The sequence below is a fragment of the Martes martes genome (assembly GCF_963455335.1).
Source record: "Martes martes genome assembly, chromosome: 7".
NCBI classification, from domain to species: Eukaryota; Metazoa; Chordata; class Mammalia; order Carnivora; family Mustelidae; genus Martes; species Martes martes.
This window is the reverse complement of record NC_137894.1, coordinates 8,372,464-8,949,179: the sequence shown is the minus strand read 5'-3', so window position 1 is coordinate 8,949,179 and position 576,716 is coordinate 8,372,464. Positions and strand designations below refer to the sequence as shown.

Below are 576,716 nucleotides of genomic sequence, written 5' to 3'. Positions count from 1 at the left end.
TTGTAGGTGTTCGGAATGGTTTGATAACTCTCCAGCGGAATCCCTGGGATCCTACAAAATTTATGTCTCCTACCGCTCTGCCATCTTACTCCTACCCCTTTCCTGACCTTTCAGATGGTTTATTGTTTGTGAGCAATCCTGCCTCCCCATCATTCAAAGGTATCCCAACCCATCAAGATCCAGTAAGATCTCTCTAAAAACGTGTGTGTGTGTGTGTGTATGTGTGTGTGTGCATGTGTGGGTGTGTGGTAAATTAATCTTTCCTTTTCCTTTCCCGGGTGAGCAGGGAAGTTAGGACCTGGGGTGTGTGGCATGGTGATTTTAAGACCTATAGAAGCATGCTCAAAAAGGAACATAATGGAATATGCTCAGAGAAAAGCATCCAGGTGCATTTGCCTTTTCATCCTGTCAGTCCTGGAAATTCTGATATGGAATGTGCTTTCAAAATGTGTTTTATAAGTCCATGCCAGCAGGAGGTTTTGGCAGAAGAACTCTTGATTATAAATCAGGAATGCATTTCCCTCCTGCTCCTTAATATAGATGGTGTGTCCTTCACTTTGTCTCTAGGGTCTAGACTTGATCTGCTCTTTCTGAGATCTGTCCTGTGCATTTCTTCTGTTTCTGGATTTGCTACTCCTGTCCCCACTTTGATGATTCTGAGTCCTGTTGTTTTTCTTTGAGTCCAAGATAGAGCAGTGGCTCTTATTTTGGGGGAACCAATTCCTTCCTTCCTTCTTCCCATCTTCCCTTCCTTCCCCTCAACTTTCCCTTCCTTCCTCTCTCCCTTCCTTCTTTCCTTCCTACCTACCTTCATTCCTTCCCCTCCACAAACCTCTTCTGAATGCTAAGAACAGTGCCAACCACAGGGATTCAAAGTCAAATATGACATTCTCTGTACCATGAGGACCTCATAATGTTCTAGGGTTGATAGTAATTTATATTCAGTTTAACAGCTTGTTATATGCGTCTTATATGCATCCAGTCTCGTGATTCTCTACCTGCATCAGTAACAAGATTGCTAAATCCCCATGAGCAGAGATCCAGTGTTGCATGGCTCACAGTGCCTTTCTCAGTGGTACAGATGAGCTTCCCCATCTATAAAATGGAGATCAAACTACCTATTTCCTAGTCCTGTGGTGAACTTTTAAGTTACATGATGTCTCTTAAGTGCACAGCCTGGTGCTTGGCCCAGAGTAGGTCTTGATAAATGGTAGCAATTATGGTCTGTGGTTAGAGCAGCTTGGTAAATACTCCTGCAACTCATTTGAAATGTGTTGTTGACAGATGGGCAGAGACAGGGGGTGAAATTCAACTCTGTTGGCTTGTTAGCAGAGTAGATCCCAAACTGGATGACAGACCAAGGCAAGAGATCCTAATGCTGCCTTTGTTCTGCGGTCAGTTGGAGCACTTATGCAAAGTTGATTTCTCAGGAGAGCTCTCAGAACTATGGGATTTGCTGTCTGTCAACAGCAGGCTTAACTTGAAGCCAGATTTACTGCGATGACCATATACATGATGATGCACGTATTACTTGCATTGCCATTGGAGAATTAGCAGTGTTGGAGTAACAGGTACACAAGGCAAATCTTACTTACATGCACACTGTGTTAGTTTTCCAGGGCTGCCATAATGAGGGACCATGGATGAGTTGGCTTCCACAACAGAGATGTGTTATCCCACAGTTCTGGATTTGCAAGTCCAAAATCAAGGTGTCATCAGGTTGCTTCCCTCCAAAGCTGTGGCAGAATGATCTGTACCCATTCTCTCTCCTTGGCCTGTCGATGGCCATGTTCTCCCACTGTTTTTTCCTTTCATCTTGCTTCTATGCATGTCTCCATGTCCAAATTTCCCCTTGTTATAAAGGACACCTATGAGTCAAATTTGAACATGATTACCTCCGTCAAGTTCCTCTGACCAAATAAGGCCATATTTTGAGATAAGGAAGGTCAGGATTTCAGCAAATGAATTTTGGAGGTGGGGGAGAGGGGAGACACAATTCAACTGTAATACAGACTGTGATTAGCTATTACTTCCTGTCTTTTAGAGAAAGGGAGTAGGGGTCCAGAGAGCTTTGGGGTGACCTGATGAATCAGGACTGGGAACAGACCTTAGATTCCCGCTACATTTGTGGGTCAGTGGGCTCCAGCAAAACCAAGTTGTGTGAAGTAGCTCCAAGGGCTTGTGTTGGTTAGTGTCCCCCAAATGGGCACGGAGTTGGTGTCAGGACTTACCCTGCACAGGTGGTGTGCTTGGCTCTCAGGTAACATCTCAAGTGGACATGTTCTTCAGATTGAAATAAGGCTTTTCCTTTCTTACTTAACCCACTTTTAGGGCGATGATGGAGCTGATGGTCATGGTTACAACCACCACCATCACCACCTTCTACATCTGGCAGGGGGTTTGTAATTTTCCAAACCTGCTCACGTACATTACCACTTTTCATCCTTTCAGCAACCCTTTGGGAGTAAGTTCGGGTTCATAACCCTTCACTGAAGCCCTTGGGGCCAGATATATTCCTGAATTCTGAGCTCAGCAGACTTGAGAAAAGCAACCACAGTGCATGTCCCGTGTACAGTGGAACAGTCCTTGTGGGGTCTGGGGGCAGTGCTTGAAATCAGACAGCAAAATGTATAAATGTTCACATCAAATTGGGTCAGTAAAGATAACCAAGAGTTCTGTGGTTGATGAGTTTTGGAAAACTTTCAGTTTTCAGAGCTTCATGAGTTTCAGTGAATTTCAGGAGATCACAGACCTGTTGTTATTATGGTCCCTTTTCCAGATGGGCAGGTAAAGTCCCAGGCCTGCCTGTAGACATGAGCCAGGCTGGACCTTGAGGAGGAAGCCCGAACGTCGCTGACAGAGCACTTTGGAAGGACGGCTGTGATGGCTGTGATGTGTGCTGTGCGTGTAGTGGGGATGGAACCAACCAAGGAGGCGGCAGGACCAGAGGGATTGGTCTGGGCTCCGTGGGATTTGGAGCTTGTGAGATTCTGAAGTTGTTCTTGAGAAGAAGAGTACAGAATGACAAACGTAAAATCAGCTACAAAAAGAATTTTTCTTCCTTTTCTTCTTTGAGAGAGGGTCTGGGCAGAGGGCAGAGGAGAGAAAGAATCCTAAGCAGGCTCCACGCCAAGCTCGCAGCCTGACATGGGGCTCGATCTCACCGCCCTGAGATCAGGATCTGAGCTGAAATCAAGAGTAGGATGCTTAACTGACTGAGCTACCCAGGTGTCCCTAAAATGAATTTTTCTTCAGGTTGAGGAGTCATAACAGATTATAAACTTTAAAAATCTGCCAAGTCAGCTGGAGGTGGGAGTGTGTGTGTGTGGGCTTTATGGGAACTTTGTGTGCTTTCTGTTTGATTTTTCTGTGGACCTAAAATTGGAAAGAAATCTATTAATTAAAAAAAAAAAAGGTGTTGAAGAGCTTAGACATCACACAATCTAGAAAGAGAACATGATGTATATATATTTATATTTATTAATTACCTACCCTCACACCTCTATAATGTTTTTCTTCCCTACCAGTCTTGGCTGTGTATTCTTTGTTTTCCTTTTCATAGGACAGTGATTTTGGAATACTTGTACAGAGAGGCCATAAAATCATATAGAAAGATGATTCAGTCTTCCCTGCAGCAAGCTCGATCAAATTGCCTTTTCATTATTGAGAGCTTAGGAACGTTCCTTTCAACCTGGCGAATCTTTATTGGTAATATCATGTCAATTTCGAAGATTGTTGACAAATCTGAGATCCTCTGCCAAGTTTCTTCCAAAGGTGTGCCTTTCTTTAGCCACAGGGACAGTCTCAGTAGGGAGAGAAGATGCGGGGGTGTGCTGGACAGAGGAGCTAGTAATGCCGTGTCTGCTTCTCACCGTAATGGTGATGCTGTCTATCTCCCCACCCTAGGGCCAGCCCTGCCCAGGCCCCCACACCAATCCTTAGCTGGGAGGCATTTTCCCAGTCCTGTCTTCCCAAAGCACTGGATCTCATTTGGGTTCTAGACTTCTGTCTTGGATACTGTGTCTGGTATCCCAGCTCTGCCTGACTCCTAAGCCTTCCCTCTTCCTGGCCTCTTCCTGGATGACCTCTTTATGGAGGGTGCTCTGAGCTGCCTGCCTAAATTTCTGAGCAGGCTTCTCCCTCTCAAATGTGAGCTCCATGAGGGCAGAGGTATTTTGTGACCCCATGTTTGTGACCCCAGCGACCAGAATACTATCTGGAGTACAATTGGTACTTGGAAAATTTAGGGGAATGAAGGCATGAATGAGACACAGAGGGCTGGGCTAGCTTGACGGTCAAAGGGCATCTAGGAGCCCTCTGAGCAATAGGTCTAAATGTTTCTGAGTGTGGCAGAGAGAGATTTGAGGGTAGAGGGTGCAGTGTGGGGGCATCTCTGTATAATCTGGTTGGGGCTGCCATAAGGAAGGACCACAAACTGGACAGCTTACATAGTGGAAAATTATGGTTTCAGAGTTCTGGAGGCTAGAGGTCTGAAATCAAGGTATCAGCAGGGCCATGTTCCTTCTGAAACTTACAGGGAACCCTTCTTTGTCTCTTCCTAGTTCCAGTGGTTTTCTGGCTATCTTTGGTCTTCTTTGCCCTATAAATGATTCACACCAATCCTCTGTCTTCACCTGGCATTCTCCCTGAGCCTCTTCACATGATCTTCCCTCTGTGTGTGTCTGTGTCCAAATTCCTCCTTCTTTTTTTTTTTTTTTAAAGATTTTATTTATTTATTTAAGAGAGAGAGAGAGAGAGAGAGAGAGATCACAAGTAGGCAGAGAGGCAGGCGGAGAGAGAGGGAGGCAGGCTCCCCGCTGAGCAGAGCGCCCGATGTGGGGCTCGATCCCAGGACCCTGAGATCACGACCTGAGCCGAAGGCAGAGGCTTTAACCTTACACTGAGCCACCCAGGTGCCCCTAAATTTCTCCTTCTTATAAGGACTTCAGGCATAGTGGATCAGGACCTACTGTATGGATCTCATCTTCACATGACTAAATCTTCAAAGAATTTATCTCCAAGTAAGATCACATCCTGAGTTACTAGGGGTTAGGTTGTGTTTTTCAACCCATAACAAACCCCCCAAAACATTCACCTGGATGTTCTGGACATTGCCATGGCTTTCATAGGATGGAGTGGGGTTGGGATGTCCTCATGGGCAGAAGAGCAAGAATCGTGGGAGAAGTTTCTCAGCATCAGCTGGGATATGGGTTAGTGCTTGTTCAATGAAGGGAAAACAGAAAGAAAAAAAAGAGAACGGACATCTGAATGAGCACATTGTGTAGTGGGCCCTCCTGTGGAGGTATCCTTGTGGCGTCATCTTGGACACACAGGCTGATGATGAACTTCCTGGACAGATTGTTTCTGGATGCTTTGGAGATGTTGCTGGCAGACTGAACTCTCTTGATGCGTGCAGCGGGGAAGCCAGACAGACCTGGCTCCACTAAGGTCTCATTATAGGCTGTAGGTCAACTTACTCAATCTCCAAGAACCTTGGATTTCCCATGTTAGAATGAGCATGGTCATAATAATCTTAGAGGCTTGTTAAGCATAGATACGGTCATGGACATGAGGCATGCAGCTCTGAGCAGGCAGAAAGTCAATGCCCAATAATGTTGAGCCGTGTGTTGTTGTCACCCAGGATTTGTCTCTTCTGTGGCTCCCCTCCCCTCGCTTGTCACTCTGGTTCTGGTTCCTTCCACACTCCCCCTTTCTCCCAGCTATGGTTTACTAGGCTGTTGCCGGCCACTCTCAGAAATAGGGTAATCAGATACACAGCCCCAAGTGAGGCAGGAAGCCTCGCTCCTGGGCCCGATCTTGAATTAAGTGGCTTGTGGACTAAACCAGGCATCTTCCTTGTCCCCTGAGTGTCCTCCTTTGTGAAATGAGAAGGTCATTGGTCTCGTCCTCTATATGACATGTCACCCATATTTTGTGTCCCTATGAACGCACATGGTATACATTGTTAGGGAGTATTATTCTGGTGGAGAACAGTATTTTTATTTTTTGCCACACTGGTGCTGACATGGAGTTAAGACCCATAGAACAAAGAGCAATGTAAGGAATCCTGGGGGATTCGCACGCCCCAGAGGAATAGGAACGAAGTGACTGAGACTCTGGTATGTTCCATGCACTTTGCTGTATGCTTTGCGTACAACCTCCTATCACATATACACCAGACCCTCAAAGGGAGGAGCTAAGACGCCCATTGACAGGGCAGGAGGCTGAGGTCTACAGAAGTTACACAACTGCCTGGAGTGAGAGCCAGAGCTGGAAGTGAGGATGACAGACAGTGAAGTCCCTCTGGAAAGGCAGCTGGACCCCAGAAGGACAGTCCCAGCCACGTGCTCACCATGTGCAAGGGTGGCAGCTGCCTTGGGCTTGAGCAGTGGTGGGTGGGAGTGAGTTCTTGTGAAAGCAACAGTCGGTGAGCAGGGAAGCTCAGACCCTCTGGCCTGCGGAGCTCCGCTGCATGAGAAAACAAGCTTTTAAGAGGATAATGAGGGATGCCTCGGTGGCTCAGTTGGTTGGGCCGCTGCCTTTGGCTCGGGTCATGATGCCGGAGTCCTGGGATCGAGTCCCGCATCGGGTTCCTTGCTCGGCGGGGAGCCTGCTTCTCTCGCTGCCTCTGCCTGCCTCTCTGCCTGCTTGTGTGTACTCTCTCTCACTCTCTGGCAAATAGGTAAAATCTTAAAAAAAAAAAAAAAAAGAGGATAATGAACTTGGCCTCCAAGGGAAGTTAGCAGGGAGCTGGTGGGAAATGTTCCTGTGCTGATTTAGCATGATCTTCTGTGCCCCCTGGCAGCGGGTTTCTGCTGGCGAGGAAATGGCCTCACACCAAGGAAGAGCTATCTGTCGCCCTTCAGCCCTGAACCCTGGGAGTCATTATGGCCATCCGGTGAGCTTCCCGGGCTCTTTTCTGTCAAGTATTTATACGAAACAGGTGCTTTTTGCTTATGAACTCATTCTCTCCAAAGGGTATTAAAATGGAACTTGGCACCTCACTTGGTGTTCTAAGACAACGCAAGCCAACTCTTGCCATATTACAAAGTCGGATGCTACAGGACTTAGGAAAGAGATGGTTGAAAACTGGTTTTGGAACCTTAAACACTTATTCCTGGGGGGGGGGGGGTCTGAAAAGGGGTATAAAGACAGGACATAAAAACTTGGGAAGGAGGAGAGGGGTAATTAGAATTTCTTTGGAGAACTGTGCATTGATTTTTTTTTTTTTTTAACCCTTGATGGCAGAGGCCCTGGGGACACTTTCTTTCTGATCCCAAACCTATTGAGAGGGCTGTTAATGGGGATTCTCAAAGATCTGGGCAAGCATCCCCTGGTCCTTGAGAGCCACAGGGGGCTGCTATCTACCTCAAATTGAGGAATTTATGCAGAGCAAAAGCCTGTGGCTGAAGCTGTCCACAGGTGACTCAGTGAACAGAATGCCTTTGGAAAGTCATCCCACCCACACCGACTTGAGTATTTCCTGTGGACCCAAGAAAGAGAGAAAATCGCTAAGGGGTTGTTATCCTGTGTGGGGAGAGGACAGCTCAGAAGCAAAAGGCTGAAGCTGTACCATGTTGTGCCCACGAATCAGTAGAGAAATTATCAGTGATCAGCCAGGAGAGATGCACTTGCTCCCATCGAGGGCGCTGAAGCAACCGTAAGCAGGACCTTTGTTTATAATAATAATTCAGACTTGGCTAGAACTTAACAAGGGCCAAGTGTTCAAGCACTCATTTAGCTCCCAACCACTCTACGAAACAGACACAGTTACCATCTCCATTTTACGTATGACGAAATGAAGGCACAGAGACATCCAGAGACTTGCCCAAGGTTGCACAGGTAGAAAGTGGCAGAGCTGGGATTCAAATTCAGGCTGTCTGGCTCAGGTGTTGACCCTTGAAATGAATGCACAGAGGCTGAATGGCAATACCAATAGCGATACCAATTCTGGTAGCAGTGAAGCTGTTACACAGTTCTGTAAGGGAAAATGTTCAAGCCTGTGGAGAAGGCTGGAATCCTGAGTAAACCCATCCAGGCCCCACCTGTCTCCCAGAGGCAGTGCACGGAGCCCCTGACTTGCCTCCACTGGCCAACCCTCCCCGCATTCTCTCAGTGTGTTTTCCCCAAGGCCTGCTCCAGGAACACTGTCTTCCCTCCTCCCAGCCAGCCCAAAAAGCAGGTGTCTGCAGAAGCTGGCACCAGCCGCAGATGCTTCTCGTAGGCTCCCCCGCCCACTGGCTACAGGAGCATCTCTGCAAGTCCAGTCTCAGAGAGAGCCTCCGGGAATGCTCTAGTCTCCTAAGGGAGAAGCTCCAGGTTCAAGTGTAATGCTTTCTTTCTTTTTTTTTTTTTTAGTGTAATGCTTTCTGTTGCCAAAGTCATCTGGGGAGGCTCTTAGGCTCTTTTAAAAAAATTCTTTCTCCTATTGGCTTTGAGCCCTCTGTCGCCTGAGTTAGGAGACAGTTCTGGAAGAGAGGGAATGCTGAAAACAACCTGAGGGTTTTGAAGGGGTGGGGGGTGGGAGGTCGGAGGAACCAGGTGGTGGGTATTAGGGAGGGCACGGATTGCATGGAGCACTGGGTGTGGTGAAAAAACAATGAATACTGTTACGCTGAAAAGAAATAAAAAATTAAAAAAAAAGAGAGAGAGAGAGAGAGAGGGAATGCTGTACCTGGACTGGGATGATCTGGGGGCATCCTGAGCTCTGGGCTTGGGAGAACAAACTGCTTAAGTTCAGGCAGAAATGCCTCCCCTTCCCGCCCCCCACCATGTATATATATGTGTGTGTGTGTGTATATATGTGCGTATACTTATCTATCTATCTATCTATCTATCTATCTTAGACTTTGTAAGATGCTTAGTGGAGAAACAGAGAATTTAAAGTCACCGGTGACCCTACAGGTTGTAATCCAACCTCTTGATTAATAAGGTAGAGAACTGAGACCCAGAGATGCCTAGTGATTTGCCCAGTATCTCCCAGCCAGGCAACGGAACGGGGGCCGGCCCAGCCTCCTGCCTTGTTCAAGTGCGCTGCTCCTCCCCACTCAGCCCAGCTTCTGTTTCTCGCAGATGGCGCCTATGTGCTTGGGGAGGTCCTAGGCCCTTTGGGGTTGCCTCCATCAACCTCTGTTTTAAGGGTAGGAGACTGAGGGGCAGAATGGTTGAGGGACCCGGACATCCCAGGGGCACTTACAGGTCTTCCTAACTCTAGAGTCCGAGCTCTTCCCCAGGGCACACGAGTCTCCGCCGGCGTACGGGCTCTGAGTGTTCGCTAGCGGCTGCGTGGAGGGCCTGGGGTCTCGGCTCACTCGGAAGGCGGGCTTCGGTCTCCTGACGCTGGTCTGCACCCTGGTCACCCATCTCCCAGCGCGGGGAGGGGGGGCCTTTAGAGTTCTCAGCGGTGAGTCTGGACTGTTTTCTGGAGACTTTGCTGCTTGGTGGGCTCTGGACTCCAGCTTTATTCCTTCGAAGCTCTTAAGACACCTAAACTATGATCAGCTTTTTGGCCACCAGTCATTATATTGGAAATGGCAGATGTCACAAGGGGAGAATCAGTGTCCCATGATGGCTCACCCATTCCCGCTTCACTCAGCACTCTTGTATCAAGTCCTTGCCTCCTTGGTAGCGCTCTGATGCCTTCATGCAGGTAGTTTAAGTACTTTTTTTTTTTTTTAAAGATTTTATTTATTTATTTGACACAGAGAGATCACAAGTAGGCACAGGCAGGCAGAGAGAGAGGAGGAAGCAGACTTCCCGCTGAGCAGAGAGCCCGATGCGGGGCTCGATCCCAGGACCCTGAGACCATGACCTGAGCCGAAGGCAGAGGCTTAACCCGCTGAGCCACCCAGGCTCAGTATCTCGTTTTTCTAGTTGCTTCAGCAGGAGGGACCGTCTGCCACCCGCGAACCCACCCTTCCCTGAAGAGGAACCTCCCTACAGTAGGCTGAAAAGAAACCCAACCTGGACATTCAATGCTAATTGCGTTATTTGAGAAACTGACCTCCTCCCAGAGGCTCTTCCCTGAACTAGGCTAAACCTCCAGCTAGGTCTTACTGGCTGTTGGGTGACAGAGCTCGGGACAGCTAGTATTTTTCCCGGAGGACGATGGGCTCCATTGTTCTGGCATTGGGCTCGCGAGCCCAGCAAAGTGGACGCCTTGTACAAGGCAGCCTCCAAGCGGAGCCGGCTGGCTAAGGGAGTAATTGCCTCTCCCATCATGACTCTACAGACCCTCGGCTTGTAGCAAGCAGCTCAACGGCCACAGGGAGGCTCCTGTAAAGCCCGTTAGGTCACACTTGGGTGCAGGTTGATCAGGTGGGCTGGACGCCCAGGGGAGCGGAGGATGACAGATATCTGCCCCCGTCCTTCCTCCGTCACCCTGCCCGATCTCCCGAGAATAATCTAAGGGGGGCTCCAGCCAGCTGTGGGCTGTGCGCCTGTTTCTCAAGACAGTTGCTCGAAATGGTCAGAATAGGTAATGATGTATAAAAGGAATGAAATGCTGACAAAAACGGACCCGTTTGCAAAGTGCTTATACAGTATTTATGACCCAGATACATCATTTGGCACTGTACTTGGAAATTGATGGATGCTCTAGCAATACCCAGTGCTTCCCTTGCACGAGCAGGTGACAGGTAGAGAAAACACAGATTGGCACACGAGCGGGGCAGGGTAGCTCTCCTCTCAGAGTGGCCAAGGGCAAAGGCCGGCCCCGCTGTAACCCTTGCTTGTCCTTCTCGTGACCTTGTGTTTTTGTCATTCTGCAGCTTCTCGTCCTTCCCTTTCAGCTCCTGAGGCATCCTTAGTGTAGCCACTGCAGCAAAGCCTCGGAGGAAGGCAGGCGTCAGGTATCACGTGGGCATAGTGGAGTTTGCCGGGTACTGATCCCAGCTCCCTAACTGTCATAGTTAAAGTCAGACCTCCCTGGGTGGAAGCCCCGCTCTATGTGACTCTCCTGTCCTTGGCCTCTCACGGTAACCTCTGAGGCTCTTCTTCAACATCTGTGAAAGGAGGTCAGTCATGCCGACACAGATGCTTTGCCTCGAGGAGGAAGTAAGACACTGCCGTGAAGGGTAACACACTCACGTGCTGGCTTCTCCGTTTCTCCACCTTCTCGCTGTTAAAGAACTTAACCAAGATCGCGCAGCTGGTGTGTGATGGCACTGGAAGTCAAACCAGGCAGTCAGTGTGGGGCCGTGGCTTAGCCCCACCACATACCTGAGTCCACTGCCATCATGCAGAATAAACCTCGTGGCGCAGCATAGGGCATTTTGACTTTGAAGGCATCCTGCCCCCAACACGGCTCCTTTGCAGAGAATCTTAGGCTGCTTCCCCAGCAAAAACCTGTTTTCTGTGTTTGCTCACTGTCTGGTCTCTTGCCGGGACCCTTACTACCAGGCTTCTGGTTTATAGCCTTCCTTTCTCCTTCCCACCAACAATTCTGGGTCCAGCAGCCCTGGGACATAGATGAGATCTTCCTAGCATCTCCATTAGCCTGGGAGAGTTTCACTTACTTGCTCACGCCCAGTGAGAAGTAGAACAAGGATTTGATCCGAGAACCTTGGCTTGAAATACTCCATTCCCTGTTGCCGTGTCATCACGGTCATTCCTGCCTGGATTCTGCAGCAGGAAGGTCCCCTCGGCCTCCTTGAGGGTGACACTAGCATTTTTATCAGGCTTTTTTTTTTTTTTTTTTGAGTTCTGTGTTAAGAAGGGCTCTGAGGCTGCGTTTAGACCCAATTGGAGTGAGCATCCTGAGTGAGAAGGGATCTTTGCGAAGTGGGGAGGGGGGACATACATTGGCCGTTTCTGAATTTCTAAATCATCTGTTAGGAAACATAATGTGGAAGCATCTAGTACAATGCCTGGGATGTAGTAGAAGCTCAGAAAATGTTCTGAAATATAAGTGGATACACAGGATTTTTTCTAAGGGGAAGAGGAGTGCCACACACGAATTCCTTTAAAATACCCACCTCCTCTCTTGCACTAGGAGGGTTCAGAGATGGTTTTGGAAATAGACTTGGGTGGGGGGTTGTCTAACATTGTAGGTCACGTGGTGTCACGTTAAGAATTGAGACCTTGGAGCTTGCATCTCTGGGTTTAAGATCCCTCTTTGTCCCGTGGTGGCCGTGGGACCCAAAGCAAGTCGCTCAGTCGTCATAAACCTCAATTTTGGCATCTGTAAGGTGAAGATAGTAGCGGTACTTATCAACTCGGGTCGTCAAGTGGATTAAATGAGATAATGTATATAAACGTGTCACAGAGAAAGTGTTTCGTGGATACACTGTCATATAGAAAGCTTTCTTGCCATGCAGAATGCACTCTCTAGATGTCAACTATTAACTAGCATGCTGTAAGGAACCCGGCAAGGTATTCTGCCTCTCCTGCCCCAGATCCTCCATCGCCAAAGTGGAATCAGCCGGCAACATGTTTGGATCTGTGAAGGGGGATGCCGTGAAGTCATCTGTAAGGCTTGCAGCTGCCCAGAGGACAAGGACAAAGGAGAGGGCTGTTTTCTTCTCAAGCCATGGCCTTCCTCTTCCAGTGAAAAGGCACTTGCAGACGTGCCCATGAGAGGGGCAGCGAGAGGCCGCACCCCTGCCCTAGGGCTTATCTGAAACAGGGGTAAAAGTGCTGCCAGTGTCCACTCTGCCGTTGCTAAGACCTCTTGGTCTCGCACGGCGGTCTCCCCTTTTGCCCATCCACTTGTAGGCAGCACAGGACTGTGCTTTGGGCAGAACGGAAAGTCTAGGAGAGGTGGACGGGGCATCGAGAAGGGTGGCTAATTTGCTGGATATAGAGTCTTTCGGGAAATGTCTGGAGGGTTTGAAAAATTTTAAAGGCTAATGAACTAGAAGAATCCCTGGGAGACGGGAGAGCACTGTCTGGTTGGCCTTCCCTACTTAAAGGGGCTCATACTTATTTTATTTCCCTACGATTCTTTTAGACTTTTGTTTTTTGGGTTCTTATTTGGAACTAGATGGGTTTTGAGAAGTGTGGGGGTTGGTGTTGGAAAACGTGGGTTTACTTAGCCATTGAGACGTGGGTTCAAATTGTGACGCTCTTACTCCTGCAGTCTGACCTTAGGCCAATTAGTTAACCCTTCTCTGTTCTAATCTGTAAGGTGGGGCAATGATCCTTCCCTTAGAGCTGATGAGTGAGAAGAGAATGAAAGAATGAATGGAAAGCACGTGTCATAGAGTGCAGTGCAGAGCAGGAGAGGGGGCCGTGAGTGACACTCCTGCCCAAGCAGAGTTTCCAGGCAGAGAGGGAAGAGGTCTCACTTAGGACTCAGAAGATAGGATCTCCTTCAGGCTGAATGAGCTCAGAAGTCACCAAACTGCCATTGCCTTATTTCCTATAAAGGTAATTACACCACTTTGCCAACAAAATAATGGATGAGGAAGGGCATGGTTAACTATAGCGCATTATCCAATCGGAAGATGATTTTTGGGGGTGCCTGGGTGGCTCAGTCAATTGAGTGTCTGCCTTTGGCTTGGGTCATGATCTTGGGGTCCTGGGATCAAGCCCTGTGTTGGGCTTTCTGCTCGGTGGCGGGGGAGGGTGTCTGCTTCTCCATCTGCTCATCCCCTCTGCTTGTACTCTCTCTTTCAAATAAATAATATAAATTAAAGAAAAAAGGAAGATGATTTTTTAGGGGGTCAGGTATATTAAGGAATAAATCACATGCAATAAAGGTCACCTTTTTAAAGCGTGCACCTAGATAAATTTTGATCAACACCTTCACTGGTGTAACCATGGCCATGGTGAAGATATGAAACAATTCCATCCATTACTCCAAAAAATTCCTTTGTGCTGGTTTGTAGTAAATTCCCTCCCCTACCATCCAGAGCCTGGTAGGTGCTGATTGGCTCTCTGGCCCTATAGTTTTGCATTTTGTAGAATGCTGTGTACATGAAAATAGATACTTTTGTATCTGGTTTAGCCTTACGCTTTCAAGATTCACCCACAGGGTTGTGTGTATCAGTAGCTTGTTCTTTTTTTGTTAATGAGTGGTTTCCCACTGTGCACTGCAGGAAACAGAATCGTATCCCCCCCAAATTCATAATTTGAAGCTCTAAGCCCCCATATGATAGTATGTGGGGATGCGGTCACTGGACGATAATCAGGTTCACATGAGGTCATGAGGGTGGGGTCCTCATGGTGGGATTAGTGCCCTTATCAGAAGGGACCCCAGAGAGTCCTCTCTCTCTCTCTCTGCCTTTGCCCTGGGTGGACAGAGCAAGAAGGCACCCATCTGCAAGGCAGGAAGAGAGCTCTCACCAGAACCCAAGCATACTAGTGCCATGATCTTGGATTTCCAGCCCCCAGGACTGTGAGAAAACAAATTCCTGCTGTTGAAGTCATCCGGTCTGTGGTATTTTGCGCCAGCAGCCTGAGCTGACTGAGACATATGGGTAGACATGTAAAAAAAATTAATTGTGATATATTTCAAATGTTTACATTTCTCATTAATTCCTTTAACACATACCAAAATATTTCCTTATAAATGTGCCGTTCACAAGATAATCACAACATGTAAAAAGAGGGACTTGGAGTTCTACATGGCAAGACATTTCGAGTGTTGCTGCTGCCTTGACATCTGGGAGCCTCACAGGGCCCCGAAGCCTTCACCACGTACATCCTTTTGAGCAGCTGGATACGGGTCTCCCCTAGTCCCTGCCCCTACCGTCCTGGTCAGCTGCTTCCTGCAGCGTCCCCAGACCGACGGTCTCATGTTCCTGCCAACCCAAGTTGTTGTTCAAACAAAGCATTCACATTCTCACACAAGAGCCAATGTGTAACCGCAGAGCCTGCCGCTTGTCACCGCAGAGCCTGCCGCTCATCGCGTGTGGTCATTCACTCTGTTCCTGAATGCCACCCCCATGTGGCCCCAGCATGGTGCTGAGTCCTCCTCCCCTGGGCTGTGAGTGTGTGTGACTCGGAAGCTGCTGCCGATCTCCACTGTTGGGTGTTGTGTGTCTGGCCATCTTGTATTACGGAGTGCTGGGCATCCCTCTTTACCAGTGAGGCAAGTCAGAGGACATAGCAGATTTCGTGATTTGGAGGCAGGATTGTGAGGTGAACACCCTCGCTGGTCACCTTTCTCCAATGTTTTTCTGTGGCTCTGCTTTGCTGTGCATGGTCCCACCTGCAGAGAAGGTTAAAAGGGCTTGCTTTGTCGACTTCTAGAATAGGGGACCCATAGAAATGACCCTGAGAAGGGCTTGTTTTGAACCATTTGGTATCCCTGCCTTTTCCTGAGATCCATAAAAGCTCTGGTTCAGGATTAGCCAGAGGCTAGGGAGATCTTTCCTGAAGGAAGAGGAGAAAGGTCTTCATGGTGAAGTGGAGAGAAATGAGCCCATCTCCACTCAGTACCAGGATGTGATCCTAACCCAGCTTTGCTTTTTCCAGTCCAGTAGTCTCCTTAGCAAAGCGAGGTCCTTGTGAATCCAGAGAGGGCCTCCCATGAATAAGGGGGTGTTTACTCTAACCACCTGCTTGAAATTCTCCTCACCTCTCTGTCCCTCCTTTCCAGCTCTGGATTGGCCTCCACGAGCAACTTGGTTCCTGTATTCGTCAGGGTTCTCCAGAGAGAGATAATCAATAGCAGGCGTATATATAAAGAGAGAGTGAGAGAGAAGGGGGGAGAGAGAGAGAGTGACAGAGAGAGGGAGAGATTGAGAGAGAGATTTTAAGGAACTGGTTGCCATGGTTATGGAAACTGTCAACCCCACAATCTAGAAGCCTTGCCGTCACACTGGAGACCTGTGGAGAAGCCAGTGCTGCACTTCATTCCAAAGTCAATCCGCTGTAGAATTCCTTCTTGTTCAGGGATGTCAGGCTTGTCCTGTTCAGGCCTTCAACTGATTGGATCAGGCCCACACGTGTTATGAAGGATAATTTGCTTTACTCAAAGGCCACTGATTTAAATATTAATCTCATCCAAAAAAAAAAAATACCCTCATAGAAACATGCAGAATAATATTTGACCAAATACGTGGCACCACGGCCCAGCCAGGGGGATTCATATGATGATCCAACACTGTCCCCACACTGAGCTGCTGGACATGGCCAGACGAGGTCACACCACAGTGCTGCCCAGATTCACATTAATTTATTAACTAATTAATTAAGGATTGACTTTAAATACAAAATCTTCAAATGGCCTCTCTGTGTCTTGAGAGGAATGCAGACTCTCTTCTTGGGTCCCCTGTGCTCCCTCCTCCATGGCCGTTCTCTCCTGATGTGTGCACCTGGCATGTCCCTGAGGACACACAGGCTCAGATGTGAATTGTGCCCACTTGAGCGCCCGCCTGTGTTTGGACCGACTCTCCTTCTGGCAGCCCCTCTGCCTGCTCCATCATGAACCCCTCTTTGCACATTCATTCTTGCCCAAGGATTCCCTGTCTTACAGTAGCCTCCCTGGACACCTGTCCTCCAGCGGTGTTCCTTTTCTTTGCTCCCAGCATAACTAACCTTCTCGAGAAGCTTCCCCACTCATGTGGTCCTCACTCATCAACAGCTCCACCCTGGCTTCTGCCTTCGCCCCCCCTAAGACTTCGTGAGAGTCTCTGGTCACCCCTCTTCCTCCCATGCGAGCCACATGGCTCATACTCACTCTCCCCTCCTCGATTCTCATTCTCCTAGATTCTGGACTGTTTTGAGTTTCCTCCTGCTTCACTGGCTACTTCTCCTCTGTCACCCTTACCGTCCTCTCGATCTGACCTCCAAATCTGGGGATTTCTTGAGGCTGGACGACACAGCTTTTGTTTCTTCCCTTCATTCTTTCCTTGGGGAGTATCACCACCCTTCAAACCCAGATTCCCAAAAGTGTATCTCCAGCCAGACCTCTGCCCTAAGCTCCAGACCCACATCCCAAACCGATCCCTTGCTATTTTCACCCAAAGGTCTTGTTCCTCATATCGCAGACCTGCTATATCCACATCATGGTTTCCGTAGAGCCTGTCCCTATGCCGTCTCGCCCCAACTCTCAAGGGCACCACCAGCCACGCAGTAATCTGAGCACAGATAGATGGGATGCTGTGATTTGTCTTTTTGTCCTCATTAACAGCTCAGCCCCAAGTTTGTCACATGGCTCAATTCCATCCATTTCACCCCGATTTCTATATCCCATTGACTTAGTCCAAGAAGACCTTCCTGGGAGGAGTCCTGCAAAGCTCTTGGCTCTGTTCATTTGCACTCCTACCTGCCCTCCTACAGTCCACTTTTAACACCCCAAGAACAGAGCTTTGGTTATCTATATAGATCATGTCATTCTTTGGCTAAGACTTTTCAATGACTTCCTATTGTGTTTATAATGAAATTCAAATCACTGAACGCAGCCCAAAGGCTGGTCCCAGTCTGTCCCTCCCTGTCCTCCAGGCCTTTGCTCCCCAGGCTCCACCCACACCGGCCTCATTCCCAGCTTGGGAACGCAACTCCCAGGCCCTTTCCCAGCTCGGGTCTTCTCCTGCTCTCTCTTCTCCCCTCTTTCCGGAAGGTCTCATCTTCCATTCTTAAATGGGTGGTTCCTCACACTGTAAGCCCCAGCTTTAAATTTTCACCTCTGCCCCTGTCTGTCCAAAAAAGGCCCCACCTCTCACGTTCCTCCTTCTAAACCCCGAGATCGTCTCTACCCGATCACCGCAATTTGTAATTCTTTATCTACTTCCTTGGATCCAAGTCCTCCGCGATGACAGATCTGAGAGAGCAGGGCTCAGTCCGAGCCGCTTCTCCGTCTGTTCCTAGCATCCAGCACAGGGTCTGCTCACACGTCCTGTCCCCAAGAAGCTTGCCATCCACGGCAGTGCTGGGACAGGGGAGGATTTGGTGAGAGGTACTTGTATTTTCTTCCGGGCTCTGTCCTGGTGGCCTGTGCGATCTTGGACAAACGGCCTCCTCTTTCTCAGCCTCACATTCCAAGTGAGCAATGTGGCAGACTCATCACAGCTAACATCTTACAGAACTGAGCAAATCACAAGGCAGAGATGAATTGTTCAATGGGGAGAGAGGCCTGACTTTTTAATCTCGTTGAGGCTCCTGGGAAAAATGCGTCTGCAAAGAGGACGGTGGTGTTCGTTCCCTGCTCAGATGCTGCAAATCTTCTCAGACACCGTGTGGATGGGATCTGTGTGTCCTCGGCACAGTCACCTGTCTCCCAACTGTGTGCGCAGAGAACCCTCTCTTACTATTGTCATAGTAGGGGGCCTACTTAGCCAGAGTGACTCCATCTCGGTTAAACAGCCATTTTGTTGTTTGTGCAGTAAAACTTAAACTGACCCTGCCCACCCCCCCCCCCCCCCAACCCATGCCGAGGAACTTACTTAAAAGCAAGTCTGGGAAACCAGTAAAATATGGTCGACCAGTCCCTGATAATAGAGCCCAAGTACGAGGACAGGTCAGGTGGAAATAACAGAGCCCAGAATGCAAGGACGAGTCAGGCCAGGTGGAGACATCCAATCAGTAAAGCACACATACTATCTCCCTAACCACCAAAGAATGTAAACCCTGCCTTTTGGGCACCAAACTAGGGCACCAATTCTGACCAGAGTGATAGGCTAGTTCAAACAGCTACTATAGGGAAATTGTAATTCGATGGGCCACCTGCGTGTGACCAAACGTGATTATGCAACTTTCTCTGCGTGTTACAGTCTCATTGGCCAGGCTCAACCACATGGCCTTTGCTCTATAAAAGCTAGTCTGTGAGGCTGGGGGTGGTCGCTCTCTCCCGTAAGAGACGGCCCCGGCCGGTCGGTTTGATTCTCGGTGCTGGCGCGAAGTAAAGCTTTGCTTGACCTTCGCTTTGTATCGGTTTCGCTCCTTTGATCACGGACCCCATCAGTCATCAAATACCAAGATGATTCCAGTCCCTGGAATTTCCCGGGACTGGCAGAAGCCACGAAGTTTAGCAATTGTCTACGTTATCCCTGGGGGTAATCAGTAGGAAACCCGTCCCAGGATTTGGGGCCTCAAATCCAAGTGGACCAGGTTGCTCCCATTTGTGAAAACCCGCCTCTTATATCATCATTAATCACAAGGCACATAAAGCTGATGGGAAGTTTCAGGGACAAGAGACAGGAAAAGCTAGAAGGACAGCAGATGATACCGTTGCTTCGAGAAAGGGAGGGATAATCTGCAGAAGTCTCTGTGCGTGAGAATTAAGAATCAGGGAGAAAAGAATTTTGAATGGGAGAGCAAATGATTTTAATTGAACCCTTTTACTTTAGATATTCTTATTTTGCCTAGAGCTTATCACGCTCAAGCAAGTTGTTAAGCACAGTCTTTAAAGTTTATGTAAGAGCTAAGCTTCCTTTTCGATTTTTCTCGGGGAGTGCCATTCAGGATGAATGGGGTTAAGGAGCGGGGGTTGGGGGGGGGGGTTTGAAGGAGTGGGGGAGGGGAGGTGTGCTTGCTGGAAAAGAACATATCAGCCACAAACATTTTGCCAGAGAACTTCAGCCTGGAGTTAAGAGTTGGGGACATCAGGATGTTTTATAACAGGATTCCCCTACATCTGCCTTCCTCTGCTAGATGGGAAATTCAGTCCTGCTTAGATTCCTGTCAAGGGGCCTAAAGGAGTACCTGCGTGGACACCTGTGCCCCAGAAAGTTTTCGCTTGGCTCCTCTCCTGTGCATGTGCTCTGCAGGGAGCGACCTGTCACCTCTCACACCAAAAGAGGCTTTTCTGCTGCAGATTCTCACAGAGGGAGAAAAGAAACCAGCCCCCTCGCATGCTGGGACTCAGGCCTCCATGAGGGGGCTGGGCCCCCGGGTCTTGGGAGTAGCCATGGCCCGAGAACATTTCCCATCTTTTCTCTTTCTTTGTCCCTTCCCCGGCCATGGACCAGGTGACTCTCTTCACTAAGAGGTTTTCCAGCCCCTGACGTAGGTCTGGAGATGTTTCCTCCACGGCTGCCAAGACCTGCCAGTTTCTCTTTGAAGCCCCAACAAACGCAGCTTCGGGTCAAGCTCTGCCCCCTCTTCCCGTCGCTGTTGGGGTCTATCCCATCCTTGCTCAGCCTCTCCAAGGTCGGCAGTATTTGGATCACCTCTCTGCTTCCAGATTCTTCTCTGGACACTCACTGGACGCACGGTTTCTGCAAAGGTGTCCTTGCCCCCCACCTTGGTTCCCTTCATAATTACCGTGCCTTCCTCCCACCCCTGCCAAAGTCCCCATCGTTCCACAGGTTGTCCAATGTCCGAGCTTCCGCCATCGAAGCGTGCCTTTGCACAGCCCAAAGTAGCGTCTCCTCCTGCATCCATCCATGTCTTCCCATAGCAACCGGACCTCTCTCCGGGGAACCTGTTTCCCATATGTCGTAGTTAGTGGTAAACGCCTCCTCTTATCTCCTATCTGTAAAGTCCTTGAGAGTGACGATTGATCTCACTCAGATTTTTGCAGAATGCCTAGTACCTTGTTCTGTTCCTAGTAGGCCCTTAAAATGTGCCTATTTGGTTGAAGATTTGCCCCCGGCCCTGCGGCTATACCAAATAAGGAACAGGCAGGCTAGACCATGGAGCGCCCCTGAATGTGCCTCGTCTTCAGTGGTGGCCACTTAAGGTGGAGATTTCGATTCTGGGAGCAATTCAGACAGTGTCACAAAATAAGTCTGTTTTGTCATAGTCACACAGAGTTAAGCTTTGATCCAATCCTTAAAAAACAAAGAAGAAAAAACAAAAAACACAGAGAAAGAGGTAAAAGAAACCTTTGAGAAATGTTTCGATTGTTGATAAGAGTCTCTGGGTAGTGAGCAGGGAGGTCCCAAATGTGATTGAATGCACATCGTTCGTTCATTTGTAAGAATGCATTGGACAAATTTAGGTGAGCACCTACTACGCGCTGTGCCTTCCACATGAGGTATGCGGGGGTGACTGAGGTAGGCATAGACCTTGACCTCACAGGGCACTCGTACCAGGGTTTACAATGCCCTAGGTAGTTGTTAGCTTTGGGCACATGAGGATGGTCAAAGCAAGTCCCAGCCCCCTTGGACCCTTATCACCGGTGGCGGGGGTGCTGCAGGAGAGAGAAAGAGAGATGAGTTAACCTGTCATTTCACCGCAGCGTGGTAAGGGCTGGGAGGAGAGTAAGCTCAGCTCAGGAAATGCTGCCAAGGAGCAGAAGTGTGCCCAGATCGTGCAGGGTCAGGGACTTGCTCCTAGATCTTGAGGGAGGAGCGGGCCTTCCTGGGGGCTGGCATCAAGCGAGCCCACAGCCTGAGCCATGGGGCAAGGAAACTCCCATGCTGCTCATCAGTCAGATGGCGAATCCCAGCCCTGGGGCCACTGCTAGCCAGTTATCATTTTGCTCAACCACAGCGTGCTTGGGAGTAGGAGTGAGCAGGGCACATCTGGGGTCCAGCTCAGGGTGGTCAGGGTGAAGGGTCAGAAGGCCTGGAACTGTAAGTGTTGCTGGAGAAATTCAGGGCAGCCAGCCTTAACATTCTGTTTTCCTAACACTTCACGGCATCAGCGTTTTCAGCTACATTGTTCTCTGTAGCATCAGCAGCAATGCTGGACAAAGCAGAAGCACCCCTTTAAGGATCCAGACCCGAGACCCCCCCCCTGAACCCCCAGTAGCAGGGACGTCCCAGGCCTTGATGGAGGCATCTTTGAAAACACACCTCACATCCTTCCCCTTTGTTCTGGGTCACGGAGGGGCAGAAGGGATCTGCCCTTTGGTGTGTCATTATTACCTTTCAGAACCAGGTTGTGAAGGCCACACTCGGGGAGCGCCCTGAGCTCAATGCATTGCTCTTCAGCTGTTTTGTCTTGGTTGTCTCCTGGCTTTTGTTCCAAATTAATTTTGAGAGCACCCAGGCCAGTATTGCTGCAGCCAACCCGCCTGAAACCTCTTGGGGCTGTTTGTGTCCTGGGGAGTGGCGTGGAGGCATTAGTGGGGGGGGGGGTCACTGACAGCCCAGGAATAGTCAAACCCCAAATGAGGGTGAGTTTGGGCTGAGATGAGACCTTTGAGAGTTCAGGGAGGGGGTGGGGGATGGAGAAGGCATCTGGTAATGTCACAAAGACTTATATTCATGACTGGATGATTTCTTTGTGATTAAAGCATAATGGATGTGTTGGCTCACCTCGTGTTTATTTTTCTGTAGCCTCGCTCTGCCCCTTCTCCCCTCCAAATGGAAGTGGCCCAAATCTCCCCAGCCAGTGCCTGGTTCCTTTAGGCTCGCAGGTGCCCCTGCTGGGTCTAGGGCATGGCTGGGTGAGCGATGACATCAGTACACAGGTGAAACACCTAGAGGTACCTCAAGTCAGGGTTGAAAAGTTATTGGAGAGCAACGAGGGTGGATGAGAAATGAAGAGGAAATGGCTCCGGCTGGTTTTTCCTGCTTGTTTCTACCTGAAGATGCCCAGGCCGTCCATCATGGCTGTCTCCCTCTCCTGTTCCTGAAGGGTGACTCTTGGGATATCTGGTCTTTGAGGAGACCTGCTCAAGCCTAACAGAGCATTTGGCCATTCGCTAGATGTTGAGAATGGAAATCAGGGCATCTCCTGACCCTGCCCATTGTCATGGTTCAGCCTTGACCATTTATATTTAAAGCTGAATATTTGAAATGGGTACAAGGGCAGCCCCTCAACCAGCCCAGAAAGAAAGAGCAGGCTTGTCTTACTTTGACGAGCCCAGCATGCAGGTCACTGATTTTAAAGCCCTTAGTCTTGGTACCCAGAAAGCTAAGGGAAATTTTGGCCTCCTCGTTTGCCCATCTATGGGGGCCACAGCTGGGAGTGAGAACGAGGAACCCAGTCCTGATGAGAGGCCTCTCACAATTGGCGGACCGACGCCCAGCTGAGGAAGGGGCAGAATGAGTAACTGTCCCGAGTTGCCCCAGCTGAGGAAGGGGCAGAATGAGTAACTGTCCCGAGTTGCCTGCGCCTGAGGGAGTTCATGGTAGACAAGACTTTAGACACAGACGAGACTATCGCCGGGTGAGTCCCAGGCAAACTGAGATAAGGTGGTCACCCTGAGGGTCACCCTGAGCTGGCCTCATCAGCTCCAGGGTGATGGGACACATCACGTGGCTGAATGGGAGGCTTCCTTCTGAGCGTGTGGGGAGCCCTTTGCCACAGCGTATGGGGGACTCGACCCAGTTTTCCAGAGCAAGTCATTTATATCTCATTGTTAAGATAGTTTTGGTTTGCTTATGGCATCAAATGTCCTGGAATGAGTCTATGGGCCTCCTTTGTGATTTCTTCCTCCGATAGTATTTTCTACTGCCAAGATACATCGCTGGGCACTTCTAGAGAAGATTCTTCATGATTTTCCGCGTTTGAACAGATGGTGGCCCACTGTGCCCCACTCTGTAAGCCAGGATGTTTCTCATTTTATTGCCACTGACCTCTAGGCCTCCACTGAGAAGAACATCTATTTAAATCTTAAAGATAAAAAGATTTCCTTAATTTATTTTCCTTGCCTTCCAGAGGGAAAAGGGGTGTAGAGAGAAAAACAGCTGGGGGGAGGTGTGAAGGAGAAAAGTGAGACCAAGATCTGAGAAGTGTGCACAGGGCACCCACCAGCAGACAGGAAACACACACATGGGAGCAGTAGGCTCTTGGGAGACAGAGCCCAAATTCATAGCATAAGGCGGTTCTGACATCCTTTCTTTGCCCTAATTCCCTCCCTCCCCTCTCTCCTTCCTTTTCTTTCCTTCCTTCCTTCCTTTGCCTTTAACTTCGGCATACTTCCTCTGTCTTCCTTTCCTTCCGTTTGTCAGTTGTGAGTATTTTGGTTTGACTCAAGAGAAACAGACAGCTGGTGCAGCCTTCGTTGCTTCAGTAACACCAGGGTGTTTATGCTCACACTTTCCATCTGATGAGTGAAGTGGGCGTGCAGGAGAGCAGCTCGGTGTTCTGAGCCTTTGCGGGTGGATGGGGGAAGGACCGTGGTGGGAATGGCCAGGTTCAACTCCAGGGTCATATCGCTGAGCCTTAGGGAGGTAAGACGGCAGGTGAGAGTGGTGCACGGGGAGTATAAAGGAGGGGAAGGCATGGAAATCATTGGTATCTGGCATTATGCCAGGTGGCTACTTTGGAGGGAGCCCAGCCGCCATGATTTTGTAGGTGGTAATGGGTTAACAAGGAGGGTAATGATTTTGGGGGGAACTTCCAACAAGGATGAAATGAATTATGAAATTCACCCACCTCAGCTATAAATGGAGACCCAGCTTCCCCCTCTAACCATTCTGAGGACTTCTTATGACCCCAGAACAGTATTTTCAGCTTTGGCTGCACATTGGAATTGCATGGGAGCTCTAACAACTCCTGATACCCGGGCCCACCCCTGGGGATTTTTATTTATTTGGTAGGGGCCCATGCGTCGGGATATTTAAAAGCTCCAGGGGATTGCAATGTGCAGTAACATTTGAAAACTACTGTCTCAAAGTGCGGCTGGGGGTGGCCAGCATCTAGCATCACCTGGAAACCTGTTAGAAATGCGAAAGCTCAGACCCCACCCCAGACAAATCAGAATCTGCATTTTATTAAGATCCCCAGGTAGTTCACGAGCCCAGAAAAGATTGAGAAGCTTGTGTCAGATACCGTGCCCCGAGGCAGGTGGGACTGGCCAGCAGCTTTGCCAAGCTCTTATACTAGGTATGCGACAGCTTTCCTGAGCTGTTGTGTTAGAAGCCATGGAGTGGGTGAAGGCATGGTGTTTAAGGTGAGCTACCCCTGAATTCAAACCCGCGTTCTTCTGCTGATTAGTTGTGAGGAATTGGGCAAGGCAGTAACCACTCGGGACTTTGGTCTTCTCCTTTGTAAAATGGGGACAGTATGCACACCCGTCTGGCAGGGTGGCGTGTTCTCCGTGGTGTCTGGATCATAGCAAGGACCATGTGTTAGCCGCCAGCACTACGGTGATGTGCTGATGTCATCGTTAGGACTGAAGGATTTTTATCAAACTTGAGCTCCTTATTCAGTAAGGTGGATGGAGAAGAGGTTGACTTGAGTTAGACTGTAACAATATTTTGTTTTGATTTTCTGATCAACCCTCTGGGAGAATTTCTAGCATACTAATGTTTGTATCCAAGACCAGCGGTTTACTAAAAAGGCAACCCTTTTTTCTTCCTGATAGTTTCAGAGACAGATTCTGGGAACCGGGTGTTGGGACATCAGGGATTCTGGGAACTGGGTGTCGGGACATCAGAGACAAATCACCCCCTTTGAGCTGTCCAGGTTATAGCCCCTCGTTGAACCCATTCCCCCAGCCCCAGGGCCGGCCAGTCTGCTTCTGGGAAGCTGTGGACATACTTCTACTATATGGGAGCAGGCCCAGAGCCAGCCTGGAGGTTCTTGGCCCAATAAAAAAGTGCAACCCTCAGCAGAGCCTGGCCTCAATGACTCACTGCTCTAAAGAATATAATTCATATATCTAGATGAGAAGCTCATATATTTGCTGGACACTGTTGTAACGGTGGAGTGGTACTGACGGCCAATCAGGACCATTAGTCAGAAGTATGACCTCAGTTCCACCCAATCAGGCAATTCCCGGAAGAGCTGGACCTTCTACAGATTTCCTGCTGTTTGTAACGCCCTCGGAAGCCACAGGTCAGGGACTCAGAACAACCTGCTGGGGACTCTAGTTTCCTTTGCTTTGTCAACTTAGAGCCATGCGTGTTTGGAGAAGGGTTTTGTGACGTGGAGCCAGTACATGAAAAAAAAAAAAAAGAAAAAGAAAAGAGGTTTGGTGGTTGCCTAAGTTGAGGACGGCTGCCTCTGCCATCCTTCTCGTGGAGACAGAGCCCACAACTAGCATCTTACAGATCTGGAGCCAGTGTGCTCTCATGAAAACTCTGCTACTTTGTTTTACCCACGTTTTTATGAGGATATGTGCTATGGATTCATATTTTTAAATAATGTCCATGGAACATCTGGCTACACGAATGTTTCACAGAACAAATTTTGGGAGCTGCATAAGAGAATTCTGATGCTGCGGCAGCTTTCTGCTCTTTATATCGCCTTCAATCAATCCAGCCAATCAGTGAATTGAGCTCTGGGTTCTGGGGCTACTTTGCAGGGCATCGGTGAGGAGGGCTGCTCAGAGCGCACCTTGAAGGGCGAGGGGAAGCCAGCCCTCTGAGGAGCCAGGGAGGGAGCCCTGCAGCCGGAGGGAGGGCGGGAGCAAGACAAAGGTAGATATGTAGAGCCGGAATATGCGGGCCCTTCTGGGCTGTGATAACATGCCTTTTTGGTATCCCCCCGCCCCCAGTGTGATGGGAAGCCCCTGAAGCATTTCCAGCAAGGATGTGACAGTATCTGGTTAATTTTAGAAATATATAACTTGGGCGCCTGGGTGGCTCAGTGGGTTGGGGCCTCTGCCTTCAGCTCGGGTCGTGGTCCCGGGGTCCTGGGATCGAGCCCCGCGTCGGGCTCTCTGCTCCGCGGGGGGCCTGCTTCCTCCTCTCTCTCTGCCTGCCTCTCTGCCTAGTTGTGATTTCTCTCTGTCAAATAAATAAAATATTAAAAAAAAAAGAAATATAACTTTACTGGATGGAAGATGGTCCATAGAGCAAGAAAACTAAAAGGGAGTGGGACAGATTATATTCTCCAAATATGGCTGCCAACAATAGCTTTCTTCTCCCATATTCTTCCAGAACCTGGAAACTTGTTAGAAATGCATCAAGATTCCATCAAGAGAAGAAGTCTGAAAAGAGAGAGAGAGAGAGAAGACGTCTGATCGCATTCCTCTGGAACCTGAGCAGGTTGTGACTGGCTCATAATTGATAGAATCCAGTGGAAGAAGTTGGACTCCCTTCCCCTCAAGGCTGCCGTGCTGGACAGGGGGTGATTTGTTTGATAAAACTTGGGGAAGCCAAACACGTGGAGAAGCCCCATGGAGGTGCTCCGCTTGGCAACCTCAGTTTCTGAGTTCTCCCAGCTCATGTGCCAGACATGGGAATGAACAAGCTTTCAGATACTTTTAACTTCCGGATGTCAAGACACCCTTAGCCTTTGCATCTTCCCACTGGAGCCCCAGACAGCAGGGAACAGAGACAGGTGTCCCTGCTGTGCCCTTTTCAAATTCCTGATTGACAGAATCATGAGCAAGTTAAAGGGGTTGTTTTAAGTGGCTGGGTGTTGGGATAACTTGTTATGCAGCAGAATAGAGAACATAGGTAGGGAACTGTTGTAGTGGTTTGGGCAAGAGAAGGTAATGTCTTGGATTTAGGATGGTCAGATCCCATCAGCTGTAGATCGCACAAGGAACACATCTGTATTACAAAAAAGCTAGATTTATTACTTGCTGCAGCAAGGAAGTCTGCACACCATGGGGAACCATAGAGAACTCAAAGTACCCCATAGGGAAAAGTTTTGGGGGCTAAAGTTAATCATGGATGCCATTAACAGGAATTGACCAGAATTTTGTTATTTTGGAAGCTGCTCCCACAGTGAGAAATCTTATCTTTATTTGCTCTTAATTTTATTTTTTTTTAAGTAAACTCTACGCCCAACATAGGGCTTGAACTCACAACCTCAAGATCAAGAGTCACATGCTCTACTGATGAGCCAGCCAGGTGTCCTAAGAGGTCTTATCTTTAGAACTCACGAATCTATACGCAGATTAGTCTGTCTCCAAGATCAGTGTGCCTGGTCTTAACTGGAAGATAGGAGTCTGAAGGACCTGGTGTCAAAAGACTTTGTGCTTTAGGTAGTCTGGGACACACACCGTGGCTTGGTGTAGCACAGAGTATCTGCTGGTGAGTCAGGGTATATTTTGCAAGTTGTGGCTTCTGTTTTAATTCTAAATTCTCCTTGACAGCTTGGCTGCCAGCTGTTCATTTGAAGAGTGAGATTGAGATTCTGTTAAAAAAAAAAAAAAAAAAGACTCCTGATCTTTAAGAGATCCAAACGGAAATATTGACAGTACCAATCAGCAGTTTTTCAAATGTTTTGGTCTCAGAACATGGATCTACTTAAAAATTATTGAAGACCCCAGAGGACGTTTTTAAGGTGAGTTTAGTCATTGATGTTTACTATGTTGGAAAGTAAACCTTAAAAAAATGCAAAATATTTAATTAATAACGTTTGCTTATGTGTATTTATTTGTAACACAAGTGACATTTTTGTGAAAAATCACTGCATTTCAAAAGTTAGCAAGAGGAGCGCCATTGTTTTATGTTTTTGCAACTCTCTGATATTCTGGCTTAACAGAAGATGGTTGGGTTCTCATTTCTGTTTCTGAATTTAGTCTGTTGCAATATGTTGTTCTGGTTGGAGCAAATGAAAAAAATTTGACCTCACACAAGTGCCTAGTTGGTAAAGGGAATAGAATTTTAAAGATTGATTGATTGATTGATTGATTAGAGAGAGAGAGAGAGAGAGAGCACATACAGTGGGAGGGGCAGAGGCAGAGAATCTTCAAACAGACCCCCTGCTGAGCACGGAGCCAGACTCAGAGCTCAATCTCAGGACCCTGAGATCAGGACGTGAGTTGAAACCAAGAGTTGGTTACTTAACCGATGGTGCCGACGGTGCCCCCCAGGTGCCCCAAGGCAGTATTATAATAGACTTTTTCAGATCACTGTGGATATTCTTTGATAAAATATCAAAGGTGGTAGCTTCTATTTGTAATCATCTCAATGAACTTTTTGTACTCTGCTGTATCACACAATCCACCGGTCTGTCTTAGAGTTTAAAATAGGTCTCTGCCCATGTGCAATTGTATATTATTGTTCATTGGTCATTTGCTAGCACTGGTTTACTGGACATGCAGATCTTCCAAATGTTAGCTCATTTCACTGTACGGTATTTAAAAAATCACATATGTTAATATCACCACTGATCTGGAAGCTGTCAAACTCAGGGTGCCAGATACAATTTTTCCAAAATTCTAATGTTTGTGTTAAAGGTTGAATTTTATCATTGACAACAAAGGCTGTCAGTTGTTTTCCTTGAAAGGACAAGCTCCCTTTATTAACTTTTGAGAAAATTTGTGTCAAATACCCACGTCTGTTTAACCAGAGTTTGTCTCTTAGTCACACTTTTGGGTGGTAATGGTATTCCATGAACAGAAGTGGCTAGTTTAGCTGGTCATGGAAACATCTGTGTAAGCGCTTCTCCTTGAGAATTATTATACAATTATTATACTTTGGTGTGTCAAAGAAGTGTGTTTGGGTACACACTTCCATTCTGTAGCACACCATAGGAAGCAGATGTAAACCCAAAAGTTGAGGTTTAATACAATTATGAGTACTTCTTTGTATCACAGTACTCCTTCAAGGACCTCTTCAGCACCACTGGCGTTCATTTTAACGTGAGTGGGTGGCAGTCAAGGAAGCAATGTCTCCATGCTGCCTGGATTCATGTTTGGGCACCAGCTGGTTACCTACCATGGCTTTTGCACCATCAGTGCAAGTGTCAGCACAGTGAAAAAGGTAAACAATGTCTTAGCATGATAATAAAAACAGACTTGATATTGAAGTTTCTCTAAAATGGTCTTAGAGACTTCCAGGAGTCCATGGACCACCAAGACCATGGACCACAAAGAAAAAAACTTTGATAGGGAGGAAGGGAATGGGACTATTAATGAAACGGGGGCCATGAGTTGGTAATCACTGAAGTTGGGTCATGGGTGCAAGGGGGTTTGTTATACTATTCTGTTCACTTTTATGTATTTGAACTTTTTCATAATGAGAAGTTGAGTTGGAAAGATTGAATCCTAGGACTCTAGCTTTAGTATCTGGGTGAACAGGAGTGTTGTCACTGATGGGAGAGAGCAGGGACAGGTTTGGATGGGGGCATTTCATAATTCTGTTGAGGACACGTTACATTTGAGGTACCATGGTGGGACATCCACTTCAGGTATGTGTGTCTGGAGCCTAGAATCTCCAGCACGTAGCTGGTATTTTAAGCCATGGAACCAGCTCTTAGGGTGAGAGTGTGGAGAGAAGGGAAGGCCCGGTTGGGCAACCTCCTTCATGCTTTGACTTTGCCCATTGGGCTTTGGCTGATTCCCTCCAGCTCTGAGAGCCTGCATTAAGACTTTCTCAGCCCTGGGAACTAGGCACTATCCCTTGGAATTCAACCTCACCCTCTGGTGTTCTGATTATCTCTGGGATTAGGGGGCATTCGGAGAGTGGAGGCAGAGAAGGTGGCTTTTGGATTTCCTGGGAAAGCTCCAAGCAGATCTTCCTCCCTCCCCATCTGTTATGATGGGAGCTAGTGGGAGGGGTGGAGATCCCAAGAGAGTCAATTCATAGAGACTCTTTCAGTCTAATTTGGACTAATGTTTGTAAACTCTTCCCACCAGAATATTTGCTGGATTGTTGAGAGTTTAGATACTGTGTTTGAGGCTAGTCTGATGGTGAAGAATTTAACCTCTGGAATTCAGTCAACCTGGATTCAAGTCCTCCATCCTGGTCGTGTGACCTAGGGCGAATTGCTGAAGGCCTCCAGGTCCAAATTCCCTCAGGTCTACAATAGAGAGTGAAAAAAAGCACCACTTCATTGGTTTGGAGGGAGGAATAATGAGGCAATGCAAAGGGTTTCACACTCAGCAAGTTTTCAGCTAACATGGGTTTTTTTTCCCCCCACCTTTATTCTTACTCCTCCCTTGGGTGGACTCGATGTCAAGCCACCGCTTACATCTTGCTGTCAGAGGGAATGAAAGAGGAGAAACAGTGACTCATGCAGGTGACCAGATGGCTTTAGGAATGGCTGTTCTTATTGGTCTTGGATCTTCTTTTCCACTGTTTCAGCCAAGCGTTCCCAGATCCAGCTCTCAATGACTTATGAAAGACAAAAACCAGATCCATCGGGAGCCAATGAGGTCTTTCTAGCTAGAACATTCAGGAAGCCCTGGTGCCCCGAAGAGCCTCACTGCTGTCCAGGGACAGGATGAATGGGGCCATGAAGTGCCTGTTGCTCCCCACCTGCCCCACCTGACTGCAGTCCTGAATGTCCTACCTCCCACACCACGTTGGAACCGACTTCACAGGGGCTGCCTCAGGCTCTATGGGTCCTCCTCATTTGGTCACTACCATTAAAAATTTGCCCTTGAGGACAACTAGGCGTTTGTCTGGTAGCTGTCAGAGACACGAGTCCCAATTGGTGCCTCCAAGGTCTCTTGTCCTGGCATCTTGTGATCACCTGCTGTGCATGGTGGGCTCTGTCTGATGCCAAGCGGGTTACTCCACATCTCCTGCGGACTGCTGCTCAGCAGCAGGGATATCCTCAAGGTTTATTTTCCAGGCATAAGTCCTGGGGTAGGCCTGATCCCAGGAGGCACAACATGGGTGGCCTGATACTCAAGGTAGGCATCAAAGAAATAACTGTTTTGGCAGCTGTTTTTGCTCAGACGGGGGAAGGTATCAAGGCAAATCCTGTTCAAGCTCACCCGGGTTCATTTTTGCCTAATTGAACCAAGATCCCCTAAGCGGTCTCCAAGATATTCTTTTAATGTGTTCGGTTTCACCAAAGCTTAGTGTCTATCTTCCCATGTCTGTATTTCTATTTGCTAAGAATCTTCTTTATGACAGATGCTGACATAAACACCGAGAATACAAAAATAAATTAAGGAAATATTTTTATTAAAAAGAAGACTTTACTTACTTATTTGAAAGAGAGAGAGAGGGTGCCTGGGTGGCTCAGTGGGTTGAGCCTCTGCCTTTGGCTCGGGTCATGATCTCGGGGTCCTGGGATCAAGCCCTGCATCGGGCTCTCTGCTCAGCAGACAGCCTGCTTCCCCTTCTCTCTCTCCGCCTGCCTCTCTGCCTACTTGTGATGTCTGTCTGTCTGTCTCTCTCTCTGTCAAATAAATAAATAAAATCTTAAAAAGAGAGAGAGAGAGAGAGAGAATATGAACTGGCTGGGGGGCAGAGGGAGAGGGAGAAGCAGACTCCATGCTGGGCAGGGAGCCCCATGGGGGGCTTAATCCTAGGACCCTGAGATCATAACCTGAGCTGAAGGCAGACGTTTAATCAATTGAGCCAACCCAGGTGCCCCCATGGAAGAGATCCTTAGAGATGGTGTCTGCAGGGCTGAGAGGGCAGGAACAAAACCATCAAAATGCAAGTTGGCTCTGCTTCCCAGAGCCCTTTGAATACTGAGGCTGGAGTGGTGGACCAGCTCCAAGGAGTGAAACCAAGTAGTGTGTGAAGAACAGGAAAGCCGGTGGGCACGGCTCCAGCTGGCCACCCTGAGGAGCTATATTTACACCAGTACTCACAGGGCGAGCTCTGCAGTGTCATGGGACAAGACGACTGTGGGGCTCCATGGGGAGTGTCTGAGGTCGCCGGTCCTTGGCTCGGTTCACACGCAGTAGCATTTGTACACTGCTCTGCCCAGCCATCACCCATCTGCAGGAAAGGTAGACTTGGAGGATGTGCCCAGCCTCCAGGCCCCAGGATGGCAGTGCACGCATTTGCCAGGATTCTCTGTCTGGGAAGACTGATGAAGATGCTGGAATTTTCCCCAACACCATGCTGTGTTAATTTCATACCGCCTGTGGCTTAGAATTGCACAGCCCAGGGATGAGAGAGGTGATCAAACTTGTCTTCTCTCACTGCCTACAGGCAGGCAGCAAGAACGGGGTAGAGGCCATCCTTGTCCTCCTGAGGTCCGCAGGTCCGCAGGTGGTGGTCAGGCAGGGTGGGGGTTGGGGGGAGCGGGGACATTAGGGATGGCTCCTCTGACTGGCCAGCATGGTTAGTGAGGATGATCCGTTCAGCAGCTGGAGCTAGTTCAACACCAGACCCTGGCATTGGTTCTCATCTCTGTTACAACTTATTGGGGAGTAATCCCAGAGGCTCAGTGACTCCCAGCCTTGTCTGCCTCAGTGCAGAAAAGCATCTGCAAGCTGTTTTTCATTCCTATGGTGCTGAGCATGGTGTTTGATACATATTGGATATGCAACATTAAAAAAAAAATAAACAATATTCAACGCTCACCATGCACCAGGACCTGTGAGTGGCACATTGTATCATTTGTCTCATTTAGCTGACAAGCCTTCCTGGAAAGTAACTGTTACTACCCCATTCTATGGAGGAGGAAGCAGAGGCTTCCAGACATTAAATACGTTTTCACCATTGCTACAATGTTGAATTTTACTGGAGCCCTGTGTTCCTGGAAAATAGTGAAGATTCTTATCTCTAATTTACTGACAGATCAGGACACCTCTACACATTCCTCCTGCTCATCCTTTTTCCCCACTCCTGGTTTCTCCTAGTCTGGTTCATTCCATTTTTTTTTTTTTTTTAAGGAGATTTTATTTGAGAGAGAGAGAGAGCGAGAGCAAGTGAGTGCAGGGACAGGAGGGAGGGGCAGAGGCAGAGGGAGAAGCAGGGTTCGCACTGAGCAGGGAGCCCAACAAGAGGCTTGATCCCAGGATCCTGGGATCATGACCTGAGCCAAAGGCAGGTAGCTGACTGAGCCACCCAGGTGCCTCTCATTCCATCTGATAAAAGAAAAGCTTTTTTTCTCCCCAACCCTTGAGATAGATGTAGTTCTCATGGTTGGAATATTCTCTCAATTGCAATAGGGTCTTTTCTGTCTTACAATAATGTTTTCAAATAAATTCTTCCCTTACCTAAATCCAGAGTTGTTTTTCATTTGGCAGTAGCTAACATTCATTGACTACTTATTTAGGGCCAACTCTGTCTAAACACTTAATAGGTCATATCTCATCTAATTCTTAAAAGAAAGCTATGTGCTAGTCCCCTACTGCATGTTAGAAACGAAAGCTAGAGCCCATGGTGCTTAGAGCAAAAGCAGTCTGGCTTTTCAGTTTTACTCATCGTACCTGATGATCACCCACAGTGCATTCTTGGTCTGAGGAGCAAATGATGGTAATGATTTTAACTCACTGATTTTGATAATTATATCATGGCTCTGGGGGAGATTATCCTTTTTCAGAGGAAACTCAACACAAAAGAATCTGGAGGTAGGGCCCCTGGGTGGCTCAGCTGTTAAGCGTCTGCCTTCGGCTCAAATCATGATCCCAGGATCTTGGGATCAAGTCCCACATCGGGCTCCCTGCTCGGCAGGAAGCCTGCTTCTCCCTCTCCTACTCCCCCTGCTTGTGTTCCCTCTCTCACTGTCTCTCTCTCTCTCTCTGTGTGTCAAATAAATAAATGAAATCTTAAAAAAAAAAAAAAAAGAATCTGGAGGGGATGGGGTTTCCAGTCAAATGGTTCAGGAAAAAAACTGTACTTGTAACTTTTCTGTAAGTGTGTGGTTGTTTCCAAATAAAAAATTATTTTAAATGGAACACTGGGTGTGGTGAAAAAACAATGAATACTGTTACGTTGAAAATAAATAAAAAATTTAATTAAAAAAATTATTTTAAAAACACAAGATCCTGTATGTGGGACATCTTGCACAGGGTGGGGCGTGGGAACACAGGACTCCCTTTGCTTTTACCTTCCTTCATCTCTCGCACAAAGAGCTCTTCCTCATGCATCATTTCCCCTTCTTAGATTCCTGCCACGGCTCCGTGCGAACGGACCAAACCCAAACTCCCTGGGCTGCGTTGGAAGCTGCCCTATCATCATTCCTCAATCTGTCCTGCTAGTCTTCTCTCACCTGTGTGACTTGGATATCCTTGCTCCTCTCCATCTTGCTACTTTTGCTTTTTTTTTTTTTCAATCTTGACGCTGCCAGGTGGTCTCGTGGTGAGGATTCCGTGCTCTCAGTTTGCCTTCCTGGCAAGCCCTCTGCACTCATCCTCCTTGGTCAAAAGTTTCCTCTAAGGGGCGCCTGGGTGGCTCAGTGGGTTAAAGCCTCTGCCTTCGGCTTGGGTCATGATCTCAGGGTCCTGGGATCAAGCCCCACATCGGGCTCTCTGCTCGGTGGGGAGCCTGCTTCCTCCTCTCTCTCTGCCTGCCTCTCTGCCTACTTGTGATCTCTCTCTGTCAAATAAATAAATAAAATCTTAAAAAAACAAAAAGTTTCCTCTAAGACTCTGTTTCACTTCCACCCGCTTCCGGAAGTCTTCCACACCTGGGTGATCGCACCGTGGATGGGTGCTCCTGCTTTTACCGCCTGAACCTTTGGGCAGACATTTAATCATTTGCTCTGGTCTCTGGGGATTTCACCCTTCATATCAATCATTATCCTTTCCATGACCCGAGCTACGAGACTGTGGACCCGAGGGCCCAGAGCTACTAGAAAATAAACTCTACAAAGGCTGGGATTTTTGTTTGTCTTGTTCACGGATGAAACTCAGAGCCTAGAATATTGGCATCTTGTAGCTATTCCATGCATGTGTACGGATTTTGCATGAAAGTCCTATACCTCATTGCATATCCTGCGGTGTGGAGCATAGTGATCTGCAGGTGTGGGCTCAGGAAATGTGTGTTGAACATATTAATGGATGGATTAGATTGGCCAGTATGAGCATCAGCAGCTACCACAGATGGTTTAGTGTCTCTGCTGCAGGAAAGGGGGATGAATGATCAGTATGCACATTTGTTTGGTAGCACTAGGATATTGACTCTAAAGTCCTTACAGGAGGGACAGTAGAGTCTGCCGCTAAGGATGACAGCCCTCGCTGCAGTATTTATGGGTCTCTCACACACACGCCCTGGCAAGGCTCTTTCCAAGTCATTTGTACACGATTAATTTCCTCTCCTTGGATAAGGCGTCATCTGGCCTTGGCTGTGGCCGGCCTGATGAGACACCTGTCCGACAGGGGCTATAGGAGGTGAACGGCCGTGCAGGCAAGCCTTGCAGGTCTATCAGTCTCCCGCAGGGCCAAGGTCAAGGACTTTAATACTCGAATCTGACAGGGAGCCCTGACAAGTTTTCAGAAAGGCATCTTTGTGGAAAACGGCAGACATTAAATGCAGGTGGATAAAAGAGGTAGCAATTTGTACTTGTGAGCACCTCCTAGATCAAGTGCTAAGAAAGACCCTTCACCTATATTCTCTCATAAACATTATGAGCTAACAATGTGTTTTGGGTCATGTGTCCCTTGAAGCCAGGCATTGTGTCCATGCTTGCTGTCCCCTCCTCCCCGTCTCCAAGTATCTCATCTGTTCACTCCAATCAGGCTTTGTCCCCTTTGCTCCATTAAACAGTTTTTTGTTTTTTTTTTTAAAAATCAAGTTCACTAATGATGTAACTTGCCAAGGGGAATTCTCCTCCTGCATGTGACTCTTTCTCAGCGGCAACGGACCAGCTGACAACTGCCTCCTCGAAACCCTTTCTTCCTGCGGCTTCTGTGAGAGTCGTGGGCTTCTCTCCCTACCTCACCAGCCATTCCTTCTCAGTCTATGTAGAATCCTCCTTTTTCCCCCACATAAAGTCTAAATGTGGGAATACCCTCTGGCCTTCTCTAGCTACATTCTCTCCTCAGGAAAACCTTACCGGGTCTCATCTGCTTACGGAGGACGCCCATATTTACTTCTTCCACCCAGACATATGCCTTGGGTGCTGGACTTAGATATTAGCAGCCTACCGGATATTTCTATTTGAATTGATTTCAAACTCTCAACTTGGCCAAAATGGAACTATCAATTTCTACCTCGTGTCTGATACCCCACAGTCGAGAGTCTCCGGGGTGTTTGACCAGCTTCACCGCTTCTCTCCTTCCCGTCTTTTCCCTCAACTTAGTGCAATGCCTGGTAGACTTCAGAATCCTGAACTTAGGTGTGGTTTGGAGATTGGCTACACAAATACCTTTAGAGACCCAGATGGGGGCAACGATGGGGTCAAACTCTTACAGTCAGTTAACCACAGAGCTGAGACGGTTTCCTGACAAGTGTTCATTTCACTGAGACTTTCCCCTGGCTTGTCCCTGGCTGCTTACTTTGTTCATTGGTCTTCTAGCCTCCTGCACTGGCTTCTCTCTGGCCCCGACAGTTGCCAAGCCCGACCTTATTTTATAGAGTCCCAGAGTCTAGATCACAGATGGTGAACACTTGGCCCACGCGTGGCCACTCCTGAATTAGTGTCCGCGGCAGACATCATTAATCGATCACGATACCTCATCCTGCTGAGCTCTAATGTGACCTCAGAAGGCTTCACAAGCTTCACGCAACTATGATCAATTGATCGGAGTTGACTTTCAAGGTAAGACTCACTTGTTCCTGATTGCCTGAATCTTTTCCTCCTTATAACTTCAAATTCTATCCATTCCGGTCTGGTCTCATTTTCCCCACTGAACTGCTCTTTGGGGATGATGTAATTTGATCTAGGGTGTGAGACGGTGCTAGTGAGGTACCACATTTTAGCAGTAAGGCCTGGAAGCCGTGCTGACCCAAAGACATCGCATTTTAATAGTAAAAACACAAGGGCATCAGGCAAGCTGTCTGTATCTCTCCAGTTACACCCGCAGGACAAAAGGCTTCTGTTCCCAAGTTCAAGGCCAAGCAACTTACCAGCAGCGTGACTTTGGACGAGTTGTTTAACCTCTCTGAGCCTTACTTTCTCTACTGAATGTAAGTAAGAGTTGTCATAAACTATTGTGGTTGCTTGGTGTAATTGTTCTGCTTAGACCCCAAAGCAGTTTACCCTAGGAAAGCCGTTAACCTTCTTCAAGTTCTCCTGAGTTTTGGGGATTGTTTGAGGCTGTAGAAAGAGCACAGCTTTGGAGTCAGACAGACCTGTGTTTGGTCTTGAATTTGCCACTGATTGCTTGTATAATGACCTTGGGCAAGTGACTCGGTCTCGTTGAGTGTCCATCAGAGCTCAGGGTCTGTTTTAATGCATGGTGGCTGGCGTGTAGTGAATCCACACCAATAAATAAAAATACAGCAAGCCAACTAGTATTATATATTGAGCAGCTACTATGTGCCAGAGCTGGTGGTAGTGATAAGGCGATAAACACAGCAGGTAGAGAGAGATCCTGTCTCCACGGAACTTAGGAGCCGGCTCATGTTGATAATGATGGTTTAGGGATTCCTTCTCCCAGGCTGAGACAGAACTCTTGCCTTACTCAGGACTTCAAGCTCTCCAGGTGCGTGACATCCCTGGGTAGGTACTGCACCAGGAGAGAAAGAACATGATGTCTAGCATGGCTCTGCAGCATGGTTTTGGAGAAGGATGGAGAAATTTGCCCAGATGTCCTCGTGCTGGACTGGAGTCGGGCTATAGGGGTCCGGCCCCAATCTGGCAAAGGATGCATGCCTGGGAGGCTATGTTCCATCTGTGCCCAGCTCTGGCCATGTCCTGGCTCCTTCGGAGGCACACAGCCCTGGGAATTTCTGCCAACTTGAAAGCCATCCAAGCAAAAAAGCAGAACTTCCCAGGAATGGCTGTAATTTCTTGATGGGGAGTTTAATTCTGTGGCGACAGTTCAGGCTTCTGTGGAACGAATATCATGTCAATGCTATTTAATAATATGGTAACCACTGACCATTTAATTACACGGTAATTGTCACTTAGTGGCTGGATAATTGCATAGTAAGTACCATCTAATTTCAGGGTAAAGGGTAAATACATGATTATTTCAGGCTCCTTAGGCACAGTATAGGTCACTCAGGAATTAGGTTTGGATTGACTAAGTATAAATTACCTAGAAATCTGTTTTCGGGTGATTACTCCTGTCATCCTTCCCCGACAAAGCCCCTAATGATTACCATACAATTAAAGAGAGATTTCAAGGTTTGGGGCCTCAGGAACTTAAAGGAACATGGCTTCATTTATAGTCAGTCATTGTCCACCGTGGAAGAGACGTTGCTCGCTTTGGGAGACATGCGCTTACTGTTCTCTGTCCTTTTTCGACCGGCAGTAGACTTGTCTTCATTTGATGGGGGCGATTCAACCCTTGGTGCCGAAACTTGGGACGAGTGATGCCATGAGATGTGACTCTAACATCTGTCTCCATTGTCTCTTGTTGTGAGCCCTGGGCTAGAAGGAGGGATGTCTTTATGGTGGGTTAAACGATTAACACCCCCCAAAGCTATGTGAACATCTGAACTCCCTGCATGTGACCTCACTTGGAAAAGGGTCTTAGAGATGTCATTCAATTAAGGGTCCAAAGACAAGATTGTTCTAGATTACCCAGGTGGGGCCTAAATCCAGTGACAAGTGTCCTTCGAAGAGACACACAGAGGAGAGAGAGAGGTGAGAGGAGGCAAAGGCAGACGCCGGGGTCATGGGACATCGGTGCCACCAGGGACTGAAAGAGGCAAAAAATGAAATGTCCCTTAGAGCCCTGGAGGGATCAGGACCCTGCTGATGCCTTGATTTCAGAAAGGATCAATTTCTGTTGTTTTCAGCCACCCGGTTTGTGTTAATTTCTTATGGCAGGACACAAACACAGTCTCCAAGGGGCTGTGGGGCAGCAGGAACTCCTGGCTTTGCTTCCCTCGGTGCTCGTCTGGCTGGAACTGGTGAAAAGCCTGAGAGGGATGAAGAGACACTTGAATGACTCGGGTCTCATTTCTTGTGGGGGGTAAGCAGCCCACCTCATGCGGACCACAGAGTGCGGATACTTTGGCTCTCAGCCCGCGGCCCCAGATGGGAATCAGGGTCTGCCACGAGGTCCGTAAGAGGCCACCTGTTTGCTGGGATGTCCTGTGGGAAGGGACTTTATAAAAGTAGGGTTAATGTTCTTCATTAGGAAAGAAATGTACAATCCTTCTGGACAGATACCAAACACCTTTTACACATGCCCAACCTCCCCAAATGCAGATGTAATCCCAGGGATCTGTTTCCTTCCGTCCATTTGTGTTGGCCATCGCCGGTTGCACTGTACTGTGGCAAAAATGAAAACACCAGCTTTGGAGTCAGACGGGTCAGCCTCTAAACCTTTGGTTCTATGCTTAAGTCATTGGACCAATGACTCAGCTTCTCTGAATCTCGGTATCTCCAACTTCCCAGCTGGAATAATAAAAAAAACTTGGGCTGTTGGTTTAATGAGATTAATATACATATTAATATGCATATATTAATATTAATATACATAAAATAAGGAGTGGGGGAGTTTGTACTCAGTCAAGTGGGGCTATTATTTCTGTACTGAGTGTACACAGTGGTGTGCAATAGCGTTTCCCATGTTATTGTGAGTTCTCTGCGGATGTTTGTAGATGGCTACGTCCCACACACCATCACAGAGACGCCGCAGAGACAAAAGTGATGTTGGCAGTCACACTGCCTTCCCTTAATAAGCTTGCCGCTAATGGCCCAGTCCACCACCCCACCTCTGAGGGTCCCTGGCTGCCTCTCCTTTCTCCGTCTGCTCCCTTCTCCCCCTGCACCCCTGCTCCTGGGTTTGGGGAGGCATAGAAATCCGCTGTCTAGAATACACACTTGAGGTACTTGGAGCACTCAGGTTGAGACAAACACGCGCTTGGAGGCGGAGAATAAGGCCCCAAATAGCCCGTCCGAGATTGCACCTAGCTTTATGATCCTACAAGAAGGAGCTATCCAGACAATAGGAGGATTAACCAATAAAGGATTTAAAAGACCCTCACTAAATAAAAATAACAGAAACCATTCTCCAAGAGGCCTCCTGAGTCCTCATTGCCTTTAAGAGCTGCAAGCAAAGTCAGGTTTATTTTTATAGGTTTTGAGTCATTTGCTCCCATATCTGTCCTCATTCTTGTAAGACTATGCTCTGCTCAGTTACATGTGACATCTTGCATAGTTGTCCCTCCTTCTCCCCAGTGGGCCATGGGAAAGATGCCATTACCAAAGGCTGGTGGTAGCCTGGGGGGTGCCCACTGTGGTCCAGCATTCCTCTGTTTACCTTGCAATCAGGGAGGGTCCCTTGGGGTAGAGTCACAGAAAAAGAGTATTTCCTAAAAGAAAATTAAGCAGCAAATTTTCCTTTATTGGATTTTTCTACTGCACATGCACTTGGCTAAGACTTCCACACAGCTTGTCTTATTTAATCATTGCAACGTATTTATGTGACTGGTTTAGGCATCCCCATCTCTCTGGGCTACGTGAAGCCAGGAGAGGTCCCCTGACCCAGCGAAAGGCCACGTAGATCATAAATGGAGGGGTTGGGGTTCAAACCAAGTCCTGAGCCCCACTGGGCATGTGGAGGGGTAGGTGAGAAGCCACTCCAGCCCCATGATGCAACTGTTTTGGAGTGATGTGTTAAGTGGTCTACACTGACACACTGAGGAAACCCATAATTGGCTGGGATGGGGGGTGTCTCACCTTGACCTCTCTTTTGTCCAAGAGTTATCAAAGTCAGGACAGAGAGAAATATGCCTAAAGATCAGGAGGCTTGCCTTAGGCCATGCACTTGATCCTCCAAAGATGGCTTGACTGGGTACCAGAATTGTCCAATGAATCATATTCCCAAGGACAGGGTCCAGACATCTGTATCTTTTTAAAGGTGCTCCCCAGGTGACCTTGATCTAGTATGTGGGCTAGCATTTGGGAACCACAGCCTAAAATATTATAGGTTTTGTCTCTGGATTAAACCTCATCGTTCGAGAACTATAAACCAGTTGCAATCCTTTTAACTTTGAAAATCACAGCTTTTGCCAGGCTGCATGGTCATTGGTTAAAAATGAAGGATATTATAAGATATAGCCCTATATGAGTCAGAACTAAAGAGTGTGTTTATGGGATGAAGGATATTGCTGAGGATATAATTCAGTAATCAGACAAGTCTCTTAATTAACTTTCTCTTAGGCTTCAGTACCAGAAATAGCTTTGCTTCTCCTTATAACTGTTCTTCCTCTATGTGGAAATTGTGTTATGTAACTGATTTGGTTTCCTTCTTTCTCCCTTTCTCTCTCTCTTGCTCCCTCCCTCCCTCCTTCCTTCCTTCCTTCCTTCCTTCCTCTTTCTTTCTTTCTTTCTTTCTTCCTTTCTTTCTTTCTTTCTTTCCTTCTTTCTCCCTCGTTCCCTCCCTCCCTCCATCCCTTGCTTCCAGAAAGGCAGACTGTGATGTGTCTGGAGTCTTAGAAGTTTGATTACCCTACATTCTTCTACCAATGGACCTTGAGAGTTTGTTCGGAAGTTCTGGCAGGGGAGCACAGCTACCCTTGACCAATGAATGGTCCTCCTGTGTCAGGGAAGATGGTTCACTTCTACTGAGTGCACAGCTTCAGGAAGGATGCATATGGAGCGGTGAGGGAGGAAGGGGACACCAGCCTAGCCAGCCAGATCAGCCAAATCAACCCTGGCGATCAATGGGGTGACAGATGTCACAGCCACATGGCCCTCAACTCTTGGTTTCTTTCTTTAAATTGGTCACTAGGAAGCCTGGAACAAAATTTACATCCATGTGGCAAACTATGAGGAATCTTAGATATTGCGTTTCTAACTTTTCTTCTTTCCTTCTGTTCTTAATGTTCCCACAGTTGCCTTACCAGACATGCCACTTAAAAAAATCTGTATGATGTGGTTATTCAGTCATAAGGTGGAGATTTCTTTCGTACTTAAGTTTTTCAGAAATTGGGATAAGACCTACAAACCACGTATGCATTGGATATGAGAGTGTGTTAGTTTCCCAGGGCCGCCAGTAAGAAAGACCTCGTACTGGGTGGCTTAAAACAACAGAAATCTATTGTCTCACAGTTTTGGAGTCTGAAAGTCTGAAATTGAAATGTTGGTAGGGCCATTCTCTCTCCGATGGCTTTGGGGAGAATGTTTCCTTGTCTCTAGCATACAGCCATTTGCTGGAAATCTTCAGCATTTCTGGGCATGTAGGTAGGTGCCTCCCTCCAGTCATATGGCTGGCCGTCTTCTCCCTGGGTCTTCACATTGTCTTCCCTCTGCCTGTATCTGTCTTTAATTTCCCTTTATTTTAGAAGCTCACCAGTCCCATGGGATTAGGACCCACCCTGATGACCTCAGTACTTTCTTCCCCAATCAGGTCACATTCCGAGGTACTGAGGAGTAGGACTTCAGCATGTCGTCTTTGAAGGGACACAATTTGGCCCATGACAGTAGTGCTTTTCTTCTTCATTTTTTTCCCCTTAATCTTTTGTTGGACATTTTCCTCATGGTCACTTGATAGGGAGAGATTGTTGAATGTCAGTATCATTTTTTTTTTTAAATGAGTCTAATTGCCCTGACTTTTCCTGGTCCCAATAGCCTGAATAATCAGTTAATAATTGACTGTACATAATGTTCTTTTTAACTCTGCCATTAGCATCAGATCAATTCATGAATCTTATCCCCCCCCCCCCCCAGGGCAAGAACCATCCCTTTCCTGTCTCCCTTTTATCTCCAGGGGTCATTTTTATTTCCAGAGAAGATTGAATCTGTATCATCTCTGTTCCGTATTTCCCCCACAAACCTATGCCCCTTCCACAATGCCTTAGAGCAACGGAGACTATAGCAGGAAAACTTGTTTGAAAGAGCAAGTTCCCATTACCCAGTGTCTCAAGGGTCTTAGAGTAATGGGGGAGGAGTACCAGGTAACAAGAGTACTCAAGACTTCTTTGTCCCATGAACACCAGGGAAGTCTGAACTACCCACCCACCATAGCTAGAGATGGTATCTGTAGGACTATCTCATAGGATTTTCTGCAGGGTGTTGGCAAAAGCCTCTACCTTTGGTTGCTTCAGCATTTGCATGGGACAAGACAGAGCAAAGCCCAACTCTACTTGGATGATAGGAGCAATATAGAAATAGAACCCTCAGAAAATGCTGGTCTGAACCTGGTATGAGCAAGTGGCTGGTCCATCACAGATGGTCATGGGTCAGCAATGATCTCGGACTGGCGTGGGGCATGGAGATGGCGTAGGGCTGATGAAACCAAGAGGCTACAAAGCAGTAGTAAAGCCAGCCCGGAGGGCCAGCCCAGACAAGCTCCTCTAGCTACTGCTGGTAGAATTTCATCACTACCTGAGAGAGGGGGAGGGGCAGTTAACACCAAACCCACACCTGTAAGGTAATGCTCATTTTCATGTGAATCCATGTCTAAGTTACCAGTTTAATAAGTGCTAATCCTGAAGAGACGAGCATTATACCATGAGAAGCATCCTTTGGAATGCTCCTAAGAGGAGGTACTTGAAATGAGGGATCTTTCTTAGGTAATCACAGCCTTGGTCTCTGGGGCATGCAGAGCAGGCGAGCGTCCCTCCACACACTGTTAACTCTTCATTCTTCTGGACCCCTCATGTGGCCTCCCACCTCTGTCACTCCACCAAAACAGTGATCACCGAGGTCACCTGAGTGTCCCCTGATGTTGGAAATCATCCTGACCACCTTCCCTGGGGTCCTCTTCTTTCCTTGTCTCCTAGCAGCAGTGGATGTCCTTGAAACCCTTCCCTTCCAGGACAGTCTTGTCTTCTACCTCTCTCCCCCAGGCCTATTGCAGACTCATCCTCTTTTACTGGGCTGTTAAGCGTTGGGATAATTAAAAAACCAGGCACTATTTTCTGCTGCTGCTATTTATGTGCCAGTGATCATGTGGTGAGTGGCTGGGGACACTGTATTTAAGGAGCTGGGGATGGGGCAGCCTGAGATATTTCTGAGTTTTCAGAGGAAGTGATCAGCGACTGCGGATACCGCTCTGATTCTGGGATGCCCTCCTGGGACGTCAACTCTTGTCCACTACCATCTTGCCTGTTCTTGGAGGAAGCAGGATCCTGAGATCGATGCTGAGCAGGGATGCGATAGGAAAAGGAGAGAGAGTGCATCTGGATCAGGATCTGGAAAGAAACTGAGTGGGTCAAGCGCTTGAAGATCACCCAGAAAGGAAGATGCCACAAAACCATCAATTTTTCTTGCTGCTCTTCTAGCCATTATCTGTGTTAGTCTGCTTGGGCTGATAGAACCAAACACCAAAGACTGGGCAGCGTCAGTCTTTATTTTCTTACAGTCCTGGAGGCTGGGATGTTCAAGGTCAAGGTGGTAGCAGGTTTCGTTCTGGAGAGGGCTTGTAGACAGCCACCTTCTTCGTGTGTGCTCCAATGGCCTTTCCTTGGTGTGTATGTGTGAAGAGAAGCATCTCTCTTCCTCTTCTTATAAGGGCACTAATCCCATCATGAGGGTCCCATCCCCATGGCCTCCTCTGATCCTCATCACCTCCCAAAGACCCCACATCCAAACACCATCACTCTGGGGGTTAGGGCTTCATAATGAGAACTTTGGGGGACACAGACATTCATTCCATAATATTATGATGTTGTTTGCTTGGTGACATCGTTAGATCATCACCGTAAAGCACCGATTATTACTCGGACCATTTTTACAATGGATGGGTGTGTCCTTGGTTTTTTAACTAGGCTGAAGAGCCAGGCAAGAAACTGAGTTGCTTGAAATTTCGAGCTCCCCATCCTGTATGTTTTATGATGCTAAATAAACATTGCCTTCATTGCTCAATGTAGTATATAAACACGTGTCAGCCATCTTAGCGAAGAGGCGTCATTCGATTTAATTGCAAATTAAAAAACATAAACCACCTTAAACGTGGAGCTAATGCTACATCAAATCAATACAATAATTGCACCAGGGCAACTGAGAGGCGCACGGGGTTTGCGCACCTTGCATACTAAAAGAGGCCGGTCATTAGGAGAGCTGTTGTGTCCTAGTGAATGGTGGGTGGTTGTGGCAAATTGCCCTGACTGGCTTTATCTTTAAGGGTGGACTAGACAGGCTGAGTTCTTCATTGTCTGTGCCAACACAAAGGAAGAGGGTTTGTCCTTGAAAAGTAATTAATAGTTCTCTTAGTGGGTTGGGTTGGGTTGGACAAATTCTTGCAGTTTCATGGGTGGGGGAAGAAAGGGCTGTTCCCGGGCCCTTGCAATGCCTTGTGCTGAGCGTTGATTGTCTCGGGATTCAGCAATTATTTCTTTATAGACCTGACATATTGTGGCAGCTAAATTATGCCAGTGGAAAATGTCTGATTGACAGACCCCAAGTCCGTTGTGTTTTGTGAGCCATTCAGGTGACACTGGAGCTTTGTTGAGCCCTGGAGCAGACAGCAGGCCCGGGCAGGCCCCACTCTAAGTGGCTTTGGTCCCCTTAAAGTCGTCCCCAGCCTTTTCCCAGGGATGACCTGGGATGAAAGGTGGGTAAGTCGGGTCACCCCCTTTGTCATGAGGCTTGAAGGGTACAAGAGAAGGCCTTCTGTCCCAAATAGCTCTCTTCTATCATCCTGCCACAGCCTTGAAGTAACTTTCCATAGACACACATTCCTCTGAGTGTCTGGAGTGCCAGTGAAAATGCAATTGCCCCTGGGAACGATGAACAAATTAAACAATTGACAGCTATTAATACGGCAATGTCAAGTTGATTCAAGAGGAAACATCTTCTGTGCCCCCATGAGGTATTCATGAAATAATGCCTGATAATGTGTCTCGATTAGTTTACCAAATTAACCAGTCCCCTAGCAAGAAGTTGAGGGAATGAGACATTGCATGAACACAGATGGATGGTTTCTCCGTCGTCCGTTCCCTGGCCTTCCGGGCTGATCTTGCTGGCCTTGTTGGAGGATGTGCCCTCTCCAGCAGGTGTAAGGTGTGTGTGCCTGTGGAGGCTTGCTGGACCTCTGTGCCCCAGAGCCTTAACCATCTTCCTTGGGTCCCCCGTACTCTCATGTGACCCCCACGCAGGCTAGGCCTGCGACCCTGTATGTCTCCCCTGTTCGTTCCTGGAGCCTTGCTTCAGCTCTCAGCGCACACAGCGACATCAACCACTACCTAAATAGTGTTTATCATTCTCCTTTTGTGACGGCCAGCTCCTGTTCCTGTATTCCCAGCTGTGACTAGCAGCTGAACCCCAAATGAAGAGATCTCTGCCTGGGTACACACCATCAGCTCCTGACATGCTCCTTCTCTGCACCAGATGGGAACCTTCCCTTGAGCTCCTCCTTAGTCTAGTGGAGCCAAACTGGTCAGAAGCCTTTGAAATCTATTATTAGTATTTAACATTTCGATTTGTTTTGTGTAATTTGTTTATACGGTACATGATTCAAAAGACACAGTGAGATAAACAGTGGGAAGTATGTCTCCTTTTGTCTTCTGCCCCAGTTGCCTGATTTCTGTTTTTGAGGCAACCACTGTTACTACTTTTTCATATGTCCTTCTGAAAATATTACACGTATGTATATATGTGTACACGTATGTGTGCGGGTATACATATGTGTGTGTGTATGCAGTTTCCCTCTTTCCCACTATGAAAGTTGTTTTTTTTTTAAAGATTTTATTTATTTGACAGACAGATCACAAATAGGCAGAGAGGCAGGCAGAGAGAGAGGACGAAGCAGGCTCCCTGCTGAGCAGAGAGCCCGATGCGGGGCTCGATCCCAGGACCCTGAGATCATGACCTGAGCCCAAGGCAGAGGCTTTAACCCACTGAGCCACCCAGGCGCCCCCCACTATGAAAGTTCTAAAGGAACATTACTCTGATCTTGCTTTTTCTAGACTCTTTTACTTATTCATTTATTCATTTTTAAATACGCTTTATGTTTCAAAGTAGTTTTGGGTTCACAACAAAATTGAGAGGAAGATGCAAAGATTTCTACCTATTCTCCCTGTGCCTACCTCCCACGCATACACAGCCTCCCCCAGGATCAACACCTCCCACCAGAGGGGTGCATTTGGTTTTTTTAAAGATCTGATTCATTTAATTTTTTGAGGAGGGAAAGGGCAGAGGAGGAGTGGGAGGAAGAGAGAAAGAATCCCTACCAGACTCTGTGCTGAGACTCAAGCCTGATGTGGGGCTTGATCTCATGACCCTGAGATCATGACCTGAGCCAAAACCAAGAGTCGGACACTTGACTGACTGAGGCACTCAGGCACCCCAAGGGGTACATTTGTTATGATTGATGAGCCTGCAATGATGTCATAAACACCCAAAGACCGTGGTTCGGATGGTTCACTCTTGATGTTGTACGTTCTGTGGGTTCAGACAAATATGTGATGGCATGGGTCCATTGTTAGAGGATCACACAGAGTATTTTCATTGCCCTAAAAATCCTCCGTGCCTCACTTGTTCCTTCTTCCTTTCCTGACCGTCGTTTTTTCACTTAAAAAATTTTTTCACTTAAAATTGTATCTTAGAGATCATTCCATATCAGCATACAAAGAGCTGCCTCATTATTTTTAATGGCTGTGTAGTATTTCGTTACTTGGATGTACCATAAAGCATAGGCTGTTTTTAATCTGTTGCTTTAGTAAACAATGCTGGGTGAACATCATTTGGCACATAGACCAGATCTTTGGGATAAACATCTAGATGTAGAATTACTGCCCAAGGAGCATAGACATTTTTAACTTTCAATTGAAATATTACCAAATTGTCCTCTGAACCTTAAGGTTTCTAATGCTTCCCACACCAAGCCCATCCGGATATTTCCCAGGCCAGATTCACATTCTAGTCATCTCCCGGACGCATTCCCTGCCTCTTTTCCATTTGAGCTCTGATTGCGTTATGCCTCGGGCTAGCTCTTAGGTTCAGCAAGCAGAGAATTGCTATCTGTGTAGGGGCCGACGTTTCCCCACAGCGGGAATGAAACAGGTCAAGGGGGAAGGCAGGACGTCATGGAGGGAGAAGAGGCAAGTAGCGGGCCCTGAGTATTCTGGGGGGATCCGACCCGAGCTTCCCATCCGCCACGCGAAGCAGGCCACAGCCCTGTTCCCTTCAGCCAAGACTCAGAGGGGCTGAGTAAGTTTGCCAAAGTAACTCAGCTACTGTTACGGGTTGAATCATGTCTCCTCGAAAACATCCACGGAGGCTCTAACTTCCTTCTCCAGTGTCTCAGCGTGTGACCCTCTTTAAAAATAGGCCTGCTGCAGATATAATTAGTTAAGATGAGGTCATCCTGGAGTGAAAAGGGCCATAAATCCAACAGGACTGGTGTCCCTATGAGAAGAGAGAGACTTGGACACAGGCACGGACCCAGAGGGAAGACAGCCGTGTGGAGCCGGAGGCAGAGACGGGAGTCGGGCTGCTGCACACCATGGGACTCCTGGGGGCTACCAGCAGTTTTGAGGGCATGGAAGGATCCTCCCCTAGAGTCTTTGGAGGGAGCACGGCTCTGCCAACAACTTGATTTCAGCACTCCAGCCTCTGGAACTGTGAGAGAATGAGGATCTGTTGTTTAAGCCACCCAGCCTGTGCTGCTTTGTTAGGAGAGCCCTGGGAAACGATTACAACTAGTAACTGGCAAAGGCAGAAAGTCCGACCCGAGAACGTCTGAAAGTAACTCCCAAGGTCACTCATCTCTGTTACCGGACGACTCTTGCCCACGAATCTTCAGTGGGCTCTTAGGTCAAGCACTTCCTTACAACCATGTCTGTCCATCCTCCATGCCTCACATGTGGGAGATGGGATTTGGAAGCCACGGTCCCATTCTGGCCATTTGGTGGCTCCTCAGCCTCGTGGCAGCCGTATTTCATGTGAGCTTCAGAACAGTGGGAAGCTACCCTGTTTCAAATTCCCTTGTGGTCAGGACAGGACTCCCAATAAACAAATCCACCTGCTATGGGGCGGCGTCAGGATCATCAAACTTAATCCAGGCATCACTAATGTGATATGAGAGGAACAAATGGGCCCCCATTCCTACCGCCTGTCCGTCAAGGGTAGATTATGCCCTTTAGAGACGGGGCCTCGAGACTGGCGAGGCTGTTTTGTTACTGTTTACAGCGTTGCCAGTGGAAGAAAACAATCCTCGACTTCCACGTTTCCGCGGCAACGGGAGGTTGTGGTCTGACTCTGCCAGCATGCCTCTCTGTCCCCTGGCCCCAGAACAGTGTGGGCCTTTTTCAGGGCAAAGGTGGGACTCAGCCCAGGAAGGGGTCCCAGAGGAGGGAAGGAAGAACCAGACAGAGAAGGTTAGAGACACCGACTTCCAAAGTCCCGGCTCCTGATTCCAACTGGCATGGAGTTGATCAGCCTAGCAGAGATTGCCTCCAGCTTTTGAAGGGAGGGAACATGACGCGTCTCAGAGGGCAGGATCTGGGTTGGAGGCACTTGGAGCGGAGTTTGTAAGACAGTCCGTCAGAGTGCAAGAAGAAGAAAATAGAGTTTTGAATTGCATTTCTATCTTCTCTCTTTAAAATTTTTATGTTTTGTATTTGGTTTATAAAGTTCGTAATATATTAACAAATTCAGACATGCAGAAAATAAACAAATGAGTGATGTATTGGAGGGCATACTCCGGTTTTGAAAACGGAGAAAGGTGTATGATCAGAGAAATTTGGAGACATTGTTTTAGAAGGTCACATCTGACAGTCAGGACCCTTCCCCTCTCTTTGACCCCAGTCCAAGTTCTCTCTCCAGTGATCCTGAAATTTAGCCTTTGAGTTTTGATTCATGGGGTGTCCATCTCTGCATCTCGGAATGAATCCATCCCCCTGAAAACGAATGGAAACAATTCTGTTAGGTGGGACCTATAGCCTCTACTTTCTCAAGTCCCCACCAAACCCCCTTATTTTTAAAAATTTTTTAGAGAGAGAGGGAAGGGGGAGGGAGAAAGGGCAGAGGAAAGAGAGAGAGAGAGAGAGAGAGAGAGAGAGTCTTAAATACATTCCACACCGAGCACGGAGCCCGATGGGGGGCCTGGACCTCACAACTCTGGTACCATGACCAGAGCCAAAATCAAGAGTCGGATGCTTAACCGACTGAGCCACCTAGGGGTCCCATATTTGTATTTCAAACTCTGTTTTAAGGCATAGTTTGAAGATGGGAATCAAGAACTTGTTTAGAAGATAATGAGTCCCTCATCTCTCAAATAAGGTTGGATCGGGACAGCGGGGCTATCTTCATCAGCTTGGGCTACTGTAACAAAAATAACAGAGATGGGGGAGCTTATAAACAGTAGGAATTTATTTCTCATGGTGCTGGAGTTTGGAAATATAAGATCAGGATGCCAGCATTGTCGGGTTCTGGTGAAGGCCCTCTTCTGAGTTGTAGACTGCTGACTTCTGGTTATATCCTTCCCTTACCGGGAAGCAAGCACTCTCACTCATCTCGTTCAGGAGGGCTCCACATCCATGACTTTATCCCAAAGGCCCCACCTCCTCACACCATCATGCTGGGGATAAGGGTTTCAGTATAAGAATTTGGGGGTGACACAACGGGGAACATGGGAACGTGGGAGAAGATGCGGGGTAGTTGAAGCAGGACAGAAGTGGGGGATTACTTCAAGCGAAGCTCCTGGCAACTTACCCTGCTTTAGATCAGGGAGGGGGATTTTTGCCTGGACCTGTCTTCTGATGTGAGTGGTGAATGAGAAGGCTGACCCCTGAGGGCAGTTTTGAACTGGAGACATTCAGGGCTTGAGGCAGGGAGTCTAGTTAGGAGGAGATGATGTGGACTTCCCAGTTGGGAGAGAAACACGATTCTGCTCTTGGATGTTGAAAAGGGCCCAGAGAGTGACCCCTCCACCCCACCCCTCCCTAGGGCTCGGTGCTGCCTCTCTTCAGCAAGCTGAAAGAGAGGACCTGCCTTCTTCTGCCTGGCCTCCTTGGACCCATGAGGGCTTGAAGTCATGAGATGTCACAGGTTTTCTTCCCCTCAGGGCTGTCGCCTGACCAGCGAGTCACAGCAGCCCGAGCACATCAAGAGCCATATTTACAATCATAGCCAGGAGCTCCTTCATGATACTTACCGGGTTCCACCCTGGAAGCTAGTGTTCAACGTAGCCATGGTAACAGAATAAACAATGGGCCATCTTGTTTTAGAGATTAGAGAAGTCTTTTCAAATAGGATTTTGCCAGTAGAAAATTATGTCTTGGCTCAGGCCAGTGGTCCTTTTGGAACCTGACTGAATCCGGCTACCATCCAGCTTCACGTCGCATCCCTTTATTAGTACATTTTTCATGACTCCTTGCTATAGAACCTTTGTGTTTCATTGGCATTTTGTAATTTGTGGGTGAAATGGTGGTTTCTGGCATCATATCACAGCTGCAAGGCCTTTTGCTTAAATCCACAGGAGTGGGACATTCATTACTCTGAAATGTGTAAGGGAGGACTTGTACCATCCGGCTTCTGCGTCTCTGAGCAAGCAATGTCATTCACTCTGCCTACAGTTTCCTCCTCCGTTCGGCATCAAGATGACTTCTATTTGTCTTTCAAAAGTCAGCCTTGGTGTCTCATGGTCTACAAACCTTCCTGGCCCTCCAGGGCTCCCCCCCTCACTCCCATGTTTCTCTAGGACCAAGTGCTTCTCTCTAATTTTGCACTGATTAATCTAATTGTCTAAGTGCCTCCCCAACACCTGTAAGCCCCCAAGGGTGGGCGGGACCTGCCTTGTCCTTTCGTGAAGGATTTTCCCGATGAAATTCCCTCCCCTTCCCCGCAGCCCCTGCCTGGGTCAGACGCCTCTTCTTGTCGTCCCTCAGTTCTGCTGACCCTGATCAGAATTGCCAGTTTAAGTGCCTCCTCCCCGAAGCACCTCTCCTGTTCCTCTTTGTATCTGAACACCGCGTGCGGGGGTCCTAATGCTTGACACATTGAAGGTAGGTGACAGTCTCATCCTGGTTTGTCTGAGCCTTTCTGGGTTTTAAAATGGAAAGCCTCACAATGTATGTACCTAAAAAAAATCTAAAGCTTATACTCAAATACATGTACACATCTGTTAGTAGTGGAATTATTCACAACAGTCAAAAACTGGAAACAGGGGTGCCTGGGTGGCTCAGTGGGTTAAGCCTCTGTCTTTGGCTCAGGTTGTGATCCCAGGGTCCTGGGATCGAGCCCCGAATCAGGGTCTCTGCTCAGCAGGGAGCCTGCTCTCCCTCCCCCTGCCTCCCTGCCTCTCTGCCTACTTGTGATCTGTCTCTCAAATAAATAAAATCTTTAAAACAAAACAAAACAAAAAAACTGGAAACAGCCCAAGTGTCCATAAACTGATGGATAGGCTGAACAAAATGGTAGAGCCATTGGATGGACTATGATTCAGCCAGAAAAAGGAACAGAGTACTGATGCTTGCTGCAGTGTGGATGGAACTCAGAAATGCTACGCTAAGATCCAAGAGGCTATATATAAGGTGTCACATTCTCTATGCCTGCATTTATATGAAGTGTCCAGAGCTGGCAAATCCAGAGCCAAAACACAGGTGGGTAGTTGTGGGGGGTTGGGAGGAAGGGGGAGAATGGAGAGTTGACAGCTTAATGGGTACAGAGTTTCCTTTGGAGGTAGAGAGAATATTTTGGAACTGGACGGAGGTGATGGTTGCACAACATTGGGACTATAACAGAGGCCCCCGAAATATTCCCTTTAAAATGGTTGCCTTTACGTTGGTTGAATGTCATCTCAGAAAACAGACACACAAAAAGTCTTGCAAACTGGGGTGGCCCTGTGCCTGTCTCTCAAAAAAAAAAAAAAAAATTCCATAATGAAGTCAAATCTGAATTTTCAAAGGTTTTAAAGTAGAATGTGCTGACGGGGGTGGAAGGTCAGGCTGCCCTGGTTTCCCCTGTGGGGTGCCCTCCCTGACAGTTGCTGTCCTGCATCCTGAGGGGCCTCAAGCCTCCTTTCACCTGTGGGCCCAGCGTGGACCAAAGCTCCCTCTGGTCTCCCACAGCCCGGCCTAGGAGGTCGGCTCTTTAAAGGCAGGCTTTAGAGGACAATGAAAGGGAAACATAGTCCATGAGTACAAGAGTGCTTTAGAGAGCACAGACTTCTGCTCTTGCCATATTCATGGTCCTGGGGCAGGTTTGAAGGCTCATGTTGGCTCCAGGTTATCCTGGAGAAATAAGAATATGCCCCAGAAATTTCTAACACTTAATCCTATCATATCAGAATAAGTGCATTCGAAAGGTTTACTTTTTCTTCTTTTGGACTGGGTGCCTCCCCCCTCTAGGAAGCAAGACCCTGATGAAGAACCCCAAGACATGTGTGTGGGGACATGGCAGGGGGATGATGGCTCTTCTAACCTCTTTGAGACACTCAGGGAGTCTTGGGGGAGGAGCCCCAGGCTCCTTTGTGGAGGTTTTTTTAAAATAGGATTTTACTTTGCAGGCCGGTGGATTGGCTGGGGATGGCGGGTGAAGACCCAGGAGTGAGTGAGTGTGGTGGATTCTGGAGGGAAACTGGTCTATGACATCTGGGACCTTGGGGAGTGGGAGGACCCCTGCTTGTGTGGAGGACCGGCTGGGCTGCCCACTCCTGGTAAGGTCACAGGAATGGAGGCTTCTCTGCCCTTGAGGCTGAGTGAATACTGGCCCCTGTCTGCCTCATCAGACACCCGCCGGCCCAGCCATGCACACCGGAGGCTGGGCCGTGTCCTTGTCACGCACAGCAGCTCCGACTTAGCCCCTGTGAGCAGAGGAGGGGAAGCCAACAGCATATGCCAAGGAGAAATTTGTTAAATACCCAGAAGAGGTGCCTGAAGCACATGCGCTAGAAGAGATCTCAGCAGGAATTATGACCATGTGTCTTAGTGTCCGATGGCCGAAGTCACAAATCACCGAGAAGTTGGTGGCTTAAAACAATGGACGTTTATTCTCTTAGTCTGGAGGCCAGAAGGGCAAAAGCAAGGTGTCGGCAGGCCATGCTCTCGCTGAAGGGTCTGGGGGAGGATCTGTTGCTGTGGCTTCAGCTTCTGGGGGCTCCGGGGACTCTCTGGCGTTCCTTGCAATTCCAGTCTCTTCCCCCATTGTCACGTGGACTTCTACGCTGGGCGTCCTTTCTTTCTATTTTTTTTTCCTTTAAATCCGGACACCCGTCCTCGGATTAGGGCCCATCCTAATCCAGTCTGACCTCATCTAAATTAATTATCTCTTCAGAGACTCTGTTTCCAAACCAGGTCACATTCCAAGGTTCTGGGTGGGGATAAATTCTGGAGAGAGTCTACTCAACCCACGATCCCATGAAAGGAGATTTAGGTTTCCTAGAAAAATACTTTCTGGTACTAAACAATGTATAGTTTGCCAGCTAAGAGTTCGATAGATAAATGCAACAGAAAGATGCAGACCTGAGTTAAGGGCCGGCGAAACCAAGAGGAAGAAACCACCGGGACGGAGCAAAAAATGCCGGGACATTCTCCTGGGACAAGATAATCAGCTCGAAGGATGGATCCTGGGGCCCAAGGTCAGGTCCACAAGGTGGAAAAGAAACAAAAGGAAGCAAGCTAGAAATGAAACAAATAACAGAAAATGAGAACATTTCTTAAGCGGAAGCAAATTCTTTGAATCTTCAAATTGAGAGATTATGCCGGCTCCAACTGAGATTATGTGGAGTTGAGACAGGCTTCATGCATAATCTGGGAAAATCCCGGTAAACTTCAAGGATAAAGAAAATCCCATCAGCTAACAGACATAAGCATTCAGCCCGACGACTATTTTCTCATACATTTTCAATTTCTCTATTGATTGGTTTGCTAAGCCATTTGTTGTTATTTAACTTTCTTTGTTTCCCTGACATGTTTGCAAGTTCTTGATAGTCGGGATGATGTTTTATTCATATTTCTATCTGTCTTAACATCTGGCCATCCAAAAAACAGATGCATAAGACCAGAGAACTAAGACACCCTAAAATTCAATTTACAGTAGTCCAAGAGGCACATGGGCGGCTTTGCAGAACCACCTGGGGTACAGATGAGGCTGGTGGTCTTGTGTTTTTGCAGTGGCCTCAGAGAAGCCTCAGCTTTGGTCCGGGAAGTTCTGAGGCTTGCTGAGAATCTTAGAGTCTGAATGGTGGTGGAAGGGAAGAAAGTCCTATAGATCTGAACAGGGCCAGGGACAACGACCTGCTCTCCCCCAGTCTCCTCAAGACTGACTCGGGGGTGAACATCACGGTGAGATAATGGTGTCCATCTCAGGCTTCTCTCCCAAGGTCAAGGCCTGAAAGATTGGGTCCAGCATCCTACGAAGAGGGATTCACAAGGGCTAGGCAGGAATGGTCAGCTTTCTGGCCTCCGAGGTACCACCCACGTCATGGTGTATGTAGGAGCTAGTCAGGAAATGGGCACAAGCCTGGGCACAAGGTTGGGGTAAAAAGGCAGGGATGGACGGGAGAGACTGTACTTTGGTTGGCAAGTGGGTGCCGAAGTTCACGCCAGTCTGGGCCAGGGCTTTGGAAGGCAGGCAGGCCTGTGTTGGACCCGTAGCTTCTCTACCCACCGGCTGTGCAACACTGGACAAGTGCCGACACTCTCTAAGAACTGTCGTGAGGATAAAAAGACTCTTGAATACATAAAATATAAAAATAAACCAAAGTGTTGGTGCAGTTAGAGGTACACGGCAAGGACTCAGGAAACGGTATCGGTTCATTATTAGTGTTTGTTTCTTTCTTTACTTTTTTTTTTTTTTTAAGATTTTATTTATTTGAAAGAGAGAGTGAGTGAGAGGAGGAGCAGAGCGGGAGGGAGAGAGAGGAGAAAGAAACTCAAGCAGATTCTGCTCTGAGCATGGAGCCCAATTCGGGGCTGCATCTCGCGACCCTGAGGTCATGATCTGAGCTGGAACTAAGAGGCCATTGCTTAACCGACTGAACCCCCCAGGCGCCCTTCTCTCTCTCTGTCTTTTTTTTTTTTTTTTTTTTTTTTTAAATAGTGACAAGGCCATTTCTAGATCTCATATCTGCTGGGCTGGGAAGGCTCGTGCATCCTCCGTCCAGGTTGGGCTGACACAGGACATCTGACGTTTAGTGACTTCCGTCGCATGGGAGGGTATAGGGTGTTAGCAGAGTCCCGCAAACCACACATTGCTTTGAAGGCATCCTTGTTGGGCCGCACCTCAGGGCAGGTAGAAAAGCTGGAATCCCCACTCTTCTTTTTTGGCTCTTTATTTTGAAATCACGACACGGGTCACCGTCGTCTCCTAAGTTTGTTCCTTTGAGGGCTTTGCAAATCATTCTTTCATCATCTCTCCTTTTAAAGAAAATAAACTCCAAGCTCACAAGGGATGTGCATATCCTTCCCCCATGCAAACATGAAGGCTGCCCGTGTCCGCTTCCTTCCTCTCTCCCTCCGTCCCTCCCTCCTCCTTCCTTCCCTCCTGTTCTCCTTTCTGCTTTCCTTCCTCCCTTCTTTCCTTCCTTCTCTTAATTCCATGTATTTATTTAATAAATACTGAATTTTTGCCCAGTGAATTACACTGTAATCAGTTTTGTGTGAGACCCTGAAATGAGTAAGATGTGATCTTTACTCTCAAGGTAGTCACGGGTTGCTAGGGGAAGATTAAAAACATGCAGAAAAAGAGAAAGTGATGATCGATGATGATGATAGGTGGATGGATGGATAGATAGGTAGAAAGGCTATGAGATGTACACGACGTTGCCAAGAGATGTCAGAGGCAGGAGCCATCCCTTTCCCCTAAGGAGAATCCAGGAGCTGTGACTTTCGTGTCACACCTTCCTTGTGCTTGGCCTAGAGATTGGGTTCCTGCTCTGGTATACTGTATGTTTTCCTTTTGTTTATCGGAGAGCTCAAGGAGGTAGGTCCTAAATGTAAGGCTTTGTAAGATCAAGAACTTGCCCAAGGACATAGCACTTGCAAGGGGCTGAGGAGAGATTCTCACCCAGGGTCATGTCACTTCTCTTCTAAAAACCCTCCAACGGTGTTGCTTCACATTCCACGTAAAAGTGAAATTCTCCCTGGTCTGCAAGTTTCTACCTGGCCAGGCCCCTCTCAAAACCTCATGTGCTCCAGATTCCCCCATGTTCCTGCATTTTCTCAGACCCCTGAGCTTATCTGTGACCTTAGCCTTTGCTCCCTGGGTTCCCTCTCCTTGAAATGCTTTTCCTCCTTGTAGGTTTCCGCTTAGAGCCCCCTTTCTGAGAGGACTCTGTGGACCATCTGAACTTCCTGGTTACACTCTTTGGTCGAGACCATATTTTATTTTCTCCCCCATCACTTCTGGATATCTTACACCAGTCATAGGATAGTCCCAGCTCACGGGACTCTCAATAAAGAGATGTCACTTGGGAGGAAAAAAAAATAAGTGTCAGGTCCTAGACTTGGATATGGAGGGCATTTAAGAATGGGCAGAAACAGAGAGACAGAGACAGGGAGAGACTGAGACAGAGAGAAAGAGAACTCGTAAGGAAGATCCAATCTGACCAGAGAAGAAGATGGATAGGCTAGCGACAAGAGCTTGAAAGGCCCATTTGGGATAAGGGGCCACGGCTACTTCTCGGTGAGCCTGATCCTCAAATGTCAGGTTAAAGAGTTTACACTTGATTTGCTAAAGTGCAGTTTTGGCAGGGGAATTAAGCCTGGGAGAATGAGCTTTATATCATTTTGGCATGGGGGTAATTGCTACCAGTGTTTTAAAAATATCTTATGAATCTTGAGTGGAAGGGCCGTTTTGCTTCTTTAGACATTTTCATGCGTCACGCACGATTCCCTTCTCTTGATGGAAGAGGCAGGGCGAAGGGAAGGCCAGGCGTGTGTGGTCCCACGGGACAGACCACATGTGAGGGGACAATATGCTGCTCATCTGGCCAGAATTCAAAGTTGGGAAAACCACCCTTCAGAGAGGGCAGTTTGACCTAGTTTGACCTGATTGTCCAAACCAGGAAGGGGAAGAGACCAGATTACTCCTGAGGGTCATGGCACAATGGAGACATTGTATTAACTCTGGGGCACTGGCCAGTGGTGCTAAAGAAAGCAACACAATTCCTTGGGAGGGGAGAAGGGCTTTCCTAGAAGCACAGCTGACACTACCTCTAGAAAGAGGCTTTTGTCGCACTCTGATGTGCCTATAATTCCTCCAGGCTGCGGGAGAATGATGGCGGCCTTGGCCTTGGGGTTATTTCCCCCAAACCAGCGTTTCTCAGACATTTCCATCAAAAGCGCCGTCCCCTTGGAAGAACCCGACACAGTGAAAGTGCTGTGGATATTTTTATGTTTTTTATTTATTTTTAAAATTTTTGTTTTATTTGAAAACTATATGGATTTTGCATTTTCATGCCTAATGTCAAATAATGCTTTAAATTATCATCAGGTGAAAAATACATAATTTTCCTTTTTTTCCCCCTCTAACCAAATCATTGAGTAAAATGGATTTTCCCAGAAGACGGTCTCTGCATACACAGGGTTTGTATGAGTCCATGTTCCGTGAGAAGAGGTGGGGTGGGCAGCCACGAGCACTCCAAGCAGCTGTTGGCTCCGGAGGTCCACAGAGCTGCGGGATTTCATGTTGCCAGGCCTTGGCCGTTGTGTCCACTAACCGACCAGAACTCTTCCCAGATGGAGACGGCTCATTTCCTGGGAGTTGAGAGGCGTGAAATGGCAGTGGGAGAAACTGTGGACTAGGTTGACTCTCGTCAGCGTCTTTGTTTATGAGCCTACTTGGCGCTGGCAGATGCCTCGCATTAGCATTATTTAGACATTAAGAGATTCTAATTGGAGAGTAACATGTGTCCTCATCATAGTTGACCTTATTCACGGAGTGGGTGACATCTGAATGTCAAATTTGCATCAGTGAATTCTCTCCTCTAATAACCACTTTAATATGTAAATAACTGATTTGCAGCAGGGAAAAATGTACGTGATACTCTGATGATTGCTTGAAAGACACAGCTTCCTTCCGTATACAGAGACGGCAAGACTGATAGGTTCCTCCCTCTAATTGAGAGACGTTGGCCAGAGGACTGAGCTGGAAAGAAACACCCTTTACCCCAAATCAGCAGATATGTAGAGAGTTCCCACTTTGTGGACAACCTTGGTGACGTGCTGAGGGAGATCAAGGTGAGGGAGACAGGGTCTACCCCCAGAATATGTGAAGCCATTAGAGGGTGGGATATGAAAGGTGCACAAATCAGTTCCTTTCACAGCGTCATTGCAGAAATTATAAGGGAGAAACACGAGTGACACTACTTCACCACTCTCTCATTTGGAGGCGGGAGGGCAGGCATCTGAAAAGGTGTCATATTAGCTTCCAAACCCAGCAAGTGCTGTGGCTCTGACTTCAACGGACAAGTTGGAGTCATCTCCTATCAAGAGACGTCTTGGGTAGGTAGTTCAGGGCAGGCGCAGTGACTCAGAAGGGCCTCAGTCTCTTTCTAGCTTTTCCACTTCACCAGCCCTAGTGTGAAGGCCTTGGTATTGTGCTGGATGCCTCATGGTTACAAAATGGCTGCTTCCTCTCCTAGGTCTCAGGTCCACATTCTAGGCAATAAGAAGAAAGTGGGAAGGGCAAAGGGAAAAAGAGCTTCTCTTCAAGAAGCTTTTTTTTTTTCTTCTTCTTTTTAAAAAAATCGCAGAAGAGAAGCCTTTCTCAGCACACTTATGACTATATCCTAACTGGCCATCTGTGGTTGGAAGGCACTCAAGGAGGAGAGGATTTTGGGTGAGGGTTGGGACAAAGAGTGGTGTCCACCATGGGTATGTTGGAGAAAACAATGATGCTTTGGTACAGGTAGAGATTTTTGACAGATGTGTATGCATGTGTAGGCGGAGGGATTAGCATGAGGGAAGCTAGAACAACACCATGGATAATTAATAAAGAAGCTGGGAGAGCGGGGGGTGGAACAGATACCAAGCAGGAGCTGTGACTTTGCAGCGCCTTTGGGGAAAAAGAGGAAACAGGATTGTTCTCCAGTATGTGTTGGTGGGAGGGAGAGGGGATGTGTGCAGATAGGCTGTGAAGCTGGGTCAGAGTACCCTGATGCAGCCTGACCTGACCCCATGACAGGCAGGGGTGGGGATCCCCTTTGTTGGGAGAGATGGATGGTATTGTCTAACCTGTGTGCCCAAGAGCTAGGTTCCCACCGAACTGTCACATCGAGTAGAGGGATACATTTCTCACTGATTTCCATCTTGTGCCTCTCCATTACTAACAAAATGGGGCAAAGTTGAACAAACAGCATTAAGAGAATTACTCACACACGGGGCGCCTGGGTGGCTCCGTGGGTTAAAGCCTCTGCCTTCGGCTCAGGTCATGACCCCAGGGTCCTGGGATCGAGCCCCACATCAGGCTCGCTGCTCAGCAGGGAGTCTGCTTCCTCCTCTCTCTCTGCCTGCTTCTCTGTGATCTCCGTCTGTCAAATAAATACATAAAATCTTAAAAAAAAAAAAAAAAAAAGAGAATTACTCATACAGATCGTGCTGTTGACCAGGGCAGGCTGACTGCTAGCGTGTTCAGTTATTTGGTTAGCAATGCTTCTTGTTGCCTACTACATGCCCAGCACTGGGCTTCGTGCTGAATTAGTGCCACTGAGGCAGGTCGTTGCCTGCCAAGGGCCATCATTCTGAAAGGGAAGACAGGATAGAATTACAGAGTACTCTGGACAGCACAGGATGATATCCCCAGGTGGGTGGTTCAGACACGATGTGCACGTAAGGGAGTTCAGAAAACTGGGTCACCGTGTCAGTTGGCACAGTAAGAAAGGCCTCACGAAGGAGGCAATGTTGAATGTGGATTATGAAAAGATGGTAGAATGTCGATGGAGAGTGGGGAGAAGGGAAGCATTCTGGGGCAGCAGAGAGGCTGAGGAAGGAGGTTCTGCAGGGCAGGGCCGTCACTCACGTAGGAGAGGGAGAGGGACTGGGACTGGTCCCGCCCAGTGCTGGGGAGGGATGGGTGAGATATGTAGGCGCGGAGCATGGAGTCAGCTGTTGAAGGAAAGAGGAACGTGTTAAAGGGATGGCCCTGCCGCTGAACACTGACTCCACTAACCACCAACCTCTGTGTGCCCTTGAGAAGATAGCTGACCTTCTCAGAAGCTCAGAAGTATCAGTAAAACAGAAACAACACTGACCTTGGGGGAGTGTGGTATGGTCAACTGCAGCATTGTTTTAAAGTAAGAGCTGGTGTTCTGGGGTCAAGGAGGTCAAGGTTAAATCCTGATAAGTATGTGACCTTGGGCAAATCATTTCTCTGAGCCTTTGAGTCCTCATTTATTAAATGGGGTTATCGGTAGCATGTTTCTACATTGCAATCATTTCACGTGTCAGGGTTCTGACGGTTTTGGAAATCACAGAAACACAGTCTGGAGGTTAAGCCCAAGAGGAGTTTGGTAAAGAGGGTTCAGTAGTGCCTGGCTTTCTCAGGAGGACCAGAGAACCGGGGTTGGGAGGCATGCGGGCTGCAGTGAGGCCTGCCTGCCTTGGAAGGCATGCTCCAGGACAGACACCCCTATGACCGCTGCCAGGCTGGGCACTGCACCTGCCCAGCCAGGCTGGCCCTAGACTCCATCACCCGTGCCCCGGCTCCTAGAGAAGGAGGCCTCTGACATGCCTGTGATCTAGTTGCCTTAGAGGCTGGGAAGATGAGTTCCAGTGTTCCAGCCTGGGGAGGAGAGTTCTCAGAAGGGGGAGAAGTCCCTGAACATAGAAAAGAAAGCTGTTTCGAGGTGTTGGGCATCAGAAGCATGACCTCGTACTCTCCAAGGTGCTCGCCAGGGTCCTGTGAGGACGGAATGATTCTGTGCAAGTTAAGCACTTAGCTTAGTCCCTGCACCGTGGGCTAGCAGCAGATGCTAGCTGCTAACATTACTGGTTATTGCTAGTGAGTGTGGAGGTGCCGAGGAGAAGCATGCAGGACGCGTGGCTTTAAGAGTAGAGACTGGGGGTCCTTGGGTGGCTCAGTCTTTTAAATGTCTGCCTTCTGCTCAGGCCACGGTCTTGGGGTTCTGGGATTGAGACCCCCCCTGGCTCCTTGCTCAGTGGGAAGCCTGCTTCTCTCTCTCCCTCTGCCCCTCCCACCTGCTTGTGCACACTCTCTTTCTCTCTCTCAAATGAATTAATAAAAAAATGTTTAAAAACAAAAGAGCAGAGGCTAAGTGGTCAACCAAGAAACTAGGGATCCGGCACAGCCCATGGACTAACCTTTGCATCGTAAGCTTTGAAAGTTGACTCAACAGCGCGTGGAAATGGAACTTGTCTCAGGAGTGCCCTCCCCCATTTAGTAATTTTAATTTATTGAATTATAGTGAGAAATGTGACTCCCCTGTCTTTCTCTCCCCTGATGGACCGGTTCATTACACAGACGTGTGCTTTTGGGCCAGATCCACGTGAAGCTGTCCGAATCAGAAGTTTGCATGGTGGGCATGAACTCAGAGCCTGCAACTGAGACATGGCCCATTCAGGGGGACGACGAGGGATTCACCGATACCCTGGGCCCGGACCTGTTTGGCACCTGACCAGCAAAACCCCTGGACCAGTGGTGCACTGGTAAGTGATTCAGAAAGGAAGACCCTGATTTGGGACATTTGTCCATTTCCATGGTATAAATGCTGCGACCACGGGTAATTTCAAGCTACGATCTTGAAGTGATGTCATTGAACACAGTGGCTCTTGTGAGCCAGCAGACGCTGCCGCTAGCAAATGCTTCTCCTGGACGGAGCTCTGTAGGGGGTGGCTTCCTGAACCTTCACTTTTTCTCCTTTTTATTTATTTATTTATTTTTCTTCTTTTTAAATTACACTTTTCTCGCCCTCTAATTGCAAATGGCCTTTTGCAAGACCCTGGGATAAAGAGAGATGAAAAGAAAAGAAAAGAAAACTCGACAGTAAACCACAACTTAACAATTTAAATTTTTTCGTTTACAGTAATTTTTCTCCTCTGACTCGGATCATATAAAATTGATGACATTCAACCATTTTGACCTATAAAAAACAGAAATTTTATATATGGTTCAACATAATGCATTTCATATTGTATATAAAGTTTTATGGCCTACTCTGCATATACTGTTAGATCATAAACATTTCTCCATGTCATTAAATTTTCTTTGAAGGCATGGTTTTTAATGGTTGTCTTCTGATAAACTGGATATGTGGCCATAATTTATTTAACCATTTATATCATTGGAGGATATTTGATTTTTTTTCCTCCTCTTTCTCTTTCTCTTTTTCTTTCCCTTCCTTTCACCCCCCCTTTTTTGCTATTATGAATAATGCTGATATAAACATACTTGTAACATGAATTTTTGTACTTATCTCTAATTGTACCCTTAGGATACAAACTTGGGAGGGGAATTATTTAGAAGAGGGTCAAAGGGTTTGAGCAATTACACAAATCTGGATACATTCATTAATGCCAGAACGCTTTCCCCCAAACGTAGTAATTTATCATCTAAGTAGCCGTATACGAAAGTGCAGGTTCCATTGCAAAGTTGTCGCCAACAAATATTGCCTTTTATTTTATTTTTATCTTTCCCAAGTGCCTTGGAGAAACGTGGTAGCTAGAATATTTCACAATGTGAGGATTTGCAGCCATGAGGAGAGAGAAGGAATGAAGGGAGATTTTCGTCTGAACCTCTGTTCTGACCATCTGCCTTCAACTTGCAGGCTTATTTCAAAAAGACGGGACAGAGGCCAAGTCATAGACCCGTGGCCTAAAGCCACTTAGCGCCATCTCTCCACCCACCCCCTCTCTTTACCCACCCACCTTCCATGACCTTTCCTGCCAACAGGGTGTCAAAGGGGTGTCTCTAATAGGTGAGTAAGCCTGTGGCCAGATGGCTGCTCATTTTTTATTTTTGTCATGATTGAGCTGAATTACTATCATTTGCTGTAGGTGACTCAGCTACCCAATCATAACACATTGTCAGAGGCAGAAAGAACTGCTGTGGGTGGCTTGTCGGGCCTTGGGCACGGGGCCCTGTTGAGTTGCTGGCGCTTGCTTCTTCCCATTTGTTTCCATTTATTTCCAACTTCGATCCATGACTTCCAGCATTGCCAGACCTGGCCTTTTACCACCCCACGGGGTGTCAGTGTGGGGGTGGCAAGGGGCGGGAGGAAAGGCAGGCTGAACAGGAGGAACGGGACAGGAATGTCATTACCTCGGCTTGGCAGGAAGAGAGTGAGAATGCGGTTGGGGGCGGAGGGAGGCATGAGTGGGGAGATACTGATTCCTTCTGTTTGGTGCCCCTGGTCAAAGCTGGAGGGTCCAAGTGAACACATGGTAGCGCCGTGTTGTGTTTGTTCCCCCACCGCTGAGGAATCCCAACAGCGGATGGTGCATTCAAGCCCCAGAAGGGTAGGACTGTGAGCTGGTAGGGAAGAAGGGGGTCATCCAAACCAGATTTCCCAACTGCTGAGTGGCCCATGGACCCATGAGAGGAATTTTTCTTGGCTTGCAGTGGCCACCTGGGCTTGTGTCTTCTGCTCTCTGGTCTCTGGTAGAGAATGTCACATGTTTACGGTTCCTTGTCATAATCTGGATGAGGAGCGTCTGGCTAAACCTTGCTGGGGTGCAATGTTTGAGATGTGGGGTGACTGTCAGCATCAGTCCCATCAGGTGACGCGAGAGGTGCTGGCCGGGAAGGTTAGCTGGTGTTTCCATACACCGAGTATGATCGTCTCCTTCTATGGCTTCCGTGAGGATTAAGACATCATGTTTCTTTAAAGCCTTTTGGAAATAAGATGTAAATACATATGTTTTTTACGTTTATTTTTTCGTTGTGGAGATAACATAAAATTTACCAGCCTCATCATTGTTGAGCGTGCAGTTCTGTGGCATAACGCACATTCACATTAGTGTCCATGCACCCCCACCGTCCATCTCCAGAACTTTTTCATCTTCCCAAACTGAATCTCTGTCCCCATTAAACACTGACGCTCCATTCCCCACTGCCCCCGCATCCCCTGGTAAATACTCTTTTACCTTTTGTCCCCATGAATTTGACCATTCGAGGTAGTTCATATAAATGGAATCATATAAATTTTGTCCTTTTGTGCCTGGTCTATTTCATTTAGTGGGATGTTTTTAAGGTCATACATGTGGTAGCAGGTTATGGAATTTCTCTCCTTTTTAAGGGTTGAATAATATTCCTCTATATGTATATACCACATTCTGTTGAACTAGTCATCCACCCATGAACATTTGGATTGTTTCCATCTTTTTTTTTAGAAGAGTTTATTTATGGATTAATTTATGAATTTATTATTTTTTTATTTATCAGAGAGTGTGCACAAGTAGGGGGAGTGGCAGGCAGAGGGAGAAGCAGGCTCCCTGCTGAGCAAGGAGCTCTATCCTCCCAGGACCCTGGGATCATGACCTGAGCCAAAGACAGACGCTTAACTGAGGCACCCCGGTGTCCCTGGGTTGCTTCCATCTTTTAACTGTTGTGAATAATGCCGCTGTGAACATGTGTGTACAAATATCTATTTGAGTCTCTACTTTCAACTCTGTTGGGTATATACCTGGATGTTGAATTGCTGAATCATATGGCAATTACATGTTTAGAAATACATATGTTTTAAAGATGAAATTATAGGGCAGTGTCTTGGTGTGCACAACCTGCTATAACAAAAATACCATAGACTGGGCGGCTTACAAATAGCAGAAATTCATTTCTTGCGGTTGTGGAAGCTGGGAAACCCAAGGTCAAGGCACCAGCCAATTCAGCGTCCGGCAAGAGCCTGCTCCCTGGTTTATAGACCGTTGTCTTCTTGTTGTGTCATCACGTGGTGGCGAGGGCAAGGAGGCTTTCTGGGGTCTCTTTGTAAAGACACTAATCCCATCCATAGGGGCTCCCCTCTCATGACCTGATCACCTCCTGAAGGCCTGATCTTCTAATACTGTTACATTGGGGATTAGGTTTCAGTGTGTGAATGTGGGGTGGGGGGGAGACCCAAACATTCAGGCTATGGCAGGAAGTGAAACTATTCTGTATGATACCATAATGCTGGATACGTGATGTTAAACCTTTGTCCAAACCAACAGAATGTACAATGTAAAGAATGAGCTCTTCAACTGTGGACTTCAGTTAATAATAATGTCTACTGGGTGAGGTCAAGAAAATGTCACTGCTCATTGACCCAGGAGTTGGACCCAGACAATCAGAGGCTTCTCACCCCTCCCTGTCCCGGGAATGTGTTCTTTGCTTGCCTTCCCCTGTCCCTGTAGCTGCCCCAAGAATGTAGCCTTGAGAGAGTGATGTGGTATTGAGATCATCTGGATGGTATATGTGACGGAACATAGTTAAGTCCTTTCCAGAAACTTTTAAGATCTGGTGGGCAGGTGCAGAAGTGTCATCTCGATGTCACCCAAGCCAAGCCTTGTATGCAAGTCCCCTTGCTTATTAAACCTGCCACCTTCCAATCTGGAGTGACTGCTTATTCTCCTGAAGAATAGGGAATAGGTATATTCCCTCTACCTGATTTCCAAGTATAGGGACCTGTGTCAGATGTCACCTGGAAACTCCCTCATAGCTTGCAAACCAACAACATTTTAATATTCTCTCATTAATTGTGACAGTTGTGACAAACCAAAGCAAGACGTTGACATTGGGGGAGACCATGGAGGGGGTTATGTGGGAGCTGGGGTATATGGGAATTCTTTGTGCTCTGGGATCAACTTTTCTGTAAACATAAAACTGCTGTAAAAACAAAGTTCACCAATGAGAGAGAGAGAGGGAGAGCACGTGTAAGAGTGAGCACCTCATGGAGCGCGTCACTGAGTAGATCCCACACGTATAAATGGTTGCTTCTCCTCCTTCACTTTCTCTGGCAATCACCCTGCCTTGTCTGGCTATTAAACATCGTGGGCATCGTCCTCTTCTAGGAGCCTGGGAAGGCATGCCAGGGACAGGATGGCACTCTCACTCATCATCTCGTTCCCTAGGGGTCCGCTCTCTAGTACCCAATGCCTTGTCTTTGTCGCTCCTAGTATCTGACCTTTTCCCTTATTTCTGGAGACTTCTGCGAACTCTCTCACCCATGCTCATGTCACACAGAAGAGGAGCTTTGCTCACTAGGGAGAAGGACATGGATCTCTAGAGAAATCTAGTGACCCCATCAGGGTCCCAGAGTGTGACCAGAGCACACGTAGAACTGGCTGCTGCCTCCAGGGCACCCGATGGCTGCCTGTTTTGCAGTGTTTTCTAGAGAGCAATATTGTCAGTCAAAGAGGTCACTGTGGAACCTTTTAGGTCTCCTGTTTTTCCTCAGGAAGATATAAAAATGACTTATTATGGTTTCTAAGTCTCCGTTTGGGGCTTCTGGCCACACAGTGCCAGTGTGTCTGCTCCAAGACACAGATACTCTGTACAAAATAAAATAAAATAAAATAAAATAAAATAAATAAATAAATAAAAAGAAAGAGAAGGGAAACCCGTAGGTGTTATAAAGATGAAAGGTGGTTGGAGTCAGAATGGTAAGATTTTACTGCTGGTAGCTGGCTGGGATTTTTGACTGGATAGAGATTTTGTGTCCTCGAGACCAAGATTCTGTTATTTATTCAGTGATAACAGATCTGGCTGAGGGCAAGTGAAAGCAGGAAGGGAAGGGAATAGCTAGAAGCCACCTACCCTTCATAAAGCCTCAAAGATCCTGTGAGTCCTGGGGACAAGGGAAGCTCTTCTCACCTGAGTAAAGGTTCTTGAAGGAAAATCTGCATCCAAAGTGGGTGTGGGGTCCAAGTTCACTGAAAGGCAAGGGATTATGTAAAAGTGGTTCAGACTGTCGAAGGTCCGGGAGCCTGACAAAAACAAACCCCAAGCTATTCTATAATGATGTTTTACAACCCAGAGCACATCAAAATCCTATAGGGCTTACAATACTTGCTGAGAATGAGCTAACACAATGGTAATAAAAAAAGACCCCCCAAAAACCATATAAGCAAACTAACCACCAAGAGAAATGGTCTGCTGAAAAAACAAACACAAATTAGTACCTCAAGACATAAAAATGATAGAATAAGCTGTGGGGGAAAAAAAAACCCAACTCAGTAAAATAAGCAAGAAAAAATAAGGAGAATCATAGTAAAATAACAAGACTAACTATTTTCCTCACACAATGAGCACTTGGAGGCAAAGGATCATCTTATTTCATTCCCTCCGTGCCCCTAGAGCCTAGGATCCAGTAAGACTCCATGGATGTTAGAGAGGTTGGGTGTAGGTGATATGTGTGTAGAACCTGCCCCTTTCTATTCTCTGTGGGCCAAGCTAGGACTGGCAAGTAGTCTGCGGGGAATAACTCCAGGGTCTTCTCTCTGGAGACCTGGTCTTCCTTTCCCTTCAGTGGTGTAAGGGTATTAACCACAGAATCCAGTATATGCCCATTTCATAAGCTGGCACAAGGGTGAATGAAACAGTAAAAGTAACTTTCTGTTCAGAATGATCATTGGTACCAGAAGATCTGATTTCTCCCCCCAAAAGGCTTTGACAGAGAACCCTGTAGGACTCACGCCCATATGCCCACAGAGCTCCCCACTGTCCAGCTAATCCTATGGGAGCCTGGTGAGGTTGGAAGACCTTGGACTTGTACCAGAAGCCTTGGGTTCAAGTTATGTCCCAAGAAACGTTAGCCTAGTTCTTATGGGAATCTCGCAACGTTTCTGAGCTTCAGCTTATATCATTGAATGGGGTGGATAAGACATGGCCACTTGACCTCTCAGGACTGCTGGGAAACTGAAATAACAGAGTGAGAACACTTTATAAAAGTTGAAGGGCAAAATAATATGAAGGAGGCTGACCTCTGACATAGAGGAAAATGCTTCATGTGGTAGCATATGGTATGTAAGTGTTAGTTGGAGATGAGAGTGCTGTGGTTTGTAGGGATGGATCCTTGGAAGAGGTAACATATGATAAGACTAGTAGGAAGACTAGAAGTGGCCAAGAAAATGGGGAACGGGGAGAAAAAAGCCATTGCTGGCAGAGAGAAGAGCATGCACAAAGATCTAGAGAAAAAAAGCTCATGGCACTTTGGAAAGAAGACCAGTGGGGCTGGATCATCATGTTTGGTTCATCCTGGCTGTTTCCCTGGAGTCTGTGCCATGGAACTTTCTAGGTTTTGTCCCTATAAGCTGTTGATCAATGACAGTGGCCCCCATATCCCCACCCCACAGTCTGCTCCATACCATGTGCCCTGACTACTCAAGCTTTTTGGTACTAAGCTCTCCTTGACCTCACATCAACCCTTGCTCTGTCATCTTATGCCATTAAATTTAGATATCCACAGTGCCAGGGGCTATGTCTCTCTTCTTTCACCACTCTCTCCTCTCTCCCCAAACCTGCTATACCTAGCTCTTTTTGTCATCTTCTTCCCCATTCATTTTCTTCTTCTCAGTTACCAGTTTATTTTAAATGAGAGGTGAGCTGATATTAAACAAGGTTAATTTCACAGCCAATCAGCGCAACACACATGACAAGTATCTGTGAAAACAAGCATCTCAGGAGGGTTAAATCAGGCTAGAAAAGGACTTTCTAATGTCGGGCTTGGAAACATTGAATCTGGAAGGAGACAGATAAGGGAATCAAACCAACCCAAGAACAAGGTCCTAAGTGAGTCAGCCATTCAACATGTTTTCTTACTCATCAGGCATAGTGTTGGAGGTAGAGAGACACACTGAAATGTCTAAGATATGGTCCTTGCCAGAAGGATGTTCTAATTTATTTTAGAGAGATAAGAGGAAATTAGAAAGAAAATAGAAAGACCAAACAGCCAACATTTTAGAGAGTTTATTAACTTCCCATTCACACGCTTGACTCCGAGCTAAAGAGAGATTATTTTCTTCAAACCTACTGTTGAGCTTTATTTAGGAGATGGAGGTGGTTGAGTACGTCACGGGCTGCGTTGAGAGCATGGAGTCAAAAGAGGACATTGCTTATGGTGTTCAGAATGTCTGGACAAAGAGGGGCACTGGGCTTGCTGTGACAGCAGATCTGACTTCTTTAGAGTTTGGTGGGTAGATTCTCATCATTATCTGTGGGGAGATACCTACAGTGATGGAAACTTGGAACTTCAAGAGCCTATAGCCTCCCACTTAAGGGTGGAATCCCTTCCACGGTAACCCTCTCAGGAACACAGAACAGCTCAGGAGATAACACATGGGGTTTTTGGAGTCACATGGATCTGATCTAGCTCCAGTTCTGTCACTTATGACTGTGGGTGAGTTGGTAAATTTTCTAATTCTTGAGTTGATCAGAAGTTCTGGTTGCAAGTAACAGAAAGTCCCATTGGAATGGGTTCACATGGTGTTTTCTTCTGACAGCAAATGTGTGGTTTTTTCCCCATCCCAACAACCAATACCCTACTTCTCTGACACCAACTGGGTGTCCAACAATTCAGGTCAACTCTGACACTATGGGGAATTAGTACAGACCCCACAGAATAGGAGTTCAGTTCCACAAGACCATCCTACTTCATTTACCAGTTGGAGGTCCTGGAGGCAGTCTGAGCTTCTGATGGACCAGCTATAAATCCAAAGGACCATAGCTTCCCTTCACAGGTTTAATAATTTGCTAGAATGATTCGCAGAATTTAGGAAAGTGCTTTATTCATACTGCCTGTTTATTATAAAGGAAACAACATGTGTACTACCTTGGAAGCTCTCCAAACCTAGGTATTCAGGTCCCCTGCCCCTGCCCCCTGCCTCAGGGGGTGAGCAGCCCCATCCCAGGGATATCCGGGTGCCCCATCCTAAATCGTTCACTAGCTTAAACTCAGGTGAGACCCAAAAGGGCTGGTATAAATAACAAAAGACACTCCTGCCACTTAAGAAATGCCGAGGGTTTTAGGGACTCTGTGCCAGCAGCCAGGGACAAAGACCAAATACAAGCACTTTATTATATCACAGAGTTTAATTATGACCAGGGTTTCGGGAGTGTTTGTCATGTGTCATGGACATTCACAGCACATGTTCTAGCTGTAGATGCAGCTGGTTTGGGAGTTACTTCCCTCCCTTGTTCAGCCTCATCCTCCCTTGGTGGTGGCTACATTCTTGGTCAGGATCTCTGCAAGCGAAGGAAAACAGATGGCTGGCAGCCTGTGACTTTTCTTCTCGGAGCTCAGCAACCCCTACTATGGAAAACGTCTCTTACTCGATAATTTCAGTAGAAGAGTCTCCGGGTTTCTATCTTTTGTCCGGCACAGGCCACATGTTCGGCCATGAGCTAACCGTGTGGCCAGGTGGGCTCCCCTCCAAGTACAAGAAGCAAGAGTGGGGAATGAGCGGCTCCGCAGAAGAAAGGGGAGCTTCTGCCACCAGAAGGAAGGAACACGGTGGACAGCAGGAGTTAGCTCTCAGGATCCTTTCCTTATCTGTAAAATCGGGCAATCACCTCTTCCCCGTGGGTCAGAGCTTTGCTCCGATGCCTCTTCTGCCATAGTCTACACCCACGGGGCCTCCTCCAGTACGTGGGGCATGTGCGCTCCGAGTATTTGTCCAGCTGCCTGTGACAGAGCCTCCAGCGGCCCCTTCAGGGAGATGAAACCAGAGTTTAATCACGGTTCCCGCTGGACAAAGTTTCTCCACCTTTTTTTCTAGACTTAAATGTATCCATTCCTCATCCCGGTTATACCCAGAGAATTTACAGAATGCAATATTCTTCCTTGGCCTGTATCATCTCACTACTTTATGTGTTTTTTATCCGAGCCCGTATTTCATCTGAAAATGTCAAAACAGTGCCCACACACGGCCAGCACCCAGCCAAGAAGACAGAGTCACTCGATAAGGCCTGCCAAATGGGGTTCAGTGCTTATCTGATCATGAATCACGAAAGCTTTTTGGACAGATGGTGTAATCATATCCGAGAATAATGACCTTTCAAGAGTGATGCTAATTGGATCACATGGCACGAGAGTTTCACATCTGTCACAAGAGCGCTCACACATGGCAGAGACTAAGTTTCCTTAAACTTTGGTTTGTTTCTATCTCCAGAAGTGAGTAGAGCTTACTTGCCGTGTTCAGTAAATACTCGCCGTGTGCTAACGACATCGATTTACTCTCTCCATCCCTCCCTCATTCATTCATCCGTCCATCAGGCACAAATCTTCTCACTTCCTCCTACGCGCCAGACACTATTCAACATGTTTTCACTCCGTGAAGCTTTCTTTCCAGTTAGGGGAAGGTGAGGAACAACCAAGCAGACCAATAAATAAATAATAAGAATTCACTAACGAGAAACACTGTGAGCATGGCCAATAAGGGAATCATGAGTGAGTGTGTGTGTGCATGTGTGTGTGTGCATGTGCAGGAGATGGACTTGGGAAAGCTGATGGGGCCTAGGCAGTGACATTTCTGCTCATGTCTGAATGATGAGAGGGACCTTGCGGTGACCTGTGGACAAGGGTGCCTGGAAGAGAGAACAGAGAACAGTAAATGCAAAAGTCCTAAGCTCTAAGTGAACTTGGTTTGTTTAAAGATCAAGAAGGGTATCGTAGCCTTGACCTAGGGAGGGAGGGACAGAGTAGATCAGAATGAGGTCAGACAAAGAGGGAGGCGCCCTGGTAAGGAATTGGGTTTTATTTGCTTAAAACCTAATATTGGTGAATTGCTGACATTATACCACCTAACATACAATAACTCATGTAACTGTCTTGAAAATTATGTGGGGCGAGTACAGTTATTAACCTCTTTGACAGAGCCGGACACGGAGGCACAGGGCTGTTAAGGTTTGAACTGAGATCCAAACCCAGCACTTGGGTCCAGAATGGAAGCCTCTGTGTGATTCGAAGCTGGGATAACTGATCCATCTCACATTTTGCAAAGGTCTGTCTGGCTGGGACGGATGACAGAGAAGCAAGAGGCTGGAAAGGACGAGAGTTCGGAGGCAGCCGGACGGACGCAGGCGACAACTGGCTTTGTTGAGGGCTGCGGCCCTAGAGAGAGAAGTGGAGAGATTCGGGGCGTGTTTTTGGCGTCATGACTTCAGTTGGACTGGCTGTGCCTCGTGACCGAGAGCAGGTACGTCGCCGATTTCAGAGAGGGCGGTTCCGTCTCTGCTCTCACAAAGTTACTGTCGAATGGTGCAGACAAATGCATGCTTGTTATTTCCATGGAGGGACTCATTTGGCAGTGATCTTGGCTTATTCACCCGCGCAATCATGGGAGTAAATTTATGCCACGGAGAGAGAGGGGCACGTCATCATCAAGGAGGGCTTGGGCTAGAAACACACATGTTTATTTTCCTCGATCCTCCTCCCCCTTGGACTCTGGATGTACAAATGTAGAGTGAAGTCATGGTTGATTTCCTCTTCCTCCAGTCCCAACGACCCAGGGAAAGTGCTCAGAGTCATTAGCCACGGCCCAAGCTGACAGAAGCCTTTGTTCTCTGATGTCCTGAGCTCACCGTGTCCTGAACGTGCCGGGCTGCTGGCTCCTCCAGCCGTCCTGCCCCTGTGTTTCCTTTACCAAAGCCCTCCCTCCTCTGCTGTCTGCCCTCCTGCTCACCCTTAGATTTCCACGCAGCATCTCACTGCCTGGAAGGGCCGTCCCTGACGCTTCCCAGCAAACCAGCCCCAAGCCCTGCTCCCCTCCTACATTTCTACTTTACTTCGGGTGTAACTCCACGCCAGCAATCGTTCGTTTGGGTGAATGCTAACAGTCCCACTGCACTGCCTGCTTCTCAAGAGCTGGCTATGTGTGTGTATGTGATTGTGTTTGCGTAGGTACACGTGCCTGTGTGTGGATTTGTGTGCGTGTTTGTGTGGCTGTGTTTTTATGTGTGTGTCTGTGCTAGTGTATATGTGTGGTCCGTGTGAGGACATATGTGTGTATGAGTGTGTTTGGGTGGGTGTCTATGTGAGTGTGTGTCTGTGTGAGTGTGTGTGTGAGTGTGTATGTCTGTGCTGGTATATATGTGTGTGTGAGTGTGGTTGGGTGTGTGTTTGTGAGTGTGTGTCTATGTAAGTGTGTGTCTATACTGGTGTATATACATGGTCCGTGTGAGGATATATGTGTGAGTGTATGTGGGTGTGTCTGTGTGAGTAGGTCTGTGTGTCTATGTGATTATATGTCTATGTGGGTGTGTGCCTGTGCTAGTGTATATTGTGGTCTGTGTGAGTATATGTGTATATGAGTATATTTGGGTGTGTCTGTGTGAGTATATGTGTGTGTGAGTGTATTTGGGTGTGTTTGTGTGAGTGTGTGTCTGTGAGTGTGTCTGTGCTCATGTACATGTGCGTGTCTGTGTGCATTGGTGTATTTGCTCTTGGTATCCCGTGTCTGGCCGAATACCAATCATACACAGGCAAGAACTGCAAAAAAAGGTTTTAGGCTTTAAACAAAGAAGTCAAGGACGAATTGTGATGACACAAGAGAGAGCAGGAGCCACAGAGACACAGTCATGCTTCGGCCCCTGTAGTGGGAGCTAGGACGGCTTCCTCGCGCTCTTGGCTCCCCGAGTAGGAATGGCCTGTGGGAAGTCAGAGTAAAGACATTAACCCTGCTGAATCTGGCCCTTCCTTGGGGCAAAATCCCTTGGCACGCTGGCCGGTCAGGCTGTAGCTCGCAGTGAGCAGCTTTTCCAGTTGAAATGTTCAATCATTTTTCTTCCGTTATTTTTCCTCCCCTGGGCAAATTTACCTCCACACAATAATTACCTTATTCAGATTCTTTGAAAATGTCATTGGGTTTGATAGCTTCTCTGGTTGGATTTGCCCTCGTAGGCAGATGGGAGGGCTTTGACAGTATTTATGTCCCATTATGCAGAGTGGGCAGAACAGAGAAAAATGGGGAAGAAAGACCTAGGTTTGGAGAGATGGTTAGTTGGAAAAAAGCAAGTTTTTAAGAACAGGAAAAACAAGAGAGCCATCAATTACTTTATTAAATATATCTTAAAATTTTGTGTTTTCAAATGCATTCTTCTTTTTAGCCATCATTCATTCATTCATTCATCATTTTCCTCACTAGACTTTCACAGTACATACCACACGTGCTGTAGGAGAAAGGACCACAGACCTAGAATTCGGAAACAAGACTTCACCCTGCGCAAGATCTGCATGGCTGGGAAGGAGGGGGAGTGTGCCCACCAGCAGCTCCCTCACACATTAAAAAGTCAAGGCTTTCCTTTACACCTGAGTAAAACCCAAGACCCTTCCAAGGTTTGCCTTGTAATTCCTGGGGAAGAGGAGTCCCATGACCCTCAGGCAGGGAAGGTAGAACTTGAAGACACAACCCAGAGGAGAAGGAGGAGGACCTTGGGGTTGGGAATCAAACTCTCCGCAGGAGTTTTGGAAGGGTTACAAATGACATGTATCTGTAAGGGGACACCATATTCATCCCACAAAATATTTAGGATCATAGCAGGTCACGGTATTTATGTAGGGGAGTAAAACAAATGAAGTCTACCTAGGAGTCACAGCATCTGTCCGGGAGAATAAAATATTATGACATCCAGATTCCGTTTGCTGGGGAAGATCCTTTTCATTTCCAGAATAGGTGACCTGAAGGTCTGAAGTTACGGAGGGACTGATTTCCTGGCCATAAGTGCCTTCCCTGTAGGGAAGTCGAAGGTGATTTAAGTCTGGTCTCTGTCCTCTGGGTGTTCCTTGGCTGGTGGGACAGAACATTGGAGATGGCCCAGACTTGAGAGCGACAGTGTTTGCGTCCCTTAGCCTAGGTTACTTCCAGGAGGAAACGGGGAGACATCTAAAAGTGAGCCCCAAAGCATTTCACTTCTCCAAGCACCCCAGTTGCGAAAATCTCATTCTGAGCGCCCGTCATGAGCTCACAACCAGACATTCAAGGAACCACGTGGGAGATGGGCTTGGAGGCCCAGCAGAGCCTCTCACCTGGGGCCGAGCGACTGTCACCACTCACCTGGTGACTGGATCTACAGTGTCCCAGAATCTGTAGAGTAGATTTCAGAGCCACATTGAAACCCTCTCGCCGCGGATGCTGCTGTGGCTTATGGGGCTTCAGCGCTCAAGTGGGCAGGGTCAGGAACGCAGGACTGGTTATTGGTGGTCGCTGTGGGGTCTGGATTTCAGAGACTGGAGGGTGAAGTTCCTGGCTCAGAGGTGGCCTGGCTGCTCAGGACATGGCGGGGTGGGAGGTGGCGGGGCAGGGGCCAACGACATCGGGTTCTCGGCATTTCACTCGACTCCACGCTCGGTGGCCATAGTGGGGGCTATTTTCACATCAGGCTGGAACTACGGCTCATTATTCTGAGTTTTACTTTTGGACGCTTAACTTCTGATCTGTTTATCTCTTTGTGAGCTAACTGACCTCCTTTAATAATTCCTGTTTCTGCTCAAACGAGCCAAAGTGGACTCTGTTGACAACTAAAAACCATGACTGGGCCACTATGTGTTTGAGGGAACTTGTGCTAAAAGTATGATCAAAAGGGAGGATGGAAGGGAGAGAAAGGTTGACCAATGGATTGAGAATCCAAAGGCTCTGGTTTTAGAACTGAGCAGTGACTCTGGGCAAGTCTTTTCTTATTTCTTATCTCTAGAGAATTCATAGTATTCTGGGTAAGGTGTTTAAAAATTATTATCATTATTTTTATGAGTAAGTTTTAAAGGTCCCTTCTGGTTTAAACATCCTTTGAAACAATGTGATAATTCAATGTTTTATATGATATTTGCTTTCTGAGTCTTTATTTTTTGCCATCAAATGAGTAGAATAAAGTAAGATTTAGATGGGACCAGAGTCACCGATTTAGACCAATTTAAGAAAAAAACCAAAACCCATTACACTCTCTTCTTGCTTCAGAAAACTGTGGGCAGCAGCCTCCCCCTGTCCCCCACCACAGGGCTGGGGCTCAGGGAAGAAGACAGAGCTCCCCATGCCTGGAAAAGGCTTCTCCTTGGCTGGCGAGCTTTGCATCATGAAGCAGTCCGTGCCTGTCTTTCATGGTGTGATATAAAAATCCATGAAATGAAAATATAAAGGAGACATTTATCAAAATCCTCAGCGTGGTTAAATCGGCGAACTATGCACCAGCACATTTATTCTTATTAAGCATTAAAATGGCAGAATCGAGGGATTGTCCCTGTATCCCCCAGCGGGCCCACCTCCAATAAGGTGGGAAGACAACCTAGCAAAGTTTCCTTCTAGAAGACCACGTGGCCTGGCTAGCTTGGTGGTGTGGGGGTGGGGTGTGTATCGAGATGGCGGGGTCTGAGCTTTGTTTCTCTCTCTCTGGATGAAGGCACTGTCTCTCCGGCTGTGGATTCAACACCCTGTTTCAGGGACAGAGGAGGCCAGAGCAGGTGACAGCCTTGTCTGTCATGAGAAAAGTCTCAACATTTCCAAATTCTCCTCCAACCAGAAAGAGAAGCAGTGGTATGACTACAGCTGGGATTCCAGCTGTCGGGGTTGGTTTTCTGTGTCAGCTTGGCTGATGCTTCCCCGTTGTTTGGTCAGACACTAGTCTGATGTGGCTGTGAGGGTATTTTTAAGATGTGAGTGACATTCAAATCAGTAGACTTTGAATAAGGCAGATTACCCTTCCTAAAGTGGAGAGGCCTCATCCAATCACTTGAAGGCCGGAAGAGCCAAGACTGACGTTTCCCGAATAGGAAGGAAATCGTGAAACGGCAGCATAGAAACCTGGCCTGAGTTTCCAGCCCATTGTCCTGTGGAGTTTGGACCCAAGACCACAACATCAACTCTGACCTGAATTTCCAGCCTGCCCTACAGTTTTCAGACCTGCCAGGCCCCACAGTCTTCTGAGCTGGTTCCTTAAAATCTCTCTCTCTATATATATCCAATCGATGTCTATCTATATCTGATCTATATTTATCTAGCTCCTCTTGGTTCTGTTTCTTTGGAGAACCCTTCTGATTATTCTATCAGTCCTGTTTCTTTCCCCATTCATAGTGTTTCCTCCATATTGTCAATTTCTTCATCTATAGAATGGGGATGAGACAACATCCCTATTAAGTCCACTAAGAGTTTTTGGAAATACACTCCCATCACCTTCCGTGTTAAGATCTCTTCCTGGGCTGTAGTCTTTCGGTTATATGAATGCCTGGCCCCGCTCTGAGAGTCTGGGTCAGTGGACTCAGCGTGGGCATTGGGGATTCAGTCTTTAAAATGTGCTTCCAGATAGGGTGTGTGGGGGGCACAGCTGGTTAAGCTTCTGACTCTTGGTTTTGGATCAGGTCAGGATCTCAGGGTTGTGGGACTGAGCCCCGCGTTGGGCTCTATGCTCAGCGTTGCGTCTTCTTGGGATTCTCTCTCTCCCTCTCCCGCTGCCGCTTCCCTCCACTCACACGTGCTCTCTCTCTCAGAAATAAATAAATAAGGAAGTAAATAAAAACGTACCCTGGATAAGTTTGGTGTGAGGGACGTTGAAGACCATTGGCTTGGTAATAACACTGGGCTTTCTTCCCATCCCAGGAGTGTGATGATCTGTTCACTTTCTTTTTTTTTTTAGATTTTATTTATTTATTTGTCAGAGAGAGAGAGGGAGAGAGAGAGAGAGAGAGAGAGCGAGCACAAGCAGAGGCAGAGGGAGAAGCAGGCTCCCCGCCAAGCAAGGAGCCTGATGTGGGACTCGATCCCAGGACGCTGGGATCATGACCTGAGCCAAAGGCAGCCGCTTAACCAACTGAGCCACCCAGGCGTCCCTGATCTGTTCACTTTCAACCTCTCGCACATCAACGTAGGTGCGTGGAAACTTTACACCTTCCTCTCTGACTGTTCCCGCACACACTTTCATCTGACCGAAGTCCACCCCCGCAGACACACGCTCCCCCACTCAGCAAACTCCTATTAATCTTTGAAGGCCCTGCAGAGAGGCCACATTGGCCGGGTCTCCAGGGCGCTTGCCTATACGTCCAAAGCCTCTGTGATGACGTTGATGGCATCTCACGTGACCATGTTACCGCCCCCCTGCTCTTCTCTGGAGGGCTGCAAGCTCTCAGAGTTGAGCCTCACATCTTGGTGTTCTCATGACCCGACGTGGTGCCTGACATATAAAGTTCATTAAATTTTTGCTGAATTTAAATTGCAAAGCAAGCTTCTCTTGTATGGATGCCACGCTCACCAAGCAACCTTTTGATAATTTGACTTCCCTGGTGGCTGTCACGGATGGAGCAAACGCGTGTTCCGACAGATGTGACTGTCTGGGCCACATGACAGGGCATTCATTTTTAGCAGGGAATTAATAAATTGGTGTCTTGGTTTACACATACAAAGTTGGCTGAATAAATGGCTTGCTTGTGGTCATAGCTCAATTACCCAAATACAGATGATCCTCCTAGCCTATTATTTGCAGACTGATTTTTATTTATTTTCTTGAATTGGCTATTGTTTTCAGCCCTGACTCGTTTCCTCTCTCCTCCCTTCTTTATAAGCACCGATGTCATGTCACTACTAATGTCCCCTGATGGCTGGGCTCAAATCTAAGGCAGGATCCACCAGATGTGGGTACGGTGGGTCCCAACCCCATCCCTGATCTACCTAGATTGCACAAAATGTAGCTCAGGACAGTGTCTGCGTGCATGCTGTGAGGAAGACAGGGCCCTCACTTCTTGGTTGGAAGGTGGGTGGTGAGGGCTGAGTCAGGCTGGCTGGTATAAGTAGACTCTGATCTCCTCCCCCCTGTAGGTTTGAGACAGATGGGCCCTCTCATGTACTTTGCTCTTTGGAGCTGCTCTGACAGCAGACATTGGCATTCTAGCTCGGTTGCATAAAGCAGGCTCTATTTGGTGGCTGTTGAAGGCTGTAAGCCCCTGGGCAGAGGAGTTTTCCCCAGATGAACCCTGGAGTCAGGGCAGGATAGCCAGAGCCCCCCCCCAGCTAGGGATCAGTGGGTGTGGGTCCCAGCTCTGCCACCACCACTGTGTGCCCAGGGCGACAGATGATCTCTGCCTCCTGTTGCCTTTGTTCCGGAGCTGGGACTCGCCTCATGGTCTCTGTGTGCTAAAATTTAAGGACAGGCCATCTGTCGAAGGGAAGTGAGACTGGACAGGCTAGATAGGCTGATATTGGCCTCCAAACCTACCTTCCTCCAAACCATCCCCTCATTTGGAAACCTCTTTCCTTGTCCTTGATTCCATCCTCCACGCAGTCCTGCAACAGTCATGGGATTCTGGAGAAGACCGGCGCTCCCTCCCTGCCCCTGCTGCTCCAGATCCTCATGGAATGCTGGAGAGCCTTCTCCGGGCTCCAGGCTATGGTCCTTCCATGGCTGTCATGGTGGGTCCCTGCCCTGCCTGCTTCGGTCCCTGTGCCTCCCTCCTGCTTCGGTCCTTGTGCCTCCCTCCTGCAGGGGTCCTACCACCTGCAGACACATTGTGGGGCTGCTGCAGGAATGAGACCCACCCCCCAAGCCTACCATCCTGAGGAGCTACTGATCTTATGCTGAAGAGGGGAGGGTGACAGGGGCAGGAGCAACCAGCTTCTGTGGCTTGTGCAAAGACGTGTGATGAAACCGTAACAGAGCTGCCCGGGAGACCGAGTGACCCCGCCAATCCTCTGCGTTCTCTCTCTGCAAGTCTGATTTGGGGAGGTAGGGTGGGGGTCCTGATGCCTTGGAGCAGCCTGGGGCGGGTCCTTCAGCCACTGACGGAGTGATCTGTGTCCTGTGGGAGTCTGAGAAGGCAGTGGGGACCGAGAGGAATCAGGGAGAGCAGGTACAAAGCGGAGCCCAGAGGCGGAAGCTGGGGTGTGGATGTGGGCAGAGATCAGGGTGGAGCATGGACAGGCCCCGAGCTGAGTGGTGGCAGGACTGGTTCCAGGACACAGGAGGGCAAGTGGCATGGAGGAGAAGAGCCTGCCGGGGAGCCATCTGTACACTGTGCTGGGCAGTGACTCTACCTGTCCACGATGAAGACTACAGGTGGCTCTCCCAGCCCCTCATCCCTCTGACCCCAGCCAGGGCCTCTCACCCAGGAAGCTCCCTGTCTCTTCCTGGGCCAATTGCAACAGACAAGAAATAACCACGAGGAACCCCGGGTCACCGCTTCTCCCTCAAATTGCTTCATAATATGCTTGGGCCCCATCCACAATTCTTAAATTAGGTTTTTCAGGGAAGGGGCCCAGGGATACGTATTTTTAAAAAAGCTTTCTAGGGAATGCTCATCTGTCTCTCCAATGGGGCTTTGCTATGATACATCCTAGTGCTTTCACAGCTTACCCAGAAGTCGACAGACATGCTGTCACTTTTTTCGGGACCACTTTGGTTTGTGCTGACAACCAGGCTCAGTCCCTGGTTTACCTTTTATGGCTCCTAGTCCTCTTTCACAGTCAGTGTTAGGGAAAGGGCAGGAACTCTGGACATATTTAATAATGCGTGCAAGGCCTGGGAATTAAAGGCCACAGTAAGCACACACACCCAAGCACACAGACGTTCACAGGTGTTTGCATGTGATTCATTCCACGGGAGAGAAGTGTCTGCTGCAGGAAAATGACAGACGGCCAAAGAGAATGAAAAAGAAACTGGAAACCACCTAGATTCTCCGTGCACTCTTAGAGACGGCCGATCCCAGGTGCTCGCGCGTGGTCTGTGGCTTTGGATCGACACGGGGTCATGCTATGTATGCTCTTTTATGACTGTGTTTTGAAATTTAACAACAGGCCGTAAGCAGATTATGTTCTCTTAAAAATACTAATGTAGCATTAGGTCCCAAGCAGGGATTTCATTAGGAAATCGTTATCAAAAATATCTCAAGGATGGGATATGGGAACCCAAAATTAAAAATTTGGGATCCTCCCCACCCCAATATGTATCTGACACGTACATCCATCCACACACATCCTCAAAACACAGCATGACAAATTAAATATTTAATTTGAATGCAGAGATGATATGAACCTTACTATTTTCACTGTATTATTTTTCTGCTCCCTCTTTCCGATAATTTGGTGATCTGTGAATAATCGTAACAAACTCCCCTCAAAGGTGGTGCCTTAAAATGACAATTCATCGTTTCTCGTGGTTCTTTGGGTCAGCGATTGGGGCTGGGATCAGCCAGACACTCCTCCTGCTGAACTCACCTGTAGGATTCTCAGATTTAGCGAGCAAGGATATCCTGTTAAACGGGAACCTCAGATGAGCAGTAGCTAATTTTTAGGGTCAGCATGTCCATGTGATATTTGGGAGAGAATAATGCCAACAACTACTCCCTCTGCCATTTCAGCTGGTCACCCCCTCATGTGGGGTCTCTCATTCTGTGGTTGGAGGGCCCTGGTTCCCCTCCAGGTGGCCGCTCACCTTGCTTTAAGCTGGATGGGAGTTCATCACAAGGTGGGCTCAGAGCAGTGTTTCAAAAGGGCAAAGGTGGAAGCATTGGAGGACATGCAGTGTCACTTCGTCCTCCTTCTAGAGGTCCAACAGGTCACAGGCCAGCCCACGTTCAACAGATGGCAACGAGGCTCTCACTTTTTTTTTTTTTTTAAGATTTTGTTTATTTATTTGACAGAGATCACAAGTAGGCAGAGAGGCAGGCAGAGAGAGAAGGGGAAGCAGGCTCCCCGCTGAGCAGAGAGCCCGATGCGGGGACCCTGGGATCATGACCGGAGCCGAAGGCAGAGGCTTTAATCCACTGAGCCACTCGGGTGCCCCAGAGGCTCTCACATCTGATGGGAGGAACAGCAAAGTGATGCTGTGAAGGCCCTGGGTCCGGGGTGAGAGGCAAGCAGAGAGTCAACATCCTTCTCTAGCATCGACAACATTCTACTGTGCCATGATTATTTCCCACGGTCCATGTTTGATATTTAGATTTTAGATTTGTTGCCAAGAACAGGATTTTTTTGTGTATTTGTCCGATTTTCTTGTATACTTTTTTTTTTTCCTTTAAGAGTCAAAATCCACTGCCTGGGTTCAGAGCCCAGCTTCAACACTTACTAGCTGTGTGTCCAGGGGGAAAATCACTTGACATCTTTGAGACTCAGTTTTCTCATCTGCAAAATGGCCACACCACTGTGACTCACCTCACCTTTTACTGGGATGCCTAGATAGATACTGAATCTAAAATGACCAGTAACTATTGGTCCTTATTAAAGGTAAATTCCTAGAAGTGGAATTTTTAGATTAAGAGATGTAGAGATAGTTAAGACATTTGCTATCTATAAATTAAAGGAATCACATTTGAATTAAGGAGAAGAAGGCTGAACTCTATAGCCTAGGGGTTAAGAATAAGACTTTAGGGCAGGAGTCAGTCAAATATTACTATGACTTGGAATGTATGTATGTAGGTATGGTCTATACTCAGTGTGGACCCCAGTGTGGGGCTCAAACTCATAACCCTGAGATCAAGACATGAGCTGAAACTAAGAGTTGGATGCCTAACTGACTGAGCCACCCAGGTACCCCTGGCTTTTTTTGTTGTTGTTTGGTTTTATTGGAATACAGTTCTGTCCTTCTACTAATGTACCATCTCACAGTGCTTTGCCCTATGAAGGCAGAGTTGAGTGGTTGCTGCAGAGACCTATTGGCCCACAAAACTGAAAATATTCACCATCTGGCCCTTTCCAGAAAGTTCTTCCACTACCAGTTTGGAGTAGGAGAAGACTGCACTCTGCCAGGCACCCTCTGTGTGGTGGCAGGGGTGTGTGTGTGTGTGTGTGTGTGTGTGCAACGTGTATGTAGCCAGAGTATGGGACATGGCCATCCACCCTTGAGCAGTTTAGAAAATTTTCTGTACTCTTAATAGTTCTATCAACAGGACATGCTGAGCAATGCTGAAAGGCGCTAGAGGAAGATGTGTGGAAGCCTGGTTGTGGGAAATATGTAAGGAGGTTTTCCATTGGCAGGAGCCTTTCCAGTGTGCCTACTCGCCCAAAAACCAGTGGCACTGGCCTTGCCTGCGTGGTCTGACCTCTCTTAGCACATAGCTCTGGCCCCACCCACTCCCAATTCTGGAACCTTCTGAGCTCCTCACACTGTGTCTGTGAAACCGGGTATCTATCCTGCCTTCTGCTGACCAGAGTGCCATCGTGTGCCCTTCAGTCCGTGGACCAGGGCAAGGGTACCTGTTAGGTCCTGAGCACTACACTCTAAGCTGGACATTGGTTACCTTGGAAGCTCTGTCTCCATCCTTGCACCAGTGCTCTGAGGTGGGTCTTGTTTTCTTGACTTTATAGACTCAGAAACTGAGGTTCAGGAAGGTCACATAACTTTCTCAAAGCCACACAGCCATGAAAGGACTGGAGCTGGGGTTTGAGCTATGTGACTCCAAAAACTTGTTCTTACTACCGCACTAGAGATCCGACAGTCTAGCAGAAAAGAGGCCATGGTACAAACATTGTAATGGAAGTCCCAAGAAGATCTCTTCTGTATAAAAGGTAGATAAATGCTAGGAGAGTCCAGAACAATAAAGGGTAATCTTATCAGATGGAAACATTTGATCTTGATTGGAATTCCGGATGGCTAGGATAAGAAAATATGTTTTTCCAAATCTGAGGTCTGTGGTAAAATTAAGGGGACAAAAACAATGGAACCAGATATGTCGGGTCAAAAATTAGGAGGTAAATGATCATTTCACTGAAGAAAGAGGTTGACTGTGGACGATGTGATGGGGAGGCCCTCCTGTGTGGGACACTCAGGCTCTGTGGTGACTCCAGGGGGAGGTCCATCACGGGCCCCAGAAAATGTTTAAGGCAGACACACCATCCCTTGTTCGGGCTCTGTCTTTTGGCTCCCAAAGCCACCCACCTGGTCTCCACTGCATTTGCTGACAGTGCAGCCAGTTGAAGTGCTAAGGTTAGGTTCTGGGCGCCCCTCTCTGCCAGGTTCAGTCCTGGAAGGGGAATAATTGTCACTCTGCACTCTCTTCACAAGTCTTGAGAAGCAGGAAACAGTCAGTCAACAGCAGTGATAGGTGTTAACCATGTGTCTGTGGACAGCAGTTCCCAACCCGTGCACCTGCCAGCCAAGTCTCCAAGAACCTCATCTCCGGTCTAGGTGAGAACCAGCGAGGCATGTCTTGCAGAAGCGTTGTGAAGGGGCGATGAGACACACATGCTCACGCTCCCACCCAGGTTGTGTTAGGGAGAGGAGCTCAGGAAGAGCCCATGGAGGGAAGGAAAGACGGAATACCCGCTGAAAGTCTCCATCTTAAATTGCTGAGCCCACTGCTGTGCAGACGTGATGCATTTCATTTTCAAAATATGATTCTCTGCATGGATGTTTAAGCTGGAACTAGAGGAGATCAAAGACCACTGAGTTCAGCTTCAGGTAGTCTGATTTCATTGGTCTGGGAAGGAACCTGGGGTGATGTTCTTAAAGTGCTCTCCTGGTGATTCTGACATGCTGTCAGGACTGAGAAGCGCCAGGATGTAATCCAACCTGAGTTCCACACTTTTCAGGGAAAGAAACTGAGGCCAAGAGAAAGGCTATTGCTGGGAAGCCACCTGCCATGAAACAAAATGCAGAAAATCTGCTAGGCTAACTCTTCGGGCTTCTTTCATTTTGTGTTCCCTATTCCTCTTTCCTCTTCAAGAGAGGTTGAACTTGGACCTGTGGTCAAGATCAAACATCGGCTCCTTCCCCGGACCCTCTGTGACCCTGTGACTCCCTCCTGACCACTTTCTGTTTCCCAGGTGACTTGGGTTCCACTTTTGTTTTAATTGATAAAATGTCCCTTCTGGAATGTCATGTCTGTTTTTCCTGCTCATTCTCCTGGAAGCAAACCGGAAAGATTTATGGCTCCTTGTAAAACCCCAGCCTTGTTTAGAAATTGCTTGTGATTGATTAAGTAATAAAAATGCTTTTAAGACAGGGAGGTAAATCTCCCTGCTAATTGCCCTGTGCTTTACATTAGAACCTTGTTACACTGCCTGATGCTTTCCCAGGCTGGACAACTTTGTAATTTCCATCACCCTGAAAAGTCACATTGGAATCATTGTCTGCAGCTTTTTTCCAGGACTGAGACTGTTAAAAGACACAGACAGATAATTAATGGGCCAATAAACACAACTGGCAAAGCATTTGAAACAAGAGAGCAAATCCCTTCTTCCCTCTGAGTGTGAGTTCCGGAGTTCATCTGGGTGTGTGAATGGGAGCCAAGCCCTCATGGAAGGGTGGTCCAGATGGGAGATGGAAGGAGTTTCTCAGCCTCCACCTGCCCTTCCCCTCTTTCTAGCATAATGGTCTGCGAACCCTAAAAGATGAATGGATGATGAGTCAGGATCACTGGCTTCCAGCCAGAAGGGATGAAAATTGCATCCCAGGGGGGAGAACACATTCCTGGACAGGGGGACAGGGCACAGGGAGCATCTGGTATGGGGTCTAGTGTGCCTGGATTAGATGGTTGGCCCTCTGAGCTCTGAAGGGATACAGTGATGCAGCCATCACCAAATTCACTCTCCCTCTCCATCAACAGAGTCATTGTACTCTTATACAACCCTCTGCAGTTTTCAAAACTTTTGAAGCCCACAAGAATGGCATGAGATACTGAAACAGCTCTTTGTGCCCCTCTTCTGACAGCTGTCTCTGGACACGGGCAGTTTCTAATCAATCTGGGAAGCCAGGGAAATATTTCCACTATGGAAACAGGACACAGGGCCCCAGGGAAGGTGTGGTATAATAAGAGTGATATTTGGTCTTTGTCCCCAGTTCCTGGTACCAAGCTCCTAAGTCCTGGGAAGGTTTGGGGTGATAAGGGTGACAGAAATCCTTTTTGTTCCAAAGAGGTAGTGGGTCCCTAGTCAGCTTTAGGATGGGGACTGGTAGTCAGAAATATTAAGCTTTGATTAAAAGCTTGGAACTTTCAGCCTAGAAGGGGGAAGGGGCTGGAGATTAAGCGAATCAATAATAGCCAATAATTTATTCCATTATGCATATATAAGGAAACCTTAATAAAACCCCCTAAACAATAGGTCCAAAGAGCTTCCAAGTTGGAGAACAAATCCACATGCTGGGAGGATAACACACCCTAACTCCAGGAAGGCAGAAGTTCCTGTAATCAGGACCCTTCTGGACCTCATCCTATGTACCTCTTCATCTGGCCGTTAACTCATATGCTTTATAATAAATAGGTCACAATAAGTGTTTTCCAGAGGTTTGTGAACTATTCAAGCAAATGTGAAAGGGAGGTTTTGGGAACCCCCAGATTTTGTAGCAAAGTCAGAAAGATGTATGGGTAATCCAGGGATCTGATATTTGTAGCTGGCATCTATCGTGGGTGCAGGCTTGTGGGACTGAGCCCTCAGACCTGTGGAGTCTTTACTAACTCCAGATAGTTAGGTTGGAATTGAATGGAATTGTAGGATACTAACCAATTCTGGTTTGGTGGGGGAAGTGTCAGAATTCTGACACATTTGGTGTCAGAAGTGTGAGTATAAACACCTGACGAGGGTTTCTGAGTGTGCAGGGAGAACAACCTAAGTGGCATCTGACGTTTCTTGTCTCACTATGGCCAGCTGTCTGATTACCTCTACTTACCACTTTTTAACAGTAGCAGCTTTGGTAGGCATATTTGCCTTGGGGCAGATCCGATTACCCAGCATATTCTGCCTGGTGCAGACGTTAGTGATAGCAAGTGCCTGAAAAAATAAGGCAAATTTGTAATTGGCCCAATGAACTCAGGAGATCCCTAAGTGAAATTACTTAGAGAATGATTTATGGTTTTGAGCATTTTTCTGAGGAGGGTTCACTTCCTTTATCAAAGTTTTAAGGGATTTACAAATCAAAGAGAATTTGAAAAAAATCCTAGGGGCGCCTGGGTGGCTCAGTGGGTTAAGCTTCTGCCTTCAGCTCAGGTCATGATCTCAGGGTGTGGGATCGAGCCCCACATCGGGCTCTCTGCTCAGCAAGGAGCCTGCCTCCCCCCTCTCTCTCTGCCTGCCTCTCTGCCTACTTGTGATCTCTCTCTGTCAAATAAATAAATAAAATCTTTAAAAAAAAATCCTAAAGTTGGGTTAAGACTATAAGAAAGCTGGCAGGAGCATTAATTCTGACTCAGAGGGTCATGGTGGGGCTTTACAGAGGAAAGGACATTTGGACTAGGACTTGAGGGAGAATATGTTGTCCTGGAGACAAATAAGGGGATTGCAGCAGAGGTGTCTTATGTGCAAAGGTTCAGAGTTCTGGAAAATCATGACTTAACTGCAGACCACAGGGAAAGGAGGTTGGAACAGAGGGCACCAAGGAGAATGCACCTGGAAAAGCAACACTGGGGGATAAGGTTTAGGCTTGACCCTTAAGTCCTCAGACACTAACTCTCCCTTGTGTCTACTGCATGATTGTTCTGTTTGGAACAAGATTGTGACCAGTTCAGAGAAGGGAAGTGAGGCATCAGTTGAGTCCAATTGTCGGGGGCAAAGCAACTTGGGGGACAGTGACATCCAGAGGACTGAGTGGGATAAAGAGAATACCCTACCTCAAATATATGGCTTGGCCAGCTATTCTCAAACTTACTTAGGTCTTCCCTAGGACTTTCTGTCCTTCTGAGTCCCAGGATTTCTGGACCGGCTTCCATGGAAAGTCATTCTACTCTAACAAGTCACTGTGGAAAGACTGTTTCCCTGGGGGAGTTTCAAGTTTTGACCATGGCCAACTGGGAGCTTTTCACCTGTCTTAAGGATAATGTGTAGGTCAAATGACAGAGACAGACCATGAGTGTAAATATGTCATTATACTTTTGTCACAGCATTAATTTAGCTATTCCTTTCTTGTAATGCATTGGAGACACCCAAGCGTCAAGTTACCAAAGAGAGATGTTAGCTTTGGAGAGATGACTTCACTCAACTCCTGGCATCCTCAGCTCCCCGAGAAGAGGAGATCAAAAAGCCGTAGCTCCTGGAGCCCTCCATGTAGGAATAGGAAAATAATGAGAATCCACAGTGAAGACGGGGTCTTGGGTGTAGAACTGCTGCTCCTTGGGTTATGCCTCTGGTCCTGCCATGAAGAAACTGCTCAGATTTGGTCTCAGATGAGTGAGAGCCTTCAGGATCATGTGATAGTAGCAAATTGATGATGGGAAGCTCCCAGCAGCTCTGCCCACTCCTTCTGACCATCCTGCTGGCCAGGCTCTCCTGAAGTCTTAAGCAGGGCTTGCAGTTCTCTCCTGGCAGTGGGCCAACTTGTCACAGCTGTGTCCCCTATGGAAGGCAGAAACTGGGGAAACTTGGACAGACAGATGGTCCCTGCCCTCCAAGGCCTGGCTGTCTATATTGCTGAGTCTAACAGAGGGACAAATTCTGATCCAATAAAAGAAGTAGTGAACCATTACTGAGTACATCCCAGGAGTTATGGTGCTTTGTGTCTGATTATTAGTGGGGTTATCTCATTGAGTCCTCCCAAATGCCCTGTGGACTAAGCACTATAGGTACCCCCACTTTACTGATGAGCAAATCAAAGATTGGAGGAGAATCAACTTGCCCAGATCCCCACAGCCAGTTAAGAGTGGACTCATGATCCAGACCCAAGCCACCTGGCTTAACCACTATGCAGTCCTGCTGCTGAGGTCCATGGTCAGCTGGCCTCAGGCATCCTATACACAGGGCAGGGTGGAGGGAAAGGCTTCTGGGTGGCTCTTATTGTAGAAATAAAGTGGAAAAAGAAGAGGTGTCTCTCAGAGATCTGAGTCGATGCGAGTACACAGGAAGCATGTCACAACTTATGGAGGGATGGTCTGGACGGCAACCAGGCGAGGTGCCAGGCTGTCCAGGGGGCTTGAGGCATAGTGGCTGCCCAGCAGGTTACTTCCAGATCTTTCTCCTGGGTGGAGAGAAAGCAGTCAACTGGTTGACCCTTCTGGGGTGGGCAGTCCTGTAGATCACCGAGTGAGGCTGGGAGCAACAGAGCCTAGCTTTGCTGAGGTCATTCTCATGTGGAGGGCATTACTTCCTCTCTTTGTCCATCTTTCCAGAATGCCGAGGAGAGGCAAGGGCAACCATATGCCTCACCAGACACACATAACAGTTACAACAGCCATCGCCATATTGAGGAACTTAGAGAAGTCTCCTTTGTTGGCCTGAGTGGGCTCGGGGAACTCCTCCGTCCTCCAGAAGTGGTCTGACAGCAGATGTGTGGCAGTGAGTAATGGTGGCCTCATGGGGTGTAAACTAACAGAAGAACCTTTGCAGGTCAGCATCCTTCTGAGGAGCCACTGACTCAAACCACCTTTGGGGTGGCCCAAACATGAGCCTTCCCCACTGTCCCTGAGTTCTCCCTGGGAAAAACCTCATGCCTCTTCCTTCCAAGCTGTGTCTTTTGGTGTCCAGTCATTCATCAGGAGGAAAATATATTTCTCAAACGTGTTGGCTTATCAGAGTTGAAAAGAAACATCATTCTTAATGGAAAGTGAAATAGGTCAGCTCCTTTCTACTCCTTTTACAATGTGCAAAAGCTTAGTCTTGGGAAGTGTGTATGCAGGTTGGATAATTGCAGCAAATATTTTAACCGTGGTGATCTCTGGAAGGTGTTTAAGCAGGGAAATACTACAATCAGATTTGTGAGTTCTTGTTCAACAACTGAGGGTTATAGTTAACACTCTGCTTGGTTGTGATGCTCTTGAGGATAAGGAATGAAACCCTCTTTCTGCACCCCTGGAACCCGGCAAACAAGTGCTCGGTACTAATTTACTACTCAGCAAATCTAGAATACATGAAAGAATGTGCAGGAAAGCCTGCAAGTGCGGGCAGGAATGAGGCTGGTGTTGGAGGTTGTGAATTCGAAGCTGGAAGGGACTAGAACAAGGGGAAGAGACCAGAGGAACTCAGACATAAGGCCAGGGAGGAGGACCCATTACAGAAATGGGTTCTGGAAAGGGAAAAAAAATGGGTGGATGCAGGACATGTCATGCAAGCAAGATGGTCACTTATTTCTATGATGTAGAGCTGCGCTGTCCAAGAGAACTTTCTATAATGATGGAAACGCTCTATATTTACATTGTCCAATATGGTAGCCATTAGCCATATGTGGCTCTTTGGCACTTGAAATGTGGTTAACGTGGCTGAGGAACTGAATTTTTAATTTAGGAAATTTGTAATTAAATCTAAATAGCCACATGAGGCGAGTAGCTACCATATTGGGCAGTATACTCTATTATCTCCAAAACACAGAAACGGTTTTGTGGGTCCGGGAAAAAGATGGCAGAGAAATTAAAGACAAGCGTAGCAGCAGGAAATTCTACGGTGAAATCTCAGGCTTGGGCTGTTCATTGTAGGGGCAAAGTTGGGAAATAAATAAAATGACAGCATCCCAAAGATTGTCAATCTCATATCCTTGACATATTAGCTGACTTGCAGCTGGAGTCATTTTGCCATTAGTTTTATGGTCAAAAATGATATAAAGTGTCTCTCTGCTTCTTTGGCATCCGTTCTGGTCCAGGTGAGGATGCTATCTGTTTCCCTTTCTATGCTTCATGCAGAGGTGTGTGGATGAGATTTCACTGAGAGGGATAATCCAATCCAGCCAAATCTAGCTGGGGCTTTTCATGGGCACTTACAGCAAATTAACCCAAATTTGCTCTGGCAGAGCATGGGGGAGGGCAGGTTTTTATTTTGCTGGCATCGTGTGCATATAATAAAAGTGTCCTTTTTAATAAAAATCAATGACAACTCTAAATACACAGTAAATGTTGCAACATTAATAAAACACACTATGCATTAAATCCAACTTTACTGCGCAATGTGCACTATTTACAGCTTTCACTTCAGGCCCGATCATGCTTCCGGTGGTGAGTGAAATGGCCTCAAACAGCTGTCAGATGGTGTGAAATGAACACAGACACAGGGTGAATAAAACTCACGTGAACCCGGATGTTCTTTCTCAGCAGCGAGAACAGCCCTGGGTGACTAAGGGTGGGTGTGTGGTCTGCAGCCATTTACATCGTGTCATACAGGCTTCCTCCCTCAGTCTCTTTCTTCTTCTCTTCCTCCCTGACGCTCTCTTCTTCCTTCTTATGCATACATCTTGAGCAACACAAAAGAGATTAAAGGCATCTCCTGTTATCTAGAGGCTTAAGAGATGATTATGGAGATTAAACATGAACTATATACATGACACGGTTCTTCATGGATTCCCTGATGTTTAAAGGATATAGGTTTCTGATTCATTGTATGTGCTACTTCCTCCCACTGAATTGCCCTGCCTTTCCTTCCCCACCTAGAAAACTCTTACTCATCCTTCAAAACCCAAATCAAATGTCACCTCCTCTGTGAAGACTTCCTTGAGCTCCCAGGCAGAGTCCATAACTACATTGTTTGTGCTCTCATCATACTATTTTTTTCTACTTCCCAATTATAGAGATTATTACACACACACATTCTGTAGTGAAATTCCTTGTCTTCATATTTTGTGACTCCCACCCTGAGACCTCCAAGGGCAGGAAATTTGATATGCACATTTCTGCATCTTTGGTGTCTCTTGCTTTGCCTAGCACACGGAAAGCTGCACGACCAACACTTCTTTCAAGTGAATTTGGTGACATATGTAAGGCTGTCTTAATGCAGCTTCACTAAGCACTGCAGAATTGGAAGGAAGTATGTGGGTCAACTCTGTTCACCTAACTGAAGACCTATAATGTCTTCATCACTCAGTGTGGTGGGCCTCCATCAGCCACGCTCCTTCTGTCTTATGGCTCCATCATCTTTAACACCTGTCTTCCAAGATCCCTGGACTTGACTTCCTCTAGCCAGCAGAAGGGAAAGAACCTGAAAGGTGTTAGGTGGTGATGGGGACCGGACAGATGGAAGGGAGACGCGCACACCATACTGTCTACAGCTCAGGCCATGGCCATGCTGAACTGCAAGACAGGCTGGGAAACAATTCAGCGAGCTGCCCAGAGGAATAAGTCTGCTGCTCACATAGCCAGTTTGAAGAGGTAGGCGGGGCCCCAAACATCTCCCCTTTATTCATGATGTCCGGACACAGTGGCTTTCCTGATTTTCTTTGTGCCAAGCACATTCCCCCTCTAGGTGTGCTGTTTCCTCTGCCCAGATCTTTTTTCCCAGGTATCCTTGATCAATCTCAAGTGGTTTACACTATTCTCCCACCCAGTTCCCCTCTTGCATGTTTTATAGCGCTCAGTACTCACTACGGTCAAATTGTCACTCACCTCCACTGGGCTGCAAGTTCCACAAGAGCATGGTCCCTTCTAGCAATAGACCACTGACTGCTCCTGATTGCATCCCAAGGACCAACATCTGGGCCAGAAGCTCAGGTTCCTTGGGTGGCCAATCTGACAATCCCATTCTCCTTCATGTTGACGAGTCCCAAAGAAGATTCTTCCATGTCTTCTGCTGGTTCTAAAGAACCAATTGGCATGGAGGATGCCTGGATGACTCAGTCAGTTGAGCATCTGACTCTTGATTTCGGCTCAGGTCATGATCTCAGGGTCCTGGGATCGAGCCCCATGTTGGGCTCTGGGCTTAGCAAGGAGTCTGTTTGAGGATTCTCTCTCTCCCTCTCCCTGTGCCCCCCACCCAGCCCTGCTCATGCTCTCTCCCTTTCTCTCTCTAAATAAAACCAAAAATACCCAATTGGCACAGGGTGTGGTATAAGGCAGTTGAGATGTCTTAGGATCAGCCCCATCTTATCAAGAAATGCAAGACATGATATGTTCTATACAAATGAACTTTAAGAGGCTCTGTCCCTGAACGGTCAAACTGAAAATTAAGGAGATGACTCGAGCCCAGCTACTTTCTGTTTTACGTGACCTTGGGAAACAACTTAAATTCCATGGAGTCAGTTTTCTGTAAAATGGGCCTGACAGTGCAGAGCAGAGCACAAGTGGAAAGCAGTGGGGCTGACGTCTTATAGGAACTCAGTGTGTACCTCTCCCATTTCTCTTCTACTTTATCCTTTCTTTCCTCCCCACACCCCCCCACCGTTTTCCTTCCTCTTCCATGTTTGTTCTTTTTTTTTTTTTTTTTTTTAAATAGCGTGGGTCTTATATGAAGATCTAGCAGTACATCTTCATTTGCCCTTCTCTCCCCATCCGTCAGAGCTTGCAACCCCTTTTCCACCTACAGGACTCTTCCTAGGGCCTCGTTGACCTCCCTTGTCCCCCCAGCTTCCAGCACAGACCGACTTTCCTGAGAGACCATGTGATGGTAAATTTCTAGTACATGTAGTTAATAGGTTAATCGGTTTCAGGAGACCCAACTTGGCCCATATTCAGAATGTAATAATGACTTGTGCTTTAATTGGTTTTCCCTCATTTGGGGGCCATGGGAGCACAATTTCCTCAAATTCCCAGTAGGATCAATGGTTGGAGTAACCACTGACGTCTGCTTCAGTCAGACCGAATGTGAAAATGTCCTTCTAGGACATAACACAGATCTCTATTCTTTCCCACAAATGGGGGCACCAAGGAAGGTGCCCACGTGTCTGCTAAGGGACCGAATCCAGTCCCTAGAGAGATTCTTTCAACCAAGTCATTCACAACTGCATCTGCTCCATTCACTAGGCAGCCATGACAGCGTGGCTCTTCTGGAAATGCAAGTACCATATGGACAGGAGAGCCCAAAGAATACTCTAAAATTTTTTAATTGGCTTGCTTTCAGTGAAGAGTGAGAAAGGTGATCATATAAAAAATTCTGGGGAAGGACATGAAGGTTTTGACACTCCCTGGGTTCCATCAAGTGACTGAAATGGACAGAAGCATGAGTACTGGTTCTTGGGTGAGCCCTTTGAGGGGATGTCTTTGTTTGCCTTTTTGTCCCAGGGCCTATCCCATTAAAAATGCCTCATGTTTGATTTCATGAAATAAAATGAAAAATTCCCCGGACTTTTAACTAAGGTTGGAAAAGATTGCTCCATACAAGAATACAGCTGGCTAGCATGTTAACTACATGCTCTTTTCTCCACCCTATGGCTTGGTTTGTGTTGAAATCTCTCCTTTTTCTGGGCTGATTGAAGCTAGATTTTTATTATCTGAGTGAGACAGAGAGGGAGAAGGACAGAGGTTGGAGAGGACTCATGCTTTCTTCTGGTTTCGTCTTGTTTTTGAGTGCGTACTAGAAGGGATCCCCCATTCTCGGGCACTTTCACAAACGTGCTCTTGTTACTCTCATTTACGGATGTGAAAATCTCAGCCCAGAGAGGTTGAGAAATACGTCAAGTTCCCACGGCTGAGCCAGCATCGAAACCATGGCTACCCACTCTAAAACAACAGATGCTTTTTATCCCTCCACTAAGTCCAGAACAGGTCCAGGTGAGGTCAGCAGGAAATGTGGGAGGAAATGGGGTGCCTGCACCACAATATTGCATGCCCGTTGGCCCGAGGAGTTACAGAAACCCTTCTGGCGCTGTTATCTCTCTATTCTCTGCCTTCCTCTGACAGCCTCAGTGGCTTACATTGTAGGTTATGTGATGGAAGGTGCAGGTGACCTTGAAATCCCCAAGGAGAGCCATGATCACCCAGTAAGGGATGGACCTGATGGTTGTTTCCCTCACACTTAGAGACGGGGTCTTGGGAGGCCGGCACTTTTCTTAATCCCAGGGAGAATGTAATTCTGTTGTGACGAAGGAGGTGAGAGGTTTAGACTCCTCTCTCTCTCTCCGGCGGTTGCTCAGAGGTGGTGATGGTGATACACAGAAGACAAATTGTAGACTTCTGCAGACTCTGGCTTTAGTTTCCAGGAACAGCCGGAGAAGAGAGCGCCCCCTTTTGCTCTCGTGAGTTCCTGCAAACCTCTCCACCAGACCTCCGGCAGTGCTTGGCCCCCACACCTCAGGCCACCTTCGTGATCTTGTCTGCTACTCCCTCAACCCTCTTGGGGCCATGAGAGCAACACCAGACTTGCACCATAGGTAGCTTTCTGGGTCTGAAATCTGATCTTTTTGGGACAACAAATCTTGTAGAAGAGCCAATGTGTCTCATGGGACAGCACGTGGTGACCTGGAGCCAGATGAACCTGGGTTGGAATCCAACCTGGATCCTGTTTGATGATGACCTGAGACTTCTGAGCATCAACCTTCTGATCCGAGAAACAGGGAACATGAGTCCCACCCAGCGGGGTAGGGCCATCAGATATCTTCTGTGTAAAACTTAACAGGAACTTGCTAGGCCCTGGAGCAATATGACCGTTTCTGACGGATGACAAGCCCAGGCTCTGGGGTCTGAGGGTGCTGTGTCAGATTCTGCATGTTACTGACTGGTGTGCACGCTTGCTTGCGTGACTGTTTGAACCTCTCTGATGCTGTAATTTGGTACTAACTAGTGGTCCATCCAGTATAACTACCTTCTAGGGTCAGAGCGAAGATGAAAAAAATGTATGAGAGGGGGTAGCATAGATCTTGTTACAAAGAGGGCGGTTAATAAATGTTAATTTAGTATATTGGATATGCAAGTATTAAGTAGTATGGTAATAATGCTGTAAAACAGTAATGATTCTGAGCTGTGCCGCCCAGACTCTTCATTCAGGATCCAGGTTCTCATTCCCCAGCTGCTGGGACTATTGGCGACTGATGGCTCATAGCCAAGTGGGGGGGGGGCCCTTCGCTGAGGGGAGCGGCCTCACCCAGTGACTGGCCCCCTTGCTCCATTGAGAAAACTCTGCAGGACCCCCCTTGCTCCAGACCTCCCAAGGCTAAGGCCCCTGTTGTAACTGCAGTGTGACCAATCCTTCTTCCCTTCACAGGGACTGACAAAAGCTCTAGGCAGGCTTTCTGAATTCCTCTTCCCTACCAGGCCTTGACGTCTGGGCTGCCATGTTTGTTTCTACATTGCCTGGTATCTGCAAGGATCCTGGGAAGTCAGATTAGCCAGAATTCCCCATCCCTGATATCTGATCATCTGGTCTCCCTGGATATCTGAGCAGGCTCCTCACCCCCCACCTTCCCTTGGCGATGTCTGGTCACCCTGACCTGCCTTCAGTAAGAAGGTTGGCTTAGCCGGAATGCCCCTTATCCCTCACGCCCCTCATGCTTCCTCTGAGAAATTTTCCCCATTCTGCTCCTTGGCTAGATTCCCACTTTGCCCTGTTGACCGCGGAGCTGAGTCCGCTCTCCCTCCCCTGTTATAAAACCCCAGTGGAGCAGCCCCTCGCCTCTTACATAATCTGTTTTGTGGTTCGTTAATGATTTTTTTTTTTTTTTTAAGAAGGACTGTTCTCTAGAACTTGCAATAGGCCTCCTACATGAAAATCTCACCATCTCAGAATCTCCGTGTTTCTAGGATTTACTCCATTCAATATCTGAATCTTCTTTACAACAGAGTAAATCAGCACCGAGACCCTACCCGTGCCCCCCCAGCCCTCGTGAGACAGGGAGCTCTCCCAAGATACTCTGCAGACAGTTCTAATAATTAGAAAATTTCTAAAAATAATATCCAACAATTATGTAGCTCTTTACTCTTACCAAGTATTTCTATATATCTTATTTCTCCCGAGTCCCACACAATCTTGGTAAGGCAGATCTTATTAATATCCCCATTTTACAGAAGAACAATTCCAGAAAAATCAACAAAATTAACTAACGTGCCCAAGATTACTTAAGGGATGACAATTAGAGACATATACAATCAAATTGGTTCCAGGATTTTTTAATTAAAAAATTGTTTTTATTTTACTATTACTATTTTTTGGCTAATGCCGGTTTAAAAAACCTGGGTTGGAAGAACTCTAGTCTTCTTGCTACTGCTGCCACCACTCTCCTTATCTTTTTAGTGGATCACTTTATACATTTAAGTCACCTATGTGACCTCAGGAGAGAATGTGAATTCAGTGAATCTTACTTAGAAATGAAGGAAACTGGATTCAACCTCTGGTCTCTTAACTTCAGAGCTGTCGGGCACTTACACTGCCGTGCCGTCTGTTTTTCAACTTCCGTGCATGTCCTCTGTTGGGGGTCCTACCACAAGCAGAAAATCCACCTGGCATATGACAATCCTTTAGCGAATTCAAGACCCCCTGTGTCTTCTTTTCCTCCACGTTGAGCTCCCCAGGGCCCTCTGCTCTTCTTCATGAACCGTATGTGATATTGTGATTTATAACCAAAAATGTATATTCGATCTGCATCTCTGTTTCTGGCACAGAATTCCTAAAGTCCTCGGAATTTCCTAAGCGATGAGAGTCATAAAGGTGTCTTCTGTTTTGTTAATGAGGTGACTTTGGGAGGGCACAGGAGGTTGGGGGCTAGTTGCCAGGAGAAACAACCAGGTGACTGAGGGTTGGAAATTTCAGTCCTACCCCATGACTTCCAGGGAGAGGAGGGAGGCTGGAGATCAAATCAACAGCCAAGGGCCAATGATTTAATCAACCGTGCCTATGTAATACAGTCTCTATAAAGACCCCAAAAGGACAGGGTTTGGAAAACTTCCAGGTTGGTGAACATGTGGGGATTCAAGAAGAAGGGGCACATTCAAGGACCATGGAAGCACTGTTCTCATTCCAAAGCTTCCCTTTGCCCTGTGCCTCTCTCCCATCTGGCAGTTTCCGTGTTATAACCTTTTCTAATAAATTGGTGATCTAGTACGTACGATGTTTCTCTGAGGCTTGAGGGCCATTCTAGCAAATAAATCAAACCCAAACAGGTGGTCTTTGGAACCTCTGATTTAGAAGCCATTGGTCAGATGCACAGGTAACAACCAGGACTTACAGTTGGCATCTGATAGGGGCTCAGTCCGTGGGACTGAGTCCCTAATCTGTGGGATCTGACACTCTCTCCGGGTAGATGGTGTCAGACTTCAGTTGAATCGTGGGACACACAACAGGTGTTGGAGACTTCCTGATGGTGTAGGGAACCCACCCCACTCCACAATGGAATTAGAATCAGAATCATATTATGGTTATGTGTTCACATGTTATACTGGGTCCATTTAACTGGATGGGCTCCGGTTCAGTAATAGTGCTCTTAAAAATGGCCCTAGAACTTAAGATAGTCCAATGTGACCTGACCAGGCATTACTGTTTAATGGAAGCTCAGTGACCTCCAGATCACCACAATCCTGGTTTAACAGCCGGTCACATAACTTCACAGATCTCTTAAGTGTTTAAGTATTCCGCTCAACCAGAAGAAACAAGGCTCATGCAAGAGTGTGTTGCTTTCTTTATTATCTCTCTTAAAGTTTATGCGTTCAAATATGGTCTGGTTATGAGTTAACAACACAAGAACAATCAATACCAGACTCTGAAAAGGAGAACTCACAACATGTCTATAAAAGTGAAATTAGCGTCGTAAAACAATTATGGATTCAAGTCTTATTTATTTATTTATTTGTTTGTTTTTGCCTTGGCGAGGGGTAGGATTATCTCTGTGCTCCTAAATTAAAATTGCCTTGCTTTTAAAATCCATGTTACCTTTTTTGGAGGGGCGTGTACAGGATTCTACCATTACTTGGACCTGGCTGCACAGTGTTCTAGCTGGTTCCACTTGTGAGAAAATGATAACGAGAGCGAACATGATTTCAGGACTTACCGTGTGCCCACAATTGTGCAAAGCAGGTCACAGATATTTTCTTATTTTACCCTCACAACAGCCCGGAGAAGGAAGATTCCCTTACTGAATAGCTTGCTCTACATCACACAGTTGTAAGGAGGGTCTGCAAGGATGTGAGCTCCAAGAGCAGACTTTCTCCATGCTAAGGTCGAAGTTTGCTTTCCCTCTGCCTCTTGGCTGAGCCTATGACCCATGACCCAGTTGGTTGTGAACTTGAGCAGCAAACAGATATCCTTTTTAGATCCCTGAACAAAATCACACTCTCAGCAGAAAAGCTGGGAGGAGATCTCTGTCTCAGGGATTTAATTCTGTCCCCCCTTTTCTGCTTCCTGTCTGAGAAACTTTCTAAACTCTGAATAATTATGACTCTCCCCCCTCCACTAACGTCCCCGAATAAACATTATCAGAGGTTTTAAAAATCACAGGAAAAGAAGAAAGAGGTAAACTGAGGAAGATGCAGTCTAATTTTACAAAGACTATTGGGCACTTCATTTAAAAATTCCCTTTCGAGGGCACCTGGGTGGCTCAGTGGGTTAAAGCCTCTGCCTTCGGCTCAGGTCATGATCCCAGGGTCCTGGGATCGAGTCCCATATGGGGCTCTCTGCTCAGCAGGGAGCCTGCTTCCTCCTCTTTCTCTGCCTGCCTCTCTGCCTACTTGTAATCTCTGTCAAATAAATAAATAAAATCTTTAAAAAAAAATAAATAAAAATTCCCTTTCGAGGCCCAAGTTCAAGAAACCTAGTTGGAGGTTCAATCTTTTACACAGGCAAACGGCAGGGCCATTGGTTTTTAATATCCTATATAAGGTAATGACCTTACTCTATATAAGGTAATTACCCAAACAAGGTAATGACCAGTTTTGTAAGCTGCCTTTGGGAATGTGGCCGGGCAGACTGAATGAGACAGGAGGTGATTCCTTGTGAAGTACATTTCCAAACACCTTTTATAAATGCCTGTTGTGGCTTCAATGGGCTGGTCACTTGTTAAGTGTTTCCAATGTCATCCTTGTGGGAGATGCCTTTTTACTATCCCGTGGCACTAATGGAGAGCCATTTTGAGGGCGTCTTTCCCACACAGTGACAACTTGGCTTGAGGAGGAAAGTCCAGAAACTATTTAAAGTTGTTGACATAGCTCTTTTTATGGAAGCAATAACACTTGTCCTTGAAATGTCATTGCATATGGTTTCCTTTATGCAATAATTATATATTTAATACCTTCATAGTTGATGGGATCTAGGGCTTACGTCTCTACAGCACCTCCTTCTCTTGGCCACAGTTATGTCTTCAGAATGTCAGATATCTGTCTTCCTCCTCGTTGGTTACTTTTCTGTGATAGATGAGTAGGTGGGTGAGAGTTTGCCTTTTAAAGGCAGAAAAGCACGTTGTCCCTTTGGGTTATTGATGTCCCTTGTTCCCCCTCGATCCTTGGTGACTCCTTGTAAGAAAGCAGAATATGTCCTTGTTTCCCAAGGAGATTTGGGATGAGAGGTGAAGACAGAGAGCCCAGAATAAAGTTCAGGTGGTGGATAGAAATGGAAACTTGTTCCTAAAATTCTGCTGGGTCTTGGTCTGAGTGTGGGAAAATGGTGATACGACCAAGAGACTGATGTCTCCCATTCCATCTGCTTATTTCTATGATGACAATGACTGGGAACATATGGCCCTCTGGTCCCCTCTCCAGCCTTGTGGATAGGACGTAAGTACTTGATGTCCTGCCCTAAACTTAGCGCAGTGGGCACGTACATGGACTGTAGGTCGTGACAATTTGGATTCCAACACCATCTTTGACTTCCTCGTGTGACACTTCAGTCTGGTTAAACTCTCTGTGCCTTAACTTGCTTATTTGCAAAATAATCATGATAGTGATGACAGGTTGAGTGTTAGAAAGTCCTAAGCAAGCAGTATGTGAGGGCAAACAGACCAGAATTTGAATTTTATCTGTGCCAGTTTCCATTTTTCTGACCTTGAACGTAGCTGACCTGTAAAATGGACGTGTTAACAATGATAATCATCATCTCCTCCACAGGACTTGAGGTGAGAACTGATAAAGGTGATTAATACACGCTCTATACTAAGGAGATATACTAAGGCATATAAACAATAAATAACAGTTTTGTTTAACAATTAGTGGTTGTTTCAGTAAAAAAAAAATTTTTCTTTCTTTTTTTAAATTTAAGAGCATGTCGGTGGAGTGCAATTTGACCCCAGGTAATCGTTGTCAGACTCTGGGAACTCAGGGGAGGCACCAAATACAGGAGCTACGGCAGGTCCCTAGCAGCAACAGCACGGGCAGCTGGCAGGGAGAAGGGCAGTCTGTGGGGAGGGTACAGCCTGTCTGCAAACAGGCTGCCTTTGTGTGTGCCTCAGGCAGGCTTCTGAGAACCCTAGGCAACGCCCACCGCCCCGACATGGTTCCACCCTGACACTGGTCCTGTGGATCCCGAGGGCTCGCTCACAAGTCCCACTGGCTCCCCGTGCGGGCTTGAGGCCGGAGTCAACACCGATTTTGAGACAAACGGGAGGTAAAGAAAGACAGCTTTAGCTTCTGTCCCAGAGCTACTGTTGCCACTAGAGAACCTTACTAAGGTCTAGGGAGAAAGAGAGAGGGCGAGAGAGAGAGAGAGAGAGAGAGAGAAAGGAAAGAGGGTGGCAGGGGCGGGAGAGACACTGCCTTGTCTCACGTTCATAATATGGCACTCTCTTTCCAGGAGGAATGGATTAATAATTTACATAAGGCATTTAATTAAAAATGTGTCATCACCTCATTAATGTCTTCTCTGAGGATGCATCATTATTCTCTTTTGTTAATAGATTGGAGTGCGTGTGTGTGCCCCTGCTGCTGGCCTGCCTGCCCCCAGGACCCGGCAGGTGCAGAAAGAGGGGTGTGCGTGTTGAGGGGGGTGGTGCTGCCTTCGTGGTGGCCTTACAGGTACTGCTCCAAGGATCAAGGAGGACCACCTTTCCCTCCCCACTCCTTGTGTTTCTTTCCGGGGGTGGGGGGGTGGTCTGCTCCTGCCGGGTGGTGGGGAGTCGGGGTCTAGCAGCCTCCCAAGGCTGCCGGTGCTCGGTGCTCGGTGCTGCAGGGCAGCTCCTCTCTCCCAGGAGATCAAGGGGAGGTTGTGGAACCCCACACCGTTGACAGTCCCCAGCCCTACGTTTCCTTTCAAATGTAAGTACAAGGAAGCAGAAAGGAGCACAGAGGGGCCCCGGAAGAAGGACAATGAATTATTCATCTCCTCGGGGCTCGGGGGCTCGCAGGGCCTCCTCTTCCCGTCCTGAAAGGCAGCCAATGAGAAAGGCACCTTATTCACTGGTTGAATTACCACGTATGAATGGCTGGAGGATCCGTTTCAGAGCCGCACTTAGCATCGGCCTATTAAAAAGGCAGCCGGGATTTGTTTCAGAAGCTACCCTGGCAATGAACGAGGGCGCTTCCGTCTCTGCTGCCTATTAAAAAGGCTTCGCTTCTCACAGAGCCACTCTTTTAATTAAATCAATAATTATGTTTTATTGAATTCAATGCTCTTCAGCAAAAACCAGCACAGAGCCTCTCTGCCTTTTGAAAACTTAATTTAGGCCAACAGCGGGGTGGGGGAGGGAGGGGGAGCTGGGGAGGGAAGGAGGCAGGAGGTCAGAGAACAGCGGAGGGAATTGGGTATTTTTAATGGCACCTGTTAGAATGTCTCCCTCCCCACTCCCCCACCCCCAGCCCTGAGAGAGGCGCTGGTGGGGGAGTCCAGCTTCGTTTTGAAACAGGTAGATTTTTCTTTTGGGTCGGGGTAGAGTGGAGAGATGTTGTTTAAACCCAAGCTTTCCAATGTCCATTTTTTTTTTATTTATTTTTATTTTTTTAGATTTTATTTAATTTGACAGACAGAGATCACAGGTAGGCAGAGCGGCAGGCAGAGAGAGAAGAGGAAGCAGAATTCCGCTGAGCAGAGAGCCCGATGCGGGGCTCGATCCTAGGACCCTGGGATCATGACCTGAGCTGAAGCCAGAGGCTTTAACCCACTGAGCCACCCAGGCGCCCGCCAATGTCCATTTTTATTCTGGTTCCATGATGCCTTCACGGTCCCCAGGTGACGGGAGGGGGTGTCCTGTTGGCTCTTGCTGGCTGCTCCATAGATACGATCGTGGATAGATTTTTTAAAAATTTTATTTTATTTATTTATTTATTTATTTATTTATTTATTTATATTTTAAGCCACAGGCTTAGGCTAGATTACTGATGATTGCCGTGACTTCCTAACTGGTCTTCCTGGCTCTGTTCTGGGGTCGCCCTCAACTTCAGAGTCTCAAATTGAACCTGTCTGGTCCAGTCACTTTTCTCCTTCGGAAAGGAGACTGCCTCTTGCTCCTGTGCACAATCCCGGCCAGGCAGGAACCTGAGCGAATGAGTGAGCAGGAGGTGGTGGATACTGGGTCCAACTGGTGAGAGACACTCCTTGGTCTCAAAGCCATGGTTGGAGCTCAGCTCCAGCCAGTTGCTGGCGCAGAGAAACAGAGCCCCGCCATCGCCAGGTATTTTGACTTCTTTTTTTCTCAATAAAACCTGGCAATCCTGCCTTTTCTGTGCCATCTGTCAAGTTTTAAATATTGGCTACAGTGGTAACTAAAATAATTTGTTCAAAATACTCATTATGCCCTTTTACTAGGCTCAGCTTTGCAGGAGAACTTGCATTAACCAGCCTATGGGGAGAGAGGGCTTTGTTTACAGGGCAGGTTTTGCCAATGAAATACAGGTGGGATCAATGTGTAGGACCGCGGAACAGAAGCTTTAAGAACCATCGTGTGGCTGTGAAGTGACTGATGAGTCACAGACCTGTGCCCCTGAAGCAAATAATACATTATATATTAATTTAAAAAAAAGAAAGGGAGAAAAAAGAACCATTGCATGGTTCTGTATTCTTTCCCCCCCACCACGCTCCAAGAATGCACCTCCCAGACAGGAGTGTCCCCTCAGCCTCTGTGTCAGCATACACAGACCGTGGGGGCAGGCCTGGGGTCACTCCTCAGCTGACCTGAACGTGTCCAAGAAAGAAAGTGCAATTTATTGAAAGCCACTAAGATAATGGGTTATTTGTTACTGTGTTGAAGCTGACTGATACACTTACTAATTAAAATATTCTTGGGGCACCTGGGTGGTTCAGTTGGTTAAGTGACTGCCTTTGGCTCAGGTCATGATCCTGGAGTCCCGGGATCGAGTCCCGCATCTGGCTCCCTGCTTGGCAGAGAGTCTGTTTGTCCCTCTGACCCTTCTCCCTCTGACCCTCCTCATGCTCTCTCTCTCTCTCAAATAAATAAATAAAATCTTTAAAAAATATATTCTTTTGGAAACATGATGGAAACCATTAACCTATGGGTTGTCACTTTCAAACCTGTGTTCTACAGAATAGAGTCTTTCTTTTCCTGACATGTGGGGCCTTTTCCTAGTTGTGCAGGCTCTCTTGCCTTGACCTTGGCTCTGCACTAGTCATATGACACTCCTTGTAAGTCACTGTGCACAAGGGACGCTTTGCATATGCCTGAACGTATTCTAGCCTCAGCCTGAAATACCTGCCTTCTTTTCTTCATCTAAATCTTTGCCCTTAAGATGCAGCTTGAGATCTACCCTCTTTGAATCAGCTTCCTTGTCCTTGTACCTCCCTACTCTTGTGCAGGATTAAGTTCCCTTCCACATACCTGCAGAACACACCATTCAGATTTTGCTCTTCCATAACCCTTATGATTTTTTATTGTGATTATTTGTAATGATTTTATATACAATACAATACAATAATTACAATAGTGTAATTATTGTAATGATTTTTATTGTAATTATTGTTTTATTTGTCTGTCTGTCCCCACTGGAACGATGAGCTCTTGATGGCAGGATCTGTGCTGGTCCTGTTTACTGCAAGACCAAATGTCGTGTAGCAAATGTTAAATGGATGAATGAATGTTTTCTCACAAAGCTGAAAATGGACCAGTGTACCTCTCAGGGCTCCAACAATAACTGTATAATTTCTGAATATTAGGATACAAAATCCTCAAAAGAAATCTGAGCTGGTCATAAGCATTTCAAGAATAAAACTTTATGTCAACTTCAGACACGCTTTAGGAGGATGGACAATGTTTAACTGAAATGAGGTGTACAAGTATACTAAGAGTTTGCAATACATAGATCAAGATAACATGACCCGATGCCCCTTCAGAAGTTCACTTAAAGAATCGTGATAAAAAAAAAAAAAAAGAATCGTGATGAACAGGGGCGTCTGGGTGGCTCAGTCGGTTAAGCCTCTGCCTTCAGCTCAGGTCATGATCTCAGGGTCCTGGGATCGAACCCTGCACCAGGTTCCCTGCTCAGCACAGAGTCTGCTTGGGATTCTATCTCTTTCTCTCCCTCTGCCTCTACCCCTGCTTACACATGTGCTCTCTCTCATTCTCTTTCAAATAAACAAGTCTTAAAAAAAAAATAAGAAGAATTGTGATGAGTAGATCTCACAGATGGGAAATATCTTAACTCCATAAATAATTCATTACTTTCCAGGAGAAAAAATAAGGATAGCTAGCAACTGGTGGGGCAGAAGGAAAAATAATTTAAATTTAAGAAACAGATATCGTATAGTAAGAGTTTGAGCCACTTCTCCAGTTAAGTGGCCCTCCTTGGCGTCCAACCTCCACGACTGAGTAGCTCTTAGGCAGGTAGGTGGGCTCATTCATGGCTTGATAAAGGCTACCCTTTCTAATTCCTTCAATAGGCAGAGCTTGTCCTGGAGAGAGATGGGCAGATGTGTGTGGGAACCATGGTCCCCTAGGGAGAAAAGGGAATACAGTGTATGACTCAATTTGAAGATTCTAGAATCCTAAAATATCTATGTTGCCTTAAGAAAGCTTCTACAGAGATAATTGGAAGAAAAAGACACAGGGTCTCCTTAGTGCAACTTATCATGAGTGGTAGGGTTCCGGGCTGGTGGTTCTCAGCACCAGGGCCTCAACATTTATTCCAGAAGGAAGGGTCACTTAAGGGTGACCACTGGTGATATCTGGATCTACTCACTGTGATGGAGGGATCTTGTTCCAAGCTCAAGGGCTGAACACATAATTTAGAAAGCTGTGAATTGAGAAAGCTGTGATCTTGGATATACAAGTCTGGGACTACTACAGGAGTCTCAGGAAAGACCCAAGGACATCATGGCAACAGTGGATGAGAACACATCTTCCTGGAAGGAACTAGTTTTCAAAAGAGACACTGTTCAGAAACCATAGAAAAAATGACCACCCAAAGTTGACAGCTAGTGGACCATTGACTACCTACTTCCTTCCACCTGGCATTTGCAATGAGGACTGAGTAAACTCTGTACTGACAAAATTATCTAGCATAGACAGTAGCACGGGTGTATCTTAAGAGACTGATTTTCTTGTTAATATTATTTGCTAGACGCGATTCCAGATAATTTATATGTAATCCTTATCACATTCTTTAAGGGAGGTGCCCTCATCACTCCTATTTAACATGAGGGACTGGAGGCATAGAGAGGTTAAGTGACTTGCCCAAGGTCACATAGCTGCTAAGTTTTTGAACCATCCTTCAGATCTGTGCAGACTGGAGTCAGACAGGAAAGCATTAATTGAGAAAGTAGAAGCCGCCAGGTCTGTCCCTGAAGCTGACGAAAAGGGTGATGTGGGTTATGTTAGGTGTGAAATGCAATTTAATAATTTATCTCGATTCAGTGCAATTCAACAAACTTCTACTGAGCAACATCTCCCTTTCAGTTGTTCTACTAACTCGAGGGATTCACAGAACAAACTGTATCTTTTCCCGAGGAGCTTTTGATCAAAAACCATTCTGTGCTCTGTCTCTGTTCAGACAGCAGCCTAAAACTAGTAGGGAAAATGCTCCATTTAAAGGAAAATTGCACCCAAAAAAACCCCACACAAAAAAACCCCAACAACAACAAAAAACAGCTCTCCTGGTGTGTAGGAAGACAAAAAGACAAATCACAAGCCCGCTCCTCTGGAACACCTGCAGGAGAGGAAGGAAGGATGTGATAGGGTGTCACCAGCAGCCCCCCCCCCCGCCCCGGCCCCCGCAAGGAGGCTCCACGGGGCATGTTTAAAAGCTCCTTTCATTAAGGTGTTTTCAAACTGTGACCACTGATGAGAGCTCTTCTATGGCTCAGAAACCTCCTTTGATGCTGAGTGGGTGCTCTGGAAAATCAAAGTGATTTGCTGTCTTTATAGAGTACCGTGCATGTGGGTGTCACCGTTCCTTTGGGCGGCTAGAACAGAGCACCAGACCGGATGGCTTCTAAACGATAGAAATGTATTTCTCCCAGTTGTGCAGGTTGGGAGGCCCAAGATTGAGGCAGCAGCTGATTCAGTGTTTGGGGAAGACCCTTCCTGGTTCACAGATGGATGTCTTCTTGCCGTGTCCCCACGTGACTGGGGGAGGCACGGGGCTCTGTTACATGGGCACTAATTCTAGTTATGAAGGTGTTATCGTCATGACCTATTCATCTCCCAAAGACCCCACCTCCTAGTACTATCACACTTGGGTTAGGTCTCAATGTATGAATTCTGTGGGGGACACAAACATTCAGTCTATAGCAATGTGTGCTGATGTATGAGAGAAATTGAGGCATATCTTCTTCAGGCAGGACTCTCATGGGCAGCCAGAAACCATAGAGCTTAGCTTCTTAGAGTAGTGCCTGTTTGGGGAGGGAGAGTTCAACTTCATAGAGCAGAGGTTTGCAAATTTTTTCTTTAAGGGACGAGATAGCAGATATTTTAGGCTCTACAGACTATATAGTCTCTGTGACAACAACTCAGCTCTGCCTTCATAGTATGGAAACAGCCATAGGCAATATGTAAATGAGTGACCATGGTTGTGTTCAAATAAAACTTTATTAACAAACACTGACTGTGGACCAGATTTTTGCCCTCAGGCCGTAGTTTGGGGATCCCCACTTTAGATCCTTCAGTGTCAGGCCCATCTGGACTATGGGAAGGGAAAGAAGGATGTAAAACTTTATGCAGTGGTGACTCCCGGAGAGTGACATGGGACTAAAGTCAGTGTGATGTAGAGGGTTGAGATAGATTTCTTGAATGCCTGGAATTTGCCAGATTCTGGAAAGTGAAGGTATCATTTGCTTTGGGGCATGCGCTTTGGACAGAGTTAGCACAGGTATGGTTATATAAACACCTTTTTATTTTGGAATGATTTTAGATATACAGAGACATTGCAAAGATAATAGAGTTCCCACATACCTCTCATCCACTTTCCCTTAGTGTTAATATATTTTTTCATTTGGTAAATTTGACATGTTACGTTTTATAAATTTAAGGTATACCGGGTATTACTTTGATATATTTACATACTGTAGTATGATTGCATTGAAGCACTATTTACCACATCACATTATTATAGTACAATATTTTTGTCTTTGTTTATTATGGTGTGCATTAGATCTCTCTAGCTGATTTAGTACTCATTTGTACCGCTAAACACCACCCCCCATCCCCTAGTAACCACTGATTTTACTGTTTGTTTTTTTCTTACAGGTTTGACTTTTTTAGATTCCATATGAAAGTGGTGTAGTACTTGTCTTTCTCTGACTTACTTCAATTAGCATAATGGGTTCAAGGTCCATTCATGTTGCAAATGGCAGGATATTCTCCTTTCTCCAGGGTGAATAATGCTCCATTGTGTATACCTATCACATCTCAAAAGAATTTTTTTTTTTAGTTTAGTAGACACACAATGTTACATTAGTTTCAAGTGTACAACCCGAGTGATTCCATTTCTCTGCATGTTTTGTGGTGCTCACCACAAGCCACCACCCGTCACCATATAACGCTATTACAATAGCATTGGCTATGTTCCCTATGCTGTGTCTTTTATCCCCATGACTTATTTATACCCAGAAATTGAATTGCTGCACCATATAGTAATTCTGTTTTTTAACTTTGGAAACCTCCATATTGTTTTCCATAGTGGTTGGACTAATTTACATTCTCACCATCAGTGTAAACGGATCCCCTTTTTATCACATCCTTGCCAACACCTGTTGTCTCTTGTCTTGTTGATGATAGCCATTCTGACAGGTATGTGGTGATAGCTCATTGTGGTTTTGATTTACATTTCCTTGATGATGAGTGATTTTGAGCATCTTTTCATGTGTCTGTTAGACATTTTGATATCCTCTTCGCAAAATGTCTATTTTGTTGGTATTAAGTTGTGTTCTTTATATATTTTGGATATTAACCCCTTCTCTCATAATGGTTTGCAAAGCTTCCATTCTGTAGGCTGCTGTTTCATTTTGTTACCTGTTTCTTTTTTTGTGCAGAAGCTTTTGAGTCTGATGTCGATTCGTTGATTTTTGCTTTTGTTGTTGGTGCATTTGGTGTCATATTTTAAAAAAATCATTGCCAACATGCATTTTTGTTCTGTTTTGTTTGAGAGAGAGAGAGAGAGAGAGAGAGAGCAGGAGCATGAGTTCAGGGGGGCACAGAGGGAGAGAGAGAATCTCAAACAGGCTCCGTGCTCAGCACAGAGCCTGACGTGAGGCTTGATCCCACTACCCTGAGATCATGACCTCAGTTGAAATCAAGAGTCAGATGCTTCATTAACTGAACCACCCAGGCACCCCCACACAGCCAAGACAAATACTGATGAACTTCTCTATGTTTTCTTCTAGGATTTTTATGGTTTCTCATCTTATGGTTAAATCTTTGATCCGGGTTGAGTTAATTTTTGTGAGTGGTGTGAGATAGGGGTCCAATTCCACTGTTCTGTGTTTCTTCACTGTTCTCTTAATGTTAGTTTTTTCCATTACCATGGTGCATTTGTTAAATCGAAGAAAACTATATTTGTGCTTTACTATGATATAATACAAGATACATGTTTGGTTTTTGTCTCTGGTTTCTGGCACAGAGCCCCTAAACCCCTTAGAATTTATTATATCATAGCAATGTCTTTTGTAGTTCATAACAAGCCCCCTTAGACCACACCTGAGTTAATGCTAATGAGATGGTTCTTGGTGGTGGTTTAATAACATCCGGGTTTAATAGCTTCAGGATGGGGGCTGGTTGCCAGAGGAACCAAGCACTTTTAGCCCCTGTCTACCCCCGGAGAAGGAGGGACTAGAGATTGAGTTCAATCACCAATGGCCAATGACTTAATCAATCATGCTTAATGTTACACAGCTTTGATTAAAAACTCCTGAACAACAAGATTAGGAGAGCTTCTGGATTGGCAAAAACCATCAATGTGCTGGGAGAGTGGATCACTTGGAGAGGGCATGGAAGCTCTGTGCCATGCTCCCCTTTCCCTAATACATGGCCCTGTTCCTTTCTTCCATATGGTCGTTCCTGAGTTGTATCCTTTATGATAAACTGGTTATTGTAAGTAAAGTTCTTTCCTACATTCTGTGAGTCATTTAGTGAATTATGAAACCTGAGGAGGGCGCTGTGGAAACCTCACATTTGTAGCTCTTCGGCGGAATCTTATGGGGCTGCCAGGACGGGTAGGCTGGGCACCTCATATGCAGCTGACATCTAAAGTGGGAGCAGTCTTGTAGGATGAATCTTGAACCTGTGAGGTCTGTCCTAACTCTGGGTAGTGAGTATCGGAATGGAGTCGATTTGCAGGGCACCCAGTTGGTACTGGGGAATTGGCTGTCATTTAGAAAAAGCACACACAATTACTATTAACAAATCCCAGATTTCACGTGGGACTGCGTTTCCCAGAATGACTTGCAGCCAGGGCTAGTCACTTCAGAATCCAGGTGAGGGGCAGGCGTGATTTGTGCATGCCTTCCTTTGGGAAGCTCTCTTGTCTTCTCTCATCCGCAGACGGGCTGCAGAGGATTCTAAAGTCCTAGGGGCTGGTAGTACTTGGGTTTCTGGATCATATACGTCAAGGAAAGACACCTGTCATTTGGGAAATATGGCACTGGATTATTACATTGAGCAAGAAATAACCTCCTACTGTGTTAAGCCCAACTCATTTATAGCAGCTGCTAGCAATCCTTTAATGGAGGCTGGGGGCATCTTGACAACCAGAAGGGGGGTGCTCCTGGAGCAGGGTACTGGGAAGAAACCCAGCAGGGTGGTGTGGAAACACATCCTCATTACAATTCATTGATCACCTAGGATGCCTAGAGCACTGCACTCCTATTAAAAAGCAAAACAAAACATAACAAGATAACAAGCAACGCCTTATATGGCTACTTATGTAGCCTTCTCTTGTTTACAGAATGCTTTCTTATTCATCTTTCTCATCTGACCTTGAAAAAAGTCTTGTGAGGCTGCCAGAGTCAGGAAAACTCATCTCTGACGATGAAGCATTTGGAAGGCCAATTGGATGGGCTGATAATAAAATAACACAGGATTTGGCCCTTTTATTTGAACTCACAGCACATAAATATACATCCTTTCACCAACATTTTGATGTGGTCTTTTATGTGAGTGTGGATCTACTGATTGGGGATATATATTGTTTTTCATACACAGGCCTCATGCATAATGCATCAGCTACAATCTCTAGGGTTAGTTTCTTTAAAGTGAAATCAAAACGTAAAATACTTTCAAGGCATTAGGAGCTTAGAATTCTTCTAGATGTTATAAACTACTCCAATCATTTATGATTGTTTCACTCATACCTAATTACATGACAATAAAAAAAACCCACTTCATGGAGGTATGATTGACATGGGAAAAACAGTGCTGTAAGTTTGGGAAGTGCACCCAGTAAGTTTGGGAATAAGTGTGCACCTGCAAAACCATCACCACGATTGAGGCCATACACATCCATCATCGTCCCAAGTTTCCCTCATCATCATTATTATTATTACTTATTTTTTTGTGGCAAGAACACTTAATATAAGACCCACCTTCTCAGCAAATTTTAAGTAAACAGTGCAGTATTATTAGCTATAGGCACTACACAGTATAGTAGATCTCCAGATCTTACTTACCTTGTATCACTGAGATTTTATACCCATAACCAGAACCTCCCTATTTCCCGCCTCTCTCCAGACTTTGGCAACTACCGTTTGTTCTCTGCTTCCACAAGTTTGACTATTTTAGATTCCACATGTAAGTGGGATTATCAAGTATATTCTTTATGTGTCGGGCTTAGTTCACTTAGCATAATGTCTTTAAGTTACATCTATGTTGTTGCAAATGGCAGGATTTCCTTCATTTTAAAGGCTAAGTAATACTCCATTCTATATATATTATGTGTACGTATACATACATATATATATTGTATATATATCACATATATATAATGGAACATTATATATGTATATATCACATATATTTTATATATATATATATATATCACATTTTCTTTATGCATTCATCCATTGATGGACATTTAGGTTGTTTCCATATTTTGGCTATTGTAGATAATGCTACAATGATCATGGGAGCACAGGGTTTTTTGGTTTTTTGGTGGTTTTTATTTGTTTGTTTGTTTGTTTGTTAAGATCCTGATTCGGTTCCTTTGGATAAATACTCAGAAGTAGGATTGCGGGATCACATGATATTTCTGTTTTTAATCTTTCGAGAAACATTCATTGTTTTCCATGATGGCTATACCATTTTACATTCTGGACACAACTTTTAAGGTCTATTACCTTTGCTGTGATTTTCCTAATATTCAACTTAGTTTCCATAGAAATAAAATCTTTTGCACTCATATATCATTGGTCTAGATAATATTTAATAAAACTACATAGTTGTAATAATTGGCAAACCAGGTTTGTGAACAAATGCGGCAGGCATTTGGTGAAAACAGCGTGAGGACATACTGTGTATGTGAGTCAGTGCACTGTGGGTTCAGTCTGGGTGTTTAGCAGAAGAAACAGAGAACATCAGTTAGTTCACTAAGTGATTATTAGACCTCCCACCCATCAGATACCTTTTCCTGGGCCGAACAGCACCTTACCTTGTGCAAGGCTTGATGAGCGAGTCCCAGGCAGGATTTTGGTCCCCACACCCTCCATTAGTAAAAAAAAAAAAAAAAAAAAAAAAAATATCCTTATGTAGAGCACAGTCCGAATGTCCTTCTGTGGTGGTCCAGTCTATTACATCAGTAAAAATTAGACATGGCTCTGGATGACAACACATTAAGTGACTATCCCAAATCACCAAGTTATCAACTGGGGGAAATGGGACCTAGTTCTAAGCCTTCAACATCTGATCCAGAGTGGACTGAACGAGCTGGTCCAGGTATCTGGATAAGACATCTCATCTTGTTTTGGTCATAATCTTTCCAGTCTTACCCAGCATTTAATATACCCAAACCAGCTCTGTGCATGGCTGCTCCCAGGACTCTGCCCAAGTGATTTGGTTTTCTCACCAAATAGGACCTCAACCTCTGTACTTATTCTTCAAACACCTGCTCTCTCTCTCCTGTCCATTAAACTTCCTGACTTTTCAGGTGTCCTACTGCTGCTCTGGTTCTCAACTCTGTACTTTTGTGCTGAAATTTTAAAAATTCCCATGCAGGACACCTGGCTGGCTCAGTCAGTTAAGTGGCTGACTCTGGATTTCGGCTCAGGTCATGATCTCAGGATCCTGGGATGAATCCTGAATGGGGCTCCCTGCTCAGCGGGGAATCTGCTTATCTAACTGCTTCTGCCCTGCAACTCACTTCTGCTCTCTTCAATCAATCAATCGATCAATCAATCAAATCTTAGAAAAGAATTCCCATGCTGGGGTCCATGCACAACTAACTCAATCAGAATTTCTATGTATAGGACCCAGCCATCATCCAGGTGATTCAAATACACAGCCAAGATTGAAGACCACTGACTTAGAAGGGTCTGAATTATACAATCCACCTCCTGATTGTGTCCTCTTGTGAATAGGTAATAAATTATTCCATCTTTGTATACCTTATCATGCCAACAACGCAACTCAGAGACCAGAGCCAGGAGTTTACTTTTCCTGCACAGAAGGGATTCTTAATTTCTATTTGTTGGATGATGTTTAATAGGATTCAGGGAGAAGCTCTGTTCCCAGGAGGAACTCTGTTGTATACTTTCTAATGACAGAGGCATTGGCAGAGCCAAGAGATGGCATGGGTAAATCTGGGAAGTGGAGTCCAGCTCTCTGGCTCCAAATGATATGAATGTCCAGCTTTGTAATATGGTTGTTTAAGTCTGTGAGTGGTCAGTGTGTTTAGAGGAGAGTGACCAGACTCTCCACCATTATTCACTCCTTTGACCACAATGGCAACTTGAGGTCTACAGATTGAGCTCCAGACTGCTTCTGGCCTTTGTCTTCTGGCCTCAACCTATGTACTTGTTCCAGCCTTCCTTATCCAAAGTCTTACCCTACAACTAGGTTAGTGTTATAAATACATAATGGTTCTCTTGCTCCAGACCCCTCCCTCTGTCCTTTCTAGAATTCTCTAGTTTCTTCAGAATTCTCTCTGTTAATCTCTTCTATTGAATTCTTTGCCAAGTTCTTTATACGTCGCTTCTGTGCCAGGGAGACTTCCCATTTTCTCCCCAGCACATCCTCTACCCAAGGAATCGGAACATAGTATGATTTTGTTAGGAACAAAGGCAGGCTACCTGCACCAAAAATGAACATTGAGGTTAATATGATTTGCTCCTTTGAGAGAGACAAAGTTGGGGAGCAAGAGTGGATGTACAGACCCAAAGATAGAACAATTGTCTTGGTTCCTGAGAGCTTTCAGATTTTCAGTTCTAGCATTCACCCACCCATGTATCCCTTGAATAAACATGTCCCAAGGGTTTACTCTAGGCCAGGCCCTGTTGAAGGCATCGGTCATAGAACAAATGCAAATGATTATTTTTGTCTTCATGGATGATCTTACATTCTAATGGGGTAGGCAGTCCATAACTGAACTGGCCAGGTGTTGAGAAGCGCTATGGAGAAGGTTTAAGCTAAGTAAGGGTGATAAGGAGTCTTGGAACAGGTGCTGTTTTTTAGAGGGTGGTCAGGGGAGGCCTCTCTAGCAGGATATTTGAGCAGAGACCTAAATAAAACAAGGGAACAAATGATGAGGGTATCTGGGCAGGGGATGGTGCTCCAGGCAGCTGGAACGCCAAGTGCAGGAACCCCAAGGTGGGATGGTTGGTGGGATTTTCACGGAACGCCAAGAGGCCCTTTGGGGCTAGTGCAGAGTGGGTAGCGGGGAGGTTGATGGAAGCAATGATGGACAGGGGAGCAGCAGGCAGCTGGGAGGCGACTGCAGAGGCTTCAGGTTTTACTTGGAGTATCATGGCGAGCCACAGAAAGAGAGCATCTTCTGATTTTGGCTTAAAAGGATCGCTTGACGAAGTAAGTCCATCAGAGAAAGACAATTACATGATCTCACTCATACGTGGTATAAGAAATAAGAAATAAAACAGAGGAATAAGAAATAAAACAGAGGAATAAGAAATAAAACAAGAGGATCACTAGGGGAAGGGAGGGAAAAATAAAACAGGATGAGATCAGAGAGGGAGACAAACCATAGGAGACCCTTAATCATAGGAAACAAACTGAAGGTGGCCAGAGGGGAGAGGGGCATGGGGGTATGGGGGCAGGTGGGGGATGGACTTTGGGGAGGGCATGTGATGTAATGAGCACAGGGTATTCTAGAAGATGGATAAATCCCAGACCCGTACCCCTGAAACCAATAATACATGATACGTTAATCAATTGTATTTAAATTAAAAAAATCTTAGAACCCCAAAAAGTGCTATATGGAAGAGCCCAATAAAGGAAAGGATCGGATTTAAAAAAAAAAAAAAAAAAAGGATCACTTGAGCTGTTGTGTGGAGGCCGAACCATACAGGGGAAGGGCAGGAACAGGGACACCCAGGAGGCCACTGCAATTTAGGCCAAGGTGGTAGCCGGAGATGAGGACAGAGAGAGTTAGATGCTGTATCTTTCCAGATGGAGAAGACAGATTTGCTGGTGGGTTTAGCTGAAACGTGTATGTGAGAGGAAGGACAAAGTCTTTGGAAAAGACCGTGGCGAGCTGAGGCTTCGGATGAGAATCAGGAGTCTTGCCTCGTCCGTATAAGCGAACGTTGCCTGTTTGAGATCAATGCAGGGGTTGGAGATGCGAAGGGGGTCAGACCAGCTGGATATGCGGGTCTGGAGCCCCCTTGGTGCTTCCCTTTCCCTCACGTGCACGTCTAGTTCACAGGAAACCTGCTTTCGCCCTTCTGGTGGGGTTTCACTTCCCCCAGAGTAAAAACCAAAGTCCTTGGAGGCCCCCATGCTCTGGCCTCCAAGGCTTGGACCTCGTCCCCTGGGACTCTCTCTCCCCTGCTCACCGTTCTGGGCCACGCCGGTCTGGCCCTGCCGCTGGCCTCTCTTCCCTCCGGTCCTCGGTCTGGAATGCTCCTTCCCTCTGGATCAGTAAGGCTTGCTCTCATCTCCTTCAGGACCTTGTTGAATTAGGGCCGGCTGGGTGAGGCAGGCGTGACAGCATCACTCGGCCCTCCTCCTTCCTCTCACCGTTCCTTCTCGGCCGCTGAGTCTCCTCTCCTTCTGTGCATTTCGTTTATTGTCTGTTTCCTCCCACCAGAATATCAGCTCCAAGAGGGTGGGCATTTTGTCCCGACAGCTTCCCTGCTCTATCCCCAGTACCTGGCACACCGTAGACCCCGAGCAGACGTTTGTTGAATGAATAAACACACGTAATGCTCTTCTCATCTTTGGTGCGTACAACCTACTCCCTCACTTTCACGACAAATTCCTCTTTACTTAGTAAGTGGATTTCTGTTTCTTGCAACAGAATGATGCTCGTCTTATTAAAAAGTCCTCCTTCCTCCTTGGGTGCTGTCCAAAGCACTTCGCAGTTCTGCTAGGACACCTGGTATATTCGTAGCAGAGGAGTCTGCTTCTTCGCCTGCCTCCCCGCAAGACCGCAAATGTGCCAAGCTTGTGGACGCTGGGTGAGCCCGGCACAGTGCCTAAGCCATACCCGGAGCAATAATCACTTGTAGAATGAAATAATTTGTAAAAAAAAATTTTTTTGAAAGATTTATTTATTTTTTTGAGAGAGAGAGAGAGAGAAAGAACGTGTGTGTATGCCAGTGGGGAGGAGCAGAGACAGAGGACAACCAGGCTCCCTGCTGAATGTGGAACAGGTCATAGGGCTTGATCCCAGGGCCCCAAGATCATGACCTGAGCCGAAGGCAGATGCTCAACTGACTGAGGTGCCCAGGCACCCCTAGAATAATTTTAAGCAAAATATGTATCCCTTTCAGGCTCAAAGGTGAGACAAATTATAAGAGAAAAATAACTACCAAAACATTCACCAAAGGTAAATCACGCAGTTTTATCTTAGGACACATTTGCTTGGCAGACGGGAAGCTGAATTTCTTCTTCATGGGGCCACCTCACAGGGGGGGACGCTCAGCTACTTGGGAGGACTATTTTGCTAAAACTGAACAAAAAGAAAACCTGTAAGGAACCATTCTGAGGACTTCAAATGTATCAGCTCCCTTATTCCTCACGACCTTCAGTCGTCCTACAGACGAGAAAACCAAGTCTCAGAGCAGGGAAGCCACTGGCCTCAGGCTGCACAGCACGTCGGGCCAGTAAACAGGGAACTGGGATTGAACTGAGATTTTCTGGTTCCAAGGACCCCCGCTAAGGAAACCAATGAATAGATGGGGGACAGCGAACCGTCCAACGAATGTTCCATGAGGGCTGGAGTCCTGCAGTTGGTAGAATGGAGAAAGGAAGGAAACAGCTTTGATCCCTCACGGCATGGGGCATGGCTCTCGCTCACACAGAAGCAGCCTCCGACCCCCCTACCGCCCGGAAGAACTTGCCTCCTGTACCGGGGATGACCCAGCAGGTGGACCATGTTTTCAGAGTTAACTGTTGAACCAGTTTTCGACTGAGTGACCCAGGCCCGGAGGTGCCTTCGGCAGCTCGGCTTCCGACTCCCCTTTCCTGCTGCTCCAGGAACCTTCTCTGCCCTTCTGCCTTGCTTCCTGGGTGCCGGCTGGCCTGCCCTCTGAGTCCCATCTGTCTGGATGCCAGGCATAGCACTCACCCTCCAGACACCTGGGTACCTGCTTTCCTTGTGGGGTCCAGGCCGGTTTCTTTTCTGAGCGGATTCTGGGACGGCTAACTGGATTTATTTATTGATTTTTTCTCTTCTGGGTGCCTTGTTCTGTCCTGCCAGGTGGGGGGGGGGGCGTACCATTGAGGCAAGACCATTCTGGAAGCAACCAGTTAATCCACTGATGTCTTCTGAGCACCTCATGCTTCTTCATCATTATGTGACGTGCTACACAGAAGAAGTCAGAAACGTTAGCCTCAGGTCTCCCCTCGAAGCAGTCACACCTTTCTTAGGAAGATGAGACTGTATGGAAAGTGATTACGGGATGAGGGGACTGTGTGTCATGAATTACTAAATTGCACAGCGATGCTGTAGAGGGCTGGGGGTCAGAGAGTGAATTCATCCGAGGTGCTTGGAATAAATCACAGAATGTCACAGTTGAAGGAGGCCTTGAATAGCATCCTCGTTGTCCCAAGGGGGAAAACAGAAGTGCAGAGAACCCAGGCCACTCACTAGAGATATGGCAGCAAAGGGCTCCCCGAGCTGGTGTGGGGCTCCGAGTCTTCTAACGCTGGGTTGAATAATCTTCTCACCCGCCTGAGCTCTGTCTCTCAGGACCACGGGCAAGCGAGGACGTTGGCGAGGGCTGCTGGTTACAAGGAGTTGACCGGCAGTGGGTGTGGGCTGGGGAGAGTACCCAGCCGAGGAAGGAGACACAACGATAAAGGTAAGGAGGACACAAAAGGAAAATCCATCCAGGAGAGAGGTAGGAGCCCAGCAACCCTCTCTTGGTCAACCCCAGTCACTTGGACGCTGTGTTGGTGGGTCCTGCCTGGCCATTAAAGTCTCGTTGCTAACTAAGCAGGCATCTCAATGTTTCAGAGTGTCCTTATGGGCAGTAAAGCTACTGAGGTGTGAAGACACGCACATCAGAGCCTTTGGATGAATCATTTCAGAAGGAGGGCAATGGAAGTCCCGTCATGGGCATCATTTAGTCCCTCCGTCTGGAGAGCAGGTTTTGTCAGTCTTCCTAGAAGCTCTCCCAAGGGTTTCCGCTCCTGCAGGGGATGTGAGGAGCATCTGGGAGTCCACGGAGCTGGCTGCCTCCTTCGTGTGGTTCCTGAACATGTTTATACACAGTTTATGCCTCTGCTCTGGGAAGACCCAGTATGCTGACCTTGTTCCTTGGATATTTTGTTCTGTTTCTTACTGACTTGATTTGATAGGATAACATCACACACAGAGCTCTTCTGAGAGGCTGGGGGAGATGCTAAAGGCATTGGAATGGGAGTTAGGGAAATGAGTTTTTGGCTCTACTATGAACTGGCTGGGTGACCCGTGGCCAGTAACTCAACCTCTCTGGGCCTCAGGCAGTTCAGACTAGATTATCTATAAGGTCTATTTTGATTCTAATATTTTATGACCCTGAGAAGACAGTATTACAAAAGAAAAAGAGGGCACACACCACAGTTGGATGGGCTAGATTCAGAATTAGGGCTCTGAACCTAATTTGTTGTGTGCCCTTGGGAGTGTTGCTTAACTGCTCTGAGTCTTAGTTTTTCATATATAAAATACAGTGAGGGGGAAATAAAATAATGTATTTAGAATAAAGCCAGATTCATATATGCATGTAATAAAGGGTGATCTCCTCTATTTCCAGTAACATAAGGAAGCCAGCTAACCTTCATGTAAAAGTAAGTCTTCCCACCTCCCTCTATTTCTACCTCTTCTGCACACCTTCCCTGAGCATCTCTCTTCCATTTCCTGAGTTAGGGCTGGGGATGCACAGGTGAGTGTGGGAGAGTGTGATACCTTGCGGTATACCTCGAAGATACCGTGGGTTCGGTTCCATACCACAGTAGAGCGAGCCAAATGGATTTTTGGTTTCTCAGTGCATCTAAAAGTTACAGTTGCCCTATATTGTAGTTTTATTTTTTTTAATATTTTTATTTATTTATTTATTTGACAGAGAGAGAGAGAGATCACAAGTAGGCAGAGAGGCAGGCAGAGAGAGAGGAGGAAGCAGGCTCCCTGCTGAGCAGAGCCCGATGCGGGGCTTGATCCCAGGACCCCGGGATCATGACCTGAGCTGAAGGCAGAGGCCTTAACCCACTGAGCCACCCAGGCGCCCCGCCCTACATTGTAGTTTATTAGGTGTGCAATAGCAGTATGTCTGGAAAAAAAAAAAACAACAACAGACATACCTTCATTTAAAAAACACTAAAAAGTGCTAATGATCATCCGAGCTTTCAGTGAGTTGTAATCACTGGTCACAGAACACCGTAACAAATACAATAATAAAGAAAAAGTTTGAGATATTGCAAGAAGTACCAAAATGTGATATAGAGACTGAGAGTGAACAAATGCTTTTGGAAAAATGGTGTTGACAGACTTGCTTCATGCAAGGTTGCCACAAACCTTCAATTCGTGTTAAAAAATATAACATCTGTGAAGCACGATAAGGCAAAACAAAATAAAACAACGTCCTCCTGTTCCCAGGAGGTCTCTGGGAATTCTTTACACAGGAGTCAGATTTGTGGCTGGTTTCTGGATGGAACCTTGTGGAAGCAGGAGAGAAGGAGGGTCTGCAAGTGGGTGTGGGGGCACTTGTGATGTGGTTTGGGGCAAAGGACTGGGGGGTGGGCACAGGCATGCTTTGCTGGGGCCTGAGTCTTTGTAGGCAGAGCAGGTGGCGGTTAGGACCATTACCCTCTTCAGGCTCCATTAAACTGTGCGTCTTTCCCAGGGGGGACAATGGGGCTCCAGGAGCACAGATTAGTTGACCAGCCTGGCCAGCCCAGACGGGGCTACATGGGTCCCTGGAATGCCCAACGGGACCGTGCCTGTGGGGCCATATCTGGTTTGGGACATGCCTGTCATTCCCCCACAGGAAGTTTCAGGGGCTTGCAGAATGCTTCTCTAGACTTCCCGGCCTTGGGTCTGTCTGGCCCTGGCCTCCCAGTGTCGCCTCGAGCTCTTGGAGAGACGAGCGAACGGGTGTGTGTCCTGACCGAAGGTCAGCGGGCATCGCAACAAACTTGTAACCCTACCCAGGTCAAAGTGACAGAACCTGAGCCGCAGGCTGAGCCAGCCCTTTCCCTTCGGGGTGACATCTGAGCCACGGGCTCACCACTAAGTAGTAGTAACCTAAGAAACCCCAGGGCCTCCCGGTCCAAGCTCCGGAGTGTTTACTTTCTCCTGGTGGCAGCCTGGGCCTTCGTTGACAGCCTGCCTCGGGTTCGGTCCTGGGAGCTGCTCTCTTGCTCCGGGTTAACCCCTTCCTCAGTGACTCACACCGTGTTCTTGGGGGGGGGCATTAAGTGGGAGGGTTCATGGGTTGGGGTGTCCCCCTTACAAATATGCTTTGTCACCTACTTGTGTACCAAGTGGAAGTTGAAAGGGAGGTGACGTCATTGCCTTAAAGCAGACCCTACTCTGCTCATTCGCCTCTCAGGGCTTGCCATTGTAAACCAGGGAAATAATTTTATTTGATCTATGGGAAGCATTCCTCCTCCTCCTCCTCTTTCCCCCCACCGCCACCCCCCGTTGTGATAAGAGGAGGTTTTCCCCCAGGATGGCATGCATTCGCTACATCTGTCCTTAGGGGTGTCCCCATGTTCCAGAGCAGGTCAGTGGGAGGGGCGGGGAGGCATCCCCTGGAGCTGGCAGTCATGCCGACTCCAAGGTCCCCATCTTGGCAGTGGGGATTTGCGCTCTGGAAGGGGACGGCCCATCTCTCCCAGGGTACCGTTTCTTATTTTCCTCTGAAAATTCACGCTGCAGGAATGGATCGTTTCTCTCAGCCTTCCTGACAGGTACAATTGTCGCCAGAAAGGGAATAAAGAGACAATGCAAAATAGCTCCTCTAAGTTGCCTTTAATTGGCTCTTAAAGTCATTTTCCCGAGATGGATTAATCGCAGCAAGACACAGTGTGCTAGCACAGCTCATAAAACCTGTTTTTTCCCCCTGATCATCTTCCAAGGTGAGGGGATATTCTGTGCCACTCTTGGTCCTCACCTAAGGTCCTGTTATTGGATTTTTATAAGGGTCCGCTGAGGGGACACGCCCGCATAGGTTTTCCCACTCAGTGCCTAGTGGACAGGTGTGGCCCCTAAGCTCAGAGGTGGGTTTTCTTTCTGTCTTAAGGTGCATATTAAATTCTTTCTGCCTGTGGAAGACGACAGACTCCCAAGCCGCCATTCTGCCAACCCTGGCAGGGGGTTAGAGGTATTATGCAAAGTCTTATTCTGGGCTTGGCAGAGCTAACCATTAAAATTCTATTTCTTATTCAAAGAAGCGTCTATGCCGGTATTGATCTCAGTGCTGGCTTCCATTTTCCTGTTGAGGGAGCATCCCAAGTGTAACTGATCTCCCCCTTCCCCCAAGTTAGTGAATTTGAAGAAATCCGTCGGACGTGGCAGGTCTTTCCATTTTTGTTTTAAAGCTCTGTTACTTGGGAGAGAAAACCATGAAGGCTCAGCTTCTATGAAGAATTTAAGGCTGAAATCAAATAAAAACTTGCACAAGTTAATCTTAAACACTTAATGGTATGCAAATTTGAGTTCCTATTCATGTAAATCACTGTAATGAGAATTGGTTTCAACCAGCCAGATCGGATTTTACAGTTTCTCTCTTCTTGTTTCTTTATTTTTCTGTAAGAGTGATGCGCAGGCATGCGAGCAGTTTCCCTGGGATTTCTGGGTGGAGGGAGCAGATTGCTGGGGTGTCGGGGGTCGGGGGAGGGTACAGAGGGAGGGAAGGGAAGCAAGAAGGGCAGACGGAGGACCAGCTGGGTTAGGTGGTCTGCTCATGGCCTTGGCTTCCTCCACCAGCCTTCGGTTTAATCCTCTTTAGGTGCTCAACATAATGGCGAAGGGGGCCGGGGTTGGAGTCAGAGTCACAGGGCTCTGGCTTCTTGCTGGCTGGCTGTTGGATGCTGTCCGCCGTTCCTGGCCACACGGACTTTTCCAGCTTGTCGACTTACTTTATCACCCCAGCACAGGGTACCTCTACAACTAGTCTGCTAGCCAAGGGGAGTCATAGAGTACAATGTAACTGTGAGAGTGACATCTTATGACTTTTGCCATTTTTTTTTTTTTAATTGGCGAGAAGCAGGTCCTAGATCCCATCCACACTCAAAGGGAGGGGATTCCACAAAGATGTGAACACCAGGAGGTAGGAATTATTGGCAGGGGGTGCAGGGGACACCTTAGAGATGGTCCATCAGGTCATTTCTGGTGAACTCCATTACCGAGGGTCCTAAAAGGGTTAAATAATGTCATCTTTCAAGTTACCTTGGAAGGATATCCAGAGTAATTCCTAGGTTACGAGGGGGTGGTCCTCCTTACCTTTCAAATATTCCTACCTGCTTCAGATGTTTAATATTTGTCTAAAATGAGCTGATGTTTTTTGTTGCTATAAATTGGTAGAAGAGAGAAGTCTTAAATGTCAAATGCTTCTCTGAGGTTAGTCATGATTGAATTTAGTTACCCCAACTTGGTCACCACAGTTCACGGCAAATGTCAGACCATTAATTATTTGCATAGGAAAGAAGATCGGTTAGGAGAAAGAAAAGATCCCCCTGGATAAAGGATGGGGTAAATACTAAGAAGGGAGATAAGGGGCTTTGTCATTTCCATGGATCTTGCATCCTGGAGTGATACAAATCTAAACTATTGCCTGTACAGATGGCTCAGCAAAAAGCATTGGTCAAAATGTCCCAGAAGGGAAATCCAGAGTCTCCCGTACGATCACAAAGTCCTGGGTATTCCAAAAACAGTTCCATCAGAAGTTGTTAATCTGAATTATGTACTGTACAGTGGCTAATTGAACTACAAAAAAAAAAAAAGAAGTTGTTAATCAGTTGTTTAAGTGATAATGAGAGCCTCCTATTGTGATGAACTTATTAGACCCTGACCTGGAAAGATGAGAAAAGGGAATAGGAAGAAGTCCCCTGAATCACAAAGACTTCCTCGAACCCCTGGATGATGTCTCAGATTTCAGTTGCCCCTTAGTAAACTGTAAATTCTCCTGGTGAAGCATTCGATCATGCTTTGTTAGTCATTCACAGTCTAGTATGAATGAGGGAAGAGGGAAATGAATTTGCCACATCCTTCTCTGCCTCTGGAGTGAGAGAAACCTCACATTTCCACGGAGAAGACATTAAAACATGAAAATGAACTTTATCTATGTCCCTTCTCTGCTTCAGAATTTCAGTGGGCTCCCATTTCACCTGATGGAAAATGAAACAATTTTATTTGGCCTGAGTTAACTCAGTAACTTTATTATGAATGCTCTATCACTTGTACATTAATCTCTTGTCACATAAAATACCCCAAACTCCCTTACATAGGTTTGCTTTTCACTCTTATTTCCTCCTACAGTGCCTCTCTGTTGTCTACAGCCTGGATGCCTGCTGAAGTCCTGTGCCAGGGTCATATTGTTGGGGGAAGTTTCCCCAACTTCTCTAAGCAGGAGAAGTTGCTTTCTTCTGAGGGCTCCCATCCTGCAGATGCCCTGGTCAGTTCACACTGGAAAAGGTTATATACAGGTTGATCTCTCCCATTATTTGAGGGGAGGAACTCTATTTTTTTTTTCCACCTTAATCTCTGTCTTACCATCCCAGGGGCTGACAATAATAATTACCAATATCTATTAAACATTTATTATATACTAGACACTGGCTACACATTATGAGTGTATCACACATGTGAGTGAAAATAACCCTTTGTGTTATTATCCCTGTTTTAGTGAAGGGGAGACGGAGGTATAGAGAGTTTATACCTTGTTAAAAGTCATGCAACTATAATTGGCAGAACCTAGATAGGAATCGAAGTTGTCCAATTCCAGAGATTTTGCGCTTAGCTATCCATGGTATTATGCATTCTACACAGCATAGAGCTCTGGATGAATACATATTTGTGACATGAATGACTGAATGAATATGTCGCAAGCTGGAGCATGGCCTTGTCCTCACAGCCCCTCCCCAGTGAAGCCATACCCCTGTCCAGTTTGGCATTTGGTTCCTGTAGTCCTGGCTTGCAGTCCTCGCCTTCATTGAAGCAGAAGGAAGCATCTGGACGGGTGGCCTTGATGGCTGATATCTCTATTTCTCCCCTGCCCCACTCTAGGCAGCCTGACCTTAGGAGCCCTTGGTTCCAGCTTGTTTGTGACCTGATACTTCAGCTTTGGGGCCCAGGAGCCATGAGCCTCTGGGCTGGCCCAACTGCAAGGGCCTGATGTACATTCCACACCTGTCAGCACTCCAGGTCTGGCCACTGATGGGACCAGGCTGGACGGGAGGGTGCAGATTTTCTTGGCTCTTCCTAAAGAACTTTATCAGGTGTCCATAGCAACAAAGCCCCAAGTAGATGCTGAGCAGAGAGTTGGCCCTCTTCCTCATGGGGCCAAGGATATAGTGACCTTTGAGTTGCCACTTGGTGACAAGGCTGGGAATACTGGCATGTAGCTAGCCCAAAGATGAGCTTTCCCCTTTCACTGGAGGCTACTGGAATTCAGTATTTTCTGCCAACTACTATATGCCTGGCATTGTTTTGGGTGTTATAAACATAGAGGGCTCCCTTCGCCCTTGAGAGACTTTGAAACTAATGGCAATGGTGTCCACATAAACTAATTATTGTAAAATATTATTATCAGGACTACATTAGACATACATGTGCTTTGGAGAGATTGAAAAGGGAGTTCTTAATTCTGCCACCCAACAGAGTGGTGTTAGGGTAAGCTGCCGAAAGAAGACATGGTTTAGGGTAAAATAAAGTGAGTACAACTCCTGCAGAGTAACGGGCAAACAATAGTATAAGCACAAACAGTGTCAGTGATATCAGATCATATTATCAATAACAACAGCAGTGGAACTCCTAGATCTAGAAGAATGGTGAGTGATCTTAAGGCACAGAAATCAGGAAAGGGCTTAAGAAGAGAAAATGTTATTCCTAAGGAATCCATTTAGAAAAGGTATTTTAAAAAGCAGTTAAGTTTTCAATTTGGGAAATTGGGAAGACACCCAACTTTAGCTCAGGATTATACTTTCAGTTGGATACAACGGTGTGCATTGGGCATATTCTTTCTCCCCATTTTTATAATTAGTAAATGCAGAAAAATGGACTACATGTTATTCAAGTGTCCTTCTAATAGCAGAATCTACAATCTTCACAATGTCTCAATCAAAATGTCTTGCAATCAATAAAATATTAGTAGACATACATGTCTAGTAATAGAGGAGGAAAAATGTATTTCATAGTCAGGAGGAAAAAAACAATGGAGAATGACTCTGAGATATTGGAATGAACAGATTAGGACTTTAAGACACCTATTTTAGGGGTGCCTGGGTGGCTCAGTGGGTTAAACCTCTGCCTTCGGCTCGGGTCATGATCATAGAGTCCTGGGATTAAGCCTCACATCAGGCTCTCTGCTCGGAGGGGAACCTGCTTCTCCCTCTCTCTTTCTGCCTGCCTCTCTGCCTACTTGTGATCTCTGTCAATTTAATAAATAAAAAATATTTTTAAAGAAATCTATTTTAAATGTGCTTGAGAACTTGAAAAAAATATGGTCACAATGATAAACAGATGGGTAATATCAACAGAGACATGTAAAGTACAAAAAAGAATCCAATGGATATTGTATAATTAAATATTAAAATGAAATTACTCAAAGTTAAAAAATAATGTTAGGGAAGTGAACTTGGAAAATTAATGAGAACTCTCCATTCTGAAGAACAGAGAAAAAAAGCCTTGGAGAAAACCCAGTTGAGCCTAAGAAACCAGTGTTACTGTATGAAGCGATCTAACATATATTAGTTGTAGTCCAAGAAGACAGTAGAAAGAATGGGGAAGAAACAATATTTGAAAATATTGGAAAATGCTAAAAATGTCTGAAATTTTGTGGAAAACAACAATCTTAACAGGTCCAAGGAATGCATTGAACTCAAGAAAGATACATACAAAATAGGCCATATTTAGGTATTACACAGTAAATCTGCTAACAGTCAAAGAAAGAGAAAAAAAAAAAACTTGAAAGAATACAAAGAAACATGACACAATATATGGCTGTAAAAAGAGTGGAGGCAAGAAGACAGTAGAAAATATCTCCTAAAAAACTGTCGACTAGGGCGCCTGGTGGTGGCTCAGTGGGTTAAGCCTCTGCCTTCATCTCAGGTCATGATCCCAGGGTCCTGGGATTGAGCCCGGCATCAGCAGGGAGCCTGCTTCCCCCTCTCCCTCTGCTGCCTCTCTGCCTACTTGTGATCTCTCTCTCTCTGTCAAATAAATAAATATTTTAAAAAAACAAACAAATGAACAAAAAACTGTCAACCCAGAATCCAGGAATTCTATATCCTTCAAAAACAATAGCAAAAGAATAATTTCCCAATAAATACATATTGAGGAAATTTGGTGTCAGAAGGTCACAATTTGAAAAACGCTGAAGAGGTTTTTTTTGTTTGTTTTTGTTTGTTCAAGCTGAAGGAAAGTGATTCCTGATAGAATATCATGTCTATAGGAAGAAATGACCAGCAGTGGGAAAGGTTAATGAGTAAGTATAAAAGACTATATATTTTTTCTTCTTATAATTTCTTTAATAGATATATGAACTCTGTTAAACAAAATTAATATTGTGTGGGGTTTATAACAAACATTGATGTACTATATATTACAGTGATATCAAAAATAGAGGAAGGCAAATGGAGTTATTCTGTTGTGTGGTTATTGTATCTTACAAGAGGTGGTTCTATGTAAACTCTAGACTGTGATAAGTCAAGGATACATAATGCAATCTTTGGGCAAGTACTAAAATATAGTGCATAGAGTTAGAGCTGAAAAGCCAATAGCAGACTTAAAATGGGGGAAAAAAAAAGATTAACCCAAGAGAAGGCAGAAGGGGAGGAAAGAGGAACTAAAAGCAAATGAGACAAATAGAAAAATAATGGCAACATGGTAGAACTAAAACCAATTATATTAATAATTACATTAAATGTAAATAAAATGCACATGCCAGTTAAAAGGCAGAGATTGTCAGGCTGGATAAGAATTGCAAGACCCCACTATATTCTTTGTTTAAGAAATGACTTTAATGTAAAATACAGATGGTTTGAAAGTAAAGGATGAAAAAAGATACACCATTCTTTATCAGGTAGACTACTTCTCTCCATTTTATTGAAGTCTTTTCCTGAGGTTTTGTCCTATTCTTTTGTTTGGAACACATCTCTCTGCTTCCTCATTTTGCCTGGTTCTCTGTTTGTTTCTATGTGTTAGGCAAAACAGCTGTCTATCTCAGTCTCAAAGGACTAGCCTTGCGTAGGTGGCGAACTTCATTGTTCAACCTTGCCTTAGTTCCTGGTTGCCCATTGAACCTTTGTGATTGTCTAAGCAGCCTGACTTATTCTTGATAGGTCCCTGTGCCAAGACCAGTGTTCCAAGGAGGGGAGTATGAGTTAGCGCCTAGTTTCAGGTTGATTAGAAGCTAGACCCTCATGCAACACCTTTTAAAGTATGCAAATATAGGGGTGCCTGGGTGGCTCAGTGGGTTAAAGCCTCTGCTTTCAGCTCAGGTCATGATCCCAGGGTCCTGGGGTCGAGCCCCGCATCGGGCTCTCTGCTCAGCAGGGAGCCTGCTTCCCCCTCTCTCTCTCTGCCTGTCTCTCAGCCTACTTGTGATCTCTGTCAAATAAATAAATAAAATCTTAAAAAAAAATAAAGTATGCAAATATATATATATATATATATATATATATATATATATATATGTATATATATAATCCCATGGGATTGCAGTTGTAAACCCTGCCAGCCTCCAGACTTGGAGATTTGATGGTATCCCCTGAGTAACAGTTGCAAAGATCAGGGCTCCCGATGGGTGTCTAAGCTTTTTCCTGGGTGGCGGGGGTTACCAGCAAGTTGTAGACAGGTCAGGGGAGAGTGTAAGGAGGGTGTTTCCTGAGAGCTCTTCTGTAATTTCTAGATTTGTGGCCAACCCGACTCCTGTCCCTCAGTCTAGGGATGCAGTAAATAGGGCTTTTTCACAGAAAGACTGAAGATGTGTTTCAGTTGACTGTCTGTGCTGTGCTTTGACCATGGTAGCGTGCCAAGAATTGTCCTTCCTTTTGTTACGGTCCCATGGAGTCCAGGAATGCCAGCCTCCCTGGCAACCAGGGCCAGGAAATCAAGGGGGCATTTCCTGTGTGGACTGCAAGTGCCTTCCAGCTTTAGCGGCGGAGTGGGAGGGCATGGCGGGCCGGGCATGCCCACTGACTTGAGCAAGGTGTCAGGAGAATGCCTTGGCTATGCATGCCCCCTGGCTTCAGGGAGGCAGCAAGAAAAGGCTGTGTCTGTACGTGCCCACCAGCTCCAGCAAGGCAGGGTGAGAACACCGTGGCTGTTCAGACCCTCTGGCCCCAGCAAGGCAGCGGGGGTGTGTGGTTGAATTGCACATGCCTACCCGTTTCAGCAGAGTGGTGGGCGTGCGCCATGTCCATACCTGCCTGCCTATGCTAGCGGGGTAAAGAGAGAATGCAGAGAGGGTGCTCACCAGGGTGTCTATCTCTGTAGATAGTCCTAGTTGTCCCCTGCCCCCTGGAAGATGCCTTAATATTAGCAAATGAAGGTCTGTCTCAGATATTCTAGGTGCTTTCCAAACTACTGCTTTGGCCCTGGGTTCCAAGGGAGAGTGAGACCACATGTGAATCCTTTAAAAGGAGGATCTCAGTTCCCTATGACCCTTTGGGTCATTTGAACCCCAGTCCTCTTGATTTTGTAAGCCAGATGTTTTGGGGGCTTGTCTCTCCAAGGCAGGTCACCAAGTTTGGGGTACCTGATGGGGGGCACAAACCCTTTGCTCCTCCAGGAGAGAGTGCCAACTTGTGAGATCCTCCCTATGGTGTCACCGCACCACAGGGGGAGGGGTTTGGTAAGACCACGTCTCTTCCTCTCCAGTGCATCTCGATATGGTCCTTTTATCCTTTGTTGTGGTGGAGCAGTTCAGTTGGTTTCTAGCTTTTTATCAGAGGGAACTGTCCCACGTGTAGCAGCAGACCTGGTGTGTCTGTGGGAGGAGGTGCGCTCAGGATCTTTCTGTGACTGACCCAAGGACAGTCTTGATTTTAGTGTTGCCTAAAGATGCTCTCCCTGCCCCACTCTCTTGTGTCTTGTCACCAAGTCTGGTGGTAGCTGAGATGGCTATGCTGCTTCAGACTGCTTGCCTTTATTTATTTATTTGAGAGAGAGAGAGCATGAGTAGGGGCAGAGGCAGAGGGAGAGGGAGAAGCAGACTCCCGCCAAGCAGGCAGCAGGACGTGGGGCTGGATCCCAGGACCCTGGGATCATGACCTGAGCCAAAGTCAGACACTTAACCAACTGAGCTGCTCAGGCGTCCCCAGACCCTTCATTTTAAAGTGCCAAGTTAACCCTTGTTCCAAGGGCAAAGCAGCCGGGGTGGCGCGGCCGCATGTCCCCCAAGTTTGGCTCACATGGGCCCCCATCCATGGCTTATGGTGCTGTGGCTCCTTGTCCCTTCAGCCAGGATGAGGCTGCTCTTTGCTTTGTCTGTTGTCTCAGCTCGGGCAGCCGGGCAGCGGTTGCGTAGGTGGCTCGAGGTTAGGGGAGTTCATTTCAGAGTCACTTTGGATGGACAAGAACTCACCACCTCCTCACTGGGCTGAAATATGGCTGTCAAGTCCCTCCCTCTAGCCAGCGCCCTTTAATTTGCAGAGGGCCAGGACACCACTGCTCAGTAATTTCCCATCCATTCCTCACCTTACATTTGTCACTTCCACATGTGATTTCTCATTTCATCCTCCCCCCAGGTGTTGGGGGTAGGTATTACTGAATCCCTAACAACAGTGATACTAATCAGAAGAACGTCCATAACGACGGCGTCTATCACGTACGCGCCTGGGTGGGTCACGGTGCTGAGAACATTGTGTTACTCCAGTCAGTTCTCCCGGTCGCCCTGGAAGGTGGCATTCTCACGCCGCCGTTTAACAGAGGACAAACCTGAGGCACAGAGAGTTTAGGTGACTTTCCCGAAGTCACATAGTTCAGAAGTAAGGGGACAGAAGTATGATCTCAGGTGGTCGGGGTTGAAAGTGAAAAGAGGCTCGTCAGAAGGGCTGGTCTCAGGTACAGTGGGAGAGGAAGTCTCTGTTGTCATGCTTCGTCTTCTGGAGACACCTGCCTTCTTGAGCATCTAAGTCACTGCGTCACTTGCAGGCCTGCTAAAGGTTCCGGAGGCTGCTCTCCGGTCCTCACTGCGGGACCTGCACTCACTCCAGCTCCCGACACTCTCCTCTGTTTCCAGGGGAAAGTCTGCATTTCTCCCTAGTGAATGTAAATCCGCTGAAAATCCTTCCAGGGCTTTTGTACCTTCAGCCTCTCCTCTTCTTGGAGAGCACAGGACACGGGGGCTGATGGATCCTGGAGTAAATCCCTGGGCAACTTCCTTATGTAACGAAACCCTAGTTTTCTCATCTGCAAATAGAAATGATGCCGCAGAGGGTTAGCACAGATTAAATTTGGATAATGTACCCCAAACAGCAGCTCCTGTCCCCAGGCTTCCTTTTCTTCTACTCTGCTCCCCTCCGCCCTTAGGAACTTCATACATTCAGAGAAGTGAAGGAAATCTTTGGTGGGGGGATGGGGAGATGGGGGGGGTGGGGGGGTGGATAGGCTACCAACTCTGATATCGTGTTATCAAGGCAGGCTTCTTCTGACTGGCAGAAGGCTATGGTGCATGTGTGTATCTGTGTGTGCGTGTGCTAGTGAGTACACACACGTGTGTGCTGGAGATGGGGCGGGAGAGGAAAGCCCCAGGAAAGTAAAAATCAGGGAAACCAGAGCAGGAAATGGGAAGCTCAGGGACTGTAACAGTATATGTAAGTCACCGTTACAGATGGACTGGGCACATGCGTGTACTCGGGAAAATCGTTATACTAATCAGCTTAAAATGCATCTGAGGGGAGGTGGGGGTTAGCTATTATTTGAGTGAGATTTGGTTTCACTATCAGATTAGGGAGAAGATTACCTGAACTAAGTATCAGCAAGCATGGAGAAACATGGTCCTTCCAATACTTTGAGCTATTATCCTCCATCCCTCCAGACGTTTGTCATGTCCGGGTGCCATGCGTACTACTCAACATTGACTCATTTTTAAACTTTAAACTTCATCACGAGCATTAATACCTGAGAAAACATAGTTTTATTATGCTAATTAGGTTTTGTGTTTTTTGTTTTTTTTTGTAATATCAGTTGAAATATAACCTACCTATAGAATTGTCTTTTGAAATTTAAACCGGCACCAAAATCATCCCATGGGCCCTCGGGGAGAGTGGGGCACATTGCAGACAGCCTGTGACCTGGGGCCAGTGAGCCCCTATCTTTCTCTTCCCCTCAGCAACGTTGTTGAATGTAAGGTCTGTCCAAGACACCCCAGTCCCGGAATTCCCCTCTGCAACCTTTAGACCAAATGTTCTTTCAGTCCCTGCTGGGCACCCCCAGGGTTGTGGAATAGCCCCGTGGGGCAGCCCGACAAGCCCAGGGCTGTTCTGTGCCTGTCCCAGTTGGGACTCCTCGAAGCTCCACCCTTTGCTTCTCGTTCTCCCTTTTGGAATGCATTCCTCCTCCACATCCTTGCCAGCCTTGGGGACAGCTGTCACGTGCCTATAGGAGCAGCAATGAACAGGATGAACAGGATGGGTTCTCATTTATGACACTTCTGTTGGTGATGTTTGTCAAAATAATGGTGGGCTCTCATTGATGGACACATCTCTGGGCAAGGCACCTTTCTGGGCCCTGCGCAGCGGGGGACCTCTGCTCAGCCTCACTGTCATCCTGGCTATGGATGGGATGTTTGTCCCCACTTTAAGGGCAATGACATTAGATCGAAAAGACACTTTAGGATACGGGCCATGCTGAAAACTCGTATTGGTCTTACCTCTGTCTAAACCCTCAAGCTGTTCCTCTCTCAACACTGTTTAGCCAAGTCTCCATACCTTATTTTTGCATGGTTGGTGTTGGGGATCCTGGGGAAGGAGCTTTCCACTTGGCTCTGTTGTGTTTCATTCTGTAGGATCTGCTCCAACACGCAGGACTGGCTGAAGTCTTTTTGAATCCCAGCTGTCATATGACATATATCTATCTTTCCCAACTGAGTGTCATCAGAAAATTTGATGAGCATGCAGCCTTTATTTTCATCCTAGTCATTGATAAAAATGTTGACTAGGAAAGAGCCAGGGGACTGAAGTCTCTGGGTGATGTTACACACCCGTGTCAATTTATTACTACTCTTTGCGTACTAGCATTATCGTAGCTATTAAGTCATCCTAATTGTCCAGGCCTGCACTCATTTCTCCATCTTATCCATGAGATACTAGGAGAATCTTGGGTCTGGGATTATGGGGATGGGTGGGAAGGTGTGCGGTAGAGTTAACTTTGCCCAAAGAAAGGTCTGGCTCTTGCCCAGCTCTTGAAAGGTAACTTCTAAGTCCTTGGAATGTCCAAGCTTGATAAGAGTGTTTTTGTTTGCCTGGAGGCGTTGGGTGGTGGTAGATAGTCTTTACCAACAATATGATTTAGGGGGGATCTCAGGCCACATGGTAGCTTGACCTCTGGGGGAGCTAAGTTCAGCCATGTCTACATGACCCATCCCCAGTAAAAATCCTGGACAGCAAGGCTTGGGTGAGCTTCCCTGGTTGGCAATGTAGTTGCCGGGACAAGTAGGCAACATCGGCATGACTCCTCCGGGGGATGGACCACGGGAAGCTCATGCCTGGTCACTCTTGAACCCGACCCTATATGCCTCTTCCCTTTGCTGATTTTAATCTGCATCCTTCCATGATAATAAACAATAACTGAGTTTAATGGCTTTTCTGAGTTCTGTAAGTCCTTCTAGGGAATTGCTGAACGTGAGGGTGGTCTTGGGGACCCTGAATTGCAACAGGAATCTCTGGACCGTATTAAACGTGTTTTTCTTTGAAGCCAGAGGACTGAGATCTAGCTAAGCTTCTGCCTGGGTCTGCTGCCTTTGTCTTCCCTAAATGCCTCCTTCGTAACACACAAAGAGAAGCAAGTAGGAGGACCTTTTTCTGGGTCTACCCCAGGTCTTTACCTTCCGCTGTTGGCTGCCCCATGTGGTTTAATGCGCGCTCATCTCAATTTACTGCGGGTGAGATATTGTACTATCCAAGCTTGGGTCTCGGCTCCTGTCTTTTAGAAAATTCCTTGCTAAAATTCAAATACTAATGGGAAAGCACACACTAAACTGCAATCACCCACTCATATTCAGATTACATTAGTAAGTCCACAAATAGAACCGGACTCTCATTAAGATTCGTTCCAGAAATGGGAGGTTTGGATGCAGGCACTGCGGGGGCTTTCCCGTTCAGTTTGTGAGTGAAGAAGCTTCTGCTGTTGGGAGGGTGGCGGGAGTAGTGTTGTTCACGTCCCCACAGGGCAATGTTGAGGTGTGAGTGTTGGGGGACCAAAGGAGGAGTGTGTTGAAGCAGACTGATGGAAAGCTGAAAAAAGTTAGAGGCGAGCCCTAATTTTGTTAAAAAATCAGAAGACACCAAAATCTGGTTTTCTGTTAGAAAACCAGTACTTGATTCCTTGTCTGGCATCTGTTGTGTCTCCTTGTGGGCAAATGGGTGATGATTGTCTAGAGCGTAGAGCTTTGTCAGGCGTGATGGGAAGTAGACCCAAGCTGGGCATGTGGCCCAGGTGTGTGGGCAGAGGAAGAGGGAGTACACTCCTTGCCTTATTTCTCAGGGGTCTTATTGAAAACAAGGTTCGTGGTGCTGCAGGGGAAAGGTGTCATTAAGTAGAAGAGGGTGATTCCTTTCTGTATAGGGTTTTTACCTCGCTCTGTGCTGCACAATTCTGGTGAGGTGAACCAAGAAATGCTTTCAAATGGGGACAATTTTACTTGAGTGCTAACAGAAGGGATTATGAACCACAATCCCTTTAGTTTTGTCATCAGAGGTCATTTTGATGAATTCTCACTATGAGGGTGGTTTTTATTTAAACTGTTCTTTAGGTATATGTTGGGAGGTTTTATTCCCCTCACCCCCACCCCCCTTTTCTTTCTTCTGCAGTCAAGGAGCATGGAGTAGTCTGCCCCTAAGATAATCATTAGGGGGCGCCTGGGTGGCTCGGTGGGTTAAGCCTCTGCCCTCTGTTCAGGTCAGGTCATGATCTCGGGGTCGTGGGATCTAATCCTGCTTCGGGCTCTCCGCTCAGCAGGGAGCCTGCTTCCTCCTCTCTCTCTGCCTGCCTCTCTGCCTACTTGTGATCTCCGTCTGTCAAATAAATAAATAAAATCTTAAAAAAAAAAAAAAGATAATCCCTAGGGACCTACAAGGACCTTAGATCCTGTGCCCTGAAAAGCGCCACCCCTCACAGAAAAGGGAAATCCTCAGGAGTCTTTATTTCTTCCCTCCTGTCGTTGATAGTAGGAAGTACAAGGAGACAAGTGGGGCTCAACCAGAACCCCTCCCCAAGTAAACATGAGATCTTATAATCAGTTCTTGGCCTGACAAGCCTTCACATTTAAAGCCATTAAGAGTGGAAGTTTCTGGAGGGCAGGGACTGCATGAATTTGTCCTTGAATATGAGGGCTCAGCCAGGCCTGGCATTGAGGAGGGAATGACTAAGTTGCTGCCTGACTCCTGACTCAGGACCTTGGGACAATGAGGTCAAGGGGGATCAAGAAATGCAAATTCTCGTTCCTCTGTCACCACAACGTGCTCGGGCAGCTGCCAACTGGATGCCTTGATGCTCATGAGCGTTCCCCCATACTCTGCACGGGGGTGTTGGCCATGAGCCAAGGCCTTTCTGTGTAGCTGTGCCCTTGGGCGGTCATGAACCTCGGTGAGCTCACTCTCCAATTTCACACACTGAAGTTGTGCTGTGAGTCTGCTGGGCCCCCGCTGTGGGGTTAAAAATGGTCAGGCATCACACACACAGGCTGCTCCTGGCAATGTAATCAATTCGGTCAAAACAGGGGCCTCCCAGACTTCAGTCCCCCAGTACTTTTGTTCATCAGCTGGGCATCCTCTGGGGGATCTTGTGAAAATGCAGATTCTGATCCCGGAGCTCTGTTGGGGGCTGGGGGTTATCCACCAAGCTCCCCGGGGATGCCCCCAACCATGCTCTGAAAGCCGGCCCCTAAAGGACACCTAGGTGCTGACATGGAGAAGAGGATTAGGTGACCAGTTAGCCACTCAAATTCTTCTGACACGTGCAAGTGAAAGGCCCAGAAAGAGATCATGGATCCTGCCCTGGTCTCGAGGAGACTCAGCCCAGGCCACCTCGCGGAGCTCCATTACCTGGATCACGTGCTTGCAGCAGCAAGAGGCTGGGTGGTGTCACGGTGAGTGCCCAGCTTCGGTGCCAGCTTGCCTCTCTGCGAGCTCTTCCCCACATCTCGCTTTGGTCATTTGTGAAACGAAGATGCGGCGCTAACAGTACGGCCCCCCTAGGGAGCCGGTGAAATTTAGCAGGTTATGCAAGGGACCCTGCTGGGAGAAGATGTCCTGTGCTTATTTGCCTCTCGGCCAGCGTTGCAGTCCCTGAGCCTGGGACCTCAGGGGGCCCTGGGCTTCAGTGCCCTGCCCGCACGGTTGTGCAAGCACTCTTGGGTCTCCTGTTACCCGGGAGCCGGCAACAGACCAAAATAAAGGGAGGGGACGAGCGGGGGGGGCCGAGCGAGCCTCTGCAGGGAGTCTGACCAGGTCAGCTGGGAATGCCTGTCAGCCGTCCAGGGTGGCTCCCGCGTGGGCCTGGAGGTGGGTGAGTGACTCACGCTAGTGCCCTCTCCACCCCTGCGCCCAAATGCTCAGCCCTCCCCGGCCCGGGGCTCACCTAATCCCCACAGTGGGAGTCGGGGGGCCTTTGCACCCGAGCCGAGGTCTAGGGTTGCACCACGGTGACTTCACACGCAGCACCATGTGCAGCTGAGCGACCGTGCAGCCGTCTCCCGCGAGGTGGGCAGCGAGGTCAGCCTGGCAGCCGCTGCCTCCCTCTAGCCCCGATCTGGCCACAGGCAGCCGCTGCCCGGGACCCAGCGAGGGGATGGCCGACCAGGAAGCCAGCGGGCTGCAGGTCTTGCTGCGCACGCTTCAGGTAGGAAGAGGCGGAGGCGAGCGCGGCCCGGCCGGCTGGGGCTCTGCTGGCCAGCCTGCCTCGGGGCTGTGCTCCCGCCGTCCCCTCTGGCACCGGTGGCCAGTTTGCTAACCAGGGACAGCAGAGCCCGGGAGCCAACGGCAGCTCTCACCTTGAGGCTGACCTAAGTGATGCTGTGGTCTTTAAATATTAACAACGACCGTGTCAATGAGTGTGTCTGCTTAAATTATTGAACCTGGGGGGGATGAGAGGCGTGGGCTGAAGGATCTGGGTTTGCTAGAGATGGGAAAGATGGAGAAAACGTCTGTATGGCAAATGAAGACCCAGCAGGAGACCAGCCAGCAACGCCTAGAACAGCCTGAAACAAAAGGGAAGCAGGGAGAGGACTCCTGTGGGCTTCTCCTGCTCCATGGCTCTTACACGGGCCCCAGAGCGGGGTCGGCAGCAGGACTGCCTAGGACGCATGCTAAGCCTGCGTCTTCCCAGGTGGGATGTGGCCAGAAGGGATTGGAATCACCAGGGACGGGGGCCTGGGAATCTGCCTCCTTCTGGGGGATCCTGTACATTCCTGATTTGGAGAGTTCTTGTCTTAAAATAGTAGTCTGCAAACTTGTCTGCGTCCTAGAATCACCTGCAGGGTGTTAAAAAATGGTGGCATCTGGTACCCACTTGGCCAAATTTGGATTTGATTAGTCTAGGGAGTGACCTGAGCCCCGGAAGCTTGAAAACTCCCTCAGGGGACTCCACACGAAGCTAAGGCCCAGAACCTTCGCTTTAAGTCTCAGGGAGATGCTCGCACTTAACCCGGGGCAGGGGATGCCCCACGGGGGCTGAAGGGGTCTTTTGCTCCAGCATTCTAGACCTGAAGTCCATGGACCGACCTCACAATGGGACGGGCTTCAGGGGCCCCGAGACCCCATTCCCTGATTCAGAAGGTAAATGTTTTGTACCGACGTCCCTCTTACCCTCCTATGAAAAGCTTTTCCTCTGATCCTTAAGGAAATCTGTATCCTTAAAAATTTAAGTACCAATAAATCCTGCCTTCCAGGGGACAAAGAGACCGAGTCTGGGAAGTGAAACAGCTTCCCCAAAGGTCATGAAACTACTTGATAGAGAAACTGGGACGCCCACCAAAGAACTCCCATATCCGGTAGACTTAGTGTCTCTTGACCCCTTCTCTCTGACGCATAAAAGGCAAGAATGCGTCTGGGCTAGAAGGGTTGGGGGTGGGAGTGGACCTCAAAATAAATTTGCATTTGGGCAGGTTCAATCTCCTGTATTCCCACCAGTGGGGATTTGTAATTGATATTTAGAATGATCGCTCCAGGGCAACGCAAGATTCTCAATCATCAAAGAAAGATTTAATTATGTTCAATATACCCTACTTAGTTCCCAATTAACCAGAACATTAAAATAACCGGAACATGCTTCCCCTGCGCGCCTCACTGATCAGAATCTAGCCGTTGAATTGATTTGGGTTCCTGGCCCAGTCCTCTCCAAGTGCCTCCACCAGCCCCATTCCCGTCTTGCCAGCGGATGTCAGAGGTCTGATATACTTTAAGAAAAGAGAACCCGGAGCAGATACTCTGTGGAATGACGTTTCGCTATGGGTTTGACGCTCAGGAGACGCTGGGTTCCTGAGACATGTTTTGCCAAAATTCTTTCCACTGGGGAATCCCAAAGCTCTTACTAATTCAAGGCCGTCCCTCCTTCCTTGTGCACAAAGGTGAGAGAAGGCTTTGTATCGCTTCTCAGACCTCTGAGGAAGACAGTGGTTACACGTGAGCAGAATGTGAATGGTGAGTTCCTTGTGTCTTTTGGGAGCACCCCCAGAACATTGCCAAGGGAACGGAGAGAGAGAGTGAAGGCAAACAGACAGACAAAGCAAGCACAAGGCTGACAGATGTCCCCATGGTAGGAGACTAGAAATCCTCACCCAAGAATATCACCACTTCTACCTCTTTGGGACACAATAACAAAATAAACGCGGTCATGAAGAAATAATCCATTTCCGGATATTACGTTTCGTTGTGCAAACAGGAAAGGGTTAAATGATTTTTCCCACCTCAGTTGAAATGCAGGTTACCTCTTTCCTGAACGTATGAGAATCAGATTTTCACTCAGACGTTTTCCAAGTCCCCAACTCACAGCTTGGGTTTGAGGCAGAAAATCAGATTGTGTCTCGGGGGGCCTGGGTGAGGGAGAGGCAGCCCACAGAGCAGGTGTGAGAGACGGAGAGAACGGGATCCCGTCCCCATTTCTGGCACTTACCAGCTGTATGTCCTTCGGCAAGTCCCTCAACCTCTCAGCCTTCGTTTCTGTATCTGTACAAGGGGGACAATAATAACGTTCCTCAGGGCCTTGTGCGAGGATTAAGAGAATCCATTTGACAAGGGTTTATAAACTATAAATGGGGAACGACTGTTGAACAGTCAACTGTTCGAACGACTGTACTTTTTATGATTTCCCTGGTCGAGCGCACGGTGGAGAAGCTGGGAACGCTTGCCTGCCCTGTTCATCAACTTGCCCTGCTCTGCTTCCTGGGTGAACTCCAACATACTCGGAAAAAAAGGAAGGTGTCTCAGTCTGTCCTGCTCTCGTCTCTCCGTGGGGTTTGAGCTAATGGGGAAGATGGGGAGCTGTCAGGGTAGGAGGAAGTGGGCTCCACGCCAGCTCCGACGCTGCCAGTCCTCACCCGCCCGCGTCCCACAACGTGCCAATTAACTCCCTTATCAACACATGAAAAATGTATAATTATTCGGTCAGCTTTGGCGCACTCGGAGCTGCGATGGGCACACAGTTTTCTGTTTGCATTTGTACTTTATTATTTTATGTTCTGGCTGCTCACACTGAATCCGAAGTCTGCATCTTTGCCAAAATATGCATCGTGAACTCCTTTTTTCTCGACCTGGGCTCCAGGAACCTTATCTATTATGGATTGAGAGTCAGACTGTAGGATGTGAAGCTTCCTGCCTCCATTTAGCATTAAGCTTAGATAGTAGAAAACCCAGATGGAACAACAACTTCTCTTTCTCCCTTAGCTTTCTTCCTCCAAGGATTTGCAAGATAGTAACAGGTGATTTCAGCCCCTGGGCTGGGAAGAGGGGTTGAGTGAAAAAAAAAATGGTGATTGATATATTTCATTCACAATGCTTAGGAGTTTTGTTTCTAAAACATCTGCTTGAAAATTTCCTTTCTAGAATTCTCCACGGAGGATGTGGGAATATCCATGTATTGTACATCCACAGGGTCGGGTGGAATGGAAACTGAGCCTTCTCCCCGGACATAAACAGAAAGGTTTGGACAAATCAAGAGGACTTTAGGTAGAAAGCACCATGTAGACTTCTAGAGATCACAGAAATGCTCTCTTGGGGAGTCTGAGATAGAGGGATTTGCAGAGTCCTATTTCAACCTCAACACAAACGTGAAAAGAAACTGAAGTCTGTTTTAATTTCAAGCATCAGTAGAAGCAAAGAAAAAGAAAATCCCATAAGGACAAGTGCCAAATGAGAAAGGGACAAAGTTGGCAAGAGTTAGCCTCTGTCAGTGTCTGAGGAGTGAGTTGGTGCCAGTCAAACTGGAGAATGAAGGGGATGGAGGCATGGAGGTGGATGCTGAGCTAGAAGTGGGGAGAAATCTTTATTTGGTGCTTTGTTTTTCCAGGACCTGTTGCTTTCACTGTTCCTTAAGTTCTTCAGAATTAGGGATTGGAACAAAACGAACATTTATTTTTTTTTTTTTTTTTTTTTAAGATTTTATTTATTTATTTGACAGAGAGAGATCACAAGTAGACAGAGAGGCAGGCAGAGAGAGAGAGAGGAAAGCAGGCTCCCCGCCGAGCAGAGAGCCCAACGCGGGACTCGATCCCAGGACCCTGAGATCATGACCTGAGCAGAAGGCAGCAGCTTAACCCACTGAGCCACCCAGGCGCCCCAAAACGAACATTTATTAAGGATCCTCTCGATGCCAAGTTTTTTGCTCGTTACTTCACACCTCTCTCTGCCACCCGTGAGGGAGGTGTGGTTGTTCTATCTTATAGATGAGACCACTGACCCCCAAGGGTTCATGACAGAAACCTAGAAGATCCCTAGAGGAAGGATAGGAAGTGGATCTTGTCAATCCAAAGTCTTTCCAGTGGTCTGTGTTCCTTACCTGACCTAGGGAATGCCCACTCATTCTTTATTTTGAGAGCACTACCTTGGCCAGATAGAACCTGAAGGTTGAGGGGATGTGGGTTCTGAATGAAAGAGGGAAGCTTATTTAGAACTAAAACCTTCCATATCTTATTTGTTATGTGGATAATTAACTCTTGATAAGGGAAGGTAACACTTTTGATTTGGGTCAATTAGATATTTTCAATATCCATCCCTCTGTCCATCTCTCCACCCATCCATCCATCCATCCATCCATCCTTCCATACGTTCATCCCTCCATCCCTCCCTTCATCCATCCATCCATCCATCACCCACCCATCCACCCATCCACCCATCCATCCTTCCATACGTCCATCCCTCCATCCCTCCCTTCATCCATCCATCCATCTATCCATCTATCCATCCATCCATCATCCATCCATCCATCACCCACCCAACCACCCATCCATCCATCCATAGCTTCTATGTGCTCAAAGAGATCAGAGAAGACTATTTGGTAGGATGATGTATTGAGAATGTCTTTGCCTCTTGGCTCAGCCATTCAAAACTGTTGTGACCCTGGACAAACTTCTGAACTTTTCTTTACTGAAAGTTTTTTATCTGTGAAATGAGAATTATAGTACTGACTCATGGGCTTATTATAGGTTTAGATAAAAACGCATGTAAAATATGAGCATGGTGGTATGTGCCCAATAAATAACAATTACTGTAATTAAGCATAGTCCCTGCTCTCATGAAATGTAGTGTTCACGTGTAAAGATAGGGGGATAAAAATGTTTGTAGAGCAAGTCTGTATGTGATGAATGCTGTGGTAAATGTAAATATCAAAAGCAAATTCTACGGAAGTTGGGAGAAAAAACTCCTCCTGGCTGGAGGTTCAGAGAAAGCCTCAGAAAATGGGTCAGATTTCAGCAGGGAAAGGGGTGGTTCCCACATTAGGGAGAGTACCCAGTGATCTTCCTCATGTCAGAAGAGTGTGGAGAGGTTTCAGGACTTGCCATGGCACTAAGTTTGAGTAAAACTGGAAGTTTATGAAGGGGAAGAAAGGAAATAGAAATGGGAGTTTGCCTAATGCTGGAAAATCTTGAGTGCAAGCTTCAGATCTATCCAGGTCCTTGGGAATGGCTCCCTGTCCCTAAATCCAGGTGGTGGGGGCCACAGGCAAGTCAGCCAAGGCAACAGTTCTAAAGCAATTTGGACAGGGGGGCCTTTTGACATGATCGCATCCCTGTTTTTCTTGTCAGGTAATGTGACATGTTCCCTATAACCGCCCCATCTCTGACCTGCCTTCTGTTCCTGGTCTTGTTTCTACCCCTGCCCCTAGCCTCCAGCCCTAACCTGTAAACCTTTCCTTTTGCTTTATTCAACCCTACACCTCACCCAAAACTGAGCCTCTCCCCATTCCTAATCCCACCTCAGGGGGAAAGCCTGGAATGAATGGAGGCCCAGGGATTGGGGGAGGAACACTGTTTTAAACATTTTCTTTTTTTCTTTCCTTTTTTTTTTTTTTTTGGAAAAAACAAATTATTTGAGAAGCAGCATTCAAATGTTCTTGTGTCAAAGTGGCTCTGATAACATGGCTGTATTCAAAGATCAACATCGAGTTGAAAAGACCTATCCTGTACAAAAATACTGATTCGAAGGGGCACCCTTCGAATGCACCCTGGTGTTCATAGCAGCATTATCAACAATAGTCAAGTTATGGAAAGAGACCCAAAGTCCATCAACTGATGAATGGATAGAGAAGATGTGGTGTATATAAATGCAGTGGAATATTACGCAGCCATCAAAAGAATGAAATGTTGCCATTTGCAAGGACATGGATGGAGCTAGAGTGTATTATGCCAAGTGAAAGAAGTCAGTCAGAGAAACACAAATACCATATGATTTCACTCAAATGTGGAATTTAAGTAACAAAACAGATGAGCATAGGGGAAGGAAAAAGAAAAGAAAGGGAGGCAAACCATAAGAGACTCTTAACTATAGAGAACAAGCTGAGGGTTGATGGAGGGAGGCGGGTAGGGGGTGGGCTAGATGGGTGATGGGGATGAAGGAGGGCACTTGGTGTAATGAACACTGAATGTATGAAGTGTTGAATCACTAAATTCTACTCCTGAAACCAATATTACACTATACGTTAACTAACTGGAATTTAAATAAAAACTCAAAACTAACAAACAAAACAAGTGGGGTAGTTTAAAATAAGGTCATACAGAAATGAAATGTTTCTGATTTAAAAAAAAAAAAAAGAATTTCGCATTACTGGTAACATGTTGAAGCAAATGGCCAACTTAGAGACCCATGCCCACAGTACGAATCCGTTACCTGGCAACATTTACTCCACAATTTACTGTTACTAAAACTGGAACCGCTTTTTTTTTTTTTTAAAGATTTTTATTATTTATTCACTTGATAGACAGAGATCATGAGTAGGCAGAGAGGAAGGCAGAGAGAGAGGAGGAAGCAGGCTCCCAGCAGAGCAGAGAGCCCGACGTGGGGCTCGATCCCAGGACCCCGAGATCACGACCTGAGCTGAAGGCAGAGGCTTAACCCACTGAGCCACCCAGGTGCCCCTAAAACTGGAACCGCTTTTTTATTTTTTAATTGTGGTAAAGTATTTGTCGTGTGAAATTCATCATTTTAATAATTTCTAAGTGTAGAGATCAGTGGCATTAAACAATTTCACATTGTTGAGCGACCATCACCACCGTCCATCTCCAGAACTTTTTCAAGTCCCCGAACTGAAACTTGGTGCCCATTAAACACTGATTTCCCTCTCCCCCTCCCCCAGCCCTTGGCCATCACCCTTCTACTTTCTGTCTCTGGAATGCGATTGTTCCGATTGTTCCGGGTTCTTCATTTGAATGGAAATCACACAGTACTTGTCCTTTGTGTCTGGCTTACTTCACCTAGCATGATGTTTCCACATGGACGCATTCTTACAAAAGCTGAAAGGTCTCAGTCTGAGCCCTGGGAGCTGGGAGAGTGTGGAACCCAGGAGGGGAATCTGGTCTGTGTTACCAATTACTGAGTCTGTGAGAGTGGCACAGGCAGCTCTGAGTCTGAGGCTGTGGGGGGGGGGGTCCTTTTTGTCTTTCAGAAATGGGCACAGAGAAATGCATCTTCTCGGGGGTGACCTCCAGATCCTTTTTGCTAAACCTGAAATGAAGGAAGTTGAGGGTCTGTGGGATCTGTACTTTTCCACTGAGTGAATATTACTTCAAAGTGATAGATCTCCAAACCAGGCTGTCCTGGGTGTGTAGGATGAGGCAGAGATTAATAATAGAAGAGCTTCTGGGAATGAAAGAATAAAGGGAATGAAGGACATGGAAACAAACAGCATCATGGGGAGTATGTACTCAATACATATTTTTTTCTTTCCTTCCCTGCCCCCTCCCTCTCCCTCCCTTCTTTCTTCCCTCCCCACTTTCTTTCCTTTTTTAAATACATTTTTGCAAACTGAATCCATCCCTGTCACTAGGACCCAGATGGAGTAACGGTGAACTCTCAGCATCCCAGAACACCCCTTTCCCTCCCTTAAGTCACTGTTCTTGCAGTGTAGACGCTAGCTAGCAGCTAGCCAGGTAGCCTGGTTTCTACACCACAGATGAGCTGTGCACAGTCCGCACTTATGTCAGTGGAACCCTGCCTCCAGTCTGCTTTGCGTCTCGCTCTTCTCAGCCCTGTGAGCTTCCTCTATGTGGCTGCCTGTAGTTGGAGATCATTCCCGCTCTCCCTGCTGCAGAACATTACTTGTTGTAGGAATATACCACGATTTATTCGTCCTTTCTAGAGTTGATGGTATTTGGGATGGTTTCCTTTTTTGGGTTCTAATAAACATTGCTGCTGGGAACATTCTAGTACATGTTTTTGTGAGCATCAGTACGCATGTTGGAGGTGACTTGAGATGCTTTGCGGGAAGGGACCTTGTCAGCTTCATGTTCGGTGGGTTTGGCTCCCCCTATGTGGTCCCTCTCATGGTACTAGTTCAAATAATAACTCCCTTCTGTTGAACAGTTGGGAGCCATGCAAATGCATCCTTCAAATGCACTTTCTCATTTAATCCTTGCAGCAACCCTAAGAGGCAGGCAGTATCCTTATCCTCATTTTAAAGTGCTAAAAGATTGGAGAGCTTGACAAGATTCCCTCTGTCACAAAGTGAGAGGGTGGCATCCCTAGGTTTTGAGCGAGGGACTCTGACATCAGTGGTATTGCTTGGTGTCAATCTTCAGCTGTATTGACTCTCTGAGGGCAAGGAAGGGCATCGAGAAGATTCTGAACAGGTGTGCCTGCTGGGAAAATGAAGGACCTCCTCCCCTCGCCTGGCACTGGGCATCTCTGGGGAGGATAGCGGCTGTCCCCACAAGGCTGGAAAGACTGGCCAAGAGGATCAAGAACGAGTGCCTAGAGCAGGGGTCAGCAAACTTGGTCAAGGGCCAGAGAGCAAATTTTTGAGGCTTTGTGGGCCGCAGGGTCTCTGTCACAACTTCTTAATCTTGGCGCTGCTGCAGCTGTAGATGGTATGGAAGGGAATGGGCACGACTGTGTTCTAGGAAATCTTTATGTGCAAAAGCAGGCAGGGGTCTGGGTTTGGCCAGTGGGCAGTGGTTTGCTGACCCCTGGTCTGGAGGCCTTCCGTCACAAGCCTGGTATGTCAGTAGCCGCAAAATGCCAAGGGGGACCTCCCCTCCTCTTCCCTGGGTGTCCTGCTGGGTGTCCTCTGCCCCCAGGCTGGCCCTCTTGCCAAGACAGCAGATCAAACAATGCTCTGGATGTCAGGGTCCCTCTGGGGGTGAGTCTTACAGACCCTGACGTGCACAGTTCAGAAGCCGTGTCCCGAGTCCTTTCTGCTGCTGTCGCCTTCTCTGCTCTAGGGATCGGTGGAGGCAGTGACTGTGTCCGTCAGCCCTCTGGGCGTGGGCTTCCAAGGTCATTTCAGCAGCATTTGTCAGCCTCACAGGTGGCTGTTCTGTCGTTGTTGCTCGCATCCCACAGCCCTACCGGCTCAGGATATGGTCAAGCCTACACTTTTCAAACTAGGTTCTATCGAACACCAATTTCCCAGTTTCCCAGGGATCCCAACAGGTGTTCCCCTTGCAGAGGGTCTTAGGGACAGATGGTTTTGAAATGTCATGATCAATTTACTAGAGGTCTTTACTGAAAGATCATTAATCTAAAATCTTTTCAAGTCTTTGTGTCTTTCAGCTCTCAGTTTAAATGTCTGTTTTTCAAAGAGCTGCCAGGCCACAAGGTCCCCTCTTTGTCGTTTGACTCTCTACATGGAACTTCTATTCCCTGGGGCACCTGGGCGGCTCAGTCAGTTAAGCGTCTGCTTTCCGCTTGGGTTATGGTCCGAGGGGTTTGGGGTTGAGTCCCGCATTGGGCTCTCTGCTCAGAGAGGAGCCTGTTTCACCCTCTGCCTGCCTCTCCCCCTGCTTGGGCGCTCTCTCTCTCTCTCTGACAAATAAATAAAATCTTTAGGGGGAAAAAAGAGCTTATGTTCCCTGAATAATAATATTCTTTGTGTCCTCCCTTCCTTCTTCCATCAGGGTAGGAATCCCATGTGTCTTGTTCACTCCTTGTCTCTACTACCTAAAGCACTGTCTAAATCATAGTAGGTGCTCAATAAATATTTGTTAATCAAATAATAAATGGTACATGGTATGTTAAGCTGGGGATTTCATATATAACATTTTCAAACTGCCTTGGGGCAGGATACTTTTTATGGCAAAATCCCACTCGTATCTCACAGGACATTAGGGAGACATGGAACATATTTGGGAAATGACAGTCATAGGCCAATGCTATGTTAAATCACTGTGAGTCTGTGAAGGTCGAATTTCCCCTGGTCTGGAAACAACCTCTGGCATGCTGAAACTATTCTGATCTGAGTGGCTGCAAAGGTCACTCCTTGGGAGACCTAGAGTCAGTCCTCTGTTCGGTGGATTCTACTAGCTGATGACTCCACCGCCTGCCTGCTGGTCTGGAGTAGATATGAATTCTGGTCCTTAATAAGGAGAAAGAATATAAGAAACAGACATGGAGGTTTAGTAGAAGTTTCTTCCTGGAGGTCAAGAGAGCCATTCTGCTTCTGATCAGGATGCCAGGTGGTGATAAGGATGGCATTAGTCTCAGGTTTCAGATGAAAGGCAAGGTCAGATTTCACAGTTGGGGTATCTGATGAAACTTTCCCTCAGGGACTTGGGGAGAAGGCAGCATCTGCAATAAATGTCAGTAATGAATTCTCTCCCTATCCTGCCGGAAAAAAATCCCAAACCAACCCAAGTGGTGTTAACATCTCTAATCTCTGGATCCCACCGATCAGTACAGTTCAATGCCCTGCATTTCTGAATACTAATCATCCTTATCCTGTCCCTCTAAAGACTCAAATTAATCCAAGTAGTTCCTATGACAATGCGGATATCTTTCACTTTTCATAATAGAAAGAGGTTATGAGCAAATCCCCTTTTCTCCTTGACTTTCACTATTAAATCATAAAATATATATTATACATCCTCATATATACTGGTATATATCATACATACATATCTATCTATATATCTATACATAAATATGTAATGTTCTAAAGAAAAAAGATTCCCCAGGGGCGCCTGGGTGGCTCAGTTGGTTAAGCAACAGCCTTTGGCTCAGGTCATGATCCCAGAGTCCCAGGATCGAGTCCCGCCTCGGGCTCCCAGCTCCACAGGAATTCTGCTTCTCCTGCCGACTTTCTCCCCTCTCATGCTCTCTCTCACTGTCTCTCCCTCAAATAAATAAAATCTTAAAAAAAAAAAAAAGATTCCCAAATGACAAACTAAAATTTTGGACTGAGGAAGAAATAAAGATGATGATAATATTTGAAGAAAAATGGGTATGAAAATTGAAGGAGTGTTTTTTGCCGCAAGCCGCTCCCACATTTGCTGAGCTCTTACTATATGCCAGGAACTATTCTAAGCACTTTATATGTATTTTTTCAGGCAACCTCACAAGACTCCTAGTGGGGTACAATTATTATCCTCATTTTACAGACGAGGAACACAAGGTGCTTGCTCCCTGTAAGTAGCAGAATCAGGATTCGAACCCAGGCACAGCCAGGCTCCAGACTGCTATTAATTAACTGCTGTTACTTAATCAGGTAAAGCATCTCTTCTCCTTTGATCTGTCCTTGTTACCACTACACATTTTTTTTTTTTTTCCTGATTGAAAAGGTAATATAAGGAAGGCACTGGGGGATGGAGTTGAAGGGGATTAAGAGGTATAAATTTCCAGTTATAAAATAAGCTTAAGTCATGGAGATGAAAGGTACAGCATAGGGAATAGAGTCCATGATAGTGTAATAATGTTGTATGGTGACAGATGGTTGCTATACTGAATGTCGTGAGCATGGGTAATGTACAGAATGGCTGAGTCACTATGTTTTAGACCTGAAACTCACGTAACACTGTGTATCAACCATACTTCAATAATAGCAAATGAAAAAGTAATATAGGCTCACTCTCATAAACATTTAATGAACACATAGATATAAATTATAGGGAGTAAAATCCCCCCCCCCCAATCAAGTCCTGCTCCAAAAGATAACCCCGCAAGGGTCTGCCCTCTATTTTTTTAGACGGTTATATCCATGCAGCAATATGTATATTTCTACAACTATGTAACTATGTCTGTATCATTTTAACACACTGCTGTTCAGTTTGCTTTTCCAACACATCAGTATAGCTGAGCATCTTTCAAGCCAACACATAATAGACCCAGCTCAATATTTTGTGGTAATTACATAGTAGTTTAGTATATGGATGTGCCATAATATAAATAAAGAGAAGTACATTTTCTTCTAGGGTTTCACTTGAATTTGACTTTATGTTTTTTTTCTTTTTTGATATTAGATATGTTACGTTTCAATAGTCAACTTCACCAAACTCTTCTTTCATGGGTGATTATTATTACCATTTTTGCAGGCACTGTTATATTGGTTTCAGGTGTACGATACAGTGATTCAACACATCATGACAAGTGCTCTCCTTAATTTTCATGGATAATTTTTGTCCACGAGACATTTCTCCCCCATGATCTCACTCTTACACCTAATGATGTTTCAATTTAACCCTGTTCCCTTCTCTTTTTCTTAAGTGTTCCCGCTTTCAAAGAGCTGCCCTTCCATCCCACACTTCACCAGTATGTGGCAAAACAGTTAAATTTATGTTTTTCACATTTCTTTCCTGGAAGATCCCAGTTCTGTAGCATCCAATAGAGTTCTGCTTCATAATATTTGGAAGCTTTACATTTGACATAAATGTTTCTTTAAAATGAACGCAAAAAGGTTTCTTGGCTGGGTTTCGGGAGGCCAGAGTTGATTTTGGATGCTGCCACTGATTTTCTGTTTGACTTGAATCCCCTGGGCCAGCATCCTCTATGTTTTGATGGTTTTCAGACTTCAGTGCTAGGAGATTTTCCCAGCAATATCATCTGCTTCCTTGCTATATTATGACTCTCTTGTTATGGTTCATTCATTTATTAAACAACTCTCTTGTGCCAGAGCCTGTACTAGGTAATGGGTGGCAAGATTCTCAGAATATTATCAACCAGGCACTATCCTGTTGAAAGTCTTCCAAACGCTAATGACTAATGTCAGGAAGAATGAGATCCAGAATGCTGTGGTCACACGTGTCCCCCCTCTGCTCCATGGACCATCTATGCTGTGGTGACTGGCTGAGAACACATTATTAGCATCACTCCAAGTCTCTGGAGGGAGATCAGAAGACTCAGCAGCTGTAACATGTTCAGCTATGCCTATGCACCTTTGTTAATTCATACGTAGTCTTTTTTTTTTTTTTAAACTAAAGGGCAATGATTCTCAATTTTTCATTTTTTTTTTTAAATTCCTGGAAGCAGGGTATCACAGTTCACTTTTTGATGGCATTGAAATCTAAAGACGCTTTCCCCAGATAAATGCACGAACAATCTTTTGCAAATAATTTCAGGTTTCACTTTCCCGAAGTCTTTATTTGGGTCTGTTTCACGGCATGGAGCTCTTCAAAGTGGGAATAGTAGAGGCAAGTTCTGATTGCACAAGGGAAACCCCATAATTCTGTCCAATTAAGTCATTTCCCTTAGGTCTCAAAACTGGGCACAAGATTCTTTTTTTTTTTTTTTTAAGATTTTTATTCATTTATTTGAGAGAGAAAGAGAGCACAAGCAGGGGGAAGGGCAGGGGAGGGGGGAGAGAGAGAGAGAGAGAGAGAAGCAGACTCTTCGCCAAGTGGAGAGCTCAATATGGAGCTGGATTCCAGGACCCTGAGATCATGACCTGAGCCAAAGTCAGACACTCAACCAACCAAGCCAACCAGGCACCCCTGGGCACAATATTCTTACTTCCAAATCATGACTTAGTCCTACATCTTTCATTCCTGATCTGTACTTGTGAAAATCATAAATACCTTTGCTGGATCAACTAAAATGTTACTTTCCCTCCAAAAAAACCCAAAAACCAAAAACCAAAAAACCAAAAACAAAAAAAACCACCCTTCTCTGATAACCCGAGTAGATATTTCTCCCTCCTCTGAACCTGCAAGCACCTGTACCTCTCAAATCATCTGTTCTTTGCTTTTTTTATAAATATTGGTGTTCTAGATATTCTTTATCTATTCAGTAGACTTTTATTGGGCATTGGGAATCCCAAAATAAAGGACCTGGTCGTTGTCCTCCCAGAACACACAGCACAAAGAGGAATCAGATATTCATTTGAGAATGTCCTGAAAGTTGCAGACCCTCTCCCTAGACAAGCCCGTGTATACACTTTAACCAAGCACATAAATCTTAGAGAATTTGCCTACAGTTTGAATAAGAATCTATGCCATGTGATTGCTTGGGTCGACATAGGAACAAGTGATTATAAGGCAATATTAAGAGTGAAGAGATAACAACATACCCCATATATTTCTGGAAGAAAGGGAATCTCAAATAATCTCTAGCCTTCCATGAACTTCTGCTCCTGAGGAATAGATTAGATAATTCAGAACAACCCTTGCACTGGACCCAGCTAAAAAGTGTGGATAAAATAGGAATACTTTTTCTAAAGAGCATTAGTATTCTAATAAGGTAATGAACACTTAATGTTTTGAGGTCAGAAGAGTGGCCAACTCAAAGAGATGAGCAAAATTGTGCCTCTTCTGCCTTGGGAGTCATTAACTGCTTTGGAAGGTGTGGTTGGAAAGATTGAGTTGTATGTCTGTTCTGTAGCTCTGCACACCTAGAACAACGAGAGTTAAGACATAGGACTTGCCAAGAATGGGGACCCTGGCCAACTACTCCTTGATTTTGAGCTAATACCCAAAGGGTTGTTTCCTAAAAGTAAAAGTGAACTAGACACCATCTAATCTTCACGTTGAGCCATTCTTCACCTTATCTTGGTGGCCCCGAAATATCTTCAGAGTTGAACATGTGGTCTCAGATCTCTAGAGCCCCTGTATGGCTGGAAGTACCAATTAAAATCTCATTAGTGGAAGAAAGTGTCACACGAGGTCTTGCATCAGTTCTACCAATAATTTGAAAACTAGGCACAAGGGAAATAAATCAACATAAGTAAATACCAGCAGATATAACATGACAGAGTTAGACTCACCAGGGCTCCAGAAACTGGAATTACCAGACCCAGAATGTAAGGGAGCTTTGGTTACTATATCCAGAGAGAGTAAGGGGAAGTGTAAACAATTTGGCAGTGAACTATAATCCATCGAAAGTGATGTGGAAGATTTGAGAAGGAACCAAGTGGAAATTCTTGAACTGAAAAATAGTAATTTTGATTACAGAATGAAGAACTCAATGCGGGGGGGGGGGGTTCAACTGCAGATGAGACTTGGCTAAAGAAAGAAGTGAAAATCAGGTCATCAACAATTATCCAGAATGCAGCACAAAGGGTAGAAAGAATTGAATATGCAGAAGGTAGGAGCCAAAGAGGACAGAGTGAGAAGGTCTAGCTTACATTTAGTTGAAGTCCTGGCAGGGTAGGACAGAATGAGGCAGTGGTCTTTAAAGGGAGCGTGAAAGAGAGTCCCCAAACTTCAAGATGCTCTCCATTCCTTGAAAACAGACACAGTGCCTGACTCAAGTCTGTGTTCCCCAAAATACTAGAAGTATTTGATTGTATGTTGAGATTGTCAGGTGAGGAAACTTCCTTATTACATTCTATTTCATTTTATATTTTCAGAATTATGTTGGAAGTTCTTTTAAAATAGTATATCTTTGAAACAGTATTAGGGAATCACTGTCTGATGTAGACAGACATTCAAATAACCAAATCTCTGTATTTGCAATTGCCATTTCAAAATGTAGAGCTTAATCTACAACTGACGTTGTGTTTGAAGTTGAAGTTCTCGTTTGTGGTGATTCATTTCTGATCAAAAAATCCCTTCAAACTCATTTATGTTATCTAGTATACTCCACTTGGTTTCTTTGCAATTTAAGCTTTATATCAGACTTTGGCAATGAGTTATAAAATTCTAATCTGGTCACAACTAATTCAAGTATTCTATTTACTTGCCTTTGCACTATAAGCTCCCTGGGAAATAGATTTGAAGACAGAGATCTTGCAGGAGGTTTCCTGGAGCGTGCCTAGGGTCCACATGTGGGGAAAAACAAGGAAGTAGGATCGGACAGAGGGACGAGTTCAACCCCCAGTGTAGTCACAGCAAAAGTTCCAGCCAATCTCGTGGGGAGTTCTGGAACTTGGAAGGTCCTTTAAAAGTTGTCCTATTGTTTAGTGGGTGGGTGAGCCTTTATGCTTCTGCCCCAGTACTGGGGACCCATGGTTGGACACAGGCTGTTTCCAGATATGGGACATGTCCTTAGAGACTCTCTGTCTCATCTCAATTCCCAGAGGGGGATGCAGTGAGAGGGGCCAATGAGTAAGGTTCCCTCCGGCGGTGGGGGGGGGGTGATGCCTCAGTCCTGAGGGGGAGAGCCAGGAGGCCCACCAGCAGCATCCACAATACATGATGACTGATAAGACGGGGCATCTGGAGACCTAAGCTTGAATCCTACCTTTGCTGCTCATCAACTGTGTTGATGCTCTGTGACCCAGAGCATAGAACGCTCTGGGTCACAGTTCCTCATCTTTAAAATAAGGACTAGATGGGGCACCTGGGTGGCTCAGTCATAGGGTGTCTGCCTTCGGCTCAGGTCATGATCCCAGGGTCCTGTGATCGAGCCCCGCATCAGGCTGCTTGCTCAGCAGGGAGCCTACTTCTCCCGCTCCTACTCCCCCTGCTTGTGTTCTCTCTTTCGCTGTCTCTCTCTGTCAAACAAATAAATAAAATATTAAAAATAAAATAAAATAAGGAATAGGAACGAGGTCAGTTTTTCCTCCACTCTAGTTATTTGCGTGTGCCGGATCCATGCTTATTTTTTTCATACACTTAGATCTGCAGTACTGTTACTCGACACTATTGTTTACGTAACAAGGTTTCTTTCCAGAAAATGTATTCATTTTGCCTTCACTGCAGGTGGCACTTTACATGCAACTGTAAATATAGCAGTAGCTCTTAGCGCAAATAGGAAATGGTCGCAAAAATAAATTTAATTATAAGTAACACAATGCCATTAAAGTCAACGAAACACTGTCACCTGTGGACTCTCTCAGCCTGAGACCTGCCTTTTCTAAAAAGACCAGCAGCTGTTGGAGAGGGATTGGAAATACATTAACAACTAAGACTTTAATAGACGTTTCCCAAAATAAGAATATACACTTTACGGAGAAGAAACATTTTTCTCCATGTGATTCAGTGATATTTAATGCTACATTTCCTGTGGCACCAAATCCAGGTCCTACAGTCTCAGTAGGGGGTTTCTGACCTTCCCAGAGAATCCTGGATTAGGTAGTCTGTCGGGTAAAAGCATCTGATCCCATGACTCTCTCTTTGCATGACAGGAGTGTTGGGGAGAAGACATGTATGAGTTATCTTTTTTTTTTAAGGTCATACATTTATTAGACTCAGTACTGGCTGCAAGACGGAGGAATTACATTTATCCATTAGGGTTAGGGTGCCTAATAGTATGAGCACACCATATCTGAGATGTAGCCACGGTGACAAGCGATGAGAATCTAGTGCTTCAGTCCTTCCAGTCTTCCTGGAAAAAGGAGCCTTTCATAGAAGGTAGACACCCTCTCTTTGAGCAGCCCAGCGCAACCCTACCTTGTGCCCCAGTGTCCCCTCCTCAGGAGGGGTCGACCCCAAGTAGCAGCTGTAGGATGCTCTTATCCTGAGAACATGAATTTCTCGTTCAGATGCCTTTTCCCCACTGACCAAGGGCTCACCAATTTATCCTGGGGACATTCAGGCTTTCATAGGAGGAGCCTAGAAAATTCTCCTTCCGGTGATCTTTCTGGAAGATATCAGACCCCGCACTGAGCTGCCCTAACCTTCTGTCCTGCTTTCAGACTTCTCTTACCTCTACCCATGTTGGTCACTCAGGGGAGCTTTGAGTTTCCTCTAGAATTTCAGCTGTTGGGGCACTGGGGGGCTCTGTCAGTTAAGCCTCTGCCTTCAGCTCAGGTCATGATCCTGTGGTCCTGGGATCGAGTCCCACATCGGGCTTCCTGTGCAGAGATCCTGCTTCTCCCTCTCCCTCTGCTCCTCCCACTGCTCATGCTCTCTCTCTCTCTCTCTCTCTCTCAAATAAATAAATAAATAAATAAATAAATAAAATCTAGGGGCACCTTGGTGGCTCAGTCATTAAGCAGCTGCCTTTGGCTCAGGTCACGATCCCAGGGTCCAGGGATCAAGTTCCGCATAGGGCTCCCTGCTCAGCGGGAAGCCTGCTTCTCCCTCTCCCACTCCCCCTGCTTGTGTTCCCTCTCTCGCTATGTCTCTCTCTGTCCAATAAATAAATACAATAAATAAATAAATAAATATAATATAATATAATATAAATAAATAAAATCTTCAAAAGAAATATAGAATTTCAGCTGTATTCTAAGTTTCATCAGGGTCACTCTTCCTGATTCTTTGTTCAGCTCCTGGTGACAGATATTTTATCCCAGTCTTGGCTTCCTTCGATTCCCGAATGTTAGGATTTGGCATCTCCTACTGAATTCACCTAAACCAGTCAACCCCAGGGTGCCTAGAATTTGAGGTCGGTAGGTGGTGTCAGTAATTTCCCCCATAAGTAAATTAGGAAAATTATCATCCTTGAGGCTAGTGAAGGCACACCCCTCATGCAGTTAAACAGACATTCTGAAAATTCCTGAGGAATTGGGACCATGAGGCTCTTCGCTTCTAGCATAAAACCAATTTATGTCCATGTATAAATAACGGCGATCATCATCCTAATAGTAGAGGAGGAAGAAGGTGAGGCTGAGGAGGAGGAGGTACAAGAGGAGGAGGCCAGGAGAGACAGAGAGAAGTGGGGAGAGCTTTACTGAGCATGTACTAGTTCCAGTGTGATCCTTTGCCTTTCCCAGGGGTAGGGCTGACAGTCTCTGTTTCTTGTTGTTTTATTTTTTAAAATATTTTATTTTTTTAAAGTCATCTCTACACCCAACATGGGGCTCACTCCTACAATCCCAAGAACAAAGGTTGTGCGCTCTGCGGACTGAGCCAGCCAGCCGCCCCAACTCTCTTTGAATGCAGGTGCCTCTGCCTGATGAAATGATCCCCCAAGATCTAGATAGAGTGCAGGTGCAACCAAGCATCGGGTGTCTCTTATTCCCTTCTAGACCAGCCCAATCTCAGTAATTTTTATGGCTCTCTCTGTCTCTTGGAATATAGGCAGTCCTCAGGCCTGATTGAACAAGTTTGTGAAAGTGAGTGAGTTTTATAGATACGGTTTTATTTGGTGTGACTTACATGTCACATGGAGTATGTGGTCTTTACAGAATGACCTGCCAAGTCAGCCCTCCGGTTTCTTCCGTCTCATCTGAGAATCATTTTTCTCTTTACCTCCAAATGTCTTGCTCCCCGTGCTGTCATTTAATTCTGAGAAAGGCACAGAGACAAAATGTATATGAGTAATAATGTGCAAATCAATGCGTGTTCAGTCTGATGCGTGGGTAGCTTCTCCGGTGTATTGTGAGCTAGTGTTCTGTTTTATTTGTCGAGCGCTTGGATATGCTGAGAACACGATCGTTCGATATTCATGAATGTGGTGCTTACCTTACATGTGCTTGATCTTTGTAAGATTTGGTTCATTGAATTGTTTTAGGAGAGCTACATTCCCCATTGCTCAGAACAAAAATGCATTTGCATGTACTCAAAGTACCCATGGGCAAAGCAATTTTCATGCATGGCATGCTGGGGGTCATGAAGGCGGAAGGCTGATACGACGCAGAAGATCTCTGGACCGATCTAGGGCCCTAATCAGAGCCAGGAAGCCTCCATTTGGGGAAACACATGTCTTTTCACTCGATTCCAGTGGTCGTCCACCAGGAAAATTTTGCCCCCCCCCCCCCATCCACGGGACAATTGGCAATGTCTGGAGACTATATTGGTTGTCACAATGGTGGGGATGCCGCTGGCTCAACATCCTATAATGCTTAGCATCCCAATGCTGCTAAATGCTAAGTGTCCTACGATACGCAGACTCCTGCCCCTACCGCCCCAATAAAGAATTACTCGGCTTAACATGTCGATAGCACCGAGATACAAGTCCCGCTCTATTCGATCAACCCTTTATTCTTTTTACTAATCTAGGCTGAAATTTAACATGGCACCATACCAGAGAGCACAGTGTAATTTCGTCCACATAACACTTTCCCTGAGAAAGATGGTGATGCTGTCCTCACTAATTCTTGGAGTTGCTCATAGAAGAATCAGGCCAGTGAATCTCAGGACATTTTCTCTCCAGAGCCATCTGCTCCTCGCTCCCCTCTGGCAATGTGCTGCTGAGCCCTGAGAACCAATTGGCAGTAATCAATGTGGTTTGCTTTGATGCGTTCCTGGGGCTGGAGGAATTGTTGAACCCTTGAATGACACATGCCTGGAGGCGAAGAGTAATGTAAGTCGCTAAGGGAAGAAGGAGACCAATTAGAGTTGATTAGAAACAGAACACTCTGTGGGAAATACGTGAAGCCCAAAATCATTCAGGAAGATCCTGGCTTGCCAAAAAGCAGAGATGGACGCGGTGTCCTCTGGTTTACAAGTGCCCCGGAGACCACAGGACGAGGTGAACCAGGAGAACTTTATAAACACTTTGGTCCTCCGTGATTTCTCTCCTGTTTTTCTGTCTTCTGCAGCATGATGGAAGACTGTAGAGCTTAATTTTGATCTGTCATGACCAGACAGTGGAATTAGCTTCAGAAAGAGCTGAATTTCCGTCTTAGTTTTACACATACAAACTATGGGCTCTTGGGCAAGTGACCTCACTTCTTCAAATCTTGGTTTCCTCCCCTACCAGATGGGGAACATGATACCTGCCTGTCGTGAAGAAGGAAGGAGAGTGTTTGGGAACACGCTGGGGCCGTCTGGGCACACATAAGATGCTTGAGGAATAGTCACCTGCTTCTTGTTCCCCCGCAGCTGGCGTGGGGCCAACTCCCGCCATCCCACCAAAATATTGAGCTTCTCAGAAGCGCTTTCTTGGAAGTCTTTTCGGTGTGCAAGCCATGTTCTAGAATTCCCAGTCGGGACAGGAGGATGGCTTACTGTCCTTGCTTTACTGCTCATCTTTAACCAGCATTCTCTCCTCCATCATTAGTCGTGGGCAAAGGGGGGGCGAGATGGGAGGAAGGAGGATGGACAACACTCGCTCCCAGTCTCTTCCCTGGTCTAGAAAACAGGAGTCTCTGAAACAGGCTAGCAGCTGTTTTGTCCTCTCAAGCATTTCTCGGACACTTGGGCATCCGTAGGGTTTCCAATTCCAGTAGGAATAGTAACACTCTTGAATAGTAACACCCTGCTTTTCGTGACTCAGTTCTCTGGGAAGAGTAGCTCTCTTGAACCATAACTGAGAACCAAGACCATAACCAATGAACACATGCGAAGGGCCCAAACTTGTATCACGGCATAAAACTCAGAACCGGCGTTAGGAGAGCCCCATGCTACCGTAATCAGAGCTGCCTTACTCTTTTTTTTTTTAATTTAAAAAACCATTTTTTTAATCTATTTATTTGAGAGATAGAGTGAGAGAGAGCACGAGCAGGGTGAAAGGCAGAGGGAGAAACAGAGTCCCTGCTGAGCAGGGAGCCTGACCTGGGGCTCGATCCCAGAACCCTGAGATCATGACCTGAGCTGAAGGCAGATGCTTAACCGACTGAGCCGCCCAGGTGCCCCAGGGCTGCCTTACTCTTATATTGCATGCAATTAAACAGACTTTTGGTCTAATTTTCAAGCCAATTATGTCACTGGGAACAATGCATTAAAGGTTAAAAGGGAAGAACACTAAAGGTAACTCTTTAAACAAAAGCCAAAAATGGCAACTCTATGTCCCAGCAGATACTTAACTTCACACATTGATGACAGTAATAATTAATTCTCTTTATGATAAGCCTGCATCCTCATCAAGAAAGTGGAAATGATTTTTAATGTCTCCTGCTTAAAAGAGAATGGGACATTTCAAAATGTTTTTCATATTAATCTACGTATCAGTATAGCTACATATATTTCTCTCTATATGTATCTAATGTATATGATAAAATTAAATAGGGATGAAATAAAGTGAAAAGGAATTATATATGCATTATAGCTCCTTGCTGTACTTACTAGGTACTTGATAAATATTGCTATTAATATAAAACATTGTAATACAATAATAAGGGGTAGACCCAGGTTTTGTAGCGCCTGAAGTTTATACATCTTTTGGATCTACCTTTAAGAAAAAGAATACGAGGGGTGCCTAGATGGCTCAGAGGGGTAAAGCCTCTGCCTTCGGCTCAGGTTCAAGCCCCACATTGGGCTCTCTGCTCAGCAGGGAGCCTGCTTCCTCCTCTCTCTCTCTATGCCTGCCTCTCTGCCTACTTGTGATCTCTATCTGTCAAATAAATAAATAAAATCTTAAAAAAAGAAGAAAAAGAATACGAAATTACAAATACAAAATTAAATATGAATGGGAATATGTTTTTAGAATAATAAACCTTTACAAAGTAATGATTTTTAAAAAGCTGACAAATACCACAAGAATCACAAAATCCAGAAAAATAATGTATTTTTAAAATTGACTTCCTGGCATTTGTTTATAATTCTTTTTTTCAAAAGTTTTTTTAGCTGAATATCCTCTGATTGCCTTATTCACATGGCATTTTATAATTCTGTTTTCTAAAGAGAATAAGGATAGTTTAACCATTTCTCTAGCATGATGGATCAAAATATATTTTTTACTATTGATAATTAAAGAAAATCTTCTTTTGGCTTTCCAGCTTGTTTTGGGGTCATGTCAGGTAAACTTTTAGGATTATTGCCAAATTTAAGAAAACCTCTGTTAAGTTTTTTGTAAAAGAGCTGCAAGGGGGCACCTGGGTGGCCCAGTGGGTTAAGCCTCTGCCTTCCGCTCAGGTCATGATCTTAAGGCCCTGGGATCGAATCCCACGTCAGCCTTCCTGTTCTGCGGAGAGACTACTTCTCCTTCTGCTTGTGCTCTCCCTCTCTCTGGCAAATAAATGAATAAAATAAAAAAAAAGAGAGAGAGAGAGAAAAGAAAAACTATATTTAAAAAATATAAAAATAAAAGAACTGTAATTTTTTTAATAGGTTTACTTATTTATTTTAGAGAGAGAGAGAGGGATCGTGAGTGGGAAGGGCAGAGGAAGAGAGAATCCCAGACAGGCGGACGCATGGCTTGATCTCACGACCTTGAGATCAGGGCCTGACTGGAAACTAAGAGGCAGATGCATAACCCACTGCACCACTCAGGTGTCCCTCTGAGCTGTACGTTTTGATAGAATATGCCATAGACCGTATTTCTGGCTTTGTACAATTGCCTGCCTTGTGTCTCCTGCATTTGTGTTCTCATCATGACAGGACCTTTGGGTCATGACACTGGCTGGTGAGTCTGCTTGGGTAGGAACGCTTCCAGAAGCCAGGATGGCTCGCCGTGACTTCACTAGACACAAAGGTTGCTACTGTAAATCATAGAAATAAATCTGGCTGAACCTGGCTAACTGGGTTCTTAACTCCTAGGTCATTCAGTATGTGGACAAAGTGCTCTCGGGTTGTCAAAGAGGAAAGAAACAGGGGTCTTAATGGTGGTTAAAATACCTTCCTTCTGCCAATTACACGAAAATAGCTAGGACTTCCGGTCTCAGAAGGGTCCCATGCACGTGGAGGGAGTTCTGGGGCTCAGGCTCCATACGATTCATGGTCTGTCTATTCTGATAGTAGTAAATAGCCCTGAGAAGAGAAGAGAATGAGTGGATGTGAGCCCTCAGTTGGTCAGGAAACTGGCCGGGTGACATTGGGTAAATTGTCTCACTTTTTATGGACCTTGCTTTCCCGTTTCCAAAGTGACAAGTGTGAACACCGTGATGTGCTAGGTTCCTGATACCCTGCAGCAGCGAGTGACCCCGAGGCTATTTGAGCGAGCCAGGCAGGGTCGGGGGATGGGGCCGAGCGAGAAGAAACAGTTACTGCCTTAAGGACCATCCCTCGTTCCCTCTCTCCCCCAGCAGAGGTTCGTGGAGCAAACAAGCCCCGTGTTTTCCCAGCACAGCACAGCTATGAAAACTCTGCCCCACTGAGTATTTCTACAATTACTGGCTGGGACAGGCCTATCTTTTAATTTCCCGGGAGCGAGTTGGAAGGAGTGAGCTTTCTGAGTGACCGACCCCAGAATTCCTCTCTGGAAACCATCAGGGCTGAAGAATTGTCCTAGAGGCGCAGGGCTCAGGCCAATCTCCCCGGCTGCTCCCAGCCAGGCTTGTTTCTGATGGTACCTAGAAGAGGGGTCGGGCCAGATCTGGGGAAGGCTCCAGCGCTTTCTCTCTTTACCTCTTGGCTTTTAATTCCTCTCCTTTGATGGGTGGACCAGGAATGGGAGACAGGTGAGTGGTGACTGGACTCTCCCGGGCATTAATTACTTTGCACTTTTGATAGGAGAACTCATTCTTTAAAAACTGAAATTCATTCCGATCTTAGCCAGCTTGACCATGCACAGCATTCCTTTTCTGAGATTCCTTTCTGACAAACCACCCTACAAATGTTTTTATATCCATTCAGTTTTTGTCCTTTTTTCTTTTCTCATTCTGGAACAACCAGGCATTTTACTCTCCTAACCTATTTTGCTTCGGTAGCTGTTTCCTTTTACCCTTATTATTTCTAAGGAGTTTTAATGACACATACTAATTAGAATTCTTTTTTTTAAAGATTTTATTTATTTATTTGACAGAGAGAGACACAGATAGAGAGGGAACACAAGCAGGGGGAGTGGGAGAGGGAAAAGTAGGCTTCCTTCCAAGCAGGGAGCCTCATGTGGGGCTCGATCCCAGGACCTGGGATCATGACCCAAGCCAAAGGCAGACACTTAACCATTGAGCCACCAAGGGGCCCCTAGAATTCTTCATCCTTAGACCCCTTTGTGGATCTGTTACATTAGGGTCCTGTAGATTGGCAAAGGTGTAACTATGTTTTATAACTTCTAGAAGTATATTCTTCCTCATAGTAAATTTTCCAATGGGGCACAAAACCTGTTTACTGATAGACCCAAATATGTGTAGTTCCTCTGTAAAAGGAAACCCATAGTGGACAATCCTCTGTTCAGTTATTAATGCTCCAGTATTTTATCTTAATTAGAGACGATCTAGATATTCCATGACTATCCATTGTTTAACTGATCTCACCCAAACTTGAAGGTTTCAAGTGACCAAAAAGATTTTGGAAACTATTTTTTAAGTAGATATCCCATAAAGTGTAATTATTGTTGTAAAGCTCATTTATAAACTTATTATCTTACTTATATTTATTTGATTTACTCATTTATTTTAAGATTTTATTTATTTGATCAACAGATCACAAGTAGGCAGAGAGACAGGCAGAGAGAAAGGAGGAAGCAGGCTCCCTGCTGAGCAGAGAGCCCGATGCGGGGCTCGATCCCAGGACCCTGAGATCATGACCTGAGCCGAAGGCAGAGGCTTAACTCACTGAGCCACCCAGGCACTCCTGGTTTACTCATTTTTAACAGTTGTATTTAGATCCTTCATAAAAATCCCATGAGATATTAAACAGCAGACCATCATTTTGTTATCTTTTTTTAAAAGTTTATTTATTTTTTTTAGTAATCTCTACACCCAATGTAGGGCTCGAACTCATGACCCCTGAGATCAAGACTTGCATACTCCTCTGACTGAGCCAGCCAGGCGTTATCTTATCTGTCTTGCTGGAACATTCTGTAACAGAGACATCTTTTTTGGCTTTTAATTAACCTAGGTAGAATAAAAGTATTATGTTTCATGCTGATAACTAAAGACATGCCTGTTTTAACTGAGCCAACAAACTTAAGCTACCTTTTATTTACTAAAGATTATCCCTGATCACACAAATTTATAAAACATTAGGGCTAGTTTCCATATTTCTGAGAGTATACTTGATATATATAATGCTTTTTTGTCTTTAAGCCAATTAAATTGAGCTCTTTCCAAACTAATTTTGGCAATACCATCCGGAGGTAGAAAAAGAATCACATGTCTATAACATACACACAAAGACACAGAAAACTTAGACCTTTCATTAAACAATTTCAGCCATGAGACAGGTACAATAATGTAAAAGTCACCAGTTTATAAAAGAACAGTTGGGTCCAGATTGTGTTGTTGGCAGATGGAATAAGTTGAGGTTATCTGCTCATATGGGTAAAGCTTTTTATTGGTATTTGTGAGAGAGGCTTTCACAATTTTTCACGGACCTTGTTTTCAAAACAGCCTTTCCTTTTTTTCCCTTCCTCCTTCTGATCAGAATTACCGCAGTTCCCAGAGAGGAGCGGGTGGAGTATTTGTGTCGCAAAAGGCACAGAGAAAGAAGGCAAGCTCCAACAGGAAGAACTTTGGTTTACTAAACCCAGATCTTTTATAGTATCTGCAAGCTTTTAGAGATGAATAGGAAAGTTTTGAGATTGGTAAAAAGGATAGGTGGCCTTTGTATTGTTTCTGGAGCCTCATTTCTGTTCTTGTAAAAACTCAACTCATAAGACAAAGACGGTTTTCTTAATTTCTCCAAGAACTGGTTGGAAACTTGAATGATATCAAGAAGCTGACCCACCCATCTAACTATATTTTCTTCGATTTGCTTGAAAATTGGGAGAATTGCTTGAATCAGGGAGAAGGTCTTCAACTAAGACAGAAATCAGAAGATTCCTATGTTCTAGATCCGGGACTGTGTGTTTTGGGAATGTTTTAGTAAACCCTCCGATGTGGCTTCAGAATATTTTTCTTTCCCTTTGAGTACAGACCTTCGTTTTAGCTTAGGGAAGAAAGCCTAAAATAAGCTTCTGTCTGGCTCTGGATATCAGCTTCCAATTTGGCCAACTTCTGACCATAGGCTACCTAGAACAAAACAAAACAAGACAAAACAATCCACAAATCTTTTTGAATGTCTAGTGAGGTTTCGGCTGGGACAACCCGTAAATATTCCTGGCAGTACTGAACACCTCCTTGGTGTTCAAGAATGCGAGAGGCACTGGAGTCAGTCCCAAAGATAACCAAAAGAAAGACAGACTCAAACAGTTCTTCTGAGAGTGGGCAGCAGTGGGTAGGATCCTAGCCACATGGGGGATACAACCCACATTTCTGTGCAGACATATTTTGGGGGCCCCCAACCTAATGGTTTCCAAGTCAAGTTCTGAGGACACAAAAGGAGACAGAAGGCAATAGCTCTTTCCTGGGAAGAGATGGGATCAACCACCAGTGGGTATCCAAAATCAAATTCGTAAGTCACAATTAAAGATCTAAATCTTACAAATGCTTTCTGCCTGCCAATTTATACTTGGGTGAGGAAGGGACATGAATTTTTATCTTCTTCTTTCAACCAGATACCCCAGACAGAGACCTGGGACAGCTGACCCTGGTAAGAATTGTCACCTGTTTCTAGCTTCTGTTGGGTTTCTTCTAAGCTTCTGTTGGGTTTCCCAGGATCCTGTCTGCAGACTCTAGAGGAAGGTTGGTGTCCCACCGGTTCTCATCCTGGTCACCAGAATCTGTAGAGGAAGAAAAATAATTTTCCCTCTGTCCTTTAGGGTGAGTGCTTGGCTGAGACCACTTTTTTTCCAGGACACTTTCATAGATGAATAAGCTTATCTAGGTTGAAAGTTCTCCACTGAGGCCAGTGGAATTCAATATTATCTTAGGTAAGAGTAACCTGCTTGTTCAGCCATAAAATTGTATTTAGCTGAGGTCTTACAGTCAACCTCGTATAGCCTAAGTCAGACCTGGTCATTCCCCAGACCCAGTCTGGTTTCTCAGTTGGACTCGGTCCAGCTTTTAAGTCGAACCAGTGTTTCTCCAGCCAGTTTCTGGACCCAGTACAGAAAAAGAAATGCTCCAATGAAGTCTGAAAGCACATAATGCAAAAGATGCAGAGTGAAGGTGGGAGAGGGACCCACCCACCATCTCCAGAGATAGCAAGAAAGCAGTGAACTCAAAGAAAGGCTCAAGAGGTACCTACTTCTGGTTGCTCATTGCTCCTGGGGGCCACTGGGGGCCTCCTTCAGTTCCCTCTTCTGATAGGCGGAACCGCTAAAAGATAAACTGAGGCATATGAAACATTTTAAGAGTTCATTTGAACAAGACCTGATCTGAATCTGTCACTATCCAATTTAGCAGGCAGAAAGGAGCCCCGAGGAGCTGGACAAAATGGAGGACTTGTATGTGGAAGGGAGTAGGGACAAAGAACTTACATGAGGCCCCAAGGGGGTTGGTTCTTGCAAGGTTACTTTCCTTTAGGGGATGGCAAGGGTCTGTCAGGCATATTACCTCACTAGTGTTGATCAATCAGGCTACTCCTGATTCACTGGTTTAGGGTTCCGTTTCCAGGAGAGGGGAAGCTGTAACAAAGTTGTGGCTTGTTTGGTGATGAGGAGCTTAGCGTGAGTGACTCCGATTTGGGGCTGTTTTTTTGTTTTTTTTTTTTTTAATTGAAATGTACTTGACATACAATGTTACATCAGTTTCAGGTGTCAACATATCAATTTGACAATCCTATACATTACGCAGGGCTCACCATGATAAATGTCATCCCTGCCGGACACCCTACAATGTTGGTACAATACCATGACTATGTTCTCTGTGCTGTATTTTCATCTCTGTGACTTGCTTGTTTTATAAGTGGAGGTTTGTCCTTCTCCATCCCCTTCACCTGTCTTGCCCCTACTCCACCTTCCCTCTGGCAACCCCCAGTTTTTCTCTGTAGTCAAGACAACCACTTGTTCGTTTTTCAGTTAGTTAGTTTTTGTTTTTGTTTTTGTTTTTTTTTTAGATCCCACCTATAATAAAAAAATCATATGACATTTGTCTTCCTCAGTCTGATTTCTTTCATGGAACATAATACCCTCTAGGTCCGTTGATATTGTTGAAAATGGCAAGATTTCATTCTTTTTGATGGCTGAGTAAGAGCCCATTGTGTGTGTGTGTGTGTGTGTGTGTGCGCGCGCGCACGCACCTTTATCCATTCATCTATTGGGCTGCTCCCACAGTTTGACTATTGCAAATAATGCTGCTATTATCTTTTTTTTTTTTTTTAAACAAGTTACATTTTAAAGACTCAGGAAAAGTTTCTTAGAAAATCAAGTACAAGGCATTTGTGGGAGAGCAAAAGGCATGCATTGATTTGTCCCACCACCCCAGGCAAACAGAGACTGCCAATGGATAGAAAGGCTGTGGGTAATGGGTGTTTATATCACTCCAAATTTGGTTCTGTGCATTTCTCCATATAAATGCATGTTTAAGCAAAACAAACCAGACGCACTATAAATGTACTTTGTACATTTAATAATATAACACGAATATATTTTTGCATTAGCAAAAATGTTTTACGACAATATTGTTACTGATGATTGAATATCATTCCATTGTATTATGGCAGTTTATTTAATGTTAGACATTTAGAGTGTTTTCAATTTTTAACTGAAATGTTTGTCTCCATCTCCTGGGAATAATTGCAGTGGAATTGTTGGGTCAAAGGGTCTGTAAATTTTAAAGGCTTTTGATTAAGTATCTCTAAATTGCCCATCCAGAAAAGTTGAAGCAATTGAAGCTCTTCTTAGCAGTGTAGAAGAATGCCCATTTCCTTTCACCCTTACTCAGGCTAGATTTTATCATGCTTTTAAATCTTTGCCCGTTTGAGAGGGGAAGGTGGTAATTTGTTTTAATTTGCATTTTTTGATTACTAATGTGATTGAGCATTTTTTATAAGCCTATTAGCCATTTGCATTTCTGCTTTTGTAAATTGCCGGTTTATTTCTTTCAAGCAAGAGAATCTTTTGCTTCAGGAAACTCTCCCCTTGATACTAAGATCAGATTGATAAAATGCTGTCTTTTGTTCTCACACTTAAATGCCTCCCATTGGAAAAACGAAGAGACAGTCTAAAGGGAGGACATGGTGTGGCTGTAGCAAGTGGTGAGTTCATCAACAATGGGAAAGGGCAGAATTTAGGCTTCTTGACTCAACTGCTAGTTCTCATCTCAGAATTGCCTCTGGTGACTACTGGTCATGACCATATAAGAATTTTACATTTCTTGGGGCACCTGGGTGACTCAGTGGGTTAAGCCTCTGCCTTCGGCTCGGGTCATAATCCCAGGGTCCTAGGATCAAGCCCTGCATTGGGTTCCCTGCTCAGAGGGGAATCTGCTTCTTCCTCTCCCTCTGCTGATCCCCTGTTTGTGCCCTCTCTCTCTCCCTCAAATAAATAAAATAATAAATTCTACACATCTTCTACAGGAGTAACCTAAAGCTACCTTGTAGTCTAGATATTCGAATATCTATGTCAAGTAGATGTAATATAGTTTATGTTATGCAATTTCTCTTATTATCAAATAGACGGGGCATTGCCCTGCCCTATCCCTGGTTTTAAGCTCCTGAAAGGCGAGGAAGATTTCTTCCTCACCTTTCAAAGTCCTGCCACACCTAACCCAGTGGCTTATTCATAGCAGGTGCTCTCTAATCAGTGTGAATGAATGGGTAATGACACTTCCCAATAGTGCCATCTTTATTAGTCATTTTATTTTATTATTTTTTTACAAGCTGTTCTTTTGAATGTGTTCAGCCACTAAAATAATTCGCTAAAGTCTGCATCCTAACCTACATCTATAATAACGAGGTTTTTAGAGAGTGAAACCCAGACATAGCCTGATAGTACCATTTCAGTTCTAGGAGATCTTGAGTTTCGTAGTCCTTCTGCAGCTTGCTATGTGGTCTTAGAAAAATGGCTCGACTTCATGGTGCTTCTCATTCTCCATGCCCAAAAGGGAAAGAGGTAATATTTGTTTGAAAGGTGCTCTGTGTTAGACTGGTTCTTTGAAAATGATGAGAATTACTGTATTGCTAAAAAAAACCCCAAAAACCCAATTAAGAGCATTCTATGCAGAGATCATTAACTACATTTGAAATAAAATGTGTGAGTTACCACTGACATTTCAAGGACTATATTTGCTAATAACTGAGCCTTGACAAATTGAAATTATTTATAAACTTGGCTGAAATGGGAATCCAATACTGTTTCTAGTCTTGTTGAACAATTCAATTAAGGAATTCTTTATACATAACATGTATGCCATTTTTCCACTTGAAATAGTACAATGATGTTACATTTGGAATCTGAAACTGGTTATTTTGACGTTGGTTCTGTCTGTTCAGCCTTGGACTAGGTGGGGTGGGGGTGGGAAGTAAGTGTACACTGTGCCATGGCAGGGGTCCAGAAAAAAAGAGCTCAGAGGCGCCATTTGCAATGGGACTTGTGGGAAATGGCCTCTGTCCTCTACCCCAGTCTGCTTGTGTGGGCTTGGAGACTCTGTTGATGATCCAGTGGGATTCCTGGAGCCCTGCTTTTGTGAAAAGCAGCAGGAACTTAGTTCTTAATGGTCTGAATGTTGATTTGACCCCTGCTACGGCAAGATATCTAACTTCCAGGACCCAAGTTCCTTTGCATCAGCTTGACCTCTAAAACAAAGAGAAGATTGGGCAGGGCCGGGGAGGAGGGGCCAGGGGAGTTCCAAGAAGGGCCTTTTCTTTTCACTGATATTGTGGTCAGCTTCATGTATCTGAATCTTGTCTACGCCTCCGACTCTGTGACTTAGACATCCTACATATCGGAGTAAGGCCAGTAAGATAACTGTGTGCTAGCGGGGTTTGGTGCAAATGACAATTCATCTCTTCCTTGCCCACTTCAGAATCATTTAAGTGTGTGCCAGTTTATTCTGGCATTATTCACACCAATGCTGGGGTCCTTCAAGGGGTCCCTTTCTCAGTTGAATTCACTTGGAATCCAGTAAGAGTGGCCTGAGCGTTCAATGAATTTGCTTCATTTATTGAGCTCCACGATACTCCATAATGTGAAAAGGTAGGAAAAATTGCTGCGGACTTTTGCTCACTGTTTACCCTTGGGTTATGAGTAAATACCTGGTGGGAGCATGGGGTGAGGGGAATGCAGAGGACCTGAGCTAATGTCTTGGCTACTGCTACCTTAGAATGGCAAACGAGGCTTCTTTTGTTTTCCTGAAAATACCTTCCCTGAAGGATGCTGAAGGCATTCTCTAGCCGGTTTGGGACATCCATCTTACTGCGCATCCCACGATCCAGATGAGTACGGTGAGGTCACGGAGGTGGGCTGAGTCGGTGAAGGTGGAATTTCCACACGGGTGTGCACTCATCCTGGTGGAGTTGTGCCTGTTGAACACACTGCCACTAGGTTGCGCTAGTGGACGAACGGAGCGCTGCTGTGCATTTGCTGGTAAATCTTCCCTCTATTGGCTATTTCCTTCATTCTTTCGTATATACGTGACATTTCTTCTGTTTTCTGGGGGCTTGGAAGGACATATTAGGAAAATCATTGTGATCACTGTTCTTTAAGATATAGGACCTTTGAGTGACTCTGTTGTGATTTCGTGAAGACCTGAGGGAGTATATGCTCAGAATTATTTGCGCTCATGCCTAGATACTGCTCAGTCGTGTCCCAACACCTGGTGCTCTGGGGTGAGGACTGCTGCTTCTCCTCTACTTTCTTACCAGCTCCTCATTTTTTGCCTGTCTTATAAAACCAGAAAGCTCAAAACTCTCTTGGGTTCCTCTGTCTTTTTTTGTGTCTGTATACTCTCCTTAGACCACCTTAATCGCACACCATCTTTATGTCACTGATGCCCCCCATGCTATCTCTACTCTTGACCTTTTCCAGAAAACTCCAGACTCAATCTAGGATGACCAAACATTCCAGCTCCTGGGAACAAATAGTCCCAATTTGTACTTGTTATCCCATTCTAATTATTAGTAGCTCCCCATTTCTCTCTCAGCAGGTCCTGGTTATGTCATGCTACACATGTCTCTGCCAGTCTGGCATCGTCACCTGAATATCTCATAGACATCCCAATTACTGGGTCTGAAACTAAGTCCTTAATTCTTTAATCCAATTCCCTTCTTTCTTCTCAGTTAATGACACCCACATCCACCAGTGGCTTCAGCCAGTTATCTAGTACTTTCCCTTGATTATTTGATTTCTCTGATCCAATCAGTCAGTAAAGTCTACAGACTCTGCTTTCAAAAATACATCTTGGATCCCTTCAGTTCTATCTCTTCCACTAACAATTCTAGTCCAAGACACAATCATCTCCTACTTGGATAGATCTTAAAATCCATTCTCCATATGGTAATCAGGCTGGCATTTAAATCAGATCATGTCACTTTCTTGCCTGAAATCCTCTTACAAGAAAGAAGGTAAATAAATACTTGGGGACAATAATAGAACTTACTATGCCACTAAAACAAGCAGGGAACCTAGAATTATTGAGTGTCATTGTGCTAAGTTGTTTGCATTTGTTCTCTCATTTAATTTAAGCTTCATCTCATCTCTGTTTTGTAGGTATTATTCCAACTTATTCCAGCTGAAACAAAGCAAAAACAAAACAAGCTAGCCAACAAACAAGAAAAATGAGTTTCAGAAAGAATGAAAATGTCACGCAGCTAATATGTGTTCAAACTGGATTTGAATCTTAGTTCTCTTAAGGACTAAAGCACAAGGGTTATCTGTTTTTTCCCAATCACTTTGTTGGCAAACAGTCATCTTTCTTCATTTGGCCTCAAGAATACTTTCACTGAGGTTTTTGTCTTACTTGGGCAATTTGCCTAATGATGTATCAATTGTCGTCACCGTCATCTTGTTGAAGGTTTTCTCTGGGGGGACTGTATTGATTAAGATTAGATTTGACTATGGATAATGGAAGCCAAAAAAAAAAAAATTGCTTTATTTTTATTCTTTGTCACATAAAGAAATCTGGAGGTGAGGGGTCCTGAGCTGTTACGGGGCCCCCCATACCCATGGTTCTGGTTCTTCTCTGCTTTGACAGTGCAGTGCATGGTTGCCTCCCTTAAAATCACCCTGTGTTCCAAGATGGCTGCGGGAAAGTTCTACAAAAATTGGTTCGGGTTCTAGGGAAGATGAAGAGAAATGAGCAGTTTGGTGACTGACTTTGTTTTCCTTTATTTCTCATTATTTCAGTGTTTTTCTCTCCTAGTGAGACTATGAGTGTATAAAAAATACTCTCCCTCTCTCTAAATAAATAAATATTAAAAAAAAAAAAGAATAAAGCATGGGACACCTGGTGGATCAGTCATTTAAACATCCAACTCTTGGTTTCTGCTCAGGTCCTGATGTCAGTGTCGTGAGACTGAGCCTTGTGCTGGGCTCTGGGCTCTGTGTGGAGTTTGCTTGAGACTCTCTCTCCCTTTTCCTTCACCCCTCCCCCCCACAAGCACACATTCTCTCTCTCTCTCTTTATTTATTTATTTATTTATTTTATTTTCAGCGTAACAGAATTCATTGTTTATGCACCACACCCAGTGCTCCATGCAATCCGTGCCCTCCCTAATACCTACCACCTGGCTCCCCCAACCTCCCACCCCCCACCCCTTCATAACCCTCAGGTTGTTTTTCAGAGTCCATAGTCTCTCATGGTTCACCTCCCCTTCCAATTTCCCTCAACTCCCTTCTCCTCTCCATCTCCCCATATCCTCCATGTTATTTGTTATGCTCCACAAATAAGTGAAACTATGTGATAATTGACTCTCTCTGCTGGACTTATTTCACTCAGCATAATCTCTTCCAGTCCCATCCATGTTGCTACAAAAGTTGGGTATTCATCCTTTCTGATGGAGGCATAATACTCCATAGTGTATATGGACCACATCTTCCTTATCCATTCGTCCGTTGAAGGGCATCATGGTTCTTTCCACAGTTTGGCGACGGTGGCCATTGCTGCTATAAACATTGGGGTGCAGATGGCCCTTCTTTTCACTACATCTGTATCTTTGGGGTAAATACCCAGTAGTGCAATTTCAGGGTCATAGGGAAGCTCTATTTTTAATTTCTTGAGGAATCTCCACACTGGTCTCCAAAGTGGCTGCACCAACTTGCATCTCTTTAAAATAAATACATAAATCTTAAAAAAAAGAAAAAGAATAAAGCATGGAATGAGATTGATTTGCCATCTGGTTGACCTGGCTATAATTCCCAGCTTTCTCAGTGATGAACTTGGTTGTGTTGGACAAGTTGTGCAGCAACTGTAAGCAAGGTACTTTACATGGTCCTCTCAGTTGAACTCTTACTGAAGCTCTCAAAGTGGACGTTATTTCGGTTTCACAGATGAGAAAACCAAGGCTCAGAATGTATTCCTGAATGTCAAATAACGTACAATACACAATGATTAACATTTCACGTGGCACCCGGGATGATCGAAACTCTTGCTTACCTTGTTTTAATTCACAGTTTTCCTCCCGACTATCATCTAGGGCCTTTCATCCTTCATTGTTTTCTCTTTGTTGAAGTTTTTGCAGAAAAAACAAAACGATACACACTTAATGTTATCAGAGATGATTGAAGAATGTCACAGGGCTTTGAAAAAAATGCGTCTGTCTGAGATGTAACCCTATGGGCTTCTGATTTTATAGGTCTGGACGTACTTGAAGATCTGTAGACTAAAAAATTGATGTATATCTCCATGAGGGAGACTCTGGCTGAAGAAGAGTAGCTTTCCACAAATGCTCCACTAGTCTTAATTTGGTATCTTCCTGGGTAGAAAAGACTTTGCCTCTTCCAGAGTTTGTGCTATTATATTAAACAGCCATCCCTGAGGTTCTGGTCTCACTGACATTGGTCCCACTCTCCTGGCAAGTGTCAATGTCGTCTTTCTTCTCAGATTCATCTTCAGGAATTCACCCTTTCAGGAGACGCCACTCACCTTTTCCTGGGTGGGCTCGGTTTCATTTTTATAGGTACTGCCTAGGTTCTGGAAGAGCAGCTCTCATTCCAGGTCCTGGGGACCCTTGGCTCATCCTGCCCTTTTGCCTTTGCTTTTCTCTGGCTAGCAGGGGAGAATGAGAAGAAAAGTATCAAGATTCCCAATAGGCAGACTGGATTTCAGAGAACAAAAGTAATATTCAAGGCATCTCTCCCCTCCATGCTGACAAAAGGCTGTCTTTGCAGGAATTCTATGGCACCACGTACACTGTTGGCCCCCTGCAAATCAGCACCAAGGACAACATTATAATTATGCTTCTAAACAAAGGGAGCAAGAAGCTGCATCTTAAATACCCTTTATTTGGTTGCTCTAGGGGTGCCTGTGTAAGTTCAGTGTTGGTGAGCAGGTGCAGAGGTTAAAAATACACCCAGGGGCGCCTGGGAGGCTCAGTGGGTTAAGCCTCTGCCTCCGGCTCAGGTCATGATCTCAGGGTCCTGGGATCGAGCCCCACATCGGGCTCTCTGCTCAGCAGGGAGTCTGCTTCCCCCTCTATCTCTGCCTCTCTGCCTACTTGTGGTCTCCGTTTGTCAAATAAATAAATAAAATCTTAAAAAAAAATACACCCAACAATATCTAGAACCTGGTACCTTGCTTTCTGTCCTATCTGTCAGGAATGTGAATACTTTCCTGGAGGCTTGGGTGTGAAGGGAGGTGACCGGCCAGGGTATAGGGTTCCTCTTCCTCTGGATTCTGTTCACAGTTTAGTAAGGCAAAGATAAGGACGACTATCTAAAGCTTTGGGGGGTGGACGGAGCTAGAAAACAAATTTGTACTAATAAACAATCATGAGCCTTTTTTTTTTTTTTTTAAATCATGAGCCTTTTAATTTCTCATATACTCTGAGTGTTAAGCATTTGTGGCAGGAAGGGTCTCCTGGTGCACACACAGTGCTAGTGACTCCCATCTTAGCTTCTACCATTTGCCACACAGACTACCACGTACTTCGTAGTCATGATTTCTAGTTTCCACAACGAGATTATGGGGAAAGTATTGTACAACTCTGAGTGTCTCTCTGAGGGCACACAAAGGAGCATGTAGCTATGAAGTGGTAGAACCAAGATCCAAACCCAGAGGGTCTGAAATCTTTCCCGTCCTCTCTAAGTGATACCTCACTGTTGGCTTGGTTAGGGCTCATTTGGTTGCAAGTCATTTAAGGCTACTTTTGGATCCCTTCAAACCCCACTTAAAACACACTTGGGGTTTAATAAAATCCATTTAAACTCAATTCCAGTATACACGTAAGTGGGGATTGAGCGTGGAGATGCAGAGGCCTGTCACCAGACCTTCAAGCGGGTCTGGATCTCCCGAATGAGCTGGAACCAGCACTTAGCTCCCGGCAGACCTCATGATGTTGTCTGTTTTTGCTTTTTCATACACCTCAGCTCGCTCTTCTTTCTTGCTGTCGATGGGCGTCTCCTGGCTCTTCCTGTGAATTCTCTCCACGTGCCGCGGCTTCCGGCCAGCAGTCGTTGAGGTTAACGTGAGACAGTCAAGGCCCCAGAGCGAGATACCACCTGCCACAGTCCTGATAAACAGGTTAATTGGCCAAGTTTGACGGAACCTCCCCACCCCGGGACCCATCATTTGGGACCAGCGGGGAGACTAAAGCTCTATACATCCGGCTTGTGCCCACAGTTGCCAGGAAGGAAAAAGAAAGAGCAGTTCTCAGACAAGTTGGGAATGTGTGTGCATGTATATGTGTGCACGTTCGCGTGTGTGTCTGCACGTGGAAACCGGGCAGGCAAATGTTGTCCTGTAGGTCTTTGCAGATTACAGGTGTCTCCTGTTTGTGGTGATTCTGGTGGGGGCATAGTTTCCCACACTATCCCGTTGAATTCTGTCCCTGGGGATGGCTTGCCACAAGGAACAAGACGGAGGGCGCTGGGAGGTGGCTGAAGGAAAGCCAGGGAAGAGGAGAATGTGCCTATCACCTTCTCGGCATCAATTCCAGGCATCCGTGAACTGCAAATAAGCCAACTAGACTGGTATTTGTTCATTTACTCATTCATTCATTCATTCACTCCATAACTCATTTTCCATTCAACCTACTGAACAGGAGGAACAGCCCTAAATACAAAGGTCCCCATTGCCTATAGGATGAACATCTGAACGCCTCACCAAGGCTACTTTTGCAGATCATCTGTCACTTTTCCTTGCATGTACTTGCAGCCTTAGTCCAGGTCACAGGGCTCTTTCGCCTTGTTTATTTGATAAATGAGCATCAGTTGGCTTTAAAGCAAACTTCCAGCATTCTCTTCCTAACTTCTCAGCAACCGTCCCCTCCTACCGCCAGAGCTAAGTGATGTGGTACCCGCCATATTCCGTGGGCCTGTTTTCAGTACTCCACTAACTTGTGGGATTCCAAACCCCTCCCGGAGATCTTTTATCATCAGATGTTGGAAGGTTGTTGCAGTTAAGTATGCACATCTGACCTGACTGTGATGGGAGACAGGGCCCTGAGACCTGGAGCACACGACGGAGCAAAGTTGTACGACAGGAGGCAGTGGCCATAAGCCACCGTCACTATGCAACAGGCTGGATCAATCTGTTCGCGTGTCTGTCTCCACCATGGTGCCACGGGCACAATTTTTATCTCGCTAATTTTGTATGCCTTGTCCCTCGCAGAACTGTTGGCATGTAGGGGGTTCTCCATAAATTTCTGCTGAATTGATGCAAAAAAATGAGTAAAGTATAAGCATGAATGGCTATAAGGCTAGAATATTAAGTGCTGTAAAGATATCTCTTCCATATAGGTGTCGGCCCTGGCCCAAGGATGTTGGAAGTCTTGGGCCCATGCATCTCTCACAGCACCCTTCCCTGGCTGATGTCCTACTTTACTATTGGCATTTTTTTTTTAAGATTTTATTTATTTATGTAACAGAGAGAGAGAGAGAGAGCACAAGTAGGCAGAGAGGCAGGCAGAGAGAGAAGGGGGAAGCAGGCTCTCCGCTGAGCAGAGAGCCCGATGCGGGGCCTGATCTCAGGACCCTGAGATCATGACCTGAGCCGAAGGCAGAGGCTTAACACACTGAACCACCCAGGTGCCCCTACCATTGGCATTTTTTTTAATTAAATTTTTTTAATTTATTTTTCAGCATAGCAGTATTCATTGTTTTTTTAGGCATTTTTTAATTACAGAAGAAATCTATGGTTTTTTTCAGAAAAAATAGAAAATTGGATAAGCAAAAGTAATTTGTAATCCCGCTCCTCAGGAATAACAACTGTTTACATCTGCTTCCCCAGATATTTTTCTATGCAAAACATATACATTGGTGTGGGTGATTATCTCAGACAAAGTTAATCATGCCCCCTTAAATAGAGATTAGGCAAATATGGAAATTTGTAAACCGCAAAGAAATAGCCTAGCCTAACGATAACCTTCTTTATAATTAGAGTTTCAAACAGTAGGATAAGCTGCTTTGGGACATGCTGGAGTCCCTGGATATATATATATATATATATTTTAAATGAGAAAATTCCTTGTTTGCATCTCGTAGGGGTGATTCATGCTTCTGATGATGGCTGGATTAGAGAATTTCTAGAGTCTGAGATTCTGATCCATTAGGAGAATTCTCCTGGATTCCACAGGGGACACATTTTTCTAAAAGTGTGTGCTGTGTTGAGAGCCAGGATGGGTAGTATTCTGCAGCCTTGTCTTAACCAGCCTAAAGCCCCAAGGCAGCCTCTCCGAGGTTAATCTTTGAACACTCTTAGGCTTACTTACACTTTTCAGGTCGACAGGGGAGTTTTTGTCCCACGATGTGTCCAGTAATGCCTAATGTAGTCATTGTGCAATCAGCATTAAATTAGTTATAGGATAAAATGAAACAAATCTGGTGTTTTGAAAAGGGGGACTTTCCTACAAGGCCAGACTTGAGGGAAAGAAAGCCAAAGAACATTTCAACTCAAAAAGCAATTTGCTTTGCAAAAGGAAGTTGGAAAATTACAGCCCATCATACCTAATTACTGCACACATTTGCGTTTGAATGCAAGCTCTCCCTCCAAGGAGCTGTCTCCACAATCCTTCCACTTCACCTCTCAGCAGCCAGAATCCACTGCTGATGGCAAAACAGTCATCGGAACAACGTGATATTGTCCATTTCCTGACAGGGTCGCAGGAGGTACTGACAGATTGAGTGCTGTAGAAAGTCCTGTTCCAAGCAAAGCAATGGGCATGTGATTATGAAAAAAAGGATGTAGGAGAATGTAGATATTCCCATGAAAGCTAAATGAACTGTTTCTCCCTCAAATGGTAAGGATTTGAAGGATAGAGGTAGATATTCCCTCCTCCAAGAGATGGCGCTTAATCCCACCCCTTCTGCTCCAGCGTAGGCTACCCTTAGCGATTTTCTGCCAAAAAAAAAAATAGAGCATGGCAACCCAAGTGAACCCAGTGATGACCTCATTGGTGATGTCATCATCTGTGATGTCATCTGGATATCATGCACTCTGAAGGAGGATAGGAAGGGCACTCCTTCTCTCAAGACCCATAACCCTAGTCTGATAATGAGAAAAAAGTTGGACTCACCCAAGTGGGGAGTCATTTTAGAGGACACCTTTTTGGTACTCCTCACGACTGTCAAGGTCATGGAAAAAAAGGAAAGACTGGGAAACTGTCAGAGACCAGAGCAGACTGGGGAGACTTGACAACTAAATGCAACGTAGTATCTGGGATGGGAACTTGGAACAGAATGAGGACATGAGTGGAAAAACTGGTGAAATCCAAGGAAGTATAGAGTTTAGTTAATAATAACATACCAATCAATGTCAGTGCCTTTGTTTTGACAAATGTGCCATGCTATTGTAAGATGTTAACAATGGGAAACCAGGATGACGAGTATCTTTGCAACGTTTCTGTCAATCCAAAATTACTCTAAATTTAAAAGTTTACCTAAGATTCTCAAAGATTTTCTTTTTTTCTGTGAAAATTTCTCTGCTATCCATTAATGGACCCAGTTTATGCCTCTGATTCTGACCCGTCAGGTGGTTTTAAAGAAATTAGTATGTTCCTCATGAAGGGTGTCTATGCTGCCAACTATATGGCTCAAACACCAGACTTGTGAGCTGTGTTTTGGGAAAGTAAAAGCTTAGCGGGAGCATTCATCATTAACTGCTTGACAGCTGACCATATAGAGGCTCTGAAAACCAGAAGAGGGTCATAATGCTTACCCTAATTGTGTACAAAGTCACTCGTAACAGCCTGTGTAGTGGCAAGACACAATGATAATCACCCTAGGTAAAACGGGCATACATGCGGTGATGTTAAAACAGTAGACTTGATTTTGTGCGGGAATGAGGAAAGGGGGCTTTAGAATTACTTGGGTCAAATCCCGCTCCCAAGTACGGTCATGCCTCTGCAGCATCTCTGAGTGAAGAAAGAGAACTTTGATTCTTAGTTATGGTGAATCTTGAGCTTAATTTATGTAATTGGTTGACACCCTTCAAGAAGACAGGAGCCAAAACTTAAGACAGAATCAGTCATGGGGTGCCTGGTCAGTTAAGTTATCAGTCAGTCAGTTAAGTGGCTGACTCTTGATTTCAGTTCTGGTCATGATCTCAGGGTCGTGAGATGGAACCCTGGGTGGGGCTCTGTACTCAGTGGGGAGTCTCCTCCCTCCCTCTTCCTCTACCCTCCCCCATGAATAAATAAATAAATCTTAAAAAAAAAAAAAAAAAGACAGAGTAGGTCAGAAACAATTCAAAAGTTTTTTAGAAGAGGTTGCCACACTGGAATTGAGAGAGCCACGGCTGACCAAAAGAACCTGTTGCCCCTTTGGAAAGAACTTCCTGCTTCCTCATTGTCCATCTCTATTAACTTTGTTTCCAAAATGAAGCTTCTTGTGAGTAGAGGTTCCTTCTCCTCTTATACCTCTCCCTGATCTCCCATTCACTACTCTTATGTATTAAATTCAGTTTGGATTTGATCGTGATAATGCACCAATAATTTTTGTCTCTTTTGTCTTGTTTTGCAGCTGGATTGAGAACTTCCATAACGGTGGCACCCGCTGAGCCCCCCTCATGCAGGGTTTAATGTATTAATGAGTATCACATAAGCTTAATAAACAGTTGATTGAATGGATGGGTAGAATGACAGATAAATAGACATTCTGTCAAGTTATTGCCTATGGAGGAAGTCATGACTCTTTGTAACTGTACTTCTTGGTGATTTTCAAACAGTAATTTTCAGTTCCTCCTCTTCAAAGAAGATAGGGAGGTGTCCCTGGATCTCTGTGTTGCTGTCCCAGCCATGTCTTTCAGATTCATCCAAAGGATCACAGTCCAAAGCAACTTTCATCACTATGACATTTATCTGAATTCCAGAAAGGAAAATCGAAACAAATTTGCACTCCTTAAGTGGGAGCATTGAATGGAGAGCTTGTAGAGTATCTCTTTAGTTTTTGGAATTCAGCCCTGGCAATTAGAGGAGAGTAGCCTGATGTCCTCTTTGTGGGTTATGTGATCCTACACAGCTGCAGGCACTTTTCTGGGCTATTAAAATTGTGACTTAACTGGCTAATTGCCAAACATTCAGGGTTTGGTTGCTGAATCTTTTAATAGACTATTTTTCCTCCCACTGTCCCGTTGTAATCTCTGACCCTTGAAGACTTGATCCATAATGAAACTACCACCTCCACCCTGAGAAACTCTTTTTTTCTATTACCTTTCCCATTTATTTAACCTCTCAACCCTCATTGATTTTATACCAGCCTGCTGACATTGATTTTCTGGAGTCTTCTTGTTTCTTGGGCATGAACTATGAAAAAGACAGAATACCATCTATTTGTATTCAGTGTAGTCTTCAACTAAAAACTATTTACTTTCTCTTACTCTCCCTCTGCTTCATGAAATATGGTCTGAGTTATTAAAGAACCTGGTGGGAAGCCATGAACAAGAGGAATTCACATTAAGTAGGCACAGTGTCCTTGGTGGGGTTATGGGGTGACATCTGTACGTCTTTATGGCTCTGGTATGGGATGCTCACATTCTAAAGAGATATCCAGGATATTCATAAATAGAAGGTAGAGTCTGGATGAATTTAAGAATGCATTATACAGAAGTTCCTGTTGGTGAGGGATGAGCCTTTTCTGGGAGAATGGTTTACAGAATGCTGTCACATGTTACACGTTACCTAATGATGATTAATTTTTGAACACCTTCATTTACCAAAGGAGATCAACAGAACCCGTAGTAGAGATACAGATGAAAAAAAATATGTTATTAACCAAGTCTTTGGTCTTTGGATGATCTGGTTATGAATGTATAGGATGTCTGGAAAGATTAATAAGATGACAAACTTATTTCCAAACCCCTTTCTGTTTAGCAGCTGCATTGTGGTTATAATTAATATAACAAATCTTGCAAGGAATTCTCGTTGCAGCTGGCCAATAACACTGAGGTTCTTGGATGTACTTGGTTGGAAATATTTTCCTTTGAAGATGAGAATTACTGGAATGGAAATCATGGTTGAGTTTTCTCAGAGGTGCTTGGTATGGACCAGCTGGTCCCACAGTGTCATGACAAGGGTTGAAATGCTTCTGATTTATGCTTCATGAGATAAAGGCATGCTATCTAGAAGGGATGAGTAATTTCTTTTCATAGTAACTTAAAGCTGAGCATTTTCAAGGTTTGTTCTGAGATGCTCACCACCAATTTGGCCTTCAAACAAGGAAATTACAGTAGAAATTCTTAGACCTTAACTACAGACCTTAGCTGCTGATGACTATGTTTATGTGAGATAAGTCACCCAGAAGCATAAGGTCTCTTTGTGTTTTCAACCTCTGCCATAGGTTTTATGATATACTGACTCCCTCTTGTTACTGTTGGAATTTTTTCATATATAATATTGTGCTTATCATTGAGGTTAAAGCCTTGATTCCTCCTGAAAGTTTTAATCAATGCCAGCATAAATCTTTTGTGAATAGGGTGGGTTCTTGTACGGGAAGGAAGAATTTGGAAAATATCCTTAGATTACAGGATAGTAAATCCAATGTCTCCTGATCTTACTGACTTTGGCCTATAGTTTGGTGACTGTAGACATAATTTAGGGTAACCCCAGGTAGCATGGAAAGGTGGCATATACTAGAAGGAGACCTACCAAAGGAAGGTGGGAGATCATACTTCTTGGGAAACCTTAGTGGGAGAGAAAGAAACTATAGTATGTTAGAGCCAAACTAGCCATCTACCAAACCCGTTTTCTCTTCTTGTAACACAAAAGCTGGAGTCATGGTAAAGTTTGTGTCCTAGTTCTATAATTTACTATGTCAGTAGTTTTGGTAGGAAGGTGACTCCCCAGGAGCAGACCATCTCTGAGTTGCGCTGGCTGTTCTCAGTAAAGTGCTCTCTCAACTTCTCCCCCTAACCTAACCTTAAAATATTTGGGCCTATTTTATTAATAGAGGCAAGAAGTTCCAGATAGGTTATGCTAATTCATCCATATGGCCCGAATCTACTAATCTTACCATAACCATACGTTCGTCAAGAAAACACTTCTTAGACTGAGAGGTCTGTGACAACCAAGACTTTACTGACTTGTTTACAATGCATCCCCAGTCCCTGTACTACCCACCCAATATGTATCCTCCACTTACATCAACTCCGTGTTTTCAATCACTGAGTCTATCATGGGTAACTCATGAAGAATGTTGGAAATAAAATAAAGGAGAATCCTAGTCTGTGCCTTCTAGAATGTGCTGGATGTTCTTTAGTGAAACAGAACCAATCACTAAAGAGGGTGGATGAACTAATAATCCTCCCCAAATAAATAGATGTAATGTCTCATGCTAACCAAAGTCACATCCTTAATTAATTCTTGGTTGTTAATTTTTTTTCAAGTAGTTGAGTAGATGGTAGACATCACCGTAGAATGAGATATGCCAAATTCAACAAGTTGTTATATAACCGTGGGTGTATACGATTGATCATATGTCTGATCTAAATATCTACGGCTGGTTTTGAGTGAAAGTAGAAACCAGGAAACTGTCTGGGAGAAGTATTTTATGGGATGATTGAAAGGATCCAGTTGCAAGAGTATCTCTCTGACTTGGCTTTCACTGATCCCTGAAACAAAGAGAACTTTATTCTTTTGATTTATGTCATTATCCTCATTAGGTATCCTGGGAGGGTTACCAGGTAACACAGGAATTAGTCATTAATGTATTAGTCTAGTTCTTGTCCGGGGCCAGTTTTGCATTTGGTAGTGTCTATAGATATTTTCGGTTGTCACAGGTCAGGGTAGGGTGGGCTAGACACTGGCATCCATTGGGGAGAAACCAGGGATACTGCTAAACATCTTACAATGCATGGGATAGCACATCCCCCAACTATGCAAATAATTATCTGGCCCCAAATATCAATAGTGAGGTATAGATGTTGGTCAGAAGCCTGAGTACAAACTAAGTGATTGACAGCTCCTCCCGAGGAGATAGCAGAGTGGAGGTTTTAAGAGAGGGTGGGCAAGGTAGACAGAAAGGCATTAATAGAAAATTTGGAAAGCTGGAAGCTGAATGCTGGAATATGCCTTAGAGGCTACTGGCCAACATCTGTGAACTGAAAGAAAAATAATTACTCTTTCCTGGGAAATATGCCAAATGTAGGCTCTAATTTTAGAATGTCAGAGTGTTACCTTAACTTGAGAAAGGTCAGGAGAGGTCTCTTGGTGAGGGTAAGAAGAGGGCTCATTGACCTGAAGTCAACACTGACCTCTTTAATGTGTCTCTCACTCTACCTATTCTGGATCCCAGGGGATACATTTAGGAGAGCTTTATGCTCTACCTTGGATCGCTGAGGGCACACCTGTCCCCAGAGACTCTTGGAGAACTTTCAAGCAGATGAACACACATCATCATTCTCTCTCTCATTCCTCTTTTCAGAGTCTGACCCATTAAATAACCACCACTGAACCCACAATACCCAAAGTAGAAAGTTGGTGTCCTACCATGAGGTCCTTCTACTGACCCCAGTCTGACATCACTGAATGCCACAGGGTCCTGGAACTGGAAGGGGCTTGAGAGGTCATTACTTTTGATTCTCTTAGTTGAATAATGAGGAAAGCAAGTAGGGGTCAGAGAAGGGAGGTTATTTGCTTAAAGTCATAAGGGAAAAATTGGGTTTGAATCAGATTCACCGAATCCAAGTCTCATGTTTTCTCTACCTGGTTGTGTTGTCTTTTGCAAAAAAGCATTAAGAGAGAAGCTCAGTAAAATGTTTGTAATATTTTGCAGTTTAAATGGTTGGTTTATATCCTTTGTTTTTTTCTTTGCTGTCATGCATTTCAAATTCAGTTTTTAAAAATCAAATTTTCAATGTTTTTTATTGAATTGATAGTTTTTTTTTTAAAGATTTATTTATTTTAGAGAAGGAGAGAAAGTGTGGGGACTGGGGCAGAAGGAGAAGGAGAGAGTCTTAAGCAGACTCTACTGAGCACGGAGCCTGATTAGGAACTCAATCTCATGACCCTGAGATCATGACCTGAACCCAAACCAAGACCCAACTGACTGTGCCATCCAGGCTCCCTGTTGACAGGTTTTGAGATTGGTGTGCATTTGTGGTTACTATTGCTGTGTCAAAAATTATCCCAACTTCAGTGGCTCAAAATAACCATTTTGTTTTTCTCACCATTTTTAAAGGACTCAGCAGGGCAACTCTTAACTTGGTGTCTCTTGTGTGATGGCATTGGAAGTTAACTGGGGCTGCACTGATCTGAACGTTCAACCCATCCAGACATCCAAAATTGCTCCTTCTCATAGTTCACAGCTGATGCCATGTGATCCCAGCTTTGTTGAGAGCTTAACTGGGGCTCTCTACCCACCACACCATATGGGTTTTCCCGTATCGCCTGGGCTTCCTTACAGCATGGCTGCCTTAGAGAAGTCAGTGCTCTCACACTGGTGGCTCAGGGCTCCAGAGGTCACTGTGCCAGGGGCCTGGGCATGAACTGTATTGGTTTTTAATGGCTCCACCTTGGTAGTTAGTCCTACAGTCTACATTCTATTTGGTGTTAAGAGAGTCCCTTGGCCAAGATTCAAGGCTGTGATTCCATGTCTTGGTGGTGGGTTGTGACAAAGCATTTGCAGACATGTTTTAAAATTGTCACAGTTTGGTTTCTAGAATTGAGGAGTTTTTCACTAAAGAAACATTAATTTAGTTACTTCAGCATGTCCTAATTTTTTTTTTTTTTTTTTGGCAAACTTACTAGCTTTTGAAACTCAATTCAGAAAACGTGAGGAAAAGTTACTCTTGTACAAATTGTTCAATGTCTTTTGGCCACAGTCTCTTCCTCAGTGCAGTAGGGAGAGGGGTACCTAAATTATAAGATGGTTTTGAGGATTAAGCAGCAAGTAGTGTCTGAAACATAGTGGACACTTAACAGTTATAATCATAGTATTGTTGGCTCTATGGGTTGCCAATTCATACCCTGATGCCTATGTCTTGACTCTCAAACTGTCTAGACTCTCTTGAAAACCTGCTCTCCCAGAGTGGGTTGGGGAAGATCATTACCTGCTGGGTTAGGGAACACTTAAGTGTTGGAGCAAGGCTGTGAGGTAACAGGGCTTCCTGAAAATGGGAGACACCATAAGAGACCAGAGTCAACATTTTCCTGCTTCACAGTTGTGCTTTAGACTACATTGCTTGGAAAATGCCATCTTCTTGGTGTTTTTGGAAACTGGTGGTCTGGTGTCCGTGCAGAGGTAGGGCTGAGCCAGCCTGTCCTGGGTGCTCTTAATCTTTCATGTGTGTTTCGGAGGTGGATGGGTTCAGGGATTAAGGCAGTGAGTGGCAGCTGCTGGCTGAACAAGAAGACGGCGACTCACCTCCTCCACGTTGGTGCCAAGCCTCGGGTGGACTGGGACCTGCAAGTGCCATTTGCTTGCTGTGTTTAGATGCATTCACAAGAGCTGAACACTATTTGGCACTTCTTCTCCGTAACCCTGAATTCTAATCTGCAAGTTTCGTGCTGTAATTTGTCAACTGGGCTTTGGAGAGACCTCACAGGCCTCCTAGACGTAGAGATGGAACCTGCTTTCCAGCAAATGTCATTTAAAAGAAATCAGAGACCATTTCAGGGCTGCAATGCTGCTGATTGCTGTCATTATTACTATGACTCGAAGTCTTCACCATTTACAGGGCGGCGGCAAGTGTGCCTGGCGTTGACAAAGCACAGGATTCCAAACTGGGTCTTCCTAGAGGACACACCCTCAGCCTCTTTGAGTGTTTTGTTTATCATTGCCCTCTCCCCAGTTAAGAGTGCTCCGCTGCATTGGGACCATGGTGAAGAGTGATCCAAGTGATCCTTGGATCCAAGTGATCCTTGGAAGATTGATCCCAGAAGAGGCATCTCAAAGGTTCTTCAGATCTATTTTTAGGTTCTTCACTTTTTGTTGGGCAGCGTCATGGCGCATATTTATTTACCAGTGGTTTATTGAGCATGTGTTGTGAACGATGCAAAGAGCTAAACATTTTACACCCACTTTGGTACTTCTAACCCAACTGTACCCATGAGCTAGGTACAAGGATTAGTCCCCGGGCACCTGGGTGGCTCAGTTGTTAAGTGTCTGCCTTCGGGTCCTGGGATTGCATCCCGCATCAGGCTCCCTGCTCTACTGGAAGCCCGCTTCTCCCTCTCCCATTCCCACTGCTTTGTTGCTTCTCTTGCTGTGTCTCTCTCTGTCAAATAAATAAAATAATAAAAAAAAAGGGGACATTAGTCCCATAATGAGAGTGAGAAAATGAAATCTTCAAGTGATTATGGTCACATAGGTTTAACTCAATTAAAAGTGCATGCTTTTGGGACACTTGGGTGGCTCAGTTGGTTAAGCATCTGCCTGTGATTCACGTCATGATCCCAGGGTTCTGAGATCGAGTCCCGCACTGGACTCCTTGCTCAGCAGGGAGCCTGCTTCTCCCTCTGCCTGCTACTCTGTCAGCTTATGCTCTCTCTCTCTCTGTCTCTCTGACAAATAAATAAATAAAATCTTTAAAAAAAGGGCATGCTTTTAAACCCCTCTCCCTTTTCCCTACTCCAGCCTCATGGGCTGTCTTCATGTCCCCTACCTTTGCCATGTTTCTGCCAGCCACTGGACTCCGTATGCCACTCTCCTTTGGCTCTATTTCACCCTGAGCTTCCTTCCCTCCCATCTTCACTGGGTTAATTCCTGCTTATTCTTCAGATCTTGGCCTTGTTGTGACTTCTTAAGGGAATCATTTTCTGACTCATGTCAAATAAGCTTATTTTACATGATAATACAAAACCTAGACACTTATCCCTAGTCGCAATTGTACACCCCTTTGGGTGACTATTTAGATAATACCTGCTGCTCTAACTGAGCTTGAGAGCCTCAGAAAGACAGGGATTGTGCATTTTTATGCTACCTGTGGTGTTCTGGTGCCTAATACAGTGTTTGATACACAGTAAGTACTCAACAACGTTTGTCAAATGAATGAAAAATGGACCACATTCTATCCTACCCCACACTGGACTCTGGATAGCCTCTTACCTGGGAGGAAGATCAGTGATTTCCTTAACAATTAATTACATAAGACTCAGTTTCTAATTGGGGTGTTTGTCAAATTCTGGGGCCTGAGAACTATGAGAAAAGAATGAGAACTATGGGATTGTTCATTCTCAATGTTCCGTCTAAGACACTCTAGCCAGAAAACATTACCCACCATTTAATTTTATTTTGTTTTACTTTATTTTGTGACACTGTGTTATAAAACCATGTCACCCATCATCCAGCTTCCGTAATTATGATGAACTTTTATTTTTATATGACAAACATTTTATATGCCCCACTATTTCCACCAATACCCCCATAATATTGAAACAAATTTCATTTCATCTCATTCATAGATATTTTGGCTCATACTCCTAAAACACCTCTCTCTTTTGAACCCGTTTCAGACTCAACAGGAAGTTTTACCTTCTACCTAAACTATATTTCTAATGATGCAGCTTCTGCCCATTTCCTTTGGGTTGAAGACAGAGAACCACCTGTCACCACTTTTGGTCTTACAACCGCTTTTGGTAATTGAAGTTTGTGATTAGTGCTCCCTTCCGTCATTCATTACCAACTCCAAATTTAATAATGTCTTTTAGTTAATCAATGGACCATCACTAGTGAGCGTTCACACCGCATGACTGGAAGAACAAATTTATTTTTGGCAATATGGTTTTCTTGGGCTATGAGCTGTGTCCTGTGCTCCTGGCTCATGAGTTTGGAAGAGATTTTGTCTTATTCTTTAGAGATCAAGAATTTTAGAATTCACAGGTTTTTCCAACCTGTGGGAAGAGAGTAGCAGAGTACTAGCACCCTACTTCTGTGATATCAGGGGTGCTATGCAAAATGGGATGGGGATGGATGGTTTTTTCACTGTCGGCAAAATTGGACCTGAACTTGAGAAAACTGGAGAGAGGGGCATGGGCTACATCTTTTCTTCCTTCACTTTAAGCCTGTGATGGTATTGATGTTCCCTATTTATTGACACACAATAGGCATCCTACAGCAGTCTCCTCTTTTTTTTTTTATTTTTAATTTTTTTTAGATTTTATTATTTATTTATTTTCCAGAAAGAGAGAGACAGAGAGCACAAGCAGGGTGAGTGGCAGGCAGAGGGAAAAGCAGGCTCCTCAGTGAGCAAGGAACCCGATGCGGGGCCCGATCCCAGGACACTGGGATCATGACCTGAGCTGAAGACAGATGCTTAACTGATTGAGCCACCCAGGCGCCCCCAGTAGTCTCTTATCTGTGGTTTTGCTTCCCGTGTTTTCAGTTACCTACGGCCAGCTGTGGTCTGGCAGGAGATGACCCTCCCTCTGACTGTCACAATGCCTACCTGATTCCCCTCACTTCATCCCATCACATAGGCATTTTACCCCCTGATCTCATCCCCAGAGGAGGGGTGAGTACAGAACAATAAGGTATTTTGTGTGTGTGTGTGTGTGAGAGAGAGACCACAGTCACATATGTTCTATGACAAAATATCGATATAATTGTTCTGTTTTATTATCAGTTTATGCTGTTAATCTCTTCCCGTGCCTAATTTATAACTGAAGCTTTCTCAGAGGTGTGTAGGTGTAGGAAAGCACATAGGATAGATAGGATTCACATATAGAGGATTCCTACTATCCGTGGTTTCAGGCACCCACTGGGGATCCTGTAAAGTGGGGACCGCTGTGTTCGATCATTTGTTCAGTCACTGATAGAAACATTGAACTACGTACCTTGTTAACTTCTGTAACAATGTTCTCACTGGAGTATACTTTGAGGTGAGTCCTTCATTGACAAGAAAAGGACAGCAAGACTCTGGCAGATTGCACACTAAGCTTCCATTCCAGAATTTACCGTCGACTCTCTGCAAGATCCCATGCTAGGATCTGAGGATACCAAGGGGAACAAGACAAAATACTTGCTCTAGAGGAGCTCGCAGTCTAAAGGGAGTGTGCAAGATTAAAAAAATGGTTTTCAAGTCTCTACTACGCCTCCAGCTCAGAGATAGAGCCTAACTCCGTCTACTCGAATCCAGGCTTTCAACAGTGACTTGACAGACCAAGAGAATGCAGCAGAGATGGTGGTTGGACGTTTGAGGCTTCCCCCCAGCCTCAAAAGCCTTGGAATCCTTGCTCTGGGGGAAGCTAGTTGCAATGTAAAAAGTCTAATTACCTGTCATGCTGGAAAGGACACATATAGGTACTCTGGTCAACAGTCCATGGTGAGCCCAGTTCTCTAGCCTGCCAAGGGGACACCATCCCTGCCAAGGTGTCACCGTCATAGAACTTTCAGACCAGCCAGCCCATCCACCCGCTGAGGACCACCAGGGACCTTGGTTGACATCATGGACAATAAAAGAATCCCCTAGGCAAGCTCTGCCCTAATCCCCCACCCACAAAATCCAGAGATAAATAAAAAGGCTTTTGTTTTGAGCCATTACATTTTGGCTCAGCTTGCCACCCCACAATAGACCATCAGGACAAGGAGGTAAGAAAATGAGCAGGGTCTAGTAAGAATTCTCTCATAAAGGTAGGTACAACGTGGGTTGTGGGAAAACAGACGTAGAGCAAACAGTTCAGAGAAGCCAGGACACCACATTGCACCATTTAAGGGAGCACCAATCATGTTGTAGTATTTATGAATGGCACCCCCTGGAATTGTGCAGTGCCCAACATGAGCAGACGTGTGGCGGTTTTGGGTAACAGGTGCCGGGAAGGCAGCGTAGCTGGGAAAACTGTATAGGAAGGGCACTGGAGCTTGGAACTGAGCTCCAAGTAGGTTTCACGGGCTAAGGCAGAGGGGAAAGAACTAGTCCTCCAGCAGGGGGCAGCAACGTGAGCGAAGTTATGCAGTCAGGGGTACCCACGATGGGCTTGGGGCATGGCCCCTGGTCTTGTGTGGTTGGCAGGCTCAGTGCTCGGGGGGACGGAGTGGCTGCAGGTAAGCCTCAAAGGCTGTGTGATGTGAAGGGTTTTAATTACATATTATCCTGAGGAGTCAGCAGGAGGAAAGCCATGGGAGCCACAGATGATTTCAAAGCAAGGGAGCAACAAATGCGAAATAGTAGTTGAGAAAATTGCAGTTCAAAACCCCACAGACTGTGAGAGACACTGTTTGTTCTTCCAACTGCCTGCCTCTCCATGAAAGCTTGGCAGAACGAGTTTTCATAGGAAAGTCTTAAACAACAGGGGATTACTCAATGATTCATTTAAAAGGATCATTAAAGGAAAATTGAGGCACATCACATCCTGCCTTCTTTAATTGCTCATTTATTATTACAGTGGGTGAGATAATGGCTTTGTGTTATTCTTCTAAATGGTGTAAAATATTTATTGGTAAATATAGCAGTGCATAAATTAATGCCAGTTGGGATTTGGTATCACATTTTTTTCTCCACTGATAGCCATAATTTTTATTTAAAGAAAAACAGTATTGTGCTGATCCTTCTGGCTCAGGGCTGAGTGAGAACATTAGGGACGCAACATCTATAGGATGATACTGTCTCTTCGTTTCCATGGGGGTGGCTGGCCTTCCAGTGGTTTGTGAAATTAATTTCTTTCCTGTTTATTAAGACCGTAATGTTTGCTAAGAGGGCACGTGGAGGTGTGAAATTTTCTTCTTTGCTCCATCACATCAGAAGTCAGTAACAAACTACTTAACTAACAGTGGCTTTTTCAAGGGCAGGTATTTATTATTTCACATATCTGAAAGTGCCCAGTTAGGGGGTTCCATAAAGTTGATTCAAGTGGCTTCACAATGTCAACAATGACCCAGGATCATGTCCTTATATGATAGCACCCAAAAATAGCAAAGAGAATTTTTTTTTGCCTTTTTATTTTTTTTTTAAAGATTTTATTTATTTATTTGACAGACAGAGATCACAAATAGGCAGAGAGAAAGAGAGGGAAGCAGGCTCTCTGCCAAGCAGAGAGCCCGATGCGGGGCTGGATCCCAGAACCCTGGGATCATGACCTGAGCTGAAGGAAGAGGCTTAACCCACTGAGCCACCCAGGCACCCCCTGCCTCCTTTGTTTTTAAAGGTCTCTCTCTTTTTTGGGGGCGCCTGGGTGGCTCAGTGGGTTAAGAAACTGCCTTCGGCTGGGGTCATGATCCTGGAGTCCTGGGATCGAGTCCCACATCAGACTCCCTGCTCGGCAGGGAGTCTGCTTTTCCCTATGACCTATCTTCTCTCATGCTCTCTCTCTCTCAAATAAATGAATAAAATCTTAAAAAAAAAAAAAAAGAAAAAAGAAAAGGTCTCTCTCTCTTTTTAAATCCTGGGAAAAAAAATCTTTTTGGAATCTCAGCAGATGTTTATTTAGGTTTCCTTATCCAGATCTGGGGTTAGACTCACCTCTAAATCAATCACATGAAATGGAGAAAGGCTCAGAGGGGAGGCTCCGGGGCCCCTTCCTGGGGCAGGGGAGAGTATGACGTTGTGCTCCATCAGCACACTGCTACAAATGGGGTTTTCTTGGAAGCAATTACAGAGGGATGTCTCATGCATCTGCAGCCAAGTGTGTTGGCCACAGGTCAAACCAATTTAGGGGTGGTGATTTAGGACATTCTGCGTGCCCAGCTCTATATCCCTGCTGGCAGATACAATAGAAGCATATAGAACAATGCTTGTTCTCAGAGAGTTTTAGTGGGCATTGTAATAAGCCAGGCAATTCTTAGGCTTGAGATATTAATTCAACACAATATACGGATGATCTATCACACCTTTGGAGATGGGGAATCAGAGATGAATAAGACCTAGTTCTTGCCCACAGGAATTCACAATTCCCTTCACCATCTGCCTCCTTCAATCTGGTCATATGGAAGCAGTTTCATCCCCGGATGTCACCACACTCTGTCACGCTTCCCTCTGAGCTCACAGGGCTACAACATAGTTGGAACCCTCCCCTCCCACCCCCTTTCCGCTTGGCTTCTCTGAGTAGTCACTCACGGACCTGGCTAGGTTAGTGCTCGTTCCCTGGATCCTGTAGCCTCTTCTCTTTGTCGTGGTCTTTACCATCCTAGGTCCTGATCGTGCGCCAGGCCTGGAACCCCATGAAAGCAGATTGCATTTTGATCAATTTGCATCTTTAGCCTGGTGCCTGGAACGTAGATGGTTTTCAGTGAACATTTGTGGGATGAGTGCATGAATAATTGAATGAAAGGAAATTAAATCTGGATCTTTTATTCCTCTTCAATAAGTTTCTACTGTATTAGTTTTTCTCTTTTCCTCTTTTTCTCATCTCCCCGTTTCCTCTCTTATGTTCCATTTCTTGGCTCCTGATTCTAACACATGAATCCAGCATTGTACAAGTTACACAGTATGGTAGATCCTGGCTTTTACCTTTTATCCCCCTGCCTCTTCTTAGAAAGAAGAGCAATTTTGGGGGTGCTGGAGGTGGATCCCAAACCATTAGGGACTATCAGGAACTATTCAGGGACTTAGTTTTTTACCCTGAGCCACCTTTGGGTCCACTTTCGAAGGGTCGCAGTCCTGCTGTGATCGTATGATTTATAATAAGAAAGAGAAATATATATACACATTTTTAAGATTTTATTTTAAAGTAATCTCTATACACAATGTGGGGCTTCAACTCACAACCCTGAGGTCAAGAATCTCATGCTCTACCGATTGAGCCAGCCAGGTACCCCTTTTTTAAAAAAAAACTTAATACAAGTAAAACCCAAAAACGACAGTGTTCAGGAAACTCCTAGCTCGGTGGTGTAAAAATTAACAAAAGTAAGCCCTGTTTAGAATGCAGTGGCGGGGAGAGCCCGGGAAGCTCCCTTGCCCTACCAGTGGTCAATTGCAGACCCAACAGGAAGAAACTTGCCTCCTAAGTAGATACATTTTACTTTACTATCCCAGCAGGAGGAAGAAAATTTTCCTTCTTTCCCTGGCAACAGCCCAGCCAATGAGAGACCGCCACAATTCAGCCAATGAAAAGCCCCTATATTTTGAACTCCCAGTTTACTCCAATGGCTTTTCCGTTTGTAGCGGCCCCGCCCACCTTCCCTCTATAAAGGGGCCCCCGCGCTGCTTCGGTCCCAGGACCTGGTTGTACTTTTGCGGAAATGTGCGTGTCTGCTACTCCCAAGCAAATCCAATTTTGCTGGTGAAATAACTGGCAGTTTTATTTTTAAGGCTAAATGTGAACAGGAGGAGATGCTGCGGGAGAATGTGGAAGCTCCCAGCTGTTCCTGAGTACAACCTTTTTATAACAAACTGGTAACCTAGTAAGTAAAATGTTTCTCTGAGTTCTGTGAGCTGCTCTAGCGAGTTAATGGCGCCTGAGGAGGGAATCTCTAATTTATAGCCGGTTGCTCAGAAGTACAGTTGACCCTGAACAACGTGGGCACTGACTCCCCACGCAGTCAAAAATCCTCGTATAACTTTTGTCTCCCCCAAAACTTAACTAATAAATAGACTATGGTTGACTAGAAGCCGTACTGATGACGTAAACAGTCGATTAACACGTATTCCGTGTGTTACCTGTATGATGTGCTGTATTCTTAAAGTCAGGTAGAGAAAGTTCCGTTAAAATAATAAGAGAAAATACATTTTTAGCACATTACTGTATTTATGGGAAAAAAGTCCCCGTGCAAGTGGGCCTGTGCGCTCAAACTCGTGTTAAGGACCAGCTGTACAGTAACAACCTGGATGTTGAGGCTGGAGTCTAAAGCAGGGAGCAGGGTTGTGGGACTGAACCCTTAGCCTGTGGAATCTGAGGCTGTCTCGGAGTACATAGTGTCTGAATGGAGTTTAATCCTAGGACACACAGCTGGCATCCGAAGCATGGTTTTTTGGTGTAGGGACACCTGTCCCCAAGCAAACACACATTGGAATTTGTACTAGAATCAAAGACCAGCAAACTCCCCAGAATGATGGCTCTGTTGCTTCTTGGTGTATGTTCCCAGGCCTGGGTAGACTCTGGAGGGGCAGGGAGCACTGACATTGTGCGCATGTTCGGATGATATTTGCTGGAGGCTGGCACTCACATGGGAGATGTCAGCCCAGTGCCTGCTGAGACTGCCCTCCTTAAGCCACAGCGCTCAGTGGAGATGTCAGAGCAAACCCAAGTCTTTTTCCTGGGGACGTGTAGCTACCAAGTCCCTAAGGGTCCCCAGATGTCTCATCACACCTGGAAAAGGAGTCAAAGAGTTAAATTTTGCTATTTTAAGCTCATTACGGATTTTTTTAAAAATAAGATTTTATTTATTTGAGAGAGAGCACTCGAGCAGTGGGGGGAGAGGCAGAGGGAGAAGCACATTCCCTGCTAGGCAGGGAGCCCAAATCGGGGCTTGATCCCAGGACCCTGGGATCATGAGCTGAAGGCAGGCACACAGCCGACTAAGTCACCCTGGCTGCTCTTTGATCATTATGAATTTTTTTTTGCATTGATTTTGATTTGTAAAAAACAGAGCATTAAAATATCATTTATCCTGATTACTGCACTTTAAAATTAAAATTGTGCACCCAAGCTGGGGCCTCATTTGCCACGTCCCAGTCCTTGTCCTGGCTGAGCCATTGAAGTGTGAGTTCCTGGAAGGTGTTAAGCCCAGGACTGGAGAAAGTGTAAGCACCGCTCTGCCTTGGGGTGTGGTATTGGACTTGATGGCTCCTTTATGGTTCAGTTTGTTTACTGTCTGAAGAACATTGCACACTTTCCCTGCAACAGCCTCTGTTGCAGGTGCTGGGAATACAGATATGCACAAACTTTGGTCCCTTTTCTAAAGATTAATATGGGGGGGGGTAGAGTGGGAAGCATGCCTAAGTACCATGTGGTGAGTGCACTGTCAGAAGTAGCCCAGAATGATGTGGGGAACAGAGAGACCCAGACCCAGCTTGCAGGGAGTGGAATCCTATAGGAGACATTGGTATACATGAGGGATAACTGGCATTGACCAGGCTTCAGGAAGAGGGAACAGTGTGATCATGGGTACAGGGGCAAGACCTATGTGGCTGAGCAGGAAATGAGTAGTTCCACGTTGTCAAAGCATATGCTCTGGGCAGGGGTGTAGTAATGAATAATAAAGCTGGAGCGGTAAGTGCGACAGGACCATGAGGAGCTTTGGGAACCCTATTAAGGAGCTCTGACATTTATCCTACATGTAAGGGGGAGTTACTAAGGTCTTTGAAGTAGATGGGGAACCTGAGACTTACTAATGTGAAGATTAAAGCTTTGCCTTAAATAACCTACCTAAAAAAATAGCATATAGGGCTCCTTTTTCTCCACATTCTTGCCAACATTTGTTATCTCTGGTCTTTTGATAAAAGCCATTGTTGTAGGTCTGAGGTGATTTCTTACTGTGTTTTGATTTGTACTTTCCTGATGACGAGTGATGTTGAGCATTTTTTCATGTACGTATCAGCCATCTGTATGTCTTCTTCGGAAAAATGTCTATTCGGGTCTTTTGCCCATTTTAATATTGGATTATTTGTTTTTCTGCTATTGAGTTGTATTAATTTTTTAATATATATTTTGGATATCAGTCCCTTATCAGATATTTGCTTTGTGAGTATTTTCTCCCATGTTGCCTTTTCAATTTATTGATTGTTTCTTTTGCTGTGCAGAAGCTCTTTCTTTAGTGTAATATAGTCCAAATTGTTTATTTTAGGTTTTGTTCCGGTTTCTTACCCCAGAAATCATCACCAAAACCCATGTCAGGGCTTTTTTTCCCCTGTGTGTGTGTGTGTGTGTTTTTTTTTTTTTTTCCCCCCAGGAGTTTTGTGGATTCAGGTCTTACATTTGAATCTTTGAGCCATTTCAAGTTAATATTCTTGAATAGTATAAGATAGGATTCCTAGGTATATATACGAAAGTATTGAAATCGGACTCTTGGCGAGGTACCTGTGCACACCCATGTTCACTGCAGCAGGCTTAATGATAGCCAAGACATGGAAGCAACCGAAGTGTCCATCAACAGATGAATGGATAGAGATATCAATCTTTAGAGAAGGGACAAAGTTTTGTATACATCTGTGTTTCTAGCACCTGGAACACAGTGTGTTCTAGGGAAAGTGTGCAGTACATGTTTTGCAGAATGCTACCATACTGAACCATAATGGAGCCATGAAGTCCAGTACACACACACACACACACACACACACACACACCCATACACACCCATACACACACACACTCCAGAATATTATTCAGCCATGAGAAAAGAAGTCCTCCCATTTGCAACAGCATGGATGGACCTTGAGGACATCATGCTGTGTGAGAAAGTCCCCCAGGGGAAGACAGTTACTATAGGATATCACTTAAGTGTACAATGTAGAAAAGCTGAACTTGTAAAACAGAGAGTAGAATGATGGTTACCAGGGCCTGGGAGTGATGGGATTTGGTACTACCTTAGGTTTCTCCTGAGAAAATGAGTATTCATCTCTACCACTCAGGGACTCTTTTCCCTCAGAACATTTTCGTGGATTTCTGTTCCTGCTCTCTGCCCTGTATTTCAAAGCAATCTAAGCCTGCTTAGTCATCTTGGCCGGCAAAACCCCTTCTCATTTGCTGTCTCTGCCTAAAGTATTGATGCTTCTTCTTCTTTTTTTTTTTTGTTGTTTAAGAAACACTTTTTTTTTTTTTTTTTTTTTTACAAATTTTCATTCTAGTATAGCTAACATACAGTGTTCTATTAGTTTCAGGTGTACCCTGTAGGGATTCAACAATACTCTACGTCACTCAGGGCTCATCAGGACAAGTGTGTCTTCATCCCCTTCACCTGTTTCCCCCATCCCCCACCCACCTCCCCTCCAGTCATCAGTTTGTTCTTTATAGTTGAAAGTCTGCTTTTTGGTTGGTCTCCTTTTCCCCCTTTGTTCCTTGGTTTTGTTTCTTAAATTCCACATCGAAGCAATGCGTGTTGCTTATTCTCTCGCCCGTCATGCTGATGTTACTTCAGGTCCCCCAAAAAGGGGTCCTGAAGGCTAAATACGGAGGCAGAGCCCCTGAGACTCTTGTCTCTCTGAGTCCCCTCATGGCCACCATTGAAGGAACGTCCCATCAACTGTTTCTCACTGCAGCAAGTCTCTCTCAACAGAAGGGAGCACAGCCCTGCCAGGTCCAGGGGCGTCCGTGACCACACCGCCCTTCTCCTTGTGCGTTCCTTCATAAAGATGGTGCCTGTGTTTTCATTGCAGAGGTCTTCTGACAAGGAGTCCATCCTGACCATCCTCCAGGTTCTCGGAGATCTGCTTTCTGTTGGTGAGTAGGAGGAGGCGGGGGGCCTGTGGCTGTGGTGTCTCCTGGATTCTGTGTGGTCTGCAGGTGGTGGTGCTCCAGGTCATGTTTTCTGTCAGAGACAGAATCACCAGCCCAGAGTGGGCTGGTTGTACCTTGGGCTTAGTCGGGGCTCTTTAATCTTGTCAACCACCCCATGGTGACCCAAACGTAGGAGGAAATTCTCTGGCTCTGGGTGGTTATTCTATGGTGTCTCATCTGTGGTTAACCCAAGGTCCTCCAGGGGCCTGTGGCTGTCCTTGGAGAGCACCAGCCCTCGTGACTCTACCCCACCCCTTCCTCTACTCCACTCCCTTCGCCCATTTAGAGAGCCAGGTATTGGCAGCTTCCTAACATATGTCAAGTGCAGATGGGAATATGAGGCAGGAGCTCGACTTAGCGGTGTGGTGAGCTATTAAGTTTTCAGAGAAACGATGACAGAGTTCACCACACTGGAATCAGCTGGTTAACTGGGGCATGCCTCTGCTAGCTCACTTCAGTGTGAGGGTTCTGGAAAATAGACCCTTTCGGACATTTCAGCACTCACTCAGTTTTCGTTGCTACGTATGCCAGCCACATTGCATTAGGAAGAAATCTGCACACCAAACGGGCAGGACCAGAGGGAACGTCCCTCCCCAGTCCAGGTGCATCTGGCTTCAGTTCCAGGAGGGAGGGTCCCGTCCCATGAGGTTTTCCCATAGGCTGTGCTGCCCTCTGATGGGAGGGTGACTTCCCTACAGCCTTCTGAGTGTGGTACCCTGTGTAGATGAAGCCTCTTGTCTTGTGGGATGGGGCCTCCTTCACTTTGCTTAGGTGCCTGGAACCCGTGCACTGAAACCTTGCAGTTGCCCTTCTGCTATAGGAGCTGATCATCGCTTCTTTCATAGAGGATGTTCCTTTTCGTCGGTTGAAACACCAGAGGGGCCTTCTTTGCTGATAACATCCTACCCTCTTGGCCACCTCGCTGGATCAACCATGCACGGTGCATGGACAATCATGGGGGTCCCCTTCCAAGTTGAAATGTAATCCCTGCTTTTGAGCTTGTCCTGGGGCAAGGTGGGGGAGATCCCTGTTCACGACTAGTCTTAGGTAGAAAGACCAATATACCTGATCTTAGCTCCAGGCCCTTTTCAAAACTCCCGACGTGGATGATTGGCTGGCTGTTTCTTAAAGAAGCCCTCTAGCTGTTTCCCTATATTCCTCTTGTCAGTTGCTGGAGACCAGCACCATAAAGCTGTTACATCATCAATTAAATTATTTCAGGCAAACTGTCATCCGGATCCTCATTACAGAGGACAAGCCAATACCAGAGGGATACTGATATTCCCTTTTCTATTAAAGATACGATTCCACGGAAGCCACACACACAAGAACACATACGTACACTGAGACTTCGTTGGTTCTCGGGAAAGTGGTTTATGCAGGTGGACACACCTAGGTTCTTAAATATTCCATTATTTCTTTGTGTCTCACCCCCACCCCAATCCCTTCCCTAAAAGTACAGCTTTACATGAATTCCTTCAGAAACCACTCTGTTTTGGTTTCTGGGGCGAACCGATCCTTGCTCTGTCTCTGAGGGGTCTGCTTTCTGCGCCAAGAAAATGAGGGTGATTATTTGGGGGCCTAGCTGTCCTCTGCTTTCTCCCTCAGGCACCGACCGAAGGATTCACTATATGATCAGTAAAGGGGGCAGCGAGGCCCTTCTGCAGACCCTGGTGGACACAGCCAGGTCAGCTTCTCCAGACTACGACGTCCTCCTGCCGCTCTTCCGACTGCTGGCCAAAGTGGGCCTACGAGGTATCCACACCCCCCGGATGTAAAGATGGCTGAAAAGGCACTTGTGGGGTTGTTCTCATGACAGCAATTTGAGAAACTCTAGTGGGGAAGTTCAGGGAAGTCCTAGACCCTTCGGAGCGGGGACCAGCTCCACAGGAGAAGTCATTTTGTTGTCCAGTGCCAGGGCAGGGCCCAGAGCGGGCAGGGGCTACATGGGGCATGGAGTGGATGGGGGACAGAGGGGAGGCGCTCCCAGGCAGTTTTTCAATCGCTTTAAGAATAAACAGAACAGGGGCGCCTGGGTGGCTCAGTGGATTAAGCCGCTGCCTTCGGCTCGGGTCATGATCTCAGGGTCCTGGGATGGAGCCCCACATCAGGCTCTCTGCTCAGCAGGGAGCCTGCTTCCCTCTCTCTCTCTGCCTGACTCTCTGCCTACTTGTGATCTCTCTCCCTGTCAAATAAATAAAATCTTAAAAAAAAATAAACAGAACATTTCTATGAGCAGAGTCTTACACGGAAGTTTATTATATAAGTATGAGTTTTCTGGGGCTCCTGTAACAAATTCTCACAAACTGGGTGGCTCCAAACAGCAGAAATACATTCTCTCACAGTTCTGGAGGCCGGAAAGCCTGAAACGAGGGTGTTGGCAAGGTTGGTTCCTTCTGGAGGCTCCTAGGGAGAATCCACTCCATGCCCCTCTGCTAACTTCTGTGTTTCCAGCCATCCTTGGCGTTTCTTGGCTTGTACACGTCACTTCAGTTTCTACCTGCATCTTCACGTGGTGTCCTACTCTGTGTCCTGTGATCTCCCTTTAAATAATTAAATCTGCAAAGACCCCATTTCCAAAGAAGATTACATTCTGAGGTTCCAGGTGGACACGAATTTTGGGGGGTGAATTTTCAGCCTATTACTATAAGCCGCACGGAACCAGAGCTTCTCTAGTAGAAGATGGGGGCCTAGAACTCTTTCTCCTTAGGCTCCGTATCCATTTCTTTTTGCTCAGAGAAGACCCTGAAGCACCTCCCTAAAACCGTAGAACCTCTCAGCGCACAGTTTAAAAAGCCCGGGCACTCAGGAGGGACGCAGCCCTTGCGACCTAGTCATTAACAGTCAAGCTCCAGTTGTGTGAGGTCTTACGTAAGTCACAGTGGGGGCGCTCCAGCACTGTGGAAGGTGGACCTGTGTTGTCCAGTGCAGGCAGTGGCGGCCACAAGGGAGCAGGGGCTCCGGGGCACTCTGACCTTGCACTGTCTGGATCTCTGCTTTTGAGTCCATCCCACGCTCTGCAGGTCACGACAAAGACCCAGGCATCAGCCAGCACCTGCGTGAGCATGTTCTTGACAAAACCAATACAGTCCGTTCATTGAATATTTAGCCAGGAATGTCACCTGGGTCTGGGCACTGTGCCAAGTGTTGGGAACACTGGTGACCAAGGTAGATAAGGGGCCCACTCTTACAAGGAAAAAAAGGGGAGATGTTCCTCCAAGATGGTGTGTTCAGAGAGAGGTAACAGGTGAGCCAACACTTGAAGGAGGAGGAGAAGTCAGCAAAGCAAAGAGTGGCCACGTGAACTATAGAGAAAGATTGGAGAGACACCATCTCTACCCTGGTTGTAAGTAGTGTTAACTGAGAAGTCAAATCTGGGTTTCAGGCCTCATCCCAGCACTAATTAGCGGTGCTGCCTTGGGTAAGTTACTTGCCCTTTCTGAGCCATTGGTCCCTCATCTACAAAACAGAGGTATGAGTCCTTAATTTTAGGTTTGCTCTAAGGATTAAGTGAGGTTGGATGTCACCTGCTTAGTGTGGGGGGCCTGACAAACGAGTCATGTAGGTTTCATAGAAGAGAGAGAGATGCAGGATGGACCAAGGCCATCAGAGCCCCGATTCCCAAGCTCTGCACCTGGATAGTCCTACTGGCATCATTATGTCACTGCAGCCTCTGCCATCGCCAGATTGTAGCCCTCACTACTGCCATGCAGGCTGCGGGGGGCTGACCTAATGGAGCCCGAGAGACGCCTCTGTGCTGGTGAAGGGCTCCAGTCGTATTAGTTTGGTTGCCGTCTCTTTTCTGGTGTCCTTTGGTCTAGAGGATAGATATTGGATCTTGGATATTGGATATTGGCAAACCAGGTTTAGGATATTGTCTGTTTTACTCATTTCTGCCTTCAATGAGTCTGAGAACAATTCAGGAAAATTACAGATAGAATTTTGCTCTTTAATATGTTCGAGTGCGTTTCTTTGAAAAGACATTTTCCTACATAATCCTGATACCACGATTACAAATCTAACAAAATTGACAGTACATGTATAATTTATACTCATTTCAGTTTCTCCACATGTTTCCCAATGGGGCAATTAGAGATGTGTTCAAAGAAGGAGCCAATCAAGTTCCACATGTTGCATTTGGGCGTTCTGTATTTTAAGTGTCCTATATTCCAGAACTATCTTAAAGGAAGAAATTTATACCCTACTAAACTGTAGTTCACATTTGAGGACAGCCAGAAACATGCTAACATACAGGGTATGTGAGTCATACAACCCACAAGGCCTCGTGTAAATATTACTTGAAGAATGAATGGACTTTATGTATACCCTGCCTTGGCTCTTCTTGACCACCACCTGGTTCCAGTGGGGACGTACTTAGTAGCATTTTCTGCTAGATGGGAAAAATCACATTGGCTATGATCATTCTCTTGCCTCTTCCATCTTTGCCTTTCTGGGCTCCATGCATTGTACAGCCCTCCGAATTAGTGTGGAACATAACTAAGATGGATTGATTTATGTTCCTAGATAAAAAGTTTGGACAGAAGGCCCTGGAATTGGAAGCACTCGATGTGACATTGATTCTGGCCAGGAAAAACCTATCCCACAGCCAGAACCTCCTTCACTGTCTCTGGGCTCTGCGTGTGTTCGCCTCTAGTGGTAAGTGACTCAAATTATGGCTCTCTGGGGTGGCTTCCAGACCTGGGCCAGGACACCTAGCAACCATATAGGGGCTGGGGTTGGAAGGAAGGTCTGGGTGGAGGTTATATGTTGTCCCAGCAAGATAAATAGGTCACGAGGAGCCTCATGTTCTGGAGGTTATAGAGGTAAAGAGTTCTTTCTTTGTCTCTTCCTCATCCAGGTAGAACTCTTGAGCTCATTCCTGAGGTTGGATGCCAGTATTGTTTGGGAACCACACATCATGTATTCTAGGCTTCTCCATTAGTACTACATGGTGAAAAAGACTTATGGCAGGAGAGAGCGTAGGGCTTTATTCAGGCCTTGTCATATTCAAGGCATAGGGCAATGTTAAGAATGACCTTCACATCACAGATCTCCGTACTGTGTCCCCGAAGTTGCCTGTTGATCACAGCATTCTTTATTGAAACATCTTTACCTCATTTTATCTCTGTGCTTCTCAACATAGACCTCTAGGTAACTAGATGCATCATGGCACATGGGTTCATACTTACTTGCTATCTCCTGCCTGGGATTATTTCAGATTATCATAACAATTCTGTGTCTAGATTTACCATTTTATAGCCAAGAAGAGGGAAATGAAGCTTGGAAGAGAAAAGAAATTGCTTAAGTTTATACAGACACGTTTGGGGGCTGAGTTTCTAACTCCACATCTCATATTTACTCTCCATGTGGGGACACTTGCTATGAACAGAGTAGATTCTGTACCTCCCTTCTCATGTAGAATGAGCACAGACTTTATTTCTCGTTTCTGAGCCCCTTTCCTGCACAGTGGAAGTGATGTCATGCTCTCTAGTGGGAGGAAAATGGCTTAGAACCAGGAGGACCTGGGTTTGACATTGATTTCTTCCCTTGGGAGTCCTACGGCATGGGCACTTAACCTGTTTACCTCCGTTTCTTCCATTGTAAAATTATAGTGGTAATAAGAGCCCCCTGACCTGGAAGATGGGGTAAGTGAAATGACTTCCACGGGTATGTCTGCCACATTGTAGCTGCTCAGTTAGTTTCCCTTCCCTGTTCTACTCTTTTCCCATAGTCCTTTGAAATGATAGGAAAAGCACACCTAAGGGGAATGAGGAAGTCACTTTTCCCCCTAACTATCCTCAGAACTACTAAGGTTAGTTAGCTATTTACTAAGTATGTGGGGGTTCCGTTTTATTGGTTAATTCCATTAATATCCATGGAGGACCCGTAATGATACAGTACGTTCAGGAAAAAACAAGATGGGTCCTTCACTCCATGTTCGTGGATGGAACCTCCTCCCACACTCATATATGTTGACTAGAAAATCAGAGAATGGGAGAGGCTGAAAAGATCTGTACAAACCCATCTTTAATTAAGGAAAACCCGAGTGCAGAGCTGTGGCTTTGTGTAGAGGACAACTGTCATTAATAAGCAGCCTGAGGGTGGCTCACCCCCACTGGGAGTTTGTAACAGCGGAAGATTCAAAGTATCTCATTTTAGTTTCCTAAAGAATAATTAGGTTGAATAACTTAGCTTTCTTATTATGTCTGTTGCTTATAGATGTCTTGAAGAATTCCTTTTAGCAAGGGGCTCTAAAAATGTTGAGAGTTGACTACAGGTATGAGGAGGTGACCATCTGTCTCATATTCTAAGACCACATTTATCGTACTAGTGAATTTTTCTATAAAGGTTACTTTAAAATTCATACCGTGACTCTTTGTACAATGACATGAGACGCAAGCAGAGTTCATGAAGTCTGTGGACTGATCGCTGTCTCTTTGGTGAATTGTTATCCACTGTTAAATATTCCAGAAAGCTTTATAAACAGCTCCTATCTGCAGAAAGAGTTGGCTGGAACCATAATGGGGCTGCCACAGCCAGTGAAGCCTTCGGCAGCTCTCTACTGGTCAGTGGGGATGTTGATGGAGCTGCTGGAGGCAGCTGACCTTGGGCAGGCAGCCAGCAAGGAAGAACTCGGCAGTGGGGGGGGAGGGGTTCTTATTGTCCCCATCTTTCAATTCCAAGTCTAAAGTCTTCCATATTAGAACCCGTGCTCCTAAAACGATTTCATCCCTAACGCTACTTAATGCTAGAATTTCGCTGAATGATTTGCCAAGAGATGGCTCCAGCATGTTTTCCCAGTTTAGAAATAAATGACTGAGTTGGTAGCCATGAGAATGGAAGATTGATGGGCAGGACTAGGATGCCAAATCTCTGAATTTGGATCCAGGCAGTTACTGCCTGTACCAGCCTCAGGAGGGACATATGCATAGAGGGTGTTCCAAGAACACACAGTCTCTGTAATCATGAAGACATCAGCCTCAGTCTCTCTCTCTGGTGGACTGTACCAGGATGAACTATATTAGAGTCCCCAGATTTCCATCTATCCTTCTTTCCCGATGCTTGGAGCAAGCCAGGATAAGCCTCCCTTGTTTTTTTCTCTTTGTTTCTCCATGACCCCCTTGCTCCCACTCGTATTTCCTGGAACAAGACTGGCCCAACACACAAGGCGTTCCTAAGCCTTGGTTTCAGCACCCCCATTGCGGTGGAGGAAAGAGACAAGAGAGTCACGCCATGCAAAATCCCTTCTTTCCTTCTTTCACGGGAACGTCTGCCCCTTGCCAGACTGATTCCGTTTTGTCTCTTGGAGGCTCCCCTTATTTTTTTTGACCGAACCAGAGCTCCTCCTAAAGTGAGCTGAGTGCAGCGAGGAACTGGGGATGCTGCTGAGAGGCCGCGGTGTCACTGGAGAGATGTGCGTGACGTCCGGAGGTTCTGGGTCCAAAACACGTATCAAGCCCCTGGTCAGCCTGGGCCGACCAGATACCATTGTCAGTTATTTTCTCTCATTCAGATCTATGGCTTCTTAAAAAAATAACCATTCAGTTGGGCAAAAAGACAAAAATTTCCCAGGCTAGTGACCTCTGAGGAGGAAGAACTGATTCTTCCCTTGATGTGCTAGAGGATGGGGGCACAGTCAAGTCTGAGACTCAGTCATGGGAGATCCAACTACAAAAGCTGTTGGGGAACTTGGAGCCAGGGTGTGCAAGAAAGGGGGCTGCCTTCTCCACTAGCTTGCCCCTCAGAGTTTTAAAGGAGCCAGTCCAAGTTGGATTGAACCTTAACCCACCCACCCATGGCTTTTCTTTATGGTGAAGTCTCCCAAAGGCAGAATGAGTCTAAGGAATGGTTTGGTCAGATACTGGGTGTGTGTGTGTGTGTGTATGTATGCGCTTGTGTGTGCCCGAGTGTACATGTGCTCGTGTGTTTGCATCACGGGGCAAGCTGATGATGGGTGAAAGCCCTTGAACGGAAAGCCGAAGATCTACTTTCAGAAAAGTCTTCTGCTTGGCACTGGCTTTGACTATTCTGAGTAAGAACACAATGAAGAGGTACACTGGGCCGTCAGGAATGAAAAAACATAATTTCATGGCTTGGGCCCCCTTTGAGAAAATAGTATGAAAAGGCAACGTGTGCTTTACAGGTGATCTTTGCTTCCAGGCCAAGGATGCAAAGACCATCAAGTGTCTTTGCTTTTGAATGGCCTTTGGCAAGAGATGGTGCTCCCCTACCGCTCAGGCCTACTCTGTAACGCCGAAAGGAATTCTTGGTTTAGGTGGTTCAGTAACTACTGTGATTTGTTCTTTCACAGTCACCACGGGAGCCATGCTGGGAATTAATGGAGCCATGGAACTGCTTTTCAAGGTCATCACCCCTTATACCCAGAAGCGCACCCGAATAATCAGGTAGGGGCACTTGCGTAGTGCTTTTTCCCTCTGTGTAGCAGCTGCAGAGCTGGAGAAGGCCTCGTGTACTTGCGCGGTGGCTTGCAGCTGAGTTGAGTGATGACCACCCTCTTGTAGATACGGTGCAGTAACTGTCGTGTTTCAACGGGCATCCCTCCCCACCATCATTTCCTCTAATCCGCATGGCACCCCCAAAGGGCTATATTATTATCATCCTCATTTTCAGATGAGGAAACCATGGGGAGTGAGCCTCATCCAAAGGTCACAATACTAAGAAATGGCAGAGCTGGGATTTGAACCTAGATCTTTCTGACTCAAAAGCCCATGTTTCTTGCCTGAAGCCTCCAGATATCCCTTTTTTGCTCATAGTAACTCTACAGAGTTTGCTTAGCCCTTAAAAGAGGCAGTCTAGAGATGACAGGCAGAGGTGACACGCCTCAGCGCATCTCTAGAATTGGCCAGTTCAATTTCTGGTATGAGATCCGGGCCTTAGCACAGTCCATCATGGCTGCGTGCTGGTTTTGAGATATACTTTTATGACTGGAAAATGAAACTCAGCCCCTTCTCTCTGGCGCTGCTTGCTGGAGTGGCGTGAATCACGAACTTAAAAAGGGAGAGATGGTTAGACAGGAGGAGATATTTGGAACCATTAAGATCCATCATTTATGAGGGTGACTCAGCAAGGACCTTGAAAGAATATTAGAAAGAATTCAGCCAATTTCTGAGATGTATGGGGTCATTTGGCAGAGTAGCATTTCCATGCCCGGCCGTGAGATTTTTCAGCATCTCAGCATCTATCTTAGGCTGTTGTTCCTCCTGACGGTTTTTCTCTTGGGTCACCACGGGAATGCCATTAGCATCCATCCTCACCTGTGGCTCTCCACGCCAGCATTTCCTAGAGTGAAATACATTCTATTTCAGTAAAAAAAAGTCCTCATCAGATACATCGAGAACTGTGGGGTTAGACCAAGTTACGCAGATTCCTTTACGGTGAGACTTTTCGCAACCTTTGTGAAGCCTGAATACATCCAGAATATCCAGGATGGGTCCATGATTCACCCTGTCCTAAACCTGGTTTGGCCAGGGAATGGGTCTTGTTTGAAGACCACCATCTGGGGGGAGTCACTGTTCTGTGTACCTCACTTTAGAAACTTTTGGAAATCAAGTGTTCTGCCAAGTGGAAGTCAGTTGAATTTTACCAGGGGATCCTCAGTTAGTAATAGAGAACTTCAGGCTCAGTGGCCAGTAAAGATGAGCTTTCCTGAATTTCTGTGGTTGTACATTAGTTCCTCTTAAACTTCTATTTAGGTCTATTTGGATGTGTAAGACGTAGGTACATGTAGTGTTTCTCGTCCTGCGTGGGCCTTTGCTGCTGACATCTGCAGTCTCAACATGTCCTGTGGTCACCAGTCCATGAACTTGTATCTTTTTCCTCTCTCGACAAGACCGCCTCTAATCTCGCAGTGTTTCCATTCATCTGTTTGGAGCTCAGGAGTATGTGCTTGCCTCCCGGACACTGTGAAAATCGGTGTGATGTCCGCCGGGCCCATGCGCGTAGGAGTGTCACCCAGTTATGTCTTCTTGCCATGCGCATGCCATGCTGTCTGGAAGGCTTCTCTAGGACGCTTTCCCAGCCAGCCTTGGCACTAGGCTCCTCCCTTCTGGGGCACTGACAGCTTTTATTGTGTTCCTTGTTCAGGCTGAGCTGGGGCAGAGGAAGCCAGAAGGCATCATAGAAGTCCTCTTCTCAGAGACTCATGTCAGGTTGCTGTGTCTCTTGCTCTTCTGCTACAAATCGAGTTGAATTCAGGCACAGATCTGATCAGGGGGCCGTGGGAAAAACCAGGGATTCAGAGGGGTGGGTGTTTGAAATGACAAAACGAAACTTTCAGGGACCTCGGGTTGATTTCTGCATTTCTGGTCTGTTTTATAAAATGGGGACAAGACGATTTCCTCTTCTTGAGCCTGAGGCCTGATTAAAACCAAGCCTCCACAGAGAAGGTGTTTCTTCCAACCACTACCATGTGGCTTCCATGGCCATGGCCTTCACGCTCTGCCGTGCCCTGTCCTGAGCTCTTAGCAGGCATTATCCCATCTGAGTCTTCTCGGCGAGGCACGTGCTATTATTGTCCCCCATATTACGGGGAAAAAAATGGAAGCCGAAAGAAGTTAAGTGATTTGCTGGGATTTAAGTGTTAGAGTTGGGATTTAAACCCAGTCTGATACACGAGCTTTAGCTCTTTAAGCACCACTGGAGTGTCTTACACGGGTTGTTTCCAGCGTTTTATTTCTAAACCACCACATGTAAGACGATCATAAGCACTTAGAGTTTGTTTAAATTTTTGTTGCCGTCTAAATGGCTCCTACTTGTGGAACAGTTTGTTTAATGATAGGGGAGTCTTTCTCCTCGGTAGAATGGCTGTTTCCTCTCAAAGGCTAAATAATTGTCTGCTCCCTCCACGTTTGGACTCTTTCCCACAGCTGCCTTGTTTTCAATCTCACTCCCAGCACCCCCATAGCCAGGTAAGGACAAAGGCACTGAAATCCGAAGGCCAGCATTGTAGCCCTCTTTCTAGTAGATTCTGCGGCAAGTCATTTAACCTTTCTTCACTGAGCTTTCACATTCGTCAAAGTGTGGATGTCAAGTCCTGCCTCCTTGTGGTGGTCATTAAGAAATAATGCACAAAAATCTCGTGAGCTTGGAGGTGCCCTAATACTGTTAACCGTTACTAATACAAATACCGCTGGATACCGGGCTGGCTGCTTTAGATCAGAGAGCAGAGCCAGCGGAGGGCGTGCAGATGGGAAGTTTCTGCCACTACTCACCTTCTCCCATGAACTCCTATCCCCCCAAATAATAACTAAGATGTACCCAGTGAGTTCTCAACCCCACTTGGATGCTGGAATTCGGGAAGGAGATGAAGTACCATATCAGAGGATGTGAATAGCCCTACTGAGTGTCATCCTCGAAATGCTAGTGAGCTATGGGCGAGTTGTTCTCAGATGCCTTTGTGGGAGCAGATGCCCAGGGCCGTCACTTTGACTCCTCCCTGCCCTGCCTGACTTCTCCAGCGCAAACCTAAAATTAGTGGTGCAGCTGTCCTCCAGCGAAGCCCTGTCTCCATGTAGTACTCAGAGGGAGATTTATGGCAGAAGTACTAACCACACACCTTCTAGAGAGAAGGGACGTGCAGAGCGATGCTCCTAGCCCTCTGTGGCCCTGTGCCTGTTCTCACTCCCAGGGGAGGTGGCTATTCCTGGCCTGGCTTTCCTCACTTCCCAAATAACCCACCATGCTGGCCTGCTTGCCCTGCCATGTATTTGTTTTGGCTTGTACCCGTTCCCTCGTGACCGTCAGCCCAGCAGGAGCAGCGTTTGCTCCTGCGGCCCTCTACCTGGTCTTCCCTGACTTCCAAGCCATGAAGCCCCTGTCCCAGTCTCCATTCCATCCTTGGGTTCATCCACTCATCTCTCTTCCCAGCCTACTCTCCCCACAAGCGGCCCATGCTGTCTGGCCCCAGCTCTCCCCTCAGCGCTAACCCGCCCTGGAGTGGCATTGCTGCCTTCTTGCGTGGTAGACATTCTCCCCGTTCTCCAGGCCTCACCTGGTCCAGCTCACCAGACAGGAGGAATCTTCTCCCACAGTGCTGCTCTCGCGTTTTGTTCAGTTTTCATGACCTGTACCAGATTTAACGCTGTGCTCTGTTGGCCTGCGTGTCTTCTTTTGTCTCTGAATTCTCTACTTCGTGAAGGTAGAAGTCATTTTTACCTTGCTGCTCTCCACAGGACCCATCTAAATGCCTGGATGATGGGAGACTGTTAATTCAGTTAAAAAATGTTTTTATGAATAACTCACCTAACGATGAGTAAAAGCCAACGTTTGGTGAGTGTACATTATAGCAGACATTTCAGATTTGTGAACCCATTCTTCCTTGACTTCAGGCTGACTCCACTTGCATAGTCCCATCATGCCCAGCATGCCTGGGACATGGTGCGGCAGGTCTCCATGAGTGCTGTCGTGTGAGGGACTGAGGTGCCTTCTGGGAAATAACTCATTCTAGCAGAGTGAGAAGCAGAGTCCATCCACTTGAAAGACAACACACCATCACTCACTCTAGGGAAGGGAAAACTTGGGAGTCTTCTCTGTCTTCCTTACAGTTGTCTGGGGAACTGACCTCTCCTGGCGGAAGGGAAAGATCTCAGTTTGGGGGGGACGCCAAGGGGCGGCGTTCATATTAAAACTTTGCTTAATTTTTGAGATAGGCTTCCAGGATTTGGTTTGATGATTGATTCAGCTGGGGCTTTAGAATTTATGGGGGAGCTTTTTATAGCGATAGGGAGGGAGAAATGACACCGGGCCAGGGTGAGCTGGCTCTTGCTAACTTGTTCTGCTGCGGACAAGTTTGTTTATCTGCACCAGAGCTGTCTTTGCGCCGTCCAAATTCACTAAGTAGGAAAATTTATTGAGTTGAAGAAGGATTGCTTGTCTGTGACCGAATCATACTGTGACCTTAGAGAAGGTTATGTTTGTCCCAGAAGCAGACACCTTCTGCTAGGAGCTGTGCCTCTTTCGCTCCTTTGTTTCCTGAACGGACTTGAGGGTTTGGGTAGTAATAATGGCCGTTTTCACTGCTCATCCACCTGACCATTTCCAGAGCATGGCCGCATCCCCTCTGATCCTACTGGATTGTCACACTGTAATATTTAACCCAAGCTTTGAAGCTGAGTTACCAGCTGCTGTCATCAGTATACCACCCAGGTCTCTAAACTCTACTGGCTTGTCTTCCCGCAAGAACATCAGCATCAATTAGAAATGGGTTGAGTCTTCTAGCAGAGAAGCTGGTTCTTAAACTACATCGTATTCTCTGACCATTGTGCCACACTTTGGAAAAGAGGACTCAGGGCTGTCCTCAGGCTGAGTGAGTTCCTTCATCCCTCACCTTCAGTATCTCTATAGAGTGTTCCAAAGAACACAGGAGGTCAGGAAGTGTGTCATTTGGGACCATGCTGGTCTCACTCACACAGACACCAGAATCTCCAATATCCACCCCCACCCAACAGTGTCCTCTCAGATTTTCAGCAGGGTTCTCATTCTATGATTTATACTCTTTAGGTTCAGGGGTTCCTGGGGGCCTGGGTTGCAGTGGGGCTAAGGGGTTCAGAGGCTATGTGTTCTCCCTGTGCTCAGACACCTTGGTGACAGAAGGAGATGGATGTGTCAGTCTTCAGCAAGCCCCAGAAGCGAATTCTTTTGCTAACCCTCCTGTTGTAGTTCCCTGGGCTCAGAATACTTCTCGGTGATCTTCTCCCATCAAAGGCCTGATCTCAAGGCATCTCTGGCATTTGAGCTTTGCCCGAGTGCAGGATGACTGGGCATTGCTTCATTAGCAGTCCTTTATGGCGATTTCATCTTCAATTTATGAGCTATAAAAAATGTCCTGCTCCTCTTTTTCCTCCCCTGCAAATCACTGTGTTTTCCCAGAGCCGGGCCTTCTGGGCTTTCTCCAACCATCGCACCATTCCACTTTATCTGACAGATGAGTGGGGACTCAACCAAAGCTAATGGGTTCCCTGAGATTATGAGCGATTGGGTGACTCAGCTACTTTGTCACCAAGACAAAGAGGCAAATTTTCCTGTTTCTCAAAATAGCTTCTGAATTTCTCCCTGGGTGTTCATTTCCTCCTACCTCCCCATTAATGGCTTTGTGACTTTTGCTGCTCTCCACTCAATATAATTAGACTCTGTAGTCTCTGGGGCACGGGCTCACATTAGGGGTTCAGAAGCTGTGTGCTCCAGATCACTTGGACTCAAATACCTTGGAACAGGGACAAAAAAAATTCCATCCCAGCCTCACAAGTGCTGATATTGGGAGTGTGCAACATGGTCTCAACTTACTGACAGAGTGATTAGTGCATTTGCCACCTGACTCCAAGCCTGTAGCTGACGGTGGAATGAATAGTTTCCTACATGTATTAAGCCTTGGCAACTAGGTTGGTTGGTTTAAATCCCGTTCAGCTTCTTGGGAAGCCAGCGATCTCTCCCTGATTAGAGCCCATCATAGATATTCAAGTCATGGGATCTAAAGTTGGAAGGTCCTTAAGGATCTGCTGGTCTAACTCTTTGATTTTAGGATGAGGTCGCTGGGACCCAGAGAGGTTGAAGTAAGTCTTCTCTCCTAGTGTCAGGACATTATTCACTTTCCTAAGATGCTCTGCTGCACAGTGCAAATTAAACGTGCCCCAAAGTAGGATTTTTAACATTTATTCAACAGTATTCTATGGTCTGTCTTGGTGCTAGGCATGGGGATTTGAAAACAACTGAAGGTGCACCCTGTTCTCAAGTTGCTGATAGTATAGCTACAAGAAACATATAGTGTTGTAGCAATTTTCTGACCCAGTGTTGGCTTGTGCAATGGCTCAGCTTCCTGTTGTGTGGAAATGATTTCTCGTGATGTCTTTATCCTGAAGTGCCCTTATAGCTACGCCCTGTGCCTCAGGAGGCCCTGCACCCTGGAGAGCCTTCCTTGAAATGTATAGAGTACTCCCGTGGTGCCTGATATGGGCTGGGGTTGGCATGGCATTAGGCAAGGCTCTTAGTCTCTGCTCTCACACTCTGACCCCCTGCCACCTGAGTGAGGTGGGCCAGACACCTTGAGGAGCAGGAGTTCTGGAACATGCCTGTGAGGTTGCCCTGAGTGTCCATGGCCAGTCCTTGATTAAAGTAGGATGGCTTGGCGAGCAGGTTATTCCTGCTATCTGGCATGGTATTTCTTCCTTAGCATGATGTGAGATGGGGCAGACAGAAAGTTATTGACTTGCTGATTTGGGGTACATCAAATTGTATAGAAAGAGGCTCAGGAAAAAACAAACAAAAACCTTCTTGGACCCTGCGTATCCTGGGGTGATGCTTCATGGGCCACTTCGCCATGGTGAGGTTCTTGGTAGAAACTCCATTTCCATCTTGATCTGCTGAAGCCTGTTCTTTCTGGACCTCTCCACTGATTTTGCCCCCTTTATTCCCCTGGAGACTGGAGGCGGGCTGTTGAGGAACTTTTGCTTTCCATAGAAGTTAATCTTCTAGCCCAGCCTGACTCAGCAAGGAGCTTTTGCAAAGAAGTTTGTATCTTTCTGTAAATCGTACCCTCCCCGCAGTACTGCAGCTGCCTACAAATATGTGGGAGAGGAGATTTGCAAAACAGGAGAGAGGTATGAAAAGATACAGTAGGTCAATAGAGCCTCTTGTGACTTTCACCCTCCACTTTGAGGAAGGTGATATTTCTAATAGGCCATTACCAAATTCAGGGATTGATTCCACACTCAGACATCACAAATGATAAAGCACATGGGGAGAGGAAATATACTCTGCTTTTCCTGTGGGGCTATGAGTGGGTGCCTTGCCTGGAGATGTGCTTACTTAGCAGTGACAAGCCAGCTCAATTAGCTGGAAAGGAAAGGGTCAAAAGGAAGCCATTATGCAGATGTACAGTCATCTAAAGCGAGCTGCTTTTAAGAATTTAGGCAGAGGTTGCAGGATGGGAACAGATCAGAGGCTTTCTAAGTTCATTTGTACTGCCATTTTAGTATTCAAGCTCACGTGATCATTAATTACATTCAACAGAGCCAATGAGAAAGATGGCTAGACTACCATTTAAAAGAAGTGAATTACTAGAAGTTAGGTTTGAATTTCTCTCAGGTGGTACATAGTAGGTATTTAGTAAATGCTAGCTGAATGAATGAACACTGTTATTTTAGTTTGAGTTGCCCTCTTTTAACCATTTACTCAGTAAGTATTTTGGGGCATTTGTTATCAGCAGAGATGTGTGAACTTTGAGATTAAAATAAATATTCCTTGCCCTCAAGGAGCTCAAAGATATATGTACACATCAGCTTGTAAACCAACACACAAAAAAATATTGTAATAGCAGGGTGTTTGAAGAAGGAAGACTTTAGTCTACTCAGGAACTGGCAAAGAGGAATTGACTGAGAAGGCAGCTTTTGCTTTGAAATAGGGAAAGAGTTTGCAGGATGTTAAGATTATAAAAGGGACAGAAGCAAGATAGGGACAGAAGCAAGTTCAAAGACTAAAAAAAGAGAGAGGGAGCGAAACCTGTGAAGAAAATGGTGGGTTCTTATGAGGCTGGAGTATTTTGCAAGAAAGTAAGGTCCAGGACCTCACCCAAATTGATTTGGAACACTCTAGTATCTCACTAGACAATAAAAGAATGGGAATGTATAATTCACAAAGAGGAAATAGAAAAACTGATAAACTCAAATATTCAACTTGCCAATAATCAGAAAACACAATTTAGATCAAGACACCAGTTTCACAAATCAGAGCAGCAGACATTTTGATAAATGAAAGTGGTGAGGATTCAATAAGATGGGCACTCACATATGCTGCTGGGAATGCAGGTTGAGAAAACCTTCATGAGAATGATGGGGTGAAGTACATAATATTTTTTTTTTTTTAAGTTTCCATTCCTACTCAATTTTTTCACTTCTTGAAATCTATCAAAAAGAATCATTGAAAAAGGTAGATGAAGACTTGTGCACAAAAATATCAAACATAGTATCATTTATAATTGGAATTATTATAGCCAGAAAAAATCTGATAACAGGGGATGAGGTATAGTATTAGTGATATAGTTATACATCATAATATTATGTATTATGGCAACACACAAAAATAGATTAGGAATGATGTATGCTAATGGTAATAGCTTATGATAAAATACTGACTAGAAAAAGTAAGGTTCAAAATGCAGTAGGATTCCGGTTACACACACACCTCTGCTTTAGGCAGATATGAAAGAACTGGGGACAGATTCATCTTCCCACCTGAAAAAAATGAAACCATAGATAAAATATATAAAACAATGTTTTTAAGGATACTAGGCATCAGGGAATGAGGGACAGTGATCCCTGAAAGATGAACCCTTGAATTACCATAGTTGATGACTTAGAGAGTTTCCAGGTTGCAGTAAAGAACAGGGGACCCAAGATATAGCCTAGCAGATGCCCTGACATTGATAGGACAGAGCTGAGGAGAGGACTCAGAGTCTGGAGATATCAGGCTGCCCAGAATTCACAGAACAGGTTGCTGGAAAGGAGAGAGAGAGAGAGAGAGAGAGAACTCTGAAGAACTTCAGAGGTTCTCCTTTAAGAATTCATCTGGATATTTATCAGTGCGTACTTATGGGGAGACTACGCAAAGCTAGGGAAAGACCACCTAAAAGGAATGGAGGGAAAAAATGCCTGGTGCTCACATAGGGCTAGATATAATGCTCAATTCTACAAGGCAGACTGGAAAAACCTCATGATTTGTGGGATATTAGGTAGAATACACAGAAGAGTCTTGCCTCAGTAGTGGGGAGTAATTACCTCTAAACTGAACATTGCTCTGGTCCTGCCTGTTACATTTTAAAAGCAAGACGTGAAGAAATAAAACTGTTTCTAAGAAACTTACCTGCTTCAGAGTATTTGTAGGAACACAAAAATATTCAGCATTTAACAAAAGTCACAATGTCCAGAACCCAATAAAAATTATCAGACATTAAAAAGTTATTCTAACCATATAACTAATATATGTGTGTGTGTGTGTGTGTGTGTGTATAAAAGATAATTTAAAAAGATACAAATTCAACTAGAGATCAAAGCTACGATCTGCAAGATGTAAATACACTGGATTGAATTAAGTCAAATTAGATCTGGTAGAAGAAAAGATGAGTGAACTTGAAGACATAATGACAGAAAGTACCCAAAATGAAACACAGAGAAAAAAAAATTAAGAAAAAAATACATGAAGAGAGCACCAGTGACTCATGGGACAACTGCAAGTAGCCTAATAATATATGTATAATGGGAATCTCTGGAAAGAGCGGGGACAGTAAAAAATATTTGAAGAAACAATGGCTTAAATTTCCTAAATATGATGGAAACTCTAAATTTGGAGATCCAAGAAGCTTAATACACCACAAGCACAAGAAACATGAAGACTACTCTAATACAAAACATAATCAGATCACTAAAAGCTAATGGTAAAGAAAAAAGAAATCTTAAAAAGCAGCTGGAAAAAAAAGAGACATGATGTAGGAAGAAAGAATCAACAGATTTTTCTTTGGAAATAATACAAGTGAAAAAAGAGTGGAGCTTCATCTTTAATGTATGGAATTATATATGCCACTAACATATCTTTCAAAAATGCAGATGGAATAAAAACTTCTCAAACATACAAAAAAAGTAAAAGAATTCATTGGTAGTTGACAGGAAATTTCCCCATGACAGGAAGTGTGAAAAGAAAACCTCATGCAGGAAGAAAATAATATTGGGTGAAAAGATATTTACTCAGAAGACTGAAGCGCTGGAAGTAATAACCACGTGAGTAAATATATTTGATTCTTAGTTTGTTAGTTTAATCTCTTTAAAAGATATGTAAGAGGCGCCTGTAGCTCAGTTGGTTAAATCCATGAGTCTTGGTTTCAGTTTAGGTCATGATCTCCGGGTCATGGGATCAAGCCTCGTGTCAGGCTCCTCACTCGGCCTGGAGTCTGCTTGAGATTCTCTCTCTCCCTTTCCCTCTGCCCTACCCCCCCCCCCCCCCCACTCACACACTCTCTTTCTGAAATAAAATCTTAAACAGAAGAAAGTATTTCAGTAAAAATAATCACAATGTAGTCTGGAGTTTATATTCCACGTAAAGTTAAAACGTGTAACTACAAGAGCACAAAGGTCAGGCTGAGAGAAGTGCAAGTATTTTATTGCAGTGGTCTTATCGTGATCTTACCATGATATCTTAAGGCAACCACTAAAATAATAAAACAGAGCATTATAGCTAAGACAATAAAGATGATAACATGGAGTAAAAATATTCAATTTAATCCAAAAGAAGGTGGAAGAAGAAGAAAGGATGATCAAGGAACAAGTGTTGCATGCAGACAATGAATAGGAAGATGGTAGATTCATACTTAAGTACATCAAAAAGGTATAAATGGTCTAAATATCCCAGTTGAAGAATAAAGGCAATCGTATTGGTAGCTAAGCAAGACTCAAATATATGCTGCATACAAGAAACACACTTTAATATAAAGACACAAGAAAGTTTAAAGTAAAGGGATGACAAACATACACCAAGCTAATACTAACCAAAATAAAGCTGGATTACATTTACTAGTAATCAGATACAGTAGATTTCAGAGCGAAGAATACTACCACAGATCATATTATGATAACGAAAAAGGGTCAATTTGTCAAGAGGCCTTGAAAACCTTAAGTATGTATGGACCCGATGACAGCACTTCAAAATCAAGGAGGTAAACATCAGTACAACTGAGGGGAGAAGTAGACACATCCATAATTAGAGTTAGAGAGTTTAATAACTCTCAAAAATTGAAGGAATGAGTAGAGGGGAAATCAGTAGGAATATGGAAAATTTGAATAACACTATCAACCAATGTCACATAATTGATACTCATAGAATACCTACAAACAGCAGGTTATAGATTCTTTTCAAGTGCCACTGGACCTTTACAAAGGTAGAGAATATTAGGGGCCATAATACCAGTCACAATAATTTTCTAAGAGTTCAAGTGGTATAAAATATAAAGTGTGTTCCTGACCATTATGCTGTTAAATTAGAAATCAATAGGAGAAGAGTCTCTTGAGGAGCCCCCAAATGTTGGAAATTAAGTAACATATTTCTAGAGAAATCAGTGAGTTAAAGAAGAAATCCAAAGAGAAGATAGAAGATATTTTGAACTGAATGAAAATGAAATATAGCATATTAAAATCTCTGGGATGCCACATTCTTGGAAATTTATATAATCACAGGTACATCTTAGAAAAGAAAGGCCGTTCTCATTAATGGCCTCAGATTCCACCTTTAGAAACCTTTAGAAAAAGGTTAATATCTGAAGTAAGTAAAAAGAAGGAAATAAGAAAGGTAAGAATAGAAATCCGTGAAATGGTAAAAGAAAATCAATAGGGGAAACTTAATTTAATTGAAAGCTGATTCCTTGGGATCAGTAAAATTGCTAAAATCTGTATTCCAACTGACCAGGAAAAAGTGAGAGAAGACACTAATTACGATTATCAGGCATGAGAGGGGAGATTGCCACAAGTTACATAGTTATGAAAAGAATAATAAGGGAATATTACAACTTTATGCCAGTAAATTTGGCAACTTAACATGAAATGGAAAAGTTCCTTGACACACTACCAGAGCTCACTCAGGAAGAAACAGATGACCTAAATAGCTCTATATTTACAAAAAGAATTGAAGATATAATTAAAATCATCCCCAGAAAGAAAATTCCAGATTCAGATGTCTTCATTAGTGAAACGTACCAAACAGTTAAAGAATAATATTAGCAATTGCATATAAACTGTTCAAGAAAAGTGAAGAAAAGAGAATACTTTCCAATTTATTCTGTGAGGCCAGCATTACCCTGATGTCAAAAGTAGGCAAAGACATTATAAGGAAGGAAAACCACCAGCCGGTATCTCGTATGATTAGAGATTCAAATATTCTTAACCCAAGTTTATAAAATTGATAGCAACAGTGTATAAAAAGATCAAAACAAATTAAGATTTATCCCAGGAATGCAAGGCTGATTTAACATGAAGAAATCATTGTATATAATTTCCCTTGTAAAAAAAACAGAGGAGCAACAACATATGATTATCTTGATAGACATAGAAAAAACATTTGACAACATTCAACACCATTTCCTCATAAAAATTCAACAAATAAGTAGAAAGGAACTTTCTCAATAAATCACAACTGGGAAGACCATCAAGTGATGTCATACTTAAATGGCAAAAGACAATACTTTCCTCCTGAGGTCAGAAGCAAGACTAGAATGTCCACTTTCTCCACTTCTGTTCTACACTGTATTGGAGATTCTACTTAGGGCAGTGAGACAAGGTAAAAAATAAATAGGGACATCCATATGGGTAAGGAATAAGTACAGTTCTCTATTAGCAGATGATATGATTGTCTATACAGAAATTCTGATGGAATTTACACCCATACACAAGTTACCAGAACTATTAATTGAGTTTACCAAAGTTCTAGGATGCAAAATCAATACACAAAAATAAATTATATTTCTATATAATGCAGCAAAGCATTGGAAACTAAAATTTTTGGAATACAGTTTACAACAGCATCAAAAAATATGAAATACTTAAAAATAAATCTGACAAAAAATGTTAAAGATCTGTACACTGCAAACTATAAAACATTTCTGGAACAAATTTATGAAGACCTAAATAAAAAGAATTAATGGCTTGGAAGACTCAATATTGTTAAGATGTCAGTTTTTCTTTAATTGATTTGTAGATTGGATGCATTCCCAGTCAAAATTCCGAGGAATTTTTTATTTGTAGAAACTGATAAATTGATTCAGGAATTCATATGGAAATGCAAAGGATCTAGAATAGGCAACACAGTTTATATTTATTCTTATATTTCAAGATTGATTATAAAGCTACAGTAATCAAAGCAATGTAGTATTGATATCAAGATTTGCAAACAGATTAATGAAACAGAATAGTTCAGAAATAAACCTGCTTGTGTAGGAACAATTGATGTTTGTCATATGCGAATTCTACACAGAAACAATGGTCTCTTCAATGTATGGTCCTTGAAAAACTTGATGTCCATATGCAAAAGATGAATTTCAGCATACACCTCACACTATAAAGATAAAATGGGTAAAAGCTCTAAGCTTGCAACCTACAGCTATAAAATTTCTAGGAGAAATCATTGGGGAAAACCTTTGTGACCTTTGGGCAAAAATTCTTTAGATGCAATATAAAAAACACAATCTATGAAGTTAACAAATGATAAAATGGACATCATCAATATTAACAACTTTTATACTCTGAAGGTACTATTAAGAGAATGAAGATAGAGGTCCCAGACTGGGAAACAATATTTGTCAGTCATATATATCATAAAGAAGTTTTATCCTGTATATAGAAAGAAAACTCAAAATTCAATAATAATAAAATGAGCTAATTTAAAAGGGGGCAAAGATTTGAACAGATACACATTAAAAAATCATTCACCGTGATCGAGTGGGATTTATTCCTGGGGTGCAAGGGTGGTTTCATATTTGCATATCAATCAACATGATATATCATGTCAATAAGAGAAAGGATAAGAACCATATGGTCATTTCAGTGGATGCAAAAAAAGTATTTGACAAAGTACAACATCCATTCATGATAAAAACCCTCAACAAAGTAGGTTTAGAGGGAACATATCTCAACATAATAAAGGCTGTTTATGAAAAACCCATAGCTAACATCATACTCAGTGTGGAAAAATTGAGAGTTTTCCCCTAAGCTCAGTGACAAGACAAAGACGTCCACTCTCACCATTTTTTTCAGCTTAGCACTGGAAGTCCTAGCCATAGCAATGAGAACACACAAGGAAATAAAAGGCATCCAACTTGGTAAGGAAGAAGTAAAACTCGTTATTTGCAGATGATATGCTATTCTATATAGAGAACATGAAAGATTTTACCATAAAACTGATAGAACTGATAAATTCAGTAAAGTCATAGGATACAGAATCAACATATAGAAATACCGAAATCGGTTACATTATGATACACCAATAATGAAGCAGAAGGAAGAAAAATTAAGGATTTACAATTGCACCACAAACAAGAGGATACCTAGGAATAAACCTAACCAAAGAGGTGAAAGACCTGTACCCTGAAGACTTATAAAACTCTTATGAAAGAAATTGAAGATGACGCAAAGGAATGGAAAGGCGTTCCTCACTCATGGATTGGAAGAACAAATATTGCCAAAATGTCCAGACCACCCAAACCAATCTACACATTTAGTACAATCCTTATCCAAATAACAACAGCCTTTTTCACAGAGCTAGAGCAAACAATCCTAAAATTTGTATAGAACCCCAGAAGACCCTAAATAGTCAAAGCAATTTTGTAAAAGAACAGCAAAGCTGAATGCATCATGGTTCCAGACTTAGGTTATCTTACAAAGCTGTAGTCTTACTGGCACAAAAACAGACTCATGGATCAATAGAACAGAAGAGAAAACCCAGAAATAAATGCACAATTATATGGTCAATTAATTTTTGCCAAGGCAGGAAAGAATATCCAATGGGAAAAGACAAGTCTCTTCAACAAATGGTGTTGGGAAACCTGGACAGCAGCAGGCAGAAGAATGAAACTGGACCACTTTCTTAGACCACACAAAAATAATTTCAGGATGGATTAAAGACCTAAATGTGAGACCTGAAACCATAAAAATCCTAAGAGAGAACACAGGCAGTAACTTCTTTGACACTGGCCATAACAACTTCTTTCTAGTTATGTCTCCTGAGGCAAGGGAAACAAAAGCAAAAATAAACTGTTGGAACTCCATCAAAATAAAAGGTCCTGCATTGCAAAGGAAATAATCAACAAATCTTAAAAGTCAACCCACTGAATGAGAGAAGATATTTGCACATGACACATCTGATGAATGGTTAGTATCCAAAATACATACAACTCAACACCCCCAAAATGAATAATCCAATTAAAAAACGGGCAGAAGATACGAACAGATGTTTCTCCAAAGAAGACATGCAGATGGCCAACAGACACATGAAAAGATGCTCAACATCACTCCTCATCAGGAAAGTGTAAATCAGACTTACAATGAGATACCACCTCACACCTGTCATAATGGCTAAAATCAACAACATAAACAAGTGTTGGAAAGAATGCAGAGAAAAAGAAACCTCCTTGCACTGTTGGTGGGAATGCAGACTGGTGCAGCCACTGTGTAAAACAGTATGGAGGTTGTTCAAAAAGTTAAAAATAGACCTACCTTATGATCTAGCAATCACACTACTGAGGTATTTACCCAAAGAATACAAAAGCACTAAATCAAAGGGTTTATTGCAGCATTATTTACAGTAGCTAAATTACGGAAGCAGCCCAAGAGTCTGTCAGTAGATGGATAAAGAAGTTGTGGTATACAATACAATGGAATATTATTCAGCCATAAAAAATGAAATATTGCCATTTGTAATGACATAGGTGGAACTAGAGAATATAATGCTAAGTAAAATAAGAAGGACAAATACCAATGATTTCAATCAAATAAAGAATTTAAGAAAAAAAACCAAATGGGCAAAGGGAAAGAGAGAGAAAGAGAGACTAAGAAACAGACTCTCAACTATAGAGAACAAAATGGTGACCAGAGGGGAGGGAGGTGGGAGGATGGGGTAGATAGGTGATGGGGATAAAGGAGACCACTTGTCCTGGGAACACCAGTTGTTGTATGGAAGTGTTGAATCAGTATACTGTATTCCTGAAACTAATATCACACTGTATGTCAAGTAACTGGAATTAAAATAAAACAGTAAAAAAAGTTCGTATAGATATATCACCAAAGAAGATATACAGGTGAATATGTGCACATAAAACATGAGCGCCATTAAAATTCATTAGAGAAATACATATTAAAACCACCCTATGATTCCACTATATACCTGTTTATTACAGTTAAAATAAAAAAGATTGATGATTACAAAGGTTGGCAAGGGTGTGGAAGAAGTAGAACTCACACATTCTACTGGCAGAAGGATAACACCCCCTTGGAAAACAGTCTGGCAGTTTCTGAAAATTGAGCGTATAACCTCTAAAAAGAGAACTGCTCTTTTTCTGGGTATTTACCCAATAGAAATGATAGCATATATCCTTACAAAGATTTGTACAAATGTGTGTGGTAGCCCAAATCCAGAAACAGTAATAATTTCCACCAACTGGTGAGTAAACTGTGATATTTCCTTACAATGGAATATTACTCAGCAATAAAAAGGAATGAACTCTTTTTTAAAAAAAGGATTTTATTTTATGTATGTATGTAGTATTTATGCACGAGCAGGGGAGGGGCAGAAGGAGAGGAAAAGAGAGATTCTCAAGCAGATTCCGTGCTTAGCATGGGACCTGATGCGGGCTCAATCTCACAACCCTGAGATCATGACGTGAGCCGAAACCAGGAGTGGGATGGTTAACCAACTGAACCACCCAGGCGCTCAAGGAACGACCTCTTGATATATGCAATAACATGAATAAATCTCAAAATAATTACACTTGAGTGGAAGAAGCCAGATTAAAAAAAAATGTGCGCTACATGATTCCATTTATTTCAAATTCTAGCAAATGCAGAATAAACCATAGTGACAGAAAGGAGATGAGTGGCTTTAGGGAGACAGGGATTGGGACTAAAGGAAAGGTGGGAGGGGAAGGATTACCAAAAAGCACGAGGAAACTTTTGGGAGTTATGACTTTGTTATGTTCTTGATGGTGATGAGGTTTCCAAGGTATATGCATATGTAAAATCTTCTCAAATTGTATACTTTATATGTGTATAATTTATTGTAAGCCAATTATATCTCAATATATCAGTCATAAAATCCCCGCCAAAAGTGTTCTTTTTACATGGAAAATAGATGCAGTAAAATATTTAAAGAACACCAATAACTAGTTATTATCTTGGGACTCCAAATTTCTTTTGAATTGCTTTCTATAATTATTAGATATTAATTTTATAATTATGAAAACTAAAGCGAAATGAAAATAGTTGTAGTAATGTCTAGTCCAGCAAATATTTTATTTGATCGTCTGGTACAAGCACTGAAACTAACACCACCCTTATTGAACATTAGATCGGTCACTTCCTCGATTCATTCACAAAGGAATCAAAGTGGAGTTTTGAACCGTGGGGAAGATTTAGCCTCCCTGTGTCATGCATGGGGAACGGAGGATACAAAACAGAGGTTGGTTTTCTGGGCACAGAGAAAAGCATTAGAAAATGCAGAGAAGCACAAAACAGACTGGTTTGGGTTGGTGAACAGGTGGTTGGATATTTAGGTAAAGTTTGAGATGAGTGGTAATAGGAGAGAAAGATGAACCAATCTGGGATCTTTTTTCTCTATCTTTTCTTCTCTTTGACTTTGGCTTCCTCTTTCCCCCTTTCCTTTCTCCTTTTAGTTTGTTTTTGTTTTGTTTTTGTCTTGTTTTTTGTTTTTGCATTCTAGGGAAATTTGCATTCTAGGGAAATTCTTTGTTTTTGATTTGAATAATTCAGTCTTTTGCTATATGCTGTCTACTATTCACTGCTTCCAACAAAGTTTCAAATTTGTGTATTTTTTTTTAAAAAAGATTTTATTCATTTGACAGAGAATGTAAGCAGGGGGAGCGGCAGGCAGAGGCAGAGGGAGAAACAGGCTCCTTGCTGAGCAGGGAGACCAACACAGGGCTGGATTCCAGGACCCTGGGATCATGACTTCAGCCGAAGGCAGATGCCTAACCAACTGAGCCACCCAGGTGCCCCAAGTTTCAAATTTATAATCATGTATTTCACGTATGTATTAAGTTCTTCACATTCTTAGACTTATATGGCTTTGTGACAGTTTGCCCTAGGGTTATAGGCACAGATGCCATTTACAATATTCTTGAGAACAGACATCAGGTATTTTAGAATTCATTTCCATTTTCTGACTGTATGCACGGTGCATCACAGGGGTGTAACCCTTGAGTATTAAGAAAACTGATGACCTTCTCCTTTGGAAATGAACAACAGTTTTTTTTGTTGGTTCAGCTTTACAGAGACACTTGTGTTCCCTCCCATGTCAGTTTGTCATCAGTAACAAATGAGCTGGATTATGGTGGAGTTTGGTAAAGGTTTCTGGTGAAATATTCCATAACAGGATCTTTAGGGTCAGACTGGGGGGGTTGGATTAAAAGCAACCCTAGCCATTACTATTTTGCCAGTTTCAAAATCTGGCAGCCTAAAGAAACATCGTAGTGGAAGAGGCCCATAGCCATAGCAACAGATTTTGCTTTTTTACTTCAGTATTGCTAAGATGGTGTGCCCCATCATGGTGCACTCTCCAGTGTGTGGTCAAGAGCTGACCTTGGAGGTTCTAAGATGTGTGTGCTAAGAGGAGGGTGACTGCTGTGCTTTCCAAAAGATTTGCATGCTGCATTCATAGTGAGCTCTCATTTCTCTGGGATGGAGGTGTTCTCCAGGAGTCGACGAGTGTTCCTGTCTGTTGTCTTCTAGTGCATCATGGGTTAGTCTCATTCCTGATTCTCAGCAGTGCTAACATTTTTTGCAATTTAAATATTTCTACCATACTTTTTAAGGGTGAAGCCATTATAGACTCCATGACCTAGCGAAAAGTTTTTAATTTCCACTGAATCTTTAAATGTTTTATGTGGGAGGGAAAGTAGAGAGTACTCCTTCCCATACCCTCACTTGATAAATGCTCTGAGTCAGAAATAGGCGAGTTCCTGCAATTTACACAGGCAGTGGGTAGAAGAGGTAAGATAAGATTTCAGTTCTGGTCTGAATATCCAAGTCTGTTTTCACCACACCGTGCTGCAGCGTGATGACTGCCTTTTCCTCAATATTTAAAAGCAGAAATGATTAAATAACTAGAATACATAAATAAAACATGTGCAGGGGACAGTTTTACTGGGGCCGGAGGGCTCTAAAAAGGAAAGAGGCAGCCTCAGGCCTTGGTTTCCTAGAGGTTGAAATAATTTGTCTTTGAAAATGGCCCACCCTAATCATAGTAATCATCATCACATGTAATAAAATCGCATTTTATGTGGCATGCTTCAGGCCAAATAAATTCCCCCAACATGCTTTTCAGAGTTAATATCAAGGTCTGCCAATTATATGATGCTGTTATGGAATTAAATAATACAGTGGCAGAGTTATAATAATAATAATGGGTAAGAGGTAAAGTGGGGAATGATCAGGCAATAGCAAAGGAGGAAAGGAAAGTTTCTGAAACAAGATCAAGAATCTAGGACACGGAGAAACTGGAAAGGCAGTTCCGAGTGGCAGGGACCCACTAATCCTGAGCACATGGATAGCCCACTGCCATCTCTTGGTGGCCCTGGGTATTACAGCTCCAAATTGCCTCATCCACAAGCTGGCATACATTTCTTAAGATATTAGGAAGATGTAAAATGTTATATATGATGAGAAGGCTTCATATTTATAGAGATGTTATTTCCAAGACACTCAAAGAATATAGGTTTTAAAGAAACTCATAATTTTATTTTCGTATGTTGTTTGGAGAACCCATATACTGCCTTTCTGAATTTTGTTTGTGATGGGAATACAGATTTACCCCAAATAGTACCGTATTAGTATTCTTTTCTGATCAGAGTTGCTGGCGAGGGCTGAAATGAGTTCATTGAACCATTAGACACTGGGTCAATATGATTTTGTTGTTCAGAGCAGAAGTTTAACAGTGTATTTTGGAAGCCAACTGTTGAATGGATTTTGATTTTCCGTGGAATTTTATACATAGTCTATTGTTTGTTTGTTTCAAAGGGAAAACAACTTTAAAAAGGAGTTCTAAGATAACTTCTGGTTTCTTAAAAGGGGGGCGGTTTAAAACAAAATTTTTTCCTCTTGATGCAGCTTCTGTCCCTGAAAATTACCCTAGAAGGAGTTCCTAGAGGGTGGGACTTCATGGCTAGAACCGGTTTATGGGGGTCCAGGCCTTAGACAATTAAATTTACTCAGAAGCTGGTATGGTTGACATGCCTTAAGATGGGGGTGAAAATACCATGTATTGCAACAGAAATCTCAAACTCACATCATGGTCAGTAAAAGGAAAAAATGGGGAAATTAATGACAGTGTAAGGATTGCTCTGTTTTGCGTGGTGCTCTAGGCCTCGTAGCCCACCATGTCGAGTGTGGGGCTTAATTTGGCAACAGCTCTCTTGGACTTGTCAAAATTTTTGCCGTGGGAGTGGCATTTTAACCTTAAGAACCAGTCTGATGGGGACCCCTGTGGCCTCCCCAGAGGTCTCTCCCAAGTAAATCCCACAGAGGGTACCATTACCATAGGCTTTCAAGAATCTGATTCAGCTACATTAATAAAAATGGAACATTAACTGGGAACCTAAGATGTGCCAGACATTTTGATGTACATTATCTTATTTGGCTTCCACAGAATCACTGTGAAGTTGGCTTTTGTGCCCCCATATGACAAAAGAGGAAACAGAGTCTCAGAATTGTTTGGCAACATGTCATACCAGAGTGATATTCAAGTTAGAGTATCTGAGTCGAATTTCCAATTTTTTTTTCTCTTCAGACAGTACATACTGGTTTTTCAGTTCATTGAACCCCAGGCTACGCTTATTCCCATCTACATTGAGGATCTCCAGTCTATTATTGATAGAACGCTGTATCAAAGAAAGCTAAAGAACTTACATCTACACGTGCCTTTTTGGTTGTAAGCAAAAACATCCCAACTCCTGTCCACTCACATATCCCCATGAAAACCAGCACACACCCACATCTACAGATCAGTTGTCAAAATCCTATAAAAGATTGGTGATAAGAAAGGATGTGGGGGAAGGAAATACATTGTTTTCCACTTTAAAAGTCTGACTTCTTTACAAATATATATAAATATTTTATTTTTTTTTTAAGTGGAAGTTTCCAATTCCTCTTTCCAAATAAAATCTCATATGGGGCTTCACAGTAGAGCCCAGATAAGAGCAGCCTGTTGGAAGTGCTTGGAAGTCTAGAGTCCTTCCTTTGCTTTGCACCCTAAACTTCTCTCCCCCATCACGTTCCCCAGGACTCCAGGACTTAAGAGAACGTGTGTTCTAAAAGCCTTCCAAACTATTGAAAATAACACTGGGTCAGTAGTCGTGGATTTGGATTCAAGAGTGGGCTTCCCTTGTTTCAGTGACCTTAAGCAAGTTTCATAACTTTGTTGAGTCTCAGTTTGTAAACTTTAAGAATGGGTACGATAGTGCTTTATTCTGTGCAGCTGCTGAGAGATTCAAATGGGTCGATGTACATAAAGGATATCGACTAGAACGTAACAAGCCTCAGTAAAGGACAGTACTGGTTACCGCTCATTCTCAGTCCCTCCCAAGTCCTTCTCTAAAACTACCAAGGTCAGAGGTAGGGCAGGGGATTAAACCTGTTACTGTTCAAGTGCACTGCCCCCAAGGTGTATCCAGCCCTACCCCTTGGTTTACAGTGCACCTGGCTGTATTGCCATTTGGACTCACCATCTTGCATTAGCATTTGTTCAAAGAGCTACTTTGTTTCAGATTGTTTCCTCACCCTGTGACTTCAAGCATTCCTTCCTTTAAAGAGGAGTTGTGCGTGATGCTGGGTTTTTGGCAAGACAGCAGTTGGAGCCAGGCTGTGTAACCCTGCTGCTCCAGAATCATTACTGACATGATAAAGAAGTAGATGATTAAGGGAAAATGTTGCATCAGGATTGGAAATGAAGTAAGGTTGTCATCCATTGTTAGAAGCTTCAAGGGCTTCCTAGTAGATCTAGTACAGAAGGGTCAGGCTGAGGACCCTTACCACCCCCATTCTCAGCAAAACTACCTTCATGCACTCATGTGGGAGGAGAGCTGCCAAAATGAAGGGCAGATAAAAGTGAAGATAAAATATTAAAAAAATTAATGGCAAAATTTTAAAATCATACACCACAGAAAGAGAGAACTAGAATGGATTGGCAATATGTAAATTTATGTTAATTTACTCATTTTTTTTATGTGAAGGGTCAGTGATTTTTTAAGAGTCTGTTACAAGTTTCCAATTTTCTTTCAAAAAAGTAGTGTTTAATAAATATCTCCTGTAATTTAACTCTCTCGAGACGATTTCCTTGAACAATTCCATGCAAATCCTTTTAAATCATTTTACAGGTACGTTAACATGCATGTATTTGTATTCTATATCATGACTTACTATTTTACAAAAACACAGTTGTCCTGAAACAGTCGCTCTTCTGTTAAAGTTTTTATTTAACGACACATCATGAATGCTTCCTGAGTTTGGCCATAAACATTTCTTGCCATCCTTTCTTCTTCTTTTTTTTTTTTGAAGGTAAAATTCCTAGAACATAAAATTAACCATTTTAAAGTTTATAATTCATTGGCGTTTAGTCATTCATAATGTGTTGTAACCACCACCTCTATGTCATCCTAAAACATTTTCATCACCCCAAAGGAAGCCTCACACCCGTGAAGCAGTTACTGTCCATTTTGTCCCTATCTCCCCTTCCCCCAGCCCCTGGTCACCACTAATCTGCTCTCTGTCACGAGGAATTTACCTATTCTGGGTGTTTCATATAAATGGAATCATATGATATGTGACCTTTTATGTCTGTTTTTTACTAAGCAGGATGTTTTTAAGGTTCATGTATTGGTACTTCCTTCCTTTTTACGGACAAATAATATAGCACATTCTGTTTATCCTTTCACCAGTTGGTGGACATTTGGGTTGTTTTTACCTTTTGGCTGTTGTGAATAGTGCTGCTGTGAACACATGTGTTCACATGTATCTGTCTTCAGTTCTTTTGAGTATCTACCTAGCAGTGGCATTGCCTGATTGTAAAATAATTCCATGCTTAAGGAGCCACTAAACTCTTTTCCACAGCAGAATTTTGTATTCCCACAAGTAGTGTATGAAGGTTCCCCAATTTCACTTTTAAAAGTTGTTGTTATAACCATCCTCTCTGGATGAAGTGGTATGTCTTTGTGATTTTTATTTGCGTTTCCCTAATGACGGATGACATGAGCATCTTGTCCTGTGCTTACTGACCATCTTCTTTGGACAGAAGTCTACTCAAGTCCTTTACCTGTTCTTTAATTGGGTTGTTTGTCCTTTTGTTGTTGATCTAGCCAGCTTTTTAAAATATGTGCACACTGTTTGGTGATGGACTCCACCCCACCTTTATGTCAGTGTACAAGCAAGGCATTATTTCCATGGAAAGGAGAAGTAGACACTGGGCAGAAAAAGCAACGGTTGCCTACCATATTAGGGAAATACATAAGGCAGGATTCTCTGAGGACCCCTAGAGGAAGTTTCCCATTACCTTGCAAAGCAATAACTCTCTACCTCAAACTCATCAGTTTTACCAAATATTTTTCTTTCCCTGGCTGGGAAGTCATTATAAACGGCTGCCAGGGAGAAGTAGATGGAGTGGGGAAAATAAACTAGAGCGCATGATTTCTGTTGGCTTCACCCTCTATCCAAGGGATGATTAGAAGCTCATTATTCTTACCGTGTTCTACTATATTTTCACCCATGTGAAAGCCGTCACTGGATTTTTTTTTTTTAAAGATTTTATTTATTTTAGGGAGAAAGAAAGAGAATATGAGCAGGACAGAGGGAAAGGGAGAGAATCCCAAGCAGACTCCATGCTGAGCATGGAGTCCACCATAGGCTCTGGCAACATCAAGATCATGACCCCATCCAAAACCAAGAGTCCAACGCCCAACTGACTGAGTAACCCAGCTGCTCCTGTCACCAGATTTTTAGCAAATTCCAAAAGAAAGAGTGACCCGCCATCCTAGTTAGACTGGGCCAGTGTCAGTTTTGCCTTGCCTTGTGTTCTGGGACCCCTCCTCCCCCCCCCCCCCATGAGATGTGAAAGGTCTTAATTCTGGGGATAGGTGTGGAAAGTTGAAGGGAAAGTACAAAACTCATAGGGCAACCCCAAAATAGGGGCTGAAAGTAATAGCATCTTTAATGTCAAGTGGATTTGGCATAGACAGATAAATGGATGAATATATACCTTCTGTGGTCACCATTGTTGCCCCTGACCATTGATGCTAATGCCAGCATGGCCTAGATATTATTGAAAAAGAAAGCTAGGGGCGCCTGGGTGACTGAATCAGTTAAGTGTCTGACTTTTGATTTTATCTCGGGTTATGATCTCATTGATCTGAGATAGAGCCTCATGTCAGGCTTCATGCTGGCTGTGGAGCCTGACTAAGAGTCTCTCCCTCTCCTTCTGCCCCCTCCTCTTCCTCTCTTTAAAAAAAAAAAAAAAAAGAAGCAGCAGCAGCAAGGTAAATGACTGTGTAAATTTAATGACAGACAGAAGAACACATACAACGACTAGGGAAGTAAATAACCAAAACCAAGCATACTGCACAATATGCAGAGAAGAATCGGATTGTGCGTGCTGGAGAAGAGGATGAGAAATCACATACAGACAATGAATCTCAGAAGCTTGGAAGGAGACAGTAAGGTACTTCTAAAACTTAAAGGTTTTCATCTCCCAAAAGACACTAAAGCTTAGTTGAAAATAGCAGCCTCTGAATTGGCTTGAGTATACTGCATGAATAAATATACATTATTGTATTATTTTCTGGAATGTTCTGTGAAACTGGGTAAAGTTGCATTTTTTGATTCTGATGTCGCAGCTAAAGTATTCTGTGGTTGAACAAGAAGGGAAATTTGGTAATTAATCTGTTGGCCTTCCCACTCAAAACGCGCGGAAGCAATTAATACAATTTTTGGCTTTATAGAGATGAGATAACATCCTATAGGATGGCACATCTTGACACATTGTTGCTGACTATGAAAAAGGTTTTAAAATGTCAGCCAGCTATAAAATATTTTCAAATGTGAGATAAGAAGAATCTCCTTCTCTAATTTGGAAATACTTTCAGTATGAGAATGGAGAAAAGGATTACTTTAAAACAGATTTATATACTGTTTCTCCAAAGCTGTTTGGCGATCTTGGAAGAGGTATTAAGGAGCTTAGTAAAGGATGAACTGACTGCACTTGAATTGTTCTAGGTTGTGACAGATACTTATGGAAAAAAAAACAAGAGACACATTTCTTTTAGAAATAAGACTGCTTCAGAATTTTTAAAAAAATGTCAACAGAAAGGGCAGCCAAATTAAACAGGATTTTTCAGTTTCTTTAGAAAAACTAACTTACTTGGAGTCGACCTTTGATTTCACAGCTTCAGAATACTTCTGTGCTTTAAAACCATTTTCCCCGAGAGGGTTTTAACTTCGGAGTACTTCAGAATTATGGATTATTTTAGATGTGGGCATCTATTTGATGAATTTAAAGATGCAAAGACCTAATGGCGGGACAACTGGTCTACCAAAGCAAGCCAGTAGATACGATGTGGATGGACTTTTTTTTTTTTAAGTAAATTAATTTATTTTTATTTTTTTATAAACATATAATGTATTTTTATCCCCAGGGGTACAAGTCTGTGAATCACCAGTGGATGGACATTTTTTAAAAAGATTTATTTATTTATTTAAAAAATTTTTTTAAAGATTTTATTTATTTATTTGGCAGACAGAGATCACAAGTAGGCAGAGAGGCAGGCAGAGAGAGAGGAGAAAGCAGGCTCTCCACGGAGCAGAGAGCCCGACACGGGGTTTGATCCCAGGACCCCGGGATCATGACCCGAGCAGAAGGCAGAGGCTTTAACCCACTGAGCCACCCAGGCGCCCCAAAAGATTTATTTATTTTGGAGAGAGAGTGAGAGAGAGAGCAAGTGGGGGAAGGGGCAAGGGGAGAGAATCTTCAAGCAGATTCCCTGCTGAGCGCAGAGCCTGAGGCAGGGCTTGGTTTCAGGACCTATGAGATCATGACCTAAGCTGAAACCGAGAATTGGATGCTTAACTGGCTGAGCCAGCCAGGCACCCCATGGGTGAACATTTTTACAGAACTGGAAAAAAATTCCTACAAGTCTAAATACCTGGTGTTGCTAATGAATAAGATCTTAAGTACTCCATGCTCACATGCTTTTGTGGAGATGGTATTAGCTTGACATCTTCAAAACCAGAAGCCAGTGTAGTGTGGGTTTGATGAGACCGGAGCTGCCAGACAAAATGAATTGCATATTGGACTGTAATCAGGTTCACTGCTACATAAAAGAAAAGAGGGTTGTCCTAAAGGCTGCAGGCAGTTCAGAGAAATATTATTAGAGAAGGATTTAGAAGGATTATAGCTATTCTATTGTATCATGGGGCCAAAAGAAACATGTTGTTATTATTTTTTATTGAATATGGATAATAAGCTTAATTAGTCCTATTACATATATTTTTTCTCTTTAAAAATATTCATGTATCTTAATAATATAGATTAAAATAGCATAATGTATATATAGCATAACTGTAACATACAAGAGATTAAAAAAAAAATTTTTTTTTTATTTATTAGAGAGAGAAGAGAGTGAGAGGGGATGAGAGGTCAGCAGGAGAGGCAGACTCCCCGCCGAGTGGGGAGCCTGATGTGGGACTCAATCCTGGAACCCCAGGATCATGACCCAAGCCAAAGGCAGTCGCTTAACCAACTGAGCTACCCAGGTGCCCTACAATAGAGTTTTAAAAGATTTAAGTACTCTATCAGAAGGCAGAAAGAAATATTCTAAAAATATTATTATACTTTTCCTTACACATGTTATTTGTTTAGACCTACTATTAATTACTGCTAATTGCCATTTTAATGCTTATTTTTATTTAAGTATTTGCATTATGTTAATGTAGAATAATTATAATTTCAAATGAACATCTATTCTCCATTTTTTTATATTAAAGTAATAACACGTGTATATTTATTGTGTATTATGTTATTATGATTTTGTGTATTTGGTATGGGTTTGGTTTTCTAAAAAAGTTGGTGATTCTGCCCAGATAAATGCATTACAACCAGCTCTAGCCCCTCCTGGATGCCCTCTGTCTCTTCCCATTGGATGCACGAAAGCAAATATAACTTACTCAGGCCTATAAAAACTGATATAGCTTACAACAGTCTGGCTGTCTTCCAACTGAAACTCTGAAGGGAAGCTAATCAGATATCAAATAGTGTGGGAATGGACTAATGGAGAGTTCAACCTCGTCTATATAGAGCAAATATACAAAAAACGCCATTTGAGTCAACGTGGAAAGTAGTAGTATGGGGGAACACTGTGTAAAAGAAGCAAGAAGTCAGGCACTTAAAAGAAATCCAGAAGAATCTAAGCTCAAGAAAACATGACCTAAGAAGCAAATGAAAATTTCTAACAGCTGCTTTGCAATGTAGAACAATTTAAAGAGAACATGAATTCAATGACTCAAGAGCTCCAAGTTGATAAAACAAGAGAATGAGCTGAAAAAGAATATTGCGGAGGAAGAAAAAAATGAGTACAAATTCATTTTCCAATGAAACGAGCAGAATAGGAATGGAAAAGAAACAGCAGAAAAGTGAATTCATGACTTTGAGCAAAGACTTGAAATGATAACCCTGAATGCGCAAAGAAAATCAAAGAGATTAATGTAATCAGAATGACAATAATAGATGCAAAGGGAAGAGGTGATGTTTTTAACTAAGAATAGTTGATGTTCCTGAAGTACAGAGTGAAAAGAGCACAACAGTGGTGAACGACAGAAAACCCCACCATAGTGAGCCTCAGAAGCCCTGGGTCCGGAGTCCTGGGACTGGCAGAATGACAACCACATGCCATCAGGAATTAGGCTCTTTCCAGCCTTTTCTCTTCCACCATGTTCATTGTGTGGTTATTGTGCCCTCGTGTATTAGGAGGGGAGATGGATGAGGACATGAGGCACATTGCTTTCCACTGGTGAGACTTTCTCTTTTCACTTAAGATGAATTAAGCTCTCCCGGGGATATCAGTCTATACTCATTGGCCAAAAGTCATCATATGACCACATCTAGCTTCAAGGAAGCCTAGAAAGGTGTTTTAATTTTCCTCCATAGTTAGGGAAGCAAGACAAAGAGTTTATCTTTGACTTTTGGGAGCGCAGGCTGAGCCATCTACCGAAATAGCTGTCCTTGGACATTGTCTAAACTTAATGTCATTAAGTATCATTATCAGCATATTTGCAAGATTGATGGCAAACACTAGAATAAATAGCAGAAATATCCTTTATCAGGCATATGGTTTGCAAATATTTTCTCCCATCCCATCGACTGCCTTTTCACTTTGTTGATTGTTTCCTTTGCTGTACAGGAGCTTCTTAGTTTGATGTAATTTCATTTATTTTTGCTTTTGTTTTTCATGCTTTTGGTATCATGACCAAACAATTGCTGTCAAGACCAATGTCAAGAAGCTTTTCTCTAGGTTTCCTTCTAGTTGTTTCACATTTTTAGGTCTTATAGTTAAGTCTTTAATCCGTCTTGAGTTGAATGTGTAAATGGTGTGAAGTAAGGGTCCAGTTTCATTCTTCTGCATGTTGATATCCAGTTTCTCCAATACAAATTATTGAAGAGACTTCTCTTTCCTCATTATGTGTTCTTGGCACTCTGGTAGAGGATTAGTTGACTAAAAATGGCCAATAAGTTTGTGAAAAGGTGCTTAGTATCACTAATCATCAGGGAAATGCAGCGCAAAACCACAATGAGATAATCACTGCACATCTTTTAGAATGGATATTACCAAAAAGACAGAAGTTAAAAAGTGTTGGTGAGGATATGGAAAAAAGGAAGCCCTTGTACATTGCTGGTGGGAATGTACACTGGTGCAGCCATTATGGAAAACAGTATGGAGGTTCCTCAAAAAATTAGAAAACAGAAGTACTTTGTGACCCAGTAGTCAGACTTTTGGGTGTGTATCCAAAGGAAACAAAATCAGTGCCCCAAATAGATGTATGCACTCCGACATTCATTGATGCATTAGTCATAATAGTCAAGAAATGGAAATAACTTAAGTGCCCACTGAGGGATGAATATATAAAGAAAATGTGGAATACACACACAGTGGAATATTATTCAGCCTTAAAAAATAAAGAAAGCCTTTCATTTAGAACATTATGGGTGAAAATAGAGGACATTATGCTAAGTGAAATAAGCCGGACAGAGAGACAAAGACACTGCATAAGCTCACTTATATGTGGAATCTAAAAAAGTGGAACTCAGAGAAACAGAGAGTAGAAAGGTGGTTGCTGGGGACCAGAGGAAGGGAAATGAGATGTTGGTCAAAGGGTACAAAATTTCAGTTACACAAGATGAATGAAATTTGGAGGTCTAATGTACAGCATGGACATGATCATTAATAGTACTATATTATGCACCTGGTTACAAAGTAGTATATGTACTATGATCAGTGGTACATATACATCTTGTTTAGCAGTCTTTTGGTTCACCCATTCATTCCATCTTTTGTCTTTATTTATTTAATTTTTTATGGTGAAAATATCCATCTTTAGAATTAGTCAGCTGGACTCAGTTTAGACGCTCTCAATTTTGTTGGCAACATCTAAAGCCTCATGGTCAGGAGACTGATCATGGTGTTGACCTTGGCCGCATCAATGTCGTAAATTTCTTCACAGCCTGTTTAATCTGGTGCATTTTCCTTGATATCCACGATGGACACAGGTTGTGTTGTTTGTTATCTTCTATTTCTTCATGGTTGGGGGAACTTGATGATGACATAGTGGTCAAACTTGTTCCTCCTGGGGGCGCCCTTCTGAGGATATTTGGGCTGTGGTCAGGGTTGTAGTGTCTTAGGCTGTCGGAAAGGCAGGTGACCTGCAGATCTTTTTTCTCTGGCTGTGGATGCCTTTCTGACCACCTTCTTGGCTTCAGAGACTTTGCTTTGACCTTGTCTTTGGGAAGGGCAGGGGCTTCCTTCGGTTTTGGTGCTACCTTTATTAAAAGCTCACCTCTCTATTGAGAGCAGGCATGATAAATACCAAAAATAGATTTATTTTATAGTTGATTGTTTGACATTTTCTTTTGCTTAAAAGTACTTAAAATTATTTTTAAAAAACCTAATTTGGCTTTTTTGAAAGATAAATAAATATGAACACATATATAACATCACCTTGATTTATTTGTAAATTTGATCACACCAGTTATTGTGATGGCTGTCTAAGGAAATTTTGGGAGTCCCTTTCATCCTAGACGGGAATGCTGTCCCTGGCTGTATTTTGAGATGTCACTGAGTGGCAGGTGAATCGGTCCCTTACTATTGCCCCGTTTCCCCAAACCATTCCTTTCCCAGCAGAGGAGGTGACCATATGAAGGCTAGTGGATTTGGCGGAGCATAAGTCCAGAAACCAGGGCCAAGGAACACTATCATAGGAATGGGAGGTTGATCCATTAAGCAAAGACTGCTTCATTCCACTGGAATTCAGAATGATTCAACAGAGCCATGTAACCATTTGTTTCAAATGAGAAGGTGGCAGATGGAAAGTGTCATTCTGGCTCCTCATGGTTCTTTCTGGTCTTGACTCCATCGTTCCCTTGAGATGGACCCACCTCTTCATTCTGAGTAATTTTTGCTTAATGGGTAAACCTGAGGTGCTCAAGACTTGCACTCAGGCACAGAGCAGGGGGCTGGCTCCACGAGTCTCATTTGGGTGCTGGAAAGCCTTGACATGACGGAGAAGTAGTTAGACCTCAGAATAAGGGGCTGTGCTTCTTCAGACCGTGGAGAAATCCAGCCCGTGAAGAGCAGTGCCTGGGGTTCCCTTTCAGGGTAGGTCAGCATTTTAGCTAGAGCTTAAAGGTTGTTCAAAATCTATTAATTTAGGAATATTGTCCATATTTATTCTAACCGTCTGCCATCATAAACACAGAGCTGTTGGCAATAAACAATCACACTATTTGGAAGTAACAGGACTCTTCTGGCTAGCCCGTCAGGCCGAGGGAGGGATATCCCAGAGAGAAACTGAGGTCTGCTTGCTGTCCTCTGTCTGGAGAGGAGACAGCCTTGGGGGAGGATCTTTACAGAATAACACATTCTCCTGTGAGGACTTTTGTCCTGACACTGGGTCTTGACATTCCCATTTTTTATTTCTTCCTTTCCCTCCTCCTCACATCCTGTTGGAATAAGTCTTTTGGTTCCTAACCTGCTCTGGAGTTTGCTCCTAAGTGCCAAGTCGAAGTACATCTGTACTTTCTCAGCAAACTCATCATTTGGGTTGCTTCATAATTAGATTTTCCAAAAACCTCTCTCCTCATATATCAATTACTCCACTCCCTTAATCATCGTCCTCAATGTTCTCCATGATCCTACTCATTTGTCAAACTGTGTCTGCGTTGCGGCATTTTCAAAAAAAAAAAAAAAAGAAAAAAGAAAGAGTGATCCATACTAATAGTGTGCCGTGTGCAGTGTCTACTTAGCTGCAGTCTTGAGATCTCCCTCCCATGTTTTTCCCTCTGCTCCCCACGTGCCCTGCCAGATGGGATCATTGCTTTCCAAATCTGAAAAAGAGGCTTGTTCAGTTTAATGGACTTGTGGATTTCTGTGATGGTGGTTTTAGAAGGAAAGCGTTCTGGAAATCAATATGCTCTGTGTCTATGTCCCTGTGTACGTAGATCTAACTTCCTAAAACATTAACCAGTTTTACAACTAATTAACCTGTGGTGACCTTGGTGATCACTCAAGAGACAAGATGAATTATGGGATGGATTCCTGATCCCTTGTTGGGTAGTTATCATGAGGGGAGGATGTGCCCATACTCGGACACAGAACAGGAAGCCCTTCATTCCAAAGGGAGTGCCAGAACTGTCCCCCATGCCCCCAGTTCTGCCCTGTGATTTAATCTTTGTCCCACCCCCACCAAAATATGCATAAAAGGAACAAGCGACGAAGTTTTAGGCAACAAACACATAAAAGGAAAGATAGATATTTCCATAATTTGTCATTTAGGTCTTTCTGCAGAACCTGATACAAATATACTGTCTTTGACATGTTCTCTTCTACTTGTAGACATTAGTTTATAATGGACATATATTTATTCTTTATTGCAGTCACTAAACATGAGTGATTCACTTCTTCAATTGATCTATGAGAGTTTTTAAGTGCCTTATTCACTGATGGATTCATTCTTTTATCACACATTTATTAAGAGTTTACAATAAGCTAGGTCCTGTGGAAGGCACTGGGGACAGGATGGTGAGTAGAAATAGATATGGTCTCTGTCCTGATGGGTTTTCTAAATTCATAGAGAAAGACATGTTAATCATAACATCCCATAAATACTTATAAAATCATAGTAATGATAACTGGTGTCTGCAGGGTACCTCGATGAATGTCTTGTGGCTAGGGTGTTTTAGATTTCTGATTTACTGAATTTGCCTGTGGTCATCCTGGACCAAATGAGACACTATGTATAGAAATGCCTTTCTCTGTGATGGCTGCGAAGGTGAGGTCATGTTGCATTGCCTATTTTTCTGAGGATTTGGTAGTTTATTTAGTATTTACTACTTACTTAACATTGTTTAGCTAATGAGATTCATCAGATGAATCCCAAATGTAATATCCCCACCAGAATGATGCCTAGAAAATTAATATATATATGTGTGTATATGTACATGTATATAAAAATATATATCTTAATAAAATATATATGTATAGCATTTGTATGTAGTATTACATAGATCCTTGAAAGTCTGAAAATCATCTGGCTTGCTGGGATTCTATGTCCTTTGGATCAAAGTGAAATTTGACTCCAAACCTGGTAGAAAATTTTCTTTTTACCCCTGGTGTTCACTGATAAATGTCTGCATGGTAGGTTTTACTGAAGACGGGACCGAAGACAGTTGTGATGGTCATTAAACTTCAGGGCAGCATAGCAAAAACCTCACAAACAAAAACGGACATCCCAGATTTTAAAAGTCCCTCAAGTATTTCCTTTCCTCTTTAGGGAATTTTTGCTTCTAGTCCCTTCAGTGCAGACTTTCATTTTCCCACATCGCTCTGTCTATCCCTGCTATGCCCTGGGGGGTCCTTCAACAATTATTTTCTTTTGTTGAAGATAATAGGACTTACTGAAGAGAACATAAAAGGGTCCCATAAGCAAATAAACTTGGGGAGCTCTGGTTCAAATACAGAAGGATTTTGAAAACAGATTTGGCGGTCTTTAGTACACTAACATATGTTGTAAATTCCTAAGAAAGTGATTTTTTTAAAAAGAAAGTGGCTTTTAAAAATCTTTAAAAAGATCCATCCTAAGTATTTCGTAGCCCTTATATCATTTATGGTGACTCTGGCTGTGCACAGAACAAACTCTGGCTTATAATCACCTGAGCAACAAGAAATTGCATTGTTTCACATGTCTGGAAGGTCAACCGTAGGGAGTTGATCTGTGGCTCAGTGACAAAATGAAAGGGTTAGGTTTTTCCCTTCTTTGCCTCTGCCATATTCAGTGTTGACTTTATACCTAAGTCACAGGATGGCTGAAGCAGGTGCAGATCTCAAATCTAAAATGACAGTATCCTTAAGAAAAGGAGTGACTGTTTGTTCCTGGGGCATTTTCTTAGGTGATAAGAAGCTTGTTCCAGAATCCCCCAGTAGACTATCTCTCACATGTCTTTGGCTAGAAATGGGTCTCAACCTTATTGCTGAACTAATCCGTAGCAAGGAGGATGGATGAGCCCTCCCTGAAGCACCTGGCTACACGGGGGAAAAGTCGATACCTGCACGAAATTGAGGTTCCATTTGGAAGGAGATGAATGCTGGGCAGGCTGCTAATCATGTCCTTTAAAGAAACATTGACTGAATCGTGTCCTTCCCAATTTTTATATGTTGAAGCCTTAACCGTTTTGCAGCTGACTGTATTTGGAGATAGGGTCTTCAGGAAGTAATTAAGGTTAAATGAGGTCATAAGGGTAGGGCTCTAATCTGATAAGACCAGTAGCTTTAGAAGAAGAAGAAGAAGAAGAGAAAGATGACGGGGGAGCACACACCCAAGAAAAGCCAGGTGAAGGTGGTACAGGAAGGCAGCCATCTGCAAGCTAGGAAGAACGCTCTCCCCAGAAACCAACCCTGCTGGACCTTTATCTCCAACTCCTAGTCTCCAGACCTGTAAGAATATTAATTTCTGCTCTTTAGGCCATGCAGGCTATGGTGTTTTGTTATGGCAGCCCAAGCCAACGGATACACACAGCAGTATGATAGGAAATTAAAGAAGTATAATTTCTAGAAAAATTATGAAATGCTCCTTTTTTAATACCAGTGCCATGCCCTAGAGCTGCTCAATAGAATTTGTGGTGTACTTTCCTCATCTTTTTAATGCTTACCAAATGTCCCATATGTTCACGTGTACATATGTGTGTATATCATTATACACACTTGCTTTTTTGTTGTTTACCTTTTATTTTTTAAGGTTGAATTTTACCTACTGTTCTGCCAGTTGTTTATTCTCACTCAACAAAAACACAGCGCTACCCTGTTCCTTAGACGAATTGCGTAGATATGTCATGGAGACGTATTACCATTTCTTCAGCCCATCTCAGTACGGGAGGATGTTGTGTCAAGGGGCTCCCATACTTGGGTGAACGCGCAGCATCTGCTGGGATTGGTGTTCAGCACAACAGCCTCTTGGACCTGCTGATTGTAGCATGACAGTTTCCCTCTTTCTCTGTAGGTTGTCCTAAAGAAGACTTTACTTCTTTGAGGCTCTCATGACCTTTGACCATAGCCACATGTAGTTGGCTGTTGGTACCTAAAGGGCAAGATGACTCAGGGCACTAATGAATGACCATGTGCTGGATAGTCCTCATCTGATGCCTGTGTATCAAGAGTGCTAATGTCCCAGTCTTTAGGGGACCAAGCACTTGGTTCTTTCATGCACGACATTGTACTGTTATGGAAACTGTGACATTACTCATCCGCCGACTTAGTCTGTCTTGGGTGAACTTTTCTACAAGCTACATGGCTTGAATAGAGTAAATCTGACTAATGAATTTATAAGCAGGGTTTTGGCAACATAAAAAATTCTGGCCTCACTAGAAAAGGTTTAAACATTTTCCTGTTGTTTACAAGGAAAATTATTTCCCATGACTTATGTTATTTGAATTTGATTCTGTTCATCAACAAATACTCTGCAAATGTAGGAAACCCACCCTAGAAAGGCATTTAATCTTTAAGCCCACTTAATCCTACCAATTGGGGTTGTTAAAATAAACACAGGAGATTCTGACATGCCTGAGAGTTGACAAAACCACCCAGTTTGCAAAAGCCAAGATGTTGTTGTATTTATCATAGACAAAGATGACCTTCACTTGGGGACTGGATTGATTTCCAACAGAAAGATTATTCTGTAAATCCATTTCCCATATGAATGCTGTTCATTGTTACACACATCTCCGTTTGTTGACTCTGTTGTTGGAAGGTCCAGATACCCTCCAATAAGGTATTTTGAAAGGTTTGTCTAACAATTCAATTTCTCATTTCTTCATTTTTGAAGCCTCACTTGGGTTGGGCTTATTTTAGGGGATAGCACATAGAAGTCGAGGCAAAGAAAAAGAAGGCAAGTCCTTAAACCGATGGATCAGAGAGTTAATTTTTTTTTAAATGAATCTTCTCTCGGGCACCTGGTTGGCGCAGTCCATTAAGCATCTGACTCTTGGTTTCCGCTCGGGTCCTGAACTCAGGGTCGTGAGGTGGAGCCCTGTATCAGGTCCTGCGCTCTGTGGAGCTGGCTTGGGATTCTCTCTACCTTTCTCTCTACCCCTCCCTCGGTCTCTCAAATAAATAAATCTTTTTTAAAGATTGAAACTGATTTTAAAAAGTTATATGGAAAAATACCTTTCCCAAGTCTACTCAATCCTTTGCACTTCTTTTATACCATCTGTCCTGTCTTTCTAGGCAAGGGGACTTAACATTTACCCAGACTACAGACCCTAGAGGGGGAGCTACTCCCCAGGCTTCATTGCTTGAAGGTGTTAACTTTATAGTACTTCTTAGTTCCATCATATTCTGCAAGAGTAATAGCCACCCATATTTTCATTCATTTCCATCATGGTGTTGCCGCCAAGAATCGGGACTTCTTTAAATTGGGAAAGAGGATATAGTCTTCTTATTCAAATTGCCATCGAAACACTTTCATGTATTACAAGGGCATGGCATATAATAATGATGTAATAAGTACAATTATATACCTACTAATATACTGATAATCGAAAGTATATTAAGTATGTATTCAGTTATATAGCCTGTGTGAATAAATTACATATGATTAAAATGTGTATCTACTATTACCATCACACTCAGCTAATGCAATTTAATTTTATTTAGTTTTTATTATTTTTTAAAAGATTTTATTTATTGGAGAGGGAGGGGGAGACAGAATGAGCAGGAGGGAGGGGCAGAGGGACAAGCAGACTTCCTGCTGTGCCCGGAACCCGACATGCGCTCCATCCCAGGACCTGAGCTGAGCTGAAGTCGGACACTTCACTGACTGAGCCACCCAGGTGCCCCTTGGTTAATGCAATTTTAATAATACATAGGGATAGTCTGGTCTACAGGCGTCCTAGAACCACTGTCGACTTGTCTGTGGGTTCACTAACACCTAGGAAAGATATTGAGGAATTCTGTGTATATAGTTTCCAGATCTTTTCCTCTCTTCTCCAGAGAGAAGGGTCATCCGTGAAATGTCACCCTCAGGTAGAGGGAGAGTTTCTTGTGCTCTCATATCCAGGAAGGCCATCTTGGGCAGGGTGTTGATTCAAGATGTCATTTGACTGTCATATTTTTGGTCTTTTAATCTGGTTGTAACTAACAAGCACGCGCAGCTTCCTACTGCCCACGTCTGAGAACACGGCTTTTAGAAATCTGTCAGTCCACAAAGATGATGGTATCACATGACTCTGTGACTCAGTGGCTTGACCGACCTTTTTTTTCTCAACATGCAGAGACTGCTTGTTGTCCAGCTTCACGGAGCAAGCTTTGTCCAGGGATCGGGTGATGGCATCTGGTGTTCGTCTCTACCCCCATGGCACGCATCAGGCGCCACCTGAGAAACCTCATGGCTGGAGGGCGGGGCGGGAAGAGAAGCAGGGAGGTGCAGGGTTACAGATCACTGCGCTGAAGGATGTCAGGATGCCTGTCCGCAAATGGAGAATGTGTCCAACTCTCAGGCCACCTTGGGAATTTTGGGCCTATTTATTCCTGAAATGCATTTATGTGGTGGTTTAGAAGCTTTGAGTCTGTCCTCTCAGCCACTTTAGATGCTGCATGGGTCCAAGAGGGCTGGAAGCTCCTTCTCTCCTAAGGGCCTTTGTAGCACAAGAGCAGGTGGTTCTGAGCACATGGGGGGAGGTGCCAGCAGACAAAGAAGGCCAGTTTGAGACCATCCATTGAACTTGATTGCAAAAGTTCCATGAAGACTAAACTCTGTGTTGGACAGGGGGTGACCCTGCTTCCTCACCTCTTCCTTTGCTTGTCTTGCCTGCCTGCCTGCCTTCCTGCCTTCCTTCGTTTTTCTCCAAGTAGGCTCTGTGCCCAATGTGGAACCCAATGTTGGTCTTGCACTCACGATCCTGAGGTCAGGACCTGAGCTGACATCCAGAACTACTCAGGTGTCCCTCTACTTTTCTTTCATTCATTCTTTCTTTTTTTCTTAAAGGTTTTATTTATTTGATACAGAGATAGAGAGTATAAGTAGGCAGAGCAGCAGGCAGAGGGAGAGGGAGAAGCAGGCTCACCGCTGAGCAGAGAGCCCTATGTGGGGCTCGATCTCAGGACCCTGAGATCATGACCTGAGCTGAAGGCAGCCGCTTAACTGACTGAGCCACCCAGATACCCCTCTGCTTTTCTTTCTTAATTTCTTAGAAGAAAGTCATTGTGCTGTAGAACCAGCACCATACTTGGAATCAGAAAACCTGATTTTAGGGACACTGGGTGGCTCTGTCAGTTGAGCGTCTGCCTTCGACTAGGGTCATGATCCCAAGGTCCTGGGATCGAGTTCCGCATTAGGCTCCTTGCTCAGTGGGGAGCCTGCTTCTCCCTCTGCCTGCTGATCCCTCTGCTTGTGCTCTCTGTTTCTCTCTCTGACAGATAAATAAATAAAATCTTAAAAAAAAAAGAAAACCTGGTTTTAAATATCTGCTCTGAGAAAGTTTTTTCATCTCCCCAATTTCAGTTTCTTCATAGTAAAATGGGACAACCTCAGATCTTTTGTAGAAGATTTGAAATAAGGAAGTAAGGGCTTGGCATGGAGCTTGCCGCGCGGTGACTGCTCAGTGGATTCCAGTGACTACCAATCCACTTTCAAAACAGGGAAGAATGTTCTGTTATGTTGAGGGCAACATTTTAGTATCTTTAATGTAGCAAAGACTCAGTGTCCTTATTCCTTATCGTGTTTCGAGAACCCAGGTAAAGAGGCCAGCCCATTGTACTGGCAAAATTGTTCTCTACCCCATGATTTGGAAGCTGTGGTAAACTTTCATTCAGACAACATCCCTGGAGACCTACCCCATGCAAAAGCCTTGGTGTCAGGTGTTACAAGACTTACCAGGGTACATCCTTTTCCTGGAGAAGATTAGGTTGCATACTGAGTCTGAGGCGAGGGCATAAATGACTGTCCAACAATCCCCTCAGAAGGCTCCGAGAGGGGCGCCTGGGTGGCTCAGTGGGTTTAAGCCCCTGCCTTTGGCTCAGGTCATGATCCCAGGGTGCTGGGATCGAGTCCTGCATCGGGCTCTCTGCTCAGCGGGGAGCATACTTCCCCCCTCCCTCTACCTGCTGCTCTGCCTACTCGTGATCTCTGTCTCTGTCAAATAAATGAATGAAATATTGAAAAAAAAAAAAGGGGGCTCCAAGAGGCTGAGGGGAATGCAAAACGTGCGGAAGTGTTTCGTGGTGTAGTCTGTGTTTGCCAGTCTAGACAGAACACGTTCTCAGCAGTCGGAGAGCTTCACACCATCAAAAAATGCTGTGCTTGTATTTGAAAGTCGCCGTGTACCATCTCACCTGAGATAGATACAACACTTGTCTTTTAAATGATAACTCAGTGTTGAAAGTATTGTCGTAAGGCTCGTTCCTTAGGATATTGATTCCAGAAACGGCAGTCTGAATTTTGATTTCCCTTATAAGGTTTCTGTCTATCACTCAGGAGTAAGAAACCATTGCTGGGGCTCACGGGTGGCTCAGTCGGTTGAGCATCTGACTCTTGGTTTGGGCTCAGGTCTCAATCTCAGGGTCTTGAGATCGAGCCCTGCGTCAGGCTCCGTGCTCAGCAGGGAGTCTGCTTGAGAGTCGTTCTCCCTCTGCCTCGGCCCCTCCCCACTCTCTCACACTCCCTCTGTCTCTCAGAATAAATAAAGAGATCTTAAAAAAAAGGAAACTGTTGTTTCAGATGAGAGTAGATGGTTAGATAGAATTTTGGTCCCCAGCTTTTCTGGCTTTCTGATGGAGAGATGGAACCCTGCGTGTGCTCTGGCCCTCTCTGCTGTCCCATCATAGCTGCAGCTTCCTTCCCAGTCTCATTCATTAGTAGACTTTCTAGTTCTTGTCTTCCGAAATTTGTTAAAACCTTTAGTTGCCCGATGACTTCCCCCTCCCACTACCTCCACAGTTAATGGAATTATTTGTCTTTGTATTTCCCCAATGAAATTAATGGAGTTTTGGGAGGAGGGCATGTGAATTCACGTTACAAGTTTGCTTTGAATGAGAAGCCCGTATCTCTTGTGCTGTCTTTCCACGCATCCCTCTGTCCATCCACTCACCATTCCATCCTTTTGGTCAAGACTTGCTCAGGGTACAATAGATGAAAATAATTCAGTAATTCCAAGGGGAATAGAAACACAGCTATACACAGAAGAAAAATTTCTTCCCCTGCAGTCTAGGCAAGCCATCAAACTTTCCACGGCACTTCGGGGTGAAGATCGACAGCTGAGGCTTATAGTGGTGGGGGGTCTGGGAAGATATCCAGGCTCTCTAGAGGGAGCCTGAAACAGAGCAGGGGGCCTCCACTGGTAGCTTTACTGTAGGCTTCACTACAAACTTCTCGACTGCCCTGGAGGAGTCGTTAGGCTGTGTCCCTGTTCTCAGCAGAGCTGAGCAACCCGCCTAGCAGCGCCCCGTACCCCCGCCCCCCTAGCAGCGCCCCATACCCCTGCCCATAACTTCTTTGTTCCCTTGCCCTCCTCTCACTACCCCACCTCACTTCTGGTATCCTTAAAAACAAAACAAAACAAAAACAAAAACCCCTTCTTTGTGTTATTTACTTTATGTGGTTTCTGGAGATAATATGGGGTTACAACTAAAGTACATTTTTTTTTTTTTAAAGATTTTATTTATTTATCTGACAGACAGATCACAAGTAGGCAGAGAGGCAGGCAGAGAGAGAAGTGAGGATGCAGGCTCCCCGCTGAGCAGAGAGCCCGATGTGGGGCTCGATCCCAGGACCCTGGGATCATGACCTGAGCCGAAGGCAGAGGCCTCAACCCACTGAGCCACCCAGGCGCCCCGACAACTAAAGTACATTTTAAGTTTAGCTGAAGACTTTTTGCAACCTGTTCACTTATTAATTTATTTACACACCAAACGTATATTTAAAAATGACTGTGGGGCAGGAGCTATGGTAAATGTTCAGACTTAAAAGATCATAACATAGTTTGTGTCCTCCAAGAGCTTCGAGCTGAATGTGGACCTAAATATACAAATAGATCATGTCTGTGTTACTGTACAAAGGCTGCATGAAGAGAAAGTTCTTCAGAGGAAAACCATTATGGAGGCTAGAACTTGAGCTGGATGTGGGGAGATGGGTAGGAGTTCGCTAGATGGGAAAAGATACAGAGGGAGGGAAGGCTTTCTAGAGAATGGAAAGTCTGCGTGTTCAAACCTGTGGAAAAATAGGAAAACACCAGACCATGATGTGTGGAGGGGAATTTCAAGAGTGTCACATGTCTTGCGTTCTCTGGGAGGCTGTTGGATTTGTTTGCAATAAACCCAAATCCTTTAAAGAAGTGGGATTGCCGCTATCATCTGGGTTTTTTTTTTAAATTTTATTTTTAAAATATTTATTTATTTTAGAGAGACGGGGGGGGGGTAGGGGTAGAGGGAGAGAGAGAATCCTCAAGCAGACTCTCCACTGAGTGTGGAGCCCGACGGGGGGCTGGATGTTATGACCCTGAGATCATGACCTGAGCTGAAATCCAGAGCCAGCCGCCCAACCAACTGAACCACCCAGGCGCCCCCATCATCTGAGTTTAGTGAAGACCGCGATTTCTAGAAGAGAGAACTACTCTAAGGATGTTGGGAATCAGAGGCATTAATGCCGTCAGTCAAGAACTGAGCACCCAGTCACATTGGGGCTTTGAGACGGACGTAAGTGAATAAGGGCCCCTACTGTCTGAACCTCAGGCTCCAGTTAGGAAAGAGCCTCTGAAAACTCTTGGATCTTCTTTTAGGTAAAGAGTCCTTAGTTTTAGTTCAGAGAGAAGGATGTTCATGCATCTTCGCGTGGAGGTCCAGCAGTTGTGGCACCAGCAGGAGGCACCACTGAGGGTCCTGAGCATTTGGCCTGAAAGGAAGATGGCCCCGGAGTGTTCCCTCAGCCAGGTCTACTGAGCACCCGCGGCTTGGGTCTGTGGTGTGCAAGAGTGATTCGGAGACCAGCAGCAGCAGCAGCAGCTCCTGAGAAGTCGAAGTGTGATTTCTGAGGCCCCCAACCTGGATCTCCTGAGTGAGAAATTCTGGGGGTGTGGCCCGGCACCCTGTGTTGACGAGCCCTTCAGAGGCTCCTGATGCTCGCTCCGGCTGGGAGTCCCCGGCCTGGGTGGAAGGGTGGACTTTTCTGGTGCAATTCCTAGTCCTGCCAAGAGAGGGAGCACTTTGCAGGCCTTTGCATCCTCTTTACCCCTTCTTTCCCGAAAGACCTAAGTGGTTCTTTGAAGAGAGATGACTCACCATTAGATCCAATGACAACTTTTTTTTTCCCTAGTAAAATGCGTGTAACATATAATTTACCATTTTAACCATTTTTGAGTGTACGACTCAGTGGCCTTAATTATATTCCCAGTGTTGTGCAAGCATTACCACTGCCTATTGCTAAAACTTTTTCATTACTCTAGACAGAACTCTGTAATTATTAAGGAATAGCTCCCGTTCCCCTCCCTCCAGCCCCAGATTGCCTTGAATCTGCTTATGAATTCGCCCATAATAGGTGGCTCATGTAAGTGGACAGAATCGTAACAATATTTCTCTTTCTGGCAATGGCCACCTTTTGCAGTGCTGGTTGTGTTGGTGCTGGGTGGTGCTGAGTCGTGGTACCGAGCATGAGGCCCCCTGTTATACCTCAGCCAAAGAGACCGTAATGGTCAGGCCTGTCTTTGTTCTGTCCTTTAGCTGGAGGAAAATCAGGTACATTTTTATGCATTCATGAACTATTCCGGAACTATCTGTTGGGTCCCTGCTCTGTGCTCTGCAGTGAGCTAGGGATCCTGTCTCTCCTTTTGTGCATCCAGACATTTCTAGAGTGGATTGTATCACATGGGTTTGACTAAGTGTGTGCTAGATCAACAGTTGCACTGTAGCAATATAGCAAACACTCTGTCACATTTTATTTTGCATATATGTGCATAATTACATACTGTACTCATTATACATTTATATATGTGTTACAGTAGAGGATTATAGTCACACATCCCTGTATATTTTATTTTATGAATAATTTAAGAAAGCTCAAGGGTAATATTTGCTTTAAGTGCTAACGTGAGACTTACACCCCCATGTAGAGAAGGACTCCCCGGAATGTGCAAGAACTTATTGGAATCCCCACCCTTCTTCCCCCTCAGGCATTCGTCTTCCCCGTCCTGGCCTTGGGGAGTCTCCAAAGCTTTTGCCTGAGTCCTTCATCCTCATGCTGTTGCCTCTGGATTTGGAAGTACTTCAACACCCTTTCCGCTTTGCAGAGCTGCTGCTTCTGACCAGGCGGGTGGGGTCCTCCCAGCCTTGATTGCAACCTCTTGTCACACTCCCTGCCGACCTTACCTCACCAAGCCAGGCTGAGGTCTGGGTTTCAGTTTCTCTTATAAAAATTTTTGGTGATGGAGGCGCCTGGGTGGCTCAGTCAGTGAAGCCTCTGCCTTCAGCTCAGGTCATGATCCCCGGGTCCTGGGACCGAGCCCTGCAGTGCGGGTGGGCGGGTGTCCCTGCTCCGTGGGGAGTCTGCTTCTCCCTCTCCTCCCAGCTTGTGCTCTCTGTCACTATCCCTGTCACTATCTCTGTCTCTCTCTCAAATAATAAAATCTTCTAAAAAATTTTTCAGGGATGGATGATGTCTCCCTCGAGCTGTCTTTGGCAGCATCTGGGTAGAGCTGGAGGGCGGGGATTGTTTTTCTTCCTCCCTGCCCTCCCCGCCCCCCCTAGAGAAAGAGGGACTTGTTCCATGCTGGGCACAAGATGGGCTCAACCTTTGCACTGTGCACTATGCATTCATGGTTTTTTCTTTTCTTTCATGATGCAGGGGCCATCTTGGTTTGCATTTCTGTTTTGTCCTCTCTCCCTTGAAAATGGTGATTGGCAAGATCCATTTGCCATTCATTTTCCTTGGTAACCCAGCCCCGTGTGTGTGTGTGTGTATATGTGTGTGTGTGTGTGTGTGTGCGTGTGTGCGCCTGCTTTTATCCATCCTGCTACTCTCTCTCAAGCCGGGCAGGAGGCCGGGACTGTGACAGATGGCGTTCTGGGCGCCTGTGCTCTGCAGGCAACGTGTTCTATCCCTTGTCAGCGTCCTCCTGCTTTATGCACCTGTTATTAACCAACTTCCCCGCCCCCGACCGCTTTCTGTCTCTGCTGCTACACCCCCATATCCCAGGCAGCCAGCTCTCGAGAGGCCTTAGGGTTAAGTTATTAGGACTGCTCCCTTCCTTCTTTCTGACCACTTTTCTCCTTCTCTCTCAAAGCTCTGTGGGCCCAGTGGTGGGGTTGAGTGCCCAGAGGTTGGGGTCAGATGGACTCAAGGCCAAATTCCATCTTCGCTGCTTCCTAATGTTTCTTCGGGCAGGTTCGTGTACCATGATTATTAGTTCCTTCATCTTTAAAATGGGGATCATTAGAGAAATAACTGAGCTAATGTTATTCTCATAATAAGCTGTCGGGAAGTTCTCTTAGCTCTAAATTCAAAATAAATCGACGCTCCTCTTGAGAGGATCACTCTAGCTGTATCCAAAGAACAGTTTGAAGGAGGCCGGGAGTGTGTCTGGGTGCACTGGTTTGGTGTTGATAGCAGTAGTTTGGTGACAGCTGAAATTTAGGTAATTTCTGTTTATTTAAACGTTTAAAAGTTTTTTCAGCAATGTTTTCTGTTTTTCAGTGTAAAAGTCTTTGGTCTCTTTTGTTCAATTTATTACTGAGAATTTTATTCTTTCTGCTGCCATTACACGTGAGATTGCTTTTTTAAAATTTTCATTTCTGAACTACTCATTGCTCGTATACAAGCTACAGTTGACTTTTGAAAAACTTTTTTTTACTGAAGTTCAGTTTAGTTCAATTCAGTTTAGTGTATTATTGGTTTCAGGGGTAGAAACTAGCGATTTATCAGTTGCATAGAACACGCCGTGCTCATTCCATCACGTGCCTTCCTTAATGCCCACCACGCAGTGACCCCATCCCCCCACGTCCACCCCTCTCCTCCAGCAACCCTCAGTTTGTTTCCTAGAGTTAAGAGTCTCTTATGGTTTCCCTCCCTCTCTGTTTTTATCTTATTTGATTTTTCCTTCCCTTCCTCTGTATTCTTGTGTTTTGTTTCTTAAGTTCCACATATGAGTGAAATCATATGGTATCTGTCCTCCTCTGACTGACTTATTTTGCTTAGCATAATACCCTCTAGTTCCGTCCATGTTGTTGCAAATGACAAGATTTCATTCTTTTTGAAGGCTGAATAATATTCTAACAATTCATTTTTTTATATTGATTTTTTTTTTTGTGGCCACATGGCAGAACTTATTCTGACAGTTTTTTGGTGGATTCTTTTAGACTTTGTATATACAAAACCAAGCCATCTGTAAGTAGAGAATCATTCTCTCTTTCCCAGTCTGTATGCCAGTCACTCATTCATTCCTAAATGCCCTGACCAGAGCCTCCAGTACCATGTTGAACAGAGGTGGTGAGTGAGGATGGCCATCCTTAGCTTGCTTCTGATCATGGGGGAAAAAGCATTCAGTCTTTCTCTACGTGTATCATATTAGCTGTGAGTTTTAAGTGGATCCCTTTATCAGGTGTGGAAGGTTCTCTTCTATCCCTAATGCGGTGAGCGTTTTATCATGAAACTCTGATGGGTTTCATCAAATGCCTTTCCTGTATTGAGACAATAATGCGGTTTTTATCCTATATTCTGTTATGGCGGATGATTACATTGGTTGATTTTCAGGTGTTAAACCAATCTTGCGTTCCTGGGATAAATGCCCCTTCACCATGGTATGTAACCCTTTTTGTTTGTTGCTGTATTTGGTTTGCCTCTTGTAGCTTTCTACTGGTCTTGCTTCTGGTCTGTTTCCGGCTTCTACTCTTGCTTCCCTGGAGTCCTTTTTCTTTTACTTTTCAAAAAATAGAGTAGCCAGAGAAACCCTAAAACACGTTAGCTCATTTGCTCAAAATCCTATAGGGAATGCTTTGCTTGGAGAAAAGTGAAAGCCTTTGCCGTGCTTTCCAGGTGCTGCGTGAATGGTCCCCATTACTCCCCTCAGCTGACGCTCCCCTCCCTCACCCTCTTTGGCTCGGGAAGTCCCGTGCAGCTTGCTTTTCCTTGAACAAATCAGCCTGTTGTCATTCAGAGGGTCTGTCTAGGCTGCTTCTGATACCTGTATGGCAACTTCGTTTCCTCCTTCACATCTCTGTTCAGAGATGTTACCTTCACTAGGAGGCCTGTTTTAGACAATCTCTTAGATCTTAACCCATCCTGGTACATCTGATGTCTTTACCCTGTTTTTACTTTTTTTGTTTTTCCCTTAGCATTTATCACATTTTAGAATACAACTTTAATGTACTATTCAAAAATATATGGTCTATTAACTACTCTTTTTTCACGCTGACTCAACCCTTTCGAGTGCAAAAATCTTTGCTTTATCCATTTATCTCAGCACATAGCATAGGTGCTCAGTAAATATTTGTTGAATGAATAAACAGCACATTTAAAGCGCCTGGGCCAGAGCCTAATTTTTGGAGAAAGTTCCATGAATATTTGATGGTGCTCTGTATTCAAATACTATTAAATGGTGGGGGTAGAATAATGCAAAACGAAAGTTTCCTGTTTTCTGGAGTTTGCAAACTGGAAGAGGAGTCAGACATTAATAGACACAACTGAGCGAATAATTACAAATTGAATTGTGCAATGAGAAGAGGGGGAAGAAAGGATAAACACACCAATAAAGGACCTGGGCCTAGACTGGCAGTCAGGGAAGGCTTCCCAGAGGAGGTGACAGCTAAATTCGGATTTGAAGGATGAGGTATGAACTACAGGTGAAGGAAAAGGGAAGGCCTAGAGCATTTTAGGCTGTGGCATTAGCAAGGACAGAGGATAAGTGATGGGAACATGTTCCAAAGCTTGGCAAAAGGCTGAAGGGGCAGAAATATAGACTGTATGAGAGGGTGATGTGGGACAAGGCTAGGTGGAGGGATGGCAGCACCCAGACTTGGTAGATCATCCTGGACCACGTTTTAGATTTGGATTTTCATCCAAGAGCAAGATTGGGCCTGGGGTAGCAATGGGAGGGTGCCCTAACCAGGTGTTCTTGAGAAGATCACCTTAGTTGCAACTTGAAGAACAATTTGAAGGGGGCCTAGTGCATATGGGTGGATTCGTTCTGGGGTTATGGCAGCAGTTAGGGGAGTGATAGGTGATTTTCATTTATTCCATTTCTTTATGCTTAACTGTATTTTCTGATTTTTCTAAAATGATCGTGTAGCTCATTTGCATTTCTTATGCAGGAAATTAAACTGTAAATTTCAACCAAGGGCTAATAACTCTAGAAACTACATTTCTCAGTGAGGTCCCAGACCCCCATGCATTTGGACTAGGGCAGAAACAACAGAAATTGAAAGGAGTGGACAACTTAAGAGCCATCTAGACATCAAAATGGAGGAGTTTGAGGGTGTGCTCATACGTAGGTGGTCAGGTCAGGTGGCTGAGGAAGATGCGAGCTCAGTTTCTCAAAAAGTAGTATTCCGTTCTCTGGGAAGGGGAGGACTGGGGAGGGTCCTGGCTTGGTGTGGAGACTGTTAGGATCCTGGTACCTGAATGCTAACGACTGCGAGAAGCTTTTTGTGGTGTGTGTAACTGAAGATACCCTCCACCCCACAATCCTATCTCCTGGTATTCTGCTCCCCTGGAGTGCGGGTGGGTCCCGGGACTTGCTTCTAACCCAAAGAATATGAGAAAAGTGAGGACATGTTTGTGGTGTGATTATGTTGTGTTGTTCAAGACTCTGTCTTATTGACACACGCACTATGGTAACTCTCCCTATTGGTGAAGAAAGTATTCGTGTTGGGGAAGCCCACATTGCAGGTAGCCTCTAGAAGCTGAGAATGATCTTCAGCCAACAGACAGCAAGACACCAGGGACCTCAGCACCAATGCTGCGATGAAATGACACTGCCAGCCTCCAAGAGGGGGGTGAGTGGGGAAGCAGACCCTTCCCCAGCGGAGCCTTCAGATGGAGACTCAGCCCTGGCCGAGTCCCCATCTGATTACAGCCCATAAGACTGTAAACAGAGAATTTGGCTAAACCATGGATTCCTGTCCCGTGGAAACTGTAAGGTAAATGAGTACTGTTTGAAACTGATAACTTCGTGGTAATTTATTATACAACAATATCAATAAACTCTGTAGGTGGCAATTTCTAGGTCGAGGCCATCTGAGCTACAGAATATTTCAGTTCCAAGAGAGGATTTGGTCATTTTGTTTCTCCATTTATTGGGGGTGGGGACTCGTTTATCTCCAGGGACCTCTCCTGACTGGTAAATTTTCTTGTTTCAAAACAGAACCCTGTCATGCCCTCTCCTCCTACCTCCTTGACTGCATATTCTCTGAGACTTTTAACATAGATGATTTGGGGGCCAACCCTGTACTGCATTTCTTCACAGATATTGTCTGTTCCCTTGGCTTCAAGGGTCCTTGCTACTAGAGTGACTCCTGAATATTATCCCCAGTACCAGATCTCTGGAGAATTCTGTATTTGTGCTTCTAGCATGATTCTGAAAAGTTCCGTGTAGCTCTGTGCCCATCGTCTTGAGCTAAGGATGTCCCAGATCGAAATGATTATCTTCTCTCAACACCTCTGTTTCCCTCCTTAGCTGATTAATGGCTTTCTTGTTCTCCCGTTTACCTGGACTAAGCATCTCGGGCCGTCACGAACTGCTCCCTTTACTTTGCTCTCCACAACTGGCCTGTCCTTGAATCCTACAATTTCTTTGCTTACCATCCTTCACCTCACTTTTCCATCCTTGCCACCACCCTTTGATCAAAAAAAAAAAAAAAAAAAAAAAAAGAGTAATAATCCAGTGGCTTATTACCTATGGACTTGCATCTGATCTCTTTAGGATACGGGGTTATGGTCTCAAACCTTATGTCCGTCCTTGCCTTAATGGCGCCCCACACTGCATTACGTATTGATCCCCAATTAGGAGCTGAGAAGAAGGAAATCTTTTCTTGTTACTCAGGAATCAGCCTCGCCTCTTTGACTGCTACCACACTTATCATGCATTTCTTGCCATATAATGTGACTGTCTGGATTCGTAGTTATTTGCTAAGTTGTCACGCTACTAGGTATTGTCTAGAGGGTTTGGATCTGGGAGTCACCTCGAATCTTCTGGTCAACATCAAAGAGTAACCAAGCCATACTGATGCTGTCCACTCTACCAGTCATTCTCCGACATTCATGTGCATGTAACTTTCTTGCTGGCGTGAAAGTTGTGATTCAGCCGGCCAAGCGTGGGGCTCGGGAGCCTCCTGCTTCGAGCAGCCAGGCTCCACGCTTCCCTTCAACGCTTCTTTCTCCATTCTCCCTCCACGCCACCCTTTTGTCTGTTGGCCTTGTCACCTCACGTCATCCTGACTGGTCTTCCTGCTGCCCACCCCTCCCCACCTCTCGTGTGTCCCTCATAAAACTATGATCTAATGGATCATTACCTCTGCAGCGAACTCCCCGAAACAAAAGTGCCGTGCAAGGCAGAAACGCAGGGTCACCTCCCAGACCAGGCCTGTGATCCGGGGTGGGGCTGGGTACTTTCTTTCCATGCTTCCTTCTCTGCTGACCCCCTTGATGTGGCCACTCTACTACCCCCAAGCCCCCAGGACTGATTTTCCTCTTGCACCAGCCCAACCTGGGCCTTGTACACTGTGGCTCCTAGATTTGGCACACTGTCTTGGGGCTCGCAGCTACTCTTTCCATGTGTTTCTTTTTTCTTTTTTTTTTTTTTAATTTTTTTTTTTTTTTTTTTAGATTTTATTTGTTTATTTGACAGAGATCACAAGCAGGCAGAGGCAGGCAGAGAGAGAGGAAGGGAAGCAGGCTCCCCGCTGAGCAGAGAGCCCGACGTGGGGCTCGATCTCAGAACCCCGGGATCATGACCTGAGCTGAAGGCAGAGGCTTTAACCCACTGAGCCACCCAGGTGCCCTCCATGTGTTTCTTTTTTAAGATTTTTAAAAATTTATTTATTTGAGATAGAGAGAAAGAGCACAAGCCACGGGAAGGGGTGGTGAGAAGGGGAGAAACAGACTCCCCGCTGAGCAGGGAGCCCAATGTTGGGCTCGATTCCAAGATCCTGAGCTCATGACCTGAGCCGAAGGCAGACGCTTAATCAACTGAGCCACCCAGGGGTGCTTCAGTATGTTTCTTCTTAAATCCATGGTTGCCAGATCATGTGGGGTTATAAAGAGAGGGGCTGAAGAAGCCGAAAGGTGATTAGAAGAAAACATGGTCGGAAAGGATAAATGAAATGGCCCATCGGTGACAACTAGCCTCACCTTCTTGCCAAGTGCCGTGTGGTTGTGCTGCTCTCTCGGAGCTGGGGGTTGCCCCTGCCGTGGGTTTGCACTGGGGCTGGTGAGTCCCAGACCCCTGATACCATAGGATTCCTCTGTCAGTTGTGGGTAGCCCTGATGTCTAAGTGCTAGATTTTTATTTCAGTTTAGTTTAGTTTAACTCATTATTTTTATTTTTACTGCCTCTCTGTTGCTCAGTATTAGATAATACATTGCAAAGAGGAGTGTCGTTCATCAAGTGGGCAGAGATCAGGGCAGGGCCAGTGTGGGAGACTCAGGAGAATAACAGGTGTGCCGGGAACAGGGGCGGGAAGTGCGGGTCCTGCGTGGGGGTCCCACTCTGTCTACATGTCTGTAATCTTGGAAGGGTGATCCAGCCTTGTTGACCTGTTCCCCCAATTCTCAGGGCAGGGGGGACTGGTGGGGAAACAGATCACTCTTTAACAGGCCTTAAGGACAGGTTACTAGGACTGTGCAAAATACTCCTTTTCTTAAAAAAGAAAAAAAAAAAAAAGCAAACAAGCAATAAACTCTCCCTTCTAGAATCACACCATTGTGTCCTTAACCTTGAAGTTTTCTTCTGTCCAGTGAGTGGGTCTTTGTGTGACCTTCTCAGGCTCAGGGCACAAACTGAAAAGTCACTAAGACACGGGCCAAAGGATTTTCATTCTCATCTGCCTCCCATTGCTGCAAAGGTTGTGAAATTCTTCCATGGAAGAAACAGTGAATTTGGCAGAAAAATCATGACCTAACTGTCCCCCGTACCCCCCCAAACGTAAGGAACCAGCACTGCTTTCCAACCTGTGAGTGTTTTCCTGTGTGTCCCCAGGGCCATGAGTGTTTGAGGCAGTTCTCACAGCAGCGCTGCCTTCACTCAGCCCACGTCCCAGCCCCTCCCAGCCCACCCTCCAGAGTCGCCAGGGTTCCCAAGTAGAAACCAAGAGACTGACAAGAGCCCTGGCAGGGATGTACAACAGAAATACAAGAAGCGTAGGGCGTCGGAAGGTGGGAGGCAAGATGGGGAGGGGAAGGTATTTTCAGCAGCAGCCGGGACTCCTGAGACCCATTTTCAAGACAGACACTTTGCTTGGAGCAATTTCTGCCTTTGTGCCTCTTTAATGGTCAGTGGTGCAATCAATAGAATGCCTGCTCCCTGGTTAATAATGGGGCTGTTAGGTGGCAGCAATGAGCCTGCTGGCTTTGGGATCCATGGGCTGACAAAAAGACCATTGAACATTGACTTTTTCACTTTTCTTTCTCTTTCCCCAGGGCAGCCGCCGAAGTCCTGGCAGCACTACTGAAATCCAGTAAGCACCTCTTTGGGAAAGTGGTCATTTCTTTCCCCTCCGAGTTCAGTGAGAGATGCTCTCTGTATCTCCATGGCTCATTTTCCAACGTGGAAGGCAATAGAGCCATTCCTGGGTCTTTGGGGGTGAGATGGAGAGGGTTATGGCCGTTCCAAGTGCCAGGCTGCAAAGAGAGTGTGAGTGTCTGTCCATCGGGGTGTGCGTGAGTGCAGTGCCGTCAAGGCCGTTTGCTCTAAAGGGAGTGTGTTGTCGTCTGCAGACCCGAGGAACTCTCCGGTTCCTTCTGACAGGAGCACTGTTGGAATAAGTTCCCATTTCCAGAGGATTGTTCTGTAGAAGAAAAGGTGATGACACTGGGCGTGTGGGAAGCAGGACTCTTGCTTTTGCTTCTGATCCCAGTTCATGACTCTGTATTCTCGGGCAGGTGGGGTGTTGGGAATCATTTAGACAGTGTAGATTCCAATAACAAATTTATATTAAAAAGTTGGCTCTCTTCTCAGTCACTTGAGTGATTGCAAAAGAATAGCTCTGGGGGTCTGAATAATTTGAAGTTTTTTTTTTTTTTTTTTTTTTTTTTGCCTAGTAGCCCTGGTCTAATTACATTGAGAGTCAATTTCATGTGTGCAGTATAATAGAAGGCACCATGCGTTTGGGAGCAAAGAAGTCTTAGTGTAACGTTTTTATTTTTTTCCCCCCTTTATCTCTTCATCTATTTTAATTTGGAGCCTTGGAAACCTGTTCCTGCAGTTGTGATATTTGTTTCTCTATAGGGAGCCCGAGGCCTGTGGGTAATAGGTGAACTTTAATAAAACTTATAAATAAATAAATAAAAATAACACCTTCTCCCCCAACCATAGATCTTTGTCAACTCTCAGCACAGAGAAAGAGCCATGTCACGTAGCACTTCCTTTTGTAGGCTGAAGAAAAAGAAGAAATTAAAGCTTGAATTCATGTGGTCATTTGGAATGCGATACCATACACAGGCGTGTTCATGGCTCTGGGGCCTGCAGGTGCAACGGAGGGGTTTTGTACAGCCTGGGGGAGGGCAGAGTGAGAGGTCACAGCCCTTGAGATAGGAGGGAAGGAGAGGTGTTACCTGTGGGTTACGGGCAGGTTAGGAAGGAGCCTGCCTCAGGCTGGCATCTTGGTTCTTGTTCGTTATCTGTCCTGCCATTCCTGGTGATGATGCCAAGGGTTTGGTGCTGGAAGAGTTCTGGGATTGCAGGAAGGAAGGGAGCTGAGAGGGGATGGGGGAGCCAGCGCAGTCTAGGTGGTGGAGGCCTTCATGTCTCATAGGAAGAGAGCCCCAAGACTGGAGAAAGGCTGACTCCTTTTCTACACACACACACACACACACACACACACACTTCTCAGCCTACAGTGTCCTGAGACACAATGTACCTACCATGTGTGGAAATCTGAAAGCAGGCACATGCCCATTATTAACTATTTCCATATAAGGCACCAGGCATGGACTCAGGGAAACCAAAAAACAGTGACAACATAACAACTAATTGAAGCTTAGACACGTAGCCGTGTTTTTGGCACACCGGCTGCCCACAGCAAACTGAGCACGCTGTGCTAGGGACCAACTTTAAAAGTTTCTGACTTTTACTTTGCCATCAGAGCTCAGTCCAGACCTTTCCTCTAAAAAACTTTCTCTGCGGCGCCCAGGAGGCTCAGTCACTTGAGTGACTGACTGTAGACTTCTGCTCAGGTCATGATCTTGGGGTCCTGAGATCAAGCCTTGGGTCAGGCTCTGCATTCACTGGGGAGTCTGCTTGAGGACTTATCTCCCTACCCCTCTGCCCCTCCCCCTGCTATCACTTTCTCTCTCTCAAATCAATAAATGAATCTTAAAACAACTTTTGTAGGCAAAGGCCATCTTTGTAGGTCACTGAATTATTTGTGTTAGCACAGTGAAAAGCTAGAAAAAAAGGTGTGGACTAAACATTAAAACAAATGAATGATTTCTGAAGGAATATATATGAATGGATAAAATGAATGAATGGTACTTACATGTATGTAAACGGAAGTACTCCCCTCTACTACCTGAACCCAACAACCCACACGTAGAACCAATGATCTTAACATTTGTTGTTCTGATGTCTACTTAACTATACTAATAGACTCTTGGGGACCTGATAGCCTGCTGTCTTCCACATATAAAACAGGTTTTATCATCCCATCAGAAGGGTGTATGGAGTTATTTGCTAATTCTTCTTCGTCGTCTGCACAGACTTTCTCTGGATCTTAGGTTCTTTATAATGTGAGGGAGTTGGATGAGAGGTCCTCTAACATTCTTTCAATCTCTGAGTACTCCGCCATCATATATATCAGGGTCTCCAAACCTTGACACTCCTGCATATTGGACTGGGTAATTCTTGGTTGTTGAGGCCTGTCCTTTGCACTTGGAATGGTTTAGCGGCATCCCTTACCTTGACTCACCAGATGCCAGTAGCACTCTCAGTTAGAATGAACAAAATGTCTCCAGACACCGCCAAATGTGCCCTGGGAGGTCAGAATTGCCTCCCATTGAAAATCATGGATGTAGATGGGACCAAACCCGTGAATTGAAGGCCTTTCAAGGTTTCAGATGATCTCTCCTCAAATACTTTATTGGTATCTCATAGAAATGCTCTTCTTGCATAACTAATCTTGAATTCCCCAGCTTTGGTCTCATTCCTGTGGGTTTAAAAGAGGTAAAAAGACTGATGGCAGAAAGTCACTTGTGGACGTGCAGAAATTACTGGGGAAGGAACAGGTTCTAAAGATCTAGAAGATCTTAGAACAAAGAGGGCAGATAGTTTCCATTACAAGTGCCAGCTGCCACATGTGCGTGGAAGGATTCTGAGATCATATTTGAGCTCAGCAGGAAAGGTGTTTAAATAGCAAAGTTTCTCATGGATTGGGGAGGAGCAGTGACAGAACACCAGGTAGTCGCCATCTTGGTTCTACCAGCGTAAGCCAAGTGTCGCCTGGCGTGGAGGGTCTAGGCAAGGATGGTGCTGCTCCACATTGGCTGGGGCTGCTGTGCGGCAGGGGAATGTCACGGGATTCTCTAGTTGCTTTGTATGGTCTTCGTGCACAGTTAAGATCTGACATGGAGTATCTGTCCGTTTGGATCCCAGGCGAGTTTGTTTTCAGCTGGACCTAAATTCAGGAAGTCAGTTTCTGCCTAAAATTCAAACCCTTACCATCTGGCAATGGATATCTGGGAATGTTTATGTGAACCTTTAGTTCTAAACGCATAATCCTTTCAGCTAATGATTAGTCTGGTTTTTTTTTGTTTGTCTTTTTGTTTTTGTTTTTTTCCTTAGTCTGGTCTTAATGCTTGCTTGTTGTATAAAAGTCAGCCCTGTAATGTATCTCTGTGACTGCTTCACAAAGAAAGAGCATTCCTCAGTCAAAATGAAGCCAGAAGGACGTATCTTTCTGCCTTGGGGGCAGTCAGTGCTTCTGTGGCAATAAACTTAGGTGGGCTTGGGCATCTGAGGCCAGTAGGGTCCTTTCTGTACCTAATGGGTACAGAGAGTGGCTGGAGACATTGCCCACCAGTATCAGGGAAAGCAGGACTGAGGATCTGGGTGACTTGGAGCTTGCCCACCTTAGCCACAAAAAGAGAAGGAAGGAGCGCCTGGGTTGCATAGGACACTTGTTGAGTCGCCTCAGCTCTCTTCCATCCCGTAGCTACTGCACGAGAAGCCCGTGTAGGGTAGGTGGGTGGCGAGAAGAGGGAAACGAACCAGAAGACATCTTTTGTCTCTTTCCTTTCCTGAGCGATAGCAGGCAGAATAAGCTCGGATGTCCCAGACTGCTCTTCCAATTGTCTCCGCAGGTTAGGACACCAACAATGGAAAGTCATCGCCCATTCAAGGGACCTTTCTGTACGTGCAGGGGCTAGAATGATCTAATCCAAATCCCACACCGTTCATGGCATCCGTTTCCCCACTCTACTCACACGAGCACAAACCGTACTTCAGTTGCCCTGTATGGAAAGTGTTACCCTTTGACGCGTTAGCCTACACAAGAACAGTTAGCTTTTCATTAATAAAGGCTTTGATTAAGAAATAGTGCTTCTAGTGCAGGCAATTTTTTTTCCTCTAATAAACCCAAGCAACATACTGTCCTTTGTCTCTCTCCAGCTTGTGGATTGCCTCCCGTCTGCCTTTCCCTCTTCCTGCACCCCTGTCTGTGTTCCTTTTCCCCTCATCCTCTTTTCCTTTTCTCACTGTCTGTTTCCCCCTCCCCCGGCCTCACCTCTTCCTCTCTCTTTTCTCTCCTTAACACCCCTTCCATGAGCATTAGGTATAAACGCAGGGTTGAAAACTTGCAGCCCTCGGAAATGGCACTTGAATGAGCGGGTGGCAGTTGTCTCCTGCTTGCTAATTTGCACTGGCTGCAGCCACGAACCTTTAGGTCGTGCCTCAGTGTTAACTTTGCTGCTCAGATTTAAAGGTCACATTCCCGCAACAAGGAATCACCTGCAACACCTCCTGGTCCAGGCCCTAAGTCTCAAGAAGAAGAGGATGATTTTATTTCAGACTATTCCCCAACTTAACAGTTAGCCTCTTAGAGGAGTCTGGAAGTTGGCAGAAGCGAGGGCGTGGGGAAGGTGGTGGAAATAGGAAAGTAAGTTAATAAAGGGAGGGGGGATGAGGTGGAGGGAGGGAGAGAGAGGAGGGCGCTAATGGGAGGTTTGGCAGGAAGATGACACTTGTCACTCGTCTTCCTAGTTAATGTTCTGGCCGGCTGGCTCCTGGGACGGGCCGTCCGCCTCTTGTGGTGGGAGTGTGGGAAGGGAGGGCCTTCCAGTGCCCAGAGCCCTGACCCTATAGAGACACCCTCATGTTTCCAGCAACCACGTCTGCTGAGACCTGGCTGTCAGCAGGGCAGTGACAGGAGGGCATGAGGGCCAGACAGTTGCTTTGCTGCAAAATGTCAAAGAATGAGCCATTTTTGAGATGGGCCCACATGAGGATTTTGTAGGACTTATAGGAGCTCCAGGGAGTTCTCAGAATGACGGTCTGTGTTGTAGGTTGGTTGGCACTGTGATTCCTGTGATCCTGTGATGACATATAAGTAGCAGTGGGTCGGCACAGCCTTTGGGGGACTCACATGTACCATCTGTGTCCCATGGGGCCTGTCCTCCTGCGTCGTGCCCGCACATGTAATTTCCTCTTCTGTTACAGGGTGAGGACCATGGGGTCAGACAGTCAGAGCTGGAAAAACCTTCAAGGTGGCTTAGTGCAGTATTCAAACTTACTTTCTTTCTTTTTCTTTTTTTTTTGTAGAGAACTCAGAGCCCTGTCTGTCCATTTTCACTGCTTTTCCCCCAAGATGGCCTCACAGACACATTGACAAAAATACAAGGCCCCTGAGAACCCAGAGAACGATTGATCTTTTCTTAAAAAATTAAAATATACTTGGCATCATAAAACATGGTATAAATGTAATAATGCACGTTGATTTGATACCTTTATGTATTGTAATATAATTGTCATTATAGCAATAATTTGCACCTCTATCATGTCACATAATTATCAATTCTTTTTAGTGGTTGGAATAATTAAGATAAAATCTTCTAGCAAGTTTGGTGATTATCATACAGTGTTGTCTATATCCCAGAAGACTATTGACATCATCCACCCCCGCCCGCCCATCTCATTTTCACATGGGGAAACTGAAGAGCAGAGAGAGGGGGTGACCCCCCGCCCTCCGCCCCCAGATCTCTGAGACTTTGACAGGTTCCTATCCCGGATAACACTGGCTCCTTCTTCAGATCTCAGCACAAATACCTTTGTCTGGGTTTTTTTCCGAATACTACACCCCCCACCCCACCTCTGCCCAGCGTTAGATGCCCTGTTAAACCTTTTTATAGAACCTTGTATTTACTCTCTTAAGAACGAAACATACTGTAATGAATGATTCCTGTATCTTTGCATATGTGTATGTGTGTTTGCATTTTTCCTACCGGGTATAGCTCCATGAGGGCTGGGGGTCCCTATTGTATTCCCCATATTTTGCACTGGGCTGTGCCCAGAGCTGCTGCAAACACATTAATGTTGATGGAGAAAGGATTCCAGCTTCTTGATTTAAGTCTCATACCCTTTTTTTTTTTCTTCTTCAATATACCTTTGTGAAGAGGCCAGCCCATTTCCTGTTCCCGGAAAGAATCAAATTGTGGTGTGATTATAGACTCGATGTCTCTTCTTCCGCCATATCTTTTGGAGAAGTGTGCAGTATATTTCTGTGATGAACCAAAAATCTGCTTCAAATGATATTGATAGATCTTTGCATTTGTCACACCGGGATGGACTGCTGCAATCGACTTTGTATGAATGCAGAATAACAAGCTACATCCATCACAGGGCCCGATTGAAATGACAACGCAGATGTCTACAGTTTATTGAGTTCTTAGTGTGTCAACGACTCTATACATTTAGCCTATGAAGCAGGCATTATCATCCCCATTTTACATGCCTAAGACCTAAGGTTTGGGAAGCTTGTGTAACGCACACTGCTTGTGGGCTGGACTTCCATGCCAGTCTTGATGCCTGGGGCCTGAGCCCTGTGCCTTCCAAGAAGAGAATAATGAGGATAGGCTTATTTAGACCAGCAGCTGAAAGGAAGCTACATAAATACTTTCTAAGTATCTGAAGGATTTTGGCGGGTGGGGGGGGGGGGAGAAGAATTTGCCATTTAGTTGAGAAAAGAGCAGCGCATGGACCCATCCCATATAAGCATCGGAATGGGACCTGCTAAGAGTCGCCCAACACAGCAGCATGGCTGTGCCAAGGGCCAGAGTCTCTGCTGTGAGGCAGAACATCAGGGCGAACCTGATGAATGATGGGGTGAGGGAGAGGAAGGGAACCGGGACAGGAAGAATCACAGACTCCCATTATGTCATGGTGCGTTCGACTTGGCACATTGTTCCTCCCCCACCTTGGCTCAAAGTTCAGACCTCCCTGCCAAATATTTCTGTCGTTTGCACAAATACATAAAATACTATTAAGGTTTAAGCTGAAAGGATACTGCCTCTCCCCCGTGCTCCTCTTCTCTGCCCCCTTGGTCCGACTCCTCTGGAGCTGGGTGGGCAGACCTGGACTGGCCAGACGGCAGCATGTGTAGTTCCACTTCTTGCCATGTGGTGGTGCTGTTCTTTTAGTTATCTTGGCTGCAGCAGTGGAATATTTATTTTCAGTGAGTAATTTGTTTATCAGGAGGTTATTTTAATCTAATTTTGGCCATATTTGCTATTCCACACTATCTGTACTTCCCAGCGTTAGCAGCTTGCATGTCTTGAAGGAAATTAGCTGAAGATGGTCTCAGAGGCATTTGCTCAGCCATTATTTAAGGGAGCTGGGAGGAGGCAGGGTGAGTGGAGCCCTGGGTTGGAAAAGCCTCTGGAATTTTTTGCATCCCCAGTGATGTGAGCATGATTGAGCAGGACTTATGGAGGGCAGCCCCAGCAGCTTTTTTGAGGGCTGCCTCTGGAGAGCAGCAGCGAATCTTGCTGTTACCTTTCCCCGTCTCCCTCACACCCTCACACCCTCCTGACAACCTCTATCTTCCTTGCTTTTGCCGCCAAGGCCAAAGGCACCACTTAAGGGCAATGCCTGTCTGCCTTCCCACGGCCGGCAAGCATCCCTTATCCACTTAATAATGTGCTTCTTGAACTGTTTACTGCCGCCCCTGCAGGACGTGGGAAGCAGGGCGGGGTGTGGAAAGAGAATGGACTGGGACCTGCTAAGAGTTGCCCAACACAGCAGCATGTCAGTGCAAAGGGCCAGAGTACCTTCAAGGAACAGTGATCATGACTATTGATTACAGAGCTCTGGCACTTACTAGGCACCTTCCATGCCCATTTTACATACAAGGAAGGTATAGTGAGAAAGGTTCATGAATTTTCCCACGGTCCCCAACAAGGTCAGCAGAGAGCTAGGATTTGAACTCAAGTTATGACTGTCTCTAAAACAGAAAACCTTGGGGTGCCTGGGTGACCCGGTCAGTTAAACATCTGCCTTCGGCTCAGGTTATGATCCCAGGGTCCTGTGATCGAGCCCCGCATCGGGCTCCCTGCTTGGTGGGAAGTCTGCTTCTCCCTCTCCCGCTCCCTCTGCTTGTGTTCCTCTCTCTCTGTGTCAAATAAATAAATAGAATCTTTAAAAAAATAAAACAGAAAACCTTTATCTTTCAAAGCTGATCTGTGCCCTCCACATGGAACTGGGGAAACCTAGACTCTGCTTTTTGATGCCCTGTGTGCTCTTAAATTACTTCTTCATCATTGCACTTGATTTCAGCTCAGCTCTGCAAAAATGGGAGGACTCTGCAAGATGAGTAGTTTGAGAATGACTTAGAAGAAGGTCCCTCCCCCACCCCCCCAAATTGAGGAAATGACACATCTTCACCAGATAAAATAGAAGCAGAAAGGGGAGGTCCTGATGAATGATGGCCTGGTCTCTCCCTTGCTACCCCCTCTTTCCCTGGCTTGCTGTATTTTTTTATTTGTTTGTTTATTATTGAAGTGCAGTTGCCATACACTCTTCTGTTGGTTTCTGGTGTACAACATAGTGATTCCACAATTCTGTATGTCATGCAGTGCTCGCCGCGATAAGGGTAGTCACCATCTGTCACCATCCAATGTCATTACAATATTATTGGTCATATTCTCTATGTTCTACTTTTTTATCCCCTTGACTTACTTATCGTATAACTCCCTTCCGTGGCTCTTGATTGCCTCCCAGAAACTTCCGTGGAAGTTCCTCGGGGCTTAAAGGAATCAAGTTTGAAAACTTCTGAGGTAATTATTCACAGGACACTCTCAGAGCTCAGTCTGTTGTCTGAGATTGTAGTTCAAAGATGTGTGGACACAGCCTTCAGGGAGTTTGAAGAGTCTGCTCATTTTTACTATGTGGTGGTCCTAAGGAAGGGCTGGTGTGACTTGTAAAGATCCAAAATGTTGTGTTCATTATGGAGCCCTAGTGGAGGAACTTTGAAGGCTCTTGGGATTAAGAGACTTAATTAAACAACTGAACCCAGTCTCATTAAATGGGGAGTTTGAGCAGCTGGTGGAGATTATCATGGTCGGTAGTGCGGGCAGGATGGTGAACCACCCTCCCAAGACAGCCAGGCTGTTCAGGGTACCAGCACTGCATCCAACTGATATGCATGTGGTGTTGAGTTTTTCCTGCTGGACACAAAAGTGTTGGCTACATAAAATATTGGAACTGGTCCCAGTTCTTACACCATGCAGGATACTGTCTTATAAGAGGTGATCTTGGACTCAGGCAGTCATGTAAGACTAGTTCTGTATCCAGAGCCTTCTCTCTGGCTTGATGATCTGCCTGTAGGTTTGGGCCACGGTATTCCTTTGCCAACAGTGTGAAGGCCTCCTCAGGGAGGCTCAGGGTCATGTATGAAGGGTGTGTATTTGCTGAAAGCTCAAACCTCTTATTGTCTGAGGGAATAAGACCGGGTGGAGAACAGTGTTTGCACCGTGGTCTCAAAGCCGGCTCTCAGGAGACTGTGGATTCTAGTCCGAGCCTCTCGAGGTGCATTGCTTAGTGACTGTGCTGGAACCATCTCATCTGTAAGGCAGGGAACATGATACCCTCCAAGGAGACCTGGTAAGATTTAAATAAGGTGCTGGACATGTAGTGGAAGTATAACACTAGACCTTAGTAGATCTCCGTAAGGATCTTCTCTCACTTTCCTGTCACCACCATTTTGGAAAATCCTGGGAGTTTCAGGAATTGGTCCCATAAAAGCATAAAGCTTGTTGCAATGTAAATTCATCTTACATCTCCCTGAGTGTCCGAATGATACATAGCTGTTTTCAGCCTCTGTGTTCCCTCTAGAAGCTGTTTGTTGAATGCAGCATCATTGAGTGAACTGGGCCGTTCAGTTGACCCACATACCCTCATTTCCTTTCCAGTCTAGGGAATCAGGGGTTAACATCGAGGATTGCTGAGCTCTCAATGTTTTAGATTTTAGAACTTGTATCATCCTGGCATAATGAATGACTGGCTATGGATCGACAAAGATAGAGTATCGCAGAGATTTAAAGAGATAGACAAAAAGATAAACATTTCCCCGCTCTGAAGGGGCACGGGGGCTCCTTCACCACCTTCAGGATTGACTGTACAATTATTCGTTTATGCCGAGGTGTGAGTCAGGTGCTTCCTACAGACGTCTGGTATTAGCAGTTTACAAAGCACCTTTTCATGTATGATCCTATTTAATCTTCACGGTAGTCTTGCAAGACAGGTAAATATTTAACTGTAGTATAGCAGTGGTTCTTAATGGGAGTTTTGTCCCAGAGGGGCCGTTTAGCAAGGTCTGAAGATGGTTTTGGTGGCCGCATCTCCAGGGTTGGGGCTCTTGGGGCATCTCTGGGGGGCCGAGGCCAGGATGTTGCTGAACCGTCTCCAGTGCACAGAACAGTCCCCCCTCGCCAGGGAAGAATACTGTCCAGCCCCAGAAGGCAGTAGGGCAAGGTTGGGAAACTGTTCTGTAGGGAAAACATTGGGGCCCAATGGGTTTGACTTACTTGCCCAAGATTTCGTATCTTTTTTTTTAATTAATTAAGAAATAAAAGTTGGCCTAATCGAAATCCTTTGCAGAGGCACTGCGCGAACACGATGACAATGAGGCTGCTCTGGTGGCAACGGGAGTTAGAGACCCCGTTTACCCTCTCCCTTAGCCCCTCCCCCAGTCTTAGGGGTGCACAGCGTGGCAACCACTGCCCCCCCTCCCGTGCGACCCAGAGAACACCAGACCCCATCCTGGCATCCCCAGACTTTTGGGTTTCCCTGCAGCCATTGCTTTTTTTTTTTTTTGAATAGGGGGTGATGACAGCCTCCTTGTGGTGCTTCAGCAAGGTGTTGGGCCGTGGAGGCAGCTGGAGGCGTAGAGGCCACTTAGGAGGCTACTGTGGACACAGTCTGGGTGGTAGGAGAGAGGACCAGATTGGATCACGGGGGACAGGAGTGGGGTTGGAACCAGGGAGCACAAGGTTCTGGTTCTGTGATTTTGTAGTGACGTGCTGCTCAGGCTCCCCGCCTTCCTCCAGCACCCCCTCCTGGCCCGGAGGCGTACTGCAGCATAAGCCTGTTGCACGCGATGTTTGCAGGGCTTGGCAGGTGCGTTTCCCGTTTCCCTCCCAGTCTGTTCCCAGCCAGAAGCAGGGGATGCCACCGACAAACTGATATCTCTCGTATCAGTCCATGGGAAGAGGCAGTGGGGAAGGTCTCAGCTTTCTCCTTCCTGGTGTTAATCCTGGCTTTCTTCGTCAAGTCATCGGATAAGTTGACAGTGGAAAGGCAGTCGAACCAGGAAGGTTTTCTGCAGGGACCCAGAGGGGACAGTGGCTTGTCTTGGGCCTCACAAGTACTTCTTTCCCTACTGAAGTGTAGACTCAAAATAAAACTCTGAATGGACAGAAAAACTGGAAACATTAAGGTTTAGGCAAAGATAGTCATTCCTAAGGGCTTTCTTGTAGAGATGCCATAAACAAGTAGCCAAAAGGAGAGTGAGGGAAAGTACCAGTGCGATGTGCCCCCCTCCACTTTTGCAGAACCTGCCATGATGAATGTCCAAGTTGTGGAGACCATGCATTCTGATCCCTGCCCTCCTTTTCAGTAATCCCCTACTATTCTCCCTCAATTTTTTCACCTGGCTTTAGCTGCATTCCCTTTATTTGTACTCACCAACTTCGGGCTTTTCCACTTGCTGGTGCTCTCAGGATTTCTGGAATTTTATGCCACCAGAGCTCTGTTTCTTGATTTCTTCCTAACTTTCAGGTTCAGTACTAATATCGTCTCCTCAAAGGGTCTTCCCTGGCCACTCAGTCTGGAGTAGATGTCCCCTGGTCACTCTACCATTGCTGTTTGAAAATTATTTTTAAGATTTATTTATTTATTTTAGAGAGCCAGAGACAGAGAGCGAGGAAGAGCGTGCATGTGAGCTGGAGGAGGGGCAGAGGGAGAGAGACTCAAGTGACTTGTCACTGAGCCTAGAGCCCAACGTGGGGCTCAATCCCGGGGCCCTGAGACTAAGATCTGAGCCAAAACCAAGAGTCGGATGCTTTACTGACTGAGCCCCCAAGCACCACATCTATCATTTCTGTTTTATTAGCAGCATAGCACTTGTCACTCTCTGAAATTACCTATATTTTCTTTGCACATGTGCCTACTTGGATCTGTGGCTCTCCAGCTCTGCCCCTGCCCCCCACCACTCCCTGCCATGGGAAACAAGCTCCTTAATAGCAGAGACATGGTCTGTCTCATCCCTTGCTGTAGGGTTCCTGTGCCTGTAATAGTGCCTGACCCATGCTGGCACACAGTACTTGCCAAGTGTTTGTTCAATGAATGATGGTGGTGCCTTGGGTTTTTGGTGAGTGAGCGTGGTTTTAGTTGACAGTTTACTGAGTGCCTCACCACCACAGGATCTGGCTTTCAGGACAAAATACCTCTGCATGTTTACCGATGCACAGAAAACCTCTCAAGTGATAACCCCTTGCAGAGAACAAATTTCAGATAGTTTTCAAACTAATAATGTTGAAAAATTAATCATAGTTCCTCAAATCTAAACTGTCGTTGACTGTAAGATGCACCACTTTTTATGTGCCATAGAGTGAAAAAACACTGCCAGTTGTAATTGAAACACCGTTTTTGGTAAGAGGCACTTAATTTTGGAAATGCTAACCTGGGAAAAAAAACACAAGCCTCAGAATGGATAAAGCGCAGGATGTGATTGATCCTTCCCGTGGGATGCCGAGTACTGAACTGGAGGAGTTTGGTGTCTGGAGTGTGTCCGCGATGGTGGTGGCACCCCCTCCTCTAGCATCACAGCCTGACGCCCTTCCTTAGACTTGGTTCCCGCCAAGGGCCCTTGGGAGAGGCAGGTGTGGAATCCGAGGATTTCCTCAGAGTGGAGGAATGCCTATGGTTTGGGAATGTCTCTGTGGAGAGGTATTAGAAGGAACTGGTGATTAAAGCACAAAAGCAGTAGAAGAATCTAGATTTAAAACTGCTGCGAAGGACATTCTCTAACGCTTTCATTTCTGGGGCTCATGAAAACCCTCTTTCCTTTTTTTAAAGGCAGTCAACAGGCAAACAAGATTTGCCTGAAACTAAAATTTACCGACAGTCAAGTTTCCTGATATACAGCTATTCTACAAAGAGAAAAAAAAATGTATATACCTGTAAGTTAATTCAGTGTCATTATTCTTATCTGGGCTGATGATAATCGAGTAGAACTTCCAGGATCAGTGACATTAAGATTAGTTATGCCTCAGTACATGGATGGCGGCTCCTCCCTTGTGAGCGAGCCACGGCCGCAGCTGCCTGGGGGAGGAGCCAGGAAGAGCTGCCTCAGTCTCTCCTTCCCAGCAGCACCACACTCATGTCCGGTCCTGACTTCTGGGCTGGCCTCGTTGAGTCACGGGCTGAGTGACAGGAAGACTCCAAACTTCTCCTCCCGTGACCTGAGGAACTATGTGCCACGTCCTGGGGCCTTTAAAATCTTGTCAAGTCTCCAGTTAAAAATCAACTCTCTCCCTAATTTGGGGGCTTGTGGAGGGGGGGACAGAGAAGATGGAGGGAAGGGTTGGGTCGAGGGGCTGAGCCCAGGTGACATCAACAGAAAGCCACTCCCCTCAAACATCTCAAGGTTCAGGTGTTCAAATGGCTTTATCTCCAGTAACCTTTCAGAAGCCTTCCTCAGGAAGTTGGTTATTCTGGTAATAGGTAAAGGGCTTCTTCTGGGTACAAAAAAAGTGTAAACTGGCATCACTTCATCATCAAAAGCTTTGGGAGTACCAGTCTGGGATGTAAGCTTTGGAGGCAGATGGGGAGTCCCATTGGAATCTGGAGAGGTCATTTGTAAGCTCTAAGGGCTTCAGGAAGTTGTCTGACTCCTCTCAGCCTCTACACCTTCATCTGTAAAAGGAGGAAAATAGTGCTTATCTCCAAGCATTTTCATGAAATAAATGAGATAATCATTTAAAATGATTAGCCCAGTACTGAGCACATAGAAAACATTCAGTAAATAAATACTCTGTAATTGTAACTGGTGTTATTATGGCAAAGCAGACAGCCTGTTGTTCATATAATATGATTTATAAATCTTGGTAAAAGCCTGCTTTGTCCAGAAATATCTTCTAAATTGACTCCCTGAAAAGACTACAAAAGTAATGTGTTGCAAAGGCAAGCGTATTAGCTGTCAGTACCTCGAGTTTTAATAATGTCTCAAAGGTGGCGTTCTCAGGTGGTTATTACAGAATGGGAGCGCCGTGTCCAAAGTGGGTCTCCCAGTGTGGATTCCTGACAGAGATCAGGCAGTGTTTGTGATGGAATTGCTCGGGGTTGGGGGACACAGTGCAGAGAGGGTTTGGAAGCAAACCTGGATGAGTGAGTGGGAGTTTGATCAGCCCAGCAGAGTGGTCTTCTGCTCTGGGAAGGGGCCACTATCCTGAAAAGGATGAGCTGAATTGTTAGTAGTTTGTACGAATGGGATTTTCCTGAAGTTCCTGAAAGAAGTGATAAGGCTATTTAATTTCCCTCGGCAAGAATTCCTTGAGATGGTAATGTCAGAGTCTGCTGTGTGACTGAAGAAGATTTGTTCTCAAGAGCGATGGGAACCTGGAATCCTTGTGTTTATTCCTAGTCATCTCTGCCTTATCCAAGGGAAGGGTGGGCTAGTCACCTCTAGAACATTATCAGTTAAGAGGATCTTAGGACACTAACCTGTCTGCTAGAAAAGCGTTGGTGTAATGGGACCCAACTGAGGTAACTTTTGCCAGAGAGGGAAACAATAAAAGTCTACAGTATTGGCTTTTTTGCATGCACCCCTGGGATAAAGTGAGGTGTGACCCTCAGGGTGTCTGGATGGGGGTGTCTAAGGACAGATGGGCAGCAAAGTAAAGCTGGTGAGATATTCTGGGGGAAGAAGTCATTACATGGAGATTGAAGAAACTTGATATATTTTATTTATTTAGGAACTTTCCCTTGGGCAGTTGTCACTGGTCAAAGCTACACGACTTTTGATGTCATCTTTATGGGGGGAGGGGATTATCATTCATGGAGTACCTGCCCTGTGCCCGGTATTATGCTATGCATTCATCCCCTATAATAGACTTGGGAGGCTGATGTTGTAATTAATCTTTTTTCATCTTGCTTTAGTCTTTGCAGATGATGGCACTCTAGTTCAGGCTGGCTCATCAGCTTAACGAGGGTTACACAGCTAGGAACTGGTAGGACTCAAATTCACAGCAACAGCTCCGTGACTCTGGAGCTCCTGTTCTGGATGAGGCTGCCACAAACAATATGTTCACACCTTTGAGCCTTTGGCACTTTGTTTTCTGTAACAATAGAGGGGACGTTGGAATAATAAATGGATTTTGCTTCTGTTGTTAATGACAGTCCCAGCAGGCAACAGGTGTTGAACGCTGAGTATGTGCCTGGCATTGAGCTATCAACGTTGTATGTATTATCTCATTTAATGTTCTCAACAGCTCCCGAGGAAGGGATATTATTAGTTTTGTCGTTCAGATAAAGACTTAGTGATAGGACCGTGAACCCATATGTCCCAGGCCACACGGCTAGAAAGCGGTGGAGCTCCTGGCCAGGTACGAGGAATCCCAGAAGTCCCAGTTGACAGCAGGCCCAGCAAGGCCATGCGGGGTGCGTGCGGGGCTACGGGAAGGGTAAGTTTAGAGTCTGCACTAACTTGTCCGTCTTGTTGGAGTGCCGTGGCTGTTCATTTGTTTGGTTCATTGCTCTGCTGCAGGTGCCTACTTGGCCTCTGTGAAGCCATCACTTCACCCTCAATGGGCTGATGAAATCCCCAGATATGGGAAACGAAGAGCAGAGAGGAAATTTCCTTTGGTTTTGCCAAGGGACAGTGGCAGAGGAGTGGGCCGCTGACAGGTGTAATAATCTGGGCCACGGAGCATTTCTCCACTAGCCCGTCAGGGGGCAGACTGTGCCCCAGGAGAAATTCCAGCTTTGAGTCTTGAAGGTGTCTAGACTTTCCTCTTTAAAAGACGAACATCTTTGTAGAGATGATCGGGATCTCAAATGCCTTCGGGGGTGGTGGGCAGGTGATTCACTTTGGAAGGGGAGGGGGTAAAGCTGAAAAAGGTGAGCTGGTTGCTATGGCAACCTGGGGACCATTGGCCCTGCCCATAGGCATTTACAGCATGGCACGACCAACAGTCTATGGGCCTGTCAAAAGGTAACTTTTTTTATCCCTCCTGATTAGCAGAGTTTATTGTAGAGTACGTGGGGGAATAAGGACTTCAGAAAAACCTTAATCAAATCTAAAAAGTCTAAAGCAAATAGAGTCCTCACTTTCTTCCTGCCCCTTATTTTCTTTTTAGCTGAGTGTGAAAATCTGCTGCATCGGTGGGGTCTGCACTAAAGAAAAACAAAGGGAAACAAAACCACCCACATTTGAACCTCAGAGAAGAAATGCCTGGGGTGAAAATAAGGATCTCACTAGGTCAAATTTCAGACTGATAATTAGCTACGAGGAAGACCTCGCTCAGGAGGATACGATGTGGAGAGGCAGAGGCAGGAGGATATAAGAGGATGGATTGGAGGGAAGGTCAAGGTTGCGTCCGTGGATTTGCCAAAGGAAAACTGGCCAGAGCTGACTGTCAGCGGGATGGAGAGCGGGCACTGACGGTACCCTTGAGAGGAGATGGGAGTGCAGAGTGAGATGTTAAACTCAGAGCGCCTCTGTCTTTCCCTCCTACCCACACCTGCCTACTAGTTAAGATAAACCAATCTACTTGGGAAATTAAAAAAAATAAATTATGGAGCAGGAATTTCTTTCCAAGAAAACCTTAGCAAGAATCCCTTTATATATAAACAGACTTAAGGGGAGCTGATGGGGTTTTGAAGAGGGTCGGGGGACCTGGAGCCGTCTCCTCCAGATCCTGAGCTCACCCAAAACCTTTTCTCCTGGCTCTTCGACCACCCGTGGAGAAGTGTCATTTCTCTCTCAAATCGTCTAGAACTCCTGCACGTGACTGATCTGGGTGACCCTCATTTCCTTCTTTGGCTCTCCTCCACATTTACTCCCCCTCAGTTTGCCGAATCTCCTCTTGTCGGGTTTCGGTTGCGTACTGACTTGTGCAAAATTCGGTGAGCCATTCTCAGAGAAAGACAGACGGCCGTAGGGATGGGTGGGGGGAAGGGTGTGTAGCCCTTTTAGATGCTAGTAAACATGGCCGCTTGCGGAGGATTAACAGGAAATCATGAATAAAATCATTAGGATTTGATAACGGCTTTTTCTCTGAGACAATTAAAGATTTTTTTTTCATTATCCCCCCCCAAAAAGGAGTGGGGGATGAAGGTCATTAGGGTAACATGTTATTAGTCTCCTACTCTTAAAACAGGTAAAAGACAAACGTTCTTAACCTCTCCCTACCCACAGGACCTCTGTGCACTGTTTTTTTTTGCCATTCTGGCATTTTTCCAGCAGGCAATACTCTAATACCTCCTACTTAATCCCCAATTTTCTTTTAAACATCAGATATTGGATAGGCTGGAACCTCATTTAAGCAGTAAAGGACTCTGGCGCTCTGTGGCTGGGACCAGCCAAGGAGAGAAATATTTTTGATGCAAAAGAATAATTCAGTAAAGGAGGTAATGAAGGAGATTTAAACCTTCCACAAACACATCAGTGGGCAAATAAAGCTCATCACTCTCAGTTCAGGGTCATGGCTGAATGAAATGTTGTAAAAGTGGGGGGAAAAAAAACACCCGACTGTACAAATGGGTCAGAAATCTCCATGGGGCTCAGCCAAGCCTGACAATTTAGAATTTGACCAAACCTGCAGAAAAAAAAATTTTTTTTTCCTTTAATATGAGAAAACCCCTCTGGAATAAAGCACTGAATTTTTATGTTATTTTTTCACTTATATCCACTTACACGGTCTTAGGGAAAAATCTGACTTTGAGCTGAAATTTTGCTTCTCCAATTACAGCTCAGGGGATCTCTCTCACACACATTCTCGGCCAGAGGCCTTACATTGTCTCATAAGCCGGCGTGAAGGGTTTGGGTAATGGAGAAACACAGTAGTGAGAGCAGAGCTGTAAGATTTGGGCATTCATGATGACAGTCCGGATGTTACAGTCCTGCGATGTGCCTGGCCCGCAGGCGCAGAGGTGACCAGCCACCTGCTGGAGAGATCCAGGCTCTGACACGTTTGTCCACCGAGCCCGTAGCTCGACTGAGGAGATTAAGCTGGAAAGGAGCGTGTGTTAAGTGCTGAGAGAGGTCTCTTGGACCATTCTTCCCTCTGTGTGTCCTCAAAGAGCATTTAAAGCGTGTCCTGGGAAAATCAGGGTATCGTGCACTTATCCCGCAGGATGTGTGTCTCATGGGAGGTCTCCACCAGGAGCCTTCAGTTGCAAAGGAAAACTGTGGTAGTGAAGATGTGAAGGGAGCCAGGAAAGCCCTCTGTTATGTTTCCCTATCAGATGGAAGAAAGCCCTATACCACATCCCTGCCGGGTGGATTTCCAAGCACCATCCGAACATTGTCAGAGTCCCGTTTTCCAGTACCACAAGGAATCCGCCTTCTCGTTGGGTAGCCTCGACTACGAGGAATTCCTCCTGGGGCTGAGCTAGACCTTGAGTCTCCAGAAGCTGACTTCCACGCTCTCTAGGAAAACATGCAACACATCTGTGACACGCGACAGCCTTTCAGCCATGGTGTCTCATTCAGTGACTTCTTCCCAAGCGAAGTCTGGTGATTTACTCAGCCCAGTGCCTGTACCCTAAGTCTGCTGAGATTCAGCAAGGAGGAATGGAAATCTGGTAGAAATGTCTCTCTCTGTCTCTCTCTCTCTCGCTCATTCTTTCAACCTTGCCTCCCAACACTATTTTAATTTTTTTCTGAACTTTTTAAGGATACGTTACAGGCACTCACATACTCCAATTATGAATTTCCTAAACATAAGGATTTTCTTTTCCATAAGCACAGTTTACCAGAACTTAATATATGTTGATATAATACGATTAGTTAATTCATAGACTTTATTCAAATTTTGCCGACTGTTTCACTAATGCCTTTTGTAGCCAAGGACAAAATTGTTTTCTGGCCAAGGATCTAAATTGCAATTTTGTATTATACTTAGATGTTATATAAATCCTTTAGCTCCTCCCCCTCCCCTTCCCTTCCCTCCTTTCCACTGTTCTTCCTTCCCCTCCCCTCCCCTCCTCTCCCCGTCTCTCCTCTCCTCCCTTCTCCTCCCCTCTCTCCTCCCCCCCCCTTTTTTCCCTTACCTTGACATTTTTGAAGTGTATCAGTCAGATGACTGGTACCATGCCCCTCATTTTGGGTTTGCTGATTTTCCTCATGGTTAAATTCCAGCTGTGCATTTTGGCCACGAAGACCATAGAAGTGATGCCGTGTCCTTCTCAGTGCAATGCACAATGGCGTTCACTTTGATCACTTGAGTAAGGTGGCGTCTGCCGGTTTTCTCCAATGCAAAGTTATTAGTGTCCGTTTACGATAAGTGTCTCACGGGAGGTGCGCCGGACATGCTCAGACGGCTGCAGCCGGGGGAGCCCGTGATTGACATCCCCTTTCCCCTGGTTTCAGAGTCCAACAGCCGCAGGGCCGTGAACAGAGGCTACGTTGCCAGCTTGCTGAGGCTGCATCTGGACTGGCACCACCAGGACGCCGCCAATGCCTACGTGCTCATCCGCCGGGCGCTGCTGCTCTGCCTCAGGCACATTGCCGACCTCCGGTCTGGCAGGGAGGCCTTCCTGGCAGCCCGGGGCATGGAGATCCTCTTCAGCTCCGCCCAGGTAATTAGCCCTGGGGTCACCTCTGCAGGTGGGTGACACCTGGATGGTTCCTGAGGAACACAGCTGTGAGACCCTCAGTACCTCTCTTGCTGCCTGCTGTGGGCAGAGGCTCTGGATTCAGACCCTCTTCCGCTCGTTCACTCCTGCACGGGTGGATTCATTCATTCCATTACGTGTGTATTGGCTGCGCTGTGCAGTGCGATGGTCAGGAGTGTTCCCGGCCCTCGTGCTTAACACTTGTGCAACTTTGAGACCCTCTGGGTCTCAGCTTTTTTCTTCTTTGAAAAGAGGGAAATACTAAAGCCTGGCTTGCGGCACGGCCTGACTACATTAACAAAGAGATGTGTTGGATTTAATGGAGTGCTGGCCACGACTTGGCTGGTTTATGAGCATGAGCAGTTGCTGGAATTATTAGCACTGTGGAATCTGGAGGTGAATATGACAAGCAAGACCCCCGATCTTGTGGGGTAAACATTCTAGCAGGAGAGCCAGACACTAAGGAGGCAATGAATTCAACGAGGAGGGTCATTTCGTATTGCTCCCTGACATCAATTAAGTCAGGCCATCCGCAGTGACTCCCCCAGGTGGAGGGAGCACGTATTCTGCAGGAGGGGCCGAGTCTTCTCTGAGCAGGTGCCACCTAAGCTGAGACCTGAATTATTGAAAAAGCCGGTCCTGCCAGGTTCGAGAGGAACAGCATCCCAGGCAGAGGGGAGCACCTGCACGGGCTGGGACTGCTCGGTACCCCAGTGGGATATGTAGTCTCTGGTTTCCCGGATTTCAGCCCTTACAACAAAGTCCTTAAATGCACTTGCTTAGGACTAATTTAAACATCACAGTGTGAGGCTGCATGCACCCCTCTCTATGGAGGAGGAAAAGGCTTCCCGAATACCCATCATCTGCTCACTCCCCTTCCCAGGGGCTGGGGGCCACGCAGCCCTGCTTGATGCGCATTGAGGCATGTTGCTCCCTGCTGTCTTCCCTTTACCTCTTCTCTGCACCCCTTCCTCGGTCTCCTCGCTCCTCTCCGGACACCCTCCCCTTTTTCTCTACCCGCACACGTCCCAGGCAGGGAAGCACTCGAGAGTGCTGTCTTCCAACCGTGGCATCTGCAGACTTTTCTATTACAACAGCATCCCCCTCACCCCCGAGTCTGAACGATAACGTCGTCCTGGCCTGCAGACCAGTGCCTGCCTTCCCGTCTGCTGTCACCGGTGGGCTTCTCTCCATCAGCACGGCTTTCGCAGCCTCTCTGTCATGAACGAGCTGCACGGAACATTCCTTTTCTCTGGACGAAGCCGTGCTTGGAATGTGTCCAAGCGTCACCGTACTTTGTAAGCTGTGTCCCCCCAGATCTCGAGTGAGACACCCCTGCCATCCCCACTCCTGATGCCTAGGGACCCCCGACGCCAGCTTCTGCGCTCTAGCCAAGTCCTCTACCTCCTTCAGCTCTTTCTCTGTTCTGGGTTAGGAGGAACTAAAAGGGGAGAAAAGGAAGAAGACAGCCCCGAAGTGCGTATCTGTGAGAGGGAGGGGGTGCAGAACGTAGCAAGAGAAGCACAGACACGAAAGGGCCCGTGAGCCTGAAAACGGTGTACGTAAGATCTGTCTACCTGTCTCAGGCTTGGTCTTTCTCCTGGTGCCATATAGACTACTGTCTGGTCCCCCAAACCCATGTGCCGAATCCCTACTGCCCAAAGTGATGGCATGGGGAGGTGGGGCCTTTGGGAGGGGTGAGGTCATGAGGGTGCAGCCCCCGGGAATGGGATGTGTGCCCTTACTAAGAGAGGCCCCGACAGCTCCCTGGTCCTCACTGCCTGTGAGGACACGGCCATCTCAACCGGAAGGCAGGTTCTCCCCAGATGGGGAACCTGCTGGTACCTGAACCTGGACCTCCAGCCTCCAGAGCCTGAGAAACAAGTGCAGTGGCTCACAGCCCCGGGCCTGTGGTGTCCTTGCAGGGCAGAGCAGGCGGAGACAGCCGCACCCCACCCTGCAGGCCTCGCTCTTTGGCTGATTTTAATCCGTCCTGTTTATCCCTGGAAACCATGGCTGTATCTCCAGCAGTACTGAGTGAGCTCTGAGCCTTTCTAGGCAGTCGTCACAGCCAAGGGTGGCGGGAGGAACCCGGGAGTCTCCTGAGGCTGCTGGAACAGAGCACCACAGACCAGAGATTCATTCTCTCCCAGCCCTGGGGGCTGGAGTCCCAAAGCAAGATGGCGGCAGGGCTGGTTCCTTCTGGGGCCGGGGAGGGGGGGATCATGCCCCAGGCTTTCTGGTAGGTCCCGCTCGCAGATTCTGCTGGTGCCTCTTGGCCTGTTGGAGCGGCCCCTCATCTCTGCCACCAGCTTTGCAAGACATTCTCCTGGGTGCAAGTCTGTGTCCAAATGCTCCTTTTTGTAAGGACCCCAGTCACATGGGACTAGAGCCCACCCTAATGGCCTCACTTTAGCTTTTTTCCTTTCATCTTTTTTTTCCCAAGTTTTAATTTCAATTCCAATTAGTTAACATACAGTGTAATACTGGTATCAGGTGCACAATATAGTGATTCCACATTTCCATACATCACCTGGTGCTCATCACGTGTTCACTCCTTAATCCCCATGACCTGTTTCCCCACCCCCACCCACCTCTCCTCTGGTGACAAGCAGTGTGTTCTCTACAGTAAGGAGTCTGGTTCTGCAAACAGAATTTTATTTTATTTTGTTTTGTTTTATTTTAATATTTTTATTTTGTTTTGTTTTATTTTATTTATTTTAAAAGATTTTATTTATTTAGAAAGAGAGAGAGAGAGAATCTCAAGCCAACTCCACCCTGAGTATAGAGCCCAATGTGGAGCTCAGTGCAGGGGCTCGATCTCAGGACCCTGAGATCATGACCTGAGCTGAAATCAAGAGTCAGACCCTTAACCGACTGAGCCACCCCTGTACCCAGGCAAGCAGGATTGTACAAGCAGTTCTCTGCAGGTCAGTGAAGACCTCGGCTGTTCAGTAAACGAAGTCACAGCAAGCTCCCAGCCTCCAGTTTCTGCTGGGAGCGGACACAGGATGTGAGCAGAGGCCGAACCAGGCCTGTGTGCCGGGCTACTCTAGCCTGTGGGGCCTCTGCACCCGGGCTGGGTGCCGTATGCCCAGCACTGCTGTAGCTGCACTGGTTTGAGCTGCCCATCAGTCCTCCCCCTTCTGCCAGGGAAGGGACTGCAGTCCTTGGATGGCCAACAAGGGAACCTGGGATCTAGTCTATGTTATTGTGGTGGCTGTTTGCAAATTACCATGATGATGATGCTGGTGATGCCCATAATAACAAAAGATGAGGAAGAGACAGAATCAGAGGGATGAGGAAGAGAGGGAAGGGGAGGGGGGAGGAGAGAGGGGAAGAAGAAGAGGAGGGCAGAACTTTCTAGACCATGAAAAGAAATTCTGATTTTATTTCTATCAAGTTTGAAGCAAGGGAGTGACATGATACGATGTATGCTTTTTGTTTTTTTAATTGTGATAAAATCTGTGCAACATGAAGTTGGCCATCTTGGCCATTTTCAAGTGTACAGTTTGGTTGTATTAAGTGCACCCACACTGTTGTATAACCGATCTCTAGAACTCTTTTCATCTTGCAAAACCGAAACTCTATACCCATTAAACTGATTTATGACCTTGAAGGACTATTCCGGCTGCCATTTGGACAGGAGGGCATCCAAGGGCATGGAAAGAAGGAGGGGAAGGGGGGTTAGCTCAGGCAGAGACGCGGACAGCTTTGGCTGGTTGGGAGGAGAACTGGAACTTAAATCAAGGCTTTTTGGATTCTTCCACTAAAGTGTCTCATTTTCTTATTATGAAAGTTATTAGTAGAGCTCTGTGCTGAGTAGCAGTGGCCTTCTGGGATCTCCTTTTGCATTCTTAGGAGATTTTTTGAGCTTCATGCTGCCTGTTGACATCTTGCTAGCGACCACTTACTGTGCAGTATTGGACAGGCACTTTGCCTATTTTAACTCTAATTCACACACCTCCTTATGACAGAAGTTCTGTTAATATCTCTACTCTACAGACGAGGGAAGTATAGCACAGAGAGGTATAGCAGCTTGCCAGGCTGATGCTGTTCATGATCATGGGCCGGGGCTTGAATTCAGGTGGTCTTGCTGCAGGATTTGAGCCGAGTGCTATACAGTAACCCCCCAACCCCCTGCCGAGACCCCCAGTGGATGCCTGAAACTCTGGAGAGTATCAAACCCATATCCGCTCTGTTTTTTCCCCACTCTTTTTTTTTAATCACGGCAATCATGCCCGTGATAAAATTAATTTATAAATTAAGCACAGCAAGAGATTAGCACCAGCAACAATTATAAAATAGAATAATTACAGCAATATGCTATTATAAAAAATATGAGAATGTGGTCCCTCCCTCTTGAGATACCTTTCTGTGCTCGCCTCACCCTTCTTGGGATGATATGAGATGATAAACTGCCCACGTGGTGAGATGAAGTGAGGCACTGGGACGTAGCGTTAGGCGGTCGACCTTCTGACGATACTGGAGAAAGAGCATCGTCAGCTTCCAGACTGGGCTTGACCGCGGCCACCTCAGATCTGGAAATCACAGAACTGCGATAAGGAGGAGCTACTTTCCTCTTGCTTGCCCGCATCTCGCAGAAGTAGTGTATTTATTATTCCAAAGCTAATTCAGAGACGTTAAGTGTGAATTGAATATGTTAAGCGCTGTCATATTTCATCATCTTTTCCAAGTAGCAGGTGTATTATTGGAAGTGATGGGGAAAGTGAGCCAGAAATTTTCACCTTTGCCCCCAATTCTGAGACAGTTGTTCCCAGGGATCCTGTTTCTTGGGGTCTTGTCATCTTTGATACACAGCCGCCCAAGTGCCAACCCTGGGATAGCAGGAGGCTGAGAACGAGGCCCCCTTAAATTTTGCATCTAGAGCGCCTCCTGTGGGCCACCTCCCGCCCTGCCCTGGGGGCCAGAAGTACCTGTCCCTTAACACTAGGGAAACCTTGGCAGGTGACTTTGGAAGCAAGGATGATTTTAAAATTCATAAAGGTTTTCCACAGACTGTGTTTACTACACTGTTTCCTACCAACCTGATTTAGGCAGTCATTCACTAAAACCCTTGGTTCTGTTGATTTTAATACCCTGTGTATCCCCTACATTCATGGTGTGGCCCTGCCTGTCAGGACAGGTGAACTTGCCTCCATCCTTCCTCTCACTGGGCACCTGCACCATCCCATGCAAAGTAAAACACAGAATTATTGCCACGTTCATCAATAACAGCACTAGCGACAATCACAGACACAACTGGCTTCAAAAATGCTGGTAATTTTGACAGTTCCCTGGCTTGTTCCTGGCTCCGTGCTTCCTAAGAATGAAGCTCAGAACCGGACCCATGATGAGCCACCTACCCTCCCTCTCTCCCTCCCCCAGACTCAGTTCTCGCTTTTTCCAGTAATAGTACTTTTCACAAAGCACTAGAAGTCATTTGACCAGTCTCAGGGATGAGGTAGCCTTGACTGATCCCTTTTCCATGGAGAGTGTTTCCTGCTGTGGGTTCAGGACACCTGATGGGAACCATTTGAGCACACAGAAGGGGAAATAGTATTCTTGATTGTGTTAAAACATTCGTGGTTTGAACGTTGGGCTAACTGGTTTTTGCTTTTGTTCTTGTTTTATAATCATTTTGATAGTTTGAATTCATGGCTAAAAGTTTGTTAAATTTTTTCTCCTTTTTTTTTTTTTTTTTAATGTGGAGCTGCCTGTAATGTGGGCCTGGAGATATCATAGTATGGCGTCATCACAGCCCCCTCCCCTGGGACAGGTGCTCAGCATCCTCCCTGTTTCCTACTATGACTTGTTGGCCTTAGAGCTCACTTGGAACCCCTAGGAATATCAGATTAGAAGCTCACACTTGGCAACTTTCTGCACAAAGTCAGTAGACAAAGCATTTACTAAGAGCCTGAAGAAAATGGCCTAGTTTTGCCAAAGAGTTACCGACTTACTCCCAATCCTCTCTCTCAATTTAGTAAACTTGTTTTTGCATTTTTCAAAGTGTCTGAAAAGAAGGGTCTTGTCAGGTTCCATCAGTATCAAAATGTTACATCCACAAACCCAATTTTCCTTTGCTTTGGGTAGGTACCAAGAGGGATCAACACCGTGGGCTCTGAGAACAGGCATGTTATTTAATTTAGGTGCTTGGGATTTACTTAGTCTTTTTTTCTGATTTCATATTTTATCTTTTTCCTTTATGGTTTTCTATTCAGGTAATAGCTGAAAGAGAAGAGTAAGCCTTCCATCAATTTGGCTACTCATTTTCTAATTTAGGCAATAATTCACAATGACACCGGATGGCTGAAGGAAGTTGCTCCCCACCCTCCCCTGGGCTATCCTGGACAATGTCTTCCCTTAGCCACAGAATCCCCTGCAAGACTTTTAAGTCTATTTTCAGACTTAATTCCTTCCAATCACATATGAGCTGTGAAAAAGAAAGAAAAATGTTTCAGATGATGCCCTGGGCCAAAGCAGATTCTACATTAGATGGAATTCTCCATTAGAACGTTCCACATAGACCTTCACCGTTAAGAACGTTTGCTGACCACTTGTGTAAACCATGATCGGAACTATTGATCTAACAAGGGCACCCTGGGTAAGGTGTCAGCATCTGACAGGGTCTTCTCTTTGTTCAGAACTGCCTGGACGACAAACGCTTGGAGCCCATCATCTCCGTCATGATTCAGATCCTGAGGCAGTGTTACCCAAAGAGCCCGCTTCCCTTGGTCACATCCAGCAGCGCGTATGCCTTCCCGGTCCCGGGGAGCATCCCCCCTGAGCCTCCGTGTGCTCTAACTGAAGGTAAAGCCAGTGGGCGACGATGAGCTTTCCGGCCAGTCTTGCAGATTGGCAATATATCAGAGGGACGTAGATGAAAGTAGCATCAGTGCTTTTGTAGGCTAACCATAAATATCCAAGAAGCTAATTAGAGAAATGTATGAAAAAGCAAGCTTTCCATAGACGGAATGAACAGATACTAAGCTCACTTATTTTGTTCTTAATTATTAACTGTAGCCACTTTGCCCGGTGGCTGTTGAATGCCTGTATAGTCATCTCAGCTAATTAAAAAAAAAAAAAAAGTATATTCTCGGTCCCATGATTGAGGCTCTCTACTGTACTGACTGGCTCTGAAATTAATTTGCCTTAAGGATGAACTTGAAATAAAGCTTTGGCTAGTTACAGCCCCATGCTAGTCACATTGCATGCTTGAAAGTATGATTATTTAATCTCCGTGAAGAATTTGGTGTCAAAAGATTCTAATGCCTTTCAACCCTGCCCTCCTTTCAGGGAACGGAGCTCCTTTGGCATCATCTTGCCACAATGGCCCTGGACGCTTTCTGTGGTCTTTTGTTGTAACTAGTCCCTTCTTATCAAAATTAAGGAGTCAGTCAAGGTGCAGAATTGTAGTGAATTTTGCCTATATGTGATCTCTAAACTTTGGCAATGTTGTTTGCATAAATAGTTGTAAGTTGGGCAGGGCAACCCAGAATGGTGTTCATGTGTCCTTTTTTTGTTTTCTGTTTTTTTCTTTTAAAGATTTTATTTATTTATTTGAGAGAGAGAGAGAGTGAGAGAGAGCATGAGAGCTGAGAAGGTCAGAGGGAGAAGCGCGCTCCCCATGGAGCCGGGAGCCCAATGTGGGACTTGATCCTGGGACTCCAGGATTAAGACCTGAGCTGAAGGCAGTTGCCCAGTCAGCTGAGCCACCCAGGTGCTCTGTTCGTGTGTCGTTTTATTCTGCACTCGTTCTGCCTTCGACGTGCGGCAGTTTAGACTTCATGGGATGGTGCTTCCCCGTGCCTCTGTGTGTATGATTTGCACGTGCCAATAAGTGTCAGAGTGTTGGGGGACAGTGCACTTGATGATGAGAAAAAGGAGGACTAGCCACCGTGTGGTGAGAACCCAGATCCGAGGCACAGGGGAAGCCACAACCATTTTCTCTCTCTTTCTCCATGCAGAGGATTTTGAAGATGATGCTGACGAAGAAGTGGATAAAGATTCAGACTCCGAAGATACGAAAGAGCAAGTAGGTACAGCAGCCCTCACTTCCAGGGCTCTCCACATTCACGTGGTCCAGAGGGAAACACGCCTCTCTGTGTCCAGCTAAGACCAGTGTAACTTGTAAGGAGACACTTCTGTACTTCCACGCCAATGCCTGGCACACAGTGGTGCTCAATAAATGACAGCTACGATTGTCAACTTCCACCCTGGTAGGTCCCAAGCAATGTCTCATTGTAAAGTTGGAGGCCCTCCATTACCGACTGAGGCACTAATGTCCTGTCAGGATGAGTCTATCAATAGATCCTTCTGGTTGGTATATGTAGTCAGTGCGAATGGCATCCAGGCAGAGACCATGGAAACATTTCCTAGGAAATTCTCTCTGGTCGATCCGTGCTTGGATCTCCTGTGTTGTTCACTTCCATTCACCTCCCAGTCTGTGTGAACTGTGCTCACTCGGGTATGTGATGTGTACGCGGGCCAGCAGGGAGGGGTGCTCTTTGGTCTCTGTCCCATGATGACCCATGATATGTAGAGCAGAGGTTAGCAAACTTTCTGTAAAAGATCAGACAAGGTTAGTCTAGGCTTTGTGGACCTACAGTCTCGGCCATAATTGCTCAGCATCACTGTGATCGCACAGAAGCAACCACAGACAGTAAGTAGGTAAGTGGCTGTGCATGGCTGGATTCCAGTAAAACTTCTCTTGACGAGAAACAGGCAATGGGACATAGTCTACTGACTGCACTTCTAGAAAAGGACTGTTGTCATTTGGCTGGATAATTCTTTGCTATGGGGGATTATCCTGTGCACTGTGGGGTGGTTGGCAAGGTCCTTGGCTTCTCCTCACCAGATACTGGGAGCACCTACCCTTGGCTCCTCCCTCCCCCGAAAGTCATGAACCAAAAATGTCTCCAGGAATTGCTGAGTGTCCTTTGGTGGGGGGAGCAATGTCACTGTCCCAGAATAATGATAATGTATCTCTGAGTTAGAATTCTGCTTCTGTTGGCGGAGATGGATGTGGACCAGCTCTTTCAAATTAGACCCCCTTAAATTTGTCATCTGCAAAATAAGACTGAGAAGTAGATGCTACTTTTTATAACACTCCTGAAGATGAAACCTGAATTTAAAAAAAAAAAAAATCTATCATCTCTTTATTTGCCTATCATCATCCATCCATCCCTCCACCCACCAACCCATCTCCTCTTTTCCTTCCCTTCCCTCCTACCTCCCTACCTATCTAGAGAGTTCTCTGGGGTTCAGAGTTCTCTATCATAAGATGGTAGCTGCAGGCTTGTAGAGGCTATGGCTCAGTCTCTAGGTTAAGACTGTAAGTTAAGAGCGCTCAGTCTCTAGATCAAGACTGCTATTGACCCTTCAGTGTTCTCAGGGTTTTGTTGATAAATGGAATCATTTCCGAAGTCATCAGTAGTAAATTGGGTCTTTGCTGTGGCCTGGCAGCACGGGCCTATTGTGTACTCTCTGAGTTATTTGAATAATACCGTGCTGTGGTGATCATTTGTCAATGACACTTCCCCCTACCATCTTCCTTGCTTTTTGATGACTGGCTGTCTGATGCAGAGTGTCAGTCGCTTCCTGTATCTAATGTGCAGGGACAAGCGGCATGCCTGTGCCTGATTCAGGCCGTTCGGAATGGAGTACTCAGACGGTCTCCTTTTCCCCCACCGTGCTGCAGATGATGGTGGGTTGGGGAGGAGAGAAACCCAAACAAATCAACAAATCCAGCTGGGAAAGTAGCACAGGACAAATTGGTGAGGGCCTGGAAACTATTCATCAAAGTCTTCGGGCCAAAAGGAGAAGATGAGAAGTCAGGTGTGTGAGTGTGGGTTGTAGAGAAATGGGGCGCATTGGAATCAGGGCTTGGTTCTGGGGTGTTGCAAAAGAGCAAGGGAACTGGCGCTCCAGCAAACTGATTTTCCTTTGTGAACCCAGAAGCATTTGCTGCAAGAAATGTGGGCAAGAAGCCAGGAATATTTGTTTCCGGTCATAGATCTAACCCAGGCTGTTAACTGATGGCCTTTTCATTTGAAAATTCTTAGTTAATAATTGGGCTCAGCTGTTTAGAAAGAATGATTAAAAGGAACTTTTGTAAGGGTCTTGAGAATGGAAAGTTGGGTCCTTTTCTTTGAAAACTCAACGTCAACATAAGAAAAGAGAAACTTGCAAGAAGTACAGACCAGATGTTGGCTATGTTTTTTTTTTTTCTTTTAATATACATTTTTTATTCTTCGCAAACACAACTGTTAGACTTGGAAAAGCTCTGAAGAAGAGGAGGATAAACAGAGTGACCTCAAGCTCTCCTCTTCTTTGCTTCCTCTTTCTTTCCTTTTTAGTTTTTTGTTTCTTGCAGGTACTTCTTTGGCCGTGATCCATGTGAGAGGCTACAGGCTAAGTTCCTGGGGATGGTAATATGATACAAAAGCAAACAAGACATAGATTTTTGTCTTCAAAGAGTTTGCAGGGTAGTGAACTTGGAGATTGTCCCTACCAGAGTTCAAGTCACCATCTTTGAAAGGGTGGTGAGCTCAAGTGTAAGGCTGGGGAAAGTCAATCATATTGGAAGGGTCCAATCTGAGGAGGAAGGGCCAGAAAGCATGATCTGGATTAGATGGTCCCAGAATTCTAAATGATGAACCCTGTCTGGGTTTCTGTGAGAACACGGAGGCAGGCCCATCCCTGGATAAGTATAAGTGGCCTTTACAAGAAATACAGAAGGAGGGGAGAACCCACCTGAGTGCCTGGATACTCAGAGACTGAGATACAAAGCTTTGGGGGACCAGAGATGGTCTTTGTTACCATTACTCCACTTCGCTGTTATACTGAGAAACCAACCATAGAAGGATGTGGCTGTGTTCCAATAAAACTTTATTTACAAAAACCCAACAGTTGCTTATAGTTAGTTACCTCCTGCTCTCAAGATAGGTAGGTCTCCCAACCCCATGTAGAATGCATTAGGCAGCAGCTCATGGGCTACCTGACACTCCTTACTCCAGACATGCCAGCCTTATTCTCTAATGGTGCCTGATTCGGTTTCCATTGTTACCACTTCCCACAACTTCCCACAACCCACTGCCCCTTTCAATATATCCATGGCATTTATCACCATTGGAAATGACCTTCTTCATTTGCTTACTCTCTTCCTTCTCTCCCCAGAAGGCACATTCCACAGGAACATCGACCTTTGTCTGTTCCGTTACCACTAACTCTTCAGGACCCAGAATGGTACCTGCTCATAGTAGGTGCTCATTAAACATTTTTGAGAAGACCGAGGGACCTAAATGGGAAGGGGGATAGAAGAATAGGTACAGTGATTGTCATTCTGTGGATGCTGGTGATGGCAAGACACAAAATTCTTTCATATCGCACTTTACTAATTTTTATATAAATTCATTATTTACGGTGAGGACTGATAAATCCTGAGATGGATGCTGAGAAAATTTGTATACATTCTTTCTTTTCTTTTCTTTTAAAGATTTTATTTATTTATTTGACAGACAGATCACAAGAAGGCAGAGAGGCAGGCAGAGAGAGAGAGAGAGAGAGAGAGGAGGAAGCAGGCTCCCTGCTGAGCAGAGAGCCCCATGCGGGGCTTGATCCCAGGACCCTGAGATCATGACCTGAGCCAAAAGCAGAAGCTTAACCCACTGAGGTGCCCAGGCGCCCCTACATTCTTTCTTTTCACTAGAAAGTATACAACCTGACATCTTTTTTTTTTTAATTTTTTTTTAAGATTTTATTTACTTATTTGACAGAGAGAGATCACAAATAGGCAGAGAGGCAGGCAGAGAGAGAGAGAGAGGGAAGCAGGCTCCCTGCTGAGCAGAGAGCCCGATGCGGGACTTGATTCCAGGACCCTGAGATCATGACCCGAGCCGAAGGCAGCGACTCAACCCACTGAGCCACCCAGGCGCCCCACAACCTGACATCTTGAATTCTCCTTAGCATAGGCTAGCACTATAATTTGGAATCAAGGAAACCATGTCCCAGATTTGCACATGTAGTAGCTTGTCTTGATGCTTCTCAGGGTGGCTGTCTTGACTATTATATATATATATATAGATAGATAGATAGATAGAGATATAGACACATAGATATATATTTAGATATTATATATATATTTCTATATTCCATTATAGGATGATGACTTGGAAACAGATGTGAACAAGCTGAGTTCCAAACCTGGTCTTGACCGACCTGAAGAGGAGCTGAGGCAGTATGAGGCCATGTGTCTGGAGCTCTCCTGCAGCTTCGAGGTAGGGCATATGCCGTGGTTCTGCTCCCTGGTGATGCATGGTGGGTTCTTTGCAGAACCTGAGAGGCCAAGCAGGAGTTCTCCAGATGGAGAGCGTTGCTCATCATTAGCAATCTGCTTCTGGGGTCTTTCTGAGAGTGAAGCAGAAGGCTAAGCAAAATGTGAAAAAGGGGGCCGAGCTGGATGCAGGCAAGGCACCTGGCACCGAGATGGAAATAGGATGACCGTATACATCACCGCCTATTGTCTGGTGGACAAAGTGCCTTGTCCTCACGTCCTGAAAATGCACTGAAAATTCTTGATGATTTATTGTTCCCCTGCACGATGGGAAAGTTGTCCTAGATGGCTTTCTGAAGGTGGCCAATCCGATTCCAGGGCTTTTTGAGTAGAAACAAATTGAGAACCTTCCACCTGGTAAGGTAGTGGCTAGTTGCTGCTCCCACTACGATTGCTGTTGTCAAGATTTTAGACCTGCCTTTGGATCTCTATTATTTTCTTATGGCTCTTAGTATATCATGAATTTGCCCACCTCTAAGCATACCAGCTAAATCCCATGGAGAAGGGAGGCAGTATATTCTATTTTAAACCAGAAAGCCAAAGGGGATCAGTAGGTAAAAATTTCAGCGAAGGAAATCTTAGTTCAGTGTAAGGAGGACTTTAAAAAAAAAAAAAAAAACAATCAGAATGATCCTCAAGTGAAAGGTGCTGCCTTGGGGTGTAATGAAAATAATGTAATATAAATAAGTTTGTTCAACCAGGCTGTCACTTTTTGGGATGTCCCAGAGGGCATTTGTGTGCTGTATAGAATTATATTAGACCCACCCAATGCCCCTTCCAAACATGAGTTTCTATGATTCTCCCATTTCTTTAATTCTTGAAGCTAGCCTTTTCTTGTCTGACCTTGGAAAAAGCTGCTTAATTCACAGGATTTAAGCTTAACTCTATGCCCAGAGGTGAGGACAGGGGTCATGTTGTATTTTTTTATCAGGAAGGAAACACTGACATATTCTTTTCCATTTTAAACCTGAAGGAACTTGAGTCTAAACCTGGAGATAATTTGAACTTTGAAGAGACTCAGGATGCCAAGCACTACCACATTCCAACTGTGACCTCCCCAAAGCAGCATTATTTGACTAAGGACCAAAGCTCCTGGGGGCAAGAAAGAGAAGACATGGTCCAGACTTCTCTTCTGAGCATGGTGAAGATGGGAAGGTCCACCGTGCGTCCAGCCTCCAAAAGAGGCCCTGGGATGAATGCATACCAAAATATGCAATCAAATGGTCTTGGGATAGATTCTTCTGGAAAAGAAGTCCCTGATGTTCAGGCTTCCCTCAAAGAGGATGCTTGGGACATAGACGCGATTTCCTGCCCAGTGATGAGTGCCTCCCTCTCCAATTCTGCTAGGCCTACAGAAACTGCCGAAGTAATAGATAAGCTTCTGCAGACACATCCCAAGCATATCCCCTTCCATGACCCCCATCTTTATATGGCCAAAGCCAGAAGAACCAGATCTGTGGCTGACTTCAAGAGGATGGCATTTCCTGACATCTGGGGTCACCGTCCACCTCCCTCTGCTCAGTCCATGCTGGAACGCAAATGTGGAGTCCAAAGGTGATGTTGGTGCTGATTGGAAGCTGTATTTTTCTCTTTAATATTTTAATAGGCAGAATGGTTTGTGTAGAGAGTTCTGCTATCTTTGGAAAAATGAGAATCAGTCAGGAGCACGTTCACATCCTTTGGGAAGCTTTTGCCAAATGCAGAAGCTTGCCTTCCTCCCTGGACATGTCGGAACCACGTGTGGGATAGTGGCAGGCAGGTGTTGACAGAAAAAGAATCCCTTTGATGATTCTAATGCAACCCTGTATCCCAGAATGCACTGCAGATCATAACAGGGAAAGACAACCCAGTTTGTCCGAATACTGGGATCATTCCTCAAAGGAAGGTTCTCAGAAAAAAAACCAGTGTGGATTATTTGGGATCTCTCTCTGTCTCTCTCTCTCTCTCTGTCTCTGTCTCTGTCTCTCTCTCCTTTTATGCACTGTAAATTGGTATCTCATCTCTTGTTGATGAAAGTTGGTGGCGTATCCCCATCTCACAGTCTCAACCTTACAAAACCTGGCTTGGCTGGGAGAGTAGTTCTGCTGTAGCACTGAAGACTGGAAGGAAACTATGCATTCTCTAGGACGGAAGCTTTAGTGGGAGGTTACTCCCAGAATGATGGAAAGGGAGCTTTGCCTTTGGATCAACATCACGAGATTAAAATGTAAATGGCTAAAGCCAAGGAAAAATGATTTTCCCTGGAAAACAAACAAACAGACAGACATTGACTATGCATATGCTAAGTCAGTGGGGCCAAGTGCGCACACCAGAAAGTTTCAGGAACTTATTTCATCAGCGAATAACTGCTCAGGCTTAGGCTCCTGCTGACATTTCTGACCTTACCCTTTGCCGTGCTGAAGTCCCTGAGAGCCACAGCACAGGGGCTGGCCCAGCAACACTTCCCCCCTTGACAGAACATCTTCCCCTTGAGCCCAGCCTCATGTCTACCACCTCTCTCCTCCTCTCACTCCACCCAAAAAATGTGGATTAGAGATTCAGGCCCATGATCCCTTGGGCTTCCGTCTGTCCTCTTAAACTTCCTGACTATGGGTATTTTTCAGACAGAAGATTGACCTTAATTTTCTGGGTATGGCAGAACCCGAGGAATACAAATGACCCAAGAGTCCAGAGGCTTCCTGAAGCGTCTCAGGTCTGGAGGATACTGACAGTCAACAATCCTAAAGTTCCCCTCAAAAATTGTCTCTGTGCAAAGGACACTGTTACTCTCACAGCCAAGACCTTTGGAGTCCATTAGTCCAAATGCTCTTTAAAAAAGTTCCGCCTCAAATCACAAATCTTCCAACTAAAACTCTGGAATCAGTCTGTCCTCCATTCCTGCTGTAGTTTCAGTTTTTGATAAAGGAGGAAAGGAGGGCGAGGCAGTGCTTTACCCCTGGGTTGGGGCATTATTAATTTTTTTGTTCATAATTCTCTGATGACTCTCAAGGCCCTTCCCGGATAACCGTAGGCTGGACGGGGTAAGGAGTAAGAGCCAACCCTTCAAATGTTTCCAATTTTCCTTTCTAGGATCAAGATATTTGAGGATGTCCGGAGGCTCATCGAGCCAAGTGATGTTATAAATAAAGTCGTCTTCAGCTTAGATGAGCCTTGGTAGGTGGTCTTGAGCGTTGGTGGAATGTGGAAGAGTTGGGGGGGGGGTGGAGTATAGAACATCCTCTTAACGACACGAGAACAAGCGTGTTTGATGTTAGCAATCCGTCCCTTCTCCCCGAAACACGGTCAGAATTCATGTTGGAGAAGCTGTGAGAAAAAGCTTCTCTCTCAGAAATGTCAGGCTATGCCCAAGAATAGCAGTAACGCATGTGTTCACATGTTTCCTATTTCATTACAGGCCTTTGCAAGACACCGCTTCCGACTGCTTGCGGTTCTCCTCCAAGTTCGAGTCAGGAAATCTGCGCAAAGCCATCCGAGTGCGCGAGTGAGTATGGAAACCCACAAAGGTAGCTCCTGGCAGCTTAAGGGAGCGGGTTGTGCCTCCCTCTTCCCTGTTCTCTGTGCAGCGGTCTCGCATGGGTCCTTTGAAAACAGTCCTGGCGGGAGTGTTTATACCTGGGAGAGCTGGCAAACAGGGCACAGAAAGGTTTTCAGTCCGTTGCTAAACGTCTGCGGGCTCACCACTAGGGGGCTCACTGGCTGATGTCGCTGCCGGGAGGCTACTAGAGGTGAAGGTTATGAATACACCTGTATTCCAGATAACGGCTCCATCTGTGGGTGTGGGAGTCCTTTGACTGGGATGTTGGTACCTACGTTGATGCTGGGGCTTGTTCTGTTCACACAGCAGGGTACGTGGGGTCCCCTGGTCCTGTGTGTTTTCACGTCCGTTGCTCCCATAGCTGTGGACGTAGGCGGCAGGAACGTTGGGCTCCCCGTGGAGAGGCGTGTTAATCTTCGTTCAAGGGCATGCGTAGTGCCGTGCCTCTCTGCCACGATCTCTCAGTCAGCTCCTAATACTAGACCAGTATTTCACAGGCAAGGGAAGTCTGGGGCTGTACAAACTACACAGGAGGAGAGGACACAAAGCGAAAACTTCCGGTGCAGAAGAGATGACTGTGGTATCATTCTTCCCTTGATACCAGTGTGAACTCTATTTGCCGTATGCCAGCAGTCAGGATTTGTCCCCCATCTTCTATGGGTGAACTCCCGAAGACAGCAGTCCGGGACAGTTAATAGTATGGGGGGGTCCCAGACTCTGGAATCAGAATGCCAGGGCCACCTCACCCCTATCCACCAGGAGACTTTGAGCAATTACCTGACTCTACTCCCTGCCTTTTTTCCTCACCCAGAAAATGGGGACAGTGATGGCACCCACATCATAGGGATTTTTTTTTAATGTGAGTTAGCTAAAAATACGTCACGCTCTCAGAATAGTGCCCGGCACACTCAGCGTGAGCCCGTCCTCAGGGCTGCATATTGGGCATACACAGTGCAGAAATTCAGCTAGATCAGCCTGTTTTGTAGCTATCTGAGAAGTCATTTTTGAAATTCTTCTTTTTTGGAGGGGGAGGGCAGGTGAGCAGTGATCCTTTTTCTGTTTGTTTGTACATGAACTATTTCAAGGAAGCCCGGCGAATTAAACAAATACAGGTTGAACTACGTGGGCCGAAGAGAGAAAGGCAGTTCTGTTAACATTCCTTCTCAGCCTTCTTCTCTTTCTCTTGCCAGCTCAGCTTCTTCGTCTTGTGGTAGTGCCTGCTTTCATTACTCTGTTTCTCTCTATATCATGCTTAAGGGATCCGGGAGAGAACACCTAAGCTGGAGTCTCCTGGGGTTAGGGGACAGTGGTCAGTCCATTATGTGTCTTCCCTGCTGGCCTTGCTCTGGTCTGTCTTCAGGTATCTGCCTTTGCCCGAGTGTAGAACCGTAAAGCAATTAGTTATGGTCTGGGTAATGGCGTCAGAGGACGGAAAACAAACCTATGTATAGGCAAGGAGTTTTGATTATCGGTTTTTGGAGAGGATGGTGGGCATAGCAGACCATTTGAGGGCTGTAGTCTTTGTGGATTTGTTCTTATGAGTGTTGCTTCCTGGATTTTGCTTCGTTTGTCACATGTTGGGCTCGATGGTTCTAGGGAGATGCTTAGAGTGATGGTGTGAGCAGTGGGTCTCCATCGGGGAGCTCTGTTCTGCTCTGATATGCCTTCTGCAATGCTCCCCCCTTCCAGAAATCTCACTGTACCACTTCTCAGGGGTCCAGAGTGGCAGGGTGTGAACCGATCAGGGCAAGTACATTACCCTCTCTAGAGGAGCAGCTCAGAGAACATGGCACGGGAATGGAGCAAGCAATCATATTTTTGAATGAAGTCAAAACTGCATTGTTAATTTTGTTGCTACAGCTCAAAAATGATTAGCTTTGCAGATAGTAACTGAGAGGGGACATGCAGGAGTCTTCTGGGGCACTGGAACTGTTCTATATCTTGATCTGGGTAATTGCCAAACAGGAGTGTCCAGATGAATTTATTGAAAGTCATTGAGTTGTGCACTTAAAATTTGTGCACTTTATTGCATGTAGGTTAAATCAATTAAAAAGGGACACAATGCACACACAACTCCTGCATTGCTAGCCTAATTCATGTTTGCTGCTTTGCTGGGGGCTTACCTGTATGATACTGCTTAATCTTTTCAAACAGCACTGGAAGTGTGGGCACTATTTCCATTTTCCATATGAGGAGACCCAGCCTCAAAAGTAAGGCGCAGCATCAAATAGGAATGACCTACGCAACCAGATGTGGTTGAATTTTCTCTGGGATAGAGCACAGTTGCATTTTTCCTGCTAGAGAGTTTAATTATTAATTTATTAAATCACAGTTTAATAAAAAGGTGTGCTGTGATTGTGTAACTGATTCTCCTAATTCCAAGAACCTGCTCCCCTCTGCCCACATCTCTACAGCCTGGGTGTCCAGTTTTGTGAGGTGAGCACAATCACTGTAACTTACCAGCCTGCTGAGATCCCGGGTCATAGATCTGTCCTCCGGAAACTGAGATGTGTGACTTCTCAGTGTTGGATGTTTCCTTAAAGACTCGTAGGCCTCCAATCTTGCTTCTGACTTTGCAGGCGGGAGTATGACTTGCTGGTCAACACCGATGTGAACAGCAGCCAGCACCAGCAGTGGTTCTACTTCCAGGTGAGCGGCATGAGGGCAGCCGTCCCTTACCGCTTCAACGTCATCAACTGTGAGAAGCCCAACAGCCAGTTTAATTACGGTATGAGATCTTGGGCTAACTCCCTAAATCTTCTAGACCTTCTAGAAGGTCTAGAAGCTAGACCTTCTGGCTAACACCAGAAATGGTGCCCCTCTGTGATTGATTGGCTTACTACTGGAAGCCCTTTTTGAGTCCCCAAAGGGTTTGATGTTGGGCAGAATGTTTCTTGTCACCACGTGTGGCAAGATGGTAGCCAACTTGTGGCAGGCTGCCACCAGGGAAGGCAAGCTGGCAGTCCTCCCTCTGCGGTGGAATGTTCATCCCGTGCCTGTCATTCTGCTGCCTCCTGACTGCCTTGCCCCCACCTTGAACTTTTGGAGGTCCGTGAGAACCTCTCATTTATTCCTTCTCTTCATCCTCTAAATCCCACAGCAGCAAATATATTGACCTGTTTGTCCCAGAAAGGAAAACAGCACAATCCAATTGGATGACACTGATTTGCACTCTCAGAAAATAAGGGGGAAGTTCAAATTCTCCTGGATACTTTTGGCCATTCTGGAGGAGAAATTCCAGGGACAAAGTGACTGGCAGCCCACATTTACTTTGAGTGTTTCCAGGAATGGGAAATTCTGCATGTTATTGCTGGATCATCTACTAATTCATTGAGTGGCTTTGAGTAAGGAATGAATATTCTGGTATCTCTAGGTCTCTGTTTCGTAGTGACTAAATAGATTCTTCCTGGTGTAGAAAGAGAAAGTATGAACCCTGAGTCTTGTATTTGCTCCATGTGGCTGCTGTAACAAATTGTCACAAACTTGGTGACTTAAAACAAGACAGATTTACTCTCTTACAATTCTAGTGTGTACAAGTCCAAAATCAGTTTCACTGGGCTACAGTGAAGGTGCCGGAAAGGCCATGCCCACTGGAGGATCTGTGGGGTTTTCTGTCTGTTTGGTTTTTTTTCCCAGCATTTAGAGTTAATGCTCCTTGGATCCCTTGGCTTATGGCCCCTTCCTCCATCTTCAAAGCCAGCCGTGAAGCATCTCCCAGTCTCCTTCTGCGCCAGTCACATCGCTTCTCCTGGGCAGTCAAACTTCCCTCTGCCTCCCTCCCAAAAGGACATAAGGGATTGCATTTAGGGCCCGCCAGGATAATCTCTCCATCTCAGAATCCTTAAATTAATTACATCTATGAAATCCCTTCTGCCGTATAAGGCACCAGTCACAGGTTCTAGGGGTTAGGACCCGGATATGTCGGAGGGCCGTGATTCAGCCCATCACAGCTCTCTTTCCATTTTCTCTTTCCTCAGAGATTAATACTTTATTTTATTTTTTAAATTATTATTATTATTATTTTGTGATGTGGGGTGTAGGGGCAGAGAGAGAAGGAGAGGGAAAGAGACAATCTTAAGCAGGCTCCACGCTGGGCTTGGAGCCTGACACTTGATCTCATGACCCTGAGATTATGACCTGAGTTGAAATCAAGAGTCTGGGTGCTTAGCTGCCTGAGCCCCCCAGGTGCCCCTCCCCGGCGATTAATCCTGCCTTTGTTCCGTGCAGGGATGCAGCCGACTGTGTATTCTGTGAAGGAGGCTCTTCTGGGCAGACCCACCTGGATACGGATGGGCTACGAAATCTGTTATTACAAGTAAGTTAGAGCGTTGCTAGCTTCCTTTTGTCCGCTCTTTCATTCTTTCTCAACTTCCTGCTCTTCTCTGTTGACCGGAGAGACCTCAGCCCTCTTTCCCTGTCCCAGTGGCGAGTGCCCTGCCCTTCAGAAGCACAAGTGTGTTACATGGCGCCCACCGTGGAGCCCAAGAAGAGAAGTCACCTGTCCTCACCTTGACACACTGAAACCCTTAGACCCTGTTTTTGGATATCCGGACTTGTATGGACGCAGCCTGTGACTAGTTCGTCAAGCCTTCCTTCTTGACTTCTTTCGGCGCAGTCCAGTGAACAAATTCTGAGCTGTTCTGGCCCATCCTTATTCATCCTATGCTTCGGTTTTCCAAAGTAGGTGGGAGTGGACGTGTGACAGGTGCACATAAGTGACTGTTCCTCCACAGCTAGGTGATTTTTTGGGAAAAAAGTAAAAGAGGGAGCGTTTCCGGAGTTCATCTTCATCCCTTGGTCAGCAGCCAGTTTCATCAATTTATTCTGTAAAGTTGTGAGTGAAATCTAAATTATCCATATCTTTTGATAAAAGAAATGGATACCCAACTCATGAATTGCTCATTTGTGCATTTTCTTTTGATGGAAAATAAAATACAAATTCATAAGGAAGAAAAAGGACAGGAACTGTTAGGATGGGCAGGAAATATGTAATTAATTATTAGCTCGTTGCTGGTTTCTTATAAAAACTGATAGGCTAGCACTTGTTTTATTGGATAAAGCGAGTTGTATCTCTTTCTGATATTACAAGAGGGCCGTGAGAAAAGTATTATCAGACATTCTAAAGTTTAGGATTGTTATTAATATCAAAAAGAAAGAGAATATATACTCTCATGCCTTTTGGCTGTCGAGACTGAGGACAGGAACACTGGAAGAGCAACACAATTCCTGACCTTTCCTATCTGTCAGACACAAAGGCAAAAATCACCATAGAGATAAGTACTGTCTACAAAACACAGAACTGGGCTTTCTTACAGTTTGTAATAAAAGAGTAGGCAGTCTTCAGTCCTTGATGTATTAGGATATGGACCTGGGCGCTATTTTCATTATATTCTTTAGAACGATAGCAAAATATTACAATTTTGTTGGTTTTCCTTTCACCTATATGGCAATTTCTCTCCGTCCTCCATATCTAGAAGCTGTCAGGATCTTTTCATATTCCAAAGAGATTTAGATTAAAACCCATCCAAAGTGGTAGAAGCCAACAATTGCAGGGAAAAACAGCGAAAGTCTGAATTTTGAACCTTGGGGTGTCCTGTGAAAATAGTAACCCTGAATAAACATGAAAGACCCAGCTGGCTTCCTGCTTGGATCTGGAGCTCAGTAAGAGAGGGGACAAGCATGACATTCAGTATTCTCTCCCAGGGGAGTAGAACTCTCCCTGCAGGCTATTCCTCTGGGAGGTGGGGAGCAAGGAGCAGGCTTGAGGGGACTAAGCCCCTGCCAAAAAGAGAAGGAAGAAAGAAGCCCCACTTCCAAAAGCACAACCTTGGCCTCAGGAAAGCCAAAGTTAATGTTAATAGCTGTTAGATTCATTAACAAGACAATTGTTATGTGATTAAAGAGCAACAGAGGGGTAACATGAAAACCATGAATGTGTAATGTAATTCATTTTTCATATTGCAGTCATGAATACAACAGAGATGAATGGATAAGATTGCTACATTGTAACGTAGTTTGTTTTACAATTATTCACCACATTATGTTAACATATTTCTAATAACGTGATTTAACAACAGGGTAGATGTGTATATCTCTATTCAACCACAGCTCCCTACTGTCGAATGCCTTAGATTGGAGAACATATTTCTCCCTTTTTACCCATCACAGTCTTTGAGTTGATTTGCTCTAGAAGATCTGTTTGCTTTACCCCTGCCTTTGTTCTCTCCAGTGTATTAATTTGAGAGAAGTTTATATCCTTATTTCTCTATCTCCAGCACATCATCAGAAGCTTGGAAGTTCTATTTCTATTGTGCTGTTAAGTTCCCAGATTTAGTGCCACGTTCTAAAGGGGGCGCCAGGATGCTCATTGGGCCTGAGTACATATACGGAACCACAAATGAGAAAAGGACAGAGGGATGGGATATTCATTTCCTTCAAAAAGAGATAGCAGTGGTGATCAGTTAAGGATGTGGGCTGACAGCTTTGTAGGTCTCATCGTCATCAGTGAGAAAGTAGTGTCCTGCCTGTTTTGATAAGATAGTCATGCGTGTCCTTCTAATACAGATTTGTTTATAAGTAATTTTAGTCAGTTACATATGCATTATTATACTAATATGTGCATTGGAAGACCTGCAAAGAGTTAAAATTATAAGTGCTAAGAAAAAGGTGAAACAGTGAAAAATTATAAGTACCCAGTTGTTACATCTTTATTCTATTGATAACCAGGGCATACTGAACCCTTGGGGGTTCCCATGAAAAATACAGTTGTCAGTAGTCTTTTGCGTAGTTTTGGAAGATCTCATTAGCCAGATCGACTTTGCCAGAATCTTTGAGAACTAGTGTGAAGAGTAGAAAATAGGCCATGTCCATTCTTCCATTTTTGAGGGGTCCTTAGTTCTTGAAATTTAATGTTACCATCAATCTGGCCTCTAAGCAGAATAAACAACAACAAAACAACTAATGGTCTATATTGTGAGGTTTAGTTTAATTTAGGAAATAGAGTCAGTCTATCAGTCCACTAAAGTAGGCTTCTGCAGACCACCTTGCCAGAAGTTAAAAGCAAAAGAGTGAGGGAGGTGCAGAGCTCTTCCTGTCCAGCAACCGATACTCAGCTTCCTGACGCGTGAAAACCAGAGACGTAGAATGCAGTGCGTTGTTCGTATTCCAGCTCTGGAACCCAGCAGAGAAGAACAGATAAGATCGCTCTTACTCTAGTTTGCTGTATAATTAGGCATTACATCAGGTTGACTTGGATGGCATAAGGACAGCAGTGTCCACCCCCCCCCCCATTAAACCTAGAGACAGCTGAATTTCCTTCTTAGTGCCTAGATCATACTCGGTTTGAGGAAAAATTCTAATATTTTCTCCTGGGTGCAGTTGGCCATCTTGCCCGTCCCCCCGAACCCTCTCTCCTTCTCTGTCCCCTCCCCCTCCCCCACCCACCTTGCAGACAGGTAGGCCAGAAAGTGAAAGGGGTCCTCAGGAGGGAAGGACCTAAATGAGCAGACTCCTTTATCCATGCCTCTCGTGAAAGTAAGCAAGGACACCTTCAGTTTCTGCTTTATTTACTTCCCTGTGCCTGCTTCTCCCTGCAACGTACACAGCCTCACACCTTTCCGAATCCTTTCCCAGCTCCGGTCTAAAGTAATCTGGCTGCCGAAGGGCAGAGGGAGGGAAGCCGCAGGCTCAGAGTGGCCATGTAATACACAACGGCTGATCTCTTCTGACATTTATCTCCGCTCGCGAGAGGAGATGGAACAGCTCACTCATGAAGATGAATGTCGTACACGAGGTCTGCCGTCATGCATCCTTCCGAGGGATCTCGGGGGGAGGTTTGGGGTTGTGTGGAGTATTAGTAACGCTGCAGACACAGGGAAGCCCGGTGGCATGGCTGCTCTGCCTTATTAGACCCTGTTAAGTGAAATGATGCGCCCTTGTTAAACAGAGCCGGGTCGTTATAAGATTATCTACTTCACTTTCTCTCTTGGCATTCGCTTATTTCATGCACCCGGAGGGGGGAAACATGACTTCCCAGCATATTTTTAAGTGCAAATGGAAATAGATTGAGTTCATAACTATGCATTTGTGTTCTTTGCTCCTCGCTTCATTGAAGGCTTTATGATTATAAAAGTGTAGATTGGTCCTAAGACAAATGGTTCAGGGAGTGGAAAAGCAAAGGGGGAACCTTTTAACGGGAAGAGCTGGCTCTGCCCGACCCTGGGTCATCTTTGACCCAACGTGACCTATCTAGGGTCCAGCAAATCTGAGAAAGCACTTGATTTTCGCCAGGCTCCTTCTCCATCTCCAAGAGCAGATCAAGGAGAGAAGGTTCTTGGAATCAGGCTTCCACCACTTCTCATCAGTTGTGTGACTGTCGGAGGATTATCCCAGCCTCAATGTCTGATTCCTTATCTGTAAAATGGAGACAATAATGGAAAGAGGAAAAGCAGGGGGAAAGTTGAGCACAGTGTCTGGGGCACCGTAGGTGTTCGGTGAACGGCAGCAGTCATCGGGTGGCTGGTAGAAACTTCTTAGTGGCACCAGGCACGTAAAGAATCAGTGAAATGTTTCATTTTCACGAGTTCTTTATCTGTTCCGAGTTACATTCCTTGTGCTACTTTAGACTTTAAGCTTATAAGCAGCCCTGATTTGTGAAGGCCAGAACTTCACATTCTTACTGGCTCAACTGGGTCAAAAGACTTCTTTTCGTCTTACCCATTTCCAAGAGACAAGTGGTATAATAAAAAAGATCTTGGTCTTGGAGCCCACTTGTGGGGTTGAAACCCCACTTGTTATGCTTTCTGTGTGGAGTTGCTTGAGATGCTTCATGTCCATAACCCTTGATTTCCCCATCTGTGGAGTGTGCAGTAACGCTTGTGCTTAAAAAGATACCAGTAGGATTAGAGGTTGGAATATTCTAGGTGTTCTAGTTACTACTCCTGGAGTCCATTTGTTCTACAGACGGTAACTGGACAGGTGCTAAGTCCAGCTCCCGTGTGGAGCTTGAAAATACGCAAGCAAAGAAGCAGAATAGCCATCATAAAGGGTTAGTCGTGAGGGAGAGACAAGAGTGTGGTAAGAACTGTGGAAAAGAACAGGTATCCAGGAAGGCTTCCAGGAAGAGGAAACCCTTGGGTTGAGACTTGAAGGCAGAAGGCGTTGTCTGAATGAGGTAGAAGGAAAGGGTTGTCTGTGTAAAGAAAGAACATGGGACCCCCTGAAAATAGAAAGAATGAATGTTAACTTCCTTGCAAACATCCCTCAGCATGTTCACGTCATAGTTGGGGAAACAGAAGTAACCTGACTGTGCACAAATGGAATTGTTGCAAGTGAAGGGTTTCACTTTAGAGATTTATCGAACACTTCGCTTTGAAGGTGATCTTGGGGGACCATCCAGGTCCCCGAAGAGGAGAGTTTTTGCTATTGGTAGAGTCATCTGGATTCTCCTGCTCCCTGTGCACGGCCGCCAGGAGACTCCAGTGGGAAAACCTGACATTTGCTTTAGCCTCTGTTAGAGTTTCGATCCCAGACTGGGGTGGTCATGGAATCTCCTTGAGCAGAACCTCATCATAAATGGGGGAGGGGGGCGCCCAGGTTTAAGTCCCAGCGCTCTGCAGTCATCATGGCGAGGGCTGGCTCACCAGTGAGGAGCATGTATGTATGTATGTGTGTGTGTCTTTATTGATTTAAAAGATTTTGTTTACTTTTGCGAGAGAGAGAGAGCAAGCATGAGTGGGGCAGGGGGAGAAGCAGCCTTTCCAGGGAGCAGGGAACCTGATGTGGAACTCAGTTCCAGGACCCTGGGATCATGACCCGAGCCCAAGGCAGACGCTTAGGTGACTGAGCCACCCAGGCGCCCCAGTGAGGAACTTCTAGTCTTGCCCACAAGATTCTTGCCCGCCAAGCTTTAGAGTGCGTGTGTGTGTGTGTGTGTTTCTGTGTGTGTGTGTGTGTGTGTGTGTGTGTGTGTGTGTGTGTTGGGGCTGTGGTAAGGTGGATTTCATACGACCAAAATGGCTGTTCGAATTCCTTATACTTCCCTTAAATCACGAGAATGTAGGTCCACAGAAGTTCCAAAACTAAGAATCCTTTTATTTTATTTCTCTTTCTGTTTCACAGTAGCTCTTCCCTCCCTGGAGTCCAGGTTTGCTTTGAATGGTGGAAAGAGCCTAGGGGTGGGGATTTCACATCCTTGCTTTCTCTTCCTTTCATGCTCACTCTGGTGGCTGGTGGGGTGAGGCTGAGTTTGCCTACAGCCAATGTCCCTGTGATGTGACTTCAGTGTACCTAAGGGTACCGTGGGAAGTGGACCAGGAAGCATACCTCGTGTCAAAGGAGGCCACCCCCAGGGAAATCTTCTATACCTGAGGCAAGGTGCAGGCTCTGTGTCCACTCTTCGTGGGTGAAGAACTTGGAGATGGAGAGGCACTAGGTGTTCTGTTTCCACCTGCCTTTACCTGCATGAATATGCTATATGGGGTGTGCGCACAGTTGTGTGCTCACGTGCGCACACTTCACAGGTGAAGTGCCCTTCCACGTTTTGGTCGGCGGCCAACATCTTGATCATTTGACTGGCTCGTTTCCTATCCCATGGGTCGGCACCGTAGAGAGGCGTAATTGACCAGTTGCTGTCGTTCAGGTAGGTGTCAGCTGGGTGAGCATTTGCAGGGGAGCCTTTCGTGGGTGGAACTGGAGAGAAAAGGTAAAGCATATGTGCCTGGCGCGCTTTCTGAGCTGCCATCTGCTTCTTGACATACTTTCTAATAACCAGAGCCTGAGCTCGGAAGGAAGTACAGAACTTTGGGGAACTATGGAGAAAGGAGACCCAATTAGGTATCGAGATCCAGATGGCACCATGGTTGAAGTTGCCTTTTTGAAGTTGCTGGCGCTGGAGTCACAAAGGAAATGGGTCCTCTTCATGTGATCCAAACAGTGACCGGGAGAATCTCTTGGGGCTTGCATTGTTAGGGGGTGTCCTTCTTTCCCTAGAATGAGCAGGACCCCAGGGTGCTGTGTTGACAGAAGCTGAGGCAAGAGAAATGTGTCAGGCCATCGTCTGTGGGACCGCCACTCCTAGTTGTATCAGTATCGAAACCCCATAAAACCGTGAGAAACAAGACAGTATGTTTTCTCTCTCTTCCTTTATTGCTTGCCTGATTTTTTGGTTTGTTTGTTAGGTTGGTTTTTGTTTTGGTGGGGGGGGGGCGTGGTGGCCCATAGGTAGCAAAAAGGCAGGAAAAAGGGCAGAAAAAGAAATTTTTTTTTCCATTTTCCAAGAACAGAAATTCATTACCTGCTATTTCTTCCCTCTCCCCACCCTTCCCCCCAATAAAACCCCAAAGCCCTATGGACAAGTAAGCGAATACTGTAAATGTTCAAAGGTGGAATTAATCTTTGGGTGTCCGGGCGTATTTTGCATCATAAAGCAGTCTTGATGATAACATTTCTCAGGGAAGCCCGCACAGCTGCCTCTTCATCAACAGGCAAGGCGCGGGCATAACCGGCAGCGTGTGGGGAAAATATTGCTCGGAATGTACTTCTGGGTGCAATTTACTTTGATACTGTTCTCTGAAGTATCAAAATTGGTTCTTCATCTTTGACAAAGGAAAATGCGTACTCTGAAGCTCTAAGACGCTGAACCACATTTAGGGTGACAAATGTATTCCTTTGGGAAGCAAGTATTGTACAGTGGAATGAACAAAGCCTTCCTAGACAGACAGATCTGGGTTCAAGTCCCATCCCAACCACGTTCGAGTCTTGCAACCTTTGACAAATTAATTTTCCTAAGTTTCTGTTTCTTCATGCACACGATGTGTTGTTGCAGTGATAACATAAGGTGACGTGTGTTAAGTGTCGTGTTGGAACTCAGTATGTAGTAGTCATGATTGTTAACAAAACCACTTGGCCGGCAGAAGGGAAAGGAAGAGCTGAACTCGGGGCTGGGGAAAGGCAGGGGCTGGGAGAACCCACATTTGGGTAATAAAGTGCATGTCTGCCATTGCGTCTTGAGGTACACAGAATTCTTCACATACCTGTCTGTTTCCTCGCTCAGTGACTCTGTAGGCTTCATTTTCAGACACAGCAGGGAGAGGCTCATGGTATGTGTGCCACAGTTAGGAGACAGGTTAGACCTGGGGTACTCCAGTGTCTCAGTCAGTTAAGTCTGACTCTTGATTTTGGTTTAGGTCTTGATCTCAGGGTTGTGGGATCGAGCCCTGTGTCAGGCTCTGTGCTGACTGTGGAGCCTCCTTGAGATTCTCTCTCCCCTTTCCCCTCTGCCCCTCCACCCCTGTGTGAGTGTGCTTTCCCTCTCCCTAAAAAAAAAAAAAAAAAGACAGAGACAGGTGGACCCACCTACATGTTGCTGGTTTGACTCATGACCTGTCAGTTTCCTTCTTTTCTAAATTTCACCCTCATAGAGTTTCGAGTGAGGAACATTTGCCAGTACATACCAGGGCAGGTTTATGGCATCTGCTTTCTCCTTTCTCTTTCAGGAATCATTATCGCCAGCGTGCAGCTGTCATGGGAGGAGCATCTGAGAAGTGTTTTTATACCCTCACCTTTGTGGTCACCTTCCCGCACAATGAGGATGCCTGCTACCTGGCCTACCACTATCCCTACACCTACACAGCCCTCCTGGTAATGTGCTCTTAGCAGCATCACCCCAAATGGGTTGAAGGGGCTCTTTGGGGTTTCCCTGAAAACATTTAGTTAGGAGGCCCTGGCATCCTGGTCGGGAACTATAGTTGCCTTCCTAAGGGAGCCAGGCTTTGCTGTCACTGATTTGGTGACTTTCCGTGGGGGCCACCTTCTTCTGTGGGCCGAGCGGGAGGCTGGGGTCATGACGGGATGTTCTGAGGCCCCAAGGAGCACCAAGGGCTCTACATTGGCAGGTCTCTACATTGGCAGGTCGAGTATACGAGGAGGTGGGCCCGTGTTGTAGGGGCTCTGTCTTTAAGAAACCCTCAAGTTTGAGATTGGAGTGAGATGATCCAGTTGAAATGGGGATAAGAAAAAAAAAGGAAAGTAAGAAATGGGGGTTAAAACCATAAGGTCAGCCGAGAGGCGGATTTGAAGCCCATCGCCCCACTGAGAGGAGTGAAGCAGAAGGTAAACACGTGGAGAAGAAGCTGGAGGAAAGCACCTGAGCCCGTGAGCAAGCAGCCCCTTCAGCTTTTCTTGGCTGTGGTTCCCATGGCCTTGGACGGGAGGTGCTAGAAGAATCCAGGGTACACAAGAGGCGTGGAAGAAGCCAACACTGAGTCACAGCAAACGAGGGCCTCAGTCTGGCTACAAGAGGGGTGTGGAGTTCAAACATGATGTTAGCATTCCTGTGTTGGGTCCGTCCGGCCCCTGCAGAAGCCTCACTGGACGGATCTTAGAAAACCACGTAAACCGTGCTGTTTCCTATCATTTGGAAAAGTTGGCCAACTGTCCCCCCCCGCCACCTGCCGAGCTATTTCATGGCTATCCTGAGGATTAATGAGCTAGAAGCATCTTCTGTAAAGCACTCTCATCCTCTGTTAATGCAGAATGTTATTAGCATATTTATAGTAATATGTGCTGTGTGTGTGTGAGTGTATCTGTCACTTAGCCTGAAGGACAAGCGTTCTCATTGTAAGTCTGTGATAAGGAGTGGGAAAAGATAACAACCGAGAATGTCCCTTGCCTTCAAAAGAAGCGTACAGGTATACATGAAAATTTTTCTCCATCAAGAAGGCCTCTCTGAAACCACGTGGCTAACTGCTTCAGGACAGTGTCTCCGCCCTGCGCCCTGTGTGTTGTCTGGCCTAAAGAGAGTTTTTTTTTAAATTGTTTTCCCAGATTGCAAAAGATACACATCTAGTATTATTTGTGTTTCACACTCAGAGATCTCAAAAAGTTAATCCAAATGTGCGTCACAGGCGATGCCGTAACAAGCTATGTTTATTATAAAACATGCTTTCCGCCTCTGGGGACGTAGAGCGGGCGAGATTCATGGTCGCCTTCAACAGCTGCTTTTAGTGTCTTGCCTGAGAAGCGCCATGTGTAGAAAGTCAGCTGGGGAACGGGACTCCTCTGGGTGTGTATGTTTTGCCTTTTCTGTTGGGGGAAGGATCCGGGGGTCCCGGACCCTGTTCTTTTCCTTTGTTGGAATATCTAGACACTGATGTGATTCTCAGTGGCAGTTAACATACAACTTTAGAGCTTGAAAGGGGTTTGGGAAATCATCTGATTCACCCTTAACATTTGCAGATGCAAACACTGAGGCCTAGACACCTTGCATCTAGCTAGTGGCCAAGCAGGGAATGGAACCCCAGCCTTTGATGGCTAGTCCTGTCCCTTTCTGCTGTTCTGTAGAAAAAGTGTAGAAGAAATTCAGCAAAGTTCTGCTCTGGGATCAAGATCAGTGTCCTTGCCTCCTCTGATCACAGTAGCTACTCTAACAGTAGTCTCCTTTTATGGGTACATGTAGTATCAAGTAATGTGATTGTATAATGTCTGATGGTTGGTTCAAGTCATCAACCTATGGTTTTTATCTGTAACACTGAGTGCCTCGAATGCGGTTCAGCAGGATCACGTTGTTCCTCAAACACAGTGCAGTTCCTACCGCCAGAAGCTCTGACGGGTTCTTGTGAGGTGCCTGCTGTTTCAAAGTCTAGAACTTAAGATAAGAAGCCACATGCAGTCAGGCTCTGGCTGAAAAAGTTTCAGATTTTGAGTCAGCTTGCAGGCACCTACCTCGCAAGAACCCATCAGACCATCTCAGGGTACGAATGGGACCCTGTTTGGCTCCCTCTCTGTTTTTATCTTATTTTCTTTTTCCTTCCCTTCCCCTATGCTCATCTATTTTGTTTCTTAAATTCCACATTTGAATGAAATCATATGGTATTTGTTCTTCTCTGACTGAGTTATCTCACTGAGCGTAATACCCTCTAGCTCCATCTACATTGTCGCAAATGGCAAGATTGCATTCTTTTTGATGGCCAAGTAATATTCCATTGTATGGACTTAACTGTAGGAAACACTCTGAGGGGGGCTGGAGGGGACGTGGGTCAGGGGATGGGGTAACTGGGTGATGGGCATTAAGGAGGGCCCTTGATGGAATGAGCACTGGGTGCTTATTTACATTTACATTAACTGAGGAATCACTAAACTCTACCCCTGAAACTAATAGTAGGCTATACATGAACTAAATTGAATTTAAATAACAAATTTTTAAAAAAGAAAAAGGGACCGTGTTTGGGGAATAGCACTATCCAGATGAACCATGTCCATGGCTCTCAGTGTTATGGATGAACACCGTGGGGTGATGACTTGACCCCACCATCAGAGGTTGTACAACACGTACAGCTCGGTGGCTGCGTGAACCTACAGCAGTGGGCTCTAGTTGGAGGAGCTACTGTCCGTCACACCTTAGGCCTCTGGGATCCACTTACCTTTTGTGCTCTTGTCAGACCACAGGGTCTGGAAATTACAATCAACAAATAGCTTGGGAACCAGTAGATTCGGGAGGGGGATGATTTTGTCTTGAGGGGAGACAAGAATACAAGAAAAGAGGAGCCCCCTCCCCTCCCAGTTCCTTGGTCTCCATGAGAGGAAGAGAGATCTTGTCAGAATCGAAGCTCACTGGCTTGTTCCTTAGCCCGTTGACTGGAACCTCTTCCCATTGAGCAAGTTTGAGGAGAGTTAATGAAGAAGAGACAAAGGAGAAAGGATATGTTTTCATTTCTCTTAAATGAGCAGAGCAGAGTAAGAAAGACATTTGTTACTTGAAGGTGAAAAATGATATATGATCAGTTTGGGGTTTTATATTTCCAGTAACGCACAGTCTTTGTTCTCTCCAGGTTTAAGACTGTAATGGACTCTAAGTCTTCTCTTCAAAATCTCTTCCTCCCATCCTGCACACAAGGAGTACGTTCCATAGTGCACACTACCCATTTTTATTTTTGGACATGTCCTAAGGAGAGACAGTTTTCCTTCCAGCAGATCAGTGATAAATTAAATGTGAATGATACCCCAAGGGCAGAATTAACTGCATGTTACTTGGGGTTGGTGCTGAGGGGATGGAGAATACATTTCTATGTGGAGTTTACAGTTTGTAAATCTCCTCTAATATGGATTATGTTTAATAATCACAGGCATTTTTGAAGTGGAGGACATGTGTATTGGATGTTTTTCAACACGAATACAATTTTGCAACTTAAAAAACTTTATTATTCTCTTATAATATGAGAATTAGCATTTGGTCCTTTCCAACTGATGTCTTCCAGATGCGTGCCAGGAACTCTGTGAGATAATTGTCCAAATTATAGTATTAAAATAAAGCAAAAAGAAAGAAATATAATATTATTATAGTTAGGAAACAAGCAAATGGAAATCTATTTTAACCATCCATATCAAGCTGTCAATAATTGCAATGATGGTTCAGGTGTTAGCAATACTCATTAAAGTACTTGGATTATGTTGTGGATTGTCCCAAGGTAGCCAGTAGTGTGGGTTGAAAATGGGACCCCAAGAGAGTTTCTGATGGACATTTTAGAGGGCAAGGAGGTAGGATCTCACTGGGAACTTAAAACAGTACAAGTTAGCAGGAGTTAAAAAAGTGGTCATAAGTAGGGTCCGTATGTTGGCAGAGCTTAAGGCTTTGAAAGTTGGAGCAGGATTTTTCAGTGGACATATATATGTATGGTGGCAGGTGTTCCCACTATGATCTTTAGAGACGAAATGGAGTATAGTGTAGGGAAAGAGAGAGTGGGAGAAGGAAAGAAAAGAGAAAATTAGAACATCATTTGCACAACCTTTTAGAAGGGCTCAGCATATAAAAGCAATTACCACACGGGTTGTTATGAAGGGTAAATGACTTGCTACGTGGAAAGTGTTGGCCACGCATGTGTGTGTAGTGAGCGATATTAGATGGTAGGCATCAGAGCATTTATTCTCTTTTTTATAATGATGTAATCATTTTCTCTATTGGGCTGATGGGGAGATACCCATTCCATAACTCACAATAAAATTAAAATTCTGTAAAAAAAAAATCTAAATATAGGACCACAAGGAAATAAATACAAAGGCTACTAATGACTGTCTTAGGGAAGTTGATTAAAATAATTTTTAAACTCTCTTTTCTAAATCATCAGTGATATAACTTCATTTATTTTTAATGGAAAAAGGACATTAACATCATCTTTTCTTTCCAGTTGGCAAATCTGTGACCAGACACTTCTTAAATTAAGTCTGTTTAACATAGGGAGAGTGGTACTGGCAGACGGGCGGTCCGAGAAAGCCCGTTGGAGCCCCGGGCGGCACGCTCTGTGGCTTCTGTTTAGCTTACCTGTGTCATTTGTTCTTGCCTTGTGATGAGACACCTTCCAGTCTCCAACAAGTACATTCAAGTGACAACTGAGGACTAGTCTGTATACAGATAAAATTGGCCATCTCCTTAGGAGTGAGCTTTCTTCTGCATTAGGGGGACAGAGAGCAGAGTAGTTTAAGGGCTAACAATGAAAAATGAGTGATTTGGAGCGTGGGTGCTTCTCATTTTATCAGTAGCCATCGGTGGGGGTAACCTGCTGTGGTCAAGTGAAACCTTTTCTGGAAGTTTTAAGAGAGCAGCTGTTAGGGGAGAAGGGGGCAGAAGGCTCCTATGGAGAGGGGCCCAGGAGGCTGCAGCCTACCTTGTCATCCTGGCATCTTTCACGGAGAGGTAGGATTTGCTCCTAAGAAGACAGTCTCTCTGGGGCTCCCATCATTGCCTTGAACTCATTCCCGTTTTTGTAAAGAGACCTGCCCCTGTGGCTCCCACAGAGCCACGATTGTATCTGGTTGTTGGCATGTGCTTTGCGAAGCCCAGCTCCTCTCCTCGTTGATCCCAGCAAAGCCCAATTACACATGGCCTTGCCGGACCCGAGATGGAGCGTTCACCTCCAAACCGTTCTCCGGAGAACAATGCGGAGCCATTTCTGTAAAGCAAACCCCACAGAAGTTGCTGGCTGGTTTGCTTCTGGAAGTCTTCCATATGACTGGAGTCAGGATAACGCCCTAAGGATGGAGGCGTTCTGTATTTGGTGGCAGGTGGAACAGGGCAGAGAGTCCCTCGAGGCGTGCGGTGGGGGAGATGGTTGCGCGAACAAGTACAGTGTACAGAAAATGAACTTCGGCTGGAAGATGATAGGCAGCTGTTGAGTTGCGATAGTATTAATCATAAAAAAAATAATAATCGGAAATTTCACAGAGAATTCATGGGAGAAGAAAACCGAAACCATGCTTGCTCCCAGATTTGCTGCTAGGTGGCGTGCAACGGTGGTATTGTTGTTCTTGTTTATTTGAGTAGCGTGGATGCACAATGTTACGACGTTAGTTTCAGGTGTATGACAAGTGATCGGACATCTCTGTCTGTCATGCAGTTATGAAGGGCAGTGTTCACAATGATGGTTTCTCTCTCTCTCTCTCTCTCTTTTTTTTACTTTTTTCTCATACTCAATTGTGTTTGATGACTTCTGTTGTAGACAGACTGCTTCCAAACCTGCTTCCCATATATGATTTATAAAATCTGGATTTGTTGTTATTATTTTTTAGATTTAACATCAGACACCAAAGAGCTGTGGCCTGTGTGTAACTTTGTGACATCACAGAGAGATGACCAGTACTTCTGTTGAGAAGTCTCCCCCTCCCCCCCCAATCCCATAAGGGCCCTTGTAGCCATAATGAAATGATAAATGAATTAACTTTGATGGAAAAAAAATCGTCATAGAAATGTGCATTTTCCAAAGCACATTCTGTAACATTCCAGTATCCTGAGATCTTTAAAGAAAAAGAGTTTAGTGGTTGTATAAATTCATGAAACACTGTGGGCTATTTTTTCTTCTAGGTTCATAGTGCCTATTGGTGAATTGAAGAGTCTGAAAAGTTCTGGGCCCATGAAAATGTTTTCATTTTCTTTAACTCACCATGTTCCCAGTGCTTTGGCTGTGAATTTCCCACGTCTCCACCTCCCTGTCCACACCCCAGCCCTTGTAACATCCTGCAGAATATATTTGGGGAAGATTCTGCAGAAGAGAATATTGCTTTCCCAGTTTGGGAATCTGGAATCTTGAGATAATCAGGAAGCAGGTGCCATGAAGTCTGGATTTCAGTAATAACCAATACTGGGAGCAGCTTTCACCCAGAAACTTACAAAAGCGATTAAAATAATTCGTTTATGATCTCAGAGAGTTTCATCTAAATTCACGACTGTCTTTATTCTCTTAACTCATTTTCTGGAATCCGCTTTTACTGGGATGGATGAGACATGGCTGACAGCCTGAAAGGGACATTTCCTTTCTTGTCCTGGACCATCTCTCCCAGGAGACCAGATGGCCCACTCCTTCTACCAGGCCTTTAATCACATTGATTTAAGTGATTTTTCCTTTTCATACATGAATTTCTTCCATGAGCTGCTTTCGGGAGGACATTTTTCTATTCTCTAATGTTTTGATGTTTGCTCTACTTCAAACCATTTTTACATAGGCCTAATTTCATTTAATTATCGTCAGGTAATGTGGTTTGTACACCTTCTACTTTTGGGGGGGAAATTTAGGGAATTTTTAAAAAGCCCTGTATATGATTAGTTTTTATTACAGTTCCATGGATGTTTGAGGGAAAAAATGTTCCATGCAGAGACAAAGTTTGACATTTATCTGTAAAAACAATATTGTTCGAGCACTCATATCATTATTTTTGTGCAGCTGATTTATTCAGCACTTTCTTAGAGTCTCCTATTCCTCGTACCATTTCCCCCTTCTGCTGTTTTTGCGATGTATATTTCAATCTATGTTATTTGATTCTGAAGATTTATGAGTTTTATATGTTCATCGTGAATCGTGCCCTTTATCAAAATAAGATTTTTAAATCCCATTTAATGTACTTGGTCTTAAACATGACTTTGTCATATATTACGATTGCCAGGCCTGCTTTAATTTATATTTGCTTATCCTTTAAGTTTCAATACTTCTTTCCTGAAATATTTTAGTGGAGGCAAACAAAGTAGATCATTTAGGAGTGCTTTTCATACACATTATGTATTTTTCCTTTCTCTCAGAGTACTTCTTATATACAGTATACAGTGGGATTAAAAAAATGAATCTGAAAGTTTTTGTCATTTAATAAGGCTGCTTAGTCTATTTATAGTTATAACAGTTTTTGGTGTTCTTTCAATATGATTTTATACTATTTTCCACACATCTTTGCTTTTCTGTCTGTCTGTCTCCCTTCCTTTCCTTCCTCCCTCTTTCTGCCTCCCTCCTCCTTCCTGCTCTCCTTCTTCCCTTCGCCCTCCTTCTCTCTCTCTCTCTCTTTCCCATGAAACATGGGCTGACCATATTTTCTTTCACTTTTTCCCCTTAGTGCTTATAAGTCTACTAGTGTTTCCCTTTTTGTTCTTAAAAAACGTATTTGAGCCTATATTTCTCTATCAATAATAACAGCTAACACTGAGTGTTTCCTGTATGATAGGCACTTTTCACACATTAAAATGTAGCAACCACTGAATGAGGTGGGTATTTTTATATCCCTTTGAAAGATAAGAAAACTGAGTCACAAAGAGGCTAAGTGTAGAATTTACATACCTTTTCCAGCTTCCACAGCTCAAATTTGAATCAAGGCAGTTTGATGCAAGAGCCTACCTTCTTAGTCATCTTGCTGTATTGCCTTTCTGTTTTCAAGGATGATACACTGTCACTATGTCTGTGTACGTTAAGAAAGTTCATATTTTGTTTTAATTTACTCTTCCCTTGCATATCACTTTTTAAAAAAGATTTATTTGAGGGGCACCTGGGTGGCTCAGTGGGTTGGGCCTCTGCCTTCGGCTCGGGTCGTGATCTCCAGGTCCTGGGATCAAGCCCCGCATCGGGCTCTCCACTCAGCGGGGAGCCTGCTTCCTCCTCTCTCTCTCTCTCTCTGCCTGCCTCTCTGCCTACTTGTGATCTCTGTTTGTCAAATAAATAAATAAAATCTTTAAAAAAAAAGATTTATTTGAGAGAGAGAGAGAGAGCGAGTGAGTGAGCGCACAGTGGGGAAGGATGGAGGGAAGAGGAGAGAGAAACTTAAGCAGACTCCGTACTGACCACGGAGCCCAATACAAACATAACTGAGCCCACGACTGTGAGATTACAGTCAGAGCAGAAACCAAGAGTTGGGTGCTGAACAGACTGCACCACCCAGGTGCCCCTGCACATCACTCTTAAAATTTTTTAAATTTAAATTCAGTTTAATTAACATAGAGTGTATTATTAGTTTCAGTGATTCATCAGTTGGATGTAACACCCTGGGCTCATTATGTCAAGTGCCCTCCTGTTTAATGCCCATCACCCTATTACCCCATCTCCCCACCTCCCTCCCCTCCAGCAACATTCAGTTTGTTTCCTAGAGTTAAGAGTTTGTTATGGGGCACCTGGGTGGCTCGGTGAGTTAAAGCCTCTGCCTTCAGCTTGGGTTGTGATCCGGGGATCCTGTGATCAAGCCTCGCATCGGGCTCTCTGCCTGTCTCTCTGCCTACTTGTGATCTCTGTCTGTCAAATAAATAAAATCTTTAAAAAAAGAAAAAGTTTGTTATGGTTTGCCTGCCTCTCTGTTTTCATCTTATTTTATTTTTCCTTCCCTTCCTCTGCGTTCATCTGTTTTATTTCTTAAATGCCACATATGAGTGAAATCATATGGTATTTGTCTTTCTCTGACTGACTGACTTTGTTTAGCATAAAACCCTCTAGTTCCATCCATGTCATTGCAAATGGCAGGATTTCATTCTTTTTGATGGCTGAGTAACACACCGCGTTTTCTTTATCCATTCATCTATCGATGGACATCTGGGCTCTGTTCCTATTTTGGCTATGGTGCACGTTGTTGCCATAAACATTAGGGAGCAGGTGCCCCTTCAAATCACTACGTTTGTATCCTTTGGATATATACCTAGTACTGTAATTGCTGGGTCATAGTGTAGCTGTTTTTACCTTTTTGAGGGACCTCCGTACTGTTTTCCAGAGTAGCTACACCAGTTTGCATTCCCACCAAGGGTTTAGGAAAGTTCCCCTTTCTCTGCATTCTCACCAACATCTGTTTTTTCCTTAGTTGTTAATTTTAACCATTCTGACAGGTGACTGCACATCTCTCTTTAATTTCATTTTAGAACTGGATGATGATACTAAGATTTGATAATCTTTATTTTCTCCCTACCTAATTATTTTTTATAGTGGCATTATTATATCTTGATATATTTACATTTGTATTATATTTATATTTGCATTGTGTACTTGTATTATTATTTTATATTTGTATATTTGTATTTTATGTTTGTATTATGTAGTAACCCTGCTTTCAGTAGTCATGTAAACTCACACCTTGTTTAACTGGACTGTCCTATTATATTGTATTTTAGCTTGATTTTGGGGCAGATGAAGTATGTCTTCAAGTTACTATTCTCAGTAAAAATAAGGTGATATGTTTTCTGAGCTCTTGCCCATCTGAGCATATATGCCACATGTGGTCATGCACGAACACTTGGCTGGTTATAGGTTTACTAGACAACAATCCTTTCTACTTTCAAACACTAGGTAGTACTCTTTTTCTTTTGGCATCTGGTGTTGCAGAAGGAAGTATAACCCAAGTATGATTTTTTGTGTGTGTGCATATATGTACATGTGTGGGTTTACCTACACACAAACAAACACAAATAACTACTTTTTTTTTGAAAGATTTATTTATTTATTTGACAGAGATCACAAGTAGGCAGAGAGGCAGGCAGAGAGAGAGGGGGAAGCAGGCTCCCTGCTGAGCAGAGAGCCCGATGCGGGGCTTGATCCCAGGACCCTGGGACCATGACCTAAGCCGAAGGCAGAGGCTTAACCCACTGAGCCACCCAGGCGCCCCCCCCCCACATAACTACTTTTTTTTCTTTCTTTTCTTTTTTTTTTACATAACTACTTTTTAAAAATAATCTCATTTGGGGGGTGCAACCTCCCATTCTGCCCAATAAGGAGTAGTGTTGATTTTAGTTAGATTGGCGAATACACAGGACAAGGCTCTCCTGGAGCCAAACGTACTCATCCTTGAGAAAGGACATAGGGCAAGCAGCCACACAGAATGCATCCAGAGGGCTTAGTGAAGGTCTCTGGACTCTCAGGTATGGCTTCTTTGGCCCTAGTAACTCTTGACTAGGGAAGTGTGTGGTCATGAGAGATGAAGCAAACCCTCAGCCCCGGGGTTTCTGCAACTTTCACACCTAGCTAGCTTCATAGGTCTTTTGGTTATGTGTGTTTGTGTACACATACTTAGTCACCTTGTCCTCTCAGGGGTGTGAGACTACCTCCCAGTCTCCAGCCAGTGCATCTCAGCAATATCTGGTGCTTATTACTCAATGAAAAATCTCAAGAATGGAATGCAGAGGCTTGGCTGGATACATGGGTCTTAGCTGAATTCTCCTCTTGAATCTGGGATAGACAGGCTTCTTCCAATTCCATTACTTAGTATTGTGTCAAATGCTCGTCCCAGGAATATCACCAGAGCAACCTGTTTCTAAGACAGATGTGAGTTTATTGTTTACCATGGTGTGTTGGGCTGAATAACGCCCCTCCCCCCCAAAGACATTCACATCTTCATTTCTGGAACTTGTGAAGATGTTACTTTATCTGGTATGAGAGATTTTGCAGATGTGATCGAGATGGGGAGATTGTCTTGAATTATCAGGTTGGGTCCAGTGTCATCACAAGGGTCCTTAGACATGAAAGAATGAGGCAAAAGAGTCAGGGTCAGAGGAGGAGATGTGAGCGTGGAAGCAGAGGTGGGAACGATGGGATTGCTGGGGTTGGAGATGGAAGAAGGCACCATGAGGTAAGGCACCTATGTGACCTCTGGACGCTGGTAAAGGCAAGGGAATGAATTATCCTCTAGAGCCTCCAGAGAGAGTGTAGTTCTCCCAATATCTTGACTTTTGCCAAGTCAGGCCCATTTTGGACTTCGGATCTCCAGGACCATAAGATAATTAATTTGTGTTGCCTCTGCCCACTAAATTTATGGTAATTTGTTATAGTAGCAAGAGGAAACCAATATACTTGCAAGGAAGAATGTAACAGAGTCTTGACAGCACCTCAAAAGGGGAAGGGAGAATGTGGGCTGTTTATTATGTCTTTAAAGTCTTGTTTAAGAGAAGGTTTTGTTTTTTTTTTTAATATGGGGGCTTGATTAGCATTGGGTAAAGATCATGGTGCAGTGGTTTAAGATTGGGGGACACGGTAAGGCAAGGATTTTGAGGAGAGGAGCTGTAAGGGTCTTGGATCAATGAGTCAGTTGTTGCTTTCTGATAAAGAGTTGATGAGATGTTCGTGGAATGAACAATAAATTTGTGATTTATATTTTCCTGGGCAAGAGTTTCCTAGACCAGTAGTTGTGTTGAGGCAGACAGGGAATAATAGCGTCAGAAGGCTATGTGGGGGTAGATGATTTGGGATCTCACTTGCAAAGAGTATATGACTCAGGGTCAGATCTTCAGATATCCCCGAGGCTAGTAGAAAGGTTACACAGAGGCATCTGGTAATCTCCTTCCTCGGGACTTTTTCTTTCTCCTTGCAACTCAGGTATTTTAATAGAGTCCAAGTAAGTTTTAGTTTACATTTACCCAAATGCTAGGATTTTTACTTAGTTTAGAAAATTCTTTTTCTTGTTTATTTGTGAATTGATTTTTTGTTGCAGCTGTAACAAATTTTCAAAACTTAGTCACTCAAACAATAAGCATTTTTTTTTTTTGTTTTGTTTTGTTTTATAGCTCTTTAGAAGTTCGGCATGGGGCTCACTGGGGCAAAGTCAAAGCTTTGGGGCCATGTTCCTTCTGGAGGCTATTGGAGAAGAATTCATTTCCTTGCCTTTTCCAGCTTTTAGAGGACACCGTGTTCCTTGGCTTTTGGCTTGCTTCCTCCATCTTCCAAGCCAGCAATGGTGGCCTAGTCCTTCTCATGCTGCCATCTCTGGTTCTCTACAGATAGGACAAGTTCCCTGCTTTTCAGCACTTGTAATTAGATCGGTCCCAGCTGAATAATGTGGTATAACCTCCCCATTTCAAGTAGACCTTAATCCTAAATATAGATGCGAAGTCCCTTTTTGCCATGGAGGGTAAACTATTTACAGGTTCAGAAGATTAGGGTGTGGATGTTTGGGGGAGCTGTTAGTTTGCCTGCCACTTCCAAAGTAATTCCTTTTTACCCAACACATCGTTTACTTTTTGAGGGCACTTCTCCCCTTTTCACAACACATTTTATGAATATTTTATATATATTTTCATAGGATTCATGTTTGTTTCATTTACCTAACAGGCTTGTCATTTGTCAAACAACCAAGGTGGACAGTTTCCCCTTGGCTGTCATACCTTCTCAATTATGGTGAAAACGTCAGCTCTTCAGCTGGAAGGATACGTTTTGTACAGTGACGTTCTTGGGCAGGAGGGGGCAGCTTCTCCCTCTGCTTACTGAGGTTACTATGTCGCTGTGCTCAGAGTGTGCAACGTGGGTGGAGGAAATCTCTTAACCTCTTCCTGATCAATTCCACTGTTCGAACACGTGAAAATATAGTCAGACGTCTTAAAGATCGTTGAGCTCTTAGTTCCAATGGCTAGCCCATTTCTGTAGCTTTCTGTGTTTTAAATGAGTGTGTGAATGGGAAGGTAGAGGAAGGAAATGAATCACCACCAGCTCATTGTTCTCCTCACCAGCATCCCACGTGGGTCGTGGATCGATGGTTTGTATTGTCCTTTGATGTGCTCACAACAGTCTTAATATCTCTTGGTTCTAAAGTACCCCACGCTTCTGAAGTTCTCCGTCTCATGTTCCCAAGTGGCCTGTCCTCATGGCCACATTCTCTCCATATCGGGAAGCATGCTGTATGCCCTGCCCTCTTGCTTTCAGTGCGACTCGGAAGCATATTCTATTGCGCAGACAGGTGCAAAAACTATGTTTCCTGTTCAGCCTCCCTGAACTTCTAGCCAGTAGGAACAGCTCCCTTGTTAATCACTTAATGCCTAATATTGGACACAGCAGATGAGCAAAAGGACGTCTAACCTACAGGGAGATAGGTGATTATAAACTCTGTTGCTGTTTTCTGTCGTTGTGGTCAAAAATATTTCATCAACCATAATCACTTCTGTGTCATCTCTGCTCCAGACTCACCTTGACATCCTGGAAAGAAGCGTGAACCCCAAACAAGTCTACTTCCGCCAGGACATTCTCTGCCAGACGCTGGGAGGGAATTCGTGTCCGCTGGTGACCGTCACGGCCATGCCTGAGTCCAATAGCGCTGACCACCTGGAGCAGTTCCGTGAGTAAAAAATGACAACCCTCTTTGAAGATGTGGTGGTTAAGGGGTGTCCTCACAGCCTTGGCTGCTCCCTGTCCTGTTGGGATCAGAAGCTTCGTAAAGGGCTGGGGACTGGTCTGTCTTATAGAAATGAACTCTTGGGACAACAGAAAGGCTAAATATTAACGTTGCCCTATTGTTAAAGGGAGGAAAAAAATTGATTGCAAACTGTCAGGGAGAGGCACTGGCATCACATTTTCCAGCCAGGCCCTCTTCTGCCCATAACTCACTGCTATTCTGCGGCTCCCAAGGCCAGACAAGGGCTGGCAAGGAAGGAAGTTGAGTTTTGGAGCCCTGGCTGAAGAAGCCCCATCGTGGCTTGAATACCATTTGGATCGGAAGGGCTGGCAAGGAGGAGGCTCTGCCAAGAGCTGTCCAACCAAACCAGCACATGGGCAGGTGTACACGTGCGTGCGTGCACATGTGCGCGCACACGTGCACACACACGCGGTCCTGAAATGTTACAGCCCTGTGTGCCAGTGTGACCTTCCTGTAACCAGTTAGCTTTAAAAGGTGGCCTCTAGCATATCTTAGACCTTAGGTAGGCAAGAAAAACCTATCAGAATGAGGACTGCTTTGCAATACAGAAACGTTTGCGCGATGAAAGAAAACACGGGGGAGTAAAAACTCCAGCTGATTTATCCCCAGAAGATGCAGCCTTACGCGCAGACGTGCTGACGGCCTTCAGGTGACTGTTGGGTGGATCTGGAATGTAATTTCTCGCATCCCATCAGCATCTGACAATCGATGCTTGGTAGTCTGGGTAATCAACAACTGATGATCCCACCTGAATTAATGTGGCCCGAAAATGCTTTAATGAGTAGTCAGGGATTTTCCAAAAATTCTCTTACCTGTTTTACGAATTTAAGAGCAATTTCTGTAACAGCCGCGGAGCCCTCTGCTCGCACACGAGTAGTTTTTGGACGTTAGCGACAGCAGTCCTTCCGGCACAGCCTTCGCTGGACGGTGTTGGTGTGAGACGGCGGGTCTGGGGGAGCCTGTGTTCTGCAGTGTCAGTTTCTGAGCCGGAGCTGGGAGAGAACCCACCGTGGGGTCATGGCGTGGAGCTGCCTCCGCTTTGGCATTTTTGGGTACGCTGACCCTGGTGCACGTGCTGGTGTCAGAACTAGAGAGATCCTTTCCCATTTTAAGAAGAGGACTTGCCACGTGGTAAAGATCCCTAAATAATTTGGCCCTCTGACATAGTTACGTTAATGAAAGAAAAGACATCTTGGCACACCCTTCTAGGAGTCAGAGGAGGCTGGTTTCTGTCTGCTGCGTAAGATTAGTAATCCTCAGTGCGTTCTCCTCTGTGTCTCTACAGTTTCCGCTCTTAAATGTGTGCCGAGGGGCATCAGGATGGCTCAGCTGGTTGAGCAGCTGCCTCTCGGTTTTGGCTCAGGTCGTGGTCTCAGGGTCCTGGGATCGAGTTCTGCGTTGGGCTCTGCTCAGCAGGGGGTCTGAGTGGGGATTCTCCCTCTCCCTCTTCCCTACCCCCTGCTTCTCTCTCTCTCAAATGGGTAGATAAATCTTTTTTAAAAAGTGCTGGTAGGTCCACCTGTTGTTCATCTTCAGAGGTATCCGGGGGCACCTGGGTGGCTCAGTGGTGAAGCATCTGCCTTTGGCTCAGGTCATGATCTTGGGGTCTTGGGATCGAGTCCTGTGCCTGGCTTCCCACTCAGCATGGAGTGTGCTTCTCCCTCTCCCTACTTGTGTTCTCTTTCTCTTTCTCTCTCAAATAAATAAACAAAATCTTTTATAAAAAAAGGGAATATCCCGGATAGGAGTGGGGAGGGCCCAGATGATGGTGCCATGAATGCTGTTCATTCTCCTTGGGGCACAGTAGACTTGCAAGTGGTGGTCATCAAGCTGAAACCAGGGCTCTGCCCCACAAGAGAGGACGGATGAGAGCCATTCTTTGTAGGTATGCCAAATGCACAGTGGCCCAGGTCCCATGCTTAGAAGAAGGGCCGGGCACCTTGCTTCAATTCTTAAAAAGGTTTTCCACAAGGGGCCCTGCATTTTCATGTTGCAATGGGTCCTGCAAATTGTGTAGCCAATCCTGGGACTAAGTTGAGGTCACACAGCTAAAATGTGACAAAGCTTGGTGCCCTGCCTGTGCTCCATCCTTATCCTTTACTGCCAAGTCATGGAAGGTGAGTGGCAACCTACCTTGCTAGTACACTGAAAGTCGTCTTTGTATGCACTGTGCAGTGGCTTGGTATCTTTTGTAGTGATGGTTGAAGTCATCCATTTTACAGATGAGGTAAGTGGAGGCTCAGGGAGGTTCAGTGGTGGTGCTCCCTTAATTTCCGATTTTGTTACTCTGATTCCAGAGTCCATACACACAACGGATGTCCTAACACAGCTGTTTGAAGAGGTGCTTCAGTTCCACTCTGAACCAGAACTTTCCCTCCTGCCAGTTTCGTGTCCTCACATGAGACGCTAGCGTAGCTGTTAAAGTAACTCATGCTAGGTTGACAACAAATAAGCATATTACCCTCTTCCTGCTCACTGTGAATTTTATCTTCCTTTCCTAACCCAGTGGAAACCTTTGTGTGGTGGGCGTTTCAGATACTGTGGCAGGAAGGCAGGGTGGAGAGAGGATTCAGAGCCCTTGGGTCCCAGTGCAGAGCTGTGGTGGCGTGGCTGGGCCGTCGTATTGGGAACAGAGCCTCGGACTATGGGCTACAGATTCTGCGCTACAGAATAAACTGCTTCATTGGAAGGGTAGTATCTGTGGGTGTGCGTGTGTGTGTGTGTACACCTATGTCATATGAATATATGCCACTGCTGTGTTTCTGAGAGAGAAAGAAATCCAGCACAATATAAACACCACCTACCCTCCAAATTGCAATTAACCATGCCTGTAAATCAGTAATGAAACTACTTAACTCCCTTTGAACCAAAAATGCGATGCCTTGCTTTAGGGCAGGAAACTTAGCAAATGAGCCAGCACCTCAAGCCTCCCTCCAGGAGAGCTCCTCTTGTCTCACCGGCTTCTCCTCCCACCCCCCACCCCCCACCCCCCCCCCCCCCCCGCCCCGAGACTAGGCCGCTTTCAGATTGCAGGTGTATTTAGTTGTGGTTTGGCTAGTTTCTGGTACGGTGGCTGCCACTCACCAGAGGTGTTTGTGCACTGAAAGACTTTCTTTCCACTGTGTAGGATTATCGCTTCAGTATTTTATTTTATTTTACTTTATTTTATTTTATCTTAAGATGTTATTTATTTGACAAAGAGAGGGAGCACACAAGCAGGGGGAACAGCAGGCAGAGGGAGAAGCAGGCCCCTGCTGAGCAGGGAGCCTGATGCGGGACTCGATCCCAAGACCCCGGGACCATGCCCCGCACCGAAGGCAGATGGAAGGCACGTGGCTAACTGACTGCCACCCAGGCGTCCCCAGGCTTATTTTAGAAACCCAAGAAATAAAAGTCCTGGACTTAGAGATGATCGGGACAATTTATTGATTACTTTTGCTCCTTCCCCGGGTCTGGGCTCCAGGGAGTCTCCTTGAAGGATTAATTTGGCTGATTTATTTTTCAAAAGAATTTTTTTTTTAAAGATATTTTCCTGGAAACATTTCGCCTTATTTTCTTGATAAATATATTTTCAGCTCAGTGGTAGCCCAGTTTCCCTGGTGCATCTTTTCTCGCTGTCTGAAGAATCGAGGGGGCCGGTGCCTCCTCTCGGTGCTCCCAAGAGAGGAAACTCACTTCACACCTCAGAGCCAAAATGCTGGCAGAGCTCCAAGAGCAAAGTCAGTCTCTGACCTTTTCAGTGCGACAGCGAACAGCGAAGTTGTCTGAGAAATTGCCCCTGAAATCATTACGGAGGAGACAGGCTTGAAGAGAAATTCAGGATGAAAGGAACCGTTACAAAAGGACAAACAGTTCATCCTAGCTTCGGGCTCTCAGTGGATGAGGCAGGGGGGAATTAGCAGGTCCAGGCCCTTGCTGCCTGGGAAGGTTCCAGATGTTGGAGGAGCCCTGGGCCTTTGGGATTTGTAGAGCAGAGTGTGAGTGCGGAGTGAACAGCATCCAAAAGAAAGGGGCAGAGGCCCCGCCAGGTTGGAGCGGAAGGCCTCCCCCGAGCAGGTCTGGGGACAGGTGTGGCAGGTGAGACCGATCTCGGAACCTGCTGCTAGTGCTTTTGGAGACTAGGTTCCCTCGACTAGCAGTGATCTGGCATAATTACCCTTAACATGGTCAGATTCTTCATATATTATGTCAGTAAGTACTTCCATGAGCAGATGCTTTGAATATGCAATATAGAAGTAGGGAGTTGAGAAGTCATATTTTCTTAAGTTTATGTACTTTTCACAGACAGGGTGTGTGTGTGTGTGTGTGTGTGTGTGTGTGTGTGTGTGTGTGTGTGGTGCTTTTGGAGTTGCACTGAGGATCACTGTTTACTCAAACCCTAGTCAAAGTGAGTGAGAGACCCAGAGAGGAGAATGGTCCTGTATATCCGAGGCTCAGCCATCCCCCAGCCAGGCCTGTAGAAGGGCTGTCTCCGCGGTCACAGACCTTTCTCTGCTTGCCGTTACTTATCTGTATTTTGCAGGTGGCAAAGTTAAGGCTCGCTATAGGTGAAAAAGCAGCTGGAGGGCACCAGGGTGGCAGGTGGGGGCTCAGGGAAGAGACCCCAGGCCTCTAACCCATCGTTCCAGGGCGGACCCCTCCTTCAGGATCTGCCCTCACTGGGAGAGTCCTGGGAAAGGTGCACAAGGAGGACGCGCTGCTTATGAACGACCGCCGTCATTTTGTTGACTTTTCCATTTCCTCCACATTTCCCCCACAACCTCATATTCTCAATTACCATTTCAACCCAGAGGAGGTTAGGTCCCTTTTTAGTTTGGGGAGCTGGGTTTCTGTGATGGATGCTTCATTTTTTTCAGGAGCTTTATTGCCAAATTTCCCCCTTTGGACAATGATGCATTCAGACGCTACAGCAATATTGTCTCGGGCGCCTGGGTGGCTCAGGGTCAGGTCCATGACTGCTCAGGTCGTGATCTCAGGGCTGTGAGATCGAGCCCTGTGCTGGGCCCCACACTCAGCCGGAAGCCGTTTGAGGTTCTCTCTCCCCCATTCCCTTCCTCTTTTGCTCTCTCTCTTTCTCAAATCTCTCTCCCCTACCCCTACCTCCCTCATGCTCTCTCTCTCTCTAAAACAAAATAAAGCAAAACAAAAAAGTGTTGTCTTCACTGGTCTCATGAGTTACCAGAGTGGAGGGACGAGTCTGTGGGACCTTTCCAAGGGAAGACACCACCCTCTTAGGAGAAACTCTCATCTTGAAGTGACTCGTCACTGACGGACTCAGTGACTCCCGAGGAGCCAGGCAACAGCAAAGGTGGCTGGGAGGGGGCAGACCTGCTGTTTTCTGCCACCGCAGACACCTCCATCCTGCAGTCATCACCGAGAAGAGCAGAGCGTAACCTCTGTGTGTCTCCGGAGGTGAGGCGATGTCACTGCACCACCGGGGTCGCCTGTGGGCATGCGCTGTTCTTTCCGGGGGGGCGTGGGGGGGGGGAAGCAAGAAGCTGCATTTGTAGACGTTCAAGAACACCTTTCTTTTCTTTTCTTAAAAATATTCTCACAAAAGCAATGTTCTTTTCAGCCTGCCATTATGCTAAAAGCTTTTCCTTGGAAGACAATAGCTGTTCTCAGAAAAAAGATTTACACGGGGTCCCGAGGGTATAATGAGCTACCACACGGCACCTGCCTCGGGTTGGGAGTTGTCACTCGTAAGTGGTTTTAAATTAGAACCGAGTGGAAAAATACACAGTTACAGAGTTCCCCTCTTGGCTTCTTTGCAAATCATTTTGCATCCTCTCTGGCCTTTATTTCTTTTCAAGACACCTGATCAGGTATGAAGAACCGAGCTTTCTGCTGGGGAGGGTGAGAAGGGACAGAGTGGTCCAAGGAAAACAGAAACTTGAGTGAAGTGAAAACCTCTTCCTCACAGAGCACCCCCCCCACTGCCAACCCCCACCAGACATGAGGGGGCCAAGGATTACTAAGGGATCACTAGATGTTAGAGCTTAGAAATCTGTGAAGACCACCGAGTTCAGATTTCTTACTTCCCAGGGAGGGACTGAAGCTCAGGGCTCGGCCTGACCTGTCTAGGACGCCTCGCGGGCTGATGGCAGAGGTGGCCCAAGGCCTTAGCTCTCTCGTCTCCTGGTGGGATCCTCTTCTTTTTCTTCTCTGTGAAGCACTGAGTCTGACAAATATTAGAGCTAACACATGAGCTCTAAGAACTTAAAGACTTCTCTCTGTGGACGTCTTTAGAATAGAAGGAGTTAGAAGGGAGACACTGAACTGTGCCCTTTCCTTGTCAGGGGATTTCTGTCTCTTCAGGCAACCAGGGCTAGGACCCATGGAAGGTATTAGGAATATGAAGGTAAATACCATTTAATCCTTGTCATTGAGGCACTCAGGACCTATTTGTGAGGTAGGGAAAGGGTGTGTGTATGTGTGTGTGTGTGTTAAGTCTTGCTAACAGGACATTGTGATACGCAGTTTAGCCCAGACCAGAGGGATAAACACAGGTCATTGCAAGCAGACAGAAGACAGCATTTACCTGCATGGTAGAATGTGATTCTGTGGGGGGCTTATATGCATACGGGCGGCCTGTGTAAATCCCGTGTGTGTGGTAGTCTTCTACTGACACAGCTGTCAATGAAACCTCCATCAGAAATGCTCAGAACCATTTGAAGAACTATTTGTATCTCTCTTGAGAAGACATGACGGGGAATACGTAGAACACATCCAAACCATCTTAAATTTGTCCTCGTCTTTCTTCCTGTTATGGGTCTGTACATACTTAAGTAGGGGGTCACAATAACCCCCTCCTTTTTTTAGTACAAACCCTCAGACCTATGACATTTTGACTGGCCGACTGTCTCCTTTCTGCTTCCCATTTTCACCTCACCAGTCCAAGAGAAAGAAGGCTACGGATCCTCTCTCCTTCCAAGGCTGGTTGCAGGGAGTGGGGGAGATTGTAAAACCTTTCAGTTGAAGAGCTTTGCTTATTCCCCACCATGTATGTATTTGGGTCTCACAAAGTTTTTACATAATACCATTTGGCCCTCAGAGTTCCCTTGTGAGCTGAGGAGGAGAATAATTATGATGCCTGTTGTATAATGATAAAACCGAGGCTCGGTGTCATTTCATCTGTATGTAGAAGTCAGACTGCCACATGAGGAGAAATGGGGGAGTGTCTTGTTTATTCGTTTCTTTCTTTGAGAGAGGGCATGCATACAGGGGGGGAGGGAAGACAGTCTTAAGCAGACTTTACGCTGAGCACAGAGCCTGACGTGGGGCTCGATCTCATGACCCTGAGATCAAGATGTGAGTGAAACCAAGAGTCAGAACTTAACCAACTGCACCGCCCAGGCCCCCCTGGGGAGTGTCTTTTCAAGTCGGAAAAATAGCATTTGCAGAGGCAGGGAAGCCTGGACACGATGCTATGAAAATCTCAGGGCACCAAGGCTGGTTGGGAGTAGGATGGTGGATAGATTATGGATCAGATGATAGGCCAGAAAGGTCATTAGGGCTGAGGGGTAAAGGCCGTTATTTTTCCTGTTAGGAAGTGTCTCCTGTAGGCAATGATGGGCCAGTAGGATGTTATTAAGATCAGATTCGTTTTGGAGGAAAATTCTGTGGCAGTAACGTGGAGGGAAGTCCAGAATGAGGGGGAAGTCAGGTGACACGGACCCTGGCACAGAGGAGTTTTTACACATTTAGACCCCAGATTCAGACTCACTGGGTGTGGGGGAGGGGTTCCCTAATCTTGGCTGTGTCATTTATCGGCTTGGTGGTCTTGAAAAGGGTGCTCAGACACTCTCTGCCTTGGTTTCCCCGTATATAAACTATGAATAATAACTAGTACCTTCTTCTTGGGTCAATCTGAAGATTGTAAAGGGCTTAGAGTAGGGCCTGGCCCACAGTGAGTGCCCCAGAAATAACCAGAAGTGGTTAGTCATCCAGACGGGTGAGGAGGTCTCCAAGGAGGATACAGCTATGGAAATGGGAGGGAAGGGTCCAGATGTACAAGAGATGTCCCTGTTAGAAGTGAGAGGTCTCGGTGATTGGTGGGGAGTGGGGATAAGGGGCACGGAGTGGAAGTATTTTGACTCTGGGTATGAGTGCACAGTGTAATGCCAACCAAGGCCTACACGAGAACTGGGGCTTCTGTGGGGGCTGAAGGGATTCTCTTTTGGAAGTGTTCATTTTCAGAGGCCTGCAAATTACGTAAGAAGTCAGGCTAAGCATAATTATAAAGTCAGTATGCTATAAAATATCCTTTATTTCAGAGGGAAATAAAACAAAATTTGTATTACCTGAACAATTTTCTCAATTAGCCGGGTTACTAAAAGTTGACTCTGTGTGGTTACTGTGGCAGAAACACCGTACTCTCTTCCTTTGACATCAGTCACAGAACTTTTATTGTGTAAGGATGCTCGTGAGCTAGAATTAATACCTTTTAAGGGAATTAACTCCTTACACGGTATGTACACATGATTCATTGTTCCACATAACAGCTCTGTGAGGTAAAGAAAAAAAAAAGAATTGTATTTATTATCTTCATTTTTCGGTGGCAGAAATTGAGGTCCTGGAAAGTCATATGAGGAGGAAGGGCCAGAGCTGTAGTTGCTCCCAAAACCGTCTGGAACATTAAGCTCCATATTCTGCCACCTGTTTCAGCCGTCCAGTAATGAGAGAAAATCCTCTGCCTTCAAGATGCAATTCCTTATACGTAGGGAAGAGTTGTTTATACTGCAAGTCACGTGTGTTAGATTTCCCCAAATGTATGAGTGCATACATGGTCACGTGAACATTAATAACCCTTGTGATGTCCCTACAATCTCAGTTTTGCCTGCAAGGGTCTGCAAGGGTCTGCACGCCTTTCTAACCTTCACTTACCCATTTGTCAGTCAGTACCCTTCAACCACACTAATCTTTTTGTTCGTTGAACACAGCATCCTAGCTGCGTCCCCTGGGCCTCTGCATTTGCTGTTTCCTCTGAATAGAAACCTTTTTCTCCATCGCTTGACATGGTTGCTTTCTTTTTGTGATGGATTCTCTGCCTTGCTGGATCACCATATTGAAAGTGACTCATCCTTCCAGAGCCCCTGATCACAGGACCCTGCTCTGTTTCCCTCATGGCCCTGTCGCGTCCATGAGAACACAGACTTTGTGCCATAGTTTGTCACCACTGTTTCTCTAGGGCGTTAGAGACCCTGAACACAACAGGTGCGTACTCAATGTTTACTAAACAAATACATGAAATCCAGGTGTCTGTTATTGTTACCACCCACAGTGTAGGGCCTCTAACCTCCCTTGAGAAGGGGAGCCTCAGATTGGCTCCTAAAGCAGCCATGGGCTATAGTTGACACTTACAGGCCACTCCATTCTCCCTGATGGTTGGCCTTGGTTGCCTGCTGTCCTTGCTGTCGTGAAGGGACCCTCACAGTGTCATGGCTGGGTTTCCAGAGTTGGATCCAGACCTCTGTGCCACACCTCGACATCGCTTGTCACAAAGTCTCTCCGAGTTTCCTTTGGCAATAGCTCCTTCTTCACTGGCTAAGCCGGGACCAGATGGCAGCCATGGCCCATTATCTGGATACTTTTCTCTCTCAGGGTCCTTGTGCCTAAGGAACAAAAACTAATCCAAACATCTCCTTTGTCCTCCAGACCTCCGTGCAAAGGTTTTTGTATCTGTCAACACATGCTCTGAAAGGAGGCTCATCACCAACCCACCAGCTTCCAAAACAGTCAAACCCGCGCTGTCAGACTGTGCTAACCAGATGATACTTTGACACATATGTTTCGTGGAAATCTCACAACATGACCATGAATGTGTTATTAAATTTTGCATTAAAATACATGGTTTTTAATATAACAAAAACAGTGCAATTTAATTTTATGGATATTTACATATGTAGAAAAAGTATAGAACCATGGTGAAAAAAGATCCAGGTTCAAGACAGCGACACTGTCTGAGGATAGAGCAGAAGGAGAAAGAGAAGTGGCTCTTAAATCTGTTTGGAACTTTGTATTTTTCTTGTGGGGGGAAGTTTTTATTTCTTTTTTTTAATATTATTTTTATCTTATTTAAAGAATTTATTTAAGAGAGAGAGAGTGTGAACAGGGAGAGGGGCAGAGGGGGAGGGAGAGGGAGAGACTCTGAAGCAGACTGTGTTGAGTGTGGAGCCTGATGTGGGGCTTAATCTTATCACCCTGAGATCACGACCTGAGCAGAAACAGTCAGTCTCTTAACCGACGGAGCCACTCAGGTGCCCCGGAAATTTGTATTTCTCAAAAGAAAAGAGTTGTACGGAAAACCTGCCAAACTGTCAACTTTCCTATCTGTATGGGTAGGTACCTGGATGCCTGTCATATAATTTTCGTAGCGTCTCCAACTATATTTATATTTCCTTTTTAAAATTTAAAAGTTAAATTAGAAAGTGCCAACATGTCACCCCTGTTGAAGAAGTTTGGTAAATTAGAGTAAAATGTGAAAATAACCTCGTATTTCTCCTGTTACTTCTCCCGAAGCAACGGCTGCTAACAGTCTCGTGTTTATTTTTCACAACACACGCGCGCGTGCATGTACACACTCACACACAGACACAGAAACTCATAAATACTAAGTCTTGAAATTTAGATAAAATGGACTTACCTTCATTAGCCTCCTGACTGTTCCGTCCTGTGGAGGCCTGAATCGCTTCCTCAGGAATTCTGAGATTTGACAGCCTCACCAGGTTCTATGCCATCAGTTTAAATTCCTTCAAAAGAGGGGCGCCTGGGTGGTTCAGTGGCTTAAGCCTCTGCCCTCGGCTCAGGTCATGATCTCAGGGTCCTGGGATCGAGCCCCGCTTCGGGCTCTTTGCTCAGCGGGGAGCCTGCTTCCCCCTCTCTCTCTGCCTGCCTCTCTGCCTACTTGTGATCTGTCTCTGTCAAATAAATAAATAAAATCTTAAAAAAATGGGAGGTTTCCTCCTCTATGGCTCCATTAGCAATGGATTTATCAATCTTCTACATTTTCCTACCTATTAGTAAAAATGACAACAGAAATCCCTCTCTTATACACCATTTTATTTTTTTTTCCATACACCATTTCAATGTTATTTTAGTTTGAATTTATTTGAGTGTGACTCAGGTGGTCCATACTTTTAAAAAAGCATTTGTCATTTATATTTCTTCTTAAAATTATTTTATTAACCTAATTGGCACATGATGTTACATTAGTTTTAGGTGTATACCAAACCAATTTGACAAGTTTTTTTCTGATATGTTATTAGATGTTTTTTTTTCTAAATGATTTATTTGGAACTGTTTGCATATTAGGTGTATTCTTTTTTTGTTAAACAGTAACTCATTCATTTTGCAAATATTTACTGATTATATTGATGTTGCTCTAAGCACTGAGGATAGGGCGTTTGGCAGGTATGTTCTTTTTGTCTGTCACCTTTTTAAAATTTGCTTTTTTGCCCAATTTTCATGGAGTCTACTCTAGCAGTATTTTCCTTTATACTTGTGACAGTAATGTGTTTGGGCGAAATTTCCCATTTTAAAGATGGTAGAAGTAAGACCCAGTGCATTGAAGTGACTTGTGCATGGTTGTGTAGCTCTCCAGTGCAGAGCCAGAAACTAGAATCTAGGTCTTCTATAATTAGGCAAAGTGCTTTATTTTCAATGTAATACTTAGAAAATAATTTATATAACATACAAGTCTAGATTAGAGAATAATGATAAGGTACAGTATTGAACACCCAATTTAAGAAACATAATATGGTGCATATTTTCGCTCTTCTGTAACCCCTTCCGCAATGACTCCCCACCATTTCTGCTTCAGAGTAACTATTACTCTGAACTGTGGATTAAGTGGTCTCTTGTTTCTCCTTATATTTTTAAATCACATTTTTACATCTCTCTAAACAGCGTCTTTTTGAGTTTTCCTGTTTAGGGCTCTACCTGTACAGGCTGTATTGCGACTGGCTTATTTCGTTAAGCACATCGGAGATTGAACCATGTTGATACGTTCGAGTTGGTATCTGAGTCTTTCATTTCTCGTAGCTGTATAATATTCCTGTGTCAGAATGTAGGTTAATTTATCCATTTTACTGTTGGTGGCTAATTGGAATGTTCCCAGGTTATGTTTTTCTGTTACAGACGGAGCCAAGAGTATAATACCATGGGCATGGCCCCTAATGCATGGGCAGGAGTTTTCTATGGTATACGTAATTACAATGACAGAATCGTAGGGTATCCTTTTGTTCAACTTGGTAATGCCAGAGTTCTCCAGAATGGTTGTACCAGTTTGTACTCCCACAGTGTGTGAACATGCCTGTAGTGTCACACCTTCCCCAGAACTTGGTATCGTCTCACTTTAATTTTTGCCAGTTTAATCAGTCATGTTCAGCACTATCCCATTGTGATTTTAATAAGGATTTCCCTCATGCCTAATGACATGAAGCATCTTTTTTATAAATTTAGGGGCAATTTATATTTTCTTTCCTTAAATATCTAGTTTATCTCAGTTCTGTGAAATGACCCATTTCCACTGGGTAGTTGCATTTATAAATTCAGTATAGCATAAATATATATATGTCTAATCTACTTAATCTTTGCTATTGTCTTGATGAGATTTTTTTGATAATTTGTACTGCCATTATTTCAGGATTGGCTTTATTGCAGTGTAATTTACAGCAGGAAAGTAGACCTTTCTTAGGTGTACCACTTGGTGAATATTGAAAAGTGTATGCAGGGACTCTGGGTGGCTCAGTTAAGCATCTGACTCTTGATTGCAGCTCAGGTCTTGATCACGGCTGTGAGTTCAAGCCCTGTGTGGGGCTCCACGTTGGGCATGGAGCCTACTTAAAAAAACATGTATGCAATCATGTGACCACCATCATAATAAACAGCCCTAACATTTTCTTCATCTCAGAAATTTAATTTGTACCCCTTTGTGGTCAGGCCTTCCCTCTTCTCTCCCTAGCCCCGGCAACCACTGATTTTTGTTCATACAATTTTGCTTTTATCAGAATGCCGTATAGGTGGAGTATGTGGTGTTTTGGCCATCTTCTTTCACTTGGCATAATGCTCATGAGATCCAGTACTTATTTGCATATGTCAGTCACTCATTCCTTTTTACCGCTGAGTATTATTTTATTGATTGGATGTGCCATGGTTTGCTTTCTGTTAACCAGTAGGTAGACATGTGGGTTGTTTCCAGCCTGGTTATTACAGATAAAGCTGCTATTAACACATACAAGTCTTTCAGTGGGCTTTTTTTTTTTTTTTCATTTATATTGAGTAAAGAAGTGTGGTGGATGTTTAAATTTCTAAGAAGCTGCCCAATCTCGCAAACTGGTGGTTCTTCCAAAGCATTTCATTCCTGTCAGCATTATATGAGAGTCCCAGTTGGTTGATATCCTTGCTGGTTCTTTGTATTTGTATTTGTATTTTTTTAAAAGGTTTTATTTATCAGATAGAGATCACAAGTAGGCAGAGAGGCAGGCAAAGAGAGAGGGGGAAGCAGGCTCCCTCCTGAGCAGAGAGCCTGATGTGGGGCTCGATCCCAGCACGCTGGGATCATGACCCGAGTCGAAAGCAGAGGCTTAACCCGCTGAGCCACCCAGGCGCCCCTGTATTTTTATTTTTAAAATTTTACCATTTCCAGTAGGTGCGAAATAGTTATTTCACTGTACTTGACTTTGTATTTCCTTAGCAATTAATGATTTACTGGAGTATCTGTTAAAATTTTTTGCCTATTTTCTTAATAGGGTTGTTTGCCTTATGATTGAGTCAGAAGATTTCTTTATTCTGGATACAGATTCATCATCAGATATGTGTTTGCAAATATCTTTTCCTAATCTCTGAGTTGATTTTCATTTTCTTAAGAGTCTCCTAAGAATTTGGAAATTTTAAAATGATGCCATTCTATGGCCATTTGTCATTTTTTTTTTAAGTTTAGGGTTAGTGCTTTCTGTGTTTTAGATAAGAAATACTTACTTGACCCAGTGGTTCTTGACAGGATATTTTTACCCTTCAGGAGAAAATTGGCCATGTCTGTAGACATTTCTGATTGTCGCACTGGAGAGGTTACTGTCATCTAGAGTGAAGAGTCCAGAGATGCTACTAAATGTCCTATAATACACAGCCCCCCACAACCCACCCCAAAATGTTAATAGTGCTGAGTCAGAGAAACCTGTGCCTACACCAAGGTCACAGAATTTTTATTCTAAAGTTTTACTTTATTTTTTTAAAGATTTTATTTATTTGAGAGAGAACACGAGAGTGGGGTGAGGGGCAGAGGGAGAAGCAGACTCCCCACTGAGCAGAGAGCCCGTTGTGGGGCTTGATGCCAGGACCCTGGGACCATGACCTGAGGTGAAGGCAGATGCTTAACGGACTGAGCCCCCCAGGTGCCCCTGTTCTAAAGTTTTCAAATAGTCTTGTTTTGCATTTAAGTATATATATCAAGTTGATTTTCGTTTATACTATGAGGTGTGGATCAAGAACTGAGGTTCTTCTTTTTTTTTTCCTCTTTAAGAAAGCCTCCTGAGATTTTGAAATTTGAGAGGAATTGAAATCTTAACAATATTGTTTTTTCCTACCCATGAACATTGCGTCTCTCTCCATTTACTTAGGTCTTCTTTAATTTCTTTCTTTAATGTTAATGTAGTGTTTAGTATAAACTTCTAACATATGTTTTTTTAGTTGTATTTAAATGTATTTCACCTTTGATGCTATGGTAAGTGGCAAACATTTTCATTTTTTATTGGTGGTATATGAAACTGCAATTGGTTTTTGTGTATCAGCTTTGATTCATGTGACTTTGCTGTCATTTTTCTTCCAGTAGTTTTTCAGGTAGTTTTTTTTTTTCTTTTTAAATTTTTAGCATACAACATATACATGTTGACTGTGAACAAAGAATTTTATTTCTTTTTGTTCATTTTCTATTTTTAAATTTTTTCTTGCCTTATAATGCTGCCTACAAACTCCAGTATAATATTTAATAAGGTGGTGAGAGGAGATACTATTTCTTGTTATTGATTCGAGAGGGAAATACATCATTTACCATTAACTATGGTATTATTAGTAGCTGTTTCATAGATACCCTTGAAAAGTTGAGTTGCACTTTTAGTTTGCTGAGAATTAACATAAACCTATGATTTTTTCTTTTTTAACCTGTTCATTTGGTGCATTATACTGTTTGATTTTCAGTTTTTAACCCAACCCTGTTTTTTATTTTATTTTTAATTTTAAGTGCAGTATGGTTAACATACAGTGTTATATTAGCTTCAAGGGATTAGTGTAGTGATTCTGCAGTTCCGTGTATTACTCAGTGCTCATCAAGATGAGTGGACTTGGGGTACCTGGATGGCTGAGAGGGTTAAGGCTTTGCCTTCGGCTCAGGTCATGATCTCAGGGTCCTGGGATCAAGCCCTGCATCGGGCTCTCTGCTCAACAGGGAGCCTGCTTCCCCCCTCTCTCTGCCTGCCTCTCTGCCTACTTGTGATCTCTGTCTGTCAGATAAATAAATAAAATCTTTAAAAAAACAAGATGAGTGGACTCTTTTGAGAAAAACTCCATTTAGTTGGAATATATTTGCATCATGTTTATGAGGAATATCAATTTGTGGTTTCGTTTTTTTGCAATATATCTATTTTTAAAGATTTCTTTATTTGAGAGAGAGGAGCAGACGTAGCAGGAGAGTGAAACTTAAGCAGACCCCGCACTGGGTGTGGTCCCTGATGCAGGGCTCGATCTCATCACTCTTGAGATCATGACCTGAGCTGAAACCAAGAGTCAGACCCTTAAGCAACGGCACTGGCCAGGCCCCCCTTCTTGCAGTATCTTTATATGGTTTTGGTATTAGCGTAATGCTAGCTTCAGAAAATGAATTGGGAAGTGTTTTTATATCGTGGTAGTCTGGCTAAGGCCCTTCCTCTTCCCAAGACATTCATATCCTAATGAATCCTAATCCATATTCATGTCCTGGAACTTGTGAACAATATCTTATATGGCAAAGACTTTGTAAATATGATTGATTATGTTAGGGGTCTCTAGATGAGGAGACTGTACTGGATTATCTGGGTGGGGCCTCAGTGCCATCACAAGCAGGTTTGTAGGTGAGACGGAGGAGGAGATTGCAAATAGAGAGGTCATGGGGCAGAAGCAGAGGCACAAAGAGAAGATGCTGCACTGATGTCTTTGAAGACATAGGAAAGGGTCACGGTGTCAGGAATGAAAGGATTGGAGCTCTAGATGCTAGAAAAGGCCAGGAAATGGATTCTTTCCTAGAGCCTCCTGTAGGGGCATCATCCTGGCAACCCGTTGGTTTTGGCTCACTGAAACTGGTTTCATACTTCTTGAACTTCAGAACTACATAAAAGAATTAATTTGTGTGGTTGTTTTAAGCCACCTAGTTTATGGTAATGTGGTATAGCAATCATAAGGAATCAATGCATATTATCACTCTTATTCTTACCTTTTTGGGTCTATATTATTTATTTTAGATCCAATTTTTCACCTGAAATTTTTCCCTCTTTCTGAAGATGTTTAGTATTTCTTGAATTTTGGAAGATCCATAAACAATAACTTTTTGAGCTTTTATTTTTATGAAAAAAAAGTTTTTCTATTTCCTTTTATTTTGGAAGCATTTTTTGTTTTGTTGTTTTGTTTGTTTTTAATTCTTTGTTATTTTAATCCCCTGAGTTTGGAATTCTAGGTTGGCAGTCTTTTTTTTCCTTTTAGTATGTTAAATATAATGTCTACTGGCTGCGTAATTGCTGGTAAGAACTATGCTATAATTCTTATCTTTGCTTCTCCCTCTTTGTTATTTTACTTTTTCTCTGGTTGTCCTCAGTTTTTATCAGTTTGAGTCTGATCTATGTAGGTGTGATGTATATATGTGTATGTATCTGTCATTTCTGTATCACTTCAAAGTTCTCTGAGCTACTTGTACCGGTGACTCATTTTTCATTAATTTTTGAAAAATCCCAGCCTTTATCTCTTCTGAATATGTATTCTGCCTCATTCTGTCTTTCTGTGCTGGGACCCTGATTATATATGTGTTAGACCCTTTTGTATTATCCCACAGTTCTTGAATGCTTTGTTCTGTTTTTTTCTTTCGTCGCACCCCTCCTCCCCGACTTGTTTGGTTTTACAGAATTTTATTGGCCTTCCTTTAAAAAATTCACTGATTATTTCGTTGTCTACCCAGTTTCCCAACATGCCCACCAAGAACATTCATATCTGACATAATTTTTAAAAATTTATAGAATTTCCACTTGGCTCTTTTTTAAAAAAGATTTTTAAAAAAACTTATTTTAGAGAGACAGTGCATACATGTAAATGGGGGAGAAGGGAAGAGGGAAGGAGGGAGAGAAAGAGAATCTTCAAGCAGATTCCCCACTGATCACAGAGCCTGACATGGGCCTTGAACTTAGGACCCTGAGCTCATGACCTGAGGTGAAACCAAGAGGTGAACCACCCAGGTGCCCCTTGACTCTCTTTTTATAGTTTCCTTCTCCTTGTTAAAATTCCCCATCTGGTCATTTGCATTTTCCTTCTTTTGCATGTGATCCTTAACACAGTAATCATATTTCTTCGAAAGTCCCTATTTAATAATTTTAGCATTGAACTCTTCTCTGAGCTTGTTTCTGCTTTATATCTTGGTAGTGTTTTGTTTTTTGTTTTTTGTTTTGTTTTGTTTTAATTGAATGGTATTCAGCAGGTGTGGGAGAACAGCAGAGAATGAGACTAACACTATGTACATTCAGAGATGGATCTGCCTCATTCTGTCCATGTGGAGTGCAGTGGATCTGGTCAGGAGAGGGTTTTGATCTCCTCATTACTGTTAGCATGCAGCAGGCTTCCATTTCCTCCAGTGGTGGTTGCTGTTGTCATGCAGGTGGCTGACAGTCTACTAGGAAGGGCTGTTGGGGGGGGGGTGGGGGGTGCTCAGTGTTCCCGCCCCTCCGCCCGGAGCCCTCTCTAGCATGTCTGCCTTACAGAGGACCTAAGGCTCCGCACACTGTTTCCCTCCCCAGGGATAGACGATTTTTGCATCTACCCTTATCTCAAAAGCACAGGTACTATCCAGGGTTCCGAGGGAGAGAGGGGCTGCTCCTCCCACAGCAGTGGGAGGTTTTGCTTTGTAGGAGAGAATCCTAAGAAGCTGGCGGTATTTTTCTTGTCCACCGGCAGCAACTGACCTTCCACCTGCCTGTGCCACTGTGTGTGCCTGTAGGGGGAGCTCTTCTCACTCTCCTGCCCTACAACTGATCCAGACAGAAGAAGGTGCAAGTTAGCGTGAGCTCCCCTTGTGTTCCGTGGATTCTAGTTCACACACTGTCCCGCACGTGGCTTTCAGGAATCTCATAAAATTTTACTTTCTAATGAAGCAGCCCCATCTTTCCTTCTGTCCTCCAAGAAAGGGGAAAAGTTTGTGTGTCTGTCCTTTCAGGGACTTACCACTATGGAGTTCAGTTCACTTGTCTGCTTTCTCATTTTAACTTCTGATAGGTTCAAGGAAAGTTACAATGAATGGATTATTTAGCTTTTTGTTAAGGGTAGGATGGGGGCAGTATTCTCCAGTGGCTTTCTGCATGTTTTCTTGAGAAGGTTTTTAAAGTAGTTTATTATTTTTCTACTGGTGGGTCTCCTCACCCTTGGGCTCTCCACTGAACATCTTTCTCTCTATTGACTTTTTAGTTTCAATTATTAGACTTTTCACGTCTAGAAATTTATTTCTACATCAGTGTTTCTGCTTTTATAGCCTTATTCTTTGCTCATATCTCAAATTTATTTTATTTCTCGATGTTCTGGGTAGTTATTTTATGTGGTTTCCATAAGTTTAGTATCTCAAGTCTCCCTTATTCTCAGTCTCTTTTCTGTTGCCTCTCACTCATGGGGCTTTGTTTCTTGGTTTGTTCTGTGATTTTTGACAGTACGTCACTCACGATACTTGGAATTTTATTGGTGGAAAATATTCATGGCTTGAATTGACGTTGCTTAATTTAAGAAAGCATTCATATTGACTTCTGCTAGTCAGCTGAGGATACCAGCAAATTGGGATGACTGCATTACTTGCCTCAGATTTGGGGGCCCCATATGGATATAGATTATGAATTCAAATGTATGTGAAAACTTGCTTATAGGTGTGTATCCATGGGAAAGACTTGAGATAACACATTGTTCATGCCCTCCTTTTCTGTGAATTGAGAGTGAAGACCTTTGGAGTCTCAGCTTTATCCAAGAATTTCCTATTGGAGGCCCTGCCATGGGGCAGACCTATGCTTCACTTCCCCCCGGTCTCCTACAGGCTTCAAAGCAGCAGCTCAGGGTCTCCAAGGCTTGGTAGAAACCCTCTGGGAGAAAGTTTGCTTTGATGTTTGCTTACGTTACAGTTTTTTTTTTTGTTTTTTGTTTTTTTTGTCTTACTCTGTTTTTGGCAGCTACAGATTTCTCCTTTTCAGAGCGGTTCAGCAATGCGTTAAAAATGACTTTTGAAACAAATATTTTATTTTAGCATTTGGTGGTTTTTTTCAGAGGATTGTTCAGAATATTTAGTCTATTATTCACCTGGAAATGGAGGTTCTCACTCCTTGAACTTTTCACATTACGTGCTACTACTTTCTATTACAAAGGAAAATGAAAGTCTGGTTTTTTTTGTTTACTATAATGGATAAGATGAATTTGAACGTCCGTTTGTGAATCTGAGATAACATGTCTGCTCTCCTATATTTAGAATTGACATTACTCCTGCTGAAAGAATGTTCTTTCTTTTCTGACTCTTGGAATACTTTTTTTTTTTTTTCCTAGCAGAAAGTAAGAATTTTAATGAAGTATTTTGGAATTTCTGAATTTAGAATCCGACGAAGGGACTGGGTTTTCTCCATTGCTTTTTCTTTTCTTTCTTTTCTTTGACATCATGACTATCATCAGAAGAGTGTTTGTTTTGTTGCCTTTAAGATGACTGATTTGCTCAGAGGCACCTCCTGGGTCTGATTTCAGCCATCCACATCCAACGTCAACACCAGAAACCTCAAAAAGATATGTTATTTAATCTCTCCCTGTTGTTCTGCCCTGGGAGGCTTGCTTGAGGGAACTCCAGCTGTGGGAGGAGCTCTTTGTTCCATTCCAGCTGGTAGAGATTCTTCTGGTCCCCACAGTGAAGTGTCTAAATTGTAACTTGTAGGGCAGGTGTATTTAGTGTGACTGGGACAGTGAATGATTCTCAGCATAGTTGGTCAGTGTTCCCCAGGCTCTCAGAAAGCCAGGACACAGAGAGGGGTAGAGCCTGGAGATGGATCTTAGCTGTTCTTCTGTAATTAATGTTCATGAACCTACTGGGACCCTTCATTCCACTCGGGCAGAGGTGAGTGGTGAGTTTGCTGATAGCAGGAACTCCCTCTTGCTCCCAAACAAAACATGCAGAGTCACACCGCAAGGCTGACTTACAGAATGCTGACAGTATTAGAAGACTCTTTTTCTTAGAAGTAGGGAGGGGCTGGATTAAGGTGGAGGCAAGCCAATGCCCTTGGTACATTTTCCAGTTTGTTTGCTGTGGTTTTCTACATCCCTATCCTCCCAAAGAAAGCTGTAAAAAAAGGAAGTAGTTTGGCCAGACAGGCTTGTGTAAGCATGAGCGTCTTGAGGTCAGAGCTGAGAGATCACTCCACCGTTTCCAGTCACAGGAGACATCTAGGAGCATGGCTGAGTCACTGGGCATAACTGCCCAAAATGTGATCATTAAAACGTACGCCCATAGCCACTTTGGTAATGATCTTGCGATGGAGTTCTCGCCTCAAGGTGGTGTGTGCAGTGTTGCCTTTCCCCAGCAACAGATGAGAGCATTAGGAGCTCGCACGCCACAACTCAGAGGGAATCAGCAGTGCCCCAGTGTTCTCTGTGTACCTTCCCTGCAGCTGATTTTCTGTGGCTCATTGAATGTTGAGTCCAGGTGGCAGCTGTGGATTCTGACATCCCAAATTTTTACAGGGCAAGGCCGTCCTCAGCACGTAGCGATGCGCATCTGGGTTGGTAGCGGCTATTCACGAAACTGACAGGGTAAAACCCTAATTAGAAAGACCAGCAGGGCTCCCTGCACCCCAGGATGCTTCGACAGAGCTGTCACCGTCTCCCCTCGGGCAGGATCACTGGAGTGGAACATGGAGCAAAAAACATTTTGTCCAATGTTCAACATAAATAACTGCCATCATTAGCAGTGTGACGAGTGAGAGGAGGACCCGCACGTTGACAAGATGAGGATGTAGGCATGGTGTTTGTGATGCTGAGAACTTCCAGCTGCTGGGGAAGCAGCTCTCAGCTTCTGGAAGATGCTTGTGGAGACTCGTCCTGTCGAATGGCTAGGCCCCTTGGTTTTCAGCTGACTGAAGCTTAACTTGAGGTGTTGGAACCACTTTTGGATAGGAAAGGGATTGAAGGGCATGGGAACTCAAATCACAATTCATTTCAATATTTTGCAGGGGCTTTTCATTTTTTGGAAGCTCAGTGACTTGGTTTTTAAAATGGAGCATTGTGAGCAACTACCTATGCTTAGGTATGAAGTGCAACCCTGTTTATTAAGAATCTGAGTTCTCTCAAGGATTCGCATATGCGGAGTTGTACTCCGAGTACACTTGTGCAAACAGCATTTATTTTTATGATCAGAAAGAAATATAGCCTGATTATGTGGTTGTTTCTAAAGTTGTTATGAGAACCAAGAGTCCTTATCTTAATTCCTTTTTGATCCATAACAATTCCTAATTCACAAGGAAGGAAAGTAGAATAGAAGCTGCCCTTCTTTGGAGGAAGCTGTGATATAATGATTTGGTGGGCAACTTACGTAGTTTAATTAAGCACTCTGATTGAATCAATACGTATCCAAGAGTTCAGCCTGACAATCAGCTTAATCTCATTTAATGTTGTTCAGGCCCCAATAATTGATTAATAATACATTATCGTTTATGAATTATTGACTTCAAGTTATTATAATTGTGCCTGCTTTGTTCACAGCACCTGCTGCCACATGTTAATTATGAAATGCTCTAGCACTTTTCTTGGAATAACTTTAGAGATAAAGCTGATGGGATTTTTAATGAAGTAAGATTATCTTTAGTTCAGAGCTGGTCAGAATGAGCTAGGCTTTCTCAACCCTGTATTATTTAATAAAAGGGAACAGGCATTTGACTTTCTAAGAGCCGGGGCTGTAAGAATTAAAAGGCAGAGCTGGAGGGCCCCATGCCAGAGTTGGATGTTAAGCTTTTCTAATGAGGTAGGTGACATCACAGCCGTAAGCCGGGGGATTCTGCTTCCTGAGCGGGATGGTGCCAAACTAGTAGGGAATGGGGTAGGCCCTGAAAGAGATGCGTGCTCCCATTGTCACTTGCCTGGGGGAAAGGTAGGTCCTCAGAGAGGGAAATAAAACAGGCAACATGCAAGATGAGCCTTCCCCCTTGAGGGAGGAACAACTCTTTGGAACTTCTGACATCAAGGAAATGTACCAGTCAGTCACCACTGGGGTTGACGTTGGAGAAGACCTTCTCTTTCCGCTGAGATCATGCCAAAAAGTTAGTCTAAGGACACCTATTTTGTGCCACTAACTGGGTCAGACAGTGGATGTGTAGATATCATTCCTGTCTCTCTGGAGTTTAGTGCATCTGTCTTTGAGGTTTGGATATGCCCAAAGGTATTTGGGGATTCTGGGGGAATCGTTGGACTGCTGTTGGTTAGGGACGGGAAGCATGGGGGCTCTTCAGGAAAATGTCCTTTAGAGAGACCTTGGTTTGAGAAAGAGGAATTATCCCACCTAAACCAGGTTAGTTTTCGTGTGTTACTTCCCATTCTAGCTCCATTTGGTTATTTTTGCTGGTTAGTAAAATCTTGCTTCCGAGACCCTGCCTGGTGTCAGCTGCACCACAGAGATCAAAACAGAAGTAGCTGGGAATGAGTCCATACTTGAGGTCAGGCACAGGGACCCCAAGGCCAACCCAGTGGTGGTAGCACAGTGGATTCACATTTTGTGCCCAAGGGGAGGGTGAAATCTGGGGCCAGTTTGGAGAAGTCCCATTGTCCCTTCCTACATTGTGAGTCTCTTTCCAAAGCCTTTATGGAAGGACCAGACTGGATTTGTTTGGAGACTCCCTGGGATGTGTTGTTGTCACCACTCTGGTTCTTCACAACGTGGGAGCTTTTCACTCCAGGATGAATGCGGGCTCCCACTTGAAGAGCGACTGGCTCCTCAAGAGACTGCTTCCCCAGTAGGACCCCTCTTTGATCTCCAGCACCTGGCCCGGAGACCAGCAGAGTGAGAAATAAGGTCTAATCTTTAAGCTCCATCTGTGTGCGTGTGTGTGTGTGTGTGTGTGTGTGAATTCCATAAAAACTGTACATTGTCAAGTGTGTATCTCCAGGAAAGAAGACATTTTGACAGAGTTAGAGATAAAGCCTAGATTTGTCATCAGTCTTGGGTTAGAATCTTAGACTCTCTCCATGGATTTTGGAAAGTGACTTATACGCTCTCTAAGCTTCTGCTTCCTCTTCTGTAAAATGGGGGTATTATCATCCTCATAACGTTGTGCTGAGGATTAGCACGGTAAGGTCAATTTTCTGAACAGGGTGTCTGAGAGAAGGTCCTTGTTAAACAGCTCACATAAACATTCTCTCACTCTGTCCTCCTTGTCTATTGGAAGCTGGTGTAATCGTCCATTTTTGGTGCCATTTTCACACCCCAGTTAACCCACAGCCTTCTGAATTGAGGGGCGCAGGGTGAGACGCAAGTGGAGATAAGCTGTCTGAAGGTAATGCCAAGAGCTACAGCTCAAACACAGGCGTTTGAGTCATTTTGATGTGCATGCAGATTTGGACTTTCTCTCACGGTAGCTGGGTAGGCAGCTGTGAAAACACTAGTCACTGGGCAGCCTCTGGTCTGAACCAGCCTCAGTTTCTTCATCTGTGACATGACATCAGGAATATTTTTTCCTGTGACTGTGACGAAGCTTAAAAAAATTCCATGCATATAAAGCACCATGCTGGGTACATAGTAGGTGCTCAGTAAAAATTAGTACTCTACCCCCCCTGCCCTTACTCATCTTGTATGGGCGTACTACAGCTAGTATTTATCTCCAAAATGGTGTTGGTTAAAGAAGAGAACATAACATTTCCTGTTTGTAAGCTCAGAATAGTACCTGTGGGCAGGAAGTAGCAAGAATTACACGACATCCTATCTCGAACAGCCTGAAGCTCCCCAAGGTGAGGGGGAGTCTCTTTTCCATATACCAAGTTAAGGAACACCTTTGGGCAGAGACCGAAGAATTTTGTCTTATTCTTGTTGTCCAAATGAACCCAAATGTATCTTATCTAGGCATAAGTGATGGATTTCCTTGTATCCCTTACCCCTTTCCTTATACCTAGCTTGTCTACCATGGGTGTGCCCATGGTGAGTGCCTGAGAAGGTCCCTTTATGGCAGCGGAGAGAGTTTAGACAGAACTGCAGGGAGATGTGTCCTGATAACACTGATTGTGTGAAAGCAGTCTCTCAGTAGAGTCAACTGCTGTTTCTGACGGAGGAGAATCTCAGTTCATCTTTGGTGTGAGGAGATCCTCCAGAGACCTCACATAGTTCCCTAGAACTTTCATTTTCTGAGTTGTGCTTGGTTCATTTTTGCTAGGATTCTCTCTCTTTCTCACACAGTTAAGCCAAGTAAGTACGTGCATCCAGGGCACGAGTGAAAGGCGTGCACAGTAAACATAGGGATGAAGAGAGTGGGCTCTGAAGCCTGACTGCCCTGGTTCTCATACCAGGTCGGCCATTTTGTGATTGGAGCATTTGCCTTACAGGAAGTGATCCTGCTTTGAAAGATTTGGCAGTTGGCGGGTCCCTTGACTTTCTGCAGGCTGATATGCTCTTCCTGTCTGACTGGATCGTATCTGTAAATAGAGAGCATGTTCCTGGAAAGGAGGTAACTGGTCGGAGGATGTAGTGATGGCACCATCACATTTTCTGTCTCATCCTGATTCGTATCTTCCTTTACCATGTTGCTAGCACCAGCCCGAGCTCTACTTTGTGAATCTCAAAATTTGGTCAAGTCACTGCGTGTCCTTCTCCCCCATCTTAGCTGGGTATGAGTCCTGATCTCTGGCTTCCTTTTCTTCCCTCCAAGGGATGAAGATCCTTGCCAGAACAATGCAATGTTGAGAGAAGAAGGTTTCTCAGGTACGACGGTGGTGGATGCTTACAGTGGGACTTTCAGGGCTGCAAGCTGTCCTGTGGACAGACAGACAATGTCGGCCTCCCCAGCCACCAATCTGCGAACTTCCCTGTTGCCATATTCAGTCACAACACGTATAACCATGCACTTTGGTGCCTCCTGCCTCTCACCTGTTTCCCACTTCCCCTTCCTCTCAGGTCTTTATATCCAAGGAGATGCACATGAATTCAGGCTCTCAATACTTTTCTTTTTTTTTTTTTTTTAAAGATTTTATTTATTTATTTGACAGAGAGAGATCACAAGTAGGCAGAGAGGCAGGCAGAGAGAGAGAGAGGAGGAAGCAGGCTCCCCGCTGAGCAGAGAGCCCGATGTGGGGCTCGATCCCAGGACCCTGAGATCATGACCTGAGCCGAAGGCAGCGTCTTAACCCACTGAGCCACCCAGGCGCCCCTCTCAGTACTTTTCTTAAAGGAAGTCTCCACAGAAACCTTAAATCAACCTAATCTCTAGCTCAAGTGTTTCCGTAGCAGCTGGTCATGATGTCACAAACAGAAGTGATGACCTGAGGTGGGAATTAGGTAGCAAGGGAGGTGGGCTTTTGAGGAAAAAAAAAAACAAAAAAAGAAAAGGAAAACAGTATCCTTTCCACACAGACTTCCTGGGTAATAAAGAACAAGGGGGAAGAGATAAACAAAGAAGCAATGAAAAAGAAGAATCAAAAAAAAAAAAAAAAAGAAAAAGAAGAATCATTTCCAGACCACATCAGAGAAATTAGGGGTGGAAATCAGCAATCCTTGTGAGCAGTATTTGTTTCCTTCCAGGCATTATTAGTGACGAATCTGAACAACTCTCTCAGGGTGATGAACTATGAGTAAGATGAGGAAATTAAACCCCTACTGGTTGAGGAACTTGCCAGGCCCGTGGAGCACAACAAGGGTTAGCTTTGAGAGAAAGGTTAAGTTAGTATTCACAGTGAAATAGGGCAGGACAGACACACTTTTTCCATAAAGGGTCAGATAGAAATATTATAGACTTTGTGGGCCAGATGGTCTCTGCCTCAACTACTCAACTTTGACTTTGTGAAACAAAAGCAGCTATAGCGAATACATACACGAATGGCCATAGTTGTGTTCCAATAAAACTTTATAAAATTGGAGGTGGGCTGGATTTGCGCCAAGAAGTTCTTGAAATAGGTTATAGAATATAAACACATTTGAGTGGAAAGATCCTTGATGGTGGTGTTGACAGCAGACTTCCTCCTGGGACTTCCTGGTTTAGGCATTATGGTATCATGAGTGAATAGAGGGGTTCTAGCTTCTCCATGTAGTCAGACAAATATTTGTTGTGGGTCTGCTTCATGATATTCTGTTCTGGCCATTTGGAATCCAGCAGTGCTCACATTCTCTATCGTCAAAGGTTTCACATTATCATTAGCTGTGCTAGCTTGGGCAAACCATTGAACCAACATATATACAATCCAATCTATAATATGTGTATGTTGAGTATTAAGGAATAAAATAACCACCCATTTGCCCACCACCCACGTTAAAAGAATATAGAAAGTTACCAGTATCTATGAAGTCCCCTGTGTGTCTTTCCCAAGTCTTACCCTTCTCTTTCCCTCAGAATCTAGTGTTAATCATTTCTTTGCCTTATTTATAGTTTAACTGCATATATTTCATTAAAAATATGTAGCTTCGTTTTGCCTCTTTGATGTTTTAATTATTGGAGTGCTCTTCTTTGACATTTATCTTTTACTTAAGTGTTTGGCCTTTCATCTGCATAGATATGTGTAGTTCTTGATAAAACCTGGGGCCCAAAGACCACTGGGGCCAGACCCGTAGTCACCCAGTGCTAGATGGAGAAACTTGCTGTAGCAGGAGAGAATGGAGAATCATTTTGAAAGGCAAGGTAGTAGGTAGTAGGTAGTAGCAAGGTAGTAGGAAGGTATTTTTAGGGTTTGGAGGCTGGCTTTGGTCATAGATTATCTTGGCAGGGATTGGTCAGAATTGGTAAGCCACGTTGCTGGACTAGTCAGAGATTGGAGCTTTAGAACATACTGAGTTCATGTAGAGATTCTGTTAGATCATTTTGTATGTGGTTTTATCTTGGAGTATATAGATCCAGATAAAATGGTATGAAAAAGAGTTTGAGCTAGTATGATCTATGATGCGCATTGTGGCTCAGTTGCCCACAGCTTATCTCTCTTGTGAGTGAGGGTGCCTTCTGCAAGTTGTGGTTTCTTTCTTTGTTTCATTTTTTTCTTGGTGAAGTCACAATTTATTTATTTCTGTGTTTTAGCTTTTATTATCTCATTTTTTTAATACATTGACTTGGATTTTCAGAACAATGTTTAGTAGAAACGGCGATGGTGAGCATTTTTTTATGTTCTTGATCTTAAAAGAAATGCTTTCAACATTTCATCATTAAGTCTGACATTTACTGAAGAGTGTGTGTGTTTCATTTATGAAGTTAAGAAATTGCCTTTCTGTTCCTCATTTGCTAAAGGATTTTTAATATGAATAGATGTTGAATTGTATTTGATGCTTCATTCCACATCTATTGTAATTATCAGATTGTTTTTCCCTTTTAATCTGTTATTGAGATAAATCACATTAATTGATTTTCTAATATTAAACTAAACTTGCAATCCTGGGATAAACCCATTTGTCATAACGTATTATTTTTCTTATACATTGCTTGATTAAATTTGCTCTTATTTTATTTAGGATTTCCGTATATGTCCATGGTTGCAAGAGGCTTGTAATTTTCCTCTCTTTTGCTGTCCTTGTTTTTGTTATCAAGGCTGTGTTTGTCCCTTAAAGTGAGATGAGGGCATATTCTTTTTTGTTTAAATTTTTTTTTTCTGTTCTCTGGAAGAGTTCATATAACATTAGAATGATATCTTTCCTATACATTTGGGGAGATTTTTTCCTCTGGATTTCCCCTAGATTATGGTGCTTTCTTGTTAGGAGTTTGTAACTTACTGATTCAGTTCTTTTAATGATTCAATAATTTGTTTTGGCTTCCCTGTTTCTTTTTGATACAAGTTGGGGAAGTTATCTTTTGTTTCCCTGTAATGTACCTATTTAATCTAAATTTTTTTAAATTGCTGGCATAACTGTGATTATATGTCCTTTTGTTTAATCTGTTTAAAAGTTTCAGTTTGTCTAGTTATGACTTTATTTTCATTGTTAACATTGTTTATATCACAGTCTTTTATGCTTTTTCAAATACCAAATGCTTTTAGAAGCATTTAAGGCAATCCATTTCCTTTTAAGGACCACTTAAGCTCTATACTACTGGCATTTCTATGTGGTATTTTCATTTCCTGTTAGTACTAAACTTTTTCTAATATCTGTTATTATTCATTTTCTTACTCATGGGTAGCTTAGTAGTTTGTTGTAAATTTTCATATAGGTGGTGTTTGTCTAGTTATTTATTTGATACTAATATTAAGTTAACTTTATTATGAATATAGAATGTCATCTGCCTGCACTCAACATTTAAGGATTGTTGGGACTGTCTTTATGGCTTGGTATATTGGGTGAGTTTTGTAAATATCTACATGAAATAATATGCGTATTTCAACTATTAGAAACACCATTTTATATATATATATGTATATATATAAACATACTATACATTATATATAATACATATATACTATTACATATAAAATACATATATGTATTTCGAATATATATTTATGTATTTGAATCTCCTATATCTTGAATAACTTCTTTTTTGATTGATTGACCTATAATATTTAAGAGAAGTGTGCTAAGATTTCCCATTACAGTGACTGAGTTGTTAATCTTCCCTTGTTAACAAATTTTGCTTTCCCTATTTTTGAGGCTATGTTGTTAGTTGCATATAAATTTATAATTGTATTGTATTTTCCTAATTAACTGAAATATTAGTCATTATGTTAATCTTATTTATCTTAAGTGCTTCAAAAAGAATTTTGTCTGTGGACTCCTGGGTGGCTCAGTTGGTTAAATATCTGCCTTTGGCTCAGGTCATGATCCCAGGGTCCTGGGATTGAGCCCCACACTGGGCTCCTTGCTCAGTGGGAAGCCTGCTTTTCCCTCTGCCTTCTGATCCCCTTGCTTATGCTCTCTCTCCGTCAAATAAATAAATTAAAAATAAAAGAATTTTGTCTGATATTAATAACTTTACTTCAAATTTTCTTCAGGTTTGTATTTGATTGGTTTATCTATTTTCAGTAGTGTATGTATCTGAGAGCTAATTTTTTGTCAGTTGCTTCTGCTGGTTTTCATAGGTGGTACCTCACGTCTAGTATGCTTTATGACTATTGATTGTAAGATGCCCATTTACTTGCAACTGCATCTGAGGGACACGTTGTGATTTGAGTTGAGGTTCCTCCTCAGAGCATCTGCCAGGCACCCATAGCAGCCTTCTCAACGTGGATACACCCTAAGTTGAATTCTTCCCTTGAGGGCTTTCAAACCACTCAGGTATGGTTTGGGACTGAAAAAGATCCTAATACATGGATACTTTTTCAGAGTAGTTATACATGGATACTTTTTCAGAGTAGCCCCAGAGTCAAGTAATGTTTCTTGTTCTCCCCTTTGAGAAAGGGTTTTGCTTTTGGTTCACTTCTGTATGATATGAGTAGCTCTTCGAAGTACCAGCTTTTTGTAGTGGTGTCCTAAATTCCACACATTGGCCAGACATTGGCTTCTGTCTCCTGGGTCATGTGTGTTGTCAGAGAAGAAATTCAGGTTTTTTAGGGGTTGGCAGGAAACTCCGGGTCAGAGATGGCCTCAACATTCACTTATTCCCAAGATTTTCCGGTTTCATTTCACTCTGGAGCAGAGCACATTTCCTTTCTCGGTCCAGTGTGGCAATGCTTTACATTTTATCCACCATTACACTTGCTTCTGTGGGGAGGTTGAATGAAACTGTCTTATCTACCACATTGCCAGAAATGGAGGCCTGACAAATATTTGTCATGTCTTCTTATCAGAGTGGTTGTGGGAATCAATAAGTAATGTGTGCCAAATAGCTTTAGAAGCAATCAAGTATTTGGCTTTTCCATAGTGACATAGATACCTGAATAACATCAGTAATTGATGTAAAACATGTCAAACAGGCTCCATGCTTGGGAAAAAAAAATCAGATCAATTCACTGTATTGTAAACTGACTGTATGAGCCTTGACATTGTCTATCGTTATGTTGAAAAGTCATCTGATAAATCTCCATCCATTTTTAGGAAAGGGGATCAGTTTTTTGGCAGGTGATGCTAAGGATACTCTGACTAGAGACAAGGGCATTTAGAAGTTAAGTAACTGTGAGTGCAAAGCCCTGCTCAGACCTTTGTGCTAAATGTTAGGATGTCTGGGTGTAATAGTGATACCTCTCATTCAGGTGTAAAAAATGAATCTCCAAAAGGTCAGTGCCCCGCCTCCACCTTGCTTGGCAGCCTCTATGTTCAACACTGCCAGGGTGACCTCTGAATCTATTCCTTTTGCTTGACTGAGGTCACGGACCATGGGTGCTCAGTTTTACGTAGTATTTGGCAAACTTAATGGACTTACTACTGGCCTCTCTTCATGGTGTTTCTCCTTTTGTCTTTTCAGTCTGACATGTCTTGCTTTTGGAAGGGATGTAATTTACTAGGTATTAACCTCTATTTTGCATCGTTGTACATCTTAGCACCCCAAGAAATGGGTGGCAGTGTGGGTAGAGAAGATTTTGTGATAATTTCTACAGTGAGATGTTTCATGTGTTATTAAAAAAAAATAGAGTCACAGCATGTTTCGTTCGGTCTTTCATTTGCTAATTCAAAAATCATTAGAAGAGGGCTTATTTAGTTTCCAGCACTGGGCTAGGTATTATGGATACAGTGATGATGAGGACATAGTCCTTTCTTTAAGCAATAATGTTTCCTTAAGAGGGAACACATAAATAGTATGCTTCAGTTTTGTAAGCATTATGATAGAAGCTTATGCAAATTAGAGGCATTGTATATTGGGAGGAGTTGAGAATGGCACATGGGAGGTAAGGGAAGAAATCAGGGGAGATTTGGAAGAGGTATTGATGCTAGCATTAAGGTGTGGGATCAGCATAGCCATTCCCCAGTATAGTGGTCTAGACAGAGGGCCTTCTCTAAGCCAGGTGATAATAATGAGCAAAAGCCCACTGGTGTGAGGCAGCCATGTACATCTGCATTCATTCATTCATTCACTCATTCATTCACCATTCATTCAACCAATTTATACTGGGTGTCTGTTAGGTGCCAGGGACTATATCAGGTATTAAATATATGGATATAATCTCTGACCTTTTGGAGATTTCAGGCTAAGGGGGAGCAGTCATAAACCAGTAATCAAATTAAGTAAATAGTCACAGGATATAATAATAATCCTAAAGAAAATAAAGAGATTGAAGTGACAAAAAGTAAGGTTGCGTGGTACTGGTCATTCCGTTAGAAAACAATGCCTCTTTGAAGAGACATTTAGGACCTCCCAGCGATAAAGATGTGCTATATGAGAAGGGGAGTGAGTTAGGATGGAGTGTTGGGAAGAGGGTTAGAGGTTACAGGCAAATGGGGCCAGCCTGTGAGAAGCCACATAGCAGGAATGAATTTAGTGTGTTCCAGGAATGAAAAGGAAGCCAGGGTGAATGGAGCCAAGCGGCCAAGGGGGAGGGTGGCTGTCCATGACGTTGGCGAGCAGGCAGGTGACAGACCTTGGAGGCACAGTAGACCAGGCTAAGCAGAAGTTTTGATTTTATGCTGCAGTCAGTCTGGAGCCTTTAAAGAGTTTGGATTAAAAAAAAGAAAGTTATTGACAACTAGAATCTTAGGAACGTTACCCTGCCATTAGTAGGCAGGATAAATGGAAAGGCTAGACCAGTGAGAGAGGCAAGGGGGGATTTTTGTAAGCACATAAATAGGAAGTAACTAGTATGAGTGGGAGGTAGAGAGGAAGAAAACACGTGAGAATTGTTTGGGTCCAGAAAGAGGAGGGATTGCAAATGACATCCGTGGATAGGTGGTGGTACCATTTTTCAAATCTCTAAATTCAGCAGGAGGAGCTAGTTTTTAGGGGAGGGCAAGTGAATTACTCTCAGATGGATAACCTCTGAAGTCCTGAGAGCGAAAGGGAGGAGACTAGCATTCAGTTGACATGCAGATCTATTTGGAGCTTCGGGGAGCAGTGAGGGGTTGAATTAGGGATGAACACAGGTTTGACAGAGCCCCTCTTTCCTGTAACTTGCTCACTTACCTGGTGGGGAATCAGACCCCACACCTGAGGAGTGGTCCCCTCTGCCGCCAGCCTGGCATGATTGTGCTATTGAGTCTGTCGGCCCCTTGGCCCCTTCTCAGCCTGAACAGCTATTTCTCAACCCCCTGGGCGAGATGAGTACAGATCAGTTAAAAATGTCTCTTTTACTTAGTACTTCCTGGTTTGTTTTGTCAGGTGAAACACTGGATAAAATGGAAAGGTAGGCTGGTATTTTTTCTCAATTTTCTTATAGAACTCACAGAGTGGGGCATTGTGAGGGATGGAGAGCGTGGGGATGTTAGTGTTTTATCTGGCTTAGATGCTCTCTTGCATCCAGGTGGAAACATCTGATAGACATTGAAAAGGTGTTGTCTTATAGGACTGATCCTTACTTCAAATACTACTTCTTAATTACTTTTCAATTTTCTGTTGGATCTCCTACAGTCAGGCCCCCAAAGGCAGTACCCCCCTTTCTCCCTGAGAAAATTCTAGCCGTTCCCGCATGAACAGGAAGTTCAGTTCCTTCTCATTCTCTTGAACCTTCCAAATGTGATCACATACAGCTTCAGATAGGTGCTAAAGAGCTTTCCTTTAGTGAAAATGGAGGGATGCTCTGATTTTTGTCTAGTTCCCTCTTTCAACAAGTGCTATAGTTGATTTCCTCACCATTACCAGAGAAGCTAACACACTTTATCAAGGTGAGCACTTTTCTTTTCTTCTATCAAAGTGACATAGATCAATCTCATACGAGCAATGGATATTCCTTCCCTTAAAAAGAAGATATTTTCCTCTCTCCTTGTGGAACAGGAAATGCAGAATTGTCAGGCTACACTAGCTGTGGGTACCTCTTTCTTAGCTATCTGGGCTGGGTCAAAACTAGTTCCGTTGAATTCTTTTTTATTTCTATGTTTTCTTTCTTTTTTTTTTTTTTTTTTTTTTTTAAAGATTTTATTTATTTATTTGACAGATCACAAGTAGGCAGAGAGGTAAGCAGAGAGAGACGAGAGGAAGCAGGCTCCCTGCTGAGCAGAGAGCCCGATGTGGGGCTCGATCCCAGGACGCTGGGATCATGACCTGAGCTGAAGGCAGCGGCTTTAACCCACTGAGCCACCCAGGCGCCCCTCTATGTTTTCTTTCAAGTAGAAAGGAGAGGGATATAGAGAATGGTTTTTGGTTTATTTTCCAACATAAATAAAGTTGTCAAATACTACAGTGAGACCATGTAACTTGAGCATGCAGAAGAATTTTGTTTCCATACTTGGGAGGGTTGGCTGGTGGGAAAGAAGACGGTAGATACAGTCTTCTTTTGAGGAGTTTGATTATCAAGAGGAAAAGAACATTAGAAAAGAACATTAGGGCAATAATTAGAGAAGTTTTAGGATTGAGGTATATATATATATATATATATATATATATATACATACACATACATACACACACACACACACATATATATATATATATTGGTTTTTGACTTTTGGGGTTTTTTTGCTTGTTTTATTTAAAGATGGAAACATTTGGGAAAGCTTCTTTTGGCCAGAATGGAAGCCAGTTTTGAAATAAAAGAGATTGAATACACAGCCCAAACTGGGAATGACTGATGATGAAATGTTCCAAAGAAGCTAGAAGGAAATTAGGTTAATCATGAAAAATTCATGAACAATTGAATAGAAACCTCTGCCTTGAGACTGGAAAGAAGAAAGTAGGTTTTAAACAAAAACAAAGGCACGTTTGTGGATATGGGAATCAGCAAGTAGAAGGAGGTCACTCCCGTCAGCCTCAACTTTCTTCTTGGAGTAATATGAGGTCATCCACTGATGGTGGGTTGGGTGGGAGAATAATTTGAGGATGGTCGAAGTAGAAAGTGTCATCAAAGGGAATGGGAGAAATAAGTGACCAGTGACAGAGATGGTTGATGGAGAGGGGCTTGAGGACCAATGAAAAGGGAGATCATGGGTTGGTTCCAGTCTATGTGGATGGGGGCTTTTCCCCAGCAGTGCCCAGAAGGGCTGTTGTAAGTGAGAAAGCCAATGGGTGGACTGACCCAATGCTGAAGGTGTGTGGGACAAGGAAGTGGAAAGACTGGGGATTAAAAGCAGACTTAGTTCATAAACTTTTGTTGAATAGAGTTAGAGTCAACTAAGTTCTTATCTGATAAATTTGTGATGTTCCATACCCCAGATAACAGTTTTTCTCTGAATGTGTGAGAGCTAGACATGTTGTCCTTTACTGAGGAAGCTGAAGGTCATAACACCTCTGACTCACTCTCTGACAATAAATTTTATTTTTTGGATGCAGACATTCTGGTCCTAATGCAAATGCCACCGGAAATTAGTTTAGTTTTGCTTATTTATTTCGAGGAATGATAGAAGCCACCTAGGAGAAGATAAATCGTAGGCATATATGCCAGCAGAAGTGTTTGTATACTTAGTGTTTGGTTATGTTTTTCCTTTAGGCATCAGCTGCTTTTTCTGTACATGTACCTCTGTGAGCATATGGCATTTTGAGGTGAGTCATAGAAAAAATTCAGCTGAGTCTGTTAATTGCCCAAAGAGACAGTTAAGAAAGCAGCCAGAATGTATCTACAAACGAACCTGAGGCAGGTGTGACTTGCCTAATTACTTGCTGATAGAAAAAGCACACCTATTTTAATTTATTTACACTCCAGTCGTGATAGGAGGAGTCGCAGCAACTGTCGGAGGGCGTCTGTTGTGGTCTCTCTCTCTGAGGAGCTTCAGGCAGTGTGTTTTAAAGGAAGGAGAGCTATGACTTAGAATCCTGGCTTTAAAGTTACGTGGACTTCATATTGACATGAACTTGAGCTAGTCTTTGTTCTGAAGCCTTAGTTTTTCTCTTACTTAAAAACGAGACCTATAATCCTCATTTCCTCCTTTTTGACTCTCACCTGTAGTAACTTCTGGTGCCTAAATATGGGAGATCAAGTTGATGCTTATTGTGGTTCTTTTCCCACAAGAACAAAAAGTATGGGATCGTAATGTCACAATTTAGGGGCGCCTGGGTGGCTCAGTCGGTTAAACATCTGTCTTCAGCTCAGGTCATGATCCCAGGGTCCTGGGATTGAGCTCAGCTTTGGGCTCCTTGCTCAGTGGGGAGTCTGCTTCTCCATCTGCCTGCTGTTCCTCCTGCTTGTGCTTTCTCTCTCTGACAAACAAATAGATAAAAAAAATCACAATGCAACCATTATAACTATATGGAACAAGAGGGAAGGATAAAACAAGTATGGTAACATGTTAAGGTTTTGGGGAACCTAAGTGAAGTCCACAAGAATGCTTTGAACTGTTTTTCAGCTCTTCTGTAAATCTGACATTATTTCAAATAAAACTTTAAAAAAAAATCACAATTTGAAAATAAAGCACATCTAAGCCTAAGGAAGGAAAAAAAAATGCCCGGGTGCTGGAGGTGAAGGAGAAGTAGTCAGCCTATCTGGTGAGGCTGGAGGAGATGTATGGATGTGAGCCTAGAACCACGTTCCACATGGAGACTCACGAAAACAGGTGATGTGCCCCTGTATACAAGGATGTGAGGCTGGTAGGAATGTCCCCCCATTGATGGCTCAAGTGAAGGGACCTCTCCTCCCAGCCTAGAGAAGCAAAGAGGAAGATTCTCCCTGCCCGGAGCTTAGATTGGGAAGAAAAAATGTCTTCTGAGAGACAACGAAGCCCAGATTTCTGCCATAGATGCGTAATACCAGCTTGGCAGGAAGGCAGTGGGTAAATCGAAGACAGGCCCTGCTGGAACTGATTTTGTGTCCAGGAAAAGGTACTGCAGAACCACTCTTAAGGAAACTTTCATAGCCAGGTGCACCTGACTTCTGTTGCTGAAGGCTCACTGATGATGAAAGAGTATACCCCCCACCAGGAAATGATGCACCATGGAGGAAAACCGAAAATCACAGTAATCAGGAATATTAGCCCCTGAAGAACTTGAGAAGATAGAATAATCTGAAAGAGGCTTCAAATTATTCACATTTAAAATGATCAACAAGATGAAAGAAGGAACTGTGATCATAAAGGTAGAACAGGAAGTTACGATGTAGGCATATCTAAGAAAATAAAACAAGCACACCTTTTAGAAATAAAAAAATCATGTTGAAATTAAAACCACAATAGACAAATGAAGTAGCAGTTTAGACACAGTGAAAGAATTAAAGAAAACTGAAAACACAACTTGAGGTCATAACCTGGGATCCAGAGGGAGGCAGACACCAAGAAAGAGGCTGAGACCCATGAACGATGGCAGGTGGGGGTCTAAGTCGATGCAGAAAGAGGATGGAGGGTAGGAAGAGGCAATGTTCTATACATATTGGTGGATAATCTTCCAGACGGACGGAAGAAAGAAATCCTTATGCCGAGGGTAAAGAATAATTTTGCACTTGGACACACTGAGATGAAATGTCAGGGCGCTAAATATCAAGGGAAATTCTTAGACGCAACCAAAGGGAAAAATACTTGATACAGCGCTTGATACATGTTTTCCAAAATTCGAAAGTAGGATGATGTGTCGTTATGAGAAGTTTAGAGAAAACCGTAGAGGAAAAGGGCAAGGAAAAAAAAAGAGATTGGGAGGCAAATGTAAGAAATAAAAGAAAGTGCACCAGGGAGGCCCAGTCCATTGAGTGACAGGCTCTTGATTTTGGCTTGGGTCATGATGCTGGGGTCGTGGGATTGAGCCCCACGTCGGGCTCTGTGCTTGGCACAGAGCCTGCTTGTCCCTCTCCCTCTGCTCTTCCCACTGCTCTCAAATAAATAAATAAAATCTTAAAAAAAAAAAAAAAGAGGAAAAGAACAGTAGTAAGGGTACCGAAAAGAGGGAGAGTCACAGAACCCAGATCTGGGAGTTGGCGGCCCTGGGTCTGTCACCGTGGGAATTTAACTAAGTTACTTGTCTGATTTTGAAGGTGGGCAGAAGGGGCGCCTGGGTGCCTGAGTCAGTTAATTCATGGACTCTTGATTATGATCTCAGGGTCGTGAGATGGAGCCAAGATTCGATTCTCTCTCTTTCTGTCCCACTCCAACCCCTTTCCCCCTCTCTTAAACAAAACAAAGCAAGTGCGCAGGATATTTTCTGTTTTTGTCTTTTTCTCAGCAAGCTTCAACCCTAAGCTGTCAACTCCGAGCACGCAGTGCTCATTCTTTTCCCCCGCAGAGCTGAGTGTGCTCGAGTTGTGACGTTGACACAGAGGTGGGAAGTGTGTGTTCAGCCTGCCGTGGTGGGGAGAAAGGGTGGGGAAATCAAGGAGGCTCCAGGAGAATCTAGGAAGAGGCCGGAACCAGCCTCCACCTGCTGCTTCAGAGCGCCCGGGCTGTTCAGGCTTTGAGAGCCTTGCACAGAGTGGAGGGACCCAGGTGATCTCCCCAAACCAAAGATTCTTGCTCCATCTGCCCCAGGATCTTTGCTCAAGAGCCTCATTTTGCCCCGTCGAAGATGGGCTCTATCTCTGGAAGTCTGGGCCGCGCTTCTGTTTCGAGCTGCTGATCGTTAGTCTCAGTTAACTGCAAGAGATGCCCCTGAGGTTTCGCCGACTCAGGTAGAACAGAATATAAACTTATTATGGAGCATAAAACATGAGAGAATCAAACTGAAACAAGTTCAGAAAATAAATTGCATTTGGAGCTAAATGAATAATCTTCCCCACTTCTTGGGCTGGCTGGAGGAAGGCACCTGTCAGGAATACCAGCCATGGCGTGCGAGCGGGCATTTGATGGTGCTGTCGGCACCCCGTGGTCTGGCTTCAGCCCGAAGAGAATCAAGGGGAGTGTAGTTAGTGCAGACTTGCTGGGTGGGCTGGACGCCCTCCAGTTCTGATTTGTACCAAGATGGCGACTGCAGGCAAGACCCTGCCCATTAACAGGGCCCTTGTGGGTGGATGAAGACCTGTCCCCTTACAGCCCCTCTATGGGCACAGACTTAATGGGTGCTTCTTGGGGTTCTGAAAGCGAACAACAGACAGGCTACTGCCCCAAGAGAGATAGATGAAACAGGCCCAAGGCAGGCTCCTGTTTTGAACACGTAATCTTTGAAAGCCTAAGCGAGAATTACCCTGTCACCCACCACTCCAGTAGGAATTGTCTTGGAGTGCCGAGGAATTATCTGCATTCGGGGGCCATGTCCTCTGTGTCTAGGATGTTGGGAGGCATTCTCAAGGACTGGCTGTCAGGGAACGAGGCCAAGAATTACCATTATTAACATTACTCTCAATAGTGAGGCATTTGATGGACATGTGAAATAATTAATTTAGAAATCCTGGGAGCTCTTGTGTTCCCGAGGCCTCTCTGGTCCTTTTCTCTGCTTGTTTCTATAGTAACTTGCACAGATTTACACTAGTGAGACTTTCATAAGCTGGGTTGCTGTCTGCCTCTCATGTGGGGTTTTGTGTGCATGCCTGGATGTTTGCAGAGAACAGACGGACCTATTCACCCATGTTTTGCAAGAATCTAGTGCTGCCTTGCACTCCCAGGAGACATTTGTATGTTTGTTTGAGGAAGGAAAGAAAGAAAGGAAAGGGAAGACTCTCCTTCATAGGTTTATTTCTTGTTGCTTTTAAGATATTTTTTTTCCTACAGTTTTCAGAAGTTTGGCTATAAAGTGGTTTTGCTATAGATTTTCTTGGGTTTGTCATGTTTGGAGTTAGCTGGAATCTGTAGGTGAGAGTTTATGGTCGAAGTCAAGAAGTTTTCAGCCGTTATTATAATGCTTCTGTTATTTCTTTCTGCTCTGTATTCTCTTTCCTCTAACTCTGTGACTCCAATTATAGGATTGTTAGATCTTTTATTATTGTCCCAAGGTCTTTGAACATCTGTTCTTTTTTCAGTCAATTTTCTCTGTGTTGATCAAATTTGGGCAACTTTTTTTGAAGATTTTATTTATTTATTTGGAAGAAAGAGAGAAAGCTTGAGCAGGGGGTGGGACAGAGGGAGAGGGACAAGCAGACTTCCCACTGAGCAGGGAGCCTGATATGGTGCTTGATTCCAGGACCCCGAGATCATGATCTGAGCCGAATGCAGATCCTTAACCAACTAAGCCACCCAGGTGCCCCAAATTTGGCAATTTCTGTCATTCTTTGACCCAGTTCACGCATTCTTTCCCATGTCTCCTCCCGCCCCCATTCTGCTGTTTAGCCCATCCATTAATTATTTTTATTTTGCTAATGGTATTTTTCTTTTTTTTTTGTAGTTTCAGATAATTGTATTTTTCAGTTCTAAAATTTCTATTGGTTCTTCTTTATGTCTTTTTGTTTCCTGAGACTTTTTTTTTTTTTTTTTTTTTTGGTTCAAGTGGGTTCATAATTGCTCACTAAACGTGATGGTGGCTGCTCTAACATCTTTTTTAAAAAGTTCTCATATCTCTATTACTTTGGTGTTACATTCTGTTGCTTGATCTTTTTCCAGACAGTCTTTCCGTTTTGTTTTGTTTTTGTATGGCGAGTGATTTTTTAAAAATAAGATTTTATTTATTTATTTGGTGGAGAGAGGGAGAGAGAGATCACAAGCAGGCAGAGCGGCAGAGGGAGTGGGAGAAGCAGGCTCCTCGCTGAGCAGGGAGCCTCAATCGGGACTTGATCCAGGACCCTGGGATCATGACCTGAGCAGAAGGCAGATGCTTAACCGATTGCGCCACCCAGGTGCCCCTGCTGAGTGATTTTTTTGACTGAAACCTGGGCATTTTGGGGTATTATAAGACTGTGGATCTTATTTAAAATTTTTTTATAGCAGGTGTGGTGGTTTGAGTAGTGTGTACACCAGGAATACTCCTGTTTGCCTGGAAGCTCAGGTGGTGATCTTCTTTGAGAATAAGATCTTTGCAGATTTCATTCATTAAGAGTCTTGAGATGAAATCATCCTGGATTTGGGATGGTCCCTAAATCCAATGACTGGTGTCCTTATCAATAGAGGAGAGGATACAAAGAAATACACAGAAGAAAGCCATGGGAAGACAGAGCCAGGCATTAGAGTTATGTTGTCATAAGCCATAGAACACCTGCCGCCACTAGAGCCTGGAAGAAGTGAGGGAGGGTTATCTCCTAGAGCCTTCACAGTGAGTGTGGCCCTGCAGCAACTTAGTTGGAAATTTCTTTCTTTCTTTTTTTTTTTTTTAGTTCTATTTTTGTTTTGTTTTGTTTTCTTTTACCAGCAAAATATGTTTATTTAGGAATATTAGAGGAATTGCAGTTAGGGATATTCAAGCAATGGAAAAGCATAGGCAAGTCAGGGGAGGAATGTTACTTTATGGAGAGAAAAAGGAAGTTGGGAGGGGCTGCTTTGTATGAAAGTCCATTGGAGGAAATGGAGAGTTTAGGGTGATGACAGTTCCTTATTGGCTGAGTTGTGGTATTTTCTTATTGGCTGAGCTTGTTGTTGGGCAAGGAGAAATTCTTCCTCCTGGAGGAGTAATATAGCCTTCTTCCTGTTGGGAATCAAGGTAAGTCTCTTCCTTTTGGGGTCTGCAATTAATAAGTGGTGGGGTGCAAAACCTCTCCTACAGATCTCTCCCCCCATTTTAAAATTACTTAAATAATTTTTTCACGATTTATTTATTTATTTTAGAGAGAGAATGAGCACAGGGGGCACTGGTGTTATATGTAACTAACTGAGCATAAGTTCTATTTTTTTAAATATTTTTTTAAATAATATTTTCAGGTATACAATATAGTGACTCGACACTTCCACATGTCACCAGTGCTCATCACAACAATTGTACTCCTTAGTGCCATCACCTGTCTCCCCATCCCCCACTTACCTCCCTGCCAGTAATCATCTGTTAATTATAGAGTCTGTTTCTTGGTTTGTCTCTCTCTTTTTCTTTTCTTTGCTCACTTGTTTTGTTTCTTAAATTCCACGTAGGAGTGAGATCATATGGTATTGTCTTTCTCTAACTTGTTTTGCTTAGCGTTATACTCTCTGGATCCATCCATGGTACTGCAAATGGCCAGATTTCATTCTTTTTTATGGCTGAGTGATATTCCATGGTTTCACATTTCTGGCCCTTGAAGTGTGAGAGTATAAATCCCTGTTTTTTTAAATTTAAGATTTATTTTATTTTATTTTTTAAAAAGATTTTATTTATTTATTTGACAGGCAGAGATCACAAGTAGGCAGAGAGACAGGCAGAGAGAGAGGTAGAAGCAGGCTCCCTGCTGAGCAGACAGCCCGATGCGGGGCTCGATCCTAGGACCCTGGGATCATGACCTGAGCCGAAGGCAGAGGCTTTAACCCACTGAGCCACCCAGGTGCCCCTTATTTATTTTAGATAGAGAGAGAAAGCACACAAGCAAGAGGGGTGGGGAGAGAAGCCAGACATAGGGCTTGATCTCATGACCCTGAGATCATGACCTCAGCTGAAACCAAGAGTCAGATGCTTATCCGACTGTGCCACTCAGGTGCCCCAAATTCCTGTTTTTTTGTTTTGTTTTGTTTTTGTTTTTGTTTTAAGCCATCACATTTGTGGTAATTTTTTGTGGTTGTTATGGGCAACAAGGTAGAATGCCTTCCTCTGGCACTGCTCTGGCGGGGGAGGGGGTGGGGTGCCCCTGTGTAACTGCCAGATGAGTGTAGGCATCCCGGGTCCCTGCTTAGCCTTTGTTGGCCCCCAAGGGGAGAAATCTTCCATGTTATCACAGATTGGGGGTGGGGGTTGCATACTAAGCTTCTTCCCCTGATTTCGTCTGGCAGGAGGGTCAAGGGTCCCTCGTGACTACTCCCTGTGCGACCTCTTCTAATAGCATGCAGGAGGTGGCCTCATTACCGGGCAGTGGCAGGAGTCCTGTGCCTATCAAGTGTCCTCTGACACCATCCCGGCAGTGCCTCATTGCTGCGGGGGTGGGGGGGAGTAGAGGTCCAGTGTGATCGCCCCAACACCACGTGTTCTCTGATCTGTGGCTTCTGGCCTTCTCTCACATGCCACTGCAGGCAGAAGGGGCAGAGGGTTGGGGTGTGTCCTAAAGTCTATCCAGGGGATTTGCTGGTGTGGATGGAGCCTCAGTTTTTCTGTGGTGTTTGGCTGGAGTACAGTGGTTACTACCTAAATTTTCTGATCTGCGAGGCTGTCCTTTTCCTGATCCTGTGACTCGATAAAGCAGGCTTTTGTCAGACCTTTTTGTTCATGCCCTTTGGGACTCTGGGTTGCTGACTTGCTGGACTCTAAATCTGGGAAGCAGAAAGCAAAAGAAAACCCAGGGGCCTTCCTCCTATGTCATTCTTTGGGTCCTGCGGTCCCTAGATAGTACACTTTCTTGTCTCCCTTTGTCATCATCGCCTTCTGTTTGTTTCATCTATTGCGACCAGAGATTTTAGTTGCACTTTGTGTGAGGAATGGGCGAAGATAAATCTACTGTATATTCCCCAACGTCGAAGTCCTTTGGTGCCTTTTTAAGATTCCTCGTACCTTTGCTCTTGCTAGGTTGTAGAATTTATATTTTAAGCCCTTTCTTGGTGAGTATCATCCTCCGGCCCTACAGAGATCTAGGGAATCCCGTTAGGTCGCCCTTTAATTATGAGCCCATAGACTAATCAAGTCTCCCAGATTTAAAAGGGCCATGAACGTTAATGCAATTTTGGTCAGAAATTTCCTTTGTCCTTTGCCTTTACTTGTGAATTAGCCACTTGAGTCACTGCTTTAAGGAGTATGGAAAATGGATGGTAATTCACTTTTCTTTTCTTTCTTTTCTTTTTTTTTTTAAAGAGAGCCTTCATTTTAGAATTTTCTGAACCATAGAATTAAAAAAAAAAAAACTAGTCCTTTCAGTGTGAATAAAATGCTTTTCAGCTTACATGAGTGTTTTCATGAATACAAATTTTAAAATCAACAGTTACTTATTGAAATCCTTGTTTGTGAAAGGCAGTGGGCCTGGGCCCTCCTTCTCCATGCTTTTCTCCTACCAAGAAAGGCTACTACCATAAGGTCTCTCCTTTCCCGGTTTTGTTCTCACCTTGTTATCTAATATCCTTGCTTTATTGCCACTTCTCTGTGTGCCGAGTTCCTACTCTGCTCTTGAGCATGATTTAAGCTTTCCTAGGATGAACATTTGCGAAATAGCTGAATTCCAGTCATCCTTTATGCACCATACGTAGTTGTTTGATTAGGAATTCAGTTATGCTCCTTGACTTGGAAACATTGCTTTTAGACCCAGGACTATGTTTTCTGTTTCTTTTCTGATTTTGGGGATGATTAAAAAAAAAAAAAAGTACAGTCCCAATAATTGATTGTGTAATGAGTTAATGAAGGACATCAAGAGAATCTGGCCTAGGGGATAGTAATGAAGACTGAGAATGATGGTTTCTTTCCATTAGACTGTGTCCATTTACCCACCCAGTGAACAGAAGGAGGCCTGCTGTGTGTTAGGCTGCTTACTAAGCATTGTAGAGATTTTGAAAATGAATAAGAGACAGAGTGACATGGTGGTTAGAAGCTTGAACTTGAGAGTCAGGAAGAGTTGAGTTTAGATCTCTGACCTGTTCCACCCTGGCTGTGTCACTTTGTGAAATTTAGTTTTTCTGAGCTTTGATTTCTTCATCTCTGTGTTCGTTATGATGAGCCAATGACATATAACAGATGTATGGATACCGGCATAAGGAGGTACTCAATTTATGTAGGTACTAACAAATCATGCTGCCTGCCTTGAAGGAGTTTTTATTATGGTAGAGAAGAAAATATCCTTCTGTTCAAAGTAATTAGAACATTTTTAGAATTTACCCCATGAGCCACATTTTGTGAATTCAGAGGAGAACGCTCGCTCACTTCAAACTGGCAACGGGCTGTGTAGCTTTGACTTAGTGCACTGCTGTACCCCAGTCTGGGGGTGCGCAGGAAAATGGTCTTCACGAAATTGGAAGGGGAATTGGGGGTCAAGCATAAAAGGTGGGCTTGAAGAATTTCCTTGGTGTGCTGGACATTTTTAAGTTACCCCTTCCAGCATCCCAGATCTCGTTTCCAGCCCTGGAGAGTGACTTTATGAATTGGCAGGCTGAGCTTTAGGGTTCATACCAATGGGGTCCTGAGCTGGAATGGCTGTTGTTTGACAATGGAAGACAGTCCAAGAGAATGGAGAAGGGAAGAGAGTGAGAGCAAAATATTCGTTCTCCCAGCTTCCTCCTTGGCTGCATGCCTCCTCTGAAGGGAGCAACTCCTGCCGGACTCCCCTGTCCAGACCCCTGTCCTTTCTAGCCACCAGGAAGGGCTCCTTCCCTTGCACGTCCCAGCCTGCTGCTGGTCACAGCCGACTCCAGGACCCTGTACTCTTCCTTGCTGTTTCCCTCTGTTTCTTGTGCTCTTTCCTCCCAGTGCTCTCGGTGACGCCTGGTCTTCATAGAAACTAGTCTTGCTTCTGCATCTCCTCACAGGATAGCTGCCTCATGGTGGATTAATCCAAACATCATGCAGGCCCTCAATGAGCTCAGAAAAGCACGGATGAAAGGGGCCTTGGTGGATTTTCATGGATGAACGGAAGATGAGAAGGGGAAGAGAAAGTGGGAGAACTATTTTTTTCCCCTCTGCATTCACCAGGGAAATTCGTGCCAACTTTTTCAGTGCCGGTGGGTTCTTAAGCTTCTTCTCTTTCAGAGAAACACATCTCTTTCTCTAGAATGTGACCCGCAGGCCCTGCAGTTGCTGCTGCTTGCGGAGCTTTTAATCACCTGTGTGAGCGTCTGATAGGGCTGTGAAATACGGGCCCTGAAGGCCTCTGAACTGCCTTTTCCCTTCCTCAAATGGTGAATAATCATTGAACCGCTCCACAGTTTCTGATACGAAGTTCAAATCAAGCCGTGAAAAAACCCATATTTCACAAGGTAGCATATTTTTGGTTCCTGGCAGTAAATTTTCCTCACTCTCCCCGTGCCGTGGGACACATTTGGAAAGGTCAGTTTGGCACTGTGTAAATTAACCAGAGGACCAGTGGAGTTGAATGAAATCTGTTGTAAATGTGTATTGATGGGCAGAGCAACGGGGCGGGGGGCCTGGCTTGTGAGGCAGTGTGATTTGGGCAAAAAAAGCAGAATTGTACCGGGGCCTTGGAGTCACTGTTGTGGCCATGCTGAGTAATCGCTGGAGTGGCATGATGAGGCAGTGGAAGGAAGACTTTTTCCAAAGCTTCCCTGGGGAGGGGAGTATTGTACTTCTGCCAAGGATCGAGCTGATAGCTCGGTGTCCTGTGACCATATCACCTCTAGCGTGAGCTTTGCCGCCATGTTGCATAAAGCCAGAGGGCGCAGTTCCCATCATCCTCCATGGGAAGGGAGCTCGCTGGTGTGGTGCAGCATCTGGGCTGTGCATCTGTTGGAGGGTGGGCCTGGGTCTGTAACCCAGTGGGTCTAGAAGGGGCAACGTAGTCCAGTGGCCAAGAGTGAGAGCTCTGAGGTCCAACAGACCTGGATGGAAACCAGATCTTGTACTTGGCAGCTGTGCGATCTGGAGCATGTCTTTTACATTTTTCTGAACCCCGGAGTCTTCACTTTAAGAATAGTGTTAACAACACCTTCTTGTGTGGTCTTGATGAAATCAGATAATGTAAGAGAGGCTCTTTGCTCAGCACGATAAGCAGTTCCAGACTGTTAGCTATTACTGCTCTTATTATTGAAAATGTAGGCCCTTCCTGGGATCCTGGACCCCAAACTGGCCAGAAATGACAGTGATTAATGGGAGAGCACAGAAAGGAACCCTGCCCTGAGTCCTTAGTCCATGCCTGACTCCTTTTCCTCCCTCAGTCGTGACACGTCATCGATGAGCACAGAGGAGCAGATCTTTTCTACAATTAATAACTTAATCAACCCATTCATTCATTTCTTCAAAGTCTTAATCGAATACCTCCTCCTTCTCAGTACCCTTTCAGGTTCTGGAGAGCAGCAGTGAACAGAGAAGACAATAAACTCATCACATCCGAAGCTCTTTACACAGTCCCTACTTCTTGCTTGAGCGATGTATTTCTTCACTGTCTTCTGCATCCCTGCTCTCATTCTGCCCCCAGGGAGCCCTAAGAGGGAGAGAGGGAGAGAGAGAAAGAGAAGGAGGGAGGGGGGAGGGGGACAGGGAGGGAGTAGATGAGGTGGGAGGGAAAGAGAGATGAAGGGAGGGGGACGGGAACACTTCGCGAAGATTTCTTATGGGTAGTAAAGCTAGAACTGTTAGTCAAGGCCTTGATTGCTCCCTGGAGAGACTGCTGCCCACAAGCGATCCCATCAGCAGTGGCCTCCTGCGGTCTGTGACACCAGCAGTCAATCAGTCAGCACCAATTAATTGCATACCTGCTATGTGCCAGGCAATGTGCTAGGCACAGGGAGTACTGTGGTGAACACATCAGAAATGTAGTTTAGCAATGCACAGACATCGAAGAGGGTTTGAAAGCAACTTCTTTAGTAATAGCAAATGTGCCAAGAAGTACAGAATGCCACGGCGCTTACACTGGGAAGGAACAGTCAGGGGAGGCTTTCCTGAGGAAGTGATCTTGTAACCTGACATTTGAAGGATGCCTGGGAGTAGCAGGTGAAGGGCAGGTAGAGGGAGGGAAGCTTCTGAGATTTCTAAATGTTCCTGAAAGAATAAAGATGAACGGCTGTTTTTCAAAGCAGTCCTTTCCCATTCAAGGGTCTGGCACGAATCCTGATGATTGGTTGGCTTAGTAATTATTTGTCAGATGACAGAGTGAATGGATGGATGAATCATTGAATGAGTGAATGCACGAGTGAATAACATCCTCGAGTAGAAAAAACCCTAGAAGATTCTCTGGATTAGGATAATTGGGATCTCAATATGTTGAGGGGAGGAAGTTCCTCACTATCTTTACTCCGTGGTCCTCTTCTTGCTGCTTTTTGGCTCCTGTAATCTCTCTCTCCATTGCTTCCTCCCCTTGTCGCTGGACATGAATACCTCCTCCTTGGACAGGGCACTCACCTGCCACAGGATGTGATCCCATTCTTTTTTTTTTTTTTAAGATTTTATTTTATTGAGATTTTATTTATTTGTTTGACAGAGAGAGACAGTGAGAGAGGGAACACAAGCAGGGGGAGTGGGAGAGGGAGAAGCAGGCTTCCCGAGGAGCGGGGAGCCCGTTGTGGGGCTCGATCCCAGGACGCTGGGATCCTGACCTGAGCCCAAGGCAGACCTTCAAAGACTGAGCCACCCAGGTGCCCTGTGATCTCATTCTTTAGCAGCATCTCCATTCATTCTTGTATGTTGAAGAGGAGGAAGAGAAGGAAGCAGGAACTTCTGAAAAAATGGGCTTCTTGGAGTTAGTCCTGGATCACCAGCCCATAGGAAGAAGCTTGTGTACACGACAGCACTATTGGAAGCTTTGAAAATCGATGTCAGTGATGGGCCATATGGTGAGACTCTGCCTTTGGGTCCAAGCACTGGCTGGTTTGTGTTGATCTACTTATTGTAGGCCAAGTTGGAAGGCAATGAAAAATCACCCCATTTGGTACCTCGTTTATACAATATGGATCCTGGTGGAGCTTTGAGGGAGGTATTAATAATAGCATCTGATGGCTTATTGGCCATGTGGTGCCCAATTACAGGGCTTGACAGTACAAGGTATATATTAATGACTTACTAGGGCAGATCTGGCTGGTAATTGATCACTAATGAGGCAGACTTCCTTGCATCCAGGCAAAGTAAGATTTTGAAACTCTTTTAGCCAGCCCTACGTGAATGCCTTAGATGAAGTGATCTGCTAAATGGGTGGTAAATATTTCATGGAGAATGTTTTACAGCACCCATTTGACTAATTTTTTTTCTTTTCTTTCTTTTTTTTTTTTTTTTTTTTTTAAGAAAGTCTCAGTTGGCAGTTGCCTTTGGTGTTCCAAAGTCTTGAGTTTAGGATTTTGCCCCAGAGTAGTTGCAGACATTACTGGCTTTATCCTGCCATCCATGGCGACAGAGCCATGTCCAAATGACTGAGAATGTTTTCCTGGGACAATTGAGTGACTGGCAAGCTTCATACTGGGTTCATGGAGACAAAACTTAGTTTACAAATATTTCCCAAATGTCACACACAAAAAAAACTGTTTCAAGCACCTGTGATGCCACTGATGTGTCAGTGAAATATTTTCCTTCCTTTTAGACCCTAAATTAAATCTTTACGAAAGATGTTGTGGGCAGGTTTTCTAGAAAAGTGCTCTGAATCTGTTTTACAAATTTTGAATTTCCATCTGACCCTTTTCCTTTTTTATATTAATGAATTTCACCTAATTGAATCAGATGTCACAGATGACACGTGTTCATTCTGAATTTGAACTTCAGATCCCCTAGAAGGCATTTTCTCGGTAATGCTTAGCAAAATGATACCTATCAAATCGCTGGTGCCGTTAGAATTTAATTCACTCTATCAGCTGCCATTGTCATGCGACTTAACTTTAAAAAAAGTGATTTTCCTCAAAACTTCATAATTCCTTTTACATTCTTTTTCTGTTGAATGAATTTCACAAACTCTTGAAAGAGAAAAGACTGGGTGAGGGCCATTCTTCACAAGGTGACAGGGAAGCGAGCCCATCGTGTACCCCTCCTTTCCCAGCCGTCCCTGCTTGCCTTTCACCTGCCAGCCGACATCGGCCATGTTCCATGGCACCTGCCCGGCTGAGGCTAGCCCGCAGAGTACCCGGAAGGAAGGAGAACAAAAGGTACTGGAGAAGGGGAGGGAAATAGAGACAAAGACTGACAGAGAAGATAAAATAAGAGGAGGAAAAAAAAAAAAACATTAGAGGAAAGAAAGAGCAATGAAGGTGGAAGAGAAATCAAGAGCGGGAGCAACTGGGAGAAGCCAGAGAAGCCGGGCTCCCTTGACCCCCATCTGCTCCATCAAAGCCTTGACCGACTGCTCTGCTTGCATTTGTCTTTCCCTTCTCTGATCTCTGTAGAGCAGTGGTCCTTAATGACCAGTGATGCTTTGTTCAACCCGAGGACATTTGGCAATGCCTGGAGATATTTTTGATTGCCAAATTGTGTGTGTATGTGCGTGCACGTGTGTGTGTATGTGTGTGTGTGTATATATATATATATATATATATATATATATATGGTGGGGTGGGTGTTATAGTGGTAGAAAACAGGTGTGTCAGGTTAATAGTGTTTGCAAAAATCCATGTCCATCTGGAACCTGTGAATGTGATCTTACTGGAAATAAGGTAGGTTTCCAGATGTAATTGACTTAAGATGAGCTCATGCAGGATTAGAGTGGGCCCCGATTTGGTAACTGGTTTCCTTATAAGAAGAGGGAATTAGGGATGTAGACACAGACACAGAGAAAAGAGAGCCATGTGAAGACAGAGGCGCAGACTGAAGAGAAGGCTGCCACAAGCCCGGCGACCGCAGATTGCTGGGAACCACCAGGAGCTGGAAGACACTAGGAAGAATTCTGCGCTAGAAGCTGCAGGGAGCATGGCCTCCTGATAACCTTGATTTCAGACTTCGGCATCGAGATCTGTGAGAGAACCCATTCCTATTGCTCTAAGCCACCCAGTCCGCGGCGCTCTGTGATGATAGTAGCCCTAGGGATGTTGCTGAATACCCCACAGTGTACAAGCCAGCCCACCGTGGCAATGAATTCTGTGGCCCCACTGTTGATGGTGTCAAGACTGAGAAACCACTAGAGAGCTTAGGGATGTAGGTTGTAAAATTTAACACTTTATTATATATGTTTTGAGTCAGTCTCTATGCTTGTGAATTTTTTATCTGATTCCTGTGTGGTAAATTAACTTTTTGCACCTTTGTGTGTCCACACAACACCTAAGTTGTGAATTCTTGGATGGTAGGGGCCATGCATTTGGTTCTTTGATTCCTTTACAGCTAATTGATATGCATTTAGTAGGAGCTTAATAAATGCTTCTTGGACGAATGAACGATGACTGTCAGCACATGATCCACTTACGGCGGCACCTGTGCCCATTTATGTCAGTAGAACACATTGTAGGGATTGAGGCTGTACTTTCCCAAATTGTGATCAATGTCCCTTAAGTCTGACAATCCCGGTGGAACCTGCTGACCCAGCAAGGAAGGCTTGATGTGGACGAGACGTAGAGTGTGGTCTCATGGGGAGAGCTCTGGAGTGGGCTCTTTGGGAATCTCGTATTCTCTCTGAGCTTAAATTTTCCCATCTGCAAATGAGAAGGATGATACCTCATATGTAGTGTTGTTACGGTCAAACAGGCTACAACATAAGAAGTGTGACAGAGGTACTAAGGAAATATTTTTTATCCATGGAAAAGCTGGGATGAGCCCCAGGGGGTGTAAATACATGCATGGTGAGGCTGTTGAGTTTTGCCTGGGGAGAAGGAAACCCGGAAGAGGAAGTAATACATAGTGTCGAGTACTTCCTGTGTGCCAGGCACTTTCTCCATTTTCTCATTTATTTGTTAGGAAAAAACAATGAGGTAGCATTTGCTATTCTCACTTTGGAACAAGGGAACTAAGATTGCAAAACAGTGACAGACTCAGGTTTGAATTTTAGGCCCGTGATATTTCAGCTGTGCCTACTGCCTGCCAAGCTTCTGTGAGAGGTTCTGAGTGGTTGTTTGTTAAGTCAAGGGAAAGCGTTGGGCCCAGAGAGTGCGGAAACAGAAGATAGCATACGGAGATAGCGTCACGTGAGGCTGTGCTTGTAAGGTATTTTCTCTTTAGGAAGACAACATTCCTAGCCCGTTCTTGCCAGACCATATATCTGGGCTCTTTTTTTCCCTAAGAGTAGAAGTAAGTCGGTGCTGACTGCTGCTTGGTCTCCAGCACACAACAGCAGTATGTTAGGTGAGGGGTAAGAGCGTCATATATCACCATGGGATAGAGACGATGACGGGCCATGATCTCAGGAGTTCCAGAGGGCACTGTACTGGGTTGGTGGTCATGGAAAAATAGCTCTCAGAGTGAAGGCATGACAAGGGCAAGGTCTGGGGAAAAGATACAGGGTATTAAGAGGCAATCCAAAAGAAGATTCCCAAACCATCTAGTTATGCTCATATTAGGGATTTATACCCTGGAAACCTCTCTGTGAAAATGTTCATGTCTCAGTGGGCCATGTCCTGATAGAAAAAAATATGTGGATCCATGGGCAAGTTTTTAGCAGAACATTTCGTAGAAAAAATAAGTGCATTTAAGTGATACCCAAGTGAATAATTTTTGTATATTGTACTAGTCAACTTGCACTGTCATAACAAAATACCAATGATCGAGTGGCTTAAACAACAGATATTTATTTTATCACTATTCTGGAGGCCAGAAGTCCCTGATCAAGGTGCCCACACAAATTCACTCTTTGGTGAGAGCGCTCTTCCTGGCTTATAGGATGCCCACCCCCCACTCCTGTGTCCACACGTGGCCTTTCCTCTGTGCTCATGCCATCTCTTCCTCTTCTTAGAAGGACACCAGTCCTCTTGGATTAGTGCCCTATCCTGGTGACCTCATTTAATGTGAATTATCTCCCTAAAGGCCCTGTCTCCAAATACAGTCACACTGGTGGTTAGGACTTCCAGATATGAGTGACGGAGGGTGGGGGGCAATTTAGTTGATAGCCATGACATGGACTTCCGGCCTTCCACGAATAGATGGAACATGTCTCTCGGCATGTGGGTTGCCTATAGACGAGCTGCGGAAAGAAACTGCATGTCCAAACAGCTGGCGAAAGATAGGAGTGGGAGATAATTTGTCTCACCATCTCCCTTCTGCCTCCTGTTTCCAGTCTGCGAGAGTTCACTTCATAAGGTATGAAATGCTTCTCCACATCTCGGTTGCTCTAGTGGCTCTGAGATGCCACATCCCACTCCTTCATTGTGGGGCTTCATCCCAGTCCAGAAATGCCTGCAAGAACCAGAAACCTAGGTTTGTTGCTGGTTAGCCCAGCTGCTCAGAGGCCATCTGAGAGGGAGGGACTTCTGGAGCAAGTGACTGGTCAGCGTCCTGCAGCTGCCGTGTTGTTCAGGAGGTGAGTGGTGCCTCCCACAGGAAGAAGGGGATGACTGAGGAGATCCATAAGCTGTGTGTCTGATACCATGGAATATACTTCTAATGTGAGTGAAAGACTCAAGGAACACCCTTTATGTGTGTTTTGTCAAAACTAGATGAGCCAGAAAGAATGAAAGTGTAAAAATCTTTCTGATGTCACCATTCATACAGAAATAAGTGGTTTCAGCTTAGGAAGAAAGCAGAAGATGGAACAAAGGAGTGGTGAAGAATCCCAAAGCTGTCTCTCCCTAGTGGAGATGCATGTAGAAATACATGTTTCGCATCTGACCCTTTTGGATATAAACTTATAAAAATCCAGAAATGTGAAAGTTTCAGTATAAGACATCAATGGCAAATGGATTTGAATACAGGATAGTAGTAGCAAGTTGACCTTTTTCCTCTAGGGATCTAATGTCTGCTCTTGTAGAAACTTTGTGAAAGGAAGTTACTTTTTTTCAAAAGATTTATTCATTTACTTGAGAGAGAGAGCACACACCGTGTGTGTGTGTGTGTGTGTGTGCGCGTGTGTGCGTGTGTGCGCATGCGCGTGCACGCACGTACATGAGTAGGGAGAGGGGCAAAGGGAGAGGGAGAGGGGAAGTAGACTCTCTGCTGAGCGTGGAGCCTGACTCAGGGCTAGATCACCCAAACTGCAGATCATGACCTGAGCTGAACCCACTCAGATGCTTAACCGACTGAGCCACCCAGGCGCCCCGAAAAGAAATCGCTTTTAAAAATCTTCGATGATGATCACTATAGATAGGCCCACTCACCAGCCCTTTAAAAAAAGCGTTCAAGGGTAAACTTCAGTATTCACACATGATCGCTTGACATATGTCACATGAACCGAGTGATAAAAGCTGGAACCTTCCAAAGGCAAGGTCTAGAGCATCACATATGTTAGGAGTGACCTTGACCCTTCAGTGGCACCATGGGTACTACTGGTACCTGATCCATGGTCAAGGAAGACTATGCTTCCTCTGCACACGGGCTTCCAACGTAAAGTTCCAGGGTAGCAGATCTGGTGTAACTATGCAGAATAGACTTAAGTCAGTTATGTGAATATAAGAATGATTTTCCCTTGCCTTAATTCTGTTCTCATATACAAAAATTATCAACTGGAATATCACTTAAGTGCACTTAATTTATTTTTTCTATGAAATGTTCTGCTGAAAAGTTGCCCATGCATCCACGTGTTTTTTTCCATCAGGACATGAACCACCAGGGCATGGATATTTTCACAGAGCCATAGTCTCATTGTTTCATATCTTTTCTTGTGTTAAGCTCTCTAATTCTTCCCTACCACTCTATTTTCTAGATCTCAGGACAAGATAAACCTCTTGAGTTAGAAAGAAAATGGCCTAGTAGTCATAAGAGATCATGCATTGCGCTGTGTTCTATAAATATGGTAGAAAGCATGCCAAGCCGTTGTTTTAATTATAAAAAAGAGATGTTAACAATCTTCTCTTAGGGAATATGTCATTCTTTTTATGAAGCATCTGTTTCAGTGGATGCCAGTTGAAAGAAATTCAGGGAGGTGGACAGAGATTGCCCTCAAAGGGTCAGATGAGATTTTTAATTATGCCGAACTAATGGTCTGTTTGCTATTGTAGTTTTTCCTCCATGCTTTTGCAGAAGAGCTTTGGGGGAGGGATGTCAGTTTGTTTGGCAGCGGGCTATTTGAAAATATTTAGGCTGTTGCCAGAAAAAAGAGTTAAGACAGAGTTTTATGGAACTCTATTTGTGAAATTAAATTGGCCAGGATCAGGACAGGCTTGCAGCTTCAGTCTGGTTGTGTGCCTATAAACAAAGGCCATCAATACAAAGTGATGTTGTTCACTGTGAGGACGTAGCTAATGGGCTGCCACTGAGGCCAGCTCCAGGTCAAGCTTCATTTACTAATGAAAGAATAGTGGACTGGGGAGAACATTAATGAAACCCATCATGATTAAAAAGTGGAAGGCCCTGCCTTGCTAGGAGAACAAAATAAATGTCATTCGTCTTTCTTCACATTTAGAAGACCTTGCCAAAAATTTTGCAATGCATCTGATTTTATGATAAAATAATTTGAAGGATAAAGGAAAGTAATGAATGTGCTAAGGAAATGCAGGTATAAGAGAGCTTTATTTTAGAAACTACACGACATATCCTTTGGATGCAAGCCACTGGAATTCAATTTTTGAGTGGGAGGGAGAATACATAAATGGCCACAGAGGAAAGATTTCATAGCAAAAATATCCAATAACCGAGTCCAGATTTTTAGGGTACCATGGAAGTAAAATTAGAAAAAAGGGACCAGATGCCCCAACAAACACCTGACAGATGAGACTCACAGGAGAACCAGGCCATGGAGTTGTGTTGGGCAATGAGAAGTCTACTGTAGCAGTGGTTGTTAACGACACAATTGATCTGAGCTACCCTAGACAGAGCAGCTGCTTTCTTCTTTCACGCATGTGTCAAGACAGAATATACTGACTATACGCGGGATGATCTAGTCATTTTAATTCCAGAGACTGTGGCTCTTTGGGGGACATCGATGAGCCATGTGGTCTGCACTTAACCTCCCAAGGAGGCAGACGCGACATGGCTGCTGCGCCTTCCATAGGCTCGAGCAGGGGGCGTGCCCAGACCTGGCGTATGGAACAACAGAATTTGCTTCTTACTCCAGAAGCTGATCCCTGAGGGACAGCCAAGTGGATGGAAAGTTAATGTAAAATTACTCAAAGATATGGGTAGGCAGAAGTAAGAAAGGGGTTCATTTGGTGCTTTGGAAAAATATCAGGAGAGCCCAGGGAGGGCTGATACAGTCATCTGAGCAGCGATATGAGGATGCTGAGGCATTACATGGTTCATGATCGGATCTGTGATAGTAGACAAAATGCAGGGACAAGTTTTTAGCCTCTGTGTGAGACGGACCAGTGGTCACAGTGCACTCCTGTTGACTCAGTTGCGGCATGGGCCTCTGGTCTTCGACCTGTATGGAATGGTTCAGGAACTGAAGGGGGCCGAGGGGGAGTCATCAGTGGGATAATCAATGGCTAGATAAGCTTGAATGGATTTACAAAAATATGATGATCACAAAGAGGAGGGACATCTTGAAGTGATGTGCGTGGTTCTGGATCATCAGCTAATATTCCTGAAATGTCCGTTGGAAGTTTAGTATAAAAAGGAACTCAGATGATACATTCAGTGTGGTAAACCAGATAATGGACCCTCTTAGATGTCCTTGCCTTAATCCCTTGATCCTGCCAATAGGTTACTTTACGTGTCAAAGGAGTCCTGCAGATGTAATTAAAGTTATGGACCTTAACACAGGGAGGTTATCCTGGATTATAAAATGGGCCCAATCTATTTGTGTCAGCCCTTGAAAACAGAGAACTTTCCACAGCTGCAGTCAGATGCAGTGGAGGAGGGTTCAGAAGCCACATGGTTGAAGGGGAGGCCGGAAAGACTGGAATCATGGAAGGAAACTTGATATTCTGTTGCTGACTCCAAAGATGGAGGAAGGAAGCTAAGAGGGGCTCCACGATGACAGCCAGTGAGGAGATGGGGCCCTGAGCCCTAAAACAGCAAGGAACGGAATTCTGCAAGCAACTTGGATGAGCCGGAACCGGAGCCTCCACTAAGAGCTCTGGACAGGTGACACCTTGATTTCTGCCTGGTGATGACTTTGTTGGGTTTCAAGCCTGTGGAACGGTGTGAGAGATACTGCTTTTGTTTTAGGCCTCTAAGTTTGTGGTAACTTTATGGCAGCAACAGAGAGAGAATTTATTCTCATATCTATGTTTATATAGACAAATGCATCATTTTTTTAAAAATGTGTGTGCACACAGTATCTCAGGAAAAGTACCATACACTCCATTAACAAGCTGGGATAGATAGAGTGCATGGGTGTATACAGTCTTGCTGTCAGGTGCTTCTGGTCCTCCCTGCTGAGGTTGGACTGGGAGCATGATGCACTCTGACCTTTTTAAAGGTCTTCAGTGATTAATTAAGGAAAGAGGCTCCATCTGTGAGATTATCATACTGTCTGCTTTTGAGCTGATGGCTCACAAAAATTTTCAGAAATTCAAACCCAGCTTCAGCCTTCATCTACACCTTTGTGAAATTTGATAAACCTTCCAGCCAGTATGTATGTGTGTAGTGTAAATGTATGCAGGTACAGAACTCTTCTTTCCAAAAGGGTTTTATAATGTGTTAAATATAGAACTGGAAATTAGCCCTTTGGAAACACTGAGATTTGACTTACTGTGGATTGGGGCATAGCCGGTGAAAAGAGGGTACGAGGATTTGGTTTCTATCACCACCGAGCCTGTTCTTCTCCCATGGTGACATCTCTTTCAGGTTTTCCTTATTTGTGATTCCCTGTGTTTTGAAAGCTCACTCATGAGTTTATGCAGAGAAGCAGCTTCCGCTTCTTTCTTCTCAAACATTCTGATCATAAGAATTTAATGAAATGCTCCTGGGAGCCACCCCGGTGTTTGCCTGTGTTGTTTTCAGCACCGGTAGGGATGGACAGCCCCCCTAGGCTGCGGGGCAGCTTGTGTGCGCTCCTTATGTCATCAACAGAGCTGTCTTTGTGTTACAAATCTCAGGGTGGATACTGAAAAATGCTAATTTATGATAAGCACGAGCTAGATTGACAGGAAGCACAACAGGAGAGGGAGAGGTTGTTTGGTGAGTCTGGGAAGGGGAGAAAGAATGGAAGTGAGAAATACAGAGACTAATTGGGAATCAAACCAGAGAGGTTAAAATAGAATTTTTTGGAGTTAACCCAGAGAGAGTCTTGGGTAGAAAAAACTTGGGGGGAAAAACATGTAGATTTACATGTAGGAAAACAGAAAATACACGTTTCTCTTAGATAATAGAGAAATGGTGGACGGGGGTGGGAATAGGTGTTCAGGGAGTCAAACACCTTTCTGAAAGATCAATTAATGTCCAAATCTTGGTGTAGCCCTTGTTTTTCTGAAGATGAGGGATAATAAGAAGACAGCATGCTGGGTCTAGTTTAGAATCTAGGTAGAATTAGAAGCTATCCCAAGTTATCTCTTACGGTAAACCAGATGATTCAGCACAGGTCCTCGGCTGTGTCTCCTATTTTGATGATATGCAGAGGATTTTCACCCTGAGAGTTGCAAGGGAAGCATATGAGAACCAAGGGCTACAGTTCCCATGACCCAAGCTTTTGTTTGGAGCAAGATTTAGTGTTTTACCCAAAGCAAATGAGATGTTCCTTTGGGCAGTATCTTTGGCATTTTGTTTTGTAGCCTCTTTTGTAGAGCATGATAGAGAAGTAAGGTGCGAGAGATTCTCACTTTACATTTGAGGCCACCAAGTCCCAGAGGAGTGCTGTGAATGTCCAGCATCACACAGCAGCACCACACCAACCGATCCAAACACTCCATTTTTTTGAGTCTTAAAACCTAGTGCTATGCTTGTATCTCCTAAAGAGAACCTTGTTTCCTATTTTTCTGTGCTCAAACATTGAGAGCCTCAGTGAGCTTTTCCACGGATAAGAGGACATTGAAGACTCAGGGAATCTTCTCTTTTCTTTTTCTCAACATCAAAACTTCATTTTCTATTTTATTTTATTTTGTTTCAAGTTTTTATTTAAATTCTAGCTAGTTAACGTATAGTGTGATAATGGTTTCAGAGTAGTGGAATTTAGTGATTTATCACTTACATCGAACACCCAGTGCTCATCACAAGTGCCCTCCTTAATAACCATTGCCCATTTAGCCCATCTTCCCAACCCCCTCCCTTGAGCAACCCTCACTCTCTTCTGTATAGTTAAGAGTTTATGCTTTACCTCCCTTTCTTTTTTTCCTTTCTTCTCCTATGTTCATCTGTTTTGTTTCTTAAATTCCACAAATAAATGAAATCATTTGGTATTTGTCTTTCTGTATTTTGCTCAGCATAATCCACTCTAGCTCCATCCACCTTGTTGCAAATGGCAAGATTTCATTCTTTTTGATGGCTGGGTAATATTCTGTGTGTGCGTGTGTGTGTGTGTGTGTGTGTGTGTGTGTAAACTGCATTTTCTTTATCTGTTCATCTGTCAGTGGACATTTAGGCTCTTTCCATAGTTTGGCTATTGTTGATAATGCTGCTATAAACATCGGGATGCAGGTGTGAGGACTCAAGGACTATTTTAGCCAGAACCAGGCAACTCAGCCGGGACGTGATTGTTATCTTGAAATATTTGTTAGGGAGTCATGTAAAAGAGAGATTTACCGAAATTCCTGTGGTCTCAGCAGGCAGATGCACGATTGAGGTGTAATAGTTACAGGAAAGCAGATTACAGCTCAGGATAAAGATAAGAACTTCCTTCCGACCTGAAAAGTCTAGAAATGAAATTCACTAATTTATGTGATAGTGAGTTCTTCTCTCCTAAAGTAAGTCAAAGCTGACTGATTGCTTGCCGGGGGATGCTGTAGAGAATTCTAGAACTGGCATGAGAGTGGAGTGGGCTTGGGCTTGATAACTCAGATCTTGAAATTCATTGCTTCCCTCAAAAATTAAAACTCTTCCACCTGAACATCCTCCCTCCCCTTTTTTTTTCAAATTCACTCTTTTTTTTTTTTCCAAATTTACTCTTGATACCTGTTCTCCATCTAAGCTTTTGTTCCTATATAAGATGAAAAGAAAAGGACCTTTTGGATAGCAAAGTTCAACTTCCTTTTCTGGGCTTAGTTCTCTCTTTTCCCACTTCCTTTTTGATGTGCTCATTGATATATGTAAATGTCCCCTTCAGTTTTCTGTATTCTTCTCCAGTGACACATTCTTTACACTAACATCCCGTGGCTTCTTTACCCTAAAACGATATTCCTCTAGTAATTCTGCCACCTCTCATATTTCCATTCTGAACTTTTTCATGAAACAATAATTTGTTTACATTATTACACAGTACACTTATTTAGTATACTTCCCGACTCATGCTCACTCTTCAAACTCTTGTTATATGTCTCTTGCCTAGTCATTCTGCTCAGCACTGGGTACGTAGGTATTTGTTCCAATATTCTTATTCAACATTCTTTTTTTTTTAATGTATCAAAATAATGAAAAAAAAGTTTCTTTAGGATGTTCTAATTGTCAGATCCAGCAATATCTTCTCTATCTTTGTCCTCGTAATATTCTTCATGATCCTTTGGTACAGGTGATGCATTCTTTCACCTTCTGGAAGCCCTCTCTTCCCTTGATGTCTGTGGCAGTGATGCCAATTCCTTTTCTATTCCCCCTTCCCATTTGCTAATTGCAGACTTCCCAGACAACAGTTTTCACCCATTCTCTCTCTCCCTCTCTGTGTTTTACCTCTCAGCTATGTGATGTGTTAACTCAGGTTCAGCCACAGACTTCTATGCAAATGGCTCTCAAATTCATTAACTTAAGCCCCGACCTCTCTTCCAAATTACGGACGCATATTTCTAAATGCCTGCTAGAGTGTTCTCCCTGGTTCCCGTAAGAATCTCAGAACCGGCATGGCGAAACCAAATTTATACCACTTCCTCCGCCCCCTAACTGGCTCCCGATGCTCATTCTTTAAGTGCTGTCTGTGAAACCACCATTATTCAAGTGATCAGCCCCCAGATGTAGCAATCAGACTTGATTCTTCCTTCTTCTCACCCCATGACCCATGCCCAGACCTTCCTGTCTTACTTATGATTCCTTTCAAGTGAGTATCCTCCTTTTGTATTCCCACCCCATCTGCTTTAGTGTGGATCTGGTTATCTCTCTGTCACCCAAACCTCTGCAGGATCTTCACCCATAATCTCCACACCTTCGGTCTCTGTTCTCTCCAGTTGTAACCTACATCCTCTAGAATAATCATGCCCCTCTTCAGACACCAGCATTGGTTTCTTCTCACTGGCAAAATTCACTTCTCTGAAATTCCAATATCGGACGTCCACGATATAGGACCCCACTCCATATAGCTTCACCACTGCTACTAACAGCTGTTGATAATAGCTAACATATATGAGGGCCTACTCTGGGCTAAGCATGTTAAGTAATTGCAATAAGCCTATTAGGTACTGTTATTATAATTTAAGTACCTCACCATTGGTCACAGAGTTAGCAGTCATTTGATCCCAGGTGAAGGGATTCCAGAACCTTCAGCCGTTCTGGTGTCTTTTGGCTTATTCCCTACTTCTACCACATGCAGCTTTAATCTGAAATTTTACCGCATCTGCCATTAATTCTGCCCCACCTCCCTCTGATTAGAATACTTTTCTATGGATTTTGTATTAGAAAATATCTTTTCTCCCAAGGACTCCTCACTGATTCCTGCCCCCTATTGGAAATTCCACATTTACTTTGTGGTGTTTTTGTTGTTGTTTTTTTAAATTTATAGTATTGTGTGTCCTTTAGCTTCTTTTTTTAAAACTTATTTTATTTAAATTCGATTATTTAATGTGTAGTTTATCATTAGTTTCAGTAGAGTTTAGATATTCATCAGTTGCATACAACACACAGTGCTCATTGCGTCACGGGCCCTCCTTAATGCCCATCAGCCAGTTACCCCATCCCCTCACCCACCTCCCCTCCAGCAACCCTCAGTTTGTTTTCTAGAGTTATAAGTCTCTTATGGTTTGTTTCCCTCTCTATTATGTCTTATTTTATTTTTCCCTCCCTTCCCCTATGATCTGTTTTGTTTTTTAATTTCTACATATGAGTGAAAACATGTAGTTGTCTTTCACTGGTTGACTTATTTCATTTAGCATAATACCCTCCAGTTCCATCCAAATCGTTGTGAATGGTAAGATTTCTTAGCTTTTTAACAATGATATTTATCATCTCTGTAAAGGCAGGGACTATGTCAATCACCATTTTTTTATTCTTTGTTACTCTATTAGAGCACCTTCCCTAGGACGTAGTAGAATCTTCATTTAAATTGAATTGACAGGGTGCATTAAGTAGATAACAGATCAAATCTTGTCCTAATTCAGTACAGTGCCCCTTTCATGCTTTTATGATTATTACCTCTAGCACTAGTGTTTAGACAATCAGAAGTAGGCTCATTAATTTATGTCACACGTGTGTGTGTGTGTGTGTGTGTGTGTGATTTCTTTACATATACAACAGTAGTATTTGTATACATATCATATGTTTACATATATAATCATAATTATATATGTGTGCATATTTTTTTTTCCACTTCAAGAACTGTCCTTCCAAGTGAGGGAAAGAAAAGTCCCATTTCTGTAATGGACAAATGAGAATACCTGGAACAAGGGTAATGCCAATGTCCAAATGGATGGCAACATTTGAAAAAAATGGGTTAATTATAACCTTATTTGGGTCTTCTATATCAGACATTGAAGCTAGAGATACATCATAACTATTCAAGTTGACATGAATAGTCTGAACTTTTTGATAGATTAGGAGCTCTTTTTTTTTTTTTAAAGATTTTTTTTTATTTATTTGACGGAGAAAGACACAACGAGAGAGGGAACACAAACAGGGGAAGTGGGAGAGGGAGAAGCAGGCTTCCCGCCAAGCAGGGAGTCTGACATGGGGCTTGATCCCAGAATCCTGGGACCATGACCTGAGCTGAAGGCAGACGCTTAACCACTGAGCTAGCCAGGAGCCCCTAGAGGACCTCATTTTGAAAAGCTAATTTTGAGTCCTCTGACTCTTTCTGATCCCAGAAGTTGGAGTAGGGAAAGGTGAGCAACGTGGATGTGATCGGCACTTGGCTCCTTGCTGTAGCTCCGTGTCTCAGGTGCCCAGGATGGAGGGATGTGGTAGTCTCAGCAACCGTCTGCAAGAATGAATTGAAATCGACCACTTGGCAGCCCTGTTTCCGAGGACAGATAATGGAATTTTGCCTCTCATATGTAAAACTCATGCTTGCAATCTCTCTCTATACCCATTTCCCTCTTTGCTGAACTGCCTGAAATTATTCATATTTCTGATTTTTTTCTTTATTCCTTTTTCTCACTCATCCCTTTGATTTTCTCTCAATCACACCTGTTATTTGTCAGTTCTGCTTTCTAAGAGACTTTAAGTTTGTTTGGTGTGTGATGAATAAGTTTTTTTTTAATGTTTTGTGACAGAACATTTCTGGAGTAAAGGAGTGATAAATATCAAATCAAGTGGAGGCCAGAAATTTAATTTTCCCTATCAGGGCCAATCTGTGCTTCGTTTTATCCTGACAAAAATTGATATTTTATCCCTGTGATAATGGAAGACTCTGATTGCAGTGCCTTTTCATAATTTAAAAAAAAAGAGAGAAAAACACCTTTCTCTTCCCCCAGAGAAGTTCAAATCAAAGCGGAGCAGATTCTGTGCACATTGTGAAGGAAGTCACCTTATATTCCTTCAGCCCTTTGTGTCCCCCAGCCCAGCGGTAAGTATTCCCATAAAGTTGCTCAGGTTCTTGATTTAATGTGTTGCTTTCCGGTTTTATCTCTGGTTCTCCTCCAGAAATTTATCTAGCCATGGCAGAGACACAGCCTCCCTTGCTCTCTCCATCCAGCCCCATTTCATAAATTAGGGAGGACTTGGGGAGTCCAAGATTATGTCTCAGAACTGGCCTTTTCCGTTAACTCACTAGAACTTGGCTAAGGACGGAGTGCGACCAATCAGTGCTTATTCATCAAACACTCACCTGCTTGAGTCAGATGGCGTTCCCATGGCTCTTTAAATATCAACTCATTTAAAGATCATAATAATCCTATGGTGTCCATCCCACTTTTTAAAAAACGTTTTATTTATTCATCTCATTTTTATAGCCATTTTGCAGAAGAGGAAATTTGAGGCACTGGAAGGTTAATTAACACGAGTAAAGTTGCCATCAGGTGATGAAGCCGGGGTTCAAATGCAGCAGGGTGCCAGAATCCATGCTCTGAAGCATGTGACAGTGACATGTGTGACATGACAGGACAACATTCCGTTGTCCTGCTTGCTTTGCCTCTATGCTGGTATCATCTGCTTCTCCCAGATGCCTTTCCGGCTCCTCTTTGTTGAGTCTCTGGACTCCAGTAGAAGAATGTTGCAAACCACATTCCTTCATATCGTCCAAACGAGTTATGCCGGAAGCATTCAGGATATGTTCAGATTCCCAAATCCTAGAATAACTTCTGCCTGAGAGATGCAGTCTCAGCTCACTCAGGAAGTAGCCCTATGGTTTTGGGGAAAACAGCTACTCAGCTATTGTGTTGATCTGTGAAATGTGGTGAGGGTGGGCTAAGAGATTGTGTCTCTTCTCGCAGGAAGGTATTAGGTTTCCACACTTGTCTGTGTATTCTTTGGGACACCTAGGCTGTGTGGACTCTGCTTAGAAATCTACCTCAGATGCAGCATCTATGTTCCCAGGTGGCTGGAGTCAGAGTAAGCACCTTCCCTCCAAGTCCGCTTTGTAGAACCTGCTAGTACTTTGACCGTCCTAGTTCTGTAGCATATTAGGGTATTCCTCTTGCCCTTTTGACGGAGTCTTTCATGATGTCAAGGTATATGGGATAAAAATATTCCATGAGAACAAAGAGATGAAGGCCTTATGCAGTCATCTGAGACTAAATTAGTGGGAGGCACAGAAGTCCTTTGAGGGAAGCCATTAATAAGCTGGTTTTTAATTTCCTATTTTGGACAAAATGCCTGATATGAAGCATGGTCTTAAATGAGGTACTTGGCATAGTGCTTGTTGTGTGGCAGCCATACAGGTTTGAGGCTTATAGCCTATAGCTGATGCTGTGCCTCCAGTGGCATTTTCCAAGGATTTCCACCCAGATTAATCATGTATTTATAGGTTTTATCATCTTGAGTGGATCTATTAAGAGAAAATGTGTTCTTAAGTCTAAGGGCTTCTCATTTCTGATTATTATGTCATATTCTCATAGATCTAAGTGTCCTTGTGCTAGAAATTATAGACCAGTGTGGCTCATGGATGGGTTCATTCATCTTTGAGTGCCTTGAAATTATATTCATTTAATGTGTATATATGTATGAATATGTGCCTTTTAAATTTCACCTCATTCTATGAAAATCTGAGCATTAGTTATGAATGCTTTTGGAACCAAATGACAAAACTCAATTCAAACTGACTTTAGCAAGAGAGGAAAATATATGGGCTCATGTAATTCAGAAGTTCAGGGAATGGAAATCTTCAGGTATGATTTTATCCAAGGACTAAACAATGTCATCAGGACTTGGTCTGTTGCCTTAGTCCTTCAGCCATACTCCTCTCTTTATGGGATTCATTTTAGGCAGGCTGTTTCTGCTTAGTCAACTTCTTTCAGCCCCGGATTTGCATGGTATTAATTAGCCAGTCCAGAGTCAGAAGAAAACATCTTTCCCTGTAGGTCAAGTACAAGTCCTGGAACTACTTCTTGGCAGACTGATTTCAATGCCAGTTTTTATCCAGATGCACGGTGATGATAGAACATATGCAAGTATCCATGCCTGCAACCCAGGGGAGAAGTCATACTCACCTGAATTGTGTGGATTGAAAGTAGAGAAGCAATAATTCACCCAGGAAAAATGAGTTTCTATTCTATTAGCAGAAGAACGAAGATGAATGGGGAGGGGCAAGCAAAACCAAAGTGTATCATCCAGAGGTTGTGATGTCGGGCCCTTTCCTTCCACATTCACAAACCACATCTAAGAAAAAGGCACTTACAATACTTTTCTCATGCTCTAAATATTCAGCATAGATTGATTAAAATATAAAAATGAAAAAGAAAAGAATATAAGCTCAAAAATAAGAAGCATGACCAGAATTGGATCAGAAATTCAAAATACCAAACAGTTGGCCACTGGGCTCTGAGGAGGGAAGGAGAATAGTAGGCTGTTTCTGCTAAAATTGCTTCATGTGAGCTAGGGACCCAGAGTAAGACTCATGTTTGAAGTCAGAGGCTGGAGCTGGGCTCTGCCCACCTCCTACAAAGGAAAGTACACTGAAAAGAAAATTCCTGCTGACCCAATGTTTGGGGATTTGGATTTTTAGGATTCTGCTGGTCTAGGGAGCCAGGATCAATATGCAAGCAGAAATAGCACTGAGATGTGATAGTTCTAATATCACATTGGTTGAAGAATCCCCAAATGCTGGGGATCTCAGGGGAGGGGAAAGAAACACAGAACCACTAGATAGGTATCTAGTGAGCACAGAAGGAAGGGGAAAGAGAAAAAAAAATAGACAAGGGCAACAAAACACTCTCAAAATGAATCTATGAGTCAAAATCTGAGAATATGTGATAAAAAAGATAGCAAAAAAAAAAATCAACAATAAGACTACAAATTCAATCCAGGTGATTTCAAATATATGAAAATTTCATATTGATTTTAAAGGTACTGCATTTAGGTTGCACAAAGTGATAAACAGAGGAATAAGACCAGATAAGATGGACGGAATACATGAAACAGGAACAGGCAGAAATTAAACAAGAACAGGGAGATGTGAGAAATAACCAGTTAGAAATCTTATAAATGAAAAAATATATATATATAAATAGCTCATTAAAAAAGTTAATAGGATCAGTTTAATTCTAGACACAGATGAAGAGAGAGTTAATGAATTGGAAGAAATTTACTCAGATAGTAGCACAAAGAGAAAAGGAGCTAAAGTATGCCTTGGAAAGAACAGAGACATGGAGGATGTATTGAGGGGCCCCCACATACATCTAATAGGACTTCAGGAATGTAATGAGAGAGTGATGGTGAAATAATATTTGAAGAGATAGTAACTTTGGATAGTATAGAATAGAAGGACCCAAGTCTTTCAAAAGCACATTCTCCATACCAAACTGAAGAAATAAAGATAAACCCAACCAGAAACATCGTGTTTAAACAGAACACCAAGATAAGAAAATTTTTAAAAAACTATCCAAGGAAAAAAAGACAGATGGCTTTCAAAAAGCAAGTAGACTGAAAGAAACTGATTGGCAACAAGATGCAATGTTTTAAAAGAGAATGAAGTGAAAGACAAATACCATATGATTGCACTCATATGTGGAATTTAGGAAAGAAAACAGATGAACATATGGAAGGAGGTAAAGAAAAAAAAGAGAAGGAAACAAGCCATAAGTGACTGTAAATGATAGAGAACAAACTGAGGGTTGCTGGAGGGAGATGGGTGGGGGATGGGCTAGATGGGGGTTGGGTGTTGAGGAGGACACCTGTTGTGATGAGCACTGGGTATTATTACATGTAAGTGATGAATCACTGAATTCTTCTCCTGAAACCAATATTATACTGTATGTTCACTAACAAAATTTAAATAAAAAAACACAAGAAAACAAAAAACAGAACAAAAACATAAAAGAGAATGAAGTAAATACAAATATTTTAAATCATAAAAGATGAAGAGAGTTTAGCAGAGGACCTTCAGTCAGAGGGCAGTTAACAAATGTACTTTAGAAAGAATAGTGAACAAGAGACAGAAGATGTGGTACCTGAGAAATAATGGTGACATTGATGCATTTTAGAAGAAAACTACAGTAAGGATTGGCTTCAAAAACTAATTTATTGTTTAATATATAAATTCTAGACAGTAATAATGAGATGGAAGACAGTATTTAATGGGTACTTAAGATATGTTAAAATTCCTGTCATTTAGTGGGGGAGGGAATATATTGTGGATAACTTTAAATTTTGCCTAGAAGATTTATAGTATAATCTAGTATAAAGATAATCACTAAAACCACAGACCTAAAAATCCATAATTTTTAAACCATTAGAGAAAGAAAAGAGAGCAGAATAATTAAAATCCGTTAACCTAAACCTCACCTGGAAAGGAGAGGGAAAAAGTAGAAAAGGAAAAAAAAAAGATGCAAACACAAAATAAGTTGGTTGAAATGAATGTATATGTGTATTAATCATACCAATAAATATAATTGGATGAAAGTTAGCTATTTTTGACTGCAGTTATCAGATTGATGAAAATGGAATTTCTTTCCATCTTGCTAATAAGAGGCCTACCTGAGATGAAACTCAGAGGAAGTTTGAAACCATAAACCAACCTTGCAGAATAACATCAGTATCAAATCGGAGAGAATTTAGGGAAAAAAATAAGAATAGGGATACAGGGGGCTACTACATAAAAATATAACTTTATATTTTTATACTGATATACTGTGTTCCTACCAACAGAACAAAACCAGACAGCTTTACAAAAAGACATAGACCAGTCTAGGCGGTGGATAATTTCAACAAACATGTCTCATTGGTATACATTTAATTCCACCCCCAACAAGTAGATTTACAAATCTAACCATATTCTAGGTCACAGAAATAGAATTCTCAGGCATTTGCAACGAACCTATAACAAACAGACCAGGTTTTATGAGCAGAAGGCAATTTAATTCCCTATCAATCATAAAAATATTTAGAAACTTCATTCTTCAAGAAGATCACCCTGGAATTTGAAAATGTCTTGAACTGAAGAATGGTGAAAGTACTATATGTCAAAATGTGTGGGGTAGAGCTAAAGTGATAATGAGAATAATTTTTTGCCCATTAAGCTGGCATTGGACACCCTGTGTGATGAAGAGGCAGTTTGGGCCTGCGTGTCTGGAGGCTTGGTGAGAGGATAGGGGCACAGAGATTCTTTGTCAAGAGTGGCTCCTGTCAACACACATGGCCGTGGCTCCTTCCATCTGGGGGAGGGGTCCCAAGCATCCTTCAGACATTACTTACACTCTTCTGCCACCCACCCCCCAACATCTCCCAGGAAAGTATAGTGCTGTAAGATCAGGAGATGCTGGGATTTTTCAACTGACTGGGCTTTTCATCTTGATCTGATGTGCTTGGGGTCAGGGTGGGGCTGGCTGGTGGGACACGTCCTTGTCTTTAGGTCTCGCCTGGACATTAGTGATCGTGGGTTCTGGGCGCGCTCCAGGTTGTGCTTTCCCAGAGTTTGAAATGACAAGGTCTCAGTTGATTCAGCTAAGAGTGGCGCCCGCTCTCCGTCTCCCTGCTTCTTGGCCTCAAATATAATATAAGCTAAGGTCGAATGTAGATTTTCTTTCTTCCCTCCCTCCCTCCCTTTCTCTCATCCTCCTTCACTCTCTCCGTGTATCTCTTCCCCTGTGTCTTCTCTTCCTTTGAGTTTCCGCCCGTCTTTCCATCTGTCTCCCACCTCTTCCTGTCTCTCCTTCATGTTCTATTCATTTCTCCGCGTTCACACAGACACACGTGTTTACACAAATGCAAATATGCGCGCATGTAGTTCATTCCAGTTTGGAAGTGCAGACTTCTGGCTCTTTCTCTCCTAACGGTGATGTCCCTGGCTGCCTCTGCACTGCCAGCTGGGACCATCTCTGAGAACCCGTCTCCTCAGGGGCAGCTGCTCTCTGGGGCCCACCCCCCAGCCAGGCCGGCTGGGTTCTAGATGCTGGGAAGCCTTCTCTGGAGAAATTACAAACCCATGGACTAGAAGCCCACAGGGTTCTGATCAGAAGGTAGCAAGGTAGTCATGGTGAGAGAGAGGTCCTTCCTGCCGCTGCTGCCCCCACAGACCCCGGCATCCAGCTGCTGTTGGGTGATGAGAGAGGGACTTCGATCCCACAGGAGTAGATTTTGGTCAAAACACTGGCGTAACAGATCCAATCATTCTAATCCCTCCTTTCCTTCTTTCATTATTATTATTTTTTGTTGTTCAAAGTTTCATACATGTAATGAAATAATCCAACCAACATGAAATTTTGAAACTGGTCCCACATCCCTTTCAAATGGCCTGCAGCCTAAAGGACCATTACCTTTATAAATATACCTCCTCAGCTTTCGCTGGATTAACTCATTATGGTTTAGTCCTTGCATCCCGGGGGAAACTTCGGTGTTACTCTGCTTGAAATTTTCCTGGTTGAATTTTTGTATGCAATGTGCTTTAACACTGTGTGCCTCTTAAAATGTGATTAATTAGTTCCCCCAAATAGGCCTTGGCACCCTTCCAACATTTGGGAGTTCTGCTCCCACGGGCAGAGAAAATAACCTTGACATGCTGGCACGTGAGCAGTGACAGACCAGGAATGGCCCAGAATGGGGTGGGGGTGGGGAGGGGGATGGTAGTGGGCTTGTTCTGGAAGGCTGGGACCAGTGGTTTGGCTGTATGGATGGTGTCAGGAAGTTCTCTATGTCAGAGATGAGATCTAGGACACATAGCAGAAGGAGTGGGGCTGCAGACAGACAGGTGGACAGTAGCCCAGGGATTGTAATCCACAGAACCGGACAGAGTTCAGGCCAGAAGAACAGACACAAAAACTCAAGACCCAGGTGGAGATTCTGCATTTCATGAGGTCAGGAGCCTTTTGTCAATGATGTTGGTTAATGGAGGAGAAACCATCGGCCAGGCACAGCATGACGTGGGAAGACCAGAAGCTGCTAGGTCTCATACGCGGGACTAGGCTTAAGTTCTTCTTGCCCTGTTTACCAGAAGTCTGTCCACGAGCATAATTAACATCTGTCAGGCATTTATCTTACTTCAAGTGGAGCCAATAAACTCCCTTCACTTTGTTATGGTGAGAATTAAGTGGAATTTGGTGTGCCAAGTGCTTAGTAATGGGCTTGCTGCATAGTTACCTCCCTCCTGCCCTGGGCAAGATGCTCTGGCCTGAGCTGCAGGAATGGAATTTGACTCACCATCAGAGCTTTACGTGGGAGCTCCTACGGGTCTCCTACCCGAGCCTGACTTGCTTTCAGGTTTGGATGGGAACTAGGGCCCAGGGTGGCTACTCAGCTTGGTGAAGGTCCTAGCGGTTGTTAGAAGCAAAGTCAGAAATATTACTGAGATTTTTCTCAATTCTAACGCACAGGCATCTCCAATTAAGCGTGTAAATACTTACCGATTTCAATTGGAATTTGGGGTGAAGTAAGATTTGTGTCTTGGTGAGGAGACTTCTGGTGATTTATTACAGAGCCTATGAAGATAAGTGTAATTTTGTGTTTCATGCATACGTTTTTATGGCTGCCTTAGGGGTCTGGATGTTTGACTTTAATGCTTGCATTTATCTAAATATCGTAAAAGTAATAGTAAGAACATATGAGAAGACGATGTGATCTTCTTCAGGGCAGGCAACTCATCTTGCTTACACACTGGTGGTGATAGATTGTTTTTCTGTAGCCATTTTCCATCCTGGTCCCTATGGCAAGGACAGCAATGAGCTGACTATGGAATGGAGTGAGCCAGTCTGTCTGTCTTTAACCTGTAATGTGGGATCTCCATTCACAGCCTTGCTTCACTCATCTGTCTGGTCAAAGGAGACCCTCACAGTCCTTGCATTTCCCTCCAGTCGCTGCCTAGCTCCTCTGTCAGTATACCCGCAATTGTGGTATTGGTTTGCAAACCACCTCCCTTACCCAGTGGGCAGGGAGAGATGGAAGGAAGAAGCAGACCACTCTGGATGAGTAGGTGGTAACTTTAATAAGCAGGGGAACTTACTTATGAGGTTTGTCTTGGGTAGCCGCGAGATGAGTAGATCTCCATACCTGCCTTCCAGAATCTTAAGTCTTTGCCATAGAGGCTCTAATGGGGTCCAGTCACATATGCCATCTTGATGGTCTTAACAACACCTTTCTCTCAAGGTTATATCCTTGAAAGATGTGGGAATGGCGGGCAGAACATATATTCCAAGGACAGGGGATTCGGGTAAGGAGCTTCTGTTTGTTTGGGTTCAGCTCAAGGATTAACTGATGGTCATATCCTGTTGATTACCTCCCTCAACATGGGGTATACCTCCCACGAGACTATCCATTTGAAGCTGACTTATACCTAATATGTAGCAGAGCATAGTTAAGGATATAGATTCAGGAGCAAGACTGCCTTAGTTGGAATCCAGCCTCTATCACTTGCTTTTTGTATGACCTTGAGCTAGTCATGTAACAATTCTGAGCCTCAGTTTTCCAATCTGTGAAATGGTGAGTATAATAGCACCCTCATCCTGAGGTGTTTTGAGGATTACCATGTGTTCAAACAAAGCGCTTAGTCAGGGATGGACACACAGTGAATTCTCCTTAATTTGTTATTATTATCTGGTCCTAAAGCTACTGATTCTTGGCTTCTCTTCATGGAATCTTCATGGAATCTTCTCTTCATGGAATCTCCCCATTCCTTACCCAACCATTTGGGACTCAACTCTTGAACTTGCCTTTGGGCTAAGTCCAAGGCAGCCTGTCTAAGCTGTGGCGAGATCAGAGCTGGGCGTGGATTTTCCTTGAGAGCTGCAGGACTTTTGATGATGATTTATAGCACTATCTTTTTTTTTTTTTTAATTTTTTTATTTTAATAAACATATAATGTATTTTTAGCCCCAGGGGTACAGGTCTGTGAATCGTCTGGTTTACACATTTGATTTATAGCACTATCTTAAGCTCCCTGGACTCTACTGTCCCTTAGGCCCCGTTGACCTTCTTACAGATACATCTGTAGTGCCTTGCACAGTGCCTGATGTAGAGAGGGCACTCAGTAAGCTATGTGCTGACCACATGAATGAGTACATATGTGTCATTATTCAGGGAAGAACTACAGTCTCTTATGTACCCATGAGTTGGTCCTATGACAGTGTACATGACATTCTGGTTTCTTCTGTGTGTTACTTTCCTACTTTATAGTCTACCATGTGACAGGAAAAGGTAGAAGACCTAAGTAGGTGGGCCATGGATGAAGGAGAAGTGGAAGAACACTGTAATCAACAGGGAAATATGCTAATTCGGACCCAGGTCAATGTCAAGGTGAGGCACATGTTGGAAACAGAAGAGTGAAGTCCTGACTCATACCTCTTCTCAGAGTCTGAGGAAGGCAGGTGGTCACAGTTTGAGACAAGGTGGTAGGCCCCGCGTCAGGCTGAATCTGAGCAGATGTTTATTGAAGGAGGCCCAGGGCTGTGTGTGCAGATAGAGAACAAAATTTTGCCAGAGAGACACCAGTGTGTCTTAGCCAGGGATAGTGTATGTGTTTTAAGCGTGAGTGGTAAGCGAGGAACTCAGACAGAATCAAGGAGGATTATAAGCAGGGTGAGAAGTGGGTCAGTACTAGGTGAAAGCTATTACCCAGGGTTGGTGAAGCTTTAGAGTCCGAGGGAACAGGCCCCACAAATCTGTCCTCACTTCTGACACCACCTCCTACTTTGGGGGCTTTCCGAAACCACCCCCAGTTTGGATAGTTTGTTGGAGGACTCAAAGAACTCACTGAAACTATGCCTTTAGTTATACTTTGTTACAGGGAAGGGATACAAGATGGAATCAGCCAAAGGAAGAGAGGCACAAGGGGCAGAGTCCAGGAGAGGGCCGAATGCACAGACTCTGCTTATCTTCTCCCTGTAGAGTCGTGGACAGTGTTTCCTCCCCACCATGGTGTGTGACCGTGCCAATGAGGTACTCCCAGTGCCTTTGGGGCCCTGAGTTTTAATGGGGCTTGGTCACGTACTGCTCTTGTGGGTGACCTGTAATTTCCAGTTCCCCTGAAGGTCAGACGTGATACCGCCTGGTCCAGAGCCCCATCAGAAATCACGCTCCTAATCTGTCAGGTCAGCAAAGTCCCAAGGCGAACAAAGACACTCCCATCAGGAAGGATATTCCTGGTGCCTCAGGCTCACCTCCAGGTAACCCAGGAAAAGGCTGCACTTTGCTTTGGGTACAGTTAATTCTTCTAGTTACTAAGTGTTGTGTTGTCCTTCTCTGAAATTAGTCCGTGGATGTGATGCAAGAGGAGAAGCAGATTATAAGAACTACACACACCTAGACCATATTCGCTTTGACCTTCTCTCCATGGGAAAGACAGACGGGGTGGTTAGGTCTTTATGAGTAAGAGCTATGTTGGCTGAGCCCAACGGGGAGAGCACACCATGAGTCGAGCTGTAACCTTTGCTTTGCTTTCCAAGAAACCTGACTGTATCTGTTCATCCAGGTGGATTGAACTCCATGGACAGAAGTCACAAGAAACAGGTTTTAAAAATCACAGTTCCGCGTATTAATTTGTAATGAAGTACACACACTCACATCCGTGTGCATGCCTTTACTAAGAACCAGGGGAGGTCACCCCCGCATGGGGCCCCCGTGCCAGTGGTTCATCCACTCAGGTTCTCATTCCCCAGCAGGCTGCTTGGTCGGCACAGAATCCGAGCAAAGCGAGCTGAGTATTCGAGATAGTGGTTTCCACAGTCTGATGGACTGGCCTTCTCCCGTCTAGCAGCATTTTTGGTCTGAACAACTGTACCAGACTCCTAAAACGAGAGCACGGTTTCTCCTGGTCAGCGCTGACAAGTCCTGATTTTCCAGCTGTCCGTTTTCATTATTTCTTATCAGGTCCCAAAGGCTTCTCTCGTTACCTTATTTTATATTACAGTTTACAAGCTTATTTTATAGAAGTGACATTTCAGAGTAACGGGTTCCCGGCATGTTAATCTCACTGATGAGCCCGCTCTAAATCACCACGTGGAGTGGGTTAATACTGCTTTCATCCGGTGGGGGCCGCCGTGCGCGCGCGTTCTGGGGAGCTGGGCTTCCCGCGGATTCCAGGACATGGTGGTGATCATTTGGAGGCCAACTTTGAACCCTCTGTTCTCCTCCTCCGTAGAGACTCAGCCAGTGAGTGCTTTGTGTAATTGCCTGGGGGAAATAGTCAGGCTCAGGAGAGGGAGCTCCTCAAAACTCCTTCCCCACCGTAGACTAGAGACCATGGAAAAAATAACGGTGGGACAGAAGTAGATGGTTGTTTCTGGGTGGGCATTTTAAGTTCTCAGGCAGCATCCTGGCATTCCATACCTACGCTTTCTGCTTCCCTTTGCCTGTGGGCAGACTTTGCTTCTCAATGGGGCTCACACCAGAGTGTGTACATATGTATATACAATATAAATCCAAACATTCTACATAATACAGCAAGGAAACAGTGGGGCAAATTTCATCGTTTAAAATACAGCGTTGTCATCTTTCTAGAGCCAGAGTCACCTTAATGTGCTGTCTGCCTCACTCAGGCAAACTTTAAAATAATATCATATTTCACAAAACCCTATTAAACTGTCACATAAATTCCCCTTATTTCCTTTTCCCGTCAATGCTGATTACCATGGAAGATATTTCTGTGTCAGTGGAAATTCTCTCCCTTCCCATCAGCCTCCCCCTCTTGCCTTGTGCTTTCGGGGGTCTGTCTCCAGAGAGCAGTCTCCTAGGATCTCTTTGCGTCTCAGAACAGAGGGAAAGGCAGCCACCCTGCCCACCCGGTTGACCCATGCTGGGTTTTGTGTAAGCTCTGAGCAGCTTAAGCTTCCAGCTTTGTCACAATAACACAATGAGGTGAGATTATTATTATTATTATCTTCCTTTGACAACCGGAAAAATTGAAGCTGAGTGTAAATAGCTCACATGGGTTCAAGTTACTGTGACACGGAGGGACCAGGGGATAGGGTGACTAGTTGTCCTGTTTTGCCCAGGGCTGAGGTGGGGGTTCCACTGGACATGGGACTTTCAGTGATGGAACTGGGACAGTCCTGGGTAATTAGGAGAGTTGGTTACCTGGGTTTAGATCACAGTCCATTTGATTGGGGGAAGCCCTTGATCTTAGCCATTATGGACACAGCCTCTCCTTCACAGAGCGGAATATGTCATCATAATATCATGAATTCATACGGCAATACTCGCTTTCTATTCCCATCTATCTGTATTGGGTTGTAGACAAAAGTTTTTAAAGTCAAATTTGAATGATTCTCATTCGAAGTAGATGTTGTCACTCTAATAATTCACTCACTCATTGATTCATTCGTTCAATTTACTGTAGCCTGAATAATAATATAAATCTCCTTAATTGATCAGTATACAAATTATTTAATTACATTATTGAGTAATTAGCATATACCTTATACTTTGCAAAATGCATTATCATATTGAATTTGGACAACAGTGCTGTGAGATGGGTACTATTTTTTTCCAACTTTATTGGCATATGATTGACATCTAATGTGGTGTGAAATTTAAGATGTACAGTTCGTGATTTGTTACACACACATATTGTGAAATGATCACCATGATAAGGTCAGTGAACACATCCATTGCGTGGTACAGTTTTTTCCCCCAGTTTTGCAAATGAGGCACTGACGCTCAGAGAACTTAAGTTACTGCACACGAAGAGCATGCTGAGCTGGGCTTCTAAGCCAAGTCCAAGGCCGGATTGCTGGCCAGCTCAGGGCGTACAGGAGCACAGCTTACCTGCTCACTGTGCAGAACTTTAGGGCTGTGTTTGAGTCTTTTTGTGTCCTTGTGTCTCACTTCAAAATATAAATGCAAGAATTCTAACTTTCTGAAAAGATTCAAAATTGAGAGCTTGCTAAGTTAAAATGATGACTTGATATTTAAAATATGCGTTGACATGCAATCTGCAAGGCCCACTTCTGACGCAATCCCGTGGCATGGTCTGGGGGATTATTTTAAACCAAGGCACTAGTGGGATGTCATTTGGCTTGTATTAAATGGCTTTCTGGGGACCTTTAAATCTATATACTGTGTAGGAAGAACTGATGACCAAAGATCTCGTCTGATAGAACCGTTACACTTTGGGCCCACAGTCCCCACCTTCTCATCCATCTATGTCTTTCTCTCTGTTTCTCTGAGCATTTGTTCTCTCTCTCAATCCCAGAGAGAAGAAAAGAAGCATTTCTTGATTCTTTCATTCCTCTTAATGTATAAGGCCGTCCATACAGATCCATGGTTTAGAAATCTTTTTTGATCAAGCTCTATCTTTCCAGCTGTGCTCTTTTAAGGCTAGCCATCCCCGTAGGGATCTAATTCCCCAGCCACGGCTCAGTGGCTGCACAGTCCAACTTTACAAAGTCTTGCTTTCAGTGCCTGCCTGATTCTCGGATAGGGTGACATTCCTCTCACTCGTCTTTGCTTCTCTAATCCATATTTTAATGAAATTTGTGTATATAAGTATGCATGTGTCTGTGTGTGTGTGTGTGTGTGTGCGCGCGCGCGCGCAGGTGACAGGTGTGTACCAGTCACAGAGCTAATTCTTAGTTCCTGGGAAAATAAAATTGAATTAAATATACATCCTCAGGGCCATTTTTAAGATCTTTTTAGGCCCAAGTCACTTTTAAGAGTTGGAGGCCCCATCCTATGTCACAACTGAACATAATAAAATGTGCTCACATCCCACATCAAGTATTTTTTTTTTACTAAATTTGAAACAATTTCGTATGCTTTCACAATTATTTGGCTATGGCTGATAATTTATAGTTGGCTATGATTCCTTAGCCATAAAGGACTGTAATCAGTAATTCTTGCAAGGTACAAGAATCTAACCCTACAAATTATTTTCAAAGATAGTAACATTTGTATGAATACTGAATTTAACAACTAATGCAGTTGACATAATATTGTTTGGACAATCAAACCCTTGTTTCAGTTTAGTAGTTTCTTTTTATTTTTGAGGGCCAGTATACATGCTTTTCCAGATCTCAGATAATTTACTGAACTTTGCAAAGCAGGCTTGCTCTGAGCACCGTAGCCCTCCTTGAGTTCCGCTCCAGAGACAGGCAGGTAAGCAAAGTGCGAAGCGTGAGGCATGGTGGGCTCAAAGGACTCATGCTATGGTAGGCCTGTGCCAGATGGTTGAAGAGCACAGGCTCAAGAGTATTTAATTCAGACTCTGAAGGCAGTAAGAGGGAAATTACCCTGAAATGAGTGACATTTGAACTGACCTTAAAGCCCAGTGGAGCTGTCCAGCAGAGAGGGCACAGGAGGGCAGGCATTACGTAGAAAGAAGAGCCTGTACACAGGGCAGAGTAGGGCACAGGGAAACAGGAGGGTGCTGGCTGTGCTCTGTGTGTGCAGGGGGTTGGCTGAGGCAGGGGTGGCCAGGGGTGAGGCTCCTTGCCCTGGGAAGGCAGATCATGAAGGGCCTTGTGCCCCAGTAAGAATTGTGCCCTTAATTTGATCCTAAGGGCAGTCAGAGAGGTGTCACTGAGTATTTTGAATCAACAGGGATGCAGAAAATGGAAAATATCCGAACGTTATTTTGGAGGCAGAAATGAGAGGCTGGGTCATTCTTTGCATGTGGAATCCGGTGAGACCTTCCCATTTCCAGTGGAGCTGTCCAGAAGGACGGTGATGGCTCACTGTCACCACGTCGGGCCACACAGGGTGGCGATGAGACCCAGAGACAGCTGGGTTCAAGGCCACACGCAGGGGCTGTGTGCCAGCTGCTGCCCCTGCCACCAGCACCTGCAGAAGGGTTTCGGCGAGGCAGAAGGGAACACTGATGTGGCGGAGGAGAGACATCAATTTTTGATGCTGACGGGAGCCTGGTTTGGAAGCAGCAAAAGACTTTGTATGCTGATCTCAATTTCTCATTTTCAGGCCTAAATGTGTCACTAATATCCTCTGTCAGGCTCTCTGACCAGACCGACTCCGCACACACTCTGTCGAACCCACACATCCTAAGAGCTCTTGGCCTGCCAGGGGCTCTTTCTTCTTGCCCAGTCATCTGTGAATCTACCTAATTCAGAAGGTGAATACATTTAAATGGCTTAAACATAAAAGGCACGTTGCCGAGCAACTGTGAATCTGCAATAGGCTTGTCGGGTTACGTAAGCAAAGACCTGGCGGGTCACCACTCTAGGCCTTTGGATTGGAACAGCAGCGATGATGACCCTCTTTTCCTTTCTTTTTCTCTTACTTCTTCCCTCGCTCCCTTCATTCGTCTCCTACTGCAAACCAGCAGCTCAGCCTGAATTTTAAAACTCATTTCGAAATGTCATAACTCTATTCCGTTCCATGTACTCACAACAGATCTCGGTTCTGTCTGTGGAGTAACAAGGCAGCGAGGTTACCTGCCTGTGCCAGCGTCCCCACCCCCTTAAACACCTCCAGCGCCCCCCCCCCAACCTATACCACACCTTTACTCAATTGCAAGAGTAAAAATTTGCACGGCGCAAAGTGAGTAAGGCCACTATTGGAATTTCCTGGCACGGGTTCAGTTCGAAAATGCTCTGCTCCACTGTCAGGTGGCGACATATGTTTGGGGCTTAAAACTCTTCAATTTTCTCCTACCTTATTGGTCCTTATGACTCGGGCCCATAATTTATTCGTTGTGCGGTTTTTGCGTGGTGGCTTTTCTGCTGTCTTAAATCGCCCGGTCTGGAAAGAGTTTGGGGGAAGCTGAGATTCCTGAAGGACGCGACACTGACGAGGGTATGCTCTCGTTTTGTCATTTCTAGCGGAAAGAGAACCATGCTGTCTGGCTGTTTAAAGATGTCCGTCACACACGAGAGCACGCTTTTGCCCCTCGCTTGGTTCCTCCCTTCCTTCCCTCCTTCACGGGGGTGTGTTAGCCTCCCGCGGTAAGGTGGCCCCAGCAGCCCGCTGTAACCCCGCAGGGGCAGAGACTCTGCTTCTGGAAGAAACTCCGTCTGTCTCTGGAACCTCGAATCTGCTCCCTCAGGTGCTTTGGATTCTCCTCCCATCCGGATACGTTCAGGCAAATACTGTGGGAAAGAACAAAGCAAGAGACCCGTTGTGTGTGACCTGGGAGCAGAACGATTCATTAGAATATCTCAAAGTTTTCTGAGCAAAGCCTACAGCTCTTTAATTTCTTTCTTGGAGATTCGTAGCTTTTGGTGCCTTCAATTACACCTAAACCTAGCGAAACGTAATGTAGCTGGCGTAACAAGGTGGGGCGTGTGGGATGAGTCTTCATGGAGCATGAAAAGGTCTCCTTCCCTCTCGTTTTGGTTATTGGTGTTTCTGGAGGATACTGTGATGTACAGTTCTGTTGAGATAGTGGTCAGGCCATGGGTTCTGGCCAGAGACTGCATGAGCCTTGACTGTGTCTTCACAAGGCCTCCATTCAGAAATAGTTCGTATTGATTTGGCCCCACTCTGAGTGGTGTGTAGGTGACAGAGTCCTCCTGGGACCTCCTGGAGCCTGAGGGAGTTAGTCAAGGCTCTCTTCTGGGCGGCGTTCATTCTACTGGGGAGATCGGGGGCAGAGGCCCCAGTGCCCTGGGGTACCAGTGAGCCTGCAGATCCCAAGGCAGAATTACAGACATCCCTAACTGAGATCAGCTGATGGATTGGGGGTGGCGGGGGTGGGGCGGGGAGTGCAGCAGCATCTGTCTGCAATTTTCCTGATGCGATTACACACTTTTCCTGAGTGACTGTCATTTCTGTGTATAGTAAATTCCTCAAACCCAATCCAAATACTCTATTATCGTACTGGATATATTATGTATCATTATAGCACAGATGTATTATTTTTTATTTCCAGCATATTATAATATAACAAAATCTCCTGAAAAATCTGTAGAGTTTGACGCAGATGAGGGAATGCAGATGAATTTTCTCACGTTTATGCAGAGTCGAAAATTATTATCTCAGCCTCGATTATGCCACTTCCTCTTGGTTATCTGAAAATTGTTCAGGAATAGATTTCCTGATTTTCTCTTCATTTATACCCATTATCCAAGCCCAGTTTATATATATATGTGTGTGTGTGTGTGTGTGTATTTTTTTCAGAGACAAAATGGTACAAAGTAAGATGGCAAGATTGCCCTTTGCAAAGAAATGTGAGTTTGTAATATTTCAAAATTGGATTGTTTCACAAGAAAGAAGACAGTGGAACAGAATGTTTTGTTTGGGGAAGAAAAGCCTTATTCTTTTATTCATTTCCTTGGTGCCTTAGCTATATTCCATTGGAGTGTAATAAACCTCTACCATTAAGTGTGGTGAAAGGGTTCAGTTAAGACAGTCGATAGAGGATCGAGGGCTGTGGTGTTCAGGTTAGCAGTCACGAGCCTCCTGAGGCTGTTGAGAAGTTATGTGTGATTAGTCTGAATTGAGGTGCGCTGAAATTGTAAAATAAACACCAGACTTCCCATGACTCAGGACCCTAGAATGTAAAAGATCCCACTAATCATTTTCATATTAATTACACATTGAAATGGTAATATTTTTGACTTATTGGGTTAAATACAATTTATGAAAATTAATTTTGTATTTTTAAAAAGATTTTATTTATTTACTTGAGGCGGGTAGAGGGAGAAGGAGCACAAACTGGGAGTGGGAGAGGGAGAAGCAGGCTCCCCGCTGAGCAGGGAGCCAGATGCGGGGCTCGATCCCAGGACCCTGGGATCATGAACTGAGCCAAAGGCAGACACTTAACTGACTGAGCCACCCAGGTGCCCCTTCATATTTTTTTGTATTTTAGAAAACTATAACTACTAGAAAACACAGAATTTTGTACAATGTTTCCGTGGCTTGCATTACGTTTCTGTTGGATGGGGAGAGCTTTGCTGCTCTGAGTGTGATCTTTGGACCAACCATGTTAGCACCCTCCCAGAAGCTTGGTAGAAATACAGGATCTCAGGCCCCCTCTCCACAGTCTCTGAAACAGAGATTTCTGGAGGATTTATATGCACAATCCAATTGGAGAGACCCTGCCCTAGTGGAGAGAAGTTTCCAAAAGGCCAGAAGTCTTTTACTCCCAATAAATAATTATTTCCCTTTGGGATAACTGGTAGTTCCTTGAAGAGAGGTACTTGGTCTAGAACCCCTTGGCATCCCCAGTGTTTGATATCGTGTTTGATAAACAAAAGATACTCAATAAATATTGAATAAAAGAATGGGTGCATCATCCTGCCTATTACTTGATGGGTGGAAACTTTCATAGTAGTCGCAGGAAATGAAAGAAGCAGATGGTGATCCCTACTGAGGGCTAGTCATTTACAGTGATCTGTCCTCTTACAGCATCGTTTTGGTGTGTGAAACGCAGAACAGCGTGTGATTGTTACATGTGAGGAACCCAGCCGGCTTCCCTGTCATTCTGACTGTGGTGTGGGCAGGTGTCCTCAGGGGAGCAAAAGTACCGATTGGATCCCAGTACCGCCCTCCTTGAAGCCTCCATGATTTCCCAGGACAAGCACAGCCTTTCTCTATAGGATGCGCATCATCGGGCTCTCTTCCACTTCGCATTCTCTGTTCCAGCCCTGCTTAAGGCTGTGTTGGGAACCGGCTGAGTTTCCTCTTTCCAGGGGGGTCCGTTCTTAGGTGTCAGCCCCTCAGAGAGCCTTCTCTGGATCATTCTTTCTAAAATGATGACTCCGCCCCTCTTCTGGATCCTCTGTTGCCTCCCCTCTGCTGTTTATTTTTTCCGTAGTACTCAACATGGCGTTATGGTTTGCCTTCCCCACAGGAAGGCAAGCTACTGATGGCTAGGACTTCGACTCTCCCTGGTACGGCACCAGTCCCCATTACAGTGCCTCCTGAGGCACTCTTAAGAGCTCAATAAATTCTTGTTGAATGAATGAATGAATGAATTTGGGGAGGAACCCAGCGAATTAATATGTTGTGGCACAGTTGGGCATGGAAGGGTTAATTATAGGAGATAATTACAGTGAATTACTCCCATCTAGTCAGCAAACGTCTTCTGGAAAGCCCCAATGTACACAGCTTTAGGAAGTGAGAAACGAGGCTCAGGCACTAGAGGGAATTGCTCGGGCAGCAATGCAGAGCCGTGGGAGGGACAGAACATGCTGGTTCGGGAAACAGCACACAGCAGAGGGAAGACTGTGTGATTCAGGAGTGACAGGAAGCAAGACCAGACAGTCCGGCTGAGGCCAGAGGCTGGGGGCTTTCACTGAGGGCTCCGTGAGGAGTGTAAACTCTAGCACCGTTCATTATATTGGAGGTGATGCAGTCAGATTTGGGTTTTCTGTGTGTTTGTAGATCACTGGGGCTTCTGTGGGGCTACTGCAGTTGCTGATGAGGGGCTGGCCTGTTTGTGGGGAAGAAATGAGAGGGACGGATGATGGAGAGAGGAGGAATGAGAGGGGGTGAGGCCTCAGAGGTCCCGGCATGAGTTGGGGGACTCCTTGTCCTTAACACTTCCCCTCCCTGCTGTATGTCGTTCTTAGGATTTGTGAAGAAGTTTAAGAGAGTCCAGGAAAAGATTCACGGGCTGCCAGTGGCAAGATGGCGACCTTCTGGTCAATTTCTGTAGCTCATCAGTGTGAAGAGTCTATGGTCCATGGTTTCCTTTACTTCCCCGAGACTCCTCCATGGGGCGCGCTCCCCCGACCCCGGTCAGTGCATGCACCCCACGCCTCCTTGGTGGTAATGAAGAAATATCCAAACAGAAGCCAGAGCTTTTAGGGCTCTGTGTCAGGCATTTGGGGGTATGAAGGTCACACCTCAGGCTTTGAGAGGAAGGCAGGGCTCAAAGCGAGAAGGGGCAAGATCTGAGGCCACTTCTTGCTACTGGAGGAAGCTGCAGTCTGGTCTGATGGCCTGTGGGCCAGGAAGACCACAGCTGGAGAGTTTGTACAGGAGGCCTCAGCAGCAGGCAGACCCCGCTCCTCTGGGAAGGATGGTGCCCCGTGCTTGGGGGCAGCAAGAGAGATCCAGCCCAACTTGGCCGTTCTGAAGCGGATTGTTAGCTGTGATTACCTTCCCTCTTTTCTTGTGCTGCTGTCTGACTTCTGAACACTTCACCACTTATCAGCACTTGCATCTGAATATTGGAAAAAGTGAGAAAAGAGATAAAGCTTCATGTAATTTTGTTTCTTGTTAGGAGCTCTATTAACATGATACAGGAGAACATAATAGAACCAAAGGGGATTGAAACCTTTGGCTAAAACGTTTTATTTTTATCTACCATATTTCAGTTGCCATTGATAATCATTGAATTCAGTGCTGCAAAGACCTAAGAAAGCCTTACTTTATAGGTCAGGAACTGTGATTTCAAAAGGGTTTAATTTTCCCAAATCCATTTAATCAGTCCGAGCCAGAAGCTGGTTGCCTGGTTCATAATTTGCGTGATACTCGATTGCCCCTCAGTGTATCATCAGGCATTGTCTCAATAGGATTCATTTCAGCCCTCCTCTTAAGTACACACACAGAATAATACATGGTCAAATGAAAAGAACATTGGATCTTGATTCAAAGCACCCCAGGTTGGTTGGTTGGTTTTTTTTTTTTTTTTTTTTTTTTGTGCTTTCTCTCCTTCTTGGCTTTATAAACAAGAAGAGAATAATACCTGTCTTTGCTTCCCAGATTTACTGTGAGGACCAAAGAAATAATGTAGGGGAAAGTACCTTCCCAACTGCAGGGTTCTATAGTAATGCCATCTGTGTGTTTCCCTATAATCTCACACTTTTAAAAAGCCCCAATTGTGTATTAATCTGTCAGAGAGCCAGCAGTTATGATAACATTGAATGAAATGAAAGGGTTCTTCTGGTTCATATTGTTGAAGAAATTCTAAGAAATTAGAAATGTTTGAGGAATAAGTGATACAACCTTTGGAGAGAAGGAAATGTTTCATTATTTGCAGAGGTTAGGATACGCCATCTGCTAGTTTTAGCACAATCAACCGAAATGTCCCCACCCCCCAAAAAAAGAATATAACACAGTTCAAGAACCTGAAAATTCCAGTGAAAACATTCTCCTTTCTTTTGGAAACCATGTAGAGAGAGTGTGTATGTAGCAGAAAACAAAAACAGGCATTCCCACTTCGGCAAAACGAGGAGACAAACTTCTCAGTACTTGTAGGACTGCAGGATATTGGTGGAAGGAACATGGAAAGCAATAGAAAACAGAGTTCAGCATCCGGAGTGTCACATTCCTACACTCAGCAAAAATACTTTTCAGAACTGAAGACGAGATGGATTCATTTTCAGGCAAGGGAAGAAACCACAAAAAGGGAAAGTACTCAATTCTAGCAGACCCAAACTTCTTAGAAGCAGCACTAACAGATGATTTTTCAAGCAGAATAAGAATGAAACCTCGATGCCAGAAAGAGTGAAGAGTAATTAAGAAGGGCAAATATATCATTTGATTGAAATTAACACCATGTACATGTTTTGTGAATCCTAAGACTTAAAATGGAAATTAAAATAGATTATATCATATTGTGATAAAGCAAAGATGCATATTATAATCTCTAAGGTAACTAATTAAAGAATAAAAGACATATAAGTACCACACTAATAGTGAAGAAAAAAGGACCAATGTGAAAAAACTATGCGATTAATCCACTGAAGACAAGATAGGACAGAAAATAGATAATATGATAGTTAAGGTGAATGGAGAAGAAATAATAAAATGATGGTGTTAAACCCACATGTATCATTCATTTTATCAAGTGTAAAAAGAGTAAATACCCCACTTAAAAATAAAATAATGTTACAGTGAATAAAATACAAATAACCAACTATACCATACTTCCAAGAAATAAACACCTAATGAAAAATTACAGAAAAGTCTGAAGGTAAAGGGATGAGAAAAGATACACATTGTAAATACAAGCCAGAAGAAGTCTAGTCTGTATGAATACCTTGACAGATGAGAAGCTAAGGCAAAATGTTTTAACAGAAATAGAAGGACACCTTATAACAATGAAAAAAATCCAGTTAGGGCAACAAAGCAACTCTAAATCTAGGTTCAGTTAATAGCATAGCTTTAAAATAATTAACAACATTCCAAGGAAAAAATGGATAATCTGAAGTATCTTTGGAGACTTGTTACATACCTCTTTCAGGAGCTCATAGAATTAGGAGACATAATATCAAGCAAGAATAAAGAAAATAAGAACTAATACTATTAACAAACTTGATATAATTGGTGTATATGGAACATGGTACTCAACATTCTTTTAAACATATAGATATTTATAAAACCTTATCATATGCTGAGCTAATGATCTAGGTATCATTTCAAGTTCTTTATAAATGAAAAAAATATGAAAGGCAAAGAAAGTGGAAGGAAGGATAAATAAAAATTAGAGGGCAAAATTAATGAAAGAGAAAATGATTGTAAAATAGTTTTTGGGAAAAAACTAAAATGTTATGCCCTTCATGAGAATGATTAAGGAAAAAAAAAACCCTCTGTATCAGAAATAAAGATAAGAGACCATCACTAGAGATTCTTATATATACGAATAGGTATTTAAAAAACAACTTTATGTTGACAAATTTGAAAATACAGTTTTCCGTGCAAAATTACAGAAAAGTATAATTACCAAATGGGCATAAGAAGAAATAGAAAATCTGAACAGTCAGATTTTTATTACACAATTTGAATATGTTTTAAAATAATTTGGAGGGGGCACCTGGGTGGCTTAGTGGGTTAAAGCCTCTGCCTTTGGCTCAGGTCATGATCCTGGGGTCCTGGGATCGAACCCCACATCGGGCTCTCTGCTCAGCGGGGAGCTTGCTTCCTCCCTCTCTCTCTCTCTCTGCCTGCCTCTCTGCCTACTTGTGATCTCTGTCAAATAAATAAATAAAATAATTTGGAGGTCTGGGTGGCTCAGTCGGTTGAGCATCTGATTCTTGATTTTGGCTCAGGTCATGAGTTCAGAGTCCTGAGATTGAGCCTTGAGTCTAGACGGCTCTAAGCTGACTAGGGAGTCTGCTTCTCTCCTTCCACCCCTCCCTTCATGTGTGAGCTCTGTCTCTCTAAAATAAGTAAATAAATCTTTAAAAGCAAAATAAAATAAGTTGGATTTGTGATTATACAAATCGGGTCATTATTAAAATCTTCTGAGAAAGAAAATTCTAGGCTTAGCTGACTTCTCTAAGAAATTTTACCATAAAATTTAAAGAAGTATTTCCAATCTTAAAAAATCTTACACAGAAAAGAAAAAGAGGCAATGCTTTCCAACTCATCATAAGCTTGATAACTAAGCCTGACAAGGGCATTACAAGAAAAGAAAGTCCTTACAGGTCATCTCTTTCATGGGACATAGATGCAAAAATTCTAAAGAAATAACCAATCCAGGATTACGTTAAAGGATAATATAATCAAATTGATTATGTTTCAGGAATGTCAGGTTGATAACACCACCCAGTTGAAAAAAAAATGCCTTAAGGTTTGGAGAGGAAAAATGAAACTGTTTTTTTTTTTTTTGCAGAAGATGAGCTTGAATATGTAGGAAATGCTAAAGGATCTTATGGGAGGGAAAATGTGAATCTCAACCTTTACATCATATCGTAATCCAAAATTAACTTGAAACACCTTATGTAAATTGATCTGAATGTTAAACTTAGACTAACTCTTGCAGAAGAAAATTACTGTCACGTTGCGTTCAGTAAAGATTCCTTAGTGAAACACAAAGTATCCAAATTACAAAAGAAAAAGAGTGCATACATTTGGCTTTATCAAATAAGAAACTTTTGTGCCTCCTCAAAATACATAGTGTAGAAAACAAAAAGGTAAGCCAAAGGCTTGGAGAAGTATTGACTGAACATATATCTGCCAGAGGATTGCATTTCGAAGATCTCAACAGCCTGTCCCACTCAATAATAAGACAACCTGATTTTAAAATGGGCAAAAGATCTGAACAGGTCTTAAGAAGGTATGGAAGTGGCCAAAAACAACACACAGTTCCCAGCATCATTAGTCATCAGGGAAATGCAAATTGAAACAACAATTAGACGCTACTGTCTCCCCATGAGAATGGCTAAATTAAAAAGCCTGACAGTGGTCAGGGTTGATTGACCTGAGGATCAGCTGGAACTCTCAGACATTGCTGGTGGGCATGCAGAGTGGTCTGCGTTCTTTGGGAAACAGTTTGGCAGCCCCTTGTAAAAACCTGCTCTGACTATTATCCTTACTGTAAGATGCACAAATTCTATAGTCAGGAATTCACTCCAAAGAAAGATGTGTATGCAAATTATAACAGCTTTATTCATAATAGCCTTAAACTGGAAATAACTCAAATATTAAACCAATGTTTGATTGATTATATTGAGCTGATAAACCAGTGGTGGCGTATCTATTGCTTTGTGGAGCATGGGAATATGAGTCAGTGGCCAAAAGGAACAGATTATTGATACATTCATTCAACAACGTGGATGATTCTCAGAAACATTATGCTAAGTGAAAGAAGCCAGACAGGAAGCTTATACCCTGTATGAATCAATTCTTATGAAATTCCAGAGAAGACAACGCTATTGAGACGAAAAGCAGATCACTGGTTGCTGTAGGCTAGGGATGGGGAGGGAGTTGCCAGCAAAACAGAATGAGGGGGATTTTTGTGATGGCAATAATGCTCTATATTATGATCGTAGTGGTTTTACAGCACTGGATCCATTTGTCAAAATTCACTGAATTGTAAAATTAAAATTGGTGAAGTTTATTGAATATAAATTACACTATAAATAACGCTAATTTAAAAAGAGATGGAACACATGGTGCAGAAAACGTACATAGTAGGCCACCTTTGGTGGGAAACATTAGTATATTCTACAATGTATAAAAATTTTTCCCCACACCTATTTTCAGAATCTTCTTTCATTGACAGTTTTTCCCATATCTGTTTCCTTGCTCCTTCCTTACTCCCTTGGCCTTAAGTAAATTTTTCTTAAAGATTTTATTTATTTATTTGAGAGAGAGAGAGTACAAGTGAGCATGAGCGTGGGGAGGGGCAGAGGCAGAGGGAAAGAGAGAGAAGCAGGACTCGCCCTGCCGCCAAGTGTGGGCCCCTGACTCAGGGCTGCATTCCAGGACACTGAGATCATGACCTGAGCCAAAGTCAGACACCTAACTGACCTAGCCACCCAGGCACCCCAATCAAGATGTTTTTATCCACTCTCCCAAAGTGAAGGCAAAGGTAGTCTTCCTTGACTTTGGAAATCAGTCTGCTCTTTTGGCCTTTTCTGCCACCACTTACCCCAGTATCTGAGTCCTTAGCTCCAGTCAGACTTGCTGTTTGGTCGTACCCCTGCATGAGGATTTTCCGTGGGGCCTTCACAACTTGCAAGATGGTTTCCAGTCTCCTTAGCATTGGTTCCAAAGGTCTGCAGACACAGGTGCAAACCACTTCGTGGCTTTACTCCCATTTTACCTTCCGTATAGCTTAGGACTGCAGCCACATCAAATCACTTTGCTCTTCTCCAGGCATTAGGTGCTCTATGATGTTGTTATTTTGCAAATGCATCTACCTAGCCTTTTTCTATCACCTTCTTCCTTTCTTTACTTCATCTGGCAAACTCCTACTCAATCTGGACAAACCAGATCCAGTGTTACGTCTTCTCTGAAAATCCATTTTTTTCCTCTTTCTCCTCTGCGGTTTACTATTTGAAAATATTTTGCCTTTGGGAAAATTGACATATAATTATTATTTTCTGAAGAGGAGAACATTCTAGATAGGGATATAGAGGACATAAAAATTACCGAAATGACCTCCACCCACACATGTGTCCTATGTATAGATAGATACCTTTAGGAGAATATGACAGCTACATAAAAATGGGATCTACTATGATGTAGCTCTCTTGCCTGTATTTTGTCACTCATCATAGTGTCACAGATATCTTCTAGTGTCAACAGAAATATCCAGGTGCCATTTTAACACTTGCCTCGCACTCTGTTTATGAATCCTTCCCTTAGCTAGGTTTTACGGGTGCACATTTAAGTCCTTTCCAGTTGTTCGCTTCTTTCTAAATAATGTTGTAATGAGCATTCCATGATGCTTTGAAAATGTCTTGACAAATGTCCCTGATCACACTGGATCATAATTATCTGTGTGTCTGTCTTTCCCACCAGACTATTATTAGTTCCCTGAGGGCAGAAACCGCTATTTCCCTCCAATCTCCACGATCTTCCAGAGTGCCCGTAGGAATTTAATATATATTGTTGAAAGAAAAAAGGAAAAACTGGATGGATGTTTATGGAGTTGGGTGCACATGTGTATCATCACATATGTCTTCAATTCTTACTCAGTTTTTCACTGGCCGTGAGCCTGCTATCTCTTAGGCATTCTATAATTCCCTCCTTGTTTCTAACCTCTTTTTACAGATGTTATTACCACTGACATAAATTCAATACTGAACTTTAAGAATTAGCATATTGCCAAACCATGGCTCCCCCATAGATTTTGGTGACCTCCGGAATAGATTTTATAAATTGCAGAGAAAAAAAAAATGCAGATACCTGATCCTCTTTGCCCTACTCTAAGCAGAAATGAGTTTTTAAAACTGAAATTGTCAATAATAGGAAAAAAACACATGTATGTGTGTCGCATACTATTTGCAGCTGTTGTCCATTAGGGGTTCTCGAGAACACCATTTGTGGCCGCAACTGAATGGTCTCATAAGTTTAACTCACCAATACAACTGTAAAATTGTCCTAAATCACAGAAGAAAGAGAGGAAAGTCAACTGGAAATGGCTAACATGCTGCTTATGTCTTCATGAGAACCCACAGTTTTCCCCATTTGCTTCATTATGATGCTCAGAGCAACCTGCTAGGTCTTGAGGTATATTACAATACAGCAGGTTATCAACCTGATTCTTGGAAGGAAAGGCACACTGTGGGCATCTCTTTGCAAGGGCTGCATTCGCTTTATGGACTGATGCATTGAATTGTACTGGGTAACAGGCAGTGGGAGCCAAGTGGCCCGGACAATGAGGGTGTTCAGTTGGTATTGGAAATTTACAAGAGCTTAAGCTATTTTTTATTTCTTCTTGCTGGGCTGGGAGTACTTACTATTGTTGTTCCATATGCTGTAAATGAACTTGGTTCAAAGACCACAAAGAGAGTGGTATGGAATTATAGAACTGAAAATAGTCTGCTGATTGGGTACGAATTCATCAAGCCTCTTTCTCAACAAGCTTTTTATCGGAGTGCCAATACGACTTGCTTTGGAGACAGTGAGATGTGATTGTGAGCAAATGATGGAGGGGGCACGTTGGCCTTCACTTAGGTTCTGCGCTGCTCAGCTAGCTAACTGTATATCTCTTTTCCTCCTCAATATGCTTATTTAGTAAGCTTCAGTTAGCAGATCATTAGTCTTACCTGCAGGATGCCCAATCCAATACTCGATTTCATCAAAACTTCCCTCATTCTGTAGAAAATGGTGGGGCTAGAATGTGACCTCTGAAATTATGGCTCCAAAAGTCGTTCTTTACTCAACAGGCCATACTGTCTCTGATTCAGCAAATACATGACCTGCAATAATGTCAAAATGATTTTATGAAACGTAGCCTTTCACATGTCTTTCTCCTGCTGAAAAACCATCATGGACTCTGTCCTCCTTTTTTTTTTGAAAGATTTTATTTATTTATTTGACAGACAGAGATTACAAGTAGGCAAAGACGCAGGCAGAGAGAGAGGAGGACGCAGGCTCCCTGCATATCAGAGAGCCCTATGTGGGGCTCGGTCCCAGGACCCTGAGATCATGACCTGAGCCGAAGGCAGAGGCTTTAACCCACTGAGCCACCCAGGCACCCCACCTTCTTTTTATTTTCTTTTTAAGATTTTACTTATCTATTTATTTGAGACAGAGAGAGAGAGAGCGCACGCGCACACACACCTGTGAGTTGGGGGAGGGGCTGAGGAAGAGAGAGAGGATCTCAAGCAGACTCCGTGCCGACCATCTTGGCTCGATCTCATGTTCTGAGATCATGACCTGAATTGAAACCAAGAGTTGGACACTTAACCAACTGAGCCACCAAGGTGCTCCTGGACTCTCTACTTAAAGTAGTGGCTCTCAACTTCTCCTTGCTGGGACATGCATATCAAATATTCTCATGAAGACTCTCACTTTTTCCTCCCAAATCCGGAAAGCACACGAGACTGCATGCCATTCAAAGTAATATTATTAGGGGCACTTGGGTGGCTCAGTCAGTTAAGCATCTGAATTTGGGTCAGGTCATGATCTCAGGGTCCTGGGATCAAGCCTCGCATCGGGCTCTCTGCTCAGCGGGGAGTCTTCTTGTCCCTCTGTCTCTTCCCCTGCTTGTCCTCTCTCTTACATAAATAAATAACATCTTAAGAAAAAAAACACCAAAAAACCAAAGTAACGATGTTACCGGGATGACTTCAAACCTGATCTTACGTAAGTCAGACTTTGGTACTTTGTATACACTTCCGTTAGCTCACTTGCCATTATTTGCTTGTGTGTTTGTCATTGTTGGCAAAAGGCTATGGCCTCTTACAGAACAAGGACTGTAATTTATTCAACTTTTATATCCCAAGGCTTCTGAAGTTCCTGGAATATGCTCAAGACACCTGCTTAGGGAAAACAATGAAATATTGTCTCCAATGTATAAATGATCTATAAGGGGCTGACATGACCTGCTCTCACCGCAGTCAGTAAAAATGTACCCATCTCTGCTCCTCAAACTGAGATCTCAGAGGTTGTTGAAAGATAGTGTTTTTTTGCCTAAATGGATGATAATAGTAATTCACTATTACCTGTTCTTTAGCTCTGTTATTGAAAGTTGTTCAATTTTTTTTTTTTTTTTTTTTTTGGCACAGAATTAGAGACACAGTTTATTTCCTCAAAAAGGCTACTGTTTAAGGGAAGAAAAGCCATATTTAGCTCACGGTAATTTGAATGAGGTGGAAAGAAATGACTAGTTTATTTTACTTACTTATTTTTTAAAAGATTTTATTTATTTATTTGACAGAGATCACAAGTAGGTAGAGAGGCAGGCAGAGAGAGATAGGGGGAAGCAGGCTCCCTGCCGAGCAGAGAGCCAAGTGATCCCAGGACCCTGGGATCATGACCTGAGCCAAAGGCAGAGGTTATAACCCACTGAGCCACCCAGGCCTCCAAGAAATGACTAGCTTAACTTTTAGGCTGCTTGATGGCTGGGGTATTTATATTTGGCAAATACTTAGTTCTTGTCCCTCAGGTGGGTTTAGGAGCCGTAAGGAATTGGGTGAGGATACAAAAGGAAAAGAGAGTCAGAAAACACACACACACACAACACAAAATCAGACAAGGAGTTAGAACAGATGTGGTTAACTTCTGGTATGATGCCACATCTCCCCCCCTCCTTCCCCAAGTGTATGGAGGACAGACACCATTAATCAATCAAAAACACTTTTCACCTGAGCCAGGATGTGGTCTTAGAATACATCTCAACATTACAATGGTCCAGATGTTTTCTATCAACAAGGAAGAAAGACAAGCCCATCTTTGGGCTTTTTGTCTATGCTGTCTCCATAAGGTCTCTTGAGATCAGTATGCTCCCTGTGATTGGGCAGAGAGTGTTTTCCTGATTCTTTCTGCACGATTGAAAGGCCAGGTGCTTCACTGTTGTCAAATCTTTTTCAGGGTTTGAGTTCAGTGTCCTACAGGCATAAAGTTCCCAGCACAAGTTCTGCCCTTGAATCCCATTTCTACTGGGGAATGAGAAGGGCCGTCTTACCCACAGACCTCATAACTGAGATGGGGGAAACTAACCTGTAGTGAATGCCAAGCAATATGCCAAGTGCCTTATTGACATCTTTCTGCTTTTATAACACCCACACAAGATCAGTATCATTGTCCCCATTTTATAGATGAAGATATTAGCCTTGCAGAAATCAAATTACTCACCTAAGATCTTACAGCTGCTAAGTATGAAGATAAGATTCAATTTCAGATCTGTGACATACAGCATCGTGCTATTGGATTCTGGAGAGTTAATTGTTCCTTTGGTAGTCTTGATAAAGTCGGCTTCTTGGCGTCTTTTCATGCCACTAAGTACTTACGCTTTTGATAAAGCCTTGAGCTCTCACTTTATACCGTCTTGAGTCTCGCAGACTATAGAGGCCAATGGAAAATGGATCAGTGTAGATCCGATATGCATGGGAAACGGTCAACCTGTTTTGGACTTTATGCCAGTCAGGAGTCATTCTGGCCCCTGGGACATTATCTTGTTGGAAACGGAAAGTGTACTTAGGTTTAAGTTTCTCCTGTTCCTCTCTCCGCAGGGCAGCGTCCATACCAGGTGATCACTGCCCGAGTGCACCCGGGCGAGAGCAACGCCAGCTGGGTGATGAAGGGGGCCCTGGAGTTCCTGGTCAGCAGTGACCCTGTGGCTAGACTCCTAAGGGAAAACTTCATTTTCAAGGTCATCCCCATGCTCAATCCAGACGGTGTCATCAATGGCAAGTACGTCAGGCACCCAGCTCCACTGGGTCCTCATTTATGTCACCATTGGAATGCATTGTGTCGCTCAGTGGGTGTGTCTGAAGAGGCAGTGGTACTGTGGCAGGAATAAATTCTTTCAGGCTTCTGTTAATGGGTACAAGTAACAATGTGCTCTCCAAACACCTTGAGGTCAGGTTTTTGTTTTTGTTTTTGTATTGTTTTGTTTTGTTTTGCTTTGAATTCAAGAGCATCGACTCATAGGCAATTAACTCCAGAGGGGTCCTTAGAAATAGTCTGGTGTAATAGTCTGGTGTAAAAGTCTTTTTCTTTTTTTAGAGGAGAAAATCAGTGTCCATGGTAATCAAGTGATTTGCCCAGGTCACATGGTGGGTTAGTGACAAAGTCAGAGCTCAAATTCTGATTTCTTTACAGTTAAGACCAGTGCTTTAATTTCCTTACTAATATTTACTGCAGGGGCATCTTTATTCTGAGTTGTATTTTATCGGGTTCTGGATACAGTGCCAAGAAGGGTGTCACCATATCCAAATGGGATGGCTGGCGTGGGATGGCTGGAGTGTCAGGGCTGGTTGAGAGAGAGATGGAAGGGGGGTGCTTCTCCCCACTGCGTTCCCACACACCTTCAGAACACAGGAAGGGCATGAGGAAGTCCAGTGTCTGAGGAGGTCTGTTGGAAGAAGTCAGCATTTTAGACGCTATGAGCCGAAGCGCAGAACCAGAGCAGGTCCCCGAGGTGACGTGGCTGGTGGGTGGGGCTGGTAGGATTAACTTACACAAATTCTCAAACCCTGTGGAAAGAGACTCTTCCTGTGGTCCTCGAGGATTCTTCTCACTAGGGGAATAGACGTGGTATCAAAATAGAACATAAGATACGTTAAAAAAAGAAAGAAAAATAATTTCAGAGGCTATTCATGGGAAAGAATTTACAATTTAAAATGTCAGTATTAAAGAAGCAAAGCACAAGTTTAGAAGATGAAGAAACGCGGGCAATAGCAAAAAGGTGAAACGAGATAAAATGAGAACTGCTAAAAAATATAAAAAAGAAAACAAAAATTTCAAAGAGATAAAATTTAAAATGGCTTCAACTGAACAGGAGACCCTTTTAAGAAAGATAAAATAGTAATTAATTTCTTTAAGGAAAAAAGCGAAATGCACGTCAAACAGCTGAGAATAGACTAGCTTCAAAGGATAAGCACAAAAAAGAATCCTGATCAGTTAAAAAATTTAGAAATGTAAAGTATCATGATAAAATAGAAAAAGAGGAGCAGGGTACATTCCAAATGATAAAATATGCTAAACTATGCCAAAATGCAAGCAAGTCAAAGCTATAGACTTTAAAAATAAAATTTCAGTATGTACAGCGAAAGAATAAAAAAGGCAAAGAAGTAAAGGATTCGTGTGTTCTAGCAAGTCTCCTCGTTTTTGGTGGAGGTTCTTGATGGGCAGAGAGTAGGGTCCTTTGTCTTTGCCAGTGGCCACTGGTTGGTTTTCAAGCACATGGGAGGAGTAGGAGGCCAGGCCCCTCAGTCAGGAGCATTAATTAGGCCTCTGGCAGCAATTAGCCCTCTGAGACACCCAGTTGGATGAGGCTCTAGAGTGGTGTTCCCTCCTGGTCCGGTGGAACTCGGCAGGCCCCCACCAAGTGCTATTGTCTCTGGAGATCAGGTCTAGGACATTAACGAGTGACTCATGCCTGCTTGAGGTGCCCAGGATTTCACTAGCAAGCTCTGTCAGCCTAAATGGATGGAAAACAGCTCTGCAGGCCATCTTGAGGGACAGGATCCCATTTCAGCATGTTCTCATCCAAGTTGGCTCTTTTCTGAAGTCTCTCCTTCCATTGAATTGTCCGGGGACTGGTAGAGAATGGAAAGCGTACTAGGTTTAGAGTCATAACTCCTGTGTGCAATCTGGCTCTTCCCCCGACCGACTCAGTTTTCTCTTCTGTTGGAAGAGTAAGGGAGCATGCTCCCTATTGACCTGTCTGGGAAAATGTCTCTTAAGCCCATGGCAAATTCATGCTCAAGGATAAAATTGTAGTTTTTTCCATTACAACGGGTCACACCTAGAAATCAGGGGCTTGGTCCAGGTCTTTGGTTGAAAGGTTAATGTGGTCTCAGTCACGGAGCATCCTCCTGGCCTGGACACAGTCATTTTCAGCTCACAGCTGGTTGTTTTGGACTCCCTAATGGCAGGCCAGCTCCTTCTCAGTGACACTGCCATTCATCATCATTACCATTATTTATTATGACTAAAATTACCCTTTTTTTTAATATTGCCTCTTTCATCATGGAGCTCAAGGCACATCATAGATTATTTGGATCACTCAAACAATTTTGGCTGAAAGGGACTTGGAAACCATAGTGTTATTGTACTGGTCGGAAATCCACAGGTCACAGCACACCAATTTCAAAAGACGTGAGACGACAATGGACGCAACAGCAGCTCACATTTAAAGCCCTTAAAAGTCTCAGCTCATGAACCCTTCTTAGAGCCTACCAGACGTGTGGTTCATCTAACTTCTACTTGAACTTTCTCTGTGATTGACATTCCATTTCAGGGATGACCATTCCGTTGTACATGACTAGATGGATTTGTATTTCTCTGTGCTCTGATCTTTGCCCTGTGAACTTCAAACATTTTATGCAGTCTTACCTTGAGGTGCCCCACAGATAAAATTGAATCCCCCTTTTACATGCCTTAACTTCCCCATGGGAAGTCCGCTCTGAGTTTAATGTAGTTTACCTAAATGTTGTTTATGTGATATTATTTCTGATGAAGATCAGTTAACTAATTTTCTTTGGATGCATTTTTACTACTAGGCTTCCTAAAGATAACTGAACTGCCTTGTGTGTGGTCTGAATGGCAGAGAAGCAAACTTTGCATAAAGACTGGAGAGCCTAAACCCAAGCCTGGTACTTAACTTACTAGACTGTACTCTTCTTTCAAAATACTTCACGGGCCCCCGTGGGGTTTGCAAGAATGTGTAAAAGTAGAACAGTTTCCTTTTGTGGTGATGTTAATAGAGCCTCTGAGGATGGCTGAGAGGTTTTGATAATAGTGGTCAGAGAGACAAAGCCAGGATTTTCTAGCAAAAATTTAGTGGGTCTTGCCAAGGCAAAGATCTCTTAGCAACACATGTCTGTAACAGGAAAACAAACTATAAAGATGGGTTCCCAAAGAAACAATCTACCATCTTGCTGGCCTGGTCGTTTATATGGAATTGGGCTGAGTTCTAAGGAATCCAGGAGGATCATTGACTCTTATCATTCTTTGCTGCCTGGGATAAAAACCAGGGGGTCAACAAATTGGGTCAGGGCGGAAGTGACAATGGTGGCTTATTTGGGGTGTGAAGTGGGGAGAAGGCAGTGATTGCAGAACATGCAAAAGGTTGGCATGGCATGTAAGGGAAGGGGTTGAAGAGATCTAGCATGGTTTCCAATTTTTAGACTTTTGTTGTTGGGTAGAATGTAGTGACAAAATAATTTTTATGAAGTCAACACACAGCCCAACATTTTATTCACAGGAGAATCGGAGTATATTGATTCTTAGGATACATACAACTCTACAAACTTGATTTTCTTCTTCCAAGGCCATCGTGGAGCGAAACAACAATAAAGAGCAGAGGGCATACTCTGAGTAAACACACCAAGGTATTAAGAAGTAATAGCTGAATGCTCTAGGGGAAACAAATGAAACTATAAAAATCAGATAAAAAATCTTGACAATTTAAACTATCTGGGACCATTTAAAGTTAGTGCCAATATTCCTTTACTCCACTGTGGGTTGTAAAGACTTTATTTTACTACAATAAGAGAACTCACAAACTTTATCTAAAAAAAAAAAAAAAAATCATTCAGCACCTTTTATGGGCCAAGAAAGAACCTGTTTGTGTGTTTGTTTTTACATAGATTTTCTTTTGTAATTGTAACTGCAGCCCCCAAATGCAGGTCTTCTATCTAATATCTAGATGCAAAATCTTGAGGACACAGGGGTGAAATCTTGGGTCCAGTTTAAAAAACTCGTGTTACGGAGGCAGACCAGAACTTCTGTCTGTGCTATACCACTTTTCAGTAAGGATTTAAGGGCATTAGAATTAAAAAAAAAAGTTCTAGCTAGGAGGGTTCATGTGTATTATTTAGTCCTGGTCCTTCAAATGTTAAGGAAACTGAAATCAGAGAGGTAAAAATGAGTTACCCAGATTAGAAAGTTAGTTTGAAGCAGAAATGGCATGAGAAATTGTCTAGATAATTGAACTACATGCACATAAACACACCTGCGCCCAAGGTTATATGGCTGGCTTGTGACAGAGCTGGGATTTGAACCCACTCTATCTAGCTCCAAAGCCCATGTGCATTTTGGTCTACCAGCCCTTCCCACCCTTGGCTGGAGATGCAAATAGAAATTCAGCGCTGCTAAGGGCCACCATCAGGTGGTCTCTGAAATTAGTCTTATAGGCTTGGACCTTCGTATCCAGCGTGCCTGGGACAAACCAAGACACAGCCTTGCAGCTCTCTGTAATTTGGGCCTGGGATGAATGAATCGGTTCATTCTCAGTTTTCCTTTATGGGATCTGAATGTCCAGCTTGGCTTTGGCCTTGATGCTGCCTCGTCCTGCCAGCCTTCTCCGTTGGAGAATATGCCCTTTCTTGTTGCTGCCGGCTTTTGTCTATAGGCAACACCCAGCTAATTTTGAGTTTTTTGTTTTTTTTTTTTGTCATGGAACTTGCATTCCCCTGCCCACTCCATAGTATATTTTAATTCAGCTGAGTCTTCAGGATCCCAAAGGGTTGATGATTATCCTTCTTGGGGGGACTTCAGCTTGGGCAGGGCCATGTCCATTCCCTCCTGTTTTGATATGCTTAGGGCTTCCCTCTGATATGACCTCAAATCTCACTTTTTAACGTATTTCACATCTCTTCAATATAATAGCATAGAGCAGTGGCTGCTTCTCAGGCTTTTGGATCTCATGGAGCAGTTACATTTGAAAAAAAAATGGGCCATAGGAGGTACACAATTTTATTATTATTATCTTTTTCAATTTGCACAAGTAAGAATGGAAGATATGCTCTGAGCTCCCTGATAACAAACTGGTGAGAAATCCCACATGGGATGTTGCTTGGGTTACCTCCCCACCCACAGGTGATCACACGAGTGGCCTTGCGGTTTGTGTGCTGGGTCTTCAGGTCACGGTGGATCAAGGCAGCCTTGCTCTTCGTGCTGTGATACATTGCGCTAGTGTATCCGTGAACGTCCCTGTCAGAGGGAGCCGTATTGTCATTGACTGCCTTGCTTATTCCTGTTGTCAAGCATCCCCAGAAGAAGCAGGTCCTGGAACAAGGAAAGATGCCTGAAAAATGGATCTTTAAGAAAAATAGATCTTTCCCCTGGGCTTGCGATTGGAGAAACTCTGATCTCAGCCAGAGGTCATAGAGGAAGGATGGCACGTACCATTTGGAGGAAGCCAGAAGAAGCAATCAGTCCCTTAAGTGGCTACTTGAGAATGAAAACAGCTACACCAATAATCAGTTCCAAATTTCCTGTGAGTAGTCCTCTTCTGTTCCATGATTTAGTAAAGTGTTAATCAGCCTTTCCATCTTGTTTCAGCTGCGCTACGGAGACTGAAAGAAAGTACCTATGCCCAAGACTCGGGGAGGGGATAAGTGGCCGTCATGCTTAGAGAAGAAATTCCTAAGGGAACAGTGAAGAAGAAATATAATAGAAATATAATAGTTATGTTTTCAGAGTTATGCTCAGAAAAATTAGGACATCAAAAAAAATAGCTTTATTTTTTTCCTAATTATAAAAATGATCCACGTTACAGCAAGTGGGTAGATGTTTCTAAAGATGAGATTTGGTTCACACTGGTGGCAGACATCTAAAAGTTCCAAAAGGGATGCCAAAGAAGCCAAGAGATTGATAGGGTGAGGGAAGGAGGGGGAAGTGATGGAGGGACCGGAACCCAGGGGCGGGGAGGACGCTATGTAGAGTTTGGTATTTCGAACGCTGAGCTGGCCAGGGCCTCAGGGGCCCAGGGGACACAACTGAGAGGGTGGAAGAGTGTAGAGTGACCTGTGTCTGAGTGCCAGGGGGACATATGTGCCCCCTGCTGTCACCTGTGAGGGCATCTCACAGCCTAAGAGGCAGGGCTTGAACCAGATGCCAGCTGCTGCTCTGGTCTCATTAACTGGAACTGGAAAGCAGAGACGGTGTCCTTTGCTTTCTTTCCCTGCCTTCTTCTCTCCCTCAAGTGCCTGCTGTTGGCAGAACCTACCAGGAGGCCGACTGGCAAGGGAGTCTGAGCAGTGTAATTTGCAGTTTTAGCTGCCCTGTGACAGGCCAGAGAGCTCAGAGGTGGTTGGTGAGAAGCGAGCACAAAGCACCCATTAGCTGAGCTCCCTGACATGCCCTAGCCTCGGGCTGATTACTGTCTACATGTGACTTCTTTGTTTTCAAAAAATAAAATGGTTTCGTTTATGGTTTCCAATGCGGGGAAAAAAAAGGCATCATTACTGTAGAAAATTCCAGCGTAGAGAAGAAGCTGAGGGAAGAAATTAAAAAGCACCCAAACTCAGGGCTGCTGCATTGCATGACTCCAAGGGACATTGTTCACATTATAATCTATGGTAATTACATAGCGCTTCTAGGGTTTGGTAACATGGAGGCCCTTCCCGAATCAGGCTGTCCAGACATAAATGCTATTGTCAAGTTGGAGAACATTCATTAGCCATTTTTTTGTAAGCTGACAACTCCGGGAATGTCAGCTATTTCTTTAAATATATTTCTATCTGTGTTAAGTAAGATCATATATTTTGTAGTAGAGTTTATAAACGAACATCATCTTCCTGTGGCAAAGAATACAAATAGCATTATTAGTTTTTAAAATGGCTGTGTCATAGTATTGACATAATTAATTTAAACAATTCTCCATTATAAACAGGAGACAGGGGAATATTCTTGTTATTCTCTTGGTGAATTCCTCTGGCTGTTTTCTTAAGATAAATTCTCAAAGAAGTCTGTTGAGTTGATGCTATGCATATTTTATATTTGAGACATTATTACCAGATTATTTAGAAAATGTGTAGATATAGATTCCTACTACCAAGGGGTGAAAGTGCCTGGTCCCCATACCCTTGTCAATACTGCATTTTATCATTCCTTTTAATTTGGGGGAGGTCAATCTGATAAGATAAAAATATGATTTTTTTTAAAGATTTTATTTATTTGACAGAGATCACAAGTAGGCAGAGAGGCAGGCAGAGAGAGAGAGGAAGGGAAGCAGGCTCCCCGCTGAGCAGAGAGCCTGATGCGGGGCTGAAGGCAGAGGCTTTAACCCACTGAGCCACCCAGGTGCCCCTAAAAATATGATTTTAATTTTAGTTTTTATACTTATGAAAAAAATTAATCCCACTTTGCAGGCAAAGAGAACACTGAGGCAAAAGATGAGATGACATACACAAGGTCAACAACATATCTGATGTTTCAGAGTCCGGGATTAAATTCAGGTTGGCCTGGTTGCAAAGCTCGTGTTCTTCCCACTTGGCTGTGAGCTCTGCTCACATCCACGGTTCCAGGCAGTCATCTGGGTGACTTACCTCTTGAATGTTTTTAGCATAGAGTCTGGGAGGTAGTAAGTGCCTCAGAGATGTTAAATCTAACCTGGGGTGCACCTCACCTTGCTAAAGTGTTTTAAGGTGTGGACTTCACATAGATCATTGTAGACCAGAGAAAGGGCTCTAAAAAGCTTTGAGCCACTTCTGTGAGAAATGAACTGTTGGATATATATTTAGTTAGATATATATTTAGTTAGATATTAGTACTGAAGTATTGGTGTACTGCCCATAATGTTTTATTATAGGCTAGATTGCAAGGGGGGATTTGTATCCTACCCCTTTGAGGGGTGGTTCCTGTTGAAGCTGTGGGCGCCAAAATTACTTGGTCTTCTCTTCTTCTCTTTGTCTTAATCATCATTCAGTGTCTTGAACAACAACTGAGCACACATTGGGGAGCCTGGTTGATTGTCCAGGCAGTCTCCAAAAGCCTAGGATTTAATAAATATGGGGCCTCTGGACCCTCCCAAGCTGGGAGGGTTTATACCCTTAGGCGGGAGTGACTCATTCCTTTATGGACTCACTGTCCATATTTGGCTTCCAAAACATTGATTTTTCCCTGTGCCTGTGGCTGAGTTCTGCAGTGTTTCCTGCAAAGCAAGGGCAGCAGAGCAGGGATCCTTGGTCCAGGAGAGAAGTAAGGGTGGGGAAAAGCAGGGGGGACCGGTAAAGGCAGAGGGACACTAACTGTCCCATGGGCACCCTTCCAGTAGGTCTGTCTGTCAGTTTTCCTCAGCACGGCGCTGTGTCCCCTTCTCTGAAGGCTTGAATGGGCACAAGCTAAAGAGGGTGTCAGGACAAAGTTCTCCATGCTGTGTGGCGTCTGGGAAGCTGAGTGATGGGGTCCCCGTGGTCTGTCCGAATGATGCTGATGGTCATGATGACATGCCAGGATGGGATGTGAGCGTTATTACTTTCCTTAAAACTCTCATTCCAGAGTTTCAGCTCCAAATTCTCCCTCCAGCTAGGCCAGGAGAATGTGAAGTTTCTGCCGTGGGATCTCCCTGTGGAATGTTTGCCAGCCAGAGATCATATTTCTGAGCAAGGAAAGCTTAGCCTGTGCTAGTCATCCACTGTCTTACTGTGGAGCCCCACGGCCCTTCCTGGGAGCTGACAGAGGAATGTTAACTTGCAGTCATGTACTTTTCAAATTCAGACCGGTTTGCCAGTTTGCGCTGCTTGTAACAGAGCAGAATTATCAGTGGTTGGCTATTTTGGCTCTATTTGTGTTTAGGAAAATTAAAATGTTCTGGACGTGGTTGGCAATTTGGATGGAAATATCAGTGTGGGCCCGGTTCTAGCAGGTTTGTGTGTCTCTGTGTAAAGGATCTCTGGGGAGAGATGGGCAAAGGGCATTTAATCTCTTTCCCTTTGCTTTACTTTCCTTATATTTGAAAACAGGGGAAAATGTTATTTTGATCTGGAGGGGATTATTTGGTCTGAGGAACTATAATTTTCTCCGTTTACTTCCTGACTTCACTAGAAACAAGGAGGTCTCAGTCCATTTTGGATGCTAAGATATTCTCCTGGAGGGGCACCTGGGTGGTTCAGTCATTAACTTTCTTCAGCTCAGATCATGGTCCCGGGGTCCTGGGATCGAGCCCTGCATCGGGCTCCCTGCTCAGCAGGAAGCCTGCTTCTCCCTCTCTCACTCTCCCGGCTTGCGTTCCCTTTCTCACTATCTCTGTCAAATAAATAAAGAAAATCTTTAAAAAAATAAGAAAAAGATATTCTCCTAGATACAGAAAGGAACATTTATAGGAATATTTTAATCTCACCAATTTTTTTTTACAACTTTATAAAATGAAGTTACACATTTAAGTTTTTTGGTTTTTTTTTTTTTTTTTGAAGTTGCAGAAGTGACTTTTTGCCTTGAATTCTTCCCTTGCAAATCTGTCAGTAATTCTGAAATCATGGTCTACAGGGATTTTGTGAGACATCCAAGATTTTCCTTCTAGGATGTGGAAATGGGTAGAGGGATCCTTGAAGAACACGGCATTTGGCACAGTTGTCCAGAGCTCTGGACATACAGCACAGAGCAGTGTGGGCCTAGAGATCGCTGAGGGTCCTGGTTCTAGAGGGAAATGTGGCAAACTCAATCTTGCAGATGAACTTGTTCATAGAGATCAACATGAAAATTATTTGCTCTGGGAATGCTTAAGGTCCTGCTGCTAAGTCATTTGCATAGTGTTCAATGATGCATGGTCCTAGGGCCAGGGCGTTGTGGGAGAGCTTTCCCAAGGGCTTCCTTGCCCACACCCGTTCCTACATACAGAGGGGAGTCAGGAGCTTGAGTACTCCATTTGCCTTTCTCAGACATTGCAGTTCTGAACAAATATTACTATTTATTATTCCTAAATTTAGGGTTATTAATTATATCAGCATAAACCTAATTTATGCCATCATAAACAGCAATAATAAATGCTGCCAAATGCTAATACCCAGCTCTTGCCAACTGTGCCTGTAGTTGATGGGTTTCCACCCCCCCTCACTTCCCAGAAGCATTAAATTAAAAATGATTCAATGTTGCAGAATCATTGATCAAGTTGGGGCTGAGGCTCTTGGGGAAATGTGCTTGTTTGTTAAATGCTTTGCTCCCTCATTGGCTGGGCAGCTTCGGATCTCTGTCTGTGCTCTGGTGTTTCTGTATTCCTTCCCCGGGGGAAGAAATGGGACAGGGATGCAGGCAGGGAGGGAGGTAGATAAACATCCATTCTTCCTTCTCGATTTCCCCTTTAGACTTCTCTCTTCCCAGTGTTCCCTGCCTAACACTTTCTTTCAACATACGCTTAGAAGTCTTTATAAAGCAATCCCTTGGGTATAATACAGATGTATTTTTTCTCAATTCCCATCACATCTACCGTGTACTTAGTGATGTATGTTCCATGCTCCCTGAAACACATGAGAGTCTCTATCTGGAGAAAAGGAAGCACAGCTCTGGCCAACCCTCCCTGCCTCTAATACTGTGGGCGCTGTTCCTTCTGCTGTTTACTCTTGGGGTGCTCTGCTTTTGGGAAGCAAGAGGAGATCCAGTCCCCTTATTATCAGAGTCATCATAAGATCTCACTGCCTTTCTCAAAGGAAACAATTTGTGCTTTTCCTGGTTTTGCTGACTCTTTCTATCTTTCTTTCTTTCTTTTGCTTCATCTGGGATGATTGTGATCATGATTCAGTACAAGGAATTCCTCCTGGGCAATCAGAAGGCCCAGGCTTTGGTCAGGGTTAGCTTCTTTCCACCCACGTGGCTTTGGACAAGTCACTTAACTTCTGCACTCTTACTTCTTCAACTTACTAAGAGGTTAGTAAGCCCTAACCACGGCGCCTCCCTTGGTTAGTGTCATGATCAAATATGTAGTACTTGAAACTGTCTGAAAGTACAACAGTAAAGGTCCCTCCGGTTGTATTCTGATGCTTGAATTTCAATGTGAAACGTGCAAAGCTCTTCTCAATAGTCGAGACAAACAGGCTTAATGATTTCCTACTTCCATTTCTCAGTTTCTCAAAGAGATCCAAGATAAGGTATGGCAGTGGGATAGAAATTCTGCAGAGGGAGGGACAAGTCAAAGATGAAAAAGGTGAAAAAGACTGCTTTATTTTATACATAATATATATAATTTATCATATTATATAGTATATATAATATTTATCTTAATATAATATATATTTTTTAAATATATAATATTTTACTAAAGCTTTGCTTGTCCTTGTGATTGTAATTTTAAAATTATGGAGAAGGTGTAGGACCGAATAAATTTTATAAAATATATAGCAGTAGAGAAAGCTTGGAATTGGAAGGATTCAGCCAGTGCCTTTTTCCCTCCTCATGCTTACTCTTTTTTTAAGATTTATATATTTATTCCAGAGAGAGAAAGGGTGGGCATGAGTCAGGGGAAGGGCAGAGGGAGTGAATCCTCAAACAGACTCCCCAGATGATCTCAGAATCCTGTGTGCCTGGATGGGGGGCTCAGACTCACTACCCATGAGATCATGACCTGATCTGAAAACAAGAGTAGGCTGCCTAAGCAGCTGAGCCACCCAGGCACCCCTCCTCATGCTCGCCCTTTAAGTAGATCTAGTTGTCCCATCGGAATGGACAAAAGCCTGGCTTCTTGCCTTTTAGAAGCCAGCCTGCAGTCAGCTTCAGGACATCTCACATAGTGTTTCAGGGTATCTGTCATGAGCAGTGTCTGTGGTTGGTGGAACCGGTCTTCTTCTCAGCCTGCAGACAGTCTCCCGGGTGTACCCAGCCTGGGCATCACAGCCTTATGGCCCCCACCCCATCTATCCCTGGGAGCCCTGGTTCCTAGGAAAGTGCGCCCCATCAGGAACCAGAAGGAATTGCACCTGTCAGGCTGCGCTGGGGAACCCTCTGGGGCCACAGGCTCTCCAGTTCTGGGTCCTTCCTTCCGCCTGCAGGCCCTCGTTTATAAACAGGAAAGTCGAATGCATCGCATAAGCCTTGGCAATGTGGAGCCACCCTCCCTGGCCTGACTTCCATGGTGTCTTTTCCTCAGTTATTTATCTCCCTGAGCCACCTAGCCCTTCTGAGTTATTAGCCTTCTTCCTTCATTGCCCTGCTTCCTTCTTGCAAATATGCTCCTATACATCTTCACTCCGTAGGAAACACTTTCTTTTCTATTTACAGCTTCTCCCTACTCCCCACCCCTCCCCCTGGCCCAATAACGGCCAAGGAGATAAATAAGAAACATAACTCTTTTTGGCTATTATTTTTTTTCTTACTCTGCACGGTAATATATATAATAACAAGAAAACAAATCTTATTACTAAAGTAATTACAATAAATAAAAAATAACTGAGAGTGGGGCCCAAGGAAGGGGCATGTCAGGGGAGTGATTGCGACAGGATTTTAAAAATTTAATTTACTAGTGCCAGTCTCACTGCTCTGTGGATGCCTCCCTTAGGAGATTGTGTCTAATTAGAGAGGGTTGTTATTGCTCTTTGAATACATACTCACCCCTGGTTGACTTATACTTGGGCCTTTAAAGGCAAATTCTGGCCCGAGGAATCCCTTGAGAAATTTCCTTGTCAGCAGCCCCATGCTGGGAACAGCACCATTTAGCATGTTACGGTTGTATCATCATCAAAGCTTGGGATTGCAAAGAATTGCTTGGCTTGCTTCCCTGTGACTGTAGATAATCTTCTCCTTAACCATCCAAACAGATGGGTATTCCCTCTGACATTTGTGAATCCGAGTAGAGGTCGCTGTGAATCCCTTTGTCAAACAGGCTGGTGCTGACCAGTTCTTAGAGCTCAAATGCTTCTCCATGTAGCCAATCTAATTTTATCTGCAAGTGATTTCTGTCCATTTGTTCTTGCGTGGTCCGCAGTAGAAATGGGAACGGTTATTTTTCTTCATTAAGTCTGACTATCATTCTATTTATGAGAGCCATCTTTCTGAGTCCTTTTGAAAAGCTCCTTATTTGAGTTTCACTTCTCCTCTTTAAACTGAAGCATGTATGGTTCACAGTTAGTCTCAACACGTGGCATTTTTAAACTATTATGTAATCGTTACTCTGTGGTTTTCAAGTCAGGCTTGAGTGTGGAAGACAGACGGGGCAGGGGTATGACAGCCTAGCCAGGCTTCTTGGCAACATGTCAGCATCCTCCCAACCCCAGGCACACTTACTAATGCATTGTGGGCGGCTGTGCTCTCCTAGCTTACTCTGGCTGATTGGTCTTAGTCATCCACACACCTGAAATCTGGGACAAATGCACAGTTTACTTATTTTTATTTATTTTTTTTTTGTGTGTCATGCCACCTCTTCTCCTGACCATCACCATCACCACCATGTCCCATGTCCATGATCACAACCAGCATCAATGACGAGAAAAGGGCCAGTATTGCTGAGTGAGTAACCTGTGCTTGAAAAGGTGTAACATTTCACGCCCACCACCACTTTTAGTCCTCACGACAACTCTGTGGTACATACTAATATGACTTCACTCAGGAGGAAACTAATATTTTCAGGGCAAAATAAATGTCTCGGTGATGGAGGAAAGACATTAGCATTCAAAGCCAATGGCCAAGAAAGAATTCTTGGTCTTTGGTGCAAAAATGTGTTTTTATTAAAGCACAGGGTTGGGATCCCTGGACAGAAAGAGCTGCACTGGGGTCATGAGGAGTGGCCCATTACATACTTCCAAGTTGGGAGGCAGTTAGGGAGAGCCTAAGTCTCTAAGGAATTTTGGAAACAAGGGACGTTGAGGGGACTAGCTATTGTTGGGAAAAAGGTCTTTTATTACCATCTAATAAAATCTTAGTCATGAGACCCTTCAGATGTCTGTCAGTGGGCCAGATGCTTGGGGGATGATGGACAACACTTATCTTGGGGGTTTAGAGATAAAGGAAATTTCCAAAGGAATTTTTTTATGTTATAGTAGGTTTACAGGATCCTGGGGTGGGGAGGGTGGGGGTGTCAGGCTAGGACTAGGATTGCCTTTTGCCCTTAGCGAAGTGTCAACATTGAGGCAGTTGAGTCCCTAGAGGTACGTCATTCTGCCTATTTCAAAGACTTGTCAACAGGCTGTAGGTAGTAAGGAAATTTAATAATTTCTCTTCTGCCTTTGTTTCCCACATCATAAGGGCATATAGAATACAGACCGAGATCAGGTGAAAAGAGTAATGAGTGTGTGTGTGTGTGTGTGTGTGTGAGATTTTAGAACCCACCGACTCAACCACTGCAGTATGCAGGAAATCAGAAGGTAGTAGAATCCTATAAAATTAACATTGGAAGGGCTCTTGCATTTCAAAAATCTAGACCTGTCCCCCCTCCAGGGAAGAGACAAAAAAGATGCCCAGTAAGCTTCAGTTAGGTTTTTAAAGTCTTACAATGTTAGAGCTGAATTGAGAAGCCAGCTCTCTCCCACTGAATGGCCACTGAGTAGAGGGATAACATATTTGCAAACTGTGCAGATGTTACTCATAATCTTATGCATGTAAAGTAAAGGGCTTTCTTAAGACAGAATGGGAAGTTCTGCACGGAAAAGGAGTGTTGTTAGAAACACTTCAGTCCAGTCTGTCTGAGATGGCTTCTCAGAAGCAGTCAGACATCAAAGTGTTTTAAAAGGGGAGGGAGAGGGCCTCGGAAGTATGGTGAAGGTTTCTCCAGGCTAGCATTTCCAAACCGGTTCTGAGGGACACTAGCAGATTGGTACTAATAGATGTTTCTCACACACACACACACACACACACACACACACACAAAAGGAGTCCTTGGGTTGGAAACCACATTTCAAATTTCATATAAATAGATTTCTTTATTGCATAACTTACCAGTTGTGTTGAAATATTAACGTGCCTGGAGACTGTCTCATCGGGGATGGAATTTGTGACATTTACTGAATTTACTTGAACAGGGTCACATTCGTTGATGCGTATCTAGAATAGCTAGAGGATTATTAGTGATCCTTCAACTTGGAAAGTACTGCTCCAGGCTGTTAAGTGAGATGCAGACATTAAATGAAGCCTGCTTGTAAAGAAGTGCATTAGCTTTGTGGCTAAGGACATGAATTCTGAAGCCGGATTGCCTGGGTTTACCACTGATTAGCTATATGACCTTGGACAAGCACCTGGCATGGGTTGGGTTATCTCCGAAATGGGGGTTTGCTGCAGGAGGTTTACGGTAGCATGTCCTTGGGGATGGGGGAAGCCGAATCAGGCACAGGGTAGAGTTGAATGTGACATGGTTATCACAGAGGTTGCAGCTGGCCAGTGAGGAACTCCGCAGCTGGGAAGGCCTTTCAGTGTCCTGGGTTAAGGCAAGTAGACTGAGTCTGTTTTCTGTATGTCCCACCAGTTGCACAGTCACCGAATGTGCATTACCTCTAGAGAGGGGGCACCGACTTGCACAGGAAAGTCTTTTTTTCTTTTTAAGATTTTATTTATTTATTTGAGAGAGAGAGAATGACCACAAGGTGGGAGGAAGGAGCTGAGGGAGCGGGAGACAGACTCCCCATTGCACAGGGAGCCCAGTGTGGGGCTCGATCTCAGGATCTGGGGCTCGTCACCTGAGTCAAAGGCAGACACTTAACCAACTGAGCCAGCCAGGCACCTCTGAGGACAGTTCTTCAGGGAGGCACTCAGCTGTGAGCTCAGCAGCTGTGGAATGAGTTATTCGGTCCTAAAGGTGTGCTCGGAGGGACACAGCACATCATCCACTTTGCTTTCCTTTCCTCGTCTGTGAAATGGGAACAGCAGTAGTATCTTAATAAGGTCTTTGTGAATGAAATGAGTTCTTACCCAATGTGCCTGATACTTACTCGTGCCATATGTGTTCCAAAAAGATCAAAAATCAGATAAATACCTAAGATAGATGCGAGCTGTTTACCATGGAATTCACGATTATAGTTGAGTCAGTGAAAACGGGAAGAACAAAGATAATATATTTTTTACTTGCAGTGAGTTAAAAACTATTTTAGTGCCTGTATGCAACCACAGACTCACACCAATGGGCCCTTTCATAGCTTCCGTAGGCTGTGATGGAGAGGCCTCTACTGCGTCTTCTGCTGTGTTCTCTCCGTAATATTGTCATTATCTGATAAGAGCAGACCAGGCCGTCAGAAGGCACTCCCTCAGACAGCCCATGTGTTTGGTTAAAAAAAAAAAATTCAATCCAGGCCAAGATGTGAATTGAGTAGTGATTGCTAAATATTGATCAGTGCTGACAAAGTTGATTGTGATGTTGCCCTGATCTGAAAGGAACTGTGTCCATGGACGAGATGGCCCCTCCTACAATGATGTCAGAAGATTTGATGCTAGAGATGAGCTGAGATCTTTTTCCTAAGTGCAGTGTTAAGTGAAAACATCCAAAGCCTGGTCTGTACTTTCCAATGTCAAGGCAAAGAAGTCCAGCGTTTGTGAGACCTGATTGGGCTGGGCCTCTATCCAGAAGGAGACTGCAGCACATTAATGCCCATCATTTGTAGCAGTAATTCTGGAAATTCAGACAGCAGGACTCCCTTCAACAGTAATCAAGGCCATAGAAGTCCATCTGATCTAATGTGGGGAAGAATTTTTTTTTAAATCTAATTCAACATCTAGCTATTAATCTAGTCATCTTGACACTGAATTACTGGATGTTCTAACTCAGTGGATTTGGCCACTGAGAGAGTTAGTTTATAATGCATGTAGTGCAATGGATATCCTCTGAAAAACAGCTTCTTCTCCTAGGGTAGGTCATTAAAGGTATTGCACGGTATAAAATAGATTATATATCTAGAAGAGTATTCAGAATCATTTGATTCAGCCCAGTATTTCATTGCACAGAGAAAGAAATAGGCTTGGAGTTTTGATGCTCCTTATAAAAGTTTACCCAGTTTCCTAGCATAGATGACATCAAGGCAAAAGACAATTGAATTTCCAATTTACTGATATTTCCAAGAATGCAATTTCTTTTGGACGGACTATTTACCCCTAATGGATGATTCCACAGAAGAAGATAGTCTGAGTTATTGGTGAATGTATTTCTGTGACTTGATCATAGAACCATGGGATCCTAGGGAATCTTAGCATTTAGTTCCACCTCCCATCCTGTGCTTGGATCCCTTTATGGCATTTCTGCCATGTATCCAGACAGTCTGTGCCACCGTGTGCCAATAGCTTGTGAACTTGTTTTCTCTCTTGGGGACTTACGCCATTAATGGTAGTCCTGTTGGGAAGTCATTTCCTGAACTATGGTAAAATAGCTCTCCTTGAAACTTCCACCCTTGATGCCGTATAGAATAAGTTGGGGCACTCCCCTTTGGACCTATGCACAATTGAATACTGTCTTCTTGTTCCTCCCATGTGTCTTTCTTTCTCCCAGGTAAGCATCTAGTTTCTTCCACTTTGTTTGTGATACGTTTTTGGGTTCTTCTACTGCCCTGATTACTCTCTGAACTATCTTATTCATTCAATAAAAGTTTATGGAACATCTGGTAAGAGATGTTTGTGAACCTGTGGATGTAATGATGAACACAGCAAGCTGTTCACAGAGTAGAGGCAGAAATAGTTTAAAAGCAGAACAAGATAGTGTCAGAAGTGATTTGATGGCTGTTAACTCCACAGATGCCCAGAGAAAGGGTGCCTCACTTAACCCTGGGGTCAGGAACAACTTCCTGTGCCATCTGCATTGAGAGCTGAAGGAAGAGTTGTCCAGGAGCAAAGCATATGTGTTGGTAGAGGTAAGCGGTACGAGAGCTTTCTACAGAAGAAACTAGCATCCACATCCCTTTGAAGATGGGATTCCCGGATGACCACCATTATCATTCTGAAAGCCCAAATGCTATTCATGAAGCTTGTAGCATGAAGCATGAAGCTCTTTTGATGGCCTAATCACATTGCTAACTCATTTTCCATTTGGTGTCCAGCAAAGTCCCCAAGTCCCTTTTCATACTAATTGCCATCAGAATGAATGTTTCCTGCTGATTCGCTGCATAGCTGATCCAGTAGGACCAATTGCTTGAACTACATTTACCCCAATTTCATCCAGTTGGATTTCATTCTTATGAGACCACTTTGGATCTTGACTCTGCCATTCATCTCACTTGGCTACCTCCTTAGGTAACGCAGCCTTCAGTGCTGACAAGAATTTCTGTAGTCTTTTTACCATGCCATTGATATATTTGTTGAACTTGAGTGAACCAAGGACCACATCCTAGAGTACATATCACCAAAGACATAGATGCATTTAGTTATGATCATTCAACCATTTTCCAATCTACTTTACTACTGCCATCGAACCTATATTTCTTTATGTAACATGCAAGGATATTTTGGGAGATTCTTGCAAATTCCTGCTGAAGGTGTGTTGAACTCTGTCTCCTTATCTAATAACCTGTAAAAGTGTGAAATGAGATTGGGCTGGCACAGCTGGAAGGATTCACAAAGTTCTTCTTGGTGATCAGGGCTGGTTTCTATGATTTCCGCTTCCTTTTCCAGGCAACCCCAAACTACCCCCCACCCCAGTATGTTCCAGAATTTTACTACAGATCAGTGTCAAGCTCACAATTTCATTGCCTTTTCTCGTTTTCAAAAATGGAGGGGTATCTGCCAAGAAATCTCCAATCCGGTTATTCAGAGTTCTCAGTAGATCACTGACCTTGCCTCAGGCTAACGGTGGGCTCAGCCAGAGTCTTTGCAAAGGGAGGAGGAGACCCAAGCTCCTGATTTTGGGTGACTCAGACTTCCTGGGGGCACCTCTCCCACTCGGGAGCTTACAGTTCTTCATCTTCCCTGTCCCAGAACAGACCGTTCGCCATGCTTGTCAGGATGATTTAGTTTGGAGGCGTGAGAACTGCAGTGCTGTTGACCTTACCTCACGGAACTGATGTGATACTCATGGGTCAGAATCATCATGGCTTCAGGTGTTTTAATCCAGAAACTTCTTTATTTTCCTTCTGTTGACTTCATGCTCTTTTGTACCAACAGAGTTCCCTCCTGGATATGATTAGATCATAGATTATAAAGATTGTCTGATTCTTTTTTTGGTAGTATGACACATTACGAAAAATATGTCCAGTGTATTTTAGGCACTTTTTAATGTGAAAATGTTTTCCACATGTGGTAGGCTTGATAGAGTAGATAGCAAAATTCCCATTAATGTAACTTGGGAAGTGACTTTAGGTCAGTGATTCCTACAGAGTGTGAGAGACTTTTTCTACAAAAGTGTTAACTTCTTCAACGAAAATTCTGGTATTTTATAGCTGATTTTCAAATACAGTTGATTATCAGAATGCCCCAAGGAGCTTGGTAAAAGCTAGAATCCAGGGTCACCTCTGTGGAATTTCTGATTCAGGAGGGAGATAGGGGGCCTACAAGTTTGCATTTTTTTTTTTTTAAGATTTAATTTATTTATTTGAGAGACAGAGACAGAGTGAGAGAACATGAGAGGAGAGGTCAGAGGGAGAAGCAGACTCCCCACGGAGCTGGGAGCCTGATGTGGGACTTGATCCCAGGACTCTGGGATCATGACCTGAGCCAAAGGCAATCGCTTAACCCACTGAGCCACACTGGCGCCCCACAAGTTTATATTTTTAATACACTAGGTCATTCTGAAAATAGGCCAGTTGTATGCTACTTGTCTATGGAATCTTTCTGACTGTCACGCTGTCAGATGATTATGGAGAAAGGCTGCTGCCATGGGCGTGTGTGTGCGCGCGCGCGTGTGCTTGTGAGGGAGAGAAAAAACACAAAAAATAGTACACACAAAGAGAACTCACCGAGAGAAACTGGAAGGAGCCTCCTCCAGAGGAGAGGCAGTCAATGCCTTTTTAAAGCCTCCCATAGAAGAGTTCCGCCACATCTCTGTTCTGCTGTAGAACATTGTAGCAGAACACACGTGGTAGAAGATAGGAACCAATAAAGAAATAAAACCAGCTAAGACTCTGTGCTCAGAGCTTGAACATTAAAGCTTTGTAAATAGAAGGACCCAGAATTCTCTGAGATTGATGTCAGAGCCCTTATATGAGGGCTTATCTGTTTCGCTCCAGGCAGAGGCCAGGCAAATCAGCATCCGGTACAAGAAAGGTGAGTGGACCGCCTAGGACCAACTTCAGTTTCACCAAAGAAAGGCATTCTAACAGATCCGGGACAAAGAAGATCTCCTCGGCCAGCTTTCACCTGTTCCTTTGTAAAGCAGGATGGCAGGTCGTCTGAACTGGAGAATTGTATCGTTGTTTGTAAGTGTCTACTTAAGCAAATGGTTGGCCTGTAAAAATCTCCTGTGCATCAGCCATTTGCTGAGGTGAACCCAAAAGTGAGTTGCACATGGTCCCATAGTGTGGGTTCATTCACGTACACACAGCATTGCCTACAGTGCTTTGGTCCTGATTAGGAGGGTTCCTTCAGGGGCTCCCCACCTGAGCAAGCGAGAACCAGCTGACGACTGAGGGCTCCAGGATGGTGGGCAGGGTGGCCAGTGGAAAGGAGCTCTGCATCCGCTGAATGCACCCAAAGGAGGGGGGCTCCGCTCTTGAGAACACAATGCAATAGAAAAGCACAGGCCAGTTAAAATCCTCCCTGAAGCCTGCACTAAAGGCCCACGTGGGGCTTCTCAGGTCTTTATGTTCTCTGTTTTGTTGTATACTTTGTCTTTATTTTATTTTGTTTGGGTCCAACGGTGATCATTTAAAGAAAGAAATTAATTCATGCTTTCTTTGTCACCGCATTACTCTGTTTTTGACTGAGTGGGCAAGTCAGTATGGGGATAGACACTGCATAGAAATATTTTTCATGGGAAGAAGGAAGAAGAGGAACATTTCATGGAATGAAATTATAAAAGCTTCATTTTGTAAGGGAGATGACAAATGTGCTAGACCTTTTTGTAACATTCATAACCAAGAAACAGAAATTGCATAGGGATGAATATTAGTGTCTTTCATAAGATATTTTAGTACATACTGGATGCCATTAATTAGGCAATATTTCTAGGAGTTTGAAACTAGGACATCTCCAGAGTCCTAAATGACATTTCCAACTTTATGCTGCCATGCTGTGTCTTTTATGTTGTTTTATTTTTTCTTTCAGTCTATTGTAAGCATTTAGACCTATAATTTATCATAAAGCACTGCAATTTGATACATAGTTAGCGAGAGTGACCATTCATATGGTTTGGATAATTTATTCCAGTTTTCACAGGGCAGTTTATATCTGATTTCCCAGTGTAATCATTCAGTATATATCCTTTTATTCTCAAAAGTGTGGATGATAGGTCACGTGACCATATTAAAAGGCGGTACCGGAGACACCAACTTATTAGAATTTAACTGTGGCATTCGCAGTTTCTTTGCTCGGTTGGATTTACTCTTTGAGAAACCGTGTCTTCTCCAAGAATTGAAACTCCTGCTCCAGAACTTTTCTTGGGACCCAGACCTGGTGAACATAACAGCACTAGTTGGCCAAGCATATAGACGTAGACCTCCTCCATTTTCCTTTCTTATTCTTGACCTTATAGACAGAAGTAACACAAAATAGAGGCAGGGGGCCATCTGAAACCCTTTCTTGCCTCGTGATTAAATAACTCTGCCCTTTTGGGGGCTTATGCTCTCAGCTATCACTGAAAGGAAAAAAATACATTGAAAGACTCATCTTTAGGGCGCCTGGGTGGCTCAGTCAGTTAAGCATCTGCCTTCGGCTCGGGTCATGATCCCAGAGTCCTGGGATCGAGCCCTGCATCAGGCTCCTTGCTGAGTGGGAATACTGCTCCTCCCTCTGCCTGCCACTCCCCCTGCTTGTGCCCTCTCTCTCCCGGTCAAAGAAATAAATAAAAATCTTTATTTTAAAAGAGAAGGCTCATCTCCCAGGCATTCCGGGTGGTTCCATGTGTTCCAGAGGAGGTAGTCTTTTTGAGAACAATGAGGTGGAGCGAGAAACAGAGTGGACATAGGAGGGCAGGTATGGTTGCTGACTTCAGAGAAGGTTCTGGAAACAGTGTTCTTCTGCTTCACAAAGCCATTGTAAAGAGTACCCATTCCCTGGGTGACTAGATCATGAGAACCTTAGGTCTGGAATAGAAAGCAGGGTGGTCTCTCTGTTGGGAGGTTTCTGTCTTACTGGGAAAACAGACAGGCAGGTCCATTTCCAAGGAGCAGCTTAAAACATGTCAAATGTAAAAGCTTCACCTATGCCTTCCTCTTGGGCCAGCCTAGTGGCCAAGCTATCTGGGGTGGGTCTATTCTACCCCACTGAAATTGGAAAACAAACAAACAAACAAACTCTAAAACTCCACGTTTGCAACATAGGTATGATGAATAGAAAAGAAGAGGAAGGCTTTTTCTTTGAAAGTTAAAGTTTAAAAAAAAATGCATTGAGCATAATAGACTGTCAGCCACACTATCAAACTTAAAATTATAGTGGGCACGGCAGCCTCACGATGGAAATTTGACAGATAGGGCAACAGCCAAGTGTTGCACAAACGCTGCCTGAGATCATAACTTCAATTCATCTCCAAGGAATTAACATGAAAGGTCTACTCTCCCGGATACTCATGGCCCTATAATTTCAGGCTCTGTTCTCACCATGTGGGTGACTACAACCTTGAACTGTGTCAACATTTTTCATTTTATTTCAGGCAAATGAATTCCTCACAGGACATGTTGTTTGTGCAATCAGGCATCCTTCTTATCCTGGCCTCTGAGCTTTACTGCTTATAATGCCAAGATAGCCAGAGACATAAATAAAAAGGAATGAAAGAAAAACCCATATTGCAACCAACAGCAATAATATATTGACTTTGATGAATATTCTTTGCTCTTGTCCACATGCTGACGTGTGGTTTGGTTAGCTCTTTAGCTTTCAATAGTCAGAGTTGGGGCTGCTTTTCTGGGAGATCCTCACAACGAAATCCAGCTTATTTCAATTCCAGCATTTTGTACTTGGAAATAGAGTGTCAGCTTTGACTTATCCAGCCTTTGAGCTTCCAAGACACTGCAAACTAAAGCATAGTATTGTTATTGTATATTGGGAGAGTACTTACAAAATGCAAGTCATTATTTCAGTATATAGGTTTTAGCTGGGATACATAGGATGTTTTTGATATAGGGTTTGCTTAGCACCCCAAGGCAGAATTCAGTGATTGAAGATGTGTGTGTGTGTGTGTGTGTGTGTGTGTGTGCGCGCGCGCGCGCACGTGTGTGTGTGTTTTCCAAGTGCTAGACGCTGTTCTATGTCTCAGGGAAGCAGAGACATAATGTTGTCCTAAAAAGCACACAGTCAAGCTGGAGAGGCAGACCCAGAAGAGCTAATCATCACGTGTTTTAATGGATGCGTCAGTTAAGTTGTGGAAGCAAAGAAGAGGCACACAGAGAGTTAATTTTGCTTCAGAGGCACACCAGAAGTATCCCTATTTATAGGTGGTAATTAGGGTTTTAAGCTGGACCTTCAAAGAAAACGGACTTTATAGGATTTATGAGGAAGTGAGATTGGATTATAGTTTAGCTCTGTGTTACGTATCTTCTAAAAAAAGAATCTTAGTGCGGGTGTTTACAATGTGACAGAAACAGTGTCAGGCACTTAATATTACAAGAGCCTATTTAATTCTCATGACAGTTCTATTGGGGAGGTAATATTGAAATCCCTTTGTGCAGGTGAGGAAAGTGACACCCAGAGAGGTTAAGTAACTTACTCAAGGTCACACAGCTTTTGAGTGGTGGAGCTGGGAATTGAACCTGGTCTGTCTGACCTCACAGTCCAGTGCATAATGACCACTCTGCTGTGATGGGATTTTTCACTCACCACACTTATACTACCAGTATTTGAACACACACTTATAAACAGTGGTCTTATTAATTAGCTCACTGTATTTGAACCCGCCCCTAGGAACCCGCTTTCCAGAACTGAGGCTGACACGAAGTCAGTGGAGCGTAGTGCCTGACTCAGAATATGGGACTCTCTCTCCATTTCTGTGACTGTTTCCCTATTAGAGCAATCTTGGAAAAGTGGCTTTTCACTGCTAGAGCGATCTTGGAAAAGTCAGATGGCTCTATTTCCTCATCTGTAAAATAAATGTAAGGATAGAGTCTTTAGGAATGTTAAAGGAAAGGACATTCACGGGTGGCTTTGCACGGTGCCTGGCACCTAGTGAGCGATTCAGGGAGGCAGTGGTTACTGCATACATTTCTAGGTAATTTGTACTCCAGCAGCTCACATGATTCCAACCTTTTCAGTAAAGCTGTCCTCAGAGTCCGCTCTGGTCTCACTCAGTACTAGAGAGGGAAAGAACGACATGTGAGACCTCTCCATAACCAGACTGACCTTCATCCTAATTAGCCTTAGTTAATATGATTCTCTTTCACTTTATTACTAATTCTGGGTGTTTATGCAGTGTCTGCCAAGCCGTAGGATTCTGCATGCATTTTAAAATGTTAATGCTCACCTAATAGACTGTATCGGCTTGGGGGGCTGAACTGGGGTAATTATATTAGAGCCCTGCTCTGGGGCTGGCAAGTGTGACCTCCCTCTTTGTCTTCCTGGGACCTGCCTTCCAAGATACCCCCGCTCAGCTGAGACTCCTGGTTGCCTTGACTTGGGGCAGGCAGTTGTATTTTTTTTTTTTTTAAGATTTTATTTATTTATTTGACAGACAGAGATCACAAGTAGCCAGAGAGGCAGGCAGAGAGAGAGGAGGAAGCAGGCTCCCCGCTGAGCAGAGAGCCTGATGTGGGGCTCGATCCCAGGACCCTGAGACCATGACCTGAGCCGAAGGCAGAGGCTTAACCCACTGAGCCACCCAGGCGCCCCAGGCAGTTGTATTTTTTGTTGTTGTTTTTGTTACTTACCTTAGAGAGTGAGCAAGTGGTGGGGGGTGGGGAGGGGCAGAACCTTAGAGAGTGAGCAAGTGGTGGGGGGTGGGGAGGGGCAGAGGGGAAGAATTTCAAGCAGAGTCTCTGCTGAGCGCAGAGCCCCATGCCAGCTTGATCTTATATCCCTGAGATCATGACCTGAGCCCAAATCAAGAGCCGGATGCTGAACTGACTGAGTCACCCAGGCACCCCCCACTCCAGACATTTTTAAATAACCTCAAAATGCTTCCCATCCCTCCAGCAGATCTGAATGTGCCAGGGCCGATCCATCAGAGTCCTGAATCTCCTTTCCAGCCAGCCAATGTGGGACTCAGGGACTCACCTCTTGTCCTCCCTTCCTTCTCCTAAGTTGGGGTCCTCAGTGCTTCTTGCCCACCCCACCCCCCGACCCCTGCAGCTTTCAGAACAGGGCTTTTTAACTTTGTGGCTCAGGATTTTGTTTGTCCAGGAACCAACTCAGGGGTTTTCCCAGGCATTCAACCTCCCAACAAAAGACTGTGTACATGCCAAATCACAGTTAATATAAACTGATGTTCATACATTATTAGCTGAAGTCCACACTTTATTCAGATGCCCTTAGCTTTTACCTAATGCTTTTTTTTTTTTTTTTTTTTTGTCCTAGGATCCCATCCCTGATACCACGTGATATTTCATTATCGTGCCTCCCTAGGCTCCCAGTTTCTTGGGTTTTCTTTGTTTCGGGTGACCTTGACGGTTGTGCGGAGTACGGGTCTTTTTCTTAGAATGCCTTTTCATTGGGATTTGCCTGATGTTTCTCTTGTGATTAGACTGGGGTTATGGGTTTTAGGGAAGAAGGCCACAGGCTCCAGGGCCATTTCTATCATACTGTACTAAAGGCACATGCTATCAACATGATCTGTCACTATTGCCGTGGACCCGGCTGAGCTGGATTTGTCATGTGTCTCCACTATAGGGTTACTGCCCCCACCCCGCCCTTCTCGTCCTTACCATTTCTATACCGTACTCTTTTTGACCAGCCTTTTTCACTTAAATACCATTAGGAACCACAAAGGATGGCAGAGATAAAGAGGAGCTTTAGATGAAAGCCTGAAGGGGTTGGGAGATCAAAAGCCCGAGGCTATTCTGTTTTCAGTTTAATTTTTTTCTGGGTCCAGGGGCAGGAAAAATGGACAGAGTTTTTCTTTGAGAATAATGAGGAGCTGACCCCAGGCAGGTGATTGTAAGCTGGTGTGTCACCCAGGGACAGGCCACCTTGATGGCAGTGACCTCTGTCTCCGTACTCCTTCTGGGCGCTGGGATGGGGGACAGGCTGCATACTGGAAGGCTGTTGGGGACCTTGCTGAAGGACAGTGCTGCCAATCACATCGGGGCCAGCTTTCCCCTCGATTAGGTGCCTTGGAGCAGAGGGGCCGGGGGAAGTCTGGCAGGCACCAGCTGAAGCTGATGGTCAGCAGCCTGTAGGGATGGGGAGGAGTGACCCAGCTGGCCTTGGAGAGATGAGGATTGTGAGTGAATTCCTTGTAAGAAGATGAATCTCCTTTCACTTTGTTTTTGGCCAGTGGCCACATATATAATGGACGGGTGCAGGACCTGTAAGCAGGGTCGGGACGGATGGCATCATTCTAAGCAGGCTTGCTTAGCTCCTTGCGGAAGGGGAAGCTGACAGCTCCTGTTTAGGGCTGTGCCATAGAAATTAGGTCCGTGTATACAGTGAGAGGGAGTCTCAGAGACATTAAGTGGACTGCAGCCAGCCAACGAGACCAGTCCCTCCAACACCCTCCCATTGACACATAGATCAGAAGCTCTGAGTGTGACTGGGGAGAGAAGTTGCACTGTTGGAGCATCTGCATCTATGGCTGGGTGGGGTCATGTCCTGGAGAACTCTGGCTTAGGCAGTGCTCACTGGCAGCCCCACGGAGGGCGCCCCTCACCCGAACCTGCCAGTGACAACACCCACCCAGACTCAAAACTTCAGCCTTTCTCTGTTAGGTAGAATGAATTCCTTAATGTGTCCACTAGGACAATCCAGAAATCAGTATCGAGTCAAGAAGGTAGGGATAGACACAGTATCTTTCTCAGGCCGCTCTCTGCCTTCTTCCTCTGCCATCTAGACTTTATCCCTATGGCCCTTTTCTCCTCGGAGCCATGGTTTACCAAAGCATTCACTATGGGCTGTAAGGTTTTCCTGCCTGTGTCCCGCCATCCAGAGGGGGGCAGGTGCAAGGAGCTCTGGCTGACCCGTACCGTGGAGGAATCAGTAGGCCTCTTGAGACAGGCATTCACGCAGCCAGCCAATCCGGCTGAAATACTTGATCGCACTTGCCCAGCCATGTCCGCTTTTCAACAAAACAGAATCCAGGTAGTGACTCGACCAAATCCACCTTTCTGATGACTGCGCCGGCCATCTGGGGTAATCACCACCGTGTAACAGTTGTTCCCATAGGCAGGATTTTATGAGTCTCACTTTCTTTGACTTTTACTCTCCCTGCCCCGTTACCGGACAACACGGGTCTAAAAAGTGAAAAGGGCCCACTTGCTTTGCACTGATCTCAGTGATGTCTGACCCTGCTCCTCGGTTGTAGCAGGTACTGTTGACATCGTGAAACTGACGAGGCGAGGAGAAGGGATGCTGGGAGGGAAATAACCAGAGTGAGCGGGAGCCGAGGAAAGGCCTCGCTGTGCAGTTTGCTTACGTTTAAATTAACTGATGCTAATTTATTTACTTATTATATTTATGGGATGCGCCCATTGCTTATTAGCCCCTGGGCACATTTTAAGAGGATCATAAAAAGAGACACTCCTTGTCATTATGGCTAATTAACATTCAAATTGACTAACTAACTAACATTTAAGCGCTAAGAATAAAATCGGTCATGGGCCAGTCACCATTTTCATCAAATGTCCTTAAATAGAATCCGGGAGTTGGTCCCCCCCTCCTCTCCTTTCCTACCTGCTGCCAAAAAGATCCGGCCCCAGAGGGTGAAGGAATTGGTCAGGGGAGCTGTGTTGTTACTCTGGTGACATCGGATACCCACTGTGTTTCTGGGCTCCTACAAGGTAGTGGGCACAGCTCTATTGAACGGCCGCCACCGCCTTCCCAGAGCGGCTTATGGTCTGGCGGTAATTGATACAGAGCAAGCGAACACAGACCATTCAGGGCTTATATGTCCTATTGTTTTGGATTCGTTTTGCTCACAGCCACAGCAATTACTGAAGCTTATAAATTAGGATGTGCATCCAATAGTAAGTTTTCTTGATTGACTATATATGCCGAAAGATCCTTGAGCTACTGTCAATCCATTCAGTTGAAACGGAAGCAGGACAGGGAGAAAACCCGATTGGCCACCTCAGACAGTTCTTGTCGTAATTTCCAGGAGGAGGGGAAGAGACAGGGCAGGAAACGCATTTTGCAGTCATTTACCTACCCAAATAATTCTCTCCATAAATACATAGGAGTCCCGCATTACAAACTTGTCCGTATTAAATTTTTTATCCCTTCTCCCATTGATGGTTTTGATTTTTCTCCTCTGCGCCTTCCCCCTCCCCCGGCCCCATTTCAGCTCTGAGTTGAGGTTGTGCTGGATATGCTGAAGGAAATCAGGGAAGTATGAGACCAGGCAGGAGGAAGATAAACTGTGGGCGAGGAAGGTTTTGCACTGAGTGTGATGGGGAGGCCTCTTCTCGCTGGGGGAGGCCCGGGCTGGGTTTGGACCTCTTTTTCCCCATCTGTATGAAAGGAGGTCCCGCTGAGCCAATGCTGAGCGCTCATTGGCGGCTCTCCAGCAAGCTCTGATCTCTTCACGCACCTGCTCCTCAGCACCCCGAAGCTGTGGCTCCAGCTGGGGGTTGCCCGAAACCCTTGGGTCTTTGTGGGGATGCAGATGTGTAGTGAGGACCCTCTGAAGCCTGAGGGTCTGACCCGCTGAAACCACCTAGTGCGGTAGTTTCCCTTTAATCAGACTTGGGATAAATGCCCATTTCTAAAGAATCTGAAGCTTTAAGCCTTTTAGAAAAGGTGTTCCATATAGGCTAATTTTTCTTTTTCTTTTTTTTAAGATTTTATTTATTTGATAGAGAGCACGAGAGAGTGAGACAGCATGCGTGAGGGGGAGGGGCCGGGGCAGGGGCAGAGGGAGAAGCAGGCTCCCCGATGAGCAAGGGCCCTGTCCTGGGGCTCAAACCCATGACCCCAAGCCAAAGGCAGGTGCTTAACTGACTGAGCCACCCAGGCACTCCAGGCTAATTTTTCAGGAATCATTTCCATGTGAATTATCTTGAACCGCATGACAGATTTACAGCACTGTGTCATTTACTAAGACACAGTGGACTGACTTCTTTAGAATTTGAGACATCTGTGGTTAATTTTCAAGTAGGTCGCGAGCCTGGGGTGCACCAGCAATGTAGCAAGTGGGCTCTGCAGCCAGAACTCTGGGTTCCCCAGACTGGCTGGTAACCTGGGGCTTGTTAGTTAACTCCCTGAGGGTCACATTCCTCACCAGTGGAGTAGGGAGTAGAACCTGTCAGTTGAATGAGGTAATCAGATAAACTGCTTAACTCTCTGCCTGGCATATAATGAACGCTCAATAAATTGTATGTTATTATTGTAGTTAATATCAATATCCTAACAATAGAAAAATAATTACTGACAACTGTATTGGCTTCTTATTTTAGCTAAAATTTATTGTCACCATGAGTCATCAGAAGCTCAGGAGACATTTATTTTTTATTTTTTTAACTTTCAAAAATATTTATTTATTTTATTTGTAAGTGTGTACATATGCATATATATAGAGAGAGCGCGAGCATGCGCGTGAGTGTGCGTGTGCACAGATAGGAGGAGGGGAAAGTAGAGGGAGAAGCAGACTCTGTGCTGAGTGGGGGCCCCACACAGAGTTTGATCCCAGGACCCTGAGATCATGACCTGAGCCGAAACCAAGAGGGAGAAACTAAACCGACTGAGCCACCCAGGTGCCCCTCAAGAGACATTTAAATTCAGTTTCTTCCCCTTCAGTACTTTCAGGGCCTCCTTGGGTTGACTACAGTGAAGACCTCTTAGCTTTTTCTTATGGGCTTTTCTTCTTCTTCTTCTTTTTTAAAAGATTTTATTTATTCATTTGACAGAGAGATCACAAGCAGGCAGAGAGGCAGGCCGAGAGAGGAGGGGAAAAGCAGGCTCTCCACTGAGCAGAGAGCCTGATGTGGGGTTAGATCCGGGACCCTGAGATCATGACCTGAGCCAAAGGCAGAGCTTAACCCACTGAGCCACCCAGGTGCCCTTATGGGCTTTTCTTCCCCCCTTTTTCATCTCTTACTGAACTCCCTAATTCTGAGCCTTGTTGCATATAGACACTTGCTGACTTACCCGTCTGTGTGGTGGTAGGAAGAGTGTGTGGCGGGGGGAGGTGTCTAGTAGCATCCCACTGAGTCTGAGGTAGTAGAAGGTCCGTATCCTGCTATGAGCTGTGCATCACTGGAGCCAGATGGGATGGAGGAGAAAGGCAAGGTCTGTATCAGGCGATAAACCGAAGAGAGTCAAACGAAGTAGCTAAAAATGGCTGACTATAGAGAGGAGTAACATTAAGTGAAGGAAAAAAATAGACTTTAAGTGGGACAAGTGTGTCCGTTGAGTGTGTGGGAGCAAGTTTGTTGTTGAGAAGGATGGCCTTGTCTAGGCTGGGCTTCATGTTCAAGGAGAGTTCAGAGGCCGGGAAACCCTAGCTAGTTTCTTTCCATTCAGTGGGGAGTTGACGTGTTCCCGCTGACTGACCAGCGCCATGCTAAGCACTGTTTAAGAGTAACAGATCCCAGAGGCATGGCCTTTGTTGTAATGACAGATACACGAGGTGCATAGGAAGCCTTGTATTAGTAATAATATTGGTTGACAACTGCGATCTCAGAATTATTATTTTACAAACAGAACAGAGCAGTAGCTGTTAATGAGTCAGTACCCAAAGTTGATGGCTTTTAACGATTCGGTTAAGGAAAGATTGAAGAAGGGATGTATGACCAGTGTTCAGAGAGAGAGCCCGAAGACCTGCTTGCGGTTCTGGAACATAACTGTCGGGGAATAAAGAATAAAGAAGCACTGAAGTTAGCACTGCTCATGTTTTCAAGACTCCACTGGAGTGAAACAAATCTGCCTCGAAGAATCTGGAAATAGCATCTAGCAGAGTGGTCTGAGCGAGGTTCTCACGTGTTTGCGTCCATCCAATGGGTCTGAGCTTCTCAGAGTTTTTTCACTGAAACCATCTTAAGACAGCCTTGCCTCTAGTTACTATCACCAGAGACATTGCCCCTCAACACATTCTTTTTTTCATGATTTTATATATTAACTCAATTGGAGGATACTGAAACTGTGTATTAAGGTTCTTTCAGAAAGGTTCAATGAGAAACATTCATAATAAAAATTGCTATTGAGTAAAGAATTCTAAGGATCTCAAGGCTTTGACCTAAACTCTCTTCCTCGAGGCCTGATATTGATAGAAATAATGTTGGCTTTTCGTGGGGCACCGGGACAGTGATGTGCTCCCACCTTTCCCCCGGCGCAGACTGGAGTGCGGGCTGTAAATCAGAGAGAACCAGGCCGGCTCCTGCTCTGGGCCTTCGTTGTGTTATCATGATGAGACATTTATTGAGCACCATAATTTCAAGAAACAAAGTGAGATGCAGTCCTTTCTCCACAGTCCAGTGCCTTCCTAGAACCACGTTATCTTCTCCTTTCAGATTCTTTCCCTCCCACCATTCATGGTACTGTCCCAACTCAGCTGGGTCCTGCTGCCTGTCTCTTACCACCTTCCATGATCCTAATCCTGGCAGGTGACTAATGGGACTGCCCATTTTACTAGACCATCGACAAATCCATTTAATACTGATTGAATACTTCCGGGTGGAGATTTGAGGGTCAGGTGAGAGAAAGTTGAAAAGAGGGCAGATTTTACTTTTAAGAACTCCCAACTTCTTCATCTCCTTCCTCCTCTCTTCCCATTCTTGTTAGGGGCAGCTGTGCTGAGTATAGGGTAAGAGCATGAGCTTGAGCCATCGGAGGTCAAATCCAGCCTTCCAGTGGCCAGCAGGTCTCACTGGACATGATCCAGCCAGGTCTCAACAAAACGATCGCTATGGCTAAGTTCTTATTTTTCTTATCTCATTATCTTCCGATACCCACTAACCAAGAAGTTGCTTTGTCTCTCTCTCTCCTTTTAAAATACCACTCACTTTGTTAAGAATCACCTCCTCATTATCTCTTTTGTCCCTATATCATCCAGGGTGACTGGATTTAGCTAGAAAATACAGGGCAGCCAGTTAAATTTGAGTTTTTAATTTTAACTTTAATTTTTTAAAGATTTATTTTATTTATTTATTTGAGAGAGAACGAGAGTGAGCACACCCATGTTGGGGAGGGGCAGAAGGAGAGGGAGAGAGAATCTCAGGCAGACCCTTTGCTGAGTGTGGAGCCTGACGTGGGGCTCTATCTCATGACCCCTTGGTCATGACCTGAGCCAAAATCAAGAGTCCAACCCTTAACCGACTGAGCTACCCGCCCAGGTACCCTAAAGTCGAATTTTAAACAAATAGTAGATAGTGTTTCTTTAGGATCAGTATGTCCAATGCAGTATTTGTGGGATATGCTTCTTCTTAAATTTTATGTAGTTACAAAATTTAAAATTCACGTTTGAAGGAGACTCTCTATTTTATCTGGCAACTTCCTCCCTCTCTCCCTTTTGCCTTCCAAACCCTGTGTGTTACAGAAAGCCTTGTTCGGGAGTGGCAGAGTCATATGTCTGTAGTGGCCAGGGAGGGGATGCAGAGGGTTCAAAAGGAGGCTGTGGAGGCTGTTGTAACCCAGAAATGCACACAGCACAGAAGCATCTCACCTCCAGCTGGTTGTTTCTATGTGTGAATGGATGTGGGACTTACAGTGCTCATTTTCAAGTGTATTTGGAAACTTAAAAAAATAAATGTGCCGTCTGCCACCATTCAAACGTTAGAACTAGTGAAGTCTTTAAAAAGGTATTCATGGGTCACCAATGCCAAAACTCTGGCTGGGTACATTTCTTTCTTCCCATGCAGACTTTCTGCGATAGCTCGTACTAGAGATGCTGTCTCTTTCAGGTGACCGCCATGAGTGGCTCCATTCTGATGGCCCAGTTCTGAGGGCCCTGGATGGTAGATCTTGATGTTTTCCAAGAAGACTATCAACTTCAAGCTAGGGGGACACTGTTCATCTCTGATTCTCTAGGGTTTCCTGTTTAATGCATTACTGGTTGAAAATATGAATGAATGAATGAATGAATGAATGACTACATACATACATGAATAAATAAATTCTAGCTTAGCTGGGTTCAACTAAGATGATCAACAGAGCCGAGAATGAAAGTAAGAAAAGGGCAATGTTGAACAAAGCACAGAAATCTACTTGTAAACTATAACTGGGCAGGGACAACTTGATTCCGCTCTGATGTGGCCCTGTGTCATCTACATTCTCTTTAGACATTGTGAAATGAGTGAATGCCTCCTCTCTACAACAGCTGCACTCCACAGGCCTCGTTTACTCAAACAGCCTATGGCAGAGAGGTTATATAAACAGAAGCATGCCCAATTTACTTGGGGAGGATCTAATGTCCGTGCACACAGTCCAGGTGAGAATACCACTGAGGCACTGAAGGGCCCTCTAACAGGTGTCCTAGCTAGCTTTCTCTGTGGAACTTCAGCAGTAAATCTTGTTCCGGAAAGAGATTAATTTTAAGTTCCTCAATATTAGTAGAAGCATTAAGGACTGGTATAATAAAAGTTTATTGACTAATTTTCCTCCATAATTTGTCTGTGATTCCTGTGCAGCCATATTATATTTTTATGAAATGGAAACACTGTGTTCATAGGCTGCATAATAATGAAAATAAAAGAGCGAAAGATACTTTGAAAATCATTCACTGGGATCTGAGGCATTTTGGGTGAGAAAATTTAATGTCATTTTCATGGGGGATGCATAGAGTAATTTACAAAAAAATCATAAGGGAATCTGTCCAACCGGGGAAATGCTAAAAAGCCCATAATCCACTCATGATTGGTTCATCTCTTATTTGGTTATAGTCAAATGTAGACATCTTTGTAAAAGTCTTCTAGTTCATCAAGAAAGGAGAGGTTGAAAGTTTGATCAAGAATCTGTCATCAGGGGCACCTGGGTGGCTCAGTGGGTGAAGCCTCTGCCTTCGGCTCAGGTCATGATCCCAGGGTCCTGGGATCGAGCCCCACATCAGGCTCTCTGCTCAGCAAGGAGCCTGCTTCCTCCTCTCTCTGCCTGCTTCTCTGCCTACTTGTGATCTCTGTCTGTCAAATAAATAAATAAAATCTTTAAAAAAAAAGAATCTGTCATCATGGGGAACATGTGAGTGGCTCAGTCAGTTAAGTGTCCAACTCGTTATTTCAGCTCAGGTCATGACCTCAGGGTTGTGGGATGGAGCCCCATGTCAGGCTCCACATTCAGCAGGGAGCCTACTCCCCCCTTCCACTGCCCCCCCGTCAAATAAATAAATCTTAAAAGAAGGGAATCTGTCATCATGCACTATATTGACATGTGTGATTGCTTCAACCTGCTGTACGCTGGAGAAGATAATACTAACGATAACAGGACTCTTACTAGTGAATAAAAGTTAACCACTTATTTTATTTCAGTCACTGCATACAGTATTTTATAGATAAGTATCTCACTTATTCCTGACAACCAACTTCTAAGTTCAGTTTTCTTACTGGATGAGGAAGCAGGTCCAGTATTTTGCCCCGACGCACATAGCTATGAATGACATCACTGCCACTCTCACCCAAGATGAAGCACTCATGACTGTGCATGTAATGTGACCACCTGGGAATGTGACACAATGGGAATAGAGCCAGGGAGCAGCAATCATACTGCAGAACAGTCTCATAAGCGAGTGGAACCAAGGGGCACAATCAGAGTAAAGGACCTTTCCTGAAGACAAGAGATGCCAAGAGTTAAGTGGAACACGTGTCAGAGTCAGCGTCAGGTGTGGGAAGCGACACTGGGAAGCATCATGACCAAACGCAGTGGTAAGCATGGGCAGTAGAGAGTTTCACATCAGTGTAGGAGTCAGAGATGGATGGAGTGAAGCCCTAACCTATACGGTTAGAGCCGTAGTTGATGAACAAGGCCAGAAACCACCGGGCCACAAGGACTCAAGAATGATAGCCTGCTTAGATGGAGCAGATGAAGGCTTTTACTGGAACAGACCTTCTAAAGGGCTGTCTGTGTAGTCACTGTGCCATGTGACTGCATGAAATAGTTCAAAGACTGATGGCTGCTCATAAAGCAAATTGGATTGGTGGATATGATTGCTATTGATCACAGAAGAATCCTTTAAACTAGTGAAGTCCAAATTTGACTTTTTAAATTTCATATTGACTCAGTATTTTGCTTTGGAGCTCAAACCTTCATCTCCTGCTATGGAAAGGAAAAGAAAAATCCAGCAGCTTTCTCTGATTCCTGCTCAAACAAGGCTTATGGCCTTTGCGGAGAGATTAGCACATAGAGTAGATTGCTTCTAATGGCTAATTCCTTTATTTAAAAGATTTTATTTATTTATTTGAGAGAGAGAGTGCACCAGAATAGGTGCCGGGGCAGAGGGAGAGGGAGAAGAAGGTTCTCCACTGAGCAGGGAGCCCAACGTGGGCTCCACTCCTGGACCCTGGGATCATAACCTGAGCTGAAAGCAGACACCAACTGAGCCATCGACTGAGCCACCCAGATGCCCTTCTAATGGCCAGTTCTGTTTAATTAATGACTTTGAGAACTGTAGAAGATGATATGACAGTGGGTGTGGCTGGACTATAGTTATGTTTCTAGGAGACTGTCCAGGTATCTGTGCCAACAGGCTCATGTCATATCACCATAACCCATAAAGGGACTAAATGACTGAATGACAGTGTTCACCCTTATATTACAGGGACCTTGTGTCTGTGTCATTGGAAGAAGTTAGGCAGCTTCCCTTCCCCAGGATCTAACCATGGCAGTTTTCCAACCAAAGGGTCAATTCACTGGGTTGGATGTAATCACGGTGGAATTAGTGGGGGGAGCTAAGCCAGCCTCTTTCACCTGTGGTGACCGCATGAACCCGTGGTGAGATAAGCCTGGCAGGACACCAGCCCAATAGCCCAGTGTCCAGTTGAGTGCTCAGGGACTGGGGTGGGATCAGTTCTTGGAGAAGGTTCAGGTCATATTCTGAAGAGCTCTGAACATCAAAAGGCATCCAAAGGAGAAGAGTCCATAGGAGCTGGGCAGATCATATGGTGAGACTACCGATGGAGTTTGGGACATTAGGAGCCCAGGAGCCTCAGGAACTGAGAAGGAAACAAAACCTGGTAGGAGCAAAGCCTGATTTAAGATGGATTTGCATGGATCCAGGAGGCTGTGCCGGGTTTTCACTGGGGGCCTGCCATGTGGTGTGCAGTGCTCAGCTGGACTTCAAAGCCCATAGTCAGGTCATAAAAAACACACTTTCTCTTTGAATCTAGAGGAGCAAAGTGAAAGTGGAATAGATGATTTTTCCCCCTACCCTGAAGTATACCCAGGGCCACATTGTCCTGTAAAGAGCTGTGGGGGTATAGTGTCATGGAATGAGCTTGAATTTCAGAATCAGACAGAGCTGCTATGAAATGCTGGTTTCATTTCTCACCACCTGTATCAACTTAGTAGCCTGACTAGACCCCACTTCTCATTTGCAAAAGGAATAGAATCCTATTGACTTCATGGTGGTTTCTAAAAAAATCATTGAGAATTTCAAGCACAGAACCTGACCCAAAGTACATTTTTAATATTGCAGTTAATAATAATAATAATAATAATAATGAGAAGAGGATCATTTTAGATCTTTCCTTGTTGGTAAACCACTTTCTCTTCTTTCCTTCACTGTTAATGGCAGTAGAAAATGGGCCCTGCTGAATGTCACTTTGGGAAGGAAAAAGATGTAACAGGGAGCGAACCAATGATAGAAAAGAAGCAAAGTAAGGAGCCCATATCTTATAGCTCTGGTAGGTTATGGGGAGGAAAAGAAAGGGGGGCAAGGAGGCAGGTGGTTAGTCATATGCATCCTGGCTTCCACGCACAGGGCTAATGATTTTGGGGGAGGGGAATGTGTGTGAGTGGTGAAGAGGGAGCAGGAGAGATTGATTTCTCTGCTCAGCAATCTGGAAGACAAAGCAGAAAGGTGAGATAGGAGGGTCCCCCAGCAAGGCAAGATGGCTGCAGCAAAGTGAAAGTGGTGGGCTAGTATAAGGGTGTATTGTCATCCTCTCCAGATACCCCCTTGACTAGACTGTGCACTGCTCCCTAGATGCTGTGTTGGCTTTAACAAGAAACTGGTGTTTCTTTCTCCCAAAAGTTGCCCTCAGGCAGACAGATCACCAAGCCAGGGAGGCTTAGTAGCTCCCTCTCTCCATTCTTCCTCTGTGGCCCTTGGCTAACAACTGGCTGTACGAGTGTGCAGGCCCTCAGCTGGGATTCATGACCATCACAGGTGCAGTCCGTGGACTCCAGCCCTGCTGTGTGGTCACATGGGTCTGAGTCTCCCGATGAGACCACATTTTAGCTAGTTCTTTATTTTGCTCTCTCCGGCTTCCCTCTCTCCCCTGTTCTCCAGAGAATTCCCCACCCCAGTAATTAGCTGGCTAAGAATCCTTGCTTCAGGCTCTGCTTTTTGGAAAACCTTAGCACAGATAAGCAGTGGATAGTGAGAGAGAGAGAGAGAGAGAGCTGGGATTAACCTTCCCTGATCTTGCTGAGCTTCTGTGTGGTAGCGTGGGAAAAGATCTGGAAATTTCCACATGACTCTTAGGGAATGGAAAGTTCTTGGATATCTAGCTGGAGAGTTTGCCAGAAGAGTTCATTACAATAAGGATACAGTGAGCTTAGGGTGAAAGTCTACCTGGGGACAGGCCATGTGGCTCAGCACCTGCATAGGAGCTCCAGGCACTGAGAACCAAAGTGGCAATTAGGATCTTTGGGAACATTGTCTATGCAGCAAAAAGAGAGGGCAGGAGGACCACCTGGGGTGCCGAGCATTAGGAAAGAGAAGGGTGTCTAGGCCAGCACCAGTGCCACCATGCTTTATAGATGCCATCAGCCCACATGTGTGGGTCAGCCCAGTCCTCTGTAGCCCAAGGACTAGATCAAGGCCAGAGGGCTCCTGCTCCCTGTGCTTTCGTGGTCGAACAAGACATCTTGGAAAAACGGAAGGGGATGGAGAGAGCTCTAATAGAGATTTAAATTCTGAACTGGCTGTTCCTCCATCCCCCAGCAGAGTAGTGTTAAACCTAAAAAGACAATTTAAATCAGAAGATAACTGAGATATCCCAGTTTGCAAATATAAGATTTTCCTTATGTGGTGGGCTGGGATGGTGTCTTCTTGGGAGAAAAGAAAGAAGTCGCATGGCCTTCGCATGCCTGAGCTGGAGTGGAGCACACTGGTGGCTCTGCTCGTTGGGCGGCATTATTGCTGTGGGTATCATCCTCTCTGCTTCCCACGGGAGTGAGTGTGCACTGAATCAAAGGCCTGGGAGGTCAAGACCAACTGCTACTCTGCCTGACTCAAAGCCCCTCCCTCCAGGGAGATGGGACCTCCTGGCAAGCTGAGAGCAGTCGCCAAGTTCTCCACGGGGATCTGGAGAGAAAGGAAGCACAGAGCGTGTGCACTTGTGATAGCCTTTGGTGTTAATAGAGATGTGACTTGTTGCTATGGTGATACTTCTGGGATAAATGGGTTATAACAGGAAATACCTTAGAACCCTTCTGCTTTAGCCAAAGCAGGAGCAGCTGCTGGGGAAGGCTCGGTCGGGGGAACCTCCTTTCTGGCGGATGCAGTGAAAACTCCCTCCTTCGGGGACACAGCAGGGCACTCCCGGGTCAGTTTGGATCTGTAGATCTCCACCATTGAGCTCTCCTCGTCCTCAAGCGCGGCGGACGCCGGACTCCATGGGAAACGAGCAGGGGCCAGTGTGGTGATATGCTGCAGTCTGCGTTTAGCGCTGGCTCCATCGAGCTCGCGCATCCACTTCTCGGGAGGAGTCCGCTGGAACAAATCAAGAAGGTGGAAAGGAAAGAGAACTCCGCATCCCCAAGCCCTCCATTGAGCTGTGACTCAGGAATTACAGCGCATTGTATTAAACCATTTCTTCTTGATGCATTGGGGCTGCGCAGAAGCCGACAGTGACATATGGGGAAGGGCCTGTTAGCAGGATTGGGGCTGTCGTGTGATAAATGACACAATATGTCAAAGAACATCTGTTATCCATCATGCCTCCTTCCTTGGAACACTTGGAACGAAGGGAGTGAGACAGAAAGAAGTGTTGGGGGGGGTTGCAAATTAAGAGAAAGCAAGACAAGACAGCTGGGAGAAGACGGGAGAAGAACCTGCTGACCCTTGGAGAGCCCAAGTGATGCCAGAAGACGAGTGAGCCCGAGCGAGTCCCTCCAGCGAACCACTCTCCCTGCCTCTTGCATCTCTCTCTCTCTTTATTTTTTAAAAATTTAACTGGTCGAGGGTTGAGTGTATGAAACCGTCACACCAGCAAGTGAGGGCTCGGGCCTGGCGGCAGCGTTGTACTACTCCATTCCTTCTCCAGACACACCACTCTGGAGCTGCGCCGGATCTCTCCAGGGCCAGACAGTCAAGCATTCTGCAGCTTCATGGGCCCGACAAGCTAGATTAGAATCGTCCGAGTGATGCTCTGAAACCCGGGTTCAGAGCAGGCTTTGTGCCAGGAGGAACCTTGCGTTGTGGATGTCTTAGCCTTTCCCCTTTCTAACTGTCTTCCCTAGCTGGGTGCAGAGTTTCTGGTACTGGAGTGGCCTCCGAGGAAAGTTGCATTTGTTTTAGATTTTTCCTTTGTGGAATTATTTATGTAACTTTTCCATGATGAGGCTGGGGCCCCCGGGAAGATAAATGGGTTCCTTACTCCCTTCGAAGATGCAACCGCTCATCATGTTATCGGAGAGAATAAATCTGTATTAGTGAGTCCAGTAGATGAGAACCAGACATCCCTGGAGCTTCTGTGCTTTTATTTCAGATGAGAAGCAGGAATCTTATTGAAAATAATTACACTTTCATATTTACAGAGTCACTTTCCTTGGGGCTCATATTTCTTTCTAAGTATCACTTTATATCTTTTTAATATATGTCTGAATTACTTTCCTGTGTTATAGATGTCAAGAAAGGCACAGGCAGTAGGTAGCAAGACGCTTTGATGCCCTCACCTGGGATCACCCGGGGACTCTCCAAAACGCAGATCCCAGACTGCAGAACAAGCCTCTGATTCCGAAGTTTTGAGAGAAGCCCATAAATCGGAATGTTGAAGGGTTTGTCCGGTTGATTCTGATGATCAGTAGAATGAAGGTATTTGTTGTGTCCTGAACATCGATTTTTTCCCTTCTCCTGCTACGAGGACCCAGGTTTCCCTCTGTGTCTTTACCCTGTCCTTTGCTCCACTGCGCGGTCGCATTGTGAGCTAGACCCACCCCGACCTGGCTCAGGCCAGTGTGAAAGATTGAGTCCCAAGTCCTGGAGCTGTTACCAAAGACTCCTCTCCTCCAAAGGCGATAGATGAAGACACGAGCCTTGGAATTGCAATAGGGAAAGCCTTGGGATTTGCTGTAGCCGGGGAAAGCCTTGTGCTCCTGGGGGCCGCTGTGTGCAGCCGGAGGAGGAAGCCGCCACCGTGGAAAGCAGAGTGGAGAGAGGGAGAAAGAAACTTAATGAAGCGAATGAGCCTTTGGTCAGGTTTGTCTGGCTTGAAATCTATGTCTAGATGTTTTGGTAGCATCAGCCAAAATGCTTAGCCAATACTAGTTGGGTTTTCAGTCACTCACAACCAAAAGAGTTCCACCTGACACAAACTGCCAAAGGTAGGAGACTCTGCTCTGACTTTCCTTCTAAAAGGCAGAGAATCCAAAATTAGCATCGACTGCGTACTTGACTCTAGGGATACCCATCGAGTACGTGCTGGGGCCCAGCACGGTTTAAGGAACAGTGTGGTTTATCAGGAGTTGTGAACCCCAATTCTTCTTTTTTTTTAAGATTTTATTAATTTATTTGACAGACAGAGATCATAAGTAGGCAGAGAGAGAGGAGGAAGCAGGCTCCCTGCCGAGCAGAGAGCCCGATTCAGAACTCGATCCCAAGACCCTGAGATCATGACCTGAGCCGAAGGCAGAAGCTTAACCCACTGAGCCACCCAGGTGCCCCAGTGAACCCTAATTCTTTTTTTTTGGGGGGGGAGCTCTAATTCTTATCTTCGAGGAGCTGACTGAGGGAAGAGAGGGACCTGTGCCTTTAAAAAGAGTTAATGATTTAAGACAACACAAAGGTGTCAAGAGAGATGTACAGTCCCTAAATACCTAAGTACAAGGGTGTCAGAGGAAGAAGAGGTCTCTGTGAGCCAGTGAGATCAAAGCTGTATTTGAACTTGGTTCTCTTCACTGACTCTCGAGAACCCCCCAGTCAGCCTTGTTTACTAAAACATGCTACTCCCTCCTTTCCTGGACTATTCATGGGTAACTACTCTGACCGTAGAGGAACAATTTCTGTGAGGTGACCCCTCATACATTGCTGGCCTCATCTCCTCATACTTTCTCTGACTTTCCATTCTGCTTCTGCTCTGCTGGCCTCTTTGCCCTTTTGGGGACTCATCAAGTATGGCCAGACTCATCTCCTTTGCACTGACTGTTCCCTCTGGTCAGAACACTCTTCCCGCTGATACCTACGTGGCTTGCTCTGCTCAGACATCACCTTCATAGCGAGGTGTTCCCAGTCACCTCATATCACACAGCACTGCCCCACAGAGTACACTCTGTCTGCTTCGTTGTTCCCACAGTGCCCAGCACCGTCCGACATCACAGACGTTCCTCACCGTATGTACAGTGGATTCTCCCTCTCTCTGTGGCAGGGGGTTCCTTGAGGATAAGGACATTGTCTGGTCTGTTGACCCATCTCCAGCTTCTGGAGTGGTGCCCAGCACGGTGCCTAGATACTCGGTTACTCTCTGTTCAGCGAATGAGTACGTGTTAAAGGAGTGGGAAGATGTAAGAGTGTGCACAGCACACAAAGTGACTGTGTTGGGTGTTCTGTCCCCGCCCCACTCACCCGTCCATAGTTCCCTTTCCACAGACGCCTGCATTAAATATAGATGCATGTTCCTGAATCTTCAAATCCAATACAGGCACAGTGGTATTAATAATACAATATACCGGCATGTCTGGCATCACTTGGTGAGGGAGATTGGGAACGGAGAGGAGAAGACCTGAGCACATCTCCCTACAGCAATCCCATGCCCTTCTTAATAATATTTTGGTAGTTCGATAGAAGCATTTTATCCCAGAAACCATCCTGACATTTATCCAGGATTGCCTGAATTTACTACTGCAGTTAACCAGCAGAAAGCCGTCAGGTTTTAGAGTTTTCTCATCCATGGGAAGGTGGTCGGTTTATTTTATTAGAACCTTTTCCAATGCCTGACCCTAAAATAACTGATTTCAGTGTTTATATTCTTAGTGGCAAGCTAATGAAGGTCTCGTCAGCTCTCGGTATCTGAGCAAAACCTAATACCAGAAACCGAAACCTGGAAAAAGAATTTTTGTCTAGTATCTTTAAAAACATCATACTGGTTTCATGAAACAAAATTAATTATGTTGTTAAATTAATGGTGAAACAGTTAATTAAAATAATTCTATACGTTTTATGGAGCTTCTCTTTCTACCCTCTGTTCTGTGTTGGTAGCTGATGGATGTGACTTCTCTCTTTTAGGATAATCTATGTTTTACTCTTTGTTATTTTCCTCAGTTTCTCTCACCCATCTATGTGTGTGTTGTTTTTTTTTTAAATTTTGTGGTTTTTTGTTTGTTTGTTTTGCTGGCTTTCTTTACTCAGTGCTAAAGGCTTGTTAGGATTGCAAGTCTATGGGGGAAACACTTTAGAAAATTCCCTCACAGGTTCATTTAGAAGATCCTTAAGGCTTTTGAAAGTTCTGTGTCTGTCTGTATGAGAATTGCTTCAGCCTTGTCACTGACAGTTCTACCCATTAAAATAGCCACCTGAGCGCTGGCAAGAATGGAGAGCAGTTGAAACCCTCCAGTGCTGCTGGTGGAGATTTTAACAAGGTACAGCCCACTTGGGAGACAATTTTGATGTTTCTTTAAATTAAAAAATACACTTACCATATAATTCAGTGATCTCCACTTCTAGGTATTTGCCCAGGAGAAATAAAACACATGTCCACGTGATTGTTGATAGCAACTCTACTCATAATCACCCCAAACTAGAAACAACTCAGATGTCTATCTGCAGATGAATGGATAACCAACTGAGGCACAGGTGTGCAGTGAATTAGTATTCGGGGACAACATGTTGATATGTATATGGCTGAGCCTCTAAAAGTGAGGGAAGCCAGGCACACTGGGCTACTGTGTGATTCTATGTTATGAAATTATTGACAAGGCAAAGCTAATTGAAAGTGATAGAAAGTAGATTGATGGTTGCCTGGGGGCAGGGGTGGGGGGCTATTGAATAAGAAAGAGAAGAGGAAACTTTTTAAGGCATTGAAAGTGCTCTCTAACTGATTGTGGTGGTGACTGCATGGATGTATACACTTGGGAAAACTCACCGAACCCTACTCTACAGATGGCTGCATATCAGCGTATGTGTGTACATCAAACCTCAAAACATTACTTATTTTTATTTTTTAAAAGATCTTATTTATTTATTTGACAGAGAGAGAGACACACAGGGAGAGAGAGAACACAAATAGGAGGAGTGGGAGAGGGAGAAGCAGGCTTCCCACCGAGCAGGGAGCCCCACGGGGGGTGCTCCATCCCAGGACCCCAGGATCATGACTTGAGCCAAAGGCAGACGCTTAATGACCAAGCCACCCAGGCTTCCCAACAGCATTCGTTTAAAATAAAAACAAACAAAATGAAAACAAAACAAATGTAGGTTAAAGTTGAAGAATTCATCCAAGTTCTACATCTGCCAAAAAGGTACTCCTGCCTCTTCAAAACTCTGATGGCCATTTACCCATCAGGAGAGTCTTAAGAACACTTCATTAAATTATTAGAAAGACGCAGGCTCTGAATTCCAGATCTGGTTCTGCTGGCCTCTCCCAGTGGGATCTCAGGAATAGTAACTAATGATAAAGGCAGTGAAAATGATGGGTGTTAGGGATTGCTTGAAATGCCTCTCATTTGTAGGGTTTCTCTTCATTGCATCAAGTACTTAGCATAGTGCCTGGTGCATAATAGACCCACTGTAAGTACTTAGTGAATGACAGGACATACCTCCTAACGGTGTTCTAAGTGTCTCATTATTTTATCATCATTTTATAGATAAGGAAACTGAGGTCAGAGATGTTAAGTGACTTTTCTAAAATCTCTGAGCTAATAGTTGGCAAAGTCAGATGCAAGGCCAGGCCTCTAGCATCTGGTTTTCCATTAAATTAAAATTTGATTTAATACAAGGTATACTACTTCCAAATTGATTGTTCTTGTGTAAAATTATTATTATATCTAAGTCATATTCCTGTGTTGATGATCAAACAATTGAAAGTATGTGAACAATCCTTGTAAACTCTAAAGTTTTGTTAAAATGCAAGAAATAAGCAGTATGGTTAGGTGTAGAATTTGGCTTTCTTTTTATCTATCATGAGCTAACTAACGTTTGTGGAGTGCTTACAATATAGCACACATGGTTTCAAGTGCTGTATAGCAGATGGAACCATTCAGTTCCTATGAGGTATCATCATCATCATCGTTATTTTATAGGGGAGAAAACCATAGTTCGTGTAGGTTTTTCCAGCCAGAGAAGCAGTAAGTGGCAGAGCCAGAATTTGAATCCAGATAGTCTGTGTTCAGAGACCTCATGACTATTAGTGTATACTCTGCCATCCATCCATCCATCCATCCATCCGTCTGTCCATCCATTCATCCACCCATCTGTCATCAGTCCGTCCATCTATCCGTCCATCCATCCATCTGTCTACCCATTCATCCATCTATTAGTCTGTGTGTCCATCCACCCATCTGCCCATCTGTCATCAGTCTGTCTGTCCATCCATCCATCCATCCATCCAGCCTTCTATCCATCTGTCCATCTACCCATCCATCCATTATTCTATCCACCTGTCCCCCCATCCATCCATCCCTCTATCCATCCATTTTTAGAATGACAGTTTTCAGGATGTTCCCTTTCTACACATCTGACAAACAATGTTCGTTCAGTGATACTGTCACATTATTGCCGCTCATGCCGGTTGACTGTATAGATTAGCAGGCTGCAAGTCATGCAGGTTTCTGTGTGTCAGTTGAAATTTTGACCTTTTTCCTATTCAGAATGGAAACTGCTGTTCTAGGTTAGATCAACAACAACAAAAACGAATGAACAAATAAAATGATGGCCCAGCTTGACTTTTATTATTGCCAACCCAGGTAGGGTAAATTTAACATTAGTAATTCACGTCACATTTATCTGGACAATGCTTTCTTAAGTGGAAGAAACACAAAGAACTAATCTCTGCAGAAAGCCATGCTGCCTGTTCCATCCACAGTGAATTTTTTCTCCTTCTATTGAGAATCTGTCTCTTGGCCAGATCCATCCTGGAATGACCACATTTTAATTCTTCAGCTGAATGGTTAAAGAGTTCATGCACATCAGCTAATTACCATTCTTCCTGAGGACCATACAGTGCTGGGCACAGCCGGTGATGGTGCTTTCCGGAGAAACCGAGAAGAACCTCTGACCTCCGAGAAGAAGACCTCAAAGGGCTCAAGTAGTTTATTCTTCAGATACGCATCCATGTGTGAAGGTGGGCTCTTGCACTTTGGGTAAGAATCCCAGAGGAGAATAAGTTTTTGGAGGGGGTCTGGTCGAAGCCACAGCTCAATTAGGATGTTTCAGTGAGGAATCCATGATTAAGCAGGCCTCCAGAGCAAGTAAAGTTTAATCCAGTTCATGACAGTTTGGATCCTTCAACCTAAGAAAAGAGTAGTTGCATTTTTTATGCATGTCAGTGTTACCTGATTGGTTTTATAAAATAGTGTTTCTATTAATGCCTTCATGTTCAATCTCTATTACCTGTGCTGTTGTGTTGATTGAGGAAGAATGGCCAACATTTGAACGTCTCAAGAAAGGACTGCCTGAACTCTGCAGATGGATATATTTCTAAGCTATTCACCTAAATATATATATATATATATATACACACACACACACACACACACACACACACAGAGAGGGGGAGAGCATACACTATGTTTGTCTAGATAGTAAACTAAATGGGAAAAAAAATTCCTTTTGTCATGGAGCCTAGCCAAAGTTACATTTTTCCCCCGTGGAAAACTGTGCAAAGGGGCAGAATAAAATGTCTCTCTTTCCTTAGCTCTGTTGTTATTTTTAGATTTATTTTTACCTAAATAAATAAATATTATTATTTTTTCCTTTATGAAAGTAACTCCATCCTTAAAAGGCTGAACACTAGGATTATGACTTAGTCTGCTAGGTATGCAACGCACTTTGATCTTTTGTGGGCGTGCACAGAGGGCTTTTTATTTGTAATTGGACTATCAGTGACACATTACAGTTTTTGACCATATCAAGTGAAGGGGGGAGGGTTACTCAACAGGTTTGTGGCAGCTTTATTATGATCCCACTGGGGACAATTCTAACATCTGAAACCTCTGCTTTCTGAAGGGGGCAAGAGACCCAAGGAATACTCAACACAAAGGGAGTCGTCATAAAATTTTGTCTTAACTCATTCAGGAGGATTCTAGATCTAGGAAAGTACAATTAGAGTATCTATACCAAGGACAGGTATCCCTAATATGCTTCAAACTTCATATCTTGTAGGAAGATTTAAGACCCATCTTGAAGCCAAACAAGATTAGCAGCATTCCAGGGAACACTTGCAGGATATGTCTGCCTAATAGTTATATTATGCAGGATTATACAGGTTTGTTGGCTTAAAGAGCATCAGGGGACTATATAAATTACCCATTTTTGAAAAATTCAAAATAAAGGTTTACTTTCTGCCAGTAGCAGAAAGGATGTTAGAAACCCATATTACAGCCGTCAGTTCTCCTAATTCCTCTGAGATTTCTCTGCGCCTGAGATGATGGAGGACCCTAGATTCTTCCAAGTGAGGTGTTCTACCTCTTTGCTCTATCAGTGCCTTCAGTCATAGGAGCACAGTAGTCTCCTCTTATTTGTGATTTTACTTCCAGTATCAGTGACCCGCAGCCACCCGTGGCCCGGAAGCAGATCATCCTCCTGACCTCTCCTCAGAGCGTCAGTAGTAGCCTGATGCTTCATCCCTCAACTCCTTCATTCACCTCACTCCGTCTCCTCACATAGGCATTTTACCATCTCAGTCCTCACAAGAAGGGTGAATACAGAACAGTAAGATATTGGGAGAGAGAGAGAGACCACATTCACATTACTTTTATAACAGTGTGTTGTTATAATTGTTGTGGAATAAAAGTGGCAAGAATGAGGGCCACCTGGGTGGCTTAGCCAGTTGAGTGGTCAGCTCTGGATTTTGACTCAGGTCATGATCTCATGGTCGTGGGATCAAGCCCAAGTCAGGCTCTGTGCTCAGCAGGGAGTTCTGCTTGAGGGTTCTCTCTCTCCCCTTCTCCTCCCCCTGCTTGTGTTCTCTTACACACACTCTCTCTCTCTAAAATAAATAAATCTTTTTTAAAAATGGTGGCAAGAGGAGAAAAGATCATCCTGCTTTCCTTGTTGGAAGGCAAAGGGACTATCCCCTTGTATTGCTGCTTTTAAAAATGACTTAAACCCAGTATCAAGGCTCAGAAGACCACATGAGATGAGGCCAACTAACATTAGCAATCTGAAGAAATGTGAAAGTCAATCCAGTTTTCCCCAACAACCAGAGAATGGATTTCTTTTAAAAAAATGATGAATTTGAGAAGTGGACTATAAAATCAAAATCATAATCATAATTAACGTCATTCAATGAAACATAATATTATAATTAATATAGTCCGTAGAGCATAATTTATACTATGCCGTATTATAATGATTTGCACGTATGTGCCAGGCACTGAACTCTCCATTTGCACCAGTTTCCTAATTCCTTTTTCTCCCGATAATTGTATGTGAGAGATAGTCTTACCGTCCTAGTTATGAGATGAGAACGTTGAGGCGGAGAGAGGTTGCATTCTCACCCAAGGGCACACCACCACTATGAGCTGGTGTGGGTTCATTATCTTAGATTGTGGGTTGTTCAGAGAATTTTTACATTTATCATAAGCTGTCGCTTGCAGTTCAGTATTATGAGGAAGGTGAAGTTGGAAAGAAAACAGATGGGAAATGGCAGCTGATTTGTACTAGAGTCAAATAGACATAGCAAGGTCCCACTGAGCACTGCTCAGACGAAGACTTTATGAATTAATTATATTTTACAGAATTAGTTAATCATGAACTTATAACTCTTCTCACCTTTTTTGCCTTAAAAGCTTAGTGAAATTTCATAGATATCTTCAAGTGAACTATTCCTCCTCAGTATGGTTGCTCACAAAGTATCATTTGACCTGAGAAAATTGGGATTTTCTGCTTCTCTCTCTGGCTTGTACAGCAGTCTACCACCTCCACTCCCTGCCCATCTGCAGTTTTGCTTCCCATGGTTTCCATTACCCATGGCCAACTGCATTCCAAAAATATTAAATGGAAAGTTCCAGAAATAAACAGTTCATAAGTTTTAAGTTAGGTGCCATTCTGAGTAGTGTGATGAAATCTTGGGCTGTCCTACCCTGTCCTGCCTGGGACGTGAATCGTCCCTTTGTCCAGCATATCCACTGTGTATACTACCTGCCTACTAGTTACGTATCATAGGTCTGCATGTCTAGGGGAAAACAGTATAATAGGGTTTGGTACTATCTACAGTTTCAGGCATCCAGTGGGGGTCTTGGAATATATTCCCTTCGGATAAGGGCAGGAACTATTGCATTCATTTCTTTTGGCACATAGCTTTTGCCTTCTTAGCCTCTGAATGTACAATAATCATGGGACCCCCTCTATATAATAGGCACCCTCTAACTGTGTCCACCTCAAGGACGTATTCTCAAGGAGAACAGATGTATTGTTACTTTCACAGAAGGTTCACATTTTTGAGCTTGCTGCCAGTTTGGAAAGATGAGTAAGAATCACAGTACTCCTGGTCTCCCGAGAGTTCTCTGGGCTCATTTCACTTTGACCATGGAGCGCATACTCAAATACACGGGGGAGATAGAAGGTAAGGTCAGTGCAGACGTTCATTTGTCCCCAAGAGCTATTCCCCATAGTCTAGCTTGCCTAAAAATATGTAGCAATGAAATCGTCATTCACTATTTTTATATAAAACACTAAAAACAAATTTTCAATTCTCATTGTCATACCTAGTTAAGGGAAGAAGAAGGATGTGGGGATATAAATTTGAGATTCTATGAAATTTTGCCCAATTTTAGCCTTAAGTATTTTATATAATGTTATTTGCTTCCTTAGGAAACAACCCTTATATTAGTATCAGCTTGCATAGCTGTAATGCCTAGTGACTTGCTACCTGTTTGAAACCCTAGAGCATTTCAAAATGAGGAAACAATTTTGAGTCAAGCTTTGAGCATAGTTTGGTGACAAAAGCTAACTGCTCCTGGGGAAGGTAGAGGAAAGAGCTCAAAAGTTGGACCAGTTTTGAATCAAGGCTGGAGAGATTCAGAGAGAAGTATTTTCTGGACACTCAGTTCAAGTTGGTCTCCCAGTCTTGGGTCTTATCTGCAGCTGCATAGACATGAAGAGGCCAATTGTATATTAAAAATTGTAAATGGGTGTTTCTTGAATGTAGAGCTTCCCAGGGGCCCCCCCATGAAGACTGGGATTCAGAGGGTCTGGGGATATCATTATTAGTCCATTTAACAAATACCTAGGAGATCTTATTCTCAGAGAATTTTGAGATACTCTGCCGAGGGAAGGAAGATGTGGCCTGGCAGAATTCATTGAACTTCTCCTGCAACATTTCCTTGGAACTTCTTTTAGGTTTCCTGAGCCTTTACTGCTAGTTCTAATGACATTTCAGCTCAGCACTGCCTTCCTGGGGCCCCCAGAATCTTCTTGAGCTTTTACCTATCTCCATCACCCTGCCTCTTGGGTCACAGTCACTTCCTACTTTTGCTGTTAACCCTGAGTCTATTTTTGTCATTTTGACCCACATGTGAGAGCTGGCAGATTAGTGCCCAAACCTTTTCCAGCCCAAGAGGTTAAAGAATGATAAGATCCTTTTCTCCTGTGTGTTTGGTTCTAGGTAAGTATGCTAGTCAAGCAGATTTTAGGTCGATGGACCTCAACCTTGAATGGGCTCTCCTGGGGATCTTTCCCCATGTTCTGTTCCCACCATGATTCTGACGTGGGGTGTGGCATGGGTGTCACAGTCATCAAAGGCCGTAGGTGCGTCTAAGGCACCCTCTGGTTTAGACCCTCTGCTTTAGGACCTACTTCAACCACAGAACTTGTCTATCGGGAAGTGAAACTAGATTTGTAACAAACTTTGCTTCAACCATAGAAACCACTGAGCCATCTTTGAAGGGCTCGGCCAAGGTACCATATTGCTACCCAAACTCTCTTTTCGAGGAGAGAAGAAATTCCAATGAACCCCTTTTATGCCTAGCCACTATTTTCCCCCAACCCCCATCTGAGAAGAACATGTTAAAATATCTGGTATTTACATAGCGCTTGTCTCCCTGGAGCGCACATACCACATACCATGTAGATTTTTTAAAGATCTCATTAATCCTCACAGATTTTTTTATTTAAGATTTCACAGGAGTATCACACCAATATATAAATGTTGAAAACACTATTTTAAAAATATGTATAAGTGCCACGATTTTCTAACTTAATATTTACATCCCATAACTGTTCACGTATATGTATGTGTACATGTGTATAGAAAACATATAAAATTATATAACATGCATAAAACAAATGCCCCAATTGTGCTTGCATTTGTCAGTAGTTCTTTCCAGAGTCTTCTTTTACTCTTTAGTGCCCTGTTTTTTCTTTCTCTTTCCCTTTGCAAGAATGTTCATCTCTCTTTATGGCTGGAATTCCCATGGCTACACTTTCAGGCGGTTCATTCACTGTGTTGGCTGATTTCTCCCACACTCAGGTTGGGAGTTGTCTCCGCAGTCAGACTGTGGGAGCGTCCATTGCTTGAGATCCTCCCATATCATCCTTCCTGCCCTACTCGGTTCGTACAAAGCTTTGCTGTCTGGTATTGGTTTCCTTTGGGTAGTTGCTCATGAACTCTGAGTTGCTCCGTGCGTTGAGCCATAAATAACGGTCACCCTAATTACCAGCATCTATTTCATTTTATTCCAAGATTCATTTCCTTCCTTCCTCCTGAGCCTGCCAAGCACCCCACCAGCCTCTGTTTCAAGGCCCAGTCATGTAGGCGTTGGGAATATACACTTAAGGGGTCAGACAGATCTGGATTCAGATTCTACCATTTTAAAATATATGACCGTTCTGTGCCTGTTCTTTTGGGGTGTTGCGAGGATTGACTGAGAGAGTCATGCGCTGTGTGGAGTGGAGTGCATCCATGCGCTGTCTGATAAGCCATCAATAAAGCGATGTTCTTATGGACACTGCCAAACCTTCAACTTTCAGCCCCCGCTTCTACTCGTTTTTAAGATCTTTTCTGACTCCTGCAGGGAGATTCCATGACTTGTGTCCCTGTTGCCTCATTCCCACTATTTATACCCCCTTACAGACGCTCCTTTATTTCTTCTGGTAGCATTTCTCTGTCCCCTAGGCTATACACTCTAGAGGGAAGGGATGCAGCTAAAACCTTGTACTCGCACTGCCAGGTACACGAGCGCACCGTGAACGTGCGGAGCCGGGCGGGGAACTCGCTGCCTACATACGCTCGGGTGATTCACACTGAAGCCTTGACTGGAAACTGCCTGTGAGTTTCCTCACTGGCTAGATCAGAAGAAAGCTCTGGATAAGGCCTTCAGGGTCTTCGGGGCCCTTTTCTAACTGGTCTTCAAGTAGACCTTGGCATACATTTTGCAAGGTCTGGTGTTCAGAATGGAACTAGAGCAGCTCTGTTCTTTGTGAGGTTGTGGTGCACTTAAGCTCGGATGACTCGGTGTGTCCAGAGGATAAGCAGCCAAGCGTGGAGTCTCTCAGACGCCCCGTCCCAGTATCTGCACCTCAGACACTTGGCTGTCATGCTTTGGTTCCGGTGAATTCCAGGGGCAGGCCGCGTTCCCCAGAGGGGCTTGCAATCCTCCGTGACGGGCTCCGCTACAGGCTTGCGTGTCCTTACTCTTCTGGGGAGAGAATCATTTCGTGCAGCTGGTCAAGAGTCAAGCGATCTTATCATCAGCCCTCGCTGGCCCGTTAGGAGCAGAGCGTCTGTTCTGACCGGATCTGAGTTGCACTGAATCTGTCCCTCGTAAGATTCCTCTCCTTGCTTCCTCTGAATTGCAGCATTCGTGTTTATGGCAGTTCCCTTCATCACCGAGGAACAATGCGCAAGGTTTGTGACCTCCTCAGCTACGACGCAGGTGATCGTGGCGTTAAGACTGTTGTGCGTCGTGGGCGTTGGAGGAGAATGGAGGATTTAGGAGATTATTATTTCAAATAATCTTGAAACTCAGTGGGAACAGACTTTTCTTCCGTCTCCACCCGGTGAATCTCATTTGGCTTAAACGAAGTGGAGAAGGCAGAGGAGGTTATGACTGATACTTTCTGATCATGTTTTCAGTAGTCGGTGAGGACAGAAGGTTCCAGTGGTGGTGACTCCTCCTCGCAGATGGTTTCCTCTTCAAGGCCTCCCCTCACTTCCATTTTCAAAGGGCGATGCGCCTACGAGCGGAGTATGGAGGAAATTGGGGACCATTTCAAGGGTGATATAGTGAAGAGTGATCCCCCCGAAAGGTGTCTTTATGAGAGACAAAAAGAGAAGATACACAGAAATGAAGCCCACAGGAAACGGGGGTAGAGATTGCAAGAAGGAACCACGTGCTAATGTCTGGAGTCACCAGAAGCAGCAAGAGGCAAGGAGTCTCCCCAAGAGCCGCCCCTAGGGCACACTGCTCTGCCCATACCTTGATCGTGGACTTGCGGCATCGACAACTGGGACAGAATAACTTTCCATTGTTTTAAGTCACCAGGTTTGGGATGATTTGTTCTGGTGCCTCCGGGAAGTGAATACAGATAACTAGAATGTATATCAGGGAGGCAAAGTGGCAAAGTTCATGGATTTTGGTGAATAAAAACCTTGGTTGAGGTGTAGTTTCTCACAGTATATAGCTTACACAGCCTTAGGCTAAAATATTCTCCCTGATATCTGCTTGGTTGGTCCGCTGATTGGTTCATTCATTAATTCATCGTGAACTCAGTAATTTATTCAATAAATACATAATGATTTCTGTGCTTCTGTGCTAGACATTGTGGGAGGTAGATGCATCTCGTTACATTAAACAATTTTACGTCTAGTGAAAAGAGACCAGCTATCATAGTGTGTGTTAAATTTTCTTATATCTGATTGTAAATATTCTAGTCGAGAGAACACTAATTGGAGAACGCTTAGAAAATATAGGCAGACAAAAATAAAGTAAACATAGACTATTATTCTAACCCCAAGGGATTACTCACAGTAAACATTTTGACAGATTTCCTTCCACCCATTCTTTTAAAAGATTTTATTTATTTCAGAGAGTGAGAGAAAGAGGGAGAGGGAGCATGCACACACAGGTGGGGGGATGGGCAGAGGGAGAAGCAGACTCCCCGCTGAGCAGGGAGTCTGACATGGGGCTGGATCCCTGGACTCTGGGATCATGACCTGAGCCAAAGGCAGACACTTAAATGACTGAGCCCCCCAGGCAGACCACCTTCCTCCTATTTTATATACAGCTGTACTTTTATGCACTTTTGAATAGTCTGTCCTACTTTAACATGCCATTGAGTATCTCCCCATAAGGTGAAATACTACTTTAAAATATCATTCCAATGGCTTTACAAAGTCCTTTGCAGAGAAAACTCTTCTCTGATTGAATTGCATTTAGATTTCATTCAAATGTCTTAGGTACCCAAATACTCATTTGTGCTCTCGGCATTTGCTCTAGGAGCCCAAAGAAGGGGTGTCTGAGCCAGCTTGGTAGGCGTCAAGGTAAAATTGGATGTGATGACGGTGAGGTCCAGTTCACAAGACCAATCCAAGTATTCGTGAGATAATCCAGACAAAAGCTTCTTTTTTTTTTTTAAAGATTTTATTTACTTGACAGAGATCACAAGCAGGCAGAGAGGCATGCAGAGAGAGAGAGAGGAGGAAGCAGGCTTCCTGCCGACAGAGAGAGAGAGAGGAGGAAGCATGCTCCCCACGGAGCAAAGAGCCCGAGGCAGGGCTCGATCCCAGGACCCTGGGATCACGACCCGAGCTGAGCTGAAGGCAGAGGCCTTAACCCGCTGAGCCACCCAGGCGCCCCCAGATAAAAGCTTCTTTTGTGCTTAGGAGGATTTCTCTCTCTCTCTCTCTCTCCCCTCACCCTCCACTCTCTGTCTCTGTCTCTCTCTTCATCATCTGCTTTGATTTTTCAATAAATAAAAAATTAAAGTTAAACAAAAGCACAAAACCCAAAATTGCTTGTAGCTTCACTTCTGTGAGATAACCACGGTTAATGTTTTGATGTATAAATTTTCATCATTTTGCATATGTATAGTTTTGCTTGCCATTTTTTTACTTTTTTATTCAAGATTTTTTAAAAATTTATTTATTTGACAGAGATCACAAGTAGGCAGAGAGGCAGGCAGAGAGAGAGGGGGAAGCAGGCTCCCCGCCGAGCCAAGAGCCTGATGTGGGGCTCGATCCCAGGACCCTGGGATCATGACCCGAGCCGAAGGCAGAGGCTTAACCCACTGAGCCACCCAGGCGCCCCATCCTTTTTTATTTAAAAGAAAAGATCATGTAACCCACTTTGTATTAATCCATTTTTCTTCTTGTATCAAAACTCTCCTGAGATGTCATTTTTAATGCCCATATTATAAGTATTTTGTCACAGGAATGGAAAAGAATTTATCTGCCACTGTGTTGTCATTAGACTTTTAGTTACTTCTGTGAACGCTGTTGTTGTCAGTCTTTGCCCACACTGTTGATTATAAGCTCAGAATTAATCCCCATAATGGAAATGCAGGACTGAGTCTCTTAACATTTTTATTGCTTTTAAAAAGTTGTGCCAAATTGCCTTTGGAGGGCTGTCCTGACTTGGAACCTTTCCTTGAAGTGTGTGAGTGCCCGTGTTCAGATCGCGTGTCCTGAAGGCCATAAGGAACAGTACGACGGCTAGAGAGAGTTACGTAATGGTGAGCAGTCGAGTTAAAACCTAGAAAGAATGTGAAAGGCTTTGAGCAAAGTGCTAAGAATTTTGAACCTTATTCTAATGGCAAAGTAGTATTTGGGTGCTTTTGGGGTTGTTTTCTTTTGTTTCTGCCATGAAATGTTGGTGACTGTTTCCAATGGGTAGGATTCATCAGTCCAAAGGGAGGCAGTATTATACAAGGAGAGGAAGGAAAAAAAAACCCAGTGAAATATTTTCAGTGAAATGGAAATTAAACATAACAGATGAAGGACAGAGAAAGAGCAAAGAAAAAGTCATTCTCCTGTCTTGGTCTTTTGAAAGACAGGACTACTGCTTCTCCTTCTTTCTTCTCCTTTCTTCTCCTCCTTCTCCTGCTCTTCCTCCTTTCTTCTGATTTTATTTATTTGAGAGAGAGAGAGAGCGCAAGCACAAGTGGGGGAAGGTGTAGAGGGAGGGGGAGAAGCAGACTCCCCGCTGAGCAGGGAGCCCAACCCAAGGCTCCATCCCAGGACCCCAAGACCATGCCCTGAGCCGAAGGTAGTTGCTTAACTGACTGAGTCACCCAGGAGTCCCTAATGTACAGGACTTCTTGATGGTTTTGTGGCAATAATGATAACCACCATGTATTGAGTAACTATTATGTGCTAGATGGTTTTTTAACCTTTTACTGAATGTCCATAACCATTCAGGTGTTAAACTACATTTTATGGATAAGGAAGCCAAAGATTAGTCAGTTCGTGTACCTTGTTCAAGATCATACAATTTGTAAATTATAGGAAATCAAACTTAATATCAGTTGCTTCAAGACTGCTTCCATTATGTTTCCACACTGTCCTACACTGGACATACAGGTTTCATGAGCAGGCTTTTTGGTTTTGTTATTAACTTACATATCTGAGCCCAGGGGCATAGTGGGCTTGGGTTGACAAATGCAGTGAATGCCCAGCCGAGCTACCTGCCTTGCACGTTATTTTCTGCAGATTCTGCCAGACTAGAGGGAACTTCAGTGGTCATCTTGTTCAGCATCTGCTGTACTCGAGTCCTCATGCACATCTAAGATGGGTAGTTTTTGCTTCAAAACCTTGCTGTATTATACTTGAAGGACTCACTTCATATAGTCGAGGAGTGGAATGAAAGAGAACAAGTCATGTTTGCTTCTAGAGAGGTTAACCATTGAATAGAAAACATGATGTATAGATAGTGCTAGAAGTAAGTCCAAGAGTCTGCTGTGTTGTTTTCAGCCTTATCCATCTTTCACAGCTTAGGCACTCTTGTGCTAAGGAGAGAAAAGAAATGTATTCCTGACCCATAACTGTGATGAGTGAACCTACTTTGGTAATATATTTATAATCCTTTTGAGATCCTTGGAGGAAAGATGCAATATAAATATAAAATAATAACAGAGGTAACCTTCAAGCGTTTTCTGAATGCCCAGGTGTGGTTTGAGGCTTAATGAATTTGTGTTAGTAAAATATTCTGAGATCCTGGTTGATGGGACCTGGAGAACACAAACAGCTATTAATTATTATTATTGTCGACTCCTGCTCAGAGTCATGGGGATGGATGGTCTCTGCCACTTCTTTATCCCCATGAGTGTAGCTCCAGGTGCCAGTCCAGTGTGCCCTAAATGCCTAATCCCTTAGAAGGATTAACTCTACTTTGGTTAAAAAAAAAAACCAACAATTTCCCATAATCTGTTCTGAATAAACTGTTCCGTTCCCCTCCTGTTCCATCTAGTGACTCTAGGCATCTCTAATGAATCTAAAGTCCTCTAAAACCCTGCCCAGACCCTTTCTGTTTCACACTGGCTAGCCCTGCAAAGAAACTTCACAGATTCGCATATTTATTTAGTATCAGAAGACGACCAAGGGGGGAAGTGGTTTTGCTTCATCTCTGGCTTTTGCCTACTTTGTGTGATACTGCCTGGCTCTTGCCACCCAGAACATCTATCCCAGGTCTATCTACAGTCAACCTCTACCAGGACTTTGATCCATTACTGTATTTTAAATGTTCTTAACTATTCCAACAGAAGCTTCAAGAGCCACACCAAAGCATGCTCCCTCTGTTCCACGCTTGTCCCAAGGAGGCAAGGGGGAAGTTGGTGGTGGTTTAACTCTGCCCCTAATCACAGTCTTTTGTCATCGGATGAGAAACACAATGGAAAGATTTGGGCAGATGGAATGGTTCAAGTACATCTCAAAAGTGATTACAGAAAAGTTTCATTGGTTTTTGAGATACAAACATTTAGCTGTTAAAATAAACAAACTTCTACATCTCTACAATTATTGCTTGCCAATGCAGATGCAGCTCAAATGAATCCCGGCTCATCTTGAATGCGGCATTGATGTCTCCAAATGAAGCTTTTTGCTATTTTAGCCAGAGAGGGAGCTGCTGGTATTTAGCTGAATGATCTTGTGACAATGTCCTCCCTGTTTTCCAGTGAAGTTTGAAGGACATTTCCAATCAGGTTAATGAGGACCTGCTGATTCAGGCCTGAAATGATTTGTTTACAGCCCTCCACTTGTCTGTCCATGAAGAGCCGTTCTCTTTTATCTGCCAGCCAATCCCAGCCTGCCAGTGTTAACATCTGGCTTGAGCAGCTGCCAAGAGAGGAAGCACACTTTCTGTCCCCTCCAGCTAGTAGCAAGTGTGTGTAATTGAGAACCTGTAATTGCAAGAATGCACAGACCTAGGCAGAAACCAGGAGGAGGAGCTGAGACAGGAGACAAGGAAGTGGGATGGGGGGCGGAGGGAGGCTTTGGTGGGACTTTGAAGGGTGTAAGAATCACACAGCGCAGGGCATCGATTCCATTTCATCTGTGCTTCTGCAAGAGAGGTTCTTGTAACACACGTCCGATGACGCCGGTGCCACTTTTTAATTAAATGAAAATAACAAACAAACACACAAGGAAGAAACAAGACAGAAAACAAAGAAAGAGCGTAAGCAAGAAAACTTGCTGTTTTCTCAAACCGAAAATGTAAGGTATCGTTTATGCATCTGGGAGGTGTTGCTCTGATTCTGTGACTAAGTCTGCCCTGAGCCCAGATTTATCCTTACAGAGGCACGTGGCAGGCGGAGATAGAAGCTGGTTTGTCGCTTCCATCTTTCCATGCAGGCTCGCTCCCCCGGGCACTGAAATGCTACTGCCCGCGCGCAGATGATTCATTTCAAGAGGATGGTCTATTAGCCATTTATTCCGTGTCTTCTCAAGAAATTCCCAAGTTCTCCCCTCTCTTGGGGTCTGTTTCCTTTCTACGACTGTGCTCCTCGCCCAGGGTAGTTGCTCTAAAGCTTCTCTGAGAACATTTTCAAAGCTATGGCTGAAGCTAGGTAAGGAACACTGAAGGTGACTGAAAAAGTCCGAAAAGTCTCCTAGATTTTTCCAGTTGGCCTGACCTTCTCTACGACCCCCACCTCACTTAGGACGTCTGTCCTTGTGAGTTTCCACCTGCTATTGGCTTGTGCAGTGGTGGAGCAACTAACTTTGAACCTCAGTGATCTCTGTGACCCCTCACAAAGAGAAGAACAGAGCATGTGGGAGGCCAAGTACAAGGCAATGGGCGAAGTGGACTGTGCCAAGGGTTACGGTCAAAGCATCTTGAGCAAGGTGTTGGCTGACATATTGATGATTCAGTCAAACTTTTGACTGGACCTGCCGACAGCATGCTCAGGACAAGTGCAAGAGCATAATGTTCTAGAAAATTGACATTGCACTTAGCATTTCATAATATATTGCTTTTAATCTGGTGGTTAGGGGAGATGTTAGGTCTGGTTATCCAGCAAAGGTTTACTGAATGCCAGGGACTTGGATCAAGAATATAATGGGAGCAAGCTAAATGTGGTTTCCATGCAAACTACAGTAAGTTTTCTGAGTCAACAGTAATGATTTCTGTTGGAAAAAAGCTTCTCTCCCAGGAGGAGATACATAAACTGATGATAGAGAGGCAGTGATGGTGCAGGTGCAGTCCAGTGCAATAGAATGCATGTTCAAAGGCCCTGTGGTGGGAAGAGAATGTGGTATGTTTGAAGAACTCAAGAAGACAAGAGTGGCTCTCAAGAAACAGGTACCTTAGGTTGAGTTCCCTGGTGTATGTAGCAGCCTCTGAGAGAGAGACAGAGAGAGAGAGAGAGAGATCTGTGGACAGGAAGATTACTGGTGAGTCTGCTCAAGATCAACACCCAAGGAATGAGCAGAGGGCAGAATGGGCTGCAAGTCAGTAGCAACAGAGGCCTCTTTTGTTTCCATAGATTATTCTGCAGCTGAGATGCTCTTCAGAGCCCTGAGGCTAGGGGGCCAAACCTTTCTGTTCCCACATAGAAGATCTTGTAGGCTGTCCCCAAGGAAAGGATGCGACCAAGGCTAGGGCAGATTTGGGGGCTGGAAGAAGTCATTCTCAGAGGAAAACTCAGCTTTGAGCTATACAGGCTTTTTTTTTGGGAGAGGTTTACTGATCCGTGCATGCTGGGTAAAGGCATCTCTCTGCAATCCTCTGCCCACGGCCTTGGTGTGCTTGTAAGACTACCTTGGGTGGTTATTGAGTTCTCTGCTATAAATGCAGAAGAAAAATTAATTTTGAAGGGATGAATCTGTACCTGGAATGAAAATTAAATACAGTTTAATATGTATCAAGAGTTGGCGAATGGTGGCCCTCGGGCTAGATCTGACCCCTTGCTGTGTCTTCAAGTCACTCCTTTTGTAAAATCTTCCCGAACTCACCCCATTTCTTCTGTCTCCCACTGAGGTGAGAGTCATCCTTCCCTGCTCGACGCTTTGTTAATCACATCGTCATCCTTGTCACATTTTATTATGCTCATGTGGAAGTTGGCCTCATTGGCAGGGTGACAAGATATTGCAGACACGGACTCTGGCCGTGCAGCCCGGAGCCCAAGCACCTAGCATGGTCTGTTTCGCACAGAAGGCACAAGACAGCTGTTTGCGTGTGAATGAATGAGATGTATATAGTAGGTATACTTGGTACGAGCGAGGAGCCTGAGGAGAGCTGTGAGAACACCGTTAACATGATCGAGAACCTTTTATTGTAACTGTTTTCCCAACATTATTCCTGTCGGTAAGACATTGGTCAGTGCAATGAATATCCATGTATCCTTCTCCTTCCTTGTGCCCGCCTGCTTGTAGAGACCTGGTTCCCAGCTACACCTGTCTCTGTTTCCCCTAGTCCTGCCAATGCTTTTATTCACCTTGGATCTCTATACGCTGATTGCTGGTGACCTTTGGCAGTATCTTTACCTAGTGGCCTAGTTCCCAGCTAGAGTCTTAATTGACAGTCCTCCCTGCACAGTTTTCCGTATTCTTGTCTTTGCGTATCCTGCTAGAAGTTTATCTTCATGTCACGTTAAGCCATAGGACTCCAATGGTACTGCTCATCTCTTTCACGGAATTGGCCAGGATCAGTAGTCACTCAGTGCTCTGTGGTTTCAACCACTCTGCTAGCCCTTGGGCCTGCTAGCTGTGCCTTGCTCTGATCTGCAGTCTTCCCTGACCTTCTAGAACAGGCACCGGAAGGCATTCTGTAATCAGAAACGAGAGAGTGGAGAGGTCCTATCGCTAGGGGTTGGCTACCCGGTACATTCTTCCAGACGAGGTTCGGTCTGCCTGAGATCTTCCTCCCTATTGCATCTCGTTGTGTGAAAAAGGAGTTTTCTTCCTCCAAAGGCAGGTTCTCCTGTCAGCCCTGTGACAGCTGAAGTGGTGCCCAGCCCTGGGTGCTGACAGCGTGGTTGACTCCAGTACCAGGGAACAGCCTGATGGTGGACATCATAATTAACAGTGATGTGACATTCTAGGCGCATCACAAACATTTTGTACCGTGCTGGGTCAGTGCAGGATCTGCATCTCCTAAAGACACTTCTTAGAAACCCAGGTGTCTTTAGCGATGAAATGAACTCAAACTTGGTAAAGGAAAGGCCCCCTGGTTTTTTAAAACGGCCTCAATCCAATGGGAGCTGAAGGCTCAGTTGGCAAGGAGACACAGTACCCGCTAAGCAAGGCTAACACATTTGGGCAGCCCCTCGACCTCAGCTAGAAAGGTCCCAACTGCAGGATTGATATTGTTCCTACAGTTGTCCAAAGACTCATCCAGCAACACTGCCCCCGACGCTGGATGTTGTGTTCATTCCTTCTCTAAGCAGCCCAGCTTACTTATTTGGAATTGAGTCCCTGACCTGGCGACCCCTGGGGAGTGGAGAAAGCCAGAAGCCAGCCTGATAGCATGGCGCGTGTTGGACCTGAGTAATCCTTGAGAGAACACTGGCCTGCGGGGCGTTGCTCTTTCATATAAAGAGTTCTCGAGAAAAGTGTCTGGATAGGTTTCCAGTCCCCTCCTCTGCCTTCTTGCGCACGAGTGGGTTTCACCTGGTTGAAGCGAAGGATGAGAACGCGAAACATCTTTAACTAATCCTCAGTTTTTTTGTTCACTCCCCAATCTGGTTTCCGGTCATATTGGCCCACAATTTTAGTTGTGGTGTTTCAGCTAAACAACAGCTGGGGGTTGACAGCCAGCCAGCTGCAGCCTGCTAGAGCAAACACTTGAGCTCCTAAATGTATAAAAATGATAAAATGACTAGACATATAGGTTTCTAATTGCAGCCAGGATTCTGCAGCTGGGAAGTCACCAGAAGATATATATTCTGTGTTGTAATCCAGCAATCATGCGCTCCACCCCGACCGAAAAGCACTTCCCTTTCCCCCACCCCCAAGATCGCTGCCAAAACGCGAAGTCCATTTCCAGCCTGCAAATGATGTTCACTTCTTATTAAGGAGCTGACCCAGCTCCAGACTTGTAAATCCAGCCAAAGATTGAGCCAAGGAGACAGATCAGCTGAAGCTGGAGGGGGGCATGATGATAAGATAATGTCAGAAATGAGACTCCGAGGCGGGCCTCAGGTGAGATGTGTGGGGGTCACAGAGGCAGCCCCCCAATCCAGCACGGCCTGTAACACCTTCCACAAGATGCAGAGCAGGGCCTTTTGCTTCTTCTCTCCAACCTTCCCACCCTCCTCCTCCATCCCCTCCTTCCCTCCTCTCTTTTCCCCTGTTCCTCTTATCTCTAGATGCATGCCCTCCTTCTTTCCTACGAGTGGACAACTCATCATCCCCTGCTGGGCCCGTTCCAACCCCGGGCGGACGTTCATCTTACTTGAATGTCTCTCCCAAGCGTTGAGAGGGCTTTCTTCTTCTTCTGTAGCAGGAATTTCCCTGACATCAAATATTCATCCTTCTGTCTTTATACAGTTAATCTTCCAAGCATTTGTTCTTGATCTGCGAGGGAAAGACACAACCAAACTTTTGTAGTTCGTTTTCTTCTGCTTGAAATTTGGCTTGCAAGATGGTCATGTCACGGTGGATTTAAAAAGCTGAGCACTTTCTTTGTTCTCTCCCTCCCTGGAGTACTGATCTTCAGCCTGTTGGACTAACTAGTCTTAATAGCAGAAGGACTGGCAGGGCAAGGGAAGGAGACTGTGTGACAAAGGAGATCAAGAGTGGAAAACATTCTCTGGCCATTTCATTGGGCCTATCGTACTATGCTGCCCTGGTTTTTTGCTCTTTTGTGCTAGAACAAAAATCCTTGATGGAAGAGGCCTTTTTTCTGTTCTTCAGGGTTAAACTCAGGTCCTGACATCTGACATACACTTAAAAAATGATGCTACCAATGAACAGTGAATGAACGAATGAACTCCAGTCAAATTTGGTTGGATCTGTTTGTACTCATAGTAATAGCCCTACATTTGCAAGATTTTCCGGAATGTTTCCACATATATCATTTTACTTGATGTGACTATTAGTGAGTTGTCACTTTTTTTTTCCCTACTCTTTCATGAATGAGCCAGAAAGCATAAAAATAAGCAAGTACTCTGAAGCAGAGAATTGAACCAGGAGGGACAGTGGCATGTATAATCCGGATCTGTCATGTACCTGGCCTGTTGTGGCTTAGATCAGAGTCAGCAAATCAATAGCCTGTGAGCCAAATCTGGCCCGCAGGTCATTTTTATAAATAAAGTTTTATCAGAACCCAGCCATGCGCATTCATTTCGTAATGTCTGTGGCTGTTTTCTCCTTACGGTGGCTGAGTTGCATAGTTGTAAGTGATGGTCAGGCCCACAAGGCCTAGGATAAATGGACTCTGAAAAACAATCTGAGGGTTTTGAAGGGGTCGGGGGTGGGAGGTTGGGGGAGCCAGGGGATGGGTATTATGGAGGGCACGTATTGCATGGAGCAGTGGGTGTGGTGCACAAACAATGAGTTCTGTTACGCTGAAAAGAAATTAAAAAAAAAAAAAAAAGATACTGACTGCTTGGTCCTTGACAGAGAAGCTGTGTTGACCTCTGGTCTAGATTTTGCTAACAGCAGGTGCACGTGTCATGTGTTGGGATGTCAAAGAAGGTAGGGAAATCCTATCTGCGTGTAGAATACCTCTTGATTGTGCTCGCTTCGGCAGCACATATACTAGAATACCTCTTGATTGTTGGGTGTGTTTTCTTTTCCTTTTTTAAGAAAGATTTTATTTATTTATTTATTCATTCATTCATTCATTCACTCAAGCATGGGTGGTGGAGGGAGGGGCAGAGGGAGAAGCAGGCTCCCCACTGAGCAGGGAGCCTGAGGCAGGACTAGATCCCAGGACCCCAAGATCATGACCTGAGCCAAAGCAAATGCTTAACCGACTGAGCCACCCAGGTGCCCTGATTGGCATTTTCTGACCAATGATGTACAGAATACATTTAAAGAGAAAATCTAGGGAGTAAACCTGGGGAAAATAAATTTAAAAAGAACAGGAAAACAACCCCTTCCATCAACACGTGGGGGAAGGTACTCTAGAGCACCCAGTGCTTTCTACTCCAGTTTGTTGGGTGATCGCAGAAGTCTCGGCAGGGGGCAGTCCCAAGGGCCTGTGGTTCCACAGGGCCTCTGTGACATTCTGTAGCCTTGCTCCTTCTCTTGTACTTTCTGTTATCTTCGCACTTGAGAAGTTACTCCAGATGCAGTAATTAGGTCTGGGTGCCTTTCATCATCCACGGAGTGGGTGCAGACTGCCTTCGCTCGGAGAACTTAATTTTTTTCCCCAAAGGATTCCTGAGTCAAGTGAACATATGGGACCTCACACACCTGTAGGCATTTTAGCGATTTCCTCTGATGAATCCATTTGTAACCCTCTGCTCAGTTATACCAGCGGCTTCCTCTTCTTTTATTTATTTATTTTTTCTTGCAGCCTCTGAAAGACATTGCCTTTCTCAGAGCCAGGGAGTCAGGAGACACCAAGAGATACCTGGTTAGCTGCGGGGAGATTTTCACATCCGGGGGACTTTGAGGCTTTGACAAGTTGGGGTGGGTCTTTCCACAGGCTCATGCTTTTTATTTATCTGCATGACCACACCAGCGTCCCTAGAACACGTCGAATTCCAGGATTTGCAGTCTGTCTCTTTATCTTGGTGACTGTCACTTAGCCTTCCTGGTTTTACCAGTGGGTTATAGATAAAAACGAATTGCAAACTAGTTAAATGACTTCAAGATTAGACTGAAATCCTGCAAGTAAAAAGAATATTGAAATATCCTGTTTCATGGAGTCATTGGCTGTGCTAAAAATAGCATAGGCTTTGGGATGAGAGGATCTTATCAGAACCCAGTTCAAGCCACATCTCCATGACTCAACAAGCTCCAGGACTGTGCCTCATTTGCTCTGTAACTTCTCTGAGCCTCAGTTTCCTCTTCTGTGAGATCTGGATGATCACAAGATCATCACCCTCTCTGAACTCAACTCCATTCTCTTCATTTTGACAGAATTCTCTTGAGCATGTACTTTTTCTAGGCTCTTTGTCTAGCACTGTGGTTATACAAAAATATAATTTTTTTTCTCCTTCAGAGTTTACACTGTGCAGAAGAGACAGATACGCAGAAAGATGGTTTCTTTATGACTTGATACAGATCTGATGGAATATGATCTGGGTTGTATAGGGATATAGGAGGATAGTTTGCTCACTCCGAATGTCAGGGAAATGTGCTCTGAGACAGGATGCCTAAATAGTGGTTGGATTAGTGTCATCGAGCTAAGAAGAGGAGTATTTGGGGGAGGAAAGAGATTGGGGGAAGGACACTGAGAGGTGTCTAGAGGACGCATGGAAGAAGATAGACTGGCAGAGTGTGAGAGGTGAGGGAGAGCAAGAAACCTGGGGTGACTCGAACAGCCCAAAGGACGATGGCATCAATTATAGAGCCCGGTGATCTCTCGTCAGGGGGAGTCTTGTGGCCCCTTGAGAAACAGAAAAGAGTCCCTTGAGCCCACCTTCCTTACTTGTGGAAGTTTTAAAGCCTTCTGATATTTCCAAGATTTCGTTAGACTTAAGTTCTCATGATCTTCTGAGTCTATACACTTTCTTCTGTAATGCCGTGGGTTTCTACACAATATTTATCCACGTGCAAAACTGTCCACTTCACTTGTTGCTACAGATCACTAAGAGAAATCTTCCTGAACATTGTAGACTCAATCCAAGGTCTTGTGGGCAGATGGTGATCACCATGGGTACCAGGAAAGAAAGCTTTCCGAATTATTTCCTTTACAAGCCTGTGCTCAAAACCCGCCTTGGCCTTTGTCCCCTCCTGCATTTGGCCTCCTAGGAACACTAGACTCCCCTCTCCACTCCTTCATTCACACTCTGTTGTTTTCTCCTCCTCTTCCCTCTTTCTCTGGAGCCACAAACCACTTCCCAAACCTCCCCACTCTCAGGCAGAGTGGTTGCTCCTTATTCTCTGAGCATTTGGTCTTCATTGGCATCCTGGCTCTTGTGACCTGGAGAGAGAAGGAGTGGGGGAAGCATCACCTTTTATTCTGTTTATTAAGATTTTCCTTTAGAATGGAGTTTAGGTTCAGGGTTAGTACTTGTCTCTGGGACATCAAATTTACTCTCTGGTTTTACTCCTTTTTGGAGATGCTTCTTAGAAGCAGTAGTTTTGTGGGTCATCCTGTCCTTTCCCTAAGGTTCATATTTAAAGAAAGGTGATTGTTGTGTATCATCTTCCCACTTCACTGGCTGTTTCCATGTTGATTTTATAGGTTCTGTAGGATCCTGTCTCAGGTTTGTGCAGAGGACCTCAGTTTGTCCTGGTGGGTTTCCCTGGAGAGAATGAGACTGTGTGTGTCTAATCCTCAGGCTAGGCAGTCATACAATTAAAAAATCCCAGTTCCATTGCTACAGGCTGCACCTTCCTTCTGCTAGCTGCCTCAAAGGTCTATACCATTGATCACAAAGTTAAACAGGTATGAATGACCTGGAAAAATCTATCACCGCCATGAGACTGTCAGCCTACTCTTACATCCGCACATTCATTGGCCATGAAACTCTTTCTTTAGCAAGCACTAGGGTTTTTGCCTGGTTTTTATGCCTAGGATAATAGGACCAGGACCCTTTTACTTGTGACAAAAACTCATGAAAACTAGCTTAAGTCAAAAGGAGAATCAGTGCTCATTTATCAGAAAAATCAAGGGGACCATGGACTTCCTCTCCTTCCCTTATTCCTCCCTTTATACCTGTCCCCTCTCTTTTTCCTGGTTAGGCCTCCCAGATGATAGCAAAGATGATTCCAGAAGCTTCAACTATTCACAACCTTTCAGCACTCGTGGTTTCTAGATAGGGTTCCTCTTCCTTAACAATTTTAGCAGCAATCCTGGGGAAGGCTTCCATCAGCACACTTAGTTATCCGCATATCCAAGAACCATGGAGTGGGTGTGAAGGAATGTAGCACTCTGGTTGGCCAGATCTGGGTCATGTGTTCAGCCCTGGAACTAAATATGAAATGAGCCTCTCCTGAAGCATTGGGATTGAGCATGAAGAGTACTGACTCACCCAATACACACTGGGTTTATGCTTCCTCTCCTGATGAATGGGGACAGTCCTGGTAGAGTGGGGTCCAGTCCTCACACCTTGCTCACCCTGCTTAGCAAAAAATACGATGAAAGAAATTAATCCAAATAGGTCAGTGCTTTGGGTAAACATAAAATTAAGTAATCTTTTAAAAGATGCTACTGTTTATTGGATTTTCTAAAAACAAACATCTCAGCTACATAGAATTTAGAAGAAGAATACTTAAATTACCAGAGAAAGGTCAAAAACACATCTTTGGGGAAAAAAAAAGATTCACTAGATATTTTTCTCTCCGACTTAGCTGTACTTGTATTGGGGGGAAATTAAATTTAAGACAAAAGCATGAGACAAGATAAAATAGTTCTAAGGACAAATAATATTGGGATTTTTTAATAAACTTCCTTTAGAAACTGGTAAATAAAAAAAAGAAAAGAAAAAATAAGATAAAAATACAAGTACTATAATCGAAAAGCTTGATCTTAAGTAATTCTGCTCCCAACAGAGAATATGTCCATATTTATACCATGTATTAAACATTCATAAAAATTTGTCAGGTACTATATATGTCATAAAAAAGATTCAATACATATTGAGGAACTATTCCCATTTAGTCCAGGTTCCCTGATCACAATGGGGCTGAATTAGAAATCAAGTATTACCTCAAAGTTTATAAGAACACTTATTTTAATATTAATAGCCACCTCTACCACTATCAGATACCTAAAGACAGAATTTAATCAATCCATAGATTTAAAGAAATAATGCTGAAAATTACAAACTAGGTAACAATATAAGAAAATAATGCTTATCAAATTTATATTATAAGTAATAAATATTGTAAAATGAATTTCTTCAAATCAAGGATCAAAGAGGAAAAATAATGGAGTAAATCCAAAGAAAGAAGGTGAATGGAATACACACACACACAAAAAGAATAAAAAAAGAATAAAATAGGAAAAGAGAGATGATCAGCAAGCACAAAATAAGAGAGAAAATGGAGTAACATTGTTAGAGTAACCTCTAACAATTACTATTACATGGAAAAAATATTAAAGCAAAATTATTAATCAGAACAAAGGGAGAAAAATATAACCCCCAAAGGAACAATGCACTAAGAAACTCTTGAAAACCATGAATATGTATATTCCTAGCAACACCACTTCATAACACAGAAGCAAAAATAATTACAAGCAGAAATAGACAAGATCACAATCATAGTGGGAGTTTTTTGTTTCTTTTCTTTTCTTCTTTTTTTTTTTTTTTTGAAAAATATCTCACAAAAGCTGGTAGATCAACCTGGGAAAAGTTACATTTGAGGATTTTTTGTTGTTAATTTTACGGTATTTTTCTGGGTGGTCATGGTGATGGTGTGTATGAGTGCTTACTTTTAATTAATGGAGAACTTAAATTAACATTTTCTTTTTTTTAAGATAGTATTTATTTATCTGACGGAGAGAGAGACACAGTGAGAGAGGGAACACAAGCAGGGGGAGTGGGAGAGGGGGAAGCAGACTCCCTGTGGAGCAGGGAGCCTGACTTGGGGCTGGATCCCAGCATCCTGTGATCATGATCCAAGCCAAAGGCAGACGCCTAACAACTGAGCCACCCGGGGGCCCCTTAAATTAACATTTTCTACAAAAACATTGTAAGTTAGTCATATACAGGCATAGAAAAATTGACCAAAAAAAGCAAAGAGAACATTCAAAAGCAGAAGCAGAGAGAGAGAGAGATGGATAGATAAAGAGATATGAATGACTAACACCAGCTCAGTATATTTGTAATCTTGGAGAGGAAAGGATGGAAATTGGATTTTGAATGGATCAAGGAGGCTTCAGCCCTTATCTTCAATATTTTCTGTTTAAAAATAAACCTGAAGCAAATATGTAAAAGCTTCACCATTTGTCACATATTAGCATTAGTTTTAAGTGTATTCTTCACATTATCCTCTGCATTACAGTATGTGCAAATTGTTTTATAAATAAAACAAACACAGGAATAATAATGGCCCCTAGTATACCTGTTATGAAATGGGAATTATTGAGATTTATTTTTCAAAGATCAATGCTTCCAAGTAAAAGACTATATATGTGTATATATACTTTTATGAACTACATATTTTGTATATAAAAACTACATTGTGTATAAAAGATTATGCATGTGTGTTAATACTTTTATTTAGAACTACCCTTCTTTCCATATGTATGAGGACAGTGAGATACTGTGACAGCAAACATGCAGTGTTGATGTCCGCCCTCGGGTGGTTATGGCACTACAGTAACTCTAGACAGTCTCACGACCGGATCCCAATCTACAAGTTGGGTATGGGATCAGGATCCAGTGTTTTCGACCTTTCTCTGGTAATTTAAGTATTGTTCTTCTAAATTTGATGTAGCCCAGATGTTTGTTTGTTTTTAGAAAATCTGATGAATAGTAGCGTCTTTTAAAAGATTACTTAATTTTATGTTTATTAGAAGCACTGATCTATTTGTATTTATTTCTTTCATCGTATTTTATGCTATTTACTTAACAATTTTTTCTTTGCTTACTTTTTTTAAGCCCACCATTTCTATCTCAGTTGGCTTACGAATTTCTAAAAATTCCTTTGTTTTCCCCCTCTGCCAGATTGTAAGTTACTCATTTTATAAATTATTTTAAAAAATTTTTTCCTTAACTAAAAAAATATTGAAGTATAATATACGTACAGAAAATTGCACACAACGAAAGTGAATTTAACACTAATTGAGCATCCATGTAACTCACATACAAGAAATAAAACATTGTTGGGGTTCCTGGGTGGCTCAGTCAATTAAGCTTCGGACTCTATGTTTTTGTTGGTTTTTTTTTTAAGATTTAATTAATTTATTTATTTGACAGAAAGAGAGAGAGAGAGACATCACAAGTAGGCAGAGCAGCAGGCAGAGAGAGGGGAGATGCAAGCTCCCCACTGAGCAGACAGCCCAAAGCAGGGCTCTATTCCAGGACCCTGCGATCGTGACCTGAGCTGAAGGCAGAGGCTCAACCCACTGAGCCACCCAAATGCCCCAAGCTTTGGACTCTTGATTTCAACTCAGATCATGTTCTCAGGGTCCTCCTAGGTGAAGCCCCTGGTGAGTTTGTGACCTCAGAGTGGAGTATGCTTGATATTCTCTCTCTCCCTCTGCCCCCCAATAAATAAATAAATAAATAAATAAATAAATAAATAATAAATCTCTTTAAAAAAGCAATAAAACATTGTTAATATTTCAGGAGCACAAAGCATTAATGCACTTTAAAAATAAACCTTTAAAGTTAATTAAGTTCCACTCTCAGAAACTTCCTGCTCCTCTGTTGAAACCTTCAGCCTCTGGGACATGTCCCATCCTTCTAGCCTGCAGCTGGCAGCATAGAAAAAAAAAATCACATATCATTTTCTTGCCCTGTATACACCTTGAGGTGAACAGAGGGATTAAAATAAATTTTAACCATGAGGGAAATCTTGCTCATCCAGGCTGGTCAGTGGGGCAAGCAGATCAGTGCAGACTTCTGGGAGGTGATTACTGATGAGCCTGGGGTCGACCCCACTGGAACCACTTCTGGGAGGTGATCACTGATGAGCCTGGGGTCGACCCCACTGGAACCTGCCTGTAATGACCTGCAGCTGGACCACATCTCTGTGTGTCATGATGAAGCCACAGGTAGAAGATACAGTCCTCTTGCTGCCTTGGTGGATCTAGAACCTGGCATGATGGACTCTGTTCGTTCAGGTCCTTTTAGCCAGATAGGGAGACCAGACAACCTGGTTTTTGGTAAGTCTGGGGCAGGCCAAGGACTGCTCTGTAGAGCTGTCAAGGTGATTGACTTGGTCCTGAATATGGTACAGAAGGAGGTAGATGGCTCTGACTGCCTGCAGGGCTCCCAGTGGAGCCACTTGCTAGGCGAGGGGTCTGCTACAGTCTGTCAAGTAGAACCCTTCCCTTTCCTACTTTACCTCCTTCACATGTTGGGTTCCTTCCTTCTCTCCTGGTCAGAGAAGGGGGCCAAGAGAGAGAAGAGAGACTGGCCTTGGTCCCCAAACCCCTGGAATGTCCCGTCCCCACCTTTTCTTAACAAAACCCAGTCCTGCTGTGTATATATGGAAAGCTGTGTACTGCCACCTAAATATATGAGTCATTCCTTCAGAGAGGGGACAAGGAGACCCTTTGTCTTTTGGTAGTATCTCATCCCTTCCTTTTGCTATTCCCTTCCTTTCCCCGCCCTTGATTTTGTCTCATCCTGTACTTCAAATTTCTATTTTGTGTTGAACTAGCTTTTTTTTCATATTGAAGTGATGACATTGCCCCAAGAGCCAAAAATACATGAGAATTGAAAAAGAAATAAAGTTAATTAAGTTCCATAAATTAGCTAAAGTTATACAGTATCTCTGTACTTTCCCACCTGAGATGAGGACTTGAACAAACCTAACTCGTCTTTAAACACTGTTTCTCACCTTCTTTAATGTTGTTTTTACTTTAATCCCACTTACCTGAAGCAAAGAAAGTCAATTATTTTAAATTCTGCAGTTACATAAGTTTACCCAGTTGCCTCTCACTTCCTCTCTGTGTGCTGTTTTTGCTTCTTCCTAAAGTACATCCTGTAGTAGTTTTTTCAGTACTGATTTATGGGAAGGAAACTCTAAGCTCATTTCATGTCTGAAAATATCTTCATTTCATCTCACTTGAATGAATTTTCATCCTGACAATTAAGAATTGTCAAACTGGAAAATCAACACTTTGAATTGTTTTTCTCTGTTGTTTTCAGGTGTTTATCATTAATAATGTTAAATCTACACACAACATAATTGACATGTATTTGAAAGAAATTTGTCTTTTCTGTTTGACAGTTTTTAAGAACATTTCTTTCCATTTGCACTGTAGTGTGTCCTCCTGTTTTCAGTGTGGCATTTCACCCTTCTCCCCTCTGTGCTTGATGACCCCATGTGTGGGTTCTGTATGGTTACGAGAATAAGTGTTCAGTATTCTGACATGGAAGGGAAAGAAAGGTTGCTTAGTCATATAACATGGGGGATGGGATCTGAGGGTCTGAATGCCTTTCTTTCTTTTTTTTTTTTTTTAAAGATTTTATTTATTTATTTGACAGACAGAGATCACAAGTAGGCAGAGAGGCAGGCAGAGAGAGAGGAGGAAGCAGGCTCCCCGCAGAGCAGAGAACCCGACGCGGGGCTCGATCCCAGGACCCTGGGATCATGACCCGAGCCGAAGGCAGAGGCTTTAACCCACTGAGCCACCCAGGCGCCCCTCTGAATGCCTTTCATACAGACTTTCAACCAATACTGTGTTTGGAAGTTTTCTGTATTATTTCTTAGTGTCAGAGACATCATTTGCACCCATTTTCTGATCTCTTTCTCTTGTAAATTGGCTTGCTTCCTTTTGGTGTATAAATTTGAGGGATCTCTGATCTGCTAATTCACATAGCACTAGACCATCTGCTTTCAGTCTCTCAATATTTAGATATTTCTTGTCTGTTGTCATGTCTTCTATTTTCTGTGTGTTTGGAGATTTATGAATATTATTAAAATCCTTTACAGTAATTTTGGAGGGGGGGTTCCTGGAGATATAATGGATGAGTGCATATATTCAGTCTTCAGTATTTAAATAAAAATCCTTTCCATTAAGATTTTACAGACATTGGAAATTCTATTAACAGAAGATAGAGTCCTTCATTTCATAATTAGAAATATCCCAGGGAGACATAGCACATTAACTTATAATTATAAATGGCTGTTATGCTTCCCTCTTTATAATTGACCCCCGATTCAGAATTAATTGCTTCCATATCCCTGTTATATCTCCTTCACATATTTACAGTTTTTGGTTGGCAGGCCTCGATAACTAGAGTGTGAACTAGTTGGGATTATGTTCAAGGCACTTCTGCACTTGACTATCTTCGGTCTTGATCACAGCGCTTGGTGCAGAAGATGCTTCGTAAATGCTTCTTCAATAAAATTGAATAATTTAGAATCAGAATGAGCACAGAAACTTCCAGCTATGACAAGAGTGTTTCTCACCCATTGGCGAGAAATTTCAACCAGATGTTCACTGTGTTCCCAGATTTTTCTCCCAGATTTGCCACACGATTTGATTGATCATTGGGTTTGGCAACTGGCATTATGAGGAGATAAAGACCTCAAGTAATGCTAAATTAACAATATTACTTTATGTTTGTATAATTCTTTTATTGTCTTAAGATGTTTCTGTACTCGTATTTTTTTTTTTAACCTCATATCCCTCCAATATCAGAGAATTATATGGTATATTTTATTTTGTTTTTGTGTATTCTTTCAAAAAATACAAGATACTGGTAGGGATAATTATCATCAATTTGGGAAAATAAAAGAGTATTTAGTCTTTAATGTGATTTTCTGAAGGCTAGGAGAAGCAAAGGGTAAAGAGACCTCTGTTTATTCTTTTTATACGTACAAATTAAGTTTCTATTTAGTACAAATGGCTAGACACAATTTTAAGTACCCCGGATATTCTTACCCACACAATAGCTGACTAACAACAAAAGTCAGCAAAAGGATTAATGACTACTTCTGCTTAGAGTAGAAAGAGTTGCCATCATTAATTCTGAATATTGTCTGTTCTATCCTGAAAGAACCAGGAGGCCTGGGGATTGTGACAGGAAAGAGGAATGGTATGGGTTTGGCAAAGGTGAGAGTCTGTGACTGCTCACTTGGAACCAAGTGAAATGGAAGCACGAAGCTCTGATTACACAAAGGGATATTTTCAATTAGCAGTAATTGCACCTCGGATAAACCTCATTGGCTACGATACTGCCACTGCGCAAAGCTACAAAGGGATATTTCAAAATCGAGGGAAAGATCCCAGAGCAAGTCTGCCTGTAAGAGCTTTAAAGGGTGCTAATTCAGACTAAAAAGAAAGAATGCACATTGAATAGGTTTATTTATTGTGGAATAAATAAAGAATGCAACCTCCAACCTCCACTAATTGGTACTTACAGTTTAGTTCTCAACTAGGTTTATAGAATGAAGTGTGTGTGTGTTTTAAAGTTAACTCTGTGGCCAACGTGGGGCTCGAACTCATGACCCCAAGATCAAGAGTTCCATGCTCTACCTACTGAGCCAGCCAGGTGCCCCATGGAATGAGGTTTCGAGCTTCGGTTTAGCTCATAGGTAGTTGGGCATTTTTAAATGCATTAAAGGAAGCTAAAGTGGTAAAGTGGTAAAGTGCTGTCTTAAACTGTCCACAAGGTGTTCAGTCAAAGTAGTGACCTGGTTAGCAGCCAGGAGACCCAAGTTTCAAGTCTGCAGCTGAAACATTGAATTGTTATGTAAATGGTGGGGAATAGGGGAATACTCCTTCCCCTTCAGAAAGATCAAATTAATTAACATCGAATTACAGCATCAGGGATGTCCTCTGCTAATACCTAGCAGCTTTTCAGGTGTGACTCCCTTGGTTATCTAAAGAGCTTGTCAGTTTTCACTCTGAGCTGTTTTTATGCGAGAAAGCCAAGTAACCCGCAGCCTGGGTAGCCATTGCTGACTGGTCAGACAGAATGGACAACTAGTACTACTGTTTTCTTCTCTTGAAAAACAGACAAACATCCATCCTATAGGCAGGACTTCAGAGCTTTATGGTGTCAGCTGATGGACGTGCCTTTCATGCCACCTTTGTGGAAGGAGGTTTTGTCTCTCTCTCAGGGCTTGCTGATGTCCATTACCTTGCAGAGACTTTACTGACATCTTATGCTTGACCTCAGAATGAAAGCTGGAGATTCATGCTGTGGGCAAGAAAGTTGAGGACACGGGTGCTAGATGGCTCAGTGGGTTAAGCCTCTGCCTTCGGCTCAGGTCATGATCTCAGGGTCCTGGGATCGAGCCCCGTGCCAACCTCCCTGCTCGGGAGAAGTGTGCTTGTCCCTCTCCTTCTGCCTCCTCCCCCATGCTCATGGTCTGCCTCTGTTTCTCTTTCTCTCTCTCCCTCGAATAAATAAATAAAGTCTTAACAACAACAAAAAAAAGTTGAGGACAAGTCAAAACACCTGATATAATTTAAGCAAGACCCTTAATAAACAAGTGGAATCAAGATATACAAAATTAATGTAGTTCCTAACATAAGTATATTTAGTAGGTTAGATGTATGTTAATGTATCATTGCTGTGATTTGGTATATGTGAAAGATTTTGGAAAGCAAGCTGTGTAGCTTCAGAATTTCTAACATTATTTGTAAGGCTGTTCTAACACTTCATTTCCAGATAGGTGATTAATAAATAGGAAAGTTGAGGTATAAAAAAAATTTGAAGACAGCTTATTCCACATTTCAGTATGTAAATAGGTAGACATATGCTGATAGAGTAAAACCTCAGTAGTTAGGGGGCTAATTGATGGAGTCTCTGTAATATGTAATGCGTTTTTTCCCACAAGTTTTAGGGATTGCATTTAAAAATTGGGGTATAATTCACATACTATGCAGTTCAGCCATTTCAAGTGTGTAACTAAGTGGTTTTTAATATATTCACCAAGTGGGGGTGCCTCAGTCCATTAAGCATCTGACAACAGCTCAGGTCATCACTTCCAGGTCCCGGGATTGAGCCCTGTGTCAGGCTCTGGGCTCAGGAGGGAGCCTGCTTCTCCCTCTCCCTCTGCCCCTCCCCATGTTTCCGCTTTCTCTGTCTCTCAAATAAATAAGTAAATAAATAAATAAAATATTTTAAAAATATATATTCACAAAGTGACAAAATCATCACCACTATCTTGTTTCAGTACATTTTCATTACCCCAGTGGAAGTGCTATACCCATTAGTAGTCATTTCCAATTCTCTCATCCTCACAGTCCCTGGAAATCACTAATGTATTTTGTCTCTATGAATTTGCCTGTTCTGGACATTTCATAAAAATAGTGTATATAATATATTGTTCTTAATATCTGGCATCTTTCACTTAGCGTAGTGTTTTCAAAGTTCATCCAGGTTGCATGTTTGACTTAATAATGACTTAATAATATTCATTGAATGGGCATACCACATTTGTTTATTCATCAGTTGATAGATATTTGGCTTGTTTCTACTTTTTTGGTTGCTGTGAGTAATGCTGCTATGAACATCCATGTATAAGACTTTATGTGAACATATGTTTTTCACTTTTTTCGGGTCTCTAAGAGTGGCTCCTGGGTCATATGGGTACTCTATCCTTGACATTTTAAGGGACTGCAAAATTACTCCAAAATAGCCGAACCATTTTGTATTCCACTAGAATGTACAAGATTTTCAATTTATCCACATTCTCTATTATTTTCCTGTCTGTGTTAGCCATTCTAGTGGGTGTGAAGTGGTATCTTATTGTGCTTTTGATTTGCCTTTACCTAATGTAGACCATATTTTCATGTGCTTATTGCTTATATGTATGTCTTTTTTAGAGAAATGTCTATTCAAATAATTTGCCTAGTTTTTAATTGGGTTGTCTTATCAGGTATAATTTGTAAATATATTATTCCATTCTGTGGGATGTCTTTCACTTTCTTAATGGTGTCCTTTGATGCCCAAGAGTTTTTAATTTTGATGAAATCCAATTATCTGCTTTTTTTTCTTTGTCACTTTTGCTCTTGGTGCCATATCTGTGAAACCATTGCTTAATCCAAGGTCACAAAGATGTGATTCTGTGTTTCTTTCTAGGAATTTAATAATTTTACTCTTAATATTTAGGCCTAGGATCCATTCAGGCTTAATTATTATGTATGATTTGAGGTGAGGATCCAAATTCATTTCTTTACATGTGGATATTAAGTTTTCCTAGCACCATTTATTGAAAAGACTATTCATTCCTCCTTGAATTGTCTTGGCACCTTTGTAGTAAATCAACTGACCAAAAAATGTGGTGGTTATTTCTGGATGCTCAGTTCCATATCCCTTGAGCTATATGTCTATCCTTATACCAGTTCTGTGCTATCTTAATAACTATCTTTGTAGTAGATTTTAAAATTTGGAAATAGGAATTCTTCAACTTTGTTCTTCTTTTTCAAGATTGTTTGTCTAGTCTGTGTCCTGTGTATGGCCATAAGAATTTTAAGTTCAGGTTATCGAGTTCTGGGAGGGAAAAAAAAAAGTCGCCTAAAGTTTTGATAGAGATTGTGTTGAATTTTTGGGTCAACGTGGGAAGAACTGCCATTTTAACAATATTAAGTCTTCAAATTTATGAACAGGGGATATTCCCATTATTTAGGTGTCCTTTAATTTCAATAATTTTTTGTAGTTTTTAGTGTACGATTCTTAGATTTCCTAGATTAAATTGATTCCAAAGTATTTTATTCTTTTTGATGCTATTATAAGTTGAATTATTTTTATTTTTATTTTTTTAAGATTTTATTTATTTATCTGACAGGCAGAGATCTCAAGTAGGCAGAGAGGCAGGCAGAGAGAGAGGAGGAAGCAGGCTCCCCGCTGAGCAGAGAGCCCGAAGCGGGGCTCGATCCCAGGACCCTGAGATCATGACCTGAGCCAAAGGCAGAGGCTTAACCCACTGAGCCACCCAGGTGTCCCATAAGTTGAATTATTTTTAAATTTTATTTTCAGGTTTATTGCTTAATATACAGAAATATAGTTGATGTTTGCACTTTGATCTTGTACCCTGCATTATTTCTGAATATATTTACCAGCTCTTCTTTTTTTTTTATACATTCTTGAGAATTTTCTATATACAGCATTATTCATCTGCCAATAAGGATAGATTATTTCTCATTTTCTACTCCGGATGCTTTTTATTTCATTTCGTACCCGATTTTTCTGACTAACATACCCAGTATGATGTTGAGGACATGTGGTGAGAGCAGTCACTCTTGGTTCATTCTAGGTCTTAGGGGAAAACTTTCAACCTTTCACCATTAAGTTTAGTGACAACTGTGGGTTTTTCATAGATATCCTTTGTTAGGTTGAAGAATTTCTCTTCTATTCATAGTTTATTTTTTCATGTTCTCTATCATGAAAGTGTATTGCCCTTTGTAAAACTGGTCTCCTGCATGTACTGAGATGATAATGAGTGTTTTTGTCCTTTATTCTATTAATAGAGTGTATTACATTGATTGATTTTCAGCATGCATTGATTTTCACATTGAACAACAGACTTTCCAATTCTAGAACAAATCCCGCTTGCTTGTGAACAACATGTATAATCATTTTCATACATTGTTGAATTTGGTTTGACAGTTATGTTGTGGAGGATATTAAGATCTACATTTCTAGTGAATATTGATCTTTGGTTTTCTTTTCTGTGATATCTTTGGTTTTGGTACCAATGTTAATACTAGACTTACAAAATGAGTTGGAAAGTGTTTTTTCTCCTTTTATATTTTGGAAGAGTTTGTGAAAAATTGATCTTAATTCTTAAAAGTTGAATAGCATTTACCAATGAAGTCATATGGTCCTGGGCTTTCTTTTGTGGAAACATTTAAAAAAAAACACATTTTTGACAATTAATTCAGTTTCTTTATTATAGCTATGCTCCGATTCCCTGTTTCTCTGTGAATCTAATGTAGTAGTTTGTGTCTTTTTTATACAATCTACTTCCTTTAGCTTTTTTTTTTTTAAGATTTTATTTATTTATTTATTTATTTATTTATTTATTTAAGAGAGAGCGAGAGAGAGAAGATGAGTGAGCAGAGGGAGGCGCAGAGGGAATCTCAAGGTGCCTTTGCGCTGAAGGCAGAGTGCCACATAGGGCTTGATCTCACCACCCCACGATATGACCCAAGCCGAAATCATGAGTTGATACTTAACTGACTGAGCCACCCAGGAGCACTGACTTCCTTTAGATTTTCTAATTTGTTGTACAATTGTTCATGGTATTTTCTTTTAAACCTTTTAGCTTCTATAATAATCATGTTCTGTCTTTCATCTCCTATTTTAACCATCTGTGTCTTTTCTCTTATTTTGTCAGTTTAGTTGAAAGTTTATAAATTTTCCAAGACCCAGTTTTTACTTCATTGAGTTGTCTGTTGTTTTTCTATTCTTTATTTCATTGATCTCTGTTTAGATTTTTATTTTTCCTCCCTTCTATTTGCTTTGGGTTTAATTTCCTCTTTTTTCCCCGGGGTTTGTTTGTTTGTTTCTTTGTTTGTTTGTTTGTTTCTTTTTTTTTTAAGGTTTTATTTATTTATTTGACAGATAGAGATCACAAGTAGGCAGAGAGGCAGGCAGAGAAAGAGAGGAGGATGCAGGCTCCCTGCTGAGCAGAGAGCCTGACAGGAACTTGATCCCAGGACCCTGGGATCATGACCTCAGCCGAAGGCGGAGGCTTTAACCCACTGAGCCACCCAGGCGCCCCTTCCCCCTAGTTTCTTAAGGTGGAAGTTGGGTTGTTGATTTGAGGTCTTTCCTCTTTCTTAATACACTTAATGCACTTAATACACTTAATAGACTTAATGCACTTGTAGCTATATATTTTCCTCGAAGTACTGCTTTTGCTGTGTCCCATACTTTTGATACATTGTGTTTTCATTGCATTGCTCTCAAAAAAGTTTCCTGATTTCCCTTGTGATTTCTGCTTTGACCCATTGATTATTTAGTGATACATTGTTTATTTTCCACATATTTGTGAATTTCTTAAGGTTCTCTTTGTTATTGATTTCTAATTTCATTTGCTTTGGATCCCAGAAATTACCTTGTGTGATTTTAAACCTTTTCATTTACTGAGAATTTTTTTTTTTTTTTTCTGGTGCAAAAAGCTGCTTTTTCTATATAGCACAGGGACAGGATTGGACACTAGGATTTTAAGGAGTGACTGATTATATACTTTCAGTTGGTGGGGGTTAGGGATAATGTAAGTCTCTAAGGAATCTGAAAGCAAAGTTTTCAGGACCTTGAGGGTCTAGCCATTGTTCAGATATGGTTATTTTCTTGGAATATTCTCCGTGTGCACTAGAGAAGAATGTACATTTTTCTGTTTTTGGACTAAGTGTTCAGTAGTTGTGTTAGTCTAAATGGTTTACAGTGCTAGGCAAGTCTTGTCTTTTCTTGTTTATCTTCTACATAGTTGTCCTTTAATTACCGAAAGTGAGGAATTGAAGCCTGCAGCTATTATGCTTGAATTGTCTATTTCTCACTTTGTTTCTGTCAGTTTCGACTTCATATATTATGGCTGTCATTACCGGTACATATGTTGATGGTTGTGTGCTCCTTAATGAACTGATTTTTTACTGTTTTGTAATAACCTTTTTTGCCTCTTGCAAAACTTTTTGGCTTATGGTCTATTTTGTCTGATACTAGTATAGCCCTCAATCTCTTATAATTGCTGTTTGTATGGTATATTTTTTCCCATCCTTTTACTTTTAATCCATTGTATCTTTGAATACAAAATATATTTGTTTGTGACACCTTATAGCTATAACACTTATTTTTTAAAAATCCATTCTTGGGACGCATGGGTGGCTCAGTCGTTAAGAGTCTGCTTTCGGCTCAGGTCATGATCCCAGGGTCCTATGATCGAGCCCCCCATTGGGCTCTCTGCTAGGCAGGAAGCCTGCTTCTCCCTCTCCCACTCTTCCTGCTTGTGTTTCCTCTCTTGATGTGTCTCTCTTGTCAAATAAATAAAATCTCTGAAAAAATTATTTAAAAAATCCATTCTGTACATCTCTATCTTTAGATTGAATGGTTTAATTAATTTACATTTAATGTAATTATGATCAGGGCAGATTTATAGCTGCCATTTTGTTATTTGTTTCCTATATTTCTTTTTTGTTTGTTTGTTTCCTATATTTCTATGTCCCTTTTTTGTGTTATTCTTCTATACTTCCAGTACTGCCCCCTTTTGCATTAGATAAGTATTTTTTTAAATGTCATTTAAATTAATATGCCTATATATAATTCTTTTCTAAGAATTTTCCTTGGGGATTGCAATTAATATGTTTATTTATAAAGATCTAGGTCATATTAATGCAATAGCATACAAAAATATGTTCTTATATAGCTTCATTTCCTCTTCCTTCCTTTGTGCTGTCATGCAAATTACACCTTTATACATTGTACACACATCAACGCAATTTATAACTACTCCTTATGCAGTTGATTTTTAAATCAGGTGGAGAAAAAGTTACAATAAAAATGTTTATACTGTCTTTTATATTTACCTATGTAGTTACCTTTGTCAGTGCCTTTATTTTTTTCATGTGTATTCTCATTAATGTCTAATCTGCTTTCATTTCAGCCTGAAAGTCTTCCTTTAGAACTTTTTGTAAGACCGAGCAGTTAGTAATGAACTCTCTATTTTTGTTTATCTGGAATCTTCTTAATTTCTCCTTCATTTTTAAAAATTATTTTTATTAACATGTAATGTATTATTTGCCCCAGGGGTACAGATCTGTGAATTACCAGGCTTCTCCTTCATTTTTTAAAGGATTGTTTTCCTAGACATGATTCTCGGTTGGCAGTCTTATTCTTTCAGTACTTCCAGTATGTTATTTTATGACCTTCTGGCCTCCAATGTTTCTTTCTTTCTTTCTTTTTTCTTTTTTTAAAAAATTTTTTATTATTATGTTCAATTAGTCAACATATAGTACATAATTAGGCCTCCGATGTTTCTAATGAGAAATTAGTTTTTAATCTCACTGTTGATCTCTTGTATAAGATTAGTCACTTCTCTTTTGAGATTTTCTTTTTTTTTTTTTAAGATTTTATTTATTTATTTGATGGATAGAGAGAGAGCACAAACGGGGGGAGTGGCAGGCAGAGGTAGAGGGAGAAACAGGCTTCCCACTAAGCAGGGAGCTCAGTGCAGGACTCTGTCCAAGGTCTCTGGGATCATGACCTGAGCCAAGGGCAGATGCTTAACTAGCTGAGCTACCCAGGCCTCCATCTATTGGTTTTTCCTTTCTTTCTTCTTCTTTTTTTTTTTTGGTCTTTTAACATTTTGATTATGATGTGTCTAACTGCACCCTGAGTTATCTGTCCTGGGGTTTGATGACTTTCTTAGACATGGAGATTAACACTTTCCATCAAATACAGGAAGTTTTTGGTCATTATTTCTTCAACTATTCTTTCTGTTTCTTTGTCTCTCTCTTTCATCTCTTTCTGTGACTCCTATTAGGTGCATGTTGGTATGTTTGGTGGTGTCCTTAATGGCATCTGAGACTGTTCATGTTTTTTTTTTTTTTTCCCCTTTCTGTTCCTGAGACTGGATAATCCCGACTGAATTAACTTCACGTTCATTGGCTATTTCTTTTGTCTTCTCAAGTCTTCTGCTGAATACCTCTAGTGAATTTGTCATTTCGGTTACTGTACTTTTCAACCCCAGAATTTCTATGTGGTTCTTTTATGTAATTTTTATATCGTTATGGATAATATCTATGCACGGAAACATGGTTTTCATAATTTCCTTTAGTTTTTCAGACCTTGTTTTCTTTTGTTCCTTGAACATATTTACAGTAGCGGATTTAAATCTTTGTCAGTAAGTCCAATATCTGAGCTTACACAGGGAGTTTCTGTTTGCCGCTTTATTTCCTAGATATGGGTCTTTTTTTTTTTTTTTTTGCCATGTCTAGTAATTTTTTGGCTGAAAAGTAGACATATTTTTTTTAAGATTTTATTTATTTATTTGACAGATAGAGATCGCAAGTAGGCAGAGAGGCAGGCAGAGAGAGAGGAGGAAGCAGGCTCCCTGCTGAGCAGATGTGGGGCTTGATCCCAGAACCCTGGGATCATGACCTGAGCTGAAGGCAGAGGCTTTAACCCACTGAGCCACCCAGGTGCCCCGAAAAGTAGACATTTTAAATTGCATAGTGTAAACAATTCTATAAATTAGGTCCTTCCCTTCTACCAGAGTGCTGTTTGTTTAGTAACTTTGTTGAACCAAGTCTCTAAAGTCTATATTATTTGTCATGTGTAGCCACTGAAGTTTCTGCTTGGCTAGCTTCATGATCGATTTAATTATTAGGTAGAGATTTTCTTGGTTGCCTGGTTGCTTGGTTGTCCCATAGCCTCTGCTGGGGAGCATGCGAGCCTGTAGGGGGCAAGCCTTCAACACTCAGTCAGGCAGTTTATAATTCTGCCTTAGTCTTTACTTCCTGCTTGGGCAGAGCTTCAAGTTTAATCACAGGTGAGAGCCCAGGGCCTTCTCAGGTCCTTCTTGAGCATGGGCATGCACACAGGCTAGGTGTGCGCGTAATTCGGTGCATTTATACTCCCAGGAATAGGTGAGAGCATTTCACATTCCCTTACAAACTTTTCTTTCCCAACTTTCAGTTTCATTTTTGGTGGTTAGTTCATTGTTTGCCAACTGCTCTCCACTGCCTCAGGTATCTGTGATGTTCAGCAATTGCCTCTGATTGTTTTTGACAAATGCTCCTGGGAAAAAGGCTCTTTCCACTTGGCAAGCTCTGAACTAGGTAAAATAAAGACCAGTGCTTCTGATTCCTTTTGCTTATAATCAGGGGACAGAGCTAACACTCATGCAGTGGCTTCTCAACAAAACAACCTTATTGAAGAGTCTTGACACAACTTGTAAGATACCACTAATTAGATTTCATTTGCCATCTGCTGCACTATCCTTGTCAGAGACCAGTGAAATGTAAATTTAGAACAGATGACAGAGTGAAAGCAGAAAACAACACCTTCCTGTAATTATGGATACCCAGTCTATATCTTGGGGAAGGAAGGGGGCAATGGTGTCTAAAGGATTGCTTCTGGCTTTAGCATAAAGGGATTGGCATTGAATGAATAGATGTGTACATTTCATTACCTAATTTTTTTTGGGGGGGGCGATTTTCTTACTTTAAAGGGGGAGCAAGCAAGAGGAAAGCAGGTATTATCTTATAGAGGAGAATTTTCCTGTGAACTTTAACTTTGACAATTATTCTCTTTGATAGAGAGATGTAAAAGTTATATTAAGTATGTTTAGATTGAAATGTATATTTTAGTTGAAAATACACGGGAGATCAAAGATAATTTTTTTTTTCTGGTCTGTAAGACCTAGCTAGAAGGATGTTTTGATTTCTCATATTGATGAGTTGATTCCCTGAATAAAATAATGGAACCAAGCTACTAATGATAAATCTGTCTGAGTTTATTCTGGGTCTTAGTGAAGATAAGCTAAAGCACCCAGTATTTCTGAGGGAGCTAGGCCATTGGAAAGGATTGAGCTTCCTTCTTCATCAGTAAAAAGATAGGGATCTGACCATGTCAGGGAGGAGCCATTCATACTATATCCATACTCAGTCATACCCTTTCTGACAGTTGAATGTGCTCTGACCATACACATATGCTTCCCAGGAACTAGAGATAGGAGAATTCATTCCTTTTTTTTATTCATTCATTCATTCTTTCTTTTATTCATTCACTATCAATTATGTGCCTGCCATGTTCCAGCAATTGTTCTTAGTGCTGAGGATATAGTAGTTGTAAGTTCCACGTCATCACCGAACCTATCCTCTAGTGGGAAGATTGAACACAAACTCACCTAGAGGGGGCTACATGACTAGAATGGCTAGAATGGCAGAGAGTGGTAAATGCAGTGATAAAAATGAAGTAAATGAGAACAGAAAGTAACAGGGTTGGGTGGAGTGGCGTTGTGGGGGTGGGGGAAGAAGATGATCTCTGATAGCATGATATTTATGCACAAATCTGAGAGAAAAAGCCATGCATATCTGGGAAAAGAGACTGTCAGGTAGATGGAACAGTAAATGCAAACTCCCTGAGGGTGAAATGTGCCCGAGGCACAGAGAAGCTTGTGTGGGTTGAGTGAAGGGAGCCCTTGAGCCCCAGGAGGGGAAAACACAGTGAAAGATGAGAGTAGGCCTTTTGGGGCGGGTACCCTTCAGAATGAGTTTGGAAGCCACTGGAGGGTTTTGAGCAGAGAAATCACAAGGGTCTCAGGCGGTTGTATGCAGACTAGATGATGAAGAAGGGGGGTTGGCGTGATCAAAAACAGAAATAGTTGGGCTTTTGTAGTGGTGTAGGTAAGAGGCGGTTGTGGCAGAGCAGTGGCAGCAAAGGTGGTGAGCTGTACTTGGTTTCTGTATATATGTTGAAGCCGGAGCATGTGAGGTTGGCTGGTGAATGGGATTAGGGTCTGAAATAAGGAGGCATTGAATATGGAAGGTCACTAGGAGATATTTGGTTTTGGTCAGAGCAACCAAAGGAATGGGGGAGCTCGTTTCTAGAATAAAGAGAAGGTAGTCCTACTCTCTCTTTGGTTATGAAACCTAGTAAGCAGTTCCTTTGGTTTTTTTCTTTTTTAGCACCGGGGAATTGTGTGTGTGTGTGTGTGTGAGAGAGAGAGAGAGAGAGAGAGAGAGAGAGAAAGAGAGGGAGAGAGAGAAAGAGAAGTTCAGCTGAAGAATACAAATGGGCTGCAAGGAATGGGTAAGATTAAAGCCAACACAAGACCTTTCCTGCAAGGAAGTGGTTTGGAGGGACTCCTGGGTGGCTCAGTTGGTTAGGCATCTGTGTCTGCGTTCAGGTCATGATCCCAGGGTCCTGGGGTCTAGCCCCACATCAGGTTCCTTGCTCAGCAGGGAGCCTGCTTTTCCCTCTGCCTGCTGCTCCCTCCTGCTTGTACTTTTGCTCTTTTTCTCTCCCACACTCTCTTTCTGGCAAATAAATAAATAAATAAATAAATCTTAAAAAAAAAAAAAAAAGAAAGAAAGAAAAAGAAAACGGTACAGAGTATGTCGACAGAGAATGAAGATAGCAAATGAGAAAAAAAGAAGATATTAGAAGATTGTGTTTTGGGTAAAGAAATTTCCAGACTTCTAAACCACCTATGTTCAATTTGGTGAAAGACTGGGAATCAAGTTCTTGCTGGTAATATGTGACACAGGATAGTTATGTATGCCTATACTGTCTCTTCAGGTATGAAATGGAAGCTTTTTGAGGATGAAGTGATAAATACAGCTTTTTTTGTCCTCTTTTATTCTAATTTTCCTTGTATGCTGTACTGAAAGTCTCAAAAAAAAAAAAAGTCCCCTATTGATGGTCTAATTTGTCTCTAAGCTTTTATATAACAAGTAGTTATAGAGAGTCATCAAATGTAGGGCGTGATGTTAAGGATTGCAGCACATTCAATAAACACACAAATTGGTTTTTCCTCTAGCGATTTATAATATAAATACGTAGTTGACTTAAGTGAAAGCTTAGGACAGTATTTGATGGTGATGCAAATATGAATGCTATGAAGAATTACTCTTAAAAATCCAAATATTTATTGATCAGGAACTGTGTACTAACCATTTTGTGCTGTCTTCCATGTGTCACATCACTTAATTCTGAGGAAAAAAAGGAAATAAAACCCTGTGAGTTATCTACTAATTTCATCCTCAGGTAAAGATTGAGAGTCAGGGTCATTTCTTCCCTGACATTGAGGAGTCTTACATTTAGTGAAGTAAGTTATTTGGCCAACTTTACATAGTAAGTGGTAAGAACCAGACTTGAATGAACAGTCCGACTTCTGGGACTTAGACCCATCAACTTTTCACCATTTTGTTTTCCTAAGGGATTTCAGAGGTTAGAGTAAGTGCTATGGATTGAAGTAGTCAAATTAAGACTCATGGAAGAGGCAGGGCTTGGGAAGTTCTCTGAAAGAGGGTTAGACTAAGGAAAAGAGAAAAAAATAATCAGATTTCAGACATGGTTCCGTGAGCAGTTGAGAGGATTTAATGGGTTGGCGAGCACAAAGTGTTGTGGGAACAACCAGGAAATCTGGCTTGCCTGTCACCCCGGGTTTCGGTTGGGCGGTAATAAGAGGTTAAGTTGGATTAGTGAGCTGAGACCAGTTTGTAGATCTTGAATGCCAGCCAAAGTGGTTTACACATCCTCTTTGAGGTAATGGGAAGCCATTGAAAGAATTTGGCTATCATTTTGGAATTGTGTCAAATTGGGAGAGAAACATGATGAGAGATAGGAGAAGAGAAAGCCAGTGGGGAGGCCATGGCTGCAATTCAGGTATGAGGTGATAAATCTTGGACAAGTTCTCTTCTTATGAATCTGTGTTTCAAAAAATAAAACTGTATAGCCCACCTCCCTCCTCTCCTCCCGCCTTGTGTATCTCCCTCTTTCTTTCTCTTTTCTTTTGAAAGTTTTTTCTAGAATTACAGATTTTTAAAAGAGAAAATCACCTTGGATAGAGATCATGTGTCCTAATCTTTTTTTTTTTCCCTTTAACATGACTGAGCCAAGCAAAATTAAGAAACTTGCCTAAGATCGCATGGTAACAAGTGTCAAAGCCAAGACTAAAATAAAATTTGTTTTCTGACTTTCTCTTCAGCACTGTAAGTGTTATCATTCCTTTCTCCACTTTTTCTTGCCAGGACTTCAAGGAAAAGGAACTCCAGAGTTCCCAGATAGTTCTCTCGCATTTCTTTTTAACCCAGGATGGTATTGGTGATTGTATTGCTTTTAGAAGATAAAGTTAATGTTTCCTAGCTACTGAAACTGATTTATAAGAAGTCATGATTTATAAGAAATACATATTTGGTCATTCAGTTGATCAAAGTATGTTTCTCATATGTATTTGGTTTTTCTCCAGAGTTCCTGGCTCCGACAGCCCTGAGAATTTCCTGTGATATGGGCTATATCTTGTTATAGCGTATCTTGTTATGTTAATGGACATGACTTTTGGACCCCACTCAGTGGCAGAGACTGGTTGCCAGGAGAACCAATCATGTGATTAGAGGATTGTAACTTAGAGTCTTATCCCCAGACCTCAGTGGAGGGGAAAGGGGCTGAAGGTTGAATCAGGCAATGGGCAAAGATTTAATCAATTATGACCCTGTCTTGAACCTTCTGTAGAGACTTCCGGGGATTGTTGGCTGACTCGTCTCAGAACTGTTAGCTGACCCTCCAGGTTGGTGACCCCGTGGAGACTAGAGAGGGCGGTGCCTTGGAGAGGGCCAGGAAGCCCCATACCCTTTCTCCATACCTTACTCTCTACATCTCTTCATCTGGGTCTTATTTGTATCCTTTATCATATCCTTAATAAACTGGTAAACACAAGTGTTTCTCTGAGTTCTGTGAGCCCCTGTAGCAAATTAATCAAGCCTAAGGAGGAAGTCATTAGAACCTCCAGTCTGTAGCCGGTAGGTCGGAAGTACAGGGAAGCCGGGAGCATGCGGGTGGGGGGGGGGCATCTTGTAGGACTGTGGAATCTGATGCTATCTCTAGGTAGTGTCAGAATTGAGGTGAATTCTCAGATACCTTCTGGTCTTCTGAGAATTTCTTGGTGTTTTGTCTGGAGGAAACACTCCCATCCCTCCAGGTCAGAATTAGGTCCAGGAACCCATAAAGACCAATCAGCAGAAATAATTTTTTTACATCTGTTTTCCTTGCCTCAAGAGACTCATCTGGAGTTTATTATACACCAGAGTTAAACACATTGACATCCTCTGGAGAAAACAGAGAATCACCTTTCTGGCTACCTCTCCTAGCTAGCAGGGAAAGGAGGAGTTGTTATTCCCTGGAGATAACTTTTGGCTTGATGAACTCATCGGGGAGATGTAAATGCATGGTCTGCTTTCTGGTCCATAAGGAAAAATGACCTTAAAATGAAATAAGTCTCTGAGGCATAGAAAAAGAGAAAAAGTAAAGAGCTATGAATTCTTTCCATGCAGGAAGAGAAACATGGGTTGTTATTTAATCTCCCAGCCCACTAAAGAACCCTAATTTCTGAGCTTCCTTGGGAGGTCTCAGCTATAAACTTCTTCATCAACTCTTGCATTTAGGAAAAGAGAATAGAACTCCCACAGCCATTTTATTTAAAAAAAAATTATTTTTCTCAGTGGTAATGGTTTTGAGCTTTACATGGAATTTTTTCATCAAAGGTTTCTCCCGAACAAGGAAAGTACAGTGACTTTTAATCCAAAGCAGACAGCAGTAGTACAGAGGCCCCTGCCAAGACAGAGATGATAGGAAAAATCAATATCCCATAATTAAATCTGTTGAATTGACAGTGAAAAAAAAAAAGTCACAGTTTTAATTTAGATATTGGCTGCCCAGAGAAGAAAGATTCTGACAGGAGTAAAATGGAGAGTTGGGTTTCATTTATTCCTTAAATGATGATGACGAGCTCCCTACCACTTGCTGATCAGCATGCTGAGTTGGGGCTAAGACATTAACAGAACAAGATGTACCCGATGTCTGCCTTGTGCTGCCCCTCGATGATAACCCCTAGACTACATTCTTAGTAGGGCATGTTCACTGCCGTATTCCTCAGGAGAAGAGTAGTATCTGACATGTAGAAGATGTTGTGATAATAAATATTTGATGAATTAATAAATATGTTTTGATACAATACTTTTCTCTTTTGAATATAACTTTATACCTTAGCCTAACTTGTCAAGTAGGCAGTGTCCATCAATCCCTCTTTTCTTTTTTTTTAATTTATTTTTTTTTAAAGATGTTATTTATCTATTTGACAGAGAAACACAGCGAGAGAGGAAACACAAGCAGAGGGAGTGGGAGAGGGAGAAGCAGGCTTCCTGCTGAGCAGGGAGCCCGGTGAGGGGCGCTAGATCGATCCCAGGACCCCGGGATCATGACCTGAGCCAAAGGCAGAGGCTTAATGACTGAGCCACCCAGGCACCCCAATCCTTATTTTCTTGATTGTCTTTGTCAGGAAACGAGTGTTAGATTTTTTTTTTTTAAAAGGATTTTTTTTTTCTTTTTTAACATGAGGGAGATAATCATTAGTTCTTGGTTTTTAAAATTTTTTCTTTTATAATTTCCCACTCTGACAGCTTTTGGCAAAGATTATTAATGGATTTTAAATCTCAGAAATTAAAGAAATCCTTCTTACTCACATCTCTTAAGTAATGTGATGTGGTCCAAAAGGCCAGCCAGTTGGAATAGGTGAATTCCGGGGATTGTTGGTCCACTTGTCTCAGACCTGTTGGCAGAGGCTAAGGTTTGCTGTTGACGTGCATGTGTTTGGCAAATCCTTCCCAGATACTTGTTGGTATCAAGACACAGCTTTAGAAACCTCAACCTTGGTACTAACTGTTTCAGTGGGAGTGATACCTATTTTTATGGAGTCACTTGTATATGGGATCAAATGCTGTGTAGATATGTGAACTAACGGGTTACCTATTCTTGATTTAGACAAGTGATATTATGGGGCTCACTCTGTTTGCCAATCTGGCCCACCCCTTAATTTGGTCTGATTTCATTTTTTTTTAATTTTTAAAAAAGATTATTTATCTATCTATCTATTTATGTATTTAGAGAGCATGCTTGCGTGTGCAGTAAGTGGGAGGAGGGGCAGAAGGAGAGAGGGAGAGAGAATCTCAAGCAGACTCTGCTTTGTGCGGAGACTATGACCTGAGTTGAAATTAAGAGTTGGAAGCTTAACCAACTGAGCCACGCAGGTGCCCCTACCCTGGTCTGATTTCAGCTGAACTTGTCCTTACCTTGTTATCTTTTAAATTGTTCCATCGGGTATTGAAGGGTATTATGAAACCACACTTGTCAAAATAAGCTAGAGAAAACACATTTTCATTTTAATTCTGTATTGGTTTGCAAATAAAATCATGCAGAGTAATACAACACCAGGGAAAATGGAGTGATCAGGGGAGGTGTATCCAGACTTTTGGGGCTGGGGCTGCTCCTGGTGAGATGCTAGCATGTGTTCCAGGTTCCTGAAATTGTGGGCATTGTAGTCCTTTGTAACGTACCTGAGTTCCTTGTAAGTGTTAATTTTCTTTCTTTCCTCAAGGTATGGTAGAAAACACTGCTTCTCACACTAAGTATGCATACAGATTCCCTGGGGGGGTCTTGTTAAAATGCAGATTCTGGGGTGGGACCCAAATTTCTGCATCTCTAACAAGCTCCCAGGTTGGTGACCATAGGTGGAGAAACAAGGACATAAAGACCCAACTGGTGGGGCGCCTGGGTGGCTTAGTGGGTTAAGCCCCTGCCTTCGGCTCAGGTCATGATCCCAGGGTCCCGGGATCGAGCCCTGCATCGGGCTCTCTGCTCAGCGGGGAGCCTGCTTCCTCCTCTCTCCCTCTGCCTGCTTCCCTGCCTACTTGTGATCTCCCTCTGTCAAATAAATAAATAAAATCTTTAAAAAAAAAAAAAAAAAAACCCAACTGGTTTGGATTCAGACTGACGTAGGTTCAAGGGTTGACTGTGTGTAACTTGCTTCATGAAGAAGTTGAACCCAGGTCATTTGAACCCAGGTCAGTTCATCTGGCCCATCGTTTAGAGACTTCTTTTCAAGTTTTCCTGTGCCTCGGCTCTGGGATGGTCAGACCTTTAGGGACGCACTGCTGGGTGTCGGAGGTGTTGAGGCACACCTGGGTTTAGTCTCTTCTGTTCCCCTGCTCTCCGGATTGTTGATTCTGAGCATTTTGCATGACAAAAAAAAAATACCCTATACTAACATACCCTTGGCAACTCTGATCGTCTACAGCTTCACAGCAACCATGTTCTTCAGATGAAGCTGCCGTTGGTTTTCCCTTTTTCTCTAGCCAAGCAGCGTTTATTTAGAAAGCTCCGGGTGCAGTGTCTGGCTGATAGTGCCCCATGCTGTTCTGCCTTATTCCTGAAGCTTCCACGCGTCTCTTTACCTTTATAAATATTCTCCTCTTGCACCCATGCTGCCTCCCGTTACTCGGATGTGCAGTGAATGGTGAAGATGTTTGCTAAGTCTCAAACACACGGCTTCTCTTCCGACCTCAGAGCTGGCTCTGCTGGAGGCCGCGGAGATGATCAAGCCGGGCATCATTCATTCAGTCTGATGGGCCCCGTCTCTCCACTTATCAGTCACGGATGGTTGGGGGATTTTTGAATCATTTTATGTCGACCGGAGCTTGATAGATTCTCATTTAGGCAGTGCATTGCTTTCCTACTTCTTTCTCTGACTTGTGGTCCTTTCTTTGTATTAGGGGTCCTGGTCATTCAGGGTCTGCTTGTCAAGACCCTTAGCTATATTACTTGTTTCCCCGTCTCTGGCCAGGGTGATCCCTATTCTTAGCAGATAGGAAAATATGTAATTAATGTTAAAAGAATGAATTCTAGTGATATCATTTGCCTTTCGGTTGTTTGACTTTTGAGACCATTCTTTATCCGGGGTACCATGCTCCTGTTCAGTGACCTCTTAGGACTGCTGCCACTGATTCCCTGTTTATTTATTTTATTTATTTTTTAAAAGATTTTTATTTATTTATTTGACAGAGAGAGATCACAAGGAGGCAGAGAGGCAGGCAGAGAGAGAGAAAGAAGGAAACACTCTCCCCGCTGAACAGAGAGCCAGATGCGGGGCTCGATCCCTGGACCCTGAGACCATGACCTGAGATGAAGGCAGAGGCTTTAACCCACTGAGCCACCCAGGCGCCCTGATTCCCTGTTTAATAGCTTCAGCTGAGATGCTTGTGTTTGACCGTTATTTTCAGGAGATCGAAGGCCTTTCTTGTATCTTTCTCCCCCATAGGAAGAAGTATGGCCTTCCAAACACCACAGGTTTAAGACTTCCTGGACATGGGGGGTCGCCTGAGTGGCTCAGTGGGTTAAGCCTCTACCTTCGGCTCGGGTCATGATCTCAGGGTCCTGGGATCGAGCCCCACATCGGGCTCTCTGCTCAGCAGGGAGCCTGCTTCCTCCTCTCTGTCTCTGCCTGCCTCTCTGCATACTTGTGATCTCTGTCTGTCAAATAAATAAATAAAATCTTAAAAAAAAAAAGACTTCCTGGACACAGGATGTTAATGCCTGAGAAGAGCAGGTGCAGAACATGTATGTAAAAGCAGTCAGTGGTAGAAACAGGCAGGCTGGTGGGAAGGTACACGTCCTACCTAAAACATTCAAAGTAAGTGTGAAACAGGGCAAATTTTGGCCCACATCCTACCTTGGAAACACCTTTTAGAATTTGAGATCTGGCTTTGAGGGGACCAACTGCTCTAGTTTACCGGGAACTGAGGGGTTCCCTGGGAGGTAGCATTTTCAGGGCTAAATCTGCAACATTCCTGGACAAACCAGATGGTTGTTCACCCGAGCTCTAGCATGTTCAGTGCATATGAGCATTGTCTTAAACTAGACTGTAGTTAAACTAAAGCTTTAAAAATAGGGAAGACTTGTTGGATCAATTAGCTTCACCTATTAAAAGCAGAAAGAAGTGTTTCTTCTTTTTTTTTTTTCTTTTTCTTTTTCCTCTGTGAGTTTGCAGTTTTCAATGGAGAAAAAAAGTAGCAATGCTCACTCTTTTATTCTTATAAGCAAAGCAGGACTTTAAACTCTATTTGAGGGATGACCCCTTTTCAGAAATTAGAGGCACTGAATTTATTGCCAAGCCAGTCATAGCTGCCCATCTGCTAATTCTCTCCACATAGTGGGAGCAGCTGTCATTTCAGAAATGCTACAGTAGATAATAAGATTGGGTACGTTTCATCTTCAAATGCTTAAAACAAATCTCTGGGAAGAACAGCGGCAGTTTCTCTGACTGCATGAATCTCTGATATTATTAACACAAAATGCCAAATGGATTTGGAGATTGGAAGCAAATGGATTTGCTTTAAAAGGAAAAGCACTCAAGTTACGTGTAGTACATATTGTGATAATCTGCACTTGCATAGATACAGGGACTGCTTAGCAATAGGCAGACCCAGAGATACTCTCCAAATCATAGCCACGCAGGGAGCCCTGCGTACAAATACAAACATACGGGCTTCCAAATCCACACAACCTACGGGTACAAAGGGAATGAATGCATCACTCTCTCCAAACCTGCAAAACAAAATTTACCCCAAACTAATGACTTTCCTCTGCCTTACATGGGTCATTTCTCCACATCCACATAATTAGATAATCTCAGATGCCACCCACCAGCCCCCTTGGCATGGTTTAACAGCCTGAAGTCCAATGAAAAATTTACATTGTTTCTCCCTCAGAGTTTTTTTTTTCTTAGATGAACTCTTTTCTTTTTAGTCTCATAGCTTCTGCCTCTAAGTCTGCTCAAGTGAACTGGTCGTTGGACCACAGCCTCTAGTTTGGGGTTCCTAGCCAAGAGGATCCCTTCCAATCAACCTGCATAGAGCTCCTTCGTTATTCTTCATAATGAAAAAAAAACTGGGATGAGGCGAGGAACCAATGAACATTGTCCACGTGTTGCCGTGCATCCCTGAGCCTTCTAGATGGAGATGAAGACGTAAATTTAGATAGAGATGGGGATGTGCACATGAATATAGGTATGGACATGACCTAGAGAGAGCCACGGGCAGAGGTAGAGTTCTATAGATATTTCCTCATGGAGATACCATTTCATTTGATCTTCAACATAATTCAGGGAAGCGGGTTGACTATATTTCTATATTTTTTGCCTATGGGACTATTGACTCTCAAAGAGAATCCCAAATCCCATATCCAGTGACAGGACTGTGAGTTGGGAGTCGTCCTCTTAACCCCAACTCAGGGCTTATTCTGACTGCAACACAAGCTTTACTTTTTTCTACTTTTGCTATGAGCATTTTCTCATGTAGACATTGTCCCCACACTTGTTCTCCAAGGAGCACATGGAAAGAGAGTTGACATGGAATTGATGGCTACTGGATATATACATTGCCTGCATTTTCATTTATACAAATGGAAGTGCTTTTAAAGGGTCTTACTGATTTTATCACTTTTGGTGTTACCAAGAAAAAAAAACAAATCCCCAGTGTTGATGAGAAACCAGGTCAAGGCAAGGAGAATCACAGAGCGGTTCGTGTCCTGGGGCTCAGGGATGTTGTGCCTGCGAGTACCTTGATTTGAGAAAAGAAATTCATTTAAACACAGCAAATACGCTCAGGACCAAGTCTGGGACACCTGCTTCTTTCTGCTGCTATCACTGTTCAAGATCTCCTTTATGTTTTACCTCCATCCCTGGTCGCCAGGCAGAACAGATAAACCCTATTTCTAGATGTCATTGCTATTAAAAAGAGGAAGGGAGAAAAAAAAATAGCAAGGAAAGGACAAAAAAATCACAAAAGAAGGTGAAAAAAACCTACTATTTCTCAAGTCAAAATATTTTAATGGTGAGATCAGGATAAATGATTAATCTAAAGATTTTTAGTTTCTAGTGATCTGTAAGAGGAGGCTGACAAGCACCAAGAAACTAATATTTAAAGATAATTTCAGAAACATGAAGATGAGAAAGTGGTGAAAGAAGGAGGCTGAACCTTCTTCCTTCCACCTCCAAGATTTATTGAAAATAGTGATTAAAAAAACACACACACACACACACACAAAACGTATCTGGTTCTATATTTAAATGCTAGTGCATTTATTCCTTCCAAATTATTTACCGAATACTGATTTTGGCAGTTACTATATTAGGGTTTTGATGGTAACAAAGCACTGTTCCAGCCCCCAGGAGGCTCACAGTCCAAGGAAAGGGAGGTAAAAATAACTAAATAAGAGTAAAACCCCGCCCAAAGTGGTTTAGGAAATACTCTGATTAAGGGGAAATCTGGCAGCTCTTGTAACTAATAGGAGCAGAGTGGAGTGGCCTGGTGAAGGGACAGTGGACAGGGTTGCTCTGAGGGATCTGTGACCTGTTTGAGGGACCTGATGTGCAGAAGGACTAGGGCTGCAGGAGATGTGGCCTGGGCATGGGGGGAGGGGGAGGGGGATGCCGGGCTGCTTCCCCTCCATTCGTGGCCTCTCTCCTGTTAGCTCTCCTGAGTAAATAGCATCATAGCAGGCCTGCTGGGGGCCTCCCCCGAGTTGGGCTGGCTGCACTTGGTCCTCTCTGAACATCTCTTTTTTTGGATGACCTGACCTGACAGCTCAGCTGACCTGAATCGCAGGCCGCGCTATCATAAACAGCTGCGTCAACTTTGTAAAGTAACTTGATGCTTTCCAGTGTGAACATCTCTGTTTCCCAAATGAGGGGATGGATGACTCCGCTCATGGGTCATGCCACTACTCCATGATGATGTCTTCGCAAAAGATACTCGGGCTCTCTGGGTAAATGTCAAGTGTTCTGTGTCACCTGTATGAATAGGATGGGAGAAGGAGCCGTATGCTTTCTCAGAGGCAAACAGCCCTGGATGTGAAGCCTAGCTCTTAGTTATGTGATCTTGGGCCATTTATGTAATCATTTTTAAGCTCCAATCTCTTCACTGGGATGCAGTACTATCCACCTGGCAGAGTTATTGGGCCAGCTGGAAATAGTGTATGTAACACACCCGGCATGACAGTTTGAGCTCAACTTAATTATTTGTAGAACTGAAGGTCCCAGAGCCCAGAAAAATTTATCAAATTCATTCTGTGTAGATGCGTATAATGGGGAACTATCATTTCCCAAACTTCGTCCTGAAACGACGATAACCCCATAGCAAGTCAAATATGGCTCCCGTTTCTTTTTGAGGCCTGGGAATAATCCCAATGCTTCGGGAGCTTGAATGACAGATCCGCAGCTTTCTGGACATCTGCAGTGGATGCCAACTGGGCAGAAGTCAGAGAGACACGGGATTCATTAGTTTGTTTGTCTTGTTGAGCTCTATTTCCTCAAGTTATTTTCTTCTCGACGAGTATTTATTTGCTCCTTGTTTGTTCCCGCAGCCACAGATGCTCACTGAAAGGAGAGGATTTGAACAGACAGTGGCTCTCTCCCAGCGCTCACCTCCAGCCTACGGTCTACCACGCCAAAGGGCTCCTGTACTACCTGAGCAGTGTTGGCCGAAGTCCCAGGGTGAGTCACTTCCTTCTGCCTCCACACTCTTGGCTGGTTCCTTCCATCTTTCGCGAGGCAGCTTACTTTCTGTCAAGGAAAGAAACCCGGATACAAGCCTGTGTGTGACAGGCTTTAATGGGGGATGTGTTCTTTTCCCAGGGCTGCCATAATAAAGCACCACAGACTGAGTACCTTGAAGCAGAACAGAAACACATTCTCTCACTTTTCTGGAAGCTAGACATCTAAGATCAGGACATCAGCCAGCCATGATATTTCCAAAGGCTCTAGGAAAAACCCTCCATCACCTGTTCCTGGCTTCAGCTGATCGCTGGGAGTCCCGAGTATCCCTTGGCTTGTGGCAGCCAGTCTCAACCCTCTGCCATCCTCTGTGTGTGTGTGTGTGTGCGCGCACGCGCATGTCTGTGTAAAGACTTCCCTCTTCTCGTAAGGACAGCAGTCACTGGATTCAAGCGACTTCATTAGGGCCCACCACAATGAGTAGGGCCTCTTCTGAACTCGATTTCCTCTTCGAAGACTTGTCTCTAAATAAGGTCCCATTCACAGGAACTGAGAATTAGAGCTTCAACATGCTTTTTATTTTTTGGAGGGGGGGAGCACAGTTTAATCCACAATAGTGGAAAACATAGGTTCAACACTCATTGGTAAGAGGTGTACAAAAATTGCATTTTATCCCATTTTCTATGTCTTTATTTTTCTGGTTTTTAAGTTATTGGTCAACAAAGAATATGTATCTAGTAAGTAGTGTTTGGAAGAAATGCTCTCGATGTTCATATTCATGTTCAAGTAGTACTTACTCCGTTCCAGAGGTGATTCCGGCACTGTCCCAGGTGCTTTTATGTGTAGGGGTTAGCAACTGTACAATTGAGGGAAAACAGATGATGGATAGTCCACCCCCCGACTTACTGATGGTTCCCACTTAGGATTTTTTTTTTTTTTAACTTTACTATCGAGTGAAGCTGATTCAAGTTCAGTAGGAACCGTACTTCATATTTTGACCTTTGGTCTTTTCCCAGGCAAGAGACACGTGGTTCGATCCTCTCTTGTGCTGCTGGGCAGCGGCAACAAGCCAGAGCTCCCAGCCAGCCACACGATCAGGAGGATGAGCAACCTCTACCGGTACCACAATTCGGTACCCATACAGCCATTCTGTTGTTCAGTTTCAGTATAGTGTTCAATAAATTACATGAGATAATCAGCACTTTGTTATAAAATAGGTCTTGTGTTAGATGATTTCACCCAACTGCGCGCTAATGTTAAGTGTCCTGAGCACATGAGGGTAGGGGAGGCTAAGCTGTGTTTGTTAGGTTAGGTGTATTAAATACATTTTTAATGTATGATATTTTCAATTTATGATGGCCTTAACAGGTTGTAATTTCATCATCAATTGATGAAGGTCTGTATTTGGAACCAGAGGCCTAAGCTTAGGATAAGGAAGGAAGCAATGGCAGCCAAGTTAACTGTCTAAGAACAATAATTTATTGGCTACAAACTGTGAATGTATTCTCTGCAAAAGTATCGAGGAGGCATATGTCCAGACTTAGAGTGCTTGTCTAACCAAGGAATGTAAAATAGTGTGGGGAAGCCCACAGATGGACCAAACAATCACCTCTCCCATTAGCCACTGTTTGAACATATATTATGTGATTAAAATGGTGGCACATTCAGTGAATATCTATTGAAATATTAGGTGAATATCTAGTGTAGAACCTTACTACAGTCTCAAAAAGACTAAGGGGTCAAGTGATTTTCCTGAGGTCATCAGGAGGTATATGGCAGAGTTGGCATTCAGTTCTGACCCGTTTTCCACCCTGGAACCCCGTCTATCTTTATCACGTACTCTCTGAGAGAGGGTATTGTGGTCCCCAAGATTGTCCTCTGGTTCACTGATTCCTTAGGACAAACAGAACTCAGAATAGCTGCTGTGGTTATAATTATAGTTTATTATGGTGAAGGGATACAGATTAAAAGCAGCAAAGTTAAAGAGTGCATAGGGCAGAATCCAGGAGGGACAAGTATAGGTTTCTAGGCATCTGCTCCCCGTGGAGCTGTATGGACAGAGCTTAATTCAGCAGTGACGTGTGGTAACATGAAGAGTATTGCCAACCAGGGAAGTTCGTCTGAGCTTTGATGTCCAGGGTTTTTTTTTTTTTTTTAAAGATTTTATTTATTTATTTGACAGACGGAGATCACAAGTAGGCAGAGAGGCAGGCAGAGAGAGAGGGGGAAGCAGGCTCCCTGCGGAGCAGAGAGCCGGATGCGGGGCTCGATCCCAGGACCCTGGGAATCATGACCTGAGCAGAAGGCAGAGGCTTTAACCCACTGAGCCACCCAGGCGCCCCTGATGTCCAGGGTTTTTATTGGGGCTCAGTTATAATAATAGTACCCCACATGGCTGATCTTAGTTACTCAGTCTCCAGCCCCTTTAGAGGTCAAACTGACACATTATGGCCCAAGACCTTCACCATAGATTATAATGTCAGCATCAACCATCGGCATGACCCAAGGTCCTGGTAAAGAAAGACAGGCTTGTCTAGAAGACTATTCTAAGAGTATTCGAGTGATCTCTCAGGAGCCAGACCTTTCTTGGCAATGTGCAAGGTTTGAGGCAATACTTGACTACAAAGAGAACAAACGTAACAATGTCCTTTCTCCTTTAAAATCCTTGTTCTACACTGTGCAGTGTGCAGTATTTTCATGCTAATCCTCGCCACCCCATCTAAGGAGACACTACAATCTATGTTGTCTACTCTCTAGAAGCAAGGTCATGGCCTGTATAGCAGAACACCAATCTTATAATCAAAGCCTGGGAAGGATTTGTTCTCTGAGAAAAGAAAACTTAGCCTCTGTGAGAAGAGAGATTATAGGGAAAGAGGTCCTTGCCTGATACACATTTAAATATACACGCATTCAACCCGTAACAAACAGGATTCTTCTCTACTCTGACAACCTCTAATTGAAGAGCAGAACATTTATTTTAAAGCGCGACAGGTGAATGCCTTGTTTAAAAAATATAAATAAACATTAATTAACTGTAAACATGACAGCTACAGACTTGTTTCCTGCTGGGAGCATCTGAGAGGTGGGTGAGAAACAGCTGAGTACTAAATGCTATTCACAGTGTTACAAAACTCTCTAATGGGCTCAACATCACCTTTTAGTTCCCTGTGAGGCTGTATTTAACCAGCCGCCTGCTGACAGCAGAAGCAGTGCCACTCTTTCTATAGCCAGGCCTGTCCTGGACACAGAAACTTTCCATAGTGTCCAGATTGGCTCTTGGGCTACATGGTTATAGATTGACTGACTTTGTCCAACCTCTAGCTCATAGGAACTGAAGTATCAGGAAGCTACTTCTGGTGGCTAGGAGATATAACCTGTAAGTGGTAGTCAGACAGTTGCCTGTTGGTAAGTAGAATAATTTGAACTCCCAGAACCAATGAGAAAGTGAGATAGTGAGAGAAAGAAGTATCCTGATACTGCTAGGGGTTGCTGAAGACCAGACAGATCATTGAGTTTGTAGACAGTATGGCAATATTTACATATTATTTCATCCATCCGTCCATCCACCCATCCATTCTTCCATCCATGCATCTACTCATCCACCCATCCACTCATTCATCCAGTCATCTATCCATCCATCAATCCACCCATCTACCCAACTATCCACCCATCCACTTATTCATCCACTCATCCATCTACCCATTCATACACCCATTCACCCATCCACCCATCCACCCATCCATCCACCCATCCATTCACCCATCCATCTGGGCACTCCTCCATGTGTCCATTCTTCTACAGCAAGTGTGTATAATCACCAGAAAGGAAAAAGATGGTCCTTTTTTGCACACATGGGGGGGTGGTTTCTATAGTTTACTTTGTTAGAAAGTGGAGTCGGGTCTGCAAAGAAACAAGAAGTACAAAATGGTGGGGCACCTGGGTGGCTCAGTGGGTTAAGCCTCTCTCTTCAGCTCAGGTCATGGTCTTAGGGTCCTGGGAGCGAGCCCCGCATCGGGCTCTCTGCTCAGCGGGGTGCCTGCTTCCCCCCACCTCTCTGCCTGCCTCTCTGCCTACTTGTGATCTCTCTCTCTGTCGAATAGATAAATGGAATCATTAAAAAAAAAAGTACAAAATGGTAAAAACTGCAACAAAAGTCCATGTGAGTTGTTGTAGGAGCACAAATAAGGGGTTGAGTCATCTTTCCTCAAGGTTATGGAAAAACCAGAAAGGAGAGATGCCATTTAAACTGCACTTGAAGGATTAATAAGAGGTTTTTTTGTTTGTTTTTATTACAGTAAAGTAGAGAAAAATAATAGTCTTTCCTCAGAGGGTCTACAGGACTGCCTGTGATCTCTTAGATGTTCTTCCTTGTGAAACTGGTGTTCTGGCAAGTTTTCCGTAGTTGGGGTGATTGCAAGGGGCAAAGGAAGGAAAGCTTCTTATAAACTGCTGGCGTAGATTCATTTGATAGGACACTGACATTATAGTCTCTTTCCCATTTTATTGAGCCCTGATTTTCTGTCTCTAATTTATGAGAGAGGGTAAAAAAATCTGTTTCAGGTGTTGGATCCAAAACCCAGAAGCATAGTGAATAATGGTATGCTCATACATTGGCATACTATTCAGTAAGAAATAAACAAGACAGAACTCAGCAGGTAATGAGCTCCTGGTACATGCAATAACAGACGGGCTTCGGAAGCATGTTGAATGACATAGGATAGACACTAGGGGGTATACACTCCTCTGTTTCTACTTATGTAAAGTTCAAGATCAACGAATCAGAACGTTGGTTGCCTCTAGAAAGGGATCCAATAATGGAGGCCAGGGGGACTTTTGAGGTTAGTAGAAATGTTCTATATCTCAATTAAAGAATGACTTACACCCAAACTCATTGACTGAAAAGTCATTTGAGGTCTGTGCATGTCACTGTAGGTGCATATTTACATAAATACAGAAAATTAAAGACAGAGCGTAGTCACAGGGATTTGAAGCACAACTAGGAGACATAGGGACCTGCCCCAAATGAGACAGACCAACGTGCAGGCATGCACACAGCAGAGTGGAAAGGCTGTAGGAGAAAGATCTATTTATGAGTCAGAAAGGTCCAGCCAAAGACAAGGCATGCCAGCAGAGAAGCCCAAAGAACAGACTCCACCACTATCGGCTAGTAGGAGGCACTGAATCTGTTCCTCCTTGGGGAGGTCCCCGCGAGGGCCAGGAGGTGTGGACATGGCTAAGGGGAATGGAAGAAAGCTGTGAGTCTCCCTCAGGCTCCCAAGAAGGCAGGCCAACAGCGTCTTCTAGGCTTCTGTGTTGCAGCTGGCCTGGCCCCTGTGTCCCTATGAAGAATCTGGGCTTTGGAATTAGAAGTAGTATCGATTCTTTCCTCCTGGATCTCACTATAGGACTGCGTGCTGGTAAAGGGATTTCACTGCTCTTTGAAGAGCTCATTGATTTCCATTTACAACTTATACAAACTAGGCCGCCTTCTGCCAAGGGACAGGGTGGGCATATTTTGGTTTTATCTTTCTCTGGGGCCCAGTGGAACAGAATTTTTAGCTACTTAAATGATTTTCCTGGTCTTATTCTGTCCCTCCAGCATATGTTTTGTTAATCAACTTCTTCTAAGAGACACAAAAGGAGATTGCAGAAAGGGATGGCGTGTCTCTTCCTAAAACCTGAGTTCCCCAAGGCCTCAAGATACACTATGCACACTATTTATTTCCACTTTATGCCTCAGAAGTGGCAGACGGACAAGTGTTATTTTTGCTCATTTTCGTTGATTCATGCTAAGGTACTACATCTAGAATTCCCTCTTTTCATGTGTAAGGATATGGTTGGGGGGGTGGGGACAGAATGTTCTTGGAGGTCCTGGGTGAAAAAAATTTAAATTTGATTCCATATTCTTTTATTTAAAATTGTTCCCACTGTATCAGAATACAGATTAAACAGTGCTTCTCTAAATACCAGAAACCATGTTCTGTAGGTATTTTTATAGACAGCAGTACTTCCACATTTAAGTGAATTGCTGAAGTTTCTTGAATAAATTTATGTTGACAAGCAGAGAGGTTTTCTTCTTTCTCCCTTGCTGGTATCTCTAATGTATCTTTTGTGTGCATCACAGGGGTGGAAATCTGGGGTTTTCTACGTGCCACAGGGAGGGTCAGTCAGATTTTTCAAAGAACTTTGAGCCGGTTCCCTCTTTGTCATTTTTTTGTGAGGCGGAGCAAAGCTAGGAGGTTGAGTGGAGGGGAAAGTAGGAGGGTATTTGCCTAAATCAATGTGATGGTGCCTCTGCCTAGAGCTTATGGAATGGGGAGGAGGCAAGAAATGTGTGGAGACGGGACCAGATGGGCTAATTTTGCTATAAGACTGCTGTCTATGAGGGAGGGCCGCAGGTAAAAACTGACATCAGATGAAGAAACGGGACTGGGGCTTCATCCGTTCAGTGCACATGTTTGAGGAGGACCGGTCGGGGAGTGGAGCGAGGCAGCACTGATCATGGCAAATGGCGCTGGACATAGACCTCAAAGTTCTAGTCCCAGAAAGTGGGGGTTGCCAACCGTAAAACCCGGCCCAGCCTCGGGGGCCAAGACTACTGACAGCCCTTGAAGATAGGAATGCAAATTAGGAAACTGAGGTAAGCCTTCTTACAGGGAGGAGGTAAGCGTGGTAGTGGGTCAGCATTTGTATCCCACCCTCTGGGTTTATCCAGACAACCTGGACATCCGCAATGGGTCAAAAAGATTAGTCTAGGCCCCACATCTTGGGGAAGACAGGGGTCCCAGTAACCCATCTACCCTGATTGGGAGTGGTGCACAAAATGGGTAGATTAATGCTTCCACCTTGAGAGCCTCAGTACCTATAACTGAGTGAAAGAGAAGGCAGTGGCCTCACCCAGGCTGACAGATCACTGGGACTGTGTCCAAACGTGACACCCGGGCTGGTGCTTCTCTCCCTCCCACCTCTAAAATTGGGGAAAAGGAACAGTTCTAACTTCCGAGGAACCTTCTGAATGTCCTCTCAGGGAATCCAACTCACTGCTCACAGAGGTCCAGCCAGCCAGAGACAGGGAGTGGAAATTAGCCAGGGTAGGAGCTCAGAGTAAGCCCGGTAGTTCCATCTGAATATTGCTAATTGACAATCTTGTTATACTTCTCTTCATCACTGGCACGTCCAATGATTTAAAATATTTTATTGTGGAAAACCTTTAAAGCCAGACTGATCAGAGTCTGAGGTGAAACATCGCTTTGTAACGGGTGGCCATGGGCAAGCGGTTAACCTCCTTTAACTTTAGCAGAAGTGGGAACCTCATCTGAAAATTTGGATGATACCATCCTTGCAGGATGTCGATACTGAGTGTAGATGTGTGTAAAATCTTAGCAGTGTGACTGATACCTATCAGGCAGTCTAGTAAATAGCAGATATTAAACTTAACATTACTTACCAGAAGACTGTCTGAGACAGAGCCACGTATTAGATTGTACGTTTCATGTTAATTTTCATGGGCACGTTCAGTGTAATTAAATTATCTTGGAAAGAAGAACATTGTAATACATAGCAATGGGATGTCAGAAAATGTCCTCCAGCATTTTATAACATGTAATAAAGGGTCCCACTATGGGCAGTCTCATTGCTGGTTAGTTATTGAAGCTTCTGCTGAGTTTAATGTGAAATAATCACCCCACGCTCACCGTTGGACGGGGCCTAAGTGATCTGTAAGCAAAGGCTGCTTTTTCTAAGGTCATGTTGGAACTTTAGCCCATAGTGGCCCAATTTTAGTAAAAGTCTCTCCCTTTAGGAAAGGGAGTGGAGCGTAAAATCCCCTCTCAGGTAGTTTTAGGAATAAATTCTGCCCAGGCCCCCTGTGGTTTGCCTCAGCCATGACTGGATGTTGCTATCACTCGGATGAAACACTAAGGAGAGAGCGTGACTGTCCGTAAAAGGTCTGGAAAATTTGGTCTTGCAGATGGGGCTCTTGGAAGACAGTTGGCTATGCCACCAATATCATTTCCCTCATAGAGATGTTCCACTCAGGAGCTTGGGCTGAATGCCGCCCGCGAAGTATAGTGCATACGTTGGAGTCTCCAGCGCTTTTGTGAGCCTCGCTTGGCTTAATTGGAAGCATTGCTGTTCTGGGTTTCCATCACATACCCTGGAATGCGCCTTCCCACAGTTCAGCCTCACCTTCATTTTCCTGTGGTAGTGGCATAAATAATGCAGAGGTCTCACTGCTGGGAAGCGGGAATAAGACCCAGATGTCAGGAATGGAAAACACAGCAACTTAAAGCTGGCAGAGCAGTAAACACAATCAGGGATAGGTACGCTGTGGGGAGCAGGAGAATGCCTGGGTGGGGGGGTGCATTTGAGATGGGGGTTAACCTCTTGCATAAGGGGCCCAATTAGCTTACAGAGGAACGGGAATGGGACCAAGGAATGGAGGCAAAAGGTGGGGAAGGCGTGTGAGGAGCATAGTAATATGGCCCTGAACGATCTCTTTGTTGAGCAAGAAATGATGGAACTCACGTTTGCATGAATTAAATTAACCTTGCAATTTAGCTCAGACAAGAATTCATTGGCAAAGGTACTGGGGAGATGCAGAAGAGCCTGATTTCAAAATCGTAATCCAATCAACACCATATAGTTTGCTGATGGAGAAAGCGAGACACAGGGGAATCAGTTTAGCCCAGGGCAAGCAAGTTCAAAACTAACCACTCCAGCTCAAGCAAAACACAACTTAATGAAATGAAACCTCCACATCTTCATCCTTGCCTATATTCTTTGCCTTGGGGAAAAGCACAATCATGTTGCCTGTTCACTTAAGCCAGAAATCTAGGGAATATCCTTAACCTCTTCCTCACTTGGCCCCTAGATCCATTTTGTCACCACCTCCTATAGATTTTACTTCCTTCCCCTCTCACTCAACTTCCTTTCTCTCCATGCTTAAGCTTCCTTAAGCACCATACTTCGGCTGCATTAGCTAGGCCTTTGTCATCTCTTGGGGCCTGGTGTCCATCCCTCTAGTCCACTCTTCGAACTCCTGTCCTGGTGACCTGACCATACTGCTCCTCCTGTGCAAACACTTTAATGGCTCCTTTACCACCTTCAGGAGAAATGTCCAGACATCCCAGAGTGGTGTGCAGGGGTATCACTGATCTGCCCGTTGCCCACTTGTAGGCCCTGAGGTCCATTCTCCTTTCCTTTCACTCTGCAGTCTTATTCTCAATGGGTGAAACTCCTCAGATCCATGATGCCTTCTTCCTCATTCCCTTGGCTTGGATGGCTCTCACTCAGTGGCACTCAAATTAGGAACACCCTCCCCTCTGCCTCCAGAACTCTAGGACCCCTATATCACACACCCTCATGGGTAACATCATTATGGAGCACAGTGTGAGTGATGCCCCTGGACTCGTGCATATACCCCCTTATCTGGGTTCCCATAGACCCTGTTCCTACCTCTACTTCTATCCTCCTCTCACGGCAATATGATTTCCTCTTTACTCATGGGATCATCCGAACACAGCAGTTCCTGGAAAAGGCAATACAGAAAAATAAAAAGTGTTTTGAAGCATGGATTCTGGGTTAAAACATAGTGGGGTTCAAATATTTATTCACATACTTAGGAGCAGTGCAGACTTGGGTGTGCCTGGAAAAGAGAAGTTACTTATTTGATCTGAATTCAGTTTTTTTGGCTGCAAAATGGGGATAATGGTAGCACCTGCTTCATCATAAGATAATGTGTATTAAGTTTTTAGCTCATTATCTGAAGCATCATAAGTCTTCAATAAAGTAACTATTGTTTTATTGAGAATAGCACTGTATTATATTAACATTTTAATTTCTCCTGCCACAAAGCAGGCATCCAGTAAATATGTGCCGAATCAATTGATAAATAAGCAAGATAAGACCATAGGTTAGCCTGTGAATGTTCGAGTGCCACCACTGGGCACACTTCCTACCCACCTGGCACAGAATTTTACTGAAAGGAAGAATAAGCACTCTATCTTCCATTGGAAAGAAAAAGCTCCCTCAACAGAAATAACTTGATAATTTGTCTTATAATTACCTCCTATAGTATAGAGGCATACATGTTTCTTATAATTAACAAGCATTTATTTTTAGAGATGTCATTTGAGCAAAAAGCAGGACAATGTCAGCGTCTCCTCTATTTTGAGTCTCCAGGGGCCTCTAGAAGTCCCAGGGCTAAGCAGGGCCCAGTCCCACAGGTGACTAGGTCTGTACTCCATCATTTACCTTGCTTCCAGAGTCTGTAAGCATCAGAAAAAAAAAGAAAACTCTTTTCTTCAGTTGACTTGAGCATATAAGGGGCGCCCTGTCACCATGAAGGCAAGGTTTCTGGCTTTATTGAGAAATCTGTTGCTAAAACACAGCTTCGACTTTTTTTTTTTATTTTTTTTTGCACACTTTCATAAGAATGGTGGGTGTTTAATTCACAGAGAGACACTGAAGTGCAAAGGTTGGTGGCAAATTTGTGATGGTAGAGGATTAAAGCTCCAACAGTTCTGTTGGTTCTTTAGGCTAAAGACTTCCAAAACATGGGCTTAGGTCCGAGGTCTCAGCATCACCAAGGACTTGCTAGAAATGCAAATTCCCGGGGCCCACTCCAGATTTACTTGAATCGCAGAATTGCTGGGGAGTGGTTTACAGACTGTACTTTGGAAACTCTTCCAGGCGATTCTAACACTCATGACACGTGAGATTCACTGCTCTCAACTCTTGACGGGACCAGAGTGGTTTTCAACCCCAGCTGCGCATTAGAATCACTTGGAAAACTTAAAAAAAAAAAAAAAATCCCACAGTTCTGGTGTCACTGCAGACCAATTAACTAAAACTTTGTGGAGGTGGGCTCCAGGCATTGGTATTTTTAAAATCTCCTCAGGAGACTTTAGTGCAGAGACAGGATGGAGAAACACTGGTCTAGGGGATCTATTTGTTGGAAGTAACGGAGTCTTGCTCAAAGTAACCCGAGTAGTAAGATAGAGAGTTTTAAGGAAGGAAGTCTTATGTTCTTAGAGCGATGGAAAGCACCAGGAGCCCGGATCGTTCTTCCCATCGCTCATGTTTCTCTTTCGACCCCCACATTTTCTGTGTTCTGCTTTTCTCTGTGCCTTTGCTTGATTATCCCACTCTTTAGGGAACGTCTTTCTCCGCTCATTCACTGTTTCTGTGCTTTTGTTTTGTGTCCTGTGTGGGGTGTGATTTGTCATCGGACTGACTCCCTCCTCCCAAATCTGCTGATCATTTCGGCTCTGGCACCCAGAGCTCAGTGATCTCTAGAAGCTGGGATTTATTTTCTTATCAGACTTCAACCTGAAGCAAGAATAAAAGATCCCACTTAAAAAAAGATAAAATTACTTTCTTGTTTTGTTGGAGAGAAAAAAATACTTAAATACTTGTCTGCTAACAGGAAATTTAAAATGTAATTTAACGATCCCCCCTAATATAGTAGTAGCTGTCTGTTATTGACAATTAGGAGAAAGAGAAGGACAGGAAGGTGAGCATACAGAACAATTTAGAATCCATTAGTCCTTAAAACCCTCATCTCATACATACTTGGTCTGTCCAACAACCCGCCTTCTGGCTCCCGAGCAAGTCAGCCCCCCTTGTCCTGCAACAAACTCGTTTCCAGAAAATCAGTCCTGACACCCCTGATGCTTCCCTACTCCCGTGGCCCACCAACAGAGCAACGAGGCTTCTCAGTTCTAAGCTGCCATCAGAGAACTGGTCTTCCTCTTCGGCCGTGGCTGGGCAGACCATTAACTCACTTGGCCCTTTAGTGTTCTTTGACGTGTGTGTTCGTTTATGGCTTCATTCATGCACCCCGGGCATCCTGGGCTGCCTTCCTGCTGTCGACAAATTCCTGTTCATGCAGTGAACTTCAGGGCTTTGTCACACACCAAGAAATCTTCATCCAGTCTAACTTCTCCACCAACAACATCACTGATAACCATTCATCTGGCTTCTGCTGAAACATTTCCAGAGAACGGAAGTTTTTAAAAGCGGGACACAGCATATCAAGACAGCTATAACCATGGAGAGTTATTTCTTGCCAGCAATAGATACTCAACAACTGTTGAATTTAATATAGAGCTGGAATCTGGGTGCACATGGTCCTTCCTTTTGCCTTCCCCTGCTTTCTGAAATGATACATGAGTACATTTACTCATGTTTCCACTGGGAGAATTTGGAAATCTGTGGGTCTCCTATCAAGACCCCTTTGAGCCTTCTTTATTTCTGGAATAAACATCTCCCATATCTTTAGTTGTCCTTTGTTTACAAACATTCCCATTTCTCCTGACTTTCTGGATCCTCCTTCTTGAGGTGTCCTGGCGTTTTCTAAAATGCCACACTCAGGAATGAGAAACACTCTATTAGACATAAATTGGCCAGTAGGAGGTACATTGGACTGATTGTTCTCTTAATATATGGCCTCTTTACTTCTCCAGAAGCAATTTGTGATTAGATTAATTTTTGACATCTGCGGCCTCTGATTTATTCTGAACGAATTGCCATCAAAAACCTCTGGATCTCTCATTCAAAATCTATTTCTTAGCTAAACGTGTCAATCCTTCACTTGGGCCCTTGTTTGAATCTAATTGTAGGACGTTACATTTATTCCACTTCAGGTATTTCTATTTTTGCTAATCCTGTTCTTTTTGCCACTTAACAATTTCCACTCTTACTTGTTTACTCTGCTATCACTTAACCTCAATTCTGCATCATTTTTAATTTGACAAACACCTTCAGGTACCTACTCTGTGTCCTTAACTTAATATGCAAAGGCTGGATTTCTAGAGACTAAAGAACCAACCTGAGGAACTACCTCTTTAAAATATTAGGATTTCTGTCTCTTTTGGAACACACAATGCATAGGGATCATCTGTTAATTTTCAGAACACAGATCACACCTGCACAGCTTGATAAACTGTCACAAAACGTCCTCACCATGTAACCACCACCAAATGAAGAGAAAGAACTTGACCAGCAATCCAGACAACATCAGACAATAATACCCTGTTCCCCAAAATAAACACGATGCTAATTTCTACCACCATATTAGTTTTGCCTGTTTCCGAATGTCATATAAAAGAAATCCTTGATCATGATCCCAGGGGCCTGGGACTGAGCCTTGCATCAGGCTCCCTGCTCAGCCCCTCCCCCTGCTCCTGCTCCCTCTCCACCCCTTCTCAAATAAATAAATAAAATCTTAAAAAAAAAAAAAATCCTTGGATGTACCCTTTTGTGTCTAGCTTACTTTTTTTCTCTCTGGGTTCAACAATATTCTGTCAAATGATTTTACCACGATTAATTAATCCATTATACTGGTTACAGTTTTAAGCTAATAAAAATAGTGCTGCTGTGTACATTCTTGATATCTTCTGGTGCTCGGTGTATGCATTTCTACTGGGAGGTTTCTAGAATATCTGCATATTCAGCTTTAGAAGACAGTCCCTAATTATTTTCTAAAGGAGTGTCATCAATTTATTGTCCACAAATTGGATTCAAGGGTTTGTTTTCTTCTGTCTTGTGGTCACCACTTGGTGTTGTCTGTCTTCATGATGTTAACGTCCTCATAACCCCTGAGAGACAGTGGGGTCTCATTGTGGTATGCAAATTAGAGTTTCTTGATATTGATGATTAATAGCCCTTTGGACATTATCTTTTGTGAAATGTCAATGGAAGATATTTCCTATTTTAAAAAAATGGGTTGTCTTTCTTTTCTTGTCTTTCTTTTCCTTGTTGATATGTAAATATATATATGTATAGTGTATATATATATATTTATTTATATCTATAATAAATATTTATATATATTATTTGTGAGATATATATATTACAAATAGGTCTTTTTCACTCTTTGGTTTGCCTTTTCACATTCTTAATAGCCCTTTGGACATTTTCTTCTGTGAAATGTCAGTGGAAGATTTTTACCCATTTAAAAAAAAATGGGTTCTCTTTCTTTTCCTTATTGATGTATAGAAACATATATATTTATTTGTGGGATATATATATTATAAATGGGTCTTTTCACTCTTTGGTTTGCCTTTTTATATTCTTTGTAATGTCTTTGTAACATACAAAATCACAGGTTAGAATGTCAATATCTAAATGTCAAGTCCACCTGTATACCCTATCAATGTACAAATGAAAATCTAAGTTCAAAAATTGGATTTAAAATAGTAGAAAAGCAGGATGCCTGGTTAGCTCAGTCAGTAAAGCATCTGCCTTTGGACTATATCTAATGTTTTTAAAAGATTTCTTTATTTATTTGAGAGAGAGAGAGTATCAGAGGGGAGAGGGAGAGACAGACTCTCAAGTAGACTCCATGCTGAACTTGGAGACCAACATGGGACTCGATCTCACAACCCTGAGATCATGGGCTGAGCCAAAACCAAGAGTCAGGTGCTTAGCCAATGGAGCCACCCTGGCACCCCTGACTATATCTAATTTTTAAGTATTTTTCATTTATGTGTATTTCTTGTTTGTTTCCTCCAAAAACTGTATTCCACCTCCAGGGTCATACAGAGTAGCCTATTTTGTTATCCCCAAGTAGCTGTTTTACTTTATCTCTCCTATTAGGATTTACCATCTGTGTGTAATTTATTTTTTTAATATATTGTGAAGTAGGGATGCACATTTATTTTTATTTTCTACCTTTTTTACATGGGACCATAAGTCTTCCAAGACCACCTTTTCCCCGATGTATCAGGAGTATCAAATTTGTCATAAATCAAGTGACTGTATATGAGTGTCCCTTTCTGGAATATCTGTTTTCCTCCATTGATTGATTTATGTATTGTTTTATCAATAGTACTGTGTATGAAATACTGTAACTTCAAAACAAGTTTTGATATCGCTACATAATTTGTCCAGTTTTCTCATTCTTTGTCAAGACTGGCTCAGTCTTCTTGGTTCCTTGCATTTTCAGTTTGGTTTGACATCAGCTTGTAAGTTTCCAGAAGGTAAAAAAAACAACAACAAAACACCCTCTGTGGGTTTTGACCGAAATTGCATTGAACCCAGGTAGGTAAATTTGCTAAGAACTGCAAATTTTCATTTTTCTCAATAATGTGTCTTACACATCTTTAAAGTTATGAGATTAATGCTTTCTGCTATTGTTAAAAAGATTTTACTTATTTGTCAGAGAGACAGAGTGAGTGCACACGCAGGGGGAGCGGCAGACAGAGGGAGACTCCCCATGTGGCAGGGAGCCTGACGTGGGGCTTAATTCCAAGACCCCAGGATCATGATCTGAGCCAAAGGCAGATGCTTAACTGACTGAGCCACCCAGCCATCCCACTTTCCAGCTATTTTAAATCCCATTTTTAAATTTAGGCTTTTATTTGTACATTGATAGGATATATAAGTGGACTTGACTTTTAGATATTGACATTCTAACCTGTGATTTCATATGTACATACAGAAATTTGATATTCTACGTTTTACAGTCTTTAAGAAAATAAAGACATTGCTATTTATGCCTTTCAAATCTTATGCCTTTTATTTTTTCTCTTTTCTCAATTGTATCACCAAATGCCATTGGTAGCACCAGCTCTTTTTCTGATTTCAGGGAGGAAACATAATATTTAATTAAATTATACTCTGTATATAGGAACCTCCCAGTGTCTGCCCACTATTATTTCAGAATCGTTATGGACAAGTGATGCTGTGTCCATCCTCCTCCTCCTCTTTGAAACATGAGTGTTTATTGGGAATAATGTTTCCTCATTCCACCATTGTGTGTAGGTGGGCGGAAGGCAGGTGGCTGGCCTTTTTAGTTCATGGATCAGGAGGAGGCACATATGGGGTCCGGAAACCATCATGGGAGTTTGGACTGAGGGTCTGATACTGTGGCAGGATGGGTGTTCAGGGAGGCTTCCTTGGGGGAGGAGATGAGTGTATGTTACATGAGGAAGGAAGGGAAGTATGTATTTAGATAAAGAACACAGCTTATTGTAGCAGTTAGTTTTTGCTGGATATCAAACAACCCCCAAACTCAGTGGCTTAAGCAGAAAATACACATTATTTCCAGTGAGACTATGTTAGAATCATCCAGGTAATCTGGGTGGTTCTTTGGGTCTGAGCCAGATGGATTCATTCACAGGTCTACCGGCTGGCTTTACCAATACGACTCTTACCAAGATCACCAGTGATCCTCATGCAACCGGTTCTGCTAAGTAAGCAGTATTTGTCTGAGAAAGTTGACACTTCAGACTATTAAGAAACCAATAGACTTGGGGCGCCTGGGTGGCTCCTTGGTTAACTTTCTGCCTTTGGCTCAGGTCATGATCTGAGGGTCCTGGGACTGAATCCCGCATCCGGCTCCCTGCTCAGCGGGGAGCCTGTTTCTCCCTTGCCCTCTTTTCCTCCTCCCTGCCTATGTTCTTTCTCTCTTCCTTTCTTTCTCTTTCTCTCTCAAATAAATAAATAAAATCTTAAAAAGAAGAAGAAGAAGAAGAAGAAGAAGAAGAAGAAGAAGCAGCAGCAGCAGCCGCCAATAGACCTGACCTGGGTTTTGTTTTTTTTCTCCTTTGTTTGGCCATTGTAGGTCTTCTGTGATTTCCATGGCCACTCTCAAAAGAAGAATGTATTCCTTTATGGCTGTAGCATCAAGGAGACCTTGTGGCAAGCAGAGTCCAGTGTGGGCACATCGAATCTCTTGGAAGACATCGGCTACAGGGTAAGTCCCTGGGGACAATGACAAAAGACACTTTATGTCCATATTCTTCCCTTTGAGACACATGCCCCAACCATTTTTCCCCCTAAATAAGCATTTTCATTATTTTGACTATAGGATTATAATACAAACAGGTTGGAGGCGTGTACAGCCTCTCTCTATTTTTGATGAATAATAGCTTTCCTACCTAGTTGCTGTGTTTTGTTTTCTAGATGATATGATGTAGTGCAAAGGGCATAAAAATTGGAGACAGGAAGCCTCAGTTTAATTCCTGGCTTTACAATTATTAACTGTGCACCTAGGAGTCATTACTAACATCACCTCTCTGAACCACCATTCGTCCCCTGTGAAATGAGGAGAGTACAAATACTGCTTCTGTTTCATGTTTATGAGAGCAACAAAATGATACTGTATATGAAAGGATCTTAAATAACTCTGAAGGGTTGAAAGAAAATCAGACCCTCCGCACCCCTCTGTGTGAGCATGCTCTGTAAAGCAGAGCAGTGATCCACTGAAGCTAATTCTGCTTTTTCTGGGTTCCTGTGGTTAGAGCTCAGGGATTCCCCCACTGAACCAATGGGGAAGATAAGGAGAGGTAAAGAAGGAGGGACTTCTTACTGTTAGGATAAAGGGAAGAGACTTGATGAGGCAACGTTGTCCAAACACAAAAGCTGACCTTTATTTCAAATGTATATAGAAAACGAAGAAAAATTACTGAGTTGGAAAACCCTCCAGTTCTCCTGCGTCTTTGTCCTTTACTTTCACACAGAACTTCCGACACTTGTCACCAGATCTGTGGGGGTTTCACCCCACCAGGGACTTCTGAGACACCAGCTGGGTGTCCTACAATGTAACTCAATCCTGACGCTATCCACCTGGAGACAGCAGCAGATCCCACAGCTTAAGGATTCAGTCCCACAAGACTGCCTCCTCCTTCAGGTGACCGTCACCAGTAGTCAGGTCCCAGGTTCGCCATGAATTCTGTCTGACTTAGCTCTCAGTTGGAGGGTCCATGACCTCCCCTCCTGCCTTGGATTCAGTAATTTGCTAGAGTGGCTCACAGAGCTCAGGGAAGCACTTACTGACAGTTTCCTGTTTATTAAAGGATATGAAAAAGGATGCAGATAAGCAGCCAGATAAGAAACATATAGGGCAGGGACTGGCAGTGTCCCAGTACAAGAGCTTCTGTCCTGTGGGGTTGGGGGTGGGTATCATCCTCCTGGCATGTGGATGTGCTTACCAACTTAGAAGCTTTCCGAACCCCATTTATTGGGATTTTATGGAGGCTTCTTCATGTAGCTGTGGTCAGTTATTAACTTTTCCCCAGCTCCTCTTCCCACTCCCATCCCCAGTGGGGGTAGCCTGATCCAGGAGCCCTCCCAGAATCACCTCATAGAACAAAAGATGCTCCAAATGCTCTTATCACTTAGGAATTTACAAGGGTTTTAGGAGCCCCATGTCAGGGACTGGGGATGAAGGACAAATACATATTTCCTACTATAAATCCCAATATCACAATTATCATGGTACCTACCTCTTCCAAATTCTTTATTTTTCTGGATATATGAATTTACTGGGCATACAATAGCTTCATTCCCTGGGTTAATGAGTATAACATAGATAGATATCCACCGAACTACTATTTCACCTAGAAATACCTCCCCTGCTCCCTCAGTCTTTCTTCACTCTCTCCTTCATGTCCTCCAGAAATGGGACTCCTGGTGATCAGTAGAGGGTCCCTCAAGGCGATTAGAGCAGAACCAACAAGTTATCTTCGATGTCCTATTTACTCCAAGCCCCAACCACAGTCATGGGGATTTTGATACAGAATTAGAGTCTGAAAGGGAAGAAGGAAGGAAGGAAGGAAACCAATGAAGGAAGTAAAGGAAGGAAGGATGGAAAGAGGGAGGAAGGGAGGAAGACAGGAAGGAAAGAGAGAGGGACAGAGAGATGGAGGAAAGAAGCAAGGAAATTAATTCTTGCACCGAAAAGTACACAACCGAAACGAAAGTTTCCCTACATAGGATCATGAGCAGATCTGAGATGGCAGGAGAATCAGTCATTAAAATTGAAGGTCAATCCAAAATGACTAATCTTAAGTAATAGAGAAACAAATGTTGAAAAAAAGTCAACAGCCTTAGAGACCTAGGATAGCATCCAGTGTAATACTGAATAGAATAATTAATCAGAAAGGTATAATGAATGTAAGTGAATGTATATACCCCAAAATATATAAGCAAAAATTGGCAGAATTGAAGGAAGAAATTTAACAATTCAGTAATAGTAGTTGGTTATTTTAATACTCCTCTCAGTAAGCAATAGAACAACCAAACAGAAAATTAGTAACTAGAGAAGACATGACCTGATTGATACATAGGTTTGATATATATGTAACAGTTTTCAAAACAGAAGAATATACATTGTCTTTGAGTCCACATCAGAATTATCCTAGGTAGACCTTATACTAGACTATAAAACAAGTCTCAGTGTGTTTTAAAGGACTGAGACCATACAAGTATGTTCATTTGCCATGACAGAATTAAATTATAGATTAACTTTTGTAAGATTCTGGGAGATGTCTGAATATTTGGAAATTAAACAGCGTACTCAAAAATAACTCCTGGGCCAAAGAAGAAATCAGAAGGAAATTAGAAAATGTCCTAAAATGAATAAAAGTAAAAATACAATATATCAAAATGTATGGTGTATAGTTAAAATAGTGTTTAGAGAAAAGTTGTAGCTTTGAATACTTCTATTAGAAAGGTGGAAAGATCTAGGGCACCTGGGTGGCTCAGATAGTTAAATGTCTGCCTTTGGCTCAGGTCATGATCCCAGGTCCTGGGATCGAGTCCCACGTCGGGCTCCTGGCTCAGTGGGGAGTCTGCCTCTCCCTCTCCCTCTGCTTCTCCCCCAATAAAGAGAGAGAAACTACCGGTATATGCAAAAACATAAACTTAAAAATAAGTCAGAGGCAAACAAAAAAATGTAGGGTTCGATTTATGTGACATTTCCAAAAAAGGCAAAAATTACAGAGTAAAGAAGCAGATCAGGGGTTGCCTTGCGCAGGATTGACTGGAATGAGCATAAAAGACATGTTTATATGGCAACAAAAGTGTTCGAAAACTGGATTATTGATAATGGCTACAAAACTCTATACACTTCCTAAAAATCATCACACTGTTCACATGCCTTAATAAAGCTGATACACATATTTTTAAGAGTAAACATTCATTGATTATGTACCGTGTGCCCGGCACTGTGCTAGGTATTTATGTAATGAATCTGAGCAGAGCATGGATTTCTAAGAAATATCAGTTAGGGAAAAGAGGTGGAATATCAGAAACTTAAAAGGACAGAATAATACATTCAAGAATGGAAATATTAGGAGGTAACACGGAGACAACTGATTAACTCTCTATTGGCGCAGAGTTGAGTAGATGATGCCAGTGGACAAGTGTCTGAGGGGCAGATAGGAGTGGCGTTGGGACGTTCCCTGAAAAAAAAAAATTATGAATGATTTTTAACTAAGTTTGATTTTAAGAGAAGTCTGAAGAAATGGAGTGACATGAATTTTGTGATAATTAAAACTTGAGCCTTAAAGAATTTTAACCGCTAGTTGTGGATCACAGTGGATTGAGGAGAGGTGGACTGAGATGAGTTGTTCAGCATCTGTGCCTGGGAAGCGTCTCTTGTCCGTGACCTTTCCTGGTGTTGATCTTTCTCCTAAGCTTCTAGTTGGGAACATCTGCGAGAAGACCACCCCGGGCACCCCCGTGCGCTCACTCTTTTAATCTTCCCAACTACCGTGTATTCTCCAATAGGACATGCTTAAGCAGTATTTATGGTGTGAGTAGGAACTTTGAACAGCACCCCATTTCACACGTGGGGTGGGGGAGGTGCAGAGATGAGCCAAAATGTTTAACGGTCCCACAGGTAGTAAGAGCTGGGATGGGGACCTGGGTGACTCAACACCAGGGCTCGCCTACCGTTTTGACCTCAGTGGTCTTCTAGAGCGTATGCTCAGTGAGACAGAAGCTAAACTGAGAGTCTGCTGCTCCGTAGTTCAGGATGAAAGAGGGGGTCAAAACGGAAGGAATCCTCCTTGGGTGCTTAGTAAACAGGAGATTATCTCAGTGAGGAGACTGGATATCTACAATGCAAAGAGAGGTTTTCAGAACTGGTTTTTCCATCTTGCAAGTTTGACCTTTTGAGCAGAGCAACTCCCCTCTCTTCTAAACCTTCACCCATCAGCAAAGTCCGCTCTGAAGAGTGCAATAAACACTGCACGTTTACTGAAGGTGCCCATGGCTTTGCCCCCTCGCTCAAGGTCGGGACTAGTCCTACCCCTCCCCCTTCGATGATGACAGAAATGAGGGTTAGAGTTAAACGGCTGCTCCAAGTCAAACCATGGAGTGTGAATCCAGATTTCATACTTTTGACCCCTAGTTCCAGCCAGGCCCTTGGCCCATGCTTAATTCAGAGGAGAGAGAAGACATTTGAGTTCTGTAGGGTTGACCATGGGGAACTGGAGCCCCAGAGATGGCCTCTCCCTGGAAATGAGCCCTGAGCTGGGAGCTGTCTGGGGAGTTCGTAGTCAGCACATCTTTGAGAGTTATATTTTCTGTGAATTTGGGAAACCAGACAGGGCTTGGAAGAGTCCGCAGAAAGCAGATGAATTGAAATGCAACTCAGGCTTCTACAGTGTGCCTCAAAACAGGAATTAATGAATTAGGACCCTCCCCTCCCCCATCAGCTGAGGCTGCTGTTGACCCAGATGCTCCTGGAAAGATGGGATTGAGTGTCTATGGGGATGCAGAGGACTCTCAGCGCTGCTTCATGTATAGTCTTTTGATCCCTGCTGGGTCTGTGTTGAGACCACGCTCAAGGCCACCTCCTGGGCCACGCCCTGTGTGTCCATTCTGTCATTCATTCCTTGTATCCCTTTACACATCTATGGGATTATAATACTTACTGAAGAAGTAGTTCTTGGCAGTGGTTAAACTAAGCTCATGTGATCTATGTCAGAACATCTGGGTTGACATTCTGGATTTGTCCTTACTATCTCTGTGACCATTGAAAAGAGAGTTGACAGGTCTCTCTATTATGAGATAATAACAGAACTTACTTTGAAGACTTGGGATGATTAAAAGAGCTAATGCATGTGAAATACATAGTAAGTGTTCAGCAAAAAGGTATCTATTATAATTTTCAAGCTTTTGAAACCCAGATTAAGTTTAAGGGCACAGAGCAAGCAGGAGGGAGAGAGTTGAGTGTCCCGAGTCTTTTCCCACCCAAGATGGGAGATCCCTGGGTGCACTGAAACAAGGCCTCAGTGGATCAGTTCGTACATAGAGTTCAGCTATGCCTTGTTCATTTACAAAGCGGAGCAAGACAATATCCAGCTGTTAGAGCTATCATTATCTTCCTTTCCTGCTCTGCCATAGATCAATTTGTGTGAAATCAAGAGATACAGAATGAGGACTTAACTATCCATGCTGTAGTAGTTTTGGAATCCATTATTTAATGAATGGATAAGCGATTGCCGTGGGTATATAGGAGGGGTCCTCCAACCGCACCTTGTAAATGAGAGGATCACAGCTTCTAGAGCTTTCCAAGAGACACGCCATTAAATTGAACATGTGGTCATTTGCACAGGGGATATATGAATTAAGAAAATAAGGGTCGCTTAAGAAAGAAAGGAGAGATCATTTAAATAATGCTCAATTAGAATTTTTACAGCAAGGTAAAACATTGATAAGTTAAAACTATTTTCAAGTTTTTTTAAATCACTTTAGTTGATATATATATGTGTATATATGTATACACACATACATACACACACATACTATATATGTTTTATATATGTGTGTGTGTGTGTGTGTGTGTGTGTATATATAGGTATATATATATAGTGTATTTATGTCTAAGCAGTCCCCTAAGGGTCTGGGCGAGCAGATTCTATTTATTTCAGCAACTAACAATGCCTGCACATCTGTGTGTAGAGATTTTCCTGTGAATGAGAGACAGACCTGCCCTATGGAACTTCTGGACTGAAGAGAAGATAGAAAATAAACAGCTAATTACATGAACATTAATTTTACTGTAATTGTGGCGAACACTTTGAAGCAGAAAAGTGGAGTGAAGGAATCACAGGGAGGGACAAGGGTGGATAGATGAAATCAGTTACGGGGGCGATTGTGGAAACTCAAGTGAGGACATTAGCAGCTCAGTTTCCTTGCTCAGATGCTGCTGCAGGTCTGCAAGCTGTGTGGGAACATAGAGATCAAACTAAATTATATGAATAACTGTGTTACATTACACGTATATCACAGGTAATTTATAATATAATTAGCAATTGTATTAATTATTATATTAATGTAATTAAGTTATATTAAACATGGGGACAGTAAGAACCCAGGGATATTAAGAGATCTGCTCGATGTCCTAGAAATTCACAAAATTGCATTTCTTTTTTTTTTTTTTTTTAAGATTTAAAAAATTTATTTGTGAGAGAGAGGGGGAGAAAGAGAAAGCACAAGCAGGGGGAGTGGCAGGTAGAGACCACCCAGGCATCCCACAAAATTGCATTTCTTTAAAAATCATTTCTTAATTCATATTCTCATTCTGCTGCTCCGCCTTCTCCCCACAATTTGTCCAAAAGCCTGAAGTTTCACAGTTACCAAATGTACATAATTTTATATTATGTGCTAGTGTGTGGATATTCTGTGAGCAGTGAAGTAGAGACCCCTTCTTGCTAATATCGCAGAAATTTGGGACTATCTAGGTCCAGCATTTCCACTAACCCAGGGACCTGATGTGCTATCATATCTTGAGTCATCGTCCTTGAGTGGGGGAGATCTGGTGATTAGGAGCCCCCTCTCTGTCAATCAGAGAGTGGCAAGGATCTACAGATGCTTTCTAAAATAGATTAAGTGGTCTCACATAAAACTTTTTGGCTTTAGGAAATGGTGGGCTAGAAGAACCCGGAGAAGAGCGGTGCCTGGGTGGCTCAGTCGGTTAAGCATCCAACTCTCGGTTTTGGCTCAGGTCGTGATCAGGCCCCACGTTATGGGCTCTGCACTCAGCACAGAGTCTGCTGAAAATTATCAGCAGACTGATAATTCCTCCCCTTCTGCCTCTCCCTCTGCTCCTCGCCCTGCTTTCTATTGTGTGTGCTCTCTCGTTCTCAAATAAATAAATAAAATCATATGTATATACATATATATATATGAACCCAGAGAGGGCATACATTTTTAATGATTTTATTTATTTATTTGACAGAGAGAGAGAGAGACACAGTGAGAGAGGGAATACAATCCGGGGAGGCGGGAGAGGGAAAAGCAGGCTTCCCGCGGAGTAGGAAGCCCAATGTGGGACTTGATCCCAGGATGGTGGGACCATGATCTGGGCCGAAGGCAGATGCTTAACAACTGAGCTGTCCAGATGCCCCCAGAGAAGGCATAGTTTTTAGACTTTTGTAACTGGCCCAGCCTCAGATTTATGGATTATAAGATGAGACTGGAGGGACGCCTGGGTGGCTTAGGTAAGCATCTTCTTTTGGCTGGTGTGATGATCCCAGGGTCCTGGGATTGAGCCTCATCGGTCTCCCTGCTCAGTGGGGATCCTGCTTCTCCCTCTGCCTCTGCCCCTCCCTCTGCTTGTTCTCTCTCTCTCTCTCTCTGTCATGAATAAAATCTTTAAAAAACAAAAAAGGTGGGACTAGAAAGCTCATTTTGGCAGTCATACTCTTTTAGAAAACTTTATATGCAACCCTCAGTGGTTATTGGGGACTTGTACATTTGGGATAAATAAACAGTCCCTAGTCCAACTTAGAGCGGGGAAACTGTGAGATTGGGTGGAGTCACGCTGAATCTCAGTCCCTGTGGCATCTATGGCTTTCCATGGAGTTCAGAGCAGTGATGCATGAGGCTGAGTGTCCGTGCGACATCGGTCCACGGGGATGCCGAAACATGGACCTGAAAGACTGTGGTCTTTGGGGTTGGCCCGCTTGGCATTTGGCTCCCATGCCAGCCTCTTTGTAGTTGGACTCATGCTGTTTCTTTCTTGCTTTTCTAAGTCTCAATTTCCTCATTTAAGAGCAAAAAGCGACAAACCCTCAGCGTCTCTTTCTTCAGGTTGATGTAAGAGTTACAGCTGTATATATTAAGTGATTGATAGACTGAGATGCATAATAAATGTTGAGATGTTAATTTTTATGATGCTCTTCCCAAACTCATCACGGCTTTATTTTTTATCATAGACTCTTCCCAAAATCCTTGATAAGCTCACCCCAGCATTCACGATGAGTAGCTGCAGCTTCCTCGTGGAGAAATCCCGAGCCTCCACGGCCCGGGTGGTGGTGTGGAGAGAGATGGGGGTGTCCAAAAGCTACACCATGGAGAGCAGCTACTGTGGTTGCAACCAGGGACCCTACCAGGTATGTGAGGCTCTGGCATCCGTGCACTTTCTGTCTGGCAGCAATATACCATAAGGGCAGGGAGAGGCTGTCAAAGACCACTCATTTCTTCCTTCTCTCCTGGGAGTGGAAGAAGTCTCCAGGTAGTCTGGCCCAGCGACCTGATCTTGCAGAACTAGCTCAATGATTGCCTTCCCTGGCAGCACTGTCTGTGTTGATCCTGCCAGCAGTTTGTACGTGCCTGCTGATTTGCTTTCTCAATCATCTGCCCTTGCCAGCAAGTGGCAGGGAGCCTCCCTCAGACATGTATCCCCAGCTTTCCTGGAACCTCTGCCTGGCCCTGTTTGATGCACAGGGCTCCCTTGTTACCCCCTGCACCAGTCACCCAAGCTCCCCTCGCATCACCAAGGCCGTGGTTTGGGGCGTAGATAGTGAGTTTTCCGTCCAGGTATTTTATGCCTCTAGCCTCCATGTTTATCTAAATCAGCAGCTCGCTATTACCCTGCTGTCATCAGAGTACACAGAAGTGACTACCTGACATGCGTCTCCCCAACGTGAGTGGATCTGGGACTCAGGCTCTGGTGTCAAGGGAAAGGCTCGTATAAATCATACTCTTTCTACAGCTATATTAACTGCCTGAGCAGCTCGAGTGCTGCTGTAGCGGGCTGTTCTAGCTGTTCTTCCCACTCCCCCACTAGAGGAGCATAAATAAGGGACACTGACAGTGCCATGGTAATAGATTCTTTTAAATTTGTTAGGCGAGCTGACAGCCTTCCATTCAACCCCAAGGATACCTGGACCTTATGAGCATTAAGGCTCATTGTGTTGGCTTTGATATTCTCCTAGAACAGCCAGAAAGCACTTGGCATCTACATGGTCCTGTGCTTGTGAAAATCTTGTTAGCTATCAAAGGGAGTATGGGGAGTGACAGGCGAGGAATATTACCTGACTTCCCACCTGGCCAACGTTTGTTTTTTGTTGTTTTTTTTTGGTACACAGGGCTACTGAACCACAAGCTTTGACCTATTAATTCTGTTAAATAACCAATTCGTTTAAGCAGTTGCTAAAAATAAATGTTGTACTATTGAATTAATACATTATTAGATTGAATTAGTCCACTTTACCCACATGAATGTCGATGCAGAATAAGAAGAGAGCATCAGAGGGGCATGGGGGTCAGGCCTCAACAGACCTCACTTTTCCGTTTATCAGCAATGCCGCAAGCCACATACCGTTATGAACCTGTGTGTCACGTATCAGATATTGATAATCTTAAGGGTTCCTTTCCTCCCCACTGCACAAGAGTTTTGTAAAGGCCAAAAGAAAATTCAGATAGGAATGCACTTGGAGGTTATATCATCACTAATAGGTTCAGTCTCTTGGCATTCAAAACCTGTAGGATTGGGAAAAATAAGCTTGGGGTATTGTGACTCGAAGGCATTATGGATCTAGACTTGTTTCCCTCTAGCTGTGTGCCTCTTAATGGATAAGGGCCAGTCACTTGGTTAAAGAACGAATGCATGCGTCATTAACAGATCTAGTGGATTGGTGACTTTCATTGACCTTGTTCCTCCAAGCCCCCATTCAGACTGAGAGCTTCCCGCCAGATAAGCATCAATGCCATTCACCATAAGTCAACTAGAAACTCAAAGTCCTGTTTGTAAACTAAATGACTCTTGGGTTCAGGCCCCTACCACCCCCCACCCCCCAATCTGCCATGTAACAAACACAGGGCCTGCTACAAATGACAAAGAATGGAAGAAGCTTGCCCAGTGGGATGGCTTTCACCTGTCAGCCCAGCGTTTGCCCTGTGAAATTGTCCACGTGGCTTTTGCACGAGTCTTTGTAGGAAAGGATGGAGAACGAATTGACTAGAGAAAAATGCTAATGGTGCCAGACTTGGTTTTGCTTTAACAGTCCCATTCTCTATATGAAACACCTCTCCGAGTGAATTGGTTTTCTCTTTCCCTTTGTTTCTCTATCCTTACAAACACTGTTGAGTCACTGAGCAGAGTCGCAGACGATGAATAAGGGGATGGTAAATAATTTTACATAGGGAGGGGGCACCCCAGGGGAAGGAAGGCGGCCCAGAGTTGGGTGTTTTGGTGATTTTGTTTGAGGTATATAATGAAGTCTATGAGCTATAAAGCAGCATAGAAATTTCCATCCTGAACATATTGCAAATGATTTTTGTACATTGAGAAGCTTAGTCCCAATTGAGTCCTGAGGTTATTATTCTAAGGTCATCTTTCCATTTTTTGTTCAGCATTACCATTTATCCAAAAGATGGAGGACACTTAAATACACCCATGAGGGGCATTCCTTCCTTCCTTCATAAGAATATAAATATTTTTGCAGTTTCTCTGGTTAACACGGCTTTAAAGTAGTTCCAATCATTTCTCCCCCAGCACACTAAGTACCTGATTTGTTAGTATTGAAATGAAATATCATTTCTTACAGTGACATTTATGTTGGAACTGCATTAAAGAACATAAGCTATTGCCTGCGAATAATTATTATTAATATGATATTTTCTCTTCTATTTTCCAGTCTATAGTTGGCTAATCTTAAAAAAAAAAAACAAAAAATAAAAAACAAAAAAAACCAACAACTCCCTTTTGTTTCTTTGGAATGTGGTCTCTACTACCAGGTTATACACTTAGATCCATAATTTGTGTTTAATGTGAAAGTCCCACCCATTGAGAGATGGGCCCAAAGCTATTGAGGCTGCTGAGGGAAAAAGCCAAAATGGAATCATCCATCCCCTTGGGGCTCATTTTATTTAGAGGTGTCCTACATAGATAGCTGTGTGCTTCCCACTGAGTGTTTGTGACCTGGGGTCACATCCATGGTGTGTGGGCACGTACAAAGGCATGTGACCGGGCCCCATGGGCTGCTTGTGGCCTAAGAGGATGTGAGTATTCCCACCCAAGCAGGCTCTCCGTGTGCTCATTGGCAATGTGGCGGACTTGTGGGCAGAGTGGGTCTGAGAGGAAGGACAGAAGCTGGGTGACCCAGGGAGGTCTGAAGGTCTCAGCTAATATAGAAAGCCCCCACCTGCACGCTGCCTCCCATGAGCCCTCCAGCAACCCACGTGCTCCGCCACCGACAGAGGGGCTTTTCAATAACCCAGACCTGTTCAAGTCACAGTGTTGCCCATAGTCCTTCAGGGTGTCTAGAGAAATTCCCACTCCCTGTTATGACAGGTAAGGCCTTTTACAATCTCATTCGTCTTTTGAACGCTCAATACCTTATTTAGCGTAGAAGACGCGTTGAATCTGTGTGACGATTGACGAATGAATGAATGAATGAACGGACAAATGGGTGGCGATTTCCATGCAGAGTCGGAGGAGTATCCTCTCTGTCCAGAGATCACTAGAAAAAGGAGGAACTACCATGGTCCAAATGTGATTAGAAGCCACTTTCAAGTGGAGATTCTTAGTCATTGTAGTGGGTAGTCATGGAAGAGGTGTGAGCGAGAGGAAGTGTGGAAGAATGCAAGGCAGAGACCTCTCTGATCGTCGCTGGCTGCGGGATGTGAGAGCCCCTCGGATACGATACCTGGCATGGATTCTTTCCCAGAATAAGGAGATTCTAGTCCAGGCGGACTCTCACTTGGCCGCCTTCTCATAACAAATGATGGTTCAACAAAAGGAAGGCCACTCGTACAAAGTGGGGGGGATGCTTCAGTGCACCTGCCAGACCCAGGACCCAGCTGCTCGTTCCCAGCTGCTTACAGCTGGATACATCACCGGAATCTGTCTGTCGCCGATAGAAGTAGCCTTGACCGAAGCTGTGGCCCTTCCGGGTGAGCCTCTTGCATCTAAGGGTAGGTCTAAGCAGGGCCAGGCCTCCTAGCCCAGGCTGGTAACAGTCCACGGGGCCATTTGCAGCTCCAGAAACTCCCTGCAGGACTGCCCAGGGCCTCTGTCACAACTGTACTGGGCTTCAGCTTCCTCCTCTCCCCACCTCTGCTTTTTGCACCACTCACAGGTGCTGTTCTGGTGAGTGTACCCCCAAAACCCTTCCAGGAGGCAGATCACACCTGTATTCCAGAATGGCGGGGATCAGGAAGCAGACACAGGGACTCGGTGCTCAGCTAGGGAAGATGGGTTGGTGGGGATGACGTTCACGTAGGGAACTGGGTCATCTCGCTTGGCTTTCAGGGCTCCCAGTGTCCTTTTCTTCACACTCTGCATCCTTAACTGGTTAGGGAAGCCAGGCCGCCTGCTCCCTCCAGAAGGCTGCGTGTATTAGTGTTCTGCGGCTGCCATCCCAAATCGCCATAAATTTGGTGGTTTACACCTACGTAAATGCATTCTTTCACAGCGCTGGAGGCCGGAAGCCTGAGATCGGTGCCGATGACATTGTGTTCCTTCTGAAGGCTCCAGGGGAGACCGTCCTGGGCCTTTCTCTTAGCTTCTGGTGTTTCTTGGCTCATAGATGTATCACCTCTTTCTCTGTCTTCGTCCTGGCATGGCCTTCTCCACTGTGTATCCCACTGTCTTTATGACGTCTTTCCCCCACTTAAGAAGGTTATTATTGTTTTTCTTTTATTTTTTATTGAAGTATCGTTGACACATAATGTTACATTAGTCTCAGGTATGGACTATAGTGATTCGATAACTAGACATTATTAGTCTCTCCTCTTCTTATAAAGACACCAGACATAGTGGGTGTAGGGCCACCATACCCCACTGTGGCCTCATCTTAACTAATGACACCCGCAACATCGCTATTTCCAGATCAGGTCACATCCTGCGGTTCTGAGAAGGACATGGATTTTGGGGGGGACACCATTCCGCCTAGTGCACTGGGTCAGGCAGGGAGGTATAGAATATACAGATCCAAGAACCAAAAAGAAGTTGTGTGTGTGTGTGTGTGTGTGTGTGTGTGTTTTAAAGATTAATTATTTGAGAGAAAGAGAAGGAGGGGTAGGGGCAGAGGGACACAGAGAGAGTCTTCAAGCAGACACTCTGCTGAGTGCAGAGCACAGAGCCCAACATGGGGCTCAACACGGGCTTCAATCCCAGGGTCCTGAGATCATGACCTGAGTGGAAACCAAGAGTCAGGCACTCAACCAACTAAACCACCCAGGCGCCCCCCACTAAAAGTTTTTATTTCTGTCTTCCCGTTGCCAGGCTGGGTTCCATGTCACACGGGATGTTTTAGAACCAAGATTTGAACCCAGGAGGACTGGCCCTGGAATCTTGGCTCTTAGCCCTATGCTTTCTGCCTAGTAGGGTGTCACTGGTGAAAGTAACCCTGGGCTTTGGAAGCAGGAGACCTGGCTTCCGCTTTAGGCTGTCACTAAGTAGACCTGCAGCAACGCGTTTCTTAGTTATAATTCGAAAAACGTAATTAGAACGAAGAAATGGGCAGGGGCTCTGCTGAAATCATGCTTGGGCAAGGTTGCCTTTGCTGGGTATCTGAGGAGTTATGGATCCCCTAGACCAGGTGACCAGGCTTGATTCTGAAACCCCAGAGAATCTTCTGTGGCACATTCTGGGTACATTTTTCTGGGGAGAAAGTATTGTGCTTTTAGCACAAATTAGCTAATTGTCAGAAGACTTTGTTCTTTTACATCCCTCCACCTGCCTTTATCCTATCGTGCATTTTCTTTTCTTTTCTCTCTTCTCTTCTCTCTCTCCATTTTTTTTATTTTTTAACCTTACCAGAGTGAACGAAGAGGAATTGGATGCGATACGTAGTGTGGCTTCTATCAGCCGGGAAGGTGGGGGAAGCGGAGCTAGTCTTCAGCAAAATGTCAACTTAAGTTTACATTAGTCAATCTCCTAGTTGCTTTCTGTGCTCACTTCACTCTGTGGTGACTTCTCTCCCTGGCCCATGAGCAGATGACCGCTCTCAACGGCTCCTTGGGCTGGCACAGCCTTTATTTGAGGACACCTCTCTGCCCCAAGTGCCCTAAGCCCCAGAATGTCTCTTTCCCAGGGTATACACATACATTCTTTCTCTCTCCACCATGTGTGTGTATATCACACATACATACGTGGTCATACATATATACCAGTGGTTCTGAATGATGGCTTCATGGGGGCATAACTTACCGCTTAGTGTGGGCACTTGTGTCAGAGTCCCAAGGAGGGCTCTGCATTTAGGAGTCATGACCTTGAGACAGTTATCTGTCCTCTGTGACTTTGGTTGTAAAGGTGGTATTCCTCACAGTTCCTACTTACGGAAATGTTATAAAGACTGTATGAGCTACTGCTTATAAAACATTTAGCGCTTTTTTCATACTAATCACTCAATACCTTTTATTGTTGGTCTTATTATTGATTATATGTAAGAATATGTAAGAATATTTAATGGTGATTTTCTTTTTTATTTTAAACATAGGTGATTAGAACCCCAACCCTTAGCCGTAATTGTCTTATTCATACCTTCTTAATTAGAACCATTGAGGTTGGAGATTAGGTCTCTGTGATTTTATTCAATTTAATAGGAAGCCAGGGTTGAGAACCATAGATTTTGGCTTTTATAGAGACTCATATCCATATACCAATATTTATAGATTTAGTTATATCAAAGCCATTTCTGTGTGTATTACCTTGACATTTCCTCTACTGCCTACTCTTTATTCTACAAACTTCCTACATAATCTATCCCGTATTATAGCCAATTCATATGTGAGGCCCTAGAAAAGGGAAGGGGATTTGTGAGCCTGAGTACGGGGGAAGAGAGGAAGGAAGGAACAGAGAGCGGGGCTCAGGACGGGAAACAGATTTGAATTCCTCCAAAGGTTGCTGAATTTAAAAGCCTGTTCTAATCATGAGCATAACTCAAGAATGTATTTTGGATCACTGTTCTCTTGGAATCCATTTCTTTGTTCTAAGGGCTGCCTCATACAGCATCTGACTCTTTCTGAGCTCTGAATGGGAGTGGGGGTAGGGAATCGCTTAATTTCATTAATGTAATCTGAGGCGTAGTATTTCTCAAACTTTAATGTGCATAGGAATTACCTAGGTGTCTTATATGATGCCAATTTCTGAACCATGTCTCCATGTGATCTGGGGTATGGCCCAGAAGTCCACATTTTATCGAGCACCCTTGAAGTTTCAGATTCTGGTGACCCAGGGGCCATTTGCTGAGAAATGGGGTGAGTTGCTAATTTTTGCAATTTCTGGTTTTGTTTGCTTGCCCCTGATCTCCTTTGGGCTATTGATAATTTTCCATGGCTTTTGTCATAAAGTCATAAAGTCTCAAATTCTCTGGTTCCCCCCACCCTTGTGTGTGTGTGTGTGTGTGTGTGTGTGTGTGTGTGTGTGTTTCATCTGTGCTTTTCGGTTGTTGGCTTAGCCCTCCAACAAGAGTTGCACTTAAAAACTATTTATATCCCAATGAGAGTTTAAAAATGTTTTCGTTTGTTTGTTTTTCTAGCTCCTGGGACGTCCCCAGGTCAAGATTTCTTAAATTGCTTATGGAACAGAAGAGTGTAGGAACAGATACAATTACATACAAACTTGTCTGTTGGCCTATGTGTACATTTCTCTGGGGGAGAGAATTCATAGTTTCTCAGACATACTTGAAAAGGTGGACGACCCCAAAATGATTAAGACCTCATGCCTTAGTGTCCTGAACCCAAGATCTCCAGGAGGCCCTTCACAGCTTCCTGGTCTCTGCTCTTGATTCAGCTCTAGAAGTGCTTGGCTTGGCTTTGTGAAAGTCAGACAGTCTGTCACTCACTGACTGCGTCTCCTACTTATCAAGGAGCACAAGAGCAATGATGCATCTCATTAAGTGTGCATTGAGCTCCTTCCTTCTGAATTTTGTGTGATTACACGGGATACCAGTCTCTCCAGGATGATGCCGCTCACAGGTGCCGGTTCTGAGCGGCCGTAGCCTCAGCTTCCGCTAGGCCTTGTGAGAGATGCAGAATCCCGGGCTGCACAGACTGCCTCAAGATCTGCATTTTAACAAGATCCTCAGGTGACCTGTGTCCCTAGGAAAGGGCAAGAAGCACCAAGTTAGAGCACCCATCATCCGCAGGGAGGTGAGACAGGGTTAGGGCTCCGGAAAGGGAAGTTGGGGAGTTCGACCTTTTTTACTGGGGCGGGGACATTGTTTCCAGAGTTTTTGTGAGCTAGAATGAGATGCTGTGTGTGAACGGGATTTAAAAATTACAAGTGACCCTCAGTAAGAGACATTCTGTTACCTTTGCCAACACTTGAATGCTAGATGAGTGTTCTGTTTTTTCCCCTCTACCATTCCCCCTACAGCTCTCATCTCTCTGCTCTGACCTTCTCTGCTCTAGGGCTTTGAAAAGAGAAGGGCAATTTCCCAAAAGCCTGTTTGGCCATCAGAATGCCACTCAATCCTTTGTAAATACAAATAGGAACACAGACCTAATATGTCATTTTAGTGTGAGCCACTATCTGAACCATTCACCTCAATACCCTTTTCTCTCTTATTAACTATGATTCAACAAGTGTTGCCTTGGTTTTTTTAAACCTCTTTGTATATGATCTCAAAGCACATTCTGAGCCATTTATTAACTCACTGCGGGCTTAATGATGTAGTGAAATAATTGTCTCATTCTGTAGCCCTCAATTCCATAATGTATGTCAGCATTATGGTAGAATATTAAAAGGAATTAAATAAAAGTCAAGAGGCAGAGATGCTAATAAGATTGCCAGCAGGGGCCTTTCCTGGGATTACTAAGGCCCTGGGAGCTGTGAATTTTAAATGCCCATTGAAGAAAATGGTTCACTGTATCAAAAAAATGAGGACAGAATCTGGCCCTTGGGATAGTCCCATGAGCCTCAAATGACCTCTGATCCTTTAAAAATAATTTGGCTTCAAAGGACCAAGAGGAAGAAAAGATGGTTTATCTCTGTAAATCTCACTTTCCCCCTGTGATCAATGTAAGTGCAATCAACAAAAATACCCTAAAGGAAAGGATTTAAACCAAAGAAAGGATTACTTTAATCCAGGGTTTTATGTAGCGTGTATCTTAGGGGAAAAGGACCAGCCAAACCTAAGATACATTTCTGTGGTTGTGGGGCTCGATCCCAGGACCCTGAGACTGTGACCTGAGCCAAAGGCAGAGGCTTTAACCCCCTGAGCCACTCAGGTGCCCCAAAGATTTGTTTTTTAACACTAAGCAGTCATTCTCTTTGGCCTGTATTCCTTGAATGTAAATGAGAACATTTTAGAATACTTTGAGCCATTAGCTAGTTTTATATAAACTTATACCTGGTTTATTGATTCATCAATGCACATTTATTAGGTATCAACTTTGCTTTAAGCCGAAGGTTGCGACTGGGGATAGTTACAGAAAACAAAGAACACTTAGCGAAGGCCAGACACATGGTCAGTTCATCTTCATTCATTCTTTCTTTCATTCATCATTCCATAAACATTAAAAAAAAAGAAAATCCAGACAATATATTAGGTGCCAAGAACATGACAGAGTGGAATTGACAGCTTCCTCCTCTCTCAGGTTTATAGTCCAGCCAGAAAGCAGTTAATTAAGTCGGCAATAACAGCAGAGAGTAATCTGGAAACAACTGGGTGCTGTAACAGCACACGGAAGGAGATAATTTAGGGCTTTGCTAACTGTGGGGTGAGTTGAATATGAATTATCCACAAGTTTTGTGTGTGTGTGTGTGTGTGTGTGTGTGCGCATGTGTGTGAGAGAGAGATTGGAAAAGGGAACTCACCTGGCAAAACTGAAAGATCCTTGTCTGAAAGTGGGTAGGGTCAAGGAGTTCTTGATTTTTTCTTTCACCCTCATTCACTTTTGTGCTACTTCTCGCTCATTTTGTGTTTCTCAGTCTCACCCTGGAACTCCACACCGGGGGTGCACATGCTGCCGAATCTGAATGCACAAGAGCGTGCTAGAGTGTTCTACTCCTTCCTCCCGCGCGCTTTCCTTAGGGACCCATGGAAGGTGTCCCTTCCATGTCAGTGTTCCTAGGGAGCCTTCTTACAGTTCACCACCCCGCCCGGAAGGCAAACACAGAACCGCAAACATCAGAAATGTTGCAAAATCCTTCTTAGACCTGTACTGAGTGATGACATTTAAATAACGGTAATCTTGATTATCTCAATGAATGAGTGTCTGACTGAATGCCCCCGAGCATTCCCGAACGTAACAGAAATCACAGTAATAAAATACCCTTTGCTTCGTGGTTTATAACTCATAAAACACTTGCATAAACTTCAATATCTCGGGTGAGCCAGAAAACCAGCACGGACGGAGTGCGAGCGGCAACGGGAGTGAGAGGTAAGGACAGCGAGCCTGGGATGACCCGGAAAGTGGCACAGGGTGTTGCATTCCTGGACATGTCGAAATGGTCAGGTGGGTTGGCTTGGCTGTGTGGCATGTGTCGGGTTAAGGCTGTCTGCAGAACCATTTCCCGGAGGAGGTGTTGAGAAGGAAGAGGGACTTACCTATCTGCTTCACTCGCTCCTGTTTCCTGTTAGTCTGAGCGTGTCCCCAGAGACGAAAGCTGACGTGTTCCATCACTGGGCCCCTACTGCAGCCGCTCGTCTAGGTCCAGAAATGGTGGGAGGGGCCAGCAGCTCAGGACGGGAGGCTGGCTGACCTGGTTCTAGAATAGCAGCGGTGAAGGAAGGCCTCCTGAGGGTGCAGCTGGCCAGCCCCAGGGTGTGGAGCGTGAGCGCCCAAGCAGAACTGGTAGCACCCGAGGCAAAGGTCACCCCAGGGGGTCCAAGGCGAGGACACCACCAGGGACTCTGAGGGGGCACCTAATATAAGTCCTTGCCAATTACCAAAAAAAATTTATATTTTTAGTCATAAAAGAGCACAAAAATGACAACATTCAACAAAAATAGTCATAACCATCGATCCTAAAATTTCCACTTCTAGAAATTTAATGCCAGAAGGGCACAAAGATACATGAACAGGCATGCCATTGCTTGTTAATGGGGAAAAAGGAGAAACAACCTTAGTTCCCATCACCCGAGGGTCAGTGAAACAAACAGTTATTTGTCTGAACGGCGGGTGACGCTCGCACACAGAAGGCACAAGACACGTGCGCTCACATGGGCTTTAGCATTTCTACCTACTAGCACCATCATTTGTTGACCGTATACAGGGCAAGTTATTTATTCTTTTTAACCTTAAGTGTGGTCATCAGAAAGATGGGGCTCCTGACTGTCCCCTCCTCAGCGTGTTTGTGGGGAAAGCGCTCAGAACAGCATCTGACACAAAATCCTAGCTAGTCCTCATCTTCTCTGCATCGTCACATTAACGGTCATCTCCCTCAATCTCTCCACCCAACGGGAGGCCCAGACTCACAACCCCAAAATCAAGAGGCACACATTCCACCAAGTGAGCGAGCCAGGGCCCCTTAAGGGGCACTACTTACTGCTTGACAACTTGTCAGTGGTGGGATTAGAATTTAAACCATTCTAATTAAAATGGAATCACGAAATCCCATGTTCCTCAGTTACAGTACGTCCCCTCATGTTAACAAAATGTTGGGTTGACACAGGTTGGGGCAAGCAAGCAGTTGTGGTATTATGTGGCAGAATTTCGGTCCAAAAAGATCTTGGCAAAGTGGAATCTTAGGCAAAGTATCAAAAGAGGAACTTCATATGGTTAATTGAGAAGTCCTACATTTGGTTAAAACAAAAAGAAATCACTCAAGTGCAAGACAATTTATAAAAAACAAGTATTTAGAGGTTTTACTTACTGATAATATCATTAAACGTGAAGTACATTACAATTGTGCATGTAATATTGGACCACGTTAAAATCATCAGAATTGGTTAGAACGAGAAGGCTGATATTTTGCTTCTGTGTAATTGCGCAGGGAAAAATGTGTTCTGTCAGCAACAGGGCTTGACTTTCGAGAATTGTGGTAGAAATATGCAGTCATCAGGTAAAAAGTGCCTTTTGAGCCATCCTAAGGAGGACGGAGTTTATTTTCAAGGATAATCGATGTTCATCAGTGTAACTGAAGGAGAGACGTAATGGGATCCTATCTGTCTCTTAACAGCTGTGTGCTGAAAGGGACCGGGACAGAGACCAGTCAGGGGGCTGCGGTAGGTCCGAGGCTGAAGGAGGGCGGAGGAGAGAGACACACGCTTCCGAGAGAGATTCAGGATGCGGGGGCAGACCAGCGCGGGTACAGGGCTGGATGGGGTGGGGAGGGACGGAGAAGTGGGAACAACTCGGGTGACTCCCGGGTGTCAGGACTGGGTTCAAGGTGTGAAGCGTCAGGGAAGTCATCTTATGGGCAGGTGTGAGAGAGGAGGGCTGGTCCTAGGTATCAGGAAGTGAAGCACCGGCGGGGAAACTCACTACTTCCTTGCATGTCACAGAAGACTCTAAAGCAGAGTTTGCCTTGATACATAAATCTATGGTCAGTTTGCTCTGTGAAATTCTTGGTTCTGTGATCAGGACATTAATGCAGAGAAGATGAAGTTGCTCTGTTATCTTTATGAGGGACTTTTTAACATACACTCATTACTGCTTCAATACAACTGACCTTATCTTCCAGGCGGCTCGGTTTAAATTCTCAAGTTTATTCCATCTACGCACTCCAGAATGCTTGTTACAGGTTTCCTCATTGCTGCTGGCTTCCTAATGCTGCCTTGACTGGAGAAGGGCTCTGGGTCAAACTTGACTATATATACATATAGAGAGAGAAAGAGAGAGAGAGAGAAAGAAAAAGAGAGAGTGCATGTGTCTTAGAAGTCTTGGAGGTATATATATATCCAAGACTATATATATGTGTGTATATGTATATATTATGTGTATATATAATATATAGACACTGTATATAATATATATACAATATACATAATATATATAATATATATTTTAAGTATATGTTTTTTCTAACCATAATGTAGGAAAATCAAAGAAAAAACAGCATGCCCCAGAAATATGTATACATGTGTGCACCGTTGAGTTTGTGGTTTTGGTGATTTACTCTAGACTTTGACCATATGCTCTTCTTCTATAGAATTGTCATCAGTCAGTACTTGTATTTCTGGATTATTCATTTAAAAATTATTTTTGGATTATTCATTTTTTAAAAGATTGTATTTATTTATTTGACAGAGGGAGAGATCACAAGCAGGCAGAGAGGCAGGCAGAGAGAGAGGAAGGGAAGCAGGCGCCCTGCTGAGCAGAGAGCCTGATGCAGGGCTCGATCCCAGGACCCTGGGACCATGACCCGAGCCAAAAGCAGAGGCTTTAACCCACTGGACCACCCAGGCGCCCCAAGGATTATTCATTTTTTAATTAATATTACATCATAAGAGATTTCCAAATTTCTCTGAAGACTCCATGCTTTTAACAACTGCATCCCCCTCCCCAACGCTGTATTTATCCCACTGCAGTTTATTTAAAACTGTTAGGTCGCTTCCAAACTTTGGTGTGTTTTATGCAAACTCTAGGAAGGAGTTCTTTATGTATAATTTTTCCCCACTCACCACCAGTATTTTAAACTATTATAGGTTAGAGTTCTGAAGGGAAATTGTTAGGTTAAAGTGTTTTTAGAAAACACTATGGAACTTGATCTTACAAAATATCATTCAGCAGTTGAGATTGGACTTGGCCTTGACCTCCTGCTCATCGTCACTGTTGAGAAGTTGAATTTCACTTGGGCTTTTTAGTTCAACGGTATACATAACACACCTCAGCTAAAAGAGTGGGCAACTCAGCATAGATAGGAAGGAAGACAGGATAGAAATGGAATGGCTGCTTTTATTTTAAATTTTTTTCTCAAATTCTGGCATATCTTGATTTTGATAGGTTCCTTCTTTTCCCTTAGATCAGCTAATGGCAAGATGTAGTGCCAGTGTTTCTTACATTTTTTTTTAATGTGATATATTGTCATTGAAAGGAATTCATAGGTTTGTTTGTCAATTTATTTTTTAGCTTTTGTGAAATGATATCCTAAAAGAAACCATTGAAATAGCCATCAGGTTGACTTCCAAATTGGATGGTCATTTTATCATTCATTTAGAATGTCATTTACCACTGACAGTCATTGCAAATTACCATAACAAATCAGTTTTTGTGTCCTAACATTCCTTTACGCACTCCTCAGTCACCCATGAACTGGTTGAGTACAGCTGTTTACAATCGACCCCATAATATAACCTAGAACTAAAACCTTCCTCTCCCACAAATGGCTCTGGTAGAGGTACTCCCTCACTGAATCAACATTGGTGCAGAGATAAGACTTATAATTTTAGTTGCTAAACATTAAAGAGATTACCGAGGAAGGTTTTCTTCTAGGAAATGGAACCCAGAAGACTTCCCTTCTTTAAGGATTCAGGATACAAGTTTAATTTGGATTACCAGGTTGATATGCAATGATTATGGATATATGTTGGCATGAGACAGTGAAAGGATTACTGAAGCAAGGTTGATCTCTCTAGTTCAGAGTTTCTCAAACTTGGTATGGCTATCATTTGGGGCTGAGCAATTCTTGGTTGTGGTGACTGTCCTGTACATTGTAGAATGTTTGGAGGCATCCCTGGCCTTGACCCAGCAGATGCCAGTAATCCCTCCCTGGTCATGTTAACCAAAATGTATCCAAACATTGTCAGTTTTCCCTTGTGTGTTAGAACCACCATCATTGAGAACCATGGTTTGCTATGTGTTTCATTTCCCAGTCCCCTCTTTGAGTCTTGGTCTTCTCATCTGAGAAATCAGGAAATTGAATTGGTTGATATCCATGTTACTCTCATGCCTGCACCAGAGAAATGGACTTCATGTCTAAATGATCTTCCAAACCCTATACTTTTGTGATTCTTCAAGTTAAACAATGACAACAATGTTTTGAAAATGTTTTCAAAGAAACACCATGGTGTTATCATTGGGGAATATAAACAAAATGGGCTACTGTTTTCCATAAGGGGAAAAAAATCTTTACAGACCAATACTGGAAATTTTATTTGTGCCAATGCCCTAAAGTTTTAAGATTGGAAACAGGCTGGAATATGATGGAGTCAGAAGACAGAAAAGTGGCCAAAACTAAGAATAAAATAGGAGGGAAGGAAAAGCTAATAGGCTTCAAGTCTGAAAATACACACCTCACTTTTTTTTTTAAGTATAACGTAAACAAATGGGAAGGGGAAAAAGCTCAAGAAGTCCAAGAACTGGTTTCCTAACCGCACATGTTTGCACTGGGAGGCTTGTTCTTTAATCATTTGACTGCTTACATTTCACAAAGACTGGAGACTAAGTGTGAAATCATCAGTTGGTAGATGGGAAGGAGTGATTGATGAATTCCAAACCCTGGTGAGAAGCAGAGGCTCTGAAGTTCTACCATAGCTGTGAGGGTGGGTGGGACTGTGCAGAAGGTGACTAAGAACAGCAGAGCCGTGTTCCACACTCCATGGCCATCATCAGTGTCTGTGGACACACAGGCTTGTCAGCACACTCCGTGTACCCCTCCCTCCCTTCCTCTCTCTCTCTCTCTCCTAACCCTGTACTTCCGAGTTATCCCAGGCAGGACAACTTCTAAGAGTCATACAGTAAGCATTTGGGACTATGAATGACAAGAAATGTTGTTTAAGCGCTTGACCTTATAATAACTCATCATACTTGTTAGAGCTCTTACCTTTGCATGTGTTAGATTAACTGCCAATATAAACCCATAAGGTAGTCGCTGCCTCTTAGCATAAGAGAATTAGGATAGAGAATAGTTAGGTAACATGGAGAGGAAGTTGAAAGAGCTGGGCTCCGGACCCAATCCGACTCACTCCTGGAGTCTTTGCTTTTGACTGCTCTCTCATACCACTCCACTGAGCATGCTCCATCAGGGCTGTGCATCATCCTAACTACTTCCCTAGGACTAGGGATTATTTTTATCTTTTTCCTACAGATTAGGAAACCTAGGTGCACAGAGGTTGGATCTCTTGTCAAGGTCACGTAGGAACAAAGTAAGGAAGTTTAACATGGTTTGGACAACCCTCAGCCTTTGCTCTTACCTCCTTTGGAAGAGCTACAGGGCTTATCCAAAGCAACTTGGCAGGATGGCGGATATCACTAGAGTCACAGAGTATATAGGGTAGCAAACTCTCCTTTTCCAGAAAAGATGTGATACTTGGTTGCCTGGAAGGGAACATCCAAAAAGGTTTTATGGAGGGGGTGGTATTGGCTAGGTCTTGGGCAAATGGGTTTAATTTTATGGGCAGAGCAAAGGCTCTGGGGGAGCCTTTGGGGGAGAGCTTTCTAGAAGGAAAAACAAGCATTCGCAAAGACATAGAGGTTGAATGGTGTAGGGTGTCTTTTTGGAAATGTCATCCAGCTGGTCAAGGGGAGGTTTATGGCAGTGAGAGGGGTGTATCCTATCCTGAAGATATTCTGGAAAGGACAGCAATTCAGGGAAACTCAGAACTCAGAAAAAAAGGTTTGGGTTACCAGGAGATAAGGACACACTGACCAAAGCCAGTACTGATGGACAGCCTCAGAAACTGACCAGGCACAGCAAAGATGCTGCCCAGCGGACCTGTGCAGTGATCACCCAGCAGTGCCTGGGCCGGGGTACCTTCCAGAGTGGAGGCCGTTGGAGTAAAAATCCTGAAATGAGAGTCATAGCCCGATAGGGAGCTTCTGACTCTTCTACAGGCCCTGGAGACTCACTAGAAGGCCAGAGTTATCTTTAGTCACGATCTTTTTTCTGAAACACGCTACTGGTAGATTCTGGTAGGTACATGGAAGGTGTTACTAATCACTGACATATATGTTCAGGGCACTTTTGTCAGTGATTCTAAAGATTAAGTCATATAAAGACATCAATAATGTTGATGTTTAATTGCCACAATTGGCAAGTTACATTAAGGGATAAGAATAAAGTTTATGAAGAGAATTTTAGAAGTCCGCATTAATAGGATATCGTGATACCTGAAGTCAGAGTGAGCCTGGGGTGACTACTTACTTGACAGGAATATAATCCATCCCTTCAGTGAAGGTGAGTGAAGAGTCAAATCTTTAGGGGACGGGGTCCCTTCCGGGTGTTATCAAAGACTCTGACACAGTTGGTTTTCTCAAGTGACCACTGTCTGCAGACGATTCAGTCGGTAGGATTCCTGCCCGCCCAAACAAAGGGACATGCCCCAGGGGAAGAAAAGTGACTGTGGTAGCTGTAGAGGACAAACCTGGCTTTTGTGCCCTGCTTGAGGGAAGTTACTTCAGGCAGTGTTGGGATCTGTTGTTTTTGTCTTTTCAACACGTTTAATAAGTCTGAAGCACGCATATACATATAACTCATTTGCCTGGGGTCAGGCACCATGGCAACCACCATGGCAACCATCTGCCAACCCAGATCAATTAGGTTTCTCATTTCTAGGATTTCTATAACCTCTGCATTCCTGTCTCTGCCTCTTTTGCTCAGTACGAAGCTTCTGAAATTCTTCATCTTGTGCAACGTTGCTTTTTTTCAGTGATAAACCAACCTTGCATTCCTGGGATAAAGCCGTATTTGCTCATGATTAATTTTCATTTTATGTGTTTTTTAGAGTCTGTTTGAAAATACTTTGTTGCAGGTGTTTGCATTTATGCTTTGGAGGTGTATTTGTTTTTAATCTTATTTCTGTATTGTTTTTAGTTTTGTATACAGTATAATGGTAGTCTCATAAATTGTGGCAGTAAATGTTTTTCCCCCATTTCATTAAGTAGGTTGGAGAGTATTACTATTATTAATTCTTTAAATATTGGATAGAATTCACCAATGAAATCATCTAAACCTGTATTTTCTTTGTGGAAGTGCTTTTCTTTTCTTTTTTTTTTTTAATGTTAGGTTAGTCACCATCAGGACATCATTAGTTTTGGAAATGCTTTTTTTATAATGAGATTAGGTTTTGGTCACTTTGTAGTACCTTCAAAAAAAAATATCTATCTATCTATCTATATATATATATAGATATATGTATACACACACACACACACACATATATATTTAAATAAATAATATTATATATATGATTTTTTCCAGTACTGAGAGTTGTAACCTGGAGGCCAGTTAGTATGGTACACATTGCTCCTTCATCGTCAGAAGTATAACAAAGTAGAATCTAATTTTTAAAACTCAACAGTATATTGCAACATATTTCTACATTAATAAATACACATGAGTACTCTAGAGTGTTTCATTCTGTGCCTGTATGGCAACTTATTTACCTGATTTCTACACTGGTATACTCACACTTATTTTCTTAAAACCCACTCTGCCGAGGCCTTCTTTACTGTGGTGATACCAGTGGCATGGCTAATGTCAAGCTCAGTCATTTCCTACAGAAAGCTGTTTTCAAAATATGCTTAGAAGGATCCTTTTAAAGCCTGACTCCAGTTACGGCATTCCTCTACTCAAAATGCTGCAGTGTTTCTCAAATGTACTCAGAAAGAAATCCCACTCTTAACAGCAGTTTATCATGCCCTACATGATCTGGTGCCTGGTGCATCTCCTCCTTGTTCACTGCTCAAGACACTGGTTTTCTTAAAATTCCTGAAGGGGCAGCCTGGGTGGCTCAGTTGGTTAAGCATTTGATGGTTGATCTCAGCTCAGGTCTTGATCTCAGAGTCATGAGTTTGAGCTCTGTGCTGGGCTCCATGTTAGGTGTGGAGCCTACTTAAATAAATAAATAAATAAATAAATAAATTCCTGGTGCCCTCCTGCATTAGAGGTTTGCACCGGCACTGCCTCTTTTTGCAAAGGTCTTCATGGTGGTTGACTAACACCTTCAAGTCCTCCCTCAGCTCTTCCCTCCCACGGCAGCCTTGCCTGACCACACTGCCGAAATCTGTAAATGCCTAGCTCCTTACCCTCGGGGTTCCCAGTTCCCCTTGCTCCGCTTTTCCTTTTCCCCATATCACTCAACACCTAATATTACGCAGTTTACTTATTTGTTACATGTGTTATTTATTGCTGGTACTCCTGTTAAAATTTAATCCTCTCAAAGGCAAGGATCTTTGTTTGGTTCACAAATATATCATGCCTCTAACCAACACATAGCAGACATTCTACTAATTCACATTGAGTGATTTAGATAAGTTGTTCCCATTTTCTAAAATAAGGTAGATCTATCTATCACATGTCTCTCTCTCCATCCATTCAGCCATGCATCCATCCATCATATAGCTATAATTATTGTCATATCTATACCTATATCTCCATATCTACCATTTGCTATTTGACTCTGAACATTTACTTTTTGTTAGGCACAATGGTAAGCCTGGTGAAAAAATAAAGAAATGTCAGTGGTGTACTAAAGCTACTCTGATCAGCTTGTTGGAAGTGATTGTTAAATATCCAGGAATTTTACAAGATGGATGGATGTTAAACCAATGATTGCTTGAAATTTGTCACAGTAAGAGCATTTGCATCATAGAAATTGGGAAACACTATAAAGCAAGACTTTCTCATCATACCCCAACCACAAGCCAGTTTTCCAGTGTTTCTGGAAGCGTAAGACCTATATCTCTTGCCATCAAGCCATTAAACTCCTAAGTATAGAGTTCCCATATAAAATAATTCAATGTGATCCTTAAAATGGACTCTTGCAGTATTTATGTTTTGTGGAAATAAATGCAGAATCCCTAGTTTAATTATTCAGAGCTTACTATAGCGAGGGAATAAGCCACTATCACCTATGGTTACCATAGACTCAAAAGCAGTCAGATAGTTGGAAAACTTAAGGGTGAGAAAAGGGGAAGACGGCAGATTGGGGATTGTTGGCACAGGGAAGTAGGGAAACTTACATGATTGGTTTGGGGAGAATATTCATCTTTCTCTAGTTGGATGAGAGAGAGGGACAACAATGGGGTGTTGACCATTGTTGACCCAGTTTTGACCATTTTGGCTGATTGCTGCAGAATTTACAGTTTGGCTTTCTGGGCTTCTGTGGTGGATCAGAATTCAGTTGTCATAAATCGTCTTGCCATTGTCTGTATATTCAGTCTCTTGGGCCTCTGGTTTGGTCATTCTTTTGCTTATGAGAGATTGACTAATTCAGAGAAGGCCCAAATTCCATATCTTCACTACTCAGGGATTGTCACCATCATCAACTGTTTTTATGAGGTCTTCTTGACCTTTTTTTACTGTGTCATCATGGCGATGAGCTGTCGTTAGAGTGTCTGTGCAGAAGCATTTAAAACTCTGGGTGGAATGTAATGGATGAGTGTTATTATCACTCTGACAAAAGCAACAATAAATACTTCCTATAAGATGCTTTGGACCCAAGAGCCCCAATTGCCAAGAGTCCAAATCCCAGAAGCTATGAGCATCAACCGTATAAAACTAAGTAGATTTTAACTTAATCCGAGGTGTAGCCTGTTCTACCTTGCCTGTTTGAGCCAAGTGCAAAAAAGGGATCGGCAACGATACGGATGCCACCATGACTAGCCCACAAGCAATACAGAACGATGGGATTGCACCTTACTCTTCATGTCAACCAGTGAGGCTGATCTATATTCCATCTAGAGCAGAGGCAGTGTCCTTAATGACTTCTGCCACGGTTAATGTCAAGTTTTTCTAGTTGTTTGATTTTATACGTACGCCTCTCACTCTTTGGAATACTGCTCTGACGGTTCTCATAAACCCTGGGTCATTTTAAAACATGGAAGCATCTACCCTAAAATACAATATGGAGGTGACTTACAGACATGTTAATGGCATTTACATATAAAAATTCAACTTAGATGTTATTGTCCTTTAGACAGTAAAACTATGGCCCATTGTCGACTGTCAATATGTGGATGAATTTGGTGTTGACAAGAACCGTGCCGATAAAGCAGACTACCTTGAGAATGTGTTGGGCGGCTTGCTATGGACTGCTTTCAGGCAGCGCTTAGCCATTGCAGGGATGTCTTTGGGATAGTGTACAACATTCTGGCTTTAAATGGGAGGTTGAAATGGGTAAACTTTAATGTCTCTTTCAATGTTAAGAATCCACGTCTCAGAACGATTCTTGAGAGATGCTGATTAATGACTGACTGCTGTAAGAAAAGGCAAATGATGTACTTTAGGGTGATCATATAGAGGGAACAGAGAGTGGTTTCACACTGGACTGACTTCTGCTTGGTTTTTGAGCCAGAGTTTTAAAGGGACGTTTACTAGCCTTGTGTTGTTTCATGTGCCACACACAGTATTCTATAGTCCTATGTTCTTCCCCTAATAATTTGGTGTATTTTCTCTTTACTGACTATGTGAATCGTGTAACTGGAGAATATTCCCATTTTAGCTGGCATGAAACCGAGGGGCAAGTTTTCAGTTAAACTTTCTAACTGTGTAGGCTCAGGTTGCCTTTATGCTTTTTCTTGTGGTATCGGTCTTCTCTTCTAAATGACATTGTCTCAGCCCTTTATTTTTATGTTTGGAGTTTACTTATATTATGCACTCTTCTAAGGACTTCAAATCCTTTGTGAAATGAGATGGAAAATAGACCAATGGCTGAGTAAGTGGATACATGCATAATGATGGCAAATTAGTGTTCTTTTTGGGAAGTGTCAGGAAGTAGTGATGTCATCCTATTTCGTGATGATCTGGTAAGCTAGATCTATAAATGCCAGCAATTTCCTCCATTACCCAATATCCACGTGTTTTTTTCCCCATTGTGTTCCCATTGCGATAACCATAAGCCTGAATTCAATCCTGATTCTGAATAATGGTGATAAAAAATGGGATCTAAATGGTTAATAGCAACTTGGTTGACAGTGTCCTAGGCTTTGTTTTGCATATCATTATTAGGGTTCAGTAGATGCTAGACATATGCAAAAAAGGTGCTTCTTACAATATAGGACCCAGGTTGAAAGCAAAACTTCTGAAAATTCCTGCTGAATTATGTATATATGAGCTATTTACAGTGACTCATCCCAAAATTATAGTATACTTGCACTACCATCATTGTTAGATTTAACATTAAATTACTCATAGTACTAAAAAATGATTGCTTCTCTGCAATTATTACTGACCTGAGAATGTCTAGAATGCCATGTTCAGTTCTGGGCCCCAACTTTGGGGAAGGACGCTATGAAACATTTTGAAATGGATTCAGAGACAGCTAACAAATTGGTAGGGAGTTTTGAAAGCTTGTCCCATCTCCTGCTGGAACCCTGAACACTCAACCTGGGAAAGCAAATACTCTGAGTTGATACGTTTACTTCTTTCAAATACCGGACTTGAATTGGTCCACTGTCCACTAAACTTTGTATGTGAATGAAGTCTTCCAGAAATGCAGATACACCTCTGCATGTGGCGTACGTTCCCGGTACCAAAATGGACTTCATGGAATGCCCAGAAGATTCTAAAAGGTCTCGTGAAAGGTCTGTATGGTGTGGTTTTCAGATTCCTGCCATGGGACCACCTATGTGTCAAGACCCCTCCGCACACATCTCCGAGCCCGTGTTCTGGCGAAAGTCATCTCCTGGCAGTCCTGGGGTGGATTCCATCTGTCCCTCAGTCTGCTCTTTGTTTTCCTGCTGAAGGCATTTCAGATGGATAGATTGGGAGGCATGCTTGCAGCCTGGGGACTGGTTCCTACGACAGGAAGCTGGATTGAAAAGAGCCTGGGGAAGGAGCACTGCTTCTCCTCTTCTTTCTTTCACCCCCAAAGCGACTCTGGAATCTACTTTTATTGCTAACCAGTGTGAAAATGAGAGAATGTGAAAGGGAGACAAAATTGAGCTGACTTGTTCTTCCGGTGGCAGAATCCCAAGGAGTTTTACGTCTTAAACATTCTGGACACCCCTGAAGTAGACCAGGAAAAGCTGATGCTTATTTAATCAGGACAAAGGTGAAAGTCTCCAGCGGGATTCCCTGGCTCTGACACTCTCCAAGGGTCCAGAGCCTGCTGGGCTTCATTGGTAATTTCTGTAGACTTCTCCTTTTGTGAAACTGTACTGAATATTAAAATACCTTAATTGGTGGTAACTGAAACTATTTCTTCCCATCTGCTTATTTGCATTAACCTTCTGGCAGACCCCATGGTGCAAACAACCTGGAAGGAAGGCCCATTGTCAAGGGAGATGGTGGGGATAATATAGGGAGCAGGTCTTCTCGTTGACAGGCATTTGGTTAAAGGAGGAAGTTATATAGATTGGATTAAAAGTGACCAGATTCTTCTGCAGACAGCCAGCCCTCAGCAGAGAGTTATGAAATCTTTAAGCCAGGTGTTGTGAAAATAGCTGGGCAATACACTGATTTGTTTTTAGTATATTTAACTTTCTAATTATGCATTGCTTATGCTGATAATACAAGCAGTTTGCATTTCTTGAAATTTGCATTTCTTGAATTAGAATTAAGGGCTTCGGAACATGAAGCACATTGAACAAAACTTTGGCCATGAAGTTAGGCATCGATCATGCACTAGTTGGGCACAGGTGGGTTAATCAAGTCAGCAAATGAATAAATTAATGATCACATTAATGATTTTTAAAAATATATCTAAGGTGCTTTCTGTCTTTGGAAGGATAGGCAACTTTCTACTCAGCTATTTAAGAAGCCAGGAATGGTGTGCTGTGGGAACAGAAGGAAGGAAAGGGAAGCATTCTAACTGCGGTTTTAAGCAGAATCCATCCGTAACAACCTACTCCATTTAATATCAGTTTTAATTTCCCAAAGCCCTCTACGTGCAGCATATCATTTTATTTTAAGGAGATTTAGGCAAGTTATCATTATTATCCCATTCAATAGATAAGGAAGCGGAGGCAGGCAGGGTCAGTAATGTGCTTAGACTCACACAGCTGGTTAAAAATGGATTGAACCAGGTAGACTTTCCACTCACTTGCCTTACCCTCAAGCTTCACGAGTAGTCTCCACCCACTTTAAGCCAACAACAGCTGACTGTATCTTGATTCTTTCTTCCCTCCTTCTCGAGGTCCTTCTTTCCTTTCTTTTTTTTTTCCCCCTTCCTCTCTCGGTCTCTCCCTTCCTTGCTTTCTGGTTTCTTTTTTGTTGAAATGACATTAGCAGACGTTAGTCACGTCCTTGTCTGAGGAATCCTCGGAAACCCTCTTCTCCCCTCCTTTCTCCTTCTGTATGGCAGCGTGGCTACTTAGAGTGGCCTTTACATCCTAAATATAACTAGTTGGCGTTGAATACTGAATTCTCAAGCACACACTAACTTCAAACCCTGAGCTTTACATTTTTGATGTATCGTATGAGGTCTGGTGGGAGCAGGGTTGGTATGAAAACAACACCTCCTAGAATTCTTCTGAGCATCCAACTTGATTATTATGTGAAGTGCTTAGCACAAGTCCTAGCACATTTGGAGATGCGAGGACTCCATACATGGTTAACTGTTGCTACCAAGTTGTTGTTATGCTCACCAAGCAACAATGACATTGAAATTTTAACAAAGAAATATCCATCCTCATTTCATAGAATGGGAATAGAGTCACAGAAGGGACAACACTGATTTGAGTGTTGTATCAGTTGGTTTAGGGCCACTTCTGGCCAAATCCCAGTCGATGTTAATTAACATCTTCTTTGCATATGACAGCCTTTGTAGTGGTATGAAAAAATGCACAGCTAGAAGGGAACGCATGAGTGATCTAGTTACCAATATGTTTGTGGGATCATAATCGGGATTTACTGGAATGGGTAGCCACTGTTTTATCAACAAGATGGGAAATTATTTAAAGATTGGGCCTTGGCTGGAGAAATGTCTTCAGAATTTCAAAGTGAGAATGCTAAAGTTCAATGTGTTAGTAGGAAAAAGAAATAAGGTCCTGAAGGGGAGGGAGACTTTAGTCATGGTTTTCTTCTCTTGGAGTCAGTTTCAAAAGCATTCCTTCTAAGTGGAATTCTAAGGTCTCTGCTCCTCCAGCAGTGGACCAGGAAAGCCCCTGTTCACAGCCGTGACACATCTTAAATCAGGCATCCTACTCTGCCTGTTGACACATTTTTGGGTGTGGACCGGCCTTGTAATTGGAGATGAAGCCTCATGGCACATGGTTCAATTACAGTTCAGTAAAAAGCAATGACAGGATGAAGGCAGGATTGGTCAACATCCATCTGGAAGGTGGGGCCATTTCTAGCATCACTCAAGCAAGAGAAGCTGGTTTCAGCTTCTTCTCAGAACTGGAAGCTGTCTTATTCCTCCAAAGTCAGCCATTCCTGCCACACATATTTCTTTGCCTTGCTCTCTAGACTTCCAAATACAGGTTTCCTAAGTTATAGCATTAACCCTCCCTTTTTCATTTTTTAGATTTATTTATTTATTTAAGTGAGAGAGAGCGAGCCGGGTGGAAGGGCAGAGGGAGAGACTCTCCAGCAGAGTCCCCACCAAGCAGGGAGCCTGACAGGGGGCTCAGTCTCACGAACCTGAGATCAAGACCTGAACAGAGACCAAGGCTTGGATGTTCAACCAACTGAGGCACCCAGGCGTCCTTAAACCCTTCTTTCTGAAAGACTCAATACCTGATTGTTTGTTTTAGCATCCCACTGTTTACATGTTAACGATCTTCTTTAACAAGTAATTGGAAGCTGATTTAGGAATAGGACCGAAAATCCATTTCAGATTCCTCCTAGATGACATTCTTATTTCCCCCACCGCCTCCCGAATCTGGGCCCTTGGCTGAAGCCTTCGTGGGACGTTGCCGTGATGCCTGCTTCCTCTCTTCCGCAGCCCCAACTTGCTCATACCCATCCATGTTGCTTCCAAGATGGGCCTTCTGCCTACGAATGGGATCAAGCTGGCATGTTATCTACCAGAAAAGGAGTAATTTTCAGAGGGGAACATGGAATCAGCTCTCTCAGAAGAGGAGCCTGACCCCTTCCTTCTCTTCCCACCCCCTCCATCTGGAAGAAAAGAGAAACAGAGAGATTCGGGAGTTGCCAAAGTTTAATTACTTCTCCTAAAGGTGCCAAAAAAATGTGAAAGCTTATCCTTCAGTGGAAGGAACCCAGAGGGCCCTGCGGACATTTGTAGCAGTCTGTTTGCCATTTGTTTTTTCTCTTTTCTTCTTTAGCCCCCAACTAGCAAATTTCCACTTTTCCTTTCCAAGAAGAATGAGGACAGATTGTCCCTTAGAGACTTCCAAAGAGTGTTTCAGATTCTGCCATCAGAGATAGAACTGTTGAGCTATCCTCAAATACTTCTGCATTAAGAGTCCTACAACCTAGGGTGCCTGGGTGGCTCAGTTGGTTAAGCCTCTGCCTTCTGCTCAGGTCATGATCTCAGGGTCCTGGGATCGAGCCCCGCATCGGGCTCCCTGCTTTGTGAGGAGTCAGCTTCTCCCTCTCCCTCTGCTCTTCCCTGCTGCTCCTGCTTGCTCTCTGTCTCTGTCCCTATCTCTCTCTCTCTCAAATAAAGAAATAAATAGTCTAAAAAAAAAAAGAGAGAGAGAGAGAGAAAGAGAGAGAGAGAGACATACAACCTGACCCTTCAGGAGAGCATTTATTACACCTTTAGCTCATCAGGTCAACCATCTACCCATATGCATTGCATGAAGATTATATCCATCTTTAACTAACCCATCGGGGTCTACCTCAGCAGATATTAAAGTAGGTGATTTTTAATTTTTGTGTGGGAAGGGGTAGCAGAAGCTTAACAAACAAGCAAATAAACAACAGATTTAAAAAATTGTAATATGAATGTGCAGGCAATTAGATGGCAATTAACATTATCATTAAGCAACAGTTACCAAGTATTTACCGTAAGTCAAGTCTGCACATTTTATTTGTCTTATAATTATTTCTCACAACAACCTCATTTAATAGATTCAGAGAAAGCCAAGTTTTCAGTGAAGTTAAGACTTGGCCAGTGTTACCCAGCCAATAAAGAGCAGCATTCAAATTTCAATCAGTGTTTTCTGATTCCAAGGCCAGGTAATACCATTGGTGTTTTCACTAACACAGTGGCACAGAGCTTGTGGACTTCTTATACTTCATTTACATGCCTTTTCTCTCCCTGTGGCTTATTTCCTACATGTTTAACCTTTTGGCAATTCCTGTATATTTGGGTTAAGACATTACCATCCAAAAGAGAGAGAAAACAAAATTATCTCTGTTCCTTGTTAGTTGGGAGAGTAAGTCATTGAACCCATTAATTGAAATTATGTTGTAAATAATCAGTAAATTGCAATGATCAGTGTTTTCTACCTTTCATATCAAGCAGTCAAAACTGATAGCCTATAGATAATAAGTTTCTTTCAAAGAACAAATTGGGATCTTGAGGATGGTAATCAGCATTACTCGAAAGAAATGAAGCTAACGTTCTTTCAGCTTTTACCAACAAACCTTTTATTACAAAGTAAAGTCCATTAAGTTACAAATGAAACATTGTAGGATTTCTGTCTTGTAGGTGATGCTTTAAAGAGCTTAGGAGAATCCCACATCTTTCTTTAAGTTTTCTGTGCAGTCAGCGTGATTTGCTTTTTGATTTATGTCTCTTTCTATACATCTTGTTCTTAGCACAGATCTGTGCATAAGTTAAAAATCGTCCTTTGATTCAACACATGCACTAAGCCCTAACTTCTTCCGTGGGGGAAATGTTTATGGAGGTGGATGCCACAACTGGGGACTGGAAGCTAGTGGGCTTTCTATTCTAAATCCTTTTTTCTTTTCAAATATTTGATGTTCCTGGTCTTTTCTTAACATCACATGGAATATAGAAATTGCCCTTCGAAGTTAAGAGCGTGATTTGGATAGTCCAGAGCTAGTCTGTAGTTGAAACCGGGTTTTAATTTGTAGAATGTGTCAAAATGTGGATATTGTAGTGAGCTGTACTCAGGAATTTGTGCGTGCATGTGTGTGTATGTGTGTGTTTGCTGGGACTGGGGAGATAACATGAATAGGAAGACAAAAGAGGAAAGAAGTCTGGTCTGGGTGGCAGAAGTTTTTAAATTACTGAATTAGTCACTTGGTGTTTTAAAGACGAAGTTATAAGGTTTGATTTCCTTGGTTCTGCTGAGGCACAAAGGCACATTGGGAGAAGTGGCAGCAGCCCTTCCAGTAACTCCTGAGAAACAGCTTCATAATAAATTTGTCGATGAGACTTGGCAATGCTGTAGTTTCTGTGAATTAGTTTGGGTAAAATATTCAGTAAAGACAGAGATGGCCAACATTCTCTTCATCTAAGTAAGATTTGGAGGAAGGTATATGAAGGGGCTGTTTTTTTAGTGTCCGACATGTGTTAGATACCTACGATTGCTGAATGATTCTCTTTTACCTGGTTTTGTTTTTAAATCTTGTTAAGAATAAAGTGAGAGTGAAATGGTGTTTCTGGACACGAAGCAGCCCTTCCTTTCTGATCTCTGTGAAATTAACATGCTTTGTATTTTTTTTAATTAATATCTTTTTTAGTTTACAGAAAAGTTGGGCAGAAAGTAGAGAGTTCCCATACACCCTCTCCTCTTGTCCCCTTATAATGATTATTATTAACTAATTATTACTGCTGGTAACTAATTATTATTAATATTAACACCATTATTAACTGAAGCCCACAGTTTATGCTAGAGTTCATTATTCTCTTAAAAAATATTTATTATTGGGGTGCCTGGGTGGCTCAGTGGGTTAAAGCCTCTACCTTCGGCTCAGGTCATGATCTCAGGGTCTTAGGATCAAGCCCCACATCGGGCTCTCTGCTCATCAGGGAGCCTGTTTCCCCTTCTCTCTCTCTGCCTGCCTCTCTGCCTACTTGTGATCTCTGTCTGTCAAATAAATAAATAAAATCTTAAAAAATATATTTATTCACTTATTTATTTGAGAGAGAGAGGAAGAGAATCTCAGACACCAGCCAGTGCAAGTCAGTCCCACCACCCTTAAGATCACTACCCAAATCCGGAAACCAAGAGTGGATCATGCAAAGGACTGAGCCACCCAGGAGCTCCTAGAGTTCATTCTTTATGTTGTACATTCTATGGGTTTAGACTCATTGCAACAACATAATGCAACATTACAGTATCACATACAATCGTTTCACTGCCCTGAGAGCTGTTTGTGCTTTGTTTATTCATCCCTTTTTCCCCCTCAACCCTTGGAGACCACTGGTCTTTTTACTCTCTCCATAGTTTCGCCATTTCCAGGATGTCATGTAGTTGGACCCATACAGTGTGTAGCCTTTTCAGATTGACTTCTTTCAATTAGAAATGTACATTTAAGTTTTCTCCATGTCTTTCCATAGCTTGGATTGCTCATTTCTTTTTATCACTGAATGATATTTCATCGTCTGGATGTACAGTTTATTTATCTATCCCCTACTGAAGGACATCTTGTTTGCTTCCAAGTGTTTTAGCAGTTCTGGGGAAAGCTGCTATACGCATCCATAGGCAGGTTTTTGTGTGGACATACATTTTCTACTCCTTTGGGTAAATACCAGGGAGTATGATGTCTGGATTGTATGGAAAAAGTATGTCCAGTTTTGTAAGACAATGCAAAACTGCCTTTAAGAGTAGTAGTGCCATTTTTCATTCCCAGCAGCAATGAATGATTGTTCTTAATGCTCTATATTCTCACCAGCGGTTTGGGTGGTCAGTGCTTTGGACTTGGACCATTCTCAAAGGTATGGAGCGGAATCTCGCTGATTGCATCCTAAGGCCATAGGATGTGGAGCGACTTTTTATCTCCCTGTTTGCTGTCTGTACATCTTCTTTGGTGAGGTATATGTTCAGGTCTTTTGCCCTTTTTAAAACTGGGTTGTTTATTTTCTTACTGTTGAGTTTGAAGTTGTGCTTTGCTTTTGACTTCTCATATATCACTGCTATTATTCAGAGTTCATGTGTTGCAGAATCTAGGAGGTGCATGGGTACACTGTCAGAGGTTTACAGATCGTTAGGTTATTTGAGATTCTGTCTGTAAACCATGAGGGAATCATGTACTGGAGAGCCAGGAGCGATCATCTACATTCTGTACCTGTTTTTCCATTGGTATTGACAATTTAACACCAATGACACAACAGCGACCTCATCTATGTTTAATGCAGTACTTTTTAAAACCGTAGTCAGTAGATTCCTGCTAATTTGTGGGTGTATTATTTGGGATCCAGGAGAATTTCATCCCTTTTCTCACTGGTGAGAAACACCAGAAATATCACTGCATGTCTTTGATCCCAAACTGCAATAATTTCCACTCTGTGAGGGGAAGATTTTCTTTGCCTTAGCCAGAGACAGGCTTGGGCTAGAACCAAAGCCGGCAAGAGGGCCAGCTGCCTTTCCCACTGATTCACTTCTGAATCTAGAGTTTTAAATCAGGAGCATATAGGGCAAGGAAAACGTTTGCCCAAGTATAGCCTTGTCTTTTTCCCCATCCGCGAGATTCCATCCCTAGATGCGGAAATCAAACTGTATAGTTTTGTAACTTCTCATGGAGAAGTAAAATGCTTGGATCTTGAGATGTATAAAGGAGGCAGTGGGAAAACAAAGAGGGCCTCGAACTGCCTTCCCTGAGAGTCCACTATAGCTGACAGGAGGCTGAGCGGCAGGATTCACAGCCGGGACCCAGCAGGTGCCCGAGTGGGAGCCGGTGGCGAGGTGCACTGCCCATCGGAAAGGGCAGTGGCCCTGGAGCTCAGTTCGTTGTTATAGGCTGAAATGGGGGCTCAAGTCAGATCTGATTTTCCAGAGGAAGCTGATAATCTGATTTTAATGTGGCATCTCCTGAATTCCAAATATTAGCAATGGATTCGTATCTTCTTGAAAGCTCTGTGAGCTTAATAAAGTGTATCTGTGGGTGAGATTGGGCCGACTGCTGCAAGACCTCGGGTTGGTGACTTCTGCTTTGCGTGGGTTCACTTTGGTGGTGGTTTGCTGATGGGAAATTGCCCTTTGACAGACACAAGGTGTTTGTGCGGAAAATGACACATGGAGCACCCAGCATTTAATTTTGTAAGCGCATACTTTCTCTCTTTCTTTTTTTTCTTTTGAGAGAGAGAGAGAGAGAGAGAGAGAAAGTGTGTGTGCGTGTATGTGTGTGTGTGTGTGTTTTCAAGTGGTGGTGGAGGGACAGAGGGACAGAGAGAATCTTAAGCAGGATCCACAGGATCTCAGTCTCAAAACCCTGAGATCATGACCAGTGCCGAAATGATGAGTCAGACACTTGACTGAGGCACCCACATGCCCCATAAGCTCCTTACTTTTTTTTTTTTTTTAAAGAAGGATTTTATTTATTCATTTAAGAGAGAGAGAGAGGTAGTGAGAGAGAGCATGAGCAGGGAGGAGAGGGAGAAGCAGGCTCCCCACCGAGCAAGGAGCCCGATGTGGGGTTCGACCCCAGGACCTTGAGATCATGCCCTGAGCCAAAGACAGACTCAACCAACTGAGCCACCCACATGCCCCATAAGCTCCTTACTTTTTTGTGGTCAAAGATATTTATGCCCAAACACGTTGGTCGGCTTTTGAGAACATGCAAGGTCACACTCCCTCTCTGTATGCCGCCAGATGCAGCCCACGCACCCCACTCAGAGAGTTACATTTGTGAAGGAGTTGCTGTCTTTATCAGGTAAAGAGCCCTAGAACCGGTCTTGCTCTCATGGATTCCTAGACCCGAGGCTCTGCAAAGCAGGCACGGGTGCAAGGGGCATGCCTGTAGGGAAGGCGGGATGGAGGAGGAGGGACTCAGAGCAGAAATCCCAGGAAACAGACGTTGCTGGGTTCCGGAGCCCCGAGGGTCTGCCGTCCAGTGAACACTGCCTTGGCCAAAAAGGTCTGGTCCCTGGGCTGACTCATACTTCATTCATATGTAAGTTGCTGTGTCAAGGAGTGTGAGGATTGTGGGGTAGGGCCTGAGAACTTCCAGAAGTGGATTCGGGTTGGTTTACTCTTGGGCTTAATACCACCTTCAGCACAAAACTCATTTCCACGGAAAGGTTCTTGTTTAAAAAATTCCATTTATTCTAATAAATGACTTGGTAAAGTAAATCAGGATCATGTGAGAATCAACACCATAACAGCCACATGAACAAGGCATTCTCTCAAAAAGACAGCAGAGAGGAGGGTGTTTAAGGAATTTACTATTGTAGAAAAAAAAATAGCAAAGCAAAAGAAAATAACTACTTGGACCTCTAGTGGAGATCGAAACGGCTCATCCCCTTTTCCCCCAACTGCTTACTTATGCCAACAATATGCCAGTGTTTGCATTTCACAAAGTCTGTCTCAGATTTCCATCACCACATTTATAGATGAGACCAAGCATCGGGGAACGTGTCACTTGGACAAGGTCACACAGCATATCCATGACAGAGCTATAAATCGACAAAGACCACGTGTGCCCCCTCCCTCCTCCAATGGCACCCAGGAACTTTAGTTTCCCTTTGGGTACAACCATTAAATTAGGAGCTCAAGTAGACCTCTGATTCAATAAGCAGATGATCTCACCTTTCCACAGCATAGCGTGTTCAGCTAAAGACAGTTACTGCATCTCTGTGGCCAAGAGAGAAGGACAGGGAGACACTTGGGTGTGAAAAGCGCAGGTCTCTGGGTTTCCCCAGCACCTGCTGTTGGGTGACCGCTCTGTACAAACCAGCCCAGCACAGCCGCTGGGAAAGAGGACGCCGTCGTCAGCCCACCGGTTCTTTGGTCCGCATGGCCATGCACCAGAGTTTCAGATGAAGCAACACGGAAAGCTTGAAGAAAAATGGAAAAGTTTCACAGGTAGCAGATGGGCTGAAATGTCTACCTTGGCCCTCAGTCGTGAAGAGACGTTTTCTTGGACGGGAACGACGCACGTGCCATTGGTGATGGCTCAGAAAATGTGCCCGTTCTGCCCCCAGAGAGAAGGAGATAAACTGATGGAAGTCTCTGGATGTGCGCAAGAATGGAGTTCTTTTAAACTCCTCTCTCTTCACGTGGAACCCTGGACTTTTTCCTCCTGCTGTCAGTCGGTATTTAAAATAGGAAACGCACAAATCTGGTTCCTAAACCATTTCCAGCAAATCTGTGAGGTGGGGGAGCAAGAAAGGATCTCTGATTTAGACTTTGAATGTAAAGCTCTACTTCACAGTCAATTTTGAGATATTCCAAGAGGGCTCCAAACTCAGGCCTAACCTTACTTCTTTAAGCACATTTAATTTTTCCTCCTTCTCCCTCCATTTTCTTGCTTTTTGCCTTTCAATTAATGTTTGCAGAGGTCGTTACCTAAACAGACAACTGTCCGGTGCTCTAGACCTCTGGTTTTCGAGGTGTGATCCCTGGACCCAAGGCTTCAGCATCACTTGGGAATTTGTTGGAAATGCAGGTTCTTAAGCACACTCTCTACCTATAGAATCCTAAATGGAGGGGTGGGGCCCCACGTGTCCTGAGAAGCCCCACCCCCACCCCTGCTGTGATGAGACCAGCTACTGGTCTAGACTACAAGATCAAACCCATGTCTGCCCTTGGTAGCTTACAATTTGGTCCTGGAAACACCATGAAGGTTATTGGTCTATGATAAATGATACAATCCAGGCAGGCACAGAGTGCGTGGGACGAAAGAAGGAACAACAAAATCAAAGTGTGTGTGTCAGAAGAACTTCTCATGACACTTTATATTCACTCTCTTGTCCTCTCTACGTTTACCTATTTGCCATACCGGGTCCCTTCTAAACTAGCAGACACCCCAGCCATTGCCTCTTTTTAACACCAAACCAGGAGAAAATCCTAACTCCCTTTTGAGGCTTTTTTAACACAGAGGGTATGAAACATGCCTTCAATGCTTTTATGGATTTGGAAGCCATAAAATACACCTTATTTTTTTGAGGGTATAGGATTTAAACCCAACCAAAACCAAAAGGGGGTTAAAAAGAAGACTATTTACCAATATGGGGTGGGGGGGGTCAAAGAGTTCATCTCAGATGCTACAAGGTATCAGTGCAATGTAGATGGGGTGTGGCGATCTTTACTGATTTGTTGCAGCATTTTCTGCCAAGGTTTCTCCCCACCCGCTACCCTATAATCTAATCAGAAAGTCAGTTTACATTTATGTGGGATTTTTACTATCATTCTATTATTTTTAAAGCCTGGTATTCATTGGGCAGGTTACAAAGGGCAGGGAAGTGGTTCTCATTTAAGAGAGCAAGCCCATTTGCAAGATAATCCAGAAAGCAGCAGCTCTGTGACAAAAGGCTCAGAGGCCCATGTTTACTGTAAATGGAGAGTGAGTCAACAGAATGACAAGATGCCAAGAAAGTTAATGTGATCTTGTGCCGCATTCCTAAGTGGCTGGTATTTAAAATAAGGGTCAGGCTGGTCGTGCTCTCCTCGGCCCGGTCAGAACACACCTGGAAGACTGCGTTCTGTCTGGAGCCTTGTTACTGAGAGTAATTTAACAAATAAACCCCAAATTTAAAATCCAAAGCAGGCTCTTGCTGCTCTGCCTGTTACAGGTGAGGGAAAGGAAGACACTTACCATCAATTAGGGGGTCCACTCTTCATCTTGGTCTTTCTTGGAAAGTGGTGTGTGTTGGGAGGAGAGAGGAAGAGATTGTGCCTCTTCCCAGAAGGAGAGCGCATCCCTGGCTTGGGTCCCCAAGAACAGGATCCCAAGAAGTGAGTCTGAGAGAAGGAGCTGAAATAGTCCTTGCTCAAGTCCCTCTCCTGGAGATCTTCCCTCATTTTCTGATTTTAAAGATCATCTCCCTCCCTCTTGCCACCTCTCTGCTCGCTTTATTTTTCTTCCTAACTCGTAACAGTAATTGACAACATGGTGTGTATCTATTTGTTTCCTCTTGGTCTCCTCCAGGGGGCAGGGACTTGCTTGTTGCATTCAGTGCATGTTTCCTCCTAGAGCAGTATCTGACAGCCTCTGTTCTCCGTGGTTATTGAAAAAAGAACGAAGAGCAGAAGGGAACCGTGTTTTTTCTCCCTGTGAACAGGAGAGAGGCGAGAAGAAAATGAAAGTGATGAGGTAAAGAGCACAAAGGACCGTGTGAGTTTCTCTCTGTAAATCAAGGAAACGTGATGCACGCCATGCTTACACTGTTGTCAGGAGGAGGATCAAAGAACAGCCTTAATGTGAACAGCCAAGTCCAAGGACATAGGAAAAGCAGGGATCAGAATCAGAGGTGACTGGAGATTAAAACCTCCGAGAACAGCAGCATGGGGGCAGCGGTGTCGTCTGGATTTGGAGGCAACGGTAGATGGATCTCACAGGGCAGGTGTGTGAAGACGGAGCCTGGCCTGTTCAGAAGATTCAGAATGGCATCGTTGGAATGAGTGCAGGAAGAAGGGGACGTTTAGTGCAGAGTAGACTCGCTATTAGTTACTTCAAGGCTGTTGTGTGAAAGAGATTAGAATTGTCCTCTCGTTGGCAAGAGTTAGGACAAGGAAATAGGGGACCATATTACTGGGAGCCAGCCTTCAAAAGAAAGGAAGTAAGAACTTCTCAAGAGGACACAGCTACCCAATGAAGGAGTGAGTGACATTTTTCAGGAGCAAGCTTCCTATTGAATGAGGTGAACAAACCTTGGTTAGAATCCTGCTACTAAAAGTAGGGTTCGTAAGTCAATAGGGTTCACAAGTCAAAAGTAGGGTTCATAAGTCAATAAGGTTCATAAGTCAAAAGTAGGGTTCATAAGTCAATAAGGTTCATAAGTCAAAAGTAGGGTTCATAAGTCAATAGACATCAATGCGTCATATGGGGGGCTGAATAGACATGCTGAATTGTAGGTCTCCCTGTGGACATACTATGTCACAATAATGCATCCTAGGGTCCCCAGGTGATTCCATTACATATTAAAGTTTGAGAGGCCCTGAGTGAAATAATCTAATGTCGGGGTGTGATTAAAGGCAGTTCAGGTCCTTAATGGATATGCGGATTCCCATCGGTCCCCTGGGGTAAAGGGGAGCTAATGTGTCGTTGTAAATGTGAGAAGGGAAGCACTGATATTTCCCAGTTGTTGATTTCAAGCAGAATACAACTTAAGGACATAAGCAAGTGCACGTCAGAACTAGTTACCGGGCTCCTGTTAGAAGATTCTCGCTTTACCTTTAAGAACTTACCGTGCTCCATCAGGCACTAAGAATAAATGAAAATGGGTAATATGTGCATTGAGCTCTATGCACGAGAGTATAGCACAGTCTATCCCCAGTGGTTGAAATCGTCCACGGACCCTGAGGCCCTGCCCTTGACTTCTGCATGAATTTAGCTCCTCCCCACTGTCAGTGTCCCTTAACACTGCTCCTGTCTTAGTTGGTAATATGGTAATATTACTGTGCACGTAGGTGATGCCATTAATATCCTGGATTCCTCTACTTTGCTGTTTTTTATTTTCCATAGTACTTAGCACCTTTGGACATCTTAAGAATAATTTTTTTTTTAAGATTTTATTTATTTATTTGACAGACAGAGATCACAAGTAGGCAGGGAGGCAGGCAGAGAGAGAGGAGGAAGCAGGCTCCCTGCGGAGCAGAGATCCCGATGCAGGGCTTGATCCCAGGACCCTGGATCATGACCTGAGCCGAAGGCAGAGGCTTTAACCCATAGAGCCAACCAGGCGCTCCTTAAGAATCATTTTCTTGTTTGGCGTGTATACTATCTGCCTTTCTTTCATTAGAATATTTGTTTCACTAGGACAGGGATTTTTGTCTGTGTGTACTGTCATGGAGTTCTCATAAAACAGTTCCCAGGGCAGGGCGGGTGGTGTGGGAGTGGACAGGAGTCTTGATTTGTTGTGTTGGTTGATTTCTGGGATGCAAATACTCCCATGCTGGCCAATTTCGAACTACTACTGTGACATCACTGAATGTGGCATTGGGAAAGGCCAGGCACCCTCAACCCCGGTGAGCTGGTCTGGGCAGGCTCCATGACACAGCAGGTCCCTAGCACATAGAAGAATGCCAACACCAAGTTGGCTCTCCAAAAATATCTAACTTAATTAATGAAGGGATGGAGTGGGGAGATAGATGTCCTCTCTTCTTCTGAAATTGAGAGTGCTTTGTGAGCAAATCGTTAATTATGCCTACAAATACCTACTGGGGCTTCTTTCTGGAGGTGACAGCCCAGCTGCATGAGGAGTTGACCAGGCTGTGAAGAGTGGGTGAGGTGGTTCTGGGATGAGAAAAAATTGGAGCTGTGAGACGTGATGGCATGGCGGTGTAGAGGAAACAATTACAACATCAAGAGTAGGGCGTTCAGGAGAGTTTAGGATTATAATGTCAAATGTCTTGACTGATTTGGAGAGCAGTCCTGGGGAGCCATTGAAGAAATCTAAAAATTTGAATGACAGTAGCAGGTTTACCTTCTAGAAAGTTCCCTCTGCCAAAAATGTGGGAGACTAACTCTCGCATTAAAGGTAGAACAGAGGACCAGGGAGATGAAAAACAGGAGTTATGGACTAAAAATCAGTTTGGAAAAAGAAGTGATGAGGTGCTGTGTAAGACCATAGTGGTAGGAATCAAGATTTGGGAGCATATTTGAGAGCTACTTAGGGGTAGATCTGACATAGGGGGTGTCCATTGAGATGTGGGGTATGAGAGAAGAAGGCAAAAGGATTATAAAGTTGGCAACTTAGCATGATTCAATGGTTACTGTAGCTTTCACTGAAATAGACAACACAAATTGCATGAACAGACATAGAAGATACTAGGAGAACACTATTGGTAACACGTTGAGCATGAGAAGGCCACACACTATCCAGGTGGTAGAGATGACAGAATGCTGACCCAGAAGGAAGACAATGAACCTTCCATGGCCTTTGAAACAATCCTGTCTGGATCCAACAGGGCAGCCAGGAAGCTGGTTGACATCTGGACGCTGGACCTGGCGCCCAGACACTGAGTGGCAGGCACCCTGAGAAGATCCAAACCAGAGTTAGAAATGTGAGCTCAGTGTTGAGAGGTCAAAGAAAGGGAACAGTCATCAACGTAGAGATTAAAGTCCCGGGAGCAGGTGGACACCTAAGGAGAGATATTTGTTTAATGAAAGATGAAGAAGGATTAACATTTCTGGGAAATAATGTGGAAAGAGACTAGGTTTCAGCAAAGGAAAATATTTCAACAAGAAAGAAAGAGAAAATAGTCCCAGGGACGTGGAAGATCGTCCGCAGAAGTTTCAGGAGGTGGGAATAGGAGAGCAAGTCGATGAGCGTGTCAGTCACTACACTGCAGCAGATGATGATGGAAAACGGGGCTAGAGGTGGTTGTGAGAGAAGCTTCTAGAGCACTAAGGACCGCAGAAACCGCACAGGGTTGGGTCACACATGGGAGGTGACACAAAGGTGAGCAGGCAGAGGACACTTTCAGCAATGCCCCACCACTGGACAAATATAGAATTCAGTAGCCCTTGTCTCCTCTTGTTATCGACTGGATCTGATAATGACCCGGGCGAGGCTATGTGCAATGTTTATATATCAAATGATTTACTGTTTCCCCACATTCACAGAATTAGGAATATTATTGTGCTTGTCTCTGTATTTCAGAAAAAATACTCAGTTATCAATGAGCTTTTACCATTCCCTAGTCAGTTTGTCACCTGTTTGGCATTTATATTGCCCATCTCTATCCCATTTCCCTACCCTTTTGTGAATTCTACTTAAAATTGTTTTAAGAATTAAAAAGGAACCTAAGAGCCAGTGGCATATCTTCGGCTCAAAGTAAGTATTGTGAAGAAGGATCTGTGCCACATGGTCTGTCTCTTCTGCCTCCTTGGTCACCAGGAACAATTGCTCACTTGTAGGAAAGAGTTTATGTTCTGATCTTTTGCTGTTAATAAACACTAGATCACCTTCCCACATAAGCACTGCTTCCCTTCATCTCTGCCCAAATGTGAAAATCATCTCTGTGCCTTCTTCCCTTGACAAGCTACCTTTGACCGGCCCTAACCTTTGATCTGTGATTTCTAATTGCATTCCGTAAGGGGTCCTGTTTTTACACAATTTATTGACCCCTTGACGGGAATTCGGGCTAGATTCATTTGACAAAACTGATGTTTCCTGCGGTCTGACAGTTTGGATTTCCAGGTCGATCATCGAGAACAATCTCCCTGTGACCTCTGAGAGCCACGGTTTTCTTTTGCTTTAAGGGCTAGACACAAGAGGTTCAAAAGAACTGTCCAAACTGGCCTTAACAATAGGAGAAATGATACCTCTGACTGAAGTTAAGAAAGGCTTTATATTAATAGTATAAAATTTTCTTGAAGAGGGTCGAGGATGAGAAACACATCTACTAATGAGTTGTACATGTGTTGATATCCTGTAATTCACATGGAAGACTGACAACTGGAGCTACAAGTAGAACCTTTGATTTTGGTGCAATGAATGTGGATATGGGGTCATCAAAATCGATCGTACACGTATTAGGTGAAACTGTATGAAATTGCTATTCTCGTAGATTGAAAATTGTTGATGACCCAACTGAATGCCGTTCCGCTTTATGTGGAGAGAGAGACGGAGACCAAGGCAGAGACCTAGCTTATTGTCTCAAAATACAAGTACTTGGCAATGGAACTTTGATAGCAAAGTGTTGATTGGCCTTTTTATTTTTTATTTTATTTTTTATTTTTATTTATTTTTTTAAAGATTTTATTTATTTATTTGACGGAGGGAGAGATCACAAGTAGGCAAAGAGGCAGACAGAGAGAGGGGGAAACAGGCTTCCCGCTGAGCAGAGAGCCAGAGAGCCTCCACCCCAGGATCCTGAGATGATGACCTGGGCCAAAGGCAGAGGCTTAACCCACTGAGCCACCCAGGTGCCCCTTGATTGGCCTTTTTAAAAACAAAAATATGTTACTGCTATTGGATCAATGATTATATGCTATTAGTGGAACTAATGTTCATTGAGGAATTCCTATGAGCCAGAAGTTTTAAGTATTTTATTTAATCATAGTATTTATGCACAGGAGGCTTTTTTATTCCCATTCTGAAGATAAAGCTCAAAGAGAGGGAACAAGTATCATAAAGCAAAAAATAGAATGGACTCTCTCTGCTTGACTTATTTCGCTCAGCATAATGTCTTCCAGTCCTGTCCATGTTGCTACAAAAGTTGGGTATTCGTCCTTTTTGATGGAGGCATAATACTCCATACGAATGGATAAGGAAGACCCCATCTTCCTTATCCATTCCTCCGTTGAAGGGCATCTTGGTTCTTTCCACAGTTTGGTGACCGTGGCCATTGCTGCTATAAACATTGGGGTACAGATGGCCCTTCTTTTCACTACATCTGTATCTTTGGGGTAAATACCCAGTAGTGCAATTTCAGGGTCATAGGGAAGCTCTATTTTTAATTTCTTGAGGAATCTCCACACTGTTCTCCAAAGTGGCTGCACCAACTTGCATTCCCACCAACAGTGTAAGAGGGTTCCCCTTTCTCCACATCCTCTCCAACACACGTTGTTTCCTGTCTTGCTAATTTTGGCCATTCTAACTGGTGTAAGGTGGTATCTCAATGTGGTTTTAATTTGAATCTCCCTGATGGCTAGTGATGATGAACATTTTTTCATGTGTCTGATAGCCATTTGTATGTCGTCATTGGAGAAGTGTCTGTTCATATCTTCTGCCCATTTTTTAATATGATTGTCTGTTTTGTGTGTGTTGAGTTTGAGGAGTTCTTTATAGATCCTGGATATCAACCTTTTGTCTGTACTGTCATTTGCAAATATCTTCTCCCATTCCATGGGTTGCCTCTTTGTTTTGTTGACTGTTTCCTTTGCTGGGCAGAAGCTTTTGATCTTGATGAAGTCCCAAAAGTTCATTTTCGCTTTTGTTTCCTTTGCCTTTGGAGACATATCTTGAAAGAAGTTGCTGTGGCCGATGTTGAAGAGGTTACTGCCTATGTTCTCCTCTAGGATTCTGATGGATTCCTGTCTCACGTTGAGGTCTTTTATCCATTTTGATTTTATCTTTGTGTACGGTGTAAGAGAATGGTTGAGCTTCATTCTTCTACATATAGCTGTCGAATTTTCCCAGCACCATTTATTGAAGAGACTGTCTTTTTTCCACTGTATATTTTTTCCTGCTTGGTCGAAGATTATTTGACCATAGAGTTACAGGTCCATATCTGGGCTCTCTACTCTGTTCCACTGCTCTATGTGTCTGTTTTTGTGCCAGTACCATGCTGTCTTGGTGATCACAGCTCTGTAGTAAAGCTTGAAATCAGGTAACGTGATGCCGCCAGTTTTATTTTTGTTTTTCAACATTTCCTTAGCAATTCGGGGTCTCTTCTGATTTGTGGAGCATAACAAATAACATGGAGGGCATAGGGAGATGGAGAGGAGATGGGAGTTGAGGGAAATTGGAAGGGGAGGTGAACCATGAGAGACTATGGACTCTGAAAAACAACCTGAGGGTTTTGAAGGGTGGGGGGGTGGGAGGTTGGGGGAGCCAGGTGGAGGGTATTAAGGAGGGCACGTATTGCCTGGAGCACTGGGTGTGGTGCAAAAACAATGAATTCTGTTATGCTGAAAAGAAATAAAAATAAATAAATAAATAAATAAAATAAAACATTAAAAAAAAATAGAATGGAACTTACCACTGCAGTATGCTTCCACCAAAGCCTACAATTTCTCATGCATATTTTGGAAATGGAAGTCTGGATGGGATATTCAATGAGGGGGAAAAGTATGGACCACAAAATTACTCTTAAATTCTGAATAGTGCAGGACGCTAATTTTGATGCCAGAGAAGAGAATTTAATATAAACAAAGGAAAAAAGAATAATATTAGCATAGTCTTGCCTTTAAGAAACTGCAGTTTTGGTTAAGAATAGGAAACTTTCTTATACCATGGTTTTCTCATTTGTAAACCATTAGGATTAGGCTAGGATGATTTAAAAGATCCTTCCCACTCCCGATATGGCTCATTAAACACATGATGACACAGACAGGTCTATTAAGGTAATAAAGCAAGTAGAGATAGAACATCTTTCTCTGGGTTTAGTGCCAGGACCACCCTCAGCAGACTCAATTGGGGCCTTCATTAAAAATAAGGAGTTTTGGGCTCCAACTTCAGACCTGCTGAATTTGTGGGGATAGAGTCAGGGAATATGTATTTTAACTAACTTTTCCAAAAGGCCTGGGGTTTTAGTAAGTGCCATATAAATGACCATTCATACTGTAATATGAACACTCCTGATCGCTCTTAGCTCTTGGACTCCTCACAAGGGAATATCACTAAACCAAAGGTGTGGTATGAAGAAGACATATGTGTGTGTTTGTCATTGAACTCTCATCCCTCACTCCATCAGACAGTGGGGAGTGGCTCGTATCTTGATCTATTGCAGTATATGGTAGAGAGTTAGGAGTCTAATCTCAGGGCCCCTTAATTTGCTCTT

The 576,716-nt window shown here is 44.2% G+C and overlaps 2 protein-coding genes across 2 annotated transcripts; both read left to right on the top strand.

Moving 5' to 3' along the window:
* Positions 1–137,644: 137,644 nt before the first annotated feature.
* LOC308346070 (cytosolic carboxypeptidase 4-like) lies at positions 137,645–268,288 on the top strand (the record flags this gene model as incomplete). Its single annotated transcript, XM_080808675.1, has 7 exons — positions 137,645–137,833; positions 197,030–197,093; positions 198,759–198,905; positions 201,675–201,806; positions 205,462–205,555; positions 257,336–257,421; positions 268,221–268,288. The coding sequence occupies exons 1-7, from the start codon at positions 137,783–137,785 to the stop codon at positions 268,286–268,288; spliced, it is 642 nt and encodes a 213-aa protein (XP_080664801.1). The 5' UTR covers positions 137,645–137,782.
* Positions 268,289–291,005: 22,717 nt separating this feature from the next.
* LOC308345333 (cytosolic carboxypeptidase 4-like) lies at positions 291,006–537,158 on the top strand. Its single transcript, XM_080807393.1, has 11 exons — positions 291,006–291,126; positions 292,642–292,725; positions 292,967–293,053; positions 295,687–295,835; positions 297,335–297,422; positions 305,602–305,746; positions 319,267–319,420; positions 412,497–412,677; positions 509,345–509,474; positions 526,045–526,176; positions 534,434–537,158. Exons 1-11 carry the CDS (start codon positions 291,047–291,049, stop codon positions 534,662–534,664), a joined length of 1,461 nt encoding a protein of 486 aa, XP_080663519.1. The 5' UTR covers positions 291,006–291,046; the 3' UTR covers positions 534,665–537,158.
* Positions 537,159–576,716: the final 39,558 nt, after the last annotated feature.

Bases quoted from the DNA above. Each gene is read 5' to 3' on its own strand.
- LOC308345333 (XM_080807393.1), top strand. From the start codon at position 291,047: ATGGCATTTCCTGACATCTGGGGTCACCGTCCACCTCCCTCTGCTCAG. The intron at 292,726-292,966 runs GTAGGTGGTCTT...ATTTCATTACAG, and splicing joins TTCAGCTTAGATGAGCCTTG to GCCTTTGCAAGACACCGCTT. The intron at 305,747-319,266 runs GTAATGTGCTCT...TCTCTGCTCCAG, and splicing joins ACACCTACACAGCCCTCCTG to ACTCACCTTGACATCCTGGA.